This window comes from Ischnura elegans, chromosome 1 (genome assembly GCF_921293095.1).
Source record: "Ischnura elegans chromosome 1, ioIscEleg1.1, whole genome shotgun sequence".
NCBI classification, from domain to species: domain Eukaryota; kingdom Metazoa; phylum Arthropoda; class Insecta; order Odonata; family Coenagrionidae; genus Ischnura; species Ischnura elegans.
Window position 1 is genome coordinate 90,717,663 of NC_060246.1, and position 575,335 is coordinate 91,292,997.

Consider the following 575,335-nt stretch of genomic DNA (forward strand, 5'->3'; position numbering starts at 1 on the left):
TAATTTAAACCCCTCTCGGATGATATGATACAGATTGAATGGACTTGATAAGAGTACTTTGTGATATAACTCAAAGGTATGAAGGCTGTTCCCTGTTTTAGTGTAATGCATGTGGTTTTGTGATGAATATATCATTAAATTTCTCTGTTTGAGCAATCATTATGTTTATTTTCCACCTTCCCATGATGGATTTTTCAGTTAGTACTCAGTGTAAATTAACCTATTTATGAGACTGGTAACATGCTTACTTAGAATGGTGAAAGAAATTCAGTATTGGATGCGAATAAAATGATATTAACAGTCTTATTATGTCATTACTATTCTTCTGTAATGCGTGTGGATGCATGCACAAAGTGATTGATTAGGAGGAGGCATTGTACGCTCCATAATGTTGATATTATGAGAAATATTGATTGTTATTGACAAACAAATTGTCCCAAGGTCTGCTCTCATAGATTCTATCTTAATTTTTCGTAGGAATGCCACATGGAAATTTAGCATGGAATACTTACCAATTTTACATGAGTATTCCATATGGAATACAAATGCATACATGGCTTTTTTAAAAGATTTTTGCCATCACTTTCCATGGTATTTCCAAATGGATACCATATGGATCCAAGATAATTTCGTCATGGATTTGTCATGGAATACAGATAAAATCAATGTCGATGATGAGTGCTGTCTGGGAAACATGCATACAGAAAAGAAAGATTAAAACAAAGATCCACCACACTTATAAATATTTAACATTAATGGGAATAAAGCAAATTCATAATGAAAAATAAAAGCGCACACTGAACACCATTTAATTATTATCAGCTAGAAAACTAAGATGGCAAAAAGTAGGAAAAAACTTGCATCATCAGGATCACCAAATAAATGATGCAATGATACAAAGTTTAATACTATTCCAGGCATCTTTTTTCATTTATAAAACTGGATTAATTATAGGACATTTACATTAAAGTACCATCAAAACAGCAACATATTTACATTATAAGATATATATAAATTACAGGAGTGAAAGTGCTCTCAAAAACTTTGTACTGTAAATCCAGCTACCAAAACTTCTTGGCATGAACATCTCTCCACTCTACCTAAATTTTTATATTTCAATTGGAGCACCAATTTTTATTAGATTGAGTTATTTAAGGCAAACACAAACTGTGCAAATTAGGCTTAATTTTTTTGGATTTAAAAATAAGTGAAAGAGCCTAATACTAGAATAATGGAAGTAAAATAAAATAAACTAACAGAGTAATTACCATTTCCTCTAAACTAAAACCATTTTACCCAATATTTCTTAAGGCAGCATGTATGCGTACATTCAGACGGTTTTCAAAATCATAGCCACTATAATTGTTCTGAGCTTGCAGCAGCAGGCATTTACCTTCCTCCAGCGTCTGTGAAATATACAGAATTTACATAAATGATTAGTAGGTAAGTATTAATATGTAATAGCATGATAAATCATCATTACTACAGACAGGGGCAGTCTGGCCAGGCAGGCGGTTGCTTAGGGCCCTGTGCTTAGGAGGCCCCCACAGCATTTGTGTATAACGTGAAGTGTAAATGAAAGGTTTAACAAATAAAGACTCAGATTACTTGAACAATTTTTTTTGCAATTCGAAAAATGCACGTTTTCAATAGTAGCTTTATTTATACCATACTAAGAGTAAAAAGATCATATGAAAAGTAAATAAAACAAATTTGTCAGAAAAAAGAGAATCTGAAGCTTTTTTGTAGGGTTATTCAAAAAGGTTATTTTTAGAGGTTTTTGAGATTTCAACGCAGTTTGAAGGAACAAAATCACTAAATAAATAATAGAACATAATAATACATTATTACACAATATCAGTAGAGAAATTCTCACTTTTCGCTGCATTTTTTCTTTAGAAATTGCTATTTTTTTACTTTTATGATGATACGCTGTATCGAAACCGGTCGCAATATATTTTATTTTGTGAAACAGCTAAGTGTTTTCTTAACCTTTGTGCATCATGAAGGAGTTTCACCATGTTACGCCAACCACCATCGCATTTACTTTTATATAGTTTTTAAGAGGCAGAATAGCATCAAAATACATTTCTGGATTGCAATTTCCTGAAATTTTATGGAGGATGACCTCCAAATCCCTCGGTAAGGAGGGCCGCATTTTGCTTAGCCGAGGGCCCTCAATCATCCCAGACTACCCCTGACTACAGAGAGAAATATGCACTCTATGACAATGAGATACATGCAACACAAATGACACATGCCAAGTTATAAAAAGAAAAATGCACTTTACCACAAGTACCGTATATGTCTAAATATAGTCCCCCCTTTTTTTCCAAAAATTCCCGTGATAAAAGTGAAGAGGGGGACTATTCAAACCCTTTTTTTTTATTTTTCCCAAAACTTAAGCTTCAAAATTAGGGGGGGGACTATATTCAGAGGGGGACTATATTCGGAGGAATACGGTACTTTGCTTTCAATAAATTGAAATACTTATTTTGAAATTTTGAATCACAGTAGATAACTAAATAAACAGAAAATGACAAGTACATACATCATTTATATATACGCTCCACAAATAGAGACAATTATTTTTCAAATTATGAAGAATTTTTCACACTAGGCTTTGTATGAATAAAATTATTAAGATCTACAGGCTCTTGAGGAGGTAACAAGGTAGAACAGATGCATCCAGCAGAGATGTCTCTTGAACTAAAATATTTTCAGGTTAATGAGCCATAGAGGTATGCATACATAGCTCATAGCATTAAAATGATAGCTATGCCACAAAATCGCCTTCTCCCTCACAAAGCTATCAGTGCTGGTATTTCAGGTGGAAAATGCAAACAAATAACAACTGGTACATAAAGATCAACAATTATTACTCATTTTAATTGGTAGGAATTTTTATTACCAAATTCTTACTAATCTCACTTGAACTGAACTCACAATGATTTAAACATGCTTGTAATTGCTCTTAGTGCCATTCTCCTGCATTAATATCAAGAAGGAGAGAGTGGAAGCCCAGATGGTGGAGTTTTTGGCAGTTGATTGAAGGGTCCTGAGTTCAAATCCCAAACAAAACCCACAAGTGAGAGGTGGCCCAGGGAAAGGAATTGGCCTCAAAACCATAAATATGTGAAAATCAAAAGCCAATGGCTAAGCCTAGGGTAAGGTATCCAAACCAACCTTCTAGTTAAATGACTTAATGAGAGTTAATAGAGAGAAATGGTAGGCTGATTCAAGAAATCGTATGACCTTAAAAAAAAAAATGGAAATGTATGCCCAGCAAATGACGACTTGTCTGAGCCAAATACTTAGTGCTTACTGGTCAATATGACTGCCACTGTGTCACAGTATTCAAGTTCAGACTATAATGCTCACAAAATCAACTAATCATAAGGCCATTAATTTTCTTTTTCACTTATAATTTATTAAAGAAAAAATCTTGGCTGTCAATCTCCAATTCGTGCCATATTACAGCATGGGTCCAGATCACTGTCTTAGGAACATGAAATGAGTTTAGATGAGCTGATGAATGCTGCGGATGATGCAAAGGACTTTAATGTAATTTTCACATTGAATTTTTACCTCCCCAGACATATTTGTGAGAGATTGCACTTTTTTATAATTCTTATTAATAGCCGAGTTTACCACGGCAAGAGTGACTAAAAAAATAAGCATAAGAAAGTTCCCCAAATGACAATTCCAATCTAAGTGAGAGTACATCAACATTTTCCCTTACCTCTGATTGCTTGCTGAGTAAAGTTCCTAACTCATACAAGGCAAATGCTGAAATGTGTCTATCTTCTTGAGACTCCTCCACACTATTCTCCTCCTCATCTTCTTCATTTCTGTTACTTCTCCCAGGCAGTGCACCCCTCTGAACCAAGCAAGTTCGGAAACACACAGCAGCTTCTTCGGGCCTCCTCTGACAACACCAGGTAGCGCCTTTCAGCAGCTGACTGAGTCCCTGCATAGGTTCTCCACTGCTTTCATCACATTCTACACAAACCAAAACAGCAAATCCTCAATTAAAATAGAATAATACTCACACACAAGGGTGGTTTTCATAAGCTGCACAACAAGAGAGAAAAATGATACATAATAATTTGGCAAACTAAAAAATAAATATGACTGATAGTTGCTAACACAAAGATAGAAGCTATGCATGTAACAACATAGGCTAACCTGATATTAGCCAAAAACATATCAACAGATTTATCCAGTCATTTAATGCCAATACTGTTATTAATTATGGGTTCTTGAGAAAATAAAATAATCCATTGCTTCCCACAGTTTTGACTTTTTTAAAATGAGAACCATACATTATAACATATATGTACAACAGAAATAAAATTCTTAAAAGAGCTAACTGAAATATAACAGCTTTTTAAAATGACACTCACCTTGAAGGATGTAATTTAGTCCATCAGGGCTGCATGAAGGGAGGGCATTCCATAGGAAAAGCAACTCAAAAGCTAATAGGGTGCACTGATGCCGGTCTAGAGGTACCATTTCTTCATTCTCGGACTCCTCAGAATTTTTTGGATTGGGAAACCTCTGGACCCTCCTCAAAATGAAAGTTTCTAATTGAGTGTTACGCTGTTGCGTGGCCAGGTTTGGAACTTCATGAGCTAAAGTTAATGCTTCATCTAAATTTCCAGAAGCACCAGCACATACTGTAAGGCAAGAGAGGATCAAAAAATATTAACGATAAAAGACAACTATTTATAACAATTTATATATTTCAGCATACACATCATATTTTATCAAAGGCCATAAGATACCAAAACTTGATGCACAGAACACATTAACTCGATTATTAATAATGCTTTGCATAGCACAATGTTATATTTAACTGTACATACCCAAACATTTACACATTTAAATTTCCAACGATAAAAGAAAATTATCCTGATTTAACATAATCATCAACTTGTTCAGATCTTATGTGCTTAGATCACTTCTTTTAAGTGAGCATTTGAAATAACCGCGTTTTCCCATCAAATTTTAGCGACAGTAGATTGAATCTACCGGGATAGATTCTCTGCCGGCATTATTCCACGAATTCAGCGCCGGGAACTTCGACTAACAAGCCACGTGATTTGTCTTCACGGAATAATTTAAAGTCCCATTTCTGATAACAACACCGGACACTTTTTGTACTTCGATGTAATGGTTATAAGTCATTTCTGAGTCAAAAGGAACTGACTTATCTTTTGTGTTTTGAATTTGACTTTAATGATTATATTACGACTGACGACGCGAGTTATTCTCCGAGGGCATTCACACTAACTCTCGTTCAGTTAAAAAATAAACGCTTGCCACCAGCCAGATTCAAGCTAGTAGCTATTTAAGGTCCAACTATGTTTCATTTAAACCCACTGAGATACACCTTGGGTCAGTTTTGATCGGCGCGCTGTGTAAGCAACTTTCCCCTGGCTCAATTCGTCCCACGGATGTGGGATTAGCCCACGGAATGAGACCACGCATGCTGTTTTTACCATTGTGTTGAATCACCATCGACTTACGTCCATACTTCAAATATGATAATCTTTTTTGGATGACCTTAGAAGCCAAAATTATGGTACGCAAGGATTTTTAACGGTTATACACCGGACCAAAAAAAATCGGGGTATAAGTGAGGTCATCGTATAACTTAGGGTCGTATAACCGAGGTTCTACTGTATTGTCATTTAAAAATCTCAAAGTGTGAAATACGTACTCCAGGAGTAATAATCTTTCGATTTAGGCAATAAAAAATTATAGGAAACCACCCTATTACTAAGCGAGTTATAGGCAATTAGTTTTTGATTCTCTCTTTTGTATGCAGAAGGTATTGAACATTTCCTTTTGGAAAGTATTTACACTTGAACCACAGTAGATTTCACCTTTCGGTCTAAAGACGACAAGGTTCCACTTCAAAGTTCAAAGTTATTAACTTGATGGTTTTATAGATAAAAGTCTTCCAGATGTTAATTGCTTAAGGCAATTTAAAAGAGATTCACTTTACATTGTGACGTAAAACTGGTATCCTGGCAAGTCCAACTAATGAAATGTATATGGGATAGTTTCTTTGATAAACGAAGAAATATATAAATGGAGAAATATTAAAAATCCATTATAACAAATACTTATAAATATATAATGTAGAAGCATGACACACGTGACTGAGAAGAAAGGTCAGAGAGGACAGGCAGTGGAGTATATATATTTCAAAATACAAGATACTCACTTGAGGCAAGATAGGCATAAAAGCTTTTGGACCATCTAGACTCTTGTCTCAGCCTAAGGAAAGATGCATGGGCAGGCTGCCAGCTTAAATGAATCAAGTGACACCAGCCAACTTCATGGAGACATAAAAGCTGGACTTCTCGCTGAGCAGAAGCTTGCACTGCTGCTTCATATGCTTCTAAAGCACCACTAACATTGGACTGCAATAAAACAAGACACAAGTTTGAGTTAAGGAAGAAAAAATTGCAATCAAGACTTCTAAATCATTTTTAAATAAACAAATCCATCAGTCAGAGCATAAGAATAAAAACAGTAAACAAATATTTTTAAGAGAGCACAAAAAAATTTATGGCGTATATAACTTTGCACATGTATGCATGACTGAATACAAAGTCATTTGTTCTATGCAGAGCTTTGAAAAATTAATGATATTCAACATGGAACCATTCCATTTTTAGACAAAGAAGTATGGATTAGATAATGATTATTGTTAGCCAGTTCTGTTACACACAGTAGAAGCAGGTTCCAGCATGAAAGTTTCAATTATTTCAAAATTGCAATCTCTCATGATTAAATCATTTGAACACATAAAATAATAAAAAATATGAATCCCTAACAATGCAGGGGCAATGTTAGATGGCATTATGTGTTTCTGAAGGTGATTATGTCAAGCCAGGGGTTTAAGAGGTTACAAATACAATCCCCTTCACAGGTATTTTCTTGGGTAATTTCCAATTTGAAGCCACATAAAACCAATGATATCAACCCACCTTACAACTGAATGATATCAAAAAATTTATATCCACTGAGAAAAGATTATTCAGTTTCCAAACATACCGCATATGTAAATGATTCCTATTTCCATGACAAACTGAAGATAAGAAAATGGACTTTCATACTTTAACCTCTGTTCAATTAACAAATAAACTAAGATATGGCAACTTTGGCAGAATTTTAAGTCCTCCACTTATGCAACACTGAAATTTTTTTCTTTCTTTTTCTTATGCGCATTGATGACATTGATTCTGCTTCAAGCAGCTCATGTATGCTGAGGACTTAAAACAGTTCTGCCCTACAGATTGCTGTTATGATTAAGGTACTGCAGCATTTTATTATGAGTCTTAATCAATGGTGTAATAAGAATCGCATGTAACTTAACATAGGAAAGTGTCATAAGTATTATAAAAATAAGGATTCTATTTTATATGATTTTACATTGACCTGGGATGCTCCAGAAGGAGTTTATATCATGTCATATTTGAGAATTATATTTGACTATAAATTATGATTACAGCAGACTCCCGATTATCCAGGTGCGGATTATCCGTGCATGAGTTCACACTCCTTCAATGTTTTCCGCAATCTTTATTTAAAAAATAAAATCGGACCCAAAAGCAGTAGGATATTAGAATTTTAATGCATGGCTACACTGGGCCTATTATTTCCATTAGAATTCACTTTTTAAAATGGAATCATTTTATTTACTTGCTGACAAGGAATGTTTCAAGTTTACTCGGACGTCTGATTGGAGACGACTCATTGCTCACGACGCAGAGGACGCTTTGCAGACGACGATCAGCTTGTTTTTGACCTAGTGTTTCAGATGACTGACTCACGCTGAAAACCAAGGCCACTCACAAGGACTTGTCAGTTCCCCTTGGACTTGCGACCGGCGAAGGGGAGGGGGGGAAGATAAGAAGTTTGTGTAAGAGGCGCACCCTTATTTTCGGCTGCAATTTCTGGGAAAAAAGGTGCGCCACGTGCTTATACGGTAATTTTAGAAGAAAGAAAAATGTTATCTAAGATCATTAAATGCATATTTCATACAACAAATGAACAATTGTTGCCGTGGACTCGGATGCGATTGAATATGGCCCAAGGGAACCAGGGATTTCGTCGCAATATGTTTACACGGTGACTAGTTAAGGTCAAACTGGAGAGAAGGGAATAGTAGAAGTGAAGGCAGCGAGGGAAGTGGAGGTAGCGATAGCATGAGTCATAGCCAGGCCTGCGTAGACAAATTGCCAAAAGTCCTGGTTTCCTATACATAATTACTGCTGCACGATGAGGCCCATTAACTTCACAGAAGCTGTGTTCATGTTATCTGAACATGATCAGCGTGCGCGATTGCTTTCAGTGATCACGGAACTGCATCCCGCAGCAGTTGCATACCGGGCAACTTGCACGAGACGTGACTACGCAGCGTGGTGTCTGACGTTGCAGTTTCCAACGTTGCACAGTGGTTTTGATGCATTCGTGCAAACCAATTTTCAGAATCCGCTATCTCACAGACACGGGTGCGTTGGTTTTCAGAAACCAGGCATTACACTGAGCAGTAGGAATACGAGTACAATCACGTTATCGCGGCCAAAAAGATCGCGGTCGGTGAATTACAGCTGTGAATGATTCCGGAGAGCATCCTAAAATTACAGACAATGTGCAAAAATAATATTAAATTGTCTGATTTAAATGAATTATGAAAATTAGATGAAATTTAAGTGAAAGTTTGGATTATTCGTGTTTCCCGATTATTAGTGCCGCCTCTCCCCATCATTAACCCGGATAATCAGGAGTATGCTGGACTTCTCATATTGATATCATTGTATGAGGGCCGTTAAAAAAGTGACAGACATTTTCCCATGGCGCAGTAGTGTGGGGGACAAGCACCGCTATCTTGGGGCCAAAGTGTTTCTAAACTCCATACCTAACCAGCTGTGGTGGCTAGCACATTGTGCCTATCGTACTTTGTGTACAGCATAGTGTTAAAATGAGAGTTGCAATTGAAAATCCCGCCAGTTGTGAAGTGCAAATTCCAATAAGGTTTTTATTGGCGAAAAATCAAAAAAACAAATTAAGTTTAATCACCACATTTGTGACGTGAACGGTCAAGGAATAATGACTCAGAAAATTAAGACGCACAATACAAAACAAGCGTCGGGGAAAACTCGGCAAGAAAGTTTTGTTTTTCCACGCAACACTTGTCAACACAGGGCCAATGGTACCAAGAGCTCTTGGATAGTTTTGGATGGGAATTTTTTAACCACTTGCCTTACAGTATGGATTTGGCACAAAGCTACTAGCACCTGCTCATAGCAATGAAGACGTGGCCCGCTACGCAATGATTTGACACTGATACTGAACTGCCTGTTGGTGTAAACCAGTGGTTGAACTTGCAGGTGGCAGATTTCTACAGAGAGCATATTGAAAAGCTTGTGCAACATTATGATAAATGCCTTAATACATGGGAGAAAAATAGCCTGAGAGTTTACCTTCAAAACTAATACAGTAACATTTGTTATTAGCACATTGTTTACTTTTTATTTCAAACAGATTGCTACTTTCTGGACAGACCTCATAGTTAAGGCCAACATGTTGGGTATTACATGTAAGATACATATAGATTTCAAAGGTATTTTCTGCCTAAGGCTACTTCATATGTCTATGGTTCGATCAATACTGGAACTCTTTCATCTGTTCGCCTTATTACAACCAAAGCATAAAAAAAATTGGAAGACATTCAAAGCAAGTTCCTCAAAATACGGAAATATAAATTTAACCTTGAGGTTATTCTCAAAAGTGAATAACTGTTTCATTATAAAATTTACATAGTACACAGGTAAATACTTTTAATATATTAATTTATACTTATCCTGCAATGTGTGCCTGCAAATAATATTACGATAAGTTTGATTTTAAAATTCTTGCATAATAACCTTTCAAATTTGGTGAACAAAGACTTATTTAAAAGATGTTAGTCAGTTGTTCTATAAAATCTGAATTGTTGTACATAGTAGTATTACAAGGCTTTAGAGTACCTTCGCTGATTTATATTTTCCATATGTAAGAGCGGTTTCATTTAGATTATTATAAGCTGCGAGACGACGAGGGTCGCCTCGAACGGACTTCCTTTGAGACCCAGCCATTAAGCACGTTCCTGCTGTCATCGAGAGAGTCCCTTGAGAAATGATCTCTCTCGGTGGCCCCAGGGGCGTGGGGCTGGCGGCCGCTAGGAGAAACAGTTGGGGTTGTGCAGCGAAACAGTGTGTATGGCTTGGGACTGAATAAAGGAAGTTGCTTTGTGTGAGAATTTGGACTTGTTCCCTGCTTGTTTCCCCCGAACCCACTTTACCGTCGGCGAAACGACTTACACATAGCTCTTTTCCATATTTTACACCTTATACATATTTAGTGAGATGGTTTTAATTGTTATTGCGATAAATTTATATTTTCCTATATCCTAAATTAGACCAATGATATAAAGAATAAAATATATCCTAGCTATATATGAATGTAAAGTTTCTTCTTATTGTATTTTTATTTTTACAATTTGTATTTGCAACAGTGCTCCTTGCACGTGAATAAAATATTATTATAATTAAAAACCATATCCTTAAGTGCTGGGAACTCAAAACTTTATTGGGAGATTAGATAAAGAGAGGCACTTTCTCCACTATTCCTACAGTAATACCTTTAAAAAAAATTGAAATTTGTAGCAAATGAACGAATATGAGAGAGACCAATTACCAGCAGAATTTCTAATCTATTACAACAACTGGATAGAAAAACTACGATTCAGTACCTACCCAAGGTACATGAGCTCAATTGTCTCAGAGCTTTTTATTACAGCTTACCTTTAACCGCTCGACACGTCCTTTGAAAAAAAGGAAAAGAGCAGAACTCCCATACTCCTCCTGAGACTCTTCTATCAACTTCTGAGCAGCTTCAACACCAGCTCTAACATTCGAGCCATCTAAGGCAAAAAATGGGCGGACTATTGTGTGGTACCACAGGAGGGCCAAACTATAAAATGTATTATAATTGTACATTAATACTTATTATAAATAACAGTGACACAAAACTTCTTATTATTAAGTGCAATTGAGGGTTATTGAGTTGAAATATTTTATGCATAAAGTGAACCAAAATACACAATCATGGAAATAATTAGGTTATGTCTGACACAAAATAGTAGAAATATCATTCTACACCAGGATTAAAAATAAAATTGACCTCCAACATGTTTGAATGAAAGTCTGGGCTTTTAACTTTGAGCCACTGAAATGAAATTTGGCATGAAAAGATACTGATAAAAAATTATTTAATCAGGCTATTTGCAATAAACTAAGCAATATTGTCTCCCTCTGCAAATGCAATTGGCGGAGTAATATGAAGGAGTAAAAATCAATTCTAGCATGTTTGCTATGCATAGTTTGAGTCCAACCATATCCACCTTTATCCACATAACTCATTATTTAATTGACAATTTACAGCAGCATATTGTTCTGTCAACCTTTACATAGTAACTCAAATTACAAACACCTGCAAATGGTGAAAATTATCTATAAATGATGAAAAGTACTGATGCCCCTGCAGCATTCATCAACTGCAGCACCAAGTTATATAACTAATAAACCCTTGAAACGCTGCAAACTAGGTCAAGTAAATTCTACGTGGAGCTGTTCCTCCTCAAAAGAAAAAAAAGATACCATTCACGCTATAGATTAAATGAAAGATTTCAGCAAGTCTATACTCACCTTTACATTAAAAAATCTTCCCACATCTAATTGAATGGGCAGTGAAGTAAATAAAATTTCCAACTAGACAAAACTATCAATTGAATGGATAGTAGGTAACTTATGAAGGAGCATGCCTGTCAAGGAACATTTTTGGAGAGTAATGCTACACCCATGTACATCAGTATTGTTTAATTCCACTTGAAACCCTCCTAAAAAAAGTCTCATTGGAACTTTCAACTCAAGGATCTAGATGTCAACAAAAGAAACCCACAGGTGCCATTGCCATGAATGGGATAATGAAACCTAAGGGAGATTTTTACCTGCAACCTTCGAATTAGAAGGCAGGGATTACCCCAACTACCACCAAGGCCATCTGCACACAAGTAGTGCATAAGTTTCAATTGTGATAGGTCAGGTAATTTAACCTCTATTTTTAAAATGCTTTGCATATGACCTTATGAAATGGTTTTCATCACTAATATACTGTGACTGAGATTTTTAACCACTTTCCCTAACACTTACAATGAGCACCATGAAACTCCATTTTAAAAAATTGACAAGGGAATCAAGGTGACTAGTTGCATAGTTCAATGATCTACTCATTGGCTCAGAAAGCTGAAGGTGTGCAGTTCGATTACCAGCCCAGGGAAATTTTTCCCCATGGTAAATTGTACTGTGAAGATCATTGCCATTCATACAACAGCATTGGGATGTACTACACTATTAAAAGAGTCAATATACTATTTTTCAAGGACCCAAAGAATAACTAATCACTAATCATCAATCAGTCAAACTCACACAAGTTGAAAGGCTAAAATATGACAAAGAAATCTTCGGGCTTACTGAATACAGATTATTATCTAAGGAGGATGAACAGTAACATTGAAGTTAGTTAAAAACTGTAGCAATACAACAAACTACACATGAACTACAGAAACAACTCCATTATGTAGAACAACTCTTTAATTTTAATTATTCTTCTCAAGAATTTAAGGGACTGTTTTTTGCTTCTGCTGCCATAAACTATAAGCACAGACTTGACAGACACTGGATGTTTGCTTCTATAATCAAGATAATATAAAGATTCCATTAGAACAAACCAACTTCATAAGTAGGTCCTTAACCATACCAGAGTACTCATACAGAGGGAAAATTATTTTTAAAAGAAAGGTAATTTAAAATCGAAACAAAATATTTTCTAAACTAATGGAATGCAAAACAGCAAATAAAAAAAGAGGTTTACCACCATGTGTATTTTCATCTACACAAATCTTAATTCTGCAGCAGCTCTATTTGCCTTCCAAATGAAATGCTCGTGAAGCTAACTCTTCGCTATTTTACCTCATGGCTATGATATTGTTTTGGAAAGAAAGAAGTACATTTCTCAACATGGAGAAATAAAAAGCATCAACCTCACACTCAGTAACATTAATAGAAATCTTATACTGGAATTAACTTTCATTCATCAATTATACATAAATCCATGTCCTAAACTGCCCCAACCAGCACTTTTGAAGCACCACACACCATGAAAAAAAACTTGAATGAACTATGAACCACAAACTCCTCATAATAATTATGTTAAAGAGCTCTGAGATGGATTAATTTGATTCACCAAAGTGCATTCTTAGCCATGCCACGAAAGCATCATAATACATTACTGATTAAAAATGTAAAAAAATACAGGCTAGTACGTATATCATGCATTTTATAGCTATGTGGGAGTGCACAGCCAGTATTCATAACCTTTTAGAGTATAAAACATTATTTTATTTATACACAACTTGTAGCAGCAATATTAATTTTGAGTAAAATGCTGAGCCAGCCCATTTTAAAAGTATAATAGTAAAATTTTAATTAATTGTGAAAAAAATAATAATTATTAAGCAGGACTCTTACTACTCCTTACCTTGAGATAATCAGAAGTGCCATGGCCAGTTGAGGACATATCAGAATGGTAATGATGAAGTCTTCCTCAGCATGTTGAAAATGAAGGATGATATTTTCACGATAGCCTTCAAACATTGCAATAGGAAAGGGGAAAAAATGCATGTGCTCTATGTACATAAATATGCATTAAGCTCAATATCACTCTGTTTGAAGTGGGAATTTTTATGATTATAAAAAGTAACTTTTCATAGCTATTTATAATCTAATAAACAGGTGGCTCAGAAGATTTAATAAAACAAGAATAAATGATTTGTTAATGGCTTTATGCCTCCTAATATTCAAGACAATGCCCAAAAATCACATGAGCTCTCAGCTTATATCTGTTTTCACGAATGTAAGCATTTCAGTAAAATATAATATGGATGAATAGATTAATACTAGCCCGTTCAGGAAGAAGAGGTCTCTTAATCTCTTTTCTCAGGAAGATGCAAAAATGGAGTCAGAGAGAGAATGACACTGGCAAAGAACAGAATTTGGAATGTCCTTCGTTGTGATTACCAATTCAATATTTCCTCCTGAGTTATTGATCAAATTTGTGAGTTTGTTGAACCATTTTCATGCAAAGCCTGTCAGCAGTTATTATAGATGAAAAACAGTACATACTTCGGTAGAAGTAACTACAGAATACCAGAGAAGTTGCATCATTAGTACTCAAAATGAGAAGGATGGGTTGAGGTATTCTGACCCAAATTTCATGCTCAAAATTAAATTTAATCAATTTAAAAAAAATTCAATTCTTTTTACTTTTGTCAGTGTATTTCTAATCACAGTATATAAGTATGGAAAAAATTCATGCTACGTTAAGGCTGATTATTAAATTGCTATGATAAAACCCTGATGATCAGCAATGGGTCATTATAATTCATAGCTTCTTTCAAAACAGATGTCAAGCTTTTCTGTATTTTCTTCCATGCAAGAACAGACATATTTATTTTCAGAAACTGAATTCCACCTATATAAATTTAAAAATAGTTTTTTTTGAAGCTGATTTCCTTCATTTTAATTCTTTGATAAAGAACTTTCTCCTGTTGTGATGACTGCCTGAATTGTAGAAAATTTTCTCATTTCTTTGAGTTCAACTAAAACTTTCATTAGGCAGAGGCATATTCATTATATCCTTTCGTATGAAATTATCAATTCAAAGAGCTGACTCCATAATGACAAGAATGTGTACTTGCTTCACTCCCAGAATGAGTTTACTGCCAGATGCCCGGTCCTTTTTCTGCACCAGTAAATGAGGATAACCACTGTGGAGTCCTTTTTAGAGAATTTTTCCCTAATCAAATTATAAAGCATGTCCCTATGTATCCGCAGTAGTGAGAGTAGCTCATTCATAGTAGTGATAAATTACCCCTAGGGAAATCAAAGGCAGGGGAGCAGCTAAAAATTAAGGTTAGGGGGGTTTTAGGAGCAACCAATACATAGGTGTATGGAGGTATTGCATACCTGTCAGGGTAAGCAGAAGTTGTGTGGGCCCTCCTTCAGAAAAATTTTAAGATTAATGGTTCAAAATCGCAAGTTTTACAGCTCTGAGGGATATTTGATTAATCCTAACACTATTCTATAAGTATTACTGATCCAATTAAGTAAAATGGATTGAACTTCAAAATTTCTCTGAGCTCTGGGGGGGGTTTAACCCCCAAAACCCCCCCCTCGCTGCGCCACTGATCAAAGGAGGTAAATTATTGCTCTTATTAGAGCTGAGCAGTCTCTTGGCTATTTCCCCCAGCTTATAGAGCCAGAGTCCATCCAGTGCGATTGACTAAAACATCAGTACCAAGATGACATAAAACCAAGAGAGAGATTTGATCATAACGTTTAGAGATCACTTCTTAGTTATAAAAGTATTGCAGCAGTTAAATTCAAAAGTATCTCTAAGGCAAATGGACATGAAGACGATTAACTTTGTATTCCCAGCCAATGACTAAGCGTTTTTTATGATTGAGGAGCATTCTGTAAAAGCTAATGAGGAAATTTACCCTGCACCCCTACCAGCTTATTTATTCGGTTTATCTTCAGTAAATCGGATATAGTTGGAGATTAGGTTCTGGGTATTTGTCAATACCAAAATAACAAACTGCTTCAATGAATTATCTCATAATATTAATTTAGACCTCAGAGCTAACCAAATACAAGATGGAGGGCAAGTTTTTATTTCTCTCCTAATGAAATATGTACTATGTTTGAGATAGGTTCCACGCAGGACATTTGGACATCCAAAGTGTACCTAGCAAGACATTATCAAAATTCTAAGAAATGATTCGACTTTTAACTCTATGAAACTTTTACTGGTGACCCATCCTTGCAAGTTGGTGCAAACTTTCCATCCTCGGAGAGTTAAATACATATATATTAACGTTAAGTGCAACTATTTTCAAGTCCTTGAAGATATTGTTAACTATATGCATCAATTTTAAAATATTAAAAGAATTAACTTTTAACTTGTAGACTGTTAAAAAAAGAACATAAAAAAGTGGGGGAAATTAGTATGCTATATACTTGAAATTATTGTAATTTAGAATTACCAAATGCTTTCTTTTTTCATACTATCACAAAAGGGCTGAATGAGAGCAACAAAATTAAAATTTGCCAATCCTTCACATTACAAAACAATCGGACCTAAAATATAGATACTGTGACAAATGAATTTGAATAGGTTTACAGTTTGTAGCAAATTGGTGAATATTGCAAAAAAGAAAACTATGTACTTGAATAGAACCACCCTCGAAAAATTTGATCTTGAAAGGTTCTAATAAAACCAAAGATTTCAGACTTCCTACACCTTTAATAAGGACGTGAAGTTAAATCATATGTACTGCAACATGATGATGAATATAATAACCAAATGCAAGTTCTTCTATTTTTTGCTGCATCCTTTCCTTAGCTCAACAGTAAACTAAGGCAGTTGCCAATAACCATTGATATGCATGTTGTAAATACTATGTCTACATTCATACAATTCAATTATTATATTTTCATTCATAGCAGAGCAATTTCCTCAAGTATTTTTAGGTTTCGCATATTAGACTCATAAAGAAAAAATGTTTACTGATCATTTCATCATGATCATATCATCATGATCAGGCTGAAGCATATCCTAAACAAGAGTGTGCAATGAAATTATTTCAATGAACTTATTAAAAATTGCCACTTCTTCCAGAGACAATAGATACATGCAAGCATAACTGGAAATAAAGTAAAAATAAATATGCAATTTAATAATACAAACGCCTCAAAATAAAGAATATCACATAAGTATTTTCATGAAACACCAATTTCTAAAACAGTTTTTATCAAATTCAAGGCCAAATTTTTCCACATGCACAATTAAACTAAGGCAAGCACCTAATAAAAAAAAATTTGAAAGGCTTTTTAAAGAACTATGTGATTCAAAAATATCATTTGACTTGATATCAGTTATGTATTCTTGGACTACAGCAAAAACAAACTTTGATATAGAAATACGTTGTACATATATATTTACTATCAAAATTCACACTATTCCATGATTTTATTCCCCATCTGTTACGAGCAGGTTTATTGTTACACTTGGTTCATATTTCCTTTGATACCTATTCACTTTAATGGCAAATTTCTTGCAGGGCTTGGAAGAATGAAATAACTTAATTATAAAACATCTCAAGCCAGGGCTATGCATACCTCAATAGAAAAAGATACAGGCCTATGAAAAGAAATTTTATGCTCAAATGGTAAACACCAAAGAAGAAATACACATGAATCTCTCCAATAGCCGTAATGCAACATATTTGTTTAAAATAAAATTAAATGTATTGCAGCCATGAAATTTAATTAGATTTAAGTACATAACATACTATAAATTCTTTCATATTCAACAAAGCACTGACCTTTCAGTGACTTAAAAGAAACATTTCACAATAACCATAAAGGTTCTGTCTCCTCCAAATATCTATGACTAGCAAATCTCCAACAGGTTAAAGAATTTATCCTAACTCTTAATTATTTGTTGCATATGTTCTCCTCAAAAAATTCAAATTATGGTAATTGTAATATTGGAGAAAACTATTCTAACAAAATTTGTGCCACCACTATAAGCAGAAAAATAGGTTTCCTTTACTGTGGGTTGTTATTCTTTGGTAAACAAGGGAAATTCAAGCAAGACAAACCAACTCCAGAAGGGCACTGCAGGACTGGTACGCTCCATGGGATATCAGAACTAGGTCACCAAGGAGGCAACTGAGACCTGCCTCCACCCTAACAACATCAACACGGACCAAGATCTTGCCATATTAAGATTTGGAACCCTATCATAAAAGAGGCAGCACTAATTGGTTGAGACAGTCAATCAGCGACGACCAGTATGATTGAGTACCATCAAATAACTGGACCGACTGAACAACAGCATCTTACCTAAGCTCCGAGGATATCAAAAAAGTATCTAACATAGCATCAACCAACATGACGATTATGACCTGAGAGGAATTTACTTAGGATATCTGATGGGGCATCCTGAAATCTTTTATCAGCTAACTCTCACCCTGAGTTGTAGTAAAACTATTGACATAAGGAAGTGAGAACACCCATGATGCACACCTCAGGTGGCTCTGCCTGACGAATGCTTAGGGCTTACCATAACAATAAAAAAGTGCACAGTTTTTCATTGTGAGAAGAACTAGAGAAATGAATATCAAAAACATATCATTTACAAACAATACAAATTTTTTAAAAAGTAAATTTAAAAATAAAACATAAACAGCCAGAAATGAGCATACAGATTAAGCATTGGAACGCATTTCTCCATCTGAGTGTACACCTTACAAAAGTAACGAATGGCTGAGCATGTATAAAAGCTCTACATTAAAACCATTAAGGCACCAGCTAAACTGTTATAACTACCCATCAGCTTAGAGATTTCTACTTTATTAATGTAGTATTGCACTCTGAAGCTTCAACATCAATACCAAATTATGAACTACATATGTACAAAATACAATTAACTACCCATAAGATATGTTACCAGAGAAGAAATACAAACTGCAATAATACCAACAAATGTATATGTTTCCTTCAATATTCACTAAACTAACAAGATTACAAGAGTACATCAACTCACGTGGCAAGAGGAGCTCTCATATCCTGCCCTTGACGAGCAAACATGAGGGCAGATATCCCAACTTGACGGTCTCCCTCAAAACCCAAAAAATGGATCAATCGCAGCAGAGATGGTGGCAGCAAAGAGATACACAATTGAAAAATACCATATCCAAAGCTAACAGCTGCCATGAGACGGGATACTACAGTGGGCGGAATACTGCAAGAAAAATGTAAATATTAAAGTAAAAGTAAGTAAAGTATAGTAAAAGTAAGGTAGAATTAAAAAAGAGAAAAGTTTTAGAAATGAATCTGGCCAATAAACCTGAGTAATAAAGATGAATTTAAAATATTATGAAAGATCTTTAAAATTTGGCAATTTGACTAGGTGAGCACTATAATTGATATTACTTATATATGTATATGAATTAAATAATTTTGTAAGTCTTCTATAATGCCCTTAATTGCATTCCATTTAATCAAATAATAGTCTCTGATGATCTCAAATTTTGATCAATATTTGTACAAAACTTACCTTTTTTTAAATGAAATTTACTCTAAATTCAATTTTCCAAAAACATTATTTATTATATCTCTGAACCTAATTGAAGTATAAAAATGGTATTTTGGTTATTTTGAAGCTTATTCTGATTTGAAGAGTATCACGTAAGTCTTTGGTTAAATAAATATAATAAGTTACCTATATTTGGGTTATAATATTGTTTAATAAGGTGCTTAATGAATTTCCTCAAATAATACTTGGTCAAAACTTTACTCATAGCCTATTTAGAGCCAGCAAAATATGTATCCCTCTGTACTTAGTGTATTTATCCCTGTAAGCAAGTAAGGTTTATAGCAGTCACTTCTACCCCCCTGGTAAGGTCATGCCACATTCACGGTGGCAAAACCGACACAGAGATTAATGAGAATTTAAATTAAAGGAAACTATTTTCTAATATGGATTAAAAAAATGAATGAACAGATCTAGTTCACTTATGAAAATGATGAAATGGCCAAAAAATATGAAGTATGCCCCACACAGAGCAGCAGAGCACCCACCTTGGGTACCAAGCTCTAGGATTGCACCAGAACCTGTCAGACCAATTTTAACTACTTGAACTAATGACACGATGTCCAGAACACAAAAACTGCTTCATAGTGAACTCATAAAATGCATAACCAATCTTAGAGAGAATGCAACCCACCAGTTCCTTTGAAAACTTGGAAGCACTAACAAGGGGAATACACAAACGTCAGGAGGCCAATCAAGCTCAAATTTTCCGATCGGTAGATCATGGCTACAAATTCAATATGCCAAAGCGAGATGATGCACGTCTTGTAAAATTTTGAGGAAAAAGCAATTAAATATCGTAAAAAATGAGGTTAAAATGTATAAGCTGTACTGAATGAAGACTTCCCTAATATGGCGGAAATAAAATGATTTGAATCATCATAGCCCGGTGGTAATGGCAGCCAACTATGGAAGTAATGATGGCGAGTTCGATCATCTCCCCTTGCACTTTTTTGAACGATTTTATATTTTAAATTTTTAAAGATTATTTTCTTATCTTTATTACTGCAATGACAAATATTTTTAACGCTATTTTTTTAATATTTGAATCAGGAATGGATCAACTTGGGATTAGGTACATAGGATGAAGGGTGGATAGAAACCCAGATTCGGCATTAGACTACTCTTAACGAATAGTGCAGGGTTTGAATTTCCAAATGCTCTAAAATTCGTAACCGAGATTAGGATGTGAAAGTGCCAGTGCATTACTACACTCTTTCTTGCCTGTCTCCATGATGACTGCCATCCTGAAACTTGCAAATAAAGAATTAACTGGAGTGGTTAGGTAGTGCACTGGCCTTCCACATTCTTTATATATCCCCATCCCCATGAAGTTATTTTATTGCCCTTGCTCCATTTCCCTCCCTTTTCAGCACTTACAAATATTTAAAAAAAATTGCCAATGAGATAAAGAAGATAAGAAAACAATCTTTAAAATTTTAATCAAAAAAATCCCTGAAAAAAAATTAAAAAAAAGTTCCGCAAGCGAGGATCAAACATACCATCACTACTTCCGAAGTCCACCACCGTAACCACTGGGCTATCGCTGTTGTGGCATTTTTTAGTGTGCCCCCCTCAAAATTTCTGGTACCCCTTCAGGAATTCCTCCGAACTAATCCGCAGAACTTCTCCTGCTAAGGACTTTTCACGCTAAGGTTTTTCGCAAGGCCCTTCAACTCAAAGGCTCATAACTCCAGTCTCCGAACTCTGTCCTTCGAACGATGCCCTTCGACGCAGCCCTTCGATGCCAGCCCACCTAGATCATGACTTATATAGATAGTACGGCGGAGGAATACCTACTCCTTGGCAATCAAGGAGAAGTGGGTGCTGAGGCATAAGAATGCAGTTTGGAGTGAGAAGTACTCCACTTGTCCTATCACAATTCTCTCTCCCTCCAACACCTCATCCCACTATGCCTTTCCCCTCCTTGAATTCCAATGACTTGCCTCTACCAGCTATCACACCACTTGGTTATGTCTCCAACCCAGGAGATAGAGGAGAGAAAACCCAGCAGTACGCGGTTCTCCCCCAAACCCGGCTTGGATGACGGACATTTTGCAGTGGTGCCAGTCAACAGGGTCGCCTACCGGCAGATTTACACTGATGCAGCTAACTTGAACATCGCCTTATTACCCCTCCACTCCTTTGAAAATTCCCTCCCCTCCACCCTGACACGATTCGGGAGGTCGCCCAGGTCTCTTTTTGCTTCAGCACTCGCGGTGGATAGATTGCTCAGCTGAGATGGGTGATTTCTGCGAAATCATACAGCTTGTACTTAATCTTTGGTAATGTTTCCTTTGAGATCAATAGTTACCTATTATCATTGTTTCCTGTAATAATTCTGATTTTGAATATTTCTACTACTAATAGATATTGATTGAAAATGACTCGTAATTTTGTGACAATTGTTTCTTTGAGTGCTGATTATTGTTGTTTGAATAGTCTTTCCCTCAACCAGCTAGTGACAGATGATCGGAGTTCCCTGTGTCTGGGGCTTACGTTCAGAATCTGGAAGATTTAAAAACGTAACGCCACACTGTCATGGAAGACTTATCATTCTATACAGGTTATATATAGTAACTTCAATTTTTAATAGCTTATTTCTCAAACTTTTACGAGAGGTGTGTTGTCTCGCTTTGACATAATTTATAGCCATGATCTATCGAATTGGAAAATTTGAGCTCGATTGGCCACCCAATGGGTATGTATTCCACTCGTAAGTATGCCACACAGAGTGCAGCGGCCCTTCCACTGCAGACACATAACTTTAGCCCCTTCCTATTCCCCAAAATTTTTTTCATAGTGATGACTACCCATGACAAATTTACTGAGGACACCAGCAGGGCTATTCTACTAAACGGGGCCATACGTATGGCCGGCCGTAAGTTTCTTATGGTCTGACCCGAAATTACGGCCTAAACCGATTCCACTCTCGAGGGGCCATATCGTATGGCCTGGCCAAAAGTCTTAACGCCCTTTCTGCAGGCGAGTATGAGAATTATAATTGGTACTATAAGTTTGGTTCACTTTTTTATACACTAGTCATTTTTTTGAGAAGGAAGTTTGTTCCAACGTGAATAAAAAATTAATTATACAATGTTCCTTAACCGAAATGGACTCTTATTAAAGGATAAATTTGGATTTTCTTTAAACACTAATCTAGAGGCAGACGCTGAAGATCTTTAAAACAAGTGAAGAACGCAAATCACGGGCGAGAAGAAGCAGAAGAAATTTGTACCGTGCAGTATTGTAATATTCGTGAATTGTGCATGTAATGGATAGAGTTAGAACATGACATCCTATTGTAGTTCTAACCCCCTTCCTCTCCTTCCAATGGTGTAACTATTATCTCATGGCTGCAATCATTTGCCCCCAAAAGCCTTATAAATCCAGCCAATGCACGAAATCTAAAGATGAAATTGAAACTTTAAGTTTCATTAATTTTATTATCAGAGGCTTATGTTTCGGTAGCTGTATAAAGTTAAAACATCAATATGAGACTATCATTCTTTCCTTGATTTGTGGACGACATTTGTCCTTTACGCATCGACTTACTGAAGATTGCCTTACTGCCAAAAAAAATTTCTTGCCCTATGTTTCTTAGATATCCTCCCTCATGAACCGTAATGCTACGAGAATCTTAAAATATAAAACATTTAATAGCGGATATTTCAAACTACCTACAGCTTTTCGAAACAAGTAAGAAATCTGCTAGCAAATGTAGCACAGAAAGCAAATAAAAGCCGGCTCCGGGAAGAGGAACGGGCCCGTTCCTCCGTTCACTTTAACAGAGCATCCGTTAAAAGTATTCCTAACTTTTTAACTACATGCGAACTTTTATTTCATCCGCTATATCTACTTAAAAATTAAGTAACAACTTTTGACGCACGGAAATAGTTAATGAAAATATCATCATCGTATGCGAACGGATTACCTACACGTATCCCGTATCCTCCTTATGAAATCGACGTCTTTTTTAAATATATCTAGCCAATGCCCGTTGAATCCGTATGTGCTCACCCACAATATTCATATATTTCTTGAAACAATCGCTATGTAATCGATGACACTTTGTAAGTTTCTTTTATAACACCTTAGGCGATCAATGTTATTTCGTATGGCCCGTGTTATGACCGCCTCCTAGGCAGGCCATAATATTACGGCCTTTAGGCCATAGCTACCGCCCGACTTATGGCCTTTCGCTCAGAGTAGAATCGCTCGAAGCCATACGTATGTCTCGAGGCCGTAGTTATGGTCGATTTCGACTTATGGCCCGGCCATACGATTAGTGGAATAACCCTGCAGGAGTATCTATCTTCTGAAATTCTATTTTTCGATACCAATACTTTTGTAGATACATTTCATAATTTCCGCCAATAATGAATGATGAATTTAACTATCTGATTATGCTAACAAAATAGATGTATATCTGACTTGAACTACTGAAATAGACAATCACTAGAATAGATGGAACTATTGGATATACTCAGTGGCATAGCCACTGGGGGGAGGGGGGGTGGTTTCTGGGTTACAAACCCCCCTCGAGCCTTTAAAAGCTGTTCCTTTATTTCATTTTAATATAAATACTTGTTCAAAATTACTGTTTTCCAGTCCTAAAAATCATGTTTTCTGCATTAAAAAAGCCCAAAAATTTCCGGGAGAGGACCCTGTGCCCTTTGCGCAGATGTGTTTTCTATACACCCTGGAAGGGCTCAGAAATGTCCGGGTAAACCCCCCACATTTGAAAATCCTTGCTACGCCACTGGATATACTGGAGTATATTGCAATATTCTCCCTCCCACTTGAAGCAATTTTGAAAAAAATTACCGAAAAATTTACCTAGGATTAGTTACCATTAATTTAAAAAAATTTAATAAGTTCCTTGTCATAATTTTAAATAAGTAGTGACTAAAATAATAAATCAAAATAAATAAAATAAAAAATAAATCAAAATTTTTGAAAATGCACATAAGACCCCTGCACCACAATCAGAAGAGTTTTGACTACTATTTAAACAATACATTTTCTTTCCTAGTGGGAGGGCGGAGTCAAAAATGGTAAAAATCGCCCCATGCAATAATGGAACTACTATGATTTCATCTCCAGTTTCTCATCACCTCTTACTGTTTGGATGGCGACCGCAGGGCTAATCATAATTTGGCAAAGTTATGAATGTGGGGATGCATTTTTTCACAACAAGATCTTTTCGAACTACCTACCCTGACGGGGTATGTGCCAAAAAGTAATGATTACTTTCAGAAACCCACGTGGAAATTTCATCCAATAAGTAGTAGTTATTTTTAAATGAAACATTAACAAATAAAAAGTAAATTTGATCATAACTAGTAACTCAATTACTCTCACTCAATTATTCCACAACTCTACTTATGAGATACTTTTCTTTGGCACTTAAGACAGTTGCTGTGTCCACAAAACTTTCAGAATATTATTTTGCTTGCAATAATAGAACATAAACATCAGTGTATCAATCTACTGAAGACATTTAAAGTCAGACATTACATAACATAAAGAGATAAAACTATGCCATACTCATTTGAAGGCTGTGCTTGAAACCCAAAAGATGCAAAAATCGACAATGGACTGCGTAAACCATTCATTCCTCCGGACATCGGGCTGGTCGGGGTGGTTGGGGAAGCTGCTGAAGAACATCCATTGGACGGGACAGACCAGTCGGAAGGACTGAGTAAATTAGGGTTACTAGGCCGTTTTAAGATAACTTTCCAGGACGGAAACTGGGACCCTGGCGAAAAAAAATGTTAATCATAAATATCGAATTTGGGTACAGTACAATAAATCATTCACGGCAAAGAACATTTCCCAACCGCATCTAAAGATCTTTAAGTCATAGTCAAGACAGTAAAACAAAAACAAACCAGGCACGTCTTCGGTGCTGTTGCAAGTTGTTCGATAAAGTTGCAGTATTTGGGAATAAGTGTGTTGGTACACTTTCCACGCCTTTCGTAACACCCAACCTCCCTTCACATATCCTGACAGATCTTGCTGAAGAAACGTAAGCAGAGCCACACACACTTGCGAATCGGCCAGAATGATCTGCTGTTCAAGATGTTCCGCCGCATTCCGGTTCTATGAAGAGGGAAATACATTAAATGGATTCCTGACCAACAGTAATCTTCGGCGTACAAAATAGGAGAATATCATAGCCGAGTAAAATGACTGATACCGAATTACTGCTTCCAAATACTTTGTTCCTCATAACTTTCAGCCAACCAATATCATTAGCACATCTTTTCTCCATGTCTCTCAGGGCCTGCAAGGATACTTGAAGTTTCTCCTCCTCAAAACTCATTAACGCATTCTGAAAATAAAATAAGGCCAATTCAGGGCACAGCAAGCGTTACTTAAAACACGGCTCGCCACATACTCACCATAAAAGTCACAAAACAATATCCTGCAGCCATCTGAATATTATCTTGGTGGGAAGAAAAGAGGTCCTCCGCTTCTTCAATCTTATTATTGAGCAGTAATTTAATCCCTTTCTTCGCCAGAATCCAGTCATTTTCTTCTTCACTAGCCTGCATTTTTCTTGAGCTTTCTGTTTATGTATTTTCTACGTTATGCACATAGCGAGTACAAACATAAAAGGATGGTGTCTGGTATTCGAAACACTGACGGATGGTAGAGATCGAATGATGTTGAAATCATTTTTCGTTTTCACGAATGAGAGAGATCAAATACTTAGGCGAGATCCATCTAAGAAATGAGCAAATGAGTGAAACATATGATAATCTAAGATGATTAATGAACGTGACACAAGTATATTGGATGGGAAATTGAGCAACCTATTCATACAAATCCGTCCTTACAAAATTTCGCACTGTCTCCGTAGTTATTCAATTATTTCTTCAAACAACACGGCGCCGACGGCGCGATTCTTGAAACGTTTGAGAATATGAAGACCTCTATGCGGCAAAAAGTTACCGTTGACGTTAAAATATTACTTCATTATTGATCCTATGGCCAGTTAGACTATTTCCCAAGTATGCTATGTTGGCGAAGATGCAGAATAGGTTCAGGATTACGAATGATTTTCTCAAAACGATGTTCTAAGCTTAAATTTGAAATGGCAATAGCATGGTAATAGGTGAGGAATTTTTCATTCAATTCCCATGTATAGTTATGATACATGTTCACTCTGATGTGTGTCGGAAAGCCTCTGACTATTATCCTTGTGTTTCTGAAATATACCTTGAAACTGATTGATTGTTGGTCCACTGCATATAAACAGGTACTTATAATTTATCACATCACTACATTCGCCGGCGTTTTGCCTGCACCCCGTTGTGTTTATTATGTCATTTGAGTAAAAACAGTTAGTTTTCGTTTTTAATTTATAGATAGTTGAAACTGCTGTGTTTTTTTATCACCATCATCACGTCGCATTTCTGTTCGATTATTATAAGTGGTAGCTATAGTATGGAGAACATTCAATTTACAAAGATTTGCTTTCCCTTATCTTTCTGAAGTTCTGAATACTTACTCTCATTTCTATTTCACAAAATTCTTTCATTATAGCTCTCTTTTAAGGTAAAACTATGAGTTCTTTTAGCGTTCATTCGAAAGGAAAATATAATGTTAGGTGTGTCAGGCAAATTATTAAGGAAGAGGTCACTTCATTTAAGCCCTTTTATGGTATGGTTATAAAATAACGGCAAGAAGGACAAATCCAGGACAAATACTTTAGCCATGTGCCTTGCTGTTAGATAATTTTTTTCCCCTTAATCAGATAAGCTGCAAAAATGTTGCCTGATTTCACGGAAGCGAACAACCGCTGCCGCTACGTGGCGCTGGTGAACTCGAAGCACGCATCATCTGTTTCATCCTTGTCAAAATAAGATTTGGGAGAGATGGCAGAAGTGTTTGGAAATGGTTGTTGACACGAAGCACTTTTTTATTTACGTTTGAGACGGAATTCAAGCCAAGTAATCGAAAATGAATCTCGTGTCCAGCAATTCGTACGGAAATGGGTTGCTGTATGCTGGCTTTAATCAAGACCAAGGTAATAACCCTCTCAGGAGTATTTATGTACATCGCATTTCCTTTGTTGTTGTGGTTAGACGATTAACCAAGCAAATATGAGAAATGGCATGATCGAGATGATTAAATATTTTGGAATTTTATGTAAGTTATTGCATTTTGTAATTCCATTTAAAATTCATTTATAGGTTGCTTTGCTTGTGGAATGGAAGACGGCTTCCGAGTTTACAACTGTGATCCGTTAAAAGAAAAGGAGAGGCAGAATTTTTCCGAAGGAGGTTTAAGCTATGTAGAAATGCTTTTTCGCTGTAATTATCTGGCGTTGGTGGGTGGGGGACCCAGGCCTATGTACCCGACTAATTGCGGTAAGGAACAAACGCGTGCTACGCATTGGAAAGGGACCTTATGGATAAAACTAACATTTGTTGAATAAGTTTTCTGATTCACGGTATACGTTATTGGTTCACCCTGAATAATATGTTTTACTCTGCAGTCATGGTGTGGGATGATCTGAAGAAAAAACCTATTATTGCTTTAGACTTCAACGCACCTGTGAGAGGAGTTCGTCTTAGAAGAGATCGTATTGTAGTAGTTCTTGAAGGGGTCATTAAAGTATATACGTTCACACAGAATCCTCAGCAACTGCACGTATTTGAAACGAATACGAATCCAAAAGGTAATCAAATAACCTTATTGATTTATTGTTTACAGCGCATTGGTAGTGTATTACTAACACACACATATCATTGTTCTCTATTTTCAGGCCTTTGCGTACTTTGTCCTAATAGCAATAACTCATTGTTAGCCTTTCCCGGACGCCGTGCTGGCCATGTTCAGGTAGTCGATCTTGCTGATGGTGAAAGGGCACCCCTTGACATAGCTGCTCATGAAGCACCTCTGTCTTGCATAGCATTAAATTTGCAAGGAACAAGATTAGCTACTGCATCGGAAAAGGTAAAATTGATTAATAATAGCACCTTCTTATTTCCCTTGTCAAGAGTGTTGGAAAGTCTTGTGGACTGTCAATTCCCATATTTTCAATTTAGGCCTGTCTTATTTAATTGCTATTTATATGCGGTTATAAGTATCCTCCTTTCTCTTGAGCTACACCACGGTGGAAAGGCATAAGACCAGAGCTGCACTCATGGGATTAATTATATATTACACCTGGTTGTGCCTCCTATGTCAGAAAGGTTGATGGGTAGGAGTTGGATGAAAGGTAGTCCAGGTGATGGTGTCAAATTAGAAACATTGTTGGAATGGAAGTGGGAAACCCTACCGACTATTCTTCCCTAAAAATATGGAGTACAATCTAATGATCCAGGGAAACTCATGGAAGGGGACCTGCCCAAAAAGGGCAGGTGTTGTTCATGGCAACAAGGGTGGCAAGGTTCTTGAGGTCGTCAACGTGCAAAACCCTTGCAGAGACTTATCATCAGCAGTAGCAATCAAGAAAGAAGAAACAAAGACCAAGAAGATGGAGAAGAATAAGTCAGCATGTAGATATAGGGACGTGGAATTTGAGGACAATGATGAGGGCAGGGAAGCTAGAAAATATCAAAACGGAAAGGAAGGATAGATAACTTAGGATCATGCAAAGTGAGGTGGAAGGATGGTGGGGACTACGATATTGATGCGTATAGGATTTTATATGATGGTGGTGAGGAAAGTCAACAAGGTGTAGCTTTGGTATTAAATGGGAAGATGGGTAAGTGTGCGGTAGGTAAGCGATAGAATTCTTGTGGTAGAAATTGAGGTGCAGGGTCTATGAGGAGGGATGTTGGCCAGAGGATTTTGTGGGAATCGTTGTATTTCTGCTACCAAGTACATAATTGGGCTACAAGTATTTGGGCAAAGATCAAGTTTGATTTTAGAAAGGAAAGTCAACTCTTCATCTGATAGCGATAATAAGGTCCCTGGTGGAGAGGAACCTAAAATATGACCAGGAGGTGTATGCCTGCTTCGTGGATTTTGAAAAATCATTCGTAATCTGTATACGGCCCAGACTGTGCAAGTGATGGTAGTGACGGAGAATCGGGGTGGGCAAGTATTAGCCACGGAGTGAGGCAAGGCTTTCCTCTATTGCCACTGCTTTTTAATGTATGATCTGAGGAAATGGTATGAGAAGCTTGGAAGGAGTTGGAAGTGGGAGGAATGATGTTAAAATCAGTGAGGTTCGTGGATGATCGGGTGTTGATTAGCCAGCCAGCGAGGGGGCTGTAGGCTCTTGTGGATGCGTCAGACAAGCAGAGAACTATTTCTACAAAAGATTTCTTTTTGAAGAACACCTTTAGTCTGGATCAGTATAGTCTTTTCTCTTCTGCTGCATAGTTGTGGATAAGATTTTAATTTTTAACTGTTATCTGGCCTTGTCTGGTCATTTTTCAAGAATCTTCTTCACATTCTTCTCTTGCTCTTAAGTGCCTTTTGGAAATTTCACCATGCTATTTTAACACATAAAAATTCTCTTCTTAAGTTTTTTCTATTTCATTAATGGCCTTGTAGATTTAAATTTTCAAGGAAATTATAAAAGCTGGTGTAAATTCTTTACCCGCTTGTTCCCTTATTCTTCCAGATTTAATAACAGCTATGTACTTGGTGTTTTCATGAACTATGTTTTATTCCTTGGTCTTAATAATGCTCTTTCTCTCTGGATTCCAAGGAATGATCAAGAACTTTAACTTCAAAATTATGCATCAATTTCCTGTTAAGTTAATAATTGTTAATTTTTTTGGTTTTGACCATGGTTTTGATGTGGAATGTCTTCATCAGGGATTATCACAGGTTCAAATACAAAGTTTTATGTGGAATTACAAAGCCATTGCTCCTCATTGACAATGATTAGCTAATTCCACCAAGGCACTCCAGAGACTACCACTTTCCCAGCAAAGAATTCAAATCCATGCTTTCTAATACTTTCTCCAAAATCCTTGAATGTTGCTTTGACCCTCGCCATTCTTGTTTCTACAACCAGATTAAAAGCAAATATGACTTATCTTGTTATGCCATTGCTTTTCCTGAGTCGCACAACTTAGGCTTATGAGTCGTCAGGCTATTTGTGCCACACTGTCTTTTAATTATGTCTTCAATTATGTGTAAGTTATGACAGTTATGGATTTCTAAGTTGGCAAATCTGGCAGGCAATTGTCTATGGTCCAACATCTAATCCTTTTTCCCCTTTTCTTTTTTTGATCAGCACTTAATGTTAGAATGTGAGATCAGAAAAGATGTTTTTGTCCACAAATTATGCCTGCAGTGGATTTATGGAATTCATTATTGACATTTCTTATGCTCTAATTCATAATTGTTCTAGAATTCAGTAATGTCGGCATTAGGGAATCTATTGCCTGTATTTATCACATGATTTGATCCTTTTCTAAATTTTTTAAACACTGTGTAATACACATAGTTCAGCATTTTGTTTAAACTTGGACTTTTTAATGAGTTAACAATGTTCATATTTTGCTATTTTACTAAATCTTTTCATGGTATAAGTATTATTGTGCTATCTTCCTTATGTTGACTAGCCTCATTTTATGAAAGCTCTTTGTCAATGTCATAAATTCCTCATTTTCTGCCTCATGCCCATGATTGGCTGTTATTCAGTTCAAGTGTTGGGTTACTCAAGAGGGAATGCTGAAATGGGAGGTTGTTTGGTAACTATCATTTCTCATGTATTTAAAAATAATAATTTTGTGTTTTTGTCATTTAAGTAAGCCCTTAATGCCACGCTATATAATTTTTAATGATAAATGACTTGTCTTGAATCTAGTGTGAGGTATATCTTTCATCTGAAATTGACAGTTGAGATTTTCAAAATAGAGTCTGAGTCAGGACTGAAGGCTTGTTGTAAAAGTGTTTTATGTTACATATGCTCCTTTTTTTTACAGGGGACCCTTATTAGAGTTTTTGACACATCTTCTGGATCAATGATCAATGAGCTTAGAAGGGGAGTTAATACTGCTCAGATTTACTGGTTTGTTTCCTCAGTTATTTATACACATAATGCATGTTCAAGTATTTGACACCTGTGTATGTATAATGTTTGCTATTTTTTCCCTTTAGATCCTAATTTTAGATTATGCATTTGCCATTAATTGTTGTATGAATACTTTTATTTTCAAATCTGCTGGCATAGAATGTAGAGAATCTTTTAATAGAATGGTGCTGTATTCTTTTGATTTTTCTACATATATAGACAAAAATGACACTAACTTTCACTATACACTTAACTGCTGAACAATATTTGTTGTGATACAGCTAATATCTTTTGTATTCATTTTTATTAAATTAGCTTTAATATTATCCCCTTTCTACTGTATGTTTCACTTTATGCTGTAAAACCTCCAATCGAATTCAACTGCTTCAAAATGACCACTTCATAGTTAGTGGGTTTAGTCAACAGTTGTGCTGTTTGAGTTGCAGTGTTGTATGATGAGCAAAGTGTTGACATAGATTGAAGGAATGAGTCACAGTTATAGCAGCTATGGTTTACTCCTGTCGGTACGATTTTTTGAAGGGATGAGGAAATCTAAGTATGTACCATAACAAATATATGGTATCCATATCATATGAAGCCCTTCACATGGCAGGCTGACTCCCCCTGTGAAGGATACGAATCCCAGACCTCTTTCAGAAGAGTTACAGAGATGCAATTTGGGAATGAATTGAATAGGGCAGTTTCCTTCATCAAACAAAACGAAAGCCATTGATTGCGATTCGTTACCCACCATTAGTGTATTCATAACATACAAATTATTTCGTTTTAGAAATACCGGTTTAGACGAATGGCAATGGTCCATTTTTATCCTCATTTGAAAAGGACCAGATTGGCGCCCATGCGATGCCACTCCAGGTGACGTCTCAGGGACCTAGTTTCTATAGGAGAAGATAGGAGTTATACATCGTCTGAGGTTACCAATGCATGCATGAGGTGCAGAGCTCAGGGAAACATTTCTCAATAATCACTTATTAAAACTGGCTAGGGTCGGAAAGTTTTCTTCGTTTGATAAGGTATTACCGTATAAGCGTGTGTAAGAGGCGCACACGTGTAAGAGGCGCACCCCTATTTTGAGCATCGGAGCTATGAAGAAAAAAATTTAGCGGTATTTTTTTTTTATTATCTCGCGGTGTTGCAGTCGTACGCCTGGAATTTCGACGGTTATTTATTTTATATACTTTCCTCTTTCAATATTATTTGAAAGAAGAAATTTTGATAACTGCGGCGGTAATAGCGGCATAAGAGGGAGTAGAAAGAGTTCTGATCCTCTCTTCGCATACGCCATCGCTCTACGTTGCTTGTCCTACTCACGAACAATTTTGTTTAAAAGCTCTCGCAGGAGTATTGCAATAGAATTGCAGCCGTGTAAAATTTTAAGGCAACACACAACAGGCACATAGCATGAACCTTCCCAAGAGATTGGACAACAATCAGGGCAATCTCAGCGCCTTAGGATAATAACCACGTCATAGATTTAAGGCCCCTTGCACACACACCGATTTTGGACGGCCGGTAAAATATCGGCCGTCCACATTCCAATAGTGAACAATGGGAGAGCATTGGAGCTTGCACACATACCGAACACGCACCGGCTAAATGCCGGTTAGCTGCCGGCCATTGTCACTGTGGATCGCCGTCGCCGGCTCAAAAACATAGCAACTTATCGTTTGACCGGTAAAAATCTGGCGTGTGTGCAAGCATCGCTTGGCCGTTCAAATATCGGCCGATATTTTACCGGCCGTCTAAATTCGGTGTGTGTCCAAGGGGCCGTTTTTTTCCTTTCCGGGACTCCATAGGAAAATAGGAAATTATCAAGTTAGTTATCAAGGATCAATGGAAATGCGTTTCATTCCTACCCCATCTCACCAACTGACCTTATTCGGTCTACCAGGTTCAATTCTCCGAGTTTCTGGAGGTCAAATGCTAGGTGAGTCACCTTCTGAGCTCGAAAATATATCTCGATATCTTTCAGCAATTGTATGACACGCACGAGGTTATAAAAAGAATTAGACCTAACGCGACGTATATCTGACAGCATTTAAGTTTTTTGAGCTCTAATTGATTGACACAAAGATTTATAGCTAAAACAAGGCTACTAATATTCAACTTAGTCCTAACAGCACAATTTCGGAAGAAACAAGCGTAGCATAAGCGCATTCAAACAAGACGAGACGGACTGGAAACTTCAGGCAACGCAAACTGCGTATATCACATTGCTGCGCCTTCGCCTCTTCACTTTAAAGGCAACGACGTCACATGCAAGATCGGACGTGTTCTTCCCTTGCTCCTTCGCTCATAGCCTCGTAGCTTGAAATATGGAGCGCGCTCCTTCCCCTCGACCTCTCCTTCAGCGCTAGTCCAACAATGAACGTTCGAATTTTTTAAACAGCAGGTTTTGACACCAATATAATTTTCAGTTGCAAAAATCCTCATATTAGCGTCTGAAGATAATTTTTGAAAAATCAGGTGCTCAGCGTAATGGAAATTGCTCGGCAATACAGATGTTGACGAATCAGGTATGTCCTTCAAAACTACGCGTTTCTATACGTTTGATAAGCGATTACTATATGCAGTATAAATGCCCACTCGTGGCATCCCGCGGCAATTTAGCGCGTGCTCCGGAGCGAATCATCCCGCACGATCTTTTCAATGTTCACCTGTGGGGTACCGACGTGACGGCGCGATGCTTACAAGAAATTCAAACAGGAGCATTTTAAAAATACGTCACTAAGGGAGAAACTCCCCTACCTGCCGCTTGATTTTGACTCAGGGTATCAGATGACTGACTCACGCTGTAAACCAAGGCCCCTCAGTTCCCCTTGGACTTGCGACCGGGTAGGGGAGGGGGGAAGATAAGAAGTTTGTGTAAGAGGCGCACCCCCATTTTCGGCTGCAATGTATGGGAAAAAAGTTGCGCCTCTTACACGCGCTTATACGGTAATAATCCTTATTTAAGCCAAGCGCTACCAGCCAGCAGGGTACTCAGCTACCCGCTAGCAGCCTGCGTCGTATCAGCGCTAAGCCTCGCCCCAAGGTCACCTCACAGGGTGGCAGCGGGAACCAGAAATACGTCGTACAGAGAGATTTCCCGGCATTCATACTTACGCGTCGCGTTTTCGTGCGCTTGAAAATTTTTACTTTTCATTTAATCGCGAAAAATAGATATCGTCATTTAAAAATCTAAAAGCGTGAAATACGTACTCCAGGAGTAATAATCTTTCCATTTAGGCAATAAAAAAATAATAGGAAACCACCCTATTGGGGAATTCTGGTGAGGAATTGAATTGGGAAATTGAGATGAATGAATTGGGGAATAATTCTGAAAACCCAGACTTTCAGTACACTTCTAAAAAAAATTTGAAATGGTGAGAATTCCATTCATTTAATGCGTGCCCGTGGTTCCAGACGGCCTCCGACACTTAGTGTAGTCTCGAGAAATAACTTTAATTTCTACGGGCCACCCAATCATCCTGTGGGTGTATGCAACCGGTGTGACAAAATTGTAGGAATTTTTTCTGATGTCTCCCGAGGCTGCGATAAAGTGAAAATTTCATGTTAAAATTCCTGGCTTGAGTAGCTTCCTGGGAAAGTATTAAATATCCTTATGCAGTAAAACCTTATTAATTTGAAACCTGTTAATTCAAAATAGGCCCTAATTTAAAGTAGCAGACAGTCCCTGGCAAACGGCATGATAAATTGCATGTTAGATGATGCAGATAATTCGAAAAACCTATAAGTATGTATTTCAAGTTATTAATTTCACCCTGTGAATCTTATTTTCATTGTGTAATTCAAAGTCATCCTAGGCATCAGTACATTTTAGAGTTGGGAAAAAAAAGCTATTCTACCTACACCAAACATCTCACAAGTAGATACTTTTCTTTCTCGCCCACTCCGCCCATGGATTTTTTCTTTGGATCTTAAGCTGGGTTCATTCGCGGAAGGAATCAATGAAATCTGTGGAAGGCTGAAAATCACTTCATATATTGAGATTCACTTACCTACTTCCATGGATTATCCATCTGGTATATGCAACCAGCATGACAAAGTTATGGTAATTTTGTCTGATGTCTTCCATTCAACAGCCTTTAATGCCAAAAGTACACATCTGATCTGACAATGGGCATTTCCTGTGTATTTCAGTGTCTTGACATAACAAAATTTCTTCACTGACCATGCTGACATCTTTGATAATACTCCAGCAGCTCCTAAATTATGAATTTGGTGTGATAAAGATTGAATAAATAATAAATTGTTAGTCCCCTGATAGATCAAATATCCATGAGAGGCTGAAAAGATGGTGACTAAGATGGTATGGTAGGCCGCGCTGCCACTACTGCTTCTGATATGCTGTACATCTCATGGCAATGCCAAGTTCACTGTGTGTAAAAAAAGCTGTAGGTCACAATACAGAGGAACTCGTAGGATAATGTGAAATTGCATTGAAGCAGTGGCTAAAATATGTTCTAAGTGAAATATTTTCAATAAAGACGTAGTTTTCCTTACTGTAACCCACATGCAGACATTGCTGTAGGGTGATTCCGTAATAGGGTGGTTTCCTATTATTTTTTTATTGCCTAAATCGAAAGATTATTACTCCTGGAGTACGTATTTCACGCTTTTAGATTTTTAAATGACGATATCTATTTTTCGCGATTAAATGAAAAGTGAAAATTTTCAAGCGCGCGAAAACGCGACGCTTAAGTATGAATGTCGGGAAGTCTCTCCGCGTGACGTATTTCTGGTTCCCCCTCCCGCCCTGCGAGGTGACCTTGAGGCGAGGCTTAGCTCTGATACGACGCAGGCTGCTAGCGGCTAGCCTAGTACCCTGCTGGCTGGTAGCGCTTGGCTTAAATAAGGATTATTAATAACTTATCAAACGAGGAAAACTTTCCGACCTTAGCCAGTTTTAATAAGTGATTGTTAAGACATGTTTCCCTGAGCTCTGCGCCTCATGCATGCAATGGTAACCTCAGACGACGTACAACTCCTATCTTCTCGTATAGAAACTAGGTCCCTGTGACATCACGTGGAGTGGCATCGCATGGGCGCCAATCTGGCCCTTTTCAAATGAGGATAAAAATGGACCATTGCCGTTCGTCTAACCCGGTATTTCTAAAACAAAATAATTTGTATATTATGAATACACTAATGGTGGGTAACGAATCGCAATCAATGCTTTTCGTTTTCTTTGATGAAGGAAACCACCCTATTAAAGAGGTTCATTTTGGGAAGTTCTTCTACATTCATTATGCATGGGATGGGCCTGGGACCAAAATTATGTTCATTTTAAGTAGGTTTACGTGAAATTCAACTACATAGAGGTATGCTATAAAGGAGTTTTACTGTACTTGTCCACGAATATGTGAAGGATTAGATGTATATGAGAGTGTCAAAGTATATTAATTTCTGTTATTAACTTGCAATTTTGTATAATTTTTCAGCATAAATTTCAATAGCAACTCAACTTTACTGTGCGTATCCAGTGACCATGGTACAATCCACATATTTGCTGTTGAAGATCAGAAGCAAAATAGGCAGTCGAGGTAATAATGATTTAATGTTACCCATAAATGTAGTGATAGATTTAATTTCATTGATTGCCATGTGTAGCCTTTTATCTTCATATTTTGTTACTCTACCTTCACTACTCAAATTTGTTAATATTTACTTCATATATGTTTACAATATCTTGTAGGCAATGGTTGAATGGTAATGACATTTATCTAGCTTATCATCTTCTATTTATGAATGCTTTAGTGTAAATAAATTTTAGTATTGATGTTGAAACCTGAAGAAACGCAAATAAATTTCACACTTCCAGGGTAAAATTCGCCGATTCTTTTCCTGAGCTACCTCTCACCATAAGTATTTTCTTGTGATAAAGACTGCACTTGGGTTTTAAACTATAGCCTTAGGGCCCCCGCGCTCTGGCAACTTTTACAAAGCAACCATTTAATTGCTTTGAGGAATTCCAAATGAAACACATGACATTGATGAAGCCCCGTGCACAAGCGACTTTTTAGTTGCCGCAACTAAAAAGTCGCCTGTGCGCGAGGCCACAGTCAATGCCGTGTGTTTCATTTAAACTTCCACAAAGCAATTAAATAGTTGCTTTGTAAAAGTTGCCAGTGCACGGGGGCTCTTTAGGTTAATTATCAAAGGCTGCTCCCACTAGGCTATTGTTTTCCCTTAATTTGATGATGTTATGTATGTAAGGATGTTAGGGTGAGCAGTTTTCATTTGTTTGTTATAGATGTGAGGCAGGATGAGATTTGTAATTATAGCTGTGCTGATAAAAACACTCCCCCTAAATTAAACTAGTTTACTATAACTTTGTGCCATATGGAGACACTTTTGTCCTAGGTTTCACTAAAAGTTTTGGGCCATCATCCTTTTAATCCTTCCAATTTTCATGGTCCATAAAATTTTAGGCTTTTGTCACTGGGTGTATTTTACATCAAGTGTTATTGCTTATGATTTCGGACCTTATGTCAGTAGAATTTGCCTGTGTAACTTACAGAATTTTGGTTTCTGCATTGGCTTTTCTCCATAAAAGTCTTTAGACGATAAATCCTCATTCTATCGAATTGGAACGGACCAAAATTTAGGCCATTTTGACTTAGAGAGGGTCATTATGAAGAGGGTTTTAGTTTTCAGATAGTCACAGGCAAATCTTGACTTATTGAACCCTGAAAATTTAAAGGTAATAACTTAAGGTTGTTTAAAAAGAGCAATTTGTCTCAAAAAAGACAAAATGTGACTGGTTGAATGAGAGTGACCTATCCTCACAGTGAAATGTTTAATTTTCATTGCTCAATTTGTTAAAGTTATTATCTAATCATTTTCATGGGTGTTTAATGATGGCCAACTAGTAAGTAGATCACTCCTCGAAAAGGTACAAAAAATCAAGTCATCTCTCAAGTAACTAGAACCTTCAATCTATTAAAACTAATGCCACGAATTAAATATAATGTAGACTATGTGGTGCAAAACTACCAGAGATGAAGCTATTCGTGTATTTAAAGCCATTTGAGTACATTTTTTGAAGATTTAATCTATGATCAATTGTCTGATGACATGACCAAAAGCAAGATTTTTTTCATTACATAACATTAGGGGAAGAGCATGACAGTTCGATTTTATTCATTTTTAGCTTAGCATCTGCGACATTCCTACCCAAGTACTTCAGTTCCAGTTGGAGTTTTTGCAAATTCCTAGTACCTGGAGGGGCCCAGTGCATGTGCGCCTTTGGGTCTGATAATAACTCTGTCATTGGTAAGTATTTTAGTGTTGTAACCTCTTTGAAGTCATACGAGGTGCTCTATTTAGTAGATTTATTTTATATAACTATTGATTGCCATCATGTAGCATCTTAGGTTTCTAGATTCTGAATGTCATTGTTTTTTATTTGCAGTAGTTTGTGCTGATGGAAGTTATTACAAATTCGTTTTCAACAATAAAGGAGAATGGTCGAGAGATGTCTATGCTCAGTTTTTGGAAATGACTGATGATAGACCATAATTTTTAAGCCTCAAGGAAACTGCCCAAAACTAATCCTGGTGATCTCCTATGATGCATGGATGATATACTATATTTTCGGCACCCTTGTATTTGTTTGGGCAGCAGTTGCTGTCTCGTCGGTGTGCAACATGCAAATTGATCACTACACAAGTCTGGGAAGCAAATTGCATCTTGGCATTTGCTACAAGAGCAGTTGTGTTATTGGTGTGCTGGCCACATGAAACAAGCCATGACCTTAAGGAACTACGTTCTGTAAAATTTAGCTGACTATTTGTTAAATCTGTTGTATATATAATGAAACTTACCAGGAGACTGACTTTTATGAGATACCAGTGCAAACCTTTGCTCTTGTGTTTACACACTCCTGCCACACTGTGTGATTTATCCAGTGAGAATTGTATATGTGCAAGTGAATATATTATAAATTTGTTATTGTGAAACTATTTTGTACAAATCATTGTGTAGTTACTTCTCTCTTCTAGCCCTTCTTGTTGTTTGAAATTCTTTCAAAGAATTATATTTTCCTAATTATATTATTTTGTTGTTTTCTCTTTTCAACTGTAATTTTTTTTTAATCCTGTCAAATTGTGTTTTTGTCTTAATAGCTAGTATGTTGAGACCAAAAGTCAAAAAAACGGATGAAGGTAACATTAGTCGTGTTCATTTGGTATAATCACTACCAATGTTACATGCATGCATCACAATCATGAATGGAGCATCGCAATCATGCATAGTTAAGAAATTCATGTATCATTTTGATAGGCATCTTTATTTCAACAAATATATGTACAATTTGTATTGGAATCTTTAATTGGAGCTTAATAAAGTGATTGTTAGAAAAGTTAGGCATTTTATTCTCTTTAATTGGTTAGGGTAGTACTCAATAAAAGTCATTTGAAAGGGTACAAGTAGTTACATAGAAAAGCATTCAGCCCAAAGACATGTTTTACATTGATCTTAAAGCACAAGAGATAAAAGAGAAATGGAAATTCTTCATTTACCTAAGTTTGTAATAGTGTGTCTTCCTCCCACATAAGTTTGATTGGTGATGTAGCTGATGCCTTGCGTGAAAAAGTCATGTAATGTTGCAAATGAAGAATTCAAATAAGATAACGGATGTATTTATGAAAGAAGCAGTGATTTTTATTGCCCTGAATTATTTTCTTCAAGCACTTTTTCGGGATATGACTTCTGGTTGATCAAGAGCTTTAAAGAAATTTCAGTTAATGCATGCTTTAACATTTATCAACATGATTGATTACTAAAATTTGAACTTTCTTGTGGGAAATATCTTTCAACCTCCTGAAATATTTGTAGCTCATGAAATCAATAAGAAACTTCACCATAGTTGCCTGATGTGGTCAAATTCAGATAAAATAACAGGGGGGATAGATGATTTTGTTGTTCTTTCTATTTCCTACGAAGTTGTTACATCTATGAAATGGTGTACCTAAAAAACTCTGCATCAAGCAAATAACATCTTATTGTACTCACTAATGTTGTTTTTGCTACTTAAAGGGAATCATATCGAATATAAATTTGGATTTGGGAGCAAGCAGGTGTTTACATATTTGAGTCCTAAATAATTTTAAAACCAATTATTTAAGATGTTCACTTTGATTTTATTCCCACAAGATGCCATGGACTGCTTAACGTGGATTACAATTTCAAGTAAAATAACAAATTGCTTCTGAATTTTCGTGTTAAATTGTCTAATGGTGATTATTACACAAAGTAAGGTACATATCTTCAATTGAATGTAACGGAATTTATAACATCATTTCAAGTCGTATATCCTGAGATTTGTGTAACCAATAATGTTTGTCTTTTTTTCTCTGTTTTATTGCCAACTTCATTTTACGCCCAGTGTGATGACTGCATCGTTTGCCATCAGTACTAGGGTAAATGATATTGAAAACACTTATAGTCTTCAATATTGCCTTGTTTAATGAAAATTTGACACTGGAGGTGTTAAAGTTTCCTAATTTTTTCGTATCATTCATTCCTTAACTATTTTTATGCATTCATAATTAGATAAAGTCAATGTTGAGCAGAATTCTGATTTTTCTTGAGCAGCATACCATCAACTACTACACATAAAGCTGAGTGCTTGGTTGAAAAATATAATTTTAACCCTTCCCTGTAATATCTCCGTTTGCTACTTTCCTCTCTTTATGGATGTTGTTCTAATACCTCTCTGTGCATCAATTGGTTGTTCATAGACAAGGTGGAAGTTTGCATGAACGTTTAGCCTACAAATTAGAAACTGTCACTATTGGAAGTTATTACATTTTCCAATGCTATTTGTCTAAATGTATATATGCTCATAGTAGATGTTAGTAGGTTGTACAAGGAATTTTTATATAATGTACACACTAGATTTAAGATTAGGATTTTTTGAGATCAAATGAAAGCTCTTTTGCAGCATCAGTTGATGCATGAAGATAGTCACCCTGCTGTGCATTGATTAGTTAATTCGTTTTTTTTCCTCATTTTTTGATGCTACATGTTTGACCTGAAAGAATTTAGTGAAATCATTTCCACAGCATACCTCATATATATAGAAAAGTTTTGTCATGAAATTTCTGTACATTAAAGAATGAGGTTACTTCAATAAGTAATGAGAAACCATTTTCAGCTGGCTATCATTCCATATCATATGGAAAATCTTCAAGAACTTTGAAATTTACGTGCTTTCAGGCTGGAATATTGCAATTTTCATTGGGTATTTGTATTTGGAGGAGTGGACTTGGAGGAAAGAAGGTTGTTACCCAGCAAGAGTACTTTTTGCTAAAGGCATAGCTCAATGTCACATCAAATAGGTGGAGTTCTGAACTAAGGATTTTACTCGTTTAATTTCATCTTTCACCCTGAATCTTAGCAGGATTGTGTATTCATGTTGACAATATCTCTGCTGCCAGCTGAACATTACCACAATTCATTGGGATGGTAAGCCTACACTTTAGCCCCCTCACAACTCTAGGACAACATTTTACATTTCTGGAATTTTTATGTGCCCAATAATATGTACTTGGATGAGATAAGTTGAGTTATCATGAAAATTTGAAATCATTTAATCACTTGTGGAAATATTTTGTTTTGATTTATTTCATAAAAGCATCAGGAATGGTTTTACTTTTTCTGTGTTACTTTGTCTATCCATAGTGACCTAACTGATAGCCACAGCTTATTATTTTATATCATTTCGACTTGGAGGCATGGAGAGTAATTTTTCGACAGCAAAAAATTATCAGTATATTACTATCGTGTATAAAATCTTAAGATTCCAGGGAGATGGAGCAGTATTTTTCCACGTTGGAGTAATATATGTAGTAATATTTTTATAACTCAAAATGCATTGAACTTATCATCTTCATGTTAGTAGCAGTATTTCAGTGTTTTGAAAGACCTACTTTAATGTGGGCTCATCATGGATGATTATGATGCGAAAGCACTTGGTGATCCTTTCTTTTTAAAGTTTCTGTCTTAAAATTTGTTATTCATGTTTTCTTAATTGTGTGGTACAATGGTTCATAAGTTACCTGAATGGCTTATTGCATTGCTTTTTCACACATTTAAAAGGATAACCATTTTTAATAGAAGAAGGATGAATTTGAAAAATTCATTCATTTTTATTTGTGTACTCACCTTAAGTATCATATCAAAGTTAATGGAAGCAATTGCTTGTTTTAAAACATGTAGGTTGGTTTTACTAACTGATGCTAACACAGTTTTCTTTGGGATTGTTATTGAGTAAAATAATAATAATTTCATTTTAATGAAAATTTATTTTCTCATTTAGAGGATATTTCTGCTCAGTTTTGTCCAACTTAAGTGTTTGCCCTTAAAACTGTGCGAGGTCATGGTTTATTCTTGCACCCTCCTTCATTTAATTTATTTTGCCTGAAAAAAGCTTTCTCAATAACTTTTGAAGTAACACTTGCATCAAGAACAAACATTGTAGCTAGAGGAAACATGTATCATGCACTCAATGCAACCTTGACCTTTGAAAACCTCCTTATGGATTATTTTGATTTTTAGATAAATATATTTGTAAATTTGAAATTTAAAATAATAATAAAGAACAAGCCACACCATAATTTAAGCTTCCTTGGTGTGTGTGTGGTGATATAGATGGAATGCTTTACCTTAATATCTAAGATTCTGTTGCTTGGAAATTTTTTTATATTCCAAAAAATTAATTTTTTTCCCAAATTCAAGGAAGTAAACTCAACGCTCTATATTAATGTACTCAGAAACAATTTTGATCGTATCAAAACCCCAAAAATTTTAATTGTTTAAGTGTTGCAGAAAACACTCATAATTCATTTTTAATAAATATATTATTAGCGAAAGTGTTCAGCAAAAGTTATGCAAATGTGTCAATCAGAACATTGATAGCTCCAAAGACATTAAAAATTTGTCCAGGCAAAGTGAATGCCTTAGACTAAATAGAATGAAATTGATGAAGGTGATTATAATGTCTTCTGATGAATTCCAGTTTTCTAACGATGAATGAGTCTTTTAGGAAAATGAAATTATGGCATTCACTCTGATGAAGCATAGAAGCAAACGTACTTAGGTAGGATAGCTTACATCCTCAATGTATACATTCTTGAGAGTAAGATGTTTTGTATTGTGCTGCATAAGTGTCGGTACATGCAGTTCACTTCAATCTTGTGCTGAAACAGGCAGTTAATGTCATTGTGTTAATATAAATTAGTTAGCAGTCATTTCTTGAACCCATGAGTGGCTGAATATTGAGGAGGATTCTGCAGTTTCATGAATTCATCTGAAACTTAGTAGAAATTTTGTATGTCTGTACGTACCATGAGTACAAACTTCACTTACTACCATGATTATTTGCTTTCACACTGAGATTCACAAGTACTTTTCATACTGTTAATTTCAATAATCTTATGGGACAAATAAATTCTCTTAGGTTTTTACTACCTCTTGGTGGTCACCACTTCAATCTTCCTCAGGATTTTAGGCGTAGCATCTGAATTCCCAGCCTTACAGGTAATCAACGGAGGCATTGCTAGAATTATTCAGGGTATAGAACTGTTTTCCCTTTTCATGAAGTGTACCTATGGTTAACAACGATTGGCCCTATAATGATTTTATACTGATGAAATCAACTGATTTTGGCGTGACTTGGTGGAACGATGAAAGATTCATGGTGAAGCAAAAACCCAGTACTTTTCCATGAACTTTTATTTGCTGTCAACTAATTTTGATGGCTATAGCATCATTATCAAGGCAAATGGGTATCAGAACAAACATGCTGTTTGTCTTCACAATGACACTATAGCCATCGAAACTAGGCGACAGCAAATAAAAATTTGTGGAACAGTACTGGTTTTTGCTTAACCATGGATTTTATACTACCCTTATTTTCGCAAGTGAATCTACTCGGAAAGTGTTCTTATGATTTTTGTTATCGTCTGGTTATTTGTGTTCAAAACCTACTGTTATATTATGTCATTAATGCCTGTTTGCATTACCTTAATTTGAACTCGGATAATCTGTTTATTGCAATTTTTCCCAAAGTATGTCTAATCGCATCATGCATTCTCTAATTATTGTAATTTTCTCTCATATTTTGGTTATTTCGATGGAAATGAACCTTTCATTGTTTTGGTGTGGACATTTATACTTCTTAGCAATGGTATTCTTGGATCCATACGATTTCTGGATGTCATATAAACTTAGCTTATAATACCATAAAAATATAAATCTTCAAACTTAATAATGTACTCAATCATTCACTTCTTGTTGGACCTTGAACTATAACACTTGTTTGAGATAGTAGTGTCTTCCTGTCTTGCAAATATTAATTCAGTCCCCTCATTTCTCATAAATATGGACCGTTACATTGTGGAGAGCTCAATGATAATTATGACTGGATTTTAACTGAATGTGATAATTTTCGGAAGATGTCCTCATGTCACTCTCTCTCATTTTTCAGCGCAGTTAATGAACCATAACTTTCATTCCATATCGGTATTGATTGAATAAGCCTAATAATAATCAGAAATTTGATTTGTTTTGCATGTGCAAAATGAAACCATTTTGTCCAATGACCGCATCAAATTAAATTTTTGTTAATATGCTTGTTTTTTTGCTAAGGACGGACTCAATGGCTAAAGGTGACAAGCGAGTTCTGTTGTACGTAAATCTAAACATTATACAATTTGCCATTGCTGTTGGGAACAATTTGAATGACACCAGCCAGAGGATTGACTCCATTGGTTGGGATGGTGGTTGTAACCTCCTGCATTCCCCATGGCCATCCGCGCAGCTGTTGGTGGTGACCTGGAGGATGGCTCAGCACCACTACCGTATTGCTTCCTAGCCCATTTGGAATAACAGTTCCTTCCATGTTGCTTGCTCTCCGGCTGGAGAATATCTCATTTTCAAATAGTTGTCTGTAATAGCTGAACACCACTAGCCAAAGGTAGAAACCAAACACTGAAATGAAAGAAATTAGGAACTCTTAATTGTATTGATTCGATACCCTCTTGAGTGCATTGAAGCTCATGGAAAATGGATTTGAAAAGTTGGAACTACCTTAACAAGTATAAGCCTTTCATTTACTGGCTTGAAAGCGAATTGCAAAAGATACCCATAGTTATACATTTGATTAGTTATTAAAAGTTCAATGCCCGATGTTTACGTCCATAAAATATAATGATATTAATTAGAAATGAATACTTAATACATGTAAATCTTTCCAAACAACTTGAGGTCGTAACAAAAAACTAATTTACAAATTTAATCGGAGTCAGCATAAATAGCATAGTCAACAGTAAATTGAACCATTAATTTTCTAATTTTGCTACACTCACTTTTATATTTCTCAATTTAATTTCCACAAGTTGTTTATTTTTTTCACAATTGCTTTTTAAATGCTCTTGACCAGTGGTGAATCCAGCAGGGGACAAGGGGACATAAATGAAAACACATTGGGCTATTTCGATTCATCCATTTGGTCGTGGATCTGCTTTTGCTGTTGAGAATATACATACATATCTCTGCAGTTTCACATGCTTTATTTAACCCTTAGATTGCGGTAATGGTTTTATAGTTTTGCACGATGATTGCAGGAAAAACATTTTTAAATGCTTGACCATTGCTTAGCTACCTGAAGCGCGTTTCCCAAACTTTTCATTGCTACCCGGATATCTTGCTCTAAGGCACTAGCCCATCAGGGTAAGGGTCGCTAAGGGGCTTACCTCTCCCAGGCCAGCCCCCATGGCAGGGGATACCTCCTGGAATATCCTATCGTACTGCCCATTTCATATTGTTTCCTACCCACTCCACGCTGTTAATGTGGCTTCGGCAAGTGCCCAAAATTAGACCCATCGCCAGGTAAGATAGAAGGAAGGGTCGCCTCGGATTATAAGGCTTCATTCCCTGCAAGACACTCAGCCTAGCTAGAGGGAAAAATGTTTCTTGCTTCTTTCCTGCTCAGGCTGGTAGCTAAATTTCCAATGAACTCGCATGTAGCTGCATAATGGGCAATGGAGTGATCACATTTCAGTTGCCTTTATGGGTGCCACAGATTTGCAAGCTTCACAGAAAGTGAGATGGTATAACCAGTGGTGCCGACTACATGGGGCCTGAGGGGGCCCGAGCCCCCTCAAAAATTAATTATGGGTGTGAGGAAAAAATGTGTCAGGCTTGTCGATTTTCCCCAGAGTGTCCAGATATCGAGATTCGAGTTATCAGGGTTCTAATGTTGATCAAATGACTCTTCTAAAATGCTTAAAAAACTAAAAAAACACTAATCATAAAATTTCCCGGGGTAAGATCCCCGGTTTGGGCCCCCCCAATATTTTTTGTAAGTCGGCACCTCTGGGTATAACATCTCTGCAGGGTCACAGAGCCCCCATCCTGCAGCAGTTGCCCCTTGGCAAATTGTGTGCAACATGACTGAGTGGCATGATTTAATCATCGGTGTTTCCAATGTCGCACTGTGGTTTGATGCATCCTTGACTAATGAAGTATAACTTTCACAGAACTTGTGATCACATCACTACGCATTGCACATCACACAACCATGGATGCATGGTTCTTGGAATCATCAGGGATTTTGATTACATACATAATAGGGTAGTTTCCTTCATCAAAGAAAACAAAAGGCATTGATGGCGATTCGTTACCCACCATTAGTGTATTCATAATACACAAATTATTTGGTTTTTGAAATACCGGTTTAGACGAATGGCAAGGGTCAAATTCTATCCTCATTTGAAAAAGGCCAGATTGGCGCCCATGCGATTCCACTCCACGTGACGTCACAGGGACCTAGTTTCTACACGAGAGGATAGGAGTTATGCATCGTCAGAGGCTACCAATGCATGCATGAGGCACAAAGCTCAGGGAAACATGTCTTAAGAATCACCTATTAAAACTGGCTAAGGTCGGAAAGTTTTCTTCGCTTGATAATAGGTATTAATAAACCTTTTTTAAGCCATGCGCTACCAGACAGGAAGGTACTCAGCTACCCGTTAGCATCCTGCGTCCTATCAGCGGTCAGAGCCTCGATCAAGGTCACCTACCAGGCGGGAGGGGGAACCAGAAATGCGTCGCACGGACTTTTTCCCTTCATTCCTACTTACGCGTCGCGTTTTCGCGCGCTTGAAATTTTTCACTTTTCATTTGATCGCGAAAAATAGATATCGTCATTTAAAAATCTAAAAACGTGAAATACGTACTCCAGGAGTAATAATCTTTCGATTTAGGCAATAAAAAAATAATAGGAAACCACCCTATTGTTGCTGCCAGTACATGGGTTGAGATGGATTTACTTACTCAGCAAAAGGATTCCAATTGCAAAAATACTGGTTGCACGACGTGCTGGGCCAAAGAATGCAATTATAAATATTGCTGTTAAAAAGAAGGCCAAGCCCATAAGTACTATACTCAACCATGGCAGCATCAGCTGGCGTATTCTCTGGAAAAAATATAAGTGTTCGGCATCTAATTACTCTTGTCATTTTCGGTTGTAATTTAAAATACATGTATTTCCACATCTTCACATTAATCTATCATACAAATCACAGAATAAGAAAATATTGGAATGTATTTTTTTGGTACAGTTTCTGAAATTAGATGTATCATTAATAACTCTGTTATCAAAATTGATCGAGGTAATTCCCCCCACATTTTGTGTATGCAGCAAGAGCCTCCTTTCTTTCACAAATGTAAAATGCCTCAAATACTTCATTATTCATGGCAATCTTATATTACTCAATTATTTGTGTATCTCATCTATATTCATTAGTTATTTTGATCATGGATGCCCTAATTTTACTTAGGCATAAGTAGATCTCTGTCAGCTTTGTTTTGTTTCGAGAGGAAACAAGCAGTTTACTATGTTGCGTGTAAAATCAATGATCTTAAAAATTCTTAACATTCAGATCATAAGGCTTATAAGTCATAAGTTGAACCATCATTATAGGGAGGAATACTGTATTTTAAAAATTTTCTGTAGGAGAAATGCAAATGAAAGCAGTTAAATCAATCAACGATTGTTTGAGTACTTACAGTGTATGTGCTGTAAAGGAGCAGTATGCAGGAGACGAGGTGGATGCTCACTAAAGCTACTGCAGTGTACATGGAAATGATCACCACTGAAATTTAAGAATGAATAAAAACCCATCTTTTTAACTACTAAATGATGAATAAGACCTTTAGCCAACCAGGGATATTTAAATGGAGGGACGCTCATGAGATTTCGTGGCCATTGTAATTCAATCTCTAACATTCAATTTAATTAAATTCAATTAAATCAAGAAATTCCTTGCATGGTTTAATTGGCTGATAAGTATATATGACTGAATGGGAGTATTGATTTATCAGTTAGCTCTACCTTTCCTCCTGTGTGAGCCAGTTTTAAAAAAAATAGACCATCCAGACTCAACTCTTCTCTTTTCAGCAATCAGGAGTGCCAAAACTCATCAAAATTTATAGCTAATGGTGGGTCCTGATTGGCTAATTTACATTAGTGCCAAATTGATCTATCATAAAGAGTGCATGCATACCAATAACATCACAAGTTATTGTGAAATTAGGAAATTTTTATGTCTCCATTATTCACATCCAAAAATTGACATGCCTGACAGTTTAAACAGATGGCATTACCATAAAATTGCTTGTACTTACACATAGCTAGATGCTCAGCTCTATGTAGTTGGCCCTGGTTTGAAATGGATTTTATTATTGCTCCATGTGAATCATAGTAGAAGTGCCTCATGTTATCATAGTGCATGTGAGTTGGACTGGATTCCATAATAGCAACTGTTTTCTCTTCGGGAGGTGGTGGTCTTGGGTGAACATTCTGTTGCCCCTTCCATTCCAATCCAACTTCATTGGTCTTAATTTCTTCATCCACTTCATCGTAATGGGCTCCATGGCGGAATGCAGCATCTCCCCATTGAGTGGCAAACACATGTGGCACTCCATTTCCATCCTGCTCTTCCATGTCGGAAGCAAGTAAACTTGTCATTTCTCGGGCATGGGATATCCCTAGTACCAGCAGGAATAGACCGAATGCTGATAGTAGCTGTGTGAAAAAAGTAAAGTTATGTTGAGTCTCTCTTCAAATATTTTCCTTTTTCTTTTGAATCTCTGGCTTAATTATTTATTTACTTGCCCATTAAGAAGTATGTCCAAAAAGCATAGTGCATTACATATTTGCTATTGTTTTAATAGTACATCTTGTAGCTTGGTGTGTGATTAGGCATGATAAATTCCTTAAACTGACCAGTGAATAGTAAATCTGTTTTGAGAGATTTTTCTGGATATTTTATGGTTCTTCTAAACCTTTCGTATAATGCTGAGAAGCAATGGACAACAATGCATATATTTTAGCTATCGTCTCTGCCTGATTATGAATTATTACTACCAATTATTGTTTCATCTGCTTTGAACACTTAATGTTGAAAGAAGAATACCTAGCACACTGCTGCCATACAACTTGTCAATCTATGGGAATCATTGGTGAAACGTCAAGTGTAATGAAATTAAGGAGCTATTGCAAACTGTCCCTATGTAAGTATGCTACAGCATAATTTTCCAAGAACAAATTCCTTAAGCACGAACAAACTTATCCTGTGTGTTGAACTACCGTTATTAACTGATGGCGCTATCAGTGATATGACAAAATACTGATTTACGACAGCGAAATAATAAAATTTCAAGTGACAAATTTTAAGAGAAATATGTAGCTGAAATACCTATAAATACAAAGTGTACGTGTCCCCATGGAAGTTTTTAAGAAAAACTTAGCTCAATTTCAGTAGTTTTTAATTAGGTTTTCTTGAAAAACCTTAAATGAAATTATAACTTACATATTTTTTAAAAGAAAATTATGCTGTGATGTTCTTACCTAAATAGGGAGCTATAGATAGTTAAACTTAGCAAAGTTTTGATTTAGTGAGGTATTTTTACTGCATTTTGAAATCATGTCATTTTCTCTCATATTATAGGTATTCTGGGGAATAACTATAAGTGTATTTTGCTTTTTTAAAATCTATACTAAATGGTCACATTCACTTGATACCCAATGAGAGTTACTGATCTTATTCAATGGTCACTTATTAATATACTGGGTCTATCTTGTGTTAAAAAAAATTGTAACATGTTGAATCAGTTGTAAGTAACCAAGTAGTATGTAGCTACAAATTTGCTCCACCTTTTGTTGGCTGAACATGGCCAACGTCATCTATTGGCATAATGTATTCACGTGAATTCTATGGTGAGGGTTTATTTTGGAAAAAATCTTTTTATGATCAGAGGAAATATGTAGTAACATTCATTTGCAGTAAGCAAAAGCCAATGCCACCGTTATATCCCTAACTTTCGAATTATTATGGGAAATAGCCATGTAAAAACGTGATGGTATTAAAATCCTGGTAATTTTCCTTCTTTGTTAGTATTCTATTCAATGAAATTACCTAGCATGAAAACAAATACTATTGTTCTATTCTGCCAATCAGGTCCATTATATTCATTATGTGGTTCAGGTATCTGCTATTGAAATTTAGATCCATATGCCAGTAGCGGATATAGAAAAAACTCAAGAGGGGGGTGCAAAAAATATCTTGATCTACCTTCATTTTTATCCTAATGATAAATAATCAAGTCACATGCAAAGTTTAAGAAAGTTTTTTAAAAACTGATTATAAGCATATATAAGACAATGCCATCTTATGATGTAAAAAAAGTTAAAATTGTGGTTTTGCAATGTTAAGCAATGCAAAGTAGATCTCTCTCTGCACCCTCATATGTTTCCGCCATTGCCATATGCAGAAGTTTAAGCACGCTCTTTTATGCTCTTGTCCTTGAATATTTTTTTCTGGTCTCTGCTTTGGATGATATTTTTGAGGCAATTTGAAGCTCGGTTGCAAATATTAACTTTGTCACTTTAAGGTGACACTTAATTGTAGGGCCTACTTTGGCTCAGTCACGCTAAGTTTATGCACAGAGAAGATAATTGAGATGTTTACTTCACTTCTTAACCAGCAGCTGACTTGAGTGAATATTTTAGCTGTGCTTTTATTTTTTGTTGGTTAAGATGACTAATTCCTGGGAATTCCTGTACGTTCAGCATACACACCAATAATAAGCAATTCTGTCAGTATGAAACCCTTTTGGCTTGGGTCCTGCAGGTCTCCCTTTCTCTAGCATTAGCTATGACTCAGGGTAGTTGACAGCAGGAGATGCTTAGCCTGTGGTCAAATAGTGATGAGAACTTTATTTTCAGCCTTTTCAAATGGTGGATCTGTGGTAATAAGTGTACTGGCTCAAAGTAGATCTCCTCTATTCCCTATTGGAAATTTCTTATAAGAAAATTTCTTATCAGAAATTGGACATATTTCTTATAAGAAAATTTCTTATAAGAATTTTTTTATAAGAAAATTTCTTATAAGAATATTTCTATAAGAAAATTTCTTATCAGAAATTGGGCATATTTCTTATAAGAATTTTTCTATAAGAAAATTTCTTATCAGAAATTGGGCATATTTCTTATAAGAAAATTTCTTATAAGAATTTTTCTTATAAGAAAATTTCTTCTAACTATCAGTTACAAAATGTTATTTATAACAAATTTTCTGATGGAAATATTTATTATAAATATCATATCAACATGCTTAAAACACTTGCGCAAACTTCTATAAAAAGCTACATAAGATTTACATCCCTACTGAGAGTACAAAGGTAGCATTATACCTAATTCAATCCAAATGTAGATGCCTATATCTAGTATACAGCAAACCTAATGATTTCCCATGAACCAAATGTAGATGTCTATCGTTAGTGTACATCAAGCAAGGAAATTCAAGCTCTGTAAAGTTCACCTGACTGGCCAGACAAGGGGAGATACCATAGAGGTCTTTCAGGGCATGGGTTCTGTATAGAGTTAACGTCCCCACATACTAAAATCAATGAAACCAACGATAGCCTAGAATGATGGATTGATAATAGAATACGACTTTGGCAATCACTACGTAATGAAAGATACAGGAATTGCAATATGGAATATGATTTAACCTGGAAAATTGAAGAAGCAAATGAAATAAAATTCAAGTTCCACTGGAGATAGGTACTTCAAGAAATTATATGGGAAGGAAGAGTAAAATTTGATAAATAAAATGCATATGAGCAATGTTTATTTAAGATACCAGAGAGAATGAGACCTCTACATGCAGATTTGGATAGATAACGAAAGAAATAAGCAAAGCAAAATGGAATTTGATGCCATTTTGGAGACAAGGATACGTAGAATATGGCTAACAATAAGTGCAAGATTTAGGGAAATTAATAGGAATCACAGAAACACTGATTGAGAATAATAGTTGATGTATTTTCCATAAAATAATAACTGTGCAGATGTTGGCATACTCATACAAATTCATTCTCATTCTCTTCAGAGACGACTAAATCACTCACTTTGTCCATTAAAACACTGTTTTCATTAAAACTTCCTCTTATGTTAGATATGCCACAATCTGAAAAATATACATGTCTATCTAAATTAATGATGAAAAGTTTAAAATTCAATGAAACTATCTGTTTAAGGTAACATAATTTTAGGAATGCCAGATTTTTAATACTTACCAAATGAGGTCAATGCCTTATTTTGGTTAGAAGCACACGACTTATTTTATTTAACTGGTATCACAAAGACATAGTGAATGATTAACATATAAAAGCAATCCCTAGCAACCTAACAACCAAACAAGTTTTTGTTGTTAGGTTGCTGGGGAACCTAACAACCAAACAAGTTTTGGTTGTTAGGTTCCCCAACAGCACACATTTGGATATACATAATGTATTTATATTGTATTTTCATGGGTCACATACATATGTATTTTTGTTATGTATAACATGTGTAATACATATGTATTATTGGATGTATTTCCTTCGTATTCATACATATGTAAAAGTGGTACGTGTTTACACGATAAATACATTTGTATTTTTGAAATTTGAATACTTATGTAAATGTGGTCAAAAATACAAATGTAAATATCGTGTAACACTTGTTACTTTTACATATGTATGAATACAGAGGAAATACATATGTAAATGTGGTCAAAAATACACAAAATATACATTATGTATATTTCCTGTAAATTTTGAGAGGTGGATTTTCGTGGCGTCAAGTGAAATGTTCAGAAACATTTTTGCAGAAATAATATGTTCACTGCAAACGCCAGATTTCCTCATTTCAATGATCATTCATCCATTCGAATTTATACCCAGGAAGCTTAAAAATAAATCATATACTGATCGATGTGAGCAAGGGTAGTATGGCGACCATATTTATGTTAATTTGTAAATGCACGCGAAATACAGACGTATTACATATGTAAAATTCAGTTTCCATCCGCGAAATATACACATGGAAAATGGTTCACAATACATGAAAAATACAAAAAATAGTTCTTGCACAGCGCAAAAGTAAAAGCGAAGTTTAATTTTTTAAACGATATTTAAAATTAACTGTTTAAACAAAGAAATTAAATTCTCAATTCTGTCGCAACAAGCTAGGGAAGTGAGTGGGAGTGATAATCTCGTTAACAGTTAGCTCGGCATTTCGTTCGAGACTACGAGAACGTCAAGAACGTGCTGTAGGAGGAACTCCGGCTACTGATGTATAGTTAATTTTATATTTGTTTGTATTATTATACGTATTGGAAGAATTGACATAGTGTTTTAATCCTCGATAACCGGTGCGTGTGGATGGTGTGCTCAAACCGAAGCTATGTTTTGCTGGAAATGTGCTTCAATCCCGCACGTTATTGCGATTCGTGCAAGCCAGCTCCAACAGTTTCCTGTCACTGGATAATTAAGGTAAGGTATGATTTATCTTTTATTATATTGTACGCATACATAGACTACATTAATTATGTTATTTGAGTATATTTGGATACAACTATTGGCGCAATGTGTTGACCACATTGCGCCAATAGAGGTAATTATTTTGTTTATGTTTGGCTATTGTTTTCCTTTTTTGTTGAGTTATGTATCGAGGAGACTGGTCTCCATTGAAGTTATATGGTAAAACATAGTAATGTCAATCTTGTACGTATAAATTAATAGATTATGCGTCGTATAGTAATTCCGTGCTTCGCGGCTGAAGTTACATTTTTTCTTCTCTTAATTAAGAGCAGAAAAAATTGTTTAAAGGAATGTTTTCGTTCACGTGTAAGTTGTTTTATCGCTGTTTATTACCACAACCTACTGTATTGTAGTTCTTGCATTCCTAGTTATCCTATGCTTTAGTCATAACATCTTTGACCTTAGACTTATCAGCGTAGCCTTGTCACTAATAGATTCCTCGAGGTTCCGAGCGGTTTTGCCCTCTACTTCTAATTATTTAACGAACAAGAAGTATTGGTCGTGTAATATCGGTTCCCTTAAAGCAAAATGTAATATTTTTTTCATCTTGAAATGCAGTCAATCAAGGTGCATTTCGTCATTATTATTAATACAAGATAAATACGTAATTTTCATGCGAAAGTTTGTCATTATATGAAAGAAAAAGGTGCGTACGGGCCAAATTAATTAGGTAATTGTAATTTTCTTTTCATGCTCTTTCGCGCATACCCAGCAGGCGACGATGTAAATAGCTTGGCCTGGACAAGAGGAGAATGGATTACGGAAAAGACGACGAAGCAAAGCCAGAAGACCAGGTGGAATTGTTAATACCGAGGTAAGGTATGAGGGAAAATTTTTTTTTAACCATAATCGAGAGGTTTCTTAAAGTTAAGCCTGAAATTATCTATTATGTATGAAATTTATTTGTTTGAAAATTTGATATCACAAGTTTATATTTTTCTGTGTGAGTCATCCGCTACTTAATCATGGTACTAATATATTAGTATCATGTACTAAATAAGCATACCAATGGATTCACGTTTTCCTAGTTAATTTATATTTAAAAGTAGTCATATGATCTTTTCTCATATTTCTCATTCTTCTCAAGAGAAAGGCTATTAATTTTGTAAAATGAAAGCATTTCCCCAAAAATATATGATTTCTCAAAGGACAAGGTCTAATCTGCTCTAGCTGGGACCTCGACATAATTGGTAAATGAAAAATTTTAAAACTTATGTCTGGAATCTAGCAGAGAAGCCAAACTTTCATTTGCATTCAGAATACAGAATTAGTACTAAAATTACAGACTTCACAGAATACTGACTGCCTATATGAATGGGAAAAAATAAAATTGAAAGGCCTTGAGCTCCTATTCAGATCTTACAAAAAGATATATTTTTGCATGACTTTTAAACTTGACTTCTTCTTTTCTCCTTTCAGAAAGTGGTTAATTGTGCAGAGTTGGTTTCCTGAATTCAGGTTTCTTCTTGTGCAATGGGTTACAACGCTTGTTCCGTGCTAACATTTTTTTCTATTTTCCAATTCAAACCATTGTTTGTACTTGATTTATCTTTGTGCCATTTTTTTAAACTAAGTTTCACCTACTGTTTGCTGCTTGTTAGCAATATTCATGGCCACACTTGTTATTTGTGTGTATTATTTTATTTTTCTCTTTGAATAAATGTTTTATTATCTGTATGTTCTGGTTTCCTTATATTTATTCATCCGTTTGATCCATATTGATATTAAGTGGATGTGGGTCAGAAAATCAATATGTATAATTCGTGTACGAGGGCCTGCAGATACATATGTATATTACATGTAAGGATATTCAGATTTCCAATTTGTAATACGCATGAATACATACATCCTGAGGGACTTTTGAGCCACTTTTACGTGAAATATACAGACGTAATACGATTGTATTCCTTTGTATACATATGTATAAATCATGTATGGGTATTCAGATTTCCAATTTGTAATACGCACGAATACATACATCCATAGGGACTTTTGAACCACTTCTACGTGAAATATACCGATGTAATACGATCGTATTCCATCTTATACATATGTATTTGGGCACGTATTTTTTGTGTATTATTGATGTAATACAAATGCCGTGTTATCTGGGTTGCTAGGGAACCATGTGAACAGTATCCTGCAACGTATGCAATCGTAGTGTACAATCGTGGTTATTCATGGCCCATATCGAACTTCCATCGGTCAAGTAATCTGTAGACTCGAAACAGAGAGATCTTATAAGTCTACAATTTTTCATGTGCCCTCAGCTATATATACTAACAAGTCGCATTAAAGAAGCCTCTGCTTCTTGGAACCATTTATGTCAAATACCATGCTGAAAAAAACCAGGAAATTAGCAGAACATTACTTAAAAAAGAGTTATACATAATTTCAAAAAATTATCTTATCTAGAATTCCTTAAATAATTATCAATTGCCAACATAAGTTATGGTGACACGCCTGCTGGATGAAAACCTAAAAGGTATGCGACCCGCGCAGCATTATTGTAGAATTCTATAAGAAATGCAGATTTCTTATAAGAATTTTTGTAAGACTTATAGAATCCTATAAGAATTTCTATAAGACTTATAGAATCCTATAAGAAATCTGTGAGACTTATAGAATCCTATAAGAATTTCTATAAGACTTATAGAATCCTATAAGAAATGTGTAAGACTTATAGAATCCTATAAGAATTCTGTAAGACTTATAGAATCCTATAAGTCTTACAGAATTCTTATAAGAATTTCTGTAAGACTTATAAGAAATTTTCAATAGGGTTCACCCCTGGTATTTTATATTTTTTCAAATCTTTTCATGTTCCAACGTAATTAATTCGAGAGACAGTGTTGGATTAATATAAGAGTTAGAAGTATTACCTATTTTATTAAAGATTAAGATACTTTCTGGAGAGGTGATAACAATCATTAGAATGATAATTATTTTTATTTGCTAATAAATCCATGTCTTAAAACCAATACCATTGAAATAATAATTCTGAGGTTAAGAATATTATGTATAGTGCATTATAATTGATTTTTTTTCTACCAAAAATTGTGTAGACCCTTTGTTGATACGAGTTATTTCCAATATCTATCCTTGGCTGATTTGTGTGCTGTATTGTTTTCCAGTCAGTTATGTAGGCCAAATCGTCAGGGTTAATGGACAATGTAATATAAGTGGAATTTAAGAAGTATTTTCAAAGTTGGAAGTGGGACTGGCAGGTGTGATTGATGCAGGCGCGCCGACTTACAAAAAATATTGGGGGGGCCCTAACCGGGGATCTTGCCTTGGGAATTTTTATAAGTAGTGAGTTTAAGTTTTTTAAGCATTTTTGAAGAGTCATATGATCAACATTAGAACACTGATAACTCGAATCTCGATATCTGAACACTCCGGGGAAAATCTACAAGCCTGACACATTATTTCCTCACACCCATAACGAATTTTTGAGGGGGCTCGGGCCCCTTCAGGCTCCATGGAGTCGGCGCCACTGCATGATAATATCACTTAATTAAATTCTTGAATTATTGGGGGGGCTCCGCCCCCCCAAAAGAATTATTGAGGGGGCTCGAGCCCCCTCAGGCCCCATGGAGTCGGCGCCTATGGATTGATGACATGTTTCGTGTAAACCTATCATAATATCCTGTGGTTAATACTAAATTTAGATGTTGGAGTAGAGTAATACCTGATATAAAATGCTTTTTTCTATTCCTTTGTGTATGTGCTCATAAAGTGTATCCCATTGTAAAGCGAGCTAGCCTGTTAGAAGTTATTATTCAACTGAATATTCCTGTTCCATTAGAACCAGATGCATTGAAACCCTGATCCATGGATACACTCAAATTTCAAAACTCTAGATTTAATGAAATTCCTTAGAAATAGCTAGTCCCTAAGGAAAAATGCTGCTCATGTAAGGAAACTTGGATGTCATATTTTCACTTTGGTTCATCTTAACTTGTATTTGCTGGAACAGTGTTCAACAGCTATGTAATATTTCCCTATGAGTGAGGTGTTGCCTGTGTAAAAGGGAAATGAGTTGAAACAGGCAACTTCCAAAACTACCAAGGTACATATTACCATTGGCGTCGTCAGCATCAACACTTTGGGGGGGACAAATGGGGGGTCCAGGGGCAACCGGGACAGGACGGGAGGTCCGGGGGTCTTCCCCTGGAAAACTTTAATTATTGGGGGGTGCGTCCCCCCCCTGTAGCGGCGATGCCCATGCATATTACCACATACTTTGTATTACCTTGTCTCATAATACCATGCAATTGCTTGCAGATATCATGGAAGTTGCTCATACCACCTCAAAGATCTTTAAACATAAACATTGTGAGTTGTTTTCAGGATACGTTATTGAGCAATTACTGAGCCAATACTAATGAGGTTCAAGCAGAACCAGAGTGAAAAGAGGCTATCTATAAGGTGTAAGCTTACCCTAGGGATTCCTCTCCCATCCCTAATATTGTTTATTTATCATGCATGACAAATGTCAGTCATGGTGTGGACTAAAGCCAACTTCAAAATGTATTTATTCCATCGAGTAGTTTTTGATAGACTTCTATTGTTAAGCAGCAAACATATCATTGAGAAATGTAGTAATTTTATTATGTTAATAACGTTTTATTTTGTAGTGCAGAATATAGGATAGATATTGAAGGTGCAGACATTAAATGCCTTTTAATTTTAGTTTATAATATGCTTATTAATTGTTTTCCCTAGAAAAAGTTTTTATCTTGTGTAATACCTACTGTTTCCCAAAACTAAATTTTTGCTTAGGAATTGCAGCTTTTTCTTAGTGAAGTGGATTCTTTTGTATTTTCAGTCGTAAACTAGTGATATACTGTTGGAGAGACCTTTGCAATTTTTTAAGTGTAAATACTTCAAAAACTTGTCAGTGAATTCACCGTGATATTTTTATTGCCTTCTAATTTATATGCATCAACATTGATCATTGGACTGTCTATTGTATGCCTATGTCTTTTGTAAAGTGTAGAGTTAAAATTGAAGTAGTTTTGAGGTAGCCTGGGGATTAATATAGGTATTTTGGCAACCCTAATGTTGTTTCTAGCACTAGCCAAAGCAAATGATTCTTTATGGTTTTGCCTACTTTTTTCATTATTGTTGGCATTGATATGTTGAATTCTTGAGAATAAACCATTTTTCAATGTTAGCCGTATCAGGTTTCTTTTCGGTAATCGTGGATTTGTTATATTAAAAATTATAATGATGGCATGGCCCAATTATAAAATGAATAGCTAATTCAATATGAAAGATTGTCATATGTGCTCTGAAAATCTGTACTTTAATACCTCATTATACAAAATAATACTTTTTAAAGCAGTCTCTTGAAAAAAAATCAATGCCTTTTTTCAATCTATTTGAACACCACTGAAATAGCACTCCATAAAACAGATATTTCTCTTTAAATTGGAAGAATTGGCGATAAAAGCAGCTAGCACAGAAGCAATTTGAAGCACGATGTCCAAGCTATCTACCATTCAAATGCCATGAATTGCAGCTTTTGATTGCAAATTAATGCATGAAGTAGGTACCACCACTCACCAGTTGCACCATGCCAATGAGAATCGTCCCCTGCCTCAGATTGAACAAGAGGCAACAGTTCTGTACCGGAACCATCCTACCTCCGTCGTTATCCTTTAAGATCTGCAGGTCAATAGAAAAAAGTCTTGTTCAGATGATAAGAAGTAAATACATCGCGAAAGCTCAAAATGTATACGATTCCCCATTTCCCAACATAATTAATGCGAGCAATCATTGAACTTTTCACCCATGAAGCATTTCCTGTGAAGCCATTTAATTATTTTTTTATTGTTTCAAAAGCATTACTGTTTTTTTAAGGATCATACGTGTGCGTTTTCATTTATTATTATTATTATTAAACAGCCCCTGCCGTGACGTGAGGTCATGCTTACATGTGCACGGGTGTTTGTGAAGCGAAGCATTTTGGGGTGGGTGCGAGCAAACCATTCAGCCATAGGTCATGGTTGTTATTGTGGTGGCGGGCGGTGTCGGTGGCCCCTTTCGGAGGATTCCCTCGGAGGGCGCTTACCGGGTTCCCAGCAGGGGCCTTAGAGAATCACACCTCCCTCCTCGCTAGATCCTGTCCCTGGTTTTTTTTTCACGTTTCTAATCCTCCGATCTCCCCGCCTCTATCATCTTCTCCCTCCTCACTCTTTTGCGGCCCGAACCCAAGACCTCTGTTCCAGAGAGAGGAAGAGAAAAAAGTGAAGAATAATCTCGCGGTTAGTGTTAAAAAAAAGGATTGAGACACTCGCGAAGATGGGTGTTGAACAGTGTCGTCGGTCCGTCTCTCGACGCGGGACGCTCTCGGTCCCCCAAGCGGCGGTGGCGACGACTTGGGACGATGTCGGTAACTCGCGGGGCGCATGCGTCGGCGTGCGGCCCCGCAACTCAAGTCGGGGTTCCCTAGTCCCGTAATCAATACGGGTTCGGGGAGTGAGGAGACAGTGCGAATTGGTGGCTCCCGTACGCTTTTTAGGATTTTTCTTCGAATTTTTCTTTCCTGCGTTTTCAAGGAGTGGGAGATCTCCTTAGTCTTCGAGTGTCCATTCGCACGCACGCAAAGGGGTTTCTTTTCCAGGGTGGTCACTCTCATAGAAAATCTGGAAATTCAGGGAAAGTTATGGAATTTCCTTGTGTATGGCAATTCAGAATGCCAGAGAAAATAAATCACGAAAAAATGTGGAAAAAGTTATTTTTTCTCTATACGTAAAATAGTGATTTTCCATATCCTTTAATTCTTATGTATAAGATAATATCTTCGATTCTATTATATCCTGATCCTTTTTAGTTTACTCTCAAATGGTATTCCATAGCTGTTGAAAATTTTCTTTTATAGTTAATGCACTAAATTAATTTCAAGATATATATTGTCATATTTTCCGGCAATAAAAAAAATATTCTTAAAAGTCTGCGCAGGACATGTAATTTCATGTTGATTTATATATAGTTTTCAATACGGGCAATTTCTCTCTCTGTTTCCTTCCAAATCCTCTCCCTACTTTCCCCCAATTTACCACCCTTGATGTCGCAGTCCACCCTCCTACCGCGTATATTTTTTCTCTAACATGCCACGCCTCTTGGAGAAAATAGTGATAAGGGTGGTGAAGCCATGGGACCCTGATGAAAGGGGTTCAGCAGTCGTAACTCATAGTCTTATCTGATCCTTTTGTTTACTTTTATTATTCGGAGAGGTTTCCGACAGCCGAGGTCGTCTCCACTACTAAAGCTGGAGCTCGGAGAGAATTGGTAGTCTCCGCGACCAATTCATGCAGTGGAGGAAGGTGGAGAGAAACCCTGTGTTAAGGTTATCTCCTTCCTCCTTACTAATAAAAGATGCAGTAGATGCGCTTTCCTTGAAGTATTCTATGCTTTGCGCCATTTGCGGATTTAGGGGGGCACGATTTAAGTGCTCTGGGGAGGGGCACGGGGGCACGTGGCCCCCCCAGACACTTAAAAAAATAGACAAGATTTTTCATACGTTTATCATTACATTCGTTTTGATTTGTGTACTATAGAGCCTTATTCTTTTAATATAATATTAATTAATTTAGTATTTCGAGCAGTAATTGTTTTACGTTGTTTTTAATCTCAAATATGAGAAGATCGTTTGCCTGTCATACACTAGTGGCCCCCCAGAAAAAATCCTGGATCCGCCCTTGCTTGGCGCCCTAGTAAACTTTGACAATATTCAGAAAAATCTATCCCGGTAAGACTTAATGCATGGTCCTTGAGAGGGGAACCAGATATTTGCCTGCCACTCAAACTGAATCTACGAATCCCCTCTATTATCTGAAGCGTGTTCTTCTTTTTCTATACCTTTTGTAACTCAGGATCTCTCGGCCCAATTTTCATTTTGGCTTGGATGTGATGACACGCGATTAAACGGAACGATTTTCCTTCCGATTATTATTTTCGGCCTTGGACGAAGTAGGCCTCTAAAATCGAAATTTATCGATGGTAATTACCTTTTCTCGATTTTTTATGCATGTGTCACATTTCCCAACGAATAGTTAAGGTATCTCCGTATTATTTTTCACATTTCGTCGTACGTCTTTACAAATATATCTGTAAGATTATTCCAAGAAGATAAAATTTATGGGTTTTTAATTTTGCACATGTTCTTTTCGACGATCTATTTTATATTGAAAATAATATATATAGGTGTCAGACATTCTGTTCAATAACGGGATCAGGTTCGATGGTAGTATGAAGGAAATGCCTTCCTACGTGAAGGTTCGGGTTCAAATCCTGGCTGTGACCTAGATTTTTGAGAGCAAGTTCGATCCGTATGTGAGTGCTGTATGGAGGGGACTTCAAATACAATACATGCTCCTTCCGACACCACAGCCTCCTTACCATCCTTCGTTATGAGCAGATCCCGACGCCGGGTTTCTTTCCAAGTAACCTCGGCAGTTATTCACCATTTCCAAGTATCACATCTTCTGTATTTTTTTAAATTAAAGAGTGAACTTACTTACGAGAATCCGGTAACATGATTTATTTGCTTTTCAATTATACTACCAGATGCTGGTATAAATTGAAATCGCACGTTCTTGAAGCTGATGGGCGTGTAAAATACACACAATACAATGTGCGCTACGTTCCTAAAATAAAAAAAAAATTTCCAATATACGCGCAAGTTACCTTTAACTGTGTGAGAGAGTGAAATTACTAAATAAACATTAATATCTCAGCGTTACTATTTCGTAAAAAATACAATGGTAAAACTGTGGGGAGTAATAAATAAAAATGTGTACTGGAGCACGTGTTCGAAGTGTTAACTGCGAAATACCACCAATCGGAATGATCTTCGGAAATTCAAATGTCAAGTATGCCTCGTAGAACCTAGAGTTCTTAAAAGGAATTCGATGCAAAACCTATGGACGACGTTCGGTTTTGCAGTGCGTAATTATTAGTCTCCTTAATCTTTCCTCATTTACTTTTTGGAATTTAGCCTTCAAGTCCTCGTATTTATCCTCCACTGAATCATTGAATATGTGAATATTTTTTCTGGTTTTCCATTCTTCGATCCGCTTGCATTTTGAATGATTTTTATCTATTGGGGGTGTAAAAAATACAAAGATAACTTAAAAAAGATACATCGCTCAACACGTGCGTGGTGTGATTTCTTTTGTAGTGGTAGAAGTAATTTCAGTTTTCCGCTTTAGGGTCCTGTAGTATTTTTTCTTTTCCACCTCGAGAGAGTAAGTCATCGATTCATTCAGTTGGTTGCGGAAGGCTTTTTCTGGACGTTAAATACTCCAAGAAAGCCCCAGTTTTTTGAACTCGGGAAAAGTAGGCCATCTCAGAATTACTTTGCTCGCGTCTTCTCTCCAATTTACCTTGTGTTTATCGTTCCTTCTACCCCGAACCAACTTGCCTTGAGCAAAATGTTATTTTTTAAGTCTCTTTTATTTTTCGTCTTTGAATCGGTAAATAGTTTTGGTTGCTGGCTCGAGTATCCTGTCGTTCTAGTCTATATCACCTTCCGTCAAACTTGAGCAGCATTTTTTATTCTTCCTTTCCTGGGGAACTTTATTTTATACTGACGAAGAGAACTTTGTTTGCTTATCTGCTCTGAAAGCATTGAATTGGTGACTCACAGTATCATTGAATCCCAAAGTATCTGCTTATGGTGCACCTCACTTAGATATCTAACTATTGCAATAGATGGTTATTTACACAATGCTTGTACCTCGTTTCTTCCTCTCAAATCGTGTGCGAAATATTGGTAATCATATTGGTGGATACACAATAGGGACCTGTTTAATTTAAAGTATACCGGGACTAGCCGCGGTGATAACTTTTTTACGGGAGTCACCCGCAATGCACAATCGTGCGAAAGATCCACAGAGAAAAAATCATTCGCCTATTCCCGGTCCCGTCCCATGACATGAAGTCCCGATATAATCCCGGTCAAGGCGAATGGTTTCGGAGGGACCTGTTTGTTTATGCACTCGATCCATCGCTAAAGCTGATGCATATAAACATCCATAAATTCTCTTCTACGATGCTATTGCTTTTATCTAGTCCGTCACGTGCAGAATGTCTGGAATCTGAAACTACAGTGAACTCTCATGCTTGTAGGTAACCCATTAATGCGTGACAGTAATCTTTATGCCTTTTCTCAGTTTCCACGGCGTACGAGTAAAATGTTTTTAATTATGGATTATTATCGTTCTGCGGAAAATTCGTCATAATTACTGATAATTTTACCTCGTATTCACATTTATCTTGCTTTTTCTCGTTTCATGTGAGGAAATGAAATTTCATCAGTCCTGATGTAAATAGTTCATTGCTTTCTGTTGGCAGGTGTAGCAGATATGACAATTATAGAGGAAATAAAGCACTTGAAGGGAGAAATTCAAAATTCGAATAGAACGTTTACGGATCGTAGATTGCGTTGGGTAATCGCCTGACCATGCAGTGAGATTTGTTTTCAATCCAAAACATTTAGAAGTTTTCTTCGTCTAACTAGTTATGAATGTCTTACAAGATTCATGTCGTACTCGAATGAATGTCATATTCGAATATTTTAGCCCATTTTGGAAATTAAAAAATCGATGATCTTTCATATTTGATGTGATACTGGCCGATGGATCGCTTTTAGTTTTTTTTAGAATTAGCATGTGAAGAAAATTGGACATAATAAAGTCTAATAATTATATGGTTGCCGTAATTTTCTTCAAAAAATTTTTATAATGAAACAGACATTAATAAATATTAGAAGTTATAAATCCAATGGGACTCCAATCTGTTGAGTAAACACCACTAACATAAGTTTACATGATCGGCACCTCCATGTCACTTTATAGATGACTAAAGTCTTGCATTTCTCCTGAGATTGGAGACTTCACCGTCTCAATATGAGTATAATAAGTAACAATTTACGCTTACCTATTACTTTTAGATATTAATTTATTTTAACCTAATGATAATTTAATTTTTGGGTGGCGCTTAGATATCTGGCGTGATTATTCTTCAAGTCTGGAAATAATTGTAGCCCCAAAATACCTCCTTTAGACCTTCACTAGTCAACTAAAAATAATTAAAACTTACCCCATTAAAACTAGATGAATAATCACTTCGTCTTATTAAAAGTTTTACTACCCTTAACCGGCTTCAACGACCAAACATTATTATCAAATTCCTAGTAGCAGCCTGTTATAACAATTATCTGCCTCGTGTCTAAAGATTTGGCATTTCGTACATCGCGTTACATTTGAACTTCCTTCTCTTAGTCAGCTAGCGAAGGAGCAGTTTTCGGAGAATGGAGCGAAATGAGGTTTTGGGAGTATAAAGGGGAGGAGTAATGTGGGTTGCTAGCACCAGGCGCAATGGGTATACGTTTGTTTTGTGCATAGAATACGTCTCGTTCCCAGCATAAATAGCCCGTATATTTTGAGTATTGTTTGCTTATATTTCGTTAAAGTAAGGTGCAAAAACATATAATTGGGGATTAAGAAATATGTTTCCATATAAATTCCAAAAAAATATATTCTTACCCACTTGTTGCGCTTGGCGATTGCAGCCCATATTTTTCTTGCCATGATAATTTTCAGCACATTCAAAACGGTTGCAAAAAAAATGGAAATCGGTAATGTTGGATCAACTAGCTGTCCCATGATGCGGTAGTTTTAAACATTTTGAGCGCTCTTTGCGCATTTTGGAAAAGTTTTGCGAGATGCGGAAAGAAAGTTAAATTGTTGTTAGAAAAGGATAAGAATTACGAGGCACATTACTGTGATGCAGTGGCGCAGCGAGGGAGTTTTGGAGGATAACCCCCCCCTCCCCAGATTTAAGAGAAATTTTAAAATTTAATCCATTTTACTTCATTGGATAAATATTACTTTTAGAATAGCCTATGGATTATCAAAATATCCCTCAGAAAGCCGTAAAACTCAACCCGCACCTCCCCTATACTAATACCCCCCAGTATTAGTTGATCCCAAACCCCCCCTAGCCTTAATTCCTAGCGGCACGCCTGCTGTGAAGTGCTGGTGAAAAGTGGATTTCTTTTATGATACTTTTGTACATAGTAGCTACCATGTTTCTTTGCTCTCTGTATAAGGAATCAACACACCAACTCCATGTCTTTCTGATGTCTCTCTCACAGCCTTTTATCAATTTATGAGTACTTATCTGATTCTTCTTTGTAATTTTCTATTTTAAATTAACAGCATAAAATCTTTCCTTCTATTAATAATAACCGACACATCTCCATCAGTTCTGTTTCATAATTTCCGTTAAATTTTCTCCCAGATTTTTGGGAAATGTTTTCATGCATTAACACGAATTAAATATCACTGTTTTCAGTAAGTTCAGAATTAAGTATCATGATTCTCTTTCCTCGGAACTATTCTTCGCTCGTTGCCAGCACAGATTGCCTATCGACGCCATGGAACTGAACAGGTGGATGAGGGTTTACAATTGAGCCAGAACCTTCTCTTATAACATAATACCTTCCGTAAACCTCTCTCTTCCTCGTCATAGTTTTCTCTTCCCATTTATCTTCCTTCCATCTCACTATAGTCGGTCCATTGTTTTTAAGAATTTGTGAATGCCTTTTCTTTTCTTTGGAGTCGATTTCATGCTGATATACTCTTTATTCGGTAGCATTCCGTCTTTTTCATATTCTTGGACTCCTTTGATTACTTCCATGCTTCCATGCTTTAGTGCTGAAAGGGTGCAGGTTAAAGAATGAAATTTGTCTAATAACTTTATGTATTAGTTGACACTCATTACTTGTAATCAACATATGACTTTTTTATGCTAAATTCAAGCAATTATGTAATTGAGGGTCAACTGGCCATTGTGCATTAGATTGCATTTGTCTTTCACCCTTCATTCCCACTGTAATAACTTGATTCGTTTGGAGTTTTTGTTTTGTTCTTCTACGATTGCTATTGTTTCATGCTACTTGAATAACTAATCTGTTCTGCGTTATCGAAGACTGTAGCGCTGCGGTATTTACAAATTGAATTTCAAATAAATGTACCTACTACTTGGTACTAACATTTTTTGAAGGCTATTTTTTTAAGATTTTAAATTAATGCTAATTAATAGTCGTCCTTATCTTTAAGTTAACGCTTTTTTACTCTGTTTGACTTTAGGTTGTGACTTCGGAAAGGGAACAGCGGGTCCTTAATGTGCCCGCAAGGTGTGTGGTGCATTGTAGAACTGTTTTTCGTGTAGTGATTGTTCACTGGAAGCAGGGGCGGATCCAGGATTTCTTTCTGGGAGGGGCACAAGCAAGGACGTATCCAGGATTTTGTTCAGGGGGGGGGGACACAAGGATACTTCGTCATACAAAACGAACGAAATGATAATGGGACCGTATTAAAAATCTAGCATATTTTTAAGGGTCTGGGGGGGGGGGGGGGGCCCGGGCCCCCGTGCCCTCCCCCTGGATCCGCCTATGACTGGAAGTAATTATTTTTCTTCGCAAGGGTAAGTAAAATTTTAATAATGACATCAAGTTTCATCACTATAGGTTTGCCCATTTTTGTGCTTTCAATGACCGACTACGAGAGTAATATGCTGCTCTTTCTATCGACTCGTTACTTGTAGCCTACACCTGAGTTTACTGCAACGTTTTATAAACTCGCTTTTTAATGTTCAATTCAAGCGTTCATACTATTGAGAGTCAAAGTTTTTGGTATATTGTATCGATGAATGAGTGATAGAACCCAATGCAAGTCACAAATAATTGTAATGAGCTAATGAGCCCCGATGGAGCCAATCTTCATTTAAATTTATATTTGACCTCTTTAGCTGCTTCAATAGACCCGTGGCTGGAGCAGGGCCGGACTGGTCTGGGCGGGTGGGTGATTCTCATTTCTTGGGTCTATCTCGGGGACCCCTGGGCTCTTTCGGCACCTTCCATTTTACTTGGAAAGTACTTGGAAAGTAATCTTTCTTTACATAACATTTAAACACGCTCACATATATGTATCTTCCCACTTTTTTGGGGGTGGTTTTGTTCGCTGGGTCCCTTGTGTAACCTGTCCACTTTTGGGCGGGAAACGTTAAAGTCTCTGCTATTAACCAGTACGAAGGCACGAAATAAAGCTCGGTGCGCGTTTCGTGACATTTAACTGCCTTAGTTTTACCTAGCATTTATTTAAGACCTATACAGCTCGAGGATAAAGGAATTCCTATCCATATCTGGGACGATGTTCTCCGTCTCAACTTCAAGGGTATCTAATTGCTTTTTAATCCTAGCAAGTAGTCTCCAAATCTCTTTTAGTTTCCAGCCTAATTCGTGTAAAAATCTGTGTAACACTTTCTGTTCATTTGTATTAGTTTTGAACGAATCACGCCGCTTTCCTAACTAATTTATTTGGCTCGTGGATTAAATCTTTCGGCGCGGGATCTCATATGCTTGGTACATGTTCTAAGTGCGACCGGATGAGTGGAAATCTAGCGTGGGATTTTAGTCATCAACGGGAAAACATTGAGGAGGCTACCGTTCGTCCCGTAGAAGCTTGATTTTTCTGCCACCTTTGGTGTATTTTAATCGGTTTTCAAATAGTTCCGCTACGCGGCGATGCGTGCAGAGCGATCCATTTTATCTCGATATTTTGATATAATACTTACAATCTCAAGGAATAGCATTTAAAAGTTATAACGAATTTGAAATATCACATTACCGCGGATAGAAAGTTCTTTTGACATTGCATTTTATGTCTTTGTATGTCAGCGGCACGAGTCGTGACTTTGGTTAACCCAAGTAAATAGGCGGTTGGTAAAAACGCACATAGAGACCCACTAGAGTACGAGGGGGGGCCCAAAAATAACCGGACGAAAATCGCTGCGCCCCTAACTCTTAAGGCCGTTTTACACGGGGCACGGGATTGCGCAGGTTAGATCTGCATTAATTCCTAAAATGGCGTGGAATTGCGCGAATGCATGAACGAAATTAGAACGGGGGCTATTTTACCATCTCACATCCACGAATTCGCGCATGTGTTCTAGCTATTCACCGCTTTACACGACGCACTTTTGACTGCGCCTTCGTACACGCGTCAAATTGTGCAAGTGCGTGCCCCGTGTAAAACGGCCTTCACACTGGTCGGTCTCTGGCTGGTCGTACACTGGAAGCGTATTCAGGCGGCTTCGCGCTCACGCCTGCTCGAGAGGCAAGAAGCGGCAACAAGATGAGCAGCTGCAAGCGTAGGGCTCGTCCATTGCAAGCGAACTTGCGCCGCCAGTGGACTTGTGTATTCGTCACAGACATACGTGAGTTTGGCCATGTTTGAAAAACAACTTGACGAGGAATTATACCTGCTTGACAGTACTTAGCTCGTAAGACGTCGGATGCTAGCTGGTAAGAAAAGATCTTGTTGGGTGAACCGAAGTTGCAGTGAAATTTTCTCGAGTTTCGCATATATGGGACCACCTCTTAAAAATGCGAGGGGACTGGTAGCCAATCAGGAGACGCTGAACCGCCCTCAACCTCAGAATTCTGTATATATATCCCGAGGCTTTGAGGATTTGGTATTGGATTCCTGAATCTCTGATGACGATGGGCGAGTTGTCCGTCGAAACGTTGGGAGGAGATATGGAGGACCTGGGGCCGTATTCTGTAACTCCAAACCGATCGGTGCGGCACCGACTCGTCGGGTGGGACGTCACACCGACTCCCGGTAAGAAGTCGTGCGATTCTGTACGAACCCGATCGGTGCGGCACCGACGAGAGGACGGGAGATCGTCGGTAGCCGTACCGACAGCAAAAAGGTGTCGATACGGCCACCGACTAGTGGGTTTCATGAACTCCCCGATGCGCATTGTACGTTTTATTTCGTTTTTACCTCATCACCGAGTAAATAATGAGGTTTGCTGCAATGTTATCTTTTTCTGCCCCTTCGAATACGCCTCTATAATTCAATGTGTCATCATATATATTGATTACCTTGATCAATACCTGTCGACAGAAATATAAGATATTGGTTAATAAACATGAGGTTTGCTAACATATAATGACTTTCTCTCATTTATGTTACCACTTTCACTCGCTTGTAATAGGCTTTATTTCTCTCTATCATCATTTATCTGCTCCTTTGACATAAAAAATATATTTTTGATTAAATATGAGTTTTGCCGCAATGTTATCACTTTATATCACTCTGAATAGGCGACTGTTATTTCACTCAATCATCAATTTGGCGTTTCTCTCGGCATAGAAATAAGATCTTTTTATTTAAGTATGAAGTTTGCCACAACGGTATCAGTTTCTTTCATTTGTAACAGGCAACTATATTTCATTTCATCGTCAGCCATTGATTCCCTTGACGATAAAAGAAGATATTTGTTAATAAGTATGCCGCAATATTATCATTTTCTCTCACTTGGAATGCGCAACTTATACATATGTATTTCACCCAATCACAATTTATTTACTTCCTCGTCATTACACTTCTTTTAATTACACCCAGATCCATATTTTTATAAAAATTTCCTAACTTGTTCCTCTAATATGACATTTACATTTGCATTTGAATCCTACGTTCACGTTCCATGGTATGCTATTTTCGTCTGCTACGGTGCCAATGGCATAACCTTCCGTTGATAACATTTAGACGGAACTTACTTAATGTAAACTATATTACGAAATCATGAATAAATAGTATTATACGGAACCAATATTTAAAAAAAGAAACTACGATCTCAAGGATAGTTTCAATAATTCATTCCAGCAACAACTATCTCCATCCCATACAAACTTTATTGTGATGTTGTAATATTGTTTCCTTCGATTCTGTAGGTACAGCATTACTACCACACATTATATAAGCATTGTTAACAACTTATCCAATATCGTTTATCTTAATCTAGCATTAAGTCGTAATTTCCGCAAATAAAAAGATTGAGAATGACGACAACAAACTGTGCCAATGAGTCTTCACTTGTTTTTACCCTTCTTTCATTGGTGGAGACACGTGAAACTTCGGATATATTCGGATTTTCCCTGTTTGGGAAGGGGAGGGAACCGTACCGACTGGTTTGAAACCGACGACCTTACAGAATCGCTGAAAGTGTCGTCGTCGGTGCGGAATCCGTTGTCGGTACGGTTTGATGTCCAGTCGGTGGGCTTGAAAGGGAAACCGACCGGTGCGGCACCGACGAAATACAGAATACGGCCCCTGACCCGGTGCGAGACCCGAGAAAACTTCACTGCAATTGTTCGCCGGGAAAAAACCAAAAGTTATATGAACCGAAGTAATGAGAAGAGGAGGATGATGGCGAGTACAACCATTTGCATAAGGATTTGGAAAATGAACCGCCAAAGTTTTTTGACGACTATCGGATGACAAAAGGCATTTCCGTTATATTTTGAATAGTAAAGAGAAATTATAGGAGGTCTAAATTCAAGCATCTACGAGCGACGAATCCAACCCAAACAGGATGTGTAGCGCGTGCGTGAGTACGCCTGAAGCTCTGCGTAGGTTAGCGCCTGCAGTGGATGCGGGTATGGCCTGACTGGATTATGGGATTTGCCGCGCTAAGCCGCTTCTTTACGATTGTGCAGTGTGAGCGCGAAGCCGTCTGAACACGCTTCCAATGTACGACCAGCCTTATATTTTGGTCTTACTGCAATAGATGGGTGTTATTTCATCATTTCTGAGTAATAATGCGAAACGGCGTGGCTTTTAGACGGTTGTATCCAGTTGTAGCCAGCCCCTGGGACCGTTTACTTTCGAAGAGTTTTTTGATCTCTTCGATTTTTGAAATGGCTGATATTCGAGAACAGCGTTCAGCGTTGAAATTTTGTTCTCTGCTCGGTAAAATTTAGTCGGACACGGTAAATCTTTTGTCTACAGCTTATAAGAACACGCCCTTAAAAAGAACTGAAGTGCACGAGTGGTATTTGGAATACAGACGCGGGAACATGTCGATTAAAGACATTCAGCGCCCGGGCCGGCCTTCCAGGTCCAGAACTGATGAAAATGTGGGGAAAAAATCGTGCTCTTGTGCACGAGGATAAGAGGCGTATTACTTACGAACTCGCTGAACAATCTGGTCTCTCTTTGAGTTCATTTCGCTGAATTTAAGCCGAAGGTTAGCAAATGAGACGAATCGCGGCGAAATTCATTCCCCGTTTGCTGAATACTGATCATAATGCGACACGTGTTGCTCCTTGCCGCGACTTGAGTTTTGGGTAAAAAATTGTATGACACTGCTTTCTCACCCACCCTACTCCCTAGATCTCGCACTTTGTGATTTACTCTTAAGGGAAATGTTTACATCACATCACGTAGGTGAAAATGGAATCGAAGGCGGTCCTGCAAGGCATCGGAAACGAGTACCGAAGGTGTTTTTCGCAGTGGAAAAAAACGTTTTAACCAATATATCAGTTTAAATGGGGAGTACTTCGAAGATGACTAGCGTTTGTAATACAAAAATTAAAATTTTGAATTTTTTTTATATTGTGTCCGGATATTTTTGGGTCCCTCCTCGTGTCCTGTAATGTGGCAGTGATAATCGACATTTTATGGAATGTATTCAGTTTGGAAATTCTGCTTGCCATTCGTGATGTTAGATATGCATGTGCCTTTATGATTTAAGTTTCGCTTGAAACAATCATTAGGTTTTCTTCTTGTTGTATAGTTGCAGTTGACTTGCATAGTTCAAATTCTGAAAGTGCCCGTTCATCTCTCTCTTGAAAGAGATTGTTCTCACATGGGGTTGGCTGCGCTTGCAATACCCGAGGAAGTACAAAGAGAAACACCTTTGATCATATTCTGATTATGTATGTACGCATCATCATTACACAAAGACTCGCTACCGTACGCTGTAATTGCTCCGGTAAAGAGGTGTGGGTCGTTTTATGTTCCAATGTGTAACTCAAGCATTCCTAGCCTTTCACTCCTGCGCATTGTCGATTGTGTTCTCAGCGGATGCTTTGTCACTTTCTTCTGTGTTTCGCAATCCAATAAATTTAACGACTTCCGTGGGAGAACCATATATTTTGACGTCTTTTTGCCTCATTCTTTCTTGAACAGATAAAATTCCTGCGTATTGCTGAGTAATTTCATTTCTACGTATGTTTTTTTTCCTCCCATCAACCTCTGAGTTGAATCGTTTCTTTATCACGATCCGATTGTCTTTCCCAGAGGGAGCAAATTTCTACCTGTTGCCTTTCAAGAATAGCCGGAGCATCCTTTGTTCAGATACACTTGCAGAATAATTTGAGACGGAATGCCATCTTTTTGTAGCCATTATTTCCTATGGGTGTTCGCTAGTCTGGCATTGATCCATTCAACGAAGTAAAAAAGAATCTAATTGGTCATCTCTCTCAATTATGTTTTTATGTCATTCTTTATGGTTTGACTGTGCATAGTTACATTATGTTTGGATTGGCTCGTTTCAGCATCGAAACATGGCAATTTTGCGAGGAAGATCATTACAACATCAATTATTGCAATTTGCATTGTTTTCTGTTTTGTCAGTCATACAGCTCAGGCACTGCAGAAACGCTGGAGCATTCTTTGAAAATATTATTTTTTTTAAGGCCTACAATCGGCGAGGGAATGATGAAGTAGTGGACATGCTGAGTGAGGAGAGACAGCTTTTTGATGAGATAAGGAGGGGAGAAAAAGTATGGATGGAGGAAGCACTGGGCGGGGAGGGGATGTGAAGACAGTGTTGAAGAGTAGAATGTTAGGTAAACTAGGGAGGGGAAGGAAAATAATAGGATTTTTAGGTAGGACGAAAGGGAGTAGTCCTTACAGCGAATTGAAGAGGGCAGTGCTTGAAGAAATGGGATTTTCCCAGAATGCTTATTAAGTACTTCATGGAAACCTACCTTAACTGATAGAATAAAAATGAATGAATAAATTTATTACTCCGACCTTAAATGTACACTTTTTTTAACAACACAAAAATAATGGAGCTTTAGGTAGCTTCAATGGTTAAAATAAAAAACCAGCTTGGATGCTACCATCTTAAAAATTAAATTCAAGGCAGGCCGGAAAACAAAAAGAAAGTATGTATATGATTTTTTGAAACATTACCATTATGAAACATATAGGTGACAATAACTTACAATAAACAAGAACAAAGTATAATATATGGACAGAGCAAAATAAATTTCTTTTTTCTCCTTTCACAAAAATATAAAAATAATAGAATACTATAATAATAATAATCGGCGAGGTGGGTGACTTTGTGCGCTTGGCTATTGGCGGAATGGTCCTGGTTCATATCCCGGATGAAGCATTTGGACACACACTAAAAATCCTAAAAGTGCGAGGTGACCCAGGGAAAGAAGGTACCGTAGCATCTACCCCCCTGAATCATCCTGAAAGTGCGTTACCTTTACTCACACGAGTGTGGCCCAGACAGGGGTAGGTTCTATCCACTCCTATCCAAACCAACCTGTGGGTTTAAACTCTGACAATTTGTGATTGATCCCATGATGATAATCCACGGACAGTGATGGTAGATCGGCACTAGAATTTATTTAGGGTGTAGGAGGCTATGGGAGATAGTACGTATTACCATTTTTTTCTTCCCCCTCCGTTCTTCACCTTCAAACACTGATATACCGTTCACTCAAATACTGCGGTCCAATGTAATGAGTTCTTTGTTAATTTTTTTTATAACCCTTGGAATAAATTATGGTGACGCTTTCCGGTGGTTTTTCCAAGATAAATTCATGCTACGGAACTATTATGTAGGACCGAGGCTACAATAAGAGTGCAATTCGATGTACAATTTTGGCAATTTTGGACGTTATGTAGGACCGAGGCTACAATAAGAGTGCAATTCGATGTACAATTTTGGCAATTTTGGACGTTGCTCGGAGAATTGCTGTAATTCCGTTTATTCATAAGTTAACTCTGATTCCTTAAGGGATCTGAAATTTGGAGAGGCCATTAAGTCAATTATTCAGTTATTCGAATTTCTTACTACCACCTACGTTCTATTGAAAACTCATCGGACTGCTTGGATTCGTCCAGGTTCTCGATATCTGACAATTGCATGCCTGTAAAGATACGGCCTGTTTGCATGCCTGTTAACTCGTTACCAAACGCACCTCTGTAATTGAGATTAAGGGGACTACATAGGTGAGTCCCCAATCATTTCTATCGAAGCTATATTTATGCTGCCAATTCTCTCGCTTTTTTTTGTTTTTCTCGCTTTTTTAAATTGGTTTTCAAAAGTGTGTACAGCGCGGCGACAAGTAAAGGGCGATCCATTTATTCCCAGAGCTTGCCATTGACCCTTTTCACACGCAAATAATTATTATTAAAGCATTCCATCCAAGGTTTCCATCCAAGTAATGGAGTATTCTGGGAGCCTCCCCCTCCTTCAATCACTTCCCTCTTAAATTCACAATAAGGCCTATTCCCCTTCATTCTATCTAAAAAATGCTATTCTCTTCCTCCCTCTCCCGCGTTTACCCAGCACTCTACCCTATAACACCGTTTTCAACATCCCCTCCCCGCTCATTGTCAGTATGTGGCATTTTTTTAGTGTTGCCCCCCCCCCCCAGAAATTCCTCGAACTTCCTCCGAACTTATCCGCAGAACTTCTCCCGCCAAGAACTTTTCGCGCTAAGGTTTTTTCGCGCAAAAGGACCCTGTAGCAAAATCCTGTCTCTGAAAACCCTGCCTCTGGAAACTCTGCCTCTGGAATCAGCCTCTGAAACAGCCCCGAAACAGCCCCGAAACAACCCCGAACCAACCCCGAACCAACCCCGAACCAACCCCGAACCAACCCCGAACCAACCCCGAACCAACCCCGAACCAACCTACCTGCAATGCAAGACTTATATAGGACTACTGCGGAGAAATACTTACTCCTTGGCAAGCAAGGGGAAATCGGTGCTAAGGCTTTAGTATTGCACTTGGAGGGAGAAGTTTTACCATTGTCCTATCACAACTCTCTCTCCCTCCAACACCTCACCCCAGTATCTCCTTCCCCTCCATGTGTTCCAATGAATATCCCTCTGATTCAACTGATGTCTCCAACCCAGAAGTTGAGGGAAAAATTCTGGCTGGTATGCTGTTGTCTCAAAACCAGGGGAATGGTGTTTTGCGGAGCGGCCGTTTCTGCAGGGGCAGTGACGCATCAGTGGGCAGTAGTTGAATTCGCCTGGCTACCCCTCCACTCCCTGGAAGAATCCCTCCCCTCAAATCCTGTCTCGCCTTGCATAGGCAACCTCTCTTCTGCTCGTGGGCCGGTCGAGGACACATGTCTAGTGAGACATGGCAAATTTTGAGCAATTATTCTGCTGGTATTTAGCTGGTAATGTTTTCTTTGGGATCATGAATTACTATCATTGTTTTCTGTAATACTTCTGATTTTTGAATACTCTATTTTGAATAGATATCGAACGGTAATAACTCGTAAATTATTTTTGGCTACCTTTTTCTTGTGAGCTGTTTTTCTTGTTTGTGGAGTTTTTCCCTGATCCAGCATGTGACCGACGGTTGGAGTATTTCCCTTGTCTGGGCCTACGTGAAAAATCAACTAGATTTACGACGTAACGTCACAAGTACTCGCTCCATCCATACCTTCTGCCTAAAAGCTGCCTCATAAAATATATCTATAATAAAATATTTCATCTAAAACTGCCTCTACTCATCCACCATGTCCAGCACTTCCTCGTTCCTCCCCCTCTCAGTACAGTTCACCTTCTCAATTCTTCTCCACACCCATATCTCCATCACCTCTAGTCTTCTCTTCTCCTACATCCTAAGTGTTCATATTTCCGAACCGTTAAGCGCTACACTCCAGATCAGACTCATTACTATTTTTTTCTTGAATATCGCAAAGAGTAGCGCTTAATAGTATGTATTCGATAGATGATGTCATCAGAATTACTTAGACTAATCAATAGTTTTTTTTCCTCGAAAAAGTCTGATCTACTGTCACAGTATGGAGCGGCGACTTATTAAAACAAGTTCAATGCGCGGCGGTTGACGGAAGTATTTTTTGGCCAACTGGAGAATACTTCTGTAATATTTGTGAATACTTATGTAATATTTGTGGTTGAGATATCGGAGGATCTAAAGTCACCTTTGGTTTTGGATATGCGGGTGCCGCCATCGCGACGGCCGATGTTTTCTCAACCCCCGCGTGAAGAGAGCTCTCTTGCCTTCCCCGCGCTATAAGGGCCGCAACCCCGAGCGCCGCCGCCGAGGACGCGCGCCTACCTTCCGCCTCACCTGCCGCCGCCGTCAAACCAAGTCCTCCCCCCTCCACCAACCCCGCCCCCGCCGACCAACGCGCCCCGTATCTCCCCCACCGTACCTCCGAGTCTCCATTCAGTGCGATTTCGGTCGCTGAACCAGCGCGACGTCCGGTTGATACCACTCTGCCAGCTGCTCGAAGGAGGAAAGCGCGGCGTGCAACCGTCGCTGGCGGCTCTTCAAACGGTGTGATACTGCCGAACAGTCACTGTGACGGCGTTACCGTGATACTCCGCCGCTTCCGAACCATCATCCCGGACAGCAAAAACTAGTACTTCGTGTAATCACAGGATCTGCCCTTTTGAAATCTGCGAAGATCGACGTCTGCGTGAAATCCCGGTGGTGCTCGACCGTTTTAGTGTTGTGTTCGACGACTGTCATTCTGTGTGCTAGTGTCGACGGTGAGCGCTCCCTGCTGGTGGTGTACGTCCACGATGATCGCGGGGGGCTAGCGATTGCTGTGTCGGTGGATACATCGGGGACGTGTCGATAACAACATACACCCTGCACGCGAGGACGGATTATTCGCTGAGGACTCGCGGAGGTTGTGGGTGGTGTGCCCGAGTGATTCGCTACGGTGACCACAAGGACCGTCGTTGATCGGATATGATGGCCTCAGATCGGTTTCACAAGTGAGTTTCCAACTTTTCAGATTTGAAAGTCTCTCTGGCCTATGATTGGGGATTTCGGGTACGGGTAAGAGGATTTGGTGCATTGAGAAACATGATTGAAGGTTGAAATGAAAAATTTTCCCCATCTTTTGTTAATTCTACAGGTTTATAAATTTTGCGGCCAAAAACTATGTTAATTCAGCATAGTGAATGTGCTGAGGTACGTGTTTGAATTCGATGTAGTTGCGATTCCCTAAATCATCATTCTTGCCAAATCATAGACTAGTGACCAAAACCAGAGTCCGTTTACACGACAAAAAAAGAAGTTAACATTTACCATTCATGATGTTCTTCTGCGACCTGTGTGGAATTTATTGGGACGATAGTATGTAAAATTTGACGCTTCAGGAATTTTAACTGAAGTTAAGTTGTGAATACACCTAAAATGGGTATTGATGTGTCAGAGAAAAAGCAATACTCTGAAAACCCCTATTTATTTGTTCTTCTAACATTTATGTTCCCGCAGGTGAAGGTATAAAATTTTGATTTTCGATACTAAATTAGGAATTGGAATCACGAGGTAGTTCGTTGATGTCGCGTTTCTGGTCTTTCTAAGTCTGTATCTATGGGATTCAATCAGAGCACTTCTCTTGGAACATTTTACGTCATTTGACTAAACAACCGAAGTCTGTTATCCCAAATTTCTTTGTTAACGCTAACTGCCATGCTGATGAACCACATGCCTTGTCCAGCGATGCATGAAATTTTCGCATTCAGAGGAGGCGGCCAAGTTACTTTCCATGGGCCGCCTGTGGTTTCCTAGAAGGATCTAGTATCCAGAAATTCACTCAGCTTCGTCAACACCACGTTGTTTTTCTAAGTTGATGTCTCACTTCCCGTCCTAAGAGTAAACTGAACGTCGCACTTACTAAACGAGGCTTTCAGCTGGCATTTTCAACTTTCATGGAGTTAAGATCATGATTAATTTCTTGTGTTTCGTTGTTGTTTTCCTCCAAAAGTATCGCGACTTACTGAATTTGACCGGATGTTTTTGTAAACATTCAGTGCGTCATTTTGCATTTCTTAGCACCTGTACTTGGCTATTGAATATTTATGTGTTGAAGGGTGTCAGGGAGAGAGAATTCGGAGGAAAATAATTGTACGGCAGAAATATGATAACAGAATACACTAATATTGTATTTTGAACATATTTTTAATGACTTTATACCCAGGTTTTGACACGTTACACGATGTCATTCTCAAAGGCGGGCCGTGGCTACAATTTGGACCATTTATATGTATAAAACGCGTGACAAGGTGCTAGGGAAATGCTCATACGAGTTTCGCACCGATATCAAGCTCAGAAAGCAATTCATTATGAAATGAAAAGTTAGTCTAAGCAATTTCAATGCATTGGGAAATATTTTTGAAGCATTTCTTTGTTATTTTTAGAATACCCATCATATTTTGCGAGCTCATAAGCTTCGTTGAAAACCTTTGGATCTTATTTGTTCACGCATCTAGCTCCATTGTCTTGGAATTTTATCGTGCCGTTATCTTTTTATCGTGAATCAACATTGATAAGTTGGTGAAAATAGATTATAGGGGTGCCGACAGTCTCTTAACTCTGGCTCGTGAAGTATCGAAGATATAGCCTCAACTTCAAATAAGGCAATATATTCTTCCTATAATGAGACGATATCCGAAAATTAACCCAACAGTTGACTTTTAAAGCTTGAATATACACTATTTTATATTTTTCACTCCCATCAATCTCAAAAATTAAATAATTTACTCGATTTGCTACGTGTTTTGATAGAAAAAAGTAAGTGAAGTTAAGGTCGCAAATAATTCGTGGCAATCCGAGTTATTTGAAACACATGTGTACATAAAAAAAATTATTTCCTGATATAATATAATATCTGCAATCGCTTGAAATTTCTGATGTCCCTAATTGTAGCAGTATAAATGGTTCTGAGAAAGGAACTGGTTCCCCTCCATACAATTTGTAAATTTTGCACGCATGTGGTTAAGTCTGAGGTGAAATCTACCCGCAATTATCCAAATAAACCTTTGGATGGAAACACTCATGTCAGTGAATGATTGATATCTAGTCGAAGGTGATGAGAGTCTGTTATTGTTTTAAATTGATGATAAATCAATTGGCTTTTGATATTTTTCTATCGATCATCACCGCTTCCATTATATAGCATAAATTAATCTCGTGTTCTTTGCTTGGCATGAAATGTATGTTATTTCATTTCGTTCCTGTCCTTTGCATGATTTCTGTTTACCACGCTTTCGAGAACGCAGCAAAATTTGCAAGAACTCACTAGGTATTCATGAGTAATTTTCGTTATATTCTTCGTCAAATAAGGGGTCTGGTAACACAAATTTCCTTAGAAAAATTGCAAAGTTGCGTACTTAATTGGGTCTTGGTTTGGGAAAAAATTGGCGCGATTTATGTTAATATCCACCACCATTCAAATGATCCAAGATTTTTATATGTAGTCCACGCTTATTGAAACCCGCGGGCGAGGCACGCGCTTTCAGTGGTCTCTCCATTCCCACGGTAACTCGAAGAGCCGGACGAGATAATTGCAATCGGAGCGCAATATATATGGCCGACGTCCTGACAGCATTGGTCGCCCTGGAATGATATCTTAAGTGGACTGGAAGAGTGAGCTGATTACAAATGATCGAATTTCGTTGAATCTCTCGGGCAAATACAGTGATTCGTAGGAATGGAATAAAATTGTAAATGTATATTACAAATGTTTTATGCTAAAACATGCTCAACCCAGCCAAATAGTTATAATTAGCGGAGGAAAGTATAAACCTTTTATATTTTCGCGTTTCATACATGTTACTCCATTTAATTAGCCCATATAGCTTTTGTCACATGGTCCTTGCATATATTTTATTAAGTGATAAAATTAACTATATAGCAATTAGTTTTTGCCTTGAAGACATCCATTTTCTCCCGATGACTTACAGTTTTTTCAGAAACATCTGCATTTTTAAAGCCACCGCCAAAAATGTAACGTGGATAGTTCTACTTTTGTAAACGGTAATGGATCAAGAACAGCAAAGACGTATTTTGAACATCTCATGAAAATGAAATTTCCTCCGCTACTTAAAGAAATGGAAGTTAATAAATTTATCGTGAAGGGCATTGGCTTGGTTGTCGAATTTTATGGTGCGGTAATGCCGTAGAAGATGAGTTTGCGAATCGGGCGTTCAAGTTACACGAATGAGAATGGAGAAAATACGATGTGCGGAGAAAAAGACATTCAAAAAGTTTTCGACGTGGCAGGAAAAGATAGGAAGCTCCTTAAGGAGGGAGGAAGGTATAGTGAGTGGTTAGAGGAGACAGTGAATAACATGAGTATGCTGAATTTCGAGGTAGTATGCGGTGCATGAAGTACCTGAGAAAAGGCGATCGTTATCGGTGAGGTGAAGAATATACCCATGTTGCAAGATGGGTGATTGAAGATGCGACTCTTTTGTCTACACCTATTTTAAACTCACTTTTAATAAAAGATATCCTTAATCGTACATTGCAGTAGGATTTAAAGTATTCTAGAAGCGAGCACAAGCTTCGAGTTTTCAAGTGCTATTTTCGACTGAATTGATAGTGATAGCTTATCGCTAGTAGATGCTTGAGAGGTCTCCAAAAATTTATCTTTGACGCAATAACGTTGGCTTCAGGGTTGAGATAACATTTTTAAATTCTCTTATTGGTCGACGAATGTGGACTAAGTGGATAAATGTCTAGCAGGACCTTGATTTGTGTAGTTAGGTGGTCGATCCTCGAAACTTAATCGATTTTAAGTAAGAGATTGATCAATTTCACCGTCTGGAACGATCATGGTAGTAAATTGTTATTGATTATTATACAAAAATTAGTTTAAAATTAGGAAAATGGCGTTGAAAAGGCGCTACTCGAGTGCCAATACGATTATTTACAAAGCATGCTAAGAAGCAAGTTACAAACATTTTACCCCAATATCATGATGATTTTTAGGCTACTTTTTGAGGCTATCGTAATCACTTCATCTGTATTGTACTCTGTCACAGCTTCCCATACCTGAGTAATTTAAGAAATATAGTGGTGCCTTAAAAGTTATTTTTTGTGTAGGGCTTCATCATCACTTATATATTTTATCAAATTTAGACTCAATTTTTAAACGGATGTTGGGTGATAAGTGTTTGCTTTACCAGAGCATAATGGTTAGCAATATATTTGCTAACCATATACTTTTACATTTGACTGTTTGAAATATCCATAATGATCCACTCCTCGCTCGGAAGTTTCCCTGGTCACGCGTTGAGATTCCCTCGTCTCCATCAGTAACAATGACGTAGGATTCGAGGTGCAGCCGCTTGGATTTTGGCATTTTATTGATTCGTCCATCGAGAAGATTCGGGATCCAGCGTGCCCCCTGTCTCTGTGGTGACATTCGAATGAAATCCCTCCACGCGCGAGCGAATCGCGGCGAAACAGCCGTCGCAGATTGCGGAGGCCAGTCCGACTGGTGGATTCAAGCGAAACCCTCTCTCACGCTTCGCTGGCCCTTCGAATGTTTTCTGCCCGTCGCCTATGTCCTTGACCAAATGGATGGGCTCTCGGAGTTTGTTTCCTTCTCTCTTCCGACATTCAGTTTGCAGAAGCGTCCTGTGATTTGAATGCCCGTCGCAGGGGAATTTTCTGGCTGTTCGTGTGTTTGTTATTGAATTACGTACGGTTGAAAAAAGTGACTATTTTGCAAAACTCTTCGGGTTTGTTGTGGGGAGTTAATGCCTGAATCAGGTTGATGAAGAGCTATGCCTTAGGATTATGGAGTGGTATGAGCAAGGGGACTGCATGAAGGAGGCCCAATTCCATCCCATACAAGGCTGATTTCTGTCGCCGTTTCAGTCGCATTTTAATCGGCTTTCAAAAATACCCGCGGCGCGGTGATGAGTGCAGTGCTTTTTCCAATAGTTTGCAGTAAAATGCTTGCAGTTGCAAGGATTAGCATTGAAAAGTTATGAATTTTATAGATCACATCATCATGTATAAAATTTTCTGTTAACATTCATAAATATGCCTTATTTGCCCATGAAATTCGGATCAATTTGTCCATCAGCGACGCCAGTGGTGACTTATGTAAACCAATTTAAATGCGCGATGGGCTACAACACATTTATAGGACACCTTGAGGACCCTCTTTTGTTATATTCGTGGGTATGAGGCTTTGTTTTGCATCGAGACCTCTCTGTATATGAAAGCAATATCTCAGCTAGCCATTCAATCTTGTGTATCTCAGCTACTTTAACTTATCCTGCGTCGTTTTGTTAATAATTTTGGACTTAAAGCTGTCAAACTATTTTGCGATGTAAGTTGAAGGGATTGATTGTGTGCTAATATTATATGATTACTTTACAGTTCGGATATTTACACTGTCATTCTGTACGAAATTTGAACTTTTAGTGAGAAGTCATTTCTCTACAGTGGCGCCGACTCCATGGGGCCTGAGGGGGCCCGAGCCCCCTCAAAGATTCGTTTGAGGGGGCGGAGCCCCCTAAATAATTCAAGAAAATAATTAGGTTATATTATGATTTTTGAAATCACAAAAATATATTGGTAGTTTTTATTTCCTATGTTATACGATTGTTACCTTTCAAAATAAATTCAACAATGTGTGTTGAAACAAATAATTATAAGGTTAAGCAGGTTAATTGAATCAAGTAGTGTGAATCATGGTAGTGTTTCGGTGCTGCGACACACTTTGAATTTAATCTCTTCCCGGGTCAAGATCTCCGATATGGGCCCCCCCAATATTTTTTATAAGTCTGCGCCCCTGTTTCTCTATCCATTACTATGAAATAATTGCTTAGTGTTGGTTGGGATTTTAGACCTTATTTGCTTTACGATCAAATTGTTTGCATGATTTGAGATAATTTTGTGGAAGCTAAAGAAACCTCTCAGTAGTCGTTATAGAATTCCGGAATGAATCGATTCACGAGCTTAACATTTATTTTTTACCCCTCTTATGTAGCCAAATATTTGGGCTTCTTCATTTAGCCTGCATTTTATTTCTCGTGTTTTTGGAACATTTCAAATTTTACCTAAATATTAAAAAATATATTATTAATTTATATTGTACTGAGATAAAGTACAGCTTTGAGTATAGCCTTTTTAAAGAGAGCAACGAAATGGTACATTTTATACTATTGCACCAGAATAGCGTATATCCTGATGCCGAACATCCCAAAAGAATTATTACACCAATTATGAACCTAAAATTCTGATTTATTTTCTCAATTTCAGGCTTTTCATACACGTGATAAGGCCATATTTTTGTGCATATATCTCAATATACTTTGTTTTTAATCCTACTATTTTGGAAAATATTAGTATTTTGGCTAAGAGGAGCCGAATGCTAGAAAAATAGCTAAAAAGTTTTAAAAGAATAATTATATTTCATTTTAGAAATAATTACGAAATGGCAAACTTGAGCTCATATTGAACCCACGTCTATGGAATAAGCTCACCTATATATGTCTTAACTGATAGATTGTAGCAGCAAAAATTTATGCTCTGAAAAGTTTGCGAAACGCTTGGCTAGCAGAGATGCTGGTGCATTGACGAGTTGTCCCATATATGCGCTCGCTCGCTAATTCCTCGTAAACTTTCGGCGTCAAACAAGCGTCAGACTCAAGATTCTGCTAGTTAACATTTAATTATGTGTGAAATGGATTCATATGAGGTCTGAGGTATTAGTTGTTTCATTTAAATATAAAATGATGAATAAACTTCATAAAATTTCGAAATATCACGATAAATGTGGTAATAGGTGTTTTCATTAGCATTAATCTAATTTCTTGTGCTGCTTAATACCTGTTTCACATTAAAAATTTTATTGAATGGAATTGGAAATCCTACAATTTTAATAAGACTTACCGCTGTGTTTAATCATTGGCTTATTATATGTGACTATCAGTGATCTACTGTGGGCTTGAGTATTTCTTAAATAAGCGCTGTTTGCGCAGAATTTTGAAATGATTTCTTAATTTGCATTTGATTACTCACTACCGTCTTCAAAAATAATGTGATCCGATTTTTGCTAATCAATTTTTTCTGAACGATGGAAATACGGTTTTACGCAAAAGTTTTTCTTGGTACCTCTAGTTATTTTTTTGATTTTGTTTTATTCCTTTTACAAAGCTTGTTTTGGTATCTTTCTGTGTCGTCAAAATGTTAAATCGTAATTTTTAATTGAAATATATGTGTTAAATGGGTCTAACTTTAGAAAAATTCTTAATTGTAACAAATACCTTGGCTGTAAAAGGATAATACAGCAGTAATTACGTTACACCGAACATGAAAGTGCAATATCCTCTCAATGAGATGGATTCCAATATTAGCGCAACTAATTATGATATTAATTATAGAATCGCAATATTGTTCAAATACTAAACCCCACAACCAGAACTATTTCGATTTATTGTTCCCTTTAAGCTGTTCAGTTGGCTGACTTCAAAAGGCTTCGCACAAAGCTTATATTTCTCGAACAATTGAGGATGGATATCTTTAAGAGCGACACGGAGAACGTCATCTTAGAAACCCACTATTCATCAAGGTCCGACAGAAGCGATAAATTAAGAGAGATATTTTACCGAACCGATAGATATGGAAACTTGTTTTCCTCCGAGCCATAAAGGGCTTAAATAAATGCTAGTCGTAATTTTGTTTGAGACTTTGCTTTTCATATTTAAACGGCTGATGTCCTAACACCCCCTGCCACACGCCTTTTTTGGGCAACTTGCGGGGTAGTATGTAGATGTATATGAAAAGTTTTCGATTGCTTTGTCATTTATTCAATGTGCATGTTCACATTTCCCTTTGAATGTTTAGAACTCCCCATTGTACTATGAATAAATCGATTGTTCGAGGAGTAGTAGGAGATTGTATTAAGCGGAAATGGGTCCATTCTATGTGCCATGATCTTGAAAGTGATTTCTACGAATCGGAAACGAGCGCTGTTGCGTGACAACCTAGAAAATTACGATTTTCTGCTTTGAAATGGAGAAGGCTTGCAAAGTTTTCGTCGCAATTATATGGCTGATCTAGGTTTCTCTTGACTTGAGAATGATTTTTTTTTAATAACAGGACTTTTGGAGAAATTAGAATGATCGCCGCTCCTCCGTACGCACTGTCATTTTAATGCAAATTGCCGTCCATTTGTATTCGAGTCGACGCGTCAATGAATGAGGAGAAATTTCCGACTCATAACTCGTAAGTGGTTAGAAAAGGCTCTGATGGCTGTGGACATCTGGTCATTTGAGGGCAGCTTTGTAGGTTGGTGTGAGTGAGAATATGTGATGTTCGTGAAACAGACGAGAGAATGTTGGCGTTGAAATCAGGCCTTTTAGATGATGTGTCATTGGCAAAGTGGGTCGCAATAAATTAACTTCTGAGTGCAAATTCTAAATATTCGAGTCTCCACGTATAAAATCATTGACATGACGCGAAAAACGTTAGAGCTATATCATGTAATCGAAGGCGTCCTCAGCTGCACACTTTGTCCGGAACTAGAAACACTCAATTTTTGAGCAATTTAGCCTCCATCCATCACACCTCAATGCGTATTTTCTTTTTCTGTACATCCAATGAGAAAATTCTACCCTTGCCCTTCTTTATGTGGCTGGCACAAATGCACGAGTTTCTTGATGAACCAGTAATATACATGCAAACAAGGTAGTACTTGAATGGATTTTATTATAAAATTTAATCGGGAATAATTTCATTTTTTAAATTTACTTGATTTTTTAGACCATTGTTTTTACTCCATGGTACAGTGGAGAAAGGGTATTCGCTAGTACTTCCTTAAGGTCAAGATTTTGTTTTGGATCATATTTAGGGACAGATTGGCTTGAAATTATTGAACTTCAACGAGCTTGTGTATGGTCATTACATGACAGTGAAGTAACTGTTGAATTTAGCACCTAGTTTTTTCTTAATGAAATCTTATTAGGTTGAGCGTATTTATAATCAATGCACGCAATTTTGAAATTAGTTTCTGCTTATCATGTAGATCTATAGATTTTTTATTCGACATGATTTTACGTTGAAGGTGCTATCTACTTGTAGCAGAAAATTGACCTTACTCTACTTCTAGGTTGGGTCGATATTTTAGTTATATTTTTACTTGAGGTGCATTGCGTTGGAGAGTTTATAAATGTCTGCTCTCTCTCGAAAAATTTATGCTATTGGCGGAAATGATCTGTAAAAGGATGCATTAAATTTGGCTATGGCTGCCTTGATCAATAGCTATTATGATAATTTCTATAATTATCTGATATGGTAGGTTTATTAAGAAACCTTTCGCGCAAAATATGCTCTTCATGTCAAATGTTCTCCATTCCCTGATTTCGTCCCTGTATTAAGATCAGAATGCGGCCTTCTCCCACTCCTTAATCTCACTTACTCAAGATCTTTCCCTCCGTCTATGCCTGCAACCTCGCCTTGGAGTAATCTTAAAGCATCTGCCTTCTCTTTACTCACTCAAGACTGTTTTTTCCGTTTTTGTACCACCATGTCGAGTACGTCATCGTTTTTTATACTCCCGATTCATCTCCCCGGGTCCATCATCCTCTATACTCAAAATGAGATTTCTCTTTTCCTCTGCCAACAACTCCCTTTTTATATTGATATTTTTTTTAACTTCGTTTCTCTTCTTTGAATGGTAAAGGGCCGAAATAATTGGTATCCGAGGAAGGTATGTCAGATGGCTATCCAATGGGTAACCGTATGAGTTAATTGTCTCACTAATGTGAATGTTTTTACCCTGTCCACCTCTCCGAAATATTCCATTGCCGTGTCGATGGCGTCTTCGGACTGAACCCTCTTCGAAAGGATAATATATCAACGCGTGCATGGGAGGAGAATTCGATGGATGCCACTGAACCCAAAACAAACGTGAAGTGCACTTACCAGGTTTCGCCGGGAAGACTAAAGAAAGCTACTTGTAGTTGCGGGATACCAGGGATGGAAAGCCTCGGATTACGGAGCGCGGGGAAAGGGTCGAGGAACTCCAGGGACCGAGCGATATATGACACGGCTGAGAGTGGTTGGCTGACTGAGACCGAAAGTACTACCTAAACTACGCTAGTTCTGGCATAGATATTAATTATTTATTGTCAAAGTAATTTTTAATTACAATTCTAGCCTTAGTTATTGCATGAAGATATGGCGCGCCGTATTTGATAATTGTGTATTGAATTATATCCTCGTTTTGCTGTATAAAAGTTTCGCGTTGCTTCTCACGCGATGTAGCCTTCTTAAAAATTCTTATAAATTTTACAGAGTGAAAAAATAACCAATAACGTAGCTAACGTAGAGAAAAACATTCAAATAATTTAAAAAGGTAGGAAACATGATGAATTCTCGGATATTTTCGGCATCCTACAAAAATGTGAATCCGTTGAGGATTAGGTTTCTTGAAAGAACATCTGATCTCTTTCCCTTTATAATAATCTCAAATCTCATTCAAATCATTTATCTCAAATGCTCTTATGCTTGAATTTTCCATCCATGTGGCCATTGAGAAGCTCAATCTTGTCTTTTACTTTCGATTTCTGTGATCGACGTTATTACACGCTTAATGATAACGCGTCACTCCCACTTGATCAGTCCATTTACACGACTCATTACTCGTTCAAAACTTAGCTGTCATCTTGAACAGGTGATTCCTTTCCCATATGGTTAATGTTTGTGAGATAACGGAGTAGACGCGTGTCTGAAATTGAAATGTGGCGGGGAGAGCATTTGTATGGGAGAGACTTTTGAATACTGTCGCTATTGATCCAACGTATCATTAGGTTGCCTTGGTTCCGATGCTATCTCTAGAGGGAGTGAGGGAAATTGCTTGTCCATGAGATTAGTGGTGGCTGTTAGAAGTATTTTTTTTCATTTCACATACCAGTTCGAGTTTCATTGGAAGGCGAACAGTGGAAATTAAAGTTTCTTTACTGGTAGCAGTAATTTCTGTATACACTGCTGCGGATAAAATCGAGGCGTAGGGTTAAGCCCTAACCTCGTTCTATCATTCATTAATAGAATTACTGACGTATGAAAGTTAATATTTCCTCGAAACTCGTGTGATTAAGTCTCATAGAACCTCAATGTAAAGCGATATATACTATAACTAGCGGTTTTTGGTGATTGATATTGGTTTTGAAACACAATGGAATTTCATGTTTCAAGTGCCTGTAACAGGAGGCACTTATTAGTAGTGGCAGAGAGGCTATCTATCAGTTCTACGATAACTCATTACCATTATGAGTTTGAAGGATGGAACACAAAAGAAAGCTGATATGAAATAAGGATACAATTAAGGGTAATATTTTGCTGCCACTTTTCAACCTATACCAGGGAGAAGTCCATTAAATGGGAGCTGACTTGGCACTTGAAAGGAATAAATGTGAATTTTCTTCATTTTATGCATTATTTGTGGATTTCTAGGGTATCTGCTAAAACCCTAAATATGCTATTATGAAATTGAGTAGATTAATGACGTATAGTATAAGGATTAGTGACGAAAATTCGAAAATTATAACATTTAAGTGTAATGAGCTGAAGCAGGTTGGTCTCATAAATCAATCACCAGTTATTTGAACTTTATAGGGGACATTGAAGATTTAGGTGCAGTAATTGTTTCTTTGAGGTTAATCTTTGATCATTAGATGATACTTCCTTCGCCTCAACTCCAAAAGATAGCTGAAAGAACTGGTTCGACGTAAAATAAGTACTTTTTCTATGATGAAATGTGTATGACTATTATTATCTTCGCTTTTATGTCGGTAAAATTTTGAATAATGTATTATCAAACCTTGGCGTTGAGAACAAAAGGAAACAACACGCCATTAAATGAAAGACCCGATGGATTTGTTCCCAATCCTTATTTTTACTTACGCATTCAAGTCAAAATTGAACCCACCACTGTTGAGACATAGACCCGTGCCTGGTAAAATAGAAATATTCTATTGGCTCACCTGTAACGTCATTACTCCAAGCATTTGAATGTTGAAGGAAAGATATTTGCCCCACTTCGTGCAATCCCTATTCAAGACTGATGTGGAAAACGGTGTCTCGGGCAATTTTTTCCTCCAGCTAGATTCGTTTCTTTCCGAGTCTATTTGGCAATCTGCTCCGACCCGTTCGACCATTTTCTCCGCCAGTTTCGATTTTCAAAGATTTCGGCGTCGACCCCATACTGTTCCATTGTTCGCCTGCGAACGGAGCCGGAAATAATTCCGGCTTCCTCCCCCTTCTCGCGGTCAACCCTTTCACTTCACATATGTTATTATTCTTTTTTTTACTTTCTCCACGCGAGAGATACGTGCATTCTACCTGTCTGCCGAGGGAATATGTTGGGTGTTGGGGGAATTTTCCTGTCGCATTACCTACAAGCCTTCTCATGAATCGGCGAGGGAAAATATGTGCAGCCGTTCAAATTCCCCGAAGAAGCTTTCTCTGTGGGAAAATCGTTCGGAGTGGTATTCGGTTAGTTTTGTGCGTTGAAGGCAATCTTCGCAACTCAGGTATAGTATTTGAAGGAGGCGACCGACAGTTTAGGTCATTTGCGCCATGAGGGTAGGGTTGGTAAAGACCGTTTTATACGGCACACGGAATTGCGAAATCTGACGTACGTGCAAAGGCGCAATTAAAATTGCGTCATGTAAAGCGGTGAATTGCTAGAACACATGCGAGAATGCGTGGATGCGAGAAGTCAAAATAGCCCCTGTTCTAATTTCGCTCATGCATTCGCGCAATATCACGCCATTTTAGAAATTAATGCAGCTCTAACCTGCGCAATTCCGTGGTATGGTACCTGGAGGAGGCGACCGACGGCTGAGGTCATTTGCGCCATGAGCATGAGGAAAAGGGTAGGTAAGGAAGGGTGGAGAGAAACCCGGCGTCGGCATTAGCCTGCTCTTAAAAAAAGACGCCAAGAGGACCACGGCTTAACGTCCGATCCGAAGGACGGAGTGTTGCGCTTGAAATGTCCTCTATACAACTTTAAAGTAGAGATCGGGCAGTAAAGTAGCTCTGAAAATTCTCTGCCACCGCTGGGATTTGAAACCGAGCCCACGGGGTGGGAAGCCAACATTCTAGCCACCACATCAACCCGATCCACTCCCTTCTCAGATTTCTGTGGTAAATTATTTATTTGAGCATATTCGGGAGTGAAGTCGTATGATGTGCGAAGGGCTTGGCTACTAATGGGAGAATACCGGGTTTCAGATGTTGTTGGCGTGTGGGTGCATTTTTATGATTAAAAAAATAAATGACCTAATATAATCTTTATTTTATTATGGATTCTGTCATTTTTTTCTAATAGAACCTCAATATCACGCAGCCTTACTGTTGGCTTAGTCCAGTTGTCTGTAGCTGTAATCGAAGCCAGCAGAGTAGCTGTGAAAAACTGTCGCTCTTTTATAACAATAACCGCAAATCCAATATCATTTTTCAAGATTTTTTAGAGGTCCTGAGGAAATCCTAGGGAAAATTATAAAACGAAATTCTGATTAACAGGATTCCAAACCCATGGCCCGTGAACACCACAGCTTAAACCCGCCAATTAGTATTTTGTTAAATAGGAGAGATCGATTGATAGGTGGCGTTAAGATTGGCGAAAATTTCGCTTATTTTTTGGATGTTTGCTAATTTTCTTATTTCTTTGCTTAATCTTCGATCCATAAATTTCTTTTCAAAATGACATTTGTAAATGAATAAATGGGATACAATTTGAGTCAATGACTAGGTATATCAGTTTCCTAGTTACTTGCTCTATGCAGCTCTACAAAACTTGGTTATTTTTCTTCGAAAATCGATATTTTATCGCAATAGCCACTCGGTGATTCACCCGGTGGTTAGTTTTTAGAGGCGAGGGTTGGGCTCACCAAACACTATGCCTTAGGTGCATGCATTTCTCAATTTCAGGATCGTATGGCGAGTTTCTGAGCCACTTCGCACTTTGAGGATTTTACCTAGGGTTTTAGGAAGGCTTTTACTTTTGATGGTGATGGAAGGTTCTGAAGGCCCTGGATTAGAATCCGAGATTCTCCATTCAGTAGCCAAGCGTAGCACGCACTAGGCTACAACGCTTACTTTTCCGTATTAAACGGCTCAATTTATTGAAATTAATAATCATCTCTCCGAAAAACCGCCGACAACCGGCACTTGTAGTGTCAATGACGAACTTAATGGCGAGGTCTCAAGCGTGAAAGTGAAAAATCAGCGAGCGCACGAACGGTTCCTTAAGGTTGCGGGCAAGGGGACTGCATAGAGGAGGCCCAATTACATCCCAAAGAAAGCTCGTTTCTGTTGCCACTAAGGTCGCATTTTAATCGGTTTTCAAAAATGTCCGCAGCGCGCTGATGAGTGCAATGCGATCCATTTTTTTCCCAAAATTTTGGTATGGAATGGTATTTGAAGGAGGCGACCAACATCTTAGGTCATTTGCGCCATGAGGGGGCGCCATGAGGGTAAGAAAGGGTGGAGAGAATCCCGGCGTCGGCATTAGCCTGCTCTTAACGAAAGCCGCCAAGGGGACCACGGCTTAACGTCCCATCCGACGGACGGAGTGTTGCGCTTTAAATGCTCTCCACGCAACATTCAAGCAGGGATCGGGCAGTCTTGAAAATTCTCTGCCACCGCGGGGATTTGAACCCGAGCCCACAAGGTGGGAAGCCAACACTCACGCCACCACACCAACCCAATCCCCTCACAATATTTTGAAGTAAAATATTTGTTATTTCGATGAATAGAATTGAAAAGTTATGAATTTGATAGATCACATCTTCATGTATATTATATCATTATATCATATATATTATACATGATGACGTGATCTATCAAATTCATAACTTTTCAATGCTATTCCTCGAAATAACAAATATTATACTACAAAATATTGGGAGGGGATTGGGTTGGTGTGGTGGCTTCCCACCCTGTGGGCTCGGGTTCAATTCCCAGCGGTGGCAGAGAATTTTCAGAGACTGCCCGATCCCTGCTTGAATGCTGCCCCATTCCACCGCACATTTAAATTGGTTTCCAAAAGTCGTCACTTGTGTCACTGATACATTTTAAATACATTCCGATTAACACCCTTAATTATACCTTATTCCCCGTGACACTCGGATCAATTTGTCCCTCAGTGACACAAGTGACGACTTTTGGAAACCAATTTAAATGTGCGGTGGTTGACAACACTTCTGGAGGCGGACTTCAGGATCCTCTTTTGTAATATTCGTTGTCCTGGTTTTTCTAGAATGCCCTCTGGTGGTAATTATGCTTGTGGTAATGTGATTTATCCCTGTAGTAATTTTAAGTAATGAAACTTCTCTAGTAAGGTTTCAAATTGGGAAGTTTTACCCTTGATGAGATTTTTATCCTCAATCTAGTCTGAAGTACTATTAATTTGACCACGCTTTACACTCACCCTCTTTTCTGTCCTTAGTTTGTCCTTTCGGGGAAAATCTTGCAATTCAAATTCAACCCACTACTGAATGTGCTATTGGCTTAAAATTTTCAGTGCATATAGGAACCAGATGGGAATGCATTTTTACGCTATTTTTAATTCATTAGGGGCATAAGGAGCCGCCATTTTCAACAAGTACCATTTGCATTAATTGCTCAGCTGTAGCATAAGTTTTTTTCTTCGGAGAAACGTAAGGCACCCTGTGGATCTATGAATAAAGCGTCTGATTACGAACAAAGAATCTAATGTTGAATCCTGTTGGATTCATGACTTTTTCCTTATATTTTTTAAATGTTATATTACAATTCAGCTTTTTGCATCTTATTCCATTGTTGTTGGCTTTGCTGTTTCGCCCTTTTTATGTAGAAAGTTTATAGTAACCTCATAAACCTCACTTTTTAAAAACAAAGTTGAAAACTAATATTACAAAAGATTTAAAAAATAATCTATGAACTACGTTTAAATTTACAATTATAATAAGAATATATTACAGTGAATTAAAAAATTAATTATAAAACCCACGCTTTTATTCAAACTAAGTAGAGGAAAAATAATCTAACCAGCTTGGCTCAAGGCCTCACGTTTATGTTTGACGCAAAATACTACGCGTTTAATTCTTTCTTTGTAAATATTCACCACATTCCTACCACTAAAAATTCAAATATGTGATTATGATTTGACATCACTCTTTTTAAAATGTGGAGTGAATGCGCCAGTTTGGCAGCCCTTCAATTTCTCCACGAAAACGAAATAGTGTGTAGTTACAAATAATTTCAGTTTAGCAAGGAGAAAAAGTATAAATACCCAATCCTTAAATAATGAGAGAAAAATTAATGCTGAAATCTAAAATTTTATGGTAAATCCTTCAAAACTCTCTTCATATTGTATTAAAGAATTTAAGCTTGCGTTCCAGTTTCACTGCAGATTGACTTAAGACTCGTGAGCTTAAGTTTTGCGCCCTACCTTGGAAAAGAACGTATTCCTCGCTATACCTTTGTCCCTTGACGATAGAAAAAATACTATCGTTAAAAATGTCTATTGTGAGACTAGTGAAACTTATATGAACCATGTTACCATAATAGCCCTGAAAGTTATGTGGGTGTTTCTGGTGTATGTAACTTGTCTTGTTTTCTCTTTTCCCACGAAAGAGTAATTTCACAATCTACAAGGAGAGATTGCTTTGCCCTTTCGTCATTTTTTGCGCGACCACTTTAGTTAAGCTTCTGTAAGGACTCGTGATCTGTTCCCCCATGCTAGACCATCAATTACTATCAATGTCTGGCAAACATTCTTTTGCTGCCTTTAGGCTTGTCTTACTGCTCCGGTGAGAATTCAGTACCATCTTGTATAAAATTTTCTCTCTATTTGATTGATTCGCCGTTAAATAGTGATTGATATTGATGACAAAATTCTGAATTGAAAAAATCGCTAAAGTTTATTATTCGAAATGTCACTATACAGTATTTATCTTTGTATAAATTAAATCGAAATTGGAAGCTATGACGCGGTGAAAGGGCGCCATAATGGCGATAAAGAGTCACAAAGTCTCGTCATTGCTATTAATCTTTTTATAGTTTAAATGGAAATGTTTGCATTCTATTATAAATTCATGAAAATCTTCGCTAGACTTATTAAACGACGGAGGAGCATAGGATGACCTTAAGGAGCGTCGTCTCACCCTCCGGACTTGGGTAGGCTGGTAAAAAACTTCGCACGGCTTCGGAAAATTACTTTTACCCTGAGTGAAAAATCGTTAGATTTTTGATAATTTAAATGGAAATTCTTACATTCTGCTTTACATATATAAAAAAAATTCGCTGGCTCATATGGAACGACTGAAGAGCTTGGGGGACCTCAACAGGAGTCGCCTCGTCCTCTGAACTTTGGGAGCCTGTTAAAAAATTGCGCGCGGCTTCGAACAATATCTTTCAAGAGTAGAATCGATCGCTGTTTGATATTAGAATGACTTAAGGCAACCGTTAATATTTGAGTTTTATAATGCAAAGAAAAGCATTAACTTCGCCGTAACAGTAGAATACGTGACTCGATGACTTAAGAAGACGCATCACTCCTTCTCGCCTGACCGTATTTTTTTCCCTTTTCGTTTCGTTTTAATACGCCTTTAAAACTTATTACATCGTCCTTAAATTCTGAGTGTGCACGGAGTAGAGTTTTCGACATCTGCTAGTATCTCACATATGAAAATTTTATATCTGAGGAAATCTGGGGCCAAACTTTTCATAATATAACTCATGATTTCAGACTTAGCTGAGTAAAACCTTTCCATTATGGAAAAGGAAGAAATAAACATTGTTGGGTTCACTAATATATTTTTGAAAAAACACGACCCAGGTTTCATAACCTGACGATGTCACAATGTTATGAAACCCGGGACGTGCTTTTTCAAATATATCAATGAACCTAACAAAGTTTATTCTTCCATTTTCCACAAAATTTTTACATTCGAGATATACTCTGGTGTTGACATGGCTAAGATTATATCCTAATTTTTTACGATTTTTAAGCATTTTGAAAAATATCGGTTGAAAGATAATGATGCATCCACTTAAATTACCGTATTTGGGCATTACATGATGATGCGGCCGGGTAGAAACAGTGTAGCGGTTGCAATTCTAAATTTCTGCCGGTAGAAGATCTATAACGCATTATGGCTTGGTAAAAAAAATATTCATTATTGGTGAAATACGTCTCGATTTCACGCAAGCCGTGAGTGCGGACTGCGTGAAACAAGAATGGGCGAAGTGAAAATCTTGAGTGTTAGCTGCGTTGTGTGTACGTTCCGAGTCATTGGTTTCTCGGCGGAAATACGGTACTTCTGGCATTTAAAGGTATGCGTAGAATGTGCCTCTCTCGTCCTGCTTTGAATTAATTGTCTCTGAAGTTGAATCGACGGTATTTAGAGCGGTAAATAATGTTTATACTCATTTGTAGGCTACAATTTTATAATTACATATATAGCGTGAATTTTATAATTACATAATATCCTCTGCTGAGCATTTTATTATACTGCCTTATTTTTATTATTATTTGAATAATTTCGAAATAATTACCTATATTTATTTTAAATTATGACAAACTTTAATGTTATGGTGCGTGAAGGTAAGGAAGGTGCCTTCAAGTTATTTATATTGATTTAGTTGAGGTTCATTTCAATCGCTTTATCTCACATCATTTCTGTTGCATGGCTTTGTCTCGAAATAAGCTATTCTGAATGGTCATATGCGGTAGGCAACGTATCTTAGATTTCAAAATTGAAAGTTATTTTCGTAAATGACGTACGTATTTGTTTGATCGATGGAGAAATGAAACTCACCGACCCGTTAGGTGGAGCCCTTGGGAATAATACCCGTTCTCACTTTCTCTACGAGTTTTGAGTTCAAGTGCATCTCTGTTGTGTTTTCCTTAACGAATGTGAGAGGCGGTAAAAGCATGTGAACATGCAGAACTCAGAGCTCGTGAATAGTGTGAATTTTGTTGACTTTTAATATTGGAAAGCGTTGAATATTAAAACTTTCCATTTTAATTGGACTTAGTTATATTACTCTCTGATGGCTGGTAACATTGAGATAGAAATATTCAAATCACCTCTGTATAATTATGAGGAAGTTAATATTGTTATTCATTTTCGATTTTTTCCGTGATTCATTGCCAGGAAGCAATTCTCACTAGAACCAGCTTATTTTTATTTATTTTCTCCTGAGAAAACTTCCTCACACGTCATAAAACGTTTAATTCTCATTCGTTATTGAACCTCTTCGATTTGTATATGCTGGCTTTAAACTGCGTTGGGAAGTTAAGTATGATTTTTGTATTTTACTGAAAATTATATAGCGTTTTCTATCTTAAGAAAGTATAATTTTAGTATTAATTCTCCTTTTACCTTGCATCTCAAATTACATGCACGGATCGGAATTATTAACTGGAGATATACGTATCACCGCTGCCTTCTATGAGATTTAATTCTTATGATGTATACATTATTGAAAGTATGAGAATTTGGACCCAAGAATTGTATTGTAAAGAAGGAAAGTAAACCATCATTATGGAAGACAAGAAAACACCATTCTGTTGATAAGCAGCAAATTGATCATATCAAGAATGAAGTAACGTGCCGAGAAAGAATAGATTAGCTGATAAAATGAAGATACCGAGGCAGTGAGGAAACATTCAAGAAAGCGGCCGCCGGCTTGACGTGGAAGTTAATGGCGTCGTTGGGCTTACTATGAGAGGTTTCCGCGGAGACGGAGAAGTTGGTTTTACTTTTGGAATAATTCAATAAGTGCTTGATTTAAAATGTTTAGGAGCGGAATGGCATAGCTTTATTAAACTTCTCGATTTCATTGCTCAATTTAAACTCTTTTTCTGCCATTACACTTGGGATTGGAAGTATGTTGAAAGTTACCTAGATTCAGTTATCCCCAAATTTATTATTTCTTTTCCTCTTTTTATTGAAATTATCAACGTTGATTTTCTCGAAACATTGAACGCCATAAGTTTTCATATTGATTGCAGTCAAAATTTCCTTCATTATATCCAATTATTAGGTTTAAAAAATCGGAAAAATCGTACCCGAGGTTTGTATAGCGACTGAGGCCATGAACAAAGAATACAGTTCGTTTTGTATGATCTTGAAAACCAGCGAGTTTATATTGATTGCAGTCGGTGGCTAGGGGCAACCAACACTTCCGAGGTTAGTTAAAAAGAGTTTTCTTCAAATACAGCAGTTGAATTCATTAATGCAAGTCAATGTGTATACGTATACACATTTTTACAGGTATAGAATTTTATTATGCAGGATGCCGAAACATAAGCGAAACAAAATGGCTCAGAGTTTGAGTTCGGTTGGCTCAAGGCTAGAGTTCAAAAATATTTAACAAATTCCGAAAGAATTATTTTGCTATAAAGGAAGATTTTTTCAAATTGATCATCGCCGCAATTCGATTCACACGGCGAAAAATGGTGAGACTGAAAAATGCTGATTAACTTGCATGCTTCGAAAATCAAACGTGGAGGCTCAGTAATTTCAAAAGTTTTGTCATCAGACCAATCATATTCATGGAGGATTGGAATCGAATCATACTGGATTCAGGTCGATTTGACATCAGCACATCAATGTTGAATTATAGAATTTCAACTTAGGATCTTCTGAAGCTAATTTATGAGAAAATTGACGGAGACAATTATTGAAATATCCCATTTTTCTAAACCAACGGGTATCACCTACATGCTACTTTGTACTTGCCATCATTTGATGGGACCCCGACCTTTTTAAAACGATGCAATTCAAATGCAAATCACCTCATACTCTGCAACTCTCACTGCGTTGTTTCTACCTCAGTCGTCTGTTCAAAAGTTTTAACTGACACAAAGCGCGGAGTGTAGTCTTCTGACAGAAAATGCGACATGCTGGATACGGATCGATTTGACATCAACACATCAATGTTGAATTTTAACTCAGGGTTTTCTGAAGCTAATTTATGAGAAAATTGACGGAGACAATTATTGAAATATCCCATTTTTCTAAACCAACGGGAATCACCCACATACTACTTTCTACTTGCCTTCATTTCTTGGGACCCCGACCTTTTTTAAAACGATGCAATTCAAATGCAAATCACCGCATACTCCGCAACTCTCACTCCATTGTACATACCTACCTCAGTCGTCTTTTCAAAAGTTTTAATTGACGCAAAAGCGTGGAGTGTAGTCTTCCGATAGAAAATGCGACTGGTCGGGAGCTTCGACGGGAGGTTCTCGGAGTTTGTTAACCCTCGGCGTCGTCGGCTTGCGGGAACGTCGGCCGCCTCCTCCTCGGGTGCTCATTACTCCGCGTCGAACGCACGGGACGGGAACAGAACGCAGGAGGAGGAAAAGGGAGAAAGGAAGTTTTTTTTTCTTCTTATTTAGCGTTTGCGGGCACTCGCTGGTTCATTGAAAGTCGTGCGCTTGGAGTGAAGAAGGAGAAAAACACATCCCCACTCCATCTCGCCGACATTCCTCGCGCCACTCCTTTCATCTTTTGTGTTCCTTTGCCGATCGGGCATCGATTCGTCCTATGCGAGTCGTAATTGCTTCTTGGTCAAATGATTGCAAAATAATATCCTGTCTTCCTTATTCACACTTGGGTAGGGGAGCGATTCTATTTGCTTTCATACCAGCATTTGTAAACCAATATTTATTCTATTGGAAATTTCCCTATCACTTCCTGGAAGAAATGAAAGTAATATTTATAATAGAACTACGGAAGCAAATTTATTGAAGTTTCCTCGGAGAAAGTTGCAGAATGAGAAATTTTTGGTACATTTTCCAATAAACAATGAATTAAACTGGAGCATATCTTCTCCAGGCGAAAACGATGGTTTAGGATAAATACTTTCTTCTTCTATGAAAATGTTCTTCATGTATATATTCCTGTGAGTATAAGGCTGCGATTTAGAGATATATTTCTACAACAATTGGTCTATTTTTCAATTCTTACATGAGAACTTAAAATATTCTTCGTTGCATCTGTTGTTTGCCCTAACTTGAAGCTTATTACATTTAGTTCCCATAACTGCAATTTCGCAGAACTATTCAGACTTTGAAGATTCGTGGATCTGGATATAAGTTACGAGTAAAAACAGGAGTCATATCTATTGCCGTTCTATTGCAACTTATACTCTCTCGCAACGTAAATACTTGGCTTAATGTGTCAATTATTAAATTCTGAAATTTGAAAATGAATTTGGAGAGAGGTACTTTATCCAGCAGCGATAATCAAAACAACTAGCTAGTAAGATAGACTGGTACCCACTTGCTAAATTATCTTCTGGCCTTCCATTTTCAAAGTAAAATATTCTAACATCTATCTCTGTTGTTTAATCCTTCAATATAATGGGAGGTATCTTTAGGTAATAAGATAGTGGACTACATGTTTTTGGTAGGTAGGGGTCAAAGAAAGTGAAGTTGGTGCTAGCTTTTTGAGTCGGTGCCTGCTTTGCTTCGCGGGTAAACTGAAATGTGAGCTTTTCATCTATTTATTAATTTCCTCGCTTTCAATGACGCCTTGAATTTACAATTGACAGTTGAGTCGCTTAGGGTGGGTCTTATATAAATTTCAAATGTTTACCCCTGAATGTTTCAAAACTCACTAAACTTGTTTATTTTTAGAACAATGAAAATAAATTTAAATTTGATACATGCTGTGTGCTGCGACATATTTAATTGCCAGAAAAATTGTTGCCCGTTACACGGAATAAAAAATGATTGCCTTTCTGTCGGCGGGAAAGTCGATCTATCCAAGAATTCTGGCGAATTGGCTCGAGGGACAAAAGTTTTCTTGTCGTGCAAAGTCGCAAAACAAATGCCGAATTGAGGCCGCAACGACCAATGGTCGTGAAAAAGAATGAAAGGAGAAAATGGAGCAGAACGAATTTCTGTCATCTTTTTGTGCACGATGTCTTTCAAGTCAGAAAGCCCTGTTTGCTTTCCTTTGTCACAATTCTGAAGTGGTGAACGAAGTTGTCGCTAACAATTTTCGTCTACCGATGGATGCCCTGAATGAAGCTTTGTGACGTGATGTTGGAAATAGCGGAAAAAAATCGAGAGCTTTTCTCAGGGGCAGAATCTCTGCCGAAGCAAAGATGTCAGGTGAAAATGACGTTTTTCCTTTTTGAGTTCTTTTATCATGTTGGTGTCGAATTTTGAGTCGACGATGAAATCCTTAGACTTCACTGCGAGAAAATGTTTCCTGATGAAAAATTCACCTTGAATTAAATGACATTGCATTTTTTTCAATACCTTTACTGGAAAACAATCACTTTTATATGAACATATTTTTCCTTGCCATATGTTGATGCTCAAAATATATTAAAAAATTAAATTATATGTGAATTGCTATTTCGTTGTGTCATTTTCACAAAGGATTTTGAATTTAAACAAAACTGTCGATTTTTTATATCAAAGTTATTTTGAATTTGAAGCCTTTAAATTAAAATTATTTGAAATTTTAAATTAGGACCCATGAAATTACTTCAGTAAGGGTTCAAATGAAAATAATCATGTCGCAATATATTATTTAACAAGTCTTAATTGCCATCAAAGCGCGTGCTTTTCAAATGCTGAGTGCGGTATTGGAGGTTGTTAGTTCCTCTAAACCATCTACCATCGATTAGGTTCGGCTAGAAGAGGATCTTCGTAGTCCTCTTAAGTATATATCCTTGTAAAAAAGACTTGGCAGAATCTAGATACAATCTGCTGAGAGCTTCAGCCAAATTGAATTTCCCGATGCTCAGGGACTCGTGCTGAAAGTCAAATGGTCATATATTTGTATCTATGCCAAGATTCCCTTAAGAAATTTTATCACTCAAATCTTGATTCCCAAGCTCTCAATTCAGAAAATAATTATAACGCTAAAATCTCTTTTTGAGGAATATTTTTCCGTCAGTAATCGAGCTCGCTGGAGTTTTGTAGGAAAAGAGAGATTAGAATTCACTGGAGTCGGGTAGGCAATAATCATTTTAAAAAAACTATCAAGTAATATTTATGATAAAATATATCAAATATGCATTAGATTTGATAAATTTTTATCGTCAATTTCTTGGAATGAACAGCTTATTAATGACAGTATAAAATAAAAACCTTGTGGCGTATGAAAACTCTCTTCTACCCATCCTTCTTGGTTCCTATCGCGTTTATACCGTCGTTATCATCAATTAATTTTCAGAAAAGATTAACTGATTGAATATTGATTGACAGGGAACGTTACAAGCTGAGTTTTCTTGTTATAATTGTGGGAAACGTATGACATTTAGGAGATAATCGACGTTCACCAATGCTCTTCTATGAAGGAAAGCGGCTAGATGAAATGGACGACGAGGGAGGTCGGAAGTTGTGAGGATCGTGTGGGTCTCAGCCAAGGGACAGAGGAGAGGGAGGTGCCCTCCCAGGCTACAGGAGAAGATTATAAAGGGATGGGACTCCGTCATGGGATGCTGAGTCTGCGGACAGCTTAGATATGTGCTCGCTCATCTGCCTCTCGTCTACTTCGGCATCTTTATTTTCCAAACATCCCATTTTCAATCGTTCGAGTAGAGGTTCTCTCCTCGGTAGCTTTTACTACATTAGTGTTCGTAGGCTATCTGATGTCTTCACTTTTTGGAAAATATGATTATTTAATTGGAAGCATTAAATAATAGTCTCTTTTTTCCGAAGTGGTGCTTGATGTGAGGGGAAAAAACAGAATCTGAAATAAGCGTAGAGATATGCGCTGAAGGGCTTGGTTTACTATTTTTTGTTGTGATGTTTAATTTAGATAATAATCAACTGTGCGGATCTAGTTTAGATTCGATCAGTTTATTATCCGAGTGATGTAGATGACTTTGAAGCTCGTCATGAAATAACTTATTTAATCCGTAGGCTCCATTTTATAATATATATTTGCAGTTTTGGTGCACCTCTTAATAAAAATCGAAGTGTTTCAACCTTTTCCTTCTTACCGATGGATTATTAATTATGGATGATACCATAATGTAGACATTTGTCTTATTCCTCAGAATTCTGAGGCAAAGCCACCGATCGTTTTGCAGCAAGCTTTCAGGATTCAAATTCGTTCTAATTTCAACACCGAATCTATATTACCATCGATAAAAATAATTGATGGGTGGGCATGAGACATCCTTATGTATTAGAATCACTTTATGAAGTAGACGGTTTTCTTAAATAAAGTCTCTACATGTTGTTTTGTCGTTGTGCACTCCGCTGTCATACCCTTTTAAAGGCTAATATAATTATTTTTAATTTTTTTTGCTTATGTACCTTGACGCGAGTGGTATTTTTTTACGATAGATTCTTTATCTCCCCGTCCCGTCACTTTTTCGTTAGCTTGTGTAGTTAGATGCGTAATTCCGCCGTACGCATCCTTGCCTAGAAATGCCAATGTTAAGAGCTGACGTCTAAATTGGCGTTCATGATGTTCCTGTCGATAAGTAATGATTAACTGGAAAAGGTATTTATACTTTAATCCCTTGAGATTTATGCCCTTAGATTCGGGAAATTATGCCATAAAATTAGTAAATATTTTTACTTTTCTATGTATATATCCTATGAAATGGGCAATGACATGATATTCGGAAAATTTTATATTGTACCAGTATTTCCAAGGTATATTATTGTATAGTACATAGTTTGAACCAATATTTTTTGGTGCAGATATGTCTAGTAGAATTTTCTCTGCACGTATATTTTTAGTTTTCGGAATAACTACGATATTAATCTAAAAATAGACGCTTCAGTTTGAGCTCGCATTAGAGTATTACTTCAATGAAGTGAATAGCTCGGTTTCGGTGTGGATGAATAACTTGGCTGACAGTGTATTCGTGGGCGCATCCTCTCTCTTGGCGACCTCCCCGTGGCGCCTTTTGCTTCGTGAGCACCCGGCTGACCTCTCGTCTCCTCTTCGTGCCGACGGAGTGTCTTCCCTCACGGATCCGCCCGAGGCACACACGTTCACTTCTCCTCCGTCTTCCCCTTAACCCCACCTGCTTTTTTACTTTCGCCCGCTGCTCAGCTGCTGTCTTCTCGGTACTCTCTCTCTCTCTCTATGCCTCGCTTCCGAGCGTGGGATTGTTGTCCCGTGGGATTATTATTGCAGTACAACCAGTCTCCAAGCCCTATTAATCTATCCGACCCCATCCTATAACCCTATCCGACAATAATAGAGCAGAAATATAAAATATACAAGTTTAAAAGTGATCAAATTCTGATGAATCCGTGGTTCTTCTTTTTCTTGATGCCGTGCACTATTCAGCATGTCAGCTGCTCAGGCATCGCTATCTTGCATGTTGAAATAGATCCCCAGTATCTGTAATCGCTGGCCAATATTTGATGAACATTTTATCCTCTCTCTTGAAAACAAAGAAATGTATCTTAACAAGTCATAGTGAGTGTATTTTCTTGCCGGTTATGTCATAATAACGCCGAATATTAGCCAAAATTGCCTATGTATCACATCCTCTCACTATTACAGGTTGGAATAATAGTTTACTCGCTTTGTTTTCTCGACGAATGGTACTTATCTTACGTTAAGAAGGAAATGTTTGCAGATCTTCAAATACGGACCAATGAGAGATATTTATCTTGTATGATTTGGAACCCTGGGCCGCACCTTCTTGGGTTAGAATTTAGTGGGGCGAGGGTCGTTGTCATACGACTAGCGTTCTAGTATGGACTGAACAATTTTCGGATTTCATTTTGGTATTCAAATACCCAATCATTCGTAGGTGTAGTCAGTTTAGGAGCAAAATACGCTAGTCAACGGAGTACAACTGAAGTAGATAATTTTATCAAATAGTTTAAATTAAAATTTCTCTATACGTCTGCTCACTTATTTACTCATCAAATAGTTTATTACCTCAGTGAAAATGCTGTCGTGTTATGGAGTATGCAACACTTAAACCATGACCTTTTTAAATTGCCTCCATTACTTATTTATGAAGCCAGTCTCTTCCTTAGAGCTAATTGTAGCTTGCTCAAATGGATTATATCCTTTACAGGCTGCATTAGTCGCGATAGAATATTATATTCTGCCGAGAAATGCAGGATAAAGTCTTGTTAGACGAGGGGATAAATGAATCTCGGGAGATAAACGCGAAAATTGCCTTGATGATCGCCTCGAACACGGATCCCGACATTTCAAGGGTGGAGCGACCGCGTTGCATGGCGAAAAAACGTGACTGTTGAGGTTGTTGATCGACGGAAATGCTCAGGGAAATGAAAGTGTTTTTCTCTTCGTGTTTTACCAAATGGACAGGAACGATAGCCACGCTTGAATGAACAAAAATGTGAATCGTTCACTGCTCGAGGGCTACCGGCTTTTATTCTCCGACTTTAATGGGTAATCAATGCCATACTGAAAACACATAATAATACTACCTTGGCCGTTAAATGGCTAGAGTAATTAGCAACGAAAAAAAATACGAAGAAAATTATCCTTTAATCTATGATAATCGGCTATTACTAAAGGAGGAAAAGTAAGTTGTGACGAAATAAGCTGGTAAGATATATGACGGGAATTATTTATAACGAATTTTTTTCTAGATTCTTTTCTCGAATTGCCATTGGAAAATTTGAAATTGAAATTAAATAAAACAAAGCCTACATAACCACAATGTGGGTGTGGTTTTCGAGGTTTTTTTACGACTCAATGATACGTATTTGACGCTTGAAGTCATCGCTGCTCAAAATACTGAAGTTATTACTCGGTTATCTATTGATGCGGGTGGGTTTTAGTTTGGCATGCTGGTGCAGCCCTTGAGGCGATAAAGGTCAATTTCACCCGCAGGTATCCGGAGTAGTCACCTCGACGGCCAATGTCAAACACCTCTTCTGTCTGCGGAAGGAGTTGGTGATAAGAAACATTTCGACGAACTCCAGATTTCGACGACAGTGCTTGTGTCGAAAAACTGTTTCGGTGCTCAGATATTTTCTCATCAGCAACACAATCGACTCCTTTTATTTGCTAAATATTTCAATTAACTATTATTTCAATTATAAGCACGATATTACATCGATTTTACTCTTGCCAAAAATATAGAGCTACACAAATTCACCCCTTTTAAAGCTAAGGGTTACGTCCTAAAATTTAAATTGATTTATGGTGACCTTGTCGTGGCTTATAATATAAATTAATTACAGTGGTGGAAACAGATGGGGGCGCAGTGGTCGCCCGTATTGCTAAACATTGCAGAACCACAATTTTAACTTTTTTATATCATAATATGGCATTGTCTTGTATTTTTACATAATCACTTTAATTAAAACCTTCTTAAACTTTGCATGTGACTTGATTATTTTTTATAACGATAAAAGTAAAGGTAATTCAAGGTATCCTTTGCGCCCCCCCTTGAGTTTTTTTTCTGTATCCGCTACTGATTAATTATGAGTACTTATGGTATGCTGGCCATGTTTTTTTTCTGGAAACGTGGAACTTCTGGAGTATTTCTCTCCAACATTTACGTGGAAATAATACTTATCATTCCAGTATAGGTAGCAAGAGAAAAAATATTGAATGTGACAGGAAATCTCACTAGAAATTAGTAATGTTTTGAGTATCTTGGGAGGACTTATAACTTCATTGCGGTGATAAGTTGATTACTGTTGCCTTGTATATAATGACCTAACCGAAAAGATTAACACCCTGATTCAACGGCAATTAAATATGTGTGTTAGGTTCATTTATGATCTTAAAAAAGATGAACATATATCCCCTTATTTCTCTAAATTAGAATGGCTTAAAGCAAAAACAAGGAGGCAATACATGCTTGCCTCTTTTTTATACAAACTTTTTAATTGCAAACAGCCAGAATACATTATGCAATTTTTTCAGAGTAAAGAGAAATATCGCAATGTTGTAACTAGATTATCAGCTGATTTTTTAATTGTTCCTCAACATCGAACCACTGCATTTGATAATTCATTTTCAGTTGTTGGGTCAAGGCTATGGAATGGTATTCCTGAACCAATCAAAACCGCAAAATCACTGATGTCTTTTAAAAATCTAATGTTCACTAAAATGCTATTACAAGAAAAAATGTAATTGTACCAATATGCCACTATATTCTGTTACAATTTATTTTCTATTTTTTTGCATGTATCTTATTCTTCTGTGCACTGAGCTCTAATATGAATGTAAGCCCTTGTATGTTCTTAGTGGACCATAAAGGTCCAAGAACAATAAATATTTCTTTATTCTTTATTCTTTATAAGGAAATAATCGGAAATAAAATGAGAGACAGTTGGAGATATTTCCTATCTTCTGCCATTATTCCGTCAGTACGTCATTTCCTTAACATACTCACCTAAACTTATCGGAACGAATGCATCGATCACTGGCCAATGTACTTTGTTCAGCCTTTTTATCTTTAGTGTGGTCGCGATGAGAGTGTCCACTTTTATCATATAAGTTCTTGAGATTGTGCAATTCTCATATAAGGAGCCACGAGAGGTTACTTGAAATTATGTAGCTCCGTAGATTTCAGATTAAACTAATGAAAAGGCTGAGCAGTAAGGAAAAAAATTTTATTCTTTGCACTAATCATGAACATCCCGCTGTTTCTTCCGGGAAATTCTGCGTCCGATTCATTTTCTCTCAACGTTTCACTCCTCTTTCTGGGAGCGTTATCAAAAGATATTGCTCCCTCTGAGTGAAAATGAATCTGACGCAGAATTCCCAGAAAGAAACAGTTGCAGATAAAAAAAATCTGCTTAAAACTTCAAGCAAAAATTGAGTATAAACCTCTTTAAGGATTAAATATCCTAATGGTCGAATTCCCCAATTTAAAGTCAACTTTTTCCGGAGAGAGATCGTGGAACAGCATAACGAATGATAAAATAATATACCGTACTGCCCACTGATTGTATTTAACAGCTCACATTACGTGTTTCCATTGCCTTGCCATAAAAACAGGAAGTGCCTGTCGATGACTTCAAGGCAGTTGAAACTCGTGTTATGATGTTAAATAAAATGAGTGGGCTACACGATATATTTATTTATCATTCCCCCAGTACGACCAAATTCTCTCACAGTTATTCGTTTTAAGTACAAGCATTTTTACTCTTTGTTCCGCGAAGATAATAAAGACGTTCATTGAGCTAGCTCCGATCTTGAATCATTCTCTCCCTTCCTTCGGCATTTCGTGCGTTTCTTCGTTGTTCTTCTCGTACATCGAAATCACCTAATTATTACACGGTCGAGACTTGATTGTGGCGCACTTCTCAAGGCTGCCCTCCTTCACCATAAGAGAATGCATTATGGTCGTGAAACTTTTCCCTTAGGTTTCCGCTGCGTGCTTCACAACACTCCATCCCCATGGCTGCTCGCACGTTCAGCTGCGACGGGGAGACAATAAACCCTCGCGAAGTTTTCACTCTTCATGGATTCAAGAAAAAAATATGAGCGGGCGAATTGAGGTGTGAGAGAATTAAACGCATTTAATTTCCATTTTAATTAACTTTAGAAGAGGTGGCCGAGTTTCTCCGTTGAATCGTATGCGTGAGCGTTGTTGATTTCCCCTTTTCTTCGAAGCAGTTTTCGCGTATGAAAATGTTGCGTTCGTCAAGTTTTTATTGTCTCTTTTTCTTTAAATTGAATTCATTCTTTCTGTTCATCCTGATTCAACTCTTTTTCATCAATCATGTGGAGGGTCTATTTTTTGGCATCTCTGTTGCCTTTTTCGACCGTAATACGGCTTTATCTGCATAAGCTTTTAATTTATTAATAAGTTATTATAATGCATATACTCATATTGCAATTGTTTTTATGTCAGCATTAAATTGTTATTGTTTTTATCAGTTTTATTTTAAAATTATTTGCTATGTTAGAGGGAAAATAGTATATCCTCCCTTAATAGCTCCTGTTTTTAAGGAAATATGTGTATTTGAAACTTTTCACCGAATGGCTTGGAATGGTTTTGGTTTAAGAACCTTATAACCTCCAAGTTATGTATGGTAATATTTACAATTGCGTTCAAATGCGGTCGCTCTAGGTAATAGGCGCTCTAGTAGAAAAATCTTGTCAAAAATATTGCGTATTTGGTATATTTATTCGATTACCCATCAATTAGTTCTTTCTTCTAGAGGAGAGTAGCCATTAAATTATGGGAAAAATAGGTATTGTATTGAGTTGCGTAGTCGCACCGTAAACCTCATAAATGGGTCGTAACACTGTGTTTCATTCCAGATCGTTGAATAGCTCTGAAGCTGAAACATTTTCTGAACCAGTATGCTTTCCTCATGTGTTTGTTCGCCTTCAGTCAGACAATGACGCCAACCTTTAGTAGCAAGAGGTAACAGACTGATGACGCAACATTTTTGGCAAATAAACTGCATCGTATGCGCTAAGTGAGTGCGTTTCAATGTAAGTGAAGTCGCGAGAGGCCTCATTTTTGGTTCCACTGCCTTGCATTGCCACCTGTGTGCTGCTTTATTTGTGTGTCCAACCAAAATTAATCAGCGAAGATGCTGAATGAAATTTGATAATTGTGGTTTGTGGCGTAACTTTAAAAATGATAATGCCAAATTCAGTTGAAATATTTTCTTTGTCGGATAACATTATTGGATTGACTCTTTTGGAAGTCCAATGGCATCGCAACATAACTATGCTATAGTTTTTTGTCTGCTTCAAAGAAAATTTCTTATTATTACTATACAAGTCTCTATTATTTCTATTGGAACACAATAAAGATTAACGTGACTTTGATTTACTTTCGACCATGTAAAGGGATGTGTGACGTATTATAAATGCAAGAAAAGCTTCAATTACCGTTTTCTCCATCTTGAGGAGGGCTGTTTATGATGACTGCGACTGCACTATCACAAATAGGGAATATTGATTTTTCTATGCGAATACTAATGATTGATTTTTTCACGTAAAGCACCGCTTATTATTTTTTAATTTTTATTTTTTGTGCATGATTTACCAAATGGACTATCATGACCATTTAGGGAAAGTATGACTGCGTAATGTCAATCACATTCTCTTTCAGTATCACTGAAACCTGAATTGTGATTGGTTTTATCAAGCAGAGAAAAAATAATCTCTGTCCTCGAGTAGCTATTCATGGAGATAAGAGCTGATTGAAAGTGCTTTTAGCGTAATTTAGATATTTTTTATCGAGGGCTAAATAAACCATGTATTAAAAAAATAACTCTTCTTAGATTGTCTTAATAGCTTTATTTAGCAGTACTTGGAAATGTGCAAATCTTTAACTGATTTCATTGATCAAAATTAATTGATTTATTTCATCAAAGGTGAAATTTAAGGTATCATCATACCCCCTTATTATCATATGTCGGAAATGGATCTCTTAAATATTATGGTATAGGAAAGGAAATTTACGAATCATTTTAATATCCTTTTTTGTGAATGGGTGGAAATGACCCTCCTACTCTCTGTCCGCGAATATTAGCCAGTAAAGAAAAAAAGTAGACCGATTGGGAGGTAGAGCGCTCGATCGTTTACCGTCTGCCATCTCGTTCGTTCGTGTTTTCACCACCCGAAGCGTTAAATGGCCATTATTCCGACTTGATACATTTTTTTCCTTGATATCCGTCTCCCTCTGTGCATCCTCTTTGGATGATCGTGTCCTTAATGAAAACTCGAAGAGACTCATCTCCGCCGTCCGTCGCGTCGTTAATGCGATTCTTTCGTCTTCCGTCGTAACTCTCGAAGGTTCTAATCAGTGGTAGTGCATAGAGGAGGCCCAATTCCATCCCACAGAAAGCTGATTTCTGTTGCCGCTTACTAGGTCGCATTTTAATCGTTTTTTTTTTTAAATGTCCGCGGCGCGGTGATGAGTGCAATGCCATCCACTTTATCCAATATTTTGCAGTAATATATTTGCCATTGCGAGGAATAGCATTGAAAAGTTATGAATTTGATAGATCACATCATCATGTGTATCAACTTCGAGTTAATATCCCTAATCATAGGCGGATTTAGGAGGGGGCACGGGGGCACGTGCCCCCCCAAACACATAAAAAATACACAAGATTTTTAATACGGCTACCATTAAGTTCGTTTTATTTTGTGTATTACGGAGCCTTAGTCATTTTATTTCATATGAATAACTTTCATATCAAAATTAAGAGAATATGTCTCTACGGTAATTGTTATACATGGTTTTTAATCTAAAATATAAAAAGATCTGTGAGACCCTTGTGCCCTCCCCAAAAAAAATTCCTGGATCCGCCCCTGTCCCTAATTATGACATATTTCCCCGTGAAACTCGGCTCATTTGTCCGTCAGCGACACGAGTGGTGATTTTTGTAAACCCATTTAAATGCGCGGTGGGTGACAACACATTTAGGGGCCGACACATTGAGTATCCTCTTTCGTAATATTCGTGGTTCTAATGCACGGAAACGATTACCAACGTGTCTAGTGTCTCATTTTTCTTGTCCGCTTCGAAGTACAGCGGTTGGCGTTGTGTGTATGTCCACTTGCTTTCCCCTTTTCGCGATAATAGGGCGAATTCCTCGACCCGTTCCGACCGACTGTCTCTCATCTCCGCGTCTTATTATTTTTTTCGCTCGTCTTTTTTTTCTCGTCCGCCGCTAGTGTTCTCTGCGAGTCGTTCTAATTCGATTGCGCGAGGCATCTCCGCCGTCTTGCGCTTCGTCTGCGCTCTCGCGAGCCTTCCCATCCGAACGGAATAAGCTTCAGCCTCGTTATATTTCTCACGTTTCACGAGTGGTCGTCTCTTTTCTCTACGCTTTCATGTGTTTTTTTTTAAACCCGTCTCTTTTCCTGGGTTGAATGTATTCTGTATCATCCTCATATGTATGTTATTCTTCAAAACAGACTTTTCGCCTCGCTGTCCTCACACGAATCTTACCCTCTTCATTCCTTGCATGCGATTAAGCCTTCGTTTCAATTATTTCGCCCTCCTGTTCATCTATTCAAGCATTTAACATGTAATGATTTGTTTATATAATGTTTATTAATGAAATTCACCCAGCCATTCACCCTCAAAGCTCTTAAGAGTAAATGAATGCAGTCTTGGCAGAACGAGAAACAAATTGAAACCTAGTAAGTGATGGTCCAAACTTCGTGAAAAATTCAACTCGGCCACCATCTCAACTCTGCAGTTGTGTTTATTCTTTGCGCAGTTTTTTTCTCTTTTATACTAATCCCGTCTGATTTTTTATGCATTCGTTTTCGATATAAATAATTTTGTTTGCAGATATTGGTTTCAAGAGGTTGAATGCGTAGGATATATAGGGTTCTAACAACTTAGAAACTTTTAGGAGGTGGTCTCGGGTGGACCCACTCTTAGTGAATCCCCTCTCTCCTCCCCTCCGCTGCCCGAAATTTTTTCTATGTTTGCGTTGCACTTCAGTTTTAATTTTGAACTTAGATTGAAGCCAAAAGAATCTGTCTTGTCCCATGCGGGTTTTGACGATGAATGTGTTGCCTGCCTGATCGGAACGCTGCAATTACTAGTAGCCATGCCTGATAAAATAACTAGTTCTCTTCTTTTTTAATTATTTTCATGCTTTCCAAACAAAATTATGTGCTCTACTAAGGATGAGATGGGATTTTAGCATTCATAAAAATGGTATATTTCCCCCTTTTGTTTCTTAGATAAAAAATTTGATTGTAAAGGGTTCATCGGCTCTTCTCTGTCTTCTGAGTATTCATTGCATGTTTCCAGCCACGCGTCGAGAGAAACCTTACGTTTTAAGAGTTTACCGTAAAAGGTAACGACAATTTTCTATGTGATACTTTTTTTGTCCATATAATTTTCCCCAAATTTATGGGATACTATCGCCATTTCGAAATCCACTTTGAGGATAAATTCTGTGGCCGTTTTTAGTTCGAATTGCTGAGGTAAATTTAATAAACTTAAGATATCCTCCAGATTTCCATGTCTTAAATCTTGCATGCATTGTGAAATTATGGCTTTTAATGTGATCATGGAATTAAAATTTCATAAATTAGGTCCTTTTCAGCTAAAACATGTCTATAGTGCTTAAGGTGCATTCAAATGAACAAATTTAGGTCCTTTTCAGCTAAAACATGTCTATAGTGCTTAAGGTGCATTCAAATGAAAAAATTTGAGATAATGATGATGAACTTATGCGGGGCATATCGCGAAAACCTCAACTGCGTGTTGGTTTTATTTTGATACAGTTTTCATTCATCTAACTTATGAACTGTAGTTTAAATAATTGTTGCTGTCGCGTTGGATTCAGTGCACATTGAAGTCGGAGCATAATCTAGGATTGTTGAAAATTAATCACATCCTATAGAGGCCATTCAGAACGCGCCTTATGAGATTGGTCATGTGTACCGAAGCGAAATTTGAAAAAATCATGTTGAAGAGCGTCTTCCTAATCTCACTACTACGAATCACTCTCGTGGGAGTTCATCCGCTACCATGGAAGCAAATATGAAATGCAAGATTGAACTCAAGTAACTCAAAATGAATCGTCATCTCATTGATACCTTACCATCATATCCAGTAGCAATTAATGTGAAATTTTGGCCATTAGCATGTCAATTTTTTCGGAGCTATTCTGCGAAATTATGTGATGAAAGAATATACTTAGGGCTATGTGAAAAGATGAAGCGTGCCAAATTAAAACAATGAGAGTAGTATGCTGAAAAATTATTAACCGAAATTCTTCTTTATATAATTAAGACATAAAGAACGACCCAAAAGTAGAATGGAAAAATACAATCGAAGCAGTCATTTTTATCAATTTATTTTCAACTCTGACCACCCTGACATTTTCAGGTGGATATTTCTTCGGTAGAAGATTTAAAATTAACTGAGTGGTGAGTATCTGTTTTCGTTTTTTGTTGCAGTTTTCAGTAGATTTGAAAGCACTTCAAGATGCAACCGTAGGAGTTGATTTGAAGACAGCAGAAGCGTATCTTGAAGGCGAATGATAATGCTTGACGCGAACGGAGACTTAGTGAAGAGTTCTCGGGATCGCCACCGGGTCAGGAACTCCATAACTGCCTACGTTTCGATGTCCGACTCGGTCATCGTCCTCAGGGCTTTGAGTGTCGAGCGAGAATTATGATTTGCTTATATACAGTCACTCTGGTGGTCAGGTGACTGCTGATTGGCTGTCGTCAGCGTCTTGCCCAGCAAGTCAAAATTCTCACTCGACACTCACAGCCCGGAGGACGATGACGGAGTCGTACATCGAAACATCGGCAGTTATGGAGTCCCTGACCCGGTGGCGATCCCGAGAACTCTTCACCAAGTCCATTCGCCGGGAAAGCACGAAATCTTTCTGAACGGAGACTTATTCTCCATGATTAGCTCATTGCTCCCTGTTATCATCATCAACTTCTAATACTCGCTTATTTTTCCCGCTCCTCCGTCGAAACAGTGTGTATTTGAAGGAGAAGGGTGGAGAGAGATTCGTCTTTCCGTGCGCACGCGGGCTGCTTGGGAATTCACCCTTGGCGGTGGGAAAAAAGATGGGGACTGGCGATACACGGCGGCGAGGAAATTACGAGAGCGACGCCATTCCACTGACACACTTTGCGATGCTGCTGCTCGCTCGGCTGTTCATATGTGAGTGGACGCAGGGTGGGGAGTGGGGAGGAGGAGTGTTGGGGGTGGGAGGGATGTATTTTGCGAGAGAGAGGGATGGGGGATCGTGAGGGGCCACAGGTGGGAGGCGAGGGAGACGACTTTTTTGGCAAGGCAACTTTCGGATTTTCGGTTCTTTCGGGCCAAAAGAAAAATGCCATCTTCGATGGTGATCCGTGGAGCTCGGAATCCCATCTAAAATGTCTATCCATCTGCCTGGGCAGGTACTAACTCACCCCGTGATGCAACCCGAATGTTTCTTTGGATTCAGATTGCTTTGAATATTTCTTTGAAAGTTTCTTTGGATGGTTTATCATCCCAGAGGGGCCATACACGTGTGAAAATATACATTCAGAGTGAAGATGGGGGTAGGATTTCATTTTCCAGGGCCATCACCCCCTTCAAGTGTTTTATTAGGAAGTTTCCGATGGCTTCATTCAGAACTAAGATTTTTGAACCAAGGACTCTTAGATCAGCAACCCACAAGGATGCCACGCTTCCAAAAGCTTATTGAAAATTGTAAATCAGTGATTCAACCCCATGGTTGGTTTGGAGTTAGGGGCATTTGTTAGCATCAGCTTTTAACCACTCTGGTTATAGCCGACTGCTGATGAGTCATTTCTGCAATTCTATAATTTGATCAAGCGGATAATAAGATAATAAAATAATCTTAATTTTTCATAACGCAGTTCTATTTTCGATAAATATCTATGTTCCCCTTTTTCATTCTTTTTGGATCGATATTTTTTGGCCAATTTTTGTGGACGACTACGCGAAAGGAGCCTTATTTCATCACCATTAAAAATTCAAAATATAGAAGGTCCCTCCAATATTTGAACTGAGTATGAGTGGGATTTGATGGCGTGCATTGATTTCAGGCTGCATATTCGTTTGCTAGATTTACATGCAAATTTATCTCTATTCTATATGAAATCAATTTATTAGTCTCAGAAGTATCTAATGTCTGAAGTGCAATACTGTAGCAGTGTAGCAACTGCTTGGCAAAACATTTCTAATCGTTGTACTATCCGTTGTAAAGTATATTTAGGGAAAAATTGTCTTTTTAGTCTTTCTCTCGACTTAAAAATTCTAACGAAACTAATGGATATAGCCCATCATTGTGACTAAAATAATAAATCTTTCTTGTTCTCTTCGTTTGTCGGTCTACACGCGCTGGAGAATGGAAAGGACTTTCTGCCAGCGTTTAAAATATGATTCCCAACCGGAAATTTGAATTCGTCTCGAGGATGGATGGATATCATGCCCTTCCCGTAATTGGTCACAATGAAAGGCCAACAATTTTTCTGATCTCAACCATCGGTTTCCATCTTTAAAACTGTTACATTTACTTTAGTGATATCATCCACGTGTCTCGTCCTTCTTATGTCATTACTAATAAATCTTTCTTTTCTATAAAAGCGATGGTGTTTAGTCAATTTTGTGCAACTATGTTGAATGAAGAGTAAACTAATATTTCAATTAAGGGGAAAACGTGCATACTTGTTAATCTGAACAAATGTTATTATATTGTACTCTGAATGAGGGAGACTTTTAAGGTACAAACTTTTTGCTGCGTAAATAAAAAGTAATTCCTGGTGGTCACATTTTTAACTATTGTGTTATGTATACAAGATTTATTTCTGATACTATAATTATTCTGGCAGTTTAAGACCAATTATCATGTCTGTTTGAAACGAGTAAATGGAGATAATATGCGATTTCGAGGTCAGATGTGAGGTCGATGTCATTCAAATTAATACGTGTGATACATGGATACATGGTCGTGGTGTTTATTCCCACATGATAAAATGTGAAACGGTAATTTTAATAGGTAGTTACTCTAACCAAGGTTTCTCGGGGGGCCATTGCGTAAACTAACAAAGCAATGCGTATCTCTGGTTTATTATAAGTTCTAAGAAGGAGTTACTGCAATTCAGTCAAAGATCCATGAAGTTCACCCCCGATCATATTCTTCTACTCGATCAAAATATAGCAATCTTACTTTAAGGCTTGCGGTTTCTTTTATGGTAATTCCTCTTAGATATTCCATTTGTTTATGCATAATGTCAATTCATTGCCCAAATAACCTCTACCCCCCTCCATATAGATAATTCAACTGTTTTCTGTTAGATAAGATGGAGCAACGTTTTAAATCGAGAAATAAAACTTTGTTGTAATGCCCACTTATTTTAATGAGTACAGCCTTACAGTGTCTCAACGTTTGACATCATCATAAGGTCAACTTTATATCGATATTATCGAGGCTCCTCGGCTTTTAAGTTAATTTTATTTCGACTTTATTCCCCGTAACGCGTTTTTATTGTATCCAATGACATGCAAAGAGTGGACTCTACGAAAAAAAAAAGTTTTATTTTTTTATTTTGATGCTAGTGGCAGAGCGGGCAAAAGTGAGAAAGAATTTAAGAGGAATGTTTTTAATTGAAGGGGGAAGTGTGAGATTTTGGGAGAGTAGACATTTGAGATACCTCGGCTTATCGAGAACGGTGTGCGATATTCTTGCCCGATAGCGTATTGTCCTTTGGTGTGAGGCCTCACATAATGCCATAAATTCTGTGTATCCTGCCAATTAACCTTGGGTTACTCAATTTCTTCATTTCGTATGTTGCGCATCCTACTCACTTTTTTTCTCCTAACTTAAAATGTGTTAGAAGACTGTAAAACCTTTAATATCGTTACTAGTGATGATCGGAGATATTATTTTGCCTTTTTATCTTCTTTTATCCAATTATTTGTCTCGAAATTTCCCTCTACTGCATTCTATCGAATAATAAAACAATTAATTTATGTAATTTTAAGCATTTTAATCGTGAAAAGCTGTTGCAGTACCTACTACAATTTTCATAAATGTCACGTTTTCAAATCAATAGGCTCCGTAAAATTACTAGTAAGCCATGGAAGATGTAAAATTATATTGTTACCTTTTCAGCCTTTTTCTATTGATTTTTTTTTAATTTTCCACAGACTATTTTTTAGCATGAGAAGTCACATTATTTGTAACGCACAGATTTAGGCTGCATTTTAATGATGCTATTAAAATTCCCCCTGGCTCTTTATTTGCTCCCTCTATAATGCCTTTTCCCTTCAATAGATGCTTTGTTTAATGGTTTGAATCCATAGTCTGTGAGGTAGCTTGTTAGAGGAAATGTATCAATTTCATTTATGATATGTCCGGTAGTGCCTGAATTTTTATCAAATGCATATCCTATCTTATATCCACTACTCACGGCAGTTTTCAGCTAATTATTCTTCTTCACTAGACACTTCGTAATGTAGGACGTTTTTCTTACCTTTTAATATGTCGTGTTGTGGTTTTAACCCTTTTGATCGTTTAAAAAAATCCGTTAAGCCGCGGGCGAAAGATAGATAAAACCTTTTAGAGATAATTTCACCTCCATAGAAATAATAATATATGCTCTTTGTGGTCCCAAATCATACTAAATTCATGGATAAATTTGAAAATATGGCTGAGCTTTTTCTCTGTAATGTAATAAAAATCGCTCCATTTTCATCCAATGGAAAGCTCATGAAATAGCGTTTTCTCCCCAAAAAAAAGTAGGGTGCGTAAGAGTTCGCTTTGCAATGCAAAAAAGACGTGGAACAGGTTTTTCATAACGATCTTAAATTATTTCCGCTCCAGGGTAACCATAATATTTCTTGTCGAAGGTCCTGAGTATTCGGGATGCCTTCGAGATAGCCAATTCTCTCTCAGCTGAAAGTGCTTAGCATCAAATTTCTTTACTGATAACTGCTACATTTTTCTATTGAAATATCTTGTTTGCGTATTCGTTATGGGGTATGTAGTGAAATATTTTTCCCGTGAATTCAATTCTTGTTAAACTAAATATACTCTACCATGAAGACAGCAGCGATCCTCAAAAATCCACTTTTTATAATTAATTAATGTTACCTTAGAATAGTAGTTTCCGTGGTCCGTGTATCGGCCTTCGGTATTATTTTAGCCTTCTCGTTTACTTACAACATTCAATATTTAAAGGAAAAGAGTAGCAATATTCCACTATAATAATGTATTCTGAGAATGATCTAAACGCAGCAGAATATTTAAAACTCAAATTATACTGGTCGGTATTAATACTTTTACTTTGTGTCTGCCATTAAATTTGTTTAATTGTGATAGTGTTATTCAATAAGGCATATTAATCTTATTATTAATAAGGCATTACTATACACCTTAATGTGTTCTTTTTCGTATTTTTATCGTGAAAACTGATTTTTACGTTTCTCTATTCCATCTCTTATTACATACCTCCGTCTATTCGGTTCCGAAGAATACATTGCTGTTTAAATTATATTTAAGTTTTATGAGGAAAAGCTTTGGCTTATTTAGATTAATTTTGCTGTTTGTTATGCCGTTGAATTCTATAAATGAAGTTATTTAATTTGATGCTGCATGTTAGTGATGTAGAATTCACTTCCAGAGCTGAAAAAGAACCTTAATGAGTAATATTATCTTAGCGTCATGGGTATTACCTTCGCTCTCCTTCCTGAACTTACTCCAAACTTTCTACTCCGTTTTTTTCTTTCATTATATCATATGAATCACTGACCATTCAGTTGTAGTCTCAACTCAGTGCATGGCCTTTTTTCCCTGTATGATGAAGCTCCTCAACGCTTTCTCCACAGACCTATCGTTGCCCATTTCTCGCTTTATCGGTCGACTAGATTTACATCACGTCCCCAGTTCCTTCTTTCCCTAGCGGTCATCAGTTACGACGTTGCAATCCGGTGCGGTATTCAGTCATTCATTTCATAATTTTCATTTAAATTTGCTCGTACTTCAGCATGTTCCTTTGATTTTCCTCCCAAGACGTATTATTATGCCGTATTTACTCTCATATTAATATTAAAATGCATGCAAAGCTCTCAAAACCACTGCAGATTTAATAAAGTTTTTTTACTATAAGTCTGTTTGTATAAAGCTTTCATGCCATGTGCCATATCTCATTCTGTGGATCCACTTGGTATGTTTTATTTCCTAAAATCTTTAATTTTCATGTTCTTTTCGGTAGATTTAATTACGTCTTTGCTCTTTTCCTGTAAGATAATGAACAATTGGAAGCTTCCTCTTTTTGGATATTCGTTTTTCATTCAACATAATTTTCCTTTTTCCATAAATTTCCTACGAAATAATTTACCTGTGAATGCATAATTTTCCTATATTTTGAAATTCGTTTTCAATCAGCATCATTTTCATTTGCAAATTAACCAGAATCGTTTACTTAAGCACTGAATTTTTTTGGACTTGACAAACGTCTACTGTCTTCGTGAAGGGTTTTACGAAATTATTTACCTGTGAATGCATTATTTTTGATAATTTATTAAAAAAAAACGTGATTGATAAATTTGCGGTGGCATAAGTGCTTCGCTTTCTTCTTTGAGAGCAAAAAAGGCCAACAAATACAATATGCCAGCATTGGAGAGCTTTCCGACTTCTACTTTGATTTGTGTCGTCGGTGAATTGGAGCGTGTTTGACACTGTCCCATTCCCCTGAATTCTTTCATTTTCACCGCAAAGGCTCATTTGAGACGCTTAAAATGTCTCTCGCCGTGCGCGGAAAGTGCTCTAAGACTGACCATTACTCGCAGCGGGAGGAAAGGCAAGTGGAACTAAAGATAGGCCGCAAGGTTTTTTATACATTAGGGATCGCCCAGAGGCCTAGATGCAAAAAGAGGGTAAGATGACAGATACACTGGGTGTGCACCGGCTGGCATCCATGATGAGGAGAGGAATTAGGAATTGGGAAGGTAATGAAAAAGGAATACGGATACGATGTGGAAGGAGAAACTAGGGAAGTTGAGCGATGATCGGAAAAGACGCCAGCCTATGCTGACATTAATTTTGAATATCTTCGTAATTAACCCTATGAGTGCCAATTGATTTTCTAGGTACTATGGTAAAAGTGCCGAGGCATTGTTGCGGGAAGGTTGTTGAGGGAAAAAATTAGGTCTCAAAAACAACTAAAGGTATATATTCAAAAACTTTAAGAAATCTTTATTATAAGTGATTTCACGTTTTTAATGTATTATTTGACGAATTTTTGATAATATGAGTTATTTTTCATCATTTAAAGAAAATAGTTAATGTTAAATAAAATTAATATTGACTATTGAATGATTAGTGAACTATCAGCATCTAAGACTGACATTGCAGGAGGAACGCTAGCGCGCTATTGACGCGAGAGATATGAGGAGCGCGATAGAGCTTCCAGCCACTCTTAAGGGTTAAGAAGTACCTATCCACGGAAGTGAGGCAAGGACAGGGACAGCAGCGGAGAAATAAATGGTACAGGCTTTTGAAATATGGTGACACAGAAGGATGATGAGAATCCAATGGATCGATCGAGTTTGTAATGAGGAAATCCTATGAAGACTAGGAGAAATGCCTCATGAAAACCTTGACAAGAAGACGGACGACTTTAAAGGCTATATATTTTGAGACATGGTGGCGTAATAAAAACAATTGTCGAGGGTAAAATGGACGACAAGATCGAAAAAGGAAGACATCAATAAATACATGAAGTAGATAAAGAAGGATGTGAGAGAGAAGAAATACGTGGGTGTGAGAAGATTAGCTTACAGGAGAATTCAGTGAAGAGCTGCGACAAGCCGATCTTAGGATTGTTGACAGTGATAATGATTAAGAAGTATATAGAGGTGAAAACATTCGCTAAAAAAGGTGAAATAAAAACACGCTTTATCCAAAAACATTATCAATATGCTCTAAATAGTAAAATAATAAGCATATCATCGCTCGGAAAATAAAGCGTGGGTGCTAATAAGGTTTATTACAAATTACTGTAGAAGAGCCTGATAGGTAAGTATTGAAACGCGATGTTAAAATGATCCAAAGGTTATTTTTTTACTTTTAAGTGCATTTACTTTTTAGCCAAGACCGTAATTCATTCGAAAACTCCTCGGAAAGGTTTTGCAGGACTTTGAGCTAGTTGAAGAGAATTATTTCATGAAACTATCGTAATCTGTACACAATGTGTAGTAGGAAAAGGATATAATGAGCAATAAAAGGATTTTCGATCTGTTTGCGTAAGGGTGTGAAATTATTGAATAAGTCGACCAAATAGTGTAGCTTCTTATGTGAAAGTATGTAGTAATCAGGTGGAACTTCGACTGAGAACTAAATAACTTTTATTAAAGATCAACACATTGTGAAATTTCGAATCGCTTCTCTTTTGTTTTTACGCATTTAGCATAGAATTAAGAATCTTTGCACGGAGGCGTCAAAATGTAAAATGATTTTTTCTACTGCCAGCATAGTTAATATGAATGTGATGTGCCATGACGCATATAAGTTTATATGTGAGACCGTTAAGCTCAGCTGGAATTACGAGGGAAATTTAAAAAAAATAATTTCAAACATCAAAATTGTAACATGGATTTAAATAATAACTTATAAAATAAATATTGTACAAAAGGTGGCCCATAAGATTTGCACAAATATGATAAAATAACACTTATTCGTAATTTTAAAAATACTTTGTTATATTCCACACTTAATCAGGTTATAGCACGATATGCAGAAACCCGGGTCGTACCATTTGAAATAAAGTGTGGAACATAACAAAGTATTTTTTTAATTATTTTTAACGTGAAACAGTTCCACAAAGTAACTCCAGAGACAGCGTCTTACTTATTCGTAAAATTAAAGTATCGTTCGCAAACACTAAGAAGTTATGAGTTGAGTAAATGCACCATCGAATAAAAAATGGTACCATTTCCTGCTCAGCCACTCGTATGCATGCGTAACCTCGCAGGTGAAGAAGCTGCGCGAATGAAAAGGCAACGCGAGGGAAAGCGGAATGGGGGAGGGAGTGAGGAGATGGCAATGAAGGCGAGGATCGACAAATTGGACGGCCGGAAAATGTTGGCTGGGGGGAATTTATCAGAGTGGAACTCGGAAGAGGAAGGAAAAAAAAGAATTTGAGTCTCGGCGGCCGGCTATCTGCTCCTCCTCTGCAGAGGGCGGGGAGTGATGGTTAAATTGTAGGAGGAGTGGAGGCATATTTGAGAGAAAGGCAGTGTTTTTTCTCGCCCTTCTCGATCGCCAGTGGGACGGAATGTGGGGCGGAGATGATGATGAGGGGGAGGGGGGACGAGAGGCAGAAGAGGGTAGGAAAAGAGGGTGGTAAAAAAAATACTAGCATATCATAGAGGATCAAATGATTCGACCGAGTTAGAAATGGGGAAGTCCTAATAAGAGTAGGTGAAAAGAGAAGCCTCGTAAAAACCTTGATAAGAAGACGGTACAATCTTATAGGCCATATCTTGAGGCATGATAGCCCGATGAAGACATTCGTCGAGGGAATAGTAGATATGAGAGAATGAACGCTCAAAGGTCGTATAACTGTTGAAAGAATTAAATTTCACCGTAGTTATAAAATATATCAGTGGAGATATACTTAACCATTTCATTCAACTCTCTTGATACAACATTCTCCCCTCTGACATCTCTTCCAATTTATCAAACTACCCCTTTTTTGCCCAGCAAGAGTTCGGCCTTGGGGAATTAAATTTTTTCAGCCGACAAGTAGATGGAAAAAATGGAAAAAGAGGACCTCGAACAAAGTATATGGAACAGATAAAGAAAACTGTGAAAAAGTAGAAGTACCTTGGGGTGAAAAGGTTTGCTGGTGGGAGAATTGAATAGAGAGCTGCGTCTATACGAATGCGAATAATGTTTCAAATCGTATTACATTTTTATACTGGTGCCCTAACTAATTTCGTGAAAATTATCTTCTAAAAACATGCCAGTTATTTCATTACCTATCGATTGAATGATATTTTTCAAGTTTTCTGGCTTGGTTTAATCCTCCGCCGATTTCGCTTGCTTTGTACAGAACTTCATACTTTTTTCTCACCACTGTTTGATACACACTGTATACCTGTGCAACACGTACTCTAGCTTTTATGAATATTCATAATGATATGATTATTAAATTTAACCTAATCACTGTATTTACTCTAATCATTACCTTATAGATTACCTAACTAAAATACCGTAAGTAAAAGTACCAACATGCCATAAAGCCGACGGACTGGTCATGATTACCGCTTCGCCAGGATATAGACGAAAATTCGTAAAAAAAAATTCCCCGTTTGAATTTTGCCCGTTTAAATCTATACAAAAAACGCCTCTAGGTTACTCTGAAGAAATTTATTTTTTATTCATTCATCAGCATAACGCTCGTTGTACCCAAATTATTATCTCGGTTCACATCAACTTATGCACGTTTAATCTTTATCAACCCTCAGTTACCTCTCTATCCTCTATCAGCTGATGAAATTTGGAATTATAACAGTAGGATTGTTTCATAAATTAAAGATGATAATGTAACCCTGGAAGTTGTACTTTCAGTGTAGGATACCACCGATTTCAAAGTCAAAAGAATTGTAGATAGGTAGTATTGTACACATGTGCTCGTGTTGAATTGATCCAGGGAGTAAGAGAAGGAGTCGGGAGAGATTGGAGGCGATGAAGATAGGAACGGCGAGATCGACATTACGGTCTGAATAACAACTGAGCTGACCCGCGGGGAGACGAGGAAGAAGAAAGAGCACGAATAGAGGAAAGAGAGGTTGGAGTGGGCTCGTGGAATCTGCCCGCAGGTATTTCTCGCTCTTTCGTCAGGTTGCAATATCGGAATTGCCAGCAACGGTGGCGGTGTTGTAACGTCCTCGACTGTCAAACCGAAGGTCGTAGGTTCGAGTTCCACCTGGGTGGATTGCCCCTATCCTGGACATTAGCGTTTGCGATCGTACTACATTGTAGTTCGCTGAATTCCCCCATTGCAAAGCTTTAAATGCACTGTTTTCGGGGCGGTGAAGAATAATAGCATAAAATAAAATCGGCGAGGAAAAGCGGTTCGCTGTATTCTATTCTGTACGACAATCGTGGAAAGCAAGATGCGTACCTATGTACCTACCTTGAGCGTGGCAGCTTAGTGTGTAGAGTGCTTGGATTCTGATCACCAGGTCCCGGGTTAATTTTCCGGCCGAAGCCCTCGAATATTCCAAATTAAAATCCTCCAAGTGATAGGGAAAGGAACTAGTCCCATTACCTGGAATGTGCGAAATTTATACGCCTGTCTTAGTCCGGGTTGAGCTCTATCCTTACCTATCCAAACAGCTTCTTTTGAGTGAGTGAGTGATCAGCGTAGCGAAAATTTTCTTCCTTTCGTGAGATATTTGAATTTCTTGTCGGAAATTCGTAAAAATTAGTCTACTTTCCTAACTTGACGGTGGAGTTGAATTATGCTCGAAGTGTATGAGAGACGGCGATAAATGGGACGTCCGTATTTTATCGTGAAAAGAAGTGGCTCATCACGTTTGTGAAAAGCAAAGCTGGCTCATTAGTTAATGGCATTGTGATTGTATGAGCTTTATTCATAAACCTCTGGGTCATAATAACCAAGAATTTTCGATTCGGGAGCATCGCTTCTCTGCGAACGGAATAAAGCAATTCAACTAAATAAATAAATAAAACTATTGAGGACTATAATTTTGTAGAATTTTTTTTCAATTATTTGACGCTATATGTAATTTTTAAGTGGTCGTTTATATTCACATTCACTGAATAACTCCAACAGGAGAGTAGTGGTTTGCAGTTTCGTTTATAAACTGAAAGCTCGGTGGAACTTACTGTTTTGTAAATCCCTCTAATTTATTAGCACTATGAAGCGTTGTTTATTTTTAATAACGAGTTGTCCACGGATGCAAGAAAAGCGGTCGATGTTTCCATAAACTCAATGGGGAATAACCATGACGAACGGATGAAAATTTATATATTTGGCTTATTTCCTTTAACTTGAGCTTCAAGCTAAAATACTGAGAAATTAACCGATTTTCCTCAAAGTGATGATGTACTCAGTTATTTTCCTGAACACCTATGTTGATCGTTCTCATGCGTTATCCAAACAGTTGCCTATCTCGGGGCGAGAGACTCGGGGGAAAATCTTCGTGCGTGAAAGTGGGAAGTCGTAAGAGAGAGAGATGGAATCTTCCACGATTTGAAAGAGCTGTAGATGATGGTGCCTCGAGGAGTAGGACTACCTCCGAGATAACCTTAACGCTAATGGCAGGTAGGAGGGCTTCCGCTCCTGACTCTAGAGGGAGTTGATGTCGGTGTGGGTAATCACCATCATCATTTGCGCCCCCTCGAACTTTATGGCGCAAAACCTTGGCGCAAAAGTATGACCTCCTGATATTTTACCCGAGGTTCAATTGTTAGGAATTCTAGCATTCTCGCAAAGGCCAAAATTCCTTGAAATTTGTAATCATTCAAAGTTACAAAGGTTTACCTCCATCACATAATTGCCCGCTACTCCTGGAAAGAAAAAAATATTGAAGTGCCAATAATATCTGTCGTTGCAATGAAATACAAGTCATGAAGGAAGCAGAAGGATAGCAAAAACCATAACGCTACTCCTGGAAGAAATACTCAATCACGGAAATAAAAGAATCTTGAAGTGTCAATAATATCAGTCATTGCAATGAAATAAACGTAATAGAGGAAGCAGCAAGATTGCAAAAACCATTGTTGTGGTGTCGTAAAATCTCTAGTAGAAGTGAGTTAAAATTTTTGAGCATCCTCTCCAAGGGATGAGCGAAGAAAAGGGAGGCTGGGAAATCGAGGCCAGGAGGAAGAATGGGAAGACTAGGCATTGTAATTAGGGGAATGAGAAAAACTACTTTTAGCCACTTGCCTCTGTAATATTACCCCTGAAGCTTTCGCTACTAAAAAAACGAAATGGATTCCAGGGTCAATACTTGTCCGCAGGCGAGTGTATTTTTTTTTACGATTTTGCTGTTTCCTCGATTTCGAATCGAATTTTTTCCAACTCAAGAGAACTTTTTGTAGAAACGAGTCTTCTAGTTGGTTCACCACTATCGTGGAATAGAGGATTTGGAAAAACAAAGTAAGTGAAGTGATATTGGATACTATTTGAGCCATTCATACACTTTGCAAAGCATAATTCATACCTTGCGCTGAATGCGTTCTCGAAGTTCATCAAATCGATAGCTGCTTTGTGCAAGATCGCCCTATATGTTTCTTACTCTAGTCTTGAGGTTAAATCAAATGTACTCATTTGATTTAACCTCAAGACTAAATGAATAGAATGTTAAATCACTCATCCGGTGATTTCGAAGCAAATACTTCAGCCACTGACAATTTGACATTGTAAATATTATAAATGCTTCGCATTCCACTGAAAATCAAAGCATTACCAATTTACTCCTATGTGCACTATGTGCTGAAGACGAGGACTTAAAATTACTATGTACCTCTAATTAGAATCAATACTTCAGCTTTTACGGGACAATATGTCTTCGCTATGTATTTAATTTAATCATTACATTTGAAATCAACAGCGTAACTAACGGGGGTTAGAGGGAAAGAATTAAATGGATGCAGTAATTAAATGTTTGTTTATAAATTTGGACTCTATTATTTGTTTAAATAAGAATTCATTTACATTTCTTAGCGTCGTTTCACTTCGCGGTTTCTTTTGCCTGTTTAATAACGAAAATTTCGTTCATTATTACCCGGTGTGATGTACTATTCAACCTAATCCATACCCCCTACGCCAGGTCCTTGTTACGCCACTGCTTGGAATAATAAATTGTACTGCTATGAGGCCTTTACTTCGCGTCAAAAATCAAGTATCTTCTTTGGGAAACGATTAATATATTCGATTATAACAAAGTGTGTTCGATGCGTAATTCGGATTAATGGATCCCAACGTGGATATAAATATACGAAGGAGGTAACCACCGAATTGAATATCCTAATTGGTTATTACTCGGAAATCAGGATTTGGCAACAGAGAGAAGCGAAGATTTTTAGCATCTAAATTAGTTAGCATAAAATAAAATTAGTTATCATAAATAAAATTATGGTAATCCTCATTGTATGTGAAAGACATTATGTTTAAAGCATCCAAAGAGAGTATATGAATCCTTGCATCAAGCTCTAATGGAGTCTAGTGAAAGGAGAAAATGATTTTACATATTTTCATGCGAGTAGAGATGCGGTGACCATTTGAGAGTTTATCCGATGTAAATGAAAAAAATGAAGCGTATTATTGTCAATTTAATCATTTTTTTAATTAAGTATTACTCAGCCTTCACTCAACAATGAATCGAGTCGGAAAATATTATTCGGAATCAGTTGATTAGCTTAGGTTTTTTAAACGAGCTTTTACTTATGCGATTAGAGATGCGTTGACCATTTTAAATTTGTTTTTTATAGATCATTTATTAAAGAGCCTGTACCTATGCGATATAAAAGTGTAATATCGTCGATTTAACCAATTCGTTGTGATTAAGTATTTTACAGCCTTGACTCAATAATGAATCGAATCGGAAAATATATTGTTTGAAGTCAGTTAAGTAGTTGAGTTTTTAAAAAGTGAATTTACTTGCTGCTAAAGGATACTTTGTAGTTCAAAGACATCGTTAATTTTGTTATTATGGCAAGATCAAACATTAGTGGCATGGTGATTTTTGGGTGGATATATTCCAAGTAATCAATTTCCTCTTTTAAATGCATTAATTTTTGCATAAAATCGGGAGAGAAATCACCAAATCACATATAATTTCTGGACTATATTGGGGTTTATCCTGCTGAACAAGTTGATTTTTTTTCCCGAAGGAATCTCTTTTTCTGAAAAAAGTCCTGCGAGTTGCCAACCGATTTTCTTTGTGGCCACGGAAAAACATGCCTGGTTTCGTGTAACTTCTCCATGCTCGGAGAATACAATCACTGACCCGAGTGAATCGACTTTCCACGGCAGCGGAAAAAATTCTCTCGGAATGGAGGGCGCTCTGTTTTTCAAGGACGACTCATGTGTGACCCACTTACAAAAAAAATGTTAATTCTATTGTCTTTTGTCCAAAATTTTGACTTGGAATGATTGGCCTCTCTGGCGTTTATGTACGACGATGTTTATGTGTTCCTTGTTGAAATTATGTTTTCCCCAAACATTGTGTGCTTCTTCAAAACTAGGATCCGAATCAAAGCTCTGAGTACGATTAGTTTTTGTTGGGGATTTTTAGGCCTCATTCCGCTTACTCTTCCGAACTGAATTATTCATCATGGTCTTGATATTGACATCACCTTGTTCCGTGAAAGCTGAGGTTTACCACTAATCGCAGGCTCTGGTATTCAGGAAAGTGCTTCTCTCGGAGTTATTGCGGTTGATGTTCCAGCAAGAATCAAATCCGGAATAATAGTCCAACCCTCTATTTCTGAGCAATGAATCCCCAAGGTAGATAATTTCACGGCTATCAAACCATGGCCTAAGGCCGTATTAGTCAATTCAGTAACCTCCGCACTGCGGAAATGCAGCACGGCTCAGTTATTCCGGCGATTGTCTTTTATTTGACGTGTTTAGATATGAATCTTGATTACTCTTTATCGAAAAAAATGTCCTCGAATCGCATTTATTCGTAAACAATCAAAATTTCTGTATAATTCAGTATATCTAACCATCTGAATTTATTTTATAACAAAAAAGTGGCAATTTTTCACAAATTCATTTAATAAAATACGACGCGTTTACATTTTACAGTGAATCTGTACTTAAGAATGACCTGACGGTCGAAACACGTCGTACATTATTACATAAATTTGTGGAAAATGGCCATCTCTTCTTCTTTTCATTGAATCATGATGTCATGCCATTAAGTATGGCCTGCCTCTGTAATTTTTATCTGTATTTATTTTTACCCAAGGGCGGCTCGGGATGGGATCCTGGATATCTTGAAGGAGGCGACGCGGAGGGACGCGAACGCCAAGGATGAAGACGGTATGACCCCGACGCTGTGGGCCGCCTTCGAAGGGAACCTGGACGCTCTCAGGCTACTAGTCGGCAGAGGGTGAGTAACTTCCCACGCTTGTCAGTCGCATGCCGCCGCTCTTTTGTCTCAGCCTCCTTCCCTCGCTCTCTCCGAGTAAACCAGTAGCCCTTTTAACGACGTCATCCGATTTTACTCTGCGTTACCAGTTCTTTAATGCCGGTACCTAATTGATTATCTTTTGATGGCTACTTACAGTAGTTATACAAGTTGGGTAGCGCGGCAGCGTAGTGGTATGAGCGCTTGGGTGATGTAGAAAGGATTATCGGGTTCTCCTACGGCTGTATTGGCTGTTTATTCCGACGTTTCGAAGAACGACTTGTTCTTCATCCTCATTCATCTTTAGAAGATCCCCTGAGGATGACCAAGTCGTTCTTCGAAGCGTTGGGAGACATAAAGCCAATTACCCGGTGGAGAACCCGAGAATCCATTCTGCACCTGATACGCCGGGAAAACCTAAGATCTTGCAACGCTTGTGTGATGATCTCCGGTTCAAATTCCAGGTGAAGTCCCCCGATGCTTCCAAACGCGATCCGTAAAGTACGGGGTGTCCCAGAAAAAGGAACCGCCCCCTTTCTTGAATGTGTGAAATTCGCTCGTCTGTGGCTAAGTCTAGGGTGTGCTCTACCCTCACCTACCCGATCCAACCTTCAGATTGAATCACTGAGAGCCGGTTTTGTAATTATTGTTTCGTCCTAAACATAAGGTTATACAGCCTTCAACTTTACCTGGTGATGATTGAAAGTTCTGGTTAGCTTTAAGTCTTATTTTATACAGAAAGTAACAAGAACTTTCGACCACCTCTAGGTAAAGTTGAAGACCATATCATCTTATGGTTAGCGTTAACCAAACATTATGAAACCGGCCCTTAGGGTGGTAATACGAGAGATGTTAAGTATACATGGTTACAGAAATAATGGAGGTCAAGAGTGACTTTTGAGATTTTAATAATTTCCAATTTGGTGCATTGAAGTGCATATTTGATAAAGAGCTATGCATACTCTTCTTATGTATATAACGACTGTACTGCTCATGTTTATTTTCAGCCGCAGAACTATCGAATTTCTTATCATTAATTGAAGGCAATATGTGAGAAAAGAGTCAGAAATAGTTAGTTGGGTTTTTATAGATTTTTATTGGCCGCTAACTAATTCATAGTAAAAATCAATTTTTTTTCTTTCGATTAACACCAGAATGTGTTGCTAAAATTCACTGCTTCCGCGTGTAAGGAGAGGTGACTATCGTCTTCTTCCAAAACGTCGACACGGAAAAATAATTTGCATACAAATGCCAGCTGGTGATTTTATTTTCCTGTCTCACAGCGAAGCGATGAGTATAATAATGTCTGATTTTTGTTAGCTTTGTCGCGGAAGATTTTATGCTTTTACGTGCATTGAGAAACGATCATTGTTATTTCACGGACTTAAAATTTCATTTTTAATTGGCAATGTATTTGGTTTTTCGCAATTACCCATAAAAAAGTGGACGACACCAAAAATGTTGGAACCTTTTTCATTTCCCATAGTCACAGGAACAAAGGGACCATAAAAAAATAAATATCTAAACAAATAAATAAAGAGCACTATTGTATGATAAATAAGGGAGTGTATACATAAATCCCAACACAATGCCTAAAATTTATCAATTGAGAGGGTGATATCAGCTATCGGAGCGATGAATAAATTGAAGAGGATGCCGGGTACTGAGATTGAATCGAAAGAAAAACCGCGCTAATTGCTATTGAACGGACGACTTGAAGAAATTCTCATTTCACACTTCAACTAAGATCTTCTGTGAACGCCGAACTTTTCTTTGTTAATGAGTCGAATAGAAGTTTACTTGGGTGTGGGGTCGACGGCCTTATATAGCGGTATTTAGATGTTTCCCTCCTCGCCAGCTGACGAAATCTTCGGCAGAGGAAGCACGTAAGTTGAAAGAAGATCAGGCCGAGAGAGTCTCGAGTCACGGTCCAACGACTCCCCATCACTTCCGAAAGAAAGTGGCAACAAGTCGAAGGGAGATACGTAGATACGTGGGAAGCCTGGGAGCAAGACGGTATTTTTTTCTCGCGTTTTCTATTTCTCCTGTTCACTGCCATGGCGGCGGCACTTAGATGTGGAGCCCTTTGGAGGAGGGAAGATAAGTCCCGGCGACAGGCGACGAGAAACAGAAAAACGTGTGAACACAGGGTTAAAGCAGCTCACGGAGACTCATCCGCGAAGAGGATTTTATTTCCTGCTTGGTACAACGGTGCTATCTACCATTTGACAAAGAGAATGAAGTCTTAAATTGTCTAACGTTGCTTGGAAATGTTTACTCTCCAAATAATTCCCATACTTCCGTTGTTCGTTTACGTAATGGATTTATAATTTATTGAAAGAAAGATCAAGTTTTTTGAGGAGTTTTCTGTGATAAATCTTGAATATATAATGCAATACTGTTTGAATTTATATTCAATAGTAGAAGTAGAAAAATAGACAGTTCACCTACAACGGGTACTGATTATATAATTGCCGTTAACAGTCATTGAATCTGGGATTTTGGCATCATATCATTACGCTCTTTCTACTTATCTCGTCTGGGTATATGCCTATCGAGAGATTATCTAATGAAAAATAATAAAAATCGTTTTCACGTAATCGCTATTCGGGTGTCAAAGTTAAATTCTACCTTTGTGAAAACCGTTGCAGTGACGTGACAAAGTAAAACTAAGTTTTATATTTTATCATGCAACTTAGGGATCGATATTTCATATTCTATACTTTATATTACATTGTGTTATAATCAATGTTAATTTGATGAACAAATGAATATTACTACAATTGGTTGTGTCACCTGGAATGTGTTTTGAGTTGCAGTTAGTCATCAGGAGCCTAATTTTGAAATCGTTATGTTTGACTTAATGATATGTGAGGCTCAATATACGCTTCATACTTTACTACCACTATATGCGAGAATCAAACACGTTACCTTATTTAATACTAATAAATGTGTGGAATGTTACTTAATATAAATTTGAGAAAATGGAAAGTGAATTGAAAATGACAAGGGAAATGATTACTATCGCTACAGTTTTTACCTTGATTAGGTACATATGGCTAAAGATAAATTTATTGAAATAAAAAGATGCTACTTTTCAAGTAGCTTTCATGGAAAATTTATGCTCCCAAAATATCTGTAATGTCATACCTTTCAGCGTAGTGCGACAGTTCTGAACAACAACATGTCTTTGGATATGTTTAATTATAGGAAGAAACCATTGAGCATCATTTTGCCAAAGATGCAGTTACGTGCCCCAGCAGAGGATTTCATTCATTCATTCAGGTCAGGAGCGAATGATTCTTTTTCACCGCACATTGTACAGAACAGATGACGATCGTTATCTGGGAATGGATCTATTGGACGTTAGCTACTGCGGAAGACGGGCACATGTTTCATTGATTGACATACAATTGAAGCTGTGAATTCCAAAAGAGACTAGATCTATTCAGCATATGTACACTTGAGACCAACCAGTTTACCCGTAAATGTTCAAATAAATCATTTAAAATTTTTCCTATCCTTGAAGGATCTAAGGTTTTCCCGGCGAATAGACTGGAGGAAGAGTTCTCGGGTTTCCAACCGGGTCCAAGGGTTTTTCAGCATCGACGTTTCGAAAGCTAAGTCTGCCATCGTCTTCATTCACCCTGAAGACGATGGCAGACTTAGCTTTCGAAACGTCGGTGCTGAAAAACCCTTGGACCCGGTTGGAAACCCGAGAACTCTTCCTCCTTTCCTATAATTATTTATTGCTATCAATGCAATGTTCGAATGTGGAAAATAATCAAACCAGCGTAGCATTTAATACACTCAACATAACTGTTCATCTCAGATTGTTGCCAAGCGAACTTTGCGTTCGGGAATCATGGCTTCAATTATTATCGGATTAACTTCGTATGAAAAATCACCAGATGAAGATGAATCGCTCGGCCGGAAAAAAATTTCATTTCCGCCCCTTTCCTCTCCTTTGGCTCCGTAGAGACTCCAACCGCCCTTTTCCAATGAATCCGCAGCCGTGAAAATAGAAATAAACGGGCTGCACCGTAAGTGAAAACTTCCTCAATTCGCCTAATGTCCGGAACAGAATTCATTCGGCGGTGACTGGAGAAAAATAGAAACAGTCCCTATTTCCCGTTACGTTAAAACGTAAACAGCCGTCCTTTTTCAGGAATGGAAGACTCCCATTCTTTCCGATGGACGGGGAAAATTATCAATTCAGCATCCCGAGCGGAAATTACCACACGGAGGCTCGTTGTTACTTCTTACGCGCCTTCGATGATGGATCGAAAGCCTTTTCACGTCTCCGCGAGTCGGGCGGATCCCGTTAGGATTCAACAATGGTCGAAGGGATCACGCTTCCTGTGTCGGATCAGACGTCCTCTCGCTCTCATAACATCGTGTCCTGCTCCCTTAAGAGGTAGCATCACTCCCTCAAGACCGGTCGTCTTTTGTTTCCTCTTTCGCGACGAATTTCTCCTTAAAAACGCATTTTATCGTCATAAAATTATCAGGGTGTGCATAGAGGATCTTAATAAGTATTTTGTTTTATTTAAAATAGCATACTTTAATTATTAATTTGAAAAACTATCATTATTTTATGGTGCAACGATAGCAGTATAAAGCTTGTTAAGAGGCTGCATCGTAATAATCGATCGATCGTATTTTGTTTTTTCTTTCGCCACAAATTTCTTCTAAAACGGCATTATATCATTTTGAAATAATCACGATTGGCATAGTAGAACTTCACATACATTTTTGTTAGTTTAAAGTAGAATACTTTATATTTTAATTTAAAAAATAGCAATATTTTATTGTTCAACGATATCAAGATAAAGCTTGTTAATAGGATGAATCAATAACCACTCGGTCATAATTTGTGTTTTCTTACGCGACGAATTTCTTCTTAAAACCGCATGGTATCATCTATATATTATCAGCCTTTGCAAAGTAGACTTTTATAAATATTTTCCTTTATTTAAAACGAATAAAGTTTCTTCTCCTGACCTTCCTTATTATAACAACAATGTAATGTTTATGCTCTTGGAGTATAGGTCATGATAAATTAAACTCACATTTGGCCAACGTTTCGGAGATTTATTCTCCTTCCTCAGGGCTCTTAATTATAATGAATGTTTGCAAAGAAAATAAAGAAAATAAATTAATTAAGTGGTTACAAAAATTTGAATACAATTGTGCAGTACAAATTCATTGGTAAATTAAAAATTGTGTACAGAATTAAACAACATACCTGTGATAGAAAAGTTTCGTTACTAGGCTAAACATGGTTACTTATAAATTTTGATTCATTTGTTAACAAATGGTATCTAAATTATACTAAACAATTTTAATTTCGATGAATTAAATAATAATAAATTTTTCTTAGGCGTTCGATGTCTGATCTTTTATTGCAACTGTTATTTGATTTTGATATGTAAACCATTTCTTTAAATAATCTTTTCTTAAAATTGGTTTTGGTTATTGGTTTTTATTTAAAACAGAATACTTACTTTAAAAATTCTCAATATATATAATGAATCAACGATGGGAGAATAAAGCTTGTTAAGACGATACATCACTAATCGTTCAACCGGCCTATTTAGTGCCTTTGATAAAATAGTACTATCAAATTGAAATTTTACAGGGTAACCGAGTATACCGTTGTAAGCAGATGCTTGTGTCTCAAATATAAAATTTTTACGTCTGAGGTAATTTGTAGGTGATACATTCAAAGTGGAGTTACGGACGGTATTCAAAGTTGTATTCTATACCTGTACACTGAAATTTTCTGGATTATATTTACTAGTTTTGAAATGCATTCATTCAATTCATCGCGGTAACGGACTTCTCCCGTGAAAGTGACGTATTCTTAGTTTTAAATAGCGTCGCCCAATATATCCAATTTATAAAAATATCCAAAGTGCGACTTCACACTCGGTCACGAATGAGCTCATACAAATGTTTATTCACCAACGCTTAAAAGCAGAAAAAAATCTGCCGAAACCCGGGATTGAACCAGGGACCTTTAGATCTTCAGTCTAACGCTCTCCCAACTGAGCTATTTCGGCTGGTGTTGGAAGAAGTTGAGCATTTTTAAAATTATTACAACGGAAACATATGTTTCGAAATCTACTTTAGCATTTTCTCCCAAAACTATTGGGTTTATTATCCTGAAATACATAAATAATCCAACTGTCTCAACTGATATACCGTTAAAATTTGAGTGGTACTTTCTTATTTCTTTAGAACACGTCTCATAATCGGGTAGTCTATCATGATTACTGGCTCATAGTTTTCCATGGCGCTCGGTATTCGTACATCTCTCCAACTTTCGGGTTTTCTCCGCGTTGGTTGTCAGAGGTTGAGCGAATTGAATTTGTGTTGGTTAATTGTGTTGGTGACTGTTATCTACGGCGAATTTTTCACCATAGGAACTGGAGGACTACATGGTAATTGATACTTCTCATCAAATCAATGGAAATACAAGAAGGTGAGGAAGGAAAATCTGAAAGGTACGGAAATTTTCGAAAGTTTTGGGAGTGAGCGCAACGCCTAACTTATCCTCCTAATTGCTGTCACTGAACTTCAGCAGTCACTGAGAGGGGGTTTTGTAATTGAAATCAAACCCCACCCTCTCGGCCCCCTCCTCCTCCTCTTTGCCTACTCTTTTTGGGTTTATATTGGATTTAACGCTTCCCGTGCTGACCTTAGTACTGAATATCCGCACCCCAGTATTGGCCATTTTCAATAATTATCGAGTTATTTCTTAACAACCAACCTTTTGATACGAGGAATAGGTGTTTGGTATCATTTTAAAGAATGGATTATGCTTCCGTTTTTTTTCATTTGTTTATTCATAGGGTTGTACCACTTTGTTATGGAATAATGCACCCTTAGAAAAAAGCGAAGGATTTCACGTTAATGTTACGCTCATAGCACGCAAAGTATTGAACTACGCAACTTCTCCTGAAGATGATGCTTAAGTATTGAAACCCGGGTCCCGTTTTAATTAATATTAATGAAGTGAAATTCATTAATTTCGTTCATTTCCATCAAAGAAACTTGTCGCTTCATTTCTCCAGAAATCATACTGATTTGATAAAACATAAACCGGATTTGAGAAACCATAAGCCTCTTGATGCTTGGAAATTGTAAATCCGGTCGATTCTTTAAATAAATCTGTGTGGAATTTTTAATCTATCATGTCGCAAACCATTGGTTCCGTTAGATTTGTTCATGAGCCATCCTTGACTTACTCAGCTCCTTCGGAAGCTCCTCATCGCACGGACCTACGCTCCGAATTCCTCTTTCGCTTCACTCTTTGGCCACAAAATACGTATCGCCGTGAGTCAGGCACGGGGAGGCATTCTCTTTCCGGGCAGCCACCCTTGCGACCTTCCCACCTCAACAACCCCTCCACTTCCCCCCCGCCTCACCACGCAGACGCTTCCGCCGTGACCAACGCAGCACCGGCAGCCGCCTGCACGCTCTCGCGTCCTCTTGATATGACCAGCAGACCGAGTCGCTCGCACCAACTGACCCCCAGGAAGACCGGACGACGACGCACGGCTACCGGAATGATCCGCCCTCCCTCCCCTGCCTTTCAGCCGCGGAAAACGAACTAGTTCGCTCAGACCGATTGTCAAAGAGTTTACTTTGTGGAAATTCATTGTAAAAACAGCCACAGTAATTTAATGCACACTTATTAACGCAACCGATTTCAACGTTTACACGTCATTTTTAAGATATGTCTCCACAGGGAAGCTCGTGAAAATGATGTGTTTCGAGTTAATAAATAAGTATGGAAGATTAATACGGCTCTTCCTATCTTAGCACAAGTTCTCTGCCTACCGTGCTTTTGCAACTGGGCCAATCCATTCAAATTCACGCAGGCGGTGCGGGGTTATTTCTAAAAAAAGTATGCTGTGGACGAATGTGACTGGTTTAAAAATAGGCGAATGTTTACTTTCTAAGTTGATTTTCATGGTAATACGCTGTAAAAGCCATTTAAAAAATTCGGGCTTTTTTTGCAATTTTGTGTTTAAAGAAGTCCTCTGACCTCAATTTGTACATGAACATTCCAATTAAATTTGTACATAAGACCCTGCCTTTTTTTCTGCATTTTAAAATTAGAAACGCGCCGATCCCTCTGTGGGCCTGCATTGAAAAGAGCGGGGGAAGCCCGCTGGGAGCGGGCGCAGCACGCTCGTATAAGATAACTTGAAATATTCATTGGTGCTATTAGCACTCCTCGGCCCTATGGGATAGAGTATAAAACTTTTGGTCGAGGTTCGGAAATTCCTCGGGGACTTGCATTTGTTTTTTTCTAAAACCTCTGAGCGGCGATTAACGCATGAGGGAACTTTTTATTCAATTCCTATTTTAAAAAGAGCACATCGGCCTCGTTGGTTACAAAGCAAAGCTTTTTCTATGTGAAAGAAAACAACCATGGAGACACTGAATTATTGCCAATTTTGATGTTTTTTTAAATTGCTATATATGTTCGTAAAACGCTCGGCAAAGTATTTTAACTCATGAAATTTTTGATTAAGATTTCCATGCCAATTTTTTAAAAATTACAGCCTAAGTAACTTCAGATAAGTTTGCGCTCACATTACTGAGAGAAAATAATTACTGTCCACTTTCCTCAACAGAAAACTAATGTTCAAATTACTTTCCTCTAATGTAAGGCTATTATCGTAACAGCTAATGCTCAGACAGTTTTTATTCTCTGCGATTCTCACTTTCGATTGCGCTCTTAATGCGAGGGGAAGTCATAGCTATTATTTCGCTGAGGATTCCCTTTCTATACCCTATCTCACCCCACCCCTGGATGGGGTTCTGTGAGTCACATACTATAGAATTGGAGTTCATTGCAGTCACGAATGAAACAATGGCATTGGTCGGTTGGTGACCTTGTCTTTCCAATGACAGCATCGGAGCAATGCCAACAAAGAGGTTTTATTTTTTAGGATTTATCTGATTATCGAAGAATCCAAGTATAATTAGTTACCGCTGGTATGACGCTTTTGTTATGCAATGAGGAGGTTACGATGACATGGGTCGTTAGTGTTCAAATAAAAATAAATTGTTTTTGGGATATCCTTGAAAAATAATGCATTATAGAACAATAGCCTTTATCGAAAAGTGGTCCTTTTGTTATCAAAGACACTGGTAGCTCTGGAGTCATTGATAACACAAGGACATTTTATTGCCCCAGCTGCTGCAATTATGTTGACGTGACATTAGTCACAGCTCTGGCGTAAGCTACCATTGCGGTGGCCATTACTTAACCCTCACTATGCTGCTGGCCTAGGTATCGTTTTTTTCGACCCACGTTCCTATCCGATAGAGTGGTGGGCAAAATATACCAAGTGGAAACAAAAGCAAATCACTGTCAACCAGTGCCGAGATAGGGCGTATTCTCCCTCGGCTGATATTTTCCACTGTGACAAATATCTTTGGCTTTCTTTATTTCATAGCTTCCTGTTTTTCAAATCCAATTCCTTTGTTGGAATAGTTCTCATTCATCCCGAAAATAGGAAATGCTAGACGCCAATCGAAAGCATCAAGCTCGAGGCTAAATCCGCTTATGATGCCAATTAAAATATTAAAAAAATATTTTTCCTCATTACAAGAACTACATTTTAATGAATCATTAAGGAAGTACATCAGTATCGAAGTTTTAATTTTACTATAGTTTTTTTTCTCGGATTTGTGTTTGGAATGACCATGATTAAGTTTTAATTAGAGCCTTATCCAATCCTAGAGACTGGAATCTGAAATTATTTCTTGAAAGAGTTGCCAGAAATGGGAGATTTGTAACCCTTGAGTAAACATCCTGTATTTTGATTTTCCGGGTTCAAATACCTGGTATAACACGCAGTCTTGTGTGTTATACCAGGTATTGGTGAAGTGTTGGGATACTCCGCATATGATGAGATCTTCGAAATGCATAGTGGCTTTCCAGAGAAAATAATTACCCCCGTACCTAAAATATGTGAAATATCAATGGCTTTGTCCGAAGTTAATGTTGCTATCATATACTGGAACCAACTTACAATCACTGAGTGAGTGAGTTTTTGGATGGACACCTGATACGATATGCTCATATATCGTTCCTATGTCTCTCCTGGCTCACCATTGTCCACCTCCACCTTCTATGTTAAAGTTCGTAGGAACTTGATTTTATTTATCCATCTGATTTTTAATGGCCTATCAACGAATTGAAAGATCATTTATGTTCAAAGACCTTTATAACATATCGGCTGTCTGATATATCTTGGATGTGAAAGAGGAAGCGGAGCGTGTTTATCGCACCCATTAGACTTAATTCCTTTGCATCCAATCGCATGCTCGTTTTCCTGTTGTTATCTCAAGGGAATTCCAAACAATGTTGGCGAGAGTTTGCATTATATTTTTTCTTGGTCTTATCCTATTCCAAGAGAACATCTTTCTTTTCCTTTTCATGGTTTTGCACTACGTTTCAGCTTTCAGCATTTCTCATTGTCATTCTGAAATATTCACCCTATCTAATGCCATTTAGATGTTAAATTCCTAGTTTTATCCAAGTTTTTTTTATTAAATGAAGGAGAAACTATCTTATCATAATAATCATAACATTGGATATCTAATTTTCATTTTAAATATTCATATGAGTAGACATTAACCATTTCATCGGATGATATTCTTGTAAACTTAAATTTTCAACGAGAAATATTTATTAAAAATTGGAGGTGGATGTTTTTTTTTAAGAGGAGGTATAAGTCCCGTCCCGTAATAAGAGGTCGTATTTGGTCTTTTCGCTACGTATTTCCCCTTTCAAAATGCATCATTTAAACAACTTTCAGAATACATCCAGTTCGAAATTTCCTTGTATCTAAAATATAAAAAGTTATCGATGTTAGAATATTGAAATATGATATTTTACATTTAAAATACACGTTAATGTTGATGGGGCCGACACCGTACACACTATAACATTCAAGATGATGGCGTCAGAGTAATGCAACATGAAAAAATGAACGCTGGTAAGATTAATGTGTTTTTTTCAACAGGACCATGAGGAACAGTAAACATTCCCATTCCACTTCGCTGAGTGGTTTGACTTGTTATGTTTTGGTACCGATAGCCCTCTGTTTTTTTACGATTTCCGGCCAGCAGGCTTTTACCTCTTTTCCTCTGGACTCGTCTCCGCAGTGGAATTTTCTGGCCTTGAGTTGGTCAGTCCATCGCCGGTGAAGTTGTCCTCACTACAACCGCCGTATCGCTTCTTAAATTGACTCGTTAGCCTGTATTATGACCTTAATTGTTATCTTCCTACTTCTCTTAACACCCACGAAAATTAAGGGATGGCAAGGTTTGTCTTTATCTTCTTCGATTTCTCGCTTAGTTCATTTTTTGCCTTCAGCTTCGAATTTTTACGTTGGGAAGAAATTAATGCTTTTGTTTTTAGACAGTGAGCATGAGACGCTTTGAGATGCCTGTCCTATCAATTGACAAACTTGACGTTTCAAATCGGATATCCTTTAAACGCTAGGTAATGAAAGTGAACCTTTATAAGACTCCAATTATAAAGACTCAGCTACTCAAATTGAACGTATTGAAATAAATTGAGTTATATTATACTAACCTTCACCATTCTTGTATCGATTACACTCTCCAGCACGAGTATGGACTAGTGACGGTGAAGGGGATGCGAGTCTAATGGTTTGTACCCCTCCACAAGTACTGTTTATACAGCGAGTATACTGTGTATGTACAAAATATACAGAATTATACATGTATGTAGTAGCGGTGACGGTGACGCGAGTCCAATGTCTTTTACCCATCTGCACAAGTGCTCAACGTGACATAAGAATTTTTCACTTCAATAAAAATTTCTTAAACTTAGATAATTTTTCATTACCTACGCTAAAAGTATAGGTAGCTCAAAATATCTTTTACGCCCCCTGCCCCTTGTGTGTTTTCTGTATCCGCTACTGACCCAAGGCAAGTGTTCCCCCTGCCGCGCCCTAGTTCGGGCCTGTTTATTATGCCTACCAATATTAGAAGGGGTAATCCATGTCCCAACGCACCTGCATGCGTATTGCATAGTAGATTTTTTCGAGCTACACTACCCTCCTCCCCGAGCTCGATCTTGCCTTCGCCACTGCATCCGCGAGTCTCTGTATAGTGTGGAAACAAGCAAAAGTGATTAAAAAGTTGAGGAAATAATTATCAGGCAAACATTTAAGACTCCTGAAGCGAAGAAATCTGAAATAACCTAAGACATTTCATATTTCATACCGTCGATTCCACGAAAACGTGGTAGCATGATAAGGTCTAATGGAGAAGCAATGGGAAAACTTCGTCATAGGAGTATTAATGGGAGTCTTACTTTAAAAACACTTTGGTCACCCTTTTATCCGTAGGAATCTGGAATTATCAGTGAAATCATCTTCTGTGAAGTCTTTACCTTGCTCGTATATCTTTAATGGTATCTTAGAAAAAAAGCACGTCGGAGTCTCGTTTGTCATAAGTTTCGTGTTGAAAGAGCTATTAGTTTGAAACAGGCACAAAATGCCGTTTCATTCTTTCAGCTGAAAGATTAGAAAATTCCGTCAATGATTACGAGCTGTCCTTGTTCTTGGAATGCATTCCTTGTCCACAGAGTCATCTGTGAAACTCCACCTATAATATTTCGTTTTCTGAGATGAAGCAACTTAACCCAAGACATACTTTAAGGTATTTTTCAATGTCAGCCTCACTTGAATTTCAAAATAATTCATTCGTATTTAATGATATTTATCATTACAAAAATTAAAAAAAACTTCAATTGGTGTTTCTTTCAAGCTTTTAATGTGTGGTTAAGTTGCACACGAAAGATGAATCAGAGAGTTTTGAATTCATTTTTCTGATGTAGCTTTTACTTTATTGAATCCCCTCCATGAAAGCGTAATGTGACCGAACATATTTTAATCTCTGAATATTGCATAGCGGATATGCTTTTGCTTTCTCTGCAAATCTTGACCTGCTGGTTGATGTCATGGCGTTTATTTCATTATTTATTCCCTCTTTTTAGGAATTCTCATTGCACATACAAAAGTTTCCTATTATTCTTAAAGGTAGGGAACAACTGGTTACTTGGAAACGCCCTAAATGTTGCATGATTTCCTCTGATCAACCTATTTTTTATGACCAATGTCAAGAAATATGAATTTTGCTTCTGATAGGGGCAACATAAGAAATTTTGATTATTTTTTTTTCTTTCCAACGGAATTCATCACCTTATGAATTACCTTTGCCATTTCCCGACACATGGGAAAGTTTTTTTTCTTCATCTTTAATCGCGCCGAAAGCTATTGGCTTTGTAGAGAAATGGCCATATTCTAGCATCACTCGTTTATATCTTATGGAGATAAAGGTAGCCACCATTTCCTCTATAGCGATAATCTCTGTAAAGAAATGATATCCTCTCTTTAAGCTTGAGGAATTAGTTCGTTATCTGTCGCTGTTGGATACGACTGATGAAACGTCTGATATTCCCCTCGCAGTGATCTCAAGCAGTAATTGAAGCACTGTTGAGTATTTGAAATTTTGAGTGGTTCTGTTGAAACTGGATTTAGGTTGTCATTCCTATGAAACTGGAAGAATCCCAAAGCCAATCAGTTGGCAAATTTTCGAACGGAAAAATTAATTTATTTTGAATTCTTTTTCAAAGTTGCGTTTTGTAGATAAGCGGGTAATAGCGAAGAAATATTAAAGATTAACTTGAGGACTTTGATCCATTAGAATACGTGAATATTTTTGTTGTAAGGCTCTATAACTCAAAGAATCGATGAGAGGTTTTAATAAAAAAAAATTCCCCTTAATTGACGAATATTTAATGCCTTCAGACAGATTTCTTTTATTTTATTCCAGCAAATTTAGTAACATTTTCATGCAGACATTGTCGTTCGAATATAATAGGGATGCATGGACTCGTTCGCGACCACTGTAGTTTGCAGGATGGGGATGTGATTGAACTTCAATCGTTTGTAGAGCATCGCTGTGAACTTTGATTTATAGAATTGATTATATTTAAATGACTCGGATTAAAATTACGTTAATGGCAATCGAATCGATTTAAGCGGATGGAAATTTCGTAATTTTTTATTGGTACAGTAATATTTCCCCCTATAAAATTATTTCAGAATTAAATAAAAAACTTTTCTGGTGAAAACGGTTGCATACAAACAGCGGTCTAGCAAGGAATTTCTTTCAGGGGGGGAGGGTTAAAAACCAGGGTAGAAAATTTTTTAAAAGGAGAGTACCAAGTAGAGGGTTTTAAAATTATTTTAACACTTTTCATGATCAAAGCAATTTCATTTATGAAAAATATCTTTTGTAAATTTATGATTTTTCTATATTTTGTTTTCTTTCAGGAAGGAAATGAATTTGTTTTTGTATTTCATGTGGGGTCCGGACCCCTCAGAAATCCCCCCTTGCCACGCCACTGCGTACGAAGATTTAATTAAATGTTCATGATCATGAGATTATTTATTGAGAGAATTTAGGAGGAGAGATTTTTTCCTGTATTTAGTGTCTTTGCAATGTGCCTATAATTTACGCTGGCCTCTTTGTTGATGCCCTGAGACGCTTTCGAATATTTTCCCCTTGTTCCGGATGCCGGGCATAATTCGCAGCTCGGATACCGTCGCTTCATTCGCCGCGCGAGGTCGTGCATAGAATAAAGCATTCTCGTCGCTTGTTTCACTCCTTAATTATGCATTTCTGGGCATGGCCCGCGCCGTGGTCAGATCGGCCGTCCCTTCCAACTTCCGGGTGATCGGGCTCAGTGGACGCTGAGCAGCCGTGTCGACGCATGCGGAAGGCAGTGGTGGCGATTTTATAGAGAGCATCGCGACTTTGAATGAGAGGAATTTTGACGATGCGTACCTACATCGCGGACTGAAATTTTGTCGTGTACGTGGAACACTTCCTGATTCTTTGATTCAAAATAATACGTGAATATTTTTGTAAGGAAGGCTCCTTGTCTCGAAGTATCGATGAAAGGTTTTAATAAAAATTTTTCTTCCTCGATTGACGGATATTAAATGCCATCAGTGTGTGATGTTTTTATTTTCGTCCCGCGAATTTCGCAGTATTTTCATGCGAAAATTGTCGTTCGGACAAAATAGGGACACATAGATTCCTTTGTGGCCACTATAGTTTTCAGGGTAAGGAATATAGCGAATGAACTTCAAATTTTATCGCGTACGTAAATACTTCGTGCTTCATCGTAATATTTTTCGGGTGATTCAAATCTTCGTTTCAAAACTGTCGTTATTATCGCTCTTAGTGCCACGTACTTGGAGTGGCACTGGCGAGAAATGGCTAAGGTATTTGAATAAAATACAACGTCTTCGATAAAAAATCTCGGTTTCTAGGTACTATACCAATATGATATTTTTTATATTACTCTAATTATATCAATTTTTAACTGTCTAATGAATCTTGATTTTTATTCAAGAATTCAGATCCTGAAAAACTATTAATTTGAACAATTATCTATATCAGAGCCGTTATTTCGGCTCGTAGCAGTGGCGCCGACTCCATGGGGCCTGAAGGGGCCCGAAACCCCCCAAAAATTCGTTACAGATGTGAGGAAAAAATGTGTCAGGCTTGTCGATTTTCCCCGGAGTGTCCAGATATCGAGATCGACTGATCAGGGTTCTAATGTTGATCATATGACTCTTCTAAAATGCTTAAAAACTTGAAATTCACTACTTATAAAATTTATCGGGGCAAGATCCTCGGTTTGGGCAAGTTAAAATAGCGATTTTCTACGCAATGTGAATAAATGAAAAAACTTTGGCAATCTCCATAGTAATTTTACAGTAAATTATGGAAAACCGCCAATATATCTCGCCGTTCGTTATTTACACTATTTCTTCACATGCTTGTGTTACTTATTTTCCTCGTTTTTTCCGAAAAATGTAAGTTCTATGGTAAATAACTGTTTGATCGTTCATATCGATAATTTCACGGAATGAAAAGGTAAGCCTCACGTGAGTGTCTTCTGTTCTCATTAAGTTCAACATTCTACGCAAGTTTTTAGGATTCCGAGGCGGCAAATCTATTTGTTTCTATAGTTTCAAATTCACCGTTGCATCATCAAGTGATGAAAAAGTGTTGAAAAAGAAAAATTAACTTGACTCGACTACATTCGGTTAATTAAAAAATTCGGCGAATTAAAAAATTTACCGCATTTAGTCGAGAGGATTGGCCTGAAAGTAACTCTGTTTCCTGTTGAATACTACGAGATCACGTGTATGCTCTCCCTTCGATATTACGCTGAATTATAAAACAATATAACTCCTCTTACTCATTTCTATTATGCTTAAACCTGTTGAGCCAATGACCGCTAAGGAATAAATTCCCAGGAGCAATAATTTGGACGATGAATTTTGAACTTGACGAGCTGTAGAAAGTGTGCACGATTCATATTGCTCGCGTGCGAAATCCCAGAGAACAAACTCGTTACATTTTTGAACGCTTTCTCTGATCTGTTTCGCTTTCTGTCGCAGAAAATTTCAGAAAATGGAGGACATTGTTTGAATTAGGCGTGCTCTTCCTGTTCTTTTTGATGTGTGGGCTTTTGAAATTTCCAATGGCGACTTAAAAACTAATGGCGGTCGTACGAATGCCCTTTGCCCAACGCTATGCAATTACAAATGGGAAAGTGATGAAAATTAGAACCCAAATTAACCGTGAAAAGCTTTTTTTATGAATAGATCGTGCCCAAAGAATTAACCCGTCACCCCAGGGCCATTCCATCCGGGAGGATTGCCATCATTCAATTCTGCTAAAAAGCAGGTAATGCGACTGACGTGGTGAGCGCTTTTCCATTCATTTTCGTGCTTTTACTGATAGGAAAATGGTTTGAGGGAAGGATATGAGCACAAACTAAGATTTGGAATGGTTTTTCATTTCGACTGAGAATCAGCTGGTCGTGGGTTCGTATCCCCGCACAGAAATGGTTCAATGCTGTGGTCATATTGGCGATTGTCAGTTCGCACTCCGAAGGAGAGATGCTCGAGTTCCGATGGGCTTGTCACCAATTTTATTTGCTGGGATACTTATTCTTAGGAAAGCTTAGCCGTTGCGATAGGAGGGGGTTAAGGGGCCCCCCTCTAAGTGACCCCCCAGCCCGAAATATATCCCCCTCCTATAATCACTCCCCTTGAAAATTTTTTCTACAGCATTTTAGGAAAGCGTAAATTTGAAAGCGCTATCAGACTTTGATACTAACGACCAGTGGCATTTGGAGGGCGCCCGACCCCCCTTGCGGGGCCTCCCGCATTGCCGAACATTGCGTAACCACAATTGTAACTTTTTTGTATCATAGGATAGCATTGTTTTATATAAGCGTAATATCAGTTTAAATAAAACTATCTTAAACTTTGCATGTGACTTAATTATTTGCCATTACAACCAAAGTAAAGGTAGCTCAAGATATCTTTTGCGCCCCCTTGAGTTTTTTTCTGTATCCGCTACTGCTAACGACTAGTGCCAAAGAGATGGGTTTCCTAATCGATGGGACGCGAGAGTAGTATTAGAATATGATCTGCGCCTGATCCTCAATTTGCAATCGATGTGACATTACATAGCCTACTTTATTCTCAGGGTTCAATCTTGCGTGGAAATAAGGCAGCATAATGTGCAGATCGTGCGATCACTCCCCCCCCCCCCCTATTTGCTGTGCGTGGCGTTGGTAACCTTAAGATCTGGTGAACTTAAGGACACGGGCTCTAATTATTGTCATTCCTTATCGACGGCCGTCGGGCGTGAATCTCCTCACGAAGTCGACACAAGATTCCATTCCCCTCGTCCGTCCGCAGCCATCCTCTCTCTTTCTCTCGTCTTCGGGTGATTCGAGAGGAATCGAATCGATGCGTGGCTGAGCCCAAGAGATTCTCGATGGCATTCCGTGGAGGCGCCACTGGTCGGACGGACGCCCTCTGTCGAATGCGCCCGACCAGCCAGCGCCACCATTCGTGTCTGCTCTGTGCAGCGTAAGAGGAGTTGGAGCCGCGAGTATGGATGTGTGTATGCAGGAACGTTCAAGGTGGCTGCGCGGTGCCAAAAGATAGAAGCACTGGGGGGCAGTGGCGCAGCGAGGGGGGGGGGGGTTTGGGGGATAAACCCCCCCCCCCCCCCCCCCCAGAGCTCAGTCAATTTTTTAAGTTTAATGTATTTTATTTATTTGGATTAATATTACTAATAGAATATTGTAAGGATTAATAAAATATCCCTCAGAAGGCCGTAAAGCTCACCATTTTTAACCATTTTTCTTAGTTTTTCTGCTTTTCTTAATATCTCTGGCGGAGGGCCCTCGCACCTCCCGCTTACCCTGGCAGGTATGCCACACCCCCAGACACCCCAGTATTAGTTGTGCCTGAAACCCCTCCTATCCTTAATTCCTGGCTGCGCCCCTGCTGGGGGGATGGGGAGAGAGAGTGGGCATGGGCGCACCCAGAGGGTGGCAGGAGGGGGCAGCTGTTCTCCCCTAGAATCAAAAGTAAATTTAGTTCAAAACGAAATTTTTGAACAACTTTTCTTTTAACCAAAGAAAAGTTATATTATAGTATAAAGCATGTATTAATTAAAATAGAAATTTTTTTCGAGCAGATGATTTTAGAAACTAAAAGAGCGTTTTTGATATACTTTTCTTGAAATTTTGGTTTCATAACCTGTTATGTGTTACAACTTGAAGGTCATGGGCTTTCCCCCCTCTAGTTTTGATCCCTTCAGGGCGGTGCCCATCCTCCGCGTAATTTCTGGAAAAATTTCTATGATTTTAGGTTTTCCCGGCGTATCAGGTGCAGAAAAGTTTCTCGTGTATTCCACCGGTTGATGTTCACCATGTCTCCCGACGTTTCAAGCAGCGACTTGCTGTTCATCCTCAGGGGATCTTCTGAATGATTAAAACTCAGGGGATCTTCTGAATGATTCTGATGCGCTAAAACAACTATAATAATTATGGAGTTTAGTGGCTTATCTACATAGTATATACTATTATCGTAAAACCCACTCCCGACCTATGGCAAACTGACTAACTGATTCATACATTTGCTTAGGGTGAACGAGACGAGGTACGACAGAAAGTAGAATTAGAATCGACGACCCCCACTAAAATTGTCTGAAACCTTAGGAAAAATTGTCGAAAGACTAAATTTATCATCTATTATAGAGCTGCCAACTGACTAAATGCCTCTACTTTTTTCTGGCACTCAAGGGTCAACAAATCAAGTTTTCGAAAAATTCATTTTTCGTATATACATAATTTCAAAAGTAACGAAAGAAAATTTGAGACCGATCAGAGTAAGTTTTTAATGTAGACCGAATCGTGCAATTTCACTATTTCATTATTATCGCAACAACGGAGGGAGATGTGGTGTTTCGTCATAGTACTCAACAAAAATTGGAAGGCACTGCAGGAACAAGTGACTTTGCACGCAGTCACGTGCACGGGTGCAAAGTTAAATAAAGGGGTTTTTCACCCTGACTGTGACCTAGTAAGCATGACCCTCGCCATATGTGCTACAGTGTGGACTAGTGACGTCAACATCTTGTTTGGTAAAAACATAAGAGTAAGTCTATATACTCTATGGTAAAACACATCCCGAAGTTCGCTCTGAGAAAATGGCTTGGTGGTATTACTGGCTAACACACCTGATCGCCAATCGGGAGATCCGGGTTCGAATCCCGTCCAAGTCAAATATTTTTTCATGGCGAACTTTCTCTATTGGCTGATTGACCAGAAAAGACCGCAAGGCTCCTCTGGGGTAGTCTGGTAGCGAAGACTCCCCCCAAAACGAGTAGAAAGGTTTTGGCCTTGATATTCATACTACTGTAGCTTAGTCAGGGATGAGTTTATTTATTTATTTCCATACCACCGAAAACAGCTTCATACGGCCTTTTACATCGGGGTTAATAACATGTTAACCATTCAACGTACACAAACAACCATGCCCTGGACATTGGTAACTCACCCAGGCAGGACTCGATCCCGCGACCTCCTATTTGGTAAGCGAGGACTTAACCCCGCCGCCACCGGGGCCGGCGACTGCTTACCCTCAACTGTCCAAATCAACGTTTATGTTCAACGAGTGAAAGTGACTGTTACATTTCGGAACTTTCCCTATTTCTCCCAGCGATGCGATCCTAAACTCTGCCTATGGGCTGAAACATAAGAGGTGATCCACACGGAAGGATAGAGCGCGGAGTGGGTTTGTTTCGTGCCTGTGAGTGTGTGTGGTGGAAGCCATTCGCTGTCCCGTGACGAGGCTAACGAACGATACTCCGAGCGTGCGTCCGGTGTCACCGTGCGGCACTGCGACTGGAAAACATCGGTGAAGTGAAATAGAGAAAGAGGAGAAGAGGCAGCGGTTGGAATGATTTTTTTTTCAAGGGGACGCACGGACTGGGGAACCGAGTGTCCATCAACAAGGGCGTGTGCCCATCGGCGCGCTTATCCGGGTTGGGCGTGGTTTTTTTTCGAGGTGGAAAGGAGGGAAATGAAGTGTGAGACGTAAACGGGGTCACCTCGGTAATTTTCCTAGGGATTGAGGATTCGAAGTGTCAAGTAATCAGGGTGTAAAGAGGGTGCATGAATTTAACTTATCTCCTTTTCAAAAAACGCCTCTATTAACTGACGCAATGCTGACCTTGCTTCGAGAGAGAAGGAATTGGGGCCGCGGATTTAACCGGGGTCTGGGGGATTTGGGGCGGTAACCGGGGGATTTGGGGGGTCATGACCGGGTGCGGTCATGACCCCCCAAAATTTTACCATTAATTTTTCATTTTTATTAGCTTAATAGTGTTTGTATTCTTGTAAATGGAGTGTATATGCAAATGCAAGGCTAAAAGTCCCAAATGTGAAAGGAGTTTGAGTTGTATTTATCGTAGAGCGTAGCACTCTCCACTGTAAAATCGCCTCTCACCGAGGGGGTACTCAATACTCTCCGGACCCAGGTCATGACCCTACCCCCACAAATTGCTGCTGAATCCAAACCTGGCTGGAGGAATGATTTTAGTTGATACATTTCATTCCAAATCTTCTAGACTGGCCTAGACAAATGGGTTCGTCCCTCCTCCCTTCCATTCCCCCGGGAACCAGCGCTGTAGTAGGGCCGGTACGGCATAATCCAAACTCGTTATAAGCGTACCGGCTAAAATACCTTTTTAAATCTGTAAAAAAGAACCCTACTGCTAATTGTTCAATGGATTTCAGAAAGAAAAATCCGAAATGATTATTTACTTGTTCAGAGTTATCTCGTGGCACAACCTGGAACTAATGTAAGAGTTGGTGTTCAACATTTCAATCTCGGCCGGATGTATAATACATGTTCAGCTGTTGGAAATTTTTGGTGCGTGCCGCCTAAATTTTTTCCCCGGGAACTCATAGAACAAATGAAAACATGGACGCAAGAACCAGGTAAGAACTTTAAGAGAAATTTTGTGAAAAAAAAGAAAGGAGTGATGGTTATTGAACTCGGAAAGTTGAACGTAATTTTTCAGCAATGTCAGCTGAATTTGATCGGAACTTAAGGTTGAGCATAACAATGCCTGCTGGTTAAGGAGAGGAGGAGCTTTATGTGTTTATGAGATTTTGTTGTTTGTGGGATCCCTCTTTTGCAAATATCGGTCATTATTTGGTTCGTTAGAGTATATGATCTTTGATGTAATTCTTTCACTCAGGTCTTGAAATCATTTTTATGCTAATCCTATTTATCGTATATACAGAAGAAACACCATCTTGCTAATATTGTTGGGTGCTTGAGAAGAGAGAAGTGAAGTGTGTTTGGAAGAGAACGGAATAAAACTGGATGAGATATCCTTGTGAAAGATTTACTCGGTGTTCTCATTGTGTGACGAAAAAATATTATGTTCCTCTTAACCAGATTTCCCCTGACGCTTTGTGCTTCGAGCAGCTCATTAATAAAATTGACGAGTTTTGTTGGAAACACCACTTTCAGCCGCGAGAATTTTGAAGCAGTCTTTATATAGGTTATCATGGTCCTTATGGTTTATAAGGACCATGTCAAGCACTGTTTTGAGCGAGAATGAAACGAAACTGAGAAGCGCGTTTCGTTAAAAAAAATGTATACTTAAGGCTTTATGTATGCAAATGAAATCACCATGTACCTTGCAATTTATTTTTCCATTGAGATTAGGTTCATCTCTTTCAAGAAAGGGTTTCGAATGCTGACCACTAACTTTGAATGCTTGTATTTTTGTGTGGAGAAGGTAAATGGAAATGATAATTCAATAGTTATTCCGTTCAACTCGCTCATCTTTTATTGTAATTTGTTATTTTCAAATCGTAAATTAGCTTACCCATTGATTGAGAAAATTAAGACTGTGAATGGGTCATACACTCATGAAAACAGCTCCAATAGCTGCATCATGTTTTTGAACTATTTGTGATTAGTAGAATAAAAACAATTCCATTTGTTGGGCCTCGAACAGTGGCGGATACACATAGGGGACGCAGGGGGTACCCCCCCTTGCGGGGCAGCCCGCGTTGCCGAAAATTGCAGAACCACAATTGTAACTTTTTTATTTGATTAGAAGCAATGTCTTGTATATACGTATAATCAGTTTAAGTAAAACTATCTTAAACTTTGCATGCATGTAGGTAACTTGAGTATTTTTTATTACGATAAAAGTATAGTTAGTTCAAAATATCTTTTGCACCCGCCCCCTTTGAGTTTTTCGATATCCGTCACTGGCCTCGAACCAATTATCTTGAAATTTGGAGTTCAAATGCTAATCGCATTTCAACTTCAAGGGGACAAGTCTATGGGTAGGCCGATTTTACGATTAAAAAATAATCAATTTCAATGATACAAGAACGAGTTGAACAGAACAACTATTGAGATACCATTTCTATTAGCTTTCCACGCCAAACAAAAATACAGCTTTCAAATCGTGGAGTCAACGTTTGTAGCATCCCAATTTTAAGTAAAGAAACGAAGCGATTGTACACAAAGGACGGAAAGATTACATTTTCAAATAACCTTCCAAACCACTCTCGAATCCAGGATCGATTCTCCGCTATATTTTCTCAAACATACCTTATTGTCTCGGTGGTGGATATGATTATTTTTGTCTTGGGATGTTCTTTCCCTCTGTTTCACACTTACGACTTCCTTGCTCGTGATTTCTCGCCTGTGAAACTGATATCCTGCCCTTTTCCTCCTTTTATCGGTCACCATTTAATAGCCTCACGCATAAGATGCACAGCTTTCACATCGTAAAGAGCGTCGAACGATACCCTACTTGCAGAGCGTTTTCATTTCCATGCAAATATCATTGGATGTGTAATTCTTTTCGAAATTAAGAGAAAGAAAACCTCTCACTCGATCGGTGCTTTTGGTGACGGATTAGTCGCGCAAAACTCTTCAACAGTCAAAAAGTAAAAGGGTAAATGAGCAAATTTGAGATAATTCTTTTCATAGAAATTTTATTATTTTTTCGAATTATTCTTTTCAAAATTAAGAGGACATAAACCTCCCTATCGATTCGTCACCTTTTCTGACGGATTACTAAATTAAAACATATTAATAATCAAAATATTAAAGGTAAAATTATCAAATTTAAGATACAGGCAAACGTTGACAACTGTCTACTTTACATGATCTGAAAATTTCAAATTGGTTGCATGAGTCACTAAAAAAGACCGTTCGGGCAGGTGGCATGCGTCCTCTGGAACTGAAGTTCCAGTTGAACTTCAGTTCAACTGGAACAGAGTTCAAAGCCTTGATTTCTTCCTGTTTTATAGTCCCACATATTTAAGCAGTTGCGTTTGCGCCAAGGAATATTTTAGTTGTGGTTTACTTCAAGTCTGCACGGCGTGAACAGCGATGGAATTGACAATAATAACCACGAAAAAAAAATTTACCTGGATCAGGAATCGAACCACGGACTTGGCTTTCGGGGCCACTGAGCAGACGATTGAGCTATTTATTTTTTTAATTACTAACCAATTACTCCGAAAATAGCACATATATGGCCTTTTTACGATAAATAATTTTCAACAATTAACATTAACATATCGATGGCTAAGTTCTAACAACACGAATCTAAAAAATAGCAACTTTTCAGGAGAGCAAAAAAACAATTAATTTTTTACTTGTACACTGATATTAATTACCAAAAGTTCATAAAACTGAAAAAGGCCTCGATCTTAGTTTTGGCAGGGGAGAACTCTACCCCGCCGCCACCGAGGCCAACAGTTCAACATGAGGTTTCTTTAATTTCCATGACGGTAATCCCAAGGTCCGTGCTTCTAATCCCGAGCGAGGGGAATTTCTTCTCTAGGCTATAAATGCGAATATTTTAGGGTCTGACAAGCCTCGTTGTGGGGCGTAGGGGAGCGGAGAATGGTTTGGCGCGGAGACCTACCGCTTACGCCACAAAGCTCGTGCTGCTGGGACACGGGACGAAGTGTTTTCGAAGGGATCTGAAGAAAAATAACGATCATTCCGTCATCCATTCTTTGAGGACACTCGTGTGTATATATTCTCGTTGATGGAATTTCTCGGTACTCGGAGTGGTCGTCTATTTTTGAGCGCATCCCTTTGGCCGCTTTTCTGCGCGTAATTCGGAGCGCAACGAGGGAGGATGGTGCGCGGTGGCGGTGACTCACGCGGCGGGCGAGTGGGAGGAACCCCCGAGGTTTCATTGCGAAAACATCCTTTCGGCAGCCGCGCAATTCTGGATTTCATTCTCTCGCTGCCTCGGTTATTTCTGCCGTCGCCATCCTCGGGAATCCGGTGACGTTTAGTCTCGAATTTAAGATCTTGTTTACTCTCTCGTGAGTGATTTGGTCGGACGGAAGCCACTTGATGGAGGCCAGCGTCCTCCATATCCGGCGCTTGACTTTGAGCATGATTAAATGAATAATGAGTTATAACCTAATGCACCCTGTAAAATATGCATACCTATTACTGAATCACGGGCGTAGTTTTTGAGGGGCTAGAGGGAGCCCCCCCCCCCAATTTATTTGTTCGAAAGAAAGTGCGAAACCTGTATATACAAGTACAATGAATACAAAAACATCAGAAGTTTAAATGAGTTTTAGTCTTAGATATTACTTAAAGTGTTGTTTTGAGAGGATAATTTTAACAAAATTTCCAGGAAGGAAGGAAATTGTCCAACTCAAATCCGTTGATAGTCGAGGATCGTATAAAAAGAGGTTCATCTTTAAATTTTTTTGTCCCTAAATGACTCGCAAACTTGATTTGAGTTGGCTTGAATCCAGAAGGACAAATGCTTGCTGACAGTGTGTGCATACATTGTACGATCGATAAAATCCTCCACCTATTTTTTTAATCTCAGAAGACTCTGAGTCCTTTTTGTTCTCAAGTGATCGTAGTAATTCCGGAGACGAGCACTTTTCCTTTTAACCTTGGCCAATTTTTTTATGATCCCCGGTTGAACGTTTTATTTGCTGATAAAGCTCTTATGCTAGTAATCATCGCTTCAACTGAATTAAGATACTCTAAATAGACAGAAGATTTGGAAATAACACTAATGTTTGTTTAAATTTTCCCTTTATTCACTGATATCCGGTAGAGTATAAGCGTATAATAGAATGTTTTCACGGGATTTAATAAGCTTTGCGTATTAATGTATGCGTTAGCATCAATTAGTATTACTTAATTTACGACGTTTGGTTCGTAAAAAAAATGTATACTTTTTTTAATTTCTTGCCTATTTGTGGCCGAAGATCGTTTATTTTTATCTTCAATTGGCTCTTATTTTTTTATCCACATTCACGAACCTTGCGTGTCGCGTCTTAGATTTTCGCAGTGTGGGAGTTTTGACCGTTATACACTACCTTAAATGCTTGGAATGTTTGGAATTATAATTTTCTCAAAAATATGCTCACACAAACGGGTAGTCTTGGCTATCGCCGAGTGTTAACAACTATATGCATCATACTCGCTTAGCTCGCTGGGGGGGCTCTGCCCCCCCTAGGCCCCCCCGAAAAAGGCCTTCGGCCTGTTATGCTCACTGTGGGAGGTCTTACACTTTTTGTTTGCTACTTGTTACTTAAGGATCGTTTACTTTTAAGCTGGCTAACTTAGGTATAAGCAATATTTCCACTTTCACGTAAAACGAGCGCATGGTACGTAGGCTACAATATGAATGTAAATATTTATAAAGAGAAACGTTTTTCTGAGGTGCTAAAAAAGTAAAATAAATTTCTACGAGTTTCTCTAACTTATTCAATTCAAATACAAAAAACGTTGAGACCACGTTCCACTGTAACACCCAATGCATACGTAATATCATAACATAACGACTTTACGAATTACAATGAAAAACACGTTTATTAATTATTTTCCACAAAACAACCAAATTCTTGATATACGAATAAGATGTAACAGCTGTTCCCCTTCGTAAGCGAATTACGTTGGGACTGAATATCAATATCTAGAAACAAATGCGCCTTAGCATGAATTGGGGCTAGTATAACGAATTTTATCGAAATATTATTTATCGTGATCGTGAATGATTTCACTTCAGAAATGCCTCTATTTAAAGTTTTAATGAATCGGGATACACAAATATCTCAGCTTTAATATCCAAAACGCAATGCGCAATAACTCTGGTGAGAACGGAGTGAGTAACGGATCACAGCCTTTGGTTTACAAGACATTGTGAATGTCAAGATTTCGATAATTTTCACAGTTGAATAACTTAGTCACTCAACATATTGTATTATTCACTGCCTATTCACTCCTACAGCTCACGGATAACATTGTACATTAAAAAGGAAATTAACGGAAAAAAGAACGTAAACAAAAATAAAAAGTTATCACCATCACAAAACACGATAATAAAATCATTTTTACCAACCTATATTATGTAAGACTTGTTTAAAAGTCTTTCTACTACAATCGTGTATCGCCAACAAGATACGAACTATAGTCAACAGCACGAATCATATTTCTAATATGGCATTTAGAGCACTTGTTAACTTTGAAATTAATAACCACCACACTCTCGATGCAATATACCAAAAACAACAACTAATTACTTACCTTACATTTCTCCGCTTTTGATTTGAATGCGCTTTGATTTAAACAGATGTTTGTTCTTGCGGAAAGAAGACGCAAAGAAATAGACACTTCAATTATTACTTTCTTAATTTCCTACCTTATATTTATCAGTTTTTCGTTTCATTTCCCTTATCTTCTTTCCCAATTTAGCTCCTCTTGTTTGCATAAACAAATATGTTGCTATGATAGTTCGTTTGTATGACTGCCGCGCCGCCATTGGAATTTGGTGGCCATTTTTTGAACTAATCCTCATACACTCAATTTTATATGAATAGACGGATAAATAATTGTAAATTTAGTGTTTTCATAATTTTTCCTGGGGTTTCAGACAATTTTAGAGGGGGTCTTCATTAGACTTTTTGCCGTATCTCGTCTCGTTCACCCCAAACATTTGTATACGTGAATGAATGAATGAATGAGTGGTCGTTAAGGGGCTTCATGTTATATAGATGAAACTACAAAATAAAAAAACTAACGACTAATGAAAAGCAAATGCGTACACAAGGCTAGTCAGTGACCATGCTAAAGTTATACCCACCTGAAGGTGAATCTGGAAGGAAAGTAAATTCACGAATTCATTGAAATGTATTAATATTTCAGGTGAAAATAGTGATTCTGTGCATGTATTCTGCTGTGATGACGTTTTGAAATCATTCTCATTACCTTCACATGAACCACGAGGCAATTGATATGCACTACCGTTTAAAATTCACCATTTATAATTTGCATAGCGATGTAAGCGGATAATTCGTGCGCTATTGATCGGTGAATAAATTACTTAGTTTTCGCAGATGATACGCCAAATTTCGCTTATAAAGGATGAAATGGCTACGTAATCATGTTTGAAAAGGATGGCCCGGTGTGCTCAAATATTTATCATTTCGTTTCATTTTCTCTCGGATGCTTTTCACCTAAGCACAAAGGGACCAGTGGAACTCATATGAAAATAACATGATCAATTGATCATGAAGATATACTTTAGAATGCAAGGATGAACTTATTAATTGTATCATCACGGACAAAGGATGGCGGATTTTTGCGCAACGGCAAGCAGCAAAAATCATCGGTAATTGGTAATCATATTCGCTTTCGTAATCCCATAAAAATCCCCTTGACTATTAACTCAAGACCTAAGTAGACCAAATTTAAGCATATGCAAGAAACAGTATAATGATTGCGTTGCCGATTTCATGAGGTGATGTTAATTAGGCTCGCGAGGTCACTCGTCTACACACTCGGGAAAATTCCGTTGGTTGCGTAGCGCTGCGACGCTGTTATGTGCTGCCGCAACTGTTTCCACCCGATCGGACGGATACTTGTATTTACTCGATTAACATTTCCGTTCCATGTTCGCCATTGCGGAATGAATTATTAATTCTAGGAAGGACAGGAAAGCCGCTACTTGTTCTAGTTGAATACAGATTAATCTCATTGTCACAAACGTGGGATTTGGGTTAGTACTTAAGTGTTCCTTGAGAAAAATCGTGGACGTTATGACGATATTGAGTAATTCAAACGTAATATACAGTGGGCGGTAATATTTGGAAATGGGTGGTGGAGTAAAGAATTTTGTAAGGAGGAAATTGATGTATATAAATGGATTGACGGTGTAAGTAACGAAAACGTGCTAGGAATTGTGGGAGAAAAGAGAAGCCTCCTAAAAACCTTAAGCAGAAGACGGGACAACTTAGTTGGCCACATTTTGAGGCATGATGGCCTGATGAAGACAATCGTTGAAGGGTAAGTGGAAGGGAGAAAGGAAAGGGACGGCCCCGAATGATTTAAATAGGACATGTTATAAATGATATAAAAGCGGAGAAATGCGTCGCTATGAAATGTTTAGCGGATAGGAGAGAGGAATGGAGAGCTCCATCAAACCAATCTTAGGATTGGTGATGGTTTTCCGGGTTTACACCGCGTTGATACATGTTTTGCGGACGACAGTTTCGGGCGCGTTCCAGCTCCCGTCTTCGGGTCCAAATGATTTGCAGATCTGTGATCCTTATTTATTTACAGATAGTCAGACGGATGTTGATTTTTAATTCCATTGTTGGAAAAGCCGTTTGAAAGATGAGGATAAAGGATAGCCGTCTTCCCTATTGAAGTTCTTAGGGTGACTCGCTATTTCAATCGCCTCCCTTATCAGCCTAGGTAATTATTTATTTTCCCTGGCGATGATTTTCGATTCCTTGAAAAGTATGACGTGCCCAGGTTCCGACCATGCATGCTCTGCAACCGCAGAAAGACGAAAATTTTTCTTTTCGGTTGCCTTAAGATGTTCATTTATTCTGCATTTGAGGGATCTAGATGTTTGCCCGATGTATGATAAACCACAGGAATACGTTACTTCATACACTCCTTCATAGATATCTGATGGATGACGATCTTTTTCACTCCGGAGGAGGTCAGAGGTCTTCTTCAAACTTATAAATCGCGTCAGAACGTCATGTTTGGCGAGAACTCTAGCAATTCTTTCCGACGTTCCAGCCACGTATGGCAAGAGAGCATGTGCCTTTGCCTTTTGCTGGTCTTCCTTTGCAATGTCCAAGGCCACATCTCTTTTCTCTTCTTCCCTACGCGCGATTTTTTGAATCAGTACCCGATCGTAGCCATTTTCTTGGAGCGTGGTAAGGAGGTGTTGTCACCAAACATGACGTTCTGACGCGATTTATAAGTTTGAAGAAGACCTCTGACCTCCTCCGGAGTGAAAAAGATCGTCATCCATCAGATATCTATGAAGGAGTGTATGAAGTAACGTGTTCCTGTGGTTTATCATACATCGGGCAAACATCTAGATCCCTCAAATGCAGAATAAATGAACATCTTAAGGCAACCGAAAAGAAAAATTTTCGTCTTTCTGCGGTTGCAGAGCATGCATGGTCGGAACCTGGGCACGTCATACTTTTCAAGGAATCGAAAATCATCGCCAGGGAAAATAAATAATTACCTAGGCTGATAAGGGAGGCGATTGAAATAGCGAGTCACCCTAAGAACTTCAATAGGGAAGACGGCTATCCTTTATCCTCATCTTTCAAACGGCTTTTCCAACAATGGAATTAAAAATCAACATCCGTCTGACTATCTGTAAATAAATAAGGATCACAGATCTGCAAATCATTTGGACCCGAAGACGGGAGCTGGAACGCGCCCGTAACTGTCGTCCGCAAAACATGTATCAACGCGGTGTAAACCCGGAAAACCATCACCAAATAACTAACCGCGGAAGCCTCCGTAACAATCTTAGGATTTCTGACTAATGATAATGATTTTAAAAATCTCAAGGTAAATTAAAATCGCCTGGTAAATTTTCGGTCAAAGTTGAATTACCAAAACTAAAGGTTAAAATGTTGGCAAAAACTCTAAATTATTAAAATGAAAAAAATGGTGTAGTTATTGGTTCATATTTTGGTGCAACTTTTTCATTTTATAAAACCTGAGAGAAAAATGCTTATTTAAAAAAGATTAAAGCATTCCACTATTTATTCACCCTCGAAGGTTTCTGTCGTATTTCCCGCGGCATCGAATTCCCCAATGGATGTGCATGAAATTTCCCGTATTTCATTTTAATAGAAAAATGGAAGCAATTCTGTACCAATGGAAATTGCTCATCTTCTCTCGTAGCAGCAGCGGTGGCCTTACCCCATTCATCGCAATTCTACTTAGTTATCAATAATCATAACAGTTTATTAGTTCATTGATGTTCCCATTTCGGTGCTTTTTTCGATACCGAGGTAAATTATACTTACTACTCGATGATTGCTATAACTCCTCAACTGGTGTCAGCACTAATAAAACATACTTGGTTTATAAAATGCCATTATTTCGTAAGGAAATCAATATATTTTTATGTCACCTTGAGTGAAAATAAGAAAAAATATTTTACATTTCGGGCAACGACTGAGCTTTAACGTTTTTATAACTAAATAACTCTATAATAATTACTTTCTAAGTAAGAGTTAAAGAAGTTGCAGCTGAAAAAAGGAGAATAATGAAAGTGAAACAAACCAACGATCGTATACCATCCGGCGAGATAAATTATTTTAATGTGAATAGAGACGCTTGATGATGTTTTGAAATCATTCTCACTCCCTCATACATTTAACATGAGGCAATTCATATGCACTTCCGTTTCATGTTCACCGTTTATAATTTGCATAGGGATGTAAGAAGAGAAGCCATGCAGTATTTATCTGCGAATAAATTATTTAGTTTTAGCTGAGGATTCGCTGAAATTCGTTTATAAAAATGAAACTGCAGTGTAATCATGTTTGAAAAGTGACCACTTATGTCGCTTCAGCGCATTCATTAGCATATTTTGCTATTACAATCAAGAGAGAGAGAAGTCTTGGAGTCCGATATTAATAATGAAATTGAAAAAAACCCTCATCGAGAATGAATACACCTCTCGCTCGAGGAACTTCCCGCTCGTCATTCGTAGCCTCAGTGCTAACTTGAATATCTAACAGTCCTTTACAAGGCGTGAAGTGATAACGGAAATACGTATATCTTAAGTGGCGGTGTCCCAATCGGTTTTTAATGATAGCATAGCGGCGGAAAAGAAGATTTCATGGTGGAAATGTTCAGGCATTGCCCATTTTATGGTATCGTTTTCGTTATTTCTTATGGTTGAATTACGGGAAGAAGGTAATCTTTCTTCAAGAATATCTTCCTTCGGCCACATATGTTTTTCACGGAATTCAGTATCCACGAGATTAGGCATAAGAAGATATATATGGCCGTGTTAATCAATCATTCTATTTTGTGTAGAGATGGTGTCATTCATTGCGGTAACCTGATTGATGGTGGTAGGATTTATTCAATATATACAATATATCGTGAAGAAATAGGTTAATGCGTACTTTAAAACTTGTATTAGTGTAAATTTGATAATGGATTGGATTGAAAAATGATAACCGATCTTTAAATATTAGTGAACATGCAGCCTTAAGAAATACCTTCGTTTTTTCTTTAACTTACATGTTCCTTATCATCTAAAACAGATGGCTTCCTACGTCTGAATTCTTGGTTGCTTAATCATCATATGATTAATTGATCTATGGTGAGAAAAAGCTACTATTACTGCCTAGCGATTGATATTTTCTATATTTACAAAAGTTAAGAACTAATATAGCTGTTAAGGAACTTGGTGGCGGCATCCAGCGCATTGCGCGAATCAATAATGGTGAATGTGGGAGAGAGATAGTCTGGAAGAGGTGAGGAACCGTAAGATTCCTCCGGAGGTCTTTTTATCGAGAGACCTTGGAGTCTTATGCTCGCTTAAACCAGGCATGCTTCATCCTCCACAACTCTTCGCCCGCGAGCAGTGCTGCCTGGTTCAGCGGTAAAAGTGCTTTCCACTCAACTTGCTGCACTCTCTGTTCAATATGGTGGGAAACCATGGCGAAATTCGACAAGGCTCCGTTTCTTACTAATAACATCCCCATCTCTTGGCGAAAACACGAATACCGTAACTTTTTCTAAATAATAAAGGCATTTATATAATTTATGGTGATAATTAATATTATTGAATGAGTGAAGACAATGTCAAGACTTGTTTTCATTTTTTATCTTAAGCATCATTCAGAACGTATCACTACATGTCGCTGGACATTGTCGACAGAATTTATTTTTGTAATTATCATATTTTAATACCATATTCATTCTCCAAACTTTAGATATTTTAACTAATTCAAGGCAGAATGCATATAGAGGAATCTCAAAGAATTTCTCTGTTGATTTTGCTTTATTTTTCAATTTTTGTATCTCGTTTCTTAGTGCTTTTGCGTTAAAAGGTTTTTTTTTTCGGTCAATGCTGTAAAACTTTCCCAGAGCCCCAAAACCGTTCTACCCTCGATAACACATTGTACAGGAAGAAACCGATTTGGATTGTCGCTGTCTTGAATCACACAGGAGGTGCACGGCAGAGAACAGTCGGCGATGTTTCTCCCTTTACCAGGCGCGGTTGGCGCTGGCAAAAATTTTGACGACGCTGTGGAAAAAAGCATAGGAGGGGGTGAGGGTGGAAGCGGAACAGTTGACGAGGAGAATGTGAAAGTGTTGTCGGGACAATGCGGAATGGGGGAGAGAAAGAGGGTGGGAAGCGGAGGTGGAGACGTAGGAAAAGTTTTTGCGTCGCGAGAGATTTCTGTGATACCATTATCCAACTCCTCTTGAGTGTGAAGAGCCCCGCTACGTGGTCGCCCTCTTCCTGGTGCGTACCAAGTAGGAAATGACTCTGACCTAAGTCAATATCGACTCTGTCGCCAATGACCGAGGAACTAATATTGCACTAGAGGATTCTCCAGACGGTCACTAATTGTAAATCTAAATGTGTTGTCACCCACTGAATGTAAATCGTTACTCACTAAATGTGTTGTCACCCAGTGGCGAATTTAGGGGTGGGCAAAGGGGGCTGTAAAACCCCAAATAGAACCCCCGCACAGTGGGCTAGAATCGAAAAAAGCTGGCCAAAACCTCAAAATCGATTTTTTTGAGCTAGGAAGTTGAAACTTCGCATACACATTCTCAAATAAATTGTGCATAACTACCCAGATTATTTTGGTCCTGTGTTTTCACTTTAAGAATATATGTGAGGTCAAAGTTGAGCAAATTTAGCGAAAAACGACCACCCTCGATTTTTTCTGAAAATTGCCGACTTTATCCTCGTGCAGTGGTTTTATATATAGTTATATCGACAAAACTGTTATACCATCTTAATTGACACTTCTTATTCTTTTATTTGAAAGGTTTTTAAAGATTTTGTTTCATCAATAACCATAGATACATAACAAAATGGCGGAGCCTGTTTTCAACCCATTTTTTTACATAAACGTAGAAAAAAAGTAGACATTGTCACCGGCTTACACTAAGTAACTTATATCATGTCGTTCTTTGAAGCTTCTACATTGTGAATCTAAAGTCAAACCTTGCACCAATTTGCAACCCCGAATTTTAAATCGTTTTTTCGAACGCACGGACGACTCCGGTTCTGGCCGGCCGCGGCGGAGAGTACGGCGACGCGGCAAGCGGGTGGATGCAATATGGTCTCATTCACTTTTATGTGTGGATAACAGATACATTAGTGACAGAAAATAATCACCAGAAATTAAATTTTATAAATATTGCTACGAATGACTCTCATTATGCAATCGCTGGGCACTGCAAGAGGTGCACTGAAAGGTTTCTTTCTTTGAGTGCATTCCATGGAGAATGGACTTAAATCGCGTGCTTAAACTGGGGAAACGGACTCTTTTATTAATTAACAAGCTCTATTTCTAGGCAAGAGCCCTCGATGATCCATGGCCTCCACTTCCTAACCTGCCATACATATTTAAAGGCCTTCGGACAACGGTCGTTTTATAGTATTGTTGTAGTGCCGAGTCCTTCGAACTTGTTTTTGGTTTGAACTCCTTTTAGCTTTAAAAGCTTCGGAAGGCATATTACTCACATCGAATAATGTATTCTTTCTAAGAATAACAGTTAATTTTAATCTATGTCTTATGCTCAATATAAAGTATTGATTTAAATCTCTTACCTATATATCAACGTCATTATTCTTAATGAACTGCGCTGCTGACAAAATGGTTAATTTTCAGGAATATTTTACCATACAAACATAACATAAACAAAAGCAACACAATTTACGCTTTTCCCAACTAACATACTGCAATTAGTACTGTCAGCAAAAAAAGGTTACTGTTTTTCATTCACTATCTGACGAGTTTTTATCACTTTCACTGTCTGAGCTAAAGCATTGTTTTCCTTTTTCAAAAACAGATCCATTACATTGTTCGGTAAGCTGTGTGTTTCCTCCAGTTTAATTGGCATAATTTTTGTCATTATCAGTTATGACATTAGGAGCTGTCTTCGAAATAAATCCCTATTTGTGGCCACTCGTGCCATTTTTCTAGTCAACCGTTCACGGAACTTTCTCACGTCCTTATATCGTGCCTATATTGCTTCCCCTGTCAGTTGTCGCAATTAAGAATGGACTCTGTTGCAATGTCAGCTCCTTGAATGAAGACCTTATGCACGGTTGGTGGCATACCATAATTGTATTTAAAGCGTCAGTGTGAGAGAGAGAAAATTAAATTATTTGGAGAGGAAATCTAGAATAATTGTGATGACTTTTGAATTCTCGTGCCTGTTTCATGCTTCGCCTAACGAACAGTATTTTTTACCTAAACAAGAAGGCACAAAGGTGCTCACGAGCAATAATTCATGAGACATAGGCCCTCGTTCCCACGTGCAATTATATTTCGCATGTCCTCACTGCTATCAAAGACGTGTTTGCAAATTAAAGTGCACTTTATATGCGACGCGAAACTAGGATCTATGGAAATGCACGTTAAGATTCGAGTCGCAGTAAGAGAACAGAACCATTTTTGGAAACTTCTTATATAATCTCTGCTACAATAATTTCACTCGGGTAAATGAAATCATATGCTCGCGTCACTCTCTCATCGCTGGGGTTAATATTTTATCCCTGGCATTTCAAATTTTCGAAGATTCTTGCACCGAAATTTGGTGAGCTGCATAGACACAATTACTTATTGAGAGGGCCTCTTAATCTGACATAACATAATATTCGGGGTTGCATTTTATCCACTTGGCAAGAGTTCTTCTTGCCTCCGAGGATGGTCACTGTATCTTCCTTTTGCATTCGTTTTCCTCCTATTCGTTCTTTCGATACAACCCTGAAAACATGAATTGACGTCCATCTGCACTGACTAAACTAGAGCAACATGTAAATTGTGCTGCATAAGGAATAGTTATTAATTGCTTTAAATCAAGAATATAAACTAAATAAGAATAATGAACTCTTCAAGCACCAAGACAGTACTTGATTTGGCAAAATTCGGCAAAATCAAGTACTGTATTGAGCCATTTTCCATCACGTTTAAGGAATATATTAACTGTTATTTTTAAAAAGTTTATTAGTTAGTAAAAGAGTCCGTTTCCCCACTTTAAGAACGCGATTTAAGTCCATTCTCCATGGAATGCACTCAAAGAAAGAAACCTTTCAGTGCACCTCTTGCAGTGCCCAGCGATTGCATAATGAGAGTCATTCGTAGCAATATTTATAAAATTTACTTTCTGGTGATTATTTTCTGTCACTAATGTATCTGTTATCCACACATAAAAGTGAATGAGACCATATTGCATCCACCCGCTTGCCGCGTCGCCGTACTCTCCGCCGCGGCCGGCCAGAACCGGAGTCGTCCGTGCGTTCGAAAAAACGATTTAAAATTCGGGGTTGCAAATTGGTGCAAGGTTTGACTTTAGATTCACAATGTAGAAGCTTCAAAGAACGACATGATATAAGTTACTTAGTGTAAGCCGGTGACAATGTCTACTTTTTTTCTACGTTTATGTAAAAAAATGGGTTGAAAACAGGCTCCGCCATTTTGTTATGTATCTATGGTTATTGATGAAACAAAATCTTTAAAAACCTTTCAAATGAAAGAATAAGAAGTGTCAATTAAGATGGTATTTCTTTCCTTTTTTCGCTTTCCTTTTCCCAAAGAAGTCATCCAAGTTAATTATACTCAATAATTCTTACACCCTTGAAATCAATAGATAAAAATTAAGTGTGTCAGGAATGGGATATATTTTAATTTATATGATTTGAGTAGATCTCATCGTCATTTATAGGTGATTGTTTTGGTTTTGATAAGTTAAATATACTTACTAATTGCTAGCAGATATTCTCTAATACATCTAAACGCTATACGGATGAATATTTAGCACCTATATTCCATGTAAAGCAATGTTTTCCTTTCTATTCGATTTCCTTCTAGTATCTAACCATGTCTCTATTTTGCAAAAATACTTGCTGAAAAATCATCACTAAGGTACCTCCACGACTGGTTTCATTGGCTTCGAAGCAGTTGCCGCGGCAACGGTCAGGTGGTGACACATGATTCTTGATTATGTTTTCGAGGCTTTAGTATGAGCTGAATTTTTATGATATCATTATCCCGAGAAGACATTTAGTAGACATAATCGTTAGAGTTTTTTTTTAATTCTGAAAGTCAATGTTGCACTGCAAAAGCATTTATAATTTGATCGTGCCGCGAAACCAAATAAACTCAGGAAACTTCAGAACTTGGATTTATCAACACGTACATATTTGTTTGGGTCAATTAATTTTATTTCGGCCTGATAACGGTAGAGTTGTATGGTGCAATCTCAAACAGTCCATGATTTTAGAGCGATTTAATCAATGGAATTTGTTCGTCCATATGTCAGTTTCTCGGCCGTATTTATCTCAAGCGGTTGATAAGAAAGCCCCATACCTCGGGAAGTAGCCCATCGCTCCAGCCGTTGGAGTAAGAGGTCATAAATAAATTGATGTACGGTGAATTGAGACTGAAATGAAAAGAGGCCGCCACATAAATAGCAAATCAGCTGACGTTTTTTCGCTTTCAAATTGAAAATTTGAGAATAGGTAAACTCTTAATCAAGAGCCTCGATTTCAAGGAGAAAATCGCCTACTTAAAGTGTGTGTTGGCCTCTTAACGTTGCCTTTTTTCGAGTGGCAAAGGGATAGTAAAATTTTTGATAGTTATTTCATGGACACGTTTTAGCATTTACTACATCATTTCCTGCTTTCCGCGCATAAAGATCAAAGATCATTGTATAGGTCTATAGTGTCGCTACAGGTCAGGGGAAAGTTAGGGAATTCCGTTCATGATGATAAGAAGAATTTACGTCGTGATGCGCGAGCGAATCATAAGTACCACAACACTGCCGGCTGGCTGAGGCCTTGGGTCTTCTACAAGGAAAGAAGCAGCAAATTTGCCGTTGAAAGTACCAACATTTATCCTACATAAAAAACATCTCATTCCTTTTTAAGAAAATGAAGGCTCTTAACACTGCATTGTCTGGCATTGTTTATAAAATATGGGCAGATATTAAGATACTTGGGGGCATTCATTAACTACGAGAGGCGTTTCGGGGAAGGAGGGGGTCAAGCCGAATCTTACCCAATCACTCGTCGGGGAAAGGGAGGGTCCTGGCAAGTATCACGTAATTGTTTTCCGAAAGAAACAGGGTAAAATTACGATATTAGTTATCTTAATTGCGAGCCCAAGTAATCTTAAATAAAAATTATTAAACAATCGACTACAAATCCAACGCAATGAAGCATAGACTACCTTAAATATTAGACTGAAAATACGCATTTTGAACAATCTCACATGAGATTAGAGGGAGGGGGGAGGAGGTCGAGCCAAAACTCACGATATTTATTTATCTATTTATTTGAGTAGCCGCTCACACACAGAATGTCTGCTAATTTACGGTGACGCAGTAACAAATATGAAATTTAAACGTAAACAATCAAAACAAAAAGTACAGGCAAAAGATAGTAAAGAATAAAATTGCAAGGCACGTGGAAAGGGAGATAGAAAGGGGGTTTATTTATTCGCTGGGGAATGGGACATGGTGAGATTGACAAATTAGTGTAATGTCAGAAAAAACGGGTCAATATTATCTGGCAATGAATTGAGCAGGGAGTAAAGGCGGATATCTCACAAAAGGGAGGGAGGGGGGTAGAGGGTGTTCAAAAATCGCCAAAATCACCTCACGTAATTTATGGACGCCCCCTTATGTTTTCTTACTTCCAACTGACTCTAGAAGCAACTTCATTTACTCAGTGCTCAGCTTCGATATGTTTCTCTCGAAGAAAATTTGACCATTGATCGAGCGAGGTGACTTCCGGGCGGAGTCAATGCAGGCAAGCAGTTAGGGCGACACAGAAAGCGGTTGAGGGAGCAGAAACACCCGAAGTTGGGAAGAAGGACGAGAATGGGAGACCTCCGGAAGAAGTGGCGGAGGAGGGGAAGGGAGCGCATGATGGCCCACAGATGGGTGGAGTCCTTCCTGGAAGTGCAGTAAGGAAGGGTACCCCAAGGGTTCGTATTATGGGGGACTCACTACTGAGACATGCTGCGGAGATACCGAGGCTTAAAGGGTATGTGGTTGACTGTTTCCCTGGTGTGAGAACAGAAGGTCTGGAGAGGATCATTGGAAGAATGAAGACAGAAGAGAAGACTAATGGTGGCAATGACGAAGTGGTGGTCATTCACGTTGGGACAAATGACGTGAAAAGGGCTAGAACAAGTGACCACGTGGTGGGGTGGGTATGGGATATGTGCACAGCTGCTAGAACGGCTTTCAGTTCGGCAAAAATAATCATAAGTGGGATTCTGAGAAGGCGAGATGTGCCGGACAGAATCATAGATTATATAAACGAAGGTTTTGATTGGGTTTGCAAAGTGAAGGGGATGTTCTTTGTGGATCCGAACTGTTGGGTAAAGTCAATTGACCGTGGAAGAGATGGGTTGCATTTAAATAGATCCGGATCGCAGAAGTTTGGAAAACTAATTTGTGATGTTGTGGAAATGCATTTGTCGGGAAACTAAAGAAGGGACTTGGTGGTGATGATCATAATGTTGATCACAGTGGGGAAGTCATTGTGAAGAGTGAATTGAAAGGTACAGGGAAACGATATTGTAATGAAATAAGTAAGTCCGTTTCAGACGGTAGTGAGGGTCCCTATATGGATACAGGGAAAGGAAATACACTAATGTGCAGGAGTGCAAGTGATACAGACGTAATAGAAACGTTAACAGGAGGTGTTGAACAAATAGGAGAGTTCTACAGCGATGTAAATACGCTAATGTGCAGCACATCGGCGGGAAATGTCACCATCCCCAATACTTCACAGCACCAAGGTAAGATCTTAAAAATTCTTCAGGTTAACTGCCGCAGCATAAGAAACAAAATTATTGAATTTCAGTCGCTAATTGAATTGTGTAATCCTGACTGTGTAGTAGGCACTGAGTCGTGGCTTAGAGAAGATATCAACTCGAAAGAAATATTTCCAGATGAGTTCAATGTATACAGGAGGGACAGGACTGACAGGGGAGGGGGGGTATTCATTTGCGTCAAGTCAAACTTATTGAGTAGCCTAGAATGGGTAAGGGCAGATTTTGAAATGCTGAGTGTAAATATATACACGAAGGAAAAAGGAAAAACCTTAAATTTAATTGGACTTTACAGAAAACCGGATGAGGATATGAGTATACTAGAGGCTTTGGCGGATGCGTGCGCCGAAAAACCGAACAAAAAAATCCTCATAGCAGGGGATCTTAATCTGCCGAATGCCAACTGGGATGGAAATGCTAAAGGCAACGGCAAGGTTCAAAAACTTGTAAATAGACTAGTTTATGAAGAGGGATTCGAGCAGCTTGTGAAGGGACCAACGAGAGGAAGTAAAATATTAGATGTGTTCCTTATAAGACCATTTAAGGGTGTGCAAAGCTTTGAGATAATACCGGGTATAAGTGACCACTCGGCGGTTTCTATTGAGCTAGAATTGTCACCCACTAAGTCAAAGAAAAAAGTTGAAAAATTCATCTGGAACTATAAGAAAGGAAATGTGACGGCTTTTAAAAACATGCTAAGAGAATATTTTCCAAAATGGGCGGGTCAAGGTGCTACTTTGGATGAAATTTGGGATTCTTTTAAGAATATTTTACTCGAGTGTATAGAAAAATTCGTTCCTAGGAGAAGGCTTAAACATAACAGCGATCCAGAGTATTATAATGTAAATATAAGAAGACTGAAAAGGAAGGCAAGGCGTGTGTATAAACAAAGAAATTTAAGCCCTAAAAACCTTGAAACTTATAAAAATATAATTAAAAGATTTAATATTGAAAAAAGGGAAGCCAGGGAGAGCTATCTGGTAAATATGCTAAGCCAGAAGAATACTAATAAATTTTTCAAATATATTAGAAGGAAAAAAGATATTAATAACGACATATCTATGATCGTGAGTGAAGGTGGGAAAGTTATTTTAAATGACAAAGACAAAGCAAACGAACTAAATAAGTGGTACGCTAGGAGCTATAAGGATAGGGATGGTAATTTTGATTCAAACTGTAACTCCGAACATTGCGAACCCTCATTATTATTATCTAGCCGTGGACAAAATAAATTCGACTATATAAGCGTGACAGATAGTGAAATTTTAAAACTAATACGGAAACAGCAGAGAAATAAATCAATGGGTCCTGATAATGTGTCCATGGATGCATTGAAATTAGGGGATGAAGCAATAGTTCCTTACATTAGAAGACTTGTTTTAGTCACACTAAATAATGGGGACTTACCTTCCGAATGGAAAATGGCAACCGTCATACCTATTTTTAAGGGGGGTGATAAAACTAAAGTAGATAATTATAGACCAGTAAGCCTAACGTCAGTAGTGTGTAAATTAATTGAAAAAGTTATCGCTAGGTACTTGCGCGAATTTTGGGCCACAAATGATTGGCTATTCAAGTATCAACACGGGTTCAGGAAGGGCTTTTCTTGTGAGACCCAGTTACTAGGGTTATCGCAAGACATTGCTGAAGTCCTGGATCGAGGCAGTGAAATTGATGCGGTGATCATTGACTTCAAAAAAGCTTTTGATACAGTGCCACACGCTCAATTGATAGAGAAAATTAATAGGCTACAAATAGATGATAGGATTAAAGTATGGATTAGGGAATTTTTGAAAGGTAGATCTCAGAGGGTAAGAGTAGGTGAAGGTTATTCTATGGAGATAGCGGTAACATCAGGGGTCCCGCAAGGAAGCGTATTAGGTCCGCTATTGTTTCTTATTTATATTAATGACATTCATGTGGGAGTAGACTCCAATATACGACTTTTCGCAGATGATTGCATAATCTACCGAAGTATCAAAGCCAGGGAAGACCCGTGTATCCTTCAAAATGACCTGAAAAAAATATCTTCATGGATAATCTCCAACAAAATGGATGTGAATACGGGAAAATGCAAGCAAATTACATTCACGAGAAGGAGAAACACGGAGAATCGGTCATACAGCTTGCTCGGGGAAAATATTTCCCAAGTTAGTGATCTAAAATACTTGGGGGTTAATTTCACATCTAATTTTGATTGGGGAGTGCATATCGATCAGGTGGTAGGGAGATCATTTAAAACCCTGCATTGGGTCATGCGGAATATAAAAGAGAGCAAAAGAGAAACTAAAGAAATGGCCTACATGACCATGGTTCGTCCGGTACTTGAATATGCAACTTCTGTGTGGGATCCCCACTTTAACAATGAAGCTTCTAAGCTTGAAAGGGTTCAGCGAAAGGCAGCCAGGTACACTCTAGGGAAACATGGAAGAGGGGAAAGTGTATCAGCAATGCTAGGGAGCTTAGGATGGAAACCTCTAAAAGTGAGAAGAACCATTAATAGGCTATGCGGCGTATATAAAGCATTTACAAAAGAGCAGGGTTGGAAAGAATTAGGTCTAAAGCTGGGCTCACCCTGCTACATAGGAAGGAAAGACCATAAATTTAAAATTCAATTGAAAAAACAGAAAACAGACATTTTGAAAAAATCCTTCCTACATAGAGGAATTAAGGAGTGGAATGACCTACCTGAAGTGATTTTTAAGATCTTCAAATGCCAAAATTTTTAGGAAGAAGTGTGAAGCACTTACCTACTGATTTAGTACATAATGGTTCAAAAAGAGAGTTTGAAGTTGGGCCAATGCTTATTTTTCAGTTGTATTATATTAGAATTAATGTATTTAAGGGATTGTTTTAAATTGTTTTATTGGGATAATGTTAAATTCTTAGTTGTAAGAGATTAGAATTAGGGTGTTATTTTTATCATGGATATATATTCTGGTTCTGTTTCTCTGTATTATGTGCTTCCTGATTTTATGTTACCACCCGACATTATGGTCGACTTGTAACAATTTATGTAATAATAATAATAATAATAATAATAATAATACTCCAGAAAACCAGTTATGACTACGATCTGAACATTTTTCCCGGGAAACCTTAAATCGTAGGTGAAGTTGGCTGTGATTGGCTCAGACGAGGGAAAAATTTATGCAATGATCGAAAGAGCACTAAAAGAAAGGGCGATTAGAATTTTTTGTCAGGGAAAAGTCATCCTGGAACATCCTATCTCTTTGAACAAAACTATTTATTTAATTAAATCCTAAGATAAAAATTCCATTTGGGATGAAGAGGTAATGCGCTACCAGAAAAACTCTCGGGCCTTCGTCGAATATCATTTTTTTAAATCAGGAATTGTATTTTTTTATGGAAATTCAAGTCGTTAAACCAAAATTTGAACCCATGATTCTCCCAACAGACGACATTTGACGTTTTATAGAGCCTTGCACGGACTGTTTTCTCCAGTGTTTGTTGCGAAGGAATTGCGAATGAAAATCTTAAAATGTATTAGAAGGATCACTCGAGAATAGCGTGGTTAGAACTGAATGTGATTGTGTGGACTGCAATGGAGAACTTTTTTGGTTCCTCGTGGACGAAGAGTGCTGAGGAAGGTTAGCAGGGGCCATGATTTAACTTGGTGTCTCTTTGAAGGTGTTTGCGCGAACGAGAAAACGCACTCAAACGTAGGGAAGTTTTAAGTGGACACCTGGTGCCTCGTCCAAGTGTGGAGGGAGAAAGGCGAGCTCATTTCCGTTTGCGTCGGGGGAAAACAACAGACGGGGAAAACCAGTACGTGGCGGCTGTTTATCACGACTTAACCACGCTGGTGGAGAGAATAACGGAATAATAAACATTTCAACTATGATCCTTAATTTTTCCCTTCCTATAAAGTTAATTTAAAATTGAATACTCGTTGTCGACATGGTTTAAGCTTTTTCAGAAATATGTTGGTGAATTGTGGCTCAACGGAAGAGCTCATAACTACTCTCCACATTTTATACATTTATATTTAATTTGATAGTTATACAAAGTTAGAGTTATACATCGCACCTACGATGCATTTGGTGTGGTCGTGTAACCTAAATATATTGGGAGCTGTAAATCCTTATTAAACTTAGACCTTCATTACTTCTTTTTTTGTCGAAAATATGGAAATATTCTTCAAATTTGTGCGTATAACTGTTATACTATGGCAGCTATATTAATTTCTCTTAATATTCTGAGTGATAGATGCAAATTCTTCAAATACTTTGAGTCAACTCCAATGAACTTCATGGATGTTCTGAATCGTAAGCAGCCTCCTTAAAAATTAAATGAAATTTACTGCTAAAGATAAGACACAGCATAGATGACCAAAAGCTAAGTGAAGTGAGAACATTTTTATAGGCCTAATAGAAGTAAAGTTGGTATTTGAGGAAGAAATCGTTACGAGAATGATCTCGCTTCAAGAGGGTAGAGTGACTGCATAAGCTCCTCCAAAATGATATTGATGATATCTCAATATTTTTATAGTTCATTCAATGCGATACGTTGCTTCATGCTTTAAATCCTCAGCGATTAGTTTTCATTGATAGGGCATCACTAGTTTGCTCATGTGGTATAGACAATATATACTGCGCAAATGTGTTCATGAATAATACTTACCTTCCTGGATGACCCAGTAAAAGACGGCAATAATTTTATCTTATCAGATTGAGCATTGTCGATGTCTGAAAAGTGAAGGAGGGAATATGAGTTAAGGTTATTGCTTGTATATTAATCTTATTCGATTGAACCGGGTCGAATACAATGTTTGAATGATGCATGGATCGGTAACCACTAACGGGGAAAAGGCATCAACCTATTCGTTAAGGCCGTGTTACAAGAGGAATTTTACAATTGCGCAGGTTAGAACTTCATTAATTTATCGTCATGGCGTGCAAATGCACGAATGAACGAGTAAAATTACAATGGGCTATTTTTCCATCTCACGTCCATGAATACTCGCACAGGTTCAAGCAATTCACCGCTTTGCACGACGCGATTTTGACTGCGCCTTCGTAAACACGTCATATTGTGCAATGACGTTCCCCGTGTAAAACGGCCTTTAAAGGGGATCGTTCTACCCATTTTCTTTCCTATCTCTATTATTGGGTTGCGATTTGCCAAAGAAGGACAATAGAGATGGTCAGTTTATGCATTGCAGCATATTTACCGAACGATTGCCCGGTTGTTCTGAGAATCGTATCCATTTCTGAGCGTTTTCTTAAAGTCGCTGACGTAACTCCGACGCCGACTGCATTGATCCATGCGTCTCGAATCATGGGTGATGTGTAGACACTACGACGCCCCCCTCTAGCCTCATGCCCAGCCGAGTGGGTAAATAAACCACCCATGCCGTCGGCTGAAAATAAATTTTCTTTCCAAAACAGTCGCTTCAGGTAGCCCTCTCCCACGATTTTGGTACATTACATTTACAATACTCACGGTCGAAGAACCTGTTCAGTGTATAAATGATGTGATTCCATATGAATACTTCTTCCTCTTCATATAATTAATGCTAATATAGCTCTTATTGATTGTGATTTTAGCCTCTACACAGTGTATTTTCATGGGATAAATTTTCATTTTTTGTGGGAATTGTTTAAAAAATATTATAAAAAATATAAAAAAAGATAGTATTAAAATATAGGTCATGTCCAGGATCGAAGCTTCTGAGTGAGAGGAGTAGCCCGTCAATGTGGTAAAGCATCGAATTGTACCTGCAATTAGGTTCTGAATCATTCTTATTGATTTCAAGTAGATACCATTCGTCCAAATACTCGATTAAACTTTTTCTATAAATTGAATGTCCTTAGTTGAACGTAAAATCAATGGGACTATAAATCATACTTTTCGTGCGATTGAGAGTTATATTACTTGTTTTTGTGTTTCAATGTAGACTTCAGAGACAAAAAAGATGAAATAATATGCATTGCTAGACACATGCGACTCTGGTTTTTCTTCTACTCAGTAGCTATCTTTACCTGCTTTATTCTATTCCTGTTGCTCATTTACGAAAGCCTACCGTAGTGAATTGTCTTTTCCTATAGTTTTCTCGGGGAATAATGAATTTATATTATCCCTCTCATAAAAATTGTATGATTCTGCCCATATTTTGAGTTTTTTATTGGATTCAGATTCATTTTCATCCTCTTCTGAAATACGCAGGCATTTCCGGGTGTTTTGATGAAGACAAAAAAATCATACCTGTTCACCCTAAGAAATACCCCCTTACATAGGCGGACTTAGCGGGGGGAGTGGGGACACATAGCCTCTTAAAAATTCCCCCGACTCTTAAAAATTAGACAACATTTTTTATGCTTTTATCATTACGTTCGTTTTGTTTTGTGTATTACGATGCCAGAATCATTTAATTTCACATAACTATCATGTTAAAATAAAGAAAATATTTCGCAGTCATTTTTTGTATCTTGCTTGTAATCACAAGAAAGAAAAGGTCGTTTGCCTGTCAGACCCTTGTGCCCCCAGAAAAAAATCTGTATCCGCCCCTGCCTCCTTAGTTCAACAGAAGACCTGTTGCCTTTCATTCAATCCTGTTTTCTTCCTCTCCCCCCCTTGCTTACGCAGCATCCTTCCTTGTTACATAGCTTCTCCTCCATTATCTTCTAGAAGTTTCTTCTCCTCGCCCACCATGTATAGCACATCCTAGTTACTTTTCCTCTCCGTCCATCCCATCCTCTCCATTGTCCTTGATGCCTAGTGGGCATGGAGGGCAATGGAGTAAAACATAACTTTTCCAAATTCTCCTAAATAAAAGCCGCCATAATCCCCATTTCTTTTACGCCTGAAATCTTCTCTAGTCCTTTTTCTCCAAGTTTCCACGTTTCCGCACAAAAATGCGATACACTCCAAATCAGACGCTTCACTATGCTTTTTTCTCTTTCGCACTCATAAACACCTCCTTTATTACCCAGTTATCATTCAAATATCCTTACTGCTCATTCAGTTTTTTTCTAATATGCTACTCAAAAAGTTTAACTATTCAACCAATTTAATTTTGTCATCTCTTTAAGTTAGGCCGTTGAATATAGTATCGGAGTTGATGAATTTAGACTTGTAAAATGGATAATTTTAACCAACATGAGTGCCATATCAGGTAAATTGTAAAATATGCATGCGCGTTTGAAGTTACGATCCATTTTCGACTCTATCGCTGTTATAGTTAAGCCGGCAATGGTCCACTTTAGATGTACGGCCCCTCGTCGGAAGCTATCGTCTATTTCAGAGTAATTACTTCATTTTTATATTCAAGCATTTAGTATAGTGTTAAAACATGGTTATGAAAAATTTATGTGAGAGTCTTCCCTTTAAATGATCTAGATTCTGCTTCAAAACTAGGTCGACGTCGTCAGAATAATGGCTGATATGCCTAGCATAGGATGGAGTCGTTCGCTAAGTTGTTTGAAAGAATCCCCTTTAATTTCAAGACCACATTGCGTGAGCTATGAGCCACAACGTATGATATCTTTAAAAAATACATATAGTATGACCTTCATGAAACCGCGCATTAGACTGAGAATGCTGACATTACAGATACATAAATTTCACATACATTACGATTCATATTCCCTATTAGTCAAAGCTTTCGGCTTATATACCTTACTGCACGGCAAACGAAAAGATTTATACATTTAAAGATTTTCAAAGGCGATTAATAACCGCACTTCATGGTTTTATATTTATTTTGGGTATCCTTCAATCTCAGACTCCATCCGTACCATATTCTATTATTAGAAAAATCTTAATTTTAGTGTACCTCTCTAGCTGCAGTTTTATATTTGCGAGTACGGGGGTGAAAATTTTCCTGAGGCAAAATCATCTAGAACATGGTGGATGGTATTTCCCTAAGCAGAAATTTCATGTTTTGCCTAGTTAATTATTCTCCGGTTTCAGCGACACCATGAACAAAGGATGAATGAAATACTTTAAAAAATAATCATTGCTTTTTCTACTCCCAATTTTCAGGGACTTTTTAAAAACTTATATCCCTTCATTTTGCTTGAAATTTGGCATTATATCAACAGATGAATGTGCGAAGTAAATGCTCACCTTTAGTTTGCAAAGCCTTTAATGATAGAGGGCGACCCTGCAAGTGAATGGTCTCCTAATCGTCGTAGTTTCCAGCAATTTCCCGTCCTCGAGAGAAACCGTATCGAGTCGTACTGAGACTGTTTCTACTTTTTTCTTAGGGTTGATAGGCAATGGCGGCATGAACGATGTACATGTTTCTAGTATTTAAAAAATATTATCATCGAATTACAAGCTTAGGAGAAAATTCAATACCGAGTGTGGGTAATTAAGGTTAATTACCGTCAATAAAATCGATGTTTTTAAAATTTTCTCGCTTCATTAAGCGGTGCGAGTAAATTACAGATTATAAACTGTAGGATAGTTTAAGCATTTTTCTTTGATACTTGGTTTTGTTTCAATAACCGGATGTGTGATCTCAGAAGGAAGATTATTCGTGTGGGCAAGGCGTTTTAATGACTGGAGATGGTCCGAAAAGCGAGGGTTTCCCATCTCTCGCTTCCGGAAATCTAGTCGCTAAAGTTTTCATTTCGTCAGCAGGGTCGGGATGACATGAGCGTTTCTTAGGTACAATAAACGACCGGATCGTGTACCGTACCCTAAATATTCCATTCTAATTTTCATACTTACCCCAAATTCGAGGGAGAAATTTTCGTGACAAATGTAGGCAAACTGGTCAATTTCATCGATATAACGTCGCATCATTGTAGACTAATTTTGCGTACGAGAAGCTTTGAGATAACACCACATGGATTTTTGACGGTTTTCCACTTTCCACACACTTTCCATGAAAAATGAATGTGGCAATATCAGAATTTGTGAACAGATTTTAAATGGTAGTCCAATACATTGTGGAAATGTAAGATCTTCATTATTTCCCAGTCAACTTTTTTAAATTACTCAGGTTTTTATCTGACTGACCTTGATTTTAGGGCCATTTTTAATTTTTTACTACGTCAATTTATTTTTTATTAGTGAAAACCCGAATCCTGTGTATGTTTTTGGTAAAGTGTAGATCTTTATATTGGCAATAAACTTGGCGAAACATATGTAATTAATTATAGTAAAAGTTCTGAAAATTTACAATAAGTTATTTTTCTATAGGAAACGGGTGAAATTGGAAGGTGCATCAATCATTTTTCCAAGACGAAGGAATTTTTCTCGGGTTCTCCACCCGATCATATTATCTCTTGCCGTCGTTTCTATGTTAGACTCGCGCATCGTCTTCAGGGCCCCTAATCAGCTCTGATGACGATGTGCCAGTCGAGAATAGTAAGCAATGGGTAATTTACTCGGTGCAGAACCCGGTAAGAATTTATTCAACCATTTCGCTGGAAGAGCCTACGATCAAATTAAATTTTTGCTAGACCTTTTCATTATTGAAGACGGCATTGCATACATGTACGTCTCCTATCTCTAGGTTCTTAAGGCCGTTTTACACGTAATTGCGTAATCTGACGTACGTGCGAAGGCGCGATCAAAATTGCGTCGTGTAAAGCGGTGAATTGCTAGAACACATGCGAGAACGCGTGGATGCGAGACGGCAAAATAGCCCCTGTTCTAATTTCGTTCATGCATTCGCGCAATTCGCCATTTTAGAAATTAATGCAGCTCTAACCTGCGCAATTCCGTGCTCCGTGTATAACGGCCTTTAGTTTGCTTCCAGCAATTTTCCGCTCGCAAGTGAATCCGTCTCGACAAGAGGGGCGGGTCACGAAGACATCGTTAAGCCGGGAGGGTGGGGTGTGAGCGTGCTCGTGATGCGTGCACGTCCCTTTGGCCGTCGGCTCCTTTTGGTGACTCCAGGGAGGAGAATGTCTGCAGGATGACGGACTGATTCTGGCGGCGCCCTGCTCTTAGCACGCTCCGCTGCCTCCTCCATTATATCCTCACCCACCGCAGTCAGTCTCCCCTTCCTCCCTTGTGGGCCGTCCACCTACCTCGCCCACACAAGCTCTCGGTGCATCCGAAGGAGACCAAGGCCCCCCCCCTGCCTCGAGACCGCCCACTGCTCCTCTCCCAGCGATCGCCTAGTTCACGGCCCGACCTCCTCCAGACGTGCACGTGTATGCACAGCTGGTATTCTTCCTCCAGTATCGGCTCGAATTCGCTCGCGAGTTACGCACAAAATCTATGATCTTGAGGTAGATTTATCTGTCTCTGGATTCCGTTGTTTTCCCAAGTCCTCAGATCGCTCACCATGTCGCCCTAACTCTCTAACATTTCCTTGCCTGACGTATTTGAAGGTCGCGGGTTCGAGTCCCGCCTATCCATTACACCTATCCAAGGCATGGATGTTGGTGTACGTTTAGTTGTTAAGTTGTAAGAAAACCCCGAAGTAAATACCTGTTAGTGCTGTTTTTGGCGGTATGGGAATAAATAAAAAATAACATAAAACATTTAGAAATAATTTTGGCCAACGAGTTTGAAGCTTTAGGTTTCGTAGACGGATTTTTCAAAATACTGCATGGAGGAATGGATCAACTTTGTTGCTTTTGCTCTGTTTGTTTTTTTAACGATCAAAATCATCTAATCAGCGCGAGTTAGTATTTAGTCGGGATAAAATATATTTCCATTTTACATTATGTAGTAGACCGATTGTTTCCTTCAGATACAATAATTACAAACTTAAAGAACGCCCTAATTATATTATAAGAACCATTTTTTTCTTGCATAAAGTTCATTAGCAGAAAACATTTTTCTGCACACTTTGAGGCTACAGATGTAACTGTGATAGGCAGAGAGTGATTTTACACCAATACGTATCTATTTATTGAAAAATATTTATAGGCGCCCAATGCAGTTCATTTTCTTCTAATCTATCCACCTAAAGATTCACAGCACGAAGCTGATATCACTTCCACGAATTCGAATCCATTGTTCCGCCGTTGATGTTAGCAGATCTCCTTAAAGATTTGACCTGGATTTGCCCCCGCTTATGTTGCGCTCTCATGGTATGGGAGCAGAGAAAACGTTTCATTCTCCGAGAGAATATTTTTTATACGAATGGCAATTCCTCCGCTGATGCCTAACGCAAATCAATGGTCAACATCCGTTTCCTCGAAGGGATTCGTACTTAAGAGCTCACCAGGATGAACAAGTTACTCACTCTTTCCTCGTTCTGTAGAATGACCCAGCGAGTGAGAAACAATGCTCCCTCGTCCCATGTAGGAGAAGTTTGAAATAAATATATGTTAGATTTAATCATTTTCAAGCCAGGTACTCGTCCGTTTGGATAGAGATAAAATACAACTATGTACCCTTGCAAACCAGTCAAAACATTAGCCATGCTTTCGACTTTGAAAATAGCAGCGTTTAGAATACTTTATTTTTTTCAATAGTACCAACACTTAAAAAAATATATAAAAATAGTTGTAGTAAACGATCGATCACAGACAATTTGAGCAAAATTTGTTATCATTTAATTAATCATTGACAGGTAATCATGAATTGTGTTAGCGTATTCATCTAATATAATCATTGCAAAAGAGTTAAGTCTAAATCTTAGTCTCTTCTTTTTTATTAATTTACAACCAAATATTTCTTACTATTATCCTCTTGTAAAAATATTTTTGTAACCTTTTGTTATTTGTAGGTATCAGAATAATATAGTCATTTTCATTAAAAGCCCTGATGATGGTTTATAATTGAACATAAGCGTCGGAAAAACTTGAATTTCAATTTTAGATCTATATTTTAACAAATTGGATGTAAAATATAGAGGCCATGAAAAATGAAAAAGAAAAAATCACTCTGATAAATGTGAATGAAAGAAGCAATTTTCCACATTTATAGTGCAAAAGTAGCAGCCTAAAGTCTGTCATCAGCACGCATCACTCCCGCTCGAGATTTCTTTTTTTCCTTTATGAAATACTATTCTAAAAATTACGCCATAATCTTCGAATTTTCAGGGTATATACGGTTAGACCTTGTTAGCAATCGCCTGTATGTCAAATATAAAGATTTCTCCTCTGTATTTTCTTGGAATAATTTTTTTATTTGAACAACAGGTGAATGTGGGCAAGGTCTACTCTCTGTGCTCTTACAATTTCAAGATTTAATCAAGTTTGTTTTTCGGTTTCATTCGTCGCGAAAAAAAAAGAAAAAAAAAGACAGATCGAGAGTAAATTTTTGGTCTCCCTATTTTAATTAATTTTTAGTCAAAAAAAGTAAAAATGAATACAAATCATTAAATAATTGTTCTCCATCCAATTTTTCTCGCCGAAGTAGAAATATTACGTAGCAAATAATGGCTTACTACTCACTCTTTCCATTGCATCGATAGTTGAAAGAGGCGACAGAAGACATTACCATTGAAGGAAGGATGGTGGAAAACCTGACGTTGGCGTAAGCATTAACATAAAAGACCCCAGGGGAGACCAAATAAGTCCCAGAAAATGAAATAGTGCATTGCTTCTTCTGCACATCACCCTATGAGGGATCAAACTTCCTTTGAAAAGTCTGTGCAGCCACCGGGATTTGAACCTGTGTCCTGAGGGTTAGAGGTCTCCACAGCAACGCAATTTAAAAGAGGCATGACGCTGAATAGTTTCGGTCGAACACTGGAAGTCGAGGAAGAAGGAACACAGCCACTGAATACATTTTCGTTGTTTATCTGTTTCACTCGCGCGTGTTAGAGAAAAAAATTCCCCAACATCACCGTTCCTCCCATCCTCCTTTGGAAGTGAGAACGAACGAAAATAAAACTGGACCCCGAAGAGAATATAAACGTGACGACGATTTCTATAAGCGTCGTATAATGAAAGTATCCTCCCGCACGGTCGCATAATCCCAGAGATAGAATGAAGGTTAAAAGGGATCGGACTTCTGAATAATCTCTACAGCTGCTAGGATTTGAACCCAGGTCCTGTACGTGGGAATCCAACGTTTTGGCCGACACACTGAGTGGAGGAACACAATCCCTGGATGGATTATTGTCATGCATAAAGTTCACTCGCAGTTGCAGTGAAAATTCGTCCAAATCACCATTCCTCATTTCTTCCTTTGAGAGTTAGTACAAGCAAAAATAAAAATCTGAATGAGGTGGAGATACAAATTAACGTAACGACGGCTACTACCAAAAGTATTAAAAATTATGATGCTAAGAAAATCACGATATCGTTATTGTTGTTGGTGCTCCTTCACCTGCTGTCAATTATTTTTTTATTTTGCCAACTTATGAATATGATCAGGAGCGTAGCTCCACACGGTTCGGAAGCTTGGACGCTGAGGAAGGATGACGAGAAAAGACTGGAGGCTTTCAATATGTGGGCGTGGGAGAGAATGGAGAAGGTAATGTAGAGGGAGTGGAAGAGGAATATCGAAATGCTAAACTTGGTGGGTGAGGAGAGGAAACTTCTAAATTTGAAAGAGATGAGTTGGATGGAGCGAGTAATGATCGGTGAGGGGATTTTTCAAACTTGTCACTCGTAAGAATGTTAAGTAAGCAAGGAAGTGGTAGGAAAAGAAGAGAAATTATAAATATATTTAAGTGGAACAGGCCTAACTAGGAATTAAAAATGGTAGTTTAATTGGGGGAGGAGTGACACGAGGTGTAATTCTGAAATTGCTCTATGCAAACCTGCCTTAATCGGTAGAATACCTTAAATGATGATAAAATATATTTTATCTTGAGGATTTGGGAAATTATTATTTTTATTTAGCACTCTTCCAACGTCTTGACGAATTTATTTGTCATTATTCGGCTAGAAACTTCATCGGGAAATTTGAAGATGTGAACGACCATCTAACATTTCACAAATCTAGTTATTAACAAATTATATCAAATTTGTGGAAAGATTGGCAAAGAAATAATACAAACTTTTAATGACCAAACCTACTCAAGATAAAGTAGAATAATTCTTTCGACTTAGTGGTCAAGATGCTCATTCATTTCATAATAATTACGTTACCCCTAAGCTTTAGGGGCGTGATACAGCAGGATTCCTAAAATTGAACCCTTGCCTACATTTGCCTCCTAAAATTGAAAGTTTGACCTCAGACGCTAAAATTTCACAGTCTAGACATTGGAAAATTTTGACGAATACGTGGATCTCTCCATCTTTAGGGTTTTCGCCGCGTTGGTTGTCGAATTGACGACAGTTTCGCCGATATTACACCAGGCATCTTCAGATCGAAGTCACTTTGTGAAAACGTTGGATAAGAAATAATACAAACTTTTATTGACTAAGCCTCCTGAAAGATTAAGTAAAACAATTATTTTAACTTAAAAGTGCTTCGTGTGGCTCACTGTGTTTATGTGTTACAAATGGCTTACTTGTTAGTGGTCCAGAAGCACATTCATCTCATAATAATTACATTATCCCCAAGCTAAGCGGCGTGATACAGAAGGATCTTTCCGCAAGGTCGCGGAACCCCAGAGATAGAACGAGAAGGGGAGCAGGTTGGAGGAGGGGGAATAGGGAGAGGGAATTCTGGGCGGGGGTGGGGAAGGAGTTGGATTTCCTGCCTCTCTGCTATGTCGACGCACTCACGCCCCCAACACAGCCGATGCAGCAGCCAGCCAGTAGCCTTCCCAGTTCCTTGAACCGGCTGCGAGCATCCTCCCCCAACCTCCCCATCCGTCCTCTCTAATCAGCTGATCGAGCTCCACTACGGCTCCCTCTACCCACGCGGCCCTCGTGTTCACTCGCGAAATGAAAAAGAGAACCCAACAGCCGCCTCCCTCGCGCGCCGGGGTCGATGGAGGAATTTTCGCTAGGAGGGAGGCGTCTGTGTGGGAGGTGGGTGATGGCACGTATGTATGTAGATCCGAATCGATAAGGTGGGAAGCGAATCTCCGACCTGCTCTTATAGCTGCTCCGTTTCTCCCTTTCGGCCGTTTTCTCAGAATCCCAACCTCGCTGCTGCATCCGTGTTTATTTCCCATCAGGTCGATTGGTACGCTGCGGTGAGAGTGGGAATGCTTGCGAGTGATAGCACTTCTCGTCAAATGCCGCGGATTATTATTTTTTCTTTTTAAGATGACCCTTCTTTCCCTTTTCGACGTACGCTTAAAGTTATATCAATTCGACGTCGTATTTTGTCTTTATTCGCAACGAATTATTCCACTGAAATCAAGCTATCATCCCGAAATTTACAAGTTTTGAAAAGTAGAACTTCGTCGACGTTTTACTTCGTAGTTTTTCGTGGCGTTCTGGGTTCGTGGATCTTTCAATCTTACGAGTTTTAGTCTCGCTGATTGCCATAGGTTGACGTCAGTTTCGCCGAGATCCCACCGGGCGTCTTCAGGTCGAATTGACGACAGTTTCCCCGATAAGTCACTTCAACCTAAAGACGCCTGGTGAATCTGTCGTCAACCTCTGACAACCAACGCGACGAATGCCCGGAAGATGGGTAAATCCACGATTACGTCTATATTTTCCATTGTCTCAAATGTGAAATTTTAGCATCTGAGGTTAAATTCTCAAAAATAAGATAGAATAAAATGTTGGCAAAGGTGTAATTTTTATTCACTGAAAATTTCAATGTGATAGCGTCAGTTTTACACAAGTAAGACGTCACGAAAAAGACACTTCGAGCGAGTGTTATAGGGCCCCCTTAAACGCTCGCAAATGAGGGAGTTACGTTGCAACGTCGTCACGAGTTGCAGGAAAGAGACGTCACCACGTGCGCAAGTAATTCAACTGCGAGAGCTCCCGTGAAGTATCTCATTAGAAAGATGAATAGTGAAGAAATAATGAAAAATAAGAGACCAGTTGATTTGAAATAACCGATAATTTTTTTCAAAGTAATGCTCTCAGAATTTGATTTGGTGAAAAACCTTCCTTCCCCTCGAGTTGATGAATTAATTGATGCATCTGTGCGAGGAAATAAATCAATTGAATTGACTTATCGGTCTCATTAAGTTCTTATCATTCACCAGTGTCAACTTTTCATATGCTCACGCAGAGCAATGAGGTTTCCTCTGGCTTTATCGCGGAGTTCATTTTTTTTTGTCCTGAAGTTCGGCTGGAATAAATATATGGCTTATTTTTTTCATTCTTAAGCCTTACACGAAAATGGAATGTGTCAAAGTCGAAGAAAGAAATACGTATTACCAGCTCAATCGGATCTGTATAACGTTTTAGCGAGCTGCTGTTATACGCTCATGAAATCTTTTCATTCTTCGCATTAAATACTTTTTAAATGTGTTGATTTAGCGGATCTAAGTAACTGCATACCAAAGCTGAAGTAACTGTTGGCGGAAGTACTTGTTGCATCTACTGGCAACACCTTTATATGCCGTTCTTTTCAAATATCTGTTTCTCATTGAGCGATGATTAAAAGAACTTCTTAGAAAAGATACGGATTTCAATATAGCCAAAGACCCAAGCTTCCTCCGTACTGAAGTATGTGGGAAGTACTTGCAGCGTTGATACTACCGCGCCGGCGATATACCGTTGATCGATCTCTTTTGTGGCACCATCTGGGATGTGCATCTCGTAGCGCATTTAGGCTAGTACGCAAACCTCACTTAGCTTCCATGACAATAATTTGAAATGATTACCCAGGAAAGAGATAAAATAACATCATATCTAAACTTTTCTATTGCATGATAGTATCAGCATGCGGAGCATCAGGGGAGCCTGGTTGCCTGGTGGAGTGTCTCGAAACTATGGCCCGCGGGCCACATACTACCCGACACATGATTTCATCCGGCCCGCCAAAAAAAATCCCTGTGTGTTCACTCACAGTTATTACAATTGGTTCATCTCATCTGGAACCTAATTTTAATGAAATTTTGAAGACAAAACGACAGTTTCATTAGTCATACTAATTCGGTTGCATAAAACTAAATGCAAAAATCTATTTAGTTTACCCTGATTTTTCCCAACAAGATATTTTTTCCATGTTCATTCTCTAATTTTTGATGAAATTAAACTACTGGCACTGCTTTGTTTTTGTTTGTTTTTTATTCCTTCGATCCGCATAAATGTGGGAAATACTTCATGTGGCCCTTACATTGAAAAATTTGGAGACCCCTGGCTTAGTGGGTAGATCGCTTGGCTGTATATCGAAGGATCCAGAGTTTAAGTTTCGTACAAAAATCGTAGAAGTGAGTGGAGGCAGGAAAAAAGGAACTGCCTTCCTTACCCTGATTGTATGGAATGCAATCTCTGTGACTTAAGAAGAGGTATGACCTAACGTGTCCAAAACAGCATTCGGGTACACTCACTGAATGAGATATGAAGCATGTTCTTTTATTTAAGCGACTTATGGTGTACAAGTGTATCGTGAGTACATTAGGCTGGCAAAGCACAGCAGCATGCAAAGTTTCTAGTCCTAGTTGAAGAGAGACCAATTACTTTTCTCGTGCTGTGTATTGTTTCCTATAGATACCAGTTTCCTAGATAAACCTGGAAAATCGCGCTGCCTGGCTCGAGTTGCGTGGACTGAAGTCTTTATTGAAAGCTCGATTCGCGGTTTTCCTCATTCAGTAGGTAGCTCTTTGACCTCAGGAATTAGGCTACGATGTCGTTCCTTCGTCGCACGTGTCAGTTGGACTGTTATCTCAACTATTCGCGCGCAGTTGATGATTTGTGCGCATTTATGTGAAATGTAGGACACCATACAAAGGAGTCTGGAATTTATGAAAATCAATTCCTTGTTGAATAATATGTACTTAGTAACGTAACAGTCGGGCTTCCCTTTTAATCTTTCTGAATGCCACCTTGTATATATTCCCACGAAATGAAAGAAAATTTCCATTTCAATCTTATCATAAAAAATAGTATGCAGATGAAGATGATTCCTTTTGATAGTGTGGCTGTTATTTTAAGAATGAAATAAGACAAGAGAACAATCCGAATCATTATAAATATCCGATTGATGTCGTCAATAATCACATAAATTTCATACTGTATCAGTGGCGTATACAGACGGGGCGAAGTGACTTCACACGCTCAATAACATGGATTTGTCTCTCTCTAGCTAGGGCTAGAAACCTAGTATGCTGCTGAGTTTTGCATGCATTATGTACTCACCATACACTGCCACACCATAAGTCGCTTAAATAAAAGTATGCGGGGACTATAACCCCCACGTGGGTATTCAATTTAAAATAAATAAAATGGTAATATTGTTCTGTTGTCGAATATATACAGGAGAGGAAAGCTCCCTGGCCCCCGTATTTTCCCTATCCTGTATCCGCTGCAGTGCTATATTGAACATGAAGAACTTTTATTACCGAGCATTACATTTATAATTGCATCCTTCTTTCGAATGCATGAATTTAATTTAGGGTAAACGACCCGATTGACAACGACTTTCGATCGAATCAAGTGACACGCTCTTCCAGTGTTTCCGCAGCAATCAAAATTTCTTCACTCGCTTGAAATAATTCCGCGCAAATTTCATTCGCGACCACCGTTTCACCTCATTGTGGCTCCGTCATGGAAGGCAGGCGTGTTGTTGTGTCGGCAAACTCCGTCGCTCAATTGTTTTCCCCGTTGAGAATTCTCCAACCTTGATACGTGTTCGGCACGCGGTCGTTCCGGGACTCACGTCTCGACTCCTTTGCGAGTGAAAATGGAAAAAGAATCGATTTTCCGCGGTCGTGCCTAACACGACTTGAGCTGAGCCAATCGATTGGCAAAGGACGCGTGAATAACGAGCGCCTCCCTACCAGTGTGGGAGAGGGCGTCGAGTGCGCACTTGAAGATGTTTTCCCTCGTCGTCGAGTCCTCTCCGCTCATTTCTTTGCAATAACCCGATTGATTGCTGATATTTCTAGCACCTTATCAGCTAAAAAGCCATTTGAGTGTTTAATGACTTAATTAATGTTAATTTTTACTTGCTTTTAAGATAATTTACTTTCCGCAAGATCGCCCAGTATGGAAAATACCATAGGTACTCTCAGGATGACGTGATACACTATTTATAATCCCTACTAAGGCCGTGGATTACGGAGGGATCGGTTTATCAAGGGGATTAAACCCCTCCGAAATGTTAGGAAAAAAAACTTTGGTGTCCCCTCTCAAATGGGAACCCCCCACGAAATGAATTTATCCCTCTAAAAATCCCCCTTCGAAAATATGTCTACTACTTTAGTAGCTGCAGCCTCCACAGCTTATAAGCTCTTGAGTATTTGGTGGCAGAATTAATGTCGATTTTTTTGTTGGGAAAAAATTTAATTTCCACCACATTACCTTTTATGGGCATTGCTTTGAGTATTCTTGGGCTTATTATGTTGGGTTCTACTTCATAATCGTTTTAGTTTTGTTTTTTTATTCTCTCTCTGCTGGCATGTACTCCTATGACTGACAATTCGTGATACCTACGAATGTACCAACGAAGACATGCGGCAGAATCGTGAACTTCTCGCGAATCATATCCGCCCTTGCATTGGATTATCAGTGCATTGTGAGCGGTGAAGTAAAATGGGCTAGTGACCCATGTCCGGGGTTGTCTCTTTATCGCCGAGCGCCCGTGAAATACGTAGATCACTTAATTTCCATTTATTTCTCTTTCCCACATATCAATGTTTCTATTTAGGCTGATTATGATGGCGACGTGCGTTGATGGGCTCAGTAGATGATACCCTGTCTTTTATAATCATGAGTCCAATATTCTGGGGATCGCAGTCTTTTGTATTGTACGAGGCTGAGATCATAGCTGCACCTACTTGAATGAGTGAATTATTGCCAACTCTTTCGGCTCTCAATCTACACTAGGTGAGCTTCAGTCTGTCCTATAGTTTCTGTAGGGGTTATTTTTATTAAGGAGATCATTAATACATAGTATGTTTCAGTTGGCCTGAGCAATGGAGTTAGCAGTATTCCATATTGCAATAGGATATGATGGAATAAAAATGAAGATGGATTTGGTTCATTCTCACAAACCAATGAGATGAGCAGGATTAGTTTCACCGGCTACAGATGGAGGAAAAATTATTGGCTAATAAGTCCTTGAAGCATGCTGAACTGGATTAGGAATACGAGTCTGCATGTATGGCACCACTTAGTTTCCCGCAAAAACAACAATGCCCGCCATTTGCCTGCTAAACATCAGCCCCCAGCAGCTCTTAAAACTAGTCAAATGCCCAAACCTACCGAGAAAATATTATTCAAATACAGCGGGCTAAGTTTTCCCTCAATGCGTAAAGATCTTACACGTAAACGTTTGTCAAAAATTCATCGAAAAGGACGAAGAACGCACAATGCATTTAGAAAACTCAGCGAATTTTCTCATCAATCGGACATTAGATATTCTTGGAAGACAGTATATTTACATCAACGTGGGAATGATAGTGAAACGCCAGGCATTAGTTAGGTGAATATGTCTGCAATTCCTCGAACACCTGTTGAGCCTGTTCCTGACAAACGGGTAAAGAGCAAAGAGAAGTAGATATCGACTAAGGACAAAACTGTTTGGGGACAGGTGGGCTATATCGGTTTCATAAAACCTCTGACCTTAGGATAACAATGGATTGAATTGTGAACACTACGAGAAGGCAATATGCTGCCCTTGCTATCTCGCAGCCAGCTGTTTTGCTCAATGCTTGGCTATTAAGCACCACGGAACAATAGGTTTGGCAGCTGGAGTGAATATCTCAAGCATTTGAATGGTAAAGAATGAAAGTGATTTATCTAATAATGTTTATTTTCATCGTCTGACATCATTCGTTACGTCACTTCGATAGAATACAGTGTTTTGTATTACGCGCAGACACGTCGTATCATCTCACAGTGGGTGCAATGAGGCTAAATGAAATTAACACACGCTAAATGTAATGCAAAGTTATCCAACAATGCTAAGAGAATAATTGAGTCAAATCGTCCCGACTCTAGGTTTGGCCAGAGTTAAGGTGAAAAGAGAAAAAAAAACAATTCTCGCGATAATTTGAGTAGGCTTGGCCTCGCCTCAAGTGTATCGAGTGGGTATGTTGTGATCTTTAAGTAGGCAATTCAGTGAAAAAGTTTTCCTCGTCTTGCTTGAAGTACAATTGAAGATTAAAGAGAATGAATTGCACTGTTTTAATTTTGGATAGTCTACATTTTTCGTACTATTTTTAAATTGTTCTACCGGCAGGTTTTTAATTTAGATCTATATAGATATATTCTAGATAGAAATTTCAAATTTTCTACTCATCAGTTACAGAGCGTTTTGTGGATCATCGCGACCTTTCATCTCTCCCACATTTAATTTCCCTCTTCATTTCACGGTAAGGCCTATTTATTTTCATTCTATGTATGAAATCTAAGATATTTCTCCCCCTCCTCTAAGATTGTTTCCTGTTATATTTTTTAACATATCCTCCCAGTATTCGGCCCAGCCAGACCCATTGTGTCCTCCCTATCTCCTCTAGAAGTTTCCTATCCTAACCCACTATATCGAGCACTTCCTCGTTCCTTTTTCTCTCCATCCATCTCATCTTCTGCATTCTTCTCCGCCGCACATCTTGAATGCGTCCTCTATTTTCACAGTCTCCTTCCATTGGGTCCACGTTTCCGCGCCGTAAAGCTCAACCTTCCAGATCAGACTATTCTCTATCCTTTCCTGAACACCCCCACACAACGATCCTCTCATATATTAGTTGAAATTTATGAACGCCTCCTTTGCTGACACAATTCCCTTCCTAATATCATTAGTGATGTGTCCGCTTTCCTCTAGTGTAAAACCAAAATAGCTGAACCACTCCACCACTCAATATTGTGACCGCCTATTTTATAGTGAGCCTCATGTTCCATGCTCGCAATGCTTTGCGGAACCTCTTACCTTGGTCTTATTGTTATTGATATTTACGCGATATTGTCATCGCAGATTACCTAACGATTCAATTGGTGCCTGCCACTCTTTTGCCGGCTATTAAATCAACGCTTGATAATCCGCAAACCCCACTGACTACAACAATCCCCAGACACCGAGAGCCGCTACATTGCTAAGCTCTTCCCTAGTCTTCTCTTAACTAGCTTACGCAACGATCCTTTCATTACCTTGAACTTTCTCCCTCGTGTATTTGTGCCATGCAAATAAAATTTTAATCTGTTGTATTTGACTACTTAAAACTGCAAATATTATCTAAAAATCATGGCGTTCAATTCACATAACATATATCCAACCTTTTTTCTGTTTCCAAAAGTTAAACCGTACGCAAATACTAAGACGAACCGGCGCGTTCAATAGTTCTCCAAGAAATACACATTAGTGGTTATTTAAATGCCTCTTGATTATATGGCGCAGGAGTAGGGCCCATAAACGACTTAAAATATGCCATCGTATTTGTTGACGCCTCCAGCACGCAACTGGAATGACCATGTGAAGTTTTGCTCGGGACCCAGGAGTCTGTCGTGCTATTGTTAAATCCTGAGAATACGTAACCTTTAGGGTCAGCGAAAAGTTTCGCAACTTTTGGAGGATTAATTTATGCTCAGCTTTGTATTCAAACGAAGTTAATTATTTTTCCTTGCTTCAGATCGAGCGACTTGCTGTTGAGATGCCGTGTTCCATTATGTCCGCACGGAAATCCTAGCGAAAATTCTCTCACAAATATACGGAGGCAATTTAGAAAGCGAGACGCTTTGGGTGCGAAGGCGAGGAAGTCCCTCGGCCCGTTGCGAAAGCACTTGAAGGGGTCCGGCGCACTATGGTGGAAAATGTTGCAGAAAAAATTACGCCCTCTCTGACACAATGCTGCCGCGGTGTTGCAGTTTCTTTTTGGAAGGGAAGGAAACCGTGGCGGAACTCGGGCGGTTCGCAATGAGAGAGAGAAGGAAGAAATGGCTGTATATGCAGTTCCGGCCCCTCGTGCGGGCTGCATTAATTTTCCGGCTCTCCACGCCATTGAAATTCTTTCCCCTTTCGTTCTGCTCTGTCTAACCTCTCATGCATACCTATACGTTTCCGGTGCGACTGAGATACCTAATGAGCACGCTTCTGCGAATTAGATTTTTGGATTCTGTCACAGGGTGTTCAGTAGGGTGTTGCTTATTTATTTATTTTTTCTCGGATTTTTGATTTCTACCTCTTAAAATATGCTATGGGGTACAGGATGGATATCCTAAAAAAATTCAACCCGATTGTTTAACATTTAAAGGTCGTTCAAGGAGCATAAATTCAATAGCATTCAAATTTCCTGATTTTAGGAAATAGCATCATTTTCAGGGGTAGCGCACAATTAAAGGGCCTAATTTCGCTCCATTTTTACATCCGCACAACAGTTTTCCAGGAATACAGTACTTTTCCGCGAGTTACAGCCACGCCTCAAGCCCCTAACGGCGAAATAATTCTAGCATAAATCAGGGTTTCCAGGGAAATGTAACAAAACTCCCGGGTTAATCTTACGTGATTACTGCAGTATATAAGAATTTGAAACATCCAAAATTACTTCAACACTTTTAAATAACATTTTATTTATGTATTATTTTACGTTCCTAATTTAAATTTCTCTGACACAATGATGCCGCGGTTTTCCATTTTTTTGCTTTCATTTTTTAAAATCATCAATACATTAATATTAAATAAATATTTCAGCGCTCAAATAATTCGATAAACCCGAATCGGGGTTTGGATTTAGTTACGTGAAAATTAATTGAGTGCAATTAGTAACTGGGAATTATCTACGCTTGTAGTACCTTTTATAGAGCTTCAAGTAAAGTCACACCGATTCAATCAGTTATTATGCTGAATTCAGAAGCGTTCATGTGTAGTTCTTTTTGTGTTTCTTTTATTTAGTTCCCGCAATTTTTTCCAATATCTTCTACTTTTCTTTCCTTGTCTTATTACTAGTTTCCTTTGATTAAAGAAATAAGAATTAATCTTTACCTTTTAAAGGGTGATGGATTTATCAGTCGCGCAGCCTCTCACTGGAAAAGCCCCATAAATATATGAAATGAAGGCAACAGCCAACCGAGAGGTGAAAAGGGGTTCAAGTCCCCCAGAAATAGCTAGGGGGAGCCTGGTCCTCCTACTTAAGTGGTATTTTTTCCGAAAAAAAGTACGAAACTTGTGCATTCAAGTAAAATGAAAACAAAAATATCAAAAGTTTAAATAAATCATAGTCTTAAATAGTACTTAAAGTTTTGTTTCCAGTGGCTAATTAAAAGAAATTTTCCCGGGAACCTCCGTGTTTCACTGGGGTATTCCGGAGTCCCCAAACCCCTGGCAGGTTTTCTGCCTCCCTCCCCCACAACATGAAACTGTAAACTTCGCACATGTTGATTGTCGTTTTTGCTCTCTCATATCATTCACAGAGGTAAACCAGACAAAGCGGACAACTTCGGTAACACGGCCCTGCACTTCGCCGCCGGGCGCGGGTACATGCCGTGCGTCACCTTTCTGGTCAACTTCGGCGTGAACCTGTGGGCGCTGGACATAGACGGCCACACGCCTAAGGAAGTCTCGGCGATGAACGGAAGGGAAGAAGTGCTGCGATTCCTCGACGCGGCCGTCGCGAAAGAGCTGGCCAACGACAAGAAAGGGGTGAGGGCCAAGCAGGAGAAGGCCAAGAAGGACGCGGAGAAGAGGGCGAAACAGCTGGAGAAGATTCAGAAGAAGGCGAGGAAGGCGGCCGAAAAGGAAGAGGTGAACATGAGGAAGGCACGGAAGAAGATGGTCACGCTGGACAACACTGTGGTGTCGACGGAGGGCGTGATGCCACACAGGCCGTCGACGATCCTCTTGGGATTGCGGAGGGCGGGAAAGACGAAGGGAAGCATGAACGGAACCAGCACGCTGGCCACAGCAGAGGTTTCCTCCAGCCCCAAGTTTTCGGAGATAGTCAACAGGGGGACGAATAGGCCGCCCACCGGAGTGCAGAAGAGGGTGCAGCAGAAGAAGAACCAACTAGTGAATGCGGCGCCGAGGAGGAGCAGTGGAGGCACCTTCAAGATCGGAGAGGTGGAGGAAGGAGGAAAGAGATCGATCAGGAGTCTCACTGGTCTTCAGAGGGACTCGGAAGTGATATATGTCGGGTCATATGACACGCAAGGGGGTGAGTAAATTTGTTTAGGCAGATTGGTGATTTTTGCAACAGGAAGTCCTCTTCCGTGAATATTTGAAACTCAAATCGAAATAAAAATGGTGCTATTACAACAATACAGTTAGGAAATATTTTTTCAAGTTTTCTGGTTGTAATATCTGTGAAAAACTTTTGACATACTCACATTGCATCTCAATATCTCTAGGTTGCGATCTGAATTCCCAACAGCCGCTGGGAATCTGTGACGGTTTTTCGCACTGTTCCTATACCTCTGTCAGTGGCACAGCGAGGGGGAGTTTTGGGGGATAAACCCCCCCCAGTGCTCAGAGAAATTTTGAAGTTTAATCCATTTCACTTAATTGGATTAATATTACTTATAGAATACTGTAAATATTAATAACATATCCCTCAGAAGGCCGCATAACTCACCATTTTGAACCATTTAAATGAAAAATTTTCTAGGGGAGGGCCCCCTCACCTCCCGCTTACCCTGGCTGGTATTCCACACCCTCAGACACCCCAGTGTTTTGTGCCTAAAACCCCCCCTAGCCTTAATTCCTAGCTGCACCCCTGACCTCTGCACCACCATAATTCAATCTACATACTTGATCACTTTCTGTATTCATGAGCTCTCTCTTGTATAACTGCATCTGCAATGATGGATAAAGCATAATCTTTTTACAATTAGCTTTCTCATCTAGTAAAACTCCTTTCTTTCTGTGATTGTATTTTATTCCCATTCATTATTCTCAGCTTTCATTTCCATCTCATCATATACTTACTGCTGCATTACAGTTATCCATCACCTCTGGATATTTCTACTTGGTCTTGCCTGAATTATTTCCTATAGCTCTTTATGTGCCCTCATCTGCTTTCCCTCTAATGTAACAGCTATTCAATATGTGTACCTTGATTACAACGACATTAGTAGGCTATGCTTCAATTTCCACCTTTTTAATTGCATTGCTGACCTGATCTACACCTACTGCTCCTTTCCCAAGTATGAATATGTACAACTTTTCTGGGTGCATGTACCCATTCTGCAACATTTTTCCCCATGTCCATCACTCCAGTGATCCCCATTTCTCTATCACTCAATTCCAGCATACCTATTTTTCTTTTTATTATTTTTTACCTTTTTCCCCTTCATCATTGCCACTATATTTCACATTCTTATTTTTCTCTGCTTCCTTGTGATAAGTCACTGCAAAAAATTATAATATTATAGACCTTGAAGACCATGCAACACTCACAGCCTTAAAATGACACACACTTTTTCCTTGCTCATGCTATGTGGTCTAATGTTTTCAGAAATGATGGATTACTTGTAGGGTTTCCTGCATCTATCTCAACTCTATCTTTCACATGAGATTATCACCTCTACTGCCATTCATCTGGTTCCTACCTTTCAAAATATTTATTCAGAATAGGTGGACCTACAAAAAATAATTGGGAATTCCCCCCTTCAGTCCAACCTAAGGGGTCTTTCAAACTTGCAAGTACGAAGAAACTAGGATATAGGCTCAAGGAAAGAAAATGAAAAAGCTTAATGAAAAATACATATATGGTCATGCAGAGGATATTAATTATCCTTCTGAAATTATAAAAATTGGACCTAAGCCCTTGATTTGTCTGCTGACCATGTCACTATCTAGTTTAAAACATTTTCTAAACAAACTGATGTATGATTTAAAGAGTTCCCAAAACTTTCAATGTGATGCCAAAATATTGAATTCTTTTTGCCCTGAACTGGATTATGTTTGTTGTATTGATTAAATGTATGAGTGATTTCTTTAGGCATTATGGTGCATGGAATTTGTCAACTTGCTGTTCCGAATGGCTCTTTATTGATAATGACTATAAGAAAGTTGATAAAAATATTTATTGTTGAAAATTGGTGATTTGTTCTTGAGTTTTTTTCTCAATATTTTACATGGTTCAGTTCTTTTTATATTATTTTCTTTTATTGCACTCCATGAAAGGATAACCTTTGAGGACAGTACAACTTTTAACTTGTCTTCCCAGTTTAAAGCTTATATTGATGTTCACAGATATTCAATATATGCATGCATCCCTTGTTTTGTTGTTGAATAAATCCTGTAGTCCAGTTCTTCACTTAAAAGTTTTGTTTAGTCTTGTTCTACCATGGCTTATGCAAATTAATAAAAGTCTATTTCAAATTAAATATTTCAGGAAAAAGAGGAAAAATTACAGATGTGTTTGATACCAAAGGAGAGCTTAACCGATCAATATCCCAGCCAGATTATTTGAATCAACCTCAGCATGCTGATTCAGGTTTTGTTGATGACTACCTGATGCATGAGAGGGGGAGTATATTTGAAAGGCCTGGTTTTGGCAGTGTTGCTTTCAGGTGAGTACTTCCTGGTGATTTAGTGATATGGCTAACTTTTTTTTATCTTGTAACATTTTCAAAGTATAGCAGAAGCAAGTGATTTTAGATGCGATGCAAAGACATAAACATCAAAGGACGAGACCTGGAGAACCAGATTCTCATCCCTATTCTTGTCAAGTAAATCAAGTCTAGTAAACCTAAGTCAAGTAAATTTTTATCACAAAATTTCTGCCTGTGGCGTTTATTAACATTTTTTATGTAGTAACTAACTTTTTTATTGATGAAAATCAATGCCTTGCCTGATAAAACTAAATATGGGAAAGCAATGTCATTGTAATTTTAGAACTCTTAGACCTTACTTTTATGTTTCATATACTTTGCTGCAGTGCTATATTTATCTATCACATGGGTTTTATTTGAATTTTGGTTTTCTTACATGTGCTTCCCCAAACCTCTTCTTCATAGTCTTTATCAATAAAAATATTAGATGCCAATGCCTTCATATCATTATCAATAATGCAACTAAATTCTTTCTATATTTTACAGCACTCCTCAATTTAGGTTTTCCCCTTCCAATATTTTTATCACAGTTAATACTGAAGTATGAGAATGCCTTTTAGTGTACTTACTATCTCTGTGATGTTTAAAGATAATTCCTCTTCTTTAAGTAAGCATTAATTTGTGATTTGGAGAGGGATATCATATGCTAAACATTTCCCATTTAAGGAATTAATTTTTTCCTACATTTTACGTTGATACATATGTATCCTGGTTTTAGGGAGTTCAAACACTTCTTCAAAATTCTCTGGCTACATGTACTTCAAAGCTACATTTCTGACTACTTTTCCTTCCTATTGATTGATAACCTTGTGTAATATCTCTCCAATTCTTCAGTGATAATAAATCGACATGCCAAAACTTCTATCACCTGGATAAAATATTAATTAAGGACAAATGAGAAAAGTCTGCTCTTGAAATCATAAGTTGTCTTTTGCTTTAGGAACTCCATTACAACCACTCTGAATGGACTTCCACTGGCTAATGGAGGGTTGGACAGCAAAGGAATGAAACCCGATGATCGAGATAGTGCTCATATCAGTGAAGACAGAGTATCATCAGCTGGCACGGGAAGAGCCACAAGCAGTCATGGAGGAGGCAATGAAGACAGTAGCATTGGTAGTGCTGGCAGTTTGGCACAACGACAGAGGAATGCCGCACAGGGAGTTCCTGAAGGAGGTGGAGTACCATGGGATGAGGAGGATGTTGCCAGTGGTAAGAGCATTTAAAATAATCATTCCACCCATTGGACTTTGAAAGAAAGTGCAAGAATAGGACCTGAAAATTAATTTAAGATATAATTAAAGAGTTGACTGCTATTGGAATCTGCAACTGTCTAATGGAGTACATGTCGTATAGGAATTACATTACATATTTATAATCGATTCTCCCAAAAACATTAAATCACATGAGATTGGGATTTTATGAGATCTATTTTCACCACATTCATTCAAAACTTAAAGAGTTTATTGATAATGATGAATTAAACATATGGTTAATTTGAAGAGATTGTGTATGCAAGCATCCATGATATTCATCTCATATCTTAAAATGCTATTTTCTCTCTGACACAGATGATGAAGAAGAGACTGAATGGTCACCATTGCAGTTATTCCTTTTGGCTTCTGGATTAGGAAGTTATGTCCAAAAATTCATTGATGAGAGAATAGACCTGGAAGCATTGATGCTATTAACTGAAGAGGACCTCATTTCCATGGGTCTTCCGCTTGGTCCAAGGCGCAAATTGCTTCGTGCAATAGAAGACCGAAGATCAGCTCTGACTGACCCAGGAGAGGTGGCAGACAGCCGTCTATAAGAATGAGGCCTTATTCATCCCAATTGAATAAGTTCAATTGGTTTAAGAATATATCTTTTAAAGAATTTATAGATGTACATGTCCGTGCAAACATTTTTCAGCTTGGAATATGCCCATTCTGACCCAGTACTAAAAATGATTCTCCTATAAAGGATACTGAGTTTCCAAGCCAGTTTTAAAAACCAATGTATTGATTGATTGTACAAAGGGTGCTTTGGCCTTTGGCCCAACCTTGCTTGCTGGCATTTCTGATGGTTTTTGTCAAACAATGCCAATGTAAAAAGAAGCTGACCGAAATTAGTAACTGCATCTGGTATACAATTTAAATTTATGTCACCTATGAGAAGCTGAAGATAATACATACTGGAAGTTAATGGAGCATAGAGTAAAATACATATCAGATATGTTACTTTCTTTCAAAATACGCAAGCAATAAGTTATAAGAAAATAGACTGACTTGATAAAAAGGATCAAATAACAGAGGGTATTTATGGAATTTATGACATTCTAAATGAATGATTTTACTTCAAAGGTATATTATCAGTGTATATATTACATAAAAAGTACAAATTGCAGTAAGAAATTTTGATTGTGGCATGTTTGGATAAGCTGGTGAGAAATTATGTGGTAACATTGTATTTAAATAAATGTATATAAATTAATTTGATTTTTAATGCTCATCTAAGTATTTGAGCTAAGTTATTTGAAATGGAAGATGTTTTGTGAATTTTCAAGAATTGAAAAATTATAGTTATATACTGTAAGTATTTTCAATACATGTTTAGAGAGAGCAAATATTTATGTTGAATAAGCGATTTAAGGAATTATAATTTTACAGATCACACATTTTAATGTTTCAAAATCAACATAGAACTACATGTTAAGAGTTAAAGCTGAAACTGATGAAGGCCTCCGCAGGAACTCTGTAAATAAGCACAAGGACTCATGCGAATTTGCACCAGTAGTAAGAAGAAGCATTACTGAGGAAAATAATTTGTGGCCATTCAAGAAGGAATAATTGTCAATGCTTATTTTCAGCTTTACCACATTTTATAGAACTCGATCTTGAGAGAATGGCTGACAAGGAATTTGCCTACCTTGTGTAATATGATGGTTTGGTTCATCATTGACAACTACATGTGCTAAATTATGTGCCTAGTTACATTGGCCGCTAATAAAAACAGGTAATTCTTTCACATATGCAGCTATCAAAAATGCCTAATTTTCCAATCAGGAAATAGATTTTTCAGGCAGAAAGTTTCTTTCGCCAAGACGAGTCCAAAAATTGTGAAGGTAGAATTGTTACCTTCTTATAACTTTGAATCAGGCCCTACCTGTACTTGAAGTTACCAATCCAAATTTAGCAAATTGTGCCTAAGAATGTTGAATCAGGAAAGGCTAGTTTTTCAGATTTTAGCCTATAATAGTGATATAATTTAAATGGATACCATTAAAATTATCTGGGAACGGATGCAACGATTGATTTTTATATAATGTACTAACCAAGATTAAGAACAATATTTAAATAATTCAAGACATTTCATATTATTTGAAAAATTTTCAGTTGCATAGTTTAAATGTTAAATATCCATATTTTATAAACATGCGTGTTTCAAATATCAATTTTCCAGAAAGTATTTTCTTTCCATATGGACTACCAAGTACAAAAAAAATACTAATGACATACAGATGACTTTTCAAATAACACTCACAAATGACAAAGTAAATCAATTCATTATCTCATTACAGAACTAACTATGCTTCAGCACCAAATGAAGTCACTTCCCTTACTGAAGTATCCCCTTAGTTATTCAGATCATAATTACACAAGAATCCTTCCTAAATACTATTAATATTAATTAGTATAAGGCAACATGAAATTACTTAAAAGAATTTATACATTAAATTTGATCTTTATTTGAAATACATATTATACAAAGAATTCTGGTATTGGCTACCCATGTAAACCAATTAAAAAACGGCATTAGAGCAGCAAGCTAGAGAAAGCCAAGTTCAAAAAATTTACTCAAAGAAAACTTAAGTTTCACATTAGCCTGAACATGGGTAAATGAAAAGATCAATACTTTTTACTGCCAGACAATTTTTGACGATACTCTTTCCATCATACAGCCTACAACTTGCTGCCCATCATTCATACACAAGCACACCAAAATTTCATATAAACACACAATCAAAACACACCTGTACATGCTCATACAAATATTATGAAAACATTATCACTGACTTATAGGAAATAGGGACGCCCAATTGTTACCAGTACACATCACTGGATGCCCAATGCAAAAAAGTCACTCCAGGACCAGACTGGCTACTCATCCTTTGACATGCTCTCAGCACCTTTTCGGCAATATATTCAATAATATTAGCTTTAAAACTATAGGGCTTTAGAACACACCATTCCTGAGCTTGAGAGGTAATGAGTGACTTTCTAAAGGTGATGAGGTAATGTGCTGATAATGGGACGATCCCTTCAGTTTCCATGCGACATATATTCGAAAACGAGAACATAGGCTGCATTGACAACACACTGCTTCAGAAGCAAACAAAAATAAACTTAGTAAAATCTCACCACCGTGCTGTGAGATTTTGAAGGAGTGCTTATGTATCCACAACCACTTTGAGGCACATTTTAGAGGAATTTTACTCCAAAGCCCCCTGATCGCCTTCAATACACAAAAATTTAATTAATAACTTAACAGGCATGCCTTAAACATTCAGAAGAACGCAAATGTTCGACAAAGATCTCCCGACCAATAATAAATGTAATATCAAAAATTGTGGAAGGAATTTAAGAGTTCTAATAGTAAAGAAAACCTACAAGGAACACTCTTATATTACTCTCAAATTTCAATTCAGCTTACACATTACCTATGCATTGGGGCAGTTTCTTTCAATTGATTGATTCATACTTATAATTTAAGTTACAACAGGGAAAATACATGTTTGCTTGCAAATGCAAACATCATGGCACAAGCTTGTCATTTCATTTTCCAAATTGCTAATAATACAGCATTGTAAGGGCACGGCCAATTTGCTATTTTGCTAGGACAAAGCCTGTATGAAATTAAATTAATCAATAAATCATAACATTCAGGGACAGGGATTTCTCACTGGGATAAGGAGACTTACATTTTCTTCGAATTAGACTGTAGTAGATGAGGCAGAAAATTTTCATGGAAAACTACAGAACAAAGGCTACAATTGGCAACGCAAGGCATTTGATGGTGAAGTTTCCATTATGACACTAGGCTTTTCATCCTCTCCAGAATCACCCAAGGTCATATCCTTATCACTTAATTCTTTCTGATGACCTCCAAGATGAACACATCAACTCCTTATTTACCATCTCCACGTCAAGCCAATAACTTCCTTCTGCATTCCATTGATAATCACTGAATTTCATATTGCTTTCAAATATGTCTTTCATCGATATCACACACACTTCTCAACACAAAACTTCCATTGCTGCCTAACACCTTTCCTTCCCTATAAATGCCAATCTTTTCATATGAGACGGCTACGTTTGTGGGTAGGAGAATCCATTGTAACATCATGAGTAGGGCTTGATGGAGCAGGACGTTTGCAATGACGTGCAAACTCATTGGTGATGAAAGTACTCAGTTCAGGAACGCTATGAGGGCTCGAACGGCGACGCAGAGGAGAATCTGTAATAGGGAGGTATAAAAAGTTCAGTCTCAAAGCAGCATTGAAAGACTAAATTTGTTAAGTTATGGGAAAATTACATATATTGGAGGGGAAAAAACACAAGTACTAATCCAATACCAATAGGTTATTAATTCCAGCAATTCTTTAATTGAAGTTTCCATTGTAGTAAGCAATGACAAGATGGCAAAGACACAAATATTATGACATGGGTACATAAAACAGAGCCACTGTTAAAAAAAGATGGAAATTTAGGATTATAATAACAACTTTAAAATAAATATTGCAATGTACCAACTACATTTCAACAAATAGGGTGGTTTCCTATTATTTTTTTATTGCCTTAATCGAAAGATTATTACTCCTGGAGTACGTATTTCACGCTTTTAGATTTTTAAATGATAATATCTATTTTTCGCGATTAAATGAAAAGTGAAAATTTTCAAGCGCGCGAAAACGCGACGCGTTAGTAGGAATTATGGGAAATCTCTCCGTACGTCGTATTTCTGGTTCCCCCTCCACCCGGTGAGATGACCTTGAGGCGAGGCTTAGCGCTGATACGTCGCAGGCTGCCAGCGGGTAGCCTAGTGCCCTGCCGCCTGGTAGCGCTTGGCTTAAATAAGGATTATTAATACCTTATCAAACGAGGAAAACTTTCCGACCTTAGCCAGTTTTAATAAGTGATTATTAAGACATGTTTCCCTGAGCTCTGCGCCTCATGCATGCATTGGTAACCTCAGACGACGTATAACTCCTATCTTCTCCTATAGAAACTAGGTCCCTGTGACGTCACGTGGAGTGGCATCGCATGGGCGCCAATCTGGCCCTTTTCAAATGAGGATAAAAATGGACCATTGCCATTCGTCTACACCGGCATTTATAAAACGAAATAATTTGTATATTATGAATACACTAATGGTGGGTAACGAATCGCAATTATTGCCTTTTGTTTTCTTTGATGAAGGAAACTACCCTATTCTAAGTTATTGCATTGCCAAACAGAATATAATATGAGTGACAATACACTGAGTACACATAAATAAAAAATGTCATTTTCATTAACGTCATAATAGTTCCATTTAAATTAGATGCATAGAAAATAGAAGAAAAAGGAAACCTGTCCTATTTTTCAGGGATTTTGCAGACTCACAATGTCCACTTGCTGGCCATGCTAAGTGATTTCATACTTGTTAACCAATATTTCATGATAGGTATTTCAACAAGGAAGAAAACCTCCATAACTAGAGCCAAACCAAATTTTACAAGTCACTGAGAGGACAATTTTATATGGGATATGCAGCTATGATCATACACTATTTCATTCCCAGAGAAAACTGATAAAATTCCCATGAAACATCACTATTGTTGATTTTTTCTTCATCAACCGACATATTAAAAAAATTATTTCAATAATGGCTTTTAATTAGATCTCATGATCAATGAGTACCAATAAAAAAATCAGCTTTTCATCAGAAACAAGACGGCCTCTACACCTGGCCTCAAATTTTGGCAGTCACCCAACAGCAGAGTTTTAAGCTGTTATAATGTGTAAGTTTAAAATATATAAGGTTTCTACTTACTTGAAAGAGCTAATGCTTCCCTAAATGTATGCAGATTATCATCCACAATAATGCCACCTGGATTCTGATGGTCAAAGTGATTATCATTTTGGTTGGTAGCAGCTGTATGGCAAAGGGAAGTTCTATCTAGAATCATCCGTGGTCTTGGTGAGCCCCTGCATCAAAAATAACCTTGAGTAATGCAGCTCATCATAAAAATACAAAACTATGGTGTGCATTCAAAAAATATGGATGATAATAACAATTAATGTCTGGAAAAAACAGCACCATTTCACAACACATATTTGATGACATCCACAGCTAAAATAAGGCCAGTTGCAGAATAAATTTAGTTAATACTTTTTGTACTGGTATATACTTTAAAATTTATATGATAAAAAATACTATGTCTATTTCAAGAGCAATTCCGGAAATACAATTATGTACTTGAATTTATTTTGTAAAGAATATGCACAGCACACCCAGCTAATTAAACAACTAACAATTAGCACTTTAAGAGGAGAAAAAAAAAACAAAAAATAAAGAGCTTTTTATTAAGTTAATGCATCTGGAAGAGATATCAGCACCACTAGAGATACCTAAAATATACTGTATCAATGAAGATACGATTCTGCAATTAGGTATACACACAACTTCACAGAAATCCGAAGGGGTATTAATTTACTTCAACAGAAAAACATAATCAAAATTTCAATAAGATTACATGGATGGCAGCTCATATCACAAAACTTAATGACATGAAGAATAATGTATTATCTAACTCAAAAAAACTTTATCAGACTGGAAATACCTGTGGTGGTGCCCATGCGGATGGTGACTGTGAGGGTGATGTGTGTGATGAGGTCGAGGCGGGGGTGCTTTACCCGCTAGATATGCTATAAGATCCTCCCGTCGGATATGCTTCCGTCTTTTACGCACCCAATTCAAAATATCACGAGTTCTTTTCTGGTAACCACATTGTTGCCCCAACTCACTTAGGCGCTTCATGGCATCAGAAGATTCTAACATGAAAGGAATTTCAAAATGAGCAACAAAAAATTTCGGTTCACTACCTCTACCAGTCACTAATACACTGGATGCGGCAGGTTGCACACAACAGTTACCATCACCCAACTGTATTAACACTGCTGACCACATTTTCCCTGTATATTTCTCTATATCAATTCCACTGAGACTGTTTCTTTTACAAGATTGTCGATAAACAGTAAATTCAATAGTGATACAAAACATACAACAGATATGTATTACAAGAACAAAAGAAATAAAAACTATCGTGCATCATAATGTGAAGAAAACTTTAAGAACACTAATTATGCAATTATTAGCCGGATTAATAATTTCCGACGGTGACCTGACATTACATATACATGTAAAGAGAATCATGAACTTAAGGAAGTTGAGTGGAAATATCTTAGTAGCGACATTTTACATAATAGCAAATATAAGACAGTGAAAATTATGAAACAAACCAATTCTACGTCAAAATTTAATCTAACTTTAAGCTAGTAAGCACAATATGAAGCGGAAAGAAAAATAATACTCTAAGATTCTAGAAAAAAACAATGAAGCGGCGGTAGCACTAATTGCATGGAAACCAAAACTAATTTCAATTATAATTAGTTACAAAGAGAAAGAAGGCGTTCACTGCAAGCTTTTTAACGAAATATGAAACGATTTATTGCTACATAGCGCCGATAAACAAGGCACTAATATAGCATCCTCATTGATCACAAAATGGCAGCCTTGTGACACATTCAATTTCCACGTATTACGCCTTATAGGCAGTAGATGTGCCTAAGTTTGGTTCATAAAGGACTTATTACTTCAATGGTCTTTTTTATAGTACTTCAAAATATACTATTGTCAAGGGAAATAAAAAATAATAGCAAAATAATTATATGTTCCACACTCCACATCATTACGTGTATAATGAGTCTTGTTCATTTACGAAAATGAAATGAGCTGAGAATTGCAAGTAAAATTCACTGGTAACGATTTGCAAATTCTCTTAATGAGGATTTGAAGCAATAAACCATTTACCTTTGTACAGCGACGTAACAGTTCCCGCAGCAGTCTGAAAAGGCAGCCACAAAGAAACTCCCTGCATGCGGTCTGAAAAATTGTAGAGATGATGACCAGATTTATATAATGAGGGCGGAAAACAGGAAATTTTAATTTGTAAAATCAATTCATGCGACATACCTTTGTACAGTTGTGCAATGGCAGTGGCAGTATTTTGAAATTGACTCCAAGCTTTCTGATTCACTAAATCACGTTCACTTTGAAGAAGAACCTCGTACTCTGGTTCATTTTCTATGTGCTGAAGACACTGCTGCTCCCAGTTGGTGATCCATATATCGAGTAAAGGGTCTTCTTCTCTTTCCCTATCTTCACTCATTTTTGAAAGGTCTGGTAAAGACGTGAGCTTATAACTTTGCTCCCGTCAAAAAAAACACCGAATTGAAAAATAGACTATCCTCCCAAAACACTGGGAGTGAAAACCTTGGCCAACCGCAGGATGGTACGTTGCGATCAGATGTGAGATCTTGGTACTACCTGTCCTGTAGAGTGCACTGAAACTGTGGCATATGAGAAATACGCACCTGGAATAATTCTTCCAAAATTCAAAGCTTTTTGCAATGTCCAAATAATAAATAATTCTTCTAGTCAAGGATATGGCTCCGATTCATCACGTTTCGCTGTCTAAAATGTGTAAATACACAAGAAGTAATTCATCACACACAATCACAATTTTTTTTCACAGATGAGATGCCACCTGACGGACAAGAAAAAAATTAGTACCAAGTGACAAACGCTAACCGTAGGCTTATTGTAGCGAAAATCGTGGATATTGATTTTGACAATTGATTTTTTAAATTTCTTTATATTAAAAATGCTCTGGGAGCTGATAAATAGAGAAAATTTCAAGTGGAATATATACTACATTTATGACCTAATGAACTAGAGCAATGAGCAAACTAAGCGAATGTAAATCTAGATCTTTCTAATCGATTGTGTGCTTGCTCTGCGAATTATCGTATGGTTCGTTTAAAACTAAAAGATATTTGGCACTATGCGAGCAAATAAGTGAATAATCCTTGGATTATTTGAACAGCAAGTCCAAACTAGCATTAACGATGAGTCAAACTGTAATATTCAAGTGCATTACAAACACATTAAAGCGAATAGCATATTCAAATATAAGATTGTGGCAATATTATCTGAAATCTTCGAATGAATAAGTCAGAAACCATCCCGAGGATATTGTAGTTACGGACTCAGAGCGAAAACTAAATATATATTTTCTGAAAACTCAAAGAAGGACAACAGGTATTTATTGGTGCTCGAAATTGCGCGAAATTCAAAATGCTAAATAACGTGTGGAAAACGCTGACGCAGAGTATGCCAGAGTTGTGATACTTCCGATGTGTTCTCGGGTCTCCAGCTGGCTCATTGTACTAAGAGCTTGCTATTACCCTCAGATTCTTGTAAAGTACTTGATATTACTACCAGACTGTAGATGTCAAATTAATTTTAAATGTACCAATATAGGGCAATAGCTGCAGCAGTTACAATATAAGCATCATGATGCTTATATTGTAACGTCAAACTTGTTTTTCTTTCGGTTCACTTTATTTCCACAGTACGATATACTTTTCCTGTACAAATTCCCTCTAAACTCATTTTGCTTCCTCCCTTTTGTCTCTTGAAGCTTCCGCGTCAAAACATCAACCAGCATAAAAATTCAAGAAACTATTAAGGATTCAAAAATTACAGAAAAAAATTAAAAAACCAGATGTTGCAAAGCATATTTTTCACTTCGAAACTTTGGTAATGCACCACTTTTACGATCATTGTCCTCCAAATTTCGTTTGATCACATTCTGACAAATTATGTGTTGAAAATTATAACAATAATTTAATTAGGGATGATGAATTATGTGGGCAAAAAAAGCTAAACGTTTTATTTTTGTATTAATTTGGACATGAGTAATCGACAGATTCGTCATAGGTAGCACTAAAATTTAGAATATAGGCGTAAACAAATATTGAATTGAATCATTGGTCGTGCAGTTTGGAAAACGGAATTTAACGTAGCCAAGGCGTTCCAAATGATAATTTTCACGTGACTCTGGTATACGATACAATATGATAAATTTCATGTGAAAATTTTTCATTTCCCTATTAAAATATGAACGTAAGAATTTAGAAACATATTGTGCTACGTTGTGCTAACCCCAGCTACACTAGCACAGCACCGGTGCACCGGCCTAACTTCGAAAATCGATTTAATCAACAGTCGACGCTATCGGGCTATCGGTGTAAAATAATCGATCGGGAGGCACAATCGATGGCTCCATTTACACTGGGAATTTTGAGTCTTGCTGATTGTAAGCAGTTGTGTAAGACATAATGAAATAATCTATTCTCTGTGAATGTGAGTTATTTTCATTTGTTTTTTTTAATAATTATATTAGTATATGCTCAAGCTATGGCAGATTACGATGTTCTGCTTATCTTTTGAATGTGACTGCGTGCTTTTATTTGTGAAGTATTAAACTGGATGTGTAGGCTTTATTAGATCGTTAACAGGGCCGGAGTTTGATGGAAAGACGCCGTAGGCTATTCCACTTATGAGGTCCTTTGATCCAGGCGCGTTGATCTTAAGGATTGCATTTCTATGTTTGTTTATTAGTCAGATGCGTAGAATTTTTCCTTGTTCTCGGTTCAGTGTTGTTATTGTTCACTGGTTTGAGAAGAGTGTAGTTTTAATGTTGCTAACTATTTTAATGTAGACCCCTCCTGATCATGAGGACTTAGGCAGAAGCCTAGTTAGCGTATTAGAAAATCCGACCCTGATCGTTAGGTTGAAGGTACAAGAACCAGGTGAAGCAGTGAGATTTATCCAGGAGCAGCTTTTAACAGTGACCACAACCCAGTGGTAATGGAAAGTCAGCTCTGATACAAGAAGGCGAGGAGGATGAAACGAGAACAGTGTGGAATCTGAAGTCACTGGAAGAGGAGAAATGAAGAAGTTTCACAGCTTTCATTGACGATATGCTGGAAATAGAAAGGGAGGCAAGCCAAAGTAAAAAACTGATGAAATAACCTCAATAATGCCATCACAGAGGTAGCCAATCAACAACATGGGAGTAGGCTGTTTAAAATCAAGAAACCATGGATTACTAATCACATCACACCGATAATTCATGGATTACCTTTAATTTGTATGAATTTTAACTTATTAACTATTTTCTTGTACGTGGTTTCATAACTCCATCAACAAATGAGAAATTATCTTGAAGGGGTCTTAGTGGGTGCTAATTGTTTAGAGGGACTTATCTTGGTTGATTTCTGTCCATAAAAGAAGAAACAAAGAAATGCAGGACGAGAATATGGTTGCTTCGCTTAGGACTGGTGAAGCAAACCAAACACACATGGGGCTCAAGGTGTTGAAATACAAGGAAAAAAAAGAGAGAAGGCAGTGAACTAATAAGTAAGATATCTTTTTCATGTTAAAGGAGCTGACACTTCTTTATGTTCCACTAGCAGGATAAGCAGCAATTTTCAAGTTGCTCTGATTTTTTTGTTAAAAGTTCATGTTTGTTATTGCATCACTATAAATTGGCAGAAATGCTGTATGTGAGCAACTTTTATAATCAATAAATAAATTAAATAGTATTTAACTAACATCTACAAACCGATGCCAAACTCCCCAACCTTAACCCACATAGCACAAAATATCTTCTAGATGTCTAGAAAGTATGAAGAATGTCTTCAGCTAATGTCTAGAAAATATCTTGTAATATCTTCTAGATATTTTGTAGATATCTGAATGTCTGCTTTTACGATATCTTTGAGAAGATATTTTCAAGACATTCATATTCAAATTGGATCCATTAGGAAAATTCAGGGTAAATGATACGCAAATTAACCCCGCCAACATAGGAGGATTTATGTGGGGCCAAGGGGGCACGTGCCCCCCCCCCAGATGGTATAAAATTAGGAAACAATTTATTTTGTGTATTACAGAGCCTCAATAAGTGGAATAGTGAGTGGGTGGGTCTGGGGGGTCCGGTTCCCCCCCCCCCCCCAGTTCCCCCCTCCCAATTTTCAAATTTATTTTCTTTAATAAGGCAAGAAATATAAAAATTGATGATTTTTTCAATTTTTCATTTTAGAAGGCAAAGTGAATGTGTTTTTATATTTCGGATTTCGGGGGGGGGGGGGAGGGGGTCCGGACCTCCCCCAACGAAATATAAAAATTGATTTTTCATTTTTTTTCTGTTATGAAGCAAAGTAAATGTGTTTTTATATTTCAGGGGGGGTTCGGACTCCTGGACCTCCCCCCCCCCCTAAATTTAAAAATTAATGATTTTTTTCTTTAATGAAGCGAAGTAAACGTGTTTTAATATTTCGAGGGGGATAGGGGAGGTCCGGACTCCCTGGTCCCCACTGCACAACACAAGAATATTCTAGGCATGATATAAGTAGGATATGTTATTTAAAGTATCGAAGACATTGAAGGTACTTTCTAGACATCTAGCAGATATTTAAAATATCCAAGACATTGAAGATATTTTCTAGACACCTAGAAGATATCCAAGACATAGAAGATATTTTCTAGATATCTATAAGATATTTTGTGCTATGTGGGAAGTGCCCAGAGCACAATTTTAAGTTTTGATTACCATAGACCTAGACTTTTCTGGCCTAAATGTAAATATGGCTTCATTTTCTGTAGTTAATTCTGTAGTTAGAGTTTAATGTTATCAACATTTAGTAATGATATGACATAGTGAATTTATTTTTAATGTGTATTGCACATTATTTTGTGTAATGTCCCGTATGTAACGTTACGTACGGGACAGAAAGATAAATACACCAAAGGATGAAGTTCGCACTGAAAAAATAGTTGCCTTAGCCGGGATTTGAACCCTGCTATCTCCTGATTGCCAGTCAGGTGCGTTAATCAGTTCCACTACCAAGCCATTTTTTCAGAGTGAACTTCGGGATGAGTTTTACCGAACAAGATTTTCACAAGTCCACACTGTGGCACATGTGGTGAGGGTCGTGCTTACCAAGCCACTGTCGGGGTGAAAAACCCTTATTCTGTCGCTGGTCTGCGACGACGAATTTCAAAGCACTGAAGGAACAAGTGACTTTGTACTCAGTCAAGCGCACGGCTAAAATGGCTTGGTGGTGGAGCTGGTTAACACACCTGACCGGTAGTTGGGAGATCCGGGTTCGAATCCCACCTAAGTCAAATATTTTTTCACTGCAAACTTCATCCTTTGGTGTATTTAACTTTGCACCCGTGCGCATGGCTGCATACAAAGTCACTTGTTCCTCCAGTGCTTTGGGACAGAAAGAAATTGAACGTTAGGGTATGTTTAAATTAAACTTAATTTTTTTACAACATTATAATCATTTAGTTGGACGCAAAACCTGTTTAGAAAATCGTATTTTGAGTAGCTGTCTGTCAAGAAACTTGGTGATAAAGAAAGTTATCTATTTTATGTTACGTGCGGGAAAAAGAAATAAGGTATTTTTAAACACTGTGTTTTAGCATCATATTATTGCAAAATCAATACAGCTTTGTGACAGAAACTCTTATATGGTACTATATTTTGATATTATAATTACCAAGACAAATAAAAATAGCATTTACTCAAGCATAGATGTGGCAACACAATCTATGAAAATGGTAGTTTTTGAACAGCTGATGAAGAGACGACTTTGAACATAGGTTACCTATATACTTAAACATATTTGACTAAAATTCTTAGTAAATGGTCAAGATATAGCCTTATAAGAAGACAACCATGACATAATAAGTTAAGTATAAAAATATTTTTATTTCCAAAAGTTACCTATTTTCATGGAATGGCTCATATTTGAAGAAAGGGAATGACTTTAAAAACCAAATTCATCAACTCTCTGGTTTGAAAAGGGAATACATTGAAGCATCAAAAAAACTGATAACAGATAATCACTATGATCTTTATTAGAAAGAAAAAGTATTCCTTCAAAGGAATAGAGGTATTAGTTTTAATTAAAAATGCAATATCTGACTGAGAAAAAATTTTAAATACAGAAGTTCAGGAAGTGTACTAAGCATGGATGATGGCGGCATATGGAATATAAATTGTGTGCACTGGGTGCGCATGATGGCATTGAGGGGTTCACAAAGGGATTCGGCAAGGATGGCCTATCACCAGCGCTCTTCATCATGCACATGGAGGAAAAGATCAAAGGCAAAGAAGAACAAGGAATCAAGGTGAATGGAAAAAAAATAAACTTGCTATGATTCGCAGATGACATTACAATCAATACAGGCAATGAGGAAGGTTTACAGGACTTGATGATCAAAATTGAAAATGAGTTTCAGATATAGAAAATGAAAATAAATGGGAAGAAAACCCAGATACATAATTGAATACAGAAGAGAGAACTGTGGCTAAAATTTGCATCAAAAGAGAGAGATTGGTGCAAGCAGAGTCATTAACCTACCTTGGGAGCACCATTACCTAGGATGGTAGAAGTGCGACACACACAAGGCGTGTAATAGCCCAAGCTAAGGTGGCATTCGTGGAAAAGAGGCCGCTAATATGCTGGCAAAGCATGTGACTGGATACCAGGAAACTGCATGAAAATATTCTTGTGGGCATTGGGACTCAGGGGTGCAGCTAAGAATTAAGGCTGGGGGGGGGGGGGGTTTAGGCGCAACTATAATACTTTAGAGTAAGTTAGCATACCCACAAGGGTAAGTGTGAGTTGCGGGGGGAGTGGGGGGGGGAACCATTAATCTTTAAAAAAAATCTGGGGGGGCCCCCCCCAGAAATTTTTTTAAGATTAATGGTTCAAAATGATGAGTTTTATGGCTTTCTGAGGGATCTTTGATTTATCCCAACACTATTCTATAAGTAATACTAATCCATTATGTAAAGTGGATTAAATTTAAAAATTTCTCTGAGCTCTGGGGGGGGGGGGTTTTATCCCCCAAAACCCCCCCTCCCCTTGCTGCGCCACTGTTGGCACTCTATGGTTCAGATGCTGGGACCATTGGAAAAAGTGATCAGAAAAAATCAGGCCTTCGAGACCTAGTGCTAGAAGAGGAGGCTGGAGATAAAAAGGATGGATAGGGTGAGAAATGAGGAGGTATATAGAAGAATAGGGGAAGAAAAGATGACATGGATCACGGTATGCCAAGGAAGAACACGGCAAAATTGCCACATAATGAGATTGGGAAACAATGGAAAAGAAAAATTGATGACCCCAGAGGAAGACCTAGGGGCAAGCACCTAGGACAGCTCAAGGAGGATATGTGGAAAAAAACCTCAGGGAGATAAAAGAGCTGGCTTAAAAAAGGGAGAAATGGAGGGCTGCAGTATATATCAATATTAGGGTTGCAATATGATTTATGTACTGCTAGATGATCAACGAAAATTTAACTCTCCAAATTAGATTTCATTTGCAAGCATTATCAATTGGTTATATTTGGTGAAAAATGTTATGGGTGTAAATTCAAATTCATAAGTTGGTCGAAAGGGTAATGAGTAGTACCCTTTTCCCTCATCATCATCATCACTGGTCAACAATCCTAGGATTGGTTTGACGCAGCTCTCCACTCAGTTCTCCTATCAGCTAATATTTTCACACCTATGTATTTCTTCTCTTTCACATCCATCTTTACTTGTTCCATATATTTTGTTTGAGGTCTTCCTTTTCCATTCTTGTGGCCTATAAGGTTGTTCCGTCTTCTTGTTTAGGTTCTCATGAAGCTTCTCTTCTCTCCTACTCCTCTTAGGACTTCCTCGTTGCTAACTAACTCGGTCGATCCATTTGATCTTCATCATTCTTCTGTACCCTTTTCCCTATTATCATTAAATAGGTGTAAAATTCTCTCAAATAACTAACTTGGATTCCAGCTAGCTTTCTTCACTCCTCCTAACTTGCTCATTTGGTGACATTTAAGTTTTGGTGACTTAAGACATGATTAGCATTTCATTCGTGCCTGAGAATGATAGCCAAAAAACAATATCACCATCTAAACATTTTTGACCCATGCATAGTTTCAAAGAAATACAGATGTGAATAGATTTAGACTCACCTCTAAGTATTTTTCCATATCACATGTGTTCTCCCCACAAAATAATTTCCATCGCTGGCTAGTTACCAGTGTAATTTGTAGGCCACTTACTTTGTCCTTGTTAGTGATAACAGGTACGTACTTTTCTATGCTAACTCTGGGTTACTCTCCACCCTTCTTTCCTTATACTGCTCTCAAGGTGTAAATGGCAATAGATTTTTGTCACTTCCTTTAAATACCTACCGACTTACAAGGGGAGATCACAAACCTTGCTCCGCCTGTTTCAATGCCGTATTTTTTATGGCCTTTGGAATGGTAAACACATCCCTAAACTAGTAGTGGTTCCCTTGAATGGGCCTTAGTTTGGCTGTAATTAATTAATTTTCATGTGGTACTTTTCATAAGCCACGAATAGTTTCATAATATTGCACGACTCAGCAGACTGGTCAGGTGGGGTAGTAGTAGCGTTTAAGGCTACCACGCGGGGGACCAGGGTTCGGGGCTTTGTGGTGACTATGTTTTGTTGTCTTGATTGTTATCATACGGCGTCAACTTTTTCATTAATTTTAATTGCGACAAGCATAGACATGAGACTATTTTTTATCATCATAATGGCGTTTAGGTATTTAAGCAATGTCATTTCCAATGCGGAGAAGTGAAGGCTCCACTCTCCTCAAAAACATACCGAAAGATTAACTGGGGGCTATAACAGTGGCTTTTTTCGAAGAAATGACATTTGTTGGTGGGCAGGTCTCTTGTTATTATATTGGAAGGGCTACGGAAGATATTGGGAAGCGGCGGGCACAAGACACATTTGGTGTAATTGTTGCTTTTAACCCTCTAGCGGGCACGACTGTTATTTCTACACAACTGGGCGAATGGCGTACTTTGCCCATGTTATGAGCATATATGATAACACTCGAGTTTTGTTAAAATTAAGATGGCATAGCATAATGATGTTTGAACCATTACAATATATATATATATATATATGCATGCCCCAAAAAGCATGTTCCTGTCTCTTTGCTGCTATCGTGTGTATCTTTCCTTTAATCCTTGTGTCCTCGTCCATTCCTTCTGTTGGTGAGTGGTGAGCTGGCCCAGTGCCATCTATTGGTTACTCTTGTGGGCCATGGCAAAGGGAGTTTTCTTTGTATAAACCCCCGCCGAAATCATGGTAAATCTAATCGTCCTGGTAGCGCAACTGGAAGAGCACCTGGCCGGCAACCAGGGGGACGACAGAGGAGCCTATGCCCTCCCCAGACACTTAAAAAATACACAAGATTTTTAATACGGTTATAATTACATTCATTTAGTTTTGTGTATTATGCAGCCTCTTTCATTTAATTTCATATTAATAGATTTGATAATAAAATAAAGAGAATAATTTGTACAGTAATTGTTGTATGTTGTTAGAGAAGTCCATTTGCCTGTCAGACCCCCCCTTCCTCAGAAAAAATCCTGGATCCACCCTTGCATGTAGCAATAAGCTTGAATTTTATTACAATATTATGTATAATGAAAAGTGAATGAAAGGGCATGTGTTTTGTAAAGTGTGTAGCCTGATAGACTATGGGAGGGTTGGTCTGAGCCCATTTCTGACATTGCAAGTCATCCCTTTTAGGAAAAAGTTCTTGTCATAATAATGAGTAGGGCAGAGGGAGTGTAAGAATGATGGATAGGGTTCAATAAACTGTTATGTTTTTCCTGTAGTTTCCCACTGACATGTATGCTATTTGATCCAATTAGGGAATTTATAAATGGACTAATATGTGATGATTATATCATCTTGAAGACAAGAAGCTTCTTAAATATTCAATTTTTCTATTATTGGTCATCACAAAATGATCATTGGTAAAGGTGATTTGTAACAATTTCTCCTTTTATTTTAAGTCTTGTAATTTAGGTTAAAAAATTACTGTCTTAATATCTACAGAAAAATCTGTGGAATATTTTTACTTATAGAATGTTCTTCCATTTCTGTAGGAACAGCAAATCATGGTTTTCCTAACAGTGGCTCTTGTCGCCACATGATGACAGTGTGGGGTTCCATATCTACCCCTCCCTTCCATCCCTATCCTCTCCCTGGAGGCATCGTCGGGCTCTCATCGATGCAGCGCCTCCTATCCCTTTTTCCTTCCTGTATCCTTCCCCTCCTGATGTGTGCAGATGAAAAGTCTCGGACTTATACAGACACGACATCAGCTGTATTCTGTTTTTTTTTTGCAAATATAACAGCACTTTTATGCAACATGAATTTATTCCAACACTTGATGGTAGAGGTATAAATAAATACTTCAAAACTTTTATAAAAGAATTTATTGTAATTTAAAAAGTACAATATCCAGACCTTCAGTTAAAATATTTTTCTTTATAATTAAATTTTTTGTGCATGTAGAAAGCACAACTTTCCATGCTATAATTACACAGAGTACATATTAGTATCTCACTCACACGCTGCACTTCTCTCATCTCTTCCATGCACACAAGTAATTGAATGTTTCTTAATTATTATGGGAGAACACAATTGGAGATAAAAATAACCATTGTTCATTCACGAACACTTTTCTTGGGTGTGTAAAATATTTTTCTCTCCTCGTTGTTCATAGGTCTGGTTAAAGTTAGAATTTTATTTTCATGAATGAGCTATGTACAAAATGAAAACATCTTTCATAAAACCTCAATAAGGAGGTATTTATATACAAGCACTTGAATATGTAAAAAAAATTGTTATTCATGGAGGTTTGATATGCAACCAAGATATTTTGCTGCAATGAATCATTTAATAGGTGTTCATATAGCTCTGATTCATCACTAGATCATCATTTCTGTCATATTTCAACAGAAAGCATTATATTGTGACCACGTGAAACCCTAATGCATAGGGTTTACATGATTCCTTTTATTAAAATTGGTCTCTGTTGGAAGTTCTTTTTTTCTCTAGTAATTGTAAGGTCCATACTGTGAGCCATGGTAATAAGGTCCTGGGTAGGCATAGCTGTAACCATATGCATACTGCTGCTTTTGTGGGTGCACTGGAAATGGATAGTTAATATCTATTAGTTCTTGTAAATACTTGCAAATGCAAATGGATTCGAATCTTACCGATTGAGATTTTTCAATACTGTTGCTGAGTGCATTATTTAGTATTTGAATAATTTCTTAGTTTCTTAAATGCAAAATCTTGAAAACTTTCAAATCTTGTGTAATCAACTTTCTGGATTTAATATTTAATCAATCGTCATTCTCTTTGATATTATTGAAGAGTCAAATTTTTGGCTCAGGCTGATGAAGCTACTCTTGTTTAAAGCCCATATAAAGATTTTGGAGCAAGAGCTGACACAGTACTTGTACTATAGGTGAAACGAAATGTTGCTGTCACACATTATAACCTTCAGTGTTAAAACCCAAATTCCAACCAGCACCTCAAACTATTGTTATGAAGTTGAAATTGAAGCATTGAGTATATTAGTACTTATTATATAATTAATTGGTAATGTAAATGTTTCTCCAGAGAAGAGTGTATTATGTTCATAGGAAGATGTCTAACTAAATTGCTAACTCTTATTTTCAAATTTGAATGAGTGGCCATGCATTCTTTTATTCTTTGTTTCCGAGATTGAATATGCATGATACCTGTGGTATTATAAATTAAAAGAAACTACAAATAGGTCTATTCACTCCACATCAAATTTGAATTTTATTCACAGCTGTTATTAAAGAATGAAAATTTTAATTTAGGACAAACATGCCACATGAACAGTATTGAAATTCACATTAATTGCCATGAAAAAAAAATGCTCCTGGGCCAGGAATTAAAACTTGGTAAAATTTCCATGGGCATAAAAGGACCTGGATAACATTGTGGCTTGGAAAGCCGTAGGTCCATGGTTTGATTCGCGATCTAGGGGATTTTTTTCTCATTGCAATTAATGTGAGGAAGTTCTGATAGTCTGCAGCAGATAGAAAACTGTTCTATGGTACCTCCTCTTAAAGAGGCTATATTAAAAAAATTGTTGCTTAATTGTTACTCATACCTCCAAAATTGGTTACAAATTATTGGGTACTTCTCTTCAGAAATAAGTAATCCACATTTAATGCTTAATAACCCATCATTGAATGAAGGGGGAAAAGTTACTAAGTTGGCAAAACAGTATGATGTATGTTAACATTATTATTGACTGGATAATAGGTGGATTGCTCTCAATATGTTAATGAAGGGTTACTTTTTCTATTTATTCACGCTCTGGCAGCAGAAATATCAGCCAGTTTAAATGGAAGCTAAATGAATTCAGGTCAAGGGTCTAATTTTCCATTAAATTAACCTTCATATATGTATCTCTTAATCTAGCAGATACGCTTTTTCAGTGAAAATTAATTTTTGTTCATTTTTGTGGAGTTGAGGTCTAATTCCAAATGCCATTGTAGTATTATTCTTAATCATATTTAATGAGTACATTGTCAAAATTAAGAAATAGATGGTAGATGTAGTTGATGATTATGACCAAATTCATCATAGATAAAATTAATGAGGCAATAACCCAGCTAAAATGTTAAGTGTCAGTTTCCTGAACCATTCAACCAAAGGATTTACAACCCCCAGTTATTATAATAAAAGCAGCTACACTTAAGCACTAAACTAATTCCACCAATAATCCATAGCTCCATTATTCTGCCCTGCCAATAAATCTTACTCTTTCTGTTGAGAGCAGTTTGTTTGTGAATTTTTTCGAGCCTCGATGCTTCGATTTGCGAAAGATTTCATGTAATCCCTCGGTGGGTGCCAGTTTTGAAACACTGCATCCAGATAAGTCATTTTGAAATTAAGAGTAAAGATGTGACAGCTATCGAATATGCAGATAATTGAGAGTAAGATTGTGCTGTTTTGAGAAAAGGAGGTGTGCGTATGTTTTCTCGCTGAAAATCCCTCAGAAAGGGCTTACCCGGCATCATATATTGCATGTTCATAGCCTCCTCCTTTTCTCTCTCATTTCTTAAGCAGATGGCAGCTGCAGAAAACATTATTGCAGATACTAGTGCCCAGCCCACACCGATCCAAGCGATTATGTATGACCAATCATATGTTATGTCGGTGTTGTCACGCAGCACCTGTAAAAACAGAGATATAAGATGGGATAATGGAACCAGTTATTGTTAGTGTGAGGGTGATAATGAGCTGCATCCAGGTTGCGGGTTTAGTTTCCTTTTAAACCAATAATTTTTATTCTCACTGGGCATGATGTATTGCACATTCTTGGCAGTTTCCTCCTCCTTTTCAGATCGAAGGCAGTATGTTGCACCAAAGAACAAGGTGGATGAGATGAGACTAAATCCGACACTAAGCCAGCCAAGGATGTAAGACCACCCATACCAACTTGTGGCATTGTCACGAAGAACCTGTAATTCAAAGCTCAATTTTTTCCATCTCTGAAACTCCACATGGGACCCTTGAAAAGCAATCATGCAATTGCTTCAAAACTGCATACTGATATGGATATGGAAGGAAATGAATTAGAGGAGAGGTACAACATTTATTTTTTTATTTATTTAAAAGACCCCTACTTTTACCTGAAAGCTCTCATTCTATGGAATGAAATAAACAAGACACATGTAAAAGGTACGAATGTGAGTAGATTAATCAAAATTGTTCCTCATATATTTATTTTGTTATAATTACCATTTTAAAGATTTATTATAGCAAAATTATTGATTTCAGGAAATGCCTTTTCTATAGTATTTTTTCTGAACGTTAAATGAATTAATGAAATTTAATGAGCATTATCCTCATATAGGTTATGAATTTTAGATATGGCCTAAGAAAATATGTTTGAATCATTAAGAGTTGGAAATTCTGGCATTTTGTAGCTGTTAAGTGATAAATTTATGTTTTAACCCCTTCATTAAATAAGAAAATTATTGTGAATTGGTTGCCCTTTCATCCATCTGATGATAAGTATGTCTCACTCAGGCATATAGCCAGAAATTTGCTTTGAGGGAACTTGGGTTGCATGCAGGTATTCTATAGGTACTGATATTTGTTGTCAATTTTGCACTAAATTAAAAACCATGCATTTCAGCTATATATTTTGTTTGTAAAATAGTCTAAGTCAAATTTACTGTTGATTATTGGCAGACGTAAAATGTAACTAAATGTATTTGAAATGGAGGATCAGAGGATTAAATGTGCCATTTGGCTTGTGGTCTCCTGAGCTGATAAATAGCGGGTAGCTGCCACAGGGGAAAAAGTTTTGAGATTGAGAAAACTGGTATTGCCTAAAAAGGGAGGCTGAAGCCACTAAAGCAACCCTCCTGGCTACGTGCCTGGTCTCACCATGTTTTAACAAATTTTATCGTTATTGCCATTGTATAAAATTATTAGGGTTAAAAATTTCTTGGTTATAAATTATTTATGCAGTTGCATATATTTTGTTTACTCAATGGAGTATAAATGGCAGACTATGCATAATTAGAGCTGAAAGGCAAGAAGTATAATTTCTTTGTATTCACAATCTTGCAATCTGGGTTGTCCATGGGAAAGGGCTCCCTTAATTCTCACTTATTTTATTTATTTATTTCAAAAGCCCACATACAGCAATTAATGCCAATTTGCAGTGGCACAATAACAAGATAATAAATAATATATAACAAGAAACGAAGTACATATGATGTTATGGGAGTCATATCAACCTAAAATGAGCCGAAAATCAAGTACATAAAATATAACGAGAATCAAACCGCGAAATTAAAGAACACAAGTATATAAAGCTAAAGAAAATTGTAGCAGTGGTAAGAAATGGGAAGTGTTGTTATTGATGTTCAGAGAGGTAAGATAGAGCCAGGTTAGTAAAGACTCGCGGATCAATACTCGAGGAAGGGAATTAAGAAGTGAGGGAAGGCGGAAAAAAGTGAGCGCTGAATGAGTGATAATCTGGGAACTGGTGTGTGGAGCAGTGAGTGGGTGCAGGTAGGGCGGGAGGGTACTCGGAAATTAAGATAAGAAAGGAGTTCAGGACAGTCTGTGATTGAGTTGAGGATATTGTAGATAAATTTAAGGTCTCTTTTAAGGCGTACAGAAGGAAGATTGTGAATGGAGAGAGAAGTTGGAATGGTGTTAGTGGGCATATTACACATGTGAGGTACTCTATATTTTACTATACTTGAGAAAATGTTAGTTAGAGATTTAAGAGGCAGAGAGATTGGACGGAGCCGACATCGCCCAAATAGGAGAGCAATGGGCTATCACAGGAAGGACAATTGTCAAAAAGTAGCAACGAAGAGCTTGTGGATCTTTAATTTCTGAGTATCTGTATAGTAGGCCTAAAAGGGACATGGCCTTAGACTTCGCTGTTTCTATGTGCTCGGAGTTTTGTATCAATTAGTACGCCAAGATCCTTCACTGACGACTTGCGATTCATGGGTATTGAGTTTATAGTGTAATTGAAGTTAAGGGGGAATTTTTTTAGGTTGATGGACATGGTATTGCACTTATGCTCATTGAGCTTTAGTTCCCAGGTAAGACACCAGAGTGAAATGGTATTAAAAGCGTTTTGCAGTTCGTGGCAGTCAGAGGGAATGTGGATGGTTTTGAAAACTTTGCAGTTGTCAGCGTAAAACAGCATGTGGGCTTGTGATGTGGGAATAAGGGAGGCTAAGTCGTCAATGTATAAATTAAATAGATATGGTCCTAGAACACTGCCTTGGGGAACTCCTGATGTTACAGGAGACCAACTAGATGAGACGCCAGAAAGAATGACGTGCTGGTTTTTGTCACTAATAAAGCTAGACAAGAGGCTGAAAAAATTGCCATGGATATTAAATCTATTACTTATTTTATGAAGGAGGAGACTATGGTTGAGGGAATCAAAAGCCTTCGAGAAGTCAAGAAATACTGCATCAAGTTGGGCTTTCTTAGATATTGAGGCAACAGCATGGTGTTGGAAAACTGACAAATTAGTTAAGCATGATCGCCCAGGGAGAAAGCCGTGTTGGCAGGGGGATAGAAAAGGGGACATGAAATAATACAGTCTGTTTAGAATAATTCTCTTGCAAACTGATGAGAGAATTCTGGAAGGTACTTGATATCTCCACTGAATAAACGCTCAACAATCGCCCACCGAATCAAATCCACTCACCTAGAGAGCCCTTACAGTAGTACTAGATTAGCGGATTTGATTCGGTGGGCGATTTTTGAGCATTCATGCAGTGGAGGTATCATAATGGTGTGATGTAGGATGGTGAAGCAAGTAGGGCATATCATCTGACGGCAGGCTTACCCGTAAGCACTTCCATTGGCATTTGTGTGTGCCATGTTACTGGGCTCATTCCAAAAATAATTTTTTTTCCTAAAAGGTGGGTAGTTTAACGCATGATTGTGAATATTTTTTCTCCAGAGACAAGTAAAATTAGTATGTTACCATGAGAATGAAATTTTCTCCAAGATGAGAAAATTTTACCTATTGTATTAAGTGCTCATTGGCCTCTCTATAATACATAGCGACATAAAGATGATTATTATAGAGAATGTATTCTTAGATATCCCCAGAGTATATTTTAATCGGTTGAAAATCGGAGAAAGCATAAAGAAATAAGTGAGTCCACATGTCTCAGATGCCCATTTTATCTACACAGCAGTCAACATCATTTAGAGGTTGCAATTCAATTTCTATGCATCAGAAATACATGTTCTATCTATAATCATCTTTGCTCTGGTTTTATAATTAGAGTTTCTATATTGGTATATCATGTTAATTTTAGAAAACTCATTGCAGTAGTTTAGAAACCCTTTTAGCTACCACAGAAACAGATTTTTAGCATCAAGTAATGGAAAATATTTTTTGAATCCATATCAAGAACTACATATATGGAGCACTCTATGTATGTGATTTTTGATGGGCTCAGCTTACAGCTTACGCAGGTCCTCAAAAGTTATAAATATGACTGCAAATCCTTTTCAAGGATATATTTTTATAATTGATCATTTGGCCATGTATTAATTTACATCTGGAAACCTCTTTATTTTATCATTTGGGAGGTAATTTCATTATTTTTCTCAAGGCATATCCTATGACGCTTCTCTCAGGTTTACATTTTTTCACTCTTTGAATATTATAACACACAATTAATCTTAGATTCATACAAACTTAGACTTTTTTCAACCTTTTTGACTACTTACATTGTCCCATTGCTGATAGAATTCCTCTCCGATAACCTTTTCCTTTTCATAGTATTCCACACCGTGCCATAACCCCATACCTCCAGCAGTTAAGAGACCTGAAAAGTGAAATTTAGACCAATTTATGATATTAAATCATCATTATGTGATTACTCAAAGGGTTTCCATGAACGTAAATGAAACATTTAGTATTTTTATGTAGTACATATATGGAAATAGTATTTCCTCCCATATGATTTTTTCTCAAAGTCAAATACATACTTCTGTGTAGAATTATTATCGGAATATCTAATTTATACTGTTCCTTCTCAGTTATGAGAGCTAATGATTTTCAAAAAATCCGGTATATTTGGTAAATTTTCCTCCATATCCTGGAAAACTTAAGGAAGATGGAAGCCCTATGTCTATTATATTTTTTGGAGGGGCTATGCTTCACTGATCACTCAGATTTACTTTGAATGCATAACTGTCATGTAAATTACTAAGTAAATTGCAGTGTATAACCTTTAATTGCATAAGATCTCAGGCAGAGTCGATAATGATCAAGCATCCATATAGCCTTTAGAAGACTACTGAAAGAAAAGTGATGCAATGAAGTGTGAACATGTATAACTTCAAAACTTACATGAGAATAGCATTAGAATTGCTGTTGCCGTTATGTTTCCTGGTGATCGTCTCCAGCATCCAGCAACTCCTGTCCAAAAGGCTATGAACACTGTGAAGAATGCGAGTATGAAGAGAGCTATCATGGAACGCCCCATGTCTGTAAAAAAAAGTACACATTTTTTTAAAATCACACACTTTGTCATCTGCCTAAAAGAATACACTACCTAACATCAAAAATGTTTTGGGTTCAAAAATAGTTCTTTCCAAGGTATTCTGTCTCAATTAACAGAAAAAACACCATAAAAAGGTGAGATTAGGTCTTTCGTATATAAGATTCAAAACATAATTGGGTATTAATTCATGGTTGTTTCTGGCTGGTGCCAAGACAGTGTATGGGGCTATCATTTTGGGGAAAAGTTACTACTCTAATCCCTACTCAGTGATTTTAACAATAGCTGTGATTCCCCTCATCTTAACTTGCTTCATAGAATATTTTTGAAATTCTTATTCTTTGACTGATGAAAGCACCTCGTAATAATTATAGTTATCATGGTGTAATTTTATAATATATAATTAATTAGTAAGGGCATCAGAAACTTATGCAAAGTTAGATTTGAGTATATTCATAGGTTATTAATTCAATTTAGGTGCTCCAAAATTTAAATCAATGCTATATCTCAAATATTTCTTTCGTAAGGGAGAAAAAATTTACAAAATTATCATTCCAGAATATTTTCTCAGCTAGAAAGCACTGATAATTAATATTATAATTTATTTAAATTTTATTTCTTAATAATTTTTCATTTCTTGAAAATCTAGTGAAATTCTAGTGAAATATTAATTCTGTAAACAATAAAAATTCTGTATATGTTTTAGCATTTTGTGTGGCAAAGCCTCTCATGAAATTTTGTAAGTTTTTACTTATTTTGCTGCATTTTAGTTGTACAAATTCTTCTTCTCCAAATGTACATATTTGAAATTATCAATTTTGTAAGTTGGAAGTTAAAAAGCATATCTACTTTAGCATTGCTTTGAACAGTTCATATTGTCTAATAATGACATGTAGTTAGTAGTATTTAAATTTATTGTTATGTATTAAATTTCCTAAAGAACCTTAAAAAAACTTGAGATTGCCTAAAAAATTAACTATTTTAGAAATATTTCATTATAAAATCATAAGTAATAGAACCAACACTAACATAAATTTGCTAATGTATTTACAAATTAACCTCATTTTTATATTTTTATGACTGTAATAGTTTGAATGCCATGGTTTCAATATTCTTGGGATTAAGCATATGTTATGATGTGATTAAGTGTGCATAACTTGAACTGATTATGTTAAACTCACGCAATCTAGTCATTGCATCCTCAGAGAACTGCTTGGTCTGGTTGTCCACATCAGGAATGAAGTAATCAATATTCATGCAGTGTGTCTCAACTGGACTCAAGTAGAGAGGAACTGAAAGGGAAAGAAAAAAATAATATAAGACGTCAGAATATCGGAACCAACTACATGTATTAGATAACAATAAAAAATAAAAGCTAAGGATAGAGTTTTCCAAAACGTGGTAAGTTTCCACTGAAAAAGTTCATTTTGTCACATTCCATAGCTTACATGCTGGTATCTATTTTTAAAAGTATTTACCATGCTTTTCACGTCATGAAGGTTTCAAAAGTTTAATTTTGGAAAGCGATAATTTGGAAAGGAATTTTAAAATAAATTTTTTACCTAGGAAAATGTCAATTCTCTGAAAAAACGTGGAAGAAAATTAGGAGATACATATTAAATTCTTTGTATAGTATTTGGAATTTCCTTGAAAATATGTATTTTGTCAACCTGGTTTCTTTCATGCCTTAACATACTGTGAGATAAAACTGTTTTTGGTAAGAAAATTCTTTCTTGAGAAGACAGTGTGACATAACTATTTTACTTGGTCAGTTGGGGCCAAAGGGCTTCATTTCAAAAAAGCTTGTTGCTGGTGACCAAATCTGTAGCTGATGAGACTTGATAGTGAGGGGTCAAGAAGTTCAAACCTCCTCCAAAATTTTGGAGATTTGGTCAAGTGTATCCTTTTCAAATTATATCCCCCATAAAATGCACTCTCATGCTTTTGAGCCTCGCTACTGGAATTTTTTTCCTTCTCAAGATTTAAGGACCTTCAGTGCAGGGGCAGATTCAGTATCAAATTTGGGGGTGGGGGTCATGACCTGGGTCTGGAGAGTGTGGAATATCCTCCAGGAGAGAGGGTCATTCTCCTGAGTAAAATTTTTTAAATACCTATTTTTTACGCATTTTGGAACCTAATATTTCGTTTTCATTCTTAAAAACAGATTAAATTGAGCAATTTGAGACATTTAAGGATACAAAAACTTTTAATAATAAAAATTTTAAATGTTTGATAAAATTTGGGGGAGTCATGAACCCTGTGACACCCCCTTAAACCGCCACTGGCCCAATCCCTCTTTGAGTGTTTTGTAGAGGCAAGGGCGTACCCAGGATCATAACTAGGGGGGGGGGGGAAGCCATGGTTTAGGGGGGGCAAACCAAGTTGTGACATTAGTTTATGAGATTATTTCCTTGAAAAAATAGTTTTATTTTAGATACATATCTTATAATAATACATATCATTTTTCGTGGGTTTAAAGAAAATTTGTTGAATGCTTAAGTTTCAATTCAGTACTGATTTTGCTTAAGGACTTCGCGATTTTTGCTTCTACCCTCCCCGTATCGTACCCTCGCTGGGTACGCCCATGTGTAGAGGGGCTTTCAATTGCAGCAACTCCTTCCGTAGAGTGTGTCGTTAAGCCGTGGTCCATTCCTATCGGCTTCTCTTCGATTCCCACGAAAAGCAAACATTGTCACTGTTCCGTGGAAGAGCTGACGCCCCCTGGGGGCAGTCGTGTGTTGACGTCTCGCCGCGTCGGCCACATCGCCCCCGATGGCATCCTGCGTTCGTGACCACAGAAAAAGGCGACCGTGTGGTCTTGAGGGGTGACGGCGACGCGGGTATGGTGGCGGCCGGTAAGGTGGCAAGAGGTGCTGGCAGCGGAAGTGGGCAGGATATGATACATAAGGTGAGGCACCCGCATGCCCTACAAGGCCGGGGTCTACGCACCCAAGCCATTTGAAGACGCGTTCATTGTGCGAGGGCTCGTTCAAGTAGGCAGGGAGTTCAATGCGCGAATGCCGGGACGTGTCTCACCAGGGACACGCGGTCCCCCCGGATGACCTCACGTCGAATGCTGGCGGGTCGTGGACTCATTTCCATTTTCGACTCGCTTGCAACGGAGATGAGCGGAACAGGTGCGCACGGCATTCCGATCTCCAGGAGCTGTAGCCCCCCGGAACATTTTTCACGTCACTTGATTGTTGTTCCGTATTATTGATCTTAAGATTAGATATAGGCATATATACCAATACTCATGACTGTAAAATAATTACTTAATGTTAATAATTACTTAAAATAATCCTCAACAATTTTTACTTTCCCGCCAGGGTTCGGTGTATAGGTCATGCTATCATCGAGGGTACTAACAAATTTAGCATGGGAGTAGTCTAACATGGTCAGCGACAGTGTACGTCCTTTCCTATTCGTGATCCACCTTTACTGGTGACTAATTAGATGACTTCAATTGTATGCATATCTATATCTAACCTCTTAGTCCCCTGGTTAGCGACACGTACCTAAGCGTTGAAACCAGTCCGACGAATAAAAATATATTTGGAAGTAAAAAAATTAAAATTTGTAAGGTTCACTATTATTTTAATATGGGCACGACTCGGGTTTCGTAACGTGGTTACATCTTCAGATGTAAGATCAGTCACCTGAAGATGTAACCACGTTACGAAACCCGGGTCGAGCTACTGGCTATACATGTTACTCTTTACTTTCATTTGAAATAAAGGCACATACTTTTCGACTTTCTAGGACTAATAATTATGATGATCGATCGGTTGATAATGAAATTTCGATTTCTGTGTCAGTCAGCGTCCACGAATATGAAGCACGACCCGGGTTTCGTAACGTGGTTACATCTTCAGGTGACTGATCTTACATCTGAAGATGTAACCACGTTACGAAACCCGAGTCGTGCCCATATTAAAATAATAGTGAACCTTACAAAGTTTTATTTTTTTACTTCCAATATGGAGAGGTTTCAAAAAGTAAAGCCTGAAGTTATCAGTTATAAAAATATATTTGGAATGTAAATACTTCATTTATCAAAAGGTATAGGATTGAGGTAGCAATCATGCTGTTAATCGTTATGGGTATTGTAGTTTTGTATAATCGTATTGGGTAGTTTGTACATGGTAAATATTCTCAGTAATCCTAAGAGGCAAGGTAGTACTTTAAAATTGTAATGCGATATTAAATTATGGCTGTGACATTTGTGACAAAGGGAATTCCTTGTCCGCATTTCAGATCATTTCACCTACTTATAATTGATTGAAGAGACCTGAGATACTGGCTGCATATGCTACTCTTTACTAAATAACTTTCATTTGAAATAAAGGCGCATACTTTTCGACTTTCTAGGACTAATAATTATGATGATCGATCGGTTGATTATGAAATTTCGATTTCTGTGTCAGTCAGCGTCCACGACCTACTTGTCTCTGGATTCTGGGACATTTCGCTGAGAGACGACTCACAGCGGCAGCGATCTTCTGAAAGATAATTACAAGCGCAGAGAGAGAGGGAGGGACTTGAGAACTGAGCGGGCAGTCACCTTCCTAGAAATTACCTCAGTGGGAAACGCTTCTGCGAAGATTCGAGGAGGAAAAGGCGCGCCCGTGAGGTACGTTCCATGCCACGTTATACGTGGCATTAATGCAGCATCCACATGGATTTGTAGCGCTTGGCGGTAGTGATTCTAGGTTCAGAAAAAATGTTATATACAAATATAACCCTCTGCGACTGCTACAACCCTCAGAATTAAAATCTGTTTATTTTTTATAATTTAAATTGCAAAATCAATTAATATTTTGATGTTTAAAACCTATGCAAATATTTATTTCAGATGGTTGTAAGGACAGCGTTTGTGTCGACTAATGGAAAGCAAAACTACAGCTGACTGCAATGTTGACAGCAGTTTATCACGGTTGTTGATACCTACCAAATGAATTTATGTGAAGATGCGTATTACCCTTGCAAATGTTTTGTGGAAACTTAGACGACGAATTGATGTCAAATAATGCTCATTGGGCGTATAGCATCCAACATCGCTTTGGCCCCGTCAACGTAGTCGAATCTTAATGCTCTTTCACTTGCATTTCTCCGTTGATTTTTGAGATGTTAACATAGGAGGATTTAGGGGGGTATGGGGGGACGTGCCCCCCCCCCAGACGCTTAAAAAAATGTACAACATATTTACAACGGATATCATTAGGTTCGTTTTGTTTCGTATATTACGGAGCCTTCATTATTTAATTTTAAATTAATAACTTTCCTATTAAAATGAAGAGGATATCTTGAATAGTAATTTTTTATATTGTTTTTAATCTCAAATATAAGAAGACCGTTTGCCTGTCAGGCCCTTGTGCTCCCCCCCTGAAAAATTCTAGATCCGGCCTTGGATATCAACTCAAGTTTCAGCGATGTTTATTTTACCCAACTTCTATACTTGGAGCACTCGAAACTCTTGAAAGTATCCTAGAGCCACGTGATTTAATTTTTATTTTAACTGCCTCTGTGTGCTTAAAGTATTCGGAGTACTAATCAAACGTTAGTATTATTTTAAGCTCTCGTTCTCCATCCTCTCATAATTCCTATGCAGTATTATTTTTACGTTTGTTTTAATTATAATCATATTACAAGACTCAGTGCTTTCCTGGGCGCACGATATGGATAAGTTCCTCACGGGATTCCCACCTGGTGAGCTGTTCTACTAGAGCCGACGCGTCGCGACGTTTCAATGGCTTTCTCCGCCATCGTCCGCAGAGGGTTGAGTCTCACTCAATGCCTTGGTGGGAATCCCGTGAATAAGTTTCCTGGATATCAGACAATTACTTATACCACTTTTTAAAAATCCGTTTCTTGATGGATAACTTTCTGTATAACTTTACTTGGGTAGCCGTGCTTGCTTCACGAACAAAGTTCACTAACTCTTGCTTTACTTTGTGGTATTCCATTATAAGTTTCCTGGATATCAGACACTTACTTATACCACTTATTTTTTAAAAAGTAACTTATACCACTTATTTTTTAAAAATAAGTGGTATAAGTTACTTTTTTTTATCCCGTGAATAATTACTCTATAATCATATTATATAATAGAGTCTTATCATCACCCTGTCGGTGTAATAATCGAATCCTGGCGTGACGTTACAGAGACGACTTTTCAAATTCTCCATTTTATTCTCGCTCGCTACCTAATTATTATCCGCTTCCCACCTTCGATTACGCCATCCTCTTCAATCGCAGCCCAAATAGTTCCTCATCTTCCTCCCCTTCGTCCCTTTCCCTCTCCTGTCGCAGACGACGCGCGGCGGAGGCAACAGGTTGGCTCATCCCTCCCCCTCCCGATTCTTTTCCTCACCTCCGTCCTCCCCTCTCAACCATTTCTCGAGTACCGTTTCTTGACCGAGCGTTCCTCGGCCACCGTCAGCTCGCCAATCCCCTCCTGCCTGCCTCCCTCTGTGCCGTCGGCATGTTAGGGGTCGCCTCGCAGTCGTGGCTTAATTGCATCCGAACATTGCCAGTTTTGCCCATCAGCGGCCATTACGTCTTGCCGAGCCATAATAATGAGTATTTTGTTGGTGCAAGGGGTTCAACCGAATGGCTAAGCATCCCACTTATGTTGAGGCGTATTTCTTGCTTGCAGTCGCGAGGATCTAACATTTGTCATAGTGTCTCATTCTTCTGAGTGTGAAGCCAATTTAGTTTCTTTATGGAACTCCCGCATTCCATTGAACAGCCTATGCTTGCAGCGTAGCTGGGATCACGTCTTGAAAAGGAATAATACTTTGCGAAGAGATTATCGAAGTAAATTGGGTGATAAAGTATACCCTATAACTATGAGTCGGACGCTGATCACTAAAGGAAAAGAGGGATTATTATTTTATGTTTATGCCAATAGAGCGAAAATGGTATTATTGCAAGAACAATGACGCAAGCCAAAAAATTAATATGCTAAGAAAATAATTAAAATTCTTAGAAATGTGAGCTTCCATTAAAAAAATGATGTAACCTCTTAAGCTGAATTTTGGCTGCCGATACGAGAATAAGAAGAAACATGTAATTGTTGCATTCATAAAATGTTACTGAATATTTGGCATGTAGCGGAACGTTTTATATCTCAGAAATTAGTGTCCACTCGCATCAAGGTCCTCGACTTTAAGAACTGAATGAATGTGTCAACTAGATGCTCATGAGGAATTTAAAATTACGCCACACTTAAGGTTGTCTCGGTATGTTCCCGTTTTATTTTGGAATATTGCCTTTGGTAATACAATTGTAACGGCGCAAGAAAATTCTTCCCGTTTAATAGCGCGGAATGTGCGGGCGAGAGTAAATTTGAGGCACTATTAAGTAAGACTTAAATGGTTGTCAGCACCTCAACTCCCCGGCGGCCGTGAGTTTCGACTGGTGAATCGCCTCATATTTAATTCATAGAACATTTGAAGGACGTTGAAGCATTATTGTGAGGTAAACGAATGTGGGTATTGGCGTGTAACGTGCTACATTTTCAATTATGTGGGTTCTGTATCGGCTCGCCCGTAGTGCCGATTTCTCATCATTTGTGAAAGTAGAAATTTTCACGAGATAATGACAGTCTTAATAATCCTACTTTCAGTATGTACTGCGTGAAACAAGTACCGAAGCATGCAATCACGGGCACCAGTGAAATGAGATGTAATTAACAAGTAATTCACTTCTCCATGAAAAGTTTCATTTATTACCTCTTACATGTGCCCTTCCCTCAGTTTCGCAATGGCATTGGATGTCACCCGTATTTATTTCAGGAAGCAGAGCACATTTGTATTACTTCTTCGCAATTTAATGAATCAGTCGATGATTATAGGAATCTTGGAGATTATAATGTCGCAAAACGTATCTTTATTATATGGTCTTAAATATGAATCACAAAAAAACTTAAATTTTGTTTGTACCGGCACCTGTACATGTAATGGCCAAGGAAAATGTATCTAACCTGTTTCTGAAGAAAACTGGAGGCCTTCTTTCCAAAATATCTGAATCTAGAGAATACTTTCGTCGTTTTGCGAACTGCTCGTTCGTCTGCGTTGATGTAAATAACGCCCAAGGTCAGCAGTTTGTGCCAATTCTTTTGAAGCAGAATGCCAGTGTGAGAGTTCAAATAGTGTTTGGCACGCATTGGAATCTCTTGCCCACTTGGATTGCTTTGGGGAGATACTCGTTTGAGAAGTGAAGAGATACCCGTTTTCGTGATATGCGAAGGAATGAAACATAAACAGTTTACTCTATTTTTTAAACTAACTGTAGACCTTGCGTTGGATCTGTAGGTCGGTGAAATAAAGACGAGCTTAGAAGAAAATTGTATCGTGAAGATTGAAAATGTGGTGAGATTTTTGGCAATCTGTTTTAAATGTTTATTAAGAAATAGACACCCAGTTCGTCATCAGTATCATGGGTGAAAGTGATGGAAACATTTAATTAAAGCTCCTATAATCAACTTGATGTCGAAAGGGAAAAATCTGCTGGGATGTTAGTCTTGATATCGATTTACCCTCGCAGTGTACGAATTGTTTGAAAATGTTTTTTTTTTACTTTAAAATAGTTTTGCATACATTTCAAGGTGTTCAATTTCGTGAAATACATCCATATATCCAAGAAGATGTTACTATCTACTTTCTCATGTGTTGCTATATTGAACTTTATGCCAGAGTATACTATATTTTGCTTGCGAATTTTAGCATGTGTGTGTTTTTTTTATAATTATCTTCTCGCGCGAGGAAGACATTGTGTTTCTAACTGTATTTTTAGTGCAGTGGTAAGGTATGACGTGCACATGAAAATAGGATGTTTTTAATATGCTTCGACCAACTCTTTTGCAGATCCTCCTCATATGAATATATTTACGCTCATATTCCTTCCATGTCAATAACTAGAATTGCTCTTAATGGATATGGTTTATATTAAAATGGTTGCCGTTGGGTAACTTATTCAATTTATTTCCGAGGCACTAAAAATTATTCGAAAAGGGAAACACCCATTCTCCATTGGTTTCCTCACATTTTGGATTTTATCGCTCTCTGTCCGTCTACAACTTACTTGCTGACAGTGCTTACCGAGCGTAATTTCCATGAATGCTCTTAGGGAGAAAAGAACCGTTACTTGTTTACGCCCTGTAAACGTATGAGGTTTTTTTCATCACGGGGTTAGGGATGGTATCTCTACCTTGACATCAAATGATAATAAAAGAATTTATGCGGGAAACCGGCTTCCTGATGATACCACATTCCATTTAAAATCCTGGTGACGTCAGCTTTTTCTTAGTTCTCTCTTCGGTTCCATTATAAGTATTTATTTAGGCTCCAAAATTATGACATTGCACTCCAATGAATCAATTTAAATGTCACCAATATTTAAAAAAATCCTTTGTTTCTATATGAAAACAATATACCATAAAGATACTTGCAAAATGTTATACATCTTTATTTAAAATTTGACGTGAATAAAATTTCCCTCCTGTAGTTTTTTGTCAGGTACCTCATTATCTATTTATCCCACAAATAATACCTTTGGATAATTCTTGGTAAAAGTTCTTCTAAAGAAATTTTTTGACAATAAATTGTCACGTTGCTTCCAGAAATGAACAGCGTTTTATTTACTACGTACGTAATTAATGAATACGTAATCGTGCACCAGGAAATGATTTCTTATCAAATATAATTTCTAATGAATAATAAAAGCGTGTTGGAAATTGAGTTGACGTCACACCCAAGGTCTTATTTCCTCCTCTAGTGAGCTACTGAGCTCGCAGCCTTGGCGTGTATCGCGGCACATGCGGTGACGCCTTTTTTTTGCACAAGCTTTTTTCAAGGTTCTGAGGCTTCAAGCGTCTGACTTCTATTTGAAAGTTTATAATGCAGCACAAGATGGCTCAAATACTCTGAATTCCCATTAAGCGCATTTTGCGGTTACGTTCCAAATCTCTGAATGTTATTGTGACACAAATGAAAACATGTATTTTATCTCACGTTTCGGCTTATAAAGGTGAGGCTAACGTTTAAAAAATAATAGGTGGTTAGTCGCGTCGATTTAAGTCTTAAAATTGAAAATTAAAGTCATATGGTGCAGATAAATGCTAATGTTGCCGGTCAAAAGATGGGAAATAATTCATTGACAGTTGGTTTAGGTTATGGATGGAGTTGGATGTTGATAAGCTTCATATTGACACATTGAGCCTCTTCTTTCTAAAATGAGACAATATTCCTGGGTGCGGTTCTCCAGCATTGAAAAATGTTACTCATTTTTGGCAATAAATGTTACAGGAAATGATCTAAGGTACTGCTAATAAAAATGATTTGGAAGTAAATTATTATCTCCAGGATATTACTCATTGGAAAAAAAACATTTCTCCGAAACAATGATTTTTAATTTTACTATAGCTAATTATAGCCCAAAATTATAGCTTCTTAGGAATTATTTTCCTCTTCTAGCGCATTTCATTTCTCTCTCAACGTTAACTTCGATGGATGATATCATCATGGATTTATATTTTAGTAAAATATGATTATAAATACTAAAAATTAATGTTAATTTCAATTTCGTTGGTACCTATTGCCATTAAAACTAGGTAATTGAAATGTTGTGCCGGCTTGTGGTAGTAGACCCAACAATGAGGGTCTTATGGAGGCTACCTGAACCTCGAGGTCGCGATGTACCTACTATGTCGATGAGGCTCAAATAACGCGTAATTCTGATTCTGATCGCTGTATTTTCTTGAAAGCAAAGTTCAAATCGGGTCAAAAAGTAGCTGGAACACTCACCGACTGATAAAAATACGTAGAAGCTAGGTCTAGTCGACATTGTCTCATCGTGTTCAGGAGGTGGAAACTATTGCGTTAAAATCTGAGGGCATCCTACCCAATGATCCGATACATGCTCAAGGAAACCGTTTTATTTTCATTGTCGATGCTTTAATGGCTTTTCGCTCTGAATAATGCGTAAAGCCGGTTGTATTCTTATGGTCGATTTTATGTTTACCGTAGTTTGGTGAATTCATCGTTCTGGCTTCAATTGAGAATTAAAGTCCATATATGTTTGAGTGGCTTTCTCCGTGCTAATAGGAATTTAAAAAGGTTAATTTCTTAGTAACGGATAGTGATTTAAAAATGTCCGTGAATGTTACGTTGCCGTTTGCATTGCGTTTAAACTGAATTAAATAGAAAACAGCAAAAAACGGGGCAAGCAGATCATAAGCTAGTGGAAGATCTGGGGTAAACTAAAAGCGGGTGCTCATCTTGATAAATCGCTGTAACTGTTAGTATTACACGAGCTGAAAATACACATTCCTTGTTCATATTTCCAATTGAATTGCTAAAATGGCTTACCATACGCGAAATTTGGCTTTAATAAATGTTTCAATCATATTTCGCTGGACGAATGGAAGATGGAAGACGTGTCAGCAACGAAGATAAATAGCTATTTATGGACTTCTTTTTCACTTATTAACACCATTTTTTGTTGAAACCAATTCCTTCAGCGCGATTACAAATTCTTTTAATTAAGGAGTAAAGCCACTTAACCATTGATACTCCTGTACCGTATAGCAGGATGAGGAGTATGCCAGAACCCCTCTCCTAGAGCTCAATTTATAATTAGCCCTCAATATAAACATCAGTAGTAGTGAATAAAGTACTGGCTGCTCATCCCGGAAGTCTGAGTTGGAATCCCGGTTGTGATTTTTTTCTTTGGAACACTAAAACCTACTTGGGTGCTGGGTGAAGATCACCCTCAGCGCTTACTATACTAAATGCTGTACGTGAGTCTTGTAAATGTGAATGTTATGTTTTTAGTAGCATATTTAGGAGTGGAATTTGGATCAGTGTACTTCCCTACTGTACTAAACTCGCGAGTGTGATGAGGGCATAGGTGCAAGGAAAAAGTCGTCGTATCACGTCATTCACGTTTTTCAAAATCATCAAGATGACGTGAAGATTAATCTCGACATGCAGGCTGAGGCCATCAATCACAAGAAATTTGAAAAACCTCCGCTGTGATACATTATTCAATAATCATGGAAACAGCATGGGCACGAGGGAAGTATGTCGTTTACCTATCTGACAGATACCACATTAAATACCTACACTTAACCATTACGGTAGTTGGTACCAACATTAACCCGAACCACCGACGACATTTTGTTAAAATTTTCACCTGAGGAGCCCATTCATGATTTTTTATATGGTAGTTTTAGATTGTAACGTGTGACGCTAGTGGTCCAGGGAAAGCTCCTCATGAAAAAGCTTTGGTGTTGGAACCAATATTTTACCCTAGCAACGCATGTACTCGTTACATGGACGAAGATATGACGCGTCATAAAGAAAAGTTTTTCATTAAGAGTCCGGCCCCTTAGGCTTTTGATTTATGGAGTACACCTCCAGGAGTTAAAGTAAAATTTAACCCCCGTGCGTACGCTCTTTTATTTAAGTTAAAGAGCTGACTAAATCTGAATTGGATCCTAGAGCGCTAGCTCTGTTGCCGAATTTCTTTCGCATACATCGGCTCAAGTGGGTGGTTCAATCTTACCTTGCATGAATACTTCAGAAGAGGATCTTTATTTTGGGCCTCTGAAATTGTTGTCACCCGCCGCGCATGTAAACGCGTTAATAAAAATCGCCATTTGCGTCGCTGACAAGCGAAGTGATCCGCATTACACGGAGAAATGAGCTATAATTAGGGACGATAACCAAAAATATTTTATTCCTGTTACTGTGATCTATTGAATTCATAACTTTTCAATGCAATTCCTCGCAATTTAAAAAACTATAGGTACTTCTAAATATTAGAAAAAGTGGATCGCCCTAAATTTATCGCTGCGCGACGGAAATTTTTGATAAACGTTTAAAAAACGACCGAAGTGGCAGCCTAAATCAACCATCTATGGGATGGAATAGGGCCTCTTCTATGTTGTCCCTTTTTTGCCGTGGCTCATGCTTCTTTACTCTCGTCAAGGGCGGCTCATCTGCTGGTCACCTTGGGATAACAGGCACGTCGGTAATTTAAATAAGACCAGGATGCGCATTGTTAGCTTTGCTGTTGCTTCTTTCTTTTCCATTGTCTTATGAGGTAATCTTGAATTGATACGCTGCTGCTTATGGACACGGGCTTCCACTGATCTCCGCAGCGGAATTATGCTATGAATTATCACCCGTTGAAGATAAAGGGAATATGCCTGTTAAGTGACCTAGACCGGGTATTCTTCTGAATGGAAACGCTAAATAAGGCAAAAAATTTATGTCATGAATTGTTGGCTGTAGTCCTTCAACGTGGAATTCATACTGTTAATAAGGAGCCGTTTATGAGCGCACTTAATTATTGAAACGAAGGCCGTAGGCGGTGTATATTATATTTAAGTAGGTTGAATTAAGCCTCTTTGTTATTACAGGGAGGACATACTGATGGTCGTGTCTCTGCTTTGTTCATTGCAATGTAGCGTCGTCATAGGAAGGAAATTTCCTCGTCAGCACATTTATGAGTTCCATCTTCCTACGCTTATTTTTTACCGAGCGTGTCTCCTGATCAAGATCATGCCAAGGCATATGGAATGTCAATGCAATAAAAAATTGTCGAGTATGACCATATTATTTCACCTCGAAGTGCTTCGCCGATGTTTCCTTCGGGTCTCAATAGAGGGGTGAGAGACAACGTCGATGCATCTCAATTTCGGGGCCTTGAGGGCTATTCCATTACCTAAGCCATTTCGACGGTGATAAGCATCTAAATGTCTGGCGGCGGAAGTGAAGTCATGGTGTCCTTGCTTGCTAATAGGAGGGCTATAATTATTTGCGAGCTCTGATCGTGCTGAACGGTTTTCCTGCAAGAAATTATATTGAAGCAAACTATGTCGACTGACCCAATTGTCGCCTGTCTGCGTTTAATTAATACATTATTATTAAAGATTTTCCCCCGGTGAAGGTAGATATACAAGAATCATTTTTCGAAGCACTCTGACGTGTCATCGCTCCCGCGTCGTGCTTCCCTCTTCAGAATATTATATGAACAACAAATGGTTATGTCCACACTTTAAAAAATAACTCCATTACCGAATATGGTTTCGACACTCATTTGTCATTTTCTAGGTGTCGAAAGAGTCAATTATAGAGTTTCGAAACCATGCTGGGTAGTGGAGCTATATGTTAAAGCGTGGAAATAACTATTTGTTGCTCATACTTTACCATGGATATATCGCATTTCCGCCACGTCAAGCCTGAAACGATTTCATATCTTCCCTCTTCAGCTCACAATAAGGTTTACCCCCTTTCATCTATGAATCCTATTCTCTTTCTTTTCATTCCCCGCTTGCCCAATCTCTGTCAAACAGTTTCGATGATCCCCCTCCCGAATAGTACCCACTGGCTCCATCCAAACCCTCCTTTATATCTCCTCTTTAAGTTTCATCTCCTAACCCACCTTGTCTAATACTCCATTTAAAAACAAGCTTTATTTGTGTACTTTTTTGACCTCTGATTTTGTACGATCGCATGGCATCTCTCTGTCTATTCTATCGTTCTCGGTTATTGTTCCATTTTTTTTTCTCAATACGGAACTAATAACGAAAGGGTTGCCCACGGGAGAAAGGAGAATTTCGTGACCCAGAGGGCGCCGTTAAAATTTTTGGCAAAGCGAATCAAAATATAGCTGCGTGATTGCATTATAGCTACAGTAAATAATTTGTTCATTGCAAAAACTTTTATTACTTCGGCTCAACCGATGGATATCAGTGATTATAAACAGGCGTAATTGAAACCGGTCGCGTTAAGGCTGTAAATATATGTGGAATGAACAAAGTGTTTATTGTAGTCATAATGTGGAAATCCGGTCTAGTGCTCTTATCAACCATCGATTTTATATTCTATTGCTTATTAGTGCCAGAAAGAGCTATTAAATTAGAAAGGGGAGATTGATTTTTTGGACAGTCGAAGACTTTTTTACAGTACTCTTTTAGAGAGGGGGTTTGGTCACGAGGTTATGGGCCGTCTGCATTGAGGTGATTCGGCTACCTCGAAAAAATTCAGAGGTGGGAGATTGATTTTCGGGGTATTCCCGATTCAAAGATAATTTTTGCATTATACTGTAAGAAAGAGGTTTGAGTCTAGGGGCGCAAAAATGGGAAAAGAAGTGACAATTCCCTGCGTCCCCTCAGCCACGGTTGTTCTCCCCAGAACTACCCCAGATTAGACATTAAGGCTCGCTTCATATGAACACAGCCCAATTTAAAATGTTATTTGCGCCTTTATCCCTAGTTTCTCCGCTCTGGTATTGAAGGCCGCGCGAAATTTTATGAGGGGAAAATGAAACTACCTTACACAGGACAGAGTTCAGGAATAAATTTTATATTCCTGATTACATAATCCATGGGGACAGCAACGGGGAGGGGCAATGCCCCCCCCCCACCCCCAAGCGATATTTTACTCTCACTATTCTTGCGCCCACTCAAAAATTGTGCTGAAAAAAATGCCTTCGACTGTCCAAAAAAATCATCCTCCCCTTTCTAAATGAATAGCTCTTCCTAGGACTAATTAGCAATAGCACATAAACTCGATGGTTGATGTGAACACTAAGCCAGATCTCCAAATTATGACTATAATAAAGACTTCGTTCTATCCCCATATATTTACAAAAAATAGTGGGGGAGGAGAATCTGTCGCCCCTGGTTGTGTTATAATGTTTTGGGTTGGTTGGCTGTCTAGCTTGAGGTGATCGGGCGAGTCGAATAATATTTCGGGGATGTTTTTGTGGGTGAGGGGGCGTTCTCGATATGCGATCGTTGAAGCGCCGCTCCCAAGCGACACCTCTCGATCGCGAAGGGTGTGGTCTTCCTATTCTTTTTCGAAGTTGAGAGTGAGAGTGAGCTCCGCCGCGTGGGCGTCTTCCCCTTCCACAGACGGTCCTCGCCGCCTTCAAGGCCGGCTCCGCTGCTGGCGCTGCGGTGGAGGGGATAGGGGAGGTCCGTGGCCGGGGACAGCCGTCTCTCTCGCGTGCAATGAGGCGCGCCACCGCGTGGGAGGAAGGATATGTCGTCGTGCCTTCGGCAACCCGTCCCTCCGCGGGCAAATACCCCTCCCGGCCGGCGGCGGCTGCGGCGTCGGGGTCGGTGACGCACCCTTCGGGAGCGCTGCACTCTCGTCGTTTCCGCCATATGGTCCTCCTTGGCGAGCTTAACGCCTGCGACGGTCTCATTTCTACGGAGGCCGTCGGTTTTTAGCGCTCCGGATGTTTCTACCTAGGGAATGTTTTTACCCCTACAAACATGGCGTTGTCCACGGTCACGCAATAGTTTAGGTTGTCTCCTTGACGATGATCATGAATTCGTGGTAGTTTTCGCAGTCAGCAACGTTTGGATATGAGGGACGCAATAGAATATTGCTATACACATCTCTAGCGGTTGCTCTGCGCGGCTTCCGAATTTACGAATAGTAATTAGAGCTAAAAGGGTCTTGCATTGCTTGAAAGTGGTATTATTTTGCGATAGATGAGCTACCTATTTACATGACACAGCTGGTTTGCCTTTTAATTCATTTGTAGTTACGTGCGTTGGGGTAAATATTTGGGTCTCTCATATTTGGATTATGTTTCGCGTAATTTTTTTGGGGCATTTAGAGTGTAGGTTAAACATTTATTGGTTTTTATATCTGCTTTCATGCAATAATTCTAAGATGAAAGAGCTCATCTTGTGTTCGCTTCCAAGTCCTCGATCATTCTTTTCATTTTCTTTAGCCTTACATATTTATTCCTGAAAATCTTGGCTGCTGCATATGAATCTAGCCAGTCATAAGAGTTGAAGTGATTAGCATGATCAGAGTTGGCCTGAATTTAGGTTGGTAAAAAGTTAGTGTCTACTGCTATCTCTCTCATTTTTAACTGAGTAAACAATTTTAGGGTCCAAAATCTTGAGGTAAGCCCCAACGTACATGCCTGAAGTGATGCAAAGTAATTAGTGCTATTGATAATATGAGGTCGTGAGTGATCGCGTGTATGACAGCTCCTCAAAGTTTTCAGTTTATTTATTGGTCAAAGTAAGCATGAGAGTCTCGCAGAGCTGCAGGTCTTGATTAATTTTTTCGAATACATATCTACTACCATATGTTTCGTGAACTCGTAGAGGAGAAGATTTCACTCATAATCTGTATTTTTCTGGGTAATTTATTTATTTCTTCCTCCTTTTCGAAGAATTTTCTGGGTACTTAGAGGAGACGATCGACAACTGGCTTTCTTTTTGTCCCGAACAGCAGGTATACGAGTTGGCTGTGTTTATTGTCTTTCGCCGAACTCAGGGAAGGACAGGTGGGTGTTCATTAACCTGCCCTCAACCTCCTCTCAGCTTAGGTTTCCTTCGAATTTCTGGTAGAGTCGTCATTAATGCGAGTCAATGGCTTTAAAATGTCTTTCAAAACAAAGAAAAACACCGAAGACATGCCCTTTTCATGTCACCAGCTAATAAATGTGCTCTTACAGTCATTCGATACGTAAAACAAATAGTGGGACGAATGTGATGGGTGAGACTTTGTGTACCGTGAGGTACACCTACTCAGGGAAACAAGGGATTGAGAGGACTTGTCATTCCCCCACGAATAGTCATTTTAATCTTTTAAAACTTACGCTATTTTGCTTATTTTATGGTTTTTTGCGGTGATTTGCGGGCTTCACAGCGCTGCAGCATTAGTAAGAACAGGAAAATATCGAGTACGGACTTATAAGGTAATGAACTTGATGTGGCATTCAGCCTCCACAAGTGTGCTGATAACTCTCTTTGGCAATGTCCTCGAATATTCCGGCGAATGTGATGGTCACAAAATATCATTGGAAACATTTGTGCTTGCTGAATAGAAAGATTTTGATTTATGATAGCTGTTGGTAACCTTTTAAGATTTAATTCTTTTTTCGGATTATCAGGGATGATGACAATTGCATTATACATTAAGTGTTCTCACATGGGCGGTTTAAGACTAGCTGCTTCCAATTTTATTTTTCGCGTCTTGTAAGTTTTACCTTTTAGTTCATACTAATCCTGCGTGGCCTAAGTTGCCGTATCATGGGTGGATATTTTTAGATTTCTTTAGCGTTTTATTCTCTCTGTGGCTGTATATGGTGTGCGGAGCGATGTATGCTTGGTCGTATTTCATATCAACTGTGCTCACGAACGTGTGTTTAGGAATTAAGTGACCTGGAAGATGAAGTGGAGAAAAGTGAGGTACCATGGTATTGGTGACTGGCCGAATGTAATTGCTTCTGTTCTCCTTCTCATGCTTTTGATTTGACGTATATAAATTCGGTGACCGATATTCTCGTTTGAGGCGATTTCTGGGCTCTTATTTTAAATACTTTACGTAGAGTTTATCGAAGTTCAACAAAAATTAATATAATTTTTTTATTGAGATTGGAGTGGTGGTTTGGAAAAAATCCAATCATCGTCAAATATCTCCGCGTGCATTTAGAGATCTTCGTGCGTCGTGAAGGTTTTCGTCATGTGGTCATGCACGGAGAAAATCGTGGTCGTGGGTGGAATTGGAGGCGGCGCGGCGCGCGGCTAGAGCGAGGCGAGGTGGTCAGGGCGTCTGTAGTGGCGTGAGGGGAGTGAGACCTGCTATATAGAATGTTTCAGACGTGGAAACGTCACAAGTCCCGCGCTGGAACGGAGGGAAACGAACGCTTTCTAATGGAACGATTTACGGCGAGGAGTGCGGCGGTGGACGGAGTGTGGACTTCGCCAGGTACGCAGCCTGGAGAGGGGGGCGGCTAGGGGGTTCAAGCTCCCCCCCCGAATTTTTTTCCCTAGTGGCGACTATCCCGGAATACAACTTCTGAGGAGACCACCACTTATAGTCCAGGAGCAACTAATTTCTAGCACTCCATTTTTCGAATTATTTTTATTGTCTAAATAACCAACTATGAGTTCAACTTTCAGCACTACGTAAACGTAATATATAGCTGATTATATGAAATGTATGCTTTTAAGATGCGTGCGAATTGAGGGAAAACCATTAAAATAGGCAAACTCACATAACCTAGCTCCCCAGAGACAAAGTTCTGGCTGCGTTACTACCTCTCGCGGCTAGGAACTATTTTATCCCTTGTAGTTCGTGGAAGGTCCTTCTCCAATGGAAATGAATGCTGTGGAGAGTGTGGGAGGGAGGGATGGGTGGCCGAATCGGCGAAATGTGCCTCTAATGCTGATAGTTGAGTAAATGTCTTCCTGCCCCTGATACGCGAATCATCAAGTTTTCTAGCATTTTTCACTCGTAGATGACCGGAGATATTTTTCCTCACTTTCCCCTGCGATACAATATGTTGAAATGTGGAGATGCGTACAGAGTAGGAATCAATTGCAAAATGAGAAGGTATTCAAAGTAAAAAATAAGGCGTTACATGTAGGATTGAATTGGTAAATGATCCAAAAATGGTAAGTTTTGACGCTAAAGCATGATGCTTGGAGAAATTACTTTAAAAAATCAAAATCTTCATCTTTACCTCTCCAGTGATAGATGCTGATTTTTACTCACTGGTAGTACATTCTCCTCACTAAAGGAAATTCTCAACTGCATGTGAAGGCCCATGGATTACACTCACCTGAAAGTAGAAATAAAGGATATTAATTTATCAATTAAATAGGAATCAACATAGGATAAATGCGTTATAAACAAGAGCTGTTTAAATAAGTTGATGGGTGGAGGAGAATTGGTTAGTCTATCATTCCAATAATATTCTTCCGAAAACGTTACGAATCCAAAGGATTGAATGACAGCGAAAAAATGCGAATGATCAAGGTCAAATAAGATAAAAAAACAACAAAGGAAGTGTTTTCCTCTTTAAACTCGTATGCTACTATGCTGTCCCCTCAACAGGCGTTATTATGTCTTTTAGGAATCACACTTTAAGATCGTATCCAAATTAATACGTATTGTAAATGAGGAGTCTAACCACATAAATCCCATGTGGTTCTAAAAACGAGGGTGGATTAAATCTAGGTCTATGACAATGATTTTAATACAAAAGGTGGTAGACAAAAGCCCGCGGAATTGCTGAAACTATTTCAACCCTCGTAAATAGGACCTTCTGAAAAAGATGACTTATTTTGAATCGATGAAGAATCAGCGCATGGTGCTGCACTTCAAAATGAGACATGAAATTTATGGGTAAAGTCTGTGGCGGTGCAATTAAATTTGACTCGACAGTCGCCAATGAAAGGCGATTCCGAGCGTGGAAAACAAGGCGACGCTATTCTTCTGACGATGAGATTCTATTACGAGGATGATATTCATCGTATTAATATTTTTTCTAAACCAGGAGTTATTATTGTATTATAATTCTGTATCTGTGCCAACATTGCTGTACGACCAAGCCGTCGAATTATGTATTGTATAGTCTTATTTTCAGTCCCTCGCTGTTTTATAGAATGTTTAAAAACTTGGGCACGTTTATAGAATTGGAGATAGAGATCAGTCGCCTTCCCAATGATTGCCGCAAACGTTGGTCGATTTCGTGAGTTTTAATTGCGGAAAGCATTATGTTATTACTGGTAAATTATTCTTGACTTTGATTACCTTGGGAGACTAATTGAAGATTCGTCAGAAATCCACAGTTATACGACTTTCCTATTCGCTTCATTATTTGGTGACCACTAACGGGGGCGGCTAAATTGGTCGTAAATACCAATTGGTCTGTCGGACCGATATTTCGGACTTTCTATAAATTAACGCTTCAGGAATGTTGAATCTGAATAATTTAGCGGTATCATTGGAATCCATGGTAAATATTTTCAGTGATAGTAACATCATTAGCATATCGTACAAGGACGTGAGTGATTCCGACGAATAGCGGTGATGAAATCTTCTCGGGTTACCTGCCGAGCTTAAAGTCGAAACGTCCGTCCCATTAAAACAACTTTACCCGACTGGAAACATGATAAGAACCCAAAGAGTAACCGAAAATTGAAAAGGCTTCAGCACTCAGCCAGAACTCAGCCGAACCAACCACTAAGTTTAACGGCCGATTCCACAAAAATTACTATTTGTATCCCTCCAAATTATTTTTATTTATATATCACGATTTCTTTATATTGTGGTGGACACAAAAAATAAAAACTCTTGCAAATTATGCCCTCCAATTATTTTCTCTCCCCCTGAAAAATACGAGACAGATTCGATAGAACTCCTTTTCGAGAGATGATTATTCGTTCTTGTGATAGCCAACTAAATATTTGGGTTTGGGTAGAATATAACGACTTAAAAACGTACACTTAAAGTTAAAAAGTAATGTGTACTCATCGTAGACACTAGCAGTGTATTAGAAGTTTAGAGGCTATAGAGATAATGCCGAAAAAAATCGACAAAAAGACGTTCCTCATCCCGTATAGCCGCGAGAGAAAGCAAAAGGATAAAAAATGTTCTCACGGTAGACGACTGAGAGCCAGTGATATTCTAGGCAGGTGTATAAAAACTCCTCTTATGTATTGAAATGGAAGGGGAATCTATTTGTGTTAGGCCCCTATTGAAGCACTCGGAATTCCGTGAGTATTTTTGTCGGCACCATTAAAGCAAGTTATTGAGGCTAGAAAGACGGATGAGAGAACTAGAGGGAAAAAAGACCTAAGGAAAGGAAAACATCCTGACATCCCGCGTAATCATCGACCATTGTGCGGTGGAGGACAAAGGGGATTGACGCAATCTGGGACTAGAGAATTAACAATCCTTAGGCATACCTAACCATGAAAAGGGCAAAAACGATGCTAGTGGAAGGGTGGACTCAAACACTTGTCAGGAAAGGGATCATATGGGGAGGAAAATTCTTGTACCGGAAACATTCGTCATTGTGTAATTGGAAGCGAGGATGTGAACTACAGAACAATTTGAAATTGGCAGGTTCAATAAGTTCGAGGTTCCTTATGGAAGAATGCCATTGTTTTTTTACATGATTTCACATTTCAATGCGAATGTGTGTCAGATAATTTTACTTTTATAGTTTGATTTGTTTTGCTTTTGTTAATTTGTTACCTTTAGTGGATGTCAATACTGAGAAAAAAGGTACAATGCAGATCGAGATTTTATTTTTTATCTCAAATGTCAAGGGATGATTTATGATCAAATAATAGTGACTGAGTAATTGCGAGCAAATGGAGGAGGTATGCGTGTGAAAATTGCTGCTTTGATACATTGGTATGGCTATGACTTATACGTTTCATTCTTAGGCAGTGCTCTTATTCATTTCCTATGACTTAATTCTTGACATATTTTCTTATCACGAGTATCAACGGTAGTAGATAGGTTATTTATACTTATTAAAATACAAGATGGATAATATTAATAAACTTCTTTCATTGAAATATATTCATTCTAATGGTATGAAATTTAAACTTATTGTACGTGAACTGTGGCAGATGAATTACTGTTTGGCTATTTAACTATTATCCAAATAATGAAGCTTTTACTGGTATATATTTGGTTATATAAGAGTACTGAATCATATCTTTATTTTTCTTTCAAATAGAGGAGTCAAAATTCGCAGCTTTTTTCCATCAGCTCCAATTGTGATCAATAATATTCACTGAGTACGTATTCTGTGGGATCAACCTGAGATAATGATCTTCTTTTGTTTACTAATCCACATCCAATCGGCTTCAAGTCTCGTCCGTGGTGAGCGAATTATGGGATGTGACGCATGAGCGTCTTTAAGAGTGAAAATTGAACTGAAAGAGAGAGATCGTGCCTCGGAGAGCGCTACGGATGCGTTGGAGTATAGATCCGCCGCCGACGCCGCATTTGAGGCCTCTTCTCCTTTTTCTCACGGGATGCACTCTCTAGTGAGAAGGAAGAGGACGGATGGTCGCGTAGCTGCCGAGGGAAGCAGGTGGCACGGGAAGACGAGTCGTCTTGATTCAGCAGCGCTGCTCGACCCTTTTTTGTTCGACCACGAGAGGGAATGGAAATACGCGGAAAAAAACGGTAAGACAAAAGACGCTTTTAGGTGAGGTGGGTGGGAGGGGTACGAAAAACATATTGGCCGTGATTTACGTCGACGCCGGTTGTTTGTTTGTGGGGCGAATGAGGCTTAATTTCCATTCATCTTTAGTTGCATGTTTCTGTTATCTTCATTACCATGATCACTTGGGTTGGATATTTAGTAAAAGGATTTCATAAGTTTTGTCGCACTCTTCATTTGTCGGTTATGTTTTTCCGCATTTTAAAAATGCTGTGGTTTATTTTTCCGCAACTGGCATATGTTTCTCCACTTTGAAAAATTTTCTTCGTATGATTAAGTGCATATTATTTTCACATTTATAAACGAGGGTTAGGCAGTACATTGTACATGAAATGGGCTAGTCTGAATCTTGCGTAACTAAAATAATATTTATATTGTCCTTTATCTTCTTTTGCTTTCAGCACTTCTTGCCTTCTTTCTACCTTCTACAACCTCATACGAGATTGAGGTACGATTAGTAGGTTACATCATGTCATAGCAATTCAAAACACAACCTGAAAACAACTTCTTGTATGCTAGGTAAAAAATATTGCTTCCGTTGGTGGAATCCCTTTTTGTGAAAAAATAAGTCTCATAGAATACATTTAAACCAGTGGATATATTTTTTATCAAAATGTTTTTGTCTGATAATGAAGCTGTACCTTAAGCTATTTCCATTTTACTATATCATTTTGGATTCCATTTTAAGTATACTTTGTGAAATGTATAGAAATTTGAGCCATGAGGAACCTCTGCTTTTTTTTTACTATGACTCAATTAGAAATAATGGCTTTCTTCACTTCGTGGTTTTTGTCAAAACGAAATTTAAAATGTAATTGTTATCGGCATTTATCTTAAGCCATAGAAAAGCATTGTCATGAGACCCTATAGAAAATTCAGGATTATAGCAAAGTAATTTATAATAATATAAAACCCAAACCCAATTTTAATGAAAGACAGTCGATAAATTAACATGTATTAGCAGAGCACATTTTGAAATTTTCACGAAAATCACATTTACTTAGCGTCTCGTTGAAACTGTTATTTAATGACTATTGATTACGGAGTTGTAGTTACGAGGTCTTATCGTCGAGACAAGAAAGCGCGCATCCGATTATGCAAGACAGGGCGGGCAAGGGCGTCGCCCAAGATTCTACTACGACCGAATTTTACGCCCCGTTGGACTGTTTCTCGTTTTTCCTTACAACCTTTGACACACTTGACATGTTCAGCGAGGCACATGCGGCTGCAGAGTCAACAACCGAGAGTGAAGCGCGGAACGAAGAAAAATAATGGTGGAGGATTGCGCCGACGTCTGTCGGAATTGGAGGTTGTGTTTACTTGCTCAATAGGATTTACCAATCGCCATTCGAAGTTGAAACTTCGGCATATAATTTTAGTCCAACAAAACACAAACCAATGCAGAAAGAACACTTATGCTACGACGTACAGTTTTCCCCTAGTGTTTAGTTTTAAATATTTATGGGATCTCGAGATTTATCTCTGGTGCTATCTGAATGATTTAATGTTCCTGTTCAAAATAATGTTGCCGGAATGTCTACCGTCGAGGAAACAAGGGAAATGTTTTAATAAAAATAAAATGGAAATCTTGCATTATTCTTGCTTTGAGTTACATGTTCAAAACACTAATTACCTTGCCTTATACCTGAATTTCAAGTTGCTGTTGGACTGTCATTGCAAAATATTTGAGAATTTTGTGTGGCAGGAAATTTACACGAATGTTGGTTATCATAATTTATATTTCATCTACCAGAGCAACAATGTCGTGTTTCTTAAATTTTAACTCCACAGTAAACATACAGTGAAAATTTAACGGAATGTTGTCAAAAGATCTCTTTGGAATTCAAGAATCCACTTTAAAACCCGAAATCGTTGAAACCGCAATGTTGTCACCCATTTTTAGGTTAACGTGCACGTTGCACTGTTTAAGGAAGGTATGTATCAATGTTCCAACCCCAGTCTCCCATTTAAAGGGTTATAATGACTCATCTAATCCTATATTTATTCAAAACCTGTCACCTTCCGAGGCTATGATTGCGAAATTTTTAAAAATGATGTCCATTTCTGAAAAAAGTCAGCTGCAATTTCCGCTGAAACTATTAATTTATTAGTCCTTATTTCCGATTCGCCACCGGATGCCCCACTTCGCGTAATAAGGGAGAAAAATATTATAAGTTTTTTTTATCGGTAGGATGTATTCAATTTTTGGAGGAAATAACTTCTTAAAATCTCTCCGCCCGTAGCAGTTTTAATAGTGCTGAAAATTGGAGCAGTCACACTAGCGAAAATGCGACGGAACTCGCCAATTAGAAAGGATTCTGAGACATGAAATGCTACTGTATTGAGTAAAACGCTCAGTTCCCTCGACTGTTTCCACCCTTTTCCTTTGCTTTGCAATAAATTAAACTGTTTACAAATCAGTTGGTCGCCTAAATGGTCATTATTTCCATTTTTATAGGTTATTTGAAGCTTGTCTCAGGAACAGCTCTCACCGGTGTGATCAGAAATACACTTTGTTACTGCGATCTCAGCGTAAATATAAACAAAAGGGATTAAAATATTCTACGCGTACAAAAAATGTAGCAATGACTAAATCAGCTAACAAGTTACGGTAGCATTTGTTTTCGTATTGTTAATTTGGATTGGAAATTTTACTCCATTTAAATTTAACCCTCACCAAGCAGGAGAACTATCAGGGTTTGAATTGAATTCATTTTAATTTCAATTCCTAACCTTTTTCATTTCCCATAATGATACTGAAGTTGAATTTCAATTTTTCCCCTCGTCATTTCGTTACTGTACAGACTCCGTCAGCGCTTCTGTGGTACATATTTACCTTGACGCCAGACTGAGGCATCAAGGGGCGAGTGCGTCGTTCTTTCCCTACCTTGAGTGGCGAAAGACTAAGCCGATGCATTCCAAAAAATTCCACTTTCACTCGGCTTCCTTCCTCCCTTGGTGGCGGCGCTCAAGTAATAACGAGCTGTATTTGGTTTCGCAAATCGCCCGATGGACACGTGGGAGCGGCACGTCATGTGTAAACTCATTCCCGTGCCACGGAACACAATGCATCTACGCGAGTGTTTTTCCGCCCGATCCCTCCGACGAGAACCGTGGTGCGACCGGAAGAAATACAGTATCTTATTAGAAAATATACAAGACGTTCCGAGTCACGGATTTTCTTTTTAATTACATGGAAAGAAGAACAAGCAGGAAAGACACTTCATATCATGGGCGTAGCTAGGAATTACGGCTGGGGAGGTGGGGGGGGGGGTTTAGGTGCAACTAATACTGGGGTGTGTTGGGGTATGGAATACCCACCAGGATAAGCGGTAGGTGCGAGATTAATAATTTGCGGAATTTTAAGATAAATGATTCAAAATGGTGAGTTTTACGGCTTTCTGAGGGATATATTATTAATCCTTACACTATTCTATTAGTAATATCAATCCAATTAAATAAAATGGATGAAACTTAAAAAATTCTCGGAGCTCTGGGGGGTGATGAGTATCAATCCCCCAAAACCCCCCCTCGCTGCGCCACTGCTTCAGATTACGATTGAATCGTGTAACAAGTTTTTTTTGTGCACGGCACGTGATGAAATTAATACGTTTCTGTTCCCATTAGGTGATTCGACCAACGTATTAGTGCTAGATGAGGTCGAGGGAGACATCAAATGAATGAATTAAGTAAGCTGAAAAAATGTATGTTAACAGCTTATATCGCAGGAATTAAGTTTTTTTTAATGGCCAGGCTATAACATTTAAAATTAGTAACATTAAAAGTTAAAATTAAATAACAGGCAATTAATTAACAATTAACATTTTAAATGAAAATTACGGGTCGTGTAAGCAAAATAACGAGTCAGGGACCTGCTGTAATGGCCGAGGGCTTTATAAATGATCATCAAAAGCGTTCCTGTGACAGCCCTGGACTAGAACTTGCATCGTTGCCCACTATTTACTTATTTGTTCTTGGGGCTTGTGAATTTGGTATGGAGATTTTAATACATTTGCGGAAATATATTGCGTGTATTTATTTACTAATATAAGTTATTGTCTAGAGCCGCGATATAACTACTGTAGAGCAGATAAATACGTTGCTTAGTCTTGCGATATCGATTCTCTAACTGTGGAGCTGAGTAATTGGTGGTCGGGCTTTACCTTGAACCAGGCCTTGCATGAGAATATTTTACCACCTTCCGTGTCCATCCGACTAAAAACATACTCAAATAATCTACCGGGTTCTTGACTGCTGTGGTCGAAATAGAGTGGATGATTGGTATGCCTTTCCCAATACCTTCCGGGCAAATACGACTTGGCATGTCGTGGTTTAGTCAACTGACCAAAGACTGCGCTTACGACGTGACTCCTCGATTTTTTTTTGACATAACTAGCGTATAGATTATTTAATTGGGGGAGGGGGTAAGAACAATGGTCGGTTAGGCTAACAATAAGTTATTTTAAACAAGTATACCCCATCATAATTTATATTAACAAAGAATTCGACCTTAAAACAATTCAGGAAGCACTAGCTGCTGGTAGATAGGAAGTACTTAGAACAAAACGGCGTTCGGTAGACGCCAAAAACTTTCCTCCTTTTGGATGGGACTTCGGGCCTCTGCCGCCCCTGGTTGATCCCGAAACGACGTCTCGATGAGGTCTGAAAAACATGGGCTTGGTGAGGTAATATGCTTCAACCCGGGGGGCCTCATCTCTCATTGTAGAAAGGCTGAATGGTGTAAAGATGAGGTATTCTGTAGTGGCTAAAAGGGGAGGTGGTGGCCCAAGGTGCGATGGTTTCGACTCCGAAGGTGGGATGGCGAAAGAAAGAAAGGAAGGAGATGAGCATTTGGAGGAAACATGAGGCTGCGGGGTGCACGAACTCCGGTCGGATGAAGGTGTGCCTGGGGAAAAGAAGCAGCGGGCTTTCTTCTCGTGGAAGGGAGGGGTGAGCGAGAGATTCCTTCGCTCGCATTTCTGGCCGCTTTGGAAGTCCGAGTGATAGGTGGGGCTGAGGGGCACTCAATCTTCGTTTCTTTATTTTTTTTGAGTTTTTTTTAAGGTCGTCCTCTCTTCATTCCTTTCCGGGGAATCTTTCCCGTTCGTCCCGGGGGGACTTTTAAGACATTTCCGAAGGGAGGAGTTGAGAAGAACCCAGGAAGATTGGGTTTTCAGGTGAGAATTTGAGGACAGACAGGGAGATAGAAGAGGTTGCCACCGCCTTTGCCGTTCCCTTTCCTGAGTGGAAAATTACGGCGCGAAATGAACAAAAATGCACTTTCGAAAGATAGTGGAATAGGCATCGCCATTATTATCAACCGAGAGAAGGCTATAAGGAGGGATACGTAGAAGGGGCTATGGACTTGTATTCATGCAGCTGTTTAGTGCGTAGATGGGAATTGTGTTTTTGATATTTTTTAGAGTATGAACCTCACCAAGAGTTGTAAAACAGTAGAAGATCAACATCAGGTAAATATAAAAGAAAAATATGATAAAATGTTTGCCTCTCATTTCATGCAGGAAGAGACTTTGGACATGCAGTTAATTCGTTCATTCTACCCGCTATGCCTATGATTTGATGCCTATTTATTCTTGGATATTAAGTACGAATAAGGTACATCCTGAATTATACTGCGTGATAAGTCATGAAGTCTTAAATCATTGTATTTATTAAATGCATTATGGAGCGATCAAAAAGGCTCGATCAAAGACTTTACCCTATTTAGGTGAAGATTTGGATGAGATACCTTCATCTCCAGCACCGACTGACTGATTTTCTGAAGTAACCTCAGCAATCCCTGGCTCCTTTTGGGATGTCAATATATGCAACCAAAAGAGCGGTTTAAGACAGAAATCGAGGTTCCACTTACTCGATCGGTTCATCCGTAATTGGGAAAAGGTGTCGAATAGAAGCCGCCATTCCCATTGACTCAGCATCTACTCCTCTCTCACCGGATCCCTTTTTGGCCTGCAGCACCTTTAACATGTATCCATCCCGGGCATTAGCTCTACTTCTACGTATTAGGTGCATTTCGTGGTGCGGCGGGCGGTGTTGAAAGGGATTGATGAGAAACCCCGTCATATAGCGAAACCCCATGACAGTTGCAGTCCTTCGGCCGACGTAGAATCCATCTGACACTTGACAGTTGCTTGCGATACCTCATGTAAATTCCTCCGTTGCCAGTTAACGAAGGAATTTGATTGAAACAAGAAGGCGGAGAGACAAAAAAAAAACATTCCGCAGAGAATCGACTGTGATATGATATTCTCTGTTACATTCCACGCTATTATTAAAATTCTCAGTCGTTTCCATACTTTAGTGGTCATGAAAATGACCTCAAGAAGTCGAAACAGGTAAGAACTTTTTTTTTAGTTTTGTTAAAGATTGCAAACATTATTTGTACAATCATGATTGTATTCTATGGGTAACTTGTCAACAATGATTAATTAGTAGTTGAGGCGTTCACTCGGAGGCTAGTTAATTGACTTACGCAACATTTTTGGTTCAAATCGACGATTGAGTAATGATGAAAGTTACAACTGTAAGCATTCTCACGCAAGAGCGAAGAACATAAGAATGGTGTGTAGTAATTCGGATTGAAAAAAAGCTGCGTCGGTCGCGGTGGGTGATGCAACAGGTGGAATACCAAAAAGGTGTCTGGGAGAAAAAGAGTAATATATATATCCACGTACATTATGGATTATCTTTCAAAGTGCTTCTAGACTCAATGGTTTTATATGGTTAGGAGAAGGATTCGACGTTATTTTTTCACCGTCAACCACGTTGGCTTAACTCTTGGTGTGACCTTAATTTGGATGATCCATGATTCGTCTTTATTTTACGGTTTATTGATTCGCGGAACAGGTTTTTCGCAAAGGTCGAAAAATATTGACAAACGGTACATAATGAGGGGATGAACAGGAGCCGGAGTAGAAGGAAGCTGTGTTCGCGAAACCGACATTTTTGCGTCGATGAGAGGATCTCGGGGAAATGCTTCCAATGATGTGTACTCAGATACCCGTTCTAGCTCCATTTTATGAATCCATGAATTTTTCCGGATGAGCGCTTACACAGTATTCCTATTTCAATGACTCCTTCCTACCGTTTGTATTAAGAGATGAGGCTTTGCGTGCCTTAGCTGCGGATGAAACACATGAGCTAAACTGCTTGGATATCGTATTATTTATAGATTCAAAACTTATGTTAAAATTGTTAAAATGAAAAAATATGTGTTTAATATTTTGCGTAACTTTCACTATGTCTGCGGCAGCTACTCCGCCTCAAGCTTAGAATTAAATTGTGCACGATAGCAAATTTCCTTGCTAATTAGGTCCTGGATTTGTTAGTTAGTATCCATACCATTTATATAATGCCCTGGATGTAGAAACAATGAAATGATGGCGTTGTTGCCCGAGCATTGGTACGGGAAGATGGAAGGTCTGCGACTCAATTCCCATGGTAAGGAAGAATTTTTCCTTTTGCTAACCAGTATCAATTTCATCGTTACAGGAAAGAAATTACCCTACTCAGATGAAATGTGCAGGATATGAAAGGAAAACAGAGATCAGCGATTGCAGAGAGAGGGACAAAAAATTCCTCTATGTGTGTTTGAGAACTCGTCCATGAAGGGAGCTTACTGAGTCGCTTAGAAGAGTCCTCCCACCCCAGCGACTGGTCGTACTCCCGCTTTTGCCCTGGGGCGCGTCATTAGATGCTTAACTCGGGCACTCTGCGGTCCGAGGGAAACGATTCCTCGCGCCTCTTACGCCCTTCTTCGTACGAAGTGAATAGCCGTCGTCGATGCTCGGATATCACTTTCTGGGACTGCCCTCCGAAGGGTCAGCGGTGGATATTGAAAAAAAAGTAACGGAAGCCGTGGAGAGCTAGAGTTGGAAGATGCAAGGAAAACGTTGTGCCTCCCAATGGAGAGGACAAGGAGGGAGGTCTTTTCGTGCATGGTAACTGAAATCACCACGCTACCCACATTTTATAGCTACCCACTAATAGCTTGGCTATAAGTGCGTGGCACTTCCATTCATCGTGTTTACCGGGACAGCGAATTTGGGACGATTAGCGAATTTATTTTGAGTATGTCTAGTCCTGGAAGATAATATGCATTATAATCCATGACCAATTCTAGCAAAGATTTTTTTCGTATAAACTCTCCGAAGAAAAATGTTGTTTGTAATAATTGGTCAGCTGCTTTCAATCGAACTGGACGAGTGCAGTACTCACTCATGCCCGACAAAATTCCACAAAAACCATCATTGTTTCCGTAACATCGAATAATGGTGCAATTTAAAATCACAAATGAAATACATTTTTATATATTTACGCAGCATCTTAAGCGTCAGAAAATGGTCATCTCATGTTTAATGGGAGAACTTTAAAATTATAAATTTGATTTTCACACAAATTTTCAGGATTTAACGGGATTAAAATTATTTGTTCGTTTGAATGACATGCGTTCTATATATAATGAGAACTATCACAGAATTTCTGTGCCCAAGTGCTGCAGCGTCTTAAAATCCTCTGTGTGGCAATTGAGTTTCAACGGCTTACGAAGAAGAGGAGATTCATTTCACGTGAAAAAATCGTAAAATTCGGTGATACCGTTAGAAAAAAATATCGTGTAGGCGACGGAGACACTGGGCGACTCCTTTCCCAAGCCCGCCGACAGGAAAACACTGCCCATACCCAACGCGGCAATGATGTATCAAAAACCTTCCCTCGATTCCGCACCGATATGGGGAGGGAAAAGCAGTGGGGAAAATATTTCCCTCCCTTGAAAAGCGTCGAGTGAAGGGGGAGTGCGGCGAGGGAGAGCCGGCAACCACGGGCGACAGAGAAGATCGGAATGCTGTGAGCAGGTGGGCCGCTTGCTTTTTTCGAGTCTATCCCCCCCTAACCCTCTCTCAAGGGCCTCTCTTCTTCTTCTCCACTGTACACGGCAGGCACTTCTTCCACCCATCCCCAGTCCCCCCCCCTCAACAACCACTCCCTGCAACGTCCTTCTTTCTTCCCTCCGGACCCCTTTTCCTTCCCCCCTCTCATCCCCCCCCCCCCCCCGAGTACGTGCTTCAGAGGACCATTCCCGACTCGTGCGTGGTCTCGTCTCGTCAATGGTCAGAGGGAGACGTGCAGACTTGAACTGTACAGAGGATGCGTAAGAAGACTGCATGGTTTTCCTGACTTTTTTGTGGGAGTAATTGTAAAACAAAGGTACAATAAACCTTTGTCCTCAGATCGGTTCATTTTACGTTTGATTCAGTTTAATATCTGAGCGAAATTTTTTAAACGTCTCTGAATTTGATATATTTCGAACTAGCCACGCGAACGGTAATGACATATAGATCAGTTATCATGGGAAAACCTTCCTATGGGGCAACATCTTACAACGGGATTTGCGTTATGAGCGATGTCGTAAAACCGATTGAAATCGTAGAGCGGTGGTAATTAGAATGATTAGCATTCCACTAGAAAATTTGAGGTAAATGGAATAAGCTACACTATATATTATGCCTATTCAACTCTTCAGCTGCAACTACCTATTCTCTGGATGAGAGAATTGTTGACCTTAAAATGAAAACCTGCGTAACTGAAGGCCCTTAAAAATTAACTCCTTATTATGCGGAGATGACCCCAACGAACCTTGAAGCTTATAAATAATGAATTTGCAAGTGAGGAACGTTTCCTCCTTTAGTGAATAAACTGAATTAAATTTCACTTAACGATCATTCCGTTATCTAAATTTACCGTTGACGTAAAGTCTTTGAATGGAGCTCGATAAAGAAAATTCGTAAAAATCCTGGTAATTAGAATACAAATTGAAACATTATTTGTGTGTTAATCATTAATAATGCCAGAATGCTTTCCTTCTGAGATATTTTTCCCGGTGAATGCATAGCGAATCGAAGGTATTTTGCCCTCTTGATGACTATTCTGATTAATTCTCCGAAGGTAGTCTTCAGCTCACTCGTTCGAAACTCTCCTCATGTGTGTATACCGTTTCCCTTACTTTATATGGCGCAGGTCATTCTTCTCGATTTTCCTTTAGCAGCAAATGGGTGAGTGTCTGTTATTTGAGGTCATGCTTCGACGAGGATGCCATCTCATCGGGAAGTAGGTATGTTCATTGATGAGTTCAGAGTTTTCTCTTTTGGTCATTGTCAAGGATATGGGAATAGTCTATTTTTTAATACTCGCGCTGACTTTTCACGTATAGATTTTTATTTTAGATAGTTACGGGATGAATTATGGGTTAATAATTCTGAAAATTCGTTTATTCGCAATAGCTTAAATTTCTTAGAGACAACAGTAAAAGTTCTGTAATCTAAAACTTCTTAATGACGTTTCGATGCCTATGTTAAAGCTTAATCGGAAATTAATCCAAGATAAACTGGACGATACAAGAGCATATCCGTCGTTAAGTTCGATTCAAAGAATGGTTCCGTGACATTTTTCTTTTCATCTGACATTTACTAAAGTTCAGTTGCTATTGCAACTAGTCAGTTCAACAAGTTCCCAGCTTAACTCTACCGAAGAAAAAGTAATTGATACAAAAAAAATAACACGCATGGGTCTCCCGCACGAGAACATGGCGCATAAATTGCTGTGCTACGGAAATAATGACACCGCACGAATTGTAATTCCTAGATTGACAAATTTGAATTACGTATATTGGAATCAACTTCAGTGTCCTGTGCTCTTCAATGGCCCATGGTGTTAACATGTGGCACGAAACTTATGGCGTTATGTGGCATTTCAATGTCAGCGGGAGATGAGATAAGCATGAAGGTTTGATCAGCGGAGGAATGGTGTCTCTTCGACTTCACGACCTACTCCACCCCTTTCACAATGCCCTTTTAAAGATACAGAATTCGAATTTCAAGGATCGAGGAGGGATCTGGCTGCTTGAGATTGAATCGAGACGGTGAGGATGCGCGTGGAATGACAACGGAGAAAAAAATAGAAAATCCTCCTCCTTCGAGTGCCAGGGAATGTTTCTCTTCCGAATGCATTTAATTTGTCACGGGTATTTGCTTGCTCGCTCGCTTAGAGGGATAAATACGTGAGACCCACGTGGGAAAAGTTTTCGTCTCAGCTAGCTTCGGTGATGCGAGAACTTTAATTCAACACGTTTATGGAATTGGCAATTGCGGTAATGCTCGAGCGATAATAGCAGCAGACTCAAGGAGACTGGAAATTAAACTTGTGTGTGGTTTTTCAGAATGTTAATCAGGCGAACGGAGAGAATAACCAATGGAATGTTCCGCGGTGAGATGGCGCTAAAAAATTTTCAATCAGGAAACTCATCAGGAAATAGTCCCCTGAAATAGTTCCTGGATACGAACAATCATTACAGAAGGGTTGAATGAGTATTATCATCATCATGAATAATCAATCCGAGGGTTAGTTTGACCCAGCTCTGCATTCCACTCTTCTATCGGCTAATCATTTAATCATGCCTACAAAATTCTTCTGTTTCATTCGTCGCTGCTCCATACATCTCATCGATCTCATCCTAGGACTCCCTGTGCCATTCTTTCCTTTCCCTTGTCCCTCGACGATTTTTCCATAATTTCGACTATTGAACTAGTGCATGAAAAATATCGAAAAAAATAAACGCCCTAATTGTGAGTACGCATGAAGAAGGAGGAAGGTAAATGAAGAATCCACGGCTAGTCCGCGGTTTTCTCCTAAAGTAAATATTTCATTTTACTGCTGAAATGCTGATCGGATGTTGTATGTCTCGAAAAAATAATATTCGGTTCCATCCGCCCTGAGTTGTACCAAACCATGTGGACCGACAGCCTTTGGATGTGCTGTGCGTATGAAATGAAGACGTCATTCAAGGTCGTCCCTCACCATCTTTCAGGTTAGTATTTGATAGGGAGAAGAAGAGTGAGCGGTGATAACTTACGGCTTTGAAGCGGAATATCTTTTTCAGATTAGCAGTAAAAAATATCTCATTCATTGCTATTTACTGCATGACATATTTATGCTTGTTTGACCGAGTACAGTAGATACTCAGCATCATACACGGAAGACTAAGGAATGTTATTCAATATATTTTCGTCACCTAAATGTACGAGGTACCGGGAAAGTCACCACTAGGGTGTGTGGCACGGCGTGATTTTCATATCAGACATGCAGCACTCATCCTAGTTTTAATCAAAAACGTGTTCTCTTCCCGGAGACAGGCCAAGCACACAGGACAACGACACGTGGTCAGACCAGAAACTAGATCTTGAGTTCAAAGGATACGAGCATAATAATATGGAAATAAAACTATTAGTTAGTAATAGAGGAGTTATGGAAAAAATTTCCACTAGCAACGAAGAAACATAATTTTGCAAAATTAAATGGCGTGTTTCCTCAAATCCAGTCAGCGTCTCGTTACCGCTCCCACCCCTCCTTTACCGTTCGCGTCGAGAGCGGCATCCGTCCAGCCCGGCTCCAGCATTCCAAGCCTTATTTCGCAACCGCATCCCCGCTAAGGAGTTTTTCACGACTCCTCTCGGCGGCCTCAGGGCGCTACTTGAATTCCTCCCTTACTGCTCCCCCCCACCTGATCGCCGCGACAATATTTTCCTCTCCAAGCAGACGGATGACCTTCGGAGTAAAGAGAGAGGGGAAGGAGAGGAGGACCTGTTGCTGTCAGTTTAATCGCGAGAGACACTGTATTCCTTCGAAAGAGACCCCACATCGGTAAACCAGTTAATCTTTTTTTGGGTGTTCTAAATGGATTTTTTCGGCCACCTTCAGTCAAATGATATGGACATCATAGTTTATATTCTTCGCTAGTTGCCGAAAGCATTTCCTGGAACTTAAAACTCAAAGTTTAGACGCATATAGGGGCGCTCAAGGTAGCTTCGCGGTAACCTAAAGCCGAGGCAAAAATTCTAACTTCAGCATTATCATGGGGAATGGAAAAGGTTAACAAATGCCTGGTGATAGATTTAATTGAAATCCATTTTCGTGAGTCTACTTTCAAGGGAACAAAATTTCTGACTAAAATAAGCAACGTAAGACGCACTACTCTGGGCTTTAAGCACAGAGCCGATAGTCGCTCTTTGTTATGTTTACTCTGAGGCTGGACATTGGACAACATTCATTGTACTGCAAGCACCGGCTCCCTGGTCCCTCTTATCGCATCAGCTGTGATTGCTGCAGAGGATTCGATTTATTCTTTTAAGTAGTTTTTAGTAGAGTAACTGATGGTTTCAAGTCAGGGATGATCTCAGTGACCGTCCTGGAAAACTAATGATCCACAGAAAGCAAAAACAGAGTTGGCGAAAATAATATTAAAAAAATTATTATGCATCTTAAACGATGTGAAACTTCTACATGAACAAAATATGCGCATGGCTGAAAACATTCTTCCAACGGAATGCCGTTTTCCCTTGGAAGTTGTGGACTCGCTCCAAATACCATTGCTTCCCCCCTCCATCGCACTCTAGACCTTTAGAGGAAGTCAAAACTGTTTTCAAAGAGAAATATGAATATTTATACTTATTGTTAGATCTGCCAGACGCGTGCGTTAACTGCCTAATTAAATCGCCCATAGTTCGATTCTAACCTTGCATAAATCGACTATTTTAATTAACACAATCAGCAAATTTCATCTGTCTATGTTAGTTTATTTTTGTTATAGTATTGTTTTGAATGGAGTGATGCACGCATGGTGGAAGCCCTCTCGAACTGCACAGATCTGTACGTGTTATTTTCATTACTGTATTTTTTATGTCTACTTAGTAAGCATACCTATATATATACAGCTTACCTATTGCGCGCTGCACGCTAATGATTTGTGACAACATCCGAACACCCAAGATGTGGCTCTCAGGTTAGTGTGTAGATGTAGCTCGATATATCTGCTCCCTCCCCGCCACATGCGTCCCTCCGTGGCGAAGAAATTCTTCTGGCGATTTCGGCCTTCTCGATTCCCACCCTTGTCGGCTAACTTGCCCGATAACTGAGGTCCAGTAATTCGTTTACGGTTTAGTGTGCCACATCTGGGCGTGAGGCCTTCCGTGAAATTCGGCAGGTTGCCATTAATATCGAGGAACCGCCTCCAAACCCCACAGAGAAAGCAAACAAAAGCCGAGGGGAATGAATGAGTGGAGAAAGCTACTTCCTCAGCTGAAGACGGATGCCCCTTGGACCCATCCAAAAAAACCCGAAAGTCTTGCCCATCCGTCGTAACTGGTCTCGCTGAAATCTCTCAAACAACGGATGCATCGCAGTGGTGAGATTTCTAGCGAGATGGTTTAAATCTTTCACTCTTTATTTTTCTTCTCTTTTCTTCTTCGATCAGTTTTCAATTCACGCCTGGTGTTAGGAAGTATTTCTCCTATTCCCGCACTCTTAGTTTTCATGAATGCCGTGTAAAATCTATCATACTAATCGTTTGATAATATTTGAAACAACTTCGAATCGCCTCTTACGTTGTGCTTTGATAACATAAATTCGTGTTAGCGAATTAAGTTTAAGAGTGATCATCCTTGAACTAAATTCGCAAACAGCGAGATTCAGTATGTTGCCCACGTTCTCTAAAGTGCTGAACCCCGTAATAGAATGTTATCTCCTCTAGTGAAGGGGACTGTCGCTGTAATAGAATTCATCTTCATCCAAATGCATACAGATGAGGTTCGAAGAACATTTCACTGAGGAAAAAAGCCACCCATGCGTAATTACATTTATAGCTCTTCTCCTTTTGGTCTCCCTTTAAGTAGTTAGCCTAATTATTACCGTTGTGTTCGTGTCTGTCGCCTTAAAGCTTTTTTTTTATGTTACCCTTTTTGCTTCTTAAGATAAAAAAATTATATTGAAAGCAGTGCAAAGTGTTTGGCCAGACTTTTCATCTCTCATTCCTTCACAGCAACTTTTTCGCGTACGTGTGCGATTCTACCAGCCACCACCATGCCGATCAAGGCTAGTTTATATTTCACACGTCCTCTTATTCTCTCCTCTCAACTATCGTGAGATTCGGTTACCGGAATTCACGGGTCAGCATCTCCTCCCCCTTCGTCCAATCAACAGCACGGGAGCCCTCGAAACACGTCGGGGCGCCCTATACGTTAGAGCCTCGGGGGCAGCGTCGCCCTTCGGTGGAGGAAAAGAAATGCGAAGTCTCCACCCATTGCCCTCTTAAACACCCGCCGCCTCCATCATCATACCCTTCCCACCGTCTCAGCTTCATTTCCCCTCTCGAAGTTCATCGATGATCTCATTCCTCCGCAATGTCTCTCAAGCCGTCGATGTTTGCCACCCGACAGGCAAAATATTATGTCTTGAAAGGCCGCTATACACGGTGAGTGATCTTGCGAATGATCATGCTGAATGATCAAGTGATCATTCACAGGATCATACGAGCAAAATAGAACATGCTATAATTTTCACTGAATGATCATGCGCATGAAGATTCATTCGCGAATTGTTCCGTTATACACGGCGAATGATCATGCGAATGAAATCATTCGCCGCGGCCTGAAGAAAGGAGACTTTTGGTTCCGTAAAGTATCAACTCCCTCAAATTTTGGAGAGGAGATAATATTCTACAGAATCTGACCTTACGTCAAATATCTGGCTAAGTATCCCACGTTTCAGCTAGTGAGTTGCTCATTGTGTCAGAACTTCTGCGGACGATGAATGAAACATTAGTCGAAACTTCCGAAAAGATGTTAAGTCTTGACCAAGTACTCAGCCAGAAATGAATTCTCCTCTGAAATTCAACGGGAAAGGACTACGATTGAGGATGCTGATTTTCCCATAATTTGGTAGAAATGAGGAATACGAAAAAGAAGGAAAAATATATATAATTGATGCATTCCGGAATCGTTGTTTTTTTTCTTAGCAGCGTGGTTGGTTGGATGTTTAATTGATATTATTAGCTCATTATGGAAGCCTAAATCTAATCGCTGTATCAGTTCGCTTCAATCAAAATGGTAAGTATAAGTTTCAACGTTGAACGAAGAGCAAGGAGGTTCTTTTTCATCGGGTAGAGCCATTAAATTTAATTCAATGGGCTTCAGAAGGCAGCGAGTGGTGAAAGTTAAATTAGATATGCATTATTTCATACCGAAAAATAGAATAGGGTATATAGAAGAAGAGAAGAATAATACCTGATAATTATTGCCTAATAACTCCCAGCATCTATTTGAATAGTACCTTTGAAGAAGAGGGCGTTAACGAAAGGAAAAACAGATCGTATGCATCTAAGCAGTCTCGTAATAAATATTTTTTGATCCAAAAGGAGAGGTTATACCGTAAAATAAATGGTCACGCACACAATTCACAGTGTTCGGCAATATCTGGTGGAAATGTTTTATATCCATGAGAATAAACTGAAATGGTAACCTTCCACACAATTTCATATACTAAAGTACCGACCCGGTTTCGACCTTGATAATGACACTACGTGTCGAAACCGGGTCCGTACTTTATCAATAAAATTGTGTGGAAGGTTACCATTTTAGTTTATTCTCATAAATGATCACACGATAGCTAGAACGGATTCCGCGCCTGGGACTGTGAGTACCCTGATTGAAGCCTTGATTTGTAATAACTGATAGAATCGCCAGGTGAAATAGTCTTGGCACTTCCTATCTCCAGCGCCATTGTCATCGTGGAAGATTCTTCGTATCGGATGAAGGTTTTTAGCCTCGGGTCACTCGAGAGTCTTTCCATCTTCGTGTGGTCGGTTCCCTTCCCGCCTCGTTGGATTGCCTTATTATGATCTCCAACCCGACCGCTCCTCGTCCGTACCTTCTGTTGCTAACGTTCTCCTCGACTCTCGCGCTACGATAGTTATATGAAATTCTTTCCCCGTAGTTATTTGCTTCACTGGTCTATCTCGCGAGTGATTTCGATGCCCGCAAGGATGAGTCTTCAAATGTTTCTTTCCTCCGTGCGTTTTTTTCCGATCGGCATCTCCTGGTCTTGTGGTCTGCGTGGCATCTCGAAAGGAAAGAATCGTTCATGGTGGATGAGCTTTTGTCGTGCTTTTCGTCCCTCTTAAGCTGTTTACGACACGCTTCCGTTGCGGGACAATTTGAGAGAGGATTCGCTGTATCTTAGGATGCGTTCATGTGAAAAAGTGACATCCATTTTATATAAAAAAAAGAACTTGGACTGGATCGGATATGCTCCGTATTCAATGCCAGTGCCGCGACCTCGTTCATCGGGGTCAAAGTTATTGAAATGTAACGAAAGCGGTTCAAAAACTCGTTGAAATACGTGCCCTTGCAAGTATCTTAACTTGTCTCCGCCTTTTGAAGATGTAGCTCATTTAATTAGGGTTACAATTTCTAGAACTCTTTTTGAGCAGCATTTTCCTGTTTGTAATAAAAATGTCGATGGAATTTTTTTTCAATGCACGCGTGTGTAGAGAGGTACAACCAATATTAGCTCACAGTGAACAATGAAAACTTTTGATCTATATGCACTGATGATTTCTTAAAGTTCGTCTACCGTTAAGGTATTGTTGTGAAAACTAAAAATTGTTTTTCTTGGGAAGTAGTGCAGCTAGATATTTTGTTCTGCGTGACTCTGACCAATGCCTTTTAGATTGCCGAGTACTTGTATTAAAAATTCTCATATTGAGTGGTAGCAATATCTTTCAGTTCTCATTCTCTAATCGAGGATTTGGAATCAATGGAACTCCTCTGTTAAAATTGAATAACTTATTTTACTGCGAAGTTTTTTCTAACAGAGAAGCTAAATGTCACGCATATTTTTTATTCAATTGCCGCTCCCAGAGATGAATTTGAATTCTGATATAGGTTTGCCATTTTTCCGTACATAGTATAAAATTTCTGTCTCCCAGTCGGTCGAGTTGCCTGGGTGAAACCCGCCTTAGCCCTTGCAGCATCTTTGCGTAAGTGTTTTGCGAGGGGAGATGAGCAGTCAATGAGACGTCTTCCGTGGAATTCCTCTGAGAATGGTCATCAGTAAGTCTTCCCCCTTCGGGCGACCGGAAGTGCTCCACTTTCATCGTACCACTTCCATTGAAATTCGAGGCGTGCCACAAAAAAAAAGAGAAGTCGGATTGATGCGGCAGGACATTTCATGTAGCTTCTTTTCCCTTATTCCTTTTTCCAGAGCGGTAATGATCGATTGAGCTTGCTTCTAATTAACCCAATGCCTCCGTGGTGAATGGGGTGGCAGAACGGGGTCGCTCCATCCGTAGCGAAAAAAGATGTGAAAAGTTTTCCATTTCGTTTGAATAACGACTAAATTTCCTGCATGATTTTTCCACTTCATCACTGATGTTTGCTTCGTGCCTGCTTAGCGCTCAGCTGCGCTATGTTGTTCTCACTCTGTGACTGCCAATCATTGGAAGTAGTTACAATAGTATCGTCGTACTGGGAAGATTTATTTACGCTCCAAAATTCATTGCCTACAGTGTTCTGTATCACAGAGTCAGTCCTGAAAAACTAGCTTGTATCACAAAATCGTTGGGTTTAGGTTTTTCCATGTTCTGGTCACTCGAAATTATTAGATTCGGAATGTAAATAATATTTAGCCTGCCACTGGGACAGCTACTGATATTGTAGGTATTTGAGCTTGCATTTTCTTAAATTTTGAAATTTTTATACTCATTATTAATTTTTACGGAAGGGAAGGCAGCTGCGTTGCGAATGTAAAACTAAATATCCCAGCTGCATACAGCTTGGAAAGAATTCTTGGTATGAATTTATCACTGAATATATCTATTGCGTACCTAAAAAAAAGTGGATGAAGTAACATCCCATTTTAGGAGTGGAATGTGAATTTCTAATGTCTCAGGGAACCGGAAGAGAGCGTGGGAATGTCTTGGCATACCTCATAGGGGGAGGTTGCAGCCTCATTTGAAGAAGTCGACACATTCAATAAGACCTGGTTCTCAAGACGGCGTAGGTGTTTTTTTCAGCTTACATAAGTGCACTATTGCAATTGGACGCTAAGGTATCAAGTAGAAATGGTGAAATCGTGAAGTTATTATGTATGAATTAAGAAGCCTCCATTCGATGTTATTAACTGAGGGCTGATGATTTGCTACAAGATAGTCAGATAGGATGGTTATATTTCGAATACGGTCTACAGATAATATAAGTTCTCGTAATATTGTGCCTGGTGGTCATTTTTCATCACGCCACAGGTGATCATTTCATAGGGGATTTTCTTTAAAAGTGATTTCATTGGTGATTTTCTTTCTTTCTATCCTAATAATAATCTTTGGTTTATAAATATGGTGAATACTTGGACGTTCTGTATTGAAATGTTGAATCTATCGAAACTACCATTGATTTGGTCAACTCTCTGCAAGATTCTCAGTTCAATTATTAGATTCCGCATTTTTTCGTTGATTAAATATTTTCCTCTTGATTTAATGCTATGAGACACGACTCCCCTTCACGGTATTATAATATATATAGTAAAATCGTTGGTAGGGAAGAAAGAGAATTCAGGCTTGAAGCTTACACTGTCGCTGAATTCTTGGGAACACTGAGCAATGAATTAATGATGATAAGTTAGACACGGACTTCCGTCACCTAAGATGCCATGACTCTTCCTTGTGAATGTTTCAGAGGAAATTCCTTCCGAGAAGTAACAGTTCGCGCGTCACTGGACTTAATATTTCGAAAACGGTTTTGCCTGGAAAGCTCTCTCCCAATGGAATGCAACTGTTCCCAGCTTGAAAATCTCGCAAAAGACAGGAGCTTTTTTTTTTTCAAATAAAATTCTAAGATATCAGAAGAAACCCCTGTCAATATCTGGCCCAGATTTCAGAAAATCAAGTGGCAGTAATTATGGGGTCATATGAATTTGTGTTACAATGATGTCTCGGCTACAATACTATTGAGGAGCCATGGTAGTATTTTTTCAATATCATAAGAATGGAGAATTCGATTTCATTATAATTTTTTTTCAGAAAGCACTTTTACCCATTCTGTTACTGCTAGCGGAGTATGATAATAATATACTGATATTAAATTTTCACTCGCTGGATAAGAACTGCTATTGGTTGAACCTTATTATTTCAGAAGGGGAAATATAAATGTGGTCTTGTATATTCATAGGGATGGTGATAAGGTTTACGATATTTTTCTACTGGAACTCATGAATTTCAGCCTCTTTTGCTTATTTTCCGAGAATTAGTTTGTCATGGTCACATTTACATCATTTTACCTCAATTCTGTTTCTGCCTGTAAGCTGAATAATGACTCTAGACACAATACCGTGCATATGTTACAAAAAGAGGTGGAAAGCTGCACTTCCGGTCCTTCCACTGTATTAAATTTGTGTCTCCTTATTCGAGCTCCCGGGTGGCATGAAATACATCCTTCACAAAAACGCTACCTTGAACGACCTTTTTGTAAAATTCGGTTCTCGAAGCATTTCAGAGCGAAGCAGATTGCCACGCGGACTTCAGTAAAAAAATAAATAAACCATTTCCGCATCGATTACCCGTCATGTAAGAAAAATGCGTTTCTATAGTGAAGTGAAAGCGTTGTAACCGGGGGAGATTCACGCAGCGTGCACGGTATGAATTTTGATTTCATTTTGAAGATGGAGCACGATAGTGCACTATTCTCTGCTGTCGTCGTGATAGTTGGCATTGTATGGTAATCGCGGTAATGCCGCAGAACGTTACGGCATTTCACTCTCTCTTTGCGGGGACGGGACGTGAAGGAGTTTCGCGGTGGTCTCCCCTGGAAAGGCACGTAGAAGAGGGCCAAACTAACGGAGGCGGAGTTCCTTCACCGGCATTTCGGGAATGGGCCCCTTGTTATTATTATTATCACAATCATCCGGGGAGATGCTGAATTTGGAGAATTTCGCCGCACGGAATTCCGCCCCGCCCATTTTCACCGTACGATCGCTAATAAACTTCCCCCCCTGATAATTCTGTCATAGGTTCGATACCGGAAAGATAGTTTCATTCTTTACCACCTTAAGAAAGAATTACTCTTTCCTTGCTGGCTTTCGTCACTAGGCAGGAAGTGCTGGAGTAAATCACTAAAAGGTAGATGCAAGGTAGTAATCGGTGAATATGATAGACTAGACCTTACCGTGGAGTATTAGGAATCTTATGCACTACAAATGGTATGCAATCAATACTATATATACAATATATCTAACGTATAAGTGAATAGTGCATGCTAGAATAGGGTTATATCAAAGATATCCCGGTAACTGAGCTAGTTCTCAGTGTTCTAATAATGGCTAATGAGCTCTTTTCACATTGCACACCCGAGTGTGTATTGCTCCAAATAGTAATGGTAATTGTCCAAATTCCTGTTTTCGACCTCTTGTAGAGGCATACGTTAGTCACGAGGGTAACGTCGTAAGGAGAGACACGATATCTATACTTATGCGTCACTGGCTTGAGGTACACATCATGCTATCTCTATTTCACTTTCCTCTATCCTAGATATGACACTGATACGTGGTATAACCAAATTACCCTTAGAAAGGAGAGGGGGAATTAGTCTCTTCCTGGACCTCGCTCCACGAATACTTTTGTTAAGGATAAGGTTTCGAACGGAATTTGAACAGAGGACTACCCCGGCAATAAAGGCGGTGGCATTTTATATTTTTTAAATATTTATTCCCAACCACCGAAAACAGCACACATTGGCATGTTACATCGGGGTTTATCCAGCACGACTACTCGTGCACGAGCAATCATGCCCTAGATAGGTGCCACCTGTCCAGGTGGGACTCGAACCCGCGACCTCTCATTTGGCCGGCGAGGACTTAACCCCGCCGCTACTGAGGCCGGCACGGTATTCTCTGACTAGGGCATCAACCACCTGTACTGTACACCCATGCCACCTTTTCTCATCGTGATTTCCGTCCTTTATCCCCCACCCTTCTCCCATGCATTCATTTGTCTTTTCACCCCTCCATGTAGCCAAGTCTAGAGAGCCTGTTTGGGACCTGTTAGGAGATTCGCGGGCCCAGTCCCCAGTGGGTCCGCACGTAAGGTAACGTTACTCGGCCGTTTTAACGGTAAACGCGCGATCCTGGCATGTGAATCGTGCGGCGGAAAGGACGCAGAGAATGAGCAACCTCCCCATCCTCACACTCCCATCGTCTATTTCTCTCCTCCTTTGAACCTATGTGTACATAGATAGGACCCATACTCACTCGAAAAATTCACCACTCTTTCATCCGCCTATGTGTGCGTAGGCAATGTCCCAGTATCTCCGCCCTCGTAACACGCTTTCTTTAGTGCGTCAAGATGAAGTCGATGTAGTTGCAGAGACAAAAAGCGTGATGTTTTTTGTATGTCTTGCCTCCACCTCGTGTTCAGCGAGTGTACACAGTCTCTGTCCCGCCAGCGTTGTTTTTGACCTTACCTTATACGAATGTGGGACAATCAAATACGTCAATTTCCTATTTCAGTGTGGTATTTAGCTCTCCCCCACGAGTAAACAAAGTGAAAAATAAAAATGGTTTCCGTGGAAGAATATGGCTCCGTATTTTGTACTTCCCTTTCCCTTCGGAATAATATTTATTTTTCGGTATGGATATCCCCCCAATGCCTTGTTGTTTGTACTACTTCATTGATTCACCAAACGGAAATTTTTAGGAACAGGGATAAAGTTTTGAAGATGAATGTGTGAAATAAAAAAAGTAAATCAGTCGAATATTTTATGTTCCCTGTACAACACCTCTAAAATTTTATTCGTGGATAAAACTTGAAAGTATAACAGATGGTTACTCCAGCATATCTTCGGAGGTCATTAGTTTACCTCGTGACCTTTTCAGTGTATATAGCCTAAAAACTACTGGTTAATGAGGGAACTGTACTTAGCTAGGATGTAGTTTCCGCGTTGTGAGCAAGGCACTAACGAATTTGAGGAGGCGCAAAGCGTTTCTCTCCCGAGTTCTCATTTTTCGGCTTCTTTCTCTCTCATTACCGTTTCACCTTCTGTTCGCCATCAGTTCCTTTGGCTTGCAGCGGAACTGTGGCTCAGCGGCTGCACTCGACGGCGGGAAATTTTCGTAGGTACGAAGGCTGGGGAACAAAGCGATTCCCCCTTTAAGCGATTCCTCGAGTTAAGTAGCACTTGCGAAACGATTCGTTTATTCATTCGCTTACCCGCGAGTGTCTCCCCCTTCACTCCATTGTGTGCGTTTTACTACACTCTCGGACTAATTTTTCATTTCCCCTTCGAGTTTCCTGCCTTGTCATTCCTAAAAAAATAGTTGGTTATGAATAGCTTTATTGCCATTTTGCACAAGCTTGCTTATGTCTTCGATAAAGTCCTAAAATCTCGAAAACCAGTAAGCATATTTTTTCAGAATGTATACATGGATCTATTTTCAAAGGATAATAATGAGTTATGTAACATGTTTTTGAGCAGTTTTTGTATAATGAGGTAGACATTTCGCCTTTCTATGCAGGCTTTTCACAACGTCCATGACTTTTAAATAGCGAACGATTTCCTCTTCCCAAAGTATTAGCCACTATTTTATAGCTGATTACCTCAGGTACTAAGTTGTTTGGGATGCAAAAAGTCTTTGAAACCTATATCATATGATGCAAAAAATCTGTGAAACCTTTATTATTTTTTAATTTCAATATTAAGTATGGACTGTTTGGTCAAATGTCCTTAAATAGTCTTTGCTTAGCCAAGGGTTATAAAAAATTGCTTTTGCTGTACTTTATCTTACTTTTGGGTGTTTTAAAGGGGACTCGATTCAAAATATAATTCTCTTGACGCCGTAGTGTTTCGCTCGGTATTTTCATTTGAACTTTTTTTGCGAGTGTTACTGCTATTTCACTCATATGAACGTGTCATTTAATAATCTCAAATAATGGGAATGATTGATTTATTTTCGTTTTATACGAATTTCAAAATGAATCCTAACATAATGCGATTACGGTTTGTTTTCTAAATCGCGCGATAACATTGCATCTATTCAGTCATGTGAAGGTAATCTATCAGTGATAATTAATTCTATGGTATTGTAGACATTCATTCATTGAGGTTGACCTATAGTTGTATTTATAATGTAAAATCAACGGTGTCACTCACGAAGTAGGAGGAATGTGTGTAAATGCGTGTAAATGTGAGTAAATGTGTGTAAAAGGAATGTGAATATTTTGAGTGACATTAAATTCCATGCGTTCGAATCCAGCATGATTCAATCGTCACAAATTGAGTGCAAATGTAGCCGTCACCTAAATTGAAAATCAATTCGTGACACTCGGGGTCCTCAAGTAGGTTTTGTCCTCCACTAGTTGAGGCGAGGCTGCCGATTGCCTTTCTCTTCCAGCTGGCATAGAATGCGCTCATCTCAAGCCCACCCGAGTCAGAGGAATTCAAGCGACCTTTAATGCCGTCCAAAACAAGTTTGTATTCAGTCCCAGACGACTCAAAGAATCCCTTCAATCGTGAAGTGGAAGCTAGTCTTTCCTTCCGTGCTTTCCCTCAGTGAGTTGCGCAAGAATAAATGCATCCATTCAGCTAGTATGAGGGAAATTTACTAAATGCTGTAATGCTTTAAAGTTTAGAGAATTGCATGTGCATATAAATTGCATCCTATTATTATTATTTATTGCATATATTCATCCTATTCATTATCAATTACTATGCTGCACATAATATAATCCGAATAGAGAATATTATCCTTGGATTCAAGTAATTTGACCATGTGAAGGTGACGATTATATAATAGCGTATTTCGTCGAATATGTATCCGTACTACCCTTTAAACCGAGGGCCTCTGGGGCATGTGGCCCGCCGGCTAATTCATTACGGCCCCTAGAAGCTACAGAAAATATTCGCGAACCAAATATTGACAAACTAGTCCAAATAAGTAATGTAAAAAATTGCATTGATTGATTTAACTTTTTCAGCTATAAAGATCATTGCACTTTGAAATTATATGCTCATTTTTAAAATTTTACTGATGTGCTGATAAAGTAACGTGCAGCACCTACGGACGATGTGAAATCGATTTTTGGCCCTTGCATTAAAAAAGGTTGAAGACTCCTGATTTAAACGGTGAAAAATAATTTCATTGTAATTTGTGCGAATTCTTTTACGGATGATATTAGGGTAGAAATTTTTCTTTCCGTGTTATTCTCACCCTGATGACATCTCTATATGAGTTCATTCGTTACATTCGCCGCGAAAAATCCCAATCCTATAGTTAGTGGTTTATCTACAAAGAGAGTAAGAAGTATTCAAATATACTTTTACGATGAGCAAATGGGAGGATGGCGTCGGCTATCATCATGAGAAAACGGTAAAACCTTCCCTCAAGTGTATCGTACGCTGTCGCATTCCACCTTCATGTCAGGAATGCGAGGAGCTACTTAGAATGCGTCGCTAGATTGGAAGACAGTGGCCATGACCCATTTTATGTCATCCTTTTCGGTACATCTTATCCGCACACAACGGCGTCGATTTCAAAGAAGGCAGTGCAAACCGTTCCTTCAAAGATCAAGATCCCACGGTATCCTCCTTTAGGTATCTTCCGATCTAATCGCGATTGGGAGAGGTAAGGTATGCTAATCAAGGTATCGTCCTCTTCGAACATTACGGTTCTTCTGATCGAGCGATTTTCCCGTACGGAGTAATCTCCATCTTCTCTCGAAGACTTCGAGAAAATTTGCATAGCTTAAAAATCTGTAATTTCCGATACATGAATTTAAAACGCTGATGGTAATGAGGTTCGTTTAGGCAGACGGCGCTGAAGTCAAGTGTGAGTGTGGAACATGATGGTATCCCATATTGAATTTTGAGAGTAAGTAAATCCCTTAAGTTATGCAGGAATGTTTGTTTTCATTTTGCGAGTACTTCTAAGACATGTACACATTTGGAACAATGTTATCTGAAAAATTATTATGGCACATGCGTTAGGAAATCGATCCAATCGGCCGCTCAAAGCTACGGCAAAATATGAATTATCTTCTAAGCGATCGTTTCATATTTCACTGTTGATGATTCCACGTTAATAGTACATGCAAATTTGTTCTCAATTTCCCCAGCTTTTGGTAACCGCCTTTTCTGACTGCCATCCCAAAACTGCATTTAGAAACAGTTTACTGTTTTGGGCCCCTGGACATAAGACCCGATTCGCTCAAAATAGACGAATAGGTAGTCAAATGGAATTTCGAGAACATTGGAAACAAGGCCTATCTTTAAATCTATTTTATAAATCAAAGTACAGAAGCTACGTATAAATCTTTTTTATTTCCTTAATAATACCTCAATATGCGCCGTGTAAATACCGCGAAAGTTCGTGCGACATAGCGGAGAACGCAGCTTCTGCCGGAGAATAAGGAGACAGTGCATTCCTATGAATTTAGCACATTTCTGATGCACCCAAGCGGTCATTTATTTATGCTCTCTTCTCTATTCTGAAGCCGGTATGAAATATCACGGTAGGCACTGTACTATGGTAGACACCCTCAGTCTTGGGTCACCCATGGCTTCGGTGGCCGCGTGATTGAAGTCCGCCGCTGAAGTCTCCGTTATAACCGCTGAGTCTCCGTCTCTCTCATTTCGTCGACTCTCTTTACCGCAACGAGCGCCCCAGAGGTATTTAAAGCCGTCAGGCTACACATGTACTGTTAGCTTCACCTTGTAACTCTTTTTCTCAGTTCGGGGACCTGGAAATATACCATGAAACCCAAAATGTCGGCCCATTTGCGGCAATTATATACCATCTCATTCGGTCGGTAGTCTGTGGATTGATCTTCAAATGAACCGCGCTCGTTCAAGAAATATTACTTACTTCGGATGACAAACCCCTTTTCATGGTTCGTGAACATGGGAAACTGGCAAAACTGTGAGTTGTACTAAAGTTTTTGGATTTTTTTTAAAAATGTGGAGTACTTTTGATGAGGAACACCATGAGTGGAGTGAAATCTCTTATTTTAAATTTCTTATCTATTGAATTGTCTTGAATATCAAAAGCCTATCTACCCACTACGATAAGAAAATACTAAAATCGTTGTGTTTGAGTGTTAAAAATGGCAAAGATACATTTGGTTTACTAACGAATAATTTATTAAAGTTCCCAGTCGATTTCAACCTGCAACGTACCGTTCGGATTGGTATACTGATTATGAGTATTACCCGGCGAAAGTTGACACCAACCGGCAGCTTGAGTTAACAGTGTGAAAGTGTAAAAACGTTGCTGTTATTATTCAACGTAGATAGGATGAAAAACAAACATGAGGAACAATCTGTTAATTACATCAGTTTTACTAGGCTTGGGCGTTATTCTCCTACACCTGCGATGCATTTCCCCATACTTCACAATCTGTGCGGCTCGGGAAAAAAACACGATTTTATGCATGCATGTACCAAGCGGAAAAGAATAATTGCATCGGCGATCGTGGAGTGCAGCTTTCCTCCCATCTGGATTGACTCACACACTGCGAAGGACGCCGTGCCCTGGGTGAAGGGAAGGTTACTCTCCCTTTACCACCGCTCCCCGGAAGTTTTCCTCTCCCCTTCCCTCGGCGTTTCCCTCTCATTTAATTTTCCATTCATAGTTCATGCTCCACAAATCACACTTTGGAATATGCACGCTCAAACGCCATCGACGTTTCGCCGTCACCCTCTTCTGAACTCCTCATAGCTTCAAGGGATTGTGCGCCAGAGAAATCAGCCAGCAGCACAGCGGGCGGACTTGAAGAGTAAAAATAGAGAAATGCTCCGTAAAAAAATTTTATGTTTCTGTTGAATGTGGGGTAGAAAGCGCGTAGAGAGTCGTGCAGAGTAGTGAGGTTGTTACGGTGTGGCGGTATTTTTTCATCTTTCTAAAACCCTTCCAATATCACGGTCCAGTTGCCTTCAACGCTCCCGACGAGAGGATCTAATCTTCCCGAAGTGTCCGTAAAATAAATGTGCTCATCAGTGATGTACCGACTCTTTAAAATTTTATTTATTTTTAATTAGTCAAGGGCTATATGAAAAAAGAGGAGATGGTGCGAAACGCATCGATCGTCTCGTTTATAGGCCAATCGAGGGAGTTTTTAAAGAATTTTTTCTTACTGACCACTCTACCGCGCTCACGATGGTTCTGGTGAAATCGGGAGTTCGGCGGACAATAAACTGCTTGGCTATGAGGGAAAATTGATTTTATGATCTCAAACAGAGAAAATTGTATCTTTATGGTTGTAGAAAAATTTGAATTACGAAATGAATTGAATACTTGTACAAAGAAGATACTAAATGAACAATATTTCTCATTGGTACACAATCGATGAAATAATTTACTGATCATAACCAGAGTGAATCGGATCTATGTGAATGAAAAAAATTAAGCAAAGGTAACTAAAGGAATTCAGTATTCGTGCGGAGAAGATAATAATTGAATGATAGTAAATAAAATATCCATTGCAAAATTAATTAAATTAGTTTAAATAATTCTATCCTTGAAACCAAAATCTAGACGTAAATTTCGGCGAAATGTTTCCTCTATGACACTGATGCGGCTTGCCGTTCTGTTGGCGTTTGTTAGTTAGTAGTTCCTTGCAAGGGTTCAAACTCTCAAACCTGAATCCTATTTCGGCTTAGGCGGTATTTCTTGTTTTCTATCCGTTAGGGTTGATATGACGGAAGTTCCTCCTCTGATTTGGCGCCATTGGACACCTTTTTAGTGTTATCATGTTAAAGGGCATGAGAGTATAAATTAGGTTCAGGCGACTTAATTTTTTTAACCTTATTATCTCAAAAATCGAACATTTGGACTAGAAATCAGGGAAAAAGTTTCAAAAGCTAAAAAAAAGCATTTCCTTGTCCTCATTGGCTGGTCTTAACGCCTCGGGGCACTTTCTCGATATCATTTCTTCCTAGCGACCCATGCGATTTGATTCGTGCGGCATATTCATTGCGTGCTTCTTCCGAGATTTCCCGAAAACAAACGCGCCCTACTATTCCGGTTTAAGGGGGAGCCACCGATCGCATGTGACTTCTTCCCTACATCCTCTATTCCTCGCGCTCAGCCCCAAGCCTTTCGGTACTTTGTGGGACGCCACGGCAGGTTTGTCCGTGTGGTAGTATTATTTGGGGCAAGCGTCTTCCTCCTTCCTTTCCCCTCTTCCCGGCCAAAAGGCACGTTGGCCGACGTCTTCTCGCCAAAAATTCGTCTCCCATTATCCCATTCGTCTCATTTCGGACGCCGAACTTCAATCGAGACCGTTGAAAGAGCGGTATCCATCAGTTCGGGGCGAGCCAAATTCCTATCGCCGGCGCATAGCGGTGGGGGAGAAAGCGCACACCAAAACTAAACTCCGCGCCGGCATGCAGCTGACATCGTGCTTTTCTTCCCGCGTGCCAAATGATGGAGAAATTTGCCCAATTCATGCTTTCTTTAATTCATATATCTTTTCACCATCGGGAATGATGTCTCATAACTTGATATTCTGCCCTGATCATGGAACTTATCTGTACCAATAGCGGACTTAAGAGGTCCCAAAAAGTATTAAGAAGGTGAGAAAACATGTGCGGAAATATTCTTTTACAAAGCCATCTACGATGAGGAATATTTACTGTCTTTTGCTTTTTATTGTGACCAAAGTCTCTTTCTTTTAAATTCGGGTCAACTTGATTTAAAATAAAAAAGGAAATGGTGGTAGAGGTTTATCCCATTAATATAAATGACGGCTGAGGGACATAAATATAAAAAATAATAATTCATCCATAGACGCTAAAATATCAATATATTTTTTTATTTTTGCAATAATTTTCATTGTAATTGAGTAGCTGGAGTGTTAGCAAAGATGGAGCGAGGTTTATTTATTTAATTTGGATTTAGCGCCAGCATCTACTAAATATTGTCGGCCAAAAATTAGGATTGAATATAGCATTTAAGTCATCAAGAGTGCTTTGAACATTTTTATCTATAATAATACTTTAGAGTTAAATTATACTAAAATTTTTACGAAATCGATTCTCCAATAAGGGGCAAAAACTAATAGTGCTAAGGAATTGGTTTCACCGAAAGAACTGAGTGTAGTCCTTATACCCTATAACTGTCATCCTGTCTGATGGCCTATTTTAGAACTATGAGTAGCAGGATAGAGGAAGAGAGATTTAAGTTGAACAGTGGCTGTGAATGTTATTGAAAATAAGGTAATGAGAAAAAAAGAGGTAGTTTAGTAACCTGCTTGACTTCTGAAGATTGCACGAGACTTTTATATTACCCAAATGTGGACAGCCGTAATTATACCGGAAATTTAGCTCTTAAGTCCCTGAGCACAGTACTCGCATTAGCATACCAATTTACTGGCCAAATAAATTTTATTTACTTTTAATAGTACGGCTTATCTTTTAGTGAAAGACGGCTGATTGATCGCGGAAGAAAAAAATGACCTGAAGAAGGAACTCTTGTTATTCACAACCAATTGAAGGAAAGTTGAAAAAAATAAGGGCAGGCCAAAAAACTTATTTATTTCTGTATTCTGCGTCCTTAATGAACATATGCATCAATACTATTTGATTAAATTAACTTGAAAATATGTCATAATAAGACTGCTTTTTTTAGTTAATTTAGTTAGCCATGTTCACCATATTAAATGAGAGCCCTAGAACTACCTCCTGGACCAATTTATTTTGGTCTAGAATGCTTCCAGTCCCTACACCATTGCATTTTAGTCTTTTATAATGAAGCTCAGCCTGCGGTCGTGCACGATTCTCAATCTATCGTGCTCCTCAATGCATCGTTTGGCCTTTGTGACGATCCCGTTAAGCATTTAAGCTTCTCTGAGACATCTCAGATGTTCCGACGTGCTAGAGAAGCGAGCGCACTGCGCCATATTGTCTCTGCCTCTATAGAAAGAATGCACGCCACGCACCATGAATTATGTTTCGGGTTGCGGACTGTTTAACACAGTGACGCTGTGCTGGGAACTCATCCTCTTGTCTTTCCGACTCTAAATGTAATAATTTCTACCTTTTCTCACGCCAATTCCGAGACGATATATTAAGCCATCCTCCCATTCATCCCTGTCGGCTGTAGGCTACATTAAGTCCGCTTACTAAGAGGTTAACCGTTACTCATCATGGGGGATTCGGAGCTTATCGGACGCATCAGAGTTGTGGGACTAATGCATTGTCCTATATCCAGTTAGTCCCAGAATAGTTTAAGCGGATAGAACGATCTTCCAGAGTTGTCCTCACGAACAACTCACTCTCCGTGAGGCTATGGGTATAAATAAATCAATTGTTTCCCAAATACAGCCATGATCAATTACTCGTTCGATCGCGGTTTATTAGTCTGTCAATACAAATAGCAAAACAAATGAAAAGAACAAACTATGTATTTATCCACCAATTTATTCTCGCGGTACAACTAGTTTCGACGCAGCGGCGTCATCTTGATGAGGCACCTGATGATGACGCCGCTGCGTCGAAACTAGTTTTACAGCGAGAATAAATTTGCGGATAAATACATAGTTTTTTCTTTCCATTTGTTAGAATGCACTTCCACAAAGTTGAGCCTTAGACTATAGAGATTACGAATTATAAATGCAGTACGCCAACAAAGACGTTATGTAACTACTTGTTTATGTTGAAAAGCCCATGTTTGGGATTGGCACTATTAAGTTCAGTTTCCATTAGTTTTCAACACTACGTTCATGCCTTATAAATTCCAACCGAGTGAAAACATTTTAAATTATCACTGGTGGGTGAACTTGATTCCTTTTTTCGGACGCTAGATTTTCCCCGAACTTATCGTCGTTATGTTTTCTATAGAGCGCTAAAGTTTAAAAACCATTAGGTACCGCGGATTCTCCGAATTTTGACGCATTGGAATGTGCTGTTTATAATTTTCTTAGAATGTTAGACCCCTGATCCATCACATATCGCTCTCTATCTTTCTACTGGACTCTATTCTCTACAGAAGCCCAAAAACTTTTTTATGCCCTGATAAAATTTGTACATTTACATTTTTATTTGTGCTCAATATAACACTGTATTTATTTGAGAGACTGTTAAATACAAGGCGGTTCATTTCCGTACGGTTAGGAATGCCGACTATCTGTGACTCGGATGTCATCTGCGAGCCTAATCTTATACCTCGACACAGTTACACGATTACTGTTACTCGGCTCTGTGTCAGCGCTATGAGGGTGAATTTAGGTCTACGGGATACAAGACCGTAATCAACGCGTCAACCCACACGTAAGGAGTGACGAAAACGAGATCCTAAAAGCTTGAAGAAAAAAATCCCACGACGCACCGCTGACAAAAGAGGATTCTGTCTGTTTTAGAAAATTCAAGAGCGCTTGGCTGCTGACGTACAGGTCCTCGGTTCAAGTCTCGGGGTAAACTTTGAACATCCCCTACAAAAAATCACGATGCGCAAGGTGACCAAGGGAAATGAACTGCCAGCGTTAATGAGTTGAGTTCATACTTTATATGACCTAGTCTACGGTTAACCCCGCCATCATCTATCCAAATTAACCTTCGCGAAGCTTCGGGTTGAAGCACTGAGAGAACTAGCAAATATTTTCAGCCACATTAAGGAACTTTGCATGAATTAATAACTTTATCATAACATCACAAACAATCTTTAATATACATTATTTACGATATTACAATATTGGATAGAAATGATACGCAAACCAACTAATAGATTGATGCTGTAATTGATACTCGCTGAGAATAATTAAAAGTGTGGTATTATCCTCGCAGACTAACCCTGTATCATTTAATTGAAAAGGATATCTCATTCATATTGTTTCTAGAATGACGTAACTACAAGGTTTACCTCATGGAATTTTTTAAAAACAGTTTGGTCTGTCCAAAATTACATAAAAGTACAACCATGAGAGGAGTGATTTACTTTTATTCAGAGGCAGAATGTTTACGAATATAGAATCCAAAATGTACTTTCACAGACACCGGAAAAAACAGTATGAAAATATCGTGATCGCTTTCCGATGGCCGTTTGAGTTTTACACTTTTTTGGGTTTGCAAATTTGATTCCGCATTTCCCACGGAAGCACGATCTTTAATATGGGACTGATCGAAGGGAAACTTAGTATTTTTGCGTTTGTCTCGCCCTTTGAGCGGAAAACGGTTTGTCGTGACTTCTTCCTTGAAGCGATGAGAGGACGTGAGAAGAAAAAGAAGCAGGAGGCATATTTTAAAGTCCAAGAGAGATCGCGCTCTTTCAAAAAGCGAAAAAGAGGGTTGAAATGAAAGTAGTCTCGATTTTATCGCGATTACATTGCAAATAACTTCAATAGTATGCATAGTGACAGTTATTAAAAATGACAAAAATTTTGCAAATCGGTAAACAGAGACTATATTCTTTGGGCCTTCATTCTGAATTTTGATTCATGGGACGCAATAAGAATGTAATTGAAACAACTTTCAGAGTCATATTATTAAAATTACATCGAGGAATCATCATAAGAAGAATAATTTACTTTTATTCAGACGCGGAATTTTTACGAAAACAGAGACCACAGGAAGGCAATGATTACAAGAAGAACATATATTTTAACTTTCTATTACGATTTCTTTCTATCATTTTATTTTTCGAACCATAAACACGGTAGGTAGCAGTCAAAAACACAGCTTCGACGTTAATTTGTTATTTTCTCAAGTAAGGCCAAGGATAAGAGTGATTAAATTTTTCCCAGAGATCATGCAAACGTAATTCCTCTCGGTACGAAATTGGTGGACTTATAAAAACATTTCATTGGGTAAATTATCATGTAATCATTTGGAGAGTGGCTCTCCATACGGCGAACATGCCGTATGCTACTTGAAACAAATGGCCTCGAGCAGTCTAGAATTTTTTTCCATCAAACTTGAGCGATCTCGCCCGAGGCCGTCTCCGCATTGACATTGACGTAAAGTGCGGGGTTCAGCTTGCAATTACAGTTGATGGGAACTTATGGGGGAGGGGCGATGGCGCAGTTTCCGCTCATAATTACCTATCTTCCCCGATCCCTTGCCACTTTGACGTCTGTTCGTTGTCTATCCACGCGTCCCTTTAAGCACTCAAGCGAAAGACAATCGCAAGTAACACATCTGACCCAAAGGATAGTGGACTTTCACGTGTTGCATGAAAAACATTCATTTAAAATGCCCACACCATGAATAAAAATGGACTTCTGAAAGGTGGAGGAAAACCAGGTGTCGGCGTTAGCTTGTTTTAGAGTCACTCTGGAGAATGCAGCCCAGTGTTTTTTTTTTAATAGAAAAATTGCTTTGCTTGACTTGGAGAATGGCACTTAATTTGATTTTTAGCACGTTCCTCTCCGCGCCGGCTTTTAAAGAGTTTCCCTTGGAATTCGATCGCGTTTAATTGACGTTAGGCTGGATTCGGCTTAGTTTTACATTTTCGCATTCCTTGAAAAAGCTTCTGGCGAAAATTTTAATTTTTAGACGAAAGTCAAAATAATTGAATGAAGTGTGAACCTAAGACAACCCAGCGGCAGACTATTTGTCTTAAATTTCTGTGCACCATTTTTCGTGAATTCATATCCACGCTAATGGGTGGTTTGTAATTTATTTTTTGAATTATTTCTTGATTCTAAGCGGAACTTTCTTTGCAACGCTTGGAGGAAGGTACGTAGAGATAACTTCATTAATTGCGAATACATGAAGAGGGCGAGTTTTCATTGTTTAAGTCAATTGATAATCCTGATCCTTCACTGAGAACTTAAGCTAATTCATCGTTCTCGTGTGTTTTAAAGGCGTCCTTCTGGTGGGGCTACCGAGTTTTTTCTCGTCCTCCTTAGCATCCACCCTCATGAAAACTCCTTTAATTCCTCCCACTACGACCTCCATGAGAAGCAGGGCAGTACACTTATCGCATCTTCTCCCTACGGAAGCACCTATTCAATTCAGATAATAATTAGTCTGCGGGCGAAGAGAAAAAATGAGAAAAACGTTTCTTTTTTCTCTTGCCCTCAGCTCCCGCCTTTCGCCCTCTTTCATTACACGCCTACTTATCTTTGAGAGTCGGCTCGTGGGACACGTTATTATGCCAAAAGCCCTCGGACTCGCGTCCAAGAAATTTAATGAGGGTTGAAATGAAATTGTCATTCGAGCGACAATTATTTCATCATCTCGCCATTTTCCTTGTCCGGTCTTGCGTGGAAGGCGAGTGCTGCCCCCGGAGAATAAAAAAATACATTTCCAGCGAGAGGTTATTTTCTCCTCGGAGGCCGTGTTTCTCCCACTTCGGCAAACTGCGAGATGATTGAGTGGTTAACAGCGCACTCGGCTATTTGATCCAACTCGGAATCTTGTTGTAGATTCATCGACTGGTAATTATACATTTACCCTCATCACGACCTGTCTATGAGAAAATAAAGGACAGGGCTCGGAAAAATCCAGCAGAAGCGGAATGGTGATCTCGCTGATTGTGCATCACATATTCTCGCCCTTTGCTGAATAGCAAGGATTAAGTCTGTAGCTATGCTAACTTTTTTGGGGGGAGCGGTTATGACAAATAAATAGGGTACTGAATAACTATTTCAATGGGATGCGAGTACCAACGCGAAGGAGTGGAATGCAGGGATCCGATTGCGCATTGCGGATCGTAAACACTCCGATTATTATTCCAGTTAAATGAAGTCACTGCGAAACCCAGCGAAGTAATTCATTTGCGTAAAAATACTTACCCTCGAATATTAAATCAGTGATCGTAAATGTATCGTTATTGTGTTGTCACCGCAACTATGTCAGGGAGTGTTGCATTCTATCATCCAATTTCTTGCGTGCACTACATAATTATTGGAAATTGTAATATATATATATTATATGTGATTATTTTTACGAGTAGAAGAATTCATTTTAGAATAAAACAATTTATAAACATTCTCCATTAAAATATCTCCCTGTTTTGCTTTCAGCTATTGGTGTCATAGGATAATTTGTTACATTACAATGGCATCGGTGGTGGTTGCAATTTGAATGTGAACATTTCAAAATATGGAGCGGAGTTAAAAAATTGATGATGAAGGAAATTGCATACAGGGGTGGGCAAAATTTAGAAAAAAAAATCTTTTATCACGGCCAAAACTTGTTGATAGAAATATTCAGTTGACTTGAGTTAGAGAATACCCTCAGCCTGAATACTCTGAATATGCACTAACGGACAGTCGCGCAGCAAAGAATTAAGGGAGAAGCCGGTGCCCTCCCCCAGAAAATTTGTAAGATGAATGGTTCAAAATGGTGACATTTACGGTTTTCGGAGGGATATTTTGGCATTCCTCACACAATTCTATAAGTAATATTTATCCAATTAAGTAAAATGGATTAAATTTCTCTAAGTTCTGGGGGGTTTTATCCCCCAAATTCCCCCCCTCGCTGCACCAGTGCTAACGGATAGCCATTTTGAATCGGCAAAATTTGCTATTCGCGCCATTTTGAGTCTTCGTGGGAAGGAGTAACTTCGCTTTAACACCTAGCACTCACCTCCTCCACCTCTCGACTATGCCACGAGCTAAAATCGAAATCTAGTGGACCAAATTTACAACTAGCGTTTCCTTATTCCTTGTGAGAATGAATTAAGTTTCACACAAAAAAATCCTTGGCCCCCTATGCGTGTGTCGTGCATACGGCGGGTCAGCGTGCCATCGCGATTTCACTACTTCAACTCCTTCACATGTGTCCATCTGGGAGGTAGTTTGACAGGCAATGAATGCATTTACAATTCGCATTATTCGTGCTCAGACCGGTCGCTAAATAACGTCGCCTTTCGTGGTGTGATAGGGCTGCTGCTGATGGATCTAACGAGTGATAACAGGCGCAAAACAAAGAAGGGAAATAGGGGAGAGGGTCGCGTGCCGTCTTCTCTTCAAGTGTCCGACCCGGGAGCTGCTTCCAGCTTGGATGGCGAAGACAACGAACAATCGCCTTCCTATTGGAGTGAAGGTGGGGCCGTGTGAACGGTCTGCTCCCGGGCGAAGGGTATTTCCCGCTTATAGCTGTGTTCGCTCGGCTTCTCTCCAGCGAGTTGGATCTCGAAACGAAACCAGCAGAGAATGCCCGTGGTGGAGGTGGGGGAGACCTCCCAGCCTTTTTCTTCGCTCGTGCCATTGTTATCCCCTTAATTGACCCCACCGTGTGTTGCACGGGCGGGTGGCCCTTTGCTGTCTTAGTTCGCATTCGTGGGAGAAAGGGGAGGGGTTAAGAAAAAAAACAGTCCGAGGTCGGAATTGCCATCGTGTTCCTTCGTTGGTGAGTGGAGGTTACGTGTGTTTTTGTGTTTAGGAATGAATACGTTTTGTTTTTGTTTTTTTTTTTTGGTGGGCGAATTGGGCGCAGAGAAAAAATCTCGCCGCGTGTATAAATAATGTATTATTTCAGTAAAATGTCTTAATTTCTCTCATTTTTTCTAAGACCGTTCACACGGCCCCACCTTCACTCCAATAGGAAGGCGGTTGTTCGTTGTCTTCGCCATCCAAGCTGGAAGCAGCTCCCGGGTCGGACACTTGAAGAGAAGACGGCACGCGACCCTCTCCCCTATTTCCCTTCTTTGTTTTGCGCCTGTTATCACTCGTTAGATCCATCAGCAGCAGCCCTATCACACCACGAAAGGCGACGTTATTTAGCGACCGGTCTGAGCACGAATAATGCGAATTGTAAATGCATTCATTGCCTGTCAAACTACCTCCCAGATGGACACATGTGAAGGAGTTGAAGTAGTGAAATCGCGATGGCACGCTGACCCGCCGTATGCACGACACACGCATTGGGGGCCAAGGATTTTCTGGAAGGCCCGGATTTAATTCTGGCGGTTGCAGAGATTTTTCAATAACTCTGCTTGAGTTCTTGGTGGGGGGGAACTTCAAGTACAGCACTCTGTCACTCGCACGTCTAGCTGTCGGTCGTCTTTTCAAGTACCTAAGTATAAATCACTCAACAGAGCTTACATTTTTCCTACTCCTCCTTCAGTTGCCTTAAAAAGAGTAAACTGTACGAGCAGATTTGAGGCTGGGGAGGGAATGCGTGAGCCACTAGCTCACGCACGCGACTGCATCAAAAGCGGTCGAAAGAGTGCGAGGAAATTCTTCGTTTTCGAGTACGTCTGTGCGCTCGGCCGTTCATCGCTGGTGGGCACGTCTGCGAGGTGAGGCTGGTGTGACCTGCGAAGCATGCGGGTCCACACGAAGCATAAGCGCGCGTGTGACGGAATCCTTGGCTGACAGATAAAAAGAGTCGACCAGCACACACCAATGAGTGCGTCGCTTGGTGTGCCTAGGGAAAGCGACCGTGCGTCTCAAACTCTCAACTCTTTGGCCTGAGTTAGAGGCTATATTTCGTAAGTTTCATCAGCTCATGCACGGTAATTTTCTTATGTTTATGTGTGTGGGTGGGAATACCCTTGATACTTTACTATTTAAATGATCTATTCTCAGATTCCTTGATTCCATATTTTTGTATTCAATACTATATATAATTCTATAATTGGCATTTCATGTTTCTCGTCAACTTCTATTGAATACATACACGGCAAGTGAATATAATTTATGAAAGTCACCGCAGTAGAAGAATGAAAAATATTTTTTTTCAAACTTACTCATTGAGTAACGGTGGGTAATTTCGACTAATAAGCTGTTTTAGAACAAGTATTTTGTTAAGTCCTCCTTAGAATTCCATCTTTGTCAGTCCGTAGACCCCGATATTAAGTCTTGTCTGTTCTGTCGACCGTTTGTTCACATATGTTTATGAGTCAGATGGCACGCGGCAATGAGTGTCGCAAATGGACCATCTGAAGGCTTGCCATGAAGAGGGAAAGCGACCGTGCGCCTGAATTTGTTTGTAGAAACAAAGTTATGAAATGCTTGAGCATCCGTAGGGACGTCCGCTCCGGAACATTTCAGACCTCGTCCACTTGAGGTTCCTTCAAACGTCTCAACTAATAGTGAGGGGAGTGAGGTTTCACTTGCTGTTTTTTTTCTCTCTCGGAGTTCCCAACGTTCGATGGCGCGTGTGAAGAACGACAAACAGTGCGTGGGGGGCGAGGCAGGACGTGTCGGGAGATTGACGGAATGCTTCGTCTCCCGAATTTATTTTCTTTTGAATCCGAGCCAACCTATTGGTTTCACCTTCGGCAACAGCACATACAATCACGCCTTGGGATCGAAAGTCCCAAGTTTCACTGAATCTGGACGTGTCGCGACTTGATTCTCGGAAGTGAAATACATTTTTTTGAAAATTTTCCTTTCGGTGCACACCGCGGTCATTTTTTGTGTAGACTCGCCATTTGTCGCAGGCCTTACAAATCATTAAGTGATTTTCTCATAGCGGGGAAATAGCCGAAATGGTGTGATAAGTTGGTGCTATCAAATTTGTCGCTTATGAATAGGAGATGCCAAGATATTCAAAAGTGGATGATGACAGAAAACTTTAGTTTCTTATCATGTTCATGGACATTTCATAAATCTTATACTATATATTGAAATAAAAGGTAGATTCACTTTTCCACTATTATTTAACGTGTACGATGCGTCTCGGCTCATAGAGCCATCACTTGGTACTAAATCTGTGAGCTGTAACGCGTCGTAGGCATTAAATAATTGTGGAAAAGTGCAACTGTTTTTATTTCAATAACTTCCACCACATCACGCCTGAATCGGTTGAACTTATTTAAACTTCATTTTAAAATTCCTTCACCGCGAGGAGTACTCTCTGCGATACATTATGAACAGCTGACACCCATTGCATCCGAGCTCACCGCTACCTCATTGTCCCTCACAGAATTCAATGCACAAGAAAGGTATTCCTGACTCATGCCGCCGGTGCCACACCCTCTTGATACTATTCTCAGAATTTATGTTACATTTTGTTTTTTACCTCTGGGATTGCATGCCGTATCCATCCTTCATAAACATCGTCCCTTGTAGCTCTCTTGAATCGAAAGGCATAGTTACGAGACATCGTCATGCCCTTCCAAGGGAAATCTGCGGGGGAAGGGAGGGCATTCAATCCAGCTCAATGTTTTCTTCGGAGGAGGCGATTGCAGCCAGCGGTCTTGGGGGACCGGGAGAGAGAGAAGCATAGGAGGGCAATGGCGCAGCGAGGGGGGGTTTGGGGGTTAAAACCCCCCCAGAGCTCAGAGAAATATTTAAATTTAATCCATTTTACTTAATTGGATTGATATTACTAATAGAATAGTGTAAGGATTAATAAAATATCCCTCAGAAAGCCGTAAAACTCACCATTTTGAACCGTTTATCTTAAAATTCCGCAATTTATTAATCTCGCACCTACCGCTTATCCTGGTGGGTATGCCATACCCCCACACACCCCGGTATTAGTTGCACGTAACCCCCCCCCCCCCCAGCCTTAATTCCTGTCTGCGCCCCTGGAGGAGGGGAGTTGGGTTGTTTGATGTTGCAGTCAACTGAAATATTCTTCGATAGTTTTGGTCATACGATTGCGATTTTATTGTCGATGGCAGAAACCAACATGTTTAAGGTAAGAAGTAATGATACTTTGCAATTTTCTACACAAATATTTATTTAATAAACCCGGCATGTTTCACTGCACTGCAGCATCATCAGGGCGATCAGCTAAGTATTTACATGGAAAAGTGCAAAGTATGATTACTTCATATCTTACCATGGGCGTACCCAGCGAAGAGCAGGAGGGGGCAGCTGCCCCCCCCCCTAGAAGCAAACATCGCAAATGTCTTTAAGGAAAATAACTTTTTTTCAAGCAAATAGATTTAAAAACTAATAAAGAGTTGTTACAGTTTCCTTAAAATGTTGATTTCATTCACATTTCCCATGCTTAAATCTTACCTACAACTTGAACAACCATGGCTTGTCCCCCCTAGTTTTGATCCTAGGTACGCCCTTGTATCTTACAATGTATTTTCACAATGTATCAGCCTCCACAATGCACTTAGCACTTTACTTAGATGGCCAGGCGTTCGTTGATGGACGGTTGGTCAATCAATTTCCACTGTACAAGAGATCATTGAGTTTAGATGTTAATTCGATGGTCACTGAACTAGCCGATTGTGTGGAAGATGGCTCATTCGATGGCCATTTCGTTTAGGTTTTAACAACAATCTGAAATTTCTTGGCCTTTAATACCTGAGTAATCCATCGGGTCACAACTGACATTATGTTGTAGTGCATCTATATATTTTAATCATCCAAACTCAAAGTCGAAAATCGCCCATCCAACAAGCCTATGGAGCGTAGAGTGGTTGAGAATAGTCAAGAATGAGAGGAGGATGGGAGATGTGTTCGGGGGCTTGGCCTGAAACAAGGCGTGGGGAGAATAACAGATGGAAGGAACGCGGGGGTCCCTCGGCGCGTTTGCTTATATACTGGCATTAGGCCTAGCTGCGGAGCGGAGGAAGCGTAGGGAGATATTCCATGTGGGAGTGGGATAGTGTGTGTAGTACGATGGATGTAGGAGGGAGGTTTTAGATTTGCAAGGAAAGGAAAGGCGGGGAGAGAGCATAGGGCGTGGTCCGCCTCGAGTGGCGACGAACGCGGACTAAGGACGATGATTAGTAACGGCATTGTTTAGCTAATCGTGCTCTTTGCATACCAGCTGTGACCGAATTCATTTGCACTACATACCCAATAAGACATGCCCAATCAGCCATCGAAGGGGCCTACTCATTTATTCCTCAATGATGGCCTGCGAGGAAGTGCTTGATGACACGTCGCGACGCGATTATAGAGGTAATCTCATACTAGGAATTTAAAGTAAAGTTAGGGATTTCCTCTCTGATTCAACTTAACTTTCATGAAAACAACAAATGTTGTGCATACTACTGGCGTCTTGTTAGAGATTTCCTCTTCTACAATGATGTGAATGTTGCCATAATGTAATGAAGAGTGGAAATGATTTGCAGGGTTCTTATGTCTTGGTTGAATATTGAAAACGTGACATAGCTGGGTGCATCTGTGTGAAATTGTACTAGTTACAATATTATCAACTAGACTTGATTTAGCATTCAATTATAGCGGATTAACGGATGAATTACTCCTATTAAGGGAATAACACTTCATACAAAAAATACAATTTAGGGTCAATCCATTTCAAATCACCCAGGCAATGTTGCTCAACATTTTTAATTTTCTTGATTTTTTAATCATGAGTTCCCTATAGGTAGGCAGTCACAAATCACTATTTGAAAAAAATTTAGAAGCCATATTTTTTTTTTGGCAGCCATTTTTAAAAGGGCGGCTGGGCAAATTTTGATGAAAAACGTAGTTTGCATAAAGTTAAATTTCGAAGCTATTTTAAAAGATATCAGAATAATTCAAAAACCAGTGAGTTTAGCATGAAATGAGCTATAGGAATTCATTGTTTTAATTTCTATATCATGAAAGAGAGTCAGTCAAACTCTTTCTGCAAAAACCCGGGAAAAATTTGTCAATATTAACTTTTTAAGACCTAAAATTTTTATGAAGGGAATGAGACTCACTAATCAAATTTTATTTCTGTGTTAAATACTTAAATAACTATTTGCAGCATAAGTTTTAGTTCTGAGAAGGCACTCCTTTTTTTAATACGGGCTATCAAAAATAGCTGAAAACCTTTTAACGTCAATTTTCGTAGGTCAATATCTAAAAAGGGACTGAGTGAAAACAAGCGAAAATTTTACAAAATGTTATTTAGACACATAAGAACATCTCCAAAAAAATTATGACTGAGACTCTCCTACATTTAGAGTAGTGGAGCAGTGAATTTCAGAAAAAAACGCTACCGTTCCATGCGCTCATGCAGTGCAAGTTAGCAAACAAGGGCTTGATTAAATAATTAAATTAGCAATAATTTTTATCTAAAACAATTACTTTAAACATAAAATTTTATTTATTTATGTAGGTCTGCCTTACATTAATAATAAAAATTGATTTATAACTAGAAATCTTTTGTATCAGCAAAAAATCTATTGAATTATAACATAGCAAGAAGTTAATGCACATATGTTTACAAAAAGTATTTATTTCATCTATTGTACTAAAAAACCATGCATATCAATATGTGTAGAATATAAAAATATGCAAGAATGCATTTGCAAGTGAATAAACTTTCTCAATTGACATATCAAGTATCATGTGTCATTAAGTCAGTGAGAGTTTTGCAACTGTAGTCTTAAATTCTCCCATTTACAACACTTTGTACAGCCTACAACTACGTAATCAATTATTTATAAATTGATCTCAACCCTGGTAGTGAATAGTAAACTGATTATATACTTATGTGTATCGTTTGAAAAAAAAAACAAACATTTTATGGTATAGTACACCTTGTGTACAGATTTATAAATTGTATATAATTTATGTAAAATGTATCCAATATTAAAAATGAGTCAATCAGCATCCAGGTCAGGCTCAAGGCATATGATAAAAGAAACACTCAAACCACAGAATTTAAATTTTTGGTGGCACTACCACCTTCAGCTTTGGGAACAAAAGCATGAATATGCTGGAAGGGGACCAGGGAGAGTTGAGGGAGGGGGGATAGTAAGGGGTAGCAGGGTAGGGGAAGGATTGAATGGGTAAAAGCAATTAAAGTAATTACCTGCTGATCCAGGAGGATGAAAAGCTTTAAACGTAAAATGTAAGTTAATTTCAGTGAACTAAGACTACTGAGTAGGTACTGGTATGTTGTGGGAAGGGAGGCCAAAATAGTTACATTGTAGCAATCATTAAGTGACAGCAGCTGAATATTTTGCAACACTGAAGGAGACAAAGTGAGGAGATGCCCATGATGCCCTGTGGTTATTGATGCATAGTTTGTGGGCCTTTGATGATTTTCCTTTATAGGAGGAGGGACAATGCTTACATTTTGTATGACAAATTAAGTTTCTGGATTTGCAGGACATAATACATTTTATTTCAAATTTTTCACTGGGGTTGGAGATAGGTGATGCTCAGTTGATTACAGATCTTTGACTAAAGAACGTGTCCTGTCCAGGTAGTTTTAAAATTGGATTTTCATTGTTTTGTGGTGAAGGATTCAGTATGAGTTGTTTTGTGGGTGAACTATTAAGTGAACTGTGCCATAAACAACACTACAAGAAAGAAGTGCCTGCAGAATTAATAAGAGTGAGTGACATGCCACCGGAAGAACAATTGTTGCTTAAATTAAGAGTTTCGAAGGAAATTACAAACATTTGCCATTACCACAGGGATAAATATTTAGAAAAATACTATCACATTTTTGGAAAAAAATGTTGTGACCCATTCGGTGCTCACAAAAAAACGGTTAAAAATGGTTTGCGTAAAATTCTAATTGAACACCTTTCAAAGAAAAAAAATGTTGATATTGACCTAATTCCTGGACAAGCTTTATGTCCAACCTGTGCATCAAAAATATTTGTAAATAAACCAGAAGAAGGGGTAAATAGTGTTGAAAATGACCCAGTATTTCTTCCTGAGCCTTTTGAGTTTGTTGAGGATAATCCTTTGCAACAAGTAGAATCCATTTGCGAAACTTTGGAATTATCTCCTTTGTGTAAAATAACAAAGCTCAACACTGAACAGCGACTGTCAGCTTTACATAGAAAAACTGATAAAATTACTAGTGCAGTCAAGCGAAAATTGGAAGAATCTTTCCAAAATGACTTAAAGGCTCAAAATCCTAATTGTACAGAAAACGAACAAAGTGAGTATGATATGCTTATTACCCAACTGAAAGAAAAATTCAAAGATTCCAGTAAAGACGATAAAATTAAGATAATTAGCCTCTTGCCAAGATCATGGTCAAAGAAAAAAATAATAGAGGAATTTGGTGCATCTGAATACATGGTGAAATTAACTAGGCAGCTAGTAAAGGATCAAGGTATCTTCCCACATCTTTCAAATTCGTTATGTTGCAAATCAATTTGTGTAATTAGTGACCACCTTGCTCATTACACTACAGCTGTGTACACTTTTCAACATCACCTGATTAGGGAAATTAAAAATATCATATCTAACGCTGAAATGATCATTTACTTTAGTGATGGTGCAAGCGGCCAGTACAAAAATAAGAACAACTTCATTAACCTCTGTCAACATGAAAATGATTTTGGTGTACCAGCAGAGTGGAATTTCTTTGCCTCATCGCATGGAAAGAATTCTTGCGATGGGATAGGGGGAACAACAAAACGAGAAGTCACACGAGTTTCACTTCAAAGACCATACTCCAATCAGATCCTTACCGCGTATGATATGTACAATTACTGTTCAGAGAATATTAGTGGAATTAAATATATATTTGTTTCTTCTTCTGAAATTGAAAATATTAAAAAAAAACTAAATCAGAGATTTGCATGCTGTTTACCTGTAAAAGGAACAAGAACCTACCACAGATATGTCCCCATAAGTTCCAATCAAATAAGATGCTTTGTCACTTCGAAAGGGTCAGCATTTCATGATCATCAGACTACTGAAATTTCTAGCATCTAAGTTCATTGGGGAAAAATAACTGTGTGCACACTGCACTCAAGTGGTGTTTACAAATGTATCAGTAAGGTGAAGATTTAGACTTTTTGCATCTTGTAATCAATGTCCATTGTCATTTAAAATTAGAAAAAAAGATTATTTTATGCATGTAACGATTTATACAACATTTGACCATTGTCAATTGTATAAAATTGCAAGCCCTTTTTTTGAGAACTTTGTTCTTATTTTCTTGTAATGGTTGTACAAAGTGTTGTAGATGGGAGAATTTAAGACTACAGTTGCAAAACTCTCACTGACTTAATGACACATGATACTTGATATGTCAATTGAGAAAGTTTATTCACTTGCAAATGCATTCTTGCATATTTTTATATTCTACACATATTGATATGCATGGTTTTTTAGTACAATAGATGAAATAAATACTTTTTGTAAACATATGTGCATTAACTTCTTGCTATGTTATAATTCAATAGATTTTTTGCTGATACAAAAGATTTCTAGTTATAAATCAATTTTTATTATTAATGTAAGGCAGACCTACATAAATAAATAAAACTTTATGTTTAAAGTAAGTGTTTTAGATAAAAATTATTGCTAATTTAATTATTTAATCAAGCCCTTGTTTGCTAACTTGCACTGCATGAGCGCATGGAACGGTAGCGTTTTTTTCTGAAATTCACTGCTCCACTACTCTAAATGTAGGAGAGTCTCAGTCATAATTTTTTTTGGAGATGTTCTTATGTGTCTAAATAACATTTTGTAAAATTTTCGCTTGTTTTCACTCAGTCCCTTTTTAGATATTGACCTACGAAAATTGACGTTAAAAGGTTTTCAGCTATTTTTGATAGCCCGTATTAAAAAAAGGAGTGCCTTCTCAGAACTAAAACTTATGCTGCAAATAGTTATTTAAGTATTTAACACAGAAATAAAATTTGATTAGTGAGTCTCATTCCCTTCATAAAAATTTTAGGTCTTAAAAAGTTAATATTGACAAATTTTTCCCGGGTTTTTGCAGAAAGAGTTTGACTGACTCTCTTTCATGATATAGAAATTAAAACAATGAATTCCTATAGCTCATTTCATGCTAAACTCACTGGTTTTTGAATTATTCTGATATCTTTTAAAATAGCTTCGAAATTTAACTTTATGCAAACCACGTTTTTCATCAAAATTTGCCCAGCCGCCCTTTTAAAAATGGCTGCCAAAAAAAAAATATGGCTTCTAAATTTTTTTCAAATAGTGATTTGTGACTGCCTACCTATAGGGAACTCATGATTAAAAAATCAAGAAAATTAAAAATGTTGAGCAACAAATTTTATTTATATTGGGTGATTTGAAATGGATTGACCCTTTATTGATTTAAATTGATGACATTATAATTTAGAGAATTAGGAATCCGATGGAGAATTCCAATACCATTCATGCCACGAATCTCAAAATTATGCCTTACTGAAAAGGATGAATAACTCTTGACCGATCAGCGCTTTTTATTACGTATTTTTAATTGTAATTTGCGCAATCATCTGGAAATTTTTAAGGTATAAAGACGTGATTCCTGTCAAAACTAGCCTGTATCTCAGTAGTGTAAATGCTTCCTCCATATTTTCTCAGATATACATTTTGAATATTTTAGATACTGGTAAATGTTAGGGCATACTACTTATTTACCCTAAAAATTTAAAGATGATAGCGTTAATTAAAAACAAGTTACAAGTCACGGAAAAGACGAAATCTGACACGCTAAGCGGCAGTGATGCGTCCTCTTAACGGTATATATTCGACATTCTCTTCTCTGACGTCAGTGGTGGAACACTGAACCCGGCGCGTTCCAGCTGATACGAAACTAATTCCGATACACTCCTGCGTGTCTTCCTTTCGGATAGTTACCGGGGATCGTTTAGGATACTAATGGACAGGACTTTGTACGCCTTTGGATCCGGTGAATGAAGAGCGATGCCCATTAGAAGCGCGATAGTTCAGTGTCCGGAACGGATTCAGTCACTCGCCAGTTATATTCGCATTAGAGAATTGGATTTAAAGATACATCTCCCGTTTTCTCGAGCGATCTGGCTGTTAAATACGAATTAGTGGGAAGAAACCTCGAAGTATACGTTTAATCAAATTGGAGAGACGGAATATGGAGGGGTTGTGGATGAGACGAAGTATCTAACTCAGGTCGTTTCAGAATCTGGAATAGTGTATCATCACTCCAAAAGCATTAGAGATATTTCGTCAAAACTCTTGTAATGTTGCATCTTAAGTAGGTACTACCTGCATAATCCGAAATAATTATGGCGTGTTTCTGATGCAACACCTTTAGCGTGCATTAAAAGAAAATATAACACGATTAGGCTGGCTTCAAAATGGTCTTACCTACTTTTTTCTGATTGTTGTTGGTTTTTCTCGGTAAAACGTGGCGTGCAATCTTTCATATATTTTTTACTCTGAGGGAGAATTTTATTGGAAATATGGTCACTATTATGACGTCTTTGAAAGAAATTGTTATTTTACTTTAGGTAATATGGTCTACTTAAGCGGTGTACTTTTGCAAAATTAAAGGTAGTATCACCACCTTAAATAATCCTTAAGAAGTCCTAGCTAGCGCTACAGACATTAGCTTCTGCTTGTAATAACTTTTCCTCGCCTTTCTCCGCGAAGAAATTCCAGCTTTGGCCTTGAGAAAATGCGCTCTTACGTTTGCGTCATTTGCGAGTTTCCCGGATAGGAATCTTAAACGCAGAACTCACTCGTGAAACCCATCTGGCATGATAGCTCCGAAGGAGAAAAACGTTCTTGTCGGATGGTAATATATGTGCATTCAAACGAGAAAAAGAATCGGTAGAAAAGTGTACGGAATGTCGATGATAGATATCATATAGAGGAAATCACTGATGAACAATACATACAGAAAACGGTTGTGAAAACTGCAGAATGCAAAAAATGCGGAATGTGAAAAATTCAAAATTTGATCGAATAAAGTTTGAAAGGATGATTTGAAGACATGGCAACCTCCTGCAAACAACATGTAATTGGAGGTAAAGAAAAGGATGAATTCCTTGTGAAAACATGGTTTCCTACCTAACTTGATGATATTTGATTGGAGAGCGCATTCTACTATCAATTTGTGGTGAAGATGAAAATAATATCCCTCAATTTAATCTGCTAATGCTGCTCTGCCGCAAAGTCTATGCACGAAGAAGATTTGTAGAATTAGTATTTGTAGTATTTTTCTAACGTGATCTGGGAACTCTAATGAATTTCGAAATATTCCGTCCTTTTGATCGCTGAACGCATGTCTCATGATGCACAAATTTTCGCAGGAGACGCCGAATAATGATTTGCCACACTCAGTTTGAAATAATTTGCTACAACTGCCATAATTCTATTAAGATAAGTATATTATGGTTCTAAAATATCTATTCAATGACGTTGTAGTACATTCTTCTACAATAATTCGTGAAAAGACATCTCAGCGTAACACTTGGCCCTCTAGCATTTTTCAGAAATGTTAATGCAGGGAAATCGTTTTGTCGCGCGAGAGCGAGGCATTCATTGGAGAATACATGGGAGTGAGAGTTGTAGGGAACCAATCACCCGATCAATGAGTGCCGCTGATGATGAGAGTGAGAAATTGGAATGGCACTGCACATGATTAGATTCATTCCAATGGGAACTCATCCGATGGATTGCGATTAACCGATCCCATGTTCAAATTAAAGCGGAATTATGTCCTAACGCAGAAGTGGCGCCCATATCAATCTCCAAAACTTTCACCTTCTGCTGTGTATTCGCACAACGCTGACATTTAACGGTTGTCTCCGTTAATGGGGTATTTCTTAAGTCGCGCAACGCGTCACAAGAGGTGAGCTTTTAAATTCCTCCCGTTCTAGATATGATTGTTCGAGGCTGCTTTCCCTTTCCGCGATTGATTACGTGGTTTGGTGGTAAACATTAATACATTTAAGGTAGATTCATGTTGGGGCAAAACGATCATTATAATTGAAGGTTATTTTATCACTAGCTTAAGTTTTGTACCATGTTAGCGACGTATTGGTTTATATTCCACCTATTTAGGGCACCCGTGTTACATTATTTCTTGGTTTTAGTAAATATCGTGCTAAGGTGATAATGAGGACCATCCAAAGGCTGTTTCATGGAAAAAATAACACTTAGGCGTATGGATGTAATGCGGTGCAATCATTGCCGAAATCCGATCCTCCAACCAGGATTCCTCGATGTCGCTCTAAATATATCGAGACCTTAAAAAATCATTAAAATCCTTCTCCCTTACGTGCCGTTGATGTCGAAATTTTGAGGGGCTGGTGTTATAAAAATTAAAAATTCATGGCTATCAACTGATTTTAAGCAAATTATGTGTCATACGTGAGTATTCATTGATTATGAAGTATGTTTTCAAAAATATTGAAGTATATTTCTCGAGCTATGTGCCAAAGTAACCATTTTGTGACACAGCCCACAATGTTTCGCCGCACTTTTATGATTCAACCCGAGCTTCTCTGAAAGGAAACATTTAGTGGCCAACAGATCTGCAACTTCGGCTTGATCGACCGCTAGCGGTAGCTCTCATAGAATAGAGAGGGATTGATGCTAATTTTGTGCGAAAACAATACGAAATTCTTCGACAGTTGCGGAACCATATCCGCTTGGGAGGATAGCTAAGAGTTGGCATTCGAATGTCGAGAGTTTCCTCAAACGGAAGGGAGACTAGTTATTTCCTCAGCGAATCCTCTTTTTAGGCGCTCGTTTATTTAGTACAAATGTTCGACAGCCTGAGTTATTCGGTCGCGCATCGTAGCGCGCGGGATATTTCGTCCCTATTTTTGCGACATCTACTGTTTCCCTCCTACGGCTAATGCGCAATCCTCCGCATGTTTTCACGGCCCGCTAGTCGAGAGCATGGGAGAGATTCGCGAGGGAGTGTACGGCACTGCTTCAAGCACGGAGTACTTCTGTGCATGGGTAGTGGGAAGGAATGATGCATAGGGATGAGGGAGTCTTGGAATGCCTGGTAGCAGACGGGAATGTTTCCTCCGACGGCTGGGAAAGGTGATGGTCGAAGGAGATGAGAGTCCAATCGTTCACTTTGTCCTCTCTCACGTCACTTTGAAAGTCTTCTTATCTTCTTGTGCTGGGATGAATCTTAAAAGGGAATTGCGCTACGCTCAATTCACCCCTCATTACGAGTGAGCTTATGGATAATAAAAAAGGCACGAAGCCATCAAAATGCTCCCTTAGTTTTTCAACAGTTATCCTTCTTGTACTCCTTAATTTGTGATCAGTTTGCTTCTTTTACAATTTTTCTTATGAAGCAGCAAGAATCTGGAGTATGCTCCTATACGGAAGTGAGGCATGGACAATGACCGCAGCGGAGAAAGCAAGGATAGAGGCCTTTGAAATGTGGTGCTACAGAAGAATGATGAAAATCAAATGGATTGACCGAGTTAGTAACGAGGAAGTGCTAAGAAGGGTAGGAGAGAAGAGAAGCCTCATGAAAACCTTAATAAGAAGACGGAACAACCTTATAGGCCACATCTTGAGACATGATGGCCTGATGAAGACAATCGTCGAAGGGCAAGTGGAAGGCAAGAATGGAAAAGGAAGACCTCGGACAAAATATATGGAACAAGTGAAGAGAGATGTGAAAGAGAAGAAATACGTAGGTGTGAAAAGATTAGCTGATAGGAGAACTGAGTGGAGAGCTGCGTCAAACCAATCCTAGGATTGTTGACCAGTGATGATGATAAAGCAAGAATTAAGAATATTACTTAACTGCATCTACGGATATAATACAAAAACGATTATTTTAATCAAGCCAGGTTATGCTTGGTGAAATATCGGTATATAAAAATATATTTTTGACACACAAATCCTACCGGTTTGTACACTTAAATTCATTCTCTTGAGAATTCTGGCTCAGTCTCGTTCAAAACTCCCGATCCTTGTAGCTCCCGATATTCTTCAGAGAACACAATACAACTCAGGATACAAGCTTCATCTCATCGTTTGCGACGCCCTTAAAAAAGAAAGTAAATAATACCTCTCGTTTTCCCATTCACAAATTTTGTAGCCCTCGGATACGTTCCTTGCTCGTGTGAGGCTTCCCTGCCTTCCGGTGATGTCATGAATGGGAAGGAAAGGAATGAGGGAGTGGAGGAACTCATGTGCGGTCGTGTAGTGGGGGAGCGTTGGGCCAGGTGGGGTGCGTAGCGACATGTGTGCGGATTTTCGGGCGGCGGAAGGAGGAATGAATGGGCAAGGAGCGGGGGTGGAGTCCACCCGGGGGAACTCCTCGACGGCGTAATCCGAGAATGATGGGAAGCCGGCTGCTCTGCTCTAGACGATGTGTGTATACATCATAATCATCACCACCACTGTAACACGTGTTCGCTTCCGAACAAATCTGTGCTCGAGTATTCTTGGTATGGTGTTTGGAGGAGGCGACGGACAGCTGAGGTCATTTATCCATGAGGGAAGGGTAAGGAAGAAAGCTGTAGGTACCGTAACTAGGAATATGCCTTGTGCGGGGGATGTGATGGCCTGGTTAGTCGAAATATGGTAAAAATTTTGAAAAATGACGTGCCTGTAAATACCTTTTGCATCATTTTAGCACTTGCAATTTTTTGCAAACTTTTGCAAATTGCAAAAAACTTTTAGCAATTGAACTTTAAGCAGATGCAATTATTTTATGTCAAAACTGGACAATAGTTTTAAATATTTTTAAAAATTTATCTGTGGCTTTGGGGTGGGGGGATCTATCCCGTCATCCCCCCCATATTTACGCCACTGGAAGGAAGGGTGGAGAAAAACCCAGCCTGCTCTTAACGAAAGGCGCCAAGGGGTCCACGGCTTACCGTACTATCCGACGGACGGTGTTTGCAAGTGTAGTGGCAGCAAGAGACTGTGTAGACGCATGAAACTGGAGACCGGTGTTAAAGAAGGGAGCGGAACCCAATGATGGAATAGAGTATGGAAACATTTGCAAGGAATAATCGTACGTTGGATACCATAGGTGTAGTAGTAGTAGTATCATTAAAAATTACGAATCATTTCCGCCTCTACTCGAGCAAAAATCATCGTATAGTCGCGCGGTGTTCGAGGCATATCTCTAATCAGTATTTCCAGTTTAGGTTGGAGTATGGATAGTATTCGGATAAAATGGGTCGAGTACGCTAAGTAATTTCCCGGAGTTTTAATTTACCCGCCAGAAATCTGAAAAATATTAGTATCAGTGACCTATATTTTTCATGTGCTTTCTTGTTGTTGCATCAATATTTATTTGTCTAGAATTATTTGGACATAAAACCCTTTTCCCTCCATAAAAGAGCCTTGGAATTACCACAAAAGTACTTATTAGGACTATTATCGTTGTCCTTCGAAATATAGAAATATTTTTAAGGCGTTCCAACGTTTTCGACGGAATATTTGTAGAATCCTGTAGGACTCCTTGGGTACAGAAAAGTATGTGCAGATTTTTTTGGCAAGGTGAGCCCGCGTACCATCACATCTTCGTATTTTTGCACGTAGCGCCTCCACCCCATGGAATACGCGGTGGCACACGTGGGCGGTCGAGGGTGGGTGCCCTTTTATCTCGCGGAGAAGGGGTTGACGGAAGAAGGGATGAATGGACGCCGTCGGGTGGGCGGGCCACCGTGGCGTCGCCCGTCGGGAGGTCGACCCGAATCCAGATCACGAAGAGTGGAGGAAGAGGAGGAGGAGGAGCTGGGACGACGACGCATGCGCTGCGGGCAGAGTGACTGCAATATCACCTTCCTCGCCTTCGTGCATCCGTATACGGACGGAATTCCAGCGTGGGTGGCTTTTGCCCCCTTCCACACTCGATCCGAAGCGCTTACGATGGCCTCCACAGCCATGCCACTCCTAGTTCTAAGGACCAGGGGCGTAGCTAGGAATTAAGGTTTGGGGGGGTTTAGGTGCCACTAATACCGGTGTTTGTGGAGTATGGAATACCCACCAGGATAAGCGAGATTGTAGGTGCGAGATTAATAAATTGCTGAATTTTAAAGATAAATGGTTCAAAATGGTGAGTTTTACGGCTTTCCGAGGGATATTTTATTCATCCTTACACTATTCTATTAGTAATATCAATCCAATTAAGTAAAATGGATGAAACTTAAAAATTTCTCTGAGATCTGAGTTTATCTCTAAAGCCTCCCCCCCTCGCTGCGTCACTGCTAAGGACTTGTGGATGGCGAGTATATGGAACCAAGAAAGCTGTGAAATCTGGCTACAGGATCTTTTATGTTGATGCGTTTGATGTATTGGTTGGGTTTTTGAGTTTGAAGACATGCAACTTGTGTATGTTGTAAGTTCCACCGTTTCAAGCGTGATATAGTGGAAGTTCGACATATTGAAATAAAGGTGGTTGCACTTTTGCAAAGTAATAATTGTGGAAAAGTACAACTACCTTTTATTTCAATGCGTATGTTGCGTTGCCAAGATTTTGTTTAAATTGGAGAAAGGGATCGGCCAAAATGTATGGAAGGCTACTCTTTTGGAAAATAACTCCGTTGCACTAAATCAAAGAAATATATTTTGTTGAGGGACATATACGTAATCGACGTAACAAAGGAAGCAACTGGATCTTGAAGATGTTAAAAAACTTTCCATAATCTTAAATAATTTTATATTGCGGATCACAGCAAATCGCGACTATAATTGTCTCGTTAACTCATTAATGAATGTCTCCGAGATTGATGTTGTTGCTGTTTAAAAATATTATCCTATGTCATTTTTTGCTTTTTATCTTGCCTGATAGCAGAGTGGAAAACAATTAGGTGCTAATTTGAAATGAATCATTTTCACGATGTTAGCTGCTATACGAATCGCTCAATGGGATGACCTTCTGGGACGTTTCGAATTTATTTTTCGTTGAGTAATAGCAATCAATTAGCCGTGAATGCGTTGCGATATTCACCTTTGATTTTAACTCGTATGAATTTTCACATGTAAGGTAAAGAAAATTATTATCAATCATCGTTGGAAAACTTCGGCAACGTCGAAAATCTATCCTCACTTGACAAAAAAACCAGAAATAGTGGGGAAATAGCCTAGTTCCGCCCTGCGGAGCATCCTCCGATACGTGGTATTTCCTAAGATCCACGTTTCCCATTCACCGGGGTATCGGCTGTCTCTTGAGCGCGACCCCGATGACACATTTCCTTGCATCACTTCCGACTGGTTCGCTACCTTCCTGCGCGCCTTGCTTCTGCACACAACCCCCTCCTTCCTTGCAGGCTCCCCCCGCGATGGCATAGAATTATTTCTGTCCGATCGGAAGGCAGCCAACCCTGATGTGAGAAGGGGTCGGGGAGCGGGCGGACGGGGACAGCCCCGTGGATGAGGGGGGAAGAGGACGGATCGGGGGGGAGAGAAGATGGGGAACGGATATCCGCCCTTTTCCCCTCATACGGCTGTCGCCTCTTCTTCCTCCCTCGCCGTGCTTGGCGACTTGAGTTTTCTCCTCGAGTTGACGGAGAGAGGAGGGCCAGTTGGCGAATCACGTTCATACCTTCGTCTGTTTGCATTGAAGGATTATCATATCACTCTGTCCCTTAATCCTTTCATCCAAAATTATAATGGATACTTCAATTTATATCAGCTATTTCTTGGACGCTCTGCACTCAAGAGACCACACCAACCCGAACCCCTACCTCTCTAATTTTGAGAATGATTCATTGGTTAATAGCATTTGACCAATTCAAGAAATGACCGATTAATATCGAAGGAATTATTTAGAATTTTGGAGTACATATTTATCAGGCTTGATTCATATTATTTTGTTCATGTCACATGAACGCTCAAAGGGAATATGTATGGCGCACTTTACTAGAGAGGGAGGGGCGGGGGCGATGATTCTGCTTTTGGGGAGAATGCATCATCAGCACTGGGGGTGGGCATCCATGCAACGATCAGCACGACGAATCAAAACGGTTTCACTTATATATTCTGTCTTATGTCTCCTATGTTATGTCTCACTTTGGTCCTTTATTATTTTTGGTAATACTTTTGGGGCGCTTTCTACCAATAAAATATTAGGATAAGAAATGTAATGTCCTGATTGTAACTGTCTTTTTAACTAAACATAATTAATATTTGATAAATATAATAGTATTTTATTAAATAATTTCAATTATAGCCACAGTATTTTCCGCGACTAAACCTCATAAACATTTATGGGAAACCCATTTTGGCGTTGAAAGGACGCTATGACAAAAAATATCGTATGGCTATACCACTGCTTCAAAAACATGTATCGAGCGTATACTTGTTGATTTTCAATCGAATCGTTGGTCTCGAAGTGAGCAGAGGTTTGCGTTGTTAACAACAACTTCTTTGATTTTAGTGGTATGAAAAATTTGTTTCCTGCAAACAGGAATATATAAAGCTTCCTCACATTAAAACTACAAGTTTCGGGAACGAAAACTACGGGAATACCAATAGCTCAAGTTGGGCAACGTGATTTTAAGCACATATAGGAGTACACTTTTTGAGACGAAATTAAATACTCGAAAAACTACCGGGAAAGATTATGATCCCTTGAAAAAAAAAAACGGTCTCTCGTATGCTTTTTATTGCATTGGAATTGCTTACTTCGTTTAGGCGATAGAGCTCCTAAAACTCGGGTGTGTCGCTTTTTCTTTTTAATAGACGGTAGGTAGGTATATTTTGCAACAACCCCTGGGCTATCGCGAACCCATGTTTCACTTTAGAGCCACCTCTGCGTACGTAGGTGTATTAGCTCCTCGCCATTCCAATTTGCAAGCTCGGTGTTTTCCGCTCTCGCTCATGTGGAATGCGAATCCGCTGCTGAAAGGGCATTTCCCCCGCCGACGACGCAACCATCGCAGTGCCGAAAGAGACGCGAGTAAAACGTGCGGGCACTAGAGCATCACCGCCACTTTTTTTTTCGTCCCTCGATGAGCGTATGCATTAAAGAGGGAGAAAAAAACGGCGATGGAACGCGGAGCGTGACACAAGGCGTGAGCGATGGGATGGGGAGTCGCTTTTCGGACGGCGGCGAAGAGGCATTTGCAGTGACGAGAGGGTTTCCCTTCCCGGAAGTTCCGTGGAACGTCCTTCATAATTTCGAGACGAATGGACGTTATAACGGGTCTCGGGTAAAGAGCAGAGCTGCGATCGTGGAAGACACGAACCTTCGCGCATTCCAGTTTGTCCTGCTGAAGGCCGTTTCATCAAAGAAGTTAAAGCCTATATAATGTCCGCGACGTTATTATTCATAATACTGCATTCGTAAGATTAGTATACTGCTATGCGGTATTTATTTATTTGTGAAGCTTGTTCCTTCAGTAATCTAGTTTTTTCAGATGAAGGCCGTTTCATCAAATAAATTTTATTAATATTATTAATAAGTTTTCTACCGATTAAGGTACGTTTCCATGGAGTACTTTGGCAGCCTTGCCTTCCATCATGCAATTCCTTCTTCAATTCACAATATAGCATACTCCCTTTCATTCTATCAAAAATCCTATTCTCTTCCTTCCTCTCCCTTGGTTACTCAAAATTCTACCCTCTAACACCGTTTTCAACATCCCCTCCCCGCAAATCACTCTCTCCATCCATACCTTCTGTCTCTTCCGCACCTCATTTAAAAGAAAATTTAGCCTTCAGAATTTCGTGACCTTATCATTCGTGGTACTGTATTCCCAAGATTTGGATACAACAGCCCAGTATTTCTCCTTTCTCATGCTTGTTCCTTTAGTTCTCTGACGCTCTTTTCTTTATCTGCCGTAAGTATTTTGCTGTTGGCCGGGGTCAGGAGAATTTTCCTTCAATTTTTCATGTATACTCATCACTACGTGAAAAAGGATTGAAATTTGGTTAATCAAACTAGTTGGAAAAAAGAAGTAGAAACTATTTAACAAAGTCATTGACGTACGAACGTGCTGTAATGGGTTCCTCTCGGTATATGGCTATGGTACGAATTTCTCCGAATATGTGATCTCCTTAACTCGATATTCCGTGAATGGTGAGGAAAAGTGGATGGACTCGCGAGAGGCCCAGTTTTCTTGGAGATAAGCCATAGCGGGAAGGAAAAGTTCTACTTCCACCCATCCCGGGTGGTGCTCCTCAAGACGAATTACCCATTGAATTACATGATATCGTGAATTCAATGCCGATTAGCAATAGTTTTTAAGTATTCTTTTAGGGGTTCAGTAAAGGTTGGGCACAACTGACCCTGCCAATCATATCTCGCCTCTTAATATCAGGAGAATGGGCTTGACGAATTAAAATGAATGAGATTTTTGATAGGCTTTAAATACCTTCGGAAAATGGATTACTGAATCGATAGTGGTGATTTTTTACTGAACTTCATCGCGTCATGAAGGTCGGAGACACTCTGGTTCAATCATTAATAATAATATAATTTCAAGTCGATGAGTGTAACTATTCCTCCAGGATTCGCATAAAATATACCAACTACCCTAAGGTAAAACCTATCTCCAGCCACATGAAAGAATGAAAATTATACATTTGATTTAGAACATATCAAAAAAGAAGTATCCCTTCTTTCACATTTATATCATAGGCGGATGTAAGGCGAATGGGCAATTTAAATAGTTTAATACCAGGAAAAGCGTTAAAGAAACGAAAGTTCCAATCATGGTACTCGTGAATTCATATTATCTAAGGTTTTTCCTAAATTGAGCTCACTAAGGTATACCATGGATTTTGCCTTTGGTCACCTTCTGAATTACTCGTTCAATTGTATTAGGCTCAACTATGTGGAAATAATACACGAAAATGAAAAGGAGACTTCGAGAAAAGGAAATCAACGAAGTCTCCTTTTCATTTTCTGAACTACTCTTTTGAAATAAAGTTATGATAAAAATAATTTAAAAAACTGACGAATTTACAGCGCTTCATTTGTATTTGTGGTGCATGCGAAACTAAATCGGTGGTTCTATGTGCCCAATTCTGTGACTTCAAGCGGGAATAGAATATGGTTTATCCTATCACAGTTAACCCGTTCGCTCTTCAGAAGCAACCAAAATTCGGATCGAGCGAAACACCACCGAGTCCAGCGATGCGCTTTCGAGCATCTCTCCTCCACATGCGGTCTTTTTAAGGTCATCGCCCCGAAGAAGCGGCGGCAGCGGTTCTGACTCTCAAAAATATCTCCAACCTGGCACCTTTGAGGCAACGGATAGCGGTGGGGATGGGTGGGCCGGGAGAGGGAATTGAGATTTAGCTCCAACCAACGCCTGGGGGGGCAAGGGGGGGGGGTGAAGAGAAACAGAGGAGAGCCTCAAACTTCCCATCTGTCTTCAAGAGATCAAAGTCGTTAAATGTAGTTACACAGACGTTGATATAAATCTGCGTCGTAAAATGTGTGATATCTCTTAATTAAGTGCATTGATTGTGCGTGTACCGAAAAATGTTAACAAATCTGGTTTTCTTTGGGTTTAAGGAAATAAAAATTTGAATTTTTTTACTCCTATTGCTCCCAAAATGCAATCTCTACATGAATTTTTCACAGAATATAAAACAATGTTTTTATAGCTACTTCTTTTTTATTTTTTACTCCGGTATGCAGTCTCTTTCACTTGATCCAGTCTCAAAAGATTGTCCCCATCCTCTGCTTTATTCTCCTCAAGAGTTTATCATTAACTCGAAACATCTCTTGCCTATCATTTTCCTCGTTTAGAATTATTTTGTGAAGTAACAATTTGAAATGCTGTGTTTTAAAATACTGGCTATTTATTGTCCACCATACCAATTACAGTAGTTATCTTTATTTCTTTTAACCGCGTTATCACCGAAATTTCGATCTATTGAAATCTATGCTGTAACCATTTCCGGATTAGCTAATGGAAAAAATATTTAATCATAATGATACAAAATGAAATAATAAAACGCGGTCGATGAGTTGGTTAATGTTTCATCCTTAGAAAAATCTTTATGTGGGAACTTCGGGTATTAGCCAATCCTTTTACACTCGTACATTTACCTGGGTAATTAACTTCGAGCCACCTGAAATCTCACCCACGTCAGTTAGTCGTATGTGCAGTTGCTAAGTGGCATTATTTTATTTCAATTCCGTGAGTTCGCCCATCTCTCATGCCACTGCATTTCTCTTACAGGAGGAACAGCTATTGGAGGGGATGCATGGATATGATGAAATGCGCATTCTTTCGGTGTTAGCTCATTTCAGCCGCCTACCTCCAAGGAAAGGTGTATCCGTAGTTCATTTCAGAGGAAAAATGAGTCTTATTCTTGAGACAGTTGGCATAATTTTTGCCGGGTTGTTTTAGTTGAAATGGAAATCCAACAAGTATATTTCCTTTGTAAAAAATATTCGTTTCCTTCTTACATGGTATTATTAATCTCTCCAAAATAAGTTCGTTACATCAACGTGAATTTGAATTGGGTATGTGCACATTAGGTAAATCGAGGTGAGGTGATTATTTACTCACTCATTTCTTCAGTGAGTTCACTTCCTTAGTATTCAACCTGGCATTGCAGTACTAACCTGTAATAAGAAGAGAAATATACATTAGAAATATGAAGATTCAATGCATGAAATAAATATTAAAGCGTCAAAATGTCTTCGTAAATAATTATGGATTCGCGATGCTTATCTGTTAATAAATTCGAGAAAGAGACGTATTGTGCGTCAGATGTTCTTTTTAGAGTGCCTTTCCAGATGAGTTCGCTTTTTTTGGCGTGACTCATTAATGTACTAATTAACGGAGCAGAGGGTAATGTTAGGCTTGGATAAACGATTACATGGAGAGGTATCCTGGGAGAAATATTATATCTAATCGTAAGTCATGGTAGCCACGGTGATGAATTTTGAGTGATTCAAATATGGTATCTATTATGCTTAAAAAAACGCAAGTATTTTATATGGATTGATTGCACTAGGGCATGATATACCTTCTACTAAATCTGGCGTTAAAAATAGAATTGAGCGTGCATCCATTGTTAAACCTTTAAGTTACCATCTCCTATTCCAATGAGAAACTATAAGCAATTGTATCAGTTAGGTACAGCACAGACGGAATTAGCGCCAGGACGATGGATAACTAACACCACATTGAAGATGACCACCTCACGGATGCCAGCAGTTGTTCTTTGACGACATATCGTGAATTTGAAAAGAAAAGCGAAGAATCCTCTGTCACGCTCCCTACGCGAAGCACTGGATCGACAATGAGGACGGCTTCAGTGATCATTAGTCGGTGAGTGCCCCAGCCGTAACTCCTTAACTACTAATTAACAAGGGATATCATTGGTATATATCCCCACATCCCACAAAGCAAAATAGAAACTGAGCAAAAGAACTGCTGAGGGTATTTTTTATTCTGTGTGACTGCGTGTACGATGTGTTTGCAGTCATCCTTTCATTTAAGGAAGATGACATAATGATTAAAATCATTGGACTATAATTACTCTTTAATGATCATCGGGGCTAATTTGAGCGATTACTCTGGTCTCGTGGTCGTAACAGTCGCACTTATCCATTTTGTCTCTTGAGATGACACGGGTCACGAACGTTTGCCAGGAAAAGTTTTGTTTGAAAATGATCACATCACGTGATAATTTTCAAACCAAATCACGTGATATACCCGCCATGACATAAAAATGTCTTCGTTAATCATTGGTTGGATCAATTTTGTGTTTTGAGGCGTGATGGAGTGGAACTTCAACATGATTACTTTAGACACATGCTCAACAAATATTCTTCTGATCTCTTAATTGACAGCTGTCAAAATAGTATTCGGATTCCTTTTCGGCTGCTCCTACCATAATGAGGTTCACCTAATGTCATGTTCGATGAACTAATTGATTAAACTTATTGGTATATCTTATGCTTTGAGTCGACTGACGACGTTACTTATATGTTCTTCCTTATAAGGTAGGCACACATGGGGCACTTAACGAATTATCCCGTCGGGTCACCCCTTTCAAACTGGACATCCCCCTTCAATTCACGATGAGACCTACTCCCTTTCCTTCCATTCCATAAGTCCTATTCGATTCCTCCCTCTCCCCTCTTACGGAACACTCGTCTCTGTTAAGCGGCATAAAGTACACTTTCACCGCTCAATGCTCTTACCATATAAATGCTCTCTCCTCCGTATCTCATCTAAAAGTTTCCTCTTTTATACCACCATATATAGCTTTTCGTCCATTCTCTTCCTCTTCGACTACTCCACCTCCATTCCCATTGATAGCCAAATTTCCTAAGTCTCTAGTTTTTTTTTATCGTTCTCCTCCGCATCCTAGTTTCCGCACCGTAAAGCACTCCACTCCAGGTAAGACGTTATTCCCTTTTCCCTGTCATTAGTTTATAAAAAAAACAATTCTCTTCCTCTCCATCCTCTCTCTTCAAACATGGTTTGAGATAACCCATCTCCGTTAAGTACTCGCTCCACCCACACCCTCTGCCTCCTGCGCATCTCTTCTCTTCATACCCCATGTTTAGCACTTCCTCGCTCTTCCCTCTTTCCCACCGTCAACTCCACCCTGTCCTTCTCATCAATACCAACATCTCGAACTCCTCCACTCTTTCCTCGTCGCACTCCCTCTGTGTCCACGCGTCCGCACCGTAAAGCGATCCACTCCAGGAAAGACTCTTCGGGGTGAGAAATTACGATGAATGGAGATGGAAAATGTAAGAAGAGAGAAAACATCCCTCCCATGTCTCAGAGTATCATGTATGTAAGAAGAGACATTTTCTCTCGATCGGTGAAAAGTGTGTCGTCTCTATAGCCTCCCGTATCGGTGGAGAACGCACTCGGAACATCATTCCCCTCACGCACAGTAAAAGAGAGAGACCCATGTCTTCTTGCCGAAGGAGTGCGAACGTAGTAGGAGCTTCCACTTTATGGTAAAGAGACCCATAGGGATGGGTAGTATCATTTCCAGTGATCGGCAGCGGGAATACGAGAGCAAGGGGAAAGGAGTCCAGCGGAGCGCGTCTAAGAAGTCGGAGAGGTCCCAGGACCGAGCCTTGTGCTACTCCACAACGCACTCTCCTCATTTTCCCGCGCGCGCACACTCTTCCTTCGCGGCAGCGTGAAGATGGTCAAAACCTGCCAGCCGACCTCGTTTCAATCGAGGGGAATGGGGTACAAAGCGACGGAGCGCATAATTCCATTCTCCGACTTGAAAAACTTGTCTCTCCGCCGGGACTCAGCTACATACCAATCGAGCAGGATGTCCCATCCCAATATATAAAAAAATTGTATTAATGATTCATCATCATGCGATTGTTGTCGTTATTACTCGGGCTTGAACCTGGAACACGCGTCCCTTGATGACTGGTTTAAATTCTATATTAATTATTTATTTGAAAAAATAATTTCGAAGTAATCTCAATCACTCGATATTTATTTTACGTATAAACATTACGTGATTTCACGTCTTGTCATCAAAAGTAGTCGACAAAAGGAAACGAACATCCGAGAATTTACTTATGCCTTCACAAAGCGGTGATTATAGTTAAGGGCACCTGAAAGCCGTTTAGCATCAGTAAATAGGTTAATTTTTCAGCAATGTTTCTTGCGGACTGTAATATTTGTGCCAAGATCGATCTGTTATGAAGAAAATATAGCATTGATGTAATGAACTTGATTTATAAGCGTTAATTCTGGTAAATATTTCCTTTTCATATTAATTTTTACAAACTTATGCTAATTATTTTGATTGGGAATTCTCAATTCCGGGCGTTTCTGTAATCATTTCCCTTCATAAAATCACACATTACAACGAAAATCACTATTTTATGTCGAGAATAACTTGTAGTTAGATATATTTGTGTTTAACCCTAAAATATAAAAATGTGCACGATTTCAAAGTGTAAGCACTCTCCTTGGCAACGTATGAAAATTCAGTGCCGTCACGGTACACTTTGGGATGCATGATGAAAGCATGAGTCTCTGTCATCCCTTCGTCATCTCTCTGTTTACATCGATGGTGGATGCTTTCCTCATTGTGACGTCACCAGTCCCGCATTCTTTTGGCGGACAAATTTTTTTTGTTTTTGCATTGTAAATTATCGAATCAAGATTGAGGAAAACTGTCTCTCAATGAAGTTTGTTCAATTTATAGTGATGAATTTCGAATCCATATTTGTTACCGATCAATACCGATAACTTTCCTTCAATAATCATTTCATGACGATCATGATCTTATGATCGTTATTTTCCAGATTATATCTGTCAGAATGATGATGCAGTCTTGATGCATGTCTCACATCCAGAAAATGACCATGTTCGAGGCCACTGACCGCGAAAGAAGGTCGTTTTCAGGGCATAAATAAGAAAGAAGGTCAAATGAGCGCTTATGATCAAATGAGTTCTCCTATGGCCGCCGTGTCGATTTCGTTTTATGGACTTTATTATCGTATTTTCCTCTTTCCAGTTCTCAGCTTAGAATCAAGTGAGAATGAGGTCAATATTTCTGTGGGAGACTAGCATCAAGGTAAAAAAAATATCGTTGAATGAGAGCGAATGCATGAGACGAGAACTTTATAATTTTTGAGAACTGAAGCAATTTCTTCCACGAACGGATATTTTATCGATCACAAACAATCGAATTTTTTTTTAGCGCAGGCGAACTGTTTATCGTCCCGAGGCCACGTCATACGCGAAGGTTAGTCTGAGAAGATGATGAGTAATGATGATGCGCATGGACCAAAGGGAAGTGACTACCCCGCACGAATTCCAATTTTCCATTCGTAGGAATTCTGCTTTATTTACGCCTTCGAAAGCTTTTCCTGATATGAATGGAATATTATTATCTTTTCCATACATAAACCCAAATTCTTGTTTCGAAATCGAGCTGAAGATATTTTCTATAGTTCATCCTCAATTTAGCCAGGAAGGCAGAACTCATCCACTTTCACAAATTTTGATGTTTGACTATTCTCATGCATAAATCATCCGAAGGTGAATGAAGGGTCAAGATTTGATTTTAGATTGTTGCATTTTGATGGAATTACGATCGGTTTTGCCGCCTCAAGTGCGAACCATTCATCATCTTATTATTTCATCCTTTCCCTTGCGTATAGAGGAAGGCAAAATTCCTCGTACGGGTAAGAAAATTCACTGTCCATTTGCTCCCTTAATCTCTTTTACCAAGTGCATATTTAATAATTTGTAATGAGATGATTCCATCCCCCCGATTCCAGTCACTCCTGCCAATCTTTTCCCATCTCAAGCAATGTTATTGCCTAATGTAAACTCAACTTAGAATTTCAGCGTCAGATATATTAATGACTATCCACTTAATCTCTTCTATCTCTTTTTCATGCACTAATGAAATATTTTATAAATGCTCACTTATTAACCGTTAACTCTAAAAATGCCTCTAAATGCAATATTTAATCTTTCTACGCGTTTTCTTACCTTTTCCACGCATCCTACACCGTCTTTACGTTTACACAACCTTTTATTTTTACTAAGAAATAATATAAATTGTTGTGTTCTCCTTAATCATGGCAGAAATTTGGTTGCTCGTAGTTAGTGTACTTTTATTTCTAATCTTTTTCTATCTTCTTGGTCTCGATTCTCAAAAATTTCCTGCCAAAATTTAAATATTAGTAGTTATTGAATCGCAAATAGTATAACCACCGGTGGTTATAGCATATAAAATCAGTAAAATCTGTATAACTAAAATATATTGGCTGGTATTCAATTTCTAAAAATGAAGAGGATGTTCAAACAATTGTGAAACATTCATCATATAATGGTTTATTGGCCACATTTTGCATTGAAATCGTCTTCTCAATTATCTAAAATTGGTTTTATGTGTTAAAAAAGGTTTTTTTTTAAAGGGTAAAGTCCTCGCTTGTTAATCCGAGGGTCGCGGGTTTGGAATCCCGCCAGGGTGGATTTTCTCCCATCCAGGGAATGGATGTATGTGCGTGTTCATCGCCTTATTGTGAGGAAAGAATGTATAGTCTTAAATTCGGTTGATAAATAAAGAGGAAGTTGTCATTTTTATAAACATTAGAGGAAATTACAGAATAAAACAGCTCTCGAATCTACTTTCAATCAGTGGAACTTTCCCATCATGGAGAATATAAAGAAAACTTCGCAATTTCGTCTAAGTACTTTAATGTATGACTCGGGTTTCGCTACAGCGTAAGATCATCAGATTATTCTATCATGATGATGCTTCGCAGTATTGTACCCGTGAAATATTTACGTGGAATTGTAGCCTTTCGATCATGCCGTCCCTACGAGGAAATAAGCATCAAGAGCGCATGCTGAATGTTACATGACCTCATTGCTTCCCTAGCGATTCAATTAGTTAGTCCATTCGGCCGTTTTGATTTCCAGTGCATGCACCCTCCGCTAAACACTGCCTCTGGCCACTTGCAAATTAACCCCGCGGGGCGGAGTGGTTCCTTTGAGACAATCGTGTGCGCGCACACGAACCAGGAAGTTATTCATTCATTCACCCCCCTCACTCACTCCTCTGTCTCTTCCTCATCCTCGCCGCGGCCCCTCCTTTTAACGTTCCTAACCTCTTTTACCGAGCGGCGGACGATCACACGACTAGCTCATGCATATCCGGTTCGCGCACGAGGGGGGAAGAGGCGCCTATTTTCCCCTCGGAGGAGCGAACACCTCTACGACGAAAGGGTCAACCACGCTGAAAACTGAAAGGGATGCGTCTAAGATTGAGCAATATTTGAGTACGAAATCATGGTGAAAAGTCACGGGACTAGACAGTGGTGTAGCCAGGGGTGGGGGGTCCGGACCTCCCCCCCCCACCCAAAATATAAGAATACAATTATTTTCCTTCGCAAAAGGAAACGAAATATTATTGAAAAATCATGAATTCAAAAAATATTTCTTTAACAAATGAAGTTTTTTCGATTATTAAAAGGGTTAAAATTAGTTTAAAAACCATTACTATGTACCCTGTTTTTCAAACATTTTCCCTCATGGGTTTGGTACTCCCCCCCCCCCTGAACGAAATACCTGTCTACGCCACTGGGAATATTATTAAGAATGTTAAAAAAAGGATGAGGAGTACCGAAAGCGAAATATATACCATTGCCATAACGACCTCTTTTTTGTGGTCTAAGAGCGCTTAAATCGAGTGATAAACAATATATATTTTACGAGAGAGAGAAAATTTTCGGGATAACCAAGATAGTCACCAATCTTAATAATATACGCCTCTCATTTTGAATGAAAAAATTGGCACAATTTCAGCTTAGACGTTATTTTAAGAGTAAGAATGATCTAGAATTGTAACGTTTATAATTATTTTTATTTACGTAATGGTGAATGTTTGTATTAAGAGGTGAAACAGACTGCATGCACGGAAATTTAGGAGAGTAAAAAGGTGTTTTTTATGTTCCAAATTAATTAATATTTGTCCAGCACGTTTTAGGACAAGAAAAACAGGCACTAGACTCAGCTTATACGTAAGTCACCTTCTGGTGAAATCAGCGTCTGCGATTAGTTTCCGAGCCGCACGAAGCGCCATTGCGTCAGACTTCACAATCAAAAGTAGCGATAAACGAACCAGTCGAGCGTATACCGGACGATGGGAATGAATTCGCGAATTCTTTTGAAGGTTTGCGCCGCGTTGCAAATTTCATGCCCTGATTTTTACTCAATGCGTATTCGGAAGGGAGCTGAAATATTGATATTATTCTCTATTTTGAGTGTGGTAAAAGCTATGGGAAGAGCATTAAAAGAGTCATTTAAACTTTTACTATCTAGGAGTTCTCATGCGAAAAAAGTGTAAATTTGTATTTTATTTATAAACAATAATACAAAACATTTCAATGTTATTTTTAAAGCTGTTAAATCGGAGGAAAATACTTATATGATGTTGTCACCTGTTTGAATTTAATGTATTTATCAGTGGTCTGGAAGTTCGTGAAGTCATGAAGGTAAAAATAATGACTTTATGAACCCTCATTCATTTGATTCAACGTTTTACCTACTTTATATTGAAAATTTGATTAAAGAGAATAAAATAAACTTTTCATCAAGTAAAATTTCTAGAAAAGAGTAGAGAATGTCTCAGATTCTCACTAATAACGTTAACGGAAGATGAAGTCGGGTGTTTAATATTTTATTTGTTTTAAGTAAGACCTCTTTCAGAGAAGTATATTCCTGTTTTTATCACCAAAGAGTTACTTTTTTATGCTGGATACAATTGTTCTCAGGAGTCATTGAGCGCTACCTACTTTCGGTACGCCACGAATGAACACCAAACTCTGGGAGCGAAAACGTATTGGATCGCGTAAGCCGGAGCCTGGTTCTTCTTAATAGGGGCATTAACCTAGAAAGTCTCCTCACCCGGATGATGAAGTTCTATGTCTTCTCAATAGTGGAATGGTAGTTTCGTTTCGTCCGAACTATTAAAACTCCCGTTCCGGATTATCATAAATCCATAATTATACGAACGCCGTGCAAAAAAAAACAGTCGATGGTTTCCCCGAGGAAAATGGGTTATAGACGCGATCAGCATTGGTAATTTTAAAATTGAATTTCAGGCTTCCGGAAAGTTTTTCTCCCACCATTTAAATCGACGCCACTTGTTAATTTCCTAGCCACGGTGGAATCCGGTAGTATCAGGCGACTAAACCCTATTTTTGAAAAAAAATCAAACAATAATTTCATCTGTTGGAAGTAATATGGTTTTTCCCCTCTATTAGTGTGTGGTTTTCACATAGCATTTTGCTTACCGTTGGTAATTTTTTTCCAATTTTATTTGCTTTCCATGGAATTCAATTTTTCAATTGGTTTTCAAAGTAATACATATAAAATGCATCCTGAAAATTGTATGGTAATGAAGGATGTATCTTACACACTATTCATTCCGGGAATAAAAATTCTTCATCTCACTGTACACCGGCAATGTGAGAGAATGAGTGAAGATATCACCTTTTTCATTGTGTGTATTAGTAAGCACTGTACCTACAATAAAGATCAGCCGCGTAAGCTTGAGAATGGCTAAGCCGATGTACATTTATAGTTTTATTTCGAAGGTATATAGATATCATAGAGATATTATTCATCACTATTTAAAATATATAACACGAGCAATGGCATTTAGTGTTCATTATGAGCAATTTCAATACATAGTGGTACCTAATCTTACTGTTTTGAGAATAAGTGTGCTTGACTGTTCATGAAAGAATGAACCAATCCTTACTGTTTGTGAAAATGATAACTCTAGTCATGTGCAAATTTAATTTTATAATTCATCCTTGATTAATATTATTCTATTACACTAATGGTTGTTTTTAATGGACTTATGTCCGTAAGAGACAGCTTTAATATTAACGCCAATAGTCTTTAATAACTTACTCAACCGTGCTCTTTGACGAGGGATTCGGAGGTAGACTAGATTCGGCCTAGTAACTTATTAGAGATATGTGAAGCAAGAGTAGGGAGAGAAGCAGCTTAAAAATTAACTTAGAAGTTGTGGAGTTGATATCAACAAATAGAGCTTACTATTATAGTGAATGCAAAATTTATGGTCTTGGCTCAGCAAATAAGGTATGTAATAGTTTGTATCAGCACCCTGGTCAAATTCACTACATGATCCATTATACACCGCATTATGCATAATGCTGCATGCGTGTCCTTTCGGTTGATTTTTAATATGTACTTCGATTCTTTAAAAAAAAAACCTACTGTATTCGATTATGCCAAGGTGTAACTGAATATTCCCTTATTGCGTCAGGGACTTCACAATCAAAAATAGCGATAAACGAACCAGTCGACCGCACACCGGACGATGCAAAAAATGAATTTGCGCATTGTTATGAAGGTTTTCGCTGCCTTGCAAATCTTATACTCGGATAATTACTTTTTTATTTCCATGCATATTCGGGAGTGAGCTGTAATATTCATATTATTCTCTATTTTGCGAAATTTGAAATATTCTCTATTTTGGTAAATTTGAAAAATTAATGCGCGAAATAAACGAAAAATAATGCGGCAAGTATACAATCGCCATCTACATGTTATTTTTGACCCTCTCTTTTTCATTACGGGATGCTGCTTCGTTAATTATCGCCCGGAAGTTCTCCTAACCTCCTCGGTATTGGCGTATTCTATACGATACAATGACGTTTGATTTTTTTACCACTTGGCTAAGCAAAATGTCGTTATTGCAACTTGTTCAGTGCTCCCTGACAGCTGACAGCATCATACAGAAGCACATAAATCGCTAATGTTGTTTTTCAACATTTAATTAACCAAAAGCATGGAATACCAATAATAATGGCTTATGTCTCGGGACTGAGGAGGTTAATTCAGAGAGAAACTTGAGTTTGGCATTTCCCACTGCTGCGATCCTCAATACCGTCCGGTGGGCAATGGAATACACCTTACCTCCGTCCCCAATCTCGATCCGCATGCCAGTTGGCTAATATCACTGGCTACACCCTACAAACACAGATGTTGGCGGTTTCCGAGAACCGCCTCTTTCGCTCTTTCCGCGGCCACCTAGTCGAATCCCCTTCCCTCTCCTCCTCACGTCAACCCCGTCCTCTTGTAATACACTTCCACGGTCAACTTGGCAACGCTGCCTTCGCCGCTTGAATTCCTTACGCACCTCTACTTCTCTCTCTCTCCTTTCCTTCTCCCATCCCACCCATGATACACGAGATATCCTCACTCACTTCCCAACGACCGAAGCCTTCCTTTCCTTCTGCCATCTCTCCTCATCTCAGCCCCGCCTTCCTCTTCTCCTTCTTATTACTCCTCCGCTACTTGTCCCCATACTTTTTGGAGTTTTATTTTATTTCAAGAGGAAGCAGCACAACATATTTACCGATATTTATACATTACATATTACTGTTTTAAAGATAAATCCATCGTCTTGAAATTTAAATCATTTTGTATTAAAGCACGGCGTGAAATAAGTGGCTTTGTAGGTACGCAGTCTCGCAATCGGGTGCAAATTTATGTACACCAAGGATTAAGGATTAAGTTCACCACCAAAAAAGAAAAATTCCAGATAAGCAAATCAATTTTTTCATGACTAACTTCATCATGGGTGTATATACATTTTTTTATTATTTTTTTCCTAGCATCTCCCGTGTCGAAAACCATTTTCATTTATTCCTACTTCATTTTTTCCTACCGTATTTTTTCTTTAAACACAGCACATTAAATATTTATTGAGACCGACCATGGTTTCGTTACAGCGTAGCATTATCAATGTGATCACCTTGATAATGTTAAGCTGTAACGAAACTATGGTCGGTCACAATAAATTACCATGTGGAATTAGCCAAGTTTTAATTTCTTCAATTCCCACGAAAATGGATTTCCACCAAGTTACGCCCGCTACTATTAATTATGTTAAATATTTACCTTACATAGGTGTTTTATTACCTGTTCAAATAAATATATTACCTTTCATATTTGAAATTGTCCATTTTTTTAAAAGTGCCTGTATCTCAAATTTGTAGAGTTTATCTCAGAATATTTCGGTAGTAAAATTTTTCATTCCAACCCCGGCCCCGCATTCGTCTTCCACTACTTCTTCTCCTTCCCCGAGAGTTGGAAATGTCTTCTGGATCGTCCTCGCCCTTTAGCCGCAGCCAAAAATCTCTCTCGCCTCTCTCACGTTTCCTTCGAGATCACAACATTTTGTGAGTGCAGCCTTTCAAGTGTGGTCTCGTCTTTTCGGATGGAAAAGCAGGAAGTGGGACTTATAACAAGGTGCGCCGGAGAATGTTGATACGGTACACTTTATTTGGTCTGAGAACGCCATTTATTATGAGTAATATATTAGTAAAATCTCATGAACATTTTTTTAGTATTCCACCGATTAAGAAGTAGCTTAGCGGAGAATTACTTCTCTCTGTCCCCCCTCCCAAATTTGACTTCCATTTAACTTCGCAACGAGGCATTTCATTCAAGCGATAAATCCTTTTCTCTGCCTCCCAGTATTACCTAACACACTTCCCTCCAGGTCCTAATCAATGATGAATCTAAAGCCGTAGTTTCCCTAGGTGCGCTAAGTCAGCATTTTCCCCGATATTTCTTTTGAAATAAAGTATCTTACGTATTTTAGAAAGAATAGAAACTCAGAATACTTTTAAACTTGTAGTTGTTATGTAAATAATGTTAGAGGTATTACAGTATGCTCCTACAAAATCCGTGTGAAATAAATTTTAACCTCATGTTTTAGAATGGCAATAAGTTTTTGTAACGAGCACCATTGAAGTATGCCTTAGCGTATATTATCACCGAATTGGCGCCATGAACGTAATTTTGGACAATATAATTGAAAGTTAACGTCGGAAAACAGAATGACCATCCACGATTTTCCGCCAATTCTGATCGCCGAATCGTTTTCGTGGCCGACCGAGTTCAGGACGACATAATCGTGAGAACCCTCTTGCGTTTTGGTGTTTCGAAAAAGGTTGCAGCGCCCCATTTTATAAAATATACATATTTCCATAGGGACTCTGATGGGATGAAAACTTTCGGATGAGAGCAGATTTAGACGTTCGCAATCCCTTGGGTTGTTGCCCTTCACCGTTCCCTCGAAACCACTCATTATCCCTTCTCTCCTTCATCCTCCTCATCTCAAAAGTCAAGCCTTCCACCGGCAACGTAAAAAATGCTACAATGCGCTCCGCGATGGTGCCTCCTCCGAGGGCCGGAACTCGAACTGCCAGGGGGGAATGATCAGTTACCGCCCCCTTACCATGATACCCCTCTCTTCCTCCTCCACCACTACAATATATTACCTACGTAAGCTATTTTTTGAGATGCGGTGGTCAGAATTACACTCCATATGTTTGCTATTAAGAAGCTTTATTAATGTTATTGTTCCATCATTCATAAATTAATAATTATTGTTAAATAATTTAACTAGAAAAATTGTATCACTGTTTTCAAAAAACTTTTCAAATTTTGTCGCTCCCTGAAATCTGTCGCCCGGGGCGTGGGTCCTCTCTGTTAATTTCGCAACGCAAACAGAAATCGAATAGAGAGAAAAATGTTCGCACTATATATTCTATCGTCATAGACAAGATTTGCAGACTTTCTGGTCTATTCATTCCAACATAAAGAATTTGGCACTCGTGGATACTATTTTTGATTGTCTCCAGTGAAAATGGGATCGTAAATGTCACTGTTAACTACTGGTATCCCCGGAACCACAGTACTTGCAGTTCCGGGCCTGCCTCACTCTGTACTCCCATTGCTATTCCCCGCGCTTCATCTTCTCGCACGCCCTCAGTGAATTCCAGCGTATGGGTTAGAATGGCGATGAGTCGCCCCCGGCGTCCGTGCTCGTAATCTGTTCATTCCGGGTTCGCTTCTCGCCCCAAGGGGCAGAAAAAAGGTGGGATTGGAGACGGACGTCGTTCCTATTCTTTGATGGGAATTAGCGAGGCATCAACTATCCGCGGTCGTTCAAGGAATCGTCCCATCTTTCCGCATTCCTACGTATATCTTCCTCGTAGATTTATACCACAAATTGATGGAATGCCAGAGTGTAACATCGGTGGTATATGGAATTAGTTGCGGAGATGTCTTAAAGCGTAAAAATTGGTATAGCTCCGTCCACTACTTATCGCGCAAAGGAGAGGATTACATGTGTATTTACGCGTACAATTAAAACTAAACAAGAGATAGCTTTACGTTTTGTTTTTAGTTACACTAAGTTTTCCGCAGTCTTTCTATACACATTTTAATTTTTCGAGGCATTTTTTTCAATGTGGAGCATAGCATAATCATATGCATTAGGAACACACCTAAGGTCTTAGGATTTTCTGGCTGATTCGCAGACCGCTGGTTATGCACTTTGTACAGACTCATTAACCTTCATCAAATCTTAAGAGGCATTCAGATGATTTTTGTGGTGTTTTATGGAAATTTCTGTACGCGAACACATAAATCGAATAGGGAGAGAGAGGAAAGGGTTCGCACTTGGATTCCTTGGTCATAAACCAGATTTGAAGACTTTCTGGTCAAGTTATTCCAACATAAAGAATTCGGTACTGGTGAATACTTTTTTAGGCTGTCCCTGATGAAAATGGGATCGCTTATGCCACTGGTAACGTCGGATGCGTAAAATAGAAAATAATAATAATGAAGAGAAAATAACGAGAGATTTGTAAGAAAGAAAGGAAAATAATTTCGAATATGAAAATCACGTGAAAACGAAATATTTTACCATCACAGGGATGAAGGTGGGAATGCAATATGTCAATATGAGACTTGAAGGCTGATGACGGTGATCCAAGACACGAATCCGTGATTGCGTGAGCAGAAATCTTTTAATGCAAGGTACGTGCTTAAGTGCATGGAAATCGTCGCGGGAGTCGCTCGGAAATCATAATCACATTCTATTAAAAGGAAGAGACGCTGCTGAGTGTTTATCTTGAGGCGAAATGCATGGTGAGCTAAGGAAACGAAGTATGAGCGCAGCGCCCATCTGATTAGCGGTTAAACTTTCAGGCGGACCTCAAGGTCGTGGGGTCGAGTCCCGCCAAGGCTACGTGCTTTATGCGGTCATCCGATGATTTATGGTCGGAAATGGTCGGGATAAAAAAATATGATGTCCCAGCACAAGAAGTTTCGCTTTTATTTAGGCTGTGAAGATTGCGATACCCAAGCATCATTTTGTGAATCTTATGATCAATTTTTATTCCTGAGACTGAAGTAACCAGACATAAAAATATATTCTTACGTACACTTCCTGAGGAGTTGTATAAAAGATGTGATGATGGAATGATAACTCAGTTATTCACTGCATGGAATTTAGTTATTGGGTAGAATCAGTATGAAAAGGGAGAGAAAAATTGATTAATCATAACCGGAGGCATGGATAATTTATACCTTATTTACCCCCACTGCTATTCCTGATCTCGAATAAATTTGCCAAATTTGCTCAACGTTTCAATGTCTTTTGTTACCATCTACCTTGTAAATAGCGCTTCCAAATACATTCAAACGATCGATGACATGAGCCATAGATTATTCACGTTAACGTGTTTCCCTTTTTTCTATTTAGGCGTGGTGATAGTAACGTAATTCTATTTTCTTGAGCCCTAGTAGAGGACTTCCATACACTTTGGTAAGCACAATCAGAGGATAGAGAGTATTTTACTTGGTGGAAGATTTGATGAATATCAGCCACGGCGAGTAGGAATTTGGGAAGCAGAAAGTGCAAATTTTTTTCTAAGGGGAAGATTCTTTTCGTTGCTGGGTGTAACAACCTCATTTTTCGCTATTAATAAGTACTCAGCCGAGCCATTGAAGAATAATTACGCCTTTAACGGTGAGCTTGGTTGGCTATTATTCTGAATACTTCATTCAGGTATTTCATGGCCATAATGCGAAGTTAGTGATCATGGTAGCCGTAGGTGGACCTTTAAACCTTTCATTATTTTTCAGTAAGGAAAATCTGGAAACCCTTGGTACACCCAAAAATAGCTCTGTACCGTGTAATTACTTGATGATTTGATCCCATCTCTACTTTTTTCCCTCGATCATTAGTACGAGTCGCCACTTATTTCTCTCAGCTGTTGCATGTTTATGAGTACATCCATCATGTAGTACGAGGCAATCAAGTGAACATGTTGGCCATGAAAAAAAACGTGCGGAGGCTTCGTTGAGAGGACGAGGATGATTTGACGAACGATCTGGTGATGTAAACGGAAGAATGTGGGCACGGTTGATACACCATAGAACTCATGACTGTAATATTCAGTGAAAAGTATTTTTTTAGTGAGATGATATATATTCTAAATTATGATAAAATATCAGTTAAGGTCAGTGAAGTTTTGGATCTAGCACTTGAGTTTATTCACTCTTTTTCGTATCGACTGTTTTAATGGAGGAAGTACGTGAAATGGTGCCCGAATGAAATCGGACCGAATCATTGCCTCCCCTTTTCAAAAACTCCAGTTGGAATACTAATATAGATATAATTATCATTATTTTAAATTAAATAATTTGACCTATTCATAAAGTGCATCGAACATATTGTAGACTTATAATTTGATTTTTAAATAGAGAAATCACGAAAGTTTCTGTAACCTCTCTGAAATCATTAATAATGCAAATCTTTCTCAATTATCTTGCAGCTCTGGATGAAGGAAATAATAAGAGAAATTAAATGTAGTTGCTTGCGGGATCTTTGTTTTCGAGTCCCATCAATGCATAATTATTTTACTGCTTATTCCTCATTGATAATGAACTATTCAATCACAGATATCCAAATTGATTTCTTTCATCATTTGCATGCTTATGAGTACATCCATCATGTAGTATGAGACAATCTAGTGAACTGCTGGCCATAAATAAACGAAATTGAGACGAGGATGATGAGGAGATGAACGATCTGATGACATTAATGGAAGACAATTGCGATGGTGGTAACGCCATTAAACTCCTTATTTAAATATTCAGAGAAAAACAATTCTTATCAGTGTGATTAAATTATCTAATTATGATAAATTATCACGTAATATCAGAGAATCAAGTATTTGCGTTTATTTCAGGTATTAGTAATCTCGGATCGGCCTTTTTTTGGTGAACTATTTTAATGGGAGTGGTATGATAAATTCTGGATACATGAAATCGGAAAGTTGCAATTGTTGTAACGAATTCTATTCTTCATCTCAACATGCCACCTTCGTAGAAGTAGAGTTCCTTTCGTTTTCGTCCACTATCAAGGCTTTCAATCCTCATCCTTTCATATTTCAATGAACGCTAAAGCAGTTTTCTTTCCGCAAAAACCTCTGAGGAAGGCACAACATTCTCGCCATATCCAGCCAATATTAATGGTTCACTGAAAATAGGATATACCGCGAATCGAGAATTAAACTTCACATGAAACACTCTTTCATCTCCCTCGCCCTTCACCGGATTTTACGTGGAGGTTACGGTGGTTTAAGGTGGGGAGAATGCGCGTGCAACACAATTCGATTGGAAAAAAAAAGAACCGTTCAAATTCTGGAAAAAACGAAGGGAAGGAATAATATTACTCACTTCACTTCATTGATTGACTCGGAATTGTTTTTTTTTTCGTGCTAGCTTTCATCGCCCCTTTCCCTTATCCTGCCCCAGGCAACTTACGACTAGCTTGCCTCCGCTGCTGCACACTTCTCCATGGCGATAAAGTGAGAATAAAACTGCTTCTGCAGAACCACGGAGGAGAAGTCGAGTGGGCGGCGATATCCCACTCAGTGCTCCCTGCATTGTGACCATTATCGCAGTCGTGAGCGGAAAGTGTATGTCCGATGCATCGCGAAATGTATTCCTGATTCAAATGTATAAATGAACTAGCCATATCCCTGAGAAAACAAGAACCCGTAAAAAATTGTCTTAACCTAGATCACGTGGTGGTTATGTGTAGCTAACTATGACGATACCTGAGGGTATTGTCAATGATGCATCTCGAAAAGCTGTATTGGCAGACGAAGTACAAAGAAAGTGCTTCAAGAAGACCTCAAATACTTTCAAAAATTCTCTTTTCTTTATTATATAAAACTAAAAATGTCATTCGTCCCTTTGCGGTCATGTACTCTACTATTATAAACCTCCCAGCTTTTTTATAAGTCAATTGGATTCGTATTAAGTAATAGAAGAGGCAGACTAAGGATCTGTGAATGTCATGAGAGAATTAGTGTGTCTACCTAAAACTTGGGCACGTTTCCCTGATGATGTTAATGATTTGATTTTTCTAAGGTTTTCCTTTTCTAAGAAGCTAGCAGAGGAAAAAAAAAGAATCGTGTAAAATGAGCGATAGTGAATTTTATTCATGAAGAGAATTTTTATAGCGTTTGTTTTCATGCTGCTCATCCCGATTGGTAAAGTTTATTTCCTATAAATTTAATACTCACGAAAAAGGGATAACATCAGGAGACTAACAAAATATATGCATAAGTATTTATTTTGTTAACTGTTGCCATTCCCCATTATAATACAGATGTTGGGGTTTCAACGTTGGTCTCGCCTTTGGTTTACTGCGCAGTTATCACACGCACTCTCTCGTTTACTCCCTCAGAGATCCATACCAGTAGAGATGTATACACATGGGCTGGTTGCTGTGCTAATGACCGGATCTGCGCCCCATAAAGATGGTATTGAATGGGAAAATTGGGAGAAAGAATAGCTAATTCAGAAAGTTGTAATATCGTTGCATGTCCCGCCAATATATGGGAGGTAAGATGAATGTTTTGCCCACAATGTTAATTCATGGAATTTTCAAGGTTCCCTGTTTAGTCTAGACTATCCCCCTACTGAACAGTCATAACATTACTAATTAATATAAAAACAAGAAGTATTGTAAAAGAATAGAACTGATATTCAATGAATTTGTGGTGACTTCTCAAGGCTACAGATACCTTCGTCGTCTTCAAAATATTGTTTTCTTAGAAAAAATAAGTCTGAGTTACTTAAGAAGAAATTAGCGACTGAGTGCCTCAAACTTAGGGAAAGTGCTGCTGAGGGTAAGGATCGTGTGGGTTCGGTGATTCTTTTAATAGAGTCTATCTTCTTGCGAGGCACTTGTCTTAAGCGTGGCACATCTGTAAGTGATTTTAATTGTAAGTGAGTGTAAGGGAGCACAGATTCGCGTCGGGACCCAAGCAGTTGTGAGATGGGAAAGCGTAGTGATCGGTCACGTTGGTGGGTACGATGCAGGAGGAAACGGAGCGTACGAAAGTATGGCGAGGGGAGGGAGAGGAAGGGGGTAAACCTTGAAATTTCCAACACACACCGCTGCTGGCTGGTCACTCCCAGGCTCACTGCCCACTCCCTCTCGCGCCACCCGAGGTCACCCACTGTGCTCGCCAAATCCATTCTCTCTTGCAAGAGAACACATGTGTTTCGCATTCCCCCAATGGCCGTGCCACCCACAGCCCTCCACCGAGTATTCCATTCTTTTACTCTTCCCCTTGAAATCCCCGCTTTTTTTATCTCCATTATTGAGGACCGGGTGAAATTCAATTTTTTGCGCTTCATATGAATGGATTCTTCGCATTCTGCAACTCATGGTGCGGGTAAATACCTGATTAAAGGATATTTTCAATGATATTTCACACAAAGCTGTATTGATAGATGAATAATAAATAAAGTACTCTAGGGAGACCTTAAATACTTTCAAAAAGTATTTTTTCTTTATTGAATAAAACTAACAATGTCATTATTTAAAGGAAAAACGTCCCTTCCCACTCAGACAGCCTGCTTTTATTTGCCTCCCACCTTTTTTATTAGTCAGTTGAGTTATCGCTGTTAGAAGAGGCGGAAGGAATGGAAAACTATAGGCATCCATGAATGTTATGCGAGAATTTTTGTTCTTGCCAAAAACTTCGGCACGTTTCCATGGCGATATTAAGCATTTCACTTTGCTTAGCTTTGCTATCCAAAGAAGCCAGCGAAGGAAAAAAACGAATCACGTAAAATAAACGATGTTGAATTTCATTCATGAAGAATATTTTTCCTTTTTTCAAATTGGGAAAAACGTCCTACGGTCGTGTGCCATTGTTATATAAAATAAAAATAGCCGGTATCAGAGAATGTAAGGTGATTATCTTGATTTAAAATGCCTGGGTATTTACACCGCAATCTAAGGAGCGTTCAATGTTTATTTGTCCCTTTAAAATCTTCGCCCAATGCTCCCCACCCTTCAGGCACCACCTCTCCTAGCCTCTCGGAGATCACGACTCGCGAAATAAAAGGAACGATCGCAGCTGCGCGCGGGATGCTTTCTAAAGCGTCTGAAGGAGGAGGAGAGCAAGGGAGGGAAATAGGATCGGGGGAATATTCTCACGACAGAGGCGCTCGTCCTCTGCGGTCCTTTCGTCATGCGCTCTTCTTCGTTGAAGGGCACTCACTCAATCTTCCCTCGCGCTGAATCGGAGAGAGTGGCACTTCTCTGTGTGATCTGCGGGTGAATTCCCTCCACCGTGCGAAAGGATCACGAGCCAAAATTTCGCTCTTAACAATACAGCCTGCTTTCTTCCCTGAGCACTTACTTACTGTTCGTGAAATACCTCTAATTCCTGTGGATTGAACAAAATTATTTTTCCTGATGACTTCCCTCACACATTCCCGATTATTCTAACACATTGCAATGATAGCAATAACATGTGGTCGGAGACAAAAATTGTTTTAAATATAACTTTGCATGATAATATTAAAAAATGTTGTTTGATGGCTATTTAAATCTGTTTACGAAAGTTGTTTGCGTTTTACGTATAGTTTACTGTACGTATGTACCTTCAATATACGATAGTAAAACTGTGATCAAGGCTTTTTCGTTTAATTTTAAAATGAGAAATATTAAGTCATTTAGAGGCACGAAAGTTAACTTCTAAATGTACCGCATAGATTCATTAACGTCTAGCTCCCCAACTTCTCCTGGCATATGCACATTGATGCGGCTTGAGTAATGGTAGGTAGACGTAAATGCAATAAAATGAATTAGAGAAAACTAATAAATAGTGTTAATGCATATATTGTCAGCACAATTTCTGAGAATTGTTTGCTCTTAGCCGACTAGAAAATATTTTTCCTATGAAAGAGGAAAAACTAGAGGCTAGCCACGTTGCTCAAGGAAAAAGCAAATCTGAGTGTGTTTGTGTGTACGTATGTAGATTTGTGCCAGTATTTCCTAGAAAATGCTCTCAAACAGTTGGTGGAAGAAAATTTAATTCTTCATCTGCTCCAGCTGCGGGCGTTTAAGACACATTAAATTCCTCTAACTCCCAGCATTTTCATTATTTACTATAACAAAGGACATTTAGTAGAGAAATCGCCGTATTTTTCAGGGAAATCCACGATATTTCAAGAGAAGCTTTCCGGGTTAAAATATGGGTTTACAGAATTATTTACAATTGGAAAGTGAGAGGCCAAAAGAATGGTGACAAAGTTCTGAGGCAACGTTAAATAATGTTTTAAGAAGAAAAAATCATAATAAGTCTTGATATCTCAGTTACAAATTGCAGATCCATTACATTGAAACGTATGACCATAAATAAAATCTGTCGGTGCATATTTTTTTTACAAAGTTATTCATTGGGAATCTTTTCTTACGCGGGTCCAAGTGTTTTCTTACGCGGCTCCAAGACGGTCACGAATTTTATTGGAGCAACGCCCAGCATATTCGCACGCATTGCGAAAGAATGCCGGCTGTCATTTCGTAGCCATAAACCTCGGCATTTTAGAGATTATCACTTCATCGGGAGAACAAGAGAGAAATATTTCGGGGATGGAATGCTGTTCGAATGATGTCAGCGTAATTGTGGGTATGTGTGCATGTATGTGTGGGCATGTGTTTTCCAAATTGTAAGATTTACACGCTGCTCGTTGACTTAAAAGCAGCACCAACAATATCAATCAAATACGGACTCTTTCAACTCATCAACCATCCCTCCTTGGGTACTCTCGTAAGAGTTCAGATAACATTTATTTCATCAATCGTATTTATGTTTTGTAGCCCTTCTTTTTATTTTGAAGTGATTCACTTATTGCCAAAGCGAAAGCGAAGAGCACTTTAAATTTGAAAACAGTAAGTGAATCGTAATTAATAAGCCTCTGTTCGGTAAACGCAGGTGTCCATAACGTCTTTAAACGGCGTCGCAGCTGTCAAAGATGTAAATGTACATTACATTATACAATTTAATGTAGCCTTCTAATGGAAATTTTTAGCGCGTGAAGTATTCAAGTCTACATTTCCTTATAAATTAGTACTACTAAATTCAGAATAATCACATGATCAGCACTGTGATAAAAATGTCCCTCAGTCTATTCAAAATAAAGCCACATTCACATTACGATTCTAAAAACACAATCGGTACATTATTTCAAAGACGGATACATTTCTCACTAGTTTATCCAATGAATTAGTTAATATCTCTAAACTGCTGGGGCTTTGAAATTATTAAAAACCTACGCAAACTATCTATCATGTAAAATTCGACGAGATCAGGCGTGCAACACTAGAAACTGTTCTAAAAGTTATAAATGCTGGTAATTGTTATTTTTCATAGGAAGGAAAGTAAGGATATATAGCGGCATCTCTCGTCGCTTGATGTCGGAGAGTTGCCGGGTGCTATTCTTGTAGCTCTATTTTTCAAGGTTAAAACCTGTTCTCTTTACGAGCCTTCCAAAAACCATGACTTCAGGTCGTACAGGATGATGAGTTGCCACAAATATTCCGGTAGAATGATTAAATTGGTGACCTTGTATTTTAATCGAAGACTGCTAATGGATGCGGCTCTGCCCTTAATAATCACTCTCCAAATATGAACGAATAAAACAAAAATAATTCACATTTTTATCTTTATAGCCAGATTTACATCAATTTCTCAACGAAGTCAAGAATGTCACAAGGCAACCAAATAGTGGTTAACGGTTAGAAACGACACGAAATGCCTCATCATTTCATACAGAGTCACGAATTTATTGCCCCTCTAAATTTGTAGGCAGTTTTTATATCTAACGAAAAGTGTTTTCAGAGGCGATCCTTTGTCAGCCTTTTTTTTGTTTTCGGTCTCACCTCTGGTCATAACGTGGTCCCATTCCAGTTGAAATACGTTGATGGGGTAAGTTGAATCCACGGGTGGCGAAATGGGCGGGACCAAGAATCGAAAGCGGGCCGATGTAAATACGCTCAAGGATATATGTTTGTCATTTGTTTACTTCGTTCCTCCCGAGGAGCTCAAGTGAGATTGCTGTAGAGAAATCAATTGTGGTTCCCCAGAAAGCCTTTATTTTATACATGATTTAGCTTCAAACCCACGCATAACCAAGCAAAATGTTTTGTTGCAATACCGAGGCGCCAGCTAGGACAGCTTACAAGTGGGGGACTAGCCCCACCCAAAAACGATTTTCAGAAAGAACAGAAATACCTTGCATCAAAATAAAAATTTTCTCGACCAGTATTCGTGATTTCCACGCAAGAATTTGCCGCGTGCACGTTTTTGAAATCCGAGGGCCTGCGCTATATATTGTCTTTAGAATTGATTTACGACATATGGATAACCCAGGAATGAAAGCAGGCTTACTTAGTCTTCTCAACTAAATTATGGGAAAAAATAGTCCGTATTACAAATATTTCTCTCTGTGGAAGTTAATACATGTCATACTTTAGCATCCTAAAGAGCAGTTACAATACAACCACTTCGAGGAGACAGTTCTGTGTATCTGTTGCGTCCGAATGCCTCCCACTGCTTTTTAAACAGGTACAACAAAAAGAAAAATTTGCGGACGGCAATCTTAGATTCAGTATCCTACCGGGACGATGAGGATGGAAAGTCACTCGCGCGGAAGGAAGGATTGACGTGTAAAATTTTGGTGGCCTCTAGCTATTCTATCCATAGTTCCTCTGTTCAGTGTTCACGCGTCACACGACCATTGGCTGACTTTTAGGATATGTGGAATTTTAAATCGAGGCATGAATAATCATGCGCAAGTGGAACCTTTTGAAATTACCGTTGCAATTTCATTTAACTCGGGTTGGCTTCGAAAGGCTGGTAAAAGTTTTCTTTCTTTCGCGAAAGGAGATTTTTTTCCAATTTTTTTTTTAATATTCCTTAAATTTCTCCTCGAATCCTCATAATCGTGGGACACATTTAGCGCAGCACATATTTTCTAAAAACAAGAGCTAAGGACGCAACGCACTCTTCGAAAAAAATTGGACGGATTAAAGCTTAGATCCTTTTTAAAAGACACGGCATTTATTGTGTCCTTGAATCATTCGCTCTACTGAATTGGTAGGAGTCTAGAGATATTTAAACATCGTTTACGGAACGGAGTACGATAAAATTGAGAAACATGAAATCAATGGAATTTGCTTTAACTTAGAGAAAATCCATGTTGAAATGAAAAATAAACAACCTTGTACCAATAAAAATTTCCAGTGAAAAGTTACTAAGGTTGTTTATTTTTCATTTGAAAAACATACTTATTGCTTTTTGAGATATTTTATCACACGCTGTCAATATGAGGAGTACGAAGAAAAATACGAAATTCGAAGAACTTTAAATTAAGGTGCCGCAGAACTGTTGCGAGCAAGTTCATTGGATTTGTCTTTCGAGAGCTTTGACTCTCTTCATGTGCATTTTGAACAATATTCTAACTTGAATTTTTTTAAATCCCATGCAAAGTGACTCCGATTACCCTTGTAAAGGTTAATTTCTTGTATATTTTGGGGCGAGTTTGGTGTTTTAAATTCTCTAAATCACGCGCGTTGGCGATGCTCGCCTTATCGTTGTGAAATTTGCCTTTATTTGAAAGAACTATTTGAGAGGATTCATGCCCTGTAGGCTATTTCAGTACCACATTTCTCATTATTTTCTACTCCATCCGCACGCTAAAATTACTTTGAAACTATTTATTCAACTCATATTGTGGTGTTATTTTTTATAAGGCTGTACAAAGAGACTTAAAAATCGATGAGTATCGGACGATGAGACTATTTGTTTGCCACATTCTAGCAGTAACATTTACCCTGCCTTTAAGGGAGAGTCGATGATGCCATTTCTTGCATTATTTGATGACCGAGGAGATAATACTCCGGGTATTAGTCAGTAATTACACCCACTCGAGGAAGTGGAGCCGAGGAATTTCTGTGGATAAGGCGTGAAGATTACGTAATTTTTGAGGGTCAAAATACCACTACCTGTATGCTATACGAATAGAGCCCTAGGAACGCTGCCGAGCAAAGGGCGACCTGGTCCAATCGGCCGATCTTGAGGAATAGCGAATCGCGCCTGCGTTTTTAGATGTGAAATCAAATCCAAGAATTCCAATCCGTAAAATATCGTGCCTGCGTGGCTTACAGAGGCGTTTAGGACACGCCCTCCTGCCCGCTGTCTGCACTTCAATAGCAAGAGTGTCCGCTATGCGCCGGCCGGAATGTTGGCTGCGAGGACCAATATATGAAATGAAATAAAAAAGATTTCTTTACGTGACATTCCTCAGTCTTCTTAATTTGCCGAATTTTGGGGTAAAGTCTGTTGAGATAAATCGAATCGCTGAGTGTTCCTCCCATAATAAAAGGGTGAACAAAACCTTGCATTCGTGAATATGGTAAGACTTGAATGGGGTATGAACCCAGATCTCCCAATTACCAGTCTGGTTTTATGATTAGCTAAACCACTAAATTATCTTCCTTTAGAGCAAATTTCAATAGGGAATACGAAAAAATCAACGGTGGGGAAGAATGAAAGTTATCGCTCGTAAACGACGAGCACTGACTTGTATCAAAACACTGCGTCGAACAAATGAATCGATTCACAGGTTGCATTAGTAAATACGTAAAGGGTAATCAATTATTTACATTTTTATTTATGTCAGTTATTTCATCCCATTGTGTGGATAAACTATCTTTGCAAACCTGCGCGTGGCTTCCTATGGCGTTATTTTAGATGCTATAAGCTTTAAAAAATTGAAAGGCTAAACACCTTATATTACGTTCAAAGTAGGTACAATACGAAAAATGACCCATCCATAACGATAACAATACTTACCTATATTTTGCATCGATCAAGACGTAAACTTTTAGAAACCCAGTCATTACACTTTGCTTCGTTAAGAAAATTTGTAAAAAAATTGTATTAAACATTAGACGCTGACGAGGATAGTTATCTCATATGCAAGATTTCAATATAAATAAAAACTCAAAATGTTATTTATGGATATTGTTAAAATTTATGTAGTTAAATTAATTATATCCGACCAAACTGCTGGAAAATATGGCGAGTTTGAATTCGCGAAAAAATTATATTGTGAATATTTGTAGTAGGTAAGACCGTTTTCATGAAAAGCAACAAAAGAAAGTATTAAAATGTAGCGACAGAAAATGTTATAAGCTTTCGACTTCGCAAAAAATGACATTCTACGTCGTGGCTCATGACAATAGGCAAGATTGATTTCATGAAACTCAATAACGGTTCTCTTTCGAGACCGGGGTATAAAAACTTGAACAGAAAAGGTGCTCTCTCTCCAGAGGTTCTCTAGAAAGGAGAGCCTCACACCTTGAGGGAGACATGGGTGGAGCGAGATTAAAGGTGGGGAGCCAGCTTATTAAAAAAAAATCTCATAATCAATTTCATGGCCAAGAGAAAGCACTTCTTAAGGGGACGGCAGTTCATGAGGGAGAAATGCGCGAGCCGCGACAACAATGGAGATTTTTTTCTCGCCACCCTCCGAGACAAATGAAAGAAGAAAAGTCTCTCCTTGGCAGCTGCGATCTCTATGTTTCTCTTCGTTTTTCCCATTCTGGAGCATTTTACGAGCTTTTCACGACGGAGCATTCTCACGGAAGATTGTGAGTTTCAGGATATTTCAATTTCGCGGCGGCTCCGCGCACAGAGTGGGTTTTGTGTTTGTTACAGGCTAGAGGGAAGAAAGGGTTGAGTTTCGCAAAACGCGGAATAAACTCAGATTTTAATTATCTTTGAAACACTAAATTTTCTGAAAAAATGTGCCAACCCGTCTTGGAAGAGGCCTCGATTGGCTTACAGAATAAAACAGAAAATGATTCCGCTTCCAGCACCTTTTGCCCAAACGGGAATAATGGAATAGTGGCATTCCATGGAAACAACTGTAAAAAATATTACTGAGTGATATATTATCTAAGAGATTAAACAATTTAACTACGCGTCAGCCTACTTTCCGTAAATTTTATAATTTATGACCATGGATGTGGTTTAGAAGTACACGTAACTACTGGCAAATAAAGTAGCACGTACAAATTACGTCACTCTTAGCATGGAGATAAAGTTGATACTTTAACATTTGATCATACAATATGCCTTAAGCTTGTGTAGATATTTGGCAGTTTATTTCATTCAGAGAATATGGAAGTTCTATTTTTTTCACGAGTTTTGAAGGAAAAATATTATTTCCACGAGGAAATATATTTTTTCAGTTCACACACATGAAAGTTTTAGGGAAGAGTCCTTGGTAGTTACTTCTCAATCTATTAATGAAGCTACTATTCCCCGAGATTTTAAGGTTTCCAGATCCAGTAGTTCAAGCAAAGAGCGTTCTATACAACTTTTAAAACTTTCCACTGTAGCTAAGACAAAATTTCTTCACAATCTCATTTCTTATTTAGCAGGATATTTTCCCCTAAAAATTGAGTCCACTGAAAATTTTGTTATTACTCACTGCCCCGAATATTTATCAGTTCGGCCCTTATGACCCAGCATACAACTTTGTATTTATCACCCAGAATATCAGCTGGAAATTGCTGAGAAAATTACCGCATATACCATTTTTGCTTATCTTCGAACCAAACTTTTTGATTATCTAACCCCTTTGGCGGAAGAAGGGAAGGCCATTTATCTGTCGTGTTACAAATATATGTGTGATATAGAGAGTGATTTGAACACATGAGTGTACTGCAACACTCATGATAAAATTCACATAGCCATTCGTTTAAATGTTACGGTTGAATACCACAGATTTCCCGAAATGGGATATCTTCATGCATTCAAGTGTTTACCTTTAGCTGGTCTCTCCTTGGGGTAGCAGATTCGGAATAGTCCCTTGGTCCTAGTGAAGTAAATGTACTTGGAATCTATCGAACTCTTCAGAGAATCATGTCCCGAACGCTGAGCATAGGTCTGAAATAAAAAGAGATATAATTAATCACTGACATGAAAGAGAATTTTTTTATAAACTCGAAAGAATTAATGGCTATGGGTTGAAAACACTTTTTGTTGTGGAAAATTCGTATTCAGAAAGTGTTACAAAATCATATTTTTACTCTAAGTCCCACTAAAGGAAGTAATTTGACATGTTTTTTTCATTTGCTATACGTATCAACTTTCACTACACAGCAACTTATGCTCTTAGTTTTTATCCTACCCGTACTATTTTTCATGTGTAAAACGCACAATTTGATCTTCATAGTGGGCATTCACTTCTCACTTGACAGCTTTTCCTATAACGTTCGCATTTTCCAATCACCAGTGGAAAGCTATATTTGATTGTACCAATTATGAAATTACTATTTCGTAGCCACTTCTCTTTGAGATTCGAAGCACAAAATGGCAGATTCCATTTAGTGGAAGGAAATGGAAGTGAATCAATTTTCGTGTGCAGAGCCTATTCCTTGCGTCGCACTTTCCCTCGCTACTTCAACTGTCACAAATCTCACTTCCACATCGGAAGGGAATGCGGAAGGTTTTTCAAATTCCAGACTTCATATTTTACTCTACTTAATTGCAATCCACCGAGAAAAATAGTTATTCCTCGCTGAAACTAGGAAGTAAATGCATTTGAGCAAACAGACATTTGGTTCAACTGGCTTCGGAGAGCGGAAAGCCTGAACAACGTTGATCCAGTGCGCGGCAGGTACTTATCTCCTAAAAATACATACTTTCCTAGTATCAATCGGGTAAGCGTTGTTTTCTATAGAAAAAAGCTTAATTTTTACGCGTTTGCCGATGTCATCACAGAGAGCTTTATAGCCCCATGTTCATTATGTGCTCTTTTAAAATAAATCTGATTGTGAATACAATTGAAAGTGAAATCTGAATGAAAACTTCTTTAAATTTTGATGTTGAAATCATGGTGCCTTTTTTCCGTAGTCATAACGTAGACATAGTCATAGCGTATGTTTCGTTTCCGTAGTCATAACGTATGTTTCGTTAAAAGCTAGGATGTTTTGATTTTAACTGAGCACATTTATTAGTCTTTTTATAGCTGCTTTATTAAATACTCTTTCCGAGGATTACACTTGGTGGGAGGAGGTGTTCCCTTTGTGTGGTGACCATTCTGCACAATTCATCAACAATCAATACGGTCCTAATTTACGAGAGAGTGCCGATTGAAGAATTTGCCTCGGGATCTTTTGTGTATTCCACCCCCTAAATGATCTTTCGTTCACGTTGGAACGGTTCCACTAAATCTCACCCGAAACAACCACTTTTACTCCCTGCTAAATGTTTGGAGAAGAATTTGAACTTCGAAGTGTAATAATAAACGGAAAAGAATAAAATCTTGTCCCCTAAAATTACATCTTAATCATTCGGGGTGGTATGAAATTTTTTCTGCTAGCTTTCGTTGCGTACATGATACATTGTAGGCATTTCATATAAATTTATAAAGCAACTTTGTCACCATAAAGTCCAGTAGTCCTCGTGACCCAAACGCGAAGAAATCTTCAACCGATTCAGGCGTGATATAGTGGAAGTTCGGCATATCGAAATGATAGGAAAATAATAAGACACTCTAATGGCTGTGTTAGCCGAAACGCGTCACGCACATTCAATTATTGTGGAAAAGTGTCACTACCTTTCATTTTAATATGCGAAGAAATCTATCGTACTCCAGGGGTCAGGAGTAATTTTTGTGCTCTGATTCTTCACTCCATGGTATCATCTCGCCTTACACATATATTCTAGACACATAGAAAGTAATAGAGAGGTCCCATATCGATGGTCATAACGTGCATTTTAGGGAGACAGGGCTAGAGGGAAACTTGAGTTCAGTGTTATTAAACCCCATTTTACTCTCCCTGTCTTGCGTGAAATGATAGTGCTTTCCCAAGATCGCATGATTGGAACCCTTGTCGTGAGCACTTTGAGCCACGTACCATATTTTACGACCTTCAGTACTCGACCGGATATACAAATTTAAATAGACCGTGGAACAGAGATGCCAGCGATGCTCTCGAGCATAACATATATGTTTTCTCTCGATCGTGTCCTGATTCGTGAATGCCTTTCCCAATAAATTCGAGGGCAAAATGTGGACAAATATTTGCAGCGCAAGAATTTCGACCCTCTAAACGTCCTCGTAGGTCACAGTTTGTGTTCATCTTCAAAACACCCGCTACATAAACGTGTCTAAATGATTTACAGTATGTAGAGCCAAATATTTGGTGTACCTTCAACTATTGGCATATATTTCTCTAAGAAAACAATAAATAATCCGTTTTTAAAACCATATTTAAATCAAAAATCTGTTTGGTTCAAGATATTCGTAGTAACCATTGGAAAGATTTTTCCCAGGATGATAGTCTATTACGTTCTCGACCTAACGTTTTTAAATTAAAAATCTATAACTCTAATTTCGATACCTTTTTGAATTCGGATACTTATTGTGTAAAACTGAAACTGTTTGAGCACTTTGAATATTCACTGTGTACCCAATGCCAATATTTGATTTTTTTATTTTATTTCTTTAATTTAAGAAACTTCTAAACGTTTTTTTTGTCTATGATGGAACTGTTTATCACGATTTCATATTTTCCGGTAGTTCACCACGTTGATTGTTCTCTGCATGCGATTGTTTCGCTTCGTGGTAGAGTGTAAACAACGCAAGATATCTTTCATTTTTTACTGTGGAACTCTTCGCCAGAACTGATGATATTTGTTACCCGTGAGACTTAAGTCGCCATTAAACTGAGAATCGTTGATCATATACGGTAGAGAATTTTCATGTTCAATGTAGCAAAGAGTCTTCGTCCATCGTTCATTTAAAATGCTGCCGTGGTTTTATTAACGGATCCATCTCCATCGTATCTGCTAACCTTACTAATCCACGTGATAGGGACAACAAAACTAAAATTTTTATTTAAAAGGGAATAGATTTAATTTTAAATTCAATCAGGATCTGAGTATGAACTGGGAAGTAGATGGAAGTCGCTGCACCGTCACGAAGGAGGATTTGCCGAGGTGCGTTTGCAACCGAGAGGCGCAAAGAAGGCCGGCGATCCGAGACGGAAACGTCGACGGCTTGGGTTTTCTTCCTCTCTTCATCTCAGCTGTGATGATCGGCGGGAGGTGTTTCCGAGAGGTTAAGAGAGCGAGACGAAAGTCAAAGGCACGGACGGGCTTTCTAATCGATCGGAGACGACGCGGGAATTGCACGGGGAATCTGCAAAGCCAAGCACCATCCTCCTCCTCAATGGACCTCCGCCATCTGTCGCCCCACCAACACGACGGCCAAATTGCGAGCAGTTCGTTTGTGGCAGAAAGTGCGAGGTGTTCGTCTCATCATCGTTTTCTTTTTTTTTTTTCAAATCATCCCATGCATCAATTTTCCACCCACCTTTCTCCTCTCGACAGATGCATCCCCAATTGGGAGACTCAAATTCGCCCAGAATGCAGCGATGCAACACTACGACGGTAAAGTGGTTAGTGCTGCTTCTATCGTCGGAGAAACATTCTCATTTAGCTGCTGTCGTTTGCCCAAAACGCACACTCATGCTCCAGCTAAAATTGATACTTGGATCCATGGCCATAATTTAAATTTATATATTACTCTTCAATTTTGTAGGTATTTTTGAATATTTTTTGTAGTCTTTCATTTAGTGTGCTCGTAGGCCAAAACGATATTTCGTTCGTCGCGAATAACTTCTTGGGAGTACTTACTCGTGTCCCAAGATAAAGCTGTGATATCACTGTATTCAATGAAAATTCAGTCCAAATAGCCAGAGTGATAGTGCACTGCTTGCTTTACTTAGACACTAAAACTTATTTTTACCTCTTTTCAACTGTAAGAGATCCATTATCAAAATTGTACGTTATGATTGTCTTTATTTTACGTCTTCGTAGAAAGCCGTAACAGGCGCCATACAACAAGCAATAGGTTAATGATAGATAATGAAATGATGGACACAAATGTTTGAATTTTCAATGAATATACTTTTCCACCATAACTCATCTGACAACGCCGGCGTAATTCTAATTAAAGGGCATGGTTTTAATAAAGGTACCGGTGCTTGGGATGGTAATTTTCCGTAACATTCCTTCATGTAATTAGGCTTTTCTAATTTGATGAGATTTTAATGACCATTCACTTTAAATACCAGCTCTCTCTCGGAGGTTCCTTTAGGTGGTTTGAATATCGAAAGTCTTTCGCAGGTCGAAGATGTGTATTTCATATAGTATTGTACAAGTCTTTCCTTCGTATGAGGATCGGGTCATTCCGGCAATTTTATGATAGATTATGCAGTTTTTTTTGCCAGAAAACAACTTAAGAGGTTGGAAAGACACGATCGCTACATTTCAAAAGGAGATAATAATTTATGTAGAGAGTTTCAGACTTATTGACTCTTATCGAAACCTCTCGATAATAAATCATTTTGTGGAGGATTTTCAGCCATCTGTATGTAAATAACCCATATTCTGTGAAAATAAAATAAGATGAACCATTTTCTATCATTTCGCGATGTACTTACCCAATTTTCTGAATGTAATACCAAAAGGCCATTGATCGTAAACCCTTTCGGTTCACTCATGATATAACACCCAGCCACGTCGCTTTTGTGATAAACGCTCATTATTACTACTATGTACTCCTCGTATCCTTCTGTTGGGTATCGCGGTGTGGTGAAGATTTAGAGAGGTTTACGAGATGTGCGACACGTGTGTCCATCTTCTTAGACGAAAGTTTAGCCGGAATTGCAGCTTACATCCTTCGACCTGAAGAAGCCAACTGTAGTGTCGAAACGAAGATGGAATCACGCGGTGCATATCTCGTAAACCTCTCCGCTGAATGCTCTTTATGTACCGACCAATTCGATAAGCGGCTCGGTATAATAACAAAGCTAAGGCAGAAATATATGCATTTTGACGTCAGTTTCTATCTACGGATAGCGACTGATCCCGTTCCCCATTCCAAACCTCACCCCCGTGCGTCCCCTTAGGAGCTTAGCTGGGTGAATAACTCGAAACTTTCGCCGTGCTCAGAGCCGTGGGAACCAGTGAGGGAGGAAGAACGATGTTTTTGTGTGCGAACTCCATGGACGACTTTTACTTTCCATCTTCCCCGACAATTGGCTTGATTTAATGGAGTTTGAAATTGAGTTTGGAAGGAGTGATTGACACTTTTTCGGTCGTTTCCCTTGATGGCGTTCAAATAAGCCAAACTCAAAAAAATTACATTGCAATAAATTTCATGCTATACAAAAAAATGAGTTCTGTGATGCGATTTAGAGTTACTGAGGGACTGCATGAATTATGGTAATATAGACGTTAGCAGAAAGGGAATTTCCTCGTGTAAATAATGTCTTCATAGAAATTGAGAATAAGAGTACCTAGTGCAACATGAAAAATACTTTCATCGTAATAATCTAGTGGTGGTAGCATTTTTCTATAATATACTTGCTCATTTGAATACTGATAGTTATATCATTACCTTACGATCCCCACTTTTTACGTGTGTATGTAAATCACATTTCGTTTTCATTCTTTGTTAATGAATGGAAAGATTTTGTTCAATAAAGATAAATTAAAGGAATTCCCTTTTTTCTCAATCGGTTATAGATGTTTTTTTGGCACCGTAAAATAATATAGAACAGCAGGATATGGAAATTTCATCGTTTTACTTGCAGAGTATAAAAGATAATGGTACGTTGGAATGCCAGATTGATAAATCTCTATTTCGTTCACTTTCTACCAGGTCTCTCTCTGGTTGAACACTGCGAAATCTACTCCGTCAACCTCATCACAATCATGCGAGATTCCTCTTCGAAGAGCCTCCATGTCCCTGGGAAGCCTGATTTTTAAAAATACTATTGCAAGTTGTCATGAAAACGAATAGATGCAGTAAAATTACCAGTTCTAGTAATACTTTCTACCGAGTTAAGGTATTCAACATGATAAAAATTTATGCATGGATGCAGCCTTAATGGTGTCTCACTTTTTCCATATTTTGGTTATGTGTACAAGTTTTTCGTAGCGGATAGAAAAAATTCACTGGGAATAAGTACAATTTATACCCTTTGTAATGATTTCCGGAGGATTTGTATTTGATTCTTACATTTAGCAAGGGGGTACGGTAATATAATCATGGATTTTCTAATGTTCATTTCCTATTTGTTCAAAGGCTGTACTTTGAAAATAATCCTTGTGAAGGTTACTAAATAGTGAATAAAATAGTATTCGAAAGTATTAAGCATTCTGAAGTACAAATATTTTTTACTCTAGATGAGTTACTTAGGGAATGTTAATAAATGACTCTTCTCGGTTTAAGTATGGGGCAGAAAATAAAAAACTCAAATTTGTAAATTAATTCATTTCAATTCCCTTTTTTATTTTATTTTTAGTGAGTAAACTTTTCTCATGATCGAGGATTCATTGAGTGCTCGATGTTATGAGAAAAATTCATGGTTTGGATCACGAGAAAATAAAAAAAGAAACAGCCTCACAGTTTACGGGCTCTTGAATTTGATAATCCTGTATGAAGTTCTTGGCAGCCCTCCCACGCCTTTTCTTCAACTCTCCTGGAATATGGTAGTTTAAAATACAGCGATCTACTTGAAAGTGCCCCACAAAAGTGATGAAGACAGCACAAAGGGAGGAACGCAGGAGGGAAGTCTTACGAGCCGATTTCTCTGTTTTCTTTGCGGAAGGAGTTCGTGAAAACTAAGCAATGATAATCATAATGGCCTAGATAAATCAGAATCAAGTGCATTAGCTTACCGCTTAAATCCTACTGCTGTGACTCCGGCCTTAAGTGGGGCGCAACCCGAATCAGTGACATCGGAGAATGAACTGCTTATGATAAAATTCCAAAAGAGAGGAATCTGTTAATTTTCTCCATCATAAGGTGATCCTGTTTGAAGCTGGGAGTTTGTTCGCCACAAGTCGAACGGATTAATCTTATACGCACATGCAATGAAATACATTGAGTTTACAATATCGTACTTGACAGTCAAAAGGTTTAACTAAAATGTTAAGAAATGATTTTGCTCGGTTGAAGAATGGGGCAGAAAACAAAAAATCTTATAAATGGTGAGTTAATTCAGTTCAATTCCCTTTTTTATGAAAGAAATTTGTCAATTATGCCAATATTTTGAGACTGATAATATAAAAATAAATTTTGAACCATGTACATCAATGTATTTGTTTGTTAATCAATTTCAGAATTACTGTCAAAATTATCGATACCCAAGGAAAATTTATCTGGCTGAACCAGATCGAAATGTGCATCTCACAGCTCTGCAGGGACAAAAAAGCGATCGTAAAGGTTGAGTTGGTTTGGAGAGGGCTCTGGTGGACGTAAACATGTTTTTTGCACGTATCTTATTAATACGAGTTCTCATTAGTGTCTAACAACCGGCGAAGAAATGTGTTCGATTTCATGACGTTATGCATTAGATGAATATACCACACAAAGGTCTGTGAATGTATGGAAACTGAAAAATGAGTCTTCTGGAGAATACGAGCATTTGAAGCATCCTGGTTCGAGTCCAGACAAAATTATTTTTTCCCCTGTGGAATTTTCGCACCTGGTCTTGCGCTAAGATTTTCTGCTGGCTATGCCACTATTATTTCCAACAATTTTTCGAGAGGAACTTATTTACAAGGGAGATATTTTGATGAGCAATGTAATAAATAGTTTTAGGAATAATATTTTTATTTGTAGTGAGTCAACTTTCCTCATGCTCGACGATTCATTCAGTGATCGACGTTATGAGCAAAATTCATGGTTTGGGTCACGAGAAAATCAGAAAAAAATACAGCCTCACAGTTTTCGGACTCTTAAATTTGATAATCCTTTATAAAGCTCTTGGGAGTCCTTCCACGCCTTTTCTTCAATGCTCCTGAAACTAGGTAGTTCAAAATAGAGCGATCTATCTCAAAGGGCCTCCACAAAAGTGAACTTCCATCGACTTCCTCATCATTGTCTTGCCTCAATAACATGTATACGGACTTGATTCTGAACCATCGCACACACATGCAGTAAAACTCATTCGGAGGGCCAAATCCACATTTTTATTGTCTCTGGCGTAAGTGTTGAAAGTATTGCTTGATTATACCTCGTCCATGGCCATGTTCGCCAATCAAATAAACATCATCAACTCTCTTCATGCATTTGCGAGATGGGGAGTGAAAATAAATTCCTTGTTTTCGTGCTTTTCCCAAAGCGGAAGTCGCCTTTCATAGGCATCGACGAGGAAGGTCAGTCGAGGAAATTATTGCATAAATTCAGCGTCCGCCGAAGAACAAGAAAGCATGACTGTCACAAAAAACTCACCAAACTCTGTTCCTCGCGGAAAAAAGTAGCGGGAAAGCCGCTACAAAGAGGCGATAAGAAATGACACTTTACTATTTTCCCCGTCAAAATCGGTCGCATTTTTTGCCCTGAAAAATCGTTGGAGGACTTGCCGGAACGGGCACCCAGGCCTCCGCTGATTCACCTTTATTTCCCACCTTCCCGTTTCTGCATTACGACTAGCGGCGTCAATGGATTGTAAAATCGAGAAAATACATGGTGCCGGCAAGAATGACATCGTTTAAATGAACGAAAAGATGGCTCAACTTTCGAGTGACACTGCAATCATGGATCGCCGAGAAACGGTCTGAAAAATGGAACAATGTCCCAGGAAGAGTCAAAGTTGATAGAAAGATCTAAAGGATGGGTATATCTCTAGAATGCCGGTTCTCGGCTTCATTAGTTCCACAGATGCCTCCACAAGATATTATAAGTTATCAAATATGTATTTTACGATACGACAATGACTGTTGCTGTCTCAGATGCAGCTCATAATGCAATGTTTATGAAACAATAAGCGAAATGAAAGCTGTTTACCTGCCTTATATTCTTGGGCTCACGAACTATTCTATACGCCAGGAGAGTCTCCATCATTAAATCAATTTGGGTGATAAAACTAAGCCTATTTGAAAGCTACTCGCAATTTTTTCGGAATAATTTCCGTGTATACTAAAACCGCAAGGAAATAAGAGGTAACGATGCCGAGAAAGGTTTTTACCCATGGTATCATATTCTCCGCTGCGCGTCATAAAAACAGTGACCCTATGATCGTGATGGAGCAGGTTCCGCGACACTCCCATGTGATGCAAATGTGACGTCTCTCGATAACTGTGGCTGTGCGAGAATTGCGACCTCGAAAAGTAGCCGAGGAATGCGGATTCCTTGGCTGTTAAACCGCGCTCCATTATAGAAGAATCCTCCTAAGCGACCCCTGGTGAAGATTCGGGAAGAAGATTTGAAGAAGGGGAAGAAGTGATTTCGATTCCACTGTCTGACTTTGGTCCGCAGTTGTCTACATCCTGCACAGACCTAAGATGGGAAACTTGTGTTATGAAAATACTGCCCGAAAATAAATTAGGGTGGTATTTTCATAAAAAAACGTTTCCAATGGCGTTAGTTATGCCAGTTTGATTAGGCATAGTTGCGTTTTCTAAATGAAATATCAACGTAATTCAAACAACATTGGACATTGGACAACACATTGCTTTTACTGAGAAAGAAGCTCCGGATATGATATCGAATTGGTCCACTGTTTTCCTTGAATATAGCGAAGTAAAGTTTAATGAAACTATGAGAAAACAGAAAGTTTGGAGAATGTTGGAGAGGGGAGAGAGAAAATTGCAATTATTTCCTAAGGGAAAACGAGAAAAGCAACTACCGTAGGTCTAACAGCTTAGAATCGTTTGCCGATGCTTATTATCTGTCTGAAACGTACATAAAGCCCGGAATTTGATCCTGCACATCCATAATGATTCTTTTTACATAGTGATGCGTATATTTGTGCTTTCACGGCCATCCCTAGGCACACTGCAGCATTACAGAAGACCATAAACAAGCCAAAGGCAAGCAATTTCATTACACTCTACCTATTATTGTTAGTGTTATACCAGGTGAGGTATCCTTTTTCTCAACAAATAATGTCGTCAATAACAAATAGACATTCAATACTGAATCCTTCGCTCACGAAAGAACACTGATTAATTCCTTAATCGGCTTTCAGTTCAGCAAATGCATCTATTTCACGCGAAATTTATTTTATCAGCGTCCTACTGGAATACATTTTTGCTAGCGAACGATGCACTCAATCTTAGAAAAACACTTTATTGACTGATCTTTTACTAAGAACTTCACCGTTTGTATGTCAATAATTATGTTAACCTTAGAATTCTTTGATGGTAGCAGATATCTAGGAAGGTACCCACAGCATGACGGTTATGAAAAAGAAGAAGAGAAAATGCCATTGTTAAAAAAAATTATCTACAGCAGAAAGGAAACCGTTAGAGCTCGTGTTATTGCTATCTAGAAGGCACGAACTTCCGCAAAAAACGGCCAAAAATTCCTCGAGAGTGGAAAAGATAAGAAAAAACCGGCGTCTCGCATTCTTTTTCTTATTGTCACCTTCGATACGACCCTAAGCTAAGCTGGGGTGAACTTGATGGTGCTGGGGACTAGATGGGGAGTAAAAAAATATGTATGTAGTCGAATTTTTTGAGATTCTTCTTTAACTGAACAATTCAAAACATATTAATAATTTTCTCCATGTTTGAATGGAATAGTTTTGCTCTTATCGGTGGCATTTATCAATGTCAAAAATCATAAAAAGGAACATAAAAAATTTTTGTGTTGAACTAAGGGTATTTCTGGTCTGAATAAACGACCGCAGCGCCATTCTCTTTTAACACAGGCGATTTTACAATAATGAAAGAATTTCATGTCTAAAAACTCAATGAGTAGTTTGATGGCTTACCTTGAATTTAATGTAAGTTTTTTTGTCCAAAAAATCTTACATTAAATCAGTACTGTCACTGATGAAAACTTTTTTGACTTGCAGAAATAAAAATTTTTTACCAAGGTTTATCCTAAATGCCTTAAAAATTTCAAGTTGTTAGAGTTAGTTTCACATAAGAGTTATATCACGTAAAAACGTAATTTATTGAGCAGGTGTGTTAAATCATCTTAAGGATCAAAGAAGTTTTGATATCTTGTTGGACTCTTGAACCAGGGGCGGATTCAGCATCAAATTTGGGGGGAAGGGGGTGGGTCATGAGCTGGGTCCGGAGAGTGTGGAATATCACCCGAAAGAGAGGGGCGTTTTCACATTAGGGAGTGCTACGCTCTACGATATATACAGCACAAACTTCTCTCACGTTTAAGTAGTGGCGTGACTCGGTATATGATTTGGGAGGGGATGAAAGGATTTGGGGTGGGGAAACCCCCCCAGGCAACAGGGGTCCCGGAAAATTTTTGAACGATGACATGCCTGGAAGTACATTTTACGTCATTTTGGCACTTAAAATTTAACTTTAAGCAGATATAGTTATTAAATGTAAAAACTAGACAATAGTTTTTAATATTTTTTTATTTCTCTGAGGGTTTGTTGGGGAGCTATCCCCGCATCCCTCCTCCCATAGTTACGCCACTGCGTTTGAGACTTGTAGCCATCCCTTTGCGTACACAATCACTTTACATCTTATCAAGAATACAAAAACTGTTAAAATATTATTTTTTTTATAAAATCGGGGGAGGGTGGGTTACCCCTTTGGCTAATCCACCCCTGCCTCGAACACTAGGTCATCGATCCCTACTTCTGGTCTCTCGTCCTTTCAAGGGAGGGGAATGAACGCTTTGCCGACCAAAGGAGGATGGTTTGCGCACCAGCTGGGGAAGGACTCGAGGTGCGGCACGGATTGAGTGGGTGGACGCTGTATTATCTCTGGCGGGAGGACAGAACAAGGCTGCGGCGAGCACGCCGACGACGACGGGCAGCAAGAAGGAAAAAATAAAACGAGACGAGTATCGTCCCATGGTTGACGGGATTTTTACCTACGAGAGCGAAACGGAAGGAGAAAACATTTTTTTTAATGTTTCCCAACCGGTTGTTGGGGTTCGCGTCGAGTTAGGGAATCGTTGAATGCTGGTTATTCCTTTTTTCCTGAACGTTAGGTAGGCGCACGTGGGAGGCAAAGAAGAAAATCGGTCGAAATATCGAAGATTCATGTTGATCGATCGATTTACAATATTTGACGTAACTATGTACTCGTATTTCGTATTTGCTCGTAACTTCCTTGTTCCATTTTGTACTCTGGTGAGAGTTAATTGTCTGCGCTGTGAAACTAGCAGTAGCAGATAGTATGTGACAGAATGTTTTCTTGGTGTTCTGGGGTAGGAAGAAAAGAACGCATGCCTATAAAAAGGAATAATCGAAAAAGTTAAGTGAAGTTCCCAGATTACCAAAATTAGCCCTTGATTGGATGGACAAAATCAAGATATCTAATAAAACATGATTCTCTATAAGAATTGTATTTATATATTATCTATTCGTGTTACTCAACTCCAGCTAGCGCCCTAGGGTGACTCTCATGGTATTATTTATATGTAGGTAAAGATTACCTTGCCAACCGCCTCAATAGTCGTATAGTATGGTAATAGTAGGATATGTTACATACCTTTAATGTATATGTTTCTCTGGTTTTGTCATAACATACTCCTTGCCAATTGCCGAACGTTGCATACCCTTTTTTCAATTATTGCATCTTCTTTTACTGACTGTCCCATGCTTGTCTGCATGCATAGTTAAGAACGCGTTGACTTAAAATAAATTGATCACCAGAGATGTTGAAAACAATGTGAATGCTAAAACACTGCCATTCCGTACGAGCGAAAAATGCGAGCGCTGAAAGGTACCTCCTTCTGGTAGCTAAATCAAAGTTCCCTTCTACGACGTTTCTGGTCAAAATATATTTCAACGGCGCTAACTTTCACGTTAGCCCTTATTGACGACTATAAATATTGCCTAACTTAAGTCCTGACCAAAGAGAGCTGTTTGGTATTCGCAAAATAAGCGAGGAGTGTCGACTTTCAGATTTATAGGAGATGGTTTTACGAATCGATATCAGGGCGATGAATTTTAAGTGAAATCATTTCACTCCGAACTCAGATTGTAAGGTGTAGACTTTAGAAAGGAGATCAGACGCTGTGATCCTTTTTTGTCTTACGCCAAAGCAAAAAATCTTAGTTTTCATTCAAATGGCCACCGGCTGTAGACCTAATATGCATGCTGATATATGCTCAGTTTATGCATCCACATTTAGGAAGTGATTCACGATGAGTCACGCTGTACCATACCTTATAGGTATATGGTTGCCTTAATGCGCAAGTATTCGGCCTAAATATAAGAGTGTAAACAGAAGGAGAGAAAAAAAACCTATCACCACTCTTCGACGTTAAACAGAAAACAAGGGAACACCTGTTGAATACCGAGCTCCTCTACCGGGATATCTGAAGCAAAAGTTTTTACTGATGTGGACTGGGCAATAAATACATGGATCCTACGCTCTAGGCTTTAAATATCTTCACCAGAACTAATTTGAATTTTCGTAATTCCTAACATGGAACGTATCTTTCTATGCATTCGCATTTCTTTTATTTAACGGAAGACTTGAAGGAGCGTACACAATTAGGTAAGTCTGCCAAGAAAGAAGAATATGTTATTCTCAGTCAAAAAATGGGAGAAAACGAATTTCTTCTGACAGGAAAGCTATGTTTAGATACATGTTTACGAGTGCTTTCCGATTAACGGAAACTGTGAAACTTTCGAAAGCATCAGTCATATTTCGTCGTGGTGCAAAGGTCGTGTGACATCTCTTACGACTAGTGCTTAAATATTGGAAGTGATTCATTCGGCTTTCCGAATTCTTTTCCTCTTGGCCAATGAGGGAAGACTTCGCCCTCCATCGAGTTACGTGTTCTCTCCCTACGAATTTACTCCTCCCTTGAGAAATTCTTCCGAGACCGCGAAAGAAAGTGACATGCAATCCCCGTAAACAATATCCATGACTGGTTCAACGCGTTGCATCGAAAATACTGAAACGGTAGGTGTAAGAAGTTTGTCAAAAGTATTTGGAACAATTACCGCTGTCAGTTCTAGGCGAGGAAAAGTTTTTTTTGTCCCTTTCTTGCCGTGACTCGCTGATTTCACGTCACCGATTTCTAATCGATTTGTCAGCCTCCATTCGGCATGTAGAAAGGGTTTGTTTCCTACGTACAATCAGTTGAGTTTTTTTTCTTCAAATTTGACAAATTTCGTGACCGGGACGTAAAGCGTCAAGAATATAGTCATGCTGGAGTCGAAGCCGTTATTGTGGTTTGTTTGAGGACGATGGAGAAAGCGGAGCAGACAAGCAAGCAGCTGCCTCTAAGCCTGCATTGGAGCTCTGTGCATCCGCCAGGCGTATGCGATACCTGGTCAATTACTAAACTCGCCCTTGACACTATTCCGTCCTCCCGGAGTTCCGCGGACACTTCTCAACTCGCGCGAATTGACTCTAATTCTCGCCCTTTCCTCCCCATTATCTATCCGCCCACCCGCGTCCGTTTTCGGGGGAATTTCTCTTAACACCACAAGTCACGACAGCACACGGGCGTACCTATTTACTGATAGGTTACCTGTCGTTTCAGGTCCTTGGGGAATCGTGAGCAGCACCTTGAATTTTGCGGCAACTATCAAGAATTCTAGCTCCAATATTCCGAATTATTTATTTTTAGCAATTCCAGCATTAGTTTGAATTTAGATTTTCAGTGGTAAGAATGATTTGAATACCTGTCAAATTGTTTATGGTCTTGCCTAGTTTTGAAATAAGGAAAGCCATTGAAAGAAAATTCTAATTGTTATTTTAACTACCTTATTCATACCTGAATCAATATTTTTCATCATTTACATTTAGATCCCAACTAGATAGTTACCATTTCTGATACAATTGTTGCATATTTTGTTGCAATTTCTATTATCTATGATTGATATGGTTCCAATGTAATAAATGCATTGTATTTTTTCAATATTAATGTATTATTCCTGTAAGTGAGCCTTATTGTTATTTTTGTTCTTGTAGCCACCATAAAGCATAGCGTTAACTAGCCATGTCACATTAAGGTGGATCATTAACATAATTTAACTTATTTATTCAATGTTCAATCGTTGTACTCACGGCATAGCAGCAGTACCAACTGGAGCTATTCATAACTTTACTTATTTTTACTAAGGTATTTATCATAGTGCAAATTATATTTCTTGTCCTTGACTTTAAAAATAATATTTCCGTGAAAAAAATGAAATGAAATGCGGCCCACTCAAGGTTGTACATACAATCGGTTGGGTCAAGTGTAAGTGGCAGCAGCAGTGTAAGTGACATTATCTTGACAGTATATTTGAAGTTATGCATCGAAATTTAATTCTAAGACGTTATAAGGAGATAAAAATAATATAATGGGGTGGGGAGAAGAGGGATCAATTTTTCGAACTTGTCGGACAGGTCCCATACAAGGTTGACTGTGAGCGAAGTAGAGCGTATCATGTGTTCCTTGGAAGAGATCGGCGGGAATTTTGCGAATATTGAATGTCTTATCCAGGAAAAGGTATTTAAAGCTGTGATTGGCCTTTTAATTTAGCTACGTTTCGGACGAAATTTAGGTTTCCATAAAATAAGCCCAAAATGTTTTATGTGCTCAATGTGCCTACGTACCAAATTTTCTGTCAATTTTTGGATTCCATGATGATTTTTAAGCTTTGATGAGCCTTGTAATTTAAGCAGTGAATTAGCATCGGAATTATGGCTAAATTTCGGACGTAATTTAGGTTTCCATAAAATAAGCCCAAAATGTTTTATGTGCTCAATGTGCCTATGTACCAAATTTTCTGTCAATTTTTGGATTCCATGATGATTCCAAGATGATTTTTAAGCTTTGATGAGCCTTGTAATTTAAGCAGTGAATTAGCATTGGAATTGTGGCTAAATTTCGGACGTAATTTAGGTTTCCATAAAATAAGCCCAAAATGTTTTATGTGCTCAATGTGCCTATGTACCAAATTTTCTGTCAATTTTTGGATTCCATGATGATTCCAAGATGATTTTTAAGCTTTGATGAGCCTTGTAATTTAAGCAGTGAATTAGCATTGGAATTATGGCTAAATTTCGGACGTAATTTAGGTTTCAATAAAATAAAATTTTTTGGACGTGTTCAATATGCCAATGCAATAACTTTTCGGTTAATTTTCTTGAGCTTCAGGAAAGAGAAGATTTTCATCTAAGCTGAGTGTGAATCAATGGCAGCCTAAAAAAACCATTCCCTTAGCTTCGTCTGTAAACAAACGCTTTCAACAGGAGTGAGACGCGATTTGTGCAGCAAGGGAAAATTTATCTTCGGCTAAACCATACGAGCAGTTTATCCAGCGAAAAGGTTGAATACTCACTGGCTGGTTGCACAATCGATCCCTCTTGTTTCGACGCATGAGGAGGGAGCGAAACGATATGTTTATGCCCTCGTCCTATTGTGCAATCGGGATTTAAGTCTAAAAGCACGATCTCTGGCCGTTAATATTGTCACACCTACAGTGACAGTACACCATAGCTTATGTGAGTGACACGATGCTGTTTTCTTGAACGCAAAATTATTTTATAGCCAATCTAATGCACACCAGTAGGTGAGGGCTCACCCTCGGCTGTTCCTCAACGTTCTCCAGTTTCTCAGTCTTTGAGCGAAGTACGGAGATCTGCTTATTCCTGGTTGCACTTCATTTCCAATGGATCAAAAGGAAGGATTCAGTTCTGGCTGTAGTAAGAAACGGAACTTACTGCCCGACACAGTGCTTGCCTTTCTTTGGGGTTGAGGAAAGTTTCTCAGCTGCATATAACTGAGATGTAAATGCGATCGTTTTTAAATAACATAAACAAAAACCTCGATCCCGAAACTACAAGAGGATATATTATTTTTGGTACCATGGAGTTACCTAAATGGTTTTCTTGAAATTCTCAATAGATGAGAAAAAAATAACAGGTAATGCGTTCTTAACAATTGGGCTTTTTTGATATATTTCGGCTGGCTCAGAAGGTATTCTGAACGGCGTTAAAGGCTTAGCATGTCTTGAATATTCAACTTCTATACAGTGCAGAAAGTTGGCATTATTACCGTTTATAAACAATCAATTGTAGAGCTGTAAATAATTAAGTATGTAAATAATGGTTATGAATGCGCAATTAATTGTCTCACCTGAGATAGTAAAGCGTAAGAGATTTGTGATAAGGTTTTAGCTTTAAAAACATACGAATAAGACATGCATGAATATGATACACGCGTAAAAATTAAAGAATGTGATTGTGTTATGAAAATTAAAGAAATAAAAGCGTATAAAGACAAAAAAATTGGCTATTCTTAATTATCTGCATTTCGTTTCCATGTGGGATGACAGAAAACCGATCGCGGTGAATTAATAAAGCTTTGAAATTATTATTTCACTATTTGTGAATATTAATGAAAGGAATATACTACTAAATAAATTTTTAGAAAAATGTCCATGGTACACATATCATATGAGATATACGAGAAAAGCAGATTTCAAAGGGTATAAAACCAGTGCTTTAAGTTGTCTAAGGGAAGATATTTTTTAGGCATTTTAGAAAAAATACTAATTTTTCATTAGATTTTCACAATATCTTTCGTGAAGTTGGCTCTTAAATATCACTGCGGATTTGGACGTACTAAAAATAATTTTTCACCGAAGGGGTTAAAGCTTTTGCAGGAAACAGAGCGAAAAATATGAAAGCGTAAAATCATTTTTCAACGGACTTTTACGGTCTCTCTTGCGAGCTGTAAAAAGCTCCCCATAATTTTTAACTACACCATGCATCTACCTTCGCCACTAAAATGACGAGTGAAAATGAACTCGAAGAATGTAGGGTATGAATAGTAAGCGTCGAACATAAGTAGTTGCGTGTAAATAAATGGTCTTTGATTTGATGTTACCGTTTTAATTGTTGCCAAGGTCGTGGCGAAGACATCGGAATCTGGTACACTCACTCATCCAATCATTATTTTTTTGCTGATCAAATTGAAACTAAGACTTGCTGAGACATCGCTTCCTTCTTCCCTGAGGTCGACCTGTAAACATTTGGTATGTAGGCCTAGAAATGTTCTAAAAAGCAACTGCTGGTGTGTGTTGAGTAGAAAAAATGGTGACAAATTGCAGTAGATACCTGTCAAAATAAAGCAGGTCATATCCCATATCTCTAAATGTATGCAATATATTCATGCTAACGTATCATGCGTACCAATCTTCGCCTCTACAAAAGTAATTTATGCATAAAAAATTGGGGACGCAATCATCACTCACAAGCCAATCTGTGCACCGGAGAAAAATGATTTTACCTTGGTGGCTGAGCACAAGGTAGGGAAAATTCCGAACGGATGAAATCATAACCGCCCACCTCTCAGAGAGTTTTAAATATTTCCCTCCACCCTGCGATACCGCCATTTTCGTTTCTTGGACGGCCGCGGAACAGGTGTTTTCAGGGATGAAGGACTTCCGTTCTTATCAGATTCAAATGAGGATAAGGCTATATTTTTTCATGCCGAATACTTCATGAGTTTATCCCATTCACAAGAAAATCTGAATGATTTTATTAAGCCTAACATGCGGGGAAGTACTTTTTGAAATGATTTAAGGTACGAAAGCGTGCCAAGGGTTAGAAATTTTCTCGACATTGCTGAGGATCAATTGCTTTGGAGAGAAAGCGGTCGCACTCATTTAACAAGTTATATTCTGAATAAAATTATTTGCGTCTACTTAATAATATTACGAGCGTAAACTTGCTGTAATTCATTCTCCAAGACACCAGCGTTGTGACTCGCTCACAATCGTCCCAAGGACGTCTTTAATATTCTTTCCCCAGTAAATGTACATACATACAGGCGTGAGTGACTCATTTCTCTCCATGAACCCTGCGGGAAAAGTGGTAATGTAATCCACGTGTATTGCTTTACCTGTATCTTCGACCTCTTCACGTCGATGTAGAGCCAATTGTCCGTGGAGAAGGCTATGGCCAGCAGCGCCACTGCTACGATGGCGGTTATCGTGGCCAAAGAAAGAGTCACGGCGGAGCACGGCATCTTGAACTTCCCTCGCTGCTGCTGCTGCTCGATTAGAAAACTAGAAGACGCTGCACGTTAATCGTTTACTTCCGAGCGCACCAACTCCAATACGGGGACACAATCCAGTAGTCTCCGATCACTCGAGAGATGATGATTAAAAAAACCAACAACACACGAAAAACCACGTCTTCCAACTCTCGCACGGTCCTCCGGCGACTGCGGATCAGTCCAAACTGTTCCTCCTCGCGAACGTTTGTGCCGTGTTGGGGGTGTAGGTAGGTTAAGGTTTCGGGAAAAAGGGTCTCCGGGAAGGGATGATACACAGAAAAAGAGAAGAAAAAGGGAGGGAATCCTATCTCGCCAGCATAGCCCACCGAACTCCTTCTTAGGTCCTCCACCACGGTTTCCTTCCAAGCACCTCTCTCTACCTGACTGCACGGTGACTGAGGGGCTCGAGGGAACTTGCCGGGCAACCGTGCATCCCCTCCCTCCCTTTCCTCCCCGCCGAGCCTTCGCCAACTCTCCCCCCATTCCACCTGCCATGGGGAAAAGGACCCCACTCCACCCGCAGGTCTACACGCCACGTCCACCCCCCACCCCTCTTCCTCCTCCACTCTACCTTCTTGGTGGTGGCCGTCCCTCCTCCCTGCACCCACAGACCTCAAACCCCCCTCATTCTTTCCTCCTCCCCCCTTCCCTCATGGTTCGACCTCCCCTTGCTGTCCTTCCAGTCATCCCTCTCCGTGTATACTGCTACTCACTCCCTTCCCCCCTCTTTGCCCACCTTCTTCTTCGCTTCCCGTCTCAAGAGGAGCCCTCCTCCAAGGACCTCTTCCTCTGCGTGCCTTCAGTGGGTGCCTCCTACCTCTTCACTCATTTGCCCGAGTCTACCTGAGGCATTGTGAGTGTCCGTGTCATTATCATCCTCCTCCATTGTTTTATTTTCTCCACGTCGACTCATTTGTTTCCATCGTCGAGAGGTCCCTGGTCTGCTGGAGTTGTGCAGATTCTGGGTCGCTAACATCTTCACGACACCAATGTGGACATAGTACATCTCACTTGTGAACGTCCATTGAATTCGCACTATTTTACCTGAGATTCTCACTAGGCCCGCAAAGTATTCTCTTATATCTTCCTCTTTACGTCCTCCATGTATCCAATGCATTGTGTGAGTTGTTTTCCTCGCTTCTATGTCTATTTCATTCGTGATAATTGGCTACAAATTTGGAAAAGTTTGCATTCACTTACTTGCTTTCATATTTGTTTTTCCTGATGTTAATTCCCTTGGACCGTGAAAGTAAACACTGACATTCTGAATTTTCTGGGCCAGTGCGAGATCCGCTTAGGTTTTCAGTGTTCTTAAATTTTATGATAATTTTACAAAGGTTCGTAGTTCTGGGTGTTGTCTAACATCCTTGATTTATGTCTCACTAAGTTTCAAACTCTACTAACATGAGCTGCCTTAAATTTTTCATGATAATTAAGGTTCCTGGACGGCGCAGTGGTACTATCTCAGAAAGTACTGTTCGACCCGGATATGATGGAGGAAATACAAATCTTTTTTTCATATCTATCTACATCTACATAATACCCTGTGAGCCACCTCTAGGGTGTTTGGCAGGGGGTGATCAATCACCAGCATGCAGCATGCATTTGGACTCCCACATGCACACCACACCGTCCAAAAAACGTCCCGTATACTAACAAACTGTACTACTATATGCTGTCAGAAATAATAATTGAATTAAGAAACATGCATGCAATCAATTTACGAGTTCTATTGCTGCCGTTATAATCTCTTATTGATCGTGGAAAAAATGGCATTCGGAATCTGTCTGCTCTACAATCTGTCTCTCTTATTTTATTTATATGATCTGATCTTCCGTAGTATGTTGGCGTCCGTAAGATATGGTTAACTTCGTCAGAAAAGACACTGCTTTTGAATTTATCTAAAAGGTTTAGTCAATTTTTCAATCTACGGTCCGACAGAGATTCCCATCCGAGTTCATCTAATAGGTCAGTTACACTAACAAGACTATCGTAACGACCTTTCACAAACCTGGCAGCTCTTCTTTGCACGCGTTCTAACTCTGTTATTAAGCCTTTTTCATGAGGGTCCCAAACACTGGCAGCGTATTCCAAATGTGGTCTAACGAGGGAAAAGTAGCTAATTTCTCTCACTTTGTCGTCGCACTTTCCTAATATTCTTTCAACAAAACCCATTTTACGATTAGCTTGACCGGTTATTTCTCGAACATATTTATTCCACGATAAATCATTATTGAGTCTAACTCCTAGATATTTCACGGATTCAACAGTCTCTAATTGGGTACCCCGAATTATATAGCTACGTTGTAGGGAGTTGTTCTTCTTCCATAAATTCATTACGACGCATTTTTTTCAAATTTCACGGATTCAACAGTCTCTAATTGGGTACCCCGAATTATATAGCTACGTTGTAGGGAGTTGTTCTTCTTCCATAAATTCATTACGACGCATTTTTTTCAAATTTAATTCTATCTGCCAAGAATCGCACCAAGCTTGGATAGCAGCAAGGTCATTCGTTAGTTCACCTATATCTTTGCTGGAACGGATTTCTCTGTAAACTACAGCGTCGTCTGCAAATAATCATAACTTACTGAGTACTACTTCGCCATATTTTGACTTTCGTATTGTAAATCTACATGATGCATTGCCTGACAGTGTATTCTTTTACTTAATCATCTCTTTGCTATTTACTTTGGACTAGAAGTTGTGGGCAATTTAAAATTTGCTCTTTGGGCAGAGTTTTTGGGTAGTTGTTTCAAATATCCTCGTTGTCAATCGGCAGAAATACCTCTGTACCTCTGAGAAGGACCTTGAAAATGACATAGTGTTCATCTCGAAACCTGGGTCGGTCTAATAAACTTTTGTGGAACATACAACTCAGTGCACCTTTTATTATGTTTCCTGTCGCCAAGGTTCACCAAATATCGCCATAAAGCATTAAGTTGATTGTTGTCTCCGAGTTGGTCATGCTTAATCTCTCGAAAAACTGCAATTTTCAAGGATGGAAGGGTGTTTATCTGGAGGTTACTGAAAAAATGACTTTTTGTTCATTCTAATTCTTTCGCTTGAATGAAATATCTTGGGCTACCTTAATGTTTTTTAAATGAGTCGCGCTGTATGCTCCTCAAAAACTGCCGATTCGAAGTGGTCATTGTTGCGATCTCTTGAATTGAAAAGAACCGATTCTCCGAACCGAACTCTCGAAAGCAATTGCGGCTTTGAACTTGAAGAAGAAGGGTACTCAGTTTTAAAAAAACTTGTCTTTTAATTGCTATCCTAACAAATTATTACCGATTTTTCGAAATGTTCCTCTAAATTCCTCTGAAATTTCTGTGATAGTAGTCACAATATTTCTATTTCCATTGAACTTATGGTATTTAGATTCACCCTACGGGATGAATGTCCACTTATAAAAATGGTCACAATTTTGTGAAAAAGTTTAATTCAGCTCTGAAAAAGTACGTAAGTATGTAATATCTAAGTTATTTTGATGAGAAAATGTTTAAAATAATATTATTATCATTTTTCATGTACCTATTAAATCACCTAGCACCTTAAAGATGTCCACTGTAACTCTGGAAATTAAATCGGTTAAATATGCAGGATTATTATTTAATCCAAAATATTTTATGAGTCCATGGGACAAAAAGCACAGAATATCCGAGTTATGGCATTCTTACCTGGGATATCAGTGAAAAACTGAAAATTTTATGCCTCCGAATATTCGACAGAGTTCATGAAGTTGTTTTCTCTACGGACTGAAATTAATTCGAGGTCTCAGAGAATTGGACACACGGCGTGCGAATCGACGCGCTGCCTCGCCAAGATTTGATTACTATGACCACCTTTTCAAGGCATTCTTAGGCTTGTGACGCTGGAAAAAAAATTATGCGCTTTGGGTCGTCACCCACTTGGCTCGCAAAAATCCGTTCGCCTCGCCAGAAGCAGTAGGAAGGAAGAATGAAGAAATAAATTACCAGTAAAGGATAGCATCGTTAAGAATGGCTTTCTATAGCAAGAAATAATTAAAATAATTTCTGCAGTTCTTACGAATGAAAAGAGCAGGGACACTACTAATTTCAAACAAAACCCTACCGGGCTTAGCTTTAAATACCCAAAATTCAACACTACCTTTCCCTTTACCCATACGTACACCCGTAAAAGTTCCTACCCTAAGACACAAAAGCCTTAATACTAGTCAAGAAAGATTTTGAAAAAAAACAGCTTTATGTAAATGAAGAAACTGGTTCTGGCTATGGTGGGCTACAGTGGTCATCCCAGGATTTTTCCACTTATCATTACATATACATATGTATTGATAATTCGAACCGAAGAAAAGAATTCGAGGATATGGATTTCGTTCTAGTATGAATACTTAGGCTAATGCATTAGCTTCCATGTTGACGAATGGGCCAATTATCTCTTTAGTTACTCGTAAAAATTCTCATATGATAAAATTGAAGCTAATGTGAATTATGCTGTGACATATATCCATCTGATTAAGTCTATCTGTCAGGAAATACTTTGAAGTATGACGTAAGAACCCATTATGACGTTTGCCTCATTTGAAGACGCCATGGCTGACACAAAGGGTACGCTGCATATGATAAAATTAAGCGAATAGCCCTATCCTTTTAACAAATGTTTAAAGAAACCCTTTTATTGCAATTTTTTCTATTTTATGAATCGTCGAATTTTTTGTCAAATTTTATCAATGCCTAGGAAGTCTGAATGAAGCAAGGACAAGTAATAAAAAAGAAGGAAACGCTTGTAACAACAGGCAAACTCATCAAAGCAAAGACTTATCCGTATTTCCCATCTTCGATGAAAGCTTTATGAATCTAAACATTCCTAGTTTAAATGCTTCCTGTGAAATGGAAGCGAGAGATATTTAAGTACAAATGTTACTCAGATTATAAAAATTGTACAAGCATCACGATCAAGATCCGGCCGTGCGTCCATTCCAATTCGGCCGCTACGCTGTTTCCACCACGTGGAATGCCTATCATATCCCGAAGTTACGGAATGCGTTCTCTATGCAGATATTGTCCTCTCACAGTCCTTCAAAACTGCGTTGTTTTGAATTTTATTCCATATGCTTGTATTATAATTTTTCAAGGCTTTTTGGTCCGCCATTGTCCCACGCTGAAACCTTCATTGATCATATCCGCCTTCAAATCTTATTCTTCCACGGGAATTCTTTTGTGTGACCGCTTTCAAATATCTTTGTTCTTTGAAAGGGTTTCGGGCTTTTTCTTTAAATTCCGGAATTATGACTCTAAAAGGATGAACGTAGTGCTGATTAATAGTAAACGCTTACATTCATTACGGTTGAAATGATGGAGGGATTCATTGTTGGACCATCAGTCCTTTCCCCAGCCTTGCTTAGATCAACGTGTTGTACCAAACTAGGAATGGTTTAACATTGAAAATATGCCACGGAGAAAAAAATATTTCGTGAAATTTATCCCGTTACATCGGCCAGGAATATTTTCAGAAAATATTAATGGATATATTATAATTGTTTAGGCGTAGTATGAGTGCGCTTGGTCTTCAACCCCTTGCTGTACTTTCGATTCCGGCTATTCACAAATACTTACAATGGTTGTAGACCACGAAGTTATAATTCTCTTAAGTATGGTTTGATAATGGTAATGATTTAGCCATGGTATGTGTGCGCATGATTTTCAACCCCTTGATGTACTTTCAATTCCGGCTACACGCGAATGGTTACTACGGTCGTAGACCACGAAATAGTAATTCTCATTGCTGTGCGTGTCAATACACCGCGCTGCTTCCGTTCGAGTCATCAAATTCCTCCTTCCTATTGTTTCTGCACTGGGTGTGATTGCAAATTCGTCCTGTATGATTCATCGGGGTCAACTGAAATGGAGGGGGTCGTAAACGACGCGTTTCTTTCAATAATATGATTGTTTAATGCGTGAGAATGCGGATATTTGAGCTCAAAGCTTTCAAAAGCGATGAAGGAATATGGATACGAATACAGTTTTCAAGAGTCCAAATTTTTCTCTTCATTCCTATCGCTTTCAAGGGAAAAATATTTTTGTTAGTACTGCTTGTAGATAAAAATTCCTTGCCAATAAAATTGATTGCTTGAGGCTTAACTTAGTGAAAGCGATTCATTACGAAGAATAAAAAGCACATAGTTTCTTTTTCATTCATCATGCCTAACAATAATTCCGACCCTTTTACATGGAAAATTATTTTTTCGAGGAAAATCATGGATTCGTCTAAACTGTTTGATGGGGAATACTTTTCTTACTGAAAACAGCTGATTGAATGACCCAAGTCTTTATCATGGAGCACCTCATCCTGAATGATTATTTGATATTGTACTCACTCATAGCTCTATTATAGCCATCGAATGAGTTTATATTTTTGATTGTGACGCAAACGCGTAGGCCGTTAAAATGCCTCAAACTAAAAAGCATTGGAGGTCATTTTTTATCTTACAAGGAAGCATTAGATGAATTATGTGATGAACGAATTTTGAATATGTATTGATTGAAATGTAATAAAATAGAATATCACGAATGACTGTTCGATTTCAGAATTTTTATCGAGTTAATCCATTTAAGTTAATTGTTTCTCTTAATGACGCCCAATCTAAAGAGGCATAGATGCCGTGGGAATCTTCTATGGTATTCGTGAGCAATTCATGAATTCACAAATGTAATTACGTGGATCAGCTGATATTCAGGTTAATATGCACACATTGTCAGAAGAGAAATACTAGTGCGCATAACATTTCACATTCTAAAGTCGGTTTGTAATTTTTGGAGCTTATTGATGACCTGTGATGGCGATTGAACTCAATCGTATGAATTCATTCTGTGGCTAAGCGGTGCTCTGTACGTGGTATAATTCACTATTTTTCTGACAACTAATCAACAGGCATCAACTTATTATAAGACGGGATTGGATATTGATTACGGGTAGCATTTGTGTGAGTATTGTTATATGGAATTGTTATTAGAATAAAGTACTGCATTTTGTTTATCTTTTTATGGATTGACTTCTAGTTTAACTATTAATCAAAATAATTAATGAGTAGAGACTCAAGAATTGTTCAGATAATATAGTTTGATCCACCAACGCAGCCGTTGAGTGATCAGTGTTCGTTTTAAAATATTTCTTAAGCAATCATCAAAATCTTTTAAGCCCTTCGTTAGCTAACTGGCATCTTATTTTCAATATTCATGTGCTATGAGAAGTAGCTTTTGTTGTGCTTAGAGCGTTGAAAATACTTGTCTTCTTTTGTCTTGCCGTTGATTTAGTTCAAAAGGAAATCCTGAGAAAAAGGTTAATTTCTGGTGTAAAACTTTGATCCATCGATTTGTTTTATCTTTTGGCTAAATAGCAGGAATTATTTCAATACCACTCCGACAGCTACATTGAATTTCGTGTATTATCGATGAGCAATTTAAAGGTCTAAGGTGATTAAAATGGCGTAAGTGGCTGGAGTCATTGGTGACTAATTTATTTTCAATAAAATGGCTTTTAAAGGTTCTTAGATATTTTTGCAACTTATCCTTAAGGATTGATTGGTGTCAGAAGGTGTTCTCTTTCTTCGTTGACAGTTTCGCCACCGGTTAAAAATAAAAAGGAAGTTTGTAGCGCCGAGACACGCAGATCGTGTCTAGGGGCGGAGTTTTTACAATGGGGAACATCTGCTTCAAGGTTGTCCTACATAACGCTATAGTGTCAAACATCACGACGTGAATACATAAAATGAAAAAAAAATAGAAGTTGGGGATCGGGTTGACGTGGTGGCTAAGAGTGTTGGCTTCCCACCCCGTGAGCTCGGCTTCAAATCCCGGCGGTGACAGAGAATTATCAGATCCCTGCTTGAATGATTTGTGGAGGACATTTCAAGCCCCGTCCGTCGGATGGGACTTATGCCGAGGTCCCCTTGGCGCCTTTCGTTAAGAGCAGGCTAATGCCGACGCCAGGTTTCTCTTCCCCCTTCCCCACCTACCCTTCCCTCATGGCTCAAATAGCCTCAGCTGTCGGTCGCATCCTCCAAATAATAAATACCACCAAAGAGTAGTTCATAGTAATCATTCAGGAAAGGTAGAGATGGGACTCAATTCCAGAATGCTCCCTACTGCCACTTAGGGTGTGTGATTGAATTTCTCTAGGGGATTCTGAACGGGGAATACTCATACTAAGAGGCTTGTCCTAGCGCGCTCGCAATTCAGTACCTCTTCAAACAACGTAGTTTAGTCCTCCTAGATCGATTTTTTCCTCGCTCGAAATTATCTCATCAGTTGGCTCAAACACAACCCTCCTCCCGAGTTACATCTCGCCGCCTGGTCAACGATTAACATAAGTTTTGAAACGTGCACAATTTATGGCTAAAGTGAGAGATCAAAGATGATTACTTTGTATCCATTGCTCAACCATGAAGCTTTTTATTAGGGATGGACGGATCCAGGATTTTTTTTTTGGATCCGGATTCGGATCGGATGCTTGGTTTTCGGAGCCGGATCTTTCGGATCGGATATTTTCGGATCCAAATGCATTTTCAAATTCCTGACGCTGAGATTCCCCCGATGATTGTTCAATCTCTTGGGAAGAGTCACACTATGTGCCAGTCGTATTTTGCCTTTTTTATTTTCCACGGCTGAAATTCTCCTACATAACCTCTACGAGAGCTTTCAAACAAAACAGTTCATGAGTAGGACAAGAATCGCATGCGACGGCGCATTCGAAGATAAAATCGGAACTCTTTCCACCCTTATAGGGCGTTGCATTCACTGAAGCTATTATTCGAAATTTCGCATCCAGATTCGATGTCTACCGCGACTTTGGATCCGATGTATCCGATCCGACCATCACTACTTTTTGTGAATATCGATGTTCGGAAATAACGGTGCTTCATGTACCTCGTTGTAATTAACTCTTTCCATTTCGAAACAAGACACTGTCTGTAAGAAGTGCTGTAACTACCCATTAAACCGCAATTGTATCAGTTATAGACGGATTGTGGGGAAAGTTATAACAATCGCATGAATGTATCATGCATTTGTTTACAGCATAATCTGTAGAAGTCTTCCGTATGGTCGTGTGCGCTAAGTTCTCGATTTTTACGGAATGGAGTATTGTATTGAGTTCATGGTCACGAACTAAAATTTGAATTGTTCTTTATAGGGAAAATTAGAAGAAGCGTGGCTGCCTAGTTGTTAGAGCGCTTGGCTGAGAGGGATGCCTTCGGACTCCTCCAAATAAAATCCTCAAAGTGCGAGGAGGTCCAGGAAAAGGAACTGGATCCAGTGGTGTAACCAAGCTGTAATCCAGTGGTTTTCGGGTTTAAAGCTTTTACTTCATCCAGTGGGGTACCCATGAATTTCGTTGGGGGAGGGGTCCGAAACCAGGGAGGAAACTTTTTCCAAAACAGGGTACTAAGCAGAGGGTTTTAAACTAATTTTAACGCTTTTCATTATCGAAAAAACTTCATTTTTCTAATAAATCTATCATAAGTTCATGATTTTGGAATATTTTGTTTCATTTTATGAAGGAGAGTAATTGCTTTTTTATATTTCGGGGGGGGGGGGGTGTGGTATAAAACCCTCGGACCCCCCCTCGCTACGCCACTGACTTCATCCAATTTATATAGGTACTCTCTTTTGATAAATAGCCGTACAAAATTACTGTTATTGATTCATAAAAATCACGTTTTCAGCATCAGAAATCCCCAAATTTTCGGGGGGGGCCCCTTAGCCCTGGTTTTTTTCCATACAGCCCGGAAGCTCCGGACCCCGCACCCCGGAACCCGATATCTCCGGTAAACCCCCCCTATTTCAAAATCCTGGCTACTCCACTCACTGGACCCCATACTCTGAATGTGTGTTATGGATACTCCTTTGGCTTAGTGTTCGGTGAGCTTTATCATCACCAATCCAAACCAACATGAGGGTTGTGTCACTAACAATGAGTGAGTGAGTTAAAATCACCAATTTTTTTCAGTATCTGCGTTGCCATTAAATTCCGAATGGTTAGGTCCTCCAGTTTGTATGTGGCTGAAAATTATAGTGCGGCGGTTTATCTCATTTCATTCAATCCACTATTGAACTAATCCACTGCAATACGACAACTTGCGTCATTATGTCGAAATCCATGTTTTATTCTTTATATTTTAAAAATATTCATGTACCGAAAAATAGTATTTCTCATTAAAATTTCATATCGATGGACATAAAAACGATGACAAATCAGAGCTTATACTAAGATTATTATTACATCCACACAGTTCAAAAGGAGCAATAAAATTGGGCCAGAATATCATGCCGTAGAAATGGACAGATTTTTTTGATGAGAATTGCAGTTGTCCCTTCCGTTTTTACTTTCATTTTAATGCACCTTCACGTAATGACTATTATTTAAACGTTCATATATTTGAAAGTAACTCATATTAAATGTGTTCTCGTTCTATAACATACCATTATGGGAACTTCTCGAGCGTAAAAAAAGCTATTAATGGCGCCTTCTCTCATTCACCTGGGACACGCATCCTAGCTCGGAAAACGTCTGGACCACCCATTGTGAGAAGCCGCTGGCGATAAAAAAATCTCTCTTGAAAAATTCTAAAAACTAATTAGCGGGCTGTCAAAATAAAAAATTTTATGAATGGAGCAATCACCGTATGGGAGAGGATAAGAGAAATTACCTTCCGTGATACCTGTGACTTGTGCCAGAACTACAGGCAATTTTAGGTATTCCCAGCAAATCGTTCTGTTAGGAAAGTAAAAACGCAGTAACACGATTTCAGTCATTGTCTTTATCATGAGAGATAGATGATGTCAAATCAGGGGCAGTTTGACGGAAGTCATTTGTTTTTTCTTTTTTTTTTGATTCGTATCATTGAACGGTTTTCTAACTAAGGGTTTTGATGCGTTTCGGGGTAAACTGTAGGACTGGATGATGTTTAAACATTTTCGTAATGTTCAAAAAAATATGCGGTCTAAAAATAAGCAAAAGCTATTTCATTAATCTTTATTAATGTTTTCAACTTATTTTGGAATATACCTATATGTTGCAGACGTAGTAGTTTTCCCTAGGTTGAGTTACTAAGTTCATAAAGTTGACAAAACGGCTAATTTCACGGTGTGCGGAGTAATTTATTGTACTTGTATGTCTATATTTTTGAATTTTTATTAAACAAAAGTAAATTAGAATTAAGAATAAAATTTTCTTTAAAATGGCGTATTAGTCACTATGGTAGCTTGCACTGAAGCACAGATATAAATTTGCAAAGTACAGCGGCACATCATTTTGACGCCGACAGTAGCCTTTTATCTACTTTTTACCTGAATGGTTTCATTAGCTACATAGTTTTTCTTTCACTCAAGAAAATAATGAAGACACTAATTGAAGTGATCCTTATAAGCACCGAAAACTAAACTGTCTCATTCTACAGAAATAACATAAATTATAATTTTAAATCAGGCCTCAAGACGCATTCTGCTATGCAATGGCTCTATGAATGCCGCTCGAGAGTGCATGGAAGTTTCGAAAAATAACCGGATATTATTCGTAAGTGTAGTGCAAGCATTTCATGGGGCATACATGCATGAGGTGAGAGAACACGATCACTGAGTAAATTTGTTCTACGTTTCAATTTTTTCAATGCATTGGTGTCTCCATAGCTGCACTCTAATAATTATTCCAGCAATTCTAGTATGAATTAAATAATGGTATGATTGGAGTAATCACCGTATCGGAGAGGATAAGAGAAATTACCTCCCGTGATACCTGTGAATCCTGCCAAAACTACGGGAGATTTTAGATATTCCCAGAGAATCGTTAGGCTAGAAAAACTCGGGTATCATGATTTATTGGAAGGGCAGTAGGGTGTTTAATTTTTTTCTTTTAATGAGGGGAAGGGCGAGACCCTCACCCCCTTCTTATTTATGCCCCTGCATTAGGGCTGTTTTAATAGTGACATTAAGATTTGAATAAACTGAGTTCTAGCTTCTTCATTTGAGTCATTCATTTGATTTGACGTTGGTTTCTTTAATTGTCACTACTTTGTAACTGTGATTTTTAAATCCACTATAGATTTTTTTTCATTAGCTTCTTGGAATTTTCTTTCCTCACGACTTTCGTTTTCGTTCCCTACATGTAATTTATTTTCATCGCCCTCTTCTGGTCACCCAGGAACACATCGATATTGCTTCGAAGATAATGAGTCTTATCTTAAAAAAAACAAATAAAAAAGTAGCACTTTCAGATTTTATTTCCAATATTTTCCGCTTTCAAATTATGATGCAAAATGTTTTCCCTGCTACCCAAATGTCTTGGCCTTATTCTTAAAATTATAAAGCGGGAGTTTGGTTTTATTTAATTTTATAAGGTTCGAAGACCCTCAAAGGGTATTTTGATAACACGAAAGGAGGCTTCATCGAAAGAAAAGTGGTCTCACTAACATCAAACAATGCACATATACTTCTTTGCTTTTAATGGCTAACATATTATAAAAAAATGCAGAACAGGTTATTGGAAGACGTTTTTCCTTTTAGAATTGGTTTTATTTTACTTTCTTACAAATATATGCATGGTATTCGACTTGATCAAGAGCAATGGTGTTTTAATTCTTAACAACTAAAATATAAATATCTAGGGTAGGATTTCAGAGACATTTTCACAGCAAAAGGTCACTCATTCAGTAGAGGTTGTTTGAGTGGATGTGGGAAGAGCTCCACTCAGACTTATGAAGTTGATAAGTTTGGTAGTTCAAAAAATGTCTCGTTATTCTCGTCGGTACTTCATTCTGCTTTTAAGTCTCAAAGAACTCTTTTTCATCCAGTTAATAAAGTTTTCTCACCTAAGATTTAAAAAAATCTTTATCGCTAACGTCATATTTTCTGGGTTATCAAGTTATAAAAGCGTACATTGGGAATTTTCTTCAGGTTAAGGGGACAAGGACGCTCCTAGCGACCCTTGGTTTGTGGGCGTTTAGCTCGCAAATTTTTCTCTCTGGGTTATGAGGATGTTTGATGTGAATGGTATGCGTAATTCTCCCACGTGTTCATTTGATGAAAAAACAAGCACCTTGAATCCAAAAAATGTGCTGTAAGCATAATCAGTAAGTTCTTATGCATCATGTGGCATTAATTTTACATTGTAAATTACCTCATCCACCAGATCACCTTTGTGAATTATCATAAATTAATTTAAATTTGAATTGTGGCATCTCATCCCATATTTAATATTCAATTTTCATTCAAGACAAATACAGCTGATTCTTCGGGGGAAATTTTTTTTGCCAGTGAGGGTCCCGCAATTTGCTTATAGGAAAGTGTTATTGGCGTAAGCAGTGGCGCAGCAAGGGGGGGAGGTTTGTTGGATAAAACACCCCCCAGAGCTCAGACAATTTTTTCAGTTTAATCTATTTTATTTAATTGGATTAATATTACTCACAGAATAGTGTAAGGATTAATAAATTATCCCTCAGAATGCCGTAAAACTCACCATTTAGAACCATTTAACTTTTTTTTCTGACGGAGGGCCCTCGCACCTCCCGCTTACCCTGGCAGGTATGCAATACCCTCAGACATAGTATTAGTTGCGCCTGAAACCCTCCCCTAGCCTTAATTTCGAGCTGCGCCCCTGGGCGTAAGTAATCACAGAGTCAACTTTTTATGTCTCAGTTTTTCCTTAATATTGTCCAATGATGATTTTGGTTTAATTATTTTATGAAAATTCTTATTTTTAATAAATTTTAATACTCTATGTGCCACGATATCGTTAGAAACAAATTATCTCTTCGTAATTGTATTATTAGAACGAGATGGAGGAGGAAGTGAAGTACTTGCGGATACGAATGACAAAACGTTATCTCGGGATCGTCTTAAGGCTGCAGCCGGAAACACGCGGCCTCGTAAAGAAATCCATGTGGTCCACACAATTAATGGAAGATACATTGAGGTTATTGGTTAAATTTAGTGAACTTTTAAGGCATTTATGAGCATACCCCGCAAAACTATGAGTTTTTATGTCCAATATAACCATGGTAGTTTGAGTGTGCTTCCCTCTGATATGAATAGGTGATTGAAACTGTAGGTATATGTTAAAGACCGTCGAAAGTTTTGTTTGAATCCCGTTAGGTACTTACTATTCATCACCTACCGAAAATTTCAGATTTTAGGTAGAAGAAGAAGGGGGAAGTTGGGAATACTCCTAATCATAGAGTTATTGCGATTGGCTACAGATTTTGTTGGTGAAGTACCTGCATAAGGTGATTGGAGGAGCATAATTATCCCAGGGAGTACCCATATCCCCGAAAAATGGTGCATTTTTCTCCAAATTTAAGAAATGAATGTCCTTTCTCTTTCAAACGAAGTGAATTCACCAAAAATGATTCCCCGCATTGTTTTACCGATATTAATTACGTACGTCATAAACCATCACTATAAGCCTCTGGTGGTGCTTATTGATACTGATGGTTGGAGCTTTCGAAGCAATCTGAGAAATGAGGTTATTGTAATTGGTAATGGATTTGAAAAAATTAGGTCAGTGGTGTTCAGAAATTACTACAGAAGTGATGTCAGGTATATATTGAGAGACGTGAGAATTCAAATTCTTTCAAGTCAAATTAAAATCTTTATTCCTAAAATTATAATAAAGCATCGATTCTTATGAAATTCAATCACACTCAATGACTAAACAGGATCATCCAATTTCAGCGATCCTGTACACAGACGAGGGTGGGAAACGGACAGAGCTTAAAAGCCCCCCAGAAGAAGTGTTTGTTAAGAAGTGTTTTGCGGTAAGAAGTGTTGCATACACCCCAGGCGCCCTAATATTAAATATATACCTTAATCCTACGAAAAATAGCCTTTTTTCAGGATAAAATGTTCCCTATGCGTAACAGTAGAGTAATCATAACAGAATTTCAGATCAGATTTTCACCAAAATCAAATAATATTAAACGCAACTGCCCAAGCCCTGAAGTTAAACAGTTTTGCAAAAATTCAATTCAAAAATTCAGGTGGAATGGAGAATAAAAAACTGAAGCCAAGGCCAATTCGGTAGTAATCAATGATGAGTTTAAGTTTCAACGTTATGTTTAAGAAACTTAAAGATTGTCAAAAGACTTATGGTTTTTCCGTACGTGAGAATGATCAAAAAATACAATTGCAGGCAACCCGCACAAACCCCACATGTGTGGCTGCTTGTAGTCTCACATCACATGCTGCATTTTGGATCCCTTCCTTTCACAAGAAACAATTTGCAACTTAAAATTGACCGCCACTACCCTTTCACAGACAAGCTGATGATGAGCCAGTCACAACCAGCTGGCTACTTTTTGACTGATATTTCTCTTGGCTCGTAATTGTTTACACTCACAGGAGAGATTACTTCTCTTGTTCAGTTTCTGCCCGAATGAAGAATTAACTCATGATAAGTGGGTGGTAACTTATGCATTATCTTACTTCAAAATTATGAGAGAATCGTTAAATGGGAAAGTTTTTTCTTCGCTGTAACTTATCATCCCCTTCAATCCACCAAACTCGAGGGTTATTCTTTTCTGAAGGCCTGATAGGTCATATAATTGAAACTGCAATGAAAATAAAATTTTTTTGCAACATTTTGTTACACCATTACTTTTCTACATATTTGCCATGCAGACTTCAACATTCGGCATTGCATGGAATCGATTTTCAAACACTATACACGCTATAGAAGGTGCTTTTGGTCAATTATCTCTGCTGGTTTGCAGTTTGTTGTCTGTACCAAAATTTTGTCCTCTTAGCAGTGGTTGATACATATGGGGGATGAAGGGGGTGCGTGCCTCCCCCCTTGCTGGGCCGCCTGCATCGCAGAATCACAATAGTAACTTTTTTTACATCATAAGATGGCATTGTCTTATATATATGCGTATAATTAGTTTAAATAAAACTTTATTAAACCTAGCATGCGACTTAATTATTTGCTATTACAACAAAAGTAATGGTAACCAAGATATCTTTTGCACCCCCTTGATTTTTTTCTGTATCCGCTGCTGCCTCTTAGCCAACATTTCATGTGAGCAAAGAGATGAAAATCAGTGGGAGCCAAACCAACGATACAGACATTGTGATCCGACAATCTTCTTGCATCACCTGTCCTATTCGCTAAACAAGATCATCGGTAAACACTTGCCTTCCCTTGACCGCCTACATCATCAACATCTATGCATCCTGATCAAAATTCCTGAACCCTCACCACACATGAAAATTTCATCTCTCACATTACTCATTCACCAATGAAGCATTGCACACCTTAGTATGAAGAAAACAAAATACAGAATGCACTCCACACTTTGCAAGGGACTGTTATATTTTTAGTGCTCTCTGCACACTCATAATCACCAATTTTGAAGAGACGTGGTAGATGGACATACGAGAAATACGACGCAACACATTTGAACAGATCATAAGTGGATTGTCACTGGATTTTAATTTTATGAGCGATAGGACCTTGGAAAAAAAAGATTAAGAAAATAACTCTTGTATTTTAATGAATGGAGATTTTGGGTCTGAGCAGTGGCGTATCTATGGGGGCAGAAGGTGGTTAGATCCCCTTAAAGCCTCAGAGAAATAAAAAAATTACGTAAAACTATCATCTATTTCTGACACATAATAACTGCATCTGCTTAAAGTTAAAGATCATTTATTGATATTGTGGCAGTGAAATGAGTGATGCTGCCTGGGGGGGTTGGCCCCCCCCATGCCCACTATTATATTCCTAGTTACACCACATGGCCTTAGTAGACGACCTCATTAGACTACGGATTCAAAAATGTGTAAGGAAACTGGATGTATGTTACGTAGTTTTCATCATACCCTACTGAAAAATAATGTGTATATAATTATTGAAAATTGAGCATTGAAGAAAATAAATCACTTACAAAACAAAAACAGGAACAAAAACAATGCCAGGAACTTAACTGGAATCCTAACTGACTGAGTTAAACTAACCTATCCCCAATCAAATACCTTCATTTTCTTAAGCAATTGGTTTCTACCTTGTATTTACAAATCAGGCACAGTGTTTTAGTGCTTCCAATTGACCAATCAAGTTTTAAGAATAAATATTGTGGGTAATACAGTAGATTCCGTTTAATGGGTCCACCGGTTACTTGGGGCAGATCTTGAAGAACAGAACCCAATAGAGGAATATCCCAGAGGATTCTCCGCTTAATTGGCACAGCATGCCGCTTTATTGGGTCATGAGTGGGCGACATAGACTATACTCGCGACGAAATTAAAATTTGTTGTTTTCATAATACTATTTTTTTATTTTTTCCTCCTTTGATTTACTCATATTTTTCACAAATGTTCCTATTCTTGCCCTATTTTGAAGGCTCTTGTTGGTATACTATCCGCGAGAGGATAGGACTTTTCCTTAATAAGACTAAGTAAAAGACATTCATCCAGCCTTGCCCGAGGCTGTGAAAAATATTTTTAATAAAAGTGTTATAATTCTTAAAAATGATAATAAATTAACTAAACTCGCTGATTTATCAATCAAATTAATACTTTAATAAACTTATGTTGCATTATAAACATTCTTTTGTCTTCTTTCTACCCTTTCAAAGTTTTTTTATGCCTATATACAAGAGAGTTCACCTAATTGGGGCAAAGTGCACAAGTCCTGATATGTCCCAATTAACCGGAATCTACTGTATTACAAAGTTTGTTCTTTAATCTATCTTGTATATAAAATTAGGATCTTTTTCAAAATACCTTGAACGTAAGTATGCTACCCCCAAAGTTGCAAGCAAAAAGAAATAATATTAAAAGACCACAAAACCAAATATGAAATCTCTCTTCATTCAATTATGGATTTATTAAAACACAGTAACACAGTTCACAAAAATTTTGGGATTTGTACAAAGAGTATAAAACAACATGGTATAATTTATTGGCAATGCTCACAATAGAAACAGGTAATGACGAATCCAAGATCAAATTAACTCTAACTAGGCATATCTTGATCAGGCATGAAATTTCCATCAAAATTTATCATACTCGGGTTGTATTCCATTCCTTTGAAAGGAGATCCCTCTTGATTCCAAGCTTTCTTTAGAATATCTGCAACAGGCTGTGAATAAAAAAATTAAATTTAATTAAATCACATTACATTGAAAATTAATATTTAGTTAAAATATTTATTTTTGGTAATTGGCCACATTAGCTAATCCTATTTGTGTATCAAATAAATGAAATATTCAGAAGTAATTCAAGAAATGAGCAAATAGAAACTCCAATTTTTTAAAGAAAACTCATGGGAGCAGTTTGATTATCATTTGCCCTATTTCCACAAGCCACTTTAAGAGATGGTTAGCACAAATAACTGATAATTTACATAGAAGTGGTCAAATACTGCCAAACAAGGTAATTAATTTTGAGCTCACTCGTCAGTTCTCATTTGCTGATTGAGCAGCCAGAGTTCTCATAGCCACATGGATTGAGCTTTACCTCTTCATTATATCGCCATTATAATAAACAAAAGACTGGCTATGCATTGGGAGGCTAATAAACTCGCAGAATTTAAATTTCACAGTTCTTATTATGTATCATAGAATTCCAATTTTTTCACACTCTCTTCCACATGACTTTATATTTGAACAGTCAGTTTTAGTCAACATCAAGTATAGAGCCATATGGTATAATCAATATAATCACTGTGGAAAAGAAAGTTCAATTTTCAGTTCAAAGCTCAATGAAAAATGGTTTAGCATATTTTTGCTGGAAAGCATGGAAATCAGAGTCGATTATAATGAAAAAAAAAGTCTTTGTGTGTACAAATGTTTATGAAGAATGTCCTCCAAGCTTGGGATATTCTACTGAATATTTGCTTCTTGCTTTTTCCACCACTAGCTACTTGGCTACCCATATAACTGAGCTCTTATACCTCCTCAAGCTTTCAGTTTCATAGGTTAATGTTGGTTATGCCTCTTTCCTTCTGCTGCAGATTAACATTACAGTTTTGAACAACAGCTTTCAGCTTCCACCAAGCCTTTCCCTGTTTCCGAGAATTGACTTCAGACCATTGTCTTCCTCTGATATGTCATTGCTAAGTAGCTGCATGCTAATTTATTTCACGGTGAACATTCAAATCTATTTCCTCAATCTTCTTTTTTCTTCACAGCTGGATCCAGATATAATTACAGCTAATTGGATTTTAGTTTAATTGTAAGTAACTTTAGTTTAATTGTCATTGAAAAACAATCCAATTTTTTTCAGGGGTAAGAAGCACATCATTCCAATCCATGCAAACCAAAAATGTAGTCCACCCTAAGAAGTTTTTCACCTCCAAATTTTTGACCTTTTGAACTTTGGACTTCGAAAATAAACCAAATGACACGAAATTTTGTAAATTTCTTTCATACATCTCTCCAAAATACATCTTCCATCTCCCTGAATTGCTAATGAGGAACTTGCATGGGTCGTAGATTGCTCTAAAAACTATTTTGAATAAGTCAAATGGATACATTAGCTCGCAAAAATACCTTCAGTTTCTCCATTCAACATCAAAAGAAATAAAAAAATTGCATTTAAAATCGAGAAAAATTTCTCTGAGCCGACCACTGCGCGAAGACACCCGAGCGTTGCCGAGGCCAGGCGTGACGTCATAGGTGCCTAAACAACCGTAGGGAGTTGGGAAATACGCTGAGCGCATGGTGTAAAATTTGTTTTGAGGGAGTATTTAGCTGCTCATTGTCACTTTATTTTGTTCTGTTATTCTTGGGCAAGTTTTCCTATTGCTATTGTGCCTAGATTATTACTTGGGATATTAATAATGCGGCATCGGGATGATGAAGTACAAGCGTTTCACTTCGTATGTTTTAGTGATCAGAAAAATGGATGATAACGTTGCCACTCGTTCGAATAGTACACCTGAAATTCATCTACATCTACATAATACCCCGCAAGCCGCCTAAAAGGCGTGTGGCATGGGGTGTTAGGACACCAGCCTTTTTTTAGGACACCAAAAATTGATGCCACGACCCTCATGGAATTTGTCAAGACAAATTATTGCTATACGTCGGCGGCAAATCGAGTTGTAAAGGAAACTTGTAATACTGGAGGATAACGATCGTAAGCTGTGCTGTTGACATTAGAGGAAGCTGTGCTGTTGAATTTGGCAACGCCGAATTAACGGAGAAGGTAGTCCTATCCGTCCTACGGTACGAATTCACAGCAAAACAGTCTGCACACAATCCACATGTGAGATCGCGAATCGGTTCCGCTGCCAACACACACACAAGCTACCTATAACCTATTTCAATAATATAGGTAAATCCATAAACAATATACTAGCATATACCATAAAAATATAGTAGGAAATAGGCAAATACTCTTATCAAAAACTAGATGTCACTGTCACATTCTTTTATTCATCACGTACAACTTACAATAACAGAACTCGTTATGATGAAAACAACTATTTATTCACTGATTTAAACCTTTAAATTACCCCACACAATCACATAGGTGACTTTTCTCACTACTATTCGTTGAAATAATGGAATATCAAACTTCACTCACAGTTTTTATTTCAATAGCGTGATCGTGAAATGTCATATCTACGGTGAACAACGGAGATTAGCACGCCACTGACAATTTTTACACTACTGTTAGACATTTATCGATAGCGTAATAGCACTTTTACAATTCAATCACGATGGAACACTGATAACTCTTGGCCGATATTTTTCAACCTTGTCAAACTTTGTGCATTACAACCACTGGCACTGTGATTATTAGCAGTTGCTTAACGGGAGATGTCACGTTGAAAATAACACTATTTTGGCCCAAAATTGTTCCTAGATGTCTCCAATCAGCGAGCAAAAGTTGCATTGACTGGAATTCACCCCATAATACAAGCACAGACAGTACTAAACGACGAATTCTCCGGTACCTACTAATAAACGGATGAATTTATTGTATATAAAAGCTAAGCGGACATTAGTAAACATCAAAATCGTTCTAATTACATACTTAAATGAATGATATGCCGTCGATAACATCAACTTACAATTAACGTATCCCCCTTCCAATGGCCGTGGATTAGACTCCTAGAACGATGTTATTTAGGTATTATAAAATTTTTGGTTTAACTGCTCCAGTTTTATATTTTATGCCCTTACTCAGATATTAATATTATAAATAATGCAAAATATGAGGGCTTCCAAGCCTCTATCGTCGGATATTTATCTTTAAATATAAAATAATCAACACGTCTAACAAACGAAGCTCTCACAACTGCTGGCAACTATTACAAACAATCACAACAATAGCTTCGCGTGATGTTTAGGCACCTTTGACGTCATCGAGGCTTCGTCGGCAGTGGCTTGGGGGGTGAGGGAGTTTTTCCCGCGCTTTAAAATTCGTTATATTTATCATTAAATATCTCGCGAAGGAAAACTCAGATATACATGCGGTTTTCGTTATTGTATTCAGAAAATAATTTTCTGTCCGCCTGTGAAATAAAAAAAATTCATGCAAGTTCCCCATTCTGATTTTCAATTCGAAGGTATCAACGTTTGTAAGGCATTGCTTTTTGTACTTTGTTCCCTGAAGTAGTTCTTCACTATCGTAAACACAGCTTCCACTTTTCAAAGTGCAAATATTTGCTTCTTTTTACATCCTTGCAGGTATTCTTCATCCTCATTTCTCTTTCATTCTTTGTGACTTATTGCATTCTTCAATCTCTTGTTTTAAAGTTGCCTTTCTCCAGTTTTTGCATTCTTATATTTTCTCTTACTTTAATGGGGTCTAAGGCTGGATCCCTGATTCATGGCTTTTTCTTAAAAACTACTTTTCTGACAAAAACATCTTTTGAATATTTTTCCAGCTATCTTCAACCAATTTCTAAGTGAGATCCTTTTCTATTTTATTTCTCACTGCTTCTTGAAAAATGTCAGCTGATATTGAACTTCCTTCAGACTTCCTACTTACCACAATTCTTCAAAGTTTTCTTCAGTTTCTTGAGTTTTAAGTTGCCTTTCATCATTACTAAACTGTAGTTACTGTTGATGTCTGACTCATAGTAGCTTTTGCAGTCCTTCATTTGGTTCTTAGGTCTTTTCTTCACCGATATGTATGTATTTTATTTGAAATCTTATGTCTCCTGGCATTTCCTCAAGTATCTTTTTTGTTTGCAATTTTGAAAAAAAATTTATGGAACTACTGGCCTGTGTTCTGGGCAAAATTGCAGCACAATTCCTCTTCCATTTTTGTTTCCCTAATCCACATACCCTGGTTAATCTTCCATTCTAGCCTTTGCCAACAACAGTCAGAAAAAAATATTTTCTTCCCCTATCTTGCATTTATTACTAACACAGTACCTTTATAGAAATCTTCAATTATTCACTATTGTAGCATTTATTTGGCAAGTAAACTTGCACCATTATGGTATTAACGTGCAGGTAATACAGGACGCTTTTTACATGCATTCCAGAACTCTTTCTGAGCATTACCTCAACCCCTGCATTGATATTTAAATATCCTGCATGCATAATCCTGTAGCTTCCATTCCATAAGTCTCCTTCTTCAGGCCACTTCAATTTCCTGATTCTTAGTTCCCCTAGGGTCATTCTTTGCATTTCTGCCTTCAGGTTCCCCAGGCTTCCACAGGCTCGAAGCAATTTCACATTCCAAATTCTTACGGTAAAAAGTTTCTCACACTTCACTGGTGCACACTATAGGTAATACATTACCTGCCTGGAGATCTGAATGAGGGACTACTTTTACATCTGGAATTATTACTTGAGATAGTTATATCATGTCTTTCTAAAAATTTGATTTTTGATTTTTTTAAAGTACAGCAACATTAAAGCAGATCGTATTTCTATCAGCTGTAAAGTGAACACACGCTAAAGTGAAAATGTGCCCGCTGTAAAAACCACATGCTGACACAGTCTACAAGAGTGCACTTAAAGGTGCTGGAAGGGCATTTTACAGAAGAGGAAAATGTAAAATTTGCCTGTTGATATATTTAAAAAATCAAATCCAGAACGCATAAAAGCCCAACATAAATATGTGCATTGAGAGGTCTCCTTAAGAAGGAGATGAACTGTTTTTTGTTAATGGCATAAGTTTGCTTTTCTGATAAGCCAAAAAGACAAACTAGCCACAGAGAAAATTCAAAAGAAAAAGCTGAATGTGCCTGTCCGGACATGCAGCTACCCTGAGCATTATATGATTATGTATTACTAATTCACACAAACACCATAATAAAATTTGATAAAATGGATAAAATGAAATAATGAGATAATAGCAGGAAAAAGTGAAATCTTACATAATGAGATAATATTTGTTGCACACACAAAATAGGGAGAGTTTACTTAAAAAAAACATGCAGAACCTAATATTTATGATACAATAGCTTATAGAGTATATGTAGAGATAACAAAAATTGAACCAAGCCACTACGCCGACTTTCAAAGGGCATTTCTAGCATGTTAGGCACCATTACGATACTATGAGAAATCCTTACTAATCTGCTCAAACAGGCAAGGTTATTGAGAACAAACAATAAATACAAGAAAGAATCTTATTATGATCAGTTTTTATGGAATGAATGCAAATAATTTACCCAATGAATAGAGAGCACGTGCCTCACTAGTGCTGACAAATTTCTTCACTTCAAAATGATTAGGTACATTGGTTTGGTATGTACTTGGAAACCAACAGTATCCATATACGTATGTATAAAACTCACCTGATGACGTGGATCCAACTGTCCCATTCTTTTCCTCTGCTCAGCCCACATCAGCTCCTGAATTTTCATTTGTTCTTCTTGACGCAGGTCATCCATTGGGCGTGATGCATCTATATTCTGGAGATTTATTTTCTCTTCACTGGTTAAAAGTGCATCCCACCAGCGCTCCTGACATTTTTCAAGATGAATCTGCAAATACATCAATTTTTCAGTTCAGAGGCCATAATTTATGACTCCAGTAATTTTCACTGCGCAGATAAACAAATTTGTAGGTTTAAGATGGTGAAAAACATCACTTCCTTAGAAAATCTCATTTGGTGGTTTTACAGAAACAGAGGTATTGGATAAATACATTTTTACTACATGTAGTGTCACTGCTGACGAATACCTCTTACTGATGAACAGTAATAAATTCCTGGCAAAAGAGGATATACTTTTGAAGAAGGATCTCTTGTACATGGAATATCCCACTTCTGGCCACCAAGGTATAGTTTTTCTGACCTCTCCCTCAGACTTTTTCCTTAAAATGTAAAATTCATGACTCACTTTGGGTAACAGGACAGTACCGAAGGATCTAGCCAGCCAAGATAAAGAAATAAGTGTTATGTAATCCATAGGCTGCAGCAGGTCCTGACTTTTGGTATCTATCACTCAGAGGGGGAAACAAAAGTCTTCTGCCATATAGCCCGAGTGAGAGTCTTGTTGATAAATGACCCTCATAATGCAGACCTTTTTTCCCCATTCACTGTGGATTTCAGTTTCTTTTCAGCACTCTTACCAGACTCATAAATGGAAGAGTAGCCTAAAGACTTAATTTTGAGCATTAAAATTTTCAGTAATAATCCTTCCAATAACGGCTGTTATTATGATAAAAATCAGTCAAAAGAGAGATATGTTTTTCATAGAACATTCATCAACAATTTAGGACTGATTAGGCTGGTGTTTACTGGTCCTCCTTATGATCAGTTCTTCAGGTAATCAACAGTTTGTATAAAAGCTGTCATTTTGAAAACACTCAGGATTGCTGGGGTCCTTTCAAGGACAAAGGGAAGTTGAAAGGAAGGATTCATATAAAGGTCAAGAAGGAGCAAAAGGTCTCTCAGAACCCTCCAAGAGAGGTCAATAGAGAGCAAGTGACCCTGAAAGGGATGGCAGTAAAATCTCAAAGGTGCCTGACCCTTCTCAAATGACCAATGGCCAAGCATAAGGAAACATTCTTCCTAGAGTCACAATTCAGAACGTATGAAAATGTTCCACAGCTAAAAAGGGTTAATCCCCAAAAGAGAGCACCTTCAATCGAAGCATGAAGTGTTGATGCTGTCCTTAAAATTTGATGAGTGTTTCCCCAAAATGGTATCTGAAGTGGAAGACACAAATACACATTTTGCAATAAATACTAGAGAACTTTGAGAGGAGGTACAGGGGGAACAATGAGAGCTTGGAGTGAGCAAGCGCAGGTAGAGGCCAGAAGGAGTGATGAAGCCACATGTTAATCCAACACATAAATAACAAATGCAACTGATATGACAATAGGAAAAAGTTTATTGTCAGGGTGGAAATGGTAATTGGCGATCTGAAAGTCATAGGATCCAGGAAATTATAACTGTTAAAACTATTTCACCGGTTTTCCAAGTCATAGTCCCTATAACTCCCACCACTAACTAATCTAATGCCTACTACACCATTTCCTTCATATATACTTTTGACATCAAAGACAATAGTGGAGTCTTTTCACCCACCTCGGCTTGTTCTCGACCCTGATGCTTCATCGGCAACCCCCATTTGCACAGAATGAGCCATATACAGATTAGGAAGGTAAAAAAGCTTAGATGTCCTGGTAATATACACAATTCTTCCTCACAATGGTCCTCATTACTGCTATTCCATCAAAGGTTGACTTTCCTTTCTCACTGATGACCAAACTGATCATCACTTAGTAATGGTTTATCGTAGTCTCCATATCTATTTGTAATCCCCAGAATAACTGCATATGATATTAGGTTAATAGCTCTATAATCTTTGCATCCTAAAGCTCTTTCTTTTTTAGGTAGAAAAGTGTTTGCCTCAGTTTTGTGAAGAAAAAAACTGTTGTAGCTGCTGCTTCTGCCCTAGACCCTTCCTGATACATGCTGAGTACTAGTGCAAAACCTTATCCTCCTACCCTACCCTCCTATCCTTCTTCAGGAGCCCACACAGGATATTTACAACACCCACCGCTTTCCTTGCCTTCCTATCTTGAAATTATTTCTCAATTTCAGCGTCTAGGATCCCCAGTCTGAGATTATCATACTCCACCACACTTTCCTTCTCTACACCAAGTGCTGGTTCCCAGTAACACTTAGATCCTTGACATATGTCTTCCACCAAATTTTAACATCTTCTGGTTCTATTATAGTCTATTTACTTTACAGGGTGTGTCCTGAAAGTAGTAGGACTGAGTCGAGAACAAAAAATGTATGTCTCATATAGGTACATCGCTTCAAAAATCCTCAAAGTAGCCCCCTTGGGCATCTACACAATGCTGCCAGCGAGTTTTCCACGCAGCGTACGCTTCCTGGAAGGCTGACTCCGGGATGTCCTTTACAGCACGCGTCACAGCCTTTTGGAGAACTTCCACCGACCCGTGGTGACGCCCTTTCAGGGGGGTCTTGAGCTTGGGGAAGAGAAAGAAGTCCGGGGGGGCGATATCCGGGATGTAGGGTGGGTTGCCACGCCGTGTTTCGCCAGGTAGTCAATGACAATGAACGCAGTGTGGGCCGGCGCATTGTCATGATGAAGGATCCACGAAGCGGCGATGGCTGGTCAGACGCGGAAGATGCGTTTTCGCAGTCTTTCCAGTACTTGCACGTAAAAAGCTGCATTAGCGGTTTGCCCTGGTGGCACAAACTCACTGTGGATGACACCTTTCGAATCGAAGAAGCACATGAGCATGGATTTTTGCTTCGATTTGGACATGCGAGCTTTTTTGGGTTTCGGCGATGTCGCTGTGTGCCATTCTGCACTTTGCCGCTTCGTTTCTGGGTCGTATTCAAACGTTGAGCGGTTGATCTGCTCATGGCACTATCCCCGTAAGCTGCCTTGATGAGTTCATGGGTCTCCTTGCGGCTTTTCTCGAGTTTAACGCAGAATTTCACTGCGTAACGCTGCTCCACTAAACGTTCCATGACGCACCGTGACGAGGTCACTTGACAGAGGCCTGGAAGAAATACGATTCACACTCCGCAAGAGCTCAGAGCCGACTGCCTAGCGTTTACAGCGCTTTGTTAGAGTCCCTTCCACCACCTGCAACCCAGAAAACTCGCGTCCGACCGTCCGCGTGTGTGGGAAAAAATCAGTCCTACTACTTTCAGGACACAGCCTGTATGTCTGCGGGTGAGCTTTCATGAGAGCCTGGACACTCCTGGACACTCTCGGATGACTTCGCTGATAGGGGAGGTGCAGTACCAAGAGAGAAAGGAGGAGCGAACATAACGTTGCCAAATGTACATTTGTAGCTGCTCTACTTTGTCACTGAAAACGTGTGAGTCATAGGTGGCCACAGGTATTTTGGCCCTGGTGCTGAGACAATATACCTACTTTGGAAGGCATTGGGGATAATCCTTTTACAGAAGCCAATGACATTGTCAGCTACCGTGCTGAATGAGGCACCATTGATGGAAGGCATACTTAGTCACATACAAGGAGAACACATGCGGTTTGGCAACACTGCTCCATGAGCTGATTCACAATGTTCACTCGGCAGAGGTCTGAGAGCGACTCACTGAGGCCACGCCTACTGTTTGGCAAAGGCAAAGTCACATGTCGAGAAACTTTCCCTCCCCTCATCTCCACTTGCTTTGGCCACACCAGCTCACCCGCAGAGATAAAATGAACAGAGTATAACAACCTTTTAATGTTTGCCTTTATTTTTGAAATGTACCAACTGCCTTTTATTACTGCCTGATAACAACTTCATCTTGCCATACAGTCTACCTAACTCTCATTCCTCCTGAAACTCTTCCTTTTCTTCAAATTGCCCTCTCCGCCAAGCCTCTTTTGCCCTCTTGGTTGCCGTATTCCATTATTTATTTCTCTATACAACCTTTTGCCTTGCCGAGTACACATTTTTCCACTTCCTTCCCCGCTCCATTTTCCTTCCAGTGTAATACAAAGTTACTTTATTCATCTAATCTCTATGCATCACACCAACTTCTCTGCTGCTTTTACGATTCCCATTCCTATCCACTCCCACTCTTCCTCTACAGTTTCAATATCTCCCTTACACTATTCTCCGCTAGTTCCTGTATTCCATTCTCTTAGTCCCCTTCAAAACTTCTATGTTCTTTTCCTTCACCTTTCAGATTTTCCTGAGCCTTTTCAATTTTACACTGCCTCTCAGAAGCATTTAAAGTAAATTCTAGTCATCTGAATTTGATAGTGACAACAGTTGATGACCAACTGTTAACCCTTTCACTGCTGTGAACGTACCTTTTCTTCCTCCCTGCCATGTGCTCAGCACTTTTGCCAGCTAAGATTCGTTTCGTGGGGCCATGAGCAGGTACTCCCAGAATGGGCGTAGTACACCCTCCGAAGGGTCGCTACTCCACAACTCTTTCCTTGACGAGCTCACCCTCGCTGGCTCATCTCTTCGACCCTCCGAGCAGGGGGCCTCCCTCCCGAAAAGTGACCGCTCCGACAGCAATTTGAAAATCAATCAATCAATCCGCTCATCAAAAAATGATTATTTGCATCGTACTCCTGCCAATCAAACAATCATATACGTCTTTGAACCGTGTTTCTGCAATGAAAAGTAATGATTTTGTTAACTTATATTTCCATTTTCCAGTGGTCTGCAGCCACATGTTTTAGCAAAGTTAACAAAATCGTTATTTTCCATCGCAGAAACACGGTTCAAAGACACACTTGATTGCTTGATTAGCAGGAGTGCGATGCAAACGATCATTTTTTGATGATCGGATTGATAGATTGATTTTCAAATTGTAGTCAGAGAGTCATTTTGCGGGAGGGTCGAAGAGACAGGCCAGCTCGTCGAGGAAAGGGATCCGGATTAGCGACCCTTCACAGAGTGTACTACGCCTATCCTGGAACTACCTGATCCATGGCCCCACGAAATGCATTTTAACCTTTCCGCTGGCATATGAGGAGAAGGTTATCGGAGATTGAACAGCAGCGTAAGGGTTAAAGGAGATTATGAACAGTAACAACAGGAAAAATAAAAGTAAAAATAAAGTACCTGTACTTCATGTCCTGGGATCAAGGTCCATGTTGACTCCTCTTTTTTGGTTTTGTAGCATAAGTCCCCTTCCAGCAATGCTGTTTTTTCAGGATATTCTGTGACATATTCCTCAGGTACACCACAAAGCTTTACACACAACCTCTCTGCATCAATATTTACATCCAAATGTTTAGCTTTGGTGACAAATGTTGGAACAGTAACCTAAGTTCAATATAAATTTAAAAAAAAACAAATTTATTCTAAAGAAAGCATTCATATATTTCTAGGGCAATATTAGGCACGCAACTAAGTTCCCACTGTTTGTCAACAGATGGCTCTAGCAGTGATTACTGCTAGATTTTGTCAAACCGGGAATGTCATTAACCAAGCTAAGACATTTGGTAAACAGACAATGGTGAGTTTCTTTTGGCACATATCCTTATTGCTGCATGAAAATGGCTGAGTTTGTGCCTAGTAACCATCATTTCAAGAAGCAAATGCAGATCCAGGATATTTTTCTAGGGGGGTTGGACAGGGGTAGGGCCAAGAGCCTGACAGACAAATGATCTTCCCATACTTGAGATTAAAACAATAATTACTATATGAAATATTCTTTTTATTTTGATATGAAAGTTATTGAGAAGAAATTAAATGATTGAGGCTCCTAAATACACAATACAAACTAACCTTATGATAACTGTACTAAAAATCAAGCCTATTTTTTAAGCATCGGTGGGGGGGAGGGGGCACCCCTCCCACCTTATTTTGCCAACTATTAGTTGATTTTCCTCTTTTATTTGAAGAAAAAGGCAGCTGAAGCACATCCAGAGGTCCAACAAGTTTACACAGAAACTGCTCTAAGTGAAACACTGTGTTGCTATTGGTTCTGTCCCTTCAAAGATGGTAATTTCAATGTTGACGACCATGCTTGAAAGAAGACCAAAAACCTTCAAAGACGCTGAATTGAAGGCATTGCTTGATGAATATCTGTGCCAAACTCAAGAAGAGCTTGTTTATGCATAAGGAGTTACCCACCAAGCCATTTCCAAGCTATTTTCTGCATTGCCAATAATGCAAAAGCAAGGAACTTAGGTTTCTTGTGATTTTTTAATTATTAAGGAACTTTGATTTCTTATGATTCAACAAACTGATTTTACAGGATGACAATGCTATACAATGCTCCCTTTGTCAGACCCATTAAAACCTACCTGGAAACGCTCAAATGGTAAGTCCTAACCCACCCACCATATTCCCCAGATATTGCGCTGACAAATTATTACTTGCTCTGTTTGATGGGTCTGGCAATTAGTAGTTCCACTCATATAAAGGCATCAAAAAATGGCTTGATTCTTGGATAGCCTTAAAAGATATAGACTTTTACCGTAACGATATTTGAGCTCTGCCACAATAATGGGGAAAAGTTGTAGCTAGCAATGGAAAATACTTTGAATGATTCATTTATAACCATGTTTTCACATTTAAGTTGTATTTTTGTTTACAAAAGCATCAAGAACTTAGTTTTGCACCGAATAACAAAATAGAGGTTTTAATGTATCTCACCACGACAGAGGCATAACTATGGGGAGGGGGATGAGGGGATAGATCACCCCCCAAATCCTAGGAGAAATAAAAAATTATTTATAATTACTGCCTAGTTTTGGCATATAATAACTACATCTGCTTAAAGTCAAACCTTTAATGCCAAAATTATGTAAAATGTATATCCAGGCATGTCATTTTTGCCAGGGGGGGGGGGGGGGAGGTCGCCTCCCCAGGCCATCCTATCCAAAGCATATTCCTAGTTACACCACTGCACCACGAAATAAGTTCATATCTGTAGTTTTGATTAAATTCAGAATAAAGTTTCTGAATTTCTTTAGAGTGCAATTACTAGTAATTTGGAAAAATAGGCCCCTTATCTAACGTAGTAACCATTAACACATCTTCTGGTGCTTTATTCAATAGCAAATACAAACACACAATTTCTATACATTTGTGATGGTATGAGACACTACACATACACATGGTCTCTTCAAAATTCTTTCCGCAAATCATCAAATACTTCTGGCAAAATGCAGCCTCATCAAAAATATTTTTATCTCCGTTACAAATTCATGGCACCAGTGCAGAAATCCATTTTTGACCAGGTCGAGGCTATTTTGATGAATTTTAGGTAAAATAGAGCAAGGATGAAAATAGCCACTTGCTTCTCTTCCTTCCATTTTAGGTATATGGTGGAAACCTTACCTTCCAAATAACCTCCCCCACAGTCCAATTCCACACTTATTGTATAACTAATAACTTCAGGCTTTACTTTGTGAAACCTCTCCATATTGGAAATAAGGAAATAAAACTTTGTAAGGTTCACTGTTATTTAATTATGGGCACGACCCGGGTTTCGTAACTTGGTTACATCGTCAGGTGACTGACATTTATACACAAAGTATAGAAATTCTCACTGTCACTTGAGTACTTTGTGTATAAATGTAGGATGCATGCAAGATCAGTCACCTGACGATGTAACCAAGTTATGAAACCCGGGTCGTGCCCATAATTAAATAACAGTGAACCTTACAAAGTTTTATTTCCTTACTTCCACACTTATTGTTTTCATTCTAAATATTTAAGTGCTAGGAAGTTTTAACAAAACTATAACATATTTTATTTAGAAATCATGAGGATAGGTGTTCAAGATTGATGTTATGCTAATTATTTGCAGCAATCGGGCCAACTACGTAAATACCTAAACTTGAAATAAGTTATTTCCTTTAAAATTCAAGACTTCCTTTAAAATTGTAACCACTTTCAATATCTGCCCTCCTTCCTTACCCTCCATAGTGAAAAAAAAATCCCATCCGGGAAATCCATACCACATTTTTTCATTAAATGTAATCCATGGAAGAAGGTAGTAACAAATTTTAGCTTATTGTTCCAGCATTATTATTAGTGATTTATATACCAGGTGTAAATCGCTGTTTTTACTTCGATGGGTATCATAACTATAAGAGCCACCAAGAATTCAGTAGAATTACAGTTTAGCAACAGAAGCAATACACCACACATATTCCCATACCAATTACTTTATAACAATCTTGGTGATTAACTAAGGGCTTAATTTAAGATACAGTTTGTCCCTTTTTGCTAGTAATCAATGTTGGAAACATTAAACTCTTACATTAATTTTAGTCTCACATGGCAAGAAAAGCCTCGTTTGAGGAAGCGTTCCAAAAATACCTCCTCAATTCCTTCAAGCTTTGTGGTAGTTGAATGGAATCATTTAAAAAATTCCTCTTCAGATAGCTAATAACACTGGCATGAGAGAGTTTCAAATGTGCATATTTTAGCTTTCATGCTGTTGATAAAAGTCATAATAATTTTTCCAAGCCAATGTAAACACACTTTTCATTAAAAATACTTCCACCGGGGAAACATATGTGTACAAACATAAAATTTTTAAGGATTAAGTCTATGTTTGCTCTTGAAAATCTCTTTAAAGGGTTGGAGGTGAGATGATTTCCATAATGCAAACAGAACCCGGGCGCTTTGTTTAAACGCTACCTTCAATGCTAGTTGAGACATTTTCAAAAGGAAGCTTTTAGTCATGGCCAGGACGTAAATAAAGCAGGCCACAATACCATACGAATAAGTTAACTTACTTAGTAGTGTGGCGATGAAAAATTTGTTTATGAAACACAGAATATAACATGATAAAGTCGATAAAGAGTCGCAGTCGAGCAGTCGTTGTGAACGGAAGTGTCTGAGCACAGCTCGCTGCTATACACTGTTCGCTCGTTTCTTCTCGTCGTAAAATGCCATCTCAGTGCGATTCCTGCGGAAATGTAATAAAACGTGGCCAGACGTCGGTTCTCTGCAATGAGTGTAACAAGAGTTTTCATGCAGTGTGCCAATCAGTGTCGAAGGATGTATTGAAGTTGCTCGAGGATGGCCGACAACAGCGGTGGATTTGTCACAATTGCGATCCTGAGGCTCTGAGGAAACGTCCAGATTGCGTGGCGAATGAAGCTAAACAACAGATGGCATCTTGCAGCACTTCAGAGGATTCATCAGTGCTCCTGCTGCGTGAACTGTTGGAGAAGATATCGGTGATGCAGAATGAGCAGAGTGAGTTAAAACAATTAATTAATTCGTGGAATAGCGTCATTCATGATCACACAAAGACGCTAAGTGAGCAAACAAAAGCTATAGAAGCAGTCCAATGTAACCTTAGTAAAGTGAGTGATGGATTAGATAAATTATTTGGGGAAAACGTTGCCTTGAGTAAACGAGTTTGTGACCTTGAGAACAAGTTGAATACTTTGGAGCAAGAGTCACTCAGGAATACTATCGAAATACATGGTGTTCCGATGTCAAATGACGATGCTCCTTCAGCAATCGTGTGTAAAACAGGTCTTGCCTTGGGTATTAAACTCGATGGGAGTGATATTGAAGCTGCGTATAGGGTAGGGAAGAAGCATTCCACCCGATCTAAGCATCCGCCGCTAGTTGTACGTTTTGCCCAGTCAAGCATAGCGGAAGAATTTGTTCGATCCAGGAGGGTGAAGAGAAATCTTTCACTCTCGGACCTTCACCTGAACACAGGGAATGTTAACGCGGCTAGCCCAATTTTTGTAAATGAAGCTTTAACACAAAAAAACTAAAGGTTGTATGCCCTAGCAAGAGACCTTAAAAGAAATGGTAAGGTAAAGTACTTATGGGTGCGCGGAGGTCGTATATTTGTTCGCAAAAGTGAAGGCGGGGATAGAATAAACATTCGAAGTGATTCTGATATAGAAACCTTACAATGAGGAAGCGATCCTTGTTTACCAGGGACGGAAGATCGGAATGGAACAATTTGTGCAAATCAACAACTTTCGATCTATTATCAGAATGTGAGAGGTTTGAGAAGTAAGTTAAAAATGTTCAACATCTCGTTAGGTGATCTTGACCATGATATAATATGTATAAGTGAGACATGGTTAAATAATTACATAAGTGATTCAGAAGTATGCATGAGTGGCAGATACAAATTACATCGGAAAGACAGAAATGAGACTTTGACTGGAAAAAAACTAGGTGGTGGAGTAATGGTAATGGTGAAGGATACGTATAAGTCAATGAGGTTAAGAGAATTAGAGACATGTGATGAAAATATTTGGATCAAGGTGCAGGTGAAAAATAATAAATGGGTGTATTTATGTGTTGTCTATTTCCCTCCAGATGCTATGCTTGAAGTATATACTAATTTTTTTGACAAATTGACCTATAGTGAAATTATTAACAATGAAATATTTATCCTTGGTGACTTTAATTGCCCCTCATTCATGTCATCTATTGAGACGAAAACGCCATTATGTATTGAGTTGTTGCTGTTCATGAACTTATTGGGTCTGAAACAGAAGAACAATGTGGAAAGCAGTTACGGAAAATTTCTTGATCTTGTTCTTACTAATGTGGTCGAGAGTAATATTGAGGTGATTCGCTGTACGTTGCCAGTGATTAAAGAAGATCACTATCACCCAGCAGTAACCGCTCATTATGTCTGTGGTATTACAAAAAAAACAAAAGATGATTTTGCCAATTCATATAACTTTAAAAGAGGTAACTACTTGAAATTACATATATGAGGAGCTGCGGAGTAAAGATTGGAACGCAATTTCATCTACTAGTGATGTCAATATTGGTTTGGAAATGTTTTACAGTTACCTAAATGAAGCGATTGATATATCTATTCCAAAATGTAAAATATTAAAGTACAAGTATCCTTCGTGGTACAATTACGAGGTAATTAAAAAAATAAAGAAGAAAGATAGACATAGACTACTGTTCAAGAAAACTGGGTCAAGTTATCACAAATCAAAATACAATACTTTGAGAATAGAAGTTAGAGAAGATATTAATAAAGCTTTAAGTGTTCACTTGGAAAATATCAAATATGAAGTTGTCAACGGGAACTATAGTAGTTTTTGGAAATTTGTGAGAAAAAATAAGGCTAGTGGTCATATCCCTGAAGTGCTTACACTAAATGGTTGTGAATTTGCCTCACCAAGAGAAATAGTTAATGCATTTAAAGAATATTTTATGTCTGTTTATGTTACTCAAGTAGATCCCTCTAAGTTAAAGTATGCTAATGAAACCCTTGCCCAAAACAATGATAATATAATCATTATTAGTATTAGCATGGATGAAGTGCTTGAAGCAATCCAAAGTTTAGATACCAAAAAATCTATTGGTCCTGACAATATCCCTACGTATATTGTGAAAGCTGTAAAGAGATCTTAGCTCAACCTTTATGTCAGTTGTTTAATAACTCTTTAAAAAGTGGAGTATTTCCCACAAAATGGAAAACTGCCAAGGTGTGTCCTATTTTTAAAAAGGGAGAACGAAACGACATAAAAAATTATAGGCCTATAAGTATATTGTCTGTTTTTTCAAAAATATTTGAGGGTATTTTATGTAAGCGTATTAACTTTCTATTAAAAAATCGGATAAGTGATACACAACACGGCTTTATAGCTAATAGGTCAGTAACGACCAACCTAGCTATCTTAACTGATTATGTTATGAATTCCATGGATAGCGGTTCTCAGGTGGATGCAGTCTACCTACACTTTAAAAAAGCCTTTGATACTGTACAACATAACATATTGCTAAGCAAACTGAAAAGTATTGGCATTGCAGGCTCTTTGTTAACTCTTTTGAGTTCATTTCTAAATGAAAGAAAACAATACGTAGTGTATCGAAACGTGGTGTCTGACAAATACTCTGTTGTATCTGGTGTGCCTCAAGGCTCGAACCTGGGTCCACTTCTGTTTTTGATATTTGTTAATGACTTGCCACAATGTATCCATCATTCAAGATGTCTAATGTTTGCAGATGATGTTAAAATATATAGAAAGGTGAACAACTTACAACATTGTCTCCAGATACAGTCAGATTTAAACAGTCTGGTCACCTGGTCTCATGAAAATGGTTTATTTTTTAATGTTGATAAGTGTTTTGTTTTATCTTTTTCACGGAGAAAAAATGTAATCAAATGCAATTACCATATGGAAGAATGCAAATTGAATAGGACTAATGAATGGAAGGATCTAGGGGTCACCTTTGATAGCAAAATGTATTTCACCACACATATATTGAATATTAGCATAACTGCATGTAAGCTTTTGGGCTTTATACACCGTATGTCAAAATATTTTGACTCTGAGATGGTACTTAAGACATTGTATTACTCTTATGTAAGAAGTAAGTTGGAATATGGGTCAGTTATTTGGAATCCCTATTTAAAGAAACATATTGTACTGCTAGAGCAAGTTCAAAAGAGATTTTTAAGATTTCTATATTTTGTATTATATCATGTGTATCCGCTTTTCGAGAATTATGTTTGTTATAGTGATTTGTTAAGAGTGTTTGGTCTCCATACCCTGCAAAATAGAAGAACCATAAACGACCTGCTATTTCTGCATGATGTCATTAATAAGGGCCTATGTTATGAATTGCTTAAGGAAATAAAAATAATAGTACCAAATGTTAATAGCCGGTTCAAAAGAACATTTTACATATCTAAGGTTAAAACAAATTATTGTTCCAATACGCCAATACGAAGGATCTGTGTACTATATAACAAAAACTTCAATGATTTAGACCTGTATCAAAAGAAAAACTGCTTTTTAAAAGATGTTAAGAATATGTTTCGCGACTGTGATAGTATTTAGTTAATATTTTTACCACTTGTTATCATGATTGTTACTTTTTTGTGGCTGTGACCAATTTATTTTCTATTTTTTGTAGTTATAATCATGTATTGTTCGCCCTATAATTATGTACATGTTGGGCGAACATTAAACATAATAAATAAATAAAATCACATCGACAAAAAGGCACTCGCTGATGTAAGGATTAAACTAAAATTTGGAGCAAACATCATTGCATTTTTTAGAAATAATTTGTAGTATAACCAAATATGCTTTACGAAAAGTCAAGCTTATTGTAAATTGATTTGAGAAGTTTGTGCATAGATGTTATGAATATACTTGGACGGAGTAAAATTATAGCATAATAGCTTGTGTTCATACCTGAACATCAAGGTCCGATATTGTTTGAGACCATTGATATCCTTTGCGAACAGCACCGTTGTAGCTGTCACTGGTACTTGGTTCTTTGGTCCTACTGCACAGAATGCAAAGATAATATGGATAAGTACATTTAATTCTGTTGCCAACAATATTTCAAAATCAATAAAATTTTTACCATTTCTTCTCTGTTTCTACAATGCTGCATGATGACTCTGTCTTAGCATCTTGGTCTGACTCTGAAGGTTCTGTTTCTACGACTTCTTCGCGGATACAGTTGGGTTCTTCGTCAGCAGAAGAATTTCTATTAATAATAAATATATGTACATTGTATGAAGTATATCGACCTACTTGTATCTAACTGCTATTCTCATGTTACAAAAAAGTACCTTAATCGATAATACTTTTCCTCATCTTGTCTTGCCTTCGTTTCCCATTTCCTTAATACCTTTAGTACAATTTGTTCTGCGACCCCCGGTGGAAAGCCTAATTTTGTACTCTGCTCATTTTGTAATCGGAAGAAATCGGTACTGCAAGGTAGTAATAGGAGTATGGTAATAATGCTTAATTTAAATTATTACAAATACAGTTAAGTTAACAGTCAACGAGGTATATTTACCCTCTGTAAAGAAAACCGAATAAGGAATCGAGAAAAGGGATCACCTGTCCCTCCTCCTGCAAAATTCCCATAAATGTTTGATCATGTTTACCATCCATTGTGCAAAATCAAAATAAACACTTGTACTGATTCTCGAATGTTTTTATAGTGTTTCCTTGGTATCAGAGATGGCAGCATTTCCCTAAAAATTCACATGGAGCACGAAAGCTCTTCGTGGCGGGAAATTTTCCGATCAGTGCTTTGAGTACGAAATACATTCAGTTTATCCTGTAGAACTTGTTTCATCGATTCGTTTTTTCGTGACATCCAGAGTATTCTGCAGGAATTGGCCATGTCACACCAAAGGCTCCATTCTAACGCTATGAGGTGTAAGTAGATTCATTATGTTAGGATTCTGATTCTATTGTAGTTATTGATATCAATCAAGGCACTTGTATAACATATTGGAATCATGAAAATCGTTGGTTTATATGTTTTCACTCACCATACAAGAAGGTAGATAAAATCATAAATATAATGGTTGAATATTTATCCACAGGAAGAGCCGAATAGCCAAACAAGGCGATCGCAGGGCCTTGCGTTATGACAAGGCTTTTAAATGACAGAAAAAGCCAAGGAAAATGACAGTATGGTATACCCTATAATGTAAATTTTCAAATTTATCAGTAGTTTCGTTACTATTTGGGATAGGAGATAGGGATATTTTGTTAATACTTACAGCGTCCTCTCCGATTACAAGAAGAATGGAGGCCAAAACTCCTGCCAATACATCTACTATGGCTGCTTTGACGACAAAACCTTGGGGCAAGAATTGGATCATCAGCATTATAATGTAAGTTTCTTGTTAAAACAAGAAGTTCAGTTCTAGAAATTTACCCGGGAGGTAGTCACGAGGCAAGGTGTCTGCATAGAGTTAACTCTATGGTGGCAAGGTGGCTTAACATACGCGCCTTGGTCACGAAGTCAGGTTATGCGACGCTAGAACATCTACATAACGCAACGTTCACTCCAGTTATCCAACTTGACTGAAGTGATTTATACTAATTCCATTAGCCGCCTTCATTCGGTAACACCATCCAATTTGCTATAAAATATAAAAGCCTGAAACTTGAGACGGTTATTATGTACTGACGGTATGGGATATAAGAAACGGTTCGGTGATTTTTCTGGTGAAGGCATTAGGTTTGCTCTCCAATTATCTGCTAAATAATGATATTCACTTTTACCCTTGTATTTTCATGTCTCTCTTTATCGGCTCGCGTTGAATGGGAGGCCTCGTTATTAAGTGTACATTGGGACCTAATGGTGGGATAGAAGGGGTGACGCGGACCCAATTGGAAGACCATGTAAGAAGCCATTGCCCTCCACTAATTGTGAGACGTAAAATATGCAATACATCCCTGAAGCAGTATTCTGTAATCCTCACCACCTTCGGTGTAATCACACCTCAGTGAATATTGTCTTCCCATTCTCCGAAGTCTTGACCTTGATCTGCCGCTGGGAGGGCCTAATCGCGCTTTTGGAACCGTATCTGGTTCCGAACTTATCTATTTTATTGCAAATTGGATGGTATGACTGAATGGAGGCGGATAATGGATCTTTTATGATTCACTTCTGTCAATTTGAATGACTGGAGTGAACGTTGCATTATGCAGCTGCTCTTGCGTCGGATAACATCGTATGCAGGGGCGCTTAAGTCGCATTTGGCGTCTTTGGTTAATTATGTCTTAATTCTCCCACATTTACATCGTGTTTTACCTCCCTTCCTTCGCTTTAGGCGCTGATAATATGGGAGCATTAATTCAGAGCTCGGGTACTACCTACGCTGTGAAACAAAACATTATCTACTTGAAACAAAGGTTAAATAATTCTAACTACATAAATAATTGGAACAGGAAGATAACTACGTTGCTACTCTTTTGCTGAGAATGATGAGAACACCGTAAGATCTATAGTAGTTCTTATGATTTCATGGATTGTTCAGTGTACTAAGTGTGATGTAGGTATTATTAATTCCTAGATTTCAAACCTTATTGAAAAAAGACTTCCAGTGATTTAGGAGGTATCTCTTTCCCCGTTATGCACACTCTCCTTTCCAGAATAGTTTTTTATTTGTGGATGTACGTAATAAATGGTACATTGATGTTGAATTAAAATAAAATAAAGGTAGTTGACTGTTAAAGATTTTTATCTACACTCGTACGATTTTCGTGGCACATGTGTCTGTTATTTAAAAATATCTCTTTCTCATCTCATTAGGCCACACTGAGACGTAATTCAGAAGTAATTAAATCAAATTTAAGTAGCATAATATGATCAAAATTAAGTAGTATAGTATGAATTAGTTCATCGAATTATGCTAGCGGGTATGGCCGCGGCATGTAGTGATACTCCGCCGATACTCCTCCTATTATCGATCAATCTTCTTAAGTGATTGCGAAGAAGGGTATTGCCCTGGAGGCACGCATCGGAGATAGGAGAGGTAAACCCGGTAAACCCGATGGGCCAAAATTACCTAACTGAATTCGACGAGCATTCCTCAAGCATACTGTCAGGCCAGTAGCGGATACAGAAAAAACTCAAGGGGGGCGCAAAAGATATCTTGAGCTACCTTAACTTTTGTTGTGATGACAAATAATTAAGTCTGCAAAGTTAAGAAAGTTTTATTTAAACTGATAATACTCTAATATAAGACAGTGCCATCCTATGAAATAAAAAAAATTTACAATTGTGGTTCCGCAAATCTCGGCAATGCGGGCGGCCCCGCAAGAGGGGGGGGGGGGCGCCCCCTGTACCCCCCACCGTCACTGTGTCGGGCACGATCGCTGATCACCGAAGTTAGGCGTGAAATGAGATCTTCCCAATGTTTGGGATTTCCGATGGTGATCCCTTCTGGGGTGGAGGCTGAGGGAGCCTGGGATCACTCGAAATGAGGTAAATATATCATCAATATACGCTACTGAGGGTAGAGCTCGGTTTATACTCGTTAATAAGAATATAATCTTCCAGGAATAAGTGTGGCCTCAATGGCTTAATCGAATTGGATTTAATACCGAGATAGGATAATGTAATATGAAAATGACTCGTTTCGCCTGGATAAAGTTGATGTAGAATTTTTTACCCTAATCTGGTGTTTACTTGTTTTTTATTTCGAAAAAATTGGCAATACCGACTTAAGGGTAAATTTTAAGGCGTCAAAAATAGCGAAGGAACCTATAAGTATTGCTAGCTGCAGATATCTATATTTATTGAGAAATATTTTTCGTAGCTTATTTCGTCAATTTCCCTATTCATAGACGCGAAAAATATTTGTTATATACTAGCCAGCCACCCGGCATTGCTCAGAAAGGATAGTACCCTGAGAAGAGGAAACATAGATCTTTGAACGGTGAAGTTGCGAGAAAAGGCAGCAGTGGAACTGGAAGTCCCAAAATCGGCCTTCTCCTATCACACAACGCGCACAAAGATATACATGCAGAGCAGAGCATGGTAGGGTTGAATGGGGATATTATATAGGAAGGTTGGAGAGTAAGCAGAGGGTAGGGAATGGGTGCTAGGTGGCGCCGAGCACATTTTCAGGGTACCGTAATTTGAAAACGACGCAAAGGACGCAACCGGAAGCAGCACTAGGGGTTTCGTGACCATGAGATGATCCTATGGTCGTTAAATTTGGTTGCAATCCATACAGTCATATGGAAATGCATAGCTGACAGGCAAACAGATATCTTCTTTTTTATGTATAGATGTTGAAAGACTGATAAAAATAATTTGTTACTCAACCACTGGAAATGGCATTGCTAATTGCATGGCTTATTTTTTCAATACCTCTTGTAAATACCTATCACATTCCCAATTTCGTTTTAGTCATTTTCTCCTCTTCATATTGGAATCTCGAGATGCGAAAGAAAAGATTTCCACTCGGCGAGCGTCTAAGCTTTTGCTTATGCCCTCTCCAAATCAAGTGTTGTAACTACTTCCTCGCCAACTAAATTTTTAGCATGGTTAAAATAGTCTCTAGTTTGGCACACGGTTCAGCATTTTATGCCCGTATAAGGTTGATTTAACATTTTTCACTTGGAAAGCCTTCAATTTTTATCATCAGACTTACATAATCGTCACTACTGACAATTTTCCGAATTCGGCACTCGGTGAACAGTTGACGTCTTGATGGGATGGATGACAGCAGTAGTTTTAATTTGGGTTTAGACAATGTGTTAGGAAAATGAATGAAATCTCTGTCACTTTCGATCGGGTCTGCTTAAACTTATTCTTTTTTGTTATTTAATTTTTGGAAAGTAGTATAAAGCACAAGTTTAATATAACATGTTAGTCTATGCAAAATTTCCGTTTGGAAAGTCATTCGCATTGGCGTGGAATCGAACTAGGGTATTACACTTGGCTCCGAGTTTTTAAATTATCAATTAAACGATCAAAGCATTTTCCCTCATTTCCAGTCAGTGTTAAAATAAAGGAATATACACATATCTTCCAGTTGATAACATATAATCATATGGATGATAGTTCGAAATTAGACTCACGTAATTCACTAGTAACCACACTCGATGTCCAGTAGCACCTTCCTTTTTTGGGGCAATACAATTTGTTTACCCGGCTTGAGCGTGGAATATCGCCCACCTCCAGAGTGACGTTGGCCAACACGGCAGCTACCTGTAAAACGTTTATCTTTGAATAATTTCACAGACTATATTAAATTTTCAGATTCCAAAAAATAAATTTATAACTATAAACACCGTGCATATTATGAACAAGACAATCAAATTTTTCTTGACTCTGTACTTCGACGATTTCATTTTTGTTCCTATTGTAATCAGTTTAATAAGCAATATTAGAAAGTATAGCTAAAATTTTAGAATTTTAAACCGCGATTTTGATCTATGTATTACGTTATAATAACATAAACATAGCCAAAATAAAAGGAGATGTGGTGGGTGTATTGGCGGGTCATAGCAATTCTTATGATTTATTAGTGATCAACAATGGGTTGAATGTAAACAACCGATTGGGTGAAAATGGTTTTAAAATTTTATATTTTCACGCCACGTGAGTAAAACAGTGGCGCTGGCCTTAGAATAATAATTTTTTCCTCAAATTTGTGAAGAAAAACATCCCATTGACTCAGCTCGCCGTGAAATCATGGAGGAAGGCCAACGATAAGTTTTCACTACCACAAAAGAAACAATAACGAGCTAATGCTTTAAAATCCATTGGTATTTCCATTAAATTTCGTTTCCTTACCATAACAAAAATTCGTGGCATGACTGGGACACAGATTTTATCCCTAATTGAAACGAAATGTACCAATGGTGATGTAGTATGTCCCAACGCTGTTTCAATACGAGGAATCTGCCCCAGCAGGTATGTAGCTGTTACAGTGTCTTCATATGTTTCTGTCATGCGGGTGGTGAACTACAATGATTTTGATCAGAATATTCTGCTATTTGAAAGTATCTCACATTATCTTCTCTATGCCCACACTCTCACTTGGCGACTCTTGGACATAGGTAGACACCGTAAGCTCCGTGCATAACATATGTTCTTCGACTTACTTAGGATGCGAGGCTTTTGTCACTTTTCTTGGAGTAGTTGGCGCAGTGAGTATAATCATTTGATATATACACTTTTCAAATGCTATTCGAATATTCATTTGTCTCTGCTTTCTTTTTAGCTGTTTACTGTGACGGATATTTTTAGAATAATACGCTGTGGCCCGGTCCTAGATGAAGAAATGTGGGGCAGAGAGCAATCAAAAGATGGGTCAGGTACAAGCATTTCATTAATTATTTGTGCTTGCCATAATTGGCCCAAATTTTACTCCGAATCCTTGACCCTGTACTTACGAGACGTAAAAAGTGCAATGGCTCAACGACTCCGAAAATTTCTGGTGAAAAGGGGTCAGTACGAAGAACTATTATGTCGTGAGGGAGGTAATGGTGTTGTTGTTTTATATTTACCTTTGAACCGCAGCCGAGTGAATAAAATGAGCTAAATGATTAAATGTGTTAGTTATGCGAAGTTATGCGATTAAATGAAAGTTGGACTTATCTAATCATTAAGATAGGCTTAAATGGAGAAAATAGAAGAGCCGCTTGTGTATTTAATGTACGGGTCATTATGTACTGAAAATCCCACATTATCCCTAAGTGTCCCTCTTAATTCACATTTGATGACACCATTTCTTCCTTTTTATCGCTTTCTTAGCTCGTTCCCTAACGTAGACTTGGGTAAACCCCATCTCTTTCTCCTCTTTGTCCATTTATTACTTATCACGATTGTCCCCGTCAGAAGTTCCCTCTTTTCGGCCTCAAAATCGTATTGCTCCCGTTTTATTCTTCTGTCCAATACTAATCTCTATCAAGAACAGATTATTATTTATTAGTGCCCATATTTCTACATCATATTACTCCTTACTCACATCAGTGCGCTCTCTATTTGAACTCGTCTCGGAATGCCGTCGAAAATCTTATGGCCGGTTTAGAAAAAAATTCTCAGCAAAAATTAGCGCCGAACCTTAAGAATTAAACTTCGTGAAGTAAATCCATGAGGCTTAGGAAAAACTTAATTTCAATATCTTATGTGCGGCAGTGTGTTATTTAAGTTCTGCAGAAGAATGATAGAAGATGTCAAGTCGACGCTAAATTTTACTATAAACTCTCCGAAGCTATGGATATAATGTTTTCGTTAATCCTAACTTGTATATATTGCTAGTTTTTTTCCTTAAATCGTCCTTACCTAATCCCTGGTAGACTTTGTGGTTGATACAATTCTTCTTCTATTATAATATATAATAATTATAATAATATTCGTTACGATGCCAATATTTCGTGTAGGAAATGCTCATTCTCTGATAGCATGTGTTAAATGAATAGCCGATGTCTTTTCCTTATGGCTCTTGAAATTTGTCGTCCAAATGCTTGGTTTATTCTCGGCCTTCTTTCGATTCTCAGGTCTTTTTATGATCCAATGCCGCGCGACATCTCTTTATTCTAATTGAAATCCTCCATGTTCAATTATTATCAGAATTTTGCTTTCCAGGAAAATTGAATTTTTTTACCGCGTCCGAAACCAGGTAGCTGTGTGTTGATCTTTTCCAAAAATCAATGTTTTGCCTCCTTGATTGTGCGCTCGTCGCTTTATCAGAGGAATTATTGCTGTTATATATTTTTCCCGATAATTCTTCCTGTCGTAATGAAACTTGCATGGACCTGAACACCTCGATTTAGCATTTTCACAATCGCTTCTCCTTCTACGTCGTCCTATTCCTTCATTATTAAGAAGTTTTATTAGGGGAGATTTGCTTGATTATATGTTCCAATATTTGTGACTTTTATTAAATCATTTCTCTTTTAAATAAATGGATATGTGATACAGCCGTTTTTGTAGCCAACGAAAACGTGCATAATAAATGAAATTTAATTTAAAACTATTGTCTAAACCATTTGGATACGAGTTGAAAATAAACCCAAGCTTTATTTTTTGAATGATACCAATCTTTACGAGGACTCAGAAATGTATGAATGAAATCGTCAGTTTCAATGTTAAAAAACTGATTCTTGACATCATCTTAAGTAATAAGTTCGGGTATCATTTTTACTTACCAATTCAAGTTTACTTTTCAGTCAATCCCGTTTTAAAGAGAGACCTCAAGTTAGTATCTTCTGTTATGGGTGCTGAGCATTACTTACTACTTTTAATTGGCTCTATATCGGTAAGTAATGTTGAGCTATGGAAGTTAGGCATCATAGGGATAAAGCAAGATAAAAAATTATTTTGTTTTTTAGGGAAAGCCTTTACTCCTAGTTCCATGGCTGATTGTTCAAGCATTTGTTATCGTGATGGAGATATTTGTATTTTTCCTGAAGTTAACATCCGGCGGAGTCCATGTATTTAAAGGGGAAGTTTTATTATACGGTAACTCAGTGTTTGATAATACTAAATGAAATATGATTTTAGTGACGTTTTGGAAAACTAATTTAATTGAAATAATTCACTCTTTTTCAGCATTTTTGGTACACAACTGGCTACAAGTATTCTGTTATTTCATTAACAGCGTACGGTAACAACACTATTTGGCGATCATCTAACATGCGCCCTATAACTGCCAGCAGCATACCCAGTATTGTCTATTTGCAGAAAAAATATTATTATCTGTTTAGATTTTTAATGATATTCTAGTTGATAACTAATTGTGCCTGTACAACAATACATTAATGTCTCTTTTTTCTTATCTTGTAGTTGAAATTTATTTGTCTATCATTTCATTTCTGCTCATGGTAGTTCAAGGATTCTGAAAAGTGAAATTCAGTTTGTTTTTAAAAAAAATTGTATCGTGGAAAAAAATCATAATTATTTAGTTTCCTGGCATGAATCATGAAAATACTCCAATCATTTTATCTGCCTCGGTCATTGAAAGCGAGATGTACTGCTTACCATGAGGAACAATCTTTTCGCACACTTGCCGTTCGCTTTCGGATTAACGTTTACACGCTCACTGTAACTCCACCCAAACAGCAGACGATATCCATCGGATATCAATATAAGGTTGACATATCCAAAATACGTTATCACATGATGGATATTTTGACAACGTTACATAAATATCGTATTTGGTACATCCACAACAAGTTGTAAAAATAGCGTTGCACAAATATCCTAGTTGTAATATGCGTGATATTAAGAGAATATTATTCCGTAGAGTATCCATAGGTAGCATATGTTCTGTGTAGAACTGAAGAGCACAAAAGTTTTATTTGTATGTCGAGAATCCATAAAAACCATAACAAGCACACCCATTATCTACTATTTAGATATCGTGAAGATATCTGGAAATGTTGTAATATGGACCTCCATATCCACTGTTTGATATCTCTGCAACATTGCTTGGCGGCTCCTTTTGATATTTGACAAATATGCGTACAACGTTAATTGGGTTAACGTGGATGATACACGGATGTCATATGTTAACGCCGATAATGTTGTCTGGATATTATTGAGATATTGAATGCGGCTTGGGCAGTCTTCATTGTGGCAGGATTTATTTGCTAATCGCAGAAGCATGAATCGAATTTATACTAATTACTGATTGAATTGTGTTTAGCATGAGTTCGTATTCGTGTTTTATGAATAATTATGCGTACGTGTATGTTACGGACGACTTCTCTTTTCTACCTTAAACTTAATACTGATCGTATTTGCTTATGTAGGCTCTAGTAGATGAATTAGAGAAATTATGCGAGGAATATGACTTGAGGATTAATTAAAAGAAGAAAAAAATTATGTGACTTGTAAAACATTGTGAGCATGGAATTTGAGGCTCAAGATAAAGTGAGTTGGCACAAACTTGAACGGGTAGAGCAACTCATCTATTTAGTTACAGCTCACTAGAGGAAAACGGATACAGCAGTAAAGACATTTGGAAGATAATTGCGTAAGCGATGGAGGCATTCATGAGCAGGGAAGAACTGATGAGAGGTTCGTTATGTAAGAGTTGTAAGAAAAGGCTAGTGACGAGTCACTTAAAAACATGGACGCTGAAGAGAGGACGAGAAAAGAGTGGATGCCTACGAGATGTTGATATGAAGATGAACGGAGGTGGGTATGTGGTTGGAGAGAAGGAGGAAATACGAAGTGCTGGACATGGTGGGTGAGGAGAGGCAGCTTCTAGATGAGATGTGAAGGAGACATAAGGTTTGAATGGCGCCAGTGCTGGACGGGTATGGGATGTTGAAAACAGTGTTAGAGGGGAGATTGTGAGGTAAAAGAGGGAGGAGAAGGAGGACGATAGGATTTTTAGATTATATGAATTGAAGAATTGAATTGAATTGAAGTTGGGAGGAGAGACAGGCGAGGGTGATCGGAAAAAGGCTCCAGGTAAACCTACCTTGCCCGGTAGAATACTTGAATAATAATAATTATCGTATTTGTTGATGGGTGCGAAGATTTTAAGTAAGCCGTGCATACCTACAGTCTAAGGAGGGGAAATTTAAGATTTCTCTGACCGCGCCCAAGAACAATAATATGGTTGCATGATAAAGCTCCTAATTTTAGACGGAATCAAAGGAAATATATCATTATTTCATTCAGATTCATAATGAGATCTTAATAATCCATATTTATATTTGAAAATTTTAATATTTTCCCGGTGAATCAAATGTTGAAAACGTTTCGCGGGTTTCATACAGCATGATGTTATCTGTCGTTGTTACCGCCGTCACTAAGTAACGACGCGTAATAAATATTATGGGTTCTTTAAATTCAATGCAAGCGCGGAAAATATTGTATTGCCATTGAAACATAAGGTTTGCCAGTTGCGGAAATTACGATGCATTCATAGACTAGTGAGCGTATTTCAATAAAATGGGGCTGAAACACGAACAAGGATGAGTGGCATTGAATTGAGAGCATTCTTTCTCGGACTCGTGGGATTGGTAAGTTTAATTATCATCGCCATAATTGACGATGCATGCACGACTGCCAGGATTTTATCCGTCTATATTATCTCTAATTAGAACACAGATTCTGACTTATTGTTTTATTGTAATAGGCTCTAAGTTTCTACAGTTTAACAAATGGGCAAGCTGAGTGGACGATAGGTGTGAATGGGCTATTCGGCTCTTCCGATCTCGCTAAGATTAAACCTCAGCCAGTACCCAACGGTAGGTACAAGATTTGATTAATTTGCATTTGATTAATTTTTTATTTTTTTACCATAAGTTACGTAGGTATCTACTTTTCATAGGCTTATAAATTTTTATCGGCAAATTCAACACAGAGTTTTATTTAAAAATCAGGTCGACAAATAATCGTTGGACTTGGTGTTATACCTTCAATCATCAATGGGGTACTATCAGCGTCCCTCATCGCAGGAGTTCTGGTTGTAAGTTTCTTGTGACGGGGAATAAATTGTTTGTTTTTAAGTTTTAACTTTTTTTACTCATCTGTATTATTTTTACAGGCCAGCAAAACGCTGTTACTGCCGCCAATCATATATACAATTTCAGAATTGGTAAAGGATGTTTCCACAAGCATTGTTACTTCAGTCCTTGTTTATTCGAGATTTGGAAATCCCCTGACGCTGATATTCATTATATTTAATGCTTCAGTAATAGGTGGGTGAACAGTAATTGGAATCTTTGAGTGAATAGGTTAATATAGAAGTAATTTATCTTCATCCCTGATTCCTCACCATAGTCTTATATATTTGATTACTTGTACGTTTTCTACCCCAACCTATTATATTTCTTCATATTTATATCAATTAAAATTTAATATGATATTCCCTCTTGTTGCTACCATTTTTGGGAGTGATTTGCGTATTTACTTACGGAAAATTTGAAAAACATTTCATCACTTACCGCAAATAGCTTAGGTGTGGATAATAATAAATTGCCCATCATTAGATCTTAACTTATAAGACCGTGTTTGTAGGGAGTCGAAAGTGTGGAACACATGTCTTTTACTTTATGAGGTTGAAAACGTTTTCATAAAGAAACAAGCGAAGTGACTTTCCTTTGTTTTGAAACCAGATACTTGGTCCAAATAAAGTTTTTTAGAAAAATTATCTGTCTTAAACAATTTTTGAGGTCATTTTTAGCGTCTCTCGCACAGTTACCTGTTTAGAGAACACAGATTAAATTAGTTGGTATCTTTCCACAATTTTTTGTCATTCTTGATAAAAAATTATATATTTAATATTGAAATAAAATGGTTGAAATTTCACGGAAGTAGAATTATGGGTAAGAGCACTGGTTACGAAAAGCTTGAATATAATGTGGGTTGGATTTGTATTTCTAACAGACTTGTAGGAAGTTTGTGTTTTGTTTTTTAAACCTTCGACTATTTCTAGTTTGAGGAAGTGACTCTGATTATCGAAAATTGCTATGTACCCTCCGGATGGGGCGATGAAATGTTTATCAAGATTCCGTTAACATTTATGAGTTGAAATCGCTCAATGATGATTCGATGGAAAATGAGAGGAATGATAAAGGAATACAAAAAGTCTTAATTCAAAAACATTGCGTAATTAACCACTGTAACTAATTATGACTCTTGCCAATATTACGTATTCAGTTAACAGTTTCATTTTTGGGAGATTTTTGTTGAATTTAAATCCGTCTAGCCTATTGCCTTAAAGTGCTCTCTTTTCTTTCAGCTTTTCATTTTTATTTGTGGTACGGTGCTCTTCAATTATACGAATATATTACCTTGAGAGATGATATTTCTGAACGCGATAGAAGAATGAAACTCCCGGGGGAGTCACCGAAAATATATCGTAACGAATGGGACTTTGATCCGAATGTATCTCTCGCCACTGGCGATGTGCCCTATTTGGGCTCAAAGAAGACCATTATGGAAGAATTTGAAGAATTCAAGCGCATGGAAAGAGAGAAAGAAAAAATCGAGACAAATGCTACTAAAAACATCTTTATTGAACCATTTAGTGACATTGATATAGATCTCATTGAAAGTAATTAATTGTGGGTGTAACTGTTGAATGAAAAATTTTCCCGTCGGCTGTGTTCGTCCCTTGTGTAAAGAATACGTCTTACTTGTGTAGCTAAGGAATAACCTGTTTAGTAATGCATTGAAACACTGGGAATCATGAGGATGGAAAGATAGAATCAGAGCATCCATCCTCTGCGCTCAAATAGTGGGATCGAATCATTGGACATTTTCCCATTATGCTATCGTGCTTTTTTCCTGGTAGTGGACCCTTGCAGTTCAAGGAACCGTTGTAAACTTGCATACCGTGGCATAGTCTTGGTTCATTTTTCAACCCTGTGGTGCTGGGACATAATTCTTTCAGAGCTTTAGTAAAAATCTTCTCCGCTTCGTATGTTTTTCCCTTTTCCACTTCTTTTCTGATTTGTACCAGTAGCTTTTCCATCAGGACATGGCAATTCTCTAGTCTCAGAAACGCTGCAGCGTTGGCATCGACTCGGTTGTAGGGTAGGCTTCCCAATCCGAGGCACCTCTCGTAGTCAACCATTTGCCAATCCAGGGACAACGTCGTACCGCCGTGTTTCCAAAGGCTCAACGCCCTAGCAGTCAATTCCTGAGATTTCGATGGACTGCTGTTTAGGCTTTGCCACGTAACTCCACCTAGTAGGGGTTCCATTGGCGTATCTTTGATGTTAGGTGACCAAGACCATTTGCGCAGGTACATATTCGGGTAGATGTCTGCCAATTTATGAACTGCTGGCGTGGGGTCGGATGTGAGGTAAAGGTAGCACGGTACATCTCTATGTTGCCTTGCTACTGATTCGGCCACACACGCTCTTTCTGCCGTTATCCGTTCTGTCGCGTCGACGAGGAAGACATGTTGAGTGTGATTTAGTGCTGAGGTGCTTTTTAACTGGTACATGACGATGAGGGTAAGAGTTATTATCACTGCGACCAAGCCCGAGGTTAAGAGCTTAATTAATTGTGATGTCCAAGTGGCCATTATGTTCGTAGCTCCTAGAGCAGCAGCTTTCTGTGGGGTGATGAGTGGGACGATATCATCATACTCGGCATCCGAAAGTTGGATACTGAAACAGAGCGCAGAGGGATATTTCTTATGTTGTAGATGGGTTGGGTTTCAATGGCAATCACATATTTCCAAGCACTAGTATTCAAGTTTCAATGCGTTTATGCTAGTTTACCATTAGGAGAGGTAACCTAATATCTTCGTTTCGATGTTATTCCCCGTTTGTAAATCTCTATGGAATAAATAAATTATTCGCTGCTTCCTTGAAATCGAGCCATTCATTTTTCCTCAATGCCTTGACCAGATATGTAATGCTGATTTTCTAATGAATGTTTGAGACGTTTACTGTCTGTATCTCGCTCTGACTGAATGTGCGGGGTAGATAATGATCATTTGTTTTACGCATTAATAAAATTGTCTCCTCTTTGTGTTAAGTGTGATGGTGGAAAATCATGTGTCGTCTTTGGGGAAATATTGTTGCGACTCTTATATTTTTGCTCACCGTTGTCGCGTATTTCTGTGTGTAATTTAAGCCTGATTTTAGAATTTATTTGATCAAAAATAATTTATTCTAAGTGTTATGGTGCAGCTAGTTAAATGGTTTAATGTGATATTAGTTATACCCAGACAATATATGTTTTGCTGCTTTCTATCGTAGCTGGGAAAGATACCTACTTTTGAAATCCATAAACCGTACATTGAAGGGAGCATGCGTGGGTTTGCGGAAGGAAGCTAACCAAGTGCATAACCGATTTATATATCACCTGATATTTGTTGGTGTAATTAATATCGTTCTCATATGAGGAGGGACCCTATTTGAATCAACAGTATGCATTTTTTCAAGAAAGAATTGTCAAGGTGATATGAGTAACTTGAAACGTTAAATGATGTAAACATAAATTGTGACCCACTAAGTTACGATTAACAGTCGGGCTATGGGTATCATCGCTTAAAGAGTTTTAATTGGTTTTAATTAAACTAGGATAGCAAAGAAATGTAACGGATAACTAATACGAGTTAGATCTTACCTTATATTACTCATGACTCTCAAATTCGTCTCTAATTTCTTCCTTCGCTTCAGCTGCGTGGGAAAGACACTACTTTGGCACTGTCTGTCACTGTTTCTTAAACTGGAAAGAAAGCAGGAAAAGTGTCGGAAAGAAGAATAGCTGACGCTCTGTAATGAGCGGCATTGCCAATGAAGCGTCATTTTCGATTACTACGCTCATTGCAGCTCCGTGATGGGCGACTGCTGATTCGGACGATTCCCCTCCAACCTTAAAGCATGTTTTTAGTGTGATTGCACTCAGCGGAATTTAACATGAGGGAGTTTCAAGGATTTGGAATGGAATGAAAATGCAGTTTTTATTTTATAAATAATCGCGTTTATTGTTTTATTTCACTCTCCATTCATTCTACTTGCATTCAGACGTCAATCACGCGTCATATTGCTTATGAAAAAGGTTTTCTATTTACAAGTTTGTCGTCGACAGAACATTACGACGTGTATACAACTCGTCGCATGACACATTCATTATTAGTCCCCCATACCCATACCCACCAACTCCATGCAATGTAAAGGGTTCACGATTCTTATTTGCTTCCTTTCATCGAATTTACTCGGAAAACCCCACGGTTTTGTGTTTCTCCAGCTTGGGAGTAATAGGAAAACCGGAAGGTTTTTCGTCTAATGAAAGGAATAAAAATGTACAATTATGAAACCTAGAACTTCGAGAACCCGTAAAATAACTGTCACCAATTCCATCGTTCACTTTCAATATATCCCTGAGGTTTCCCGACTACCGATGGATCTCGGCTTAGCCCATGGCACGTCCATCATTTAAACCTCACTGTGGGAAACTGATGCAGGAGACACTTTTAATGTTCTGTTTCTTTTCGGAGTCACTTGGGAATTAAAACTTCAGTTGGCGGCTACTTGCGTTTTGCGACGAATTCGGCACTGAATATTGGGCAATAAATAGTAGTTCTGTCATGTTCGTCGCAATATGGGATCACCACCATAGTCTATGTTTTCGGTGTGCGGAAGATGGAATATTCTTTTCACCAGTAAAACACTGGAGCCTCAGGAATCCTTTGAAGAAGTCCGTAACTCAGCGATCTCATTCCACGCTTTCTGCACTTAGGGACTCTGTTGATGGCCTCGCACTTCTTGGAGACGTCCCAGAAGACAAAACCTTCAGGGCACCTCTGCACTGAGCCTGAAATGAGAATGAGAAGAGTGCAATTTAATACGCACCTAATGATATACTTGGTGAAATTAAATGCGGAATTTTAAATTGAAACCGTTGTATTAGACAGTGGGATCAAGGGGTAAACGTTGCGTACTGATATCATACATCAAAACCGCTATTGATATATTGGCCAGGTCGCCTGGTCGGCGATCGCCATGGCCCCGAGCTTAGGAGGCCCCCCTTCAACGCTAGCTTATATCGTGAAACGAATATGAAAGGCGTAATAAAAAAAGACTTGGATTACTTGAACCAAAGTTTTTTTTGCTATTTTAAAATTCTACGTTTTCATTAGTTGCCTTACAATGTATGTAAACTCAGAGTAAAATCATAACAAAGAATAAATAAAATAAAAGTGCGAAAAGACAAAAGAGAACCTAATACTTTTTTGAAAGGGTTATTCGAAAAGATTATTTTACAGACATTTTAGATGGGCATTTCCATGAAAATGTCAACTTTTTCTCACAAATTAAAATTTAGGCTGGAAATATTTTATCTTTATAAATCAACAGCAAATTGATTGAATTTCAAGAAATCAATGTTTGAAATATTATCCACAGCCTTGCTAAAAGTGTTCTAACTATACTTCGATTCACAGAGCTTTGAAGATGTTTAAAATCATTGCACTTTGGAGGCTGACCTCGGAGTAATTCCGTCACATGTTAATTATGGGCTTGTTTAGAAGGTATTTCAATAATTAATTTTGTTTATGTACATGAAAATCACCTTGTTAATGTTTCTTGATCATGCACAGTTACAAGTTTACCATTTTTTTGTATTTTACAAATCAATCGAAATATCCTATCGCATAATTTTATCTAAAGGTAATTCCGTCATAAATGGAATTGCCCAGATTTCTTTTCAAGTGTCAAGGAACGGCATCGCCAAGTAACAGATAATAGAACAAAAATGCATTATTGAATTTAATTAGATGTAAAATTCTAACTTTTCATTTTATTTTTCTTCCGAAATTGCTATTTTTATTAGATTTTATCTAGTTGTTAAGAGCCGGAATACCGTCAAAATCTATTTCCGGTAATACAATTTCCTAAACTTTTCCGGGGGAGGACCTCCGGAATCCCCCTCCCCCGGTAAGGGGGGCCCCATCATGAGCCCCAGGGAGCCGAGGGCTCCTTATCCCCCCAGACCGACCCTGTACATTAGCATCTCGATGCCCTACGGATCACTTACTTTAAAGCAGTATCCCTGATTCAAGTGACCAGGGTAGCAGAGTAAAGTGACTATGGTAGCAAGTCTGTAAGCGTACGAGGGGAGTTCAGTAAGTAATGCAAAACGTTTTTCCTCCGAAACGGATTGTTTTATGCAGCATTCAAATACACCATGTTATTCCCCAATCTTTTAACTACACAATACAATTTGTCAACGAAATCTCTACCCAAGGCTACGGCTTGACGACATCTTGAAGGGATCTTGCACGGTACCATTCCACTGGTCGATGTCGGAGCCTACGTCGTAATGTATCAATAACTTCTTGGTCATCGCAGTAGCGGAGATGATGAAAAACGCGTTGCTCAACGAATTGCCGTGCTTTTTTTCCACTATCAGATCACTGCAGACATTCTGCAAGCGCCTATGAATATCTTAGACACCCTGGTTGTACGCCAATAGAAATTCAATCTCTGGCCGTTTTGTGGGACGCACATCCGTTACAGACGTCCAAGATATGCCAAGTTTTTTTAAACCGAAATTGGCTGTGAAAAAAAATGTGTCGCAGTACTTATTGAACCCCCCTCGTATTATTAAGCAAGTAAGTATTGAGAATTTTTTCAACAAAAATAATCCGATTTTGCCCAATTTCAAAAACAAAAATCTTGCACGCATCGAAAGCAATCTCGTATATAATATTTTATGGAACTCAACTTAAAATGGAATATGATGGGATAATAAATTCTACTTATGTACTTTCTCTATATTCGCTTTCTCATTCAAAAGGCAAGTATGATTTCTCTATTAGACATTTCAGTGTTTTTACTTGAGTTTATTCAATGAATATTGGGCAATGCAGGTTCTTAGTAGCAAAGGATGTAACACAAGGTCTTGCTTTTGTTGATTATTGTGCTTGGTGAGAACTTAAAAGTAATAATTGGGATGGAAGGAATTTACCGCAATATTCCCATGAAAACTGAATGCTATGGAAAATACCGCTGACATTAAAATACTTATAAAACTTTGATAAGTTACACATATAATCAACGAGTAATTTGACCTTAATTTTCTTTGGCATTGGGACTACTTTTTTTTTAGGCAATGGTGTGCGTACGGCAAATATACAATTCAAGCATTTTGTAGAAATTGCTTATTATAACGATAGTAAAACCTATCTTGATAATTATTTGCACTTTTTTTTAATAATTTTAATTGATAAGCATTTCATTGTGACGCTATTATTTATCTGAAACAGTTCTACAAAGAAATCACCAGTGGCGGATCCAGGATAGGGACAAGGGGGGGGGGCTAAGTATAGTAACCTCCCAGCAGTGGTGGGGGTCCGATCAAAATTTCCATTCTATCTAGTGTAAATTGGATATCCAAGGGGGGCTATAGCCCATTAGCCCCCCCCCCCCCATAAATCCGCCACTGGAAATCACTATACTTTTTCGTAGATTTAAAAGACAGAATTATCTACAATTAAAATTTATTTAAACTCAGCCATCGAATACGCTGAATAGACGGAGTTTAATCAGAAACGTAGCTTCCAGCGAGATGACTTTACTAATAAAATACTTTTGGAATTTTGTACAACATTCAGCCAGCTTTACATGTTAACATCACTGACACAATACTATGAGCTGCTTTAATTATTTTTACGTGACTACTTGGTAGGCAAATAAATATTATTAGATTATTCTAGTGGTTATTTTCATTCGGCGAGTAGTTAACAAGTGTCACGACATTAATATACTACCTAGAAAATAAGGTAATTGATTATGTTAATGATTTTACAAGGATGTATTTAAACAAGGTTTTTACCTGTAAGATGTCTGCTATAATCCCTTGAGCACTTGAAGAATAAGCGACAATCGTCCTTGTACGGGAAATTTCCTGGTCCGGGGCAGAGCTCGTCTTCTTGCACCTGTGATAATTGCAGACATTTTTATGTTAACTTGGAAAATATTCCTGATTTTACGTATCAGTATCAGTTGTTAAATGCATTTTTTCATTTCTAAATTTTATATTCATATTTTAAAAAAATTATTTAGGTACATATTTGTGCGCAGTTCATTTACCAAAATATTTTCAACAGAGCACTAGCGGTGTCATTGGTTAACTGACTCATCGTTTTGATGTTAGGGAATTATATCATTTGCTGCACCATTAGCATTCATTATATATTTCAAAAATGATAAATACGAATGACTGGGGTGAATTATTGTGATTCCTAGAATAAAAAAATCGAACAAAATATTTTTTATTACCTCTAATGTAGATTCTATGGGTGATAAGCTTCTTCTTCCGGGTTTGCCTTTGCAAGGTTCGGCTTTGTCTGAAATTTGATGAAAAAAGACTATTAGAATTCTTTACTTTCAAGTAAAAATTATGAAGTATGTATGATTAGTAAAATAGCTCACCAGGACTTAGGCATTTCAGCTGCTTATCGTCGAAAACTGTGTCATTCGGACAGGTTAACACCAGCACCTTGATGTCATTATTGTTATCATCACACTGGTAGAATTGGCTGCAGTTTTTAGGGTGTCTGCGGAATCCTGTTGGACAGACAAAGTTATATTGACCCTCTTTCAGCTCCGGACAAGATGAAGCGCTTCCATTTCCTCCTCCTCCGCCACTTGTAGAACTAGTCGCTGGCGCAGTCGTTGATGATCCCTCTGTGGTAGGCGCAGGTGTGGTCTGTTCGGAGCTATTAGTCGACGCACTCATCGTTGTCGTTTCATTTGAACCTGTTGTTTGTGCAGAACTAGCTGTTGTTTCCTGAGGATTACTCGTAGTTTCGCCTGCCTTCGTTGTCGTCTCGCCCGGTGACGTTGTTGTTGCTTCTGGTGCGTTAGAGCTTGACTCCTGCATCCCTGTTGTCGTCTCTTGACCTGCAGTTGTAGATTCTTGTGATCCTGCTGTCGTCCCTTGTCCTGCAGTTGTAGATTCTTGTGGTCCTGCTGTCGTCTCTTGACCTGCAGTTGTGGATCCTTGTGGTCCTGCTGTCGTCTCTTGACCTGCAGTTGTGGATTCTTGTGGTCCTGCTGTCGTCTCTTGACCTGCAGTTGTAGATTCTTGTGATCCTGCTGTCGTCCCTTGACCTGCAGTTGTAGATTCTTGTGGTCCTGCTGTCGTCTCTTGACCTGCAGTTGTGGATCCTTGTGGTCCTGCTGTCGTCTCTTGACCTGCAGTTGTGGATTCTTGTGGTCCTGCTGTCGTCTCTTGACCTGCAGTTGTAGATTCTGGTGACCCTGCTGTTGTCTCTTGGCCTGCAGTTGTGGATTCTTGTGATCCTGCTGTCGTCTCTTGACCAGCAGTTGTAGATTCTTGTGACCCTGCTGTCGTCTCTTGACCAGCAGTTGTAGATTCTTGTGACCCTGCTGTCGTCTCTTGACCTGCAGTTGTGGATTCTTGTGATCCTGCTGTTGTTTCTTGACCTTGAGTCGTAGATTCGCTTGCCTTTGTAGTAGTCTCCTGATTGCCGGAAGCTGTCGTCTGCGATGAAGCTGTTGTTGTTTCTTGCGATCCTACTGTAGTCTCCTGAGAATGAGTGGTAGATTCTGGTGCAGTGGTGGTTGTTTCTTCTTTGCCGGATGATGTCGTTTGTGATGCAGTTGTTGTGGATTCTTGCATCCCTGTTGTCGTTTCATGTGAAACTGTGGTTGATTCTTGTGCACCCCCAGTTGTTGATTGTGTTTCAGAGGGGCTACTGCTACCACCTGATGCTGTCGTAGCTTGAGTTGATGACTCGGTACTACTTTGTGTTGCATTTTTCTCTGACTGTTCCCCGCATTCTCGAGGGGGATATACAGATTCCGCGTGGTTGCATGTGCTCAAGGCTGGGTCGAAAATCGTTCCTTCTGGACAGTCAAAGAAATAAATTGAAAATCTTTCTCCTTTATCTCCATCCCAGTCAACGCAGCGGTAAAACTTTTTGCAGTCTGTGGGATGAGGGTAAAAACCTGCTTTCTTGCACTCGAACTTTGGCTTATCCCCTCCAGTGCTTCCCGAAGTCGATGACTGAGATGATGGTGTCGTTGATGCTTCCGATTTTTCAGTTGTTGCTTCAGATTTTTCAGTTGTTGCTTCAGATTTTTCCGTTGTTGCTTCAGATTTTTCAGTTGTTGCTTCAGATTTTTCAGTTGAAGTCGAGGTTGACTCACTGGGTGCTGATGTCTGTTGTTCAGTTCCTGAAGAGGGTGGCTTAGTTGAGGCTTGAGTGGTTGTTTGGAGATTATCAACCGTAGATTGTGTTGTACTTGAGGCTTCAGTGGTCCCTTGTTGTTCGGTAGATGGTGGTGGCTTCGATGACCCTCCAGCATTTGATGAAGATGATGTAGTTTGAGGGGTGGAAGGGGTGGTAGAGGTTTCAGTAGAAGCTTCAGAGCTGAGAGAAGTTTGAGATGCAGGGGTAGTAGATGTTTCAGTGGACGTTTCAGAACTTGGGGAAGACGTTTGAGCTTCTTTGCTATCCTCGGTGGAAGATGGTTTCATCTCACTGCCACCGGAAGTACTTGAGGACTCAGTGGAAGTAGAGGGTGTCGAACCACCTGATCCTGACCCCGCATTACAGTCTTTGCTAACGGCCCATTCATGATTACACGTTGACGCTTCCGAGTCCCATACAGTTCCCTCTCCGCAAGTAAATTCGTACTTTTGGTAACCCCCTTTGCCATCTCCGACGCACCGGTAGAATTTTTTACAGTCGTTAGGGGCAGGGAAAAAGCCTTCAGCCTTGCATTCCCCTCCACTACCTCCAGTTCCTTGTGGGCTTGTACCACCACCTCCAGTTTGATCGGGTTCCTTTCCTTCTGGCGATCCTCCAGAAGTTGAAGTCTCCTCGGGCTTAGTTGCTTCTGTTGTTACTTGTGGTCCACTGGTGGACGTTGGCGCCTCAGTGGAACCAGAATTCATGCTTTCACTTCCTGTTTGAGAGCCACTCGGGTTCACTGAAGTCGTTCCGCCGCTACCATTCTCAGGAGTTGAGGAGCCTCCGGTTGTTGTTTGGGTTGCGGCAGTTGTTGAATCTTGTGTACCAGAACTTCCTTCCGTATTCGTATCTCCGGAAGCACCCTCGCCTTCGGAACCTGCAGATGAACATTCAGGCCCAACTGCATCCGCATAGTTACATGTTTTCAGAGTACTATCCCAGGCTGTTCCCTCTCCACACTCAAATTCATATTTCTGATAACTTCCATCTCCGTTTCCTACGCATCTGTAGAATTTCTTACAATTTCCTTTCACGGGGAAAAAGCCTTCTGACGTGCATTTGCCATCAGAAGCACCGCCAGTAGTGCTTCCTGAAGGAGATGATGATGTTGTAGGGGATACAGTAGAAGAGCTTTCCGCTGCCGATCCTGATTCTCCTCCATTTTGCTGACCAGGTTCTTTTCCTCCTCCCGAAGAAGGTGACTGGGTTGTTGAGGGTGCATTAGTTTCTTGGCTACTACTCTCTTGGCCAGAGGGTTGCTGCTGGCTTCCTGATGAAGAACCAGTACTCTCTGTCGGTTTGCTTTCTGAATTGTTTCCTCCACTGAATTCTCCTTGTGATCCACTTGAGGAAGATGTCGTTGTTTCCGTTGGAGCTTGAGAGGATTCAGGTATTTGCGAACTGGACCCTGAACCATGTTCACCTTCGCTTCCTGAGCCAGTCCCTTGACCTGGTGGAGAACCTGAGCCTTGATTGCTGTCACTTCCCGAGCCTGCCCCTGAAGTTGGTGCCGTATTACAGTCCCTCTTAACAGCCCATTCGTGGTTACAAGTGTCTGAATCTGGATCCCATACTGTGCCTTCTCCACATTCAAATTGATACTTGGTGTAGCCTCCTTGCCCATCACCCACACAGCGATAAAACTTCTTGCAGTCACCCATGACTGGGAAAAATCCTTCTGATGAGCATTTATCATCTGATGAACCACCTTGCGAGGAGGAGCCTCCTGATGAGGTGCTAGTTGATGAACCAGAGTTTGGAGTTTCTTGAGTGGATGAACTAGGCGTTTCCGAACCTTGTCCTCCTGGACTTTTGTCTTCCTCGTTTCCACTTCCAGATGGCGATGAATCAGTTGCAGGCATTGATCCGCTGCTCTCTGTGCTTGGCTGTGAACTACTTTCCGTGGAAGGTTGTGGTGCACTCGTGGTCTGACTTGAGGATTCAGGGCTGGATCCTGCCGATGCTCCACTTCCTTGTTGATTTTCAGTCGTAGATGCCGTAGTTGACTCAGCACTTGGAGGTGGTGACCCACCTCCTTGCTCGGCTCCGCTTCCCTGGCCGCCACCTGAGCTTGATTCAGAAACAGGCGCGTTGCAGTCTCTCGTAACGGCCCATTCGTGATTGCAGGTATCGGAGTCAGTGTCCCAAACCGTTCCGTCTCCGCACTCGAAGTCGTAACGCGTGTATCCTCCATTTCCATCGGAGACGCAGCGGTAGAATTTCTTGCAATTTCCGGGGAATGGTTTAAAACCTTCCGAAGAGCACCCTTTGCTGGCTGATCCGCCACCTGTCGACCCTCCCCCTGGTTTCGAGCCGCTTGCCGCACCACCGCCGGATGCAGTTTGCTCGGTTGATGGGCTAGACTCAGCCGCGGTCGACTCAGTACTGGAGGGCGAAGAGGGCGCCTCGGTACTTTCTGAGACGGATGTACTAGTAGGGGGTGCAGTGGAAGGTTGTGCCGCTTGGGATGATGTGGTAGATTCAGTGGGTTGCGGGGTAGACTCTGAGGAGACTCCTCCTCCGTTCGGGTTCTCAGCTGGGACAGATCCTTGGGAGGCGGAATTATCTCCTCCTGCTGCTCCACTTCCCACTTCCTTATCATCAGTAGTTCCTTCGGTAGAGCTAACGTTCTCTCCATTTCCTGTCTCGCTGCCACCTGCTCCTGCTCCACTGTCCCCTGCGCCTCCAGTTCCGCTTCCTGCTCCCCCTCCGCTAGTGCTGCACGGTCCGGATACGGCATAGGGGTGGTTGCATCCTGATATCTCCTCATCGAAGACTGTTCCCTCCCCGCACTCGAAATTGAACACGTCGTACGTATCGCCGCTCTGGACGCATCGATAAAATTTCCTACAGTCCTCGGGGTCTCGGAAGAATCCTTCAGAAGTGCATGTGGGCCTCGCCGATGCTTTGGGAATGACTTCGTTGGTTTCCCAAGGGGAAGGTCTTCTTCTGGACGCTGATGCTTGTGGTTGGACTTTAGTTTGTACAATAGGAGCGTAATGGATCCTGGGCGTATCTTTGGTATGAGCCTTGTTAGAATTAGGTGTCGCCACTTCCGTCTTTGTTGAGAATTGTGGCGTATGAACAGGTACATGGGTACGAATCGGCACTATCTGGGCGAATTGGTTCCCTCCTCTCTCCACATCGTTCACCAGAGTCAAGCATCCGACTCTCTTCAGCGTCCCTGCGTGGTTGCAGACCTTAAGCTCTGGGTCGAATGCAGTTCCTCCGCTACATTGGAACTGATATGCCGTGAATCTCTGCGAGGAGGAACCGCTCCGCCTATTCCATGGCGCCTGAGGTTGTCCGTTGCTCACGCACCGGTAGAAGACTTGGCAGTCATAAGGGTCACCGTGAAATCCTTCAGATGGGCAGACAAACTTGTGTACGCTTGCTCGATGCCTTCTTGCTGTAAGAAGAAAAAAGAGATTTCCATGTAGTTGAATGTATTTTTCATAGCATGTTCATTATGAAGTGCTACTTATATTGAAAAGGTTTATTTAACTAACGGAAAAACTTGTATGACCAGTAAAGTTGGTGTTATCCTTCGCAAAATGCTGTTTTAAGTTGGTCGAGACTAGTATTTATTTTAACATCCAAATTAAGGTTAACAATAATTCCTTTCCTTTATAGTAGTAGTAATTTTTATTTTTTTCAAGTAGTGAACATTGTAATTCTTTTTTGACTTTCAAAATCTTATGATTCGTAGTTGGAAAGGAAACTAATTCAGTAGATACATTGATGTAATTATGATGCTAAAATAATAAAATTACAGCCATCCTTAGGACATATACCTTTAAATCAATTAACGATTTCAAAAATTTTTAGGCAGCTGTTCTAGCTACAAATTTCAAAAGTAGGGAAACCTTTTCAAGTAATCTTTATGCGAAACAGCTGTAACCTATGATTATGCCTGATATATACATACCCCAGTTCCACGTATTTTATTCATTACAATGAGTAAATGTATCTGTATGGAAACTCATCACCACTACTTGGCAGGTCTCTTTTCGCGACGAATTACTCGTTTAAAACTTCCTCAGACTTTCTTTCCGTAACCAAAATTTGAGTTGCTCAATTATAAGAATGTAGCCCCCTTATTCACTCAGATGTAATTTTTTATAATCGACTTATAAGCAAATGCTAGCAAAGATCCACTTTGTACCACATGAAAATGTCAAGAAGATAACAGGAATTTTAATCCATTCAATCATTACAAAAGGGGGAAAATTTGACCATTATATTGGGAATGATGAGTCTTCTTAAATTATGGAGGTCTCTTATATATCTCATAATAAGATTCTTATTTTCTGATGCATTTATAATTTTATTTGATTGTTGATTTGATTTGGATGCATTTCTGAAAGTGATGTCTCTTTCAGCGTCTAGAGTACACCAATATTTTCTTTTAGATTTGGAATTCCATTTAAATTTTTACCTTGAATTTCATCAACGTGGAGTACCACTCCTCCAACTAGTAGGACCGCCAAAAGTAACGGTGATGCCATGTTTGAGAATTACAGTCTTCCACTCATCCGCTGTGAAATACTGAAAAGAAAAGCATCTCATTAATTCGGAGAAAAAATACGTCGTACTGCCGTAATTTTATTGCATATAGATCAGCACTTAGAAGAAAAACAAGAGGTCTTTAAAAGCATTATAGACTATATTATTGGTACTCGCTTTGCTCGCTGGGGGGGCTGTGCCCCCCCTAGGCCCCCCCCGAAAAAGGCCTGCGGCCTGTTATGCTCACTGTGGGAGGTCTTACACTTTTTGTTTACTATTTGTTACTTAAGGATCGTTTACTTTTAAGCTGGCTAGCTTAGGTATAAGCATTATTTCCACTTTCACGTAAAACGAGCTCATGGTACGTAGGCTACAATATGAATGTAAATATTTATAAAGAGAAACGTTTTTCTGAGGGGCTAAAAAAGTAAAATAAATTTCTACGAGTTTCTCTAACTTATTCAATTCAAATACAAAAAACGTTGAGACCACGTTCCACTGTAACACCCAATGCATACGTAATATCATAACATAACGACTTTACGTATTACAATGAAAAACACGTTTATTAATTATTTTCCACAAAACTCAACCAAATTCTTGATATACGAATAAGATGTAATAGCTGTTCCCCTTCATGTTGTTCGTTTGTATGACAGCCGCGCCGCCATTGGAATTTGGTGGCCATTTTTTGAACTAATCCCCATACTCAATTTTAGATGAATAGACAGATAAATAATTGTAAATTTAGTGTTTTCATAATTTTTCCTGGGGTTTCAGACAATTTTAGAGGGGGTCTTCATTAGACTTTTTGCCGTATCTCGTCTCGTTCACCCCAAACATTTGTATAGGTGAGAGAATGAATGAATGAATGAATGAATGAGTGGTCGTTAGGGGATTTTATTATATATAGATAAAAGAAGTGAATTGAAATCGTTATTCGAGCTCAGTTTTCTCTTGACTGTTTGAAGGAAGTTTCAGAGTTGCATGTGGTGACGCTGAATATTCAAGTATGTATTTCCATAAAAACTTAGCATGATATATATTTAGTCATGACACCAAGAAACATTTTAACACCATATTTCAACTTTAAAAACTCTATAAATAAAATAGGGTCCAAGATTTTCTGGTTCACTTGCGCGAGGAATTCAATTACATTTTATTGGTATAATCCAATGAATTATTTGGTTTGCTTATAATGTTCACGGGCTTTCCATGTCACCATTTACTCTTTTGTTTCTGATAAAAAGAACGTGATGTGCTGTATAGACTGCGTTGCTAATTTTGTTATGTGACGACCATATGTAAGTGAGCACTATTTTATATATTAGGAAGTCAATATTGGTGATGGAATAGCTCTGCATCGGTTCCAATAATTTTTATTCACGGTACAGAATGATAACGCTTTCTTTAATGAGGCATCGGCATTGTGAAATGAATTATTACGCTCTTGTTGGGTCGCTCAGGTGGCTGCGGCTGTGATCGTAGCCTTCAACTTGCTGTTCTTCTCTTCACGTTTCTTCTTTGCCAGAGTGAGAGGACTTTCTCGAATGAATTGGACTCGAGTAACTTCCTTTTCGATCTCGGTTGACGCGATTCCCTGACATTGAAACGAGTTTAATGTCTGCGGGCTCCCTGACTGGAATTCTTATTGAACCACCAGCTGTGGCTGGATGGAGGGAAGCGACCGAATCTCTTTAGTTCGATAACCTTAGATTCTTCTTCCGTGTTTCATTCATTACTATTGACAGTGACATTAAACTTATCGCACGTTTAAGGAATATTCGTTTTCAGTCGACGCTTAAGCTAGCATGTTCACCTTCAATTATTGCAGCGGACGAGCTTACATTTGCGTCGATAGCAGGTTATTTTTTGGTGAAGAATTGATTCCGTGAAGTTTTGTTTGTGAATGCACAATTTTTTGAACTTGGGTTTGTGAAGGAAATCAGTAATTTTGGCCCTGGAGAAATCTTGGTCGTGGCAAAACGCGAGATCTTGATTAAAAATTTAAGGGTAGTCGTTCAAGTCAATTTATGCGGAGAAATAGTCCGTAATTAATACCATTAGTTCCCTTCGTGTCTACTCCCTAATCTTCATGAGTTCAGTTTATGGAAAAATTGTAGTTAGGAAGAAAGTAAATGAAATGTGGACATGATGGTGAAAAAATATTCAAACTATGGATTCGTAAGGATGAGGTTAAATGTATGCCATTAGGAGAAATTACATTTATTAAGCAAAATTTAACATTATTTCACTTCTCTTAATCTCGCAAAGTTATTTTATCAATGCCATTTTGTGGTTGAGGCTATCAGTGAGTATTATTAAAAAAATCAGGGTTATTTATTATTCGCAAAAATCATTTCAAATTTAGCCTCTTATGGTCTCAATTAAGTAAGAAATTCTGCATGATTTGTTTCCATTGTTATATACTCCTTAACCTCCCCATTCACGTAAGTCATTTGTCAGGGCACATCCTGCCCTGACAAATCGCTTCACGTTTGAACGCGGAAGACTTACAACAGACATAAAGCGGCTTGAGCCTATAATCGGTGATATCTCCCGCAGTCGAGGGACAGGTAGGATACTTGGCCTGAGCAGTGCACGCTTTACCCCCGTTTTATTTTATTCGGGTTAGGTGGTGGGTAGCGATCGCACATAGGCGCCACTTGATCATCATACGCCTACTCCCTATTATCCAATTTTCCGCGTGCTCTCTGCAAGTACTCCAATCCACTCAAGTAGGCACATAATTTCCTCCTCCTCCCTCCAGTATCCAGAGTCCTCGCCGTCCGCAGAAAGGGGCGACTAACTGGTGTTTATCGAATTACGGTGCCTCTTTGGCGGGGAACACTCCCCAAGTCGATTCCCTCCTCTCGGCGCCACACCCCTCGAGGCTTTGCAAAATGGAGCACGGATTAGGAGTGGGGGGAAAGGCTTGTAAAAGCATCTTTGGCACGGCGATCATAAAATCATATTCCCCCTCTCACCCTCGGCCCCGCGGGGACTTACAAATTGGAGACGAGTTATGGCTCGAGTTGAGGAAACTGTTTCGCTGCCATTCCGTTACTTTGGCCTTGGGATGAGGGAGCGAGTTGGCATTTGTTTGTATGTTTTGATATTTATATCAAACTGTGCGTCAATCTTGGGAAATAAAATTATTAATGATTGAAAAAAACACGTCATAAGAAAAATATTTTCTCAGGTTTCCGTCTTTTCGCGTTGATTTTACGTATTGATGGGAATTAAATGTGAAAATTTTACAGTTATGTCATTGACCCAGGTTTTATTACCCTGTGCTAGCAAATAATTCGTGGATTATACTTATATTTAAAAAAATATTTGCGTTGAATAGGTTTCATTTGTAAAAATGAAGGATAAAGCAGAAGTATCAACTACGTATGACCATAGGTATAAAATTTAATTTTTCTCCCGTACAAAGTTTTTTTTTACCTTGCGCATAGCAGAAATAAAGTGTTGGCAACTTTTTACGTGCATTGAAATGAAAAATTTATCTATAGCATAACCGTTTTCATTCGTGATAGCTATTTACCTGGAAAAAACACCTTTTTAGACTTTTCAATAGATAGATTTTAATGATTTAAATTAAGCTTTATGAACTGTTGGAGAAGTTAGTGGAAAACTTATAGGGAGGACTGAGTTTTAGAATTTTTTGTAGATATTGTTTTAGATATTTAGAATTATTTTGTAGATATTTATTTTTATCAACTACTATATCGCATTATACTGTTCCAAGATTCTTGGTGAATGAACACTAGATAGATAATGAAAGCGTGAAATATATCAAGCATTCTAATTATGGTAGCATCTCCAATCAGGACATAGCTACCGTAGCTTGCGGAGAAGTTTTCGGGGAAAGAAATTTCGGAGAGCTTTTCCCTCCCGGAAAGACTCGCCGATAAGTTCTTCGAATTTTCCCGCCGATCTGGAGTGAACGGGTCTCCATTTCCGCGTACCGACGCGGCGGGTGCGTGGGCCCGCCAACATAACGGTTCCGAGACGGGCCCACACCGCCGCCAATGCTGCAGATGATTCCCTGGGACGCTCCCATACCCCTACCCCTCCCCCGGTCGCAATCCATTTCTCATTGGCTCTCGGGTGCGGCGGGACGACTCTATCTAATTTCCATCCACTCCTTCCTCATTCTAGTTCCATTTGCGACTCGACCACTCTTACCCCAACCTCTTGGGAGTTCGCAGATGGGTTTGGCGATCTCCTCCTCCCCCGCCATTAACGTCCGTTTTCCCTATCTCGCTATCCTTCGGTTGACCACCTGCTTTAAATAAGGGTTCTCTCCGGAGAGGACGCCATCCATTCCCGCGACGGATAAAACCAGTCCTCTTCGGAGTGGAGCCTCTCCTCTAATAAGCTCCCGTAGGGTTGTAGTAGGAATGGCAGATACATGAGTATAGAGATAGGACTGAGAGATAGAGCTAGCGAGCTTACCTCAGCGAATTCTCGTGTGCGATATATCGCCGGAACATTCGCAAACCCCTGAGGAAACCGAGAGTGTATGGGATAAATCTCGCGGCTCCGCCTGCCGAATTCCCTCTTCGTAATCCGAGACGAAAGCGAGCGGTTCTCCATCGATGAAATCGCTTTGGCTCGCGTCAGCTCGTGGAACTGCCGCTTCACATCCCCCTAGTTGAGGCATTCAAGAGGCGCGTGTTTTAGATGTAGAAATCTGCATAATATCTTCACTCTCGCCAAAAAATTTATCGTTTTCCGCCAGCCCGAGCGCTTGGTCATTTCTTTATTCATCTCATTTGTACGTGAGAGGTTAGTAAGTCTATGAGATGAGGGTAAAAGCGTCACTTAAACTTTCTTGGTGGCATTGCGTACTAAAAAAATGAGAATGGAGTAGGTAACCTATGAAAGCTCACGATAAAAGCTCTATTTTGATATAGGTTGTAGGCTCTCAGCTGTTACTAAAATTGTTAAAAATGCTTGCTGGTAATTTTAAAGGTCGGCATTCCAGGTACATCTGAGTTACTTAAACTCGTACGGAGGAAGAGTGTTTATGTTCGTCCCTGATGGTAAGTATACATCGGAGGGGTGTACGTATGCAAGGTGGCCATAGTGGCTGTTTACTGAGGTATTTGAGTATGAATAAATGAAATAAGCAGAGGAAAGCTTTTAATTCAGGCGGCAGAAGAAAATAAACCTTACTTAGTAAAGAGAGTATAGTGTGAATTTTGTGAAATGTTTTCTTCGTTTGGTTTCGCATGTTAGTTGTTTCGTTCATCTGCTGAAGGGGAAACGTCCCCGAGGAGTGGAGAAAAGGAAAATTAAAATGCGAGGAAAATATTTGCGTTGCCTCAGAAAGCAATTAATTACTTTCGGAACCCCACAGACGAGGGTAAAGGGTCAACTTGAATACAAAAGCTTGTTTTTTTATTCACGTGGCGGCCTTAAGTCATCTTATGGAATATCCGGGGTTGAAAGCGTTCATCTTCTGCGTTCAGACCGCTACAGCGCGCTGTAAAGAGTGTCATAATTCATTTCGAGGCGAGTGACCTGGTCCTTTGGAATTCTGGCTCTTGGTCAGATGGTGTTGAAGACGAGTTTATTTCGCCTTACCGTGGCTACATCAGGAGATGACCCACGTTGCTACTTCTTCTGCTCGTAACGCAATTTTATGGCCTTACACGTTGCTTCTGAAGTCAACGGGTTTTCAAGGGGGAGGGATGAGGGAAGGTCACCCCTTGTCTTCCGCAAATGTTGATTTTTCTTTTTTTTAACGGTCATTAACATTTTATTTTAGTGGTCAAGTAATGAGAGGTTTCCCGTTCAGCGGAGCGTTTCGGAACACGAAACCTTGCTCTCTGTCAGTTTCATGCAAATCAGTTTACTGGCCGTTGCCTTTCGATTCATTACCGTATTCAAGCTGTTTTTGGAACCGTCACTTTGAAAGAGGAAGATTAATCATTGATATATAGAAATAACGTGTCCAATTTAAATCACCGTGCTGGTATTTTTTATAGCAATCGCCTTCCAGTTATTTGAAGCGGAGTGAATAATTGAAGCCAAACGATGAAAAGGATTAAGCTTGAAATCATAATTCCATTTTTTCATAAAATTTATAGGTAGAAGAATAAACAATAAAATATCGTAGTAATGCGTGATTGGTGGCACTATCATTGTCAGCATCCACTTGTAAATTAAGCGGCATGTTGCCCCCATTTTAGGATCATAAAAATTATGTATAATTTTAATTAGATAAAGAAGGTAGCTATACTCATGATGGTTGTTACGTATATGTAATTCGATACTTGCTATGGATACCGCTCTACCCGCAGACCCTCTGTGTACTTGCGCCTCTGGAATTAGCATGTCAGAGTATAAATAACATGGCTAGTAACACTTGCATGAGCTTGCTAGTAAAATTTTTAGTTGATCTAGTTGGCCAAGGTCTAACGCGGACCTGACCATGAATGAATGAAGTGGATTGTATAGTGAAAGTACGTTTCCATTTAAGTATAGATTTACATCACTTCAAATTGAATGAATATGGCTAAATTAGCTTCAAGTGACGGTGAAAGAATTGAGTGAACAAAGAATTTAGGAAAGTCGATGAATTTATGTGGAAATCGAATGTCAGCCAATTAGCTTCTGTCATGTTTTCATCCCGTCCTTTGGCCATCAAGGGCATGAGAAAATAAAGGAGCAAATAGTTAAGACTACACGCTCAGAAGTGAGCCACATCGTAGTGGTAGTAGCTCCCAAAAAGGAGCTGTGAGCCCATTACGAAACTTTCATGATCTGGCAAGTATTTGATCGTTTATTCTGGCCGCTCTCCCGCACTGAATATGAGTGGACATTTTCGTCGAGCAGTTCTGCATGGTCGTTTTGTTCGGCATCCCTGCGGAGCCAGCCTCCTCCGGGATATCATTTCCCTCGCCGCGGAGGCCATTCCGCGCCGACTACGAATCCATTCGTTTCCTATTTAATGTCCGTGCTTGTGAGAGGGAAGCCGACAGGGCGCGCTTTACATGTGAGAGAAATGGCCGTGGAACGAAGAAGAAGCAAAGGTCAGTTCGCGTTGGACGCGAGAACATGGCGTAAATATAACGAAGGTAGCATTCACGTCTAACTTTAAACTTCCCACGTGAGAATTTGTCACATTACGCCGTAGGTTATGATTCGTAGTTAACTTTGATTGGGTACTGATTTTGAATTCTGTGATTCATTATTTCAAAATGATTAAATTATTCTCGAGTTTTTCTTTTTACCTAAATGGTGCATCCATTAATGGTTAATTAGTTTGTTTGTTTTCCAGCATTTCTTTCTTTCGTCGCGAAAGGCATGCGGCATTGTCCACTAATGTAACGTCCTTCTAAATGTTCACTCCGCGATATTTTATTTTGATTATTTACAGAATAAATATAATGCTATTACATGAGAACCATTTAAAATTACGCACGTTAGTTGTTTTATTTGCCCGAGAATCCTATGCCTAATAATTAAATATTGCCTAAAAAAATATAGCTTCAAGTCAAGGCCATAGCCTTATGATCTAGACTTGACCTATGCCATTTTGTATGTCCTTGCGTTCAACACTGGCAGAACTTGAGCATCTCTGTGCGGATGTAAAAAAGGCGAGGAAAGATCGGGACTTAAGATTTTCCCCTACCCCCTGAATGAGATCAGGTACAGAAGATAATGAGGCCCCTCTGGGCGAGAGAATACGATCTCTCGACGCGGTGTATGAGATGAAATGTCTCAGCATCTCGCCTTTTCGCAAATATTTCGCGCATCTTACTTCTCTTCCCTCTGACATTTGCTTGCACCAGGTCGGTTTCCCTCGCCTCTATAAAGCTTAGACTGATTGCGAGAAGAGATTTATTTTTATGGCAACCTTGCGCCACTAATTTACTTTTTCGTCTATCGCCGGATTAATGATGGCGAAAGTTGATGGCTGGTGATTAAAAGTTTAAAGAAGATTAGAATAATCATAATTTGTATTGTTTTTCTATTCATTGCATTTACTGCTGAATATCGAAGGTTGTTTGAAGGTCGTTCGCAAAAGCTTCCTCGTTGACATTCATTGTTCTTCCGAACTCTGTTTTATAAACTTCGAAAAATGATTCTGCCTACAATGCTGATTATCGAAGGGTTTTTGAAGATCGTTCGTAAACCTTTGGTATAAACGCTTGCTGGCCTTCATTATTTTACCGAACTCTGTTTCATTATGCTGAACGATTATGCAAACATTTCAGCTCGCCATTAAATGCTACTAAACATGCTATTCTTAGTATTAACTGTGGTTAAACATTTCAAAGGATTCTTGGACTAGTGCTAAATTACTGTCAGATTTTCTACCGAATGCGGTTGAACAACATTTATATGAGCGCAGTTGTCACTATTGTAGGGATATTGTATGTTCTCGTCCGCCGTATTTTACTCTACCTTCATGCGGCAAAATTTATGGTAACGTACTTTGTTTACCAGTGCAGAATAAGGGAGAGCACCGAGTGGACGTTCTTTCGTAGCTCTTTCCATTTGGCGAGGGTCGACGCGAATGCGAGTTCCTTTCCTCGGCCCATTCGTGCGTCACCTTTGGAGGCGTGACTGCAGTCGAGGGAGTTATTCACATCGATGTCGCCCTCACAAAGGGGTCGTTCTCCTGAACAGCTTCCGCGACTCGATTGCAGAATATTTATGGACTCCTGCTCCCCGTGGCACCTCTCACGCGAACATGATCTACGCCAGGAACTCGTGTGTAAAAACAGTGTGGCGCTGACCCTACTGACCATTTTAAAGACGCTTGAGAATTTTGTTTTTGAGGAGTTGGTGAGTTATTTATGATATTGATTTGAAATGCGTTTTGAAAATAAATAAGGTGACGTTAAATATTTCCTAAATTCGTTACGAAACATGATTTGTTTTGGCGGACAACTCTGGAGGTTATACCCTCTGGGACATGGTAATTAAGTAATTATATTTTTGGGAACTCTTTATGATTACGTATTGAATATGTTAATAGATATTTATCCTATTAGTTAGTGAATTAACTAACGGTATGGGTTTAATACTTTTCGATAATTGCGGATGTTTACTCAGTGACTAGAATTGGAGTCAGAACTTATGATTTTTGCAATATAATTATTGACACGCAAAAACTCACTATGTGATTTCACTACTATAAATATTTGTCTTGTGTTATGAATGGTTCCAGTGCCTACGTTTTGTAGTAAATTAAATATAATTTATTGGTTGGGAGTCCTTACTTTCATTCATGTATAGTGACATTTTAACCAACCTCCTGTCCTTAGTGCTAAATTCTAAAGACAGAGTAAATATGATTGAGCTGAATGACTTGTTTAACTCAAGTTTCTGAAAGTGTAAGAGACGGCTGATGAATAACCAGATACGTTTACTCGTTAGGATCTGCAAAGTGAAGCTGATACTATGGTTTGGCGAGATATGGTATGCGGAGGGAGAAAGAAAGATGCTTCACGGTCGCTTTCAATTCCCCGCTGTACGCCATAGGTCGGCGGATTCTTTACTGCAGCAAGTGAAAACGCGTGTACATCTAAGCTTGCCAGGTGTGAGCTCAAGTCAAAGCCATCACGTCGGCCAGTATTCACCCTTAGTATCATGACTGCAGTAGCGTACGTGAGAGTAAGAAATAAGATGAGATGGCTGAGATAACGTCGGTTCTAAGGAAAATATTACATTTTCTGTCTTGAGGCAGGTAGGGATCTTTCCACGGAGGGAGCTTGACTCTTACTCCGACTTTTTTTTTTATTGACGACCGTGGAATTGATGAAGCAGTAATCGCTAAAGCCATCCAATAGTATTGGGGGCACGGAAAAACGAGCGTGTATCGAAATTGAATCGTCCTCTTAAGCATATTCCTGTCCGGGAGTCTGAATGAGCCAGCAGAATGGCCTCCGTCTGTTTCCTGCAATCTCATGGAAGTCCCAACCGTGCAGACTGCGGGATACAGGCACAATGGCCACTATTCGATTAGCGCCTTCGTAAACTCTATCCGGCGTTGTAATAAAGAGAGCTTTTTTTATGAATGGATTTATGATTGAACAAGGAAAGAAAGCTAAGGAGACTCTACCACGAATGTGTAAGTGAACCATAGTCCTAAAACGCACCGCTGTTAAACTCCTGTGATTAACATCTCAAAGCCAGAGTATATCCAGCTATAGTTAAAACGATACTCTATAAGTTGAACCCACTCTCCCCAAACAACGCCAACTTTTGCGTGAAAAAGCTATGCAAATTTTTTTAAAACGTTTTAAATGGTTGGCTACCTTTGTTTTAATTAAATAAAAACACGTTTTCTTTATTTCAAGCTCTATTCCGAGAGGGCTCATTCCTTATTACTCGTATTTAATGATATCTGAGTATTAAATGTTCATAATCGCACCTATTATTATTAAATACGACGATAAAATGTGCTTTTATATTCAAGGAGGAACAAAATTTTTCTTGTGGTTTTTTTTATCCTGATTTTCCTCAAGAATTATGGAAATGGTACATTTAGAAGACTCCTAAGAGAATGAAACGTAAAATATCAATAATCAATATAAAAAATTAAAATTAATTAAGTTTGCTCATGTATTCGGTGCTGTGCTGCTATATTCCGCGTGGTATTCTCACAAATTTTCTGATAATCTATTTGCCCTAGTAGGTATATTCATTTCCCATGCTACGGATTCGAGTAATTTATCTCCAAAACTTTAGGAATTTCTCCTTTTGAATTATGAAACTCTCGGAATAAGGGGTTTAAAAAGCGGAGACATTTTTTATAACTTCATTTTGCGCTTTGCGTCATATGCATGATACGTATGGGACGTAAGTCACAAGTCACATGCGTCATCCGTAAGAGACCGAAGACGCGACGATTTTTCGTGGACTTTCACGACCACTGAACAATCTCATATTGAAGTCTTGAGCACGAATCTCGTTCACAGCTGGCGTTCGAATTTGACGTCGATCGTGAACTGTGAATAGCGGCTCCCGAAATACCACGCGAGCGAGCTCCCCATCTGTGGTGCGCGGTGGGAGGGGGGGGGCGCCTCCCGGTGGTCGATGGCGTCTGGACCCGAGTAATTTTCCCGTCAGCTGCTCGATCCCCGACAGCCGAGCCATCCCGAGTTGCAAATCATCGCCCATCTCCGGGCCGTTGCATTCTTTCGCTCCCGCACGAATGCCGCCATTGACGCGAGGCGTTACTCTTTTTTTTTATGCATTATGTATGAGTGACCGGAGGCGGAAAAAAGGACGACTTTTTTCGAGGCCTTATAGACGGGTTACAAATGTGCGTAGCCTATGGATCACGAGGCGCGTCACGGAAACCCTCGCAAGAAGAATGCCCACTGAGGTCATGTTTGGCGAGGTTGAGGTGTTGCTGGCGAAAAAATAAATAAATGATCGCTAGTCGGTAGAGATGGACGGAAATTTAATGGGATAAATGTACGAATGGGGGTGTGATACATAGTGAGCAAGAATGCATGCTATTGGCCAAACGTGGGGCAGGGTTAACAGAGAATGCTTCACTATACTATGCATGTTTATTCGATTGTAAAAAAATCTCTTTGATTCACTCTTATTCCAAACGCCATTACCTCTTGTTTTAATAAAATAGTTTTTTAAAGCCTGTGTAAATGTATTCTTGGATTGTAAGTTCTGGTTGGCCTAGTTGGCCTATGAGATCTGGTTGCAAAATGAGGATCGATTTGACATAATATGACCTGACTACATCTGTGCGTTCAAGTCCGCTGTTAAATACGTTTCGTGAAAAAAATACCTCAACTATCGTTTTATTTTTTACGAGGTAATGTTTTTTTGACGTCGCGAATCATTAATCATTTTTGGTGAACAGTAAACCCTACGAAGAATCTTCAGGAAGAGAATTAGCCCATAATGATGGTCGGTATTCCAGCCGACCCCAAGGTAAAGTGATGGTTTTTATGCAATCCCCGACCAAACTTATCTGAACAATAGCTGGAATCAATCCAAGGCTTGTGGGAAATATGCTGGCAGCCTTTCATTAAGTACTTAAACGGGATATGTTAATGTTAGGGCATCCTTTCCTCTGATCTCAACTTAATATAATAGAGGCTCAAGCTGACAAGTGACTATCCGTAATCCGTTCAATTTTAATTACACGCTTTATCTTTTAAACAGAGAGAATGCGACATGGCCGAATCGAGACCTCCCAAAAAAATTGCTTGACGTTAAAATGGTTTAAGAGATACGCCGTCTTCCTAAATGGTGAGCAATCAAGCACCTCGTGAGCATGATGAACACCTAGGTTGTTGAAGCTAGGGACGGAAATAGAATCGATATTTCAAGCGGCCTTATTCTAATCGGTTTTGTGGCTTGATTTTCGCGGAAGGCGTGGTAAATCGTTGATGAATTGTGGATTTACTGTTTGAAACTTAAGACTGAAAAGAAATGTGCGCACTTTGAAAACGACATTGATAGAATATGTGTAAATTAAAACAATTTAGGGATTGTGGGTTAGAGTTTTTCATTTCATTTTGCTGGCGAAAATATTTTGGTAAATAATGATTGAGCTCTTTTTATTTTTACTCGAGTTATTTTTCCGTTTTGAAAATCAGCATGCTTTTCTCCGAGAAAAAATAATCGAAGTCATGACAATTAAAATACCATTTGGCCAACCGTCACATTACGCCAAACCTGCAACTCTTTTACCGGTTTTTGGCGGATACGCGGAAGTTGTGTGTCCTGGCTTGTTAGAATGTATTCAGGTGGGATTTTCCGGGCATTTATGTAAATTATATCATCGTTATTCAAAATGGGACGTAATAATTCCTATAAATCAACTGAAAATGCAAACATTACCCTACTTATATTCCATTCCCGCCGATAGCCACCCAGAGTGGCCTCGACAACCTTTTTATCTGAATTTCAAATCATTAAAGGACCGAAATCGATTTAAAAGGAGCCATTAACGTTGCCAAAACTAGTACCAGAAAAGTAGCCATCGATAATGTGCTGATCGTAACCCATTTTGTCACAGATCTTCTCGCCCCTGAAAGCATACATTTGGGCAGATTGAATAAGTGGCTCATTTCTTGAGATGGCCGTCATGTTAGCTTTTATTTCTTTCGTGGTACCGTTGATCTCCAGCGTGTCGAGACATCAAGTCACCGTTATCTTTCGGGGATTTAATTTAAGTTATCCCTTAATGGGGTGAATATCTTCGTAATTTCATGCCTTCGCCATTTCCTTGCAAGGTTCGCGAACGTCATCGTCGAACTTCCATTGGCGAACGAAGTGGTTGCGATGTTCCTTCACGCACCGGTCACTCCCCTACCATTCTTGCGTTCCGCGTTCGCTGCAGATGATTTGACTGAACTGCTGTCATTTCCTGATGCGTGTGATTTAAATATAAAAATTGCTCGCTACGCCCCTCAATCCATCTGCTCGAAGTTCAAACGCTCGCGTACATTCTGTCTGCCTTCCAGTTGTTGGCCGAAGAAAAAAAAATGTTCCGTTACGCTTCGGGAAAATTGTACTTGGGTACAATGTAAATTCAATAATCCCTTTCGAGGCGTGACTCACCTATTTTGTATTTTTTTTTTAAATCCTCAACGACTGAAAGAGTCACCGTGATATGTGCGAAGAGAGGTTAGGAATAGATAAAAAAAGAATATTCAAAAGAACAGGCGGAAAATTGTCTATAGCCGTCGCCTCAAGTTTTATGAGTGTCAGGTTCTACGGTACTACTTCCTTCCTTCAGTACAGTGTTGTAATTATCATGCGTTTTTTTTGCAGACAAATCAGCCATATGATATTTTTTCTTTTAATCATTTTTTGTACCATTTTCCCCCTACCTAGGATGTAAATACTCTCTATAGTGCTTTGGATCAATTATTGAACTTCTGCCCAGCTGGTATAATTATTCCACACGTTCAAATTATTGAGATGGCCTTCGTGTTCACTTTTATTTCTTTCGTAGTACCGTTGATATCCGACGTATCGAGACATCAAGTCACCGTTATATTTCGGGGATTTTATTTCAGTTATCCCTTAATGGTGTAAATATCTTTGTAATGTCATGCCTTCGCCATTTATTTACAAGGTTACCGCGTGTTATTATCGAGCTTCTAAGGGCAATGTATGTTTCATTTAGCCAGGAATTTTTGCTATCTTTTGCGACTCACGCCCGAGTTCACGGCCAATTATTTTTCCCAGGAAGATGAAAACGCTTTTTGAAGGGAATGAATCGTTTACAAGACGCCACTTCAGAATCTTAAACTTATCGGCCATAACAGCTTAATTTGCTCCATCCACACCATTTGCATAGAATAAACCACACCCGTCGTGTTCATGTGCCTGCAAGAGCGCCTAGTCCCATTTCTTGTCTCTAAGGGGATGAATATTCATCATTGCCGGGCGAGCAATAAATATCGCACTCAACTGGATGCGGCACTGGAGGCGGGTTCTAAACAAGATAAGGGACGTGATTCATTTCTCAGCGAAGCTTACAAAGCCATTGGCGCGTACATGCGTTTTTCAACCTCACAATCACCTGGGTATAGGAATAATCGCAAAAGAAGTGTGGAAATAATCCTTAAGCCCTCGATTCGTTCAGAATAGTTACGAGGTGAATCATTGCAATTATGTTTGACAGTGCAATTTTGTTGGATAACATGTTTGACAGTGCAATTCAATTGGAAATAATCCTTAAGCCCTCGATTCGTTCAGAATAGTTACGAGATGAATCATTGCAATTATGTTTGACAGTGCAATTTTGTTGGATAGCATGTTTGACAGTGGAATTCAATTGGAAATAATCCTTAAGCCCTCGATTCGTTCAGAATAGTTACGCGATGAATCATTGCAATTATGTTTGACAGTGCAATTTTGTTGGATATCATGTTTGACAGTGAAATTCAATTGGGAATAATCCTTAGGCCCTCGATTTTTTCAAAATAGTTGGGAGATGAATTATCGCATTCATGTTTGACTGTGCAATTTTGTTTTCGTTAATTCGTATCTCACGGCGCGGCCTTGCTTTGTTGAAAAGATTTATTGAGAATGTTAGAATCATTCCTGGGCTGTTTAATCGATGCTATTTTCATCCCGGCAATTACGGGCCGGTTTTTCTAAATAAATCGTCGAAAGCGAAGTTTTTCACGCGCACCGTGGTGAATCACACTCAAGGTGAAGGGTTATCTCCTCAGCACCGCTTGACGTAAAGCGATGGCATTATGTCTGAGCCTCCCATGCGTGGGGATGAAACCTCGCGAAGGAAGTGTTGCCATTTCAATTCATTGCGTGAGGAACTTGTTAAGATCAGTTTCACCAGAGTTGATGAATGATTTGCATGGGGAATTTTGCGTACACTTAGCTAATTCTCACATTTATTTTGACTAGAAATACTTTGCTAGTATACCCATGCTTTTCTGTGGGAAGTCATCCTATTCTTTCTTGTTTTAATCTGTATAAGGCGATGAACGCTCTTTTGAGTTAAAGCTCTGGCTCTTCAATCCGTGATTACATTTTTTACTTCCAAATTATTTAAATTCGAGTAAAAGAGACTATTTTCGTTAATATTTGGTGTTTCTTAAAGTCTATTTTATATATTTTAGCGTCTTTTGTTAGCTTTATAAAACTGTTTTTGCGGAAAATTCAAACGATTGCTTGTAGATGTATTGCTTGTATGGCATTTGGCAAAAAATATTATATATTGTGGAATTGGAGAAGCAAGTTTTCACGAGAACTGAAATTAATGCCTCAGAACTCTTCATACAACCCCGTCGTCAACTAACATTGGACGAATAAGCTATAGCCCGCTAATTGCTCATGATGCTCTCGTATTTCTCAATGTTCCCTTTGATCATCTCCATCATTTGCCTTGCTCGGCAATTGTATTCGTGACGAGGGAATGGACGGTCATCTCCCCGATTGTGTATTCTTCCTCGTGGGGACATGATTCATTGGGATCGACGCAAATGTGGAGTAGCCGTCGCCTCGTCCAATAAATCAATCACTGTTCACGCTCCCTCAAACAGCGTGCATATCTGAGAATGGCGAACCTTTGTCCGAAGTTGCTGGCTCACTCTGTAGTAAACCTCCCAACAACTTCCTCACCATCCATACTTCCTTCGCCTTAGAGTCCTTGAAAGTGTGAAGCAGACTGCCGAAGCCTTCCTCATTCGCCTTTACAAGACTTCCTCCCTCCCTCTGCCGCAATCGTGTCGCGTGAGATGTAATGCGCGGACTTAAAACTGACCCTTTTCTTCTTTCATGCATCCTTTACTCAAAGCCGAAGGACGAAAACCAATTTCGTATTGGAATTTACGCTACGGTCGTGGAAGGGATGTCTCGATGTGCAAATTTAGGGCATAGAAATCGATCGTCCGTATTATGCTGTGAATAAGATTGTCATCTCACGCAGTTAGGTATTTGATCGATATATTATGATATGCAATATTGAGCCTTGGGCGATTTAACATGCTGATCAATGCAATGTCAAGTACTGTGCAGTACGATTGTACTTGACGTATAGAGCGGTACCTGTCCTCTTACACTTCACAAGGATGGTAACTAATGCTCAAAAACTATAAAAGTCACGTAGTACAAAGGAATGGCTTAAAGTTAAGTTGTACTCCCTATTGGTACCCTGATGGTAGAGACGAAAAGATATCATAGATGAAAGGAATATAGATTGGAAAGCTTCGGCAAAATATCTAAAATAATGTGGACCTGGGTGATCATTCATTATGTGGCATGCGCACAAAGCAATTTCATGCGTGACACAGCGATATGATGAGGTGCCATGTCATTAGGGCGGCAAGAGAAGAGAGCAATGACCTTTCTTTAATAGGAATAACAGTTTCTTAGGGCCTTTTTCAATGGAAATTTTACGTTACTGAAACCGCGACAGTCAAACAAAGTCAAACATTTTAAATGTTCCGTTTTTAGGTTGATTTGAAATGAAGAGGTTGAATCATTTCCCCTCCGTTCGTCGTATTTCCTTTATTTTCGTCACATTTTACTCGATGTAAACGTTAGTTATATTCTTGCAATTTTTTGGGAATATAAGGCAGACTTATTATACGCTTAAATTCAGGTGAACCTCAGAAAAGTAAACATCTGAAAAATACTGAGGAAAAATTTTCAAGTTCGAGATGATGGAAATTATTGATGGAATTCTAATCGATGAAGCCTTTACTTTGTCAGGATGATTGCGTTTAGTTTTAAAGGACTAATTCGTCACTCTTAAAGATCGATGGAATGGGAACAATGCGTCTTCTAGAGGGTAGGTATCTCAAATGTGGCGGCGGGGATTAGAGGAGGGTGGAGGCCCAAGGAATCCCGCCACTCCCAGAGTGGAGTTCTTTTCAAGGTGAGGTCAAAATGGAATAGGTTCAAAGATAAGTCGCAGCGACGCCCGTTGTCAGGGGGAAAGAGCAGAGGCTGTGATTTCTCGCCAAGGGAGGACATTGAAGTGAACACCAGCTATATATTCGTTGGTGGCAGCCGTCGAACTCGATATTCAGGCAGTGTGTATGCGGAAGAGCCGGGATGTGCGTGATGAAATATTGTGCATGCAATAACACCCCTTCAATGGCCATCTGAATTCAGGCATTGTTACTGGTGAAGAAATGTATAGTTTCTAATTATTCTGTGTGATTTGGTGTCGCCTTAAGTAGTCATTCCTTTGATTTCACCCTCCACATTTACAAGCGAAATTTTCGAATTAAAGAATGCCCTTAAAAAAATAAATTTCGGGAAATTTATTTCTTCACTGAGTTGAGTTTCTTCTAGTATATGCCGAATTTAATGTATCAGTGTAGGGGCTAGTTTTATAAAAGCTCCCGTAAAATAAGAATAGTCGATTTTGGTTTCATAATAGAAGTGATTGCTGAGGAAATTCCCTTGATAATTGTCCCATGAGTTTTCATACGTATGTCGAAATTAAGCCTTTGGCTGTGCTCACGTTATGCAAGGGAAAAGAAATAATTATATGCAAATATTTTTGCAAATTTCGCTCTCGATTTAACGCCCAAATTATTTATGAAGGTAAATAATGAAAGGCAAATAAATTGCGCAATACTCCGATACTGGTTATTTCTGCTGCGAGGTAATGGTATCATATATTTTATGTATTACGGTTATATGTATTTAATGGTTTTATTTTCTTCGAAAATTTGTTATTCCTTGTTAGATGCTTACAATGAAATGGTGGAATGCGCGCTATGGAATACTTGATACGTCTTCAAGGCAGCACAATTTATCGTCGCTTATATTTAAGAAATCCCTCAAATTTTCGTCAGCTGTTTATTTATGTAAGTAATTTTCACATACAGCCGTGTCGCCAATTTACAGTGAAATTTTTAACAATGAACAGTCATAGAGTGAGAGTTCTGTGAGAATCAGAATTTTGGAGGCTATCGAATGGTATGGTTTAATAGAATAGATAGTGAACAAAGTCTCTGAATTGGTACAGTTAGTGGATGCTTCGGCGAGGTCAAGTTCCGAAGGCGAATGAATAAGGCCTCGTGCTCCATAAGTTCACTGTGCTGTAGTTCAAAATGGTCAACACTTTTTGCTGACATAATACATCGCTCCATGTGATTTCCGTAATGGATATTTAGAAAACAGGTTATCTCATCAATTATGGGGTTCCATTAATTTTAATGGCTCTTTGTATAAAGAAAGGTGCTGGAATAAGCGTGTGATGGATAGCAATACTTGTTGGTACATATGTTCGGAAGGATAGGGAATTATTTAGTTGATGGTGTACAATAAAAAGGCGTTACAAGACCGGTGATGATGACCGGTTTGGGGATGTTTGTGAAGGGAAGGAACTTAATTGGAGAGCTCTCTATCTGGTGTAATCATTCGCCTAGTGAGGAATACTCTTGAAGGTGTCAAGTCTCTATTCATAAGGCTTAAGCCGAAGAACGGTATTTAAGTATTCTATTGTTAATGTAAGAGCTTGTTTATTACTCAAGCTGTTAGGTTCTTTCCGGCATCTTTTCCTCTTTCCTCCTTTGTCCACACGGTTTCAGGCTCCTTGCAAATTTTTCGGCACTCCTTTATGTGAGTAATGTAACGAAACTTTCCGCACCTTCCAAATATGTGTGTGAGAGAGAGAGAGAGAGAGAGGCCAAGGACTGTTATTGAGGGCATCTACACCCACCCGATGTAGCAAAAAAACTAAAATGTAGTCTTTATCGTGATTCGCGTAAGCTAATGCCATTTTGGAAACGAATTGCTTTCTTCAAGAGCAGGAAGGATAGTGATTAAGGAATCATCGTAATCCTGTTCAGTCCGTCCTTAGGTCATTTTGGAAGATTTAATGAGAGTTTTCTTTTTGCGGCTATTTTCCGTGGGGTTCTTGCTGAAGATCATAGGATCATTAATTGAATGGCTTTCGAAGGCTCCTCTCCGGAAGTGAAAAATGAAGTTTCCTAAGCGCTGAGGTTGGAAGAGATAAAAAAAAGAGATCACAGCCCTTTCGATCGAGTCGACGAAGTAATCCCTGTCATCTCGCCTTACCTTTTTGGCCATTTTGGCTTCGCTAATGAAGTTAATTTTTATATCTTCAAATTCGCTCAATTTTTACATGTTACACAAGTCATGGAATTCCTTTACCTTCAGTTCTTCCTCTTCAAAAAAATTTCTTTCTCCCTGTTTTGGAAATTCCTCTTAAATCTCTGTGCTCACCAATATAAAATCATCTCCCGTCATAATAGTCAATAATGTTAATAAACGTATCTTTCATAAATTGAACAATGGAATATTTCATCTCCCCAATCTAGTCTTCAAGAAAAAATAAATCAACTGTTTTAATTGTTGCTGGTTCATATATTAATTACAATCGAGGCAATACATTTAGTCGGGTTAAATTGGAAGTTTTCCATCAAGGATAGACGAAAGTAAATAAATGAATAAAATTCAAAGCATGTGTTATTCTAAAGACTTTTGATTCGACCTGGTTTTGCACCCAAATAGGACAGTGCGTGTCAAAACCTATGTCGTTATAATAAAACATACTGTGGAGTTCATTAATGTTTTTCCATTATTCGTCATTTTTTATTCATCAATACTTTCAATATTCATGCATTATTAATTCTCCGTTATTCATACCGGATTAAATATATTTTCTCTTTAACTTCTACCTTTGCAATCCTTTATATGGTTCGTTCTTGTTGGATTTTAAAAACTTTTCCTCTATCGGCCAACTTCGAACTTTGATTTACCATCTGCATTCGAGAATTATCGGCATACTATCTTCTTTAAGTTGTGCTCAAGGTAAGCTGTGAACTTTATTCACCTTGGCCATAGTGTCTCTTTAAGTCGCGTTATTTTTCTATCATGCTCAACATGAGCGGTCCTTTTAGAAGGTCGATTAACGACCTCTTTAATTCCCTAAAACCTCGCCGCTTTTCCTCGTAAACGCCTCCCCCTTCTAACCACCGATACTCTCATCCTCCGTTCCTCCCGTCAAACTTTTAGTCTCGGGCGATTAAGAAGAAAGGGAGGGAGGAACAAGAAAAAAATGACGGCCGGTGCGCGTTCTCGAGTCACTCGGGGTCGCTGCCTGCTGAGGCATTTCCGTCCTTGCGCACCGTGTGGATCACAAGATATCCCCCCGCGGGTCGAAAGAAGAGGCAAAGAAAGACGAAATATCTCCGGAGAAAGAAGATTATTAAAAGGAGAATCGCCTGGGAGGAGGTCTCTCTACCCTTCCTTCGAATTAATTGCTTATCCATATTCCTTTCCCTTCCTGTGGGGAAGTTGGAATTTACGCGATTGCTCATTTTTTTTTCCTTTTACCAGCGAGACCAACGAAGAAAACAAAACGGAATTCTAGCGGAAGTGGGGGGGGAATGCTGATGTAATTGTTCTCCGCAGGGTCATTTTTTTTGTCCTTACGTTTATCAGTGGTGGAGTCTTCGCAAAATATGTAACACTATCTCTTCTATAGAACCGCAGAGTGAATGATGTATGGATTATGGAAGGGAGAGCGGAAGAAAGTGTGGAATTACGGCAATGTAGACAAAAAGCGGTAGTCTCAAGCGTGGAGACAGTGATGAATAACCTGAAAAAAGCCCGGGGTTGTATTTCATGATTTAGTCGCGTGTCGTAATGGCGCTATTTACGCATCACGCATCATTAACGAGGCCTTACACGGCTCTTAGCGTTGTATAATAAATTAGTATGATCAGCTTCCAAAAATAAATAATGTATATGTCATCGTAAACGTCCTGTAATCGGTGGAATTTAATGATTAAAAGAGCCTATGTTTGTTATAATTTTGACGTTGGAATGTGAGGAAATTTTGGATGCCTTTTTCAAAGAATATTATCACTTTTTCAAAAAGCTTCTTAAACTTAATTGATATCAGCGTCTTTAATAAGTAGGATTGTGCAATGTGCATTGTGTAAAAGATCCTGGAAAATTTTTGCAGCATAGGGCTGTTTGCGTTCTTCTCTCCTCTTCAATCGACAACCTTCACATGATGGATTCCATGCTGCTTGTCAGACTTATGTTGTTCTTATAGACGAAACATCATTCCCGTTTTACTGATAAAATTTGTCTTTTTTGTGAAGAATAACTTGGTGAAAGATCAATCTGTCGTGTTGGAAATTAAATGGTATATAGAGGAGAACTTGACTGTATCTTCAATGTAGTATTTATACATCTGAGAAAAATATTCCAATTTTTTTTAAATATTTGAGATTCAAGATAAAGTTGACTTGGGTACGTCATATGTGCATCGAAAATTTCAGGAGTATGACTTACGCTTGAACAAATAATTCGTCGCACAGAGTTCATCGAGCCGGAGTGATGCGTTCTCTCAAGAAGATCGACAATGACAGAAAAGTGGGATAATGAGGAAAGGAGGATAACGTAGCTTGATTGAAAGCGTTAAATACAGTTAGTATAATTGTGTGGTCAGGCCAATGGAGAGGCAGTAGGGAAGGAAAAGGTGAGATAAACTTAGAGGGACGAGGGAACTAGGAAGTCTCTGCGCCTAAAAGAAACTATTGGGACTGTTGATAGGTTTGTCCGTCTTCCGGCGAGACGCACGAGTAGTGGCAGACGGGAGGCAAGTTCAAGGACGGGTGGACGATCTTGAGAAGACCGCAGACCGTGCTCCCGGGGCGGAATCGTTCCGTGACTTCCTGGGGACGGTGCTCAAAAGGCCGTGCATTTCGGGAAGACCGGAAGGGTATTGGAAAATCGGTTCGCGTGATTTTCGCAGTGCACCGCCGGGTGGCTAATGAGCGGTCGCATCGGTGGGGAAAAATTTGAAAAGTGATTTTTGGGAGCAGGTGTTCTCGCCTGTTTAACTAAAGGCGAAGATGAATTCATTGCTCCTAAGTTTCATGCTTCATGGGGTTATCCTCGAGACATTTGGTCTCACTCGTCGCTTCTTGGTTTCCCATGCTTGACTCTAACATCACCATCTCATCGATCTCGTTTTTCACCAATTATTCTCTGTGAATGTGTCTTTCTTCTTAGGGAGTGGATACCATTTCCAATCTATCAGTACGTAAAGGAGATAAATACCTTCTCTTGCCTTAAGAAGGCTAATTTTGTTACCGCCAGAGGAATAAACTTTAAATAGTCAGATTTCAGTGCGTTATGAAATGATTATATGGACTCCATTTTATATATAATTAATTTTCTATTAGAATTCTGCTGCTCGTGAATAGGTAAAGATTATGTATGTGCAAAATTAAAGCGCAAATGTTTGCAAAAAAATATGGAAAGCACTTGTCGTTTTCTACTTCGGTAAATTTCTTAATCAATATTCAAAGTCCATCTTCCCAACGACGGTTAAGTTTTTTTTGGTCCTATCTCTTACTTTAAATCTTGGCTGTATTGAGGTTCGGCTGTCTCTGCCAGTGAATATTAACTGGAAGAGATATGCTAATTAACTGGAACAACTTCTTTTGACGAAAAGGAAGGTTATCGATCATGTAAATTATGCTTTTACGTCTTACACTTCTTGGAAGAGACGGGAGGTCGGAAACGAAATTATCTACTTCTTGGAAGTTGATACTTTTCTTCGCTTTTCCAAGAATCAAAGTGTCGTAAAAATTAATCGATTAGTCCCATTTTTTTGCTTCTTTTTCGCCTTCTTGTATTTGCTATTTGGTACCTCTTTTACAATTTTTAGTTGTAAACTTTTGGAATAAAGGTATTGACATTTCGAAGTCAATGTACTTCGCCCTCGCTGTTACAAGTGCCAGAAATTATTGAAAATTAGTAATTTTTCCTCATTTTCATATCATTTTTCATAAATATTGAAATGTTCGGAATTCTGCTCTAGTTCATGGTATACGTTTTTTATGAAAAACTCTGGTTTTTGGTACCTTCTCATGTAAGTCGGTGTTCTGTGACTGAACTACGTATTTCTCGCAATAAATACGAATTGATTTCTCGTGTAAAACGGTTACTTCCGAGTATGCACCATACGTACATATGGTAAATCAATGCTGATTTGAAGACAAATTTACTTGGCACGCTTTTATAATTTTTCTTCAAGTTTTACTATCTACCATTGCACTCCTCCCTATAGTTTTTTCCCTTCAAATTAGGGATGAATGATATTCGAACACAACCTATTATACCGATTATACGTAAGTCCATATCAAATCTATCAGTACGTAAAGTATATGACATGTAAATTTTGTAATATGGTCGACCCGCTTTAGAATTTATAATTGCAAACTTATGGGATATCGATGTCGACAATTCGAAGTCGATGTATTTCGTCCTCGCTATTACAAGTGTCAGAATATTTTGAAAATTAGTGAGTTTTCCTCATTGCCATGGCATTTATCATAAATATTGAAGTGTTCATCTGATACCGCATGAACCATAATCAGTCATTGCGTAGTCACACGGAGTTCGTCATTCCATGGCTCACGGCTCTCGAGCTAGGTGCCATCTCAGGTATCGCAGATGCATCGGGGAAAAGAGAGAGAGATATAAAAAACTTGGCCGAGCGATTACCATCCCGCTTGGACCTGTGCACCGTCTGCCCCGGAGGCGGTGTCCGGCCGTTCGGCGCCGAGATAATAGGGAAGCAGAGAGAGGATGGGGAGGATGGAAGGTAAAGGAGGCGAGGCGAATGAGATGGGTAAAAAGGGGAAGTTCTCTCTCTTTTTCTCGCGACTTTGATGATGAAGCCGGCTGGAGCCTCTCCTCCTCCTCCTCCCCACCCTCCTCCTCATCTCATTCCCTCCCTCCCCCAACCCCCCAAGAAGGGAAACCGACCCGATGCGGCCGAGCACGGAATTCCGTGAAAGTGATGCAATGCGGTCTCAAAAGGGTCCCCACCTCCCTCCCTCTTCCTCCCTTCAGCCTCCCAGTTTTATTTCCTCGAGCGCATCTTCGCGAAGGTGTGTACCTCACTCTTTATCGCCTCGATCGCCGTGGCTGAGTAATGAAGCAAGTGATCCCAGTGGATCTGCTTAGGGGAGATATCAGCGGTTAATTAGATGTCGAGAGTAAAAGGATTTTCTAGGAGAGGGTGACGTAGTGTGCGTGTATAGTAATCGATTATTTCCGGATGAAGATGCTGAGGCAAACTTAATGTGCAAAGTTGTGCTCCTCATTAAACTTTCGACTCATGAATTAATTAGGCTTTCCCTGTTTCAAATAGGTTCTTGATTTCCTAAAGGGGCGATAATTACGATAGAGCTAAATGCATGATTCTACTCCGTATTTTCCAACTGGGATGTTCGGCTGAGAATTACTTGACAGGAAATACTTTCTGAGGAATATAAGTCGTAAATGTTTGCTATCGGAGTACAAGAATCCCCTCTCACTCTCCGTTGGTTTATCTATTGCATGGAGAATTCCGAGCTCTGTAGTCGTATCAATCGTGCAGATACAAGATTATTGCGTGTTCTTAAGATGCATGGATTTTCTGTTCGTTGAATGGTAAGGAAATTAAACGAAGTGCTATCAACAAATCTTTCAGACTTAATGAAAAACACTGCATCCATTTCCGCTAGTAATTTTTCATTCATTTCCTCATCGATTGGTCACTTACATTGATGATAACGTCATGATATTTATTGGAAATGAGTAAAGAATATCTCCACTCCCGTATTTTGTTGAATGGATAGTCGTAAGGAAGTTGGGAAATTATAATTAAGGGAAAAATGAAATCTGGAAATTCTTCAATGATTAGTCATCGCAAAAGTGAGGAGTCCTACCGTATGACGACGAATGCCACCTTTGTCAGATCACTTTCATGATATGAGCTGGGTTTCTTAAAAAAATATTCGCAGCTCTGAACAATGCGGCCAGCCGGCCACGGTGGCGGTGGGTTTAAGTCCTCGCCTGCCTAACCAAAGGTCGGGGGTTCGACTCCCGCGTGGGCAAGTTGCCCTTACCTAGGGCGTGGAAATTTGTATGCATTTGATTGTTATGTATACACAGAAAACCCCAAGGCCGAACGGTGCTGTTTTCGGTGGTGTGGAAATACGTAAAAAAATGAATAATATTATTTCTCCATCGTACTACATACTATGTCCGAATTTTCTTTGGAATATGTGTGGATAAGTTTATGGCTGGGTTCATTCAGCTGGAGATACTTTGATTTTCTAGTTTTTATTTAGGAAATTAACACTTCATTCTGTCGTGCTAATGTAATAAAAACTGTGAAACGTTTTTTTTTATTTTGCACGCGCGATAAATTTTAAGGGGCATGCCAATAAATGAATACTTCTAGTTGAAATACGATGCTCAGTTTTTTGATAGCTTAAAATAGGGCACGTGAAATGAAAATAAGATTATGAAAAGAAAAAATCATTAGTCTCTGATAAAGTTTTCTAAATTTTTTCTTCTGATGGAAAGCGCGAATTTCATCCTCAACAAGGAAAGCAGCATGAAGTAACTAGATGGTAAAATGGAATTTGGAGCTACATTTACCGACTCCTACTCTATCAAAATCCGAGATCAGGGTAAGTAAGCAGGTTTATGAGGAAATATGAGATATTCTTTCCTTGTTCTTTCTGCTTTGATGTTGATATTGGATGTTTAATTCCACCTCGCTATACATACGCTGCGATAGCATTAGGAAAAATTGAAATAATAACACGGTTTTCATCGGTTCATTATACGCCCAGCGGCCTAGTGATCTTCAATAAAGAGAGTAAGTTGCAAACTGCTCGTATGGCGTCCTCCGATTCGTCGTGGTTGTGGCTATTTCGTGCGGAATGCGAGGAAAGTAAACCGGAATGCAATCCGGAGTATCTCCTCACGCCATGCAATAAATTCGATCGCAGGGGGGACGAATCGTGAGATGCGATCGCGCCGCAGCATCGCATGAAACCGAAATGCATTGCGACGAATCGAACGCTGTCGTCTCCTCCCCACGCATCTCCTGGCACGCTCCCCGCATGAGTGATTACCCAGACGGTGCTCGAACGTGCGAATGTCAGTGCATTCTGCATCACCCTGGACCACACGCGCGAAATCAGCGTGCGCTTATCGATTGTAGCGTTTTAACGAGGATGTAGCTGATTTAAATTTCAATCACTCTCTCAGGGCTGGAACTAGAAGTTCTGTCAGGGGGGGCAAAGAGCAGTTGGCCGTTCCACCTTCGCCTGATCCTCACTCCCCCACCATTAAAATATTATACATCCGTAAGCTATTTTTTCTGATGCGGTAGTTGAAAGAACTCACAGTATGTTTGCTATTAAGAAGTTTTATTGATATAATTGTTTAATAATTATTGTGAAATAATTTAAATAGAAAAATTCAATAAATTTTACTGATAAACTTTTCAAATTTTTGCCGCCCGGGGCACGTAACCCCTTTTCCCTGCCCTAGTTCGCGGCTTGCATTGACTCAGTAATTCATCCCGAAGGTCGGTTTGGATATGTGAGGGTAAAGCTCATGCCTTACTGAATCACCGTAGTGTGTTAAGTCACATTCAGGCCAGAAAGGCTTGTTTCTGTCCATTGGTACCTCGTGGATGTTTTTGTCTCGGGGTGTACGAAGAATTCGCCCGGGATGTTAACTTGGGAAGCTTCGATCAGTAGCCTTGCGCTGTACCCACTGAGCCACCACGGATGACGAGGACGATTGCTTATTTGTATTTTAAAGCGACTGTTTCAAAGTATGAAGACTAAGTGCTCCATTTTGTTCCAAATCTTTTGGTGTTTTTTTCTGAGGTTACTTCTGCGTTCACATCGGTACCAGTATCATTATTTGGACATCTTCTATCTTCCTAAAAGTACTACTCTATGGCGTAAGTCGAGTTTTTTTTCCTGCTGAGAGCAATATATTTTGGATGAAAACCCAGATGATTTTTATATATGTTTATACTCCAAGTACTAATCGTGGCTTTTCTGATTAAATATTTTATTGATTGTTTTTTATTGATTTTTATTGTGGCGAAGGCTAAATGAATTTCTCACGAAATTGCTGTTGAGAAGTGTTTATTATCACTTCAATATACAGACTGCCTGGGCCTATATCATTTACATGGCCAACAATAAATTTTTTTAGCTTGGGTATTTTCCATTCTCTCTTTTGATAATAATATTGCCTATTCTATAGAAACTTTGCTCAATCAACAGTTATCTACTTGATACTCTGCTCTTGTCGTAGAAATGAAAAATCATTCACAAGTATTGGATCAGTGGGAACATTAGCTTTCTCATTCTTTAGGCACGGCCATCGTAGCCTCCCACGTGGATTCTGTCCTCACAATGAGAGGCAATTTGGTTTCTTCTTCTTCTTCTCAGCTCCACCGCAGATTAAAGGCAATGAAAGGACGAATCTTCGCCTCGTGTCCCTACGATCTCGCAACGTTCCGGTGTTTAACGATGCGATATGCAATGCATTGTATCAAGGCCGAAGACGGTTCCAGGAAGCGCTGCAGATGCGGCCAGCTGGACCCATGCGCTCCAGTGAGGTGCTGGTGGCGGTAATAGGAGAGGTTCCAACGCGTTCGCGTTAATTGATTCAAATGCTTTTCAATATTATTATAAATTTATTGGTCTTTCTGAGGGCATGCCTTAAAATGTGACCGACGGATTCGATTCCCCCATAAGCGGATTGCTCAACTATATTACAATATTTTCAATGAGAACCTTTCCTGCCAAATTAGCGTTATGCATTACTATGTTCACGAAAAAAACGCATTCTGAATCTTAATATTGGAATTGGATAAATAATAATAGCAGAACCTCTTCTGTAGAATGGACTCTAATTTTCACTTCTATCATACTGCATAATATTTACTTGTTATGGACGCTTTTCCGAATAAAAAATATTTTATTGATAGTAAAGCTATCATTTGTCCCAATTTTCGTCAACCAACAATTCAAAGTTTTTCCTATCGTTCATTGCCGTGAATCTATCCTATCACTTGATGAAAAAATAGTCTCTAAGGGAGAAATATAATATCATATTCAGTCGGAGGCCAAAATTTTCTAATGCTGTGCACATGCATAATATGACTAATGGAATTTGATTCGTTTTGAAGTGTGAGCTCCTTTAAGAGAGTTGGTACCGAGAAAGACTGTGGTTAGAGCTTAGCAACAATGGAGGTTCAAATCATAGGTGGCGATATCCAACACATGACGGAAGGATCCATGATATCGCCGATGGATCCGTGATTTCTCCGAGGTAGGTTATACTGAATGCGTCAGCTAACAACGAGGAGGGCTAGTCAAGAGCGCATCCGATAATTACATGATGCCATCCCACCCACCCCTGCATCTCCGATAGCAGCAGCAGCCCAGCCTCTTTCTCTCTCCCACTGGCTCTTCCACGTGGGATGGAGTAGGGGTCAAGGCTTGTTGTTTAGGCCGCGTGGCCCATAGGAATGAGGAAGTCCCCCTTTGCGTCTTACGAAATGCATGCGAGGGGGGGGGGAGTGTGGGGAGGCAGGAGGAGAAGTGAAAAATGACGATAAGGAAAGGTCGTCTCTTTTTCGGGAGTTGCGCGCGGCCCACTTGGAACGGTTTCCGACCTCGAGTCGTCTCCACCCAGAATGCCCCGCGTGTCCCCATTTCCCAAGGATTCGAATGGTCGTGACACGTAATGCCCGTTCGATTGAGTCACCTGCTTAGCGTCCCGAAGAATATGATTGGAATGGTTTTTTTGTGGTGACTCTAATCCGCATTCCCCTATTGTTTTACTGCATTTTGAAGCTAGAGGGTGATGCAGCCTTTGCTTTAACTGTTAGTACACGGGAGCGGTGATTATTTTGTTCGCTGCTGAGCGATGAATAGTCGACGAAATGGTTTTCTGTAGATTAATCTGTCTCAGACTTTCAGATTCTATGACTGCAAAATAAGGTTAATCATTATGGAAAAAATAGCTTGTCACACACACTTCAATTTATTTTAGAACTAGGAAGCAAGGGTGGCAAGTGAAACAAAGCGGAAATATATCGTTTCGACCCGGAGGGAAACAAAAATATGACGCCTATGTTTAGTTTCGTTCCCGCACGAAATTAAAATCACCAATAAGCTTAGTTTCAACCCGGGACGAAACTTAAATCCCGGCAACGAAACTAAATTAATCGAAACCCCGCTGCTCATAGTTAAGTTTCGATCCCAGAAGTTGAGTGGAGGGGTAAAAGAGGGAATACTTTCGACCCATTTCATTACAGAATGTAGAGAGGTTAAAGCATTTAGCTTCGTCATGTTGCGACTGAATAATGCGTTGCGTATTTATGAGTGGAAAAGTGCCCGGTGCATCTAGAGGCGGTAGGGCGAGCCTCTACTCCATTCAACCTTACTTCGGATTCGGTTTGTGGGTCGAAACTAAACTATTCGAATGTATATAAGTCTCTCGGGTTTTCCACCGGTTGATATTGTCCATGTCTACCGACGTTTCGAGCAGCGACTTGCTGATCATCTTCAGGGGATCTTCCGAAGATCCCCTGAGAGAGACATGGACAACATCAACCGGTAGAAAACCCGAGAAACTTTCCTGCACCTGATACGCCGGGAAAACCTTTGATCATACATTAAGTATTCGAAGGTGAAGCACGCGGTCCCTCCGGTGCGAAACATTATCCGTGTTTCGTTTCGTCCCAGAGTTTAAGTTGAGTTTCGAGCCGAAGTAGTTTTCACTGCGATTTCGTTTCGACCCTGATTTTAAACTCCCCTGGTTTTACTCGTTTCGTTTCTAAACTTCGATCTTACGTAAGAAACTATTGAAATTTTACTGGTTTTGACTTTCGTTTACTTTAGACTGCCGTCCCTGCTAGGAAGGGACAGAATATGATTCATTCAATATCACAGACTCTTGCGATAGAATTGCCGACAATCGAGTCGAAATAAAAATTTTAATTGAAAACGATGAAGTGATAGATAACGGTTTATTTTTCGCATTGATGGCCGATGTTTTAATAAGCCGAACCTTTTTCTGAAAAATTAACCGGAACTATCCTTGAACACTGAACTCTGTTATTTCGAAATACGTATCACCTACTATAATTGAATATCTTTCAAAGCCTCGATGATCGTGAGGTACTGGGGATCACGAGTTTCATGGGCTTGTGCTCTTTTAAAATTATGTGGCGTTCAGGTTTATTTAAATTAACCGTAATTTTAGCTATTGTTTTTTTAATCGAGTGATTCCTAGCTCAAAAAGGAGCCTCTAACCGTAAATCCTCTTCTAAAAGCGAAATTAAACGTTGGCTTCAGACTGATCTATTTAGTTCCACCACCAGGTGCGTCAAATGGCCCAGCTACGCCCTCCCAACCCGAAAGGAAACTTCTAGGGACCTCGAGACCTCCGCACGAAATGGCAAAGCGAGGAAAGAGAACGAGGGATATGTGCCGCCGCTCATTAGCATATGGCTTCGCGAATGTCCCTTGTCTCTCTTTCTTTTTTTCCCTTCCCTTCGGTCGGTTAAACTGTGCATTGTTCTCCTCACACGCGTCGAGCTCGTTAGCAGAGGAGATAGTTCGCCGATCTCTCGCCGGAGGGAGTGGAACGGTTGACAAAAGAACACCGTGTGGGCAAGAGGAGATTCCTTCGGGTTAGTTTTCTTTGATGGCTATAGGGATTGATGAGGAAATATAATCGATTATATAGGGCGCCCACCCACCAGTTTCGCATGATGCGAGAGAATGTTTTCTGCGGCGAACGCAGGCGAGGAGTCGTAGTTTTCAGAACAGGACCAGGCCAAATTGGGATTTGAGAAACACGGAATGCCGGGGACTGACTGGATACCATTCAGAGTATCTTCCTTTCATCGCCATGCAATTCTTGATATTCGTCTCTTTGTCTTGATATTTGTCTTGTCTCACAACCTATGGATATCTGTATAGAATCGAAAGTTCCGAGTTTTTCTTTTTCTTTCACTGCCTGTATTTCCTACTTCAGGTATTTGCCACGCATCTTTGCTCTCCATCTTGGCGTCGTCCACACGAACTTAACATTGCATTAACAACATGCTCTATTCATAAATAGCAATATCGGATCCATAGGTTGTTAATAAATTATATCATTTTTGGTATCTAAGAAGTAAGCACTCTTCTTGCTCCGAAAGAATCACACGAGATACTAATTCCATAATTATGCATTATGTTAGGGTACTGTTGCCGTTGCTGTAAGTTGTTTCCTATACCGGAGGTTTACACCCACTGAATTACCTTCAAGTACTTTTTTACGTCTAAAAAAATCAATGCTGTTTTCCCACTGGACTAATCATCACCATAAAACCTATCGTATTCAGTGCGCGAACGCGCGTGATCATATTCCTGTGGTTTAAAATTTTGTCAGTGAAGAAAATTCGTGGAGCATAATTTAGCAGCTTGGCCGATTTAAGTGCTCCTCTGCTAGGTTCTACCTGCTGGCGAGTCACCGAGGGCTTCTCATCCCTTATTTTTTTTGGCCACGCACGAACTCTCCGTGTTGCATCTAATTTCCGATTCGGCGAAATCTCATTTACTGCGGTAAATGCTTCGCGAAAAACAGCGGCAAAAGGATAAACCCCTCCCGCAAAACAATGCCGAAAAGCTCTGGAGGGAGAAGGTTAAATTTGGTGGCGAACTTTTAGATTTTTAGGCGGGAGGAAAAAAAATTTTCTATGGGTAAGGGTACCCACTCTTCGTGGGGAGCAGTTTTATTGCTCACACCCTCCTCCGTTTCTCGCCGTTTGCTCTCGAGAGATTCCACGGACCAGACGGAGCATGTATAAGGTGGCGTTCTCTTTCCTCTGGCGGGTTTCACTCGACCTTGGGGAAACTCCCTGATTACATGTCCAAAGCCATAATTTCCAGGAATGGAAACGAAAGTGCGAGGAAAGAATTCGCGTCCGTGATATTCCTTCTCTCTCTCTCTCTCTTTCTTTCTTCCTACCCTTATTATTTTGAACGGAAAGGGAACAGGTGGAAAAGGGATAGCAGTAATTCATCCTTTTCTCATATAAGAAAACTCTTGGCAACCCTGCATTAGTATGAAGTGTAGAATTTACTTACGCGTATTTTGAGTTTTGCCGATAACGCTGTGTAAACATTAGTGTAAAATTGCGGACTATCAGCAAGAATTTAAAATTTACTATTTAGCTTTTTGTTCGTAAATGAAGTAGTTCACACTGTTGGCATTCGAAAATGAAGGACCAATATACTTGCAGCTATTTCGTCATATCTTCATTTTTGGCATCAAAACCGCATAAATATATGCGTTGTAAAATTAGGGAAAAAGTGAGTCTATTGTTTCACCATTGTCATTACTGAAGTAAAGTTTGTCTATCCATCACTGTACAAATTCATCCTAGTCTTTGAGTATACCTATACTTTTATGTGTTCTACGGCCAAGGTTAAGTACAGAAATGGGAATTTTTGATGGTGCTCTGCGAAGGATCTTGCCGAGGTTATGAGTACCTTAATCTCTCTCTTATTTCTTTGGAATGATAAGTGATAGAAATGCCTCTTCGTTCTTCGACTCTTGCATTTTCCTATCCAAGTTGGATGGCAAAGATGCCTTCGTCCCACCAATCCCTCCATCTTCTTCGTTTTCTTCCTCTCCTCCTCCGTCGTGACCGTCCTAATGTCTGGAACAATGGTGGTGGCATACGGGAGGGCGTGGTTACGGCCACGCGTTCTTTTTTTTAATGTGAAAACACACGTTTTGCAGCACTTTTGGGACGTGAGGTTTCTTACCTCGGGCTGAATGGATTTTGGTATGATGTCATCTACACAGAAATTATTTATTTTTCTTGCCTGAGAACATCGAAGACGCAACTCACTTGGGAGATTATGATGCAAGAAGAGCAGTATCGGATACAGAGAAAACTCAAGGTGGGGGCGCAAAAGATATCTTGAATTAACTTTATTGTTATCGCAATAAAACATAAGCAAGGCACATGCAGAGCTTCAGAAATTCTTAATTAAAGCGAGTATACACTTATTCAAGACAATTCCATCTTATGATATAAAAGTTACAATTGTGGTTCTGCTATGTTTGGCAATATGTGTGGCACCGCAAAGGGGGGGCGCGCGCTCCCCATCTGTATCCGCCACTGCAGAAGAGCCGTTGTCATTACTTTTTTCACCTCAGATTATTAGGAAGAATAATCAATTGCAGTTGATTAATTATAAATCTGGCTTTTATTATTTTAAAGACTTGAAAAGGAATTTGTGTAATTTCAGACATTTTTGGTTTTACAGTCTTAAATTAGCTGCCATTGGTTGCATATTTTGTGTCGTTTGCAATGGAAATATTTCCATTGAATAGTAGTTAGGAAATAAGTGGGTGTAAAATTAATCTATCTACAGTCATTGAGATAAAAGGAAATAGGAGGATGATTGGCAAAAGGAGGAGTCTTCTAAAGTGCTGTGTCTTTTTTACATTAAACATACTAAAGCCAGAGGTGTCCATTGTGGGAACTTATCTCGAGTTTCGTGCCAGATTAATGCTAATGCTTCCAGACCTGACGTTTCGTCTCACCGTTCTATGGGGATTGAAGGCTTAAACTCTGCGATGTATTTCCTCCCCAGAGAGGCTGGTTAAGTATGATTTGATGCATTCGTGGCGTGGTAACCTTACATTTATCTTCCCCCCCCCCCCTTCCCTCAAAGAATAATCCATGTACGCTACTGATAAGAGCGTTTGTTGCGAATGTAATGTGTGTTCTATGGACAGCTATGTGACTTCGTCCCGGAAGGCACTGCATGGAGACTCATCACTTGTGTTTCTTCCACTCCGGTTCCATTCTGTCCCACCCCTTTCTCGCCATAATTGGTCACCTCCAGTTGTGTCATGGTGCCGGAATGTTCCGGCACTAATTAACAAAAGGCATATTGTCAAATAAATATGTTATCAATTTTGTTTTTCTTCATAATTTCTGATAGATACATTCATAATCAAAAATGATAAAATGTAAATGATAACTTGCAATTAATAAAACACGAAGTAATATTTCACTTCTAAAAAAAAGTTAAGGAAAGTGCGTTCCGGCACTGCTAATTTGTCCATGACGTCACTGGTCACACCTCCTTCCTCTTCCTCATTCCTGCCCTTCTGTTTTCGGCAATTAGGGAAGGTGGGAGAGGGAAAGAGACGGGTATGAGGTGAGCCGGAGTGAAAAAAAACGCGTAACTTGATCTCCTTCACCGTTCGCCCTTTTGCGGAGCACTTATCACGTTCTTTCCCCTCTTCTTCCGAAGAAGCTTCTCCCACGGTCGTTTGACGAGTGATGATCTCCGTCTTACCTTTACGACGTTGATGCGATAAATAATAATTCGTGCCGGGAGCGTGGAATGCACGGGCCTCACCGAACTCCTTTGGGGCGTTGCGGTCGAATTTGCATATTCAAAAATCGCCAATCCCCTTGACCTGTTAAAAGTCAGTTTTGGCGCGGTAAAAAGGGCGAAGTGGCATAATTAAAGAATGGTATTCGTCCAGAAGCTAACGGTAAACGTGGGCTCTGGTGGTGGGGCGCTTAATTTCCTTATAACCCTAATTCCGTGGTTTTTCTCAAGTTTTGAAGCGAGCCGTGTTCTCCTGAGGCGAATTTTTGATTTAGTACCGTACGATCCCCCTTGGCGGGGCTAAGGTGAGATGATTACTTAATCGTTTAATTCTAAAATTAAATATATCGGTTCTTTCGTTAGCACACCCCGCACACCTTCAGGGTTGGTCTGGATCAGTTTGCATGACTGCCTCTGTGATCGATAAGGAATAATATGTCCAGCTCGACCGTTTTTTTCACTCGGATCTGAGTGGTCCAACGCGTGATTCATCGAGAATTGTGGGCGAGATTAAAATTTGCTAAAATAAAATATAGCTTTATGCTAGAAATAATGAAATTTATCGGGCCATATATAATAAAACGTCTTTTCTGGCTTCGATTCATTATTTCATCATTCATTCATATCATGTTTGCTTCAGAATGAATTGTATTCAGTTCAAACTCTTGCTTATTTCTTAAATACACTCTACTGAATTTGTTTCCAGTACAAGCGGAAGTCATCACGTATTGCTGGTTTTATAGTGTTTCGCACCCTCTAATCTAAGCCGTATAAAATCCTTGAAAACAATTGTGAGTTGTTATGAACATCTATCACAAACTGAATCTTAGGTTTCCGCGGAGTTACTCCTCATTGGTAACGGCTTTCGGGCGTTCCTCCGCGTAATCATGTCTAAAGGCGACGACAGTTTCTCCAGCTATCCTGCTGGCGTTTTCCGATCAGAAGTGAACTAATGGGCGTACTCAGCGAATGGCAGGAGGGGGCAGCTGCCCCCCTAGAAACAGAAGTCGCGAAGGTAGTTATGGAAAATAATATTTTTTCAAGCAAATAATTTAAAAAAACTAATAAAGAGCTGTTACAGTTTCCTTAAAATATTGGTTTCATTAACCTTTTCCATGCTTTAATCTTAGCTATAACTTGAACAACCATGTCTTGCCCCCCCCCCCCCCCCCCCCCCTAGTTTTGATCCTGGGTTCGCCCTTGAGTGAACTGTCACATGCCTGGCGTCTTCTGACCTGACGACCCTATCAGAGTGGCTGGAGAAACAGGCGTCGCCTTTAGACTGGGCTATGGGGAGGAACGACCGAAAGCCGTTACCAACTTTCATAAACTTAACCCAGGCCATTGGACGGGCAGTGAACCGCATTCACGATTACGAAATGATTAAATCTCCGTCTTAAACGAGCAGTCACGAACTACCCTTTGCGGTCAATGAATGTCCGAGGCTGTTGATAGCAGCGGTTTTACATATCCTCTCACCTCCGACGCGCATTCTCTTATAGCACCTGACTTAAATGAGCCCAGCTGACATACGGCCGCGGGAACAATCGCGAACGAGTACCAACTCGCGAGAGGAGACGCGTTCCTATTGCTTGTTCTTTAGCCGGTATAAATAGGTTTTATTTTTTCCCCCCACAATGAGAGTGCGTTGACTCAACAATGGGAAGGGGCGTGGCTGCGGCAGAACGTGTGCAAGCGGTTTGCGATCTGCGACTGAGTGTGCCCTTGTCGTTCACCACTTCCGTAAAGTATTCCGACAGAACAACGCGCTGTGTCCTCGTTTTCGCCGCTATTTGCGTTCGCTTGCATCTTTTCGGCTTGCCTTTGTGTGTGCCTGTCAGTCTCCGCGGTGCCGCACTCGGCGGTGGTGCAGGAGGCATCCTCACCAGCACGGAACACAAACGCGGCGCCGAGCATTGGCACACTCGTAGGGGGGAATTCGAGAGACGCACGTGTGGAATATACCTCGGGAATGTTTACAGCTGGCTTTGGCTTGTTCTTTCTTTCTTTTTTTATGAAAATTTTTTTTTCCCGTTCGTCCGATTCTTTTCCTGTCTTTGTTTGATGGCCTCAAGCCACCCGAAGGAAAATTACGTGTTTGGGGAACGAACTCTCATTTATCTTGACAAAACTGCATTCGACGCGGAAATACCGTTTCGTTTAAATTATGAACTCAGGTCTTCCCAGTCAGAGCGTTGTGTAGTCGTCTATAATTTTTTTTCTTTTTTATTCATTAAAAAAATGTTTGGTTTTGGAAAATGAAGTCGTTATTGAAAGAAATTGGTGTATTCCGGGTATTTACAAATATAGGAACCATCCCATTTAGATTTTAATTTCGTATATACTTTAGTGCCTTCTGGTACTTTAGGGTAGTTTTGAGATCACGCTGAGCTTCTATGTAGAGCTACATCGATGAAAAATATTAATAGTCGAAGATGCCGTCCCTTAATATGAATGATGAAGTTAAAACCAATTAAGAGCTTCATATAATCCACTGGAAAACTTATATTTGTACGATCGTTCTCACTCGTGGAGCATCTTCTGATAGAATCCCCGAAGAGGTGAAACTGGTCATACCAGTTCAAAAATTGATCAATATTTTTTAAAAGTTATTAACCTGTTGTAATTTTGTAATGAAGATGAACTTTAACAATACTACGCTGGTGAATTATGAATGTGAAAAATATCATATGATGCCAGTTGAACTCCTGCTAGTTTTTGTGTCAACAAACATTAACAAAGTGAGTAACATAAAATTGTTCATTGTTAGCGACGAGGCGAATTATGTGTAATGCTATCTCAAATTTGTACGGAAGCATGGGCGTATGACAAAAATAATGACTTAACTATTTTTCTGATCATTAATTAGTTGGTACTTTAGAAAAAACAAATACTAGAATTCATTCTTTAGTGTCTAGATTTTTGGTTATGTTTGATTGAATGTGAAATCTTAAACTCACCGAAAATGGGAAATATTCTTTGTATACTTATATTTAAACTTATAATGGTGTTAGACGTGTTGCTAAAAGTGTGTGAAGAAGCTCGCCTGTGTTAGACGTTGGCTGCTAGAAGATTTTGTATTTTGGTATTGTTAGTAAATAGATAGCGTTTATAAAAATAAAATAATAGCGTTCATTTAAGCGTCATTATAGTTCTATTGTACCAGTTAAAAATCTTTTTTTCTTGCTAAATTTAATCTAAATGTTTTTTTTTCGGATTCGGGCCCATCGTAAAAAATAACTGTTCTTTTCTAATTGTAAAAATGCTTTCGGAATCCCTATTGCGATTCAAATCTACTGTTGTTGCAAAAGAATCAGTTTTCAGTTTCCGCAAAACTTGCTCACTCAAATAAGTCATCGAACCGTTAAATCCACACGCCCTGAGATTTGCGTGAACTGCTGGCCGGAAGATCTTTCGCTCCATCTCGTTTGCATATTGAGGCTTGATCGTAATCCCGCAACTGGTTTCCTCTGAGGATACCTCAGGAGAATTTAAAATAGCATAAAATCAAAGTGAGGCTATTAAAACTCCTCAATTTATCCTCTTTTTAACCGGTTTCCGGTGCGTTTTTAGGGAAATAAAGGAGATGAAAATTAAATTAAGCTCAAGAAAATCTCCCCTTGAGTATCCGTGACAAATTATGATGGAAGACCGGAAATTTATATCTAATGACGGAAAATACTCGTAATCGAAGTTTTTCAAACATTTGAACAACGGCATAATATGTGAAAAATTTGGTTCATTTTTATTGATTTAGCACTTCCTTGACAGTTGAAGGATGGGGTATAAATTGCTGATGAGGGTCTTTTGCAACTCTTTTTTTTCTGTAAAGCAGTCACTTTCCCAGTTCTTTACAAGCTTTGGATTTTATTATTGTTATTTGCCAGTAAATGATGGCGATGGAGTAATGGTGAATGGATTAGAATTAATCAAAACATCATACCAATTGATTTGAATGAATTTGTATACTGTCACAGCTCTGAATGTGCATTTATTTCTTCTGCTCTCAACGTATTTTTTCACACAATTTTATAATATTAGTATGCAGGTAACTACATATTATTGAAAACGTTATTTTTGAGGCTTCACCAAAAACATTCACCCCCTCGATTCCAGTTTGGGTTTTTGGGGTAAGTAATTTTGCGAAAACTTACGTTCAAGTTGAAATAAAAAGTAAATTATTAGAATTTATGAGTAATTTACTTTAAAATGTTCAAGATTATATTTCTATCAGTGCTTATGGTCGTTTATCATGCTGTGAAGAAATGAAAATGCATAATCAATACATAAATTTAACCTTCGCGCAATTGAATTGACTTAATCATAATCTTAATGTATGATGTTTTTATTTTGCTTATAGACGTTTGATCCCTATTTTTTGCCTCGCTCCCTGTTTGGTTAAGTCCGCACAACTAGGAAGCGGTTTAATTAGTAATGGTGGAAATAATTTGGACGCTATCCCTGATGACCCTTTCTCACCGTGAAGATACTAAAATTTGTGTTGCCGCTGCGGAATAGATTTACATTTTAGCATTGTCTGCTGAATATACGGCTTTCTTGACGGACCACTCACCTATTATTTAAATTGGATCGAGGATATTTTTGCCCACAGCTGCGGAAGGACGTTTGGAGGACCGACAGCGCTTAGCTGACGTCTTTTGTTCTCTGGCGGCGAGAAGAATTAATGATGAAGCAGTGTGAGGCGTGGTGTTAATGAAGGCGGGGCAAAACTTCTCACGTGCGTGCTCCTATTTAACCTCCGTATGACTCTTAGAAACAGGTGGCTGCGTGTGCGCCATTATGTCGCGGGATTATAACCTTTTCATCACGAGGATTAGCCACGATACCACATCGAAACGATGCGGTGCCTCGAACGAGCTAATCCGTTCCCTCGTAAAATGGCTCATATCTTCCTCTATGACCACGATGTTGATGGAATTGAGTTCACGTGCTGTTGTGTTTACTAAGGAGAACTTCATGACAACATTTAATTTCTAGACAACTTGACAAATTGAGCGATTGATTGAAATTTTTTGTCAGCGTTCATGAATTTGCTCCGAATTTTTTTTAATTGAATAGCAACATTAATTATTCTGAAAAAGATTATGTTATTGTTCTTAGTTTTATAATATTATATTATTAATCTTATTTTTGTATGGAAATTATTCATCAGTACAAAAAAAAAATTAAGAGCTAATGCATGTTGTGATCTAATTGGAAAACTTATATTTGTTCCCCCGAGGTTCAGTATTTACGCAGCATAACTGCTTGAAAACATTAAATTAGACCTTACCCTCTTTCTTTGTTGATTCTTTTTAGAAATTAAAACTCTGTTATTATAATTTATATGTAAACTCGCCATGTATGTCCTCGCAATTACTTTAGAGAGAGGGTACTATTTTAGCGAAGTCTAATTTTTCAATATTCAACGTGTTATAGGTATTAAACTGTAGAATTATGTAAGATTTTATATACTGTTGTGACAAATCCTTTTTTATTGAGAAATATTAGTCTAATCAAATAATCATTTATGCGTGTATTATACTATTATATCAGTCTCTTTGACGCGTTCGTTTGGCTATTGCCCCAATTGAGCGAACAACTGTCTTTTCATCGAATAACGGTTTTCCTCGAATATCTCTATTTTCTCTTGACGGTTATTCAGTCAATCTACATGCGAATGACCACCCACGAGATCTTATGGATAATATTCGAGGGCGTTTCATGACTGTGTTCAACGCGGGAATTGAACCAGCGACCTCGTACTTGGACTGTTGCCATGCTTACCCACTTGGCCCTTGCCATTGGCTAGGTTTCCTGGCAGCAGCTATTATGTTTTAGCCTCTTCCACGGACTGCATTCACGCTGCCATTAATATCATTTAAATTTATGCCGGCAGAAAAAATTTCTTGCGAGTTGAATAAGCCGCAGAAGACGAGTAACGAAACGATGAAATTGCACAGAACAGCTATGGAGGCCTTGACATTGAATGAGGCTGTTGATCTTTTAAATGACGATGACATGAAAAAAATACGCTAGCTGCGTCGATACTCAGTGTTCTCATGGCGTCGGATTTGATCATTCGAATTTATAAGTATTCCTCGAAGAAAATTTATTTTTGAGCACAGAGGCTTTGAGGGAATATGACGCCACTTTTATGTCTTAAGATCACTATATTCACTGTCTGAACGGTCGTATTATTATTTGTAATTGTAATGTTTCCGCATGGAGGGCAAACAATAAATGTCCATCAACAAGATGCTACGCTGCGTATTTTCTCCATTAAATCATTCTCGGACGTGCCTGGTAATATTGAAATATAATTCTAATTACAAAATTGAATTCAAGGAAGTTACTAACATGATAACATGGCAAGTCTTTCAATCAACGTATCCTTAAATTGAATTTACGCAGTAAAGTGAAGATATTAGTTGATTTGATATATTTAGTGATTCTTCCGTAAAGCTGTGCAAGGTGGAGTTTAAGTGTACGCACTTTGGCAAGGTTTTTAAGCAGCGAATTTTCTTTAATGCAAGTTCAAAAAACAAAGCACCCCTTTTTGTGTCCTATGATTTACGTCAGAGCAAAACATGACGCGTGGGAGAGAAAATTTTTCGCTATCTTATTTTCACCGCGTGCAGATCAAACGGGTGATGAGGGACACTTTACCCACCCGGGCTGTGAACCCTAGGCGCGGAATGAAGTGACTCCCCGAGACCAAAAACGACAAGGAGTCACGGCTCTCTTTCCCTGCCTCTTCTACCACCCTCGCTTTGGGGATAGCGTGTTGATGGAAGGGGACGGCCGGCCATTGGCCATCGGCGGGATGAAAAATTTACTCGAGGAAAAAGTGGCCAAAGCGTCATCGGTAGTGCTCTGGTAGTCCGATGCTTCCCCTGAGAAAGAAGACCGCAACGCACGGAGCATCTTCTCATCGCGTCACGCAAACCCTCGTCCCTCCTTTTTTAGAGAATCGACGGGAGATGTGAGGCGAGATCTGTGCACCCTTTGTGTACAGCAGATGTACACATTAAGTTATTTAGTGGCCAAAGGCTTGATGCGAATAACGTAAAAGTGATGAATTTTCTTCATGTTTTTTTCACTGAATGATTTCAAAACTATGCTAGAACGAAAGGAGAAATCAATGATGAACGGATAATTTCGATCTCATTTCCTATCTTCGCTAATTATTTCAAGGGCAGTTTATCCATCCTCACCTTCATAGATGGCTGCTTTTTTTCCGCACTGAGAGACCATTTCAGGGGAGTAAAGAGGATTGAATGTGGACAGAGGACTGAACATCCCTCACTTGATGAGCTACATACTCCTTTCTACTCTAGTTTTTTTTTTCAAAAACTCCCTGCATGCCCCTCTCCTTCTCCATCATCATTTCCATCTTGACTCGGGGGAGGTGTAGAGAGGATCAAATAATGGCGAAATGGGCGCTTGGACAGGTGAGAGGCCGGGGATGAACGCGAGACGTTCGCAAACAAAAGAAAAACGGAGACCGCTCCTTAAGCCACTTCCCTACTCATCTTCTTCACCTCTTCAAAAGACTCTTGAAGAGACTTCCAGCCGCCGCGGTGAGTTGAAGAGGGACAAGAGGACTGACTGCATTTCTTTCTTTTTTCCTCGCTCTTTATCCTCTTCTCTCTCTCTCTTTCTCTCGGGATATCTCCTTATCGTCGTCTTCGTCTGTTTTCTTCGCCGTCGCTTCTAATTCAATCCGCTCGTTGGCGTTGGCGGCGTATTGGCGGGAAGGGAATTGTGGGTGCGAGGCGGGAGAAAGATGGCGTCCGAGTTGTTGAATTCGCCCTTTGATTAGTTACTTCAGAGGGACATTGTTGAGGAAGACTCCAGTCCATCCCGTAGAAGCTTGATTTCTGTTGCCACATCGCGCGTTTTTTTTATTTAGAGATCTATAATTTCCGCAGCGAGTCAACGAGAAAAGAGAATCGTCTATATTTTTCCTATATTTATTCTCAATATTTGGAATTATGTATTTGCACTGGTGGGGAGTAGCGTTGAAAAGATATAAATTATATATATTGTTTTTTTCAAAGTCTTTGCCTGCCAAGCCCAAGGTCGCGGATTCGAATCCCACCCAGGTAGGTTGCCGCTATCCGGGACATGAGTGTTTGTGAATGTCTTCTGTTGTTGATTTTTTTAAATTTCTTGTTGTAAAGACCTTAAATGTGATGTTTACGGGGAGATGAAAGTAAATAAATTTCGCCCGAATTATAGTAGGTATATTTCTGAGTGAAGTTCTTTCTCTTCACCATCAACATCGCGCGTGGAGACTTTGTGAAGCCATGCGGCGGGTGATAGCACAATTAGCGGCCGAATGGAAAGTTTTATCTATTTTTATAATTAAACTTATTGCTACAGGTTCTTCAAGAAAGATTAGGGCGGGGTGTATCGGCAAAGGAATGAAGTTTGAGAGTTGGAGGAAAAGGAATTAATGGAGTTAATGATGTGATGAAAAGGGAATTGGAATGTATGAAAATATATCCATGAGTGAGGCTGAGAAAAAAAAAACATCGCTCGGGGTGAAGCAGGAATTTATTTTGCATCCTCTGGAACGGTTTGTTTCTTTTTCTTCCTCGCTAATCAACTTGTTGCCCGCAGTTATTGCTCGGGTCCGAAAGATGTGAAATATGCGAATTAGAGACTAATATCGCCCGAGGCGTGGGCTTTGCGGATTGAACTCGTGGATGATTTCCTCCATGCACACACGTCGTGAATTTGTGTTGGAGGTGGATTAAAATTGATCTTATCTAAGTTACATTGATTTCCCTTAAGCTGCGATCGCCAAAAATAAAATAATATCTTACAATGAGAAGGCTATTATGCTTTCGCAATGATTTTTTCTCGCGAAAGGGGAATGGAAAAGAAAATTAAATCAATGTACTTATGCCTGACCCTCATATTTACGGTATTTATTTAACCTTTGCTGTACTCGATTAGATAATTAGTTAATAGCATAGTCACTTATCTCTGCGTCACCATGAAAAAGTGTGTATTCTTGGCAAAGAAATAACTTCATTACTCCTTTCTCTGCCTGGTAGCTCATTCTTCCTATTTTCAATTTTTGAGGTCCATACCATTGCATCTTTCTTTGCTTTCTCGGAATCGCAATGAAAGTTGAGGAACAGCCAAAAGGAAAATGATGGAGGGAGTTCACTATTTCTGGAACGACCAGAATATCGGTGAACCGAATAGACAGCAGGTATGGAAGCTATCTATGGTAGATGCGTCTTCCGCTCCAGTTTTTTTAAAACTTAAACTCTTTATAAACTCCTGTGCTGTGCACATTTAAACTGCACAGCGTTATATTTTTATAATGAATTTTAAATTTTCTTTAAGCACTTATAGTTAAATTTAAATGAAAATATTAAATCGAAAATTAGGAGAGTTCCAGTCCACCTGTATGATCAAGAAGAGGCAATATCAGTATGTAATGCCGTGTAATTTGTGTTAAAAGAACTTGTTTCTGCGAACCTGTTCTCTTTCCACAACTACATAGCTGTGGCTGCATTCAGTGGGCTCAACTATTATTACAGCTCATATTTTAGAGGATCAGCCAATTAAATTGCGCGTGAAGAAGAAGGAATGCGCGATTTCTTGCGTTCGAGGATCGTAACAACCCACGGTGGCTGTTCACCGTGCTCGCAGATAACCGCAAATTGAAATGCAGCTTGACAAGGAATGTTCATGTAGCAAATATCCTGTGAGAAACCGAAAGCAAAACATGAGGTTTCACCTTGAGTGTACTTGGAACATTGGAGAAATATCCGGCAAAAATATAAAGTAATACTCTAAGGATAACATCTACCTCTGACACCATGTATTACTCCTGTTTTCGATTCTTAGAGTTTTTTCCTCACATCATGACCAGTCTGGACGAGTAACCTCTCCAGAGCGCGCGACGAGGTAGGATAAAAACAAGTTATTTCTCGTTGCTTGGATTTGATTGTACTTTTATGTGCCATGCATGTCCTCCAGTGTTTTTGCTGGTGATGTTTGATCGATAGCGGAAAAATCGATCATGTGTCCCGTAGTTGAAATATTTACCATGAAAAAGATTGATCGCAGAAAAAACCACAATCAGTGACTTTGGAAGAAAATCGAGCTGCGCTGTTTTGTTTTTGAGTTGGATGGGCCAATATCAGTTAACCATTCTTATGATGCGGACTGTTAACAGGAATTTAGAAATATATGGTGTAAAGAGGACTTCCTATCGTTCGGCTTCACACTAAAATACATACTTGCCTGCGAATAATTTTTTTAAGTCTTTGTGCATGGATAATCTTTTTCCCCTCACTTTTCGCCGCTGGCTCGACTTTCTCATAACACTGCCTTCAACATCCCATTACCTCATGCTACCTTCTCGATTCGCTTCCTCGGGATGAACCTAATTAAGCCGCTGGAACAAGGGAGCCGAAACTGCCCTCGGCCAGAGGAGGCACCGGAAAAGAAAGATGGACTCGCGCGGAGTGGGCGAAGAACGAAATGGTAGCCGCGAGGTCCTCGAGGGGCAACGAGGTCTGGCAGGAGGAAAGAAAGGTAAGGCGAAGCAAGGAGAAGCGAGAGGAAGGGTAGGAACGAAAGAGAGAAAGCCATTAATCCACAGGGAAGACACCTTCATGCTCCCCCCGTTTATCCGCGAACTTCAAATAAGAAGGAAGCAAAGAGGACTGATTGCCAAGCGGGAGAAATAAGGAGGGAGGAGCAGAGTCGTCGCGGAGAAAATGCAAATTAAAATGCAAACGAACGTACGTTTTTTTCCCTCTATTTATCTCTCTCTCTTTCTTCCTGGTCGTCTCTCTTCCCTTAACCAGACATTTCGTGCTCCTCCTATTCCGCCCGAGCATACCTACGGGAAATTCTTCGAGTTCAAGCGCTGCCGCTACCACCTTTCATTCTGCCACGCTAGTGCGTGAGGAATGGACGCAAAAGCCCGGTCTGTTGGGACGAGAATCGTCTCCTTATTCTCGGCAGTAGTGGAAACCAGTCTTGGTCCAATATGTGTCTATCTTCACTCTGCCCACCTTCTTTGCGTGATTTATTCCCGGAGAATCACAGCTCAAATACGACTCGTTTCTTTCGGAGACTTTTAGAAGGAGGTATTTAATTCAATTAAATCGATATTTATGGCTTTCAAGGTGGACGAAATTGAGTGCTCAAAGCAGGAAATGATGAGGTGGGAGGGAGAGAGAATTTCGTTCCGTTTCAGGGTGTGACTAGTTTTTTTTCGTATGAAGTCCTGGGTGGCCTTGGATTGCGGATGGAATTTCTGGGTACTCATGAATGAATGCGAATACACGTCGCGGGAGAAGTGGAATAATGAGGTATCTGCTCACTGTGAGTCGAAAATTGCAGCATCCAGTGAATTTTTTTTTCTAATGCAGGGTATCTTTATCCCAATTTTCTTTTATTCAACTTCGATTTTATATTAATATTTTGGAGTTGACATTTAAGCATTGCTGCTCCTGCCCGTTGCTAATATTTAGTAAGATTCGTTATTTTCAATACATCAGGAACTGCAAATAGCATATTTTTTTAGAATTCATAACTCCGTATCTTATGTTTTCGGCTGCTATGGAGTAAATTCGTATGTTATCCCTTATGCAGGCTTCTGATATTTAGAGCATTATCTTTTTTAGCCTGCGAAAATAGCTTCAATAATTGCATGTGTCAACGTAAGGAAAATATTGTTTGAGACATTTCATTAAAATCTTGCTCAGTTTTCACTGATGACTCTAGAAAATGAAACTCACCGCGAAACATTTCAGCAGATAATTGGGGTCGAATGTGAGTTTTGAAGTTGATGGCTTGTCAACTGGTGTTGATTTATTATTCTTATTTTTTTAAATGTCTATTTCATAGCATTTTTCCTACTAGATAACGGTCACTCTGTCTTCTACGCTTACAAGATTTTTCTTCCCCCCCTCTCCTCCTTCAAGGTTAAGCATGATTGATGAATTGACCATCGTACCAGTCCGTCGATTGTTTTTTTAGCCTCTAGCAGCTATCAGAATTCCCGAAATGAGATCTCGAGTGACGGCGGGCGGACGGCTTCCTGAGCGGAACCCGGCAGTGCATCCTCTCCTATTTTCGCCTATGACCGCGACGCGCGAGTCGAATTTCAAGGATGGTGCATAACGGTCCAGAGGAGAGGAAAGCGCATCTTCCATCATGGGATCGTGGGGATGGGGTTTTAAAAATAAACAAGGCCTGTTTTGATGAACCCGTGGACTTCCCGGGAAGAATTCCTACCACTCTCAACACGAGCGGCTGGCCGTGGACGTCTACCGCAGACGCTCCAAGTAGTGCCCGCAAGAGTGAGGGACGGGGGAAGGGTTCATTCTCTTTCTATGTTCGCGTTGCTTGCCCATCTCGACCTTTCGCGGAAAGTTGTTGTGCACCGGACGAACGTCAGTGATGCTGTCACTGATCTCAGCGCTGCTGTGTTATTGACATGGACGCTGCAATGTTGTTTAAAATCATCGTGTGGGAATCTTTACTTTGACATTACGCTCAATTTTCACGGGAAACTCTTGGCAAATAGGCAAACCATCAAACGTTGCGGAATAGAATTGGGATTGACTATGAATTTTGAATCACATAGGAAGCAATCTTAATTCTTAACTTAATTTTTCTCTGAAAGAATTAAGTTGTGTGAATTTATTTTTGAGAAATTAAGTCTCAAACCTTAATTAAAACTAAATTGTCTATGGCTATATATACTTTGTCTTTTATTTAATTGTATCAGATGATGACGCGCACTTTCGAAACCTAGGTCGTTATGTAATGCATATATGTGGCATTACAAAATTTTACTTTTCATTATGTATTTGATATTATTTATCGCTGTTTCTATGTGGATAAAGCTTGTGTTGTTCGGGGAGGGGCGAGGACAGGTTGAGAGACGGGTTGGTGGTGTAAGGGTCTGGTTTTCACTGCGTCGCTATAGCGCATCTCGGCCTATCGCGGAAGGTTGATCTGGACGCGGCATGTCGTCGGTGCATTTCTCAGACTGTCGGCATCCCGTGGCGCGCTCTCATCCCGCGGAAGGCGGAGTCCATTCCAGCATCATCGGAGGGAAGAGAGTTGAATGGGTTTCCAAGTCCATCCACTGCCTCATCTTCGAAGGGAGATCGTAAAAGAAAGAGAGAGGGCATTTCCGGATTCTTTTATGGAAATTGCTCTTTTTTAGGAGCTTTGATGGAATGGGAGAATAATTGGTGTTATAGGGGAGAAGAGAGAAGGCAGTGAATGGATGAAAAAAGGTGAAAGGAGTATGGGGAGGGAAATGAATGGAGTGGCTAGGTAATGAGGAAGTAAGAAAGTAGTCACCTAGTTGCAATGGTGCATGTGAGTGGCTATGTAATGAGAAAGTAAGAAAGTAGTCACCTAGTTGCAATGGTGCGGATGCGAAAAAGTATTCATTATTGTCTTTAATGTGGTGCAATGGGATATCGTGAACCACTCGATTTGAGCTTGTGGTTTGATAGAAAACATTGGAGTCAATGAACGTAGTTTTGAACATCATCTCTGGAGTTTTTACTGGCGTGAACTATATGTACTGTTGGTAAAAGTTGTCTATTTTGAAATAATTCTAATTTTAGAGTTAATTATTCTGAATATATCCATTGAAGCCATAAAAAATTGCCGATGAACGTTCTCCTTTCACTTTTTCCAGTACCGTTCTTGTGCAATTTATTACAACAATCCTCGACATGACTTGTTCTGTGTTACTCCAAAAGTACTTACTCATTGATTAATAAATTTTAAACCAATGTATATTTCTTTGAACTACGATGTTCCAGACATGGTGGGCGAGGAGAGGAAACTTCTATGAGATATGGGTGAGACAGAGGGTTTGGATGGAGCGAGGGATGAACCGATTACTAAGCAAGGGGGGATGTTAGAAACTGCGTTAGAGAGATAAAAGTTAGGTAATCGGTGGAGGGAAGGAAGAGATTTGGGATTATAGTTGAAATGGAAGGGAATAGGCCTTATTGGGGATTGAAGAGGGAAGCCCTAATCGGAGATGAGATGCAAAGGAGACAGAGGGTGTGCATGGAGTCAGCCCAGTGGGTGAAGACGATGTTGTAATACATGTTAGAGGGAGGAGTGACTGGTTAGTGAGAAAGAGGGAGAAATACAATAAAATTTGTGCATGGGATAGGGAAAGTAAGGCTTATTGTAAATTTAAAAGTGAAATCCGATTTGTGAGGGAAGACTGGCGTGTGTGATTCCCGAAATGATGCATGTAAATATACCTTAACTGGTACAATACCTTTATTCAGTCAGTGCCATTCTGCCAACCCTAATCCATCGTCAAGTCAATGGGTGACTTTTGTTTTACAAATCTTAAGCAGATACTAGATGTTCCGATGAATATATGCCCATGGCGGCCACTTTTGTTGCTCTAAAATGGTGCTTGGTGTACGGTGGACGGAATGCATGAGATGGAATTTCTGTTGAGTCCAATGGGCGGCATTGATGCAGATTGCAGGGAGCATGTGAGGCGAAGTGTGCTGGCGAGTTTCGTGGCGAGGGTGGAGATTTTCATTTAACGAGACTACGCCGCCGTGATGATGGGGTTGTGCCACCCGCCGCGGTGGTTTTTGCGGCCGACAATGTCCTTGAAGATGATGTCTCTACCTATCATGTCATTCAACGTACATTTTTTGCTTTTTTTCACCTTCAACTAATGACTATTTTTCGTGCCGAATGCTTTTGGAAGCATTTCTTCTCATGCTAACAGCGATAAGAATCTATTGAGGGTGGTACTTATTTCGTACTATTGGAGAACAGTATCTGTGAGGCAGAATTCATTCGCAATTATTACGATTTTATACAAAGTCCAAAAACAAAACATGTCGAAATTATACAATTTAAATTTATTTTCTTGAAATGAAATTATTTTTTTAAAATCATTGCCGCTTGGGGGATGATACGATCCGAGTTTTAAATTAATTATTTAAATAATTGATTTTCGGTGAATTCTTCACGGGTTCCCAGCCAGGTTAATTCTGTCGTATAAGGCAACGTGTCGAGAGACGACTTTTCGCCCATCTTCAAGGTCATGATACTCTTTGGAAGTCCAAAATCACACTTTCACATTTGGACTATCAAAGAGTAACACGGCCTTGAAGATGGGAGACAAGTCGTCTCTCGAAACGTCGGCTTATACGATAGAATTAACATGGCTGAGAACCCGATAAGAATTCGTCAATAGTATCCACCAGGAGAAATTAAAATTGTTTAATTAATTTTCGGGTTTTCCAAGATTATTTTTATGCACATAATTTTCATTCATAGTATGTCATGTTATTGATGGAATAAATATTAGGTATAAGAATTTAATGCAGCTATTCAGACAGTATCAGTCCTATCCAAATGCAATCCGAGCGCATGAAATTTGGTTTGCCTCCTATGAAAACAGTTTTCATCGACTACGCCTCCAAGAAAATCGAGGGAGACCTACGGTTCCCAAATCTCAGCAAGTCACGAATGCCAATGAGTCGACGACCTTAATATAATTTGGTGGAGAGGATCGGTGCCTATTTTGTGGACTGAAATTAATCTTATTAGTAATTTGTTTGATGATTTCAAATTAAAAGCTTACTGGAAAACAAGGGTCTATCAGGAAAGAACTTGGCGTTCACGGGAAAAAGTTGTATTCCTTCGTGCGTGACAAGGAATAACTTAAGGATGAGGGATAGGATGTTGCTGTCATTCAGATGAGAACGTGTTTGATGAACTCGGGTTATTTTGCCGAAGAATCGGGGAGGTTATAGGCCTTTTGTGTTTCGTGGATTCGTGGTGGGGTGGAGCGTGGAATGAGAAGATGGAAGGGGCAAATAAGAATGTTTTTAAGCAGGTGGACGGTTCTGGGATGCGGTGGAGGATGCTGAGATTCGGATGGTGAGTGGGAATGGATGTTCCTGGATTGTAGCTTTGGGAGAGGAGGACGGTAGTGGAGGTGGTTGTGGGTGGTTATTGGGGGTGGGCTCGAAGACTCCCTGGAACCGGTCCCCCGCCCCCAGTTGGCCTCCCTCTGCCCCCGGGGGTTGGAGGCGGTTGTAGTCGGAGGGACATGGGGGTGGCGCGCGGGAGGTGGTGGGCGTGCCTTCCCTTCGCGTTAGCGACGGGTCCTCTCCACCCAACCGCGGATATTCACAGTCGGACCTCTCGGACGAGGGGTGAAGTGCGCACGGACACCGTTGGGTCCTCAACTCCTTCTCCCTACAGTCACGTAGGCTTTTGGGGCTTCACCATCCCCTAAATTATCCTCCTTGTGGTGACTACATATGCTGAGGCGATCGCTAGACTAGGGCTACTCCATTTTTTATATTGTTGCTTTCATAATTTTTATGAATTTATAATAATATTTATATTATTATATTATATTTATTGTTGCTCTTATATTTTTTATTTCATACTGTCTGCAAATATCCAGCGATTACTTTAGGTGTCAGAATGTAAAGGAAATATTGCAAAAGGAAATATTTATCTGATTTAATGGAATGTTTGTTTTTCCGATGCTCGTAAATTGACAAAATTTTCACCATTGACAACTCGCACACCACCCAAGTTCCGAATGGCTCTTCTCTTTACTAATGTCGGATTGTTTTTCGTATGGTGAACTCAAGTGTGATGTCGTGAACGTAATATTGTTCGTTCAAAATTAAACTTCGTTCGAATTTATGCATTCATTTTGCAACAAGCCCGAGAGGCCTTAACTTATTTTATAAATATTTATTCTTTCGGTGTTGCGTCGGCAAATTGAATAAATTTATTAATGCACGACTTTTTATGTAATTATTAATGAAAACGGTGTCATTTTTATTGCCTTATTTAAATTAGTAAAGAGCATGAAATTGCATTATTATGTTAAAGATAAAAAAGCCCGCTAGAAACCTATAATCTGAGATAGGGCTATTCATAGTTACAATCCCCTTCGGAAACCGCGTGTGTCTAATTGTGAATGAACCTCCTCATCTCACCTAGACAGGAATACTAATGTCGCTTAAAAGACCTAGTTCTGCCAAACTTTAATCGTTGACCTGGACCTCGTGATGGGAATCTGGGTAGGAAGCCAATCTCCCATTTGGTCGGGGTATCATAGAATTTCTTCGGCTTTTTCATCAGTTGAGTGAGTCATCGTGAGATTCTCCGCTCGAAAATCTTGAATCCGGATCCTCTAGAGGGCCATGGTAATGATTTGAAATTCGAAAGCAACTCAACGGCTCCCTCTAACCATTTTCGAAAAAAATAGTTTCAGCCCAAACCGAGTTTTTTTTCTCAAACTTCCCCCACTGCGTAAAATAATCCCTGCCACAGCATAAGCTCTTAAACAAATTGCATTGGTTATTGGCCTCACAATGATGGGCCAAGGAACCAACTCTTTTTTTTACCAGACCGCCATATTTCGTCGAGTCTTTTTTTTTCGTCCTCGCCAAAATATATTTAGGCGCTCTCCTCATCTTGCGGATGGATGGGTGAATAATGAGATGAATAGGGGTGAAGGGCAAACGCAGAGGATGAGATCTTAACCCTTGGGGGCAGAAGAGAAGATGAAGGAAGTAAGTTAGAGGATGAGGGGGGGTACTGTGAAGGAGAAAAACAACGGGTCGAAGAAAAATGGGGAATAAAATTTCACGCGTCCATTAACGTTATTAAGTCGTTCGTGTGTGAGAATTCCTTTTAATTTCGTTTTTTTTTGTTTTGCTCTCAGGCGATTTCGCGATTCTTCCACTACTTCTGCTTTCGTTGCGAAGTGGCCTCGCATGTCCGGAAGGAAAGAAGTGGAAGAGGTGGGGAGTTGTAGGAGTGAGGGAAGGGGGCGAAGAAAGGGTGAGAATTTATTTTCGGGTGGCGGTGGTGGGGGCAGGGAAAAGTGGGAAGGGCAATGAGAGGTCGCCGCACCTTCCCAGGAAGGACTCCGAACAAAACTGGATGGCATCGCGAATGGAAGCAGCTGTGCGATGCCACGGAAGGGGAGGAATAGATAACTAGCCTGGCGGTTCCTTGGTCTCGGAATTGTTTCCTTTTTAGGGACAAAGGGTAGGATTCGTTTTCGCGGAGCCAAAATATCGAATAGAATATTCATGCTAACGAGTTAACTAAATGAAATTTAGAAAACTTTAAAATTCCACACAAATTTAATGCTAGACCCAACACTATTAAATTGCGTAAGGTGCAGTATTAAATTTGTGTGGAATTATAAAAGTTTTCACATTTAATTGTACTAAGGAGATGCCTTGAGTTAAAGGGAACAGGAAAAAAATATAAGGCGCCTTGTTCTCGCGTATGATGGGAGACATGAGGAATTTAGGGAAGAGTTTGCAATATTTATGTCATAGATCTAATAATCCTTTCTAACTCATTATTAAAGCTACCGATACTTGTGGATCTTTAAAATCTTCATCACAGTGCCTCCAATTACTAAAATATATTACATAGCAAGTATGTATTTTGTCTACTCACTGACAAAGTCAAAATTATATAAAAGATATTACAGCAAATGTATGCCTAATTACTCAGTAAGTAAACAATGCTGGTATTTATGAAGATGATTTTTTGTGTATAATATCGTTAAGTGGAGCACAGTCATACGCTTATTTATATTTTCAGATTCGTTCCTCTATGGCACATATTATACTAGTATGCTATATTTGTACTAGTAACAAAGCAGTGAAGAAAGTAATGATGCCTGCAGATATCTCACCCAACCGGAGTGCTTAACACTCCATTAAGTTGTATGTATTAAGAATTTTGGCATAGTTATGCGTGAAATTTCCCCAAGACCAGCATTATAAGCTTTTGAAATACATGCCCGCCCAGATTACTTGTCGAGAGTGAATATTAAAACCCAAGTGACGATTTTGCATCTCCGTTGAGAATTTTCATCGCGAAGAGGAAATCTTGTCAACTTAGGACCACCTAAGAACATGAATTACAAAGGCGAAGATATCTATAAATGCGTTTTCTGATCAAACCCGATTCTATTTATTTTTTCCATTCCTATTTACTCATAAATGAAAGGTATCTTCAGTTCAGGCTCAGGCGAAAGTTACACTGAAAGATCAAGTCAAGTTCAGTGGAACTTGAAAAAGAGCTTTAACTTTATTCGCTATATGACGCGTTTTGTACTTTAACGTCAATTTCATGGAGTCATTTCAACACTTACAAGCGTTGTGAATGCGTTAAGCAGTGAATAGAGTTTTTCGGCGAAACTTGCGAAATATCTTTCATATATGATGGCTCAGTTCCATCACATCTCAACTGAAACCAAGAATTTCTATCCTATCATTTCAACGATAGGAACAATATGTTGCGATATATGATTGGGAGGTAGTGTAAGAGGAGGAGATTAGAGGAAAAAGTGGTAATTGAAATTGGGAAGTGTTGGATGGAGGAAAGAAGTGAAATTGAAAATTGCCGGCCTCGGTTGCGGCGGGACCTTGCCTGGCAGACAAGAGGTCGCGGGTTCGGGTTCCGCCTACGTAGGTATCCCCAATCCAGGACGTGGTTTTTTGTGTACGTGCAATTGTTAAATTTGTTGAAAACCCCGATATAAAATGGCCGATATGAGCTGTACTCGGTGGTTTGGGAAGAAAATAAAAAAAAATAAAAAAATCCTTGGTTGGACGAAAGGCACGACGAAAGAAGGGGGAATGGAATGGGGAAGAGACAGAGATAGGGGGATGGTAGGACGAAAATATTCGTGAGTAGTCCTCTTCTTTTTTCTCTTCTTTGCATCTGCTTTGCTGTTGTGTGGCCGCACAGTTGAGCGGAAAGCCAACGGAATTCTTTCACAACGGTCATTGGAGTTGGCCGTGGATGCAAACCGGTGTCTCCGTCGTGGTCACACCTTTTTTTTGTCCTGGACAGTTAAATCAGAAATCACTCGATGGCTTGGTTCAACAGCGAGTCTCGTTAGCATTCAGGCCACTCCGTATATTTAATGTCAGAGACCGTTATCAGACAGAGCCTGGGTACTGTCGAATACCGTCTTAATATCAACGCTCCGTGAGCCTAATTTCACCAAAAATAATGACTCGTATTTGCGTATCTTTTTATTTTGCATATAGTGAGATCTTTTTCTTTCTCTATAAAAGGGGAATGGAGTTGAAAGGTAGATAAATATTTTTTGCCATTATTGCATTTCTTGCATTATTGTCCAATTCAGGTTAGTTGTGCAAAAGAGCTATGCTTATAGCATAAATGTGTCGCAAACGATGACTTTAACTTTTCAGAAAATTATCAATAAAATATGCATTATAGTCTACGTATTTGATTTCCCTTGGTTGGACACCCTCTTAATTCACAAGAACTGTGACATAGTCCAATGCCCTTTTAACTTAACGAGGAATCTCTTGTAATCGCTCGTGAGTATGTGCATCGCTGCCGTTATTTCTACTTTATTTTTTTATTTTCTGTAGATTTTCTGTCTTTCATTTTGATATGGATTGTAACTGAGATGAAGGCCCACTTGAGCTTGCCTCATCTAAATATGTAGATATATTATCCTTATTAGAATTGAAATGTCATCAATGCAAGATAGTTGATTCGAAATGCTAGGGAGGCTTTCAGATTTCTGTCACTGTCTATATCACAAATATGTGTATAGTGAGCGATATTTTTCGAGAGTATTGTGAACTATCCACTAAAGTGACGTTTCAAGTTCATTCACCCACAAATGCATAAAATACGAATGTGCCGTAGAGGAATCATACTCCGCATTAACGTGGCCAATAAATTCAAACCAAATCTCCAAATCAGTCACCAAAATTATGATAGTCCTCAACGTTGAAGGCTTAATTAGCTCAGGCAACTGGCGTGAAATCAGGGATTTGCGAATGCGTGTAGGTCAAGGTGATATTTTTTCTTTGATATACGAACTTGTAAGAAGTGTTGACATTTACTCCACAATAATTCGGTGGTTCATTTGGAGCAGGAAATAAACAGGTGCGAGATAAATTATCACGTTCAGAGGTACTCAACCTCCTCGATCCTTGCGTATCGACGTTTGAATTTTTCCCGTGCATAAGTGAAATGCCGTTGTCGCCACTAGTTCAGTGCTTTCTGACCGATGACAGCATCATTAGAACCATGATTCACAGAAATCGCTAATGTTGTATGTTATTATCTGATTAACTAGAAAACATAAAATTTAGACCAAAAATAACGATAGATATGTTTTGGGACTGAGGAGGATAAGGAAGAAAACTGTTTGCTTTTGAAATTTCGTCGGAGCTCCACATTGGAATCTCCGTTCCCAGAGCCTTGCCATTATCCTCGGATTAAAAATAAATTTCCACATGACTCTCAAGGGAGCATGTCGCACTCCGAGCCACTCAGTTTTCGCGCCATGTGCTCTGAGGAAGATGCGGTTTCACTCCGTCTATCCCCGAGTCGACTCGCATTAATCCGTGATTTTGCGTTTTTTTACCGATGCCCGCGGTGGGAAGGGAAAGAAGATTTCCACAGCGAGCCTTGGGGTCTCTTAGGGTTTTGGTCAGAGCCTAATGACCAGCTGCTGTACGAAATATTTTTTCCACCATGAGAGCGAATAGCATTTGGCGTGACTTGCCTAATTTTTGGTGGGAATAAAGTATGAGCGAGGCGTGTTGAAATTCCGTGAGGAATGAATTGAGGAATCAATGGCTGGACGAAAAAGAAAAAAAATTAGAAGGATTAATAAAAGGATTACCCTCTGGGGTTTTCGGTCGTAGCTAGTGCGTGAAAGAACTACAGTGACGTATTCCCATGACTTTCCGCATGCTAAGTAATTGCCGTCCGCTGGCCATGTTCATTGCCCTGCTCAGAGGCCCTAATGTGAGCTAATCGATTCTTGGCTGCCGAGATGCATGACTTGCCAGACATTGATCCAGTCGAAATTCTGAGAAGTGATTTAATTGCTTTAATTCGTGAAATGCTTTTTTCCTTGAAACTAAGGGCCGAGTGGGAGTAGTTCAATGATTAATTTCATTGGATTCGATTTTCATTCAGAATTTGTATAAAATTTCAATTATTTGGTTTACTGATTTAATTAACCCATTTCTCAAATGTTAGTGCCATAGTGCGTTCATTAACTATTTTTATAAGGAGGAATTCACTTTATTTCTCACGCTGACATAGGGTGGGGTGTAATATTTGACCAGTGATTACTGTGATTGTAAAAACGTTTCCTTAAATGAAATGCAATCGCGAATATTTTCCATAGGTGGTCACATTGGAAATTAAGTCACCATAATTATAAATGTTATAATGAATTAAGGTTATGCATCGTATGAGGAATTAACAACTTAGTAACATGTTCAAAAGTGTCCCATGACTATCTTCATATCCCACTTTTTCGAAGTGTATGGTGAAAAATTTAGATAGCCAGCATGATTTTCGTACACCGACAACTCGACAAAGCGTAGAATTCTTTCAACATGTCAGGATGGAAGGATGTCAAAGTCACACACGCGGTCCCCTTTTCGATAACATGAACGCTTATACTTTATCGTTCTTGCTAAGAAGTTTTCGGTATAGCATTATGCTAATTATGCGCGTGTGAATATGCTCCGTCCTCCGTAGATATTCTCCGTGGGTTGACGAATGAAAAAAATGGGACGAGGTTCGTCCGTGACTGACAGGTCGATCGGGCGGGACCATTCGCGCGTGCCTCTCTCACTTGAAAACCATTCATCATCTCTTTTGGCCACCCTATCCGATCCAGCTCCGTTGTCTCCTTAGGCCACCGTCGAAATCTCCTATCGGCGTAACACCTCGCGAATCTCACCCGAGTCGAAACATGCCAAGAATGTTGACTGGTGGATATCTTAACTCGTCCCGATTCGCGTCACCTTTTTTTCACATTCCTTTCTATGAGGATGCGAAAAAAAAAAAATTGTGTCTCGGCTGCCTTTTTATCCTGTTCGAGAGTGGTGCCGAAGGCAAAGCGACACCGACGAAAGAGGACGACGTTTAGGATCGACAGGAGGATTGGAGACAGTATCTTGAAACTCTTAATGGATAATTCCCTCTCCTTTCTATGCTTTTAAGGCAAACCGCGAAGGCTTGTTCTTGAAATGTCATTTTGAATTAACCGCTTCTTTCATTCTCACAAAACGCATTATCAAGGTGCTACTCCTCTGTGAAGGTGCTGAATAATGAACGACGAATTATTGGTGAAGGAGTAAGGAGAGAATGAGGATCGTGGGATAAAAACGGACCTGATAAAGACCTGGAGAGAAGGATGAAGAGTTGTACTGAAATAATGATTGAGTTTGAAATGCGTCGGATAAGAAGTTTGAGATGAATGCGGTAGAGTCATACATTTATCAATTTTTTTTACAGAATCTATGAATGTATGCTGGAGAGAGTGGAAGCGTTAAGAGGATACACCGTTCCAAATCGACCGGTAGAATTATATTTTTCGTGGCACATAACTTCCTAAAAACCAATGATTTCACTTTTAAGTAGAGGGTGAATCCTTACCAGCATTGCTCTGCATCTCGATGGAAAAATTATACACATAAGAGAATATTGAGGCATATTTTACATATAATTTTTTGTGCAGGAAATTGATCGACCGTGGAAATGGTAATACTAGTAGTACTGCATGATACAGGATAACTAAACGTTTCGATACCTTGCTTGGGTTTTTCAACTTACGAACAAGGTCTCGAAACGCATGTCTTGTTCGTATTTCGAAGACTTACAGTAATAGCCTTGTTAAAATTTAAGTTCGTCATCTCGAATTGCGATCGGGTTTTTCTGTTGTTGATGCTATTATCCGGCATCTTTATATTAGTGTATACCCTGATTTGATACAATGTATTGAAGGCGATGCGTTAGTGAACCCGCGGCAGCAAGAGAAATGAACAAGAGCTATAAACTCCTCCCACCTATGCGTGCTGTAAACGCAGCTTAAAATAAGAGATATTTCATTATATAAACACCTTCAGGCTCTTACACTTTCGCGGACGCATCGTATGCACAGCACGGCGACGTTAATCCGCACGGAGAGAGTAAAGGAAACGTGAGGCCAGCCTCAGCTGGGAGGGAAAGAAAGGAAAAACGAAGGAAAGGGCTGGTGATAAAAACTAGACCGCCACCGGTTTTGCCTCGTGCTCAGCAAGCAAGCTCCCGAGATAGAGATCGGAAGGAAGAGGAAGCGACGACGGAAGAGAGACGGATGGGTAAGAGCAGGCGAAGGATGGGTGGGAAGGAGAAGGCGATGATCCTCTCTGCTCGTGTTTGGTTTCGTGGAAAAAAAAACCGCTAGGGCGATCGACGGTTTCCCGTGTGCTTAACCAACTTGAGAGATAAGGATCGCGATGGCTGATGAAATGGGAAAAAAGGAAAAAAAGGAACGAAGCAGGAAAAGGAGGTGTAACATGGGAAGGCGGAGGAACGCACGGAAAGACGAGGGTGGAAGAAAAAAATTGTTCTCGGCTCGAGTTTGTTTACGTGCAAAAAACAGTCGCTGGCTTCCCGTGTGCAAAACAACTGTGGCAATTAGGAGGTAGGAGAAAGGATTGAAATGAAGCGGCGAAAAGGTATGAAAAATTGTAGGAGATGGGTAGATGGATAGGTTTAAGGAGTAGATGGTTGATAGAATGAGTTATCCTTGGCTCGTGTTTGGTTCTACGATGCCCGTCGCATTTCTCCCGCATGATTCACGAAGCAAACATGACGGTTTGCTTTACACGGTGCGAAAACATGGATCTTGAGCGAAAAAGGGTGAAAAAAAGGAGACAGAGGAAAGAGTAAGATGAACGGGGAGATGAAAGAACAAGGTGGCAAGGAGTGGGAAACTACCCAAAGGAGAAGGTCACTTCCGGTGATAGTACAACTCGTTTGAAGTCATGGAGGACGAAGGAATGAATACCCTGTTGAAAATATCCCAAGGGAAGGAATCGCGACCTTCACAACATGATGAATCCCTTGGGAATGATTTCCCTATGATTGAATGGTAAACATGAAAGAATGGTGGAAATGATGAATGAAATGATTGAATGGTAGAAATGGTATAATTGAATATTTTTTTTTTGAATAAGAGAGAATTTATTTTAAGGAAAAGTCGTAATTTTATCGATGATAGCTTTGAAGCTTTCATCGAATCAGGTTTTTAGAAAATGTTACCGAATTTTAGTATACTCTCTAATAAAATAATTCTTATCAAGAATATTTTAATTTTTGCTTGTTTTTAATTTATGTTCCTTGAGTATTTAATTAAAATATGTATCTACAGAATAGAATGGGATGAAATGAAGGCATTGGAGGGTAGGATGAAAAGGGAACGTGGAGTGATGGGGGTGGAAAGGAATGGAGATAAGTTAAGGGAGAAGTGGGATTAGGTAAGAAGACCGGTCGATGGTAAGGAGAAGGTTGATCCTTGGCTCTTGTTTGGTCGCGTGAAAAAAACCGCTAAGGCGATTGCCAGTTATTCGTTGCAGAGGAGGGGAGGAGTGGAGGGGGAAGGAGGGAGGGTCAGGGTTGGGGGAGAGGAGGAAAATAAAAGATGAGAATCAAGAGTTTGCTTCCGCGGTGCGTTCAATCGGGAGCACGCACGTCGCCGAGGTGTTCTTCCCGAGTGTCGCAGAGGGCGGTGACCTTATTGCAGCCCTCTGCGGATGGGAAAAACAAAACTGTTATCTCTCCTCCCCTCCTTGTTTCCTTTCCTCCTATATAGTTTGGCCGACGGATTCGTTTCATTTCGTCTTTTATTCGCCGCGCGCAGTTCGCTCGTGTTTTTTTTCTGCGCCGATCTCTTTTCGCCCGCCTGTCGCTTTATCAATCCATCCATGTCTCGTTTTTAAGGGAATCGCGCGTTGGTGCCCGCTGGGCGTAATCAAGGTAGTCTGCGAAACTCGATAAAAAACATGGGCGGCCCTCGGGAAGTGTCGAATTAGGTGTAATGCGGTAGCGATATTTGTCCGAAGCCTGCGTTACAGATCTTTGATTGAATATTATTATGCGATGATGACTCATGGGGATGTCGGAATGTTTTCGAATGAGATGTCTCGAGAGCTCTGAGCCTCTGGCCGATAGGTTTCTCTTCTGAATATGGAATATCTCCTGAACATCACTCCCTATCTTACTATGTCGAATTTTAAATAAGATAAATTTTTCGGTCTACAACCATTTGTGAGTTAATCTTTATGGATATTGTCACCAAATGCAATGATTTATTTTTTGTCACAATCGATTAAAATAGTTTACATAACGTCACAGGCATAGCCTGAATATAATTTATGCTCCACGAATTATATGAATTTATAAGCACTTTTTTTCTTGCGGAAGGATACATTCAGAAAAAATAATATTAGGCTTTGGGATATGAGTACCTATATAACTCTTTTTATGAACTGTAACAATCCCAATCATTTCGCTGAGTCATATTATTTTTAGCGAAAATGAGAATGATTGGTGGAAATTTTTAAAGGTATTTTTTGTGCCACACTCTGAATAAAAATCGGGAATTAAACCAATTCTTTCACTCTTGCTTTATATCAGAGTATAAATTAATCGCGAAATAATCCGTAAAATAGTTCCCTTGGTGATTTAGATAGAGAACATCATTCCAAAGACCGAGGAAATTTAACAGTTTTTTTTTAAACGATCGTCTTCAATCACTGCCCATTAGGGTATCTGTCATGCCTCTTGCTATTCATTCAAGCTCACTACCACTTCATTATTACTCCTCTCATTTACGCTGATCTCACTACACGCAATTATCCTTTCTCTCATGTTTTATTTGACGTGATTTTCAAAATTGAATAATGTGACCTCTGTTGAAATTCAGAGCTATTTTGTCTCACCTGAATGTTTTGGTGCGATTATTCCACATCGCTTAGTTTACTTCACGCGCATTGCTGAACGAGCCGGTGTCTCCTAGACTATGAGACACGAAGCCGTTCTCCTCAAAGCAGTTGGGCGTCTTCCAAAAAGAAGCCAAACCCTTGCGAAACTTAACAGCGCCAAAACAATGCAGGCTTGAATCCGAGGCCGCGACCGTATCTCGCATTTGGAATGCGATGTTTTTTGGGGCAGGTGGAACAGTGGAAATATTAAGGGAGCAGTGTGGAAAAACCACACCTTTCGCCGAAGCCTTGTCGCTACCGGGAGACGCTTGGAGATTTTTAATTCGGAGGAAGAATAATATGTTCCTGGAGCGTTTCCGTATAAATGAGCGAATAGGCAATATGCTTTCGGATCGCGTAGTGCTGCTCACCTTACTGCTCATCGAAACGGTGCCAAAAAAATCAGCGAAAACGTCAATTGGGTATCCGGCATGCTGCCTAAAAGGACATGCACCCGCCTGAATTCCAAATGGCCCCACAACCTTGAATCCTCAGACATCAATCCCATAAAATAAGATATTGACTCACGTGAAGATTTTGGAATGCATAGAGATGATATCTATTTTGTACATGTCCCTGAATGACACAGACACGTGTGTGTTACGTTCATGAAATCACATAAGTTGACACATGATTTGGCAAAAATTGGATGTATTTTATTGATCAGGTATATTTCTGTTAAAGCAATACTTTGACATCACTTTACTGTATCTTTATGATGTTTTGTCAATAGCAGTGAATTAATACTCTGGCTCGTGTTGCTTTTCGATACGTTTCAGTATTCAAACGAATGTGAACCGAATAAGTTGTTTTGTTTATAATTCGTTTGTTCGGAAAAAGTGAGACGTTTTGCTCGATCCATGCTTTGCGTCTAGTCAGTTGCTTTTATAATTGCGTAGTAATTTATTAACAGGCACTAGCTAATAAACTAAAGAAGAAGTACTTCATAAATTTAGTTCGGTTCATTTCTAGAAGGATGAAATTGTGAAAAACCTAAATATTGGAGATGCCGTTAAAGTCTGAGCATGGCGACCATCGCTGCGGCGTTCAAGGAAAGACAATTGAAACAAAGGGAAAGAATAACATGATTCTAGGTAGTCTTTTGTGGTGACTTCATCTCCTCATCCCTTTTGCAGTGAGAGGACATTATCTTCCTGTATCATTCACCTCTGTTAATAGTTGTGAGAGAAATGTCCATCAATTCATCTGAAGCCTCGACGAAAAAAATTTTCCCCCTCTGCTGATGAAAAATATGAAATTGATGGACACCATAGAGTCATCAGGTGAGGACATTTATTAATCCTGCAGGAAAGTGAGGCTAGCAAATTATTAATACTATAGACGTACTATGTAGTCATAGCAAGACGGCATTTATTAATGCTAGAGGAAAGTGACACGAGAAAATTACTAAGACTCTCAACTCCGGAGCCACTATGCTTGATTCACTTGTAAAATACTTCCCGAGAGTATCCAATAAGATAAAATATTTCTTATAACCTTGCGAGTCGGGACAAGTATCTCACATGGTAATCTACATTAATCAGTACTAAATGCAGGAAGAAAAACGCTGAGGCTGAATCATTCATGCGATATAAATTACTCACTATCCGCTCACGACGATGAGTATAATGCAGGAACGAGTAGCGTTGGCGCAAAGTGGATCGCTTTACAAATTCCGTGCGATCGCTTATTGCGGGCTTAGGGTTCGTACACATATTTTTCCCTCTCATGTTTTCTGAAAGACGGGTGGTTAAGGGCGATAAAGAGGATTACTCCTTTCCTCTGAAGACTCATGTTTTCCACGACGGACATGAGGCATTGCACGAGAGAAGAATTGCTAGTCGGAGGGAACAAGGAGTTCCCCCCCCCTCCCCCTCAGCTCCACTCTCGCTAATGAGTCGCTACTTAAAAACTTTTCACCCCGACACGCTCCAGGGATTCTAGACTCACTTTGGCCTCCTCCTGCGAGTCTAATAGTTTGCTGTGCTTTTTCGGAACTTCTAAGGAGGAAATAAAGTGCTATACATGCTCGCCTGGAACGCTATACGATGCGGTGAAACACAAGGTTGACGCCAGGCTGGTCTTGTAGCTTTAATAAATATTCCACGTCTCAGCGTTGTAAAATTATTAACCTGCTTGAAAGGGATGTTATTCTTGCTTATATAAGCTCACGATCTTAGGTATTTTAATCATGGCTGTAAGCACAACACCGATGTATTCCGAAAAATCGAATGCATGACTTATGGTCATTTTACTCGGTGAAAATGTTTTGTTACAAATTATTACATCTCAATCTTTTTTCAAGTATAACTGAAAAGGGACTAATTCTATTATATATTCAGCCGTTTATACTTCGTCAATATTTCGTGTAATTTTATCAATTTGCTTCTTGAAATTTTCCCAGTAATTAAGAGCCGGTTTTTCTATGTCTACGCTGTGATTATCAAGTACAATATATTTGTATTTAATTGTTTGTCTAGACAAATGTACCGCGTAAAGCGATCTTTATCCATGCAGTTATTCATTTTCAAGTGATCCATACCTTTTCAAGCAAAAGAATACTTCCTCAAAATAAATCCTACTAGGATTGCGCAGCTTCCTCTTCAAATTTTTAATGTCTGAAGTATAGTGTCGTCTATATAATCGCATAATTTCGTTTATTTATTAGAAAAATATATCATTTTGCGTAACAGATGACAAGGGGAGAAGTAAGCTACCTCGGTTCTCGTGTAGAGAAATGTTCAAACATTATATTCGGTATTAATAACGTTTGACTTATAGAAATTATAGGTGTGTGTTTATCTTCCTATTAGTCTCTTTGTTGCGATATAGAGGAACGGCTTGATCATAGCGAGGCTTTAAAGTGCAGCTGTGGTAAGTCAACTTTATTTAACCAACTCTTCGGTGTAGTTATTTTATATGGATTTTGAAAAATGATAATAATGGAAACATTTTTCCAGGTAAATATTTCCTTTTCATCACTTATGGCTGGAGGGGAATATTCTTAATATGTCAATCGAAAAGTAGCACTTATGAACCTTGCGGTAGATGCCGTGCTGGGCCATTTAGTCCTAATGACACTCAAAGGTTTCATCTCCTCCTCACTTAAAGGGTTGCGAGAACATTAGAGGACACATGTATCAATTTATTCCGGAAGAAGATGGTCAGAGGGATGAGAGGAACTTCTGAGCACATATTCTTCGGTGGCGGTGCAGGACGAAGAATTTTTTTTACGCTGGATCGGATCTCTTAGATTTATAGCCGATGAGTGGCCGCGGAGAACCGCATTATGTAAAATATATGAATGGAAAGGGCATTCACTCCTTCCGAGGCGCAGGCCGTTCCGAGAACTCTTGAGAAAGTAGCGTGGCCATGATCTTGACTCGACGCCCGAAGGACGAACTCGAGCAAAACACTGCGGACGACGACCACGAAGGCTGGCTGCCCAGGATGCGTCGCGACTATGCATTTTTTAGCATTTGTAAATCTCGTTGCCCGTCTCGTGGGGAAGCTCGTGTGACTTCGAGGGAGTCCGTTCGTGTTATCGACGGCTTTTAGTCACTTTGAAAAACTAATTGATTTCTAATTACTCCGAATGCCTCTAAGGATTTTCGTCAACACGCTCGTACCTACTGCTTGCGCACGCACTTGCGGCGGGTCTAATCTTCCTTGTTTCGTCTGCGATATTTTTTCTCTAAGGCCAAGTAATTCGTTGCCTCTTCTCCGCTGACGTAAGTGATTTGAGAGCGTAACCTCTACTAAATACTAAAAAATTCGTATATATCACTAAATCTTGCTCGGGGTTAAAATGGAATGTCAAGTAGCGTTGCTTAATGGCTTACATATTTTTTCTATTATTTTATGAGAAAATCATGGTTTGAACTAATGACACTTTATTTTTTAGCGGTATCTTTTGATAATAATCCATCACAACCAAACGAGACATTTTTCACGTTCACAAAAAGATACAATGTTAAGCTCGATGTTGATAGAGCAAGCATAAATTCCCTTCTAATCAATTGGAATAAAAGAATGCTCTTCACTCGCACACTTTACCATCTTGATACCGAAAACCTTCAATGGAAGAGTGCCATTATACCTTACTAAGGATCAAGGAGCGACACCACTCTTCAAATTAGAGCACTTGTTCCCTGGGACCTTAAAAACTTTCCCGCGCAAATCGCCGAGCAGCACTCGAGGCGAACTTCGCCTGTTGCACAGTGCCTTCCGTATTCAGCCCGAAAATTCGATTCCTCGAGGAGGTACTCACTTTTGGTCACGCGGATCCCTGCTCCGAATCCTCGGCCTCACTCCCTGCGGGTACGTCCCTCTCGTATCGTGGGGAGATGTCGGCTGGAAGAGGAATGGAACACTTCACGGGGTATTTCAGCTAGGAATCTCCCCCTTGTCCTGGTCCTCTCTCCGGCTCGGAAGAGGGAATCACTGCGTCTCTGCCGATACCCTCGTTGAAGTCTCCGGTCTCCTCGCGAGGGCCATTCACCGTCCTCGTTGCCGGACGCCGCCAAAATCAAATCGACATCCCCGCGAACGTGGGGAGATACTTATAACCGTGCGAAGAGGTGGGGAGAGGGGTGTCCTGAAGGAGGAGAGGCAATCCGTATCTATCTCTTCAGTGGAGAAGGAGGAGGAGGAGGATGAGTAGGAAGGAGACGGGAAGAAGAAGAAGATGAAGAGAAGAACGAGGACGCGATGGAAGGAGTGCTATGTGGTGTGGGAAGAGATACGAGGAGTACCTGCGGATAGACTCCATGAAAATACCCTTGGTGAGAGGGGGTGGTGATTCGCCCATGACGTCACTCCCCGTATTCCTCCAACCCCGTGGACTCCTCCACACTTCCTCCTTCTTGTGCTCTCTCTCACCACCGTACGCACACATGCTCAAACAACACTTGTATCTTTCTCCTCCCTCTTCTTTCTTTCGCTGCCCTTCTCCCAGTTCTTGCCTCCTCTCCCTCCCTCAACCACGCATCCAACCACCAATCCGGGATCATCCTGTGTGCCCCTTCCCCTCCGCCCCCCGTCTTCCTATCCCTCCCGCCTCCGCGTGCCATCCTCCCAACTGTTAACTCCGCCTCCCACCCTCCCTCCTTCTCACCTCTTCATCATCTTCATCTCTTTCTTCTTCTCATTCCGTTCTTCCGGGACGCTCTCCTCCTTCCTTTACCCCTCCAACCTGTCTCGCGGGGACCCACCTTGACTTCCCTTCCTCTGATGCCTTAATTTTTCGCGGTTCCCATTGTCCTCCGCGCTCCATGGCGTGGCCTGATATTCTGGGAGGCGGGATGTGAATCGGGTCGTTCGCGCCGGCGGTGATGGTCGGATCGGTCGGGAAGGGTTGGTCTCTGGGTAAACCAAAGATGGATGAAGGGAAACTCAGTTTCCACCTCACCTTGCTCTTTGGCGAAAGACGCCAGTAGATCCCTGGAATCATGTCCTATGTTGTAGAGAATCATTTTTTCAATCACTTGCAGGGGAGATAAAAAGTGGTCCCTCCTGTAAGTGATCGTAAAGATGAAATTCCCACAGGAAAATCTCCCCAGACTTAGAACCCATATTCGATCCCCCTTTTTTATGTACAGTACGTGAAGTGATCATGGAAATGAAGTACAATTAGGCGTACCAAAAATATAATAGATTGGAATCGTCTAGGTTTGTATGAATATGCTAAATACTTTTGGTTATTTCCTTCGCGTCGTTGTCAACAGTAAATGAGGCACTCATCTCACTCACGGCATCACGAAAACTTCTCCGTGAAGTCTTCCTGGTTTTTTCACTTTGAACTCATACTGATAGATCTATCACTTTTTCAGTTCAGCAAGGTCCCAGTAAACTACAGCGCCTGAGGAACTAGTAACATAGGTAGACGCAGGTAACTAGTCTGTAAGCCCTAAATCTTCACTTTCATCACGCCGCGGAAGCCTTCTCGAGACTGATGTGACGTAATGCAAACCTTGTACCACTGGATAAGAAGCCACTGTCTCGTCATGTTCCCGAACCGAGGCCTCTCTGCTTTCCTTAACGCGTGTCTTTCATGTTCTGAATCCAACAGCCGTCGGGCCCAGAAGCCCTTGTCTCGTCCTCCTTCTTCCGTGGTACTAATGGATCTTCACTCGGCTCCCGGGCCCCAGGCAAGGTGCGGATGCTTTCCGAATATCTTCTCTCTTTACTGCTAAGGCGGGGTTGCTTTGCACGCAAATTTCTCCTTGAAGTATCACAAAAGGAACCCGGAAGAGAAGTCTTCAGCTGGCGCCTATAATTGTGCTCCCCATCAGCTGAGGAAGTGTGATCGCTGGAGACAAATTGAGCCCTTCATCCATATTAGGCCAAACTGTTGTGGGGTTCCTTTTTCCTCAACCAGTCTTTGTTTTGAATTTCGAAAATTTGGTGTATTTCCTGCTTTTAGCCTTGACCTTACGAGTTTTTTTTTATGGATTCCGGTCTGGATTTTTTTCCGGCAGCCTTTAAAATTGTTTTCACGGAATCTGATTGGGTTTTATTCTTCACGACGCTTACATTCCCGATCTAAAGCCATTGCGACACATGTATAACAGCGCGGTGGAATTTCTTAGGTGTTATCTTCATGGCAGCTGATGGGGCAGTGGGGCTTATTAATGGTTTGGAATACCTCTTGAGCGAAAGCACCAGTTTAAAGATACACGATGCTTAGGTAAACTGGTCTCAATGCTGGATAAAAAATAAATTACGAGAATTGATAAGAATGAGTTCCGAGATCAGGATAAAATATGCTAACATAACGTTGGATGACCCAGAGTGACGAAAAATAATACAGTTCCTTATCATGGCTCGCGCATTTAGCGTATTTTAATCGATTTGGTGCTAACTAACGCAATTATGCTTATAAAATATTTCAAGCAAACAGATATTTGCACTTCGCAAATGAAATTCGGAGAAGGTTGTATTGTGAATTTAGATGGGACTTGTGGTTAGATAACAGAGCCGAATTAATTTTTTGCCGATTTTAATTAAGAAACCAGTTATTTTCATGAGGCTTCATCATCAGGTCAAGACTCTAAGGTTTCATATGCGATGACGGGTGGCACCAAAGCCATGTCATAAAAACCGGTCGTTCACGTCAATGTCAGTGGAAACTTTTACAGGATTTTATTTAGAAATCCGAACCAAATTTTTTCCAATTGAATCTTCATAAGAGTCGTGCTATACTCGTTGGGAAGAAATGGAGTATGATCTATGATATAAGAAATGGAGTATGAAGAAGAATGTATACATCGTAGTCTAGTTGTTTCGTTTGACGCAATCTACGTTGTCTCGTTAAATGAAAAATTGCAATCTTTCCACTGACTTTATTTGAGCACGACGCATGTCGTTATTAAATAACATTCTCATGTTTTAAAGTGCAGGCCTGTGCGTAGTGTTGTCAAAAATAGCGTAAAACGGCATATTCTCTGGCTGTCCTTGGGTTGTTAATTTTTCTGAGTTCTGTGCCTGTCAGTGCCAGTACATATGAACATGAGAATGTTATTATAACAATGAAACGCATCGTGCTCAAATAAATTTAGTGGAAAGATTTAAATTTTTCATTTGGCTAATGTTTATAACTTCCACTACATCGTGCCAAATATCACACAAGATAATTGTCCCGTGATCAAGATTCTCAATGCAATTGATCGCTCAACTTATTCGAATCGCTTAGAAACGTTTGAGTCGGTGACTCGACCTAACCGCAGAGCGACGTCGGAATGAACTGATGAAACGGGCGAGTGTTGCGAATAGTTGGAGACATGTGTGGGGCGGAGGGGGGCGTTTGAGGGAGTGGCGCTCCACAGCCGCCGAGGGCAAGGTGACGAGCCGGAATGATTCGGAAGTAGTGTGACTGGATAGAAGGGCGAGGTCAAGGGAATGAGCGGCCGCGTGTATGCAGACGACACTGCTCTTCCCTCTTCCACTCAAGTACAGCGCAAATCGAACTGGTCGCCGCTGCTCAATGGGGTGGATTCCTGAGGAGGTGGTCTTATGGATGAATTTTTAATTTATAATATAAAGATATTTATTGCCTTTATTTGCATATACAAACTTGGTCCTTCTAAGCCATATGGCTTGTCATAAGCTTCCAGTTATTCAATACAACATGTGGCACATTGAGAGCATAGCATTTATATTATAAGTTTCAACTTCAACTTTAGGGACCTTTAAACAAAACTATGATAATTTAATATATTTTGTACATTTCAGATTAAAATAAAGAAATCACAAGCTTACAATATCACTTATTAACCAATCTTTCACTTTTCTTTTAATGCCGGCCAAAGATTTGAGATTACATAAAGCCTTTTTCTCTTCGTAATTCATAAAAATATGCATTTGAAGCCTTGCTTTTCATAACAGATCAAAGTTTTGAATTTAACCAGTTTCTCTACGCATCTTCAAAGCTACGAAAGACATCACTTTGTATTTTGCCATGAATTAATGTACTATCCTTTCATACAGTGGCGTGACTATGGAGGAAATGAGGGGATAGATCCCCCCTTAAAGCCTCAGGGAAATATAAAAGTTGTTTAAAACTATCGCCTAGTTTTGAGATTTAATAACTGCAGCTGCATAAAGTTAAAATTTTAAAGCCAAAATGGTGTAAAATATATGTCCAGGGATGTAATTTTTCAAAAATTTTTTCCCGCACCCTCCGTTTCCTGGGGGAGGGGGGTCTTCACCCTAGTTCATCCCATCCCCCCCAAAGCATATGCCTAGCTACGCCACTGCTTTCATAGGAAGACAATCGTCAGGGGACAAGTAGATAGAGAGAACGGAAAAGGAAGACCTCGAACAAAATAAATGGAACAGGTAAAGAAGGATATCAAAGAGAGTAAATACGTATGAGTGAAAAGATTAGGTGGGAGAATTGAGTGGAGAGCTGCGTCAAACCAATCTTAGGATTGTTGATTAGTGACAATCATGATCCTTTCGAAGGGAAAAAATCCACTTATCTGCTGATCGAAGGGCCCCAGGTTCAAATCCCGGATGATTCCATTGAACATCCGAAAGTAAAAAAATAATCCTCGAGCTGGTAAACAACTGGACCCGCTATCCAGAATGGGTGAAGTTCAGACGTCTATAACCTAATCCGGGGTCACCTTTGCTCTCACATAAGCAAATTAACCCTCTGGTTGAATCATTGAGTGAGTGAGAAAGGGAGAGATTGAAGGAAAGAGAGAAGGAAAAAATGGAAGCAATGGTAACAATAGCTCCAAACATATTAATAAAAAACCTTGCATCCCACATTTCTGCCAAGTGGACGTAAGTATGCCGTTTTGGATATCACGGCTTCAATTGAGGACTTGTGTGAAATAACAACGAGAGTTGTATTTTTGCGAAAGCGTTTGTTAAATTATGAATGTCGAATGAATAAAGTACTTATTAATCAGGTTTCTTATCAATAACTGCCTTTTTGGGGATGTAAATTTTGACCTCAGACAGTAAAGGCCCTGGGGGTGTCTAAAACAGCATAAAGCAGTATACTATCTTATTGTCCTTGTAAATTAAAATTATAAATTTTGTAAATTTTCTCCTATTTTTAGGCAAAAATTTCTAGAAAGGAGAAGAATAAAAGTTTGCATTGCAATAAGCAAGAAGACCCCATTATCTACATTCATTAGAAATGCTGTGGAATCAGTGCTTTAATGCATTTAGAATTTGGGCGTGCATGAGATATTTGATTTTAATTTTCACTTGTACATTAGAACTGACATCCAATTCGCGGCGACCTCATATTATGTCGATCTAACATGCAGGTTGCTCGGCCCATTCACTCTTGAAAGGTGGATGGGCTTCGGGTAGAATGTGGGGGAAGGAATTTTTGGCACAGTTTTGCTGTATGTATTGTCTCCGAGTGAAAAACGTTGCCAAAAAATGACAGGCACTGGGGAAAGCCCAAGGTATGCTTCAGAGCACCGTGCATTGTTGAAGACTACCGCTCACCACAAACACAATAGCCAAAGGGCTGTTATGTGAATAAGCATTGACGGTTAGCTTATTGGGTAATGTACGAACGGTTGACATTAAGCTTGGTCTATTTAGCTTTTTCTGTGATTAAATATTATTCCGTAAAAGTTAAATCACATTGACAGTTTTACGACCTGCTTGTTAAATAAATAGCATTAATCTCAGAATGAATTTCTTTCATTCCCGGTAAAAACACGAATGATTTGCCTTTTTGGTCAAAATTCTCGTAAAAATATGCTGAAAACCTGCGTCTACTTGGGTTTTAAAACGATTTTGTCCTTGTAGAAGCATTTGCAGTTCTTCAGCGGACGCAGGTACATACGAGAGAAAATTTCTTCTTCTAGCTGATTTTCTATTTAGTTGTGAGATAGTGAAACCCATAGATAAATAGGTATTCTGTTTTGTCAATGGAAAATAATTATTAGCAAGGGGAATATTTAATTATGTATCTTTAATTCATTTTTTTCTGTAAAAACTCTTCACGAATAATGTGGTTTAAATTGGGAAATGAAAATATTAATTAACTTCTGTATAAAGTGAAAATACTATGGAAAAAAACAGTTTTACTGAAGACGCATGTATGTTATTTTTGGGGGAATTAAGCTTTTACTTCTAACTGCATTGCCAAATGATAAGAAAAACCAATAGAAAGGCCAAGGAGAAGCTGTTCGAACAAATCATTGTGAGAATGACTGGTGAAAAGATTCAAATGATATTGGGGTAATTATTAGGCTTGGAATGACTAAAGAATGAAGCATGCACAAGTCCTTGCCACCGACGAAAGACAGGCAGCTTGTGCAGCTGTTAATTTAAGGGCGAGGGATCAATGTAAAAGCTTGAGAAATGAGGAGAGTTTTACGGCTCCCATTGAGGATACGTCGGAGGATGTTGAAACTGATGATGATGAAAACGGTGGGTTGAAGCTATTTGCCAATGGATCGACTCGGAAGTCATAAGTAGCTTACGCTTTTCAGATGAAGGAAGGAATACCTGCCACTATGATTGTCTCTGCATCCAGGATTGGAACAAGGGGGGGGGGGGGCTAATTATGGGGTAAACTCCTATAAGTATTGCGGGCCCGAACAAAAATTACTATCCTATCAAGTGTAAATTGAACGTCCAAGGGGGGCTATAGCCCCCCCCCCCCCCATAGATCTGCCACTGTCTACACCAGAGTGGGCTTAATCAGTCGTCTTAAAATTCTGCGGAAACGCCCGGATTGCATAATTGATTCTTTTACTTAATCAAATATATTAATTACTGCGTTGCATGAAGCATTACTTTTGAGTTTTCCTCAGCGTTTAGTTCAGCTTTTAGTCATTTTTTGTGAAGGTATTTCCTTTATTTATCTAGCATTCCTTCGTCTAATGCCCCCGTAAGTGACCCATGTGACTAAGCAGCTTTCAGGTCTCTTGGGACAGCTTATTCACCGTGTTTGTGATTACTTATCGAGAAATACGGGAAAACACGCGTCTAAACTTACACTTTAATGGACAAATGGTATTTTAAACCAAGGCGCCAGTTTCTGGGGACAATTTATGAAGGTAAATTATGATATGGCCAAAACTACGGCTGAATTCGTTGCGTGCTTGAGAAACTCGGATGTTATTAAAGGCTGTTAGCTGTTATACGACTCGGATTAAACTATAGTAATTTATTTCAATTTATTTTGATAGCTTTATCAATTCATCATTACGTGGGTATCGTTATCTACTTTTTTGGTATTTTTTTAAAATTTGTAATGGCATTTCCAGTGTTCCAGAAAGGTCTCATTTACATTTCTCATGACTTAAAGGCGAGTGATAGATGATGCATTTACTAATTACTTGTAATTTAAGTTAAAATTTTCCCTTCTTTTTCTCCATTATGATAGTGCTTGACAGATAATTGTGGTCAAAACAGAACATTGGTGAGAAATGTATTTATAATTTCTTAGGAACACGTATACATGAAGTAGTGATTCGGATTCAAACCTCAGCCTTAAATATGAAAGTAAAATATACTGCGGCGTACATTAAGAGACGCCCATTTAATGGTCTGATGATGGAAGTGTTGCAAAATGTGAGCTGTTAAGTTGTTACTATGGAAATTTCTTATGATTATCAGTTTCTATGATTCACCGATTCACAATGATAATTTGACATGTGTATTTACCTTGGATGAAAATACTGGGTAATGCATCAACGGACTCATGTTGACACTATTACTCTATACCTCTCTCATAGACTCTCTCTCTTAAATAGCCGTTTTTCCTTCTAAAATCCTCTCCTCATTTCCTCATCTAATCTGTAATTGGCTTCACGGATCGTCCATTCGTGGAATTTCATTCACCCTCGAGTACCCTTGCTTTTGTTTAACATCCTGTTGTAAAAGAGAGCTTAGATATTTTCTCCTGATAGCGGTGTTTTGAATGGCTAAATTTAAGTGTCTTCGAAAGCAACGTGGAATATCTTCCCGATGAGGTGCTTACCTCTTTTTATATTTTACAGTAGTGGTACCTTCAAATAAACGTTATTTTTTCTGAAATGTTGAAAAATTAATATTTTGTGGCTCTTGTAGATGGATTTTTGAAGGGAATCATATTTATTAAGTATTTTTAAGTTTAAAATGTTATTAGAAGCGTTTAAGCACGTGCAAAATTATCTTTTGGAAAAATTATTACATGTGGAATTGATAATTCTATTACTTTAATCAAATATGGGGAAGATTGAATTTGTTGGGTAGCTTGAGTTCTCGCCACCCATTCCCAAGGTTGTAGGCGGAGATTTTGCAGGAGAAGCCCGAGTCCTGCTTTGGTTCTAGTACTTCAAACATAACACTCATTTCGTCGGATGGAGCTGTAAACAGAAGTCATTTGGCATGTACTATCAAGAGAAGTCCAACTCTAACTTCAGTTTTCTCAACATTATCAAAGGGTGATATACTGGTGAAAAGTTCCTACTATGTAAATTGCTGCCACTGACAATTTTCAGTTTAAACTGAGGCTATAATGCTCCAGTTAACGTGCGAGGTATTCCATTTTCCAAGAGACTATATTAGACGACGAGAAATATGCATTTCATGTGAAATGTTGCTGGTAAAAAGATGAAATTGATGTGATTCAATCAGTATTCTTGTTTGATCTCGGGAGTGTTTCGTCTTTTTCACCGTCTTTTCAAAATTATTTTCGTTTTTTTTTCATGTCTTTCACCGGACCCAATGCTAAAAAATATTGTTGTCTTGAAACTCATCGTTATGATGATTGATGGAAAAACGTTATAAAATCGTTTCACTGGAGACTTAACTTCTGTAGCTGAGTCCGATACCCGTCCATAGGTGGGAAAAATTTTAACTTAAACGACCGAAGTCTAATTTATAAACTTGACTCGTAGACATGAATAAATTTTACGCATTTTTATAGATTTGATTCCGTCTTTAATAGTGCCTGATGGCAAGATACCAAATGTATTCTTCTCGAGGAATTCCTCTTAGGTATGCGCGTGCGAGAGTGACATATGGACAGCATTTAACCTTGAAAAGTGAGAATGTGAATCACCTCTGAGCTCGGGCGTCGCTCGGTTCGTTACACGATGGGAAAGCGCTCAGGCATTCGAGACGCGCATCGTGCCTATCCCACGGCCACCGTATTTACATTCAATTTCGCCATGAATCCGAATTAATTAACTCGGAATTATCTCCCGGATGAATAATGGGCTTTATGAGAGCTCGTTGGAAAAAATTTCATTGTATACCTCATAAACACTTGTGACTATAAATTGATGATGTGATAAAGAAAAAAATGTCTTGGTAAAATGTGTACACAATGTTTGTCACTCGTAAGCATATTAGTAAGCAGTCTCTTCTGGATTTACCAACAATTATTTAAGAGTTTCAATAATTAATTCTCAGCCGCTATAAACAGTTCAAATTTGTGTCGGTTTGCGGCGTGAACGAATACCAGTAAAATTATTTTCTTTGTTTTATCCCTAAAAATATTCGTCCTGTTGCATATAGATGTATTAAAAGATTCACTACCCCCGCTCGACCGATCTTTTTTAGGTACAAATTACTAATCTAAAATTTATGCATTTGTCTGGAAATCATTGGAGAATAAGCAGACCCTTGTTAAAATTTCTCAAGTTTGAAAAGTCCACCTCCTTATTTTCTCAGATGTATATTTTTAAATAATCTAAGTGCTATAAAATGTTAAAATGGCCTATTCTATGTGCTCTGAAACTTTCAAAATAGTAACTGAAGTTTTAAAGTCGAAATGTGTCATAAGAAATACAAAGTACGACTAGGTAAGGGCGAGTGATGCGCACTCTTAACGATTCGAAAACTCATTTCGCAAATGTCATCGCGCATTGGTGATATTGCTGCACTCCGCATACGAAATTCCCTCCGAACCTCATTTATGTAGATCAGAACATTAATCAGTATCGTATCCCCACCATCCAAGACTATAAACATAATTACACATTAAAATAAATTCGGCACGTTACAGAAGATGGGGAAATGCAATCAAATTCAAATCCATATCCTGAGGTTTCATCTAGAAATCCAATTACTCTGGAGGCCTGAGAGACTCATCAGTTTATCATTTAACCGTTCTGGGAGTATTAAGCCGGATCTCATTAATGCCGTGAGTGGGATGAAATAGCGGAATTACTTATTATCTTACTAACGTAGAGATTCTGTCGCGATTAATATTCCTCCATTTCGTTGAATGACTAAATTTTCACGCACTGGTAAATGATAAAGCTACAGAGATTACAGGCGCTGCTACGTGAAACATTTCTCGCTTTAGTGGATTATGTATTTTTTGATGGAATTAAATTCCCTCTGATCATCTGCCGTGAGAGACTTACTTAACATTCAGGACGTGATCGATAGAGGGATGTATCTTTTCGATTGTTCTCTGCCTCTATTTTAGACCTCATAGTTGAGAGCCCTTGCTCTGCTGAATAATTCGAAAAAAATCCACTTCAGCGAAGTATATGATATAGCTATAATGTGTATAATATTTGTAATTTGGTATGATCTGATAAACTTCTTGAATAAATAAATATCTTTTTATGCTTGAAATATTCAACTTTACTTTTACTTCTTCACAGGACTGCTTAACTTTAAGCAAATTATAATACATATATATACGTGGCTAAAAATGCATACCCTGTTACCAAAATAACTCAAAGATAACAAAATACTCAAAGATAACAATCAATTATGAAATCTTAATTGACTCTCCAATGTATTAAACTTATCTTCTGCTCGTTTATAATCCAGTTTTTGGATGGAATCTTGAGAATTTATACTTATTTGAATTTTTTTACCTTGGAGTGTTTGTAGCGAGCCTATGTCCTGCTATAGAGGCTCATATTCATTCTCACCTTCTGATTATATAAAATCGGTAGGAGGTCATATTATAGCTCCATAAAGGTTTTTACTTATAGGGCTTAAGGCTAAATTTTCCTTCCAGAGTTGTATGGAATTGCATTGCGATATATATTTTTCGTAAGACATCGACCAATGGAGGTATTTTTGATGCATGATCGCGTATTGCATAAAAACTAGATTTTCAGTCTGTTTTATGGGAAAAAGTAAAAAATGAAACGATTTAAAATTTTCTTATTCTTTTGCTGGTGCATTTATGGTATTTCTATTAACTCGGTAGTTTTGGCATTAGTAGAAAATACCACAATGCCACAAATGCGTGTGCTCTGAAGAAAAAACCAGTCTCAGAGTAATTGTTCAACCTGTTCCCATATTTGCTTTTTGACTTTCCATTATCTGATCTTCACGGTGGTGGCGGAGAGGTTTGGAAAAAAAGCTTGCGCGTTCCGCTACGGTTATTTCACTTCACTCGCTTGATCCAATCCTTTTTTTATGCTGTAACTTTTTTTTACTACCACCCTCCCCCGCCACCATCCCTCCCTTCAAAACTCTCGCTATCGTTTGGAATAACATTTTTTTCCGCCTCGGATGGAGAAAGACTCCCTGTCGGTGAACGACTTCTCCTCGAGGTAAATGCTCTTCATTTTTCTTATTCCAATTTCCTGCCTCTTAGCACTTTCCGAAATAAAGCAATCTTTGCTTTATGTTTCTTTTTTTATCTCCGTATTCGCGTCATCTCACGTTTTCGTATTGGAAGACGCTTAGAGCAGTTACTCAGTTCAAGGAAATTTCTGTATGAGCATCATCTTCCAGGTTCGCTTGTCTTTTTGTTTTGGGTCATTTCAAAAAGATATTGGAGTTAAATCTGCAATCTGAAGTAATTCCTCTTTTATTGTCGTTAAAGTATATTTTGTCCTCTTTCTATCAAATGAGTTTGACCCCATAGATACTTTCTATCAAGTTACTAATATCTAATATATTTTTCAGATCATACTGCCGTGAATTTACAATTATTTTTTCGTAATTTTCACCTTATACTGTCTACTTAATAAATAGATTCTGATGTTTTAACTCCTGTTCTTTTGAAAGTTCTTCCTCATTACTTCATGTGTCTGCTTATAGTCTTTATTACGCGCGTCTTAAAAACTAAATACGATATCTTTATTAGATATTTTCAGTAATCTTGTTTCTGCAGTCGATGAAGAACATTTTCATGTTATCATTATGCTTTTACTTCCTTACTTCAAGTATTGAAATAAGTGTAGAGAATTTCGTGAGGGCAATACGCTGACCACTCAAATAGCGCGACAACTCCTTCTTGTTTACGTTCAGAGGACACTAACGACCAGGTGCTCTTGGAATTCTATTCATCAAATTCCAGAAGATAATCTTATTTGCTAAGAACGTAGAAAAATATTTCCGATTGAATAAAAACTTCTTAAGTTGTGAAACATGTTGAGATAACCTATATTTAGGCAAGACGCCTCGAACTAGTTTCTATTGATGAACTCATCGGGAAAGAAGCACTTGGAAAAAATGGTAGTGAAGATATAAGGATGAGCCAAGTGTACAAATAAAATCTGCAGCTTATTTAGTAAAATGCACCGTGTTGATGATAAAGAAAGATATTCAAAATATCACCTTGTGATGTGGAGTTGACTTTCGTACGTAATCGTTAGTTGGTTTTAATCCTAGTTGAAGTGATTATTTCGGGTAAGTGTGAACTCACATGACTGAATTTCGTAAATTATTGCTTCAAAATACGATTAATGTTTTGAAAAGATCTTTATTGAGGTTTAACTGATTATATTACGAATATTATTTTTTTAAAGTTCAGATTAAATGTATTTTCTCCAGTGGCTCGCAATACCATCTCTACCCTTTCATTGGGATAATCTTTCTTAAATGGAATATTTAAGGCGGCATATTTACCCTTAAGTGACTGAATCGTGAATGAATATTACCTATGCACATGTTCACATAGCGCCATGCTTCTATGCGATAAACGTTCTGAGGCGGCTCATCATTTCTGATTCATGGCCCCGTGGATATCGCAAAGTATTCCTTGATTCGTTGCTGACCTTGGTGCATTGTATTGATAAGGGTTTCAGATCGGATTCCATTTGAACCTCAGATTGTCATCTCGTGGGACGATCCGACTGCCTAATCCGTATTCGTCTCTATCCTCGAACAAAAAAAAATGGATTTCAATTCTTCGAGAATGATATGTTTGTGAAGGTCAGGGTCTGCTTTTCGTGTATCACGAGGGGGCCAGGAGATGTTAGGACGGACGTGTCATGCGTGCCGTGAATAATGGCGAAAGTATATGGCAGAGATAATGTCCAACTCCCTATGTACCTCTAGCGGAATACGATATTGGAAAATTATGGTCAGAATAATGTCAAAACCATTTATTTTGATCGTACATTGGTAAAATTTTGTGAAGCGCATGAAATGACTAAAGAACTGAAGCATTTTGCGTTGACAGCGGTAATGAACCTCGCTTGCTAAGGTGTTTTCGTCCCGTCCAATTAATGTTTTAATGTAGGAGTTGAAGGAATAAAAAATTTGCATTTCTCCAACTCCTTTGAAATAGCCAATTTTTTATTTCTTCAACTCCTGCGATACATGATTTCCACCAAGTTACGCCCGCTATTATATTAATTATAATGTTTTAATCACAATTAAATGAGACATTGCAAAATTTCCACAGAATTTATTAGAACACGTTCCTTGTAACAACAACTTTTTCAGGTACGACTTGATAATGTTGTTTTTGCAATTAAACGCGTCGTGTTCAAATAAATCCTGTTGAAATATTGCAATATCTCTTTTAACTTATATTAAGAACTTCCACTACATTGTGCTGCATATTCTACAAAATAATATTTTAATCAATGAATTTTAATCCTAAAGCGAAATTTCGGCGAATCCGAAAGCGAATTTTCGAGTTTTTTACTGGGAGAGTTTAAATCAATTCTGTGAAAGAATAGTGCTACGCTTTATTTTGATAGTCGTGTGAAAATTGGAGTGAATAATTCATAGCGCCGTCGTTCAAAACGATCAGGTGCTCAATGAGACATTGCAAAAAAAAACAAAAAACAAATCTCAGTTTGTTTCTCTGAAATACCTTACGTCATTCAAGATGGTGGCCCACGAATTACGCACTGAAATCGAGTTTCAAGGTGCTGGCCTTCAAAACTTACGTTCTAAAAAAAATCACTCTATGATAATGGCAAAAACTGTAGAGCATTAGAAATTCAATGGCTCATCTCGTTTCCTTCAAATGACTGTGTTCAAGATGGCAGAAAGAGAAATACAATTGTTTCACATGCCTGTGTTCTGGCTTCAAAGAGTTCGTATAAAAGAGAGAAAAATACTATTAATGTTATAATAAAACTGTGGAGTGGACTTAAATTTCTTTGCCGGGCAAATCAGTGAAGGTGGAAGTCACCGAACTTTGATCGTTTATCGGTATCCGTATACCGATTGCTATATCGATAATTCGAAAATATATCTAATTATACTGTTTTATTCATTCATTTAATGAGGGAAATATTATTACTACCATTGGCATTTTGTATTAAGTATGGTGATATGAAAAACTAGGGCTTGGATTAGTCTCGTATTCTTTGGCTGAAAATAACCAACGCAATTTGCCTCCCCAGTCCCTGTATGTATGTCAAAAATCTAAAGTGTAATTTTACTTGTGAAAGAGCTTTTTCATTTCTTTCCCTCAGTCGTCACAGGAAGTTACGCAAATATTTTTAATATACTCGTTACTTTACAGGTAATTCTGTTATAAATACATATTTTAAGTTTGATCGTAAAATTTTAAGTTATTCTTTTGCGCATTTGTTATATAAACATTTCTTGTTGCCATATCAAATTTAATTCGTCAGTCGCATTTACTGGCACTTATTTTTTACGATGGAATGCCTTCATAAATCCTACCTAGGTGTGATGCCATTTACTGGCGCATGGAGTAATCTTACCTAGGATCTGCAAGTATGACGCGACTTATGATTGTATGAGAGTTTATGCATAATTTTTAATTTTTATTTCTTTATTCCGATTTTATTGAACTTCGGCTGGTCAACCATCCTGCTTTGCTAGTTTCCGCTCTAACTACGAAACTATTTCGTCCGGCGTGGTGTGCATAATGAATGGCAGTTGATTATTTGTGCACTATATGTTATCATTTTATATGATTAGGGGGTGAATTGCTTAAATTGATTCAATTTATCGAGTATTTATTTAAAACATGTAATTGTGCCCAGGGCCGGATTAAGATGAAAAGAAGCCCTATTCTATTCTAATTACGAGGCCCTTTCACCTCCCATTTTTTAAACTTTGATTCCCTTTGATCTTAACCAATACATTTGAATGTAGGCCCCTCACGATCTTGAAGCCTTGGCTGAAGCCTAGTTAGCCTATAGGAAAATCTGGCCCTGCCTGTGCCCCACATAGCCTCGGTAACTTCTACATTTGGACCACAGGTATGGAAAGGTTGCTGATCGCCTGTTATTGGGCTTTTCAGTTTTTCATTTATTAGATATTCAAGCCAACCTTCGGTTCGAAACTTTGAGTGGGTTAGTGATTCGCGTTTGACTTCTCTCTAATAGGTCTGAGGAGAGCCGAGGATTGGCGTGGGAGTTTTCGGCGGGAAAATTCGGAGCAAGATCGTCAGGGAGCCGTTGAGTGTCATCCCGGGAAAGGAATGAGGCGGGGCGCGGCAGGTTGTGACGCCCTTCGTCCCAGATTTAGGCGGTTACGCGCGTCCATTTACATACCCGACGGAGGCGGGTCGTGGTGGTATCAGTGGTGGTACGATCATTCACACGCACCATGAGGTAAGCTCTTCCTTCTACGCATTTTGGATACGTTGCCAATGTTAAACATTGGAAAATGCTTTTTCGGGTTCCCTGGAATCCGTGAGGTAGGTAGATCACGTCAATCTATGTCGTCATAGTAGGCGGTAGACACCGTGATGTCATGACCCACAGGTGGCGTCATCTTTGTCTTAGTCACGAATTTAATCGCGGGAGTGTCTTTCAGGAGGGGTATTAGTTGTCCGTGTCTCATCATATTCAATTAAGAAAACAATCATCCTGTAAATGACGGCTCCAATGAGTCCCTCTTCAGAGAATACGCTGAGTTGGGCATTGAAAAATTCTTCCTGTCGAACATCCCTGACATCACTCTCGCGTCTAAAAAATACATGATTTTTCATCTACTTCTGTCATTGGCTCTGTATTTTGTAGTCATTGTTTCATGATGATCCTAACGCGTTCATCTTGTCTGGGGTAATCCTCCTTGACCATTTGTTGGGAATAAGGTTAAAATACCGAAGTTGATGACGAAATATCTGAAAAGTGGCAATGTAGGCATTTGAAGTTAGCCTAAAATTGGGCAAGAGCTCATGCTGTTAGTGAAAAAGTTCATCGCGTTTATTTTGGTCTACTACTTTGATATATATCTTTGTGCATACTCCAGCAATATCATGCAATTTAGAAAGTCTATTGGCACGTCACTAATGCGGAGTATACGTATTTAATACTCGAATCCAGGGTTTACTTTTGTTTCGGGCAGTTGAAACTGCATTGATCTCGACTTTGAATTCCAATTGCTATTCGTGGTTTAATAAGCCCAGTTTTCTAGTAATTAATATTTTTGGGTATTATTAATTAATGGGTATTAATAATTTATGAAGTGACGCTCCAATTTATTCATGGCATGATATCGGCAAGTACTTTTTACTATTTAGTTAGAACACATCTATGATTTATTCGATAATCAAACCTTCCCATTAAGTTATCTTGCTGTACGAGTTTCAATGGTTTTTACTGTAGGTATCCTTCGCCAGATACGTAACCCGTAAAATGACTACAGGTATCTCAAATCCGATCATATTTTCCGAGCTACGAGTGGTAGCAATCCATTTTCCTTTGACTGTCTCATGTTATAGCTCTTATATTCTACGGAGATAATAGGCACTTGTAATCTTGTGTAAGAGCGGTTCCGTGTTGTGATCGTTCTGCGAGACAATCCTTAATTTGCAGAGATTCATCCGTAGGTTGATGGCAAATTATTTCCCATTCAAGCCATGCATCTCCCACCGTAATTTGAAACCTGTTCAGCTCCATTCCAACTCCTAATGATGAAAGAAAGTCCTTGATCTTGGTAAGTGACTCAAAGCCCTCAATCATTTCGCGGCAGTAATTCCTTCGTTCTGGTTGGTACTACAAATTTGCTTTTCTTCAAACAAGCCCAACACGGGTATTTTTCCCGCGCTGAGGAGAATTTTCATTGCTCTTGGGATCGTTCGTTTGGCAATGTGATCTTATATATAATTTAAAAGCTTAATTTGAAAATGTGTTCGTAGTATTTATATACGAGGGTTGCCCAGAAAGTAATACACCATACTTATTTTCTTCGACATTTATTCATTGCAAAGAGTGAGAATTGCACACATGAAAGAATGATGTTTCAACCACACATACTATTTTTCTACTCATATATTCAGGATATGAAACCCGGGTCATGCCCATTTACATGTATATTTATTTTTTTTTATTTTAAATAAAATGGTACACATACAGCAATATTCCCAATTTAAAGTGAATTTATAAAATATTAAATTTAAAAAATAATTCTAAATACAAATCAATCAGTAAGCAAACGAAAATGACAAACCGATTACAAAGGTCACAACGTCATCAGTATTTAGCAAGAAAATATACTAGTGAACCTAACAAAGTTTCATTCTTCCATTTCCCATTGTGGAAAGGTTTCACATAGTTAAGCCTGAAGTTATAAGTTACACATTTTTATTATTTTTACACAATATATACGAAACATTTTCTCGAGGATCACGTAGCCGTGCGGGACTTCTTTGAGGACACTTGGCTCGACCCCTCACGTTCTCCCGACTCCCTCTGCCTCACGTACTATCGATGAGATCTTATCTTGCCCGTTAGCATCGGAGTTGGGGTGTCGACTTTGGCTTAAAAGATGTAATGAAAGATGCTATTTTTGGATAAGATTTTTTGCTGCTCCTGTTGAAGGTAGGGAAAAACCGAGGCTCTGATTATTGGGTGACGAAGCGCTGCGAAATGTAGAATTTCTGGTTTCGCGAGGTTAAGAAGGTAAATTATAGCCTTAGAAACAACCGTATACGGTGCTCCAAATCAGAAAGGAACCGTCGTTAACAGACTTCAATTACTATTAATCATAAGGAACTTCACGGCGTCAAATTTGCAAAAAATTAAAGTATCATGTTTATAGTAAACAAACTGAAATCTTAGTCAAGGTTTCACGGGTTTCACACCGCGTAGGATCCTCCATATCTACTTCCGACGTTTCGATGCGCAACTCGTCCATTGTCCTCAGGGATTCAGGAATCCTAACCAGAACCAGAAATTATATCAAACTAAAATCTGATTAAACTTTCATTTTAATAATGCCCAGATAATAGCTTATAAAAGTTGAAATCTTGTTCGAAAGAAGAACCTCAAAAATTACATTGCTACATTTCTTATTTTTTAATCAAGAATAATATTAGGGTTATATGATTTAATGCTTTCCCGGCGAATAATGTGGGTAAACTTTTCTCGGGATTCCCACCGGGTTAATGTTTTTATATCGGCCAGCGTTTCAAGTACCGTCTCGGCACTCACACACACTGAATATTCAGCCCTGAAGATGAGTGCCGAGACGGTACTTGAAACGCTGGCCGATATAAAAACATTAACCCGGTGGGAATCCCGAGAAAAGTTTACCCACAATATGAGGGTTGCCCAGGAAGTAATGCGCCACAATTGTTTTCTCAGCCGACAACAATGGTGCAAATTGGAAACTTTACGTAAGCATTACATGAAGTTTCATGGGTGCCCGTGCAAAATTTCTGTCTTCTGCGACAGATAGCATAGCTGCAGGACCGTTTCAAAATGGTGTCTGTAAGCTATGTATGCTGCCAACAGCATGCCGCCATTTATTTTCTCTCTGCAGATAAAGAAACTCTGGGGTCTGTTAGGTCCTATTTAAACATGCAAGTGAACCTAACAAATTTTTATTCTTTTACTATCCATAATAATAATAATTTAAGATATATCTGACCAATACAAAAAACAGTATCAGAATGCATAGAATGCATGTGTGAAAAGGAGTTAATAATTGGTTTAAATTTTTTTTCCAGCCATTTGACCCGATTCTTGTTTCATGTGCATTTAAGTTACCCATTTAGATTTCGTTTGCAATATTAATTTGCAACGACCATAGAAATCGTGAGGTTAGGTACCCTGCATCTATTTCTATCGTGACGCTTAGGCCTTTCTATAGCACATTATAGTTTTCGGCTCGACTCAAATATTTTAAAACGCGGATCCCATCATTTACAATGTGTTTCAGCCCAATATTATGAATGACTGTTTGGATGGGAATATTGTATATAAGGTATAGGCATATGTGCGAAAATGAGATCTACATGGAAACTTGACAAGAACCTTGTATTTAAATTAAAGCCTTTTTCACCCATTTGAGCAGATTTTTGTACCCTTAGTAATAAAGTATGGCAATGTGACTTAATGTATTGTATTAATTTGCTAATAAACCCAACATGTATGGTAAGGTGCCAAAATTCTGTTTTTATGATTAAGCTTAGTTCTTTGCCATATTAGCACATTAGATGTAGGTTTCGGTTGGTATCGAATTCATGTTATAAGCTAAATTGAATCAAAAGATAAAGATGCATTTCCACGATACCCCATCGGCATTATCTGAATTTAAATGGTTATATCAAACATTTTTTGATTAGTAACATAGTTCATCCCGATATTTTTAATTGCATGTGGTATTTTATTTATAACTTTCGAGAATATGAAAAGTGAGCCTAGGAATTAGTGCAGAAATGACGTATATATTTCTCATTCCGGAGGAACTTCCTTCTCACCCGCATGTCGAAAAGCCACGCCCGCTCCAGCATCTCATCAGGTGTATCGGCTCATGTTTACTCAGCGAGCGATGACAGGCGTCATCCTGCCGTCTATAGCCGTGATGCCCATCCGTCCATCCTTAGACGTCCCAAAGCGCGTGCTTTAGTGTGTGTGTGTGTGTAAGTGTCGATATTCAAACCGTGAACCCCAAATTACGATGTCAAGGACACCCCGCTGCCTATTATTGAGTCATGATATTTTCCCTCGCGAGGACAATGGGTGAGAATACGTGAGGATGGAGATCTTGTAGGGTGGAGTTGGCGCAGATCGCTTTTCGGAACTTCTTAGAATACGACGATGGTGCTTGAAGAAGAGGCGACGGAGAGCGGAGATGGAGGAGTGGAAAGGAAGCGACAATTCCTCTGCTGCAGAGGGCGTAGTCTCTGGGCGTGTGCGGTGCGGCTACAGCATCACCGCCCTCTGGCTCTGCAGCCAGTAGCCACGTTCAATGACTCGCTTAATAATTGCCATCCATCATCGATGCGATTGTTACGTTCAGTGCAATACCAGATAAATTTTTAGGTAGCGTAATGTGACTTAATGCAATATATTTATTTGCTACTTGCCACCTAAATCTTGTTTTTATGATGACGCTTAGACCTTGCCGTTGTAAATTAATTATAGTTTTCGGTGTGCATCGAATTTATGTTCAAATACAGCTTTAATCGAAAGATAGGCATGAATTTCCATTGTACCCTATCGAAATTATATGAAAATACCTTGGCTTCTTATTAAATCAAGGAAATGGAAATTCTACAATATTATGCATATCAAGGTAATGAATGCATTTCTATGTGTAGTGGCCGATGGTCAATCGACTGGAGTGTTTGGATATAAGAATATAGCTTTCCGTAGAGGAAACGATTTTGTGAATAAGCCATGTTTTGAAGAAGTGTTTACCTCAAAGAATTGCGCTTTATTAGAATATTTGAGTACCATTTGGATGAGGGACAGATTTTCTCATCGAGTGCTCCCTGCTTAATATCGGGTTTACAATGCCCTGCTAAAATTTTTCATGGGAATATAACTTAGGCTAAGGAATCCTGTCAGTCATAAAAACTGAAGAAATTTACGTTAATTCTAGTCTGATTAACTTATCAGACGTTCACCAATTATACGATAAGGTAAAGGCTGTATTAATTTAGAGGCCTGCGTGGTGAGATACCATCACTTCCGCTGGACCGGGAGTACTACTAACGTCTTTTTAGGCTGGAAATTACATGTTTGGAGGAAAGAATTAAGGGTGTCCTGGGTAAGAAAAATCTAGTACACATGGTTCAATCATCATTATTCCCGGAGGTACACATGGAAGAGTCGAGAGGATACAGGTAGATACAAGACGTATTACATAATGGTCAGACAGGTTTATGAGTAGTGTGAAAAACTCACAAGGACTCTACGCTGCGGATACGGACTCAGATCACAAACTGTGATTACAAAATTCCACGTGATATTGAAAGAAACTCAGGAAAATCGGGATAAAATGTAACGTGGAAATTCTGAAGAGAAGAAAGAGAGGGAAACAGTGGAGAATTAAAAAAGTTATGCATGAAAAAATTAGGTACTTTCTTAAAACTATTGCAATCGAATTGAAAATTTCAGGGTTTACTATGACGGTCCTTTCCAATATTTGTCTGTGAATCAAATGTTAGAATTTTATACACAAAGAAATACTGGAGTAAAATTTTCCAATTTGAGATACAGGAAAATGTTGAAGAAGATCTACTCTTAATGCTCAGAAAATTTCGAGATTATGACAAAATTTATTACATTTGTAATTTTTGACCAAAAAGAAGCCAGTCGAGTGAAAGTAAAACTTCCTCTAATGTGTGCACAATAAAATGCTGTGCACAAAAATATTTATGCATTAGTTATTGCATAAAAAATTTTGGCCCACATAATTTATTTATTCGTGGATTATCTATGCCATTTCTGGATTCGATACTGGGTCAAATAACGAGTCTTTGAACGACCTTTGCAACTTGTGAGATCCGCGCATCTCGGTCCTGCAACAGTCACAATCCGCGATAGCATCGCAGATTCTCTCGGCCCTAATTGAGTCGAGGGCGTGTGCTACGGTCTGTGTAACGGAGCGAAGATTTGTTGTTGCACGCAGTTCCTCCGGCTAGTCGTAGACCGGGCGTGGGTGCCGCTCACTGGAGCATATTCTCCCTCGACCGCGGCAGAGGGCGTGAGCCGAGTGGGCACTCATACAAGTGCCCACGCACCTCGGAGACCACCGTCGCGTCGTTTGCTCTTCTCTCGCGCCTTCCCGAACCACTGACCCGCTGCGCCCACGGCTCCGACCCGGGCGAATCTCTTCCGTAACATGTTGCGCAGCTCTCTTAATCTCTGTCTCTCACCTTTCGCTGCGGGGTATGAGTCGAGACCCCATTTCCCATAACCAGTCCCACCGAACTGAGAGGGTTCAGAAAAAGAAAAGTTGCCTCCCTTCGCGGAAAATGGATTTTCGTCATCTGGTCCTTACGGTCAAGGCCGTGATGGACATGAAGATGTTTTTTTTATTCCGTCGTCACAATTAATTATTCGTGAAGAGAGAAAAGTGGTTCTCATTTCGACGTTGACCGAATTCCACCGTGAGGAATTATCTAGCAGATTGATTCTGAGAATTTTCCGGCGTAAATTTCCATTTCTCTGCTGATGAAGGTGGGGAACAGCGTTTTCGTGTATCAAGGTGCCTCCAGAAAATTTACGAAGATCTCCGAAATATATTCAGGATTTCCCGAACAAGTGTTTTAAACTTCGTTGTTTTATTTTTGCTTAAAATGTAAAGGTAGATCAAGTGGATAGTCTCTGTTAAATATTCTGTGCTGAGAGGCTAATTTATTCTTACACTATATACCCCTAGTAAACCTATTTGTTAAAGATAAACCTTGATTACCTTTTTCATCACATATTTACCCAAGTGATGAATATAATACTTACTGTTCATATTTAGAGATTCTTTACCATCATTCATTCCACATGTGTTCTCCTGGCTCTATTTTAGCTTCCTCTTCTCCACTCCAGCTGCCTTCCTATTTGGAGCTGCTGTATAGCTCATCTTTCACGGTCGATCAATCTCAGTCTATGTAGATCCATTAATATAAACATTCTTCTCTTACCTGATGTAATCCTTTTCACGGAAATATCTTTTCACTGATATCCTTCCGTTCGAAATCGTCGTCCATTTAGCCCCAGTTCCTCCCTACAATTCCAAGTAAACTATATCAATATATTATAAAGCCCCCATCCGAACATTCACTCACGCATTTTCTCACCACTCACTCATACAAATGTTTGAAGTAAACGAGACGAGATACGACAAAAATTCTTACGACCAACCCCTCAAAAATCGTCTTAAACCCTAGAAAAAAAACAGAAAATGATCTATTTTTTAAATCTATTTGTTCATTTCAAATTGATTAAGGGGATTAGTGAAAAAAATGGCCAACAAAGTCTGATGGCGTCGCTGCGATCATTAGGAGGAAGATACAAACAAATGATCACAACAACACATTTGTTGATGCAAACAAAAGAAGCAGAAGTGAAATAGGGAAAGTGGAAAATGAGAAGAAGGAGCTAAAGCGAATAGATGAAAAAGATAAGGTAGGAAATTTACAATATAATTTTTTAACTTAAACATGAAGCCATTGTTGAGTCATTTGAAATGTTCTTTCCGAATCCAACCTGTGCAAAACTTCTTCTAGTGAGAACCATTTGCTTTTTCTCTGCACACCTCCTTCTTCTTTGACAAATAGTCTAAAATGTGAATTCATATCGTAGCATATATTTCCATTTATCTTCATTTCGTGTCAACGCTCTTACCTTGGCATCTTCTGCAAAAAGTTATGGAATTTCTTCCCACTACTAGCTCGTCAGGAATAATCAATTGTGACGCAGAGATAGACGTTTGGTAGTTTTAAGAGATTTAAACGATTTTAATGTATGACGCGAATTTATATTATTCATTTTATGACCCATTATGCTCCGCCATTGCCAAAATGCAAAATATGCTAATTTTTTATCTCACCAACTCTGTTCGAAAATTCCTCTTCTCACTCTTTCTTCTCTTCCTTCACTTCACTGACAGCCCCATATGTCTCCTTCTTTGAGGAGCATGTTTTGCCATTAACTGTGAGGTAACCACCATTTTTCTCAGTCTTCACATTAATATCAGTCTTGTTTCCTTAATATCCCTCCTCCAAAACTACCTTTCCCGACACTCTTCGCCCGATGCTTCCCCTCACAACTGGAGTTCGAAGCACGCTTCAACGTAGGCGTGCTTGCCGCCTCCATCTTCTGCCTCGTTCCAATCGCATTTCCTATTATATACCATAGCTCTGATATGATGACCACTATGAAAGTTAACCACTCAAAATTTATTTGAAAACATTTAGGATACCTTTACGGTACCCAAGGTAAGAGTGAAGCGTGGTTGAAACAGATACGGAACTCTGTGAGAACCGAGGAAAGTTGGGGAAAAAATTGTCATGGGAGATGCAAGAAAATCAGAGTGGCATGGTTTAAGGTCTGGCATTTTTCATTTTATGGCTAAAATTCGTTATTTGGAGCTAAATTATCATAACCTTATGTTTGTGAAAGATGCATGCATTGAAAAATAATGGCAATATAATGTTCGTTACGATGGAAGGTGTTAAGCTTCACCAAAAGTTGACCTCGTGGTTAATACAAGTTTTGATATTTTCTGAGGTGGTCAAACGGCTATTAAAGCCAACTGTAATACATTTTCATTATTAAATAGTAATCCCCTAGTGCAGGTCTGGATTATTTATTCCTCCACCAGCGACTAGAATATCTGGAACGGCTAAAGAATTTAAATCTCCAAATTTCAAATAATATCAAAAAGAAATAATAAATTAATAAAAAACGTAAAGTTATCTTATTAATGTATTCCAGAGATTAATCGCGTATTATTTATCATTAAATCTCAAATATATTGTCCCTATTAATTTCTGAAAAGTGTTGACTGTACTAATAAGTTTATCGCTAGATTTTTGGATCGATGAACCTTTCATTAGAGTGTGTTGTGTAAAGAAAAAAATTAAATCTTTTCTTGGCTGTTATGTGAAAATTTTCCTCCACGAAGCTCGCAAATGGCTTTGCAATTATAATCCATGATTATTTTAGGTTTTTAGTGGCCCTCTGTGGGCGGATAAGGAACGCGAAACAATATGTGGCGCTAATTTATGCAACGAACTCCCTTGCATGCATAATTGTCCTCTTATATTCGAGAGGGGCAATTTAAATTAATTATCTTGGTAGCGAACGTCGCTGAATCCTTCACGAACATAATGTAGAGGCCTCTTTTAGTTCAACGCTTGTCCGTGATCACAGCTTTCAGAAAGTGTTATATTGTGGGTGAGTTCGGATTTAAAAATGAATTGGGATATTGGTAATAATAAATTATAAAATTGATCCCAAGACAAAGAGCAAAGGCGATGCGATTCGACGAATAGTTTTGAGGAATGCGAAATTTTTCAAATGAAAAGATTTCATTTTTATGCATGAATGTACAATTTTAGGCTTTTGGTGATCATATTAGAAAGCAAGAGAAAATCCTAGATTCATGGGAAGAAATGGCTATTTACACTCCGATTGTAAACTCCCTATTCAAAGTAAACTAAAGAAAGTTTGCATGAGTGCTATTTATTCTCGATGATGATGAGCGATGCCTTACGCCGATATATCTTTTTAAATTATTTCCCAGGTATTTCCTTTTTTCTAATCTTTCCTTATTAATTTTACGTACACTCATATTTTATCGTATTAATCAAACATAGCATAACTCAAAAGTGGTCTAAATAGATTTTCTTCCCTGAAATTGAAATGGCTTGCTAAAGAAACATCCTTACAAAAATTCATCATGAATACGATTTTGATTAAGGTAAGGCACGAGAGTGTATTGAAAAGTAAGGTCTCCAACGACATCAATTCTGAACACGAGTATTAGGCAAAATTTGACAACAGCACAGCATTCTTTGGTTCCTCCGCCAAAGTTTAGAACCAGCCAAATGACCTCAGGCCGCCCAGTTGCTGCGTAGCAGTGGTTTAGGATAGAGCTTCCGCTAAGCTAGCCCGCCAGGTGCGAACTACGCTCTGTCATTCGATTTTTTAAAGCAAAAATGTTTTATCCGAAAGGAATCCGTCACCAGTTAGTGGAAGTGTACGGTGAGAAGTGTAAGGGTATCAAAACCTTAGGGAAATGGTGCCGGGAGTTACCTAAAGGACGGGAAAACGTCCATGCAAACGTGAACGGGGGCTCGAATTGACGAGATTGTGCGCAATGCCTGGAGAATAGCCCTTCATGAGATAAAAGAAGGTCTTGAAGAAGATTTTGGCTACTTCTCTGTGCAGAATAATGTGTCAAATGTCCTCGGTTACAACAAAATGTCCGCAAGGCGGGTCCCTAAGCAGCTCACCGATGAATACAAGAAAAAGCGCGTCCACATGTGTCACCTCAGGCAAGGTGCGTATATTAAGCCTCTTCTAGCCACCTTGGCCCTATTCAATGAATAAGGTTGTGATATCATCGACTACACTTCTTACATTCCGAAAGTTGCCCTGAACGCCTTCCACCTTTTGCTCGCTTTCAAAATACTTCTTGAGGTACAGAACTAGTTAGACGAGGGAGTACAAGACTCAGTCGTCAGTTGGCTCTCGACGCCGCGGGAGAGTGGTACGACGCCGGTTATAAAAAGCTGGTTACAAGGATGCAAAAAATAATTTATCATCAAGGCGTCTATGTAGAAAAATAGCTAAATGCCCAGGCTTTCCAATGATGTTAGCAAAGATGAGAATAAATTGATTTTCCATTTTAAAAATAGGAGACCTTAATATTCAATACGCCCTCATACTATATACTTATAATATAATTGTAGGCAAGGTCTGTCTCGAAACTAATTTCGCTGCTGCAGGTATAGAAGTTAAATATTAAAGGCACTCAATAGAATTTGCACATTTTTCAGCAAGGATTAATTTTCTAGTTTCACATTTAGACATTGCATGTCTCACTGATCTTCATGGGTAACACTTAAAATTTTGAATTGCCTAACAGAATTTTTCGTGATTTATACTCTTTTTTTGGGTTCATAATTCATTTTTGTCTATCTAACTTTATGTTACTTTATGGCTGAGGTCCTTTAGTGAAATAGAATGATGCATAAAAATTTTTTGTAATTCAAAATCTTCCAAATTCTGGGCTATTTCAATTTTTATAGCATCCCATTTTTTAGAGCTTTTCCGCCCTACGGCGAGCGAGCAAGTCACTATTCTCCGGCAAACGACGTCGTTAAGTTCCCGTTGAGATTTTCGTGCGTGGCGGTCTTTCATCACCATAGGTGACCATTGCGCAATCCAGAGGATGGCTCACTCGCCGGTCATTTCCTTTGCCTTTACACCGGAATTTTAGACCTTAGAAGAATTTTTATGACTTTAAAGGCCTAATTACTGTCATCTCTAACTTTCTTTTACGTCTTCCTCCTATTTATTTCCCAAAAACTTGAACATCTTGCCGGTGTGGACACATGTTTATGTAGAATACTTTTTCGTCTTTCCACAAAATATTTTTTGGAGGGAAAATACTTAAAAAACAGAGTGTTAGTTCGAATTGTTTTCTTGGGTAACTATAGCATTGTTGCTGCAAAAGGCAAGAAATAGCGGGATTGATTTTGATTATGCTAAAACTCTTGCTATACTGAATTTTCTGTAATAATAATGGAAGGTTATCTTTGATCATTGTAAATATTTGAGGATTATATCGTTTTTATAATAAATCCTGGTGTTTTTTCTGCCATCTGAACCAATGACGTTGTCAAATGTTTCTTTCGATTTTAATTTTTCGTAAGTATTCAAGTTTTTTACTGCATGAAGTTAGTAGAGGGTTATAGATGGCAAATTCTCAGTTGGCAGTTGATGTTTTTACTTTACAGGATATATTCTTGTATAAACATTCCATTTATATAAGAAATCGAAGGTAGGTAGTCATCTCATGGATGATCTACATAGTTATTTGCATATCAACGCGTAGATATGAAGGGCTCAACGATTGAAAAAATGATAGAGTCCACGAGGCCTGATACGGCGGTGTAAATTAATGTATTAAAATTCCAGGACTAGTCTCGTTGTTTCATGGAAAAAAAGGGTAATTGTCATGAAGGTAATTTTTATTATTTTTCGGTAAATATACAATTTCCAGTCTTTTTCCTATTTGTTTAAAAAAACTTGCAAATCCTGATAGTGTGAACCCTTATTAGTGCAGAATACTTCCTATCTTTAAAAAAAACTTTATTGGGGGGAAAGTACTGAAAAAAAAGCAGAATTTTATGTCCGTTCGTTTAAATCGAAACTTGAAGCTTGTACGTGATGGAAGGGGTCCACATTAGCAATGAAAAACGCTTCGTTAATTCCAAAATTTATTTAGAAAATAATTATTTCATTATAAATAATTAATTAAACATTAAATTATAAAATGCCCATAATTTTATTGTGTATTTGATAATGGCGTAACACGTGGCGTAAATCGGTAGTAGTTTTTAAATAAATTGTGGAAGTAACGAATTGTTTTCCATTGTCCATTAATTTCCTTGTTTAGCCATAGCATTATTATTAAACCTTGGACAAGATTTAAAATAAGCCTTCGATAAGATTTAGCCTGTCCTCCTGTTATAATACAACTGCCGAAGACGTTTCAATGGCCGAACCATGCATTGTATGAGGGTTTTTCGGCCTTTTGGACCTTTCGGCCATTGTCACATCGGAAAAGTGGAGCCCTAAATCAAGTAGAAAATGGAAATTTTGACACTGGAAACTGTCAAACTAATACCCAACAGCTATGATTTAACGGAAGACCTTCTTCACCATTAATCTCAATGATATTCCGGGTTTAGACGTTTCAACCAAATGTAAGTGACCATTCTGGCAAAGAGAGGTAAAGAAAGATCGGAATGTAGCTCATTACGAGTTCCCACATGTTAGATTAATTACGTACCTATTAATCTAGAGTGGGAGTGTCCAGCCAAAATGATCATGCAGGCCTCTTTGAAATTCTTCCTAACCCTGCGTCCTACATATAAGTTTACAAATATATAACTCATAATGAATTTAGTCCCAATATTGACATTTCATTGGAGTGGAAAATTGAAGAATGAGTATGTAGAATGAAGTAAAAATATTTCGTAACAGAGTTACGAATCCCAGGGATCTTATAAAATTGTTCAAGGCGGCATGCGGTTGCACATTTTGGTAAACCCTGATCTGGGATTTACAACAATGTGCAGATATCTCTTCAGCTGGGGAGTTTTCGAATCTTAGCAGTGCAGTGCATAATGGGACGATATATGTGAAGAGGTCATGATGTTAACTTCTCATTTGCGAAAAAATCATCCTCAGCCGTTCTGCGTCCCTTTTAAATCCGATTAGGCGGCGTTAGAATGGTAGCATTGTTCCGGGATTTGCCTCCGGGCGCTGAGCCATGCATTGGAGGCAGTGAAAAATGTGCGCTCTTTAATTTTTAAATCACTGCCATTGTCAAGGTGGGCTTTGCTGATGCCTTCGCGAAGAAATTGGAACAAACCAGGTGTGTTCATTGAGCTGCGTCCTCATTGACGCCCTTCCGAGGCAGATAGATGTTTAGGCTGATTCCTGGTTTGTATTTATGCAGGGCGGTGTACGAATGCCGTTATGGAGGGACCGCACCTCCTCCGCTCGTCTTGCGTTCGCCACTTCATGAGCTGGAATGCTGTGATCTCATTTTTCTCCTCGCCCCTGCGTGGCCTCAAAATAATTCAAGGCCGCTTGGAAATCGTTTTAAAAAAATAAGACGAGGTAACCCCTGAAATGATTCCGTAAAAAGCTGTGTAACTGAACCTTCCCTAATCTCTGTGGCCAGCGATGCCAATATCCGAATGCCTTGCAGTTTAATTTGCCAGATTTCTTCATTCAAGGTTTTTAAACCGTAGAGATAAGCCAGCGCATCATCGGCAGGTATTTTTTTACATTAAGTTATTTAGCTGTAATAGAAGGTGATTAAGCGGGAAAATAAATAACATGTGAGAAATTCGGCTAATAGTGATCGTAGCTCGTATCCAGGGCGCAATAATTTCAATCAGATTGGCAAAACAAAAGACTTGAGAGCCATCCTGTATTCTCACCTTTGGTAGCTTTATACGTGATGTGCTAGTGTAGAAAAAGGAAGATTCTTTTGTGGACTATTGAAAGTTTTAATGAAATTGTATAAAAAGGTATTTTGCGTAAATATGATAATCCGCTTGAGTTAATAAAGCCTCGTCATTACCAATGAACCTGGGTTGAGTTCATTGCTCTCATCTCAGAACAACACTCTGTAATTATTTTGCTGCATCGTAGAAGGAAATGCCATTCTATGTGTTGGAAAAGGTGAAGAACCCTTTTGTGTACTGTTAAACCGTGAATTCCTTGTTGCTTGTAATCCAAACGCAAGAAATTTGAATTCATCAGCTATGCGTCTATCCCTGTCACATCACCTCGAGTGACCCCTTTCATAAGTGCATGTGGAGAAACGAATGATCCAACCGAATAGTAAAAGCGGCAGTAATATTCATCGCTGGAATCAAACCGGTTTCCGCTACCGGAATATATAGTGCTTTCCCCTGTCCAGAGAGACCAGCGAGGAAATAAACCTTGGGCAAGATTTAGCATTACGTCCGCCCAGCCTTCTGACGTCATATCGGCGAGAGGATAATGCTTTTTATCTTCCGAAATAAAGCATGCTGAATGTGACGCTGGGTTTGCCTCGAGAGGTACATAGAAGACATAAGACACACGCATCCGCAAGTCACAGACAATGCATTGGAAGAAAACCGATGACGGGAAATTCTGCGTACATCATACTTAATGATTGCAGTTAGTATCATGGAATTTGAGTACGAGAGAATGTATCCCTTCGAAAGCTATAATTAATTTGTTTCCTCTTCTTTCATTTAATTTGAGTGGCAACATAGTAGATACTTCATTGAAAGAAAAAATATGTTTTTCCTGTGGTTCCAAACTTTAAAAATCTTCCTCAATTAAAATTAAAGAGACATATGAGTCACGGATGAATATAAAAGGCACAAATACCCTTACTATTTCTAGTGAAAAAATTGAGTTTTAAAGAGGTAGTATGTGACGGACTACGCAACTTTTCATGCCCTGCGAAGGAAGCTCCCTCACTTTGTGGCTTTTCAATCAGGAGCTGTCAGAATTATGCAAAAATAATATAGAGCAAAAGGTTTCCATTAATCTGAGTGAGCTTAAGAATCCAAACTATCCATTAATTTAATTATTACATCTTATTCAGAATCCAACATTTTTCCTTCGCTTAGGGAGGTATCATAAGAGCATGTGTAAAATGAGGAAATTCAGATATAATTTCCAGAAAATATAGTCGGAAAATACAGCAAATCTTTTCTGGAAATTGTATGTGGACGTGGATGAAGAAGTTAATAATCTGAAACTTTCGTGAAAATGAGATTTACTCTCTCTCATCTCTCGTATCAACCTTTTTAAGTCACTGGGATTGGTGTAAGCATAGCTTCACGCTTAGTATTTAACGGCATGCACTTGTCGATAACATCTCTGAGGCGGCGGAAGGTAGGTGGCCGCAGGTGAGGACCCCCTCTTATGTGGCAGGGGGCCACTGCGTACTGACTGAGGGAGGCCTCGCTGGAATCCTTTTAACTCATTTACATCGGCAGCCGTCTCCGTCGACGACGAGCCAACGTTCTGAGTCCCAGGGTTAGTAGTCACCACTGCCGACGCTGGCAGGGAGTCTCGCTGTGCCGTCTTCAGTTGTTTCTTTCGCATTTTTTCCGTCAGATCCTTCATATTCCGCGTCTATTTTCCGCGTTCGTCTCATTCGTCGCGGTGAATTCTTCCTCCCTTCACGATCCTATCCTTCATATCCCTCTCCACCGATGAATCCGACGATGCCATTCGCGATACGCGGCTATATTCTAATCCGATGTTCTCCGTCGAATAGCTGGGACGGGTTTTCGATCCGTTGGGTTTCGCTTTTATCTTGATCCTTCTCAGATTATTCCATGAGTGAGCTCAGTTAAGTTATCCTTTTATTTTCAGCCTAACTTCTGAGCCTTTAAGTGTAGAATCATATTCCGTTTTGATGCACTGAGTAGTAGAGGCCTTCACGTTGTAGAAATCCATCTTACTGATTTGTGAATGAAAAACTTTGCTGTTTCTACAATTTGTAGCATCTGCTGTTGAAATATATGTTGATCATGATCACACGGAATTTAATTGTTAGCTTCTTGTACCACTTGGCCTGTTGTGCGATGCTGGCAGACTGAATGCACTGAATAGTAGAGGCCTTCACGTTGTAGAAATCCATCTTACTGATTTGTGAATGAAAAACTTTGCTGTTTCTACAATTTCTAGTATCTGCTGTAGAAACAGCAAAGTTTTTCATTCACAAATCAGTATATTCCGTTTTCTTTATTTTGAGGATCACAATCAGTGGGATAAACCCCCCCGGGAACTCAGAAATTTTTTAATTTAATCCATTTTACTTAATTGAATAAATATTACTTATAGAATTTTGTAAGTATTTATGAAATATCCCGCAAGAAGCCGCAAAACTCACCATTTCGAACCATTTATCTTAAACAAATTTCTGGGGGAGGGCACCCGCAACTCCCGTATTCCATACCCCGGTATTAGTTGCTTCTAAAACCCCCCCTTAATTCCTAGCAGCGCGCCTGCTCAACTGCCACCTTAGGGTAATGGCGTAAACTGCATAATAAGTGTTAGATTAGCTACGGAAGGTCGCAAGGTTGTTGCTCTTTTTTTATTGTTGCACGTATTTTTCGATTCTCTCTAACGTGAAATTTGAAGCAAGTAAAATTAGTATTCCAGGAGGATTATCATTCCCTACTTTCATTAATTTGGTGTGGAAATAGCCCGACTTTGAATAAATTTTGTGTGGTTTTTTTTGTGGATAATGAGTGGCTATTCAAAATCCTAAATTACATCATTATGACCTGTTTGGCACATGTTAGGTTTTGAAAATATCAACTGAGGTGATGATGGAGTGCGATTAAAAATGCTCGTATTGCTTCCAATTTTAGGTGGCGAAAGTGCACAATAATAAACGCTTTTAATTTGGACTGATGTCATCAATCGAGCAAAAATTATTGTTATATTTGGAAATCAAAGATTACCGACGAAAAAATCTGCTTCCATTCGAAAAAACTTTGATCAGTTAAGTTGAGCTACTAACTACTCTTATCTTGATACACCTCTGCTAGTCTATGCCAGGAAAGCCTGCATTTTGAAATAGTTATTTGTATTCTTTACACGCATAAGAGAGCGTTTTTATCGGAGTAATATACTTAATTTTTTCGCATTCTTAATTTCAACTACCAAAATATATCATGAAGGAAGCCGTAGTTTTGCTGATGTAAGTCGATGGAGCATGTACCATATTAAAAGTAGATTTTATCAAATATATTCGATGGTGTAATATACTTTGTTCCTCCGAAACATAGGTAAATGTTTGATTACCCATTTTATTTTCTCTGCTGAATGCCACTGTAGCTCTTAACTTTCATTCTTTTAATCATCCAATACTTTTACGCTATTCTAAAAGTATTTATTTTTATTTTTCTGTTCAATCCAAAATTTGTGGTGTAAGTAATAACATGCAGGGTCTAAAATAAAATATAAATCTTCCCCTTTGATATCCCTCTATGCAGTAAGTTCCAGCGGAATCTTTATCTTGTTATCTGTCAACGGGTAGTGGAAATATCCGTTTTAACAGGTTTTTAACCACGCTCCAGGATTAACCTGTTGATCTTGGTGGAAGACGATATCCTTCGGTCGGACTTGAATGTTTTATTTTTTTTTCAACCCACGCGTCCGTCGCACCCTGAGAAATTCACGAGCAGTGGCCCAGTGAGAGAGGTTACGACTCCGCTATGTGTCTTGAACAGCGGGAAATGTCCTCTTTGGTGGGTGAGTGAAGCATCGGCCGATATTTCCGAGTGACATTTAAGGCTAGTGAGGAGGTTTTTGCGAAGTATAAAATGTGCCGAGTCCTTCTTCTCCTCTTCTTTTTTCTTTCGTTGATGCTGATGGTGTGTCGTAAAATGAGAAAGAAAATGTCACTGCTCAGTACGTGGTGACTACCAGTACAAGTGTCAACCTATATAAAATATGTGCCATAAATATTCCTCGGGAGTTCGCAATGTCTTAATTTCGTCCCTCACTCAGTTTTTTTTAGGAACAAAAGAGTTGAGAAGCGTTTTCTCACGCTATCAACTTTGAATGGAGTACTGATTTTTTTATTTAGAGGGAAATGTAAAATTAATGATTATGAGTTTTATTAATCAAGATCAGGCAAAAATATTGAAAAATGGTGATTAGTAATACTCACAGACACTTTGTTATTTTTCCTAGCGATATAAATAAATACTGAGAATTTCATTTGGATTCTTTTTTATGCTTTCTCCTTTAAATTAATGGATAAAAGTGAATGAAGGAGCCTCCCTACTTCGATATTTCAATCAATTTTGTAGAGTGGAAATTAAATGGTATTATTCCATGAATCCGTTTCCAACTCCGAAAAACAAATCTATTTCGTTAGGGATGATTTGTAATGCACTATCCTTGTTGTATTAAATTGATTTACTACATTGACTGAAGTTTTTACCGTGATTTCGATTTTCCGTCCTATCATTAAGTACTGCATTAAAAATTACTTTGGAGAATACGTAGAAACGTAATTGTCTAACTTAGTTTTATGAAGCCACTTAAGGGCATAGGTAATTAACTTGTTATTTGCTTTTTCGTCTGATTTAATGAACAAGTAAACACCTGAAAATTTTATCTGTTTCCCCGGCAATTTTTGTTTTCTTATTTATCTTTGTTTTCTCATCTTTCACGTTAAGGGCTGTGATGATAATTAACGGCGACAAGCCATTTGGCGTAAAACAGGTTTATCTGCTAATCGAGTGTATGAAGAATGTCATAATATTTGGAAAGCTTAATTTTGTTTTCTTTTTCTGATTACTTGAACAAGCTAACAGATTTTAAGTTCATTTGGTTTTTTTACGACTGTGTTTTGTTTTCTTTCGGGACGAAAAGAATGGACTCTAACGAGTGGTCACGTGGAATTTGTTTGGGCGGTCTTACGACGGGCTCACTTCCTCGTTCATGGCCTCCATTTTCATTAGAAATTCAATTATTTTTCCCACTGAAATTGTAAAAATAGTATTCAAGTCCTTATGCACGTGTTCATATGAAGGAAATCAACATCTCATCAATTAGGAAATGCAATCTGCAACGAGGAAAAGTAGATAAGCTTTTAGTATGGTAAATGAATGTAGAAAAAGTGGAAAAAACTTTCTTTTCTTTTCTCGTATTTCTTTCCATGTCTGTCGTTTCTTTTGCATTTCGTGGAGATATAAAGAAATTTTAACTGACATGGACTAAATGGACACAATTCACTGACTCATTTTAAACTGTGTGGTATTCCATTTAGAGGTTTCTTGTTATATAATAATTTACGCCTGAGGATGATGATTATTCATCGAAACCCGGGTCGCTTTATTGAAAAAAGAAGAGGTATAAGCAATAATTATCCAATAAATATACCTTAAATGGACATATTATCAGCATGATGAAATAGAATATCGTATTATTAGTAGCAGTTCGTGTCAATATAAAATATATATGGAAGTATACATATAGCAGTACCAATAATAAAACTCCATCAAATTTGATCTTTTCCTTCATTGGTTCAGCATATTTATTTTTTATCGTTGCTTAAGTTCTTAAAGCCTTTTCTCTTCCATCGCAATATTGTATGTTGCAATACCTTACAGACTATTCATAGAAATATCACGTTTATCGACACTCAAATCACTCTTGCACCTATTTATTCTTCATATGAGCTAACTTTTGTGCATTTGTTTATCTGAAACTTATTGTTGGTATAAATTCCAATATTGAAAAATTTTCTTTCACTTGAAAATAACAAATTCTTACCCTCATTCACAATTCATTTTTGTTGATTGGCAACTTCTTTTGCATAGTATCGATATTGTATTTCGGATGACTTTTTGGAGGACGTTATTTAAATTCTACAATGGAAGCCATACTTTTTAAAAATTATTTATCGATAGTTACGCGTGAATTTTAATTGTATATTTCAACTTTGGTGACAGAAAAAGGAAATAATGAAAATCGAACAGCAGTAAGTGGTTTTATTCGGAGCTGTACGTCAGTGTGTTATACGTGAAATTTTTAATCAAAGTGAAATCATTACAAAAATTTGAAAATTGAATATTTTATTATTTATTTCTAGTACTACATCTAATCACAACCCCCCCTCCCCCCACCCCTAGCCGCCTCAATAGGCGGGCCGTGGGCGTTAGAACTCATGCGGTTAATATAGACAAACTAAATACGCATACGAAGTTCGCCTTTGCATTTATTAAAGTACTTAAATATTCGGGGGAAAAACGAATTCCTATACCTACCCAATCGGTAAAATATGTCCCTTAATTTATCTTTTATTTCGGACCTGGAACTCTAATAAAATGGCCCGGTGTCGCTCTGAAAGATGTCTATCCTTAATTGCTCGAGCAGTGTAAGCCTAGCACGTAGCCTCTGAGTCTCTAGCGGTTCTCAGCCTAATTATTTGAACATCTCTATAACGTTTTATGTACGCCTGTAGTAGTTTTTGATGAATCGCGTAGCTTTTCTTTGCATTTCATTAGGCTTACGAATTCAATTTCTCTGCATCGGATCCAATATGCTCGCTGCATATTCATAGTGTGGCTGGACGAGTGCGGAATAGCACCGCTCTTTCACTTTTTTATCCGGAAATCTTCCCGCAACACGGTTGATGAATCCTAACTTCTTCAGGGCTCTTCCACAAATATTTATTATCTGTGTCGTGCTCACGCGACGTGGAACGACGAATCACTCCATGAAGCGGGCACATCTCGGGGTCCTTGCCAGTTGTCAGCCGTCCAGAGACCAAGAGTACTCTTGCAAAGTTTTTACAATCAGTTTATTTTCCAAACTCAGCTTACATCGCTCTACAATCAGCAACAACACCACTCCTCTCCCACTCTACCACTTTCCGCAATGGCGTCTCCCCCAACCAAACAAACAACCCCAGACAGCCAGCAATCATCAACCTAACCCTGGGCCTGCAGAGCCTTCTCCATCCAAACTCAGACGCACCACGACATCTGTGTTTCCCACGATCTCAGAGTAAGACTCTGAGCCCACGTTAGGTTCGAAGTAATCGTATCTCCCCCAAATACCTCATTTCAAATGTTTCGTGTGTGAGTCGCCTCACTGCACTAGAACTTCCTCAGCTTCTTCATATATTTTTAGTTCAAGCAACGCAGTAGAAATTGACTTATATTTCTGTTTGCCAAATCCTTTTATGAACTCTAATTCTTGTGTTCCTCCCTTTATGTCATTATGATCCGCCTCAAACTCATGTGAAAAATTATAAGACCCAATTTCCAGACAAAATCCCGATTTGAGAACTCAGTGTTAGTTACTAGAATTCTTTTTATGCAACGAATATACCATGCCTCATACGGTAAAGTCAGCTGTAGCATTAACTTGCTACTTTGTTTGTGCCCTGACACTGTTTAGTGAACACATGCCGCGGCGGAGACTCAATATATAAGTGAGCGCGAAGTTTTAACTCCGATGAACCAAGGGCGTACCCAGGATCAAAACTAGGGGGGGGGGGGCAAGCCATGGTTGTTCAAGTTGTAGGTAAGATTTAAGCATGGGAAAGGTGAATGACACTGTCATTTTAAGGAAACTGTAACGGCTCTTTATTAGTTTTTTAAATTATTTGCTTGAAAAAATATTATTTTCCTTTAAGACATTTGCGATTTTTGCTTCTAGGGGGGGTACGCCCATGCGATGAACCTCTAATATATTTGAACGACTTCATTTAAAATGTTTGAGGAACCGACTTGACGTCAACGTTACGTGACTTCTGTGGGTCGTGGATTTCGTGTCCTTATTAGATAACCATCATTCCGAAGCGAGATTTAGTTTTCACCGTGTTAGCTCACAGCTCCCGGAGAAAGGCAAGGGCTAGCCAAGAGCGCAGTAAGTAAGGTCAAGGACTATCCCTAAACCCCACCCAACCCCTTTAAGGGCGCATTTTATATGAGCAGGTAGGCTGAGGTGCATATATATTCGTTCCATTGGAAGCCTTGTCCTATTTGGCAGGTGTTTCGACTCCTCCATGAGACCGCATCTCCTCACACGTGACTCCCCATCCCCCTGGCCTCCTCTACACAGCGCACTCCATCCTCTTTCTTCCGTCTGTTTTATCCCTCGAGTCCCATGTCATGTTCTACCCTCACCACCCAATATCTCATCCCTCCATCTCACTCCCCTGTTTCTTTTATCCCATTCCTTTCTGTTTATTTATTTTTTCTGCCTCTGCGAGAAAGGGTTTATTCCTTCTTATTCTTATTTTTTTTGTTTTCATTTAAGTGCGTAGCAATGACATTCTGCGGATGACGAGGCGGCTCGGCGGTTGGGAACTGGTCTCCCGTGTGGGAGCGGGGAGAGAGGATCCCATGCCAAAATGTTGTTGACCTCGTCGGATCCAACCCTTCGGCGTTGTCGTCACACCGCGCCACCTCTGTTGTATGTTTATGTGTAAATTGAACGTCGACCGCAAGGCGTTCTTTCCCCTTCCCCGCTGCCTCCGATGGGAGCCTGCATCTCTTGGTCAGTGGCGGGGCTACACAATGGGCCAGTGCCCCGAGGTCTCGATAGTTAGGGGTTGGGACGCCGAACAAGCAAAAAGTTTAAAATTTTGACTCTATTTCGACTCTCGTTATAACTCTGTATTATTTTTAATGCATTCTACCTGCTAACTCCTTTGCTATGTCCCATAAGCTAAGTTAAAAGAAGCTCCCACTTCTACCACTTTCAGTATTTGTTGAATAATTTTTATTTGTATTTTTGTTATCATGTCTCTTATGTTTTGTTGTAGCTGTTAAACTTCTTACTTATGCCAATTATTATCATGTTACTGTTGCATTGTAAATTGGCAGAAATGCTGTATGTGATCAACTAATAAAATAGAAATAGGTTTGCATGGACCATTTTACGAATTACCTCGACGTATCCCCCACAGTTTTACCGCAAGGCCTAATACCTTTCATTTCAACTATAAATCTCTTCCTCCCCCTCCGCCGCTTACCTAACATTCTCCCTTCTAACGTAGTTGGTATTGCTCCGATTGCGAATAAAGGCTATTTTAGCCAATAGGTTCTCAAGTTTTCAGATACCAGGAGGGTAGCAAAACAACTCCCACTGTCTGTATTTGAACGTGATTCTATCAGAGTGAATTTACAACGCGTTTCTTGTCTTGACGTCCTGTTACTTATCCTCGTCTCGGGCTTTACGAGAGAGGAATTTAAGTTAACCTTGCTTCCGAAATTTTTACATGATGCTTTGTTGTGTTTTGTAAGCTGTCCACTTATTTCCCCCCGGTACTATACTTTTCTTCGTCAGAAAAAGTGAGGCTGTTTTCCAGGAAAATACGCCAACTACGTGTTAATTTTTTCCCTTTTTATGTTCCCTGTTATATTTAGGCGTAAATAAGGCGATTGGGAACGTGTAGTTGACAACAAACTATCCTGGCTGTAGCATATGGCCGTTTATTTCAGAAAATTCAATGTAATTGTGTGATCAATGGAAAAACCTAGAAAGAACGCCATAGAATATTACTATCATAATAAAAAAACAATGATAACTTTCCATACAAACTTAATTAGTTAACGAACGAAGATTTCGGCATATAGTGCCAGTATAAACTCCTTAACTGTGCGCGGCAAGTTAGCTCATCTGAGAAAAATGCCATTCCAATTCCAAAACTAGCTCATCTCAGAAAATTGCCATGTTTTCCGGGACAGTTTGGAGTCTACTCCCTTCCGCTATATAACAATTTGTAGACATCCACGGAAATTCAATGTTTTTGCCCTTGCTGTGTCCTTGTGGTCCATGAAGGATGTCAGCGCCTGGGTATGAGGGTCTCAAGACATTCGCAGCCTGTGCCGAATACCATATTTGCCATAATGCCACGCTTTGATGTTAATGTGACAATTTCAATCAATTTATATTCAATGTCTGTGTGAATAGCCTTTTTATGCCGCAGTGTCCCGGCGCAAAATCGTCGTGCGCTTATATCGAATGGCTTCATGCAAGCAGTTCCGTCACCCTTTGCGATGACGACCTTGGTATTCCATCAGCACCCGTGCGCGCGACGCCAACCTCCAACGACCTGTGGAAGTTAGTTCTTCCTTCATTTTTTTTTCAATCGCCTTCATTACTCGAATTACGTTCTGCAATGGTGGTTCCGAGTGAGGGGAGGCAAAAAACAATTGGACTGTCTCGTGGGACTCTTCCGAGTTTGCGGTCTGCCCTCCACCCTCGACACTCTACCAGCGCTCTTCTTCACATCGCCCTTCCACCCTCACCTTCTTTCACTTTCTTTTCGGATTCGTTCCCTCTCGCCGATTTCATAAGCCTTCGAGAAAAGCCGAGAGATTTGCACATAGGGAAGATAAAGAATGGTACAAAGAAGAAGAAAATCGGGAAACTAAGGGAACTAGCCCGGGAAAGCTTGAACTGGAGGTCTACAAATTACTATTAATTGGATTGTAGTATGACGGAGTAATGAAATGGACATGAGAATTAACTCAAGTGATCTCTTCAAAGTTCTCATGTTAAGATTTGAACTCAGTGGACGTTAGACTATAAAGCTCGTCGCCAGATATTAGAGATGTACCCTCAACCTTTTTTCACCGTAACGCCACTGTAGCTACACTTAATGAACCATTTACCTACGGAATTTCAAAGAAAGAATATATTTATTTGAAATTATGTTCAAGTGAACTACAGTATCGGTATATTTATTCCATAATAATATGTATGATTTATTATCAAATTGCTACATTAAGTATATAGAACAATGTTATAACTTCCTCTATCTCATATTAGTACTGATACCTACTTCATGATACAATAGCAACACTCTCATATAATACTAATCATAATTATAATGCATATACCCATCTTAGAAAGGATGAATAATAAACATCCGTTGAAAAACAAAACTTAATACGGATTCGTTAAAACACAAAATGTTATTACTTATGAACAAAAGGGAAGACTAATATGGAAAAGTAAATATTAGCTTATGAGAATACGGGGAACTTTAGTTTGGCACATTATGAGTTATGAAGGCCTAATGAAAACAATCGTAGAATGACGACAGGTGGAAGGGAAGTAGGGTAAGGGACGGCCCCACATGAATTACATATGACAGGTTATAAAGGATGTAAAAGAGAAGATATACGTCACTATTAATAGGGTGGCGTATAGGGGAGCGGAATGGAGAGCTGCGTCAAGCCTATTTTAGGATTGTTGACTCAGCATGGTGGTGATGAGATATCAACTGGAGAAATTTAAAATAAACTGTTATCAAATGTATTCGTGTAGTGTTGAGAAAATCTCAGTGTGTCCCTTCCTGTCCCTTCCTGTGAAATCATCAGTTAACAAATCATGACAAGTATGTACTCTTTATTAAATAATATTTCCACAATTCTTGTCTTTGCATTCTTACACTTAGAAGCATGGAACAAAAAGTATCTCCTTTTCCAATGCATACCGCCTAATTTCAAGCATAATAATTCTTTCCCATTTTATTTAACATTTATGAAACCAACTTCAGTAATACGCATAATGCCCAAGCAACTTACCGATACCGCCAACTTCATAATTTTCCTCGAGGGCAGCGAGTGTTGCTAATGTATCATGTAGTACGTGTATCAGTATTAGTAGTATCAGTGTGGAGACCGAGGAAATTATGACATCACTCTTACCGTGGTCATTTGATAATATATTATTGCGGAATAAATTTGTTTGAGACATTCAACGGCATTTTTAAGTCTTCTCTGCTCAGCTGACATATATTTTTCTCTAAATTATTTCTTTGTTCAGGTTGAGACCCTTAAATAAGGTTGAATGTAACTATCCTTTTGTCTATGCAGTCTCTCTCTAAATCACCTTTTCTCTCTTCGCTTCCTCTCTCTTGAAATGTTTCTAGATGCCGCGGCATGCCGTTCTTTAAACTAAAGAGGGCTAAGCCTATGGGCAACTCTGATTACTTAGGTTGGAAAAGACTCAACCTCAGGTATGTTCTGCGTTGATGTTCCTACCGCGGCAGTCTTTTGTTGGTATTTTGGTTGGGGAAGTCACTGCGGCTGCCTGGGGAGGTCACGGTCACTCATATTCAATCTTGCCTTTTTGCTTCATCCGATGTGCCTTGTACCGCTATGCCGAAGATCCTCCTCAAAATGTTAGGTGTCGGAATGATTTAAATCTCAACATCGACCGGTTTCAGCGCGAGTTATGGTCTATCTCTATCGTAGAGCGTGACAGTTTAAGTGGGTTCTAATACAAGGGCATTTAGCATATCTCCCTGTGGCGTAAATGTTTTTGCATTTTGCGGATTTTCTTAAAATTTCAAAAATTACCATCAAGTAGTATTTCAAGTATAAATATCTACTTTTATTAAAAAAAGTTAATTTTTTACCTATCAATTTCTTAATAGTTTGAAACTGGGTGCTTGTGCGGAAACTGCTAAAGAATAGTGAATATGGCTTATATACCTTACGGTGTTTTGACGGATGCTAATTTACCACTTATAATGCTTCTTTCCCTTTTGCATCCATAATGAACCCATAAATTGTATTCTTCCACCTAATTTTTGATATTTTGATTCATTAATGAATTTAAATTATGATATAACCTGCGTAAAAAAATTCGAACACCTGCTCATTCCTTTTTAAGAATGGAAATGATGTCGTTTTTCTCTGCCATCTAAATGCTAATAGGTATTCCGTTGTATTTCCAATTTAATACCGCTATTTCATTTGTTTTCATAATATTAAGGTCATTTTTGACTAGTAGGTATTTGGTACTAACCCTCGGAAGAAGCTTTTGAGAGGAATATCTATCGTAGACTTAGCCAACCACGACGCATGGATTTATACCGGTGTCGATCAAAATTTATATCGTGTTCCATGTTTTTATACTGAAATTTACTCTAGTGAATGGACGGTACCCATCATTAGTTAGATAGAAAGTTAAGGCATGGTTTCTCATTCTAATTTTTAAAGCAAGCAAAGCCCCATCTTAATCCAAATAATACTTTACTGTTGGGAAACATCATATTGATTGATGTGCATTAATTTGGCATGATAATGGAAAATTTATTCGTAATTCATCAATAAATTTCAGTTAATTTACTCTTTTTCAATGCATGCTTATTTTTAACATTCGGGAGAAAAAATAAATTAGCCCTAACTTGTTGAATCCGGTCGGAAGTATATGGAAAATTGATGGAATACCATCAAGTAAAACTATTTTCGACCTGAAAAAATTCTCGCTATAGTTACGAATTTATTAAAATCCACAATGGAGGTGAATCTGACCCTATATCTGCTTACTAGTGGTCAAAAAATTCATTCCGACCAAGTCCTCGTGCCAAGTAATCGAAGTTCCAAGCTAAAGAGGAAGAACTATTTGTCTCGTTACATAGCAGTTATAAAAACTAGAGTTACGAGAGAGCCATTCATCACGAGTGGATACCGTGACCATGTTTACCTCCGTGAAGTCGAGGAGAGGAAGTCGGATGATGAAAAGAACAACCTCGCTACCGCGCATGCGAGAATCCCTCGAGTGTGCTGCTGCCTAGTCCATTCGCGGGTACGAAAATGAACGGCGGGACAAATTCGAAACACAATTATTTGCTCTGGAGCCGAACTGTGGAGAGGAGCGACCCTCTAGCTCCTCGGCTCCATCCCCGCTGTCGTCATACATCTTCCGCTCCGAGTGGAATGGGATGCCCGAGGCTGCTTGGGAATCTTCCGCCTCTTAATTGCTCCCCCGCCCACAGCCTTCACAGACCCTCCTCCCTCCTATTCTGTCCCCCTTTTTTGCTCCCATAAGTCTTCTGTTTCTTTCTGCACTTTGAATATTCCGCCGTTCGTTGCGTGGGCAGCGCATCGAAAATTTTCTCTTGTGCCGTCAGCATTAGCACACTCATTGCTGAAAAAAATTATCAAAAAGCACCGCCCCGCGGGACTAATTTTTCTGTGATAATATCATATGCAGTGCGGCGGCAAAAATCTGCTCTACGCAAACGGCGCGTTTCCGATCACTGCGAAAGACACACTGAGACGCTGGTCACAATAGGGTAGTTTCCTTCATCGAAGAAAACGAAAGGCATTGACTGCGATTCGTTATCCACCATTAGTGTAGTCATAATATACAAATTATTTGGTTTTTGAAATCGCAGTTTAGACGAATGTTAATGGTCAATTTTGTTCTCATTTGAAAAAGGCCAAATTGGCGACCATGTGATGCCACTCCACGTGACGTCACAGGTAACTAGATGCTTTACGAGTAGTCAGGAGTTTTACATCGTCTGATATTACCAATGCATGCATGAGGCACAGAGATCAGGGAAACATCTCTTAAAAATCACCTGTTGAAATTGCCTAAGGTGGGAAATATTCCTTCGTTTGATAGGGTATTGATAATCCTTATTTAAGCCAAGCGCTCCATGCGAGCAGCTTGCATCGTATCGGCGCTCATAGCGTCGCACCAAGGTGGCCTCACACAGTGGCAGCCGTAACCAGAATGATGTCACATGGGCTTTTCCCATTATTCATACTTAGCCGTCGCGTTTTCGCGCGCTTGAAAAGTTTCACTTTTCATTTAATCGCGAAAAATTGATATCGTCTTTTAAAAGTCTAAAAGCGTGAAATGCGTACTCCATGAGTAATAATCTTTCGATTTAGGCAATAAAGAAATAATAGGAAACCACCCTATTGCAGGGCTAGCAGAAGACGCAAAGACAGATGGCGGGCGGTCAAACATAAGAGGATCGATACCTTGTATTCAAGGCATCCGCATTTAGTGTGTTAATGGTGGCTTTTTAACGTAAACTGTTCTCGGCTTTCCATCCGTGTCATATCCTCCATCCCCTCCCTATCCAACGTTTCGATTGACTTAATTATCGTCATCAGGGCCGTTAATGCCGGTTCTCCAGTGGCTAGGCTTATATAGCTTCCCATTGGTGGATGCTTTTTTACTTTTTCCCGCCATTTTTAGGATAGGGTTCTAGATCCTAATCAAGTGGATTCCTTCATCCCTATTGAAATTATTGCCCTCCAGGCGGCACTACTAAACATTGCAGTGGCGTTGCGGGGCACTTGAGGGCCACCAGATATGGATATTGGATTTAAAATACATGCTTTTGGTATGGTATTTGGAGGAGGCGACCGACAGCTAAGGCCATTCGCTCCATAAGGGAAGAGTGGAGAGGAACCTGGCGCCCCCTTTAGCCTACTTTTAACGAAAGGCACCAAGGGGACCACGGCTGAGCGTCCCATCCGACGGACGGAATGGTGTACTTTAAGTGACCTCCACATAGCAATCAGGAAGGTATCGGGTAGCCTATGCAAAATCTCTGCCACCGTCGAGATTTGAATCTAGTTCGATCGGGTAGGAAGCCAGCAGTCTTGCCACCACACCTGATTCCCAGTTTTTCAATCCAAACATGGCTCTAATTGCATGTATTCTTGCATTATCATTTATTGTATTTAATCGGATTGGAAGTACTTTATTTCAGGCATCATTCTCGGGTTCATTCATTCATCTACTGGGTCATGTTTTCCATGGCCGACCTTTTCCTACATTGGAATCAGTTCACCAGGAAAGTAAATGATCTTATTTTTTGATTTGATGATTGGATTTTATTACATACTAGCTGACCCGGCGAACTTCGTACCGCCTAGCAATCAATGAACTTACAGTTTACTTACACCATTTATAAATCAAGAGCTGCTGTATCGTTTTTAATCATGTTTAATTTATTGTAATAAAATAAGGATACAAATTCAATAAAACTACGTAAATGAGTACCAAAATTGCTTGTCAGAAAGACATTTTCTTTATTGAATCTACATAGGGTGGATCGGAGCACGTTTACGCGGATTTTTTTCAACAAATTTTCTTACGTTTTAGTTTAAGAAATTTTGGGCATTGTGGTTTAATAAAGCAGTTCATGACATAAAAATTATACGCATTCAGTTGTTCGCTATTTGCGTTATTAGCTGTAAAAAAATGTTTTTAGGTCCAAGTCTACTTGGCCCATTCAGGGGTCAGGTTTACACAACCCCAGACCGACGCTTGACTGATGCTCAAAATCGTGCAAGAAAAGCCCCTATGAAGCAGCATTCGCATTAAATGACTTAAGGCGCGCCAGTTTTAGTATCTCTGTTTGGAAAAAATGCACTACGTAAACGTACTGCATGCGTAAACGCACCACTGTGAGCCCTACACATTCGGGTTTCATGTCTTGCGTCAAGCACCTTCTGATAAACAACCGTTTTTGTTTTGTTATCAGGCGCAAGATGAAGCGGATGAAGCTAAATAAATATAGCGAAGCAAAGCGGTGACGCAGCGAGGGGAGGTTTTGGGGGATAAACCCCCCCCCCAAGAGCTTAGAGAATGTTTTTATGAAAGATTTTGTTATTAATATTAGGGGGATGGATGACTAACAAACAAAACATATTTATCTATTCACACAGCCGCAAAACCCACTATTTTGAACCATTTATCTTAAAAAATGTCTGGGGGAAGTGCCCCCACACTTCCCGCTTACCGTAGCGAGTTTTCTATACCCTACAGACCCGTAGTATTTGCTTAGCCCAAAACCCCCTATCCTAGCTACGCACTTGAAGCGAAGGAAGAAATACAGAGGATGGTTTATCGACTCGTGAACATAGTACGTTAAATTGACCATGAGAAAATCATGGGTTTTCATTAGCACATAAGCAGAAACAAGACAAAAACTGAAAGACTGACCATGCGATTTTTTAATCGTTATCACGAATGCAACAGGAATTGGAAATTGAATACGTTTAAGCTCAAATGGGCATATGAGTTGAAATCATGGAATCTACGGAATGAGGACTTCCTCACCTTTGAATTTTCCTTTGAGTAAAGTTGCGTGAATCACATCCATTACCAATTTTTTTAATCACCAAACACGTTCCGTTGGATAGTTATGGTTGGCTTAGGCTTCGAAAGTTCATGAACACAGAAACTACATTTTTCTGTAAATCGTGCCTTGGTAAGCCAGGTACGTCCAAGGACTTAAAATATTCAGATAGATAGTTGGTGATTTCGTCTTCGTTTGTTACACATTTAAAATATTTGAATTCAAGCAGAGTACGAACTATTTGAATTTACCTCGTTTTAGTCATCCACATCTTCGTTCTTGCTCGCTAAATCAACCATCTTTGATTCTTTTGGTGATCAATCATATTCTGGAACTCTTTGTTGATGAGCTCACCTTCCGCTGAAACTAATTTGCAATCATTCCAAGGAAATGAGTTAAAACTACTCGATTCCTCGACAGGAACACGGACATTAACGTTTGTCAACAATTGCTTGGAGATTTGTTTACAAACACGGTAGTGAAGTGTCAACTCGAGCTGGGCCACGGCTGGGCTTACAATTAGCTCGAATTAAATTTTTTAAATGTAATTTCAATTTAATTAATAATTTGAATATATTTAGTAATTAAAATGTTATATTGTTACTAAATTCAGTTATTAAAGTGGTAAAAACAAAACAAATTATTTAATTTGTAGTTTTGACCGACTTATCAATTGTTGTGTTATTATAACTCCTTAAAGCATGTCCATAGGAAAGAGATGAATTTTTTGTGTGAAATTATCCTTTTTTTAATGGCCTATATGTTATCCGGGCCTGAGACGAATCCAAAGAACCAAATCTCATTGAAATCGGTGCAGCCGTTCTCGAGTTATAAGTGTTCTAACTAACACGATTTTCGACTTTCTTTTATATATATAGATTATCCAAAAGAACGATCTTCTTGTTTTATCAGCACAACAGGAGAGGAAATATTTTCCCTCAAAACCATTTTGGGGATGCATGTTTTATTCTCACTTTTTGGAATTTAATATATAATACAAATATTGCACCTTTCTAAAAGTCAATAGCTGTATATGATTGTTTGAATATACTAGAATGTTCTCTGACGCTTAAATGCAGCTTGTAATTTGAGAAAGAATAAAACATTTCTTTTGGATTGATTGAAAAAGCCTAAAATTTAGGTGATGGCCTGGCATTTTCGAGTTTTATCTGCTGGGCGTCGGTTTATAATAGGAGAGAACCTATCCCATTGCCATAGAGGCCGGGAATTTATTGGTGATTTAATTTATAGAAATATGCTTAGGATTGCAAATTTTCGATCCAAAACTAATGTCTTTCGAATATTGTTATTAAAAAATACGTTTTTAATCATATTCGACTTCAATAAAAGTTATAAACGAAGGGAACTCAGAATGTAGATATTATATCCCTTATATTTTTGAGTTGATACTTTTTCCAGAGCATTTAGCTGACTTTTGCGTCATTTATTACAACCAACGTAGTTTCCCTTCAATTACTAAATTAGCTTTCTAATCACTCCGAAAGTGACCGTGTGATGTGCTTTCATTTTATTTTTACGTGCATTTATTTTTATTTCATAATGAATATTATTTTGATTTTTGTCAAAATGACTTTTAAATATTCTATATCAATCATATCGTTTTTCCTGTCCTTAAACATGTTTCATCATTCTCCGCATGTAATCTATTAACTTTTTTCGCTCACCTTGCCAACACTGTCTCCAAAGGACCAACTATTCTATTATCACGACGCGAAAATACTACATCACGTAAAAATAACAGCTTTAGCTCGCAACGATTTAAATCGATTTCTGATTTCGATTATCGAAAAAGAAATAAATGCCTACTGTAGTGAACTAGTTGTGAGGAGGAGAGTTTTGTCCGTCAAGAGACATAAAAACTATCTTTAATTAAGTCCTCTAAAATTTATTTTACGACCGATTTGCTTTTGTTCCGAGGTAGATGGAATGCGTCATTAATCGGTGTGACTCATAATAATTCAAGTTACACCGAGTGAAGTTGTTGTGAACGAGCCTGGTAATGTTACGTCATTATGACGTAATATTCTACCTGTTTCTGTGGAGAATCGCCTGCCCTTCCGGAAACGACCTAATCCGACGTCCCTTGGCTTATCCCAGTCTTCAGCCAATGTCATGGCCATGACCTTCATAACTACTCTCAATCGGCGTGCCTATTCCTATGAAGTTTTCCCACCAGTTTTCCTTTCTCACAGATCGTCTCCGGTTTATTTTCTTATATTTCTTTCATCAATCGCCATTTGAAATCATGTCAAAGTCATGTACTGAGAGCGTTTGATTTTTTCACAAAAAAATAACACTTTCATGTCACCATCCCTGGTCAAAGACCATTTGCCTTGAATATTAAATAAATATGGATGTTTCCAAGGAAGGTTGTTTGAATTTTTTCTCCCGATTCCTCTAGAGAACCGCGCCGAATAAAAAAAGGTCTATTCTACCTCTGTCAACTACCGTAGCAAAAACACCCGCTGACAGACTGGACAGGGAAAGACTTAGTCTATTCAAATCAAAAAGGCTAGGTCCTTTAACGGTACCGATTAGAGAAATAGGGGGAGATAGGCTTTCAGCATTGTGGTCGCTCGAAATTTTAATCCATAATGAAGACATCCGTGGAATGATTTGAGAATAATTTTATTACCGGTACCAAATTCCTGGTACTCTAAGCGAGTACCACTCATTTTTCGTACCTTTGACAAGGAAATTTATGATATTGAGGAATGATTGATAGAATCAATTTACTTTCTGCTTTATTAAAAATTTGATGGTAGCTCTTTTTACTTTTCATCCATCAATTTCCAAATTTACTGTTTTCATCTCCTTTGTCTCGTTTATAGGGAATACTAAGGTAATTCGTCATATGGCACAAGATTCTATTTCTTACAATTGATAAGTAGTTGTTGTCAAGGCTTGACTTCTGTTATGAGAAACGGCTTTCAGAAAATAGAAAATGTCTTTTAAAAGGAAAAATTAATAATTTAAAATTATAATATCGGGTATTCTACTGTTTTAGCTGGTTAAAAAAAGAAATGAGTAATATTACAGTAAACTGTGTCACCAAGGGCTGAGAGGTGCACGTATTCGAGAACCGGTTAACGGTTCCTAAATGAAACCCGTACATGAAAACAGTTAACCGTTTCGATATCGATGAAATTCACTTGAATCTTTTTTTATCTGAGTTTTTTTTTCCTACAGAATAGCAGTGTTTATAAATCACGATTTTTTCCAAATATTTTGATCTATTTTGTAAGGTTTTATTACTTAATAACTCTTTAGCATATTCTGGTTTGCAAAATCCTTTATTCTAACATGCCGCGTGGACAACAATGAAACTTCCATTTATTGACTTGAGAAATAATTCAGTGTAACTTATGTTTTACCTATTTTAGGTACGCGTCTTTCGGGATTTAAGTTTTACAACTTATGTTTCAAGGACCGCAAATGGATGGGATATTAGTGTAGGTTTCACATTTAGAATATTTGGGCCAAAGTAATTTTCATTAAAAGATAGTTTTCGGCGTGACTTGGAGGAAAGATTTGATATTAAACATAATGAAAAAATGCCTATTTCCACACTTCTTTATTTAAACCGACCCAGGTTTTGGCACATTCGGAAAATGGCATTATGTGGCATACTTCTGAGTACTTGAACGAACCATGCGGCTCATTCTCTGGTGGCACTCCTTATGGGCATTCCCTCTCATGCCATTCTGCGCACTCACCCGATATTCATTTTATCTTCCCGTCCCATCTCTGCCATCCGCATCCAGCATCCCGTTTGGGAACTTGTAGGTATTCTTCTGCGGCCCGCTCTCTTCCACCACACCCACTCGTGATCTGTGAGGAGATAAACTCCGTGCATAGGTTTTGATGGACTGCTCTATTCTGTTTGACTGAATCTCCTTTGATCTGAAATGTTGCTTCTTTATCGGGGCCTTTAGGAGAAGTTTTAAATGACAATTATGTTATTTTTAAAGGGTATTTAACACACAAATGAACCTTTATATTGGATTTTAATCAAAGACATTCAGCCCTGTCTAGACTTAATTTTTTTCTCCAAATTTATTGGTTTCCTTTAAAGAATTGGAGTTGCTGTTGGTAGAATAAAATTAATATTGTAATGATTTTAACAATGTGTACACTTTAATCTCCATTTTTCATTGAAAAAACAACATTTTTCTGGAAATATATGGACTGGCGTTTCTGGGTTTATTTGTGATGTCAAATTGTACCGCCTTCATCACTTAATTGTGCAATTTGCAGGTTATTTTGAATAGTTGAGGGTATAGCTCACCCCAGACTAAGCAAGTGATGGGCCACCACGCTCCAACTTTTAAAGTAATGGTTTTGATTTTCTAAGTAGATAAATTTGACAGATTACGTAAAAATTCGCCATGCGTACTCTAGCGAGAATATATTCACGTGCCAGCACAAAAATAATTTCCCCGAAAAATATTCTCAATTGTACCTAATTCAGAAATTGGATTACATACCCGTTCTTTTTTCAAGGTGGCTTCCTTTTTTAATGAACTCACTCCCTCATAGCCAATTCTTACGTTAAATGAATTGGGATATGTATATTGTCAATGGCCATATTGACAACTCAGCGCTCATGGCATAGTATTTGGAGGAGAAGGCGACCGACAGCAGAATGAGGTAAGGAAAGGAGGGAAGGATGGTGAGAAAACCAGCGTCGGCTTCAGTCTGCTCTTCATCAAAGACGCCAAGGGGACCACGGCTTAACGTCCCATCCGACGGTCAGACAGTAGCGCTTGAAATGTCGTCCACACAACATTCAAGCAGGGATCGGGCAGTCTCTGAAATTTCTTTGCGTCGGGATTTGAACCCGGATCCATGGGGTGGGAAGCCAAAACTCTAGCCAATGCACCAACCTGGACCCCTCAGTGATCATACCGAGTGTCTAATTATAGAACTTGATCAAACACCTGTCAACGGTACTTACTTAATTTTTTTATTTCTGCAAAAATGTAGGAAAGAAGTATCGTTTAAGATTTTTCTCAGGTGGGCGTGAGGGAAAATGACGGACAAAGAGGGGGAAATATGAATGATTGGTGAACGTGGGCAAGGAAAGGGGAAGTTAAAATTTGGAGACGAGAAAAAAGGTGGATACATGGGGTGAGGGTCGCCCATAAATACGTCATATGTTTATTTTACTGACTTTGCCCGCCCATACACTCCATGGCCATTTATTAAAAAGTCGCCGGAAGAGTAATGAGATACCTAATATTTTAAGAAAAGAGGGGCAAAGGTTATTCTTTCCTTGGCTAACAAGTTAATGGGTCAAACATACCACCGACTATGTGTCTAGTCTCGTTATTTTTTTGCGAATTCTTTATTAGTATTAATTTGAATCTAAAATCGAAAAAAGATACTAATGTGGACGCATACAAAAATTTACTTGCATCCAATGGGCTCACTGCTTGTATCACAAAAAGCACTAGAATAGAAATAAAAAAACGTAAAGTGACAGCTTCATGCTTGGATCACATTAACGTTAAAGGTTTCCACTCAAAACTTGATGGTTTCATTATCAAAACAAAAATATCTGATCACTTTCCTGTTGGTGTTTTTATACACACAGATAAGAGCTTACCTGAAGATAAGGTTATGGGACAATCTACTCATCTTTGCGACCGGAGGGTAACACAATTAATAAACAGAATAAACTGGTCGACACTACTTACACTCAATGATTCTGACAGCATTTATCAGCAACTGTGCGAAAAGTTAAATCATGTTTATTCATTATCTAAAATCAGGCAACGGGAAAATATCGGTAATAATACATTTAAACTTCCGTGGATGAATAATGCTATTTATTCAGAAATACAGATAAGAGACACACTATTCAAAAAATACAAATCCAATACAACAAACAAAGTGCACAGAAATAATTACAGAACCCAAAGAAATAAGGTAACTTCCTTGATAAGGCGATCTAAAATCTCTTATGTTCGCTCTAATCTCGAAAGGAACAAAGACGACATTAGGAAGACTTGGCTACTGATCAATAGCCTTAGGGGTGTCACCAGTAAGAAAAGCATTGATATGCAAATAAAATCAAATTTTAAGAATATTAATTTAAACTATGTCTGCGAATCCTTTGCATCTCAATTCACTAATGACATACAAAAAATACTGCCCCAATGCTCACAACACATTCTCAACCCTGGTGCTAAAAAAATAATTCCATCTACCTTTTTATTGTTGCCAGCAACTCCAGCTGATATCCAAAGTATATTACAGCAATCAAAAAATAAATGCCCAGGGCACGATAATATAAGAATGATCGATCTCAGTTGTAAACATGACATCATTGCTGCAACAACCCACTGGATAAACAAAAGCATAACTGAAGGTAAATTACATAACGATTTAAAGTTAGCGGTAATCAGACCGATATATAAACAAGGAAAGAAAAACGACACAAACAATTATCGTCCCATTTCTATTCTACCCTCCTTGGATAAAGTCATAGAAAGATATTTTGCGGTACAATTAATTAACTTCATAGAAAAATTCAACATTATCACTAAACATCAATATGGGTACCAAAAAAATAAAAGTGCACGATCGCTTCTGGAGTACTTCAGTGAAGATGTACGGAAAAGCCTAAATAAGAACTGGTCCGTTCTCGCTGTATATATCGACTTCACTAAAGCTTTCGATACTATCGATATCAACATCCTTTTAAAAAAACTGGAACGATGTGGAATACGAGGAATACCGCTTACATGGTTAGAAAGCTATCTCACCAATAGGAAATTACTTGTAAAATTATTTGAACATAAGAGCACGATTAAATCTGTCACCTCTGGTGTGCCACAAGGCTCTATATTAGGGCCAATACTCTTCTGTATATATGTAAACGACATACCAGAATATATTAATCATTCTAAAATATATATGTATGCTGATGATATAGCGCTAGTTTCAATCAGCAAATCTTTTGAAATGGCTAAGGAAAAAATGCAACAGGATTTCTATGCGATACAGTGCTGGTGCCATGACAATAAATTAGTAATAAATGATAAGAAAACGGTAACCATGCAATTCCGAAATGCCAAGGCAACGAGAAAACTAATAAAATTAAGATTTCATACGCATTTATGCCTTCATACTGGTAACCCTGGCCATAAAAATAGTAACTGTCATTTATATTCCTGTTCATTTATTTCCCAAGTCAACTCCTTTAGATATTTAGGATTGACCGTAGACGAAAATTTTGACTTCAGTGAGCATATTAATCACTTGTGTAATAGACTTAGATGTATTTTGTACCAACTATATTGTGTGAAATATACCTTACCAATTAAATTTAAAAAAATGTTGTACTTAAGTCTCGGTGAAGCAGTACTCAGATATGGTTTAACGATCTGGGGCTCCACAAATAAAACCCTGTTGAGAAAGGTGGAAAAAATCCAAAACAATATGGTATTACAATTGGATCCAAGAGAAAGAAATGTCTTTAAAATTTACAAAAATCTAAACATGCTTCCAATACGCGATTTATTACACTACATATTAATAACGGACAACTATTTTAACAATAGCTACAAAACTGTAAGAAATGTAACACACGATATAGGACTCCGAAGTACTAGAATATATAATGTACCTAGTTTCATCAACGCTCACGGGAAAAGAACCTTGGAACACGTAGTTCCTAAATTGTTTAATACGCTACCACAAAATTTGCAATCAATAGAAAATATTTCTCTACTAAAAACGCGTCTGAGACATTGGTTACTAGAGAAATATAATGATACCGATATATGAGAATTATGTTTGCTTATGTGATAATACATTTATTTCTTTGTCTCGTAGGTATGTTAATAATATGTTATGTTATGTACACATGTTAAAAATTTAATGACATTATACTACTAAAAATGTTAAACATTGTTTTGTTAAAAACTAATCAAAATTTATGGTTTAAACATGTATAAAGAAAGATACATATATTTTGTCTTTATTTTGTCACATATATAATTTCTTTCTTCCAATACGAGAAATATCTCAAATGCAAACACGTTATATATTAAAAAAAAAAAATTTTAATACATATATTCCTGTAATGTTAATGTGTATTTATGTATGTACTCTTGCTCCCTAATAATTTTATAATATGTTTTTGGCAATAGTGGAAACATTATTAGTGAGAATTCATGTTTGCTAATGTGATAATACATTTCTTTTCTTTTTTGCTTAAAGTTATAACCTTTTCTGCTACCATTTCTAATCTCTGCCATTAGTAATCATTTCTAATCTCTGCCAATGGTAATTAAATTTCTTATATTATAAAAAAGTCTATTGTTAAAACATATTATTACATTATATTGCTAAAAATTTTAAACATTGTTTTGTTAAAAATTAACCTAAATTTATGGTTTATACATGTATAAAGAAAGATACATATATTTTGTCTTTATTTTGTCACATATATAATTTCTTTCTTCCAATACGAGAAATATCTCAAATGCAAACACGTTATATATTTAAAAAAAAAAAAAATTTTTTAATACATATATTCCTGTAATGTTAATGTGTATTTATGTATGTACTCTTGCTCCCTAATAATTTTATAATATGTTTTTGGCAATAGTGGAAACATTATTAGTGAGAATTCATGTTTGCTAATGTGATAATACATTTCTTTTCTTTTTTGCTTAAAGTTATAACCTTTTCTGCTACCATTTCTAATCTCTGCCATTAGTAACCATTTCTAATCTCTGCCAATGGTAATTAAATTTCTTATATTATAAAAAAGTCTATTGTTAAAACATATTATTACATTATATTGCTAAAAATTTTAAACATTGTTTTGTTAAAAATTAACCTAAATTTATGGTTTATACATGTATAAAGAAAGATACATATATTTTGTCTTTATTTTGTCACATATATAATTTCTTTCTTCCAATACGAGAAATATCTCAAATGCAAACACGTTATATATTAAAAAAAAAAAAAAATTTTTTAATACATATATTCCTGTAATGTTAATGTGTATTTATGTATGTACTCTTGCTCCCTAATAATTTTATAATATGTTTTTGGCGATAGTGGAAACATTATTAGTGAGAATTCATGTTTGCTAATGTGATAATACATTTCTTTTCTTTTTTGCTTAAAGTTATAACCTTTTCTGCTACCATTTCTAATCTCTGCCATTAGTAACCATTTCTAATCTCTGCCAATGGTAATTAAATTTCTTATATTATAAAAAAGTCTATTGTTAAAACATATTATTACATTATATTGCTAAAAATTTTAAACATTGTTTTGTTAAAAATTAACCTAAATTTATGGTTTATACATGTATAAAGAAAGATACATATACTTTGTCTTTATTTTGTCATATATATTTTTTCTTTCTTCCAATACAAGAAATAACTCCAATGCAATCACGTTATATATAAAAAAAAAATATTTAATACATATATTCCTGTAATGTTAATGTGTATTTATGTATGTACTCTTGCTTCCTAATAATTTTATTATATGTTTTTGGTAATAGTGGAAACATTATGAGATACACAATTTAAAAAGACAATGTACGACCACGAATAAAAAAAAAACTAATAGGCACCTGCTGACAAGCCTTGAAAGGCTTAGCGGGACCTAGACTTTTTTTTTTCACATTGTATTTTCTTGTAAATGACATTTCATCTTTGATTAATGTTATAAGTTGTTGTAAAATTTCTAATCTCTGCAATAAATATTATTATTATTATATATATTATAAAAAAACTTAAATTGGAAGGAAATATTAGGTTGAGGCATGACGCTTTAGTAGACTATTTTTTAGATGTTTAATTCGGGTGTTAAAGGTAGAGTTAGTGGTACTGTATGGTAACTTTCTGAAAATGTGAATGTTTCTTAAATATTTTTGTAATAACAGTAGTGCCTATAGATAGGACAGTATTCTGACTATAGTGTAGAAACTAGATTTTAAGACATTACATTGTCATTTTTCACATTTTTTTGCATTATCATAATTCGTAATGTTGTACGTAAAATACGTATTTACGTATTTATCTTATCATATTCGTGGTTCCACTAAGTTAAACCGTAAGCGTTAAACAGTCTAATATTTTGAATACGCAATGCGGTTTATTTTAATTGATACAGACCAAGCAGGAAATACCTAGACCATCATTCCATGTTCAATGTTGCTTGTAATCTTGGAATTTGATGATGGGATACTTGTTGATAAACAGTCATGTCGGCATTGTGTGCTGGAAAAATCATGTTCGGTTGGTGTTGATAGAAATTGATACTTAAGTCCCATTACGGCTATTAAAATATTCAAGAAAGCATAGCGTCATGAGAATGTAATTATATTTATACATTTGTTTAATGGCATGAGAAACAGGACCCATTCTACACGAGCGAACTGTAAGAACTAGCTGCCGCGCCCTCCTGCGGTTACTACTGCGCAGTAAATCATTCATCTTTCTTTTTTTACGGGTTTCCCCGTTGGCTGTCGCTCCTCCTGCTCCGAATTTCGCATCCCGAATCGCTGACAAGATGGCGTCTTAGGTCACCTCTTACTCCGGAAATTCCTGGGCGGAAAATAACCACCGTTGGATGCTTTCGAGGGATGGACCATTTTTGAGGAGGGCTTCCGATATTCTTGGGTCTTCGCAGCCGGTGATTATATTATTATATTTTCTGCGAACAACATGTGAAAAAATATCAAAGTACATCGCAAAAAGTTTTGATTATTTAAAAACTAAATATTAATTACTTACAATGAGTTATTACTTTTTTACCTATTTTATTATTTTTTAAATCTTTCTATAAACCTATGCGTTGAAAATTCGTGTCCACGGTTTCAAGTTTTAAATATTGGCTTCCGGGGAAGGTTTTTATCACAAGGGATGTTGAAGTCAATTTGATGGAGAAATGAAGGAAGCTGTTCTGAATCTTTTGAATCTGTACAGGTCGGTGTTCTAAAAATATATAAATGTTTTTAAGCATTCTCTGATCACTAACTCCAAAACATCTGCAATCAATGGGATTCGTTTTCATTAACATCAGCATGTATGGTAGAACTGTTCCATTGTGAAAAAAATTGTACTGGTCATTGTTTATCCCTGATATATAGCTACTCGATTTCCTAGTTTTATGAAATCGAGAAGCGAGACTGTTATTGATTTTTTACCTCATATTGAAAATAGTCGTTTACTAGAACCTAGTTTAGTTGCTAACTTCGACATCTAGATTTGCATTCATCAGAATGTTCAATCTCTTTTCATTTACCATTTGGTATTATATTTTCATTTCGGTATTTAATGATATGATAGGTTTATGTGGTCTCTTACTTTAGCCAATAATCAAATTATTATTTCAGTTTTTTGACCCTTGTTTGTTGAGGCAAACGTTTCCTTTCCATAAGCTATCGATAATCGATGTAAGTGTTCCATATTCTAAAGAAACTTCACCCCTCAGTCAAAACTTTTACCTATTGCTTTGCGATATCGTTGCATCTCTTAGTATATTATTCTTTCTTTCATATGCTTGGTACCTTCGTGCTTGAAATTGGGAAACCAACTCTCTTATTTTCAGTTATGAGGTGTTTTTTCTGTACAATTTGCCTTTATTTTGTCTTCGTGCTTATGCACAAGTTGCTCATTAGACGGTGAAAATTGATGGGTCATGCACCCTAAATTTTTTGATGATCTGGAAAAATCTTAGCTTCGTCAAGCACTATTATGCAATGGTTCATTCGATCCCGTTGTCCGCTATTAAGCTCACCAAAGAAATATAGTCCGGCGAAGAAGGCTCTTTGGCTTATAATCTTTCGTTTTTCCGTGAAATTTCCTAGAATTTCCACCCAAAAATCGGTCACATGAGGGATAAATCCGTGAACTTATGAAAAAATTGATTTAAAATGGTAATGGGTGGGCAAAATTCTTCCGCAGCTGGCCCTACCGCGCCGGTCGGTACACACACACACCTTTCCGCGGCGGCAACGGCCTACGGTAGCAATTCGCCCCGAGGGCCCCAAATGAAACGCTTTTCCGAGAAATGTTTACGCCGATCCACGAAAACGTCAAGGCATCGGCGAAGAGGGTTCGGCGGTGGCGGTGGCGTGGTGGTCCCATTGCGAATGTAAAAAAAATAACACTCACAAAACTCATAACGGTCCGAGGGTTTGAGGCGATTATGAGGGGAGGGAGAGGGTTGGTGGGGGGAAATAGAAGGCACGCCCTTATTCCTTCAAAAACCCTCCCCCTCCCCTTTCCCACTCGCTTCGTTCCTCTCCCCCTCCTCCTCGTATGTCTCTTACTCCCATTTTGTTCCCCCCCCCCCCCTACCACGCACAAACGCAGCCTCGAATACATTCGCTGAGATTTACATTCCCATTGTGAGTCTCATTGCGAACATTCCTCTCTAAGAGCACAATCTTCCTGCTGCTCTCACCTCTCGGCTCCTCGTAGAGAGTGTGGAGGAAAACCTTTCTTCTTGTTACAGAGTTCGTTCAGTCCACTCTTCATTTTAAGGTATCGTGGAAAAACACACTACTAGATTATATTCAATCGCTGTATACTAGGTATTTCATCATGATATAGCTTGGCGAGGTACCAATGCGGGGACAAAGATCATTCCCTTGAACCTAATAATGATGAAAAACAAAATAAACAACACAATTATTGAAAATAGTATGTTAATACCCTCTTGGTATCCTAATGAACTGAGAATATTATACTCGTGAATGAAGAAAATATGAAATTGATAATGGTATGATGGAAATAAAATTAAATGAGGCATTTAACTATACCTATCTATATTTTTCTGATTCCTTTATTCGAAATAATTCATTTTCATAGCTCGAGGAATATCAAAATAATTTATCAATAGGGGTCGTTTATTAACAACTATGACAATTCGTGCTAGAGTCCATGAAGAAAATATATGTAGGATATATTCAATCAATGTTCTGAGAGTAACTCTGAAATTACAACGCTATTACATAAGGTTTCTGTGTATATTTCGGTTTTGCAAATGGAGATTGTATTATCTTTACATCAGATAATCATAGGAAGGATGACACTTGAAATGAATGAAGCCTGGAACAACTCTTTTTATTTCTTAAACCACAATCTGCATTAAGTTTTTTCCCTTCCTCAGTGCCCCTTGCTGTTAAAACTTACCCGCCAATCCTGATTAGTGTAAATTATAAGAGTTGCCGCTGCCTCTGCAAATTGCTATATATTCGAAAAATAGAATTTAAATCCTTTCTGATAATGCCGTGAGAAAATCATGCAAGTGTCCTAGTTTATCTGCGGTTCGTTTATGTGAATTTCATAAGCTAATGGCAGGTGCTAGTTGCCCCTCGAGAAAATTAACGCCTATTTTAATCAAGTGATTCTGTAAACAAGCGTCATAAGGCATATTGCGGGCAGTTGAGTACCGCAGTGAAAAAATTGCCTTTTTATATTCTCAGGCAGTAGTTTATGGTTGTCTATTATTTGGAGATATTTGAGGGTAAATGAATTACTTTAGATATTGTTATTGAATTTCTATTATTATCAGATACAGGGAATGCACTGCCGATTTCCCCTATGTCGTAACATATGTAACGTAATGTAAACACGGAGTAACACTATCCTTATTGATAGAACTGGAAGTACTGCGAGAGGAATTTATATAAGAAGAACTATATTTCAGTATTGTATTGGCCCTGATAGTAATTCTAATGAATTTTTCTACAATTCTTACCCTAGTTCATCTTTTTTACAATAGATAACTATCACGTCAATGCCATTCGTAATTTATGAGGCAACCGCAGATAGCGCTTGATTTTTCGTAAATAACTAATGATATTAACGCTTTATTCAAAGACAAAATTGCGAGTTTAGTTTTGACATTAACGACGGAGGTGACCTCTCGGGAACATCAAAGCAGATTTAGAGTAAAAATACTTTGCACTTTTCCACAAAAATTTAAAATTATCCATGCAGTAATGAAATCGTATATGGCGCTATTTATTTTCTCTTAGCTGATATTAAAAGCAATAGGAAAGTAATTCTATCTATGATAAATTGTTAATCGTCATATTTATCTGGGGATATGTTTCTGTGGGCCATCCTCCGCATCCATGGGCTAAGTTCATATGGTAGTGATTACCTTTTCCAATCATCTAGATATGTACCTAACTTACCACATTTTTAGCTAATTATATTCATTCATTATATTTATATAAAGAGGGAGATTTACAAGCACTTTGATCAAGAATGAATGACACTAATTAATCGTTTAACAAAGATTTGTTTTTACCGGAAGTGACAGATTCTCTCAACCCGTGCCGAAGTCAATGTATTGATGGAAGCGTCGCAATTCCAGTTATGACGGGCTAATGACATACGCAGGCGCTGATGATATTTATTTCCAATCCTTCCGAGCGCAATCTACGGTCATCTGGCTCTAGGAAAAAGCCGAGGAGGTTTTAAGTTTTTATTTTCCCTCGCTTACGTGTAAGTTACGTTAGGCATGGGCAGAATAATCCAATATGATATATATTTTCAAGAAAATATCATTTAAATGTTCAGTTGACGTGGCATACCTCATTTTTCGCTCACCAAAGCCGTTTTTACGCAAATTACGCCGAATGCCGAGTGTTTTTATAGACCAAGTAGAAGCCTCAAATGAGCTTTTTTTCTTTTCATCTGTACCTTGGAATGTGGTAAATGATAAAATGAAAGACGACTCATACCTCTTGAATGACTGGTTCGCGTAAAAAATTCAAATCTGATAGATAAGACAAAGTATTTGTGCTATGATCTCATTGTCAGCCATTATTATTCATTACAATGGGATATACTCTATCATTCACCAAATTGCTCAATGATATCTTGCAAAAACTGTTTATATACCATTATGGATTGCTGAATATAAGTGCTTAAGAATTAATATTGATGGCAGACTAACTTGGCATTTACATATAGAAAATGTTACAAAAACTCTAAGGTACAGTTTGTCAAAGTTGTATTATTAAGCGTTGGTGAATATAAGTAAGTACCTAGGAATTGCTATTGATGACAGACGAAAGTGGCATTTACATGTAGAAAATTTTCCAAAAACTTTTAAGTATAATTTGTCAAAGTTTTTATCCATTAAAAATAAGAGTTCCCAAAAATTCTTAATCACAATCAACATTGCATAATTCATTTTTCTCTCTCTTTGAAGCCGGTTTTACACGAACTACGCCGAATACAGAGTTTTTATGGACCGAGCACATACCTCACATGAGTTTTTTTTCCTGCTACACCTGTTGTGTTGCTGTTCTTTCCTTCTTCTCTATCATTCCCCTCTTTTTTTCATATCTGTGCCCATCGTCGGTCACCGACTGGGTAGGAAGGCGCCAAGAGAAAGATACTTTGGCCCCCCAGGCAGATTCTCCGGTCCGGTTCTATTGGGAGCCCAGCCGGCGGACATCAATGCGAATTTTTTTGCCCATTTTTTTATTGCGTTTCAGGTCGGATGATCTCGGCCCTTCCCACTCTGAGGAAAGGTGAGACAAGCGATTAATTGGTCCCGCTTAAGTAATAACTTAAGCCGACGTGATTCGGGATGGAGGCCAGAAGTTGTCGGCCCGAAGGACGAGGTGATACGCCACTGATGAAAACGGCAGATTATTATTTACTTTTTTTCAAACGCTGTTTTCAGCGCGTGGCGATTATGTATTCTAATACTAGGCTAATTAAAATCATTTGCGTTATTGAATTATGGTCTCCTTGGCGGTACTCCTCTATTAAGAACAGCTATGTGAAGGAGGTGTGATTCATAAATCTTTGAGACTGGTGGAGAGGATAAATGCTTTCATTTGTGAGTAGCTGAAGAGAGTATAATATTAAAAGAAACCTTGGATACTATACGCATTTCGCTTGTTAATGAATCGGAAAAAATTATCTGATACAATGCGTGTGACATGTAATAACACATACCCAAGGTGGGAACCATTGACCGTCTTTTCTTCGAGTCACGGCGAGAAATTCTGTATATTTAGTTGGATGAAATAACTGGTGCTGAAACTAAATGACAAAACTGAAACAGTCATTACATTCAAAGCATTTGAATTTCAAATATCAGCTGGCTCCACACTCAAGAACCTGGGGTTAGTATTTATGGATTAAAGATTAAGTCTCATCAAAGAACAAATCTCATAACCAATGCACACGATATAATAACCTCAACTCATAAAAGCTATCTTCCTTTTAATTTGTAATTTGAATGAATATTTGGACTCTTTTGAGTGTTCATATTGACAAACCTTTCATTTGTAATATTTACTGCGGTTACCGTTGTTATTGAGTACTTGTTGATGAGTTGTTAAAAACTGAGTTGGGTTGATAATATTGCAATAAAAGAAGAATCGGGGTTAAAATAAATAAGGTATGTAAAGAAAGAAGAATAACATTTAAATAAAGGAAGAAGCTTCCAACATAAATTTTATTTTTTTATTTTTATTTATTCATTTCCAAATTCCCCGTAAGTAGCACTGTAAGGCCTTTACAACGGAGGATTAACAATATACAGCACAAACGTCCATGCATTGGAAAGGGGCCACCTATCCAGGCGGGATTCGAACCCTTGACCGGTTTGACAGGCTAGGACTTTCCCCCATCGCCATCGAGGTTTGCAATTTTTGTTTTCATTGAGCAGATTTGCTAAAAAAAATTCCTTGTTCATAGCCTGGTTTATTCCTCTACCCTTGGGTTGCGCGTAAGTAGTACTTCACCTCCTTCATACTATAAACAAACGTGTCTTACCCGATAGTGACCTTCCTTATCGTTGGCCACCGACCTTCATTGCTAAGTCACTCATGAATTCTTATTTATGAGCAAATAATTGTTAATGTGAAAAGACATTTCTAATTCTTAATCCGTGTAGTTCTTTGGTTCGATCCTTGACATTGAGCGATGCGTCTTATTCCTCCAGCCATTTCCTAGGATTATAATTAATTTATTCTACTCGATATTGATGTCGATTACTCTTTCTTTGCTGCAAGTATTCACCTCGAGCTGACGGAAGATGCGCACGAGGGAGTTACCACGTCGTGTCTGCCTTTGACGCTTCGATCGTCTGACTCGAACGGAGAAGCGACGGGGGTTTGTTCGCGAAGGTGAAGAAGAAGAAGAGAACGACAAACGCTCCGTCAGAGAGAGAGAGAGAAAAATGATTCGCGAACGTTTCAAGTGATGGATGAACGCCATCTGTTGTTGACTGCGAGATGCTTGACCGGAGGTAGACGTCACCTTACTAGCTCGGCAAGATGCAGGTGGAAAAAAGCTATCGAATGATTTAAGAACAATGATGCAATTTTTATTCCTTTTAGAGTATATTTTTTTGCTACGACCGACATGATTCATTAAATGATATGACTAATGAGAGCATTGAACGGTGCTTGAATCGCTCGCGCTGCGGCGAGTTCTTGGTATAGTCCCTTGATATCTAGTCTTTTTTCGATTTGATCCTTATCCGGGTTTGTATTTATAGGCGTGGTCGAAGCAAGGTGCGGACCACTGTGATTGCGTTGAAGAGTTCCTTGGCCCACCCGGCTGACTTGCGAAAAACCCAATCCCTTAGGTGTGTTTTTCTTGTTCGCAAAGAAACGAGTCGTCTGAGGGTCATACGGGAGAGTAAACATTTCCTGGTTCCCTGAGCGAGTAATGCAGTTTTCAGCTAAAGTGCTAGTGACACTCCGAGATAACCTCCGTGTCCTCTTTTCAGTACATTTTGATGAAATAAATTTTTTATAACGGTTGTGGCCATATTAATGGTGTAATGGTGTGACTTGTCTGACTGAAAGGAAGAGGTTTATGAATGTTGACAATATAGGCTTCTACTTCTGATGCTTGGGTAATAGAATTGACGTATATTGTACCTTTTTTTTAAAGAGGTCGATGCTTGTGACTGGGTCGATCCATTTCAAATCACCCAGGCAATGTTGCTCGATATTTTTTATTATCCTGATTTTTTAAATCAATGGTTCGCTACAAGTAGACAATCACAAAACACCATTTGAAAAAAATTTAGAAGCCTTACTATTTTTGGCAGCCATTTTTAAAAGGGCGGCTGGGCAAATTTTGATGAAAAACGTATTTTGCAAAAAGTTTAATTTCAAAGCTATTTTAAAAGATATCAGAATCATTTATTTAAAGACCGGTGTGTTTATCACGAAAAGAACTTTTGAAAATCATTTTTTAAATGTTGCTATCGTAAAAGACAGTCAGTCAAAATCTTTCCGTAAAAACCCGGGAAAATTTTGTCAATACTTACTTAAGTCACTCATAAATTTTAAGTCACTTTAAAACCTTGAAAAAAAAACCTTTCCGTAAACACCCGGGAAAAGTTTGTCAATACTTACTTAAGTCACTCATAAATTTTAAGTCACTTTAAAACCTTGAAAGATTACTATTAAATTTGGAAAATTCAAACAAGTCGTTTTTTTTCGGGGACTTACATGACTGGTGATAATTTTTTCTTCTTGCATATGCTATATCAACCAACATTATCTAAGATTTTCATAATTTGGATAATTTCTGCCAAAGTAGTGGGTTAGAATGACAAAAAGGCGATTGTAAGATCGCGTCATTCCTACTGTATTTACTCACTTTCCGGAGTCATTGATCACATTTCCGCAGTTTTTGGGAATCCAATTTTTTGGAGTAGTCATGGAAACTTCCTGAAAAGAATATTCCCATCGCTTCCTATCCGAAGAGGGGTTCTCGATCTTTGAGGCTGTTTGTCGGGGCGAGCGAACTCTTTCGATGATCCTCCATTATGTCCGACCATCCGTGAAATATGCGCGACTTGGGAGATAAATACAGATGAAAGGGTGGGAATAAAACTTTTTGTCCACTCATCTTTCAACCTCGAGAAATCTTCGAGGAGGAGCATTTTCAGTAAACAAAGTCATAAGAAAACGGGCTGAGAATGTAAAATTGCCGAATCATAGGCCCTGTCATTTTTTTCCTCTGAAATTACAGAAAAAGTTAAAAAATAAATTATATCATAAACGTGTAAAAGGTATTAAAGGAATCCTAATTGGACCCAAATAGATCAATTATCAATCACTAAATATCTTTGAAATAGCATCGCAAGGCATAGAAGATTAAGGAAAAATGGAAAAAAAGAGAACATTTGGAATGAATGAAATCCTTTGATTAACAAGAGGTATTTATGCTTAACCACAAAATAGTAGTGTTAAAAATTCGTGAAAAACTGGAAATGCGAATTGAAAAGCTTAATCTATTTTAGGTGGATTAAAAATCGTAATTATTATCACAGAATTCGCGCATTGGTTTATAAAAGCGATAAAAACTATGATCTAGCTAATAGAAGCTGCAGCATATTCTTATCCATCATATCAGATTGCTTTTTTCATCGAAGCGTTAGCCGAATACCTATGAATTTCACCCAACTTTTCTTCCTTAAATCACGGGTTCGTGTTTCCGTTTGATCCTATGTTACATAAAAGCAACACATAGTGCTTCAACCATAAGTTATCGTGCTGTTCCCATAACATACCCACCGTAGCAGTCCTATCTTAGTCCTCCTAAAATATACACATTAATAAAGGATTAGCTCTGTGTTCTTTTACTCATCATTGTCATCAAAATTCTCTACTTCAGCCCTGGTTTGTTGCAGTTTTCCCTCCAATTTGCTTTAGGGAATATGTCATCATATATTTTTTCACCGACCACATAATTGTCCTTTTTCATAATTCGAAGTATTCACTTGTAGTTGAACCAGTTGTGAACGTGAACCCAGTCACATTCCACATTGCTTTGTTTTTACTTGTGCATATACGTGGCACAAGCCCGTGTTCTCTTGAACGTTCACTTCGACAAAAAACTAAGACGGATGTGTCAGAAATGAATACATTACGGCTGATGAGCGAACGAGATTGGACCATGACGACTGCTGGTGAAAGCGAGAGGGAGAAGTTTGATCGCGCCTCTGATTTTCGAGGCCCAGCTAATTACCTTCATTGTGGTGATAATTGATGCTCAAACAGCTGAAGCACTTGGCTTGAAGCTCATTGATAGCTGTGGTTCGAGGCAAGAGTTTTAATTAGTTTTCTGCCTAGTCGCTTTATGTTGTATTTACACCTGATTGAAGAATAAATCATTCTTGAAGTATCAATTTTGCTAAAAGCAATTCCATGCAGCAAAATTCAAATATTCAAAAGTTCGTCATTAACTTCGTGATGCGTAAACGAATTATTGCTTTATTTTAAGTCCATCTTGCTACGTGAACTCAGTTTAGAGGGAATTTGAAAGATGAAGAGTTACTTTAGCTGAGTGATCGATGGAAAAAAAACTTTTATTTCAAATAGGTAGTGGTAATGACGACGAAAATTTGTCCAGCAGAAGTATTTGGAAGTAGATACAGAGAATTAGGAGAAAAAGGCTTCCTAAAGAGGTGAACGGGAGAACGTTTTGCCATCGAGAAATTTTAGAACCAAAGTATTTTGCGTGAAACTATTTGCGTGATTCGTGGATACAGTGGATTTGTGAGTGTAGAAGCGGTAGAGAGTGCGGAATGTCGCCGGGGCCGAGGTCAGCATCCTTTTATTTGAGAGAGGCGCTTCGGGCAGAATGACCCAACGTCCGGATTAATCCGGATTTTCATCCCTTTTTCAGGAGTCTTGGTGAATTTGCACGATGTCTTCCTCGCACATACGTCCGCTATAAAATCGCATTCACTACAGCTATTTGCAATCGTCTGCAGAAAATAGGATCTAAAGTTAAGCTTCTTGGTCATAAGTATCATTGAATGATAAGGAATCTAGGTACGTATATATAGTCACAGTAAGTAGTGAAAATAATGTGAACGCTCATTTACGAGCTCATTTTTTATTCCTCCATTTGAAGCTATTCATTTTATGCTATTTTATGATTTTTTTAAAATTACGTCTCTATCTGGTCACCTTGGCTATGTATCAGGCCGACTTGTACTGATTCTATGTCATTCACATACTGCCATAAAAATACTTAAAGTACATAGTATATATTGTGTTTACGTATATTTCTGCTCTGATTATGTCCTATCGGTTGAATGAATAGCTATATTTGTATCTTCCCCTGCGGAGCATTTAAGGAGGCGGGTTCGCGACTACGCGATTCAGAGCAAATACTTTTCATGCATGTAATTCAAAATGCTTTGCCATCTTAGGTTGTCAATCGGCATGCATCGAAGTTTTAAAGCGATATAAGCGAGGGACACAACCGGCGATGTAGATAATCCAATCCAAATTTTTTGAAATAAAAACTTTCCGGCTATTCGAGGCAACCATAGCGTTTATATATAACGTTAGCGTTTCATACGAGTTACGTTATATAGCTTCAATTACTACGTTCATTTTCTTAGGAATTGGAAAATAGCCTGGTGGCGAGCCGAAGTTTAATTTTTTACTTTATTCTTAAGGTATAATTAATGTAATATCAGTTTTTATCAAATGGAAATGTAATTCTGGTATCAATTAACATTTTCGCACGCTTAGACAAGTATGTTTGGTATTTTCTAATGCGATTTCCCGAGCCCAAAGCCCTGAAATCCTACTTTTGTGCCCAATGGTCGTCGTAATGGTACAATTAGAAGAGCATATTTCGAAATTTTCTTTTTAGGACATATACATCATTTTTCCAGTAAACCTCCTTCAGGATTTTTATCACGCCAATATCTAAAACCCTGCCGAAGGAGTTAGAACCTAACGGCCGTATTCATAGATTTCCGCTAAAACACGCTAGTAGGGCGACTAACTTAGTCGGCTACTAAGACCTTTTAGTCGCCTACTAAGATATGGTATTCATGGATTGTATTACGTGAGCTACTAAGAGCTACTAACTTAGTATGCTACTAGCCAGCTCGCAGCCGATACTCGGTAGCGATTTGGGTTCAACCCGCTAGGCTACGCTTGACAACACTGCATCTGACTCCTCCGCGGCGCGGAAAATTCGTAACACTATCAAACAAAAGAAATTGATTCAGCAAAGTGCATTGAAATTTTTACTTCATAATGGATAATTCGATGTGATATCGCATCTCAGACATATTTTTTTATTGCTGTACACAAAAATTATGCAATACCTTTGGGAAAGGGTAGATTTATGAGTAATACCGAAGCATTTGTATGTTTGAGATGCAGTTATTGCTTTACAAACGGCCGTATATTTATTGATCATATAAATTGCGTATTGCTTGCACTTCCGATATTTGTTTCCATTAGTGTATGCGTGATTAGTATGGAAAAACATAACTAGCAACGTAAGTATTATACATATCTGTATTCGGAAAGCAGAAATACACCTCAATGTCGGAGTAGAAACGAAAACTTTTGCAATGCAGAAATGAAACGTTAAGAAAATAACGTTGAGATTAATGTGTGAATGACACACATTTATTACGTTACAAACACCTACGTGCGAGCAATTAGTAACATATGTTTGCAACTCCTAAAGTGTTAGTCAAGGAAACAACAATCTGCTTCGCTACATTTAAATATTTCAAATATTGACAGCGTGCGGAAATATACGGCATATAGTTTACTAGAGGTGGTTAATGTAAAAAACAAAGCATAATTAACGTAACTTGTTTTACTTATTTATTGCTGATCATATCACAAATAGGACTACAACGCACACAACATTTCACTTCACATTTCACGAGCTGTCTTTATGACACTTATAATCCGTACATTCTGAATCAACTGGTTCAATGAAAAGCTTGACTCACACTTAATTTAAAACACTTTAACGTGACTCTAGTAAACAATGATAATCAGTTTTCCAATCACTCTGCACACACCAAAAGAATTTGCACTCGTTGACTTTCGAAAGAATTCTTCACATCTCACTTCCCACTCATCACTAATGATTTAGAATCAGTTGATGTTATTTCACATTACCATTACGTGGACAATGAAATAAATATGCTGAAACAAATTTTGAAACCAGAAATTGTAACATCAACATACTTCCAATCTCACTCTCCACTATCACTCGTACCGTAACCAAAACAAAAACAACAGCGCAACGAAATACGCGAAATGTAAATACTGCCGAAAGCTCACGATAAAGTGACTAGAATAAGTAATATAATCAAACACAAATTATAAGCGTACAAACGAATGAAAATTTATAAGCGTTTCCTGATTCCCTAAAGAACAACTGCTTCAAATATAAAACATATCCCCTTCGCAACAGCTAGTAGATACCTTTGATCGAAATGGTTAAACCAGTATGAAAGAAATAAATCATTTTGTCGAAGCTCATACACTCACAAATCACTTCACTTGTCGCTTCACTCTTTACTTCATCGTCTATATGCAATCAATTCACTTAGGGGCGCATTGAATGTACAAATTGTGTTCACTTACACTAGAGGCACAAGTTCACTGCAAGTCGTAGCTTCCTCGCAGCTACGAAAAACTTTCAATTCCTGTCAACAATTACACTACATACGTTGCCTGCCTTACTTGAAGAATGGATTCTCGTATTCCATTTTGGCACAAATGCATAAAAACTCTATAATAGTATACAAATAAAACCGGAGTTCGATCATCCACAACGGTCCGCCATATTTAGTAGCTCCCTTAAACAAGGCCGGAGGGCGACTAAGAACCAGCTACTAAGATAGTAGCATACTAGGCTTAGTAGCCCTTACTAACGATCTATGAATACCATATTGCTAGTATGCTACTACTTAGAACGCTACTTAGGCGTTAGTAGCTTACTAAGGAAACTATGAATACGGCCGTAAGACTCTAGCCTCAGCTACATCTCGATCTGCGCGTAATGAAGCGGAGGAGGGAAAAACCTGTGGTGGAGGGAGGGCTCGATGAGAGAGGGCAGAGAACGGTACGGGCTTGGATGGCATTTAGACAAGTAAATCACGTCCGCGGAATAATTTCCGCGTCTATTCTGCTCAACACCTCCACTCGGCTGTAAGGCGTGCTCGTTCACTTCCAAGCCATTCGATAGAAGGCTCACCCTCGCCAACCCGGACGTCACCGCTCGCTGAAATTACGTGCCCAAGTGTTAAGCAGAGACCATCCCTCTCCCCGATTCTTATATTTCCACTTCTCTCGAACATATCTCTCTCTACCTCTCCTATTGGAAGAATTTTATCGAGTGTATGCGGAGGCTGAGGAATTGGTTTTCCTTTACAAAGGCTTGGTATTAAAACATGTCATTAAAAGATATTTTACTTAGAAATCCTAAACGTGACATGGGTTCTAGGTGTGGTAGGTTATATTATTTATGTACGTACATATACATATATACAGATCGATATATGGAGACAAAGAGACGTGAACATAAACACCTGACAACGACAATGCGGTGGCGTGGAGATGGTATGATGACAGAAAACACACGGAACACTTTCACCTTGACCGGGAATGGAAACACGGACCTTCTGCTTTCTGGGCAGATGCCCTGATCACCGAGGTATCAAGGTTACTCTCATTTTCAGTGTTTTCGGTGGGGGATTTAAACGATCAATTTCCCTCAGATGTAGCCCAATTTGTTAGCGATGGGGTGGCTCTGGGCACAATTTGACGAGTGCAAAGGAAGTGTCTGGGTGAATGTCACCGTTTAACCATACATTCGTTTGGGTCAGGGCCGTATCAAAGGGGACCTGGGCCACACACCAAGCATGAGCCTTCCGCCAATACAGAGGTAAATGCCACAAAATTGGAAACAAGGACAGGAAAAATAATCACTTATGATGGGATTCTAAGTGAAGCTGGTTGTTTTTCTGTTCAAGATGTAGTCGTCAGTATTGATGTTGATGAATGATTAACTCTTCTGATAAACACTCTATCCGTTGGCTTTGTTAATGTAGCTCTAAACTTATTCAGTGGAACGTCAAGCGATGTCGTCGGAAACACGGGTTGTGCGCGTAGCTCTTTGTGTATTTAGGCATCTCTCCAAAACGGGCCCCGGGCCACTCACATGCTAAATTCGGCCCTGGTCTGGGTGCCTAAGTGTGAATTCGTCTGTCAATGAGTGCCCGGAGAAATATATGTAAGGGGCCTATTGGGTTTTCGGGTAGATTTGGTCCTCCCCTACTCTTATCGATAAAAATAAGCTAACACCGACGCCGGGTTTCTCTCCGCCCCCCCTCCTTTCTTTCCTCCCTCCCGTTAAAGGCGCGAATGACCTTGTCTATTAGTAGTCGCCTCGCGATGTGATTACCCAAAGACTTTGGACGCCTGTTCCTCGGCACGTCCGCGTAAAAGTTGGGTATTCCTATTTGAGGCGAATACTTCCAGAAAGAACATAATGATTTCGTAATGAAACAAATGATTTCGTCAACGGGTATGCAAACTGACCTTAGTTCATGTCACTAAAATCCTAGACAAGAATTTTGGGCTCTCTCCTAGAGTCTGTCAAAGTTACGTACAGTTGATTTTCACTCTAAGTTTTTCTCTGCCATGCCGTTTGATCGCCAATAGAGGCCCCCATTGGCTATAGAGAATTGTGTCGTGGGTCATTTAATTATTTTAATCTCGTAAATCACAGATACTGGTCAAGTGGGTTGGACTGCTCGGCAAGAATTTAGCTCATTCCGTTAGTTGTGAATTCCAGGGTTTATATCTTTCGCTCCATTGTTAACGTCTTAAGAATATGTAATTGGGTATCGGGTTGACCATTAACGTTTTGGCTCTCTACCCATGAGTTCAAGCCACAGTCTATCGCGAGAGCTCTGCTCTAGAACCGCTGGCATTCTGCACCCAGATACAAGCCATAAAAACCTCTTATCGTTTTTGAGGTGTGAGTTTACGTAGTAGATTTGTGTGACATCGCAATACATTATAGTAATGCCAACCTTGTTTTGTGCATTCTTATTGTAACACATTATGAAATAGGTAAGTATAGTTCAGCCATTATCGGTTTATTTACGAATGTAGGTCACTTTAAAAGTTACTCCTTGATGAATACCAAAAAAAGGCACACTGAGTGATAATAGAAATATAAGCAGACTATCATTATCCAAGAAATCTAATATTCATTTTGCTTTGCATATGCGTTTCTAACTATTCATGCGGAATTCATCACATTCGTTATATTCATCCTGAATAAGGGTTATTTTAGCACAATATTCTGTTGGTTTATGAAGGCAAATGATTGTTGCGTGTATTTAACAGTCAAATATCCTCTAAGCAATAAACTATCTATACATGAAATAAATTACGCTTCTAAAAGAGACAGGGCGTTATGTGGATAGAAAGAAGCAATTGTTTCTAAGTAGCAACTTCGTTCAATTTCTTATTAGGCTTGCACTGTCTCTTTCGCAGTTAGCCATTCAAATTTGATTCATTACATTTGAAATGTTTATCAAAATTCTAGATTCTAGTCAGTAACTCGAATTAAGATGGTACTAGCTGCTATTTGGGTTACTCGAGAATAAAATATGTCATTACACTAATTATTTGCCATGTAAGAAGGCGGTTTTTTTTTCAACCTCCGATCGCTCATCAAAAACACCATGCGAGCGACAGACGGGTACTGCGCTGGCAGGTTCGCAAAATCGCGTCCTCCGCACCACACCCTCAAGTCATTCCTGACCGTAAGTTGTTAGTTTAAGGTTAGTGGCAAACTCATTAACTACACTGCCTCAATTGAGTCTCTCACCAAGAGTGTACTGCGGAGAGATTGTCAGAAAATTCACATCACCATTGACCTTAATGCCGATAACAAAGATTTTTAAAAAGCACTGTGGCTAGAGTGTGAAACAGTGTGAAAAAAACATTACGTCCATTCCCATTCAAAAACAAAAGAAGAGACATGCTAATCTCTATCGTAACAGGCTCAACTTTGTGGAGGTTCATTCTAATAAATAAAGGGAACAAACTATGTATAAATCCACCAATTTATTTTTGTGGTACTACTAGTTTCGACGCAGCGGCGTCATCATCAGGTACCTGATGTACCTGATGATGACGCCGCTGCGTCGAAACTAGTAGTACCACAAAAATAAATTGGTGGATTTATACATAGGTTGTTCCCTTTATTTATAAGAGACATGATTTCTTCTGGAAGTCTTCTGATCCATGACAACGCCCGTCATCTCAGCGCTGATGCACCCCAACTGCTCCTTTAGCAATTAAGGGACTTTTTCGATCACCCGCCGTTCAATGTCGACATAGTGACGTGTGAATTCCATCTTTACGCTGAAAGAAGAAGTGGCAAGGAGGGAAGTGTTTTCAAACGGGCGATGAGCTACAGGCCAAAGGAAAAATTCGTAGGAAGTCATAGGCGGCAGCATCCTATGAAGAGGGTACAGTTAAAACTTGCCTACTGGCACGACCAATTCCTTAATCGCCGAGGGGATTATGTCAAAAGGATACCACAAATGTGCTCAACATTTAGCAATGAAATAATTTTTAATCGATCGCTTCGTCTTCTGTTCATGACCCAACGGAGGTTGAAAAGAACTTCCGTCGTATTTATACCGTCAAACTCTCGATGTGTAGAGTTGAAACTAGAGAATAAATTAAATGAAGCAAGCTCACTCTGAAAACTCACAAATCATTTGCGGTTGTGGCGTCAACAATTTCATTGGCTAATTTTCATTTTCCGAGCGTTTAAGCGAAGAAATCTGTTTCCGTACCCAACAGTATTACTTCAGCAAGTGAAAAAAACGAAACTGAAGTGCGAAAAGGCGCTCATACGGAAACCTGTAAGGGAACGCTAAGCTTCGGGGCAAAAAAGCATCGTAAACGTTTTATTATAATGATCAAAGGGAATGGAATTCGGACAAAAAAATTTCTTGAAAACATCGTCTTCACAGAATTAGTTAGTGTTTCTTTTACGATTCCGGTAACAGAACGTTTTCACCTCCTTAATTGATGTGGCAGAAAATTTACCTATGACCTTGTGTGCCTTTGACTCTAAGCAAGGAGGTTTTTAATGCTATTTTCGATATGCCTGAAGCCTTCCTGCTCTTAGCATGTGGGGTCGTAACGATTTAAAACTTTGCTCCTCAAGCGTCCAAATGGGGATAGGAATGATGTGACTGATCCAGAAGGCACTATGTATATATTTTTTATCCATGCTCGCTTTGCTTTTATCCTCTAAGATAATGATTGCGGGGCATAAGTAGTGACCTCATCACGTTTAAACATTGTCAGATTTGATATATCGGCTACTGTAACGGTAATTTTAATTTACAACCTGTTTATTAATAAGGGAATATTGAACTTGTGAAAAGAAATCTTATACAAAATTATGAAATATCCTACCATTGATCTTGACGTAATGATGTAACATTAATAGATGAATTACTCAATTTCTTTATAGTAAAATATACTCGTGATGAAAAGCCCCCGACCTTTCCTTTCCACCACTGATGATTCAATGTCATGTTTTGGCAATGGCCGTTCTCTTCCATCTGTAGGCGTTCCAGGACATGTCAGGCGATAAATCACACCGTTATCTGGGACTTGACTGTATGCCTCATAAATCTCTTTCGTCCTCTCAAAGATTCTAAACCAAAGTGGATAAATCTGTTTGGATGTTCCATGATTTCGTTTACCAATCTGACACTGATGACCTCGATTTTTAGCATACCAGTTATGAAAAATATGTTAAATAAATAGTTTTAGTGGGAATAATACGAATTTTCTCCCGACTTGGTCTCTCATTCATGCGAAAATTTACCGAGCAGAAGACTTTCGTGTTTTTCTATGTAGCAGTTTTAATTTTTATCAACAATAACATACCAAGTTCTTGGACGATAAAATCATTGTTAGTATGCTCTCAACAGCCCCTCAATCTTTGAAGATGAACAGAATTAGTATCGAATGATCAGTAATTTTTATTTCCGAAGGATTGTACTAATCTTTTTGGGTCCAATTAAACATGTTTATTAATAATGGTGATCTCTCAGAATGTAAACGGCCTGTCTCCAACTCTTCATGCACCCACTGATCTGTGCACTGAGTGTTTCAACCTAAGTTTACTTTGAATGGGTGAAGGCAGAGCTCTCCCCTAACTAAGTCACCCACGAAGGAATACAACACATCCTTGGAAGGGGGCCAGTTCCTATCCCTGGAACTCCTAATTCTTCAAGGATTTTACTGCAGTAGTCTTCGTTCTTATGACCGCCTGGCATTTAACAAACCGGTGTTTGATGTGATGCTAATTTACGCTGTCGTAACTCTGTGACTGCTCAGTGCTAATGAACTCCTCTGTGCTCCATCTATGCATTCTCATTCATTACACTTCTAGGAGGGTAATTCTTGAAGTATATAAAAATATTTTACCATATAAATCACCCAATTAAAAAAAACCCGAAAAGAATCGATATGAAAGCGCATTTGGAAGGATACCTCCAGGCGAGGCACGAAAAACACATTTGCGCGCATTTCACATAAGTTTCTTCAACCGAAAGAAGATTTCTAGAATATCTATAAATAAACAAGGAAAACTACTCAATTCTCTTATTTAAAAGCGAGTATCCTCTATAAGGGCTCGGATAAGGCCGTTTTTAACCGCTTCATGTAAGTGACCGTTTGAAATAAAGCGCTCATGCTATTTCATCTAAAGAATGTCCTTATAAAATGCCGCGCATTTTTGAATTTCCTAGCTAAGGTGATACTTCATATTGTTAAAGTACTACCTCCATCTTTTCTTATACCCAAAAATATAGGATCAAAAAACAGATCGTTGATACGCTGAATTTTATGGACGATTAACAGCACTTTAATACTGAATACGTGCATTGCCGATTAAGTCTATCGTACCATAGAGTAAGTATATACTATAATATACTTACTCTATGACCGTACTCATTAGGACCCCTTGCTATTTGACATGCTACTGGAATAAGTTTTTTTTCTCAAAAAATAACCCTAATTTGAACATCTGGGAGGGAAGATGATTTTAATTGTATGTATAGATTTTATAGGCACAACGAAATTTGACGTTGATTTCTCTGAAGTTTATTAGGTTCTGGTAAGGTTTTTAGGATACCGATGGAATCTCTAATTCACCTGCCATAAGCCTGCTGTGATTCTATTTTTAAGTAAAAATCCACCATGATGGCAAATCGGAGGGTGCCTCTTCTTGATTCGTTTAGTGGCCGTTCGTAACACCGTACTCACGCAATCCACTCGAATATGAGCCTATAAAATCTCCCTCATTTTTGAATGCCCGGCATTCTTCAGGGTGAAGATGATACTGAGGCCATCCACGGGTGACTGCCGGGCCATAAAAATTTCTCCAGACGAATTCGGTCCCGACTGCGGATCAGCGAATATGTTTCATCACCTGCGGACATATCCGGTCACGGAGATGATTCCCAGTTTAAACTCCTCGCCTTTGGATATGCGTCGCTCGTTGTGTAATTTGTATTTCCAACTGAAGGAGCTGGGGGTATTAGCATCAAGACATGGATGAGGGAGAGGAGGAGGAATTTTTATGCTCTTTTAAGTGCGCAGATCGTCAGCGACCCCTAAATTTGGAAATCACGGGGAAATACGGATTGTATATTCGCGTGTTGCTTTTAACCTCGGGGCGATCTCTCAGGACTGGGTGCAGTTGTGTAGCCAGGAATTTCGTTCGGGTGGGAGGGGTCCAAAACCAGGGGGGGAAACTTAAAAAAACGGAGTACTAAATAGAGGGTTTTGAACAAGTTTTAGCTCATTTCATAATCAAAAAACTTAATTTTTCAAAGAAATTTTTTCGTACACTCGTAATTTTGCAGTATTTTGTTTTCTTTATAACGCAAAATAATTGCGTTTTTATATTCCGGATGGGGGTCCGGATCCTCCCTCGCTACGCCACTGACTGGGTGCATTGGTCCAACCCTCGTCCTCCTCCATTCATTGATCCCACGCCCTTCTTTGCTTATTCGCCTTTCTTGTCCGTCTTATTTCGTAATTGAGTCTTGATTTCATACCACTGCTATATTAATTAGAGGTCATCGAAGAGAGAAAAGGGTGCTATTTTGGAATTTTGGATCTCGTCGAAATTTCATGATTCATTAAGTTTTGGAAAATACAGTGCTATCCTCAATTTTTTTACGGAGATGATACGATAAGCTGTTCTTCGTTACAAAAACTAAAGTTTGCTTTGTGGAGACTTATTTAAAAATAATTATTAATAAATATTGCAAGATTTCATCAATGAAACAGGCAATGCAAGTGAAGAAAAATCGTGTAAAAAAGAATACCTTAGTATTTCAGATCTGTGGCGTATGTGGAAAACTTGCCTGAAGACTAATGAAAAATTGCAATAATTTCTTATTGTTTGCATTGACTCTCCGTGATACCAGAAAGTTCTCATTTGATTAATTCATGCATGCAATTGTCAGCAATTCCCAACAACAACTCCTGATCGCTTTTTACCTAGAACAGGAAGTTCGCTGGGCGCCGATCGGTCTATTTTAAGTATAGTTGCACAATTGTAACAATCGTTTATTTCTATGAATTTGAAAAACTACCAGGTCCTGTTACATCGGAGTCTAATTAGGAAAAAAAACTTGATATACATGGAAATAGCGAGCTGGTTTTTAACAAGGTATTATGTTGAATGTATATTTTAATAGTTTGGTGCCAATAGTGGATTACGATTGAACACTCGCAAAATATGCCTTGCGCCGACTAAGGTGGAAAACTCGACCGTGAGAATGATGAGTTTGCAGTTTTCTTTGGCCTAGGGGGCGCAGTGTGTAAGCTCCTACTCACAACAACAAGCCCTCGTTGCGACTTCCCCCCCCTTTTCGTATGAATAAAAAATAAAAAGAAAACACGGCGAAATAAATAAGAGGGGGAGATGGCGTTCTCCCAACTGGTTCCCACCAATCGGGTGGACGGGTTTGCAACCGTTCATCGTTGCGACCTCCTCCCGCAACCCCCCTTCTCCTACCTGGTATTCAGGGACTCCCTACACTCGAACCCCCCACTCCATGGCGTCGCAAGTCTTCCGCAAGGGACTCTGCTCGACGCACATTATAAAAGAAATAGTGGCGCCCGCTTCGGTGTCACGTAGCTACGCGTAGTGGCCTTGGAAAGATTCGTTCCTTTGCCACAATCTTTCCTCGCGGTTTCGTTCACCAAAAGGAACGAGTCAAATAATTCGTTCCTTTCGTTTCGTTTCCATATGTTACGTCTTCGATTATTCTAATTGAGGGGAAATGAAGCAAAATTAATGGGATTCATTCGGCTCAAGACCGGGGTATTAGGTAGTGTGATCAAAGAATGAATTTGTCATCCACATGTTAAGAAAGTTTCTCATTATATTATTCTAATATTATATCTTACAATATAAAACAATCATTTTATTATCATATTACCGGAACAGTTAACTTAAACTGCCGATCAGATAATTATTCGGGGAATTTTGATAATCCATTTCTCAGTAATTCCCATAGTTTTTTTACTTGAACTGCTCTTTATAAATATATTATAGTTTACCTCTAATTAGCAAAGAATCCAAAAAAATAATTCACATTGACGGATGAAACCTGTATGTTTTATGTATGCATGCTACAGAAGCGGGGTATTTTTCTAACGGATTTAAATTGTTGGTAGATATCGAATATTATTCCCGATATCGAATCCCGATTTTTGGGGTTTGCCTATGTACCGTAAAAGTGATCTGATCACATCCCAGTCGTGTTACAAGAAAGGAAAGATACATTTCATGATTTGCAGTAAATTTGTGTTCCTTCTGTCGGATTCGTTACTTCGGAACGGATCAGATATTGAAAAATCATCAGAGAAGTTCAGAGTTTTACGTTGGAAGGAGGGTGCAATCCTACCGAGGGTTTAGGGGCTATGGAACATCCTCCAATGAAACTTGGGATATTCCATTGCCCCTGTGTTCTCGGAAAATTTGTTTAAATTAGCCTCTGAAAACAACATTTTAAGCACTATCTGAGACTAAAATTTATTTTAAAAATTTTGGTGTTTGTTATCATTGTACTACAATGTAATTTTCTCCGACAAAAATCAGGCGGTGAAACGGTATAAAAATAGCCCCTAATTGTACTAGGAATTTTATTTTAAATTAGCGTCATGAAAACAACATTTAAAAATCCATCTAATACTAAAATTTATTTTAAAAATTTTCTTGCTTTTGTTTTCATTGCACTTCAAGGCACAGGTTTTGTACTTATTTCGGACAAATTGCCACTTCAGTTGGGGGGCCAGGCTCCCCCTTTCCCCATAAAAACTGCGCCCATGTGAACAACCCGTTTCTGTCACGCAGGAAAACATCAGTAAGGAGGGGAAAGGATTGGTGAAGGTGGAGTGGTGAGCTCGTTATGAGGTTTTAGCGGAGGTGGTCCCTCAGAGTGGAGAAGTGCCGGTGCCTGTTCTCTTCCAACCCACTCAGTGGGGGCAGTCACCCAGCCCAGAGGGTCGCACAGAGGGGAAAAGAAATCGCCCACTCGCACGCACGAGACAACAGATCTATCTTTGGTCCCCCACTGAACTTTTGGCCTACTCTTCCTCGAAACCCCTCCCACCCACCTTCGCAACGGCGACCGTGTGGGGCGTATCGGATTCCATTGCGGAAAAAATGCTTTCCGACCCTTACCTTCCTGATTTGATCCTTCTCTCGGTCCGCTGGTTTTGGTGTGTTGCATTTCTACGGGTTCCGTGGAAAATTTGATGAATATGCGGGCGTGTATCATATACGTATTAGTTTAATTTTTTTCGCATTCCGTGCCGGCTTCATCTTTTGGTGGGATTTGCCCTAGCGTTATGCCGTCGATCAATTCTCTCCGCGCGACCTAGTTCTCAAGGTTATTGCTCAGTTCAATGTCACTGACCTTGTCTATTTGGGTGGAGCTACAGAGATGATGGGGTTCGTCGAAGGGAAATGCCTGGCGTCTTTGCTGGGAAGAGATTAGGACTGCGTCACTCATGGGATTTCCTTCACTCTTTGGCGGCGATGTAGTTAAGTTTCCTTGTCTGTTTCTTAGTCGCGTTGTTGGTGAATGAATCAGAACGTATGAATTCTCAGATCAGATGTTCAGGAGTCTCAGATCAGATTTTCATTCTTTTCATGGAACTTAAGTGACTGATGTATGTATATGACGAGCTGGAGAAATAACGGTCCCAAAAACGGTCGCCTCACCTCGCTTTGTTATTAGAAAAATCATGATTTAATGTCAGAACCGGCATTTTGGCATCGATCTAATCTGTAGAAAGACTCAGCTGGCCGTAATAAATTCACCCAAAGCTCGTCCTCTTTGCAAGAAATCTTTAAAAATATTAATAACAATTTTTAATAAAATGTAGTCATACCTCCGCGTTCGAAATGACACCGCTTAAATACCTAAAATGATGATTAAAATTTTCTCTCATGCCTATGCTAGCTGCGATTAAAATTAATGAAATGCTTCTTGCCGTATGATCAAAATGATGACTACAAATTATACTGCCGCGATCAGAACTCGGGCCCCCTGGGTAGGAGTCGGCGACGCTAACCATTACACCAACTAACTCATCAGTAAGGAGACGCGCTATTTTGGAATTATATAAGGGTTGTTAAAAGTACCGTATGGGGATTAATTAATTAACTAAGGCCCATTCAATGGAACCACTACCAGTCCAGAGATATGTTCTCCATCCCGAATGCCATAAAAAGTACGGCATTGGAGACGGCGGAGCAAGGTACGTGGTCTTCCCTTGTCAGTAATGAGACCAGTGCGATTAGTTTAGAAGATACTAGGATAGATAGGTAGATACTAGGAAGATAGGTAGCCACCCGGCTATATTCGGTAAGGATAGTACCCAGATAAATGGGAAACTTGGAATTTGTAATTCGTGGTCACTTGGCATGATTTTTAGGTAAAGGAACAAAGTAGGTATGACGATGATATAAAGATGTAACAGAAAGCAATGTAAAAAAGATATCCGTTTACCGCGCACGGGATCAGCTTATACCCCACTCCACAAAATTGATCGTTATGTGTGTCCATACCTACGTGGACCAAAATCGTCGAGTGAACGCGCAAGGGCGTCCCGAGAATCAAAACTGGGGGGGGGGACAAGCCATGGTTGTTCAAGTTATAAGTAAGATTTAAGCATGGAAAAGGTGAATGAAACCAACATTTTAAGGAAACTGTAGCAGCTCTTTATTAATTTTTAAAATTATTTGCTTGAAAAAATATTATTTTCCTTAAACAAATTTGCTATTTTTGCTTTAAGGGGGGGCGGGCAGCTGCCCCCTCCTGACCCTCGCTGAGTACACCCATGTGAACGCGTACCCCACCAAAGAGGTTGGCAACAGGATGATGAATAGTTAAGTATAGAATTCTTTGAGTTATGAGTTCCCTTCGAGCATGTCAAGAGGTATGCCTGCCCGGCAGGATGTCCAACTGGAGAAATAGTATGACGTGACTAAACAAACAGTAATGAGAAAACGACGCAACCAACTGTAGCACTACGGGCTTTGGGAACATGAGATCCATGTACACACCAACTTTGGTTGCAATCCATGCAGCTATATGGGAACGCAGAGCGGACAGACAAACAGACACATCCTCTTTTTTAAGTATAAATGTGTATATTAGGGATGAAGACAATGAAATTATTTGATTAGCTCTATATTTTGTTTTTGCAAACGCCTTATAATTTAAGTCCCGTCACACATCTTAAATCTACGCCTCTCGCAGAAATTTCTGAGGTTTTGAGTCCACTCTGGGAAGAATAATTTTCAAGCTGCTTTTTCCCTCCCTCAGTTTGAGGATAAGCACTGGTTTATCGGCTGTTATTTTTTTAGCTGATAGTTAAACAGCCGATTGGAGAACAGTAGCAATCACCGGATATAAGTAGTGCATAGACCGATGCCACCCATTTCGATAACGACCAGTTTCCCTAAATGTTTTTGGGTCGAAGAGGAATCGGATCGCCAAGTCCCCGCACTTAAATGCTTGGGATAACTGTAAAGTTCCGCACACTGTCGAATAGAAAGAATTATGTGCCACTCTGTCCATTAGTTTCCATCAGCGGCCACCGTCGCCTTAATTTTCACTGATCCACATATGTAATCATCTTGTCCGAAATTCATGCAAATTTTCCGCGGGCATGATGGGAAAAATGGCTGTCAGTGCGTTTCATCATAAGTTTTTTTTATGAAACGGCGATGGCGGTCATTCAAAATCCTCCAGCAGAGCGAATCCATATTTCTTGCCCCGCCCTCGAAGAGAGAAAGGATGTTCTGGGTCCAGTCAAAGCTTACCACCACGTGGATTATTGTGCCTTGCCTCACCACCTTCTTATCTACATCTCGGCTGTGGCCCGGAGGGGTCGCATTAGATATAAAGGTGGAGAGAAAAAAAGGGTCGGATTGAAATCGAAGTCTCGGGAAATTACCGGTGCTCACCTTACTTGGCAATAAAAATACGAGGAGAATAGATTTTGGAGTTGTAAGATAGTGCATGAGTAACATAGTCGATTAACTAGGACTTAAGAATATTTTACATGGATTACTCTTCTTTTTGAAGCCTTTCTCCAGAAGCTCTCTGAGGGAATTTCTCAATTTTACTGCCGAGTTTCGTAAAATGTGGAAATAAATTATTCATGTACTGCTTATACATATTAAGAACATTTTGTGAACATCAAATAAATTGACTGGCATTGAAAACACTATGTATTTTCCTATGGTATAGGTTAATTAAAATGCGTTCATTTTATGTAAATAATGCTCTTGATCATTTATATTAAATATTTCTTCGTGCGTTCAAAAAGTAAGACAGTCTTTTTCCTTCATTATAAAATTCATATCCCTACAAATGGACTTGTAAATAATGAAATCTTAAGTTAGGTGACACCAACTGGATTTATTAGCAGCTCTATAAATTTGCCTCTAATTTTTCGGGCATTTTATATTTTAACAATATTATTTCAAAATTTTACAAAGTTATACATTAATTTGGTCAACGCCGCAGCATTTAAAAAAATTTCTTCTCGGCAGTTTTTATTTAGAAAAATATCCGCTAATCGGAAGTCTTGGCAATCATAGTATTCGTACTCTCGAGAAACCATTCCGTTATTATTAATATTTAAGTATTATACCAATAAAGGTAGTTTTGCATGGAGTATATACACAGTATCCTGTCTATATCTCCTTTCCCTTCAAGAACTTCCCTAGTTCATCTACAATAAGGCCTTCTCGCTTTAATTTTATCTAATAATACTATTCTCTTCCTTCCTCTCTCTCGTTTACCCAACATTTTACCATCTAAATCTGTATTTAGCATCCACTCCCCGCTCACTACACGGAGTATTCCATTATGGTATCGAAACTTTTTCCCCTAGTTTCTCTAATCTGCTTTTCCATGCGTAATGTTACCGTCGGTTGTGAATTGAATATACAGGCCGATGTGTTATCAAGGAAAGCTTTTTAGTGGCCTTTGTTCAAGCAGTTTCGGAATCTATCCGTAGGAATGCTGTATGTACCGTCCCAAGGAAGAGACCGAATCAAACCAGAAGGCTGGAATGTGTTCATGCTGGGGCAATCCTTTCCAAAAGAGGATTTAAAGCCGAACTCGCCATTCTGGTTTCCATCGGTGTATACAGATCCACATCTTCTTATTTCCCGGAGTTCCTCCATAAGTATTTCATGAGAATCTAGCTATTTTGCTAGTCCCAAATCTTTCATTGCGGAATTCTCGCTACCTATTCATCCGTTATTATTAACCCTTCCATTATTAAGCTTTCATATTTTTTACACTTGTCCTCAATTACGTGTATCCAAATTTTGGCCTCGATTTGCGGAAAAATCAATGCATTAGATTATTTAAGAATTGCTAGCATATTAAGGTAACATCATCCTACAGTACACGACTTCAAAATACATTGTAATTAGTCTATCCCTAAATTAGCATTAATTTAAATTATTTTAAATATCGAGGAATTTAACATAAACCTTGAAAGTTTCAGTTAACCCAGTCTAGTTCATTGGTAACATAGATGAGTATACTATCGCTTAAATGTGAGTTCATTTCAGTAGTATCGAAATCAATTCCTTTACTTGTGTCTTCTCCGTATAATTTAAAAAAATTTTATTTTCACCATATGAAAAAATACTTCTGATTATTGTTTCATTGGTATCAAGCGTACTGATTGTTTTTTTAAATACTTCTCGTGTACTTTCTCTTCCAAGCTTTTGTGATCATAGGCACCGCTTCACGAAACTATTTTGCATGGTATGCTTATATTCCTCCATTAATTTTTAATATACTTCATCAGGGTATATACATTGTTACTTAAAGCTCTCCTAAGCATGAGCTATCCTTAATCAAGAATTCACTCCATACTACTATACTCCGTACTATATTTCGCGCCTGATGGCACAGGATTGCTGCAAATAATTTTCTCCCTTCCATGCAGTATTCAGAAAATTAGATCTTTCAGATTCTTTGATTTTTTTCTGGAAAAAATATGAAAGTAAGTATTCCGAGTATACCAGGAGCCCGTTTATGCTCGTAAATAAAATAAATAAATAAATAAATAAAAATAAATCGCCATCGTGCTTTGAAAAGAAGATGTAGACCCGGCAACAAAAGTTTAGAGGAAAATGTTGCTTTCACCCAACATCATTGTCATTACCGCGATTACCTACGCTTACGCAGTTTGCATAAAAAAAAACACTTTTAATAGGGAGGCTCCTCCGCGAAACGTGTTAAATGTCTTTTAGTGATTATTCAATATCAATTATTTATGAATAATTTCTTCGTGTTTTTATACCTTCCAAATGCTTCAAAATTGGTTAATCCTTGTCATATTTGATTGGAATCGTTAATTTTAAAAAAATCGCCCTTTTCTTTCAGATTCATGGCTATGTCTGTATATTTACATGATAATTAAAGTTTACCTCGAGACTGAAATGACTGCTTAGGGGAAAAAAACTGAATTTTTTGCACATGGAGTTCTAATGAAAATTAATCCTCGGTATGTTTTTACTGTTTTCTGACTTATTAGCTGATACATTTTGCTACAAATATTTGATTAGTTTAATAGGGCAGCAGCTGACTCCAAGTACCGCAATAATTCTTGATTGAATACTGTACAGTGTACATTCTTTGAATAGTACGTATGATAATTGGCTTTACTTGCTTTTTAGCGTCGTCAGCGCTTGAAGCAGTATTTTTGAAACAATATTTACCAAAAGTTGGAATGAAGTATTTGCTTTGATCGATCAGTTGCAACGGATACTCTTCAATCTTCGTGAGAAAGTGATGAAATGCATGGGAGAAAGAGGAAGCATCTTCAGGTGCGTCTGCGGACTCATCTGACTTGTGATTCATTTGAAAGTCTCTTCGTCATTTATAATTTGCGATGGATGAATGAGTGAATAGAGCTTTTACCAAAATTCTAATCAAAGGTTCCATAAGGATTACAGTCAATGTATAATCTGATGCTAATTTTTATTTTTGTTTGCTTGATTAATCACCCGACCGTTTTTCACTGTGTCAACCATCACATCGCTTTGAGAATGTATTAAATGGCAATGTATTAATCACTCATCAGGTTAGCTATGCAAACATCTTCGTAATAACATCTGAAAGATTCGTATTTTTTCATGGATTTATAGAGCTATCCGTCTCTGCCACGACTAATCCGAGTCATTTCTTACGTTTTTGCCTTTCTTCAACAGTGCCACATAACAATTATGAAGAAAGCCTCATTGGTGCAAAGTTGTTTTAAAGCAAAGGAACAGAGAACACTGAACTTGTTTGAAATACTAGTTAAATTACGATAGTTAAGAGTTTCAAACAAGTTTAGATCTGCGTAAAACTTACTTTCAGCGATCCTTTTTCGGCAGAATACAATTAAGTTTCAAATTTATTCGCAATAAAATATTAGCTGTATATTCAAGATGCTATTAGGATCATTTTTCATGCACTAATTTCTTCTGACATCATTTTCTGAGTCCATGTTAGCTCATTAAAATTCCGGTCATTTCCATTGCGTAAAAATTAATGAAGAATGCTTTTGGATTGTGCGTACTATCTATTTATACCCAGGCCATAATTGTTGATTTTCAGGTACAATTAATGCTAATAAAACACATAAAACTTAATGTATCATGTACTGCATTATTATGTTATTGGCATACATTTTTTTAATTGATGGTGGCTCAATTCTGGTCCTATGACCTTCGAGAACACCTAAAGCTCCTTCTCTTTTTTCGTTGTATTAAGATGTAAAAAACAAATGTAGGAGTAATAAATTATTATTATTTTCCCTTATCAACGCTCTTTAAATGTGTAAAACGTCAATTTCATCACCTTCGAATAAGCTGCAATCAGCTATTGCAGCGCAGAACCATAAAGGAAACCGTTTAAATCCCCTTCCTAGAGGAGGGAGCATATATTTTCTCGGCTTTTATTGACGCTGCAATAAGGGAAAGTAGATGAAAGTAATATCCTGTCTTTTTTCATTGTTCAAGTAAATACGTAATAAATTGTCATGGTTTTATGATATTACCTACAGACGCTATATCAGTAAAGATATAATCATATGCTTCTCTTTTTCTTGCTCATAACAATTTTGACATTCTTTGATCCAATAGAAGAAGTGGAAGGGGTATAAAATAAATCTTTCAACAAGACCTTTTTGTCACATGCTTTATATTTGAGTTGAAGCTATAGTTAAATTGCAACAATTATTTTGGTAAGTGAATTAATAAGTGAACATTTATCCAGTGGAATTAAAATGTTGTTTAGAAAATGTCGAAATTAAATGTAATTAATTTAAACAATTTCAATGGATTTTCTATGTAGTGTTTGAGATTCTACTTTGCCAATTCTTTTTACATTCGTCAGGAGTCCCTATTTCACATTACATACATGGGAACGAAACTCATAATTAGTGTACTGTTTCCCATTCTTGGCTTCCCTGAAGTTAGAAACTAAATATGTTCGTGCATATTGCGATCACCTACTAGATGAAATATGCTGTTCTTATTCATTTTTTTTTTCAATTTAATTGGCGTTACACAATAACTTAACTGCATATAATTATACCGGCGTTAAAAAAAACTGATATTGAAACTGAAAAAAATTAACTCACCCCTGTAACTCGTCACGGCTATATATTTTATGTAGCTGATAGGAGTTGTATCTAATGGCTACTTGTGATCCTTCGTCCACTAATAGATCAACAGATAAGCATATGAGCTATTTCGATCACTATCATATATCATCTCTTTTAAAGTTATCCCAAATCCCTCCGAGAGAAACACCTTATAATCGACCCGATGCAACCGTAAATATAACGGATTCCGGTCGGAGGAAGAGAGGGGAAACATTTCCTCTGTTTTTGGTGGAGAATAAAAAAAGAAGAATATCGAAAAACAAAAGGAGATCCGACCTGTAGTGGAGGAACGACGTAGTTTTCCATCCATTTCCTGCAAACTGGATCAAAAACCTGCCCGACGCCTTCCGCGTTGCTATTTTTTTTATTCCTCCGGCTGCCCGTCGCGGCACGGCGTCACCACGACTCCTCCGCCTATGATGTTGCAGGAACGCCTTCCCTCCAAAGCACAGCATCTCCAACCCTCATCTGCCGTTCCCATCGCAACTTAGCTCCACCCTCTTATAGTAGTCTCTCCGCTTCACATTCGCATGGCGTCTTCGGACGTGCATTGCAGGAAGATAGAGAGAGAGAGAGGTCGGTGGTAGCTTTTACTTTTGTTAAAGGAAAGTAAGAAATGAGATGGCAGTGATCGGGAAAGGAAGTGTAGAATGCGGTGGAAGTGCAGGATGGAAGAATGCTGGCTGACTGCTTCGTGTTTACGTTTCAAGTTCAATCGACGATTGTTTCTTCGTGCCTGCCTACCTCATGTCCTACGCGGAGAGGGGCGAAAGTCCTGCCGGCAGTTTTTTTCTCAGGGTTGCGAGGCTCATAAATCTAACGCGAAGATCATGCCGTGATTACCATCCTGCCATCTTTAATGCGGAAGTTGCTGTGTGGTAACTTATACAGTGCCTGTCATTTTCGTGTTTTACGTAGTCATTGAATCCTCACATCAACTGCGAAATATGCCTTCATTGTCGAGGTCGTTCAGGCAATGACGATTTCTCTACAGGGCGTTGGTATTGCGGTCGTCTTTCTGTGTGTTTATCCTCAGATCCGAAGCCAAAACACTGCTGGATACTATGCATAAAAATTCAATAAATCTCTGCCTAATCTGTCAGCCGTTTTCTGTTATTGCTCAATTTCAATAAAGGGGTAAATTAATCAATGGCATATAGGTGTCATTGGAATTCGGCTTCTATTCATCCGACAGCTAAGCATTTCTTCCCCAGAATGCTAAGCAAATCTGAAAAATATACGAAATCGGTGTATCTTGTAATTCTGGAAGAAATTGGTTGAAAATTATGTTATTTGGACTCGATGGTATGAAATTATTCCGTGTTATGACACAAGAAAATGAATAATGATTGGTTCAGGCCTTAATTATCTTTAACGGCACACTCTCTAGTTTGCCACCATAAAGCTATGATTATCTTCTCTCAGGCATGAGTTTTTTAATGTTTTGTGTTGTCGCACATGTTAGTTCTAGCGTTTATGTATTACTGTTGGTATACCTCAAGAATGGAGAAGATGAAGGTGCATTTTTAAAGATATTTTTACATAGTGGGTGTCGTTTCGCTTATCTCGCTTTTCTTGGGTTGGACCCCCTCCCTCAAGTATGAGAAAATTTTAATATATTCATAAAAATAAATTCGCTTATTTGATGTCTTCGATTTATAGCATTCTCTTAGACTTAAGGGAAGTTACTCGTACCTGGTGGTGTTTGTAACATCATCGTTCCTGGGAACCAAAGCAGTAATGGTTCGCGCATTGTTTGTTCGGGTCGCATACCTATCAAATGTAAGGTGAATCGAGCAGGCAACCTTTTCACCTACCCCTCCTGAGATTGCATTGCACGTCTATGAAACTTGTACCAGCCTCATAAAACCGGCGTTAGGTTTTAATGCTCACATAAGGAGATAAGACCATTGGCACCCAGGGGTCTGATTCCATATCCGTAATAGCCTGGGGTTAAGGGTTTGTATTTATGGGGAGAAAGACTTAGTCGTAAGCGGCTGTAAAAGTGCAAGTCGTCCTTGACGTCAGCGTGCCTTGTCCGATGCGAATGCGCTCAACAGGTGAGTGTCCTGCTTAAGTGTCTATTTACGGACGATCGGGGTAGACTCGTATCATTGTTTTTTTTATTATAAATACGACCATGTATTTCTTTAATTTAACATAATTGAATATCCCTTCTACCTTTGGAAGTCATGACGACACTCAAAGCACGGATATTTAGACTACAAACAATTAAGTTTTTGTTTTTGCACAAGTGATGAGATCGAATATTTTTTTTACCTTTTCCATTCATGTCAGAGCTGTGTGCAAATGCTTTTTTTAAATACTTAACCGTATAATGCACAATTCCCGTAACTCTTTTGGATGAATTCGTGATTGGATTTCTCAACGAATGAACTGGATGAAGTTTTGGCGGGTTGTCATGGCATTAATGAGAATAATGACACGGATGGAAATTCAGCAAAACTCTGATTATGCTTGTGGAGGAGGGGATAGCAGTACAATTATCAAGAAATAGGAATACATGCAATTGAATCGCCTAGTTGAAAGATTCCATCCAATTCCAGAGCATTTGTTATTCCAAAGTCAGACGGCAAGTTGAATGTTAAATTAAGGTTCTTTTGAGTCACGATAAGGAATTTATTTTATTTTCGGTTCTCCTGAGATTGACCGACCCAAGAATGTCTCACCGCATTGGCTACTAGCTTTGGAACATTCCGCTCCCAGTCCAATTTTTCCGAATAAGGAAGCGATCTCGTCGGCCCTCAGCCACTGAGAATTTATCCAATCCATCTTTAATTGCGTCTCGGCAGGAGAAGCCTATCCGAAAGATCAGGAACCTTCTTCATCCCCGCATCGAACTCCCTGATTATACCGGGAGTTAATTAGCTTTCACGTAGCGATTATTTTTTCGGTTGAGGAGAAGGAAAGTTGTTGGGGGCTTAGCTGTTGGTGTGTTCGATGGGGGACTTTGCCATCGAGTTTTTAAGGTTGAAATGAAGATATATGTCTGTGTTTGTGATGCGCATAGACCAATTTTATTAAATTTAAAAGATATTCATCCCGATTGCACTGAAAAATAATATTTTTCTGTTTATTTGCTTAATTATTTTTTAAATTAATTATTGGTCATGCTATGCGTTACCGTATGCATGGATTTTTAAGATTTCATATAAGATTTTAAAAAAATTCCCTTATACAATATTCATTGGCCCAATGTATACAAATAAAATATTCCATAATCATCACATTTTTATTCTTAATCTGATATTCTTATTCTCAGCGAATTTCATCCATAGGAACATATTTGTCCCAGACTATATCTCAAAAGCTATTTGAGGTATGGCTTTTAGATAAATGTTTTTGGAATATACGCATCAATATTAGCCTAAAACATATTTTGTTATGCAATTTAGTGGCTGCAACCCTTATGGACCTTAAAGGGTTAAAAATTGAATTACGACACTCCTCAATGAGTGAAATAATAAAATTGCGTATTTGGCCATCATGTGGAGGACCTTAAATAATGCGTACTATTTAAAGGCACGGGAAATATTGCAGCTTTGGAACTAATTCCCTCAGCTCATATTACAAAGATGAACTTGCGACTTGGAAGATACATTACTGAGATTCCATACGATAGTGTTAGCATCACACAATACACTACCCTCGTAGTCGGATTTTGTCAATTTTTCCATATATCTAAATACATGGTAAGTAACAATGTTTGGAGGTCAGACTGGTTTCAGCTTGGCTTCCTTTGATCACGTGAGCTGCTTACAGCTGCTGCGATCATCGTTCCTTTGTTTTGAGTTCAGTGCTCCATATTCGATTGTCTTTGTTTGTTGATTCCTGCAGTAGTAGTTTATCGAGGGTGCCAATGGTTATTGGTAATAGATTAGAGATAGGTTATAGGTAAACATCATACATTGGTCGTTTTCTCATGCTGTGAATTTTATTTTTTCATAGCTAAATTATAATTTGCTACACCACTGCCAATAACTGGCGTAACATCAATTTTGGGTAATTATTTCCTTAACTTATAAAATAGAATGTGGCAACTATTTTTCATGACATTACTCTTTGTCTACGGAGGAGACGAAAGGTATGGATTGAGGGAGTACTTAGCGTGAAGGGGATGTTAAAGACGGTATTTGAGGGTAGAATGTTGGGTAAAAGATGGAGAGGAAGGAAGAGAATAGGATTTTTAGATAGAATAAAAGGGAGTAGGCCTTATAGTGAATTGAAGAGAGAATTGCTCGAGAGAAAGGGAGCTCCCAGAATGCTCCTTGAGTTCTCCATGGAAACCTAACATAATAGTCAGAATACTTTAACTAATAATAATACTTTTTGTCCGACTTAAAGCTCAGGATTTCTGAAGCTCCCCGTTAACATCAAATCACACGAATGCATCGTGTAGGATTAAAACAGTCTACATGAATTTCGATTAATCGACATATCAAAGAATTCTCCGGGATGGTGATGCCATACAGGCGAGGTAGGAAGTATTAGGGCAGCGCCTTGTCCTTGAACCTCTCTCCCCCACCCCCTTTGCACCGCTCTCCTCTTCCCGGGGGCGCCGCTTACCCCTCCCTCTTTCTCCCCCCCCTTTGCCCCTACCCTTCCGTCCTCCGAGAG

General features: G+C 38.7%; 11 protein-coding genes, 1 long non-coding RNA gene and 1 other non-coding gene across 20 annotated transcripts; 5 read left to right on the forward strand and 8 right to left on the reverse strand.

Moving 5' to 3' along the window:
• Positions 1-570: 570 nt before the first annotated feature.
• LOC124165701 (tetratricopeptide repeat protein 39C-like) lies at positions 571-26,190 on the reverse strand. The gene is made up of 10 exons (XM_046543190.1): positions 25,749-26,190; positions 25,544-25,678; positions 25,236-25,446; positions 24,892-25,102; positions 18,793-18,990; positions 10,866-11,034; positions 6,236-6,434; positions 4,407-4,679; positions 3,743-4,002; positions 571-1,406 (listed from the first exon to the last, which is right to left on the reverse strand). The coding sequence occupies exons 1-10, from the start codon at positions 25,899-25,901 to the stop codon at positions 1,293-1,295; spliced, it is 1,923 nt and encodes a 640-aa protein (XP_046399146.1). The 5' UTR covers positions 25,902-26,190; the 3' UTR covers positions 571-1,292.
• A 955-nt stretch (positions 26,191-27,145) lies between these two features.
• LOC124165727 (WD repeat domain phosphoinositide-interacting protein 3) lies at positions 27,146-39,722 on the forward strand. Its single transcript, XM_046543214.1, has 8 exons — positions 27,146-27,379; positions 27,546-27,722; positions 27,851-28,033; positions 28,121-28,311; positions 31,248-31,333; positions 36,802-36,903; positions 38,514-38,635; positions 38,775-39,722. The coding sequence occupies exons 1-8, from the start codon at positions 27,313-27,315 to the stop codon at positions 38,879-38,881; spliced, it is 1,035 nt and encodes a 344-aa protein (XP_046399170.1). The 5' UTR covers positions 27,146-27,312; the 3' UTR covers positions 38,882-39,722.
• On the reverse strand, positions 39,632-60,666 carry LOC124165712. 2 transcript variants are annotated; one of them, XM_046543206.1, is made up of 6 exons: positions 60,378-60,666; positions 59,870-59,971; positions 49,055-49,454; positions 48,437-48,522; positions 47,702-47,843; positions 39,632-45,355 (listed from the first exon to the last, which is right to left on the reverse strand). In XM_046543206.1, exons 2-6 carry the CDS (start codon positions 59,942-59,944, stop codon positions 45,063-45,065), a joined length of 996 nt encoding a protein of 331 aa, XP_046399162.1. In that variant the 5' UTR covers positions 59,945-59,971; positions 60,378-60,666; the 3' UTR covers positions 39,632-45,062. The 2 variants fall into 2 exon arrangements, with proteins under 2 accessions (XP_046399162.1, XP_046399157.1); XM_046543201.1 differs by having other exon boundaries at positions 60,241-60,666.
• A 16,947-nt stretch (positions 60,667-77,613) lies between these two features.
• Positions 77,614-199,506, forward strand: LOC124165737 (Usher syndrome type-1G protein homolog). Its single transcript, XM_046543226.1, has 6 exons — positions 77,614-78,185; positions 129,595-129,738; positions 193,891-194,630; positions 196,812-196,989; positions 197,972-198,243; positions 198,603-199,506. The coding sequence occupies exons 1-6, from the start codon at positions 78,160-78,162 to the stop codon at positions 198,842-198,844; spliced, it is 1,602 nt and encodes a 533-aa protein (XP_046399182.1). The 5' UTR covers positions 77,614-78,159; the 3' UTR covers positions 198,845-199,506.
• Trnaf-gaa lies at positions 135,749-135,821 on the reverse strand. Its single transcript has one exon. It is a non-coding gene; the product is annotated as a tRNA-Phe (tRNA).
• A 1,231-nt stretch (positions 199,507-200,737) lies between the features above and the next one.
• On the reverse strand, positions 200,738-206,891 carry LOC124165746 (UPF0472 protein C16orf72 homolog). The gene is made up of 5 exons (XM_046543233.1): positions 206,311-206,891; positions 206,149-206,220; positions 204,899-205,109; positions 204,109-204,263; positions 200,738-202,530 (listed from the first exon to the last, which is right to left on the reverse strand). Exons 1-5 carry the CDS (start codon positions 206,504-206,506, stop codon positions 202,370-202,372), a joined length of 795 nt encoding a protein of 264 aa, XP_046399189.1. The 5' UTR covers positions 206,507-206,891; the 3' UTR covers positions 200,738-202,369.
• Positions 206,892-216,799: 9,908 nt separating this feature from the next.
• On the reverse strand, positions 216,800-353,629 carry LOC124165754 (transmembrane protein 114). Of its 2 annotated transcripts, none has more exons than XM_046543252.1 (7): positions 353,065-353,629; positions 334,022-334,142; positions 225,330-225,440; positions 223,998-224,135; positions 223,373-223,470; positions 219,144-219,309; positions 216,800-217,235 (listed from the first exon to the last, which is right to left on the reverse strand). In XM_046543252.1, exons 1-7 carry the CDS (start codon positions 353,188-353,190, stop codon positions 217,141-217,143), a joined length of 855 nt encoding a protein of 284 aa, XP_046399208.1. In that variant the 5' UTR covers positions 353,191-353,629; the 3' UTR covers positions 216,800-217,140. The 2 variants fall into 2 exon arrangements, with proteins under 2 accessions (XP_046399208.1, XP_046399202.1); XM_046543246.1 differs by lacking the exon at positions 219,144-219,309 and adding an exon at positions 219,432-219,597.
• A 17,428-nt stretch (positions 353,630-371,057) lies between these two features.
• LOC124165788 (nudC domain-containing protein 3) lies at positions 371,058-390,991 on the reverse strand. 4 transcript variants are annotated; one of them, XM_046543313.1, is made up of 7 exons: positions 390,907-390,991; positions 390,633-390,773; positions 390,422-390,547; positions 390,247-390,340; positions 382,193-382,396; positions 376,960-377,148; positions 371,058-371,331 (listed from the first exon to the last, which is right to left on the reverse strand). In XM_046543313.1, the coding sequence occupies exons 1-7, from the start codon at positions 390,954-390,956 to the stop codon at positions 371,206-371,208; spliced, it is 930 nt and encodes a 309-aa protein (XP_046399269.1). In that variant the 5' UTR covers positions 390,957-390,991; the 3' UTR covers positions 371,058-371,205. The 4 variants fall into 4 exon arrangements, with proteins under 4 accessions (XP_046399269.1, XP_046399258.1, XP_046399250.1 ...); XM_046543302.1 differs by having other exon boundaries at positions 390,247-390,337; positions 390,863-390,960; XM_046543294.1 differs by having other exon boundaries at positions 390,863-390,960.
• A 149-nt stretch (positions 390,992-391,140) lies between these two features.
• LOC124165826 lies at positions 391,141-391,472 on the forward strand. The gene is made up of 2 exons (XR_006866337.1): positions 391,141-391,230; positions 391,401-391,472. It is a non-coding gene; the product is annotated as an uncharacterized LOC124165826 (long non-coding RNA).
• A 4,422-nt stretch (positions 391,473-395,894) lies between these two features.
• On the forward strand, positions 395,895-399,107 carry LOC124165814. 2 transcript variants are annotated; one of them, XR_006866333.1, is made up of 6 exons: positions 395,895-396,238; positions 396,389-396,474; positions 396,549-396,642; positions 398,500-398,588; positions 398,662-398,791; positions 398,882-399,107. XR_006866333.1 is itself a non-coding variant. In XM_046543342.1 (6 exons), exons 1-6 carry the CDS (start codon positions 396,197-396,199, stop codon positions 398,938-398,940), a joined length of 504 nt encoding a protein of 167 aa, XP_046399298.1. In that variant the 5' UTR covers positions 395,896-396,196; the 3' UTR covers positions 398,941-399,107. The 2 variants fall into 2 exon arrangements, 1 of the variants encoding a protein (XP_046399298.1); XM_046543342.1 differs by having other exon boundaries at positions 395,896-396,238; positions 396,385-396,474.
• A 1,988-nt stretch (positions 399,108-401,095) lies between these two features.
• LOC124165806 lies at positions 401,096-404,617 on the forward strand. Its single transcript, XM_046543333.1, has 5 exons — positions 401,096-401,307; positions 401,424-401,535; positions 401,671-401,756; positions 401,835-401,988; positions 403,032-404,617. The coding sequence occupies exons 1-5, from the start codon at positions 401,260-401,262 to the stop codon at positions 403,352-403,354; spliced, it is 723 nt and encodes a 240-aa protein (XP_046399289.1). The 5' UTR covers positions 401,096-401,259; the 3' UTR covers positions 403,355-404,617.
• Positions 403,286-405,482, reverse strand: LOC124165783. The gene is made up of 2 exons (XM_046543283.1): positions 405,377-405,482; positions 403,286-404,409 (listed from the first exon to the last, which is right to left on the reverse strand). The coding sequence occupies exons 1-2, from the start codon at positions 405,388-405,390 to the stop codon at positions 403,479-403,481; spliced, it is 945 nt and encodes a 314-aa protein (XP_046399239.1). The 5' UTR covers positions 405,391-405,482; the 3' UTR covers positions 403,286-403,478.
• Positions 405,483-405,710: 228 nt separating this feature from the next.
• On the reverse strand, positions 405,711-482,631 carry LOC124165768 (mucin-19-like). 2 transcript variants are annotated; one of them, XM_046543271.1, is made up of 7 exons: positions 482,354-482,631; positions 416,416-416,525; positions 410,827-415,386; positions 410,188-410,658; positions 410,035-410,102; positions 409,589-409,691; positions 405,711-406,567 (listed from the first exon to the last, which is right to left on the reverse strand). In XM_046543271.1, exons 2-7 carry the CDS (start codon positions 416,483-416,485, stop codon positions 406,410-406,412), a joined length of 5,430 nt encoding a protein of 1,809 aa, XP_046399227.1. In that variant the 5' UTR covers positions 416,486-416,525; positions 482,354-482,631; the 3' UTR covers positions 405,711-406,409. The 2 variants fall into 2 exon arrangements, with proteins under 2 accessions (XP_046399227.1, XP_046399220.1); XM_046543264.1 differs by having other exon boundaries at positions 410,188-415,386; positions 482,354-482,630.
• Positions 482,632-575,335: the final 92,704 nt, after the last annotated feature.

Bases quoted from the DNA above. Each gene is read 5' to 3' on its own strand.
- LOC124165701 (XM_046543190.1), bottom strand. From the start codon at position 25,901: ATGCAGGCTAGTGAAGAAGAAAATGACTGGATTCTGGCGAAGAAAGGG. The intron at 25,447-25,543 runs GTATCAGTCATT...CCCTCTTCATAG, and splicing joins TATTTGGAAGCAGTAATTCG to AACCGGAATGCGGCGGAACA. The intron at 18,991-24,891 runs GTATGGCATAGT...TTTTTCTTGCAG, and splicing joins CAAGCACAGCCTTCAAATGA to TATTCCGCCCACTGTAGTAT.
- LOC124165727 (XM_046543214.1), top strand. From the start codon at position 27,313: ATGAATCTCGTGTCCAGCAATTCGTACGGAAATGGGTTGCTGTATGCT. The intron at 27,380-27,545 runs GTAATAACCCTC...ATTCATTTATAG, and splicing joins TGGCTTTAATCAAGACCAAG to GTTGCTTTGCTTGTGGAATG. The intron at 28,312-31,247 runs GTAAAATTGATT...TTTTTTTTACAG, and splicing joins TAGCTACTGCATCGGAAAAG to GGGACCCTTATTAGAGTTTT.
- LOC124165712 (XM_046543201.1), bottom strand. From the start codon at position 60,303: ATGGCTGAATGGTTTGCTCGCACCCACCCCAAAATGCTTCGCTTCACA. The intron at 59,972-60,240 runs GTAAGCATGACC...ATTGACCTGCAG, and splicing joins TCACAAACACCCGTGCACAT to ATCTTAAAGGATAACGACGG. The intron at 47,844-48,436 runs GTAAGTACTCAA...TATTTTTTCCAG, and splicing joins TCCTTTACAGCACATACACT to AGAATACGCCAGCTGATGCT.
- LOC124165737 (XM_046543226.1), top strand. From the start codon at position 78,160: ATGATGGCCTCAGATCGGTTTCACAA. The intron at 78,186-129,594 runs GTGAGTTTCCAA...TTTTTACCCAAG, and splicing joins GCCTCAGATCGGTTTCACAA to GGCGGCTCGGGATGGGATCC. The intron at 198,244-198,602 runs GTAAGAGCATTT...TCTCTGACACAG, and splicing joins TGAGGAGGATGTTGCCAGTG to ATGATGAAGAAGAGACTGAA.
- LOC124165746 (XM_046543233.1), bottom strand. From the start codon at position 206,506: ATGAGTGAAGATAGGGAAAGAGAAGAAGACCCTTTACTCGATATATGG. The intron at 206,221-206,310 runs GTATGTCGCATG...ACAATTTTTCAG, and splicing joins CATTGCACAACTGTACAAAG to ACCGCATGCAGGGAGTTTCT. The intron at 205,110-206,148 runs GTAAATGGTTTA...CTTTCATGTTAG, and splicing joins TGTTACGTCGCTGTACAAAG to AATCTTCTGATGCCATGAAG.
- LOC124165754 (XM_046543252.1), bottom strand. From the start codon at position 353,190: ATGCCGTGCTCCGCCGTGACTCTTTCTTTGGCCACGATAACCGCCATC. The intron at 223,471-223,997 runs GTAAGTTTTGAA...TTCACTTTTCAG, and splicing joins AATTCTAATGCTATTCTCAT to GTCTCTTAACTGCTGGAGGT. The intron at 217,236-219,143 runs GTAAGCCCTTTC...ATCCATTTCCAG, and splicing joins CATGCAATATATGATGCCGG to TGCACCCACAAAAGCAGCAG.
- LOC124165788 (XM_046543294.1), bottom strand. From the start codon at position 390,960: ATGGATGGTAAACATGATCAAACATTTATGGGAATTTTGCAGGAGGAG. The intron at 382,397-390,246 runs GTATGAACACAA...TATTGAACTTAG, and splicing joins TATCGGACCTTGATGTTCAG to GTTACTGTTCCAACATTTGT. The intron at 377,149-382,192 runs GTACTTTATTTT...ATGTATTTGCAG, and splicing joins TCCCAGGACATGAAGTACAG to ATTCATCTTGAAAAATGTCA.
- LOC124165814 (XM_046543342.1), top strand. From the start codon at position 396,197: ATGTCCCAACGCTGTTTCAATACGAGGAATCTGCCCCAGCAG. The intron at 396,239-396,384 runs GTATGTAGCTGT...TCTTGGACATAG, and splicing joins CGAGGAATCTGCCCCAGCAG to GTAGACACCGTAAGCTCCGT. The intron at 398,589-398,661 runs GTAAGTAATGTT...TTTGTTTTTTAG, and splicing joins TTTTAATTGGCTCTATATCG to GGAAAGCCTTTACTCCTAGT.
- LOC124165806 (XM_046543333.1), top strand. From the start codon at position 401,260: ATGAGTGGCATTGAATTGAGAGCATTCTTTCTCGGACTCGTGGGATTG. The intron at 401,757-401,834 runs GTAAGTTTCTTG...TTATTTTTACAG, and splicing joins TCATCGCAGGAGTTCTGGTT to GCCAGCAAAACGCTGTTACT. The intron at 401,989-403,031 runs GTGGGTGAACAG...CTTTTCTTTCAG, and splicing joins ATTTAATGCTTCAGTAATAG to CTTTTCATTTTTATTTGTGG.
- LOC124165768 (XM_046543264.1), bottom strand. From the start codon at position 416,485: ATGGCATCACCGTTACTTTTGGCGGTCCTACTAGTTGGAGGAGTGGTA. The intron at 415,387-416,415 runs GTAAAAATTTAA...TTCTTCTTACAG, and splicing joins CCACGTTGATGAAATTCAAG to CAAGAAGGCATCGAGCAAGC. The intron at 409,692-410,034 runs GTAATAAAAAAT...CAATTATCACAG, and splicing joins CCATAGAATCTACATTAGAG to GTGCAAGAAGACGAGCTCTG.